General features: G+C 42.6%; 4 protein-coding genes and 1 pseudogene across 8 annotated transcripts; 2 read left to right on the top strand and 3 right to left on the bottom strand.

Annotated features, from left to right (window-relative positions):
• Window positions 1-18482: 18482 nt before the first annotated feature.
• ANKRA2 (ankyrin repeat family A member 2) lies at window positions 18483-61258 on the bottom strand. Of its 2 annotated transcripts, none has more exons than XM_073624253.1 (9): window positions 61049-61258; window positions 48574-48924; window positions 46790-46948; window positions 38253-38318; window positions 37733-37830; window positions 34932-35057; window positions 30682-30748; window positions 27846-27926; window positions 18483-26083 (listed from the first exon to the last, which is right to left on the bottom strand). In XM_073624253.1, the coding sequence occupies exons 2-9, from the start codon at window positions 48857-48859 to the stop codon at window positions 26028-26030; spliced, it is 939 nt and encodes a 312-aa protein (XP_073480354.1). In that variant the 5' UTR covers window positions 48860-48924; window positions 61049-61258; the 3' UTR covers window positions 18483-26027. The 2 variants fall into 2 exon arrangements, with proteins under 2 accessions (XP_073480354.1, XP_073480359.1); XM_073624258.1 differs by lacking the exon at window positions 61049-61258 and adding an exon at window positions 51652-51751.
• On the top strand, window positions 61140-93293 carry UTP15 (UTP15 small subunit processome component). Of its 2 annotated transcripts, XM_073624242.1 has the most exons (14): window positions 61140-61377; window positions 65284-65465; window positions 65812-65958; window positions 66446-66538; window positions 71111-71295; window positions 73424-73602; window positions 77204-77329; window positions 82227-82362; window positions 85037-85121; window positions 85629-85781; window positions 87001-87102; window positions 89520-89653; window positions 92485-92543; window positions 92642-93293. In XM_073624242.1, exons 3-14 carry the CDS (start codon window positions 65869-65871, stop codon window positions 92869-92871), a joined length of 1572 nt encoding a protein of 523 aa, XP_073480343.1. In that variant the 5' UTR covers window positions 61140-61377; window positions 65284-65465; window positions 65812-65868; the 3' UTR covers window positions 92872-93293. The 2 variants fall into 2 exon arrangements, with proteins under 2 accessions (XP_073480343.1, XP_073480336.1); XM_073624235.1 differs by lacking the exon at window positions 65284-65465 and having other exon boundaries at window positions 61143-61377.
• An 89354-nt stretch (window positions 93294-182647) lies between these two features.
• Window positions 182648-546674, top strand: ARHGEF28 (Rho guanine nucleotide exchange factor 28). Of its 3 annotated transcripts, XM_073624213.1 has the most exons (34): window positions 182648-182909; window positions 266332-266375; window positions 306242-306389; window positions 307830-308120; window positions 326900-327083; window positions 338313-338493; window positions 347274-347343; window positions 401543-401673; window positions 403596-403891; window positions 411694-411886; window positions 412644-412755; window positions 436416-436455; window positions 449158-449281; window positions 452251-452377; window positions 456387-456442; window positions 457044-457092; window positions 457739-457886; window positions 462468-462589; window positions 465099-465239; window positions 470160-470407; window positions 474066-474188; window positions 481047-481164; window positions 483011-483265; window positions 485929-486005; window positions 490527-490705; window positions 494270-494358; window positions 503206-503388; window positions 505236-505373; window positions 510129-510226; window positions 512907-512945; window positions 517666-517713; window positions 520609-521079; window positions 523636-523903; window positions 538777-546674. In XM_073624213.1, the coding sequence occupies exons 2-34, from the start codon at window positions 266343-266345 to the stop codon at window positions 538950-538952; spliced, it is 4956 nt and encodes a 1651-aa protein (XP_073480314.1). In that variant the 5' UTR covers window positions 182648-182909; window positions 266332-266342; the 3' UTR covers window positions 538953-546674. The 3 variants fall into 3 exon arrangements, with proteins under 3 accessions (XP_073480314.1, XP_073480321.1, XP_073480327.1); XM_073624220.1 differs by lacking the exons at window positions 182648-182909; window positions 266332-266375; window positions 306242-306389; window positions 307830-308120; window positions 326900-327083 and adding an exon at window positions 337923-338071; XM_073624226.1 differs by lacking the exons at window positions 182648-182909; window positions 266332-266375; window positions 306242-306389; ... (2 more) ...; window positions 338313-338493; window positions 347274-347343 and adding an exon at window positions 372640-372866.
• LOC141134761 (uncharacterized) lies at window positions 195498-198077 on the bottom strand. Its single transcript, XM_073624202.1, has 2 exons — window positions 197949-198077; window positions 195498-197240 (listed from the first exon to the last, which is right to left on the bottom strand). The coding sequence occupies exons 1-2, from the start codon at window positions 198028-198030 to the stop codon at window positions 195850-195852; spliced, it is 1473 nt and encodes a 490-aa protein (XP_073480303.1). The 5' UTR covers window positions 198031-198077; the 3' UTR covers window positions 195498-195849.
• Window positions 200908-201076, bottom strand: LOC141124465 (U2 spliceosomal RNA; annotated as a pseudogene).
• Window positions 546675-557046: the final 10372 nt, after the last annotated feature.

Below are 557046 nucleotides of genomic sequence, written 5' to 3'. Positions count from 1 at the left end.
CCCCAGGAGGCATATCTTGGCCTCTGTACCTAGCGACGTTCCAAACACCCCATTGATTTTCCTGATTATACCCTGCCAGTATCTATGCAGTTTGGGACATCGCCAGATCATATGCACCAAGTCGCCCCACCCATCTCCACATCTTTGGCATTCTGCATTCGGTCTCTTCCCAAACAGAAACAGCCTTGCGGGTGTGTAGTAGGACCTATGCAGCAGGTATAGATGGGATACGGTCTGTGACGGTGATAGCGAGACCTTGGGGCCCAGTGCCAAAACCCTACTCCATTGTTCCTCCTTTATTGGCCCCACATCCCTTTCCCACCTAATCCTGCTACTGCGCTCCGCCTCACCTTTCTGTGCTGCCCCCCTTATCTTCTCATACATTCCTGAAATTAACCCTTTATATGATCCAGCCTTAACCAACCTCTCAAGGTACGGCATTTTACTCAGTTCTGGTGCCTTCCCTTTAAATTGTGTATTTAACGCATGCCTGACTTGTAAATAACTATAAAATAGTCGGTTCGAGATTTCAAATTCTGCGCTAATTTCCTGAAATGATTTCAGTCTACCTTCCCTGTATAATTGTGCTAAGAAGCCAATGCCCTTCCGGTCCCATTCCTCCACCTTCCCCAATATCTTCAGTTCTTCCAGGTTTTTATTATCCCAAAGAGGGGAAAATTCAGAGAAACCACCATAGCCCAATATGGCCTTAGCAGTGTTCCAAATTCTTACCATTAATTGTGTTGTTAAACATCTGGTTTCAAAGGAGTCCGCCTCTACCGCTTCCACTACTGTACTATGTTTTGTATCGCTCAATAGTAATTTATTCCCTCCCTCCTTTTCTATAGATAAATTACTACCCCTCATATATTGTAGTTGTGCCGCCAGGAAATAAAATTCCGGGTTTGGCAGAGCAAGCCCTCCCATATCTCTCGGGCGCTGTAATGCCTGCAAGCGAATTCTTGCTGGGCCGTTCCTCCAAATCAGTTCCCTAAATACCCCTTCTAATTTTCTAAACCAACACTTTGGGATTCATACTGGGGAGTTGTGTATTATGTATAATACTTGTGGCATCCACACCATTTTAATTAGGTTAATCCGACCTGCCACCGACAGCGGCAGTCGGCCCCACACCTTGCTTTTCTGTTTAAGTTTTACCATAAGTGGGACCATGTTCCTTGCTATAAACTGCCCCGGGTCCTTTGTTAAGTTAACGCCCAGATATCTTATTTGATTTGCTATCTTTATCTGGGTTGCCTGCTGTGGGAGTGGCTCCACAAGAGGGTCTATGGGCATAAGCACTGACTTCTCCCATCCTATTTCCAGCCCAGAAAAGCGTCCGAAGTCCTGTACCAGCCTTAAAACTTCTTCCAAGGAAGATTGTGTATCCCCCAGGAATAACAGGACATCGTCAGCGTACATAGCAACTTTTTCTTCTCCTATTTCTCTTTTAAATCCCTGTATTCCCTGGGAGGTTCTCAAGGCAATGGCTAAAGGCTCTATTGCAAGAGCAAAAAGAAGAGGAGACAGAGGACACCCCTGCCTCGTCCCCCTCTCCAACTGGAACCATTCAGAGCACTCCCCATTTATTCTTAGCCTTGCCCTGGGGCCCTCATATAATAGTTTTATCCAGCGAATGAATTGGGGACCAAAACGAAATTCTGCCAATACCTTCCACAGGTAATGCCATTCTAAGCTGTCAAAAGCTTTGACCGCATCTAATGATAGAATGGCTCTATTCCCTCCGTCTACAACTGGGATCTGTGTATTCAGGTAGGCTCGTCTTATATTTAAGCTTGTAGATCTATCCGGGATAAACCCGGTTTGATCCGGGTGTATTACCTTGCTAATTATTTTGTTCAATCTAGCAGCTAGAGCTGCAGGGATATTGGCCTGTAGGAAGTTATTTTTCCCTTCTTTTGCTAACACAATTATTGTTGCTTCTACCATAGAGGTTGGCAGCTTTCCTTCCTCCATAGCTCCATTGAATACCTGAAGGAGTTTAGGCAATAAAATATCCCCGTATTTTTTATAAATTTCTATTGGCAAGCCATCTGGTCCTGGGACTTTCTGGCTTGCCATATCTGCTGTGGCTTTGCGTAATTCCTCAAGAGTCAATGGAGCCTCCAACCCTTCTCTGTCCTCCTCTGATAATTGGGGTATCCTTAGTTTGTGAAAGAAAACCCCCATCTCCCTTTCCACGTTCCTCTGTGAGGTGCTATATAAATTTTTATAATATTTCTTAAATTCGTGCACTATTCCAGAAGTGGTCCTTCTAATGCCCCCTTCTTTATCTTGTATTGCTGATATGGTATTTGAGGGGCTATTTGCTTTAGATATTAGAGCCAGGATTCTCCCCACTTGCTCACCTTCTCCAAAAAAGGTCCGCTTCTGAAACAGTTTTTTATTTTCTGCTTTCCCCCAGGCTACTTTTTTATACTCATCCTGCTTCCTCAACCATCTATCGTAATCCTCAAGAGTAGATGACTACACATATCGTGATTCTGCCCTTTCCACCTCTTTCCTCAGCTCAATTTCCTTAGCCTGTGATTGCCTTTTAATGTACGTTATTTTTTGTATCAGCTCCCCCCGTAGATATGCTTTTAGAGTATCCCAGATTATTCCTAACGATGCAGTCCCAGTATTCACATTTATAAATTCTCTCAAATTGGTGGCAATCCCCTCCGTATCCTTGATTATCTCCAACCAAAATGGATTTACCTTCCAGTCCCCCTTACTGTGACTTGCCCCTATCTTTATTGAGAAAACTATTGGTGAGTGATCCGAGATCCCTCTTGGTTTGTATTCTACCTCCTCTACCACCTTCAGGGCCTCTTCGTTACATAATATGAGATCAATCCTAGACAAGGTAGAACATGATCTAGAATGGCAGGAATACGGTTTTACCCTGGGGTACCATCTTCTCCATATATCCACAAACCCTGTCTCTTCACAGAATCGAAACAGTGGACCTCCAGGTGCACCATTAACAGGGGTCCTCTGTGGGAACCGATCTAAACTCTTGTCCATTGTCATATTAAAGTCTCCTGCTATTATAACCGGTACTCCTGGTTTATCAGCAACAAACCTCATCAAATCACACAAAACATCCAATTTAAATGGTGGAGGAATGTATACGTTTGCTAACACGCATTCACAATCTTCAATACTACAAAAAAGGAAAATATACCTTCCATTCTCAGCCGTTTTATTCTGCCTGCAGGAGAAAACCACCCCAGCATCTATCAATATACTCACCCCTCTTGAGTAAGAGGTGTGTGTCGAGTGATATTGTACCCTAAATTTTTTATGTTCCAAAACCTTGACGGACTCGCTCTCTAGGTGTGTCTCCTGCAGGCACAATATTTTGGATCCATCCAGGCTAATCTCTGCAAAAATTGCCTGTTTCTTGGACGGATCCTTAACCCCCAGCACATTCCAAGAGCATATCCTAACCTTCTTGGTCTGACCTGAGGCCACCTTCCTCCTATCCCCGAACCTCACCATTCCTCTTCCCAGTCCTCTTGTCCCTAAAAAATAATTCCTTACATCTATTATACTAATTTTCCATAATTATTGTGTTCAAATTTCTTACCCTCGTGCATTGTGTTATTTGTGGTTTATCTTCCAATGTAAACTCAAACCCTGTCCCATATATATTACTATATCCCATCCACAACACACATCTCACAATCTTCCCCCCTCTCACTCCTGATTCATACCACCTTTTCCCACAAATTCCCCTATTCTCCTTTCCCAACTCCTCCTCACCCCAAACACCCTCCTCCTCCTCTTCCCCTCCCCCCACCCCTATCCCCCCCCCACTCACCCACCACCTCCCCCCCCCCCTCTTCCCTCTTCTCTGCCCTCCTTTGGGCCTATATTGGGGGCTTCTAAATTGACCGCATTTCTTCCCCAAGGTGAGAGTTTCTAACTTTTCAACAAGTGAGTAAAAACCAATCTGTGTACTATAAATCAAGAAAAATAGAAAAAAAATAGTCCCAAGTGTCCCAGATGTCTTGACTGTGTCCATTGTAAAAAAGAAAAGGAGAGGAGAAAAAAACAACTCCCTCCTTAATACACAAAACCACTTCAAAGTTCCCCCTCCTAAGGAGGAATAGCTCAACCTTCTCACACTTCTTTACTCTAAACCACCTTTCCCTTACCCTCCCCCCTCCCCACCCCCATCTTTATGCATATAAATGTGCAGATAACTACAAAAAGAAAAAATGGAAAAAACAGGAAAGAGAAGTTCGGATATAGGAGGGTAAAAAAAAAAAAAAAAAAAAAAAAAAAAAAAAAGGGAAACCCAGATCAGTCCATTGGTTTCATGGCTCTTCACCCTGTCGTATCTTCCCTTCATTTGTTTCCAACCAAGTTGTCGTTTCTACAGGTGTGTTAAAGAATCTGGTTTCCCCAAAAGCTGTCACTCTTAAACAGGCTGAGTATAGTAGTGCATAATTGATTTTAAGCTGTTGCATTTTGCGCTTACAATCTGTAAATTTTGCTCTTTGTTTCTGTAATTCAGGGGAAAAGTCTGGGTATACTGAAATTCTTACGTCCTTGTACTGAATGTTTCTCATTGCTCTTGCCCTTCGGAGAACTGTGTTTTTGTCCTTAAAATACAAAAATTTAATAATCATGGGCCTAGGCAGACTTCCTGAGGGCAATGGTCTGGATGGCACTCTATGTGCACGCTCGATGGCAAAAAAATTTGAGAAAGTCTCTGCCAAATGTTTCTCTGAACCATGCCTCCATAAATTCTGCAGGATGAGCCCCTTCACTTTTTTCTGGGAGACCTAGTACCCTCATGTTCTTCCTACGTGCTCTATTTTCCATCTCATCTATTTTATGGATGCACATATTCAGCTGTTTCTGCATTACTTGCATATCCTGTTTAATCGGGTTTACATCATCTTCTATCTGACTAAGTCTCTCCTCTAGAGCTGTTGTTCGCGCAGATACCTCCTGTATCTCACGTTTAATTAATAACACATCTTCACCAATATGTTTAAGCTGAACAAATACTTCATTTAAGGATAACTTACAGTTATTGATTGCAGAGAGGATCTCTTTCAATGACGGTTCTTCACCTATTATTAAAGTGGATGTGAGTGTATCTTCCACCACCCCTTGTTTCTCCTCAGGGCCCGGGGGTGTCACTACCACGGGTACCCCCGCCGATGCCGCCACTGCCACTGCAGATCTTATTGCCTTTGTTGTTGATTTTATTTGTATATCCGCCATAGAACCCTGACTTTTCCTCCCTGCAGATTGGGCCACCAAGGGTGGCTGGTGCTGCTGCTCCCCTCCTTTCCTTGGTGTCTGATTTGGCGTGTGCGCAAACTGTTCCAATTTTGCAGCAGCCAAGGTAGCCTGGCTCGTTTTTTCCCCCTTGGGACCGCGTAGGGCCTGGGCGCTTCCAGCTGCACCCCCTCCTTCCTGCGTGGCCGCCTCATCCCCCCCCTCGCCTCCTAGTCATAGCCATACCAGAGGGCAGGTTCGCTCGTGTGCTACGGGACTCACCGGCGGCTGCTCAATCCCGCGTTCGCTTCTCCACCCCCTCGCTCTCACCGGGGAGTGTATGTTGTTCCGCTGTCCCTGCAGGAGAGCCACAGGAGGATCCACTACATGTACCGGCTTCAAGTATCCGGGCGCCGGCTGCTAGCTCTTCCTCCAGCGTCCTCCTCCTTCCTCCTTCCTATCTTTCCACGATCTCAAATATGGGAGCGGGCGCGAGGTCCGGGAGCACAGCGACCTCTCACCTCAGCATCTGGTCACGCCCCTATACCCGCGAGACCAACCTGTTAACAACGAGGAGGAGCTGGGGAGATATGATGGGATGTGAGGTTCAAAAGCTCCATTTGGTATCTTTGGATGTTTCATTACCACCAACGAATCCAGAGTCTGGGTCCATTTGCTAAGCTCTGGAGGGCTTCTTCTATACAGGCTTCCCCTGATCCTCTGTAGTGGGGGATGATGGGGTTCTGGTAAGTGGCAAATCTCTATCACTGCTGGTGGATTGAACACAAGATTTTTTCACATCATAGAAGATTACATTTAATCCATATTTTGATGGACTTTTCCACTATATTTTTTGATTTCACCATATTTATTTGTTCACGGGTGTTTGGCCATTTTTAGTGTTTGAACATTACACTATATGCCATATACAGTCTTAATTTCATCAACATTTATTGTTTTTATTTTTGTTTTTAATTTTGGTGTCACATCATTATTTGCCAATTTGTTTGCGGTATACGGTACATGCACATGGTACATGGGCAGTATTATGGATTAATGTACACATTATTAAGTTAATGCCTTAGCGCGACTCTATTATCTTTCTGTATTTACACTGTTATTTTGTTGTACAGAAGAATCGCTGCTTTTATTATCTAAGATTTATTTACCATTTGTGTTTAGGTACACTATTTTGATTCACCTTAGCGCAGTTTTTTTTTTCCCCCCTTTCTTACATTACAGTTACAATACGGTTTAATACAGGAGGCCCTCTGATTATAGTACTTGAAATCTAATTGCTTCTGCACCATTTTTCATTGATACAGGCTTCTACAAGGTTTAATAATTATGACTTTATTTTATTTAGGTAGCCACCTGATTATTATAAAATTGCTTGTCCGTTAAAAGAGTTAATAATGTAGTAGCCTTTGCAAAAGGGACTAGAGATTTGGTAAGATGGTAAGGAATGTAGCAATAAGTCAATCAAAGCCTTTGGCTAAAACTCCCAAACTCTTTTTGTTCCCACACAAAGGCACTTTCCTTGCTGACTATGTAAGCAATGACTAGCCTTTCATTATGTAATCCAAAAACAAAGCAAATTTTCCCAGAAAACGTTGATTCAGAAGCTTCAATACTTTCTTAATCACTGACCCGGAACAAGTATACAGATTGGCTATTCTTACTCCACTTGCTGTATGCTTGTTCAGTGACTCAAAACTCCACTTGATTAAAGGTGAAGTATAGGGTTAATTAAAAAAAAAAAAGCCCTGTACATACGTACCTGTAAGCTATTCCCCACCAGCTCTAAGATGGAGAACTAAGTGATCAAATGACTGCAGATAGCTCTGCCCCTCCAGCGCTCACTGCAGCTATGGACTGGAGAGGGGGCGGGCGTAGCTGGCTTTGGATCTCAGCCGCATGCTGAGACGGATCCTGCTGCCAATCGCTCAGCTGGGTGGATCTTGACAATATGGTCAGGATTCTTTAAGAGCCTGCAGCAGCAGCTCAGTGACATCAGCTGAAAGCAGGCTTTAGCTCACTGTGGAATGATTCTGAGTCACAGGAGAGAAAAAGTAAATAGACTCCTGTGACCCAGAAGAGAAGTAGGACCAGAAAAAAAAAAAAAACTCACATTTGCAGAAGCAGGTCTACTGTGTAAGCTTACCACTTGATCTTGGCAAAGGTTATCTTTGAACTACACATGAGCATGAGTTAATGTGTAGCATGAACCATCCAGCTACTCAAGTGAGATAAGGCCAGTGATGAAGGTACACTAAGCATAATCATACATTCTTGGCCAATCAGATCAGGTGACCACTGTCTAATGTCTGTGGTTGGCATTATGTTTTATTTTTCTTGTACTGAAGCAGTTAGGATATAAAAGAAAACAGGTTTATTCTAAGGAGTAAATAGTTTACCATTTTGTATAGTGAACGGGCAGATTGGTTCTTATCTAGTACAACCAAAAATCCCAGCCAGTACTGGAGCCTGCCAATTGCCTTGCTCCCATTAGCAAAGGAAGCTGTCTGGGCAGGATCTCTTAAAAGTTGAACTCGTCTTATCTTCAGTCTTCCATGATTTTACAGGCTCTTCTTCTGTACCAAGACTGCTGTGATTTTAATACACACTGTGAGAGTCTCTTTCTGAACAATACCAAGCCACATGCCTTCAACATGGACCCTATGTTGTTGCCGATGTGGACAAGGCCTCCAGCAAACCTACGCAAAAGTCAACCTCAAAATTCCATATCAGATTATTGTCTGAGCATGCAGCCTGGCAGTATGTGACACCCTGAACCATACCAGACAACATGCCCTCAACATCGGGGTGGGCCCTGCCACATGATGATTTTGATGAGGACAAATGCCTCATCATTGGCCTCTGTTAAAGTCGTGATGAAGAAAAGCGCCAGTCATGACCTTACGGCGACCGGAAGTGAAGTGTGCATGTCACTACCAGGAAGGAACAGCCAGATACTATTGATGCGGTGGATGGCAGACGGCATTCCATACTGATTGATAACACACAGTTTGTTTTTTCAAGAAAATGCCTGTTAAAATTTATGTTGTGTGTGTTTTTTAAGAGGGTGGTTGTCTTGAATAAACTTTTAAAATGGTACCACGCTATGTGAAGCCTTTTTTTACATGACTAAACCACCCGGGGCGATGAGCTGTTTGAGATAACTGGACCAAACGGGAGACACCTGGTGTGTTTAAGGTTTTCGAATTACATCTCTTTGGTGTAAACCTCTAGGGGGGTGTGTTTCACGTGGTGTGGGCTCTGGTGGATGGCATAATTGATTAAATAGAATCCTTCACCTATAAATTGAACGGTCTCATCACCTATCAACATATTATTGATTTCTCATATGTCTTTACATGTGAATGCTGGTCATATTTTATTTATTCGATTGGAGCGCTGCTCTGAGTATTGGAACTTTGTCTAAATGGACGAAGGACTTTTTTTTTACTTACGTGTATATTTATGTTTTCTTTAAGTGGCTGCTTTTATGTACATAGACTTACATCATATATATGCTTTCTACATATATGTTTTGGGAACTTAATTTTTTCCTGAGCGCTGAAGTTAGGCCTTTTTAGACACTGAGATTATTAGGGGTTATCAACCACTTAGAAAGTGTAACATGCCACTTTCTCACTCATCTAGAGAGATGCTCTTTTGGACATCACTAATATCTCATAGCATTTCTATCAGTGGGTGCAGTTGGTGTCAGTAGGTGCAGTAATAACCCCCAGTGTTGATGTCAGTGGGTGCAATAATATCCCCCAACATGGGTGTAAGTAGGTGCAGTAATAACTTGTGTTGTTGTCAGTGGGTGCAGAAATAGCTCCCAGCATTGGTGTCATTGCATGAAGGAATAACCTCCATCATTGGTGTTTATGGGTGCAGTAATAACCCCCAGCATTGGTTTCAGTGAGTGCAGTAATAACCCCCAACTCTGGTGTCAGTGGGCGAAATAACTCCCCAGTGTTGGTGTCAGTAGGTGCAGAAATAACGTCTAGAATTGGTATCAGTGGTTGCAGCAATAGCCCCCAGAATTAGTGTCAGCTGGTACAGTATTAACCCGCAGAATTTATGTCAATGGGTGCAAGAATAACCATATCATTGGTGTCACTAGGTGCAGTAAAATCCCCCAGCATTAATGTCAGGGAGTACAGTAATACCCCCAGAATTGGTGTCAATGGGTGTAATATCAACCCTCATCATTGGGGTCAGTGGCTGCAATAATAGCTCCTAGTACTGATGTTAGTGTGTGCAATATTAACACACTGCATTGGTGTCAGTGGGTGCAGTTATAACCCCCAGCATTGGTCTCAGTGGGTGCAATAATATCAGCCATGATTGGTGTCATTGGGTGCAGTAACAACCCCCAGCTCTGGTGTTAGTACACAAACCAAAAATACACAGTGCACTGGCCTAGTGAAGTATGAAAAGTATTTATAGATAAATACTAAAACAATATTTATTCACAAAGATCAAGGTAATCAAACACCTCACTGCACAGGGCAAACAAATGATTCCTTCTTAGATCCCACACAGGTCCATGTGAACCACCCTTCTAAAATCAGTGTTGCAGTATAATCAAGTTGACACATTTCTGGGGTCAGAATGCCCCTTTTCATCAGAGCCTAGCAGTAGTAAATAATGCATATTAATAAGTCATGGCTAACTCATGCAAATCCCATGGATCATTTAAACATTTGTGACGTCACCGTCCCACCTCATCCAATCAGACAACGCTTTGCATTGATTAAGAAAATGCAAAGTGTTCTCATAATGTTGCCCACACTAAGCAAGCAAGCTGCTTTGTTCCCTAAGAAGAAGGGCAGCTGCTTAGGACAGGACCCAGCATGGTTCACAATTGATTTGAACCAGAAACATACAGACAAAATAAAGGTGAATAAAGCACATGGACCAGGTGGCTTACACCAAATGTCCTAGAGAGACTCCATTGTTTCTAATTTTTTGGGACTCCTTAATGACTGGCTTGATACCACTAGATTGGTACAATGTGGTGCCCATATTTAAAAAATGAAAATAGTCCTAAATAAAGCAGCTAGTTTAACTGAAGTCAGGAAGTGGTTGATTTAAAAAAAAAAACAAACAAAAAACAGACAAGTTTTTTCTATTAACAATATTTTAAGCAATACATAGCATTGATCCACAAAAGACTGAAGTTATCAAACAAGTCTGGATACAAAAAAAAATGAATAAATCAGAGAAATGGTGAGAGTGCACTGAAGAGCAACTAAACTGATCAGAGGCACAGGGAGCTCAGATATGAGGAAAGATTAGCTGAGCTAAATGTATTCTCTTTTGGGAAGAGGAGATCCCCCCCCCCAAAAAAAAATGGCAAAAAATTACATCAAACTCACCATGCTTCTTACTAAATATATTTAGGGGTGTACTTTCCAAAACGGGTCATTTTGGGGGTGTTTGTACTGTCCTGGCATTGTAGGGTCTCAAGAAATGAGATACGCTGTCAGCAGATCAGGGTTGATAAATTTCAAATACATATATATCACAGTTTGTAGACTCTTTTGCCGCGTACACACGGTCGGACTTTTCGTCTACAAAAGTCCAACGGACGCCGACGGACTAAAGCTGGCTGGTAATCCGATCGTGTGTGGGCTTCTCCGGACTTTCAGCAGACTTTTTCAGCCTCAAATCCGACGGACTTTAGATTTGAAACATGCTTCAAATCTTTACGTCGTAACTACGACGGACCCCGAAATCCGCTCGTCTGTGTGCTAGTCCGACGGACAAAAACCCATGCTAGGGCAGCTATTGGCTACTGGCTATGAACTTCCTTATTTTAGTCTGGTGTACGTCATCACGTACGAATCCGTCGGACTTTTGTGTGGTCGTGTGTAGGCAAGTCCGTTCGTTAGAAAGTCTGCTGCAAGTCCGCCGAAAGTCCGCAGGAAGTCTGTCGGACAGGCTGTCGGACTTTTGTAGACGAAAAGTCCGACCGTGTGTACGCGGCATTTAACTTCCACACATACTAAATGATATACATTTGTTTTTTTTAATCAAAGAATGTAGCAGAATACATTTTGTCTTGCATTTATGAAGGTAGATTATTTGTTATTGCAGAAACTAAGAGAAACTTTTTTCAATGTTTTTTTCCTCTTATAGTAAAAAAAATAATACAGCGATGTTTAAATACTACTAAAATATAGCTCTATCTGTTACAAAAAAAAGGGTATAAAATTAATTTGGGTACAATGTTGCATGACCGAGTAATTGTCAAAGTATCAGTGCTGAAAGCTGATAAATGGCCTGGACAGGAAGGGGGTCTGGGTCTAACATGCTGGTCTTCAAGTGGTTAATGTTGATTAGTGTAAAGTTATGCACTTGGGGGCTTAAAAACATGCTTGTATATAGTACATTCTAGGAGAACGACTGGGGGAGCCAATGGTTGAGAAGGATCTAGGTGTTCTGGTAGTTCTCCCACACAACCTCCCACGGCTTCCAATACCATCTCTACACCAATGACACCCAAATCTATCTCTCTACTCCTCATCTCACTCCTTCAGCTTTCTCTCGCATTACTAACTTCCTAACTGAATATATCAACATATATGTTGCACCACTTCCTTAAAATAAATCTCTCTAAAACTGAGCTGATATTCCCCCCCACCACCTGCTTGTGCCCTCCTCCATGAATTTTTCCATCAATCAACAATCAATCAGTTGGACCAATAATATAACTATCAGTCCCTCCCCTCACACCAAGGTACTAGGTGTAATTCTAGACTCTGACCTGTCCTTTCAGCCCCAAATCTAATTGCTGTCAAAAGCTTGTACACATCACCTCTGTAGCATCTCTAAAATGTGCCCCCTTTTAACAAACAAAACCACCAAACTGCTTATTCACTCCTTCGTTATCTCTCGCCTTGATTATTGCAACATCTTTTGATAGGCCTACCTCTCCATAGGATATTCCCTCTTCAGTCTATCATGAATGCTGCTGCCAGACTAATTTTCCCTTACCAGACACTCAGTGTGTGCTACCCCTCTCTGCCAATACCTCCACTGGTTTCCAATTGCCCAGCAAATTAAATTTAAAATGCTAACAAGAACATACAAAGCCATTCACAACTCTGCCCCCAGCTACATCACCAATTTTGTCTCCAAATATCACCCATACTGTCCTCCCACTCCTCCTTTTCTCATGCTCTGTTGTCTCCTCCTTCATGCTTGTCTCCCGGACTTCTCCAGAGCCTCTCCTATCCTCTGGAGCTCTCTACTTCAATCTGTCCAGCTATGTCCTACTCTCGCTATCTTTTGGCGATACCTGAAATCACGCCAACTAACTGAACGTTTATCTCTTCCATCAGCTCACTCCCCACAGGTATAACCTTTTCTACCACTTACCCCACCTTATTAGATTGTAAGCTCTTATGAGCAGGACCCTCCTGAAACTCTTAACCCTCTTGTATTTTATTGTATTGTAACTGTACTATCTCCCTTCAGATTGTAATCCCCTGCACACACTATTGGTGCTATATAAATCCTGAATAATAATAATAAGCGTAAGCTTTATTTTAAAACTAAGCTCATCTTGAAATTCAGCTTTAACTCTTGTCCACTGTATCTGAAAAAACAAAAAAATGTCTGGAATTACGTTTTAAAGCAGTTTACAGTAGCCTGTATTCAACCTTTATTTTAGCTGTAGCATCAAATCTCACAACCCATTAAGTTCTCTAGATTTGTTGGTCTCCTAAAATCCCAATCTATTAATTTAAGTAACAGAAAATGAACTATTCATGATACATCACAAACATATTACAACACCGGTGCTAGATCATGCCTCTTATACGCATGAGAGCATAATACTAAAAACTAACACGGACATTTACAATCTGTTTAAGTTTATTAGCAACAAAATCATCAGGAAACGATTAGCGATGATCAGGATAAACAATCCATTATACTTGAAGAGTGAATGGTTTATAAGAGTGTGAATGGGATTTCAGTTAAGGTTTATTGCACCTCCAAAGTAACATCAGCACACCAGTAAAATCTCCTCTGTGTAGGAGTCTGACTTCATCGCGGTTTGCTTTGTGTTTGTTGGGTTGCTGTTGTTATAAGTACTTATTAATGCTTCACTGACTGGCGACAGACATATGGAATAAAACAAAATAAAGAGTCTTACGCATGTTACTAACAAGCCCAATAAGGGTGTATCTGTCCATTGCATCCGTTACCCTTTTGAAGTGTCTTTGTAAACACTTGCAATGTATTTTTTTGTGGCAAGTGATTTTCCATCAGAGCCTTAACCACTTGCCACCCAGGCCAATTCTGACATTTCTCTCCTACATGTAAAAATCATCATTTTTTTGTTAGAAAATTACATAGAACCCCCAAACATTATAAATATTTGTTTTTAGCAAAGACCCTAAGGAATACAATGGCGGTCGTTGCAACTTTTCATCCTGCATGGTATTTGCACAGCTATTTTTCTAACGCATTTTTTTTTGGAAAAAGAAACAAAACAAACAGTAAAAAGCCCAATTTTTTGCATAATGTGAAAGATGATGTTACGCCGAGTAAATAGATACCTAACATGTCATGCTCCAAAATTGCACACGCTCGTGGAAATGCGCCAAACTTCGGTACTTAAAAACCCCCATCCCCATTATTACATGTTTTGAGTTACAGAAGATGTCTAGTGCTAGAATATTTGCTCTCGCTCTAATGCCCCGTACACACGATCAGACTTTCTGACAACGAAACTGTGGAATTTTGTTCGAATGGGGGTTGGCTCCAACTTGTCTTGCATACACACGGTCACACAAATGTTGGCCAACAATTATGAACGTAGTGACGTACAAAACGTACGGCGAGCCGATAAAAAGGAAGTTCAATAGTCATGTGATATCTCCATTACGAACACTAGTTTTACAAGACCGAGCGCTTCTGGCTCGTCCTTGATTCCGAGCATGCGTGTTTGTACTTTGGGCTTTTGTCTGACGGACTTGTGTACACACGATCGGAAAATCCGACAAAACACATTTGACGGAAAATTTGAGAGCATGCTAGCCAACATTCGTTGGCGGAAAGTCAACAACAAATGTCCGATGGAGCATACACACGGTCGGACTTTCCGCCAACAAGCTCACATCCAACATTTCCTGTTGGAAAATCCGATCATGTGTACACGACATAATGTTCACGGCGATACCTCACATGTGTTGTTTGAACAGTTTTCATATGTGGGTGGGACTTACGTATGTGTTTGCTTCTGCGTACGAGCACATGGGGACAGGGGCGCTTTACAAAAAAATTTATTTTTTTAGTTTGACACTTTAAAAAAAAAATGTTTTGATCACTTTTATTCCTATTACAAGGAATGTAAACATCCCTTGTAATAGGAATATGATCGGTCATCTTTACAGTGAGATGTGGGGTCAATAAGACCCCACATCTCACCTCTAGGCTGGGAAGCCCGAAAAAAACAAAAAAAAAACAAAAAAACACGATCTTGGCCTCCTAGCTGAGGCGGTGCCGTTTATTTGAATGCAGAGGCCGGGCATGACAGCATAACATTGCGCCCGCCCTCTGAATGATCATAGAGACTCCGACGACCATCTGGTCCACTGGAAATCTCTACATCCGGGGCCGGCGGATCCTGTCTCCGACTCACTGATGGAAGCGGTGAGTCAGTAGAAGCACCAGAGGGCGGCGGGAGTCCCCTCTCGACGCCCGTAAGAAACTTATGGTATAGGGAATTACCGGCTGAAAAAGCCGATATCTGAAGGACAAACTCCAAAGTTTTTCTCCTACGGGAACAGAAAGAACGATTTTCGTTTAATGTGTACCGTTTTCGTATAAGAAAAATCTGAAAAATTGTCATACAAGAATTTTCGTTCATTGGTTCTGATTCTGTAGTTGTGTTTGTGCTAAGAGCACAGCACAGAGACCGGACTGTCACTGAGAGGCCCAGGTCCCATTCTAACAATCAGGAACCGGTAGGTCCATTTCCCAAAAAACTGATCCCTGTGTCAGAAGTTTAAATGATTAATGAGAACAGCAATACCAATTATTTAACTAAATCAATATACAACAGTGCCTCAGGCCTTCCGTCGTGCTAATTAGCATAATAAATTGGTAAAGATAACCTAGGATTGGCTTGATTAATCTCCTGAGTCTGTTTAAATCTGTGAGATTTTTTTTAACACAATACAATGATCAATGAAAGTATGGATTACGTAACAATAAAATAAATAATTAGTTCACTGTCAAATCACTAACAATCACTAATATATGTCCAATTTATCGCAATATAGAAATACTGTCAAATCTGGGACTGATTGGGGTGGACCTTGTTGTCTGCCAGTATAGTCCAAATTGCTTGTATTCTGAGACAGTGGTGGTGGTGCCTACTGAATAAAAATAAGTACCTTGATTTACTCTAAGCTCCTAAAGCCTCATACACACGGTATGAAAATCAGAAGGGGATTGTTGTTTGACAGGCTGTTGTCCGAAATTCTTACAGTACCCTCCTTTAGACAATTGTTTTCCAATTTTCGGCCAACAAATCTTGGATGGCAGGCTAGTAAATTTTTGGCGACCGACGTCTCCACGTCGGATTTTTGGATGGTCAGTACACAAATCCGTCACACAAAAGCCGAAAGTACAAACACGCATGTGCGGAATCATGGAACGAGTGGGAAGAGTTCGGTCTTGTAAACTACCGTTCGTAATCTAGAATTAACATTCGTGATGCAGCAATTGATGAAATGTCAAAATTCTCATCTTTAATGGGATAATAATGCAGCTGCTTTGCATGTAGTTATGTCAAACGTATTTTAACTGTTTGCTGCCCTCCCACCATTAAATGACGGTGGGGCGGTGCGGCTCTTGTTCTGGGACACCGTCACATATCCCAGAACGGCCACGCCATGTTGCTAGGACACGGCGTGACCCCGATCTCTGTAAAGAGCCGTGTCCGGCTCTTTAACCATGTGATCGGCTCTGTCCAATCACAGCCGGTCACATGTAAACACTAAGATTCCAGTAATCTGCGCTCCTTCTCTCACACTGACAAAGTATGTGGCGAGGAGAGACGATCAGTGGCATCACCTCACAGGGGACATCTAGGGATATATTAAGGCCATTGATCATCAGTGCCCTGATTAAAATATAGCTCCAACTGTGTCACCAGTGCCTACCATTGCCCACCAGTGGCAGCAATCAGTGTCCACCAGTGGCAGCAATCAGTGCCCACCACTGCCCACAAGTGCCACCAATCAGTGCCCATTAGTGATGCCAGTCAGTGCAGGCTATCAGTGCTGCTCATCAATGCCCATTACTGCTGTCGATCAATGCCCAGTGTCGCCCATCAGTGCCACCCATCAATGCCAGTGACCATCAGTACCGTCTATCCCTGCCGCCTATCAGTGCCCACCAGTGCCGCCTATCAGTGCCACCTATCAGTGCCCATAACTGCGGCATATCAGTGCCTTCTCATCTGTGCCACCTAATCAGTGCCCATAAGTGCCACCTCATCAATGCCCACCAGTTCAACCTATCAGTGCCGACTCATCAGCGCACATCAGCGAAGGAGAAAAATTACTTTCTGTCAGTAAATTTTATAACTAATTTTTGGTGTTTTTTTTTTTTTTTTTTCTTGTAAAAAATAAAAAACCCAGCAGTGATTAAATACCACCAAAAGAAAGCCCCCATTTGTGTGAAGAAAGAAAATTGTTTGGGTACAGTTTGGGTGTCATTCAATGTGCAACAGCGCTGAAAGTTGAAAAATGGCCTGGGCAGGAAGGCATTTGTTTTGTATGATCTGAAAATTGCGAATCAACGTTCACCAAAGGGTGGTGCTTGAGAAATGAACTTCCTCTTTATACACTCATAGTACGTCACTATGTTCATGTTTGTCAAACGACAATTTGCGTACCGTTAGTATGCAAAACAAGATTCTGGCACACGTCCTTTTGATAAAAATCAGAAGCTTGGTCGTCCAACAATCGTACCGTGTGTATGAGGCTTAAGCTTAAATCTATAGTTATATTGATTACTGTTGAAGCAACATGATATTGATTTAACAGTATTTCTGTATTGCGATAACTCAGACATATATTAGTGATGGTTAGCGAATTGACAGGTGAACAAATTGTTATTTATTTTATTGTTATGTAATCCATACTTTCATTGATAATTGTATTGTGTTAAAAAAAATCTCACAGATTTAAACAGGAGATTAATGAAGCCAGTGTAGGTTATCTTTACTAATTTATTTTATGCTAATTAGCACGCTGGAAGCACTGTTGTATATTGATTAATTCGATATTTGGTATTGCTGTTCTCATTAATCGTTTAAACTCCCTGACACAGCAATCAGTTGATTGGGAACTGGACCTCACGGTTCCTGAGTATTAGTATGGGACCCGGTCCTCTTATGCCGCGTACACACGAGCGGACTTTACGGCAGACGGGATTTCGTCAGACAATTCGATCGTGTGTGGGCTCCAGCGGACTTTGTTTTCTCAAAAGTTGGACGGACTTAGATTTGAAACATGTTTTAAATTAATCTGTCAAAATCGAGTCCGGTGTCCGGTTGAAAAGTCCGCTCGTCTGTATGCTAGTTCGACGGACAAAAAGCCACGCTAGGGCAGCTATTGGCTACTGGCTATGAACTTCCTTGTTTTAGTCCGGTCGTACGTCATCATGTACGAATTCGACAGACTTTGGTGGATTGTGTGTAGGCAAGTCCGTTCATTCAGAAAGTCCGTCGTAAAGTACGTCGAAAAGTCCGCCGAGCAAAGTCTGCCGTAAAGTCCGCTCGTGTGTACGTGGCATTAGTGACAGTCCGGTCTCTGTGATGGGAGTGTGCTGTGCAGCGTGCTCCCAGCACAAACACAACTATGCATATATGTGGCCCTACAAATAAAAGATCCTGATTGTTTGTTAGTATGGGACCCAGGCCTCTCAGTGACAGCCCAGTTTTGACAACAAAACTTTAGCCTTTTTTTTTTTTTTTTAATTCATGAAATGAATTCACGCGCAAATACTGTGTGTAATAAAAAAATTGCAACACCCACCATTTTATTCTATAGGGTCTCTGCTAATAAATATATATATAATGTTTTGGGGTTCTAAGTAATTTCTAGCAATAAAAAAGTAAATTTTTACATGCAATAACAAACATTCCTTTATAGACTATTAAACTTCTAGAAATATACGCGTAGATAAAACGCTTGGGTAATACAAGTGCAGTTTATTTAGGTTTGTAAACATACACACAGAGTAGTAGGTCATATACATTATATATATATTGTATACATGTATACACACACACCAAATTATAAATCAGTCATATATACACTTAACCAACAATGACAATCAATTGCAAGGTCTTGTTCCGCTTGTACCAAAGCAGTGTACAGAACACTTGTACAATGCATTTGCAGAGCTTTTGGAAAGCTTTTGTTGAAGCCTTTTAGGACTCGTTCAAACTAGTGGTTGGGGGCTGTAAAACCCTATGGTTGTGCTGCTCTTTTACTGATCCCCCAACCACTACCCACTTTAGCTGCAAAAGGTAGGGGTGTACACATGCCTTGCTTTGTGGCCGTGGCAGGAATTTTACCCTCTGTCGCTTTCAGGCGAATGGGGCCACTCTGTAAGGTTGCACTGATGCAGCGTTCAAGGGGACAGAGCTGATGATGAGGAGGCACAAAAGCACAGATCACTAGGAACTGCTCAGGTTAAAGCTGCTAGCACTCACTCCCAGGGAGGAAGTGGGAAATGGGAGTGACTTGCCACCAGGGCTCTCTTTCAGTGCATACATGGAGACTTATCCAGAGTGAGAAGAGAGAGAGAAGCGTGCACACACACAAGTGGCTCCATGGGTCCCTGCAAAAGGACAGGTTCCTTCTACATGGAAGGGGAGAGGAAATAAGAGAAGAAGCAGCAAAATACATATCAATAGCCTTTGAAATAACTTATAAAAATGTAAGCTTTAAAATCATTTTAAACTTCAGTTTGGGAATGTTAAGGACGGTTCTTAATGTGAATGCTGACTGTCATTTTAAACAAGCTGCCAGCAGGCTTCAGTAAGCTCCACCACAACTTGAAGCTTGTTGAAAGCCTGCTGAAGCCTGCTAGCAGCTTGTTGAAAGCATACCTTGCTCTAAAATACAAGGTCATCATAGGTGTTGACTAAACACTGTATACCCTTTATTCCATTTTGACATCAATTTATGTGTGGTTCTAATGGCATTAGGCCCCATTCGCATCATAGCGTTTTGTAGCTCTAAGCGCCAAAATTCTCAACATCCAATATCCCTAGGTTTTCAATTGTGCCTGTTCACACCCGAGTGTAGCTGCGCTTGAATGCTGTGTACACACAATCGGACATTCTGACAACAAAATCCATGGATTTATTTCCGACGATGTTGGCTCAAACTTGTCTGGCATACACACAGTCGCACAAATATTGTCGGAAAAGTTCAATAGCCAGTGCGGCTCTTCTGCTTGATTCGAGCACGCGTGGAATTTTTTGCGTTGGAATTGTGTACACACGATCGGAATTTCCGACAATGGATTTTGTTGTCGGAAAATTTGAGAACCAGCTTTCAAATTTTTGTTGTCGGAAATTCCCACAACAAATGTCCAATGGAGCTTACACACGGTCGGAATTTCCGACAACAAGCTCACATCGAACATTTGTTGTTGGAAATTCCGACCATGTGTATGCGGCAGAAGACTTATGCCGCGTACACACGAGCGGACATTACGGCGGACTTTGCCCGGCGGACTTTTCGATGTACTTTCCGACGGACTTTCTGAATGAACGGACTTGCCTACACACAATCCACCAAAGTCCGTCGAATTCGTACGTGATGACGTACGACCGGACTAAAACAAGGAAGTTCATAGCCAGTAGCCAATAGCTGCCCTAGCATGGCTTTTTGTCCGTCGAACTAGCATACAGACGGCGGACTTTTCGACCGGACTCGATTTCAACGGATAAATTTTAAACAAGTTTCAAATCTAAGTCCGTCCAACTTTTGAGAAAACAAAGTCCGCTGGAGCCCACACACATCGAATTGTCCGACGAAATCCAGTCCGCCGGGCAAAGTCCGCCGTAATGTCCGCTCGTGTGTACGCGGCATAAGCTTAGAAGTAGCTTCTTTTGAGCTACAAGCATCAAGTATTTTTCACTCCAATAGTCTTCCATTCCAGTGGGAATGTCTGAAAAAATGTTTCCATTTGCCACAAATAATTATACAAAAAGTTTAGGGTTTTATAAAAAAAAAAAAATCTTTGAGTTGGAGTATTATGAATATATGATATTTATTAGGGATAGCAGAGTGGGGCACAGGAGAGCAGGGCTCAGGTTTAACCAGGGAGGATTGTATACTTACTGTGATCCATTCAATCTTGTCCAGTATTAGCATTGGAAGCATGTTGACCCCACCTCTGTAGTCTCAAGGGCTACAAAAGTCTAAATGGCTCGGCTCCCACAGGAAACAGCTGTGCGATGCTTCGTGTCGCATAGACAAAATATAACAAAATAGAATGTGGCCTGGTGCACCCAGTGATGTGCTTCCATCCCCTCATAACATCTAACTAGTTTCCAACATTGTTGTTTAATAAGTGAATAAATATTGCATACAAAAAAAAAGGATAAAATGGTAACAAGCTGATTTTGTAGTGAATCCATATTATTGCATTTCATACATAATTTAATACTTAATTATGAATGAAATTCTATAATATCTACAAAATCAGCTTGTTACCATTTTATCCTTTTTTTGTATGCAATATTTATTCACTTATTAAACAACAATTGGAAACGAGTTATTCATTGGTTGTATGTGCCGTGTCTCATTTAAAGTCTCAGGACAAATAAATTGGTTGTACACAGACAAAAATAAGACTGTAATGCAAGGAACAGTTACATTCCATATAGGATAACCAAGGGTTTGTTCACACTAGTGGTTGAGTGGAGGCTGAACCGCATTTTGTCCCCCCCCCCCCCTTAGCCACAGAGGCCAGATGTGTACACATGCCGCGGCAACAATGCTTTGCTTCATGGTGGCGGCAGGAATTATACTCCCTGCTGATTGCAGCAGGCGTAGTGCCTGCCAAGCAAGACCCAGTCAAGTAAATGGGTCCGCTTTGCAAGCACCCCACAGTGCACCAGTACAGGGTGATACAATGCCTGCTCCCTGCCTGTCACATGCTCACTAAAGAGCGATCAGAACATGGAATGCTCTTCAGAGATTAAAGCATGTGTGAACAAGCCCCAAGTGCCTGATGACATCGGAGCACAATGCACTAAAGGAAATAATTAAGCAGGTTTTTACTGAAGCATCCTTTTTTTTTTTTTATTGGAGTTATGCTTTAAAGGCTTGAACAAAGTTGCTTGCCAAAAGCTTTTAAAGAGCTGTATACACTGCTCTTGTACAAGCTGAAGCTCGTGGGAACAAAACCCAAGGAAAAAGCATGTGGGGGGGGATATAAAAAAAAAAAAAAAAAAAAAGAAGAAGAAGAAGAAGATGTACATTGCACAGAAATATTTCCCATATTTAATTGGCTTACTAAATATGTACTATTCACTTACCACATTAACACATTCAGGCTTCAAAAAAAGTGCATTTCTAGAAGTCTAACATATTCAAGTAACCCTTGTGCAAAATCCAAATAAATAATATAATAAATGAATTATTTACATCAATTGCAAAAATTAAAACAAACAAGATAAATACTCCCAAGGAAAATCTACCCAAAAATGTGATCTCTGCTTTAGAAGGAACTCATCACAATGAAAATGCAGAGACTGCCATTGCTGACCTGTTCATGAAATTCTGGAGATGCACTCTCTAGTCTTACTTTACTAATAGGGGGTTCGCAGACCCAGAACAAGCAATTGTCCTGACACATCACTGGCTGGAATTGGGCTTAAAGGAAAGAAAGGAATTACGGCTCTGGAGCCTTCATCTTAAAGAAAAATGAAGCAAAAGGAACTCCCATATTTCTATCCTGACACAAGTGGAAGTGGTAAGTGGTATTCCTGGATCTGATGAGCTGTCAGTATTACTGGCACTTCGTTTGTATGGAGAGGGCAAGGATGAGGGAGAAAAGTGTAAAATCTAACAGTTAATGCAAGCCAATTCAATTAGAAAGTGTATCTATGGTTAAAGTGTAAAATCGTACATTCATTTTTACATTGTATTTCAATTATTTCTAGCCTACTCCTTTTAAGCCAGGCAAAGAAGGTTTGAATCTGTTCAGCAGGAACTGGCTGAGATTCAAACTGTGTATGGGCAGGCTGAATGTATCCAAGTTGATTGATCAATCAACTTAGGTACAAGCAGCCTGCCAGATTTTATATGCGATTATCAGTAGTGGCGGTTATATCCTCTAGCAATAATCACTGTGTACTCCCTGCAGGGACGGCTTGCTCTGCCTATGGCCGGCCTTATTATCAGCAATCATGAGGATTGTAAATTGACTTGATGATCACACATTCACTATACCCTGTGAGTATGCACTGCAGTATCATAGAATTCACAGAGCCTGCCTTCTGAACTAAAGAGGTGCTGAGAAATGCTGAGAGAAGGAGGAGTCAGCAGCCTGCAGCCAGATAAATAAGAGTAGGCTAGAAATAATTGAAATTCAATGTACAAATGAAAACAGGATTTTACATTTTGACCATAGATACACTTTAAGGACAAGCTTGACCACTGCAGAGGAAACCCCCTTTTCTTGTTAAGGAGCACCTCGCCATAGGCAATGAAACCTATTACGGTTCATATAAAGCTAAAATTACGAGGTTTGGGTAAACTTAAAGTGGAGTTCCACCCAAAAATGGAACTTCCGCTTTTTGGATACCTCCCCCCCTCCGGTGTCACATTTGGCACCTTTCAGGGGGGAGGAGGGAGCAGATACCTGTCTAATACAGGTATTTGCTCCCACTTCCTGGCATAGCTCACCGCGGCGCTTGCGGTGACCTACGCTACTTCCGGCACCTACCCCGTCCTCCCCCGCTGTATTCTGTGAGACACAGAACACAGCAGGGACCTGAGAGGACACGCACCGCGACTCGCGCATGCACAGTAGGGAACCACGGAGTGAAGCCGCACGGCTTCACTTCCTTATTCCCTTACCAAGGATGGGGGCGGCAGCAGCCGAGAGCTGAAGGACGGATCGGCTTCGGCTGCCGACATCGCGGGCTCCCTGGACAGGTAAGTGTCCATATATTAAAAGTCAGCAGCTGCAGTATTTGTAGCTGCTGGCTTTTAATATTTTTTTTTCAGCGGACCTCCTCTTTAAAGATGAACTCTATTCAGATATAAAAGCCACATATGAATGGAACTCTGTTTTCATTTTTAGATCAATAAATGTTTTTTTTAAATGCTAACAGTATTATAACCTGACTTTGGCTGGGTATCAGCCTCTTGCAATCCCCTGTGCAGCAGAACTCAGAGTGGAAAACAGCAGTACAAAGAGCCAATCACTTGTGCTGCAGTGCAATGAGCATGCTGATAGAAGATGAAAGCAGAGTGATGGAGAGATGAGCGCATCATTGTGCTGCTTCACCTTTTAATGTCCCCTTACTGGATGGGGAAAGACAGGATCTGTAAGTGTTACTGAACTGCAATGGTGAAAAATCAGGTCTCCTGCTAGACAGAGCTATACTGAGTGACAAAGATGTGTGAATATTAGAACTTAATGGACAGAAACACAAATCTTTAAGCTGGTGAAACAGCTCTCATATATATATTTCATCCTTATGTTTTGCCTGGACTTCAGCTTTGACCTTTAAAATATATAAAAACCTTTCAACATTTTAGGTCACAATCAGACCCAATTAATTTCTGTTTAAGAAATGCCAGAGGGAGAATTTAGTCAACTCCATGAGTTACAATTCACCCAAAACAAATATATCTGATGTTTAGGTCACAAACATCACAAAAAGCAATTCTCTGGAAGTTTTAGAGATATGCAGTTTCCTGTGCTACTTCTTTTACTTCCAACAACTTGGTAAGAGCAGTTTTAGTTGTCATACCATCTTCTTTTATAAAAGTAAAAGATCCAGGACAAAAAGGTTATTGTTTAATGCTTGTGGGAGAACTCGTTTATAGTATATGTATACTTTACTGACCAATAGAAGTGAAAGTACACAGAGCCGAAATGTGCATATAACAAGCTACCTATATATCTCTAGATCTATGGATCCTCATGGGTTTTTCACTGAAAGTAATCTCTGATGTTTTGTCATAATATATGCGATTCGATGACAAAATATTGCGAAAGGTTCACTTTAAAATGGGCTTTAGCTGGTAGTTACTCCAAATGGAAAGGATAACTGTATTGTTAATTAACACAAATACATTAATGTAAATGTAATTCTGCACCTTGTTTGCGTACCAACATTGCTTACAGGGTTGGTGCAGTGTTTATATCCTCCGTCACATCAAATATTAACATGACCAGACTGTCCACTCTAAAAGAAAGTGGAGGTGGGGTACAGCATGTGTCATGCTGACTCTTCTACACAATCAGAAGAATAGAGACCCCACTAAATAAACAGTCAATCTCCATGTGGATGCTCATTCTCTCTGATGGTGTATGGAAAGCCAGCCCTGCACCAACCCCATATTGCTTGGTCAGTGTTTGAGAGATTTTGCTGATAGGTGTGGTCATGGTACTGGATTAGGTTTACAGTTTTTGTGCAGTAACATTTTCATTGCTTCAGGCTTGCTGCGGTTACAGCCATCCATTCAATATGAATGTACTCATTAACAATAGGACTACATGTGTGATGACTGACATACCAATGTGCTGAAGGCATTAGAATGCACATATATGTGATACATGAATTGCACACAGCATCAGCATTCCTGCAGCCTTATAACCCTTATTGTCTTTAGATATATGGAAAGATTGTTACAACTGATAAGAGTAGACACTATCAACAATACTTCATGAAATGTCACATTTAAATAAGGGTAAAATAGAATTCAAGTCAAATACTAACTAACTACATTTAAACTGGCTTCCACCTACATTCTAAGCCCTATTCTATCTACCCTGTAAAAGGAAAGATGTCTATACATAGGCAGGCCATACACGGTTCAAATCTCGGCTGGTTCAGCATGAACGTGTATAGGCAGGCTAAATGTACCAAGTTCATTGATCGATCAACTTAGATACATTCAGCATGCCAGGATTTACCTACGATTAGCACTAGTGGCTGCAATAGCTGCTAGCAATAATCACTGTCTTCTCCCAGCAGGAAAGGCTTCCCTTGACCTCCCTCGCCCCCCTGCTGGGAGAAGACAATGGCCCAACAGGAAAGATTCCCACATCAAAACTGTCTGTGTTGATAGCGGAATCAAGCAAATTACGGGTTGGAGGAAAGAAATTTTTGAGGGTGCTCCGATCTGGTCACATGATCTCTATAGCGGCCGGCTTCAGAGAAGAGAAGAGATCACCAACAGCTGCAGAGCCTGAGCAATGACATCACCTATAGGCTTACTATGGGGCATCCATTGTCGGCTGTCCCTCCTCTATACTTAAGCTGCCGCTGGGAGCCAATCATATGACCAGTCTGGAGAAGCTTCAGAATAGGCAAGTACAGACATCTATCCTTTGCAGGGTAGTTAGAATAGGCTTAGAATGGGGGTGGAAACTGGTTTAGGTCTAGTTAGTAAATGACTGAAATTCTACTTTAAACAAATAAAAAACAGTACTGAAAAATACAAACTGAAAATGTTAGGTACAATGGTCCATTATTCCTTAATACTTTGGAGAAGCTGAAGCAGATGATTCTCAATGACCTGCTGAACTGGAAGAATAAAAAGGAGAGAAAGACAAAGTATTAGGACATTTGTAGCATTGTGTACGTTCAAAAAAACGGGTAATATTGGGAAATAAAATATATAAAAGTCCACCTCTGTTAAAGTTTTTTTGCTGTCTATGTCCTTTCCAGGGACAGCTCATCTCCTGTCCCAGCGATCAAACAGGAGGAAGTGAGATCTCTTCAATGGGGACTACAAAAAAAACCTGGCTGTTTAATCGACTGTATTTTACAGTCTTGCATTAAAGAAAGTCTGATTATGCTGATCGACTGGAGTGCTGGCTCATTAAAAAAAAAAAAAAAAAACCTGACAGAGGTTCTTACCATACCATTATGTAAACAAATGTATTACTACTGTCTATGACCAATATTGGAAAGATATTGCACACTTTTTGTCCTGGTAACTGCATAGAAAGTGAGGGTAAATCTCCCCAATGGCTAGAGAAACAGCAATTAGAACCTTTCTCCATTCTAACCAAAACAATGTAATATGTTTTTTGCTCAGGCTGGGTTTTAAAATTTCCAAACAGCTGGTTCTAGAGTCCTTTTTTTACCATTTTTGCCACATGTAGTTCTGTAGTAGCCCTGACTACTTTACTAAAAAACATGCCAACATGCTTCACAGCTGAAGCTCAAATTAGTCATAATGACGTATCCCTATTCTAGTCTGTGGAACAGAACGTGAGGGACCCATAACCCCATCTACCAAAAGGAAAAAAAAAAAATGTTGTCCTGCCAGAGAGATTTCCTCTTATTTTCTGTTCAGTGGCACCATTTAGGAAGAGAGAAGGGGAAGTCTTCCAAAGGCCTATACCACACTGGTAATTTTGTAGCAGCTGATGACAGCAAATCCTTGTGCACAAATAATGTCTCTTTAAGCAATATTGAGCCGGTCGCCTTGGCTATGCAGGGCAAAGTGACACACTGTGCCTCCAAAGGACCATCCATTCTTCTTATACTCACCTTACATGTGCTCTCTTGCAACTCCTTACTCTTCTGCTCTCTGTGAGAATAGCCAGCACGTTCAGATATATAAAAGCATGTGACCTGCTCCCCTATAATGATTCTCAAGCCTAGCAGCCAATCACTAGGCCAGAATGCTGTCACGTGATGGGGAGTAATGTCAAAATTCACTCGGCTCACTGATACAGGCAATTTCATCGTCAGCTGCAAAGAACTACAAGGGAGTGCAGGTAAGGCAAGTACATGTGGGATGGGGATGTCTTCCACAGAGAAGGTGACAGTTGGGTGGATTTACCAAAACTGAAGAGTGCGAAATCTGGTGCGGCTCTGCATAGAAACCAACCAGTTTCCAGGTTTTATTGTCAAAGCTTAATTAAACAAGCTGAAGTTAGAAGCTGATTGGCTACCATGCACAGCTGCACCAGAGTTTGCACTCTCCAGTTTTAGTAAATCAACTCCATGGTCCCTGAGCCAGTGACATGACTGATGCTAATGCTTTGTAGCAAAACAAGAGTCAGAAAAGTCCTGAACTATGGCAGATGGCAATATTAACAGATATTTAACAAAATCTATATAGACCTGCCCTCTTGGGATATTTATAGCATTTTTTTTTATTGACGGAGTGTGACACTATATATTTTTGCAATATTTACATGTTTAGATATTGTCAACATAATGCCTGATGCCCTACTGCATGTAATAGGAAATATAATCACTATTAAGTACACATTTTGGATGGAGTTGGGCATGAACTTATGGCACTGTTTGCTGTAAGTACACAACTTACCACTCCTGTGGCCAAGAGCTACAGACAGGTCCATGGAGTTGTATCCAGAGTCTGTCTCAATGGTTGGATCTGCTCCATTTTCTGCCAAATACAAGTCATCGTTACATTACACCATCATAAAGAACCGCTTTTAGTCAAACATGCTTTTCTAGCAAGGTATTTACTTTATGTGTTTGCATAATCCGAGTCATAAATATTACACAATTGATTCAAGGAACCAGAATCAGGACAAGTATATGGCCTTAGTCACAATATGTGCCCAAAACTTCCAACTGACATTATCTTTTTTATGGGCAACTTAATTTTCACCTGGTATGCAAAAAAAACTCAGTCAGTGATATAAATAATGCAACAATTCGCCAGTCCATCAACCATTTGGGAAACTGTCGAAATTCATGTTGCTTGTTCCTTGTAATGTAGATAACACATGAAGTATGGACAAGAATAAGATATGTGCTCCTGAAATATATTGCTTCACAATAAGGAGGAAAGAAATCATAACCAGATTTCAACCTCCTCCCAGTATAAGTTTTCAATCCATTTTCATGCATTTTTTTAACCCTTTCATGACCAGAGATTACTGAAGCTTAGATGCCCACACCAAATATAGCTGTGCCGGTTACCTGGTATATAACTGTATCAGGCATTGTGCATAAAGGCCTTATAGAGGTGTATTGCAGACGCTAAGTGGGTAAGGGATAAGTGTAGTTTTTTAAAACTGTTTTCCCAGACAATCTACAAAGTAGCATATGCAATTTCGCTCTAATTGTTAGAACACAGAAATAATTCACTGTAAGCCAGTCTAGCACTTTCTTGCCCTCCTGCCAAAGTATGCGCCCACTTTACTGAAAGAATGCCTGGTTCTGAATGATGTAAACACTATGCCACACCCATTAACGCTGGCTGTTAAGGAAGCCCTTATACAGATACCAGCATTCATGTTCTTTCAGTTGTAAAAGCCAAATTCCACCTAAAATAAATAAATTTGATTTCAGGCAGTCAATGGTGGATTTTTTTTTTTTTTACCAGGGACTTAAGAGACAGCTCTTCCCTCACCACTCTGCAGCAGCTGCTCCTATCAAGGAGGGGGACTTCTTAGAGAGGGCCTCTAACCTATTATCCATAGTGTCTTTAAAGACCGGGACCTCATCAACTGGGACTGTCAGGGTCTTATTTAAATATGAAATAGGTTGGTCGACAGCCCAAGAGTCCCATTTGTTGTAGAATTCCTCCTACATGGCGTGCTGGTGAGCAAAACTTTTCAGAAATGAAAACACTTTCTCTGGATAAGCCCAATCGGCATACATCAGGGTGCACTGTAAAGGAAAATTCGGCAGCTGCCAGGACCCAAAACAACAAGTGACATTCAGAGAAAAGGATTCTGGCAGAAGTAACTAAAGGGTAGTGCATACCACATCCACTAGGAAGCCCACTGTGGCCTTCTGTGTGTTAGGCAACCCTGGACCTTGAGATTCCTACTAGGAAAGGAGAGTCCCATGTGTTCCAAGTGAGTGAGGACCCCTGACAGCTGATCATGCAGTGTAAATATGGCTACAGAAAAATCCTAACTTTGACACAAAGGAAATGGAGGCTTGTGCCTCTGTGGCAGTGGAAATACAAGATATACAAAGGCATTCAAAGCTAATAGGACCCTTTGGGGGGCCATTGCACACTGAATTTTGTCAGGGGTCTTCCCTACTTAGTAGAGAGATTTGGGAGCCCACCACATAGTCCATCCCCTGCCTCTCTGCCTGCACAAGGCCATGGCTTGCTGAGGTTAGTTTGCCTGATGTGGCTGGGTATCCCCATGCTGTGTAGGTTAGGTGCTGCAAGACACATGTACTTCACCCATGGATCGAGAGACGCATGCAATGACATAATCAGACACGTGCATTGTCCTTTTACCATCCCGCCACTGGTGGAGGTTGCCACAGTGTACACAACCCAGAAATTGACCTGACACAGGGAACACAGTCAGAGGAACTGTCACATTGCTCCACTATAACACCAGTACTATATCACCAGTTCATAGCTGCAGGGTCAGTACACCCAATCTTCACTCATCAAGATGGGCGTGCCCCTCAGGGCCTTGACTCCCCTCTATGGGGATCATTAGTTACAAAAAACGGGTCATCGGGTATACTCTACACTGGAGATCACTGCCCGCAGGGTCCAGCATTAACTGGCAGACATTACAGGCCATCCCCGGCTTTTATGCAGAGTCTGAATACAGTTTCCCTTGGTCTGCTGGCTGTATCGACTAATCTAGAGTCCGCCTTTGCCCCATCAGGGGTGTAAGGAACAGGCCCAGATATATAGAAACAAAGTACACGAGAGAGATCTTCAGTAAGATACGGGGAGGCATATTCATCACCTCAGGACGTTAACACAAAACTGAGGCTTAGCTAAGCTGGGAAGGGTTCTGCCTGGGCATTCCTGCCTTTTCCGGCCAGTGTCTATTCACCTGAAGGTGGTGGCATAAGCCAAGTAGTCACCATTATGAAGTCCTCTGGTCCTATCATGCTCGATAAAAAAAATAAAAACAATGCTAATTCTGCACATGGCTTAAAGTTCATGTAAACTCTAACAGCATTGTTCCCTGCTATCTGGACTAACCCCCCCCACCCACATTATATACTGTATATATTATGGAGACGAAAGGAAGGCATTAGGAGGTCCCAAAAGATACCTTAGGACAGGAAGCAAGTTAAATGGCAGGATTATCAGGTTAAAATAAAGGAGAAAAAAAAAAAAGAAAAGTAACGCATGTAATGTTCTTGGGTTTAGATAAATGGTAACTATTTCAGTAGTTGTATGGATTATTTCCTCAACTCACCTAACAGGATCTTCACACATTTCACGTGATTTCCATGTACAGCATACAGCAGTGGTGTTCCTCCATTCTAAAGATACGAAATCACAAGAAATATGGTTAGAGCAGCATCTTCAAGAAAGCAGACTCGAGTAGAAGTAGCTAATTTCAATAACAAGGAGTGATGAGGCGTACAACATAAGATTCTGCAAGCTGGTTTTTGGTTATATTAGGCTTGAGAAACAAACAATCCCAGACCAAGCTACTGGCTATGTTTATACTTGACCAGATTTAAAAGCATTTGTTAGGCGCATCCATGAGACGAGGTGGTAGAGGGAAATGTAAAAAAAGTAGCTGAAGTGGTATATGGGGTAAGAGAGACAGAAAAGAAAAAAAAAGAGATGGAAGAGAAAAGGAGAAGAAGAATAAGGGGAGAGAAAAAAAAAAGAAAAAAAAGAGAGAAGTGTGAGTGGGGATAGGAAATGAAAATAAAGGAAGGGATCTTTGTTAGGGAACATTTCAGGTATAACATTTAAGTGTTTATGTTTAATGATGAGCAGTCACAGTTTGAGGCAATAAGTGGGGTCCCAAATTTGAATTGTGTTTAGTTTTTTTTAAATAAACCATACATGCATGCAGGACTTCAGTTCATCAAATGGAGTGGAGTTCTTTTTTAGGCCTTTGAAATTGCTTGCTTAGCTACTGTCATATATTTTAGTTTTAATATTAGGTATTTTCCAGTACTGTGCTTGGAGTTCAATAGCTGTAATGCACTGAAGATTTTAAAAAAGTACCTCTTGTGTAGACGTCCAAAACACCTGACACTGCATGCACAGTCGGCTGTCCCAGCATAGGCTCTCTATAGTATTCCTCTTTGTTCCATTTTCAGATGCTACATATAAGGTTATATGGGGGGGTGAGGGCAGGGGTGAAGATGCAGGGCCAACATAGACAGCAATAAGAGGCTAGCAGAAGAGGAGAGGGCTATGATATGAAAGGAGGGTGTGGACTGACTGGGTGTGGATAAATGACTTTCCCTGGAGTAATCAAATGTATTAGTAAGTTCAAAGGCTTGTTGCAAGTGAATAAATGTTTATGGAAAGTAAAAACGCAGCAAGCAAGCATTTAATATACTTGATTTTTCTGTGTTTTTATCTGCAATTTTTAAAGTTGGTGACAGGGGCTTTACAGCATGGATTGTGAATGGGTTAGTCAACAGTAATTACATAACAGAGTTGCTAGTGCCATTCTTATCTACTCAATTCAGCATTCCCTTGGTATAATTTGTATTCTACAGCTGGCATATTTAATTGGCCACAAACTGCTGGGACAGAGCTTGACATCTAGCAGATCAATATTTTTCACGAACCACTTTTGATGCATGCAGCTGACACAATAGGCACTGCCAACATAAACCTTAGGAGGAGCTAAAAACAGAGGTAAACTAAATTTGGGAATGTCAGTTGTCAATGATAAGGTATACCTGTATCTCTTTCCTCACTTTTGAAGCTTATATCTAAAAAAAACATTGGCTAAATGGCTCCTTTTTACATCTGCACTGGTCCTGCCCACAGATACAGGCTTATTGGTGAATAATAACCTTTTTACATGAGTTTCCCAGTAAAACTAGACCCTCGGCAATGCCTGCTGGTTCCTCCCGAGTCTTTAGAACGTTTATCTGCCCACCTTTGTGCATGAGGTATTGTTTACTGCCAAGAATTGATAGTTAAGGTGTGTATCCAAACTGCATTGCCTACATTTCAACAGAAAGAGGAATTTTTTACAGCATTCCCATATATGAAACTGATCTATGACCACAGAAAATTTGGGGTATGTAGCAGACAGAATCGTTTACTTCTTGTCCATTAATAGCAACTCCTATTTGATTTTGAAATGTGGCTCATATGTGCTTACATCTGATATACTCAATCTGCAGTGCCATATATTCATTCGTGATCTGTTATGTTTAGGGTCATCTGTTATGTTTTACTACGAAGCTCCAAAATATCCCTGTATTTGAGATGGCACACAACATCTGGTTTAGGTTTTTATAGTTTATAAACCAATTATACTTTACTAATATGGGCTTTGCTATAATTATTATGCACTTATTCCTGTGAGCAGTCTGTAATCGGGTCTCTTACTTTGTCTTAAAAAAAGTGAATAAGTTGTCAATTGTCCGTGTAATCCATATCCTTTCTGTGTATGCTATACTGCAGAGACTTGTCTTGTCTAATCCTTTGGCTGAGTATGTTCAAAATAGGTGTGTGTCTCTGACAGCATTGATGTTTCTTACTTTATGACCATTTAAAATACAAAAAAAACTAAACTTTTGAATTAAAAAAAATATGGCAGCCTCCACTGGATACATTAGTATGCATATTTTAATTGATTTGGAGGTTAAATAATTGCAAAGCTCTTTATGTTTTGCATGGATGACTAGAAAACTACTGGAAAGAAGAAGTAGTGGAGGGAAAATATTGATTTCCAGGAAATTACAGTATACTACTAAATTAGATAAAAAGGAAAATTCCTGAGGATGATGTGACAACCTGCAGTGATAAAGAATAAAAATAGAAGTCCCTCTCTAAACTGCAGCCATCGCTGTGCTCACTGGGTACATTATCTCCCTTCGAATCCTGGTGTGTGCAGCCCTTAGACTCTAGACATTTCTATCCCACATGTACAAAGTTGGTGCTTGGCGCGCATTCACAGACAACCCCTTACTTTTTCAAAGAATGGGAGAGAGAGTTGAGGACTGAATTTTCTCCTCCACAAATCCAGAAAATTGTGCACCTGGCCCACGTTTCCTTCATCAGTACTCCCATTCAAGAATCCTTGTACAAATTTTTGACTAGGTGGTACAGAACACCCTCTCGTCTTACTCAGATATTTCCAGGGTCTGATCCCAGTTGTTGGCGTGGCTGCACCCAGTGCGGTACATTTCTTCATCTTTAGTGAGATTATCCAAAGATTAGGGCTTTCTGGAAATTAATAATTCCTTGGATTCAGAAAACATCCATATGGCCAATTAAGTGTACACCCCTTCAGTTCCTCTTCCATGATGTTAGGTCTTCGGTTAGGCAACACAAAAAAAGGGTATAACTCCATATTTGTTGAATGCTGTTAAATGCCTGATCCCAAGATACTGGAAGCAAGAAGTAAACAACATCATAGAGGCTTAACGCTAGGCCCTCACTGTTCAGGACCAGCTGGATCATTTCCGTGATATTTGGTTGGGGTGGATGTACTACTCCGATGAGGTTTCCTGATGCTCAATTATATCCTTCCCAGACTTGGTAGCTACCCCCCACTTTAGTCCCTGTCGGAGTTAGAGGCCCTGATGCATTTTTAGACGCAGCAGAGGCATCCCTGACACTACTTGAAAGCAAAGTTCCAGCTGAATCCATGTTTATTAAAAAAGTCAGCAGCTACAAAAAGTGTAGCTGCTGACTTTTAATAAACACATACTCACCTGTCCCTCGGTCCAGCGATGCGGCCACCCGAAGCCACAGTTCTCTCTCCGCCAGTCCGCAGCACCAGCATTGCAAGTGTGTCACAGGCAGGTGCGCACTGCACATGCACGAGTCGCGCTGCACGCCCTGACTGGCTGGGTACTGTTCTGGGACGTGACGTGACCCAGAAGATTGCAGGGAGGGAGGAGTCACCTAGGAGGCGCGGGCGGAAGTGGGAGCTGGGTATCTGTCGAAACTAGGTACGATACCCCACCCCCCCCCCCAAAAAAAATGACATGCCAAATGTCAGGGGTTCAGGATACCTTAAAAGCGGAAGTTCCACTTTTGGGTGGAAATCTGCTTTAAGTAATTGGTAATTGGTTTTGCACTTAGGTTTTACACTTCCAGGTGTTTTTCTACTTCTTTTTTTTCATTAATTTTTTTTCTTTTCTTAATTATCTATTGATTAGTGGTACTGGTCCAATATAGTACACCTTAATATGTGCTGATGATTCCCTGGATAAGCATGATATCCTTTTTTGGGTATGATGGTCCAGTTCACAGGTTAGACTTTGATGAGTATATCTAATGATGTACTTTGTTTGGCCCAGGGCCAAAATCTGTTTATCTGCAATCTACCCTGTTGATCTATCTCACTGGATATTGTTCAGATTACTACTTTTGTTTGTCCTTTTTTACCAACATTGATATATGTGTATTTTTCTAATGATTTCATTGCTTTGTACAAACCTTTAATAATTAAAGATCATATTAAAAAAAAAAAAAAAGTAGTGAACACATAGAAGCATGACATCTTACCCAGTCATATTCATTGACATCTACTCCGCACTCCACCAGCATTTTTACTATATCCGTGTAACCTTTGCTACAAGCTAGTGACAAGGCACTTTCCCGTCCTTTTCCAAGAATTTGAGGATCGGCCCCCTAATGTAAACAAGAACCATGTATAAATGTACTTTCATAGCCTCACAGTGGTTTAGCTTAGAACTGCGGAACAATAGCAAATAATACCAACAACAACAAAACACCTAAATACACTTCTCTCCTATAGTTTTTAAAGTGCAGACAGTACACTCAGTGACCATATTACTAGGTAAGCCTGCTTTTAATACAAAACAGCCAAGCAGCAAATAAATGGTTACAATTTGAGACATAAAACAGGCAGATATGGCCAAGAAGTTCATTAGTTGCTTAGCCAAATAGTAAAGTGGGAAAGATGTGTGCACAGGAGCACCAAAGCAAGATGGATGAAGATTAATAAAGTGTTGCCTGATCTGACCAATGTAGCTTTCTGCTATGATAAGCAGATGGTACAGTTAAAGTAAAAATGTATCTACACAGCATGAATTAGGGATGCACAGATATATCAACCACAAACATCAGCCAAAAATAGCGTTACTGGCATTTTGCCGATTAAAAAAACAAAAGAAAAAAAAAAACAAAGATGCCCATAATGGCTTCTTTATTGCAGGCATTTAGCCACTACCAGCTGTCCATTGGGCATGCATGAAGGGAGTAGGTGCCTCTGTGAAATCTTCGTTCTGCCCTGCCCCTTCTCAATGGGGAGCCATGGGACATGTTGCCCCTCCTCCTTCAGGGGGTGGAGGCACGGCTGCACAATGAGGATGCCTGGGCTTCGCGGTTGCGCTTGCCTTGTAGTGGCCGTGCCATCAGCTGAGGTAATTCGCGATGCTGTCCATGACAGCCAGCGTGCACTCACCTGGCAGTTAATAGCATGTTTAAGGGGCTATCTATATGGGAGAGCGGGCTGTGTCTCTCCTTGATGGGATCTACATGTTATATGTTGTTTATTCTAAAAGGTAAGCAATATCAGCTGGAGATCCTTCCAACTGCATACCTCTAATGGGCATTGGGATTGTGTATTATATCAAGTGGTTCATTGTTCTGAAGTACCTAGGATGGACTTAGTGGGTGTCACTACGTCCTCCTTCTCAATATCTGAAACAATTTGGGCTTGCTCAGACTGTCTGGACTATTGTGAATGCATCATTCGGTGGGGATGGATACATCCCCACAGGGTTATCACACAGTTTGATTGTTCTCTAGTGATCTTCTAAAGCATCATACCTTCATTATATGAAAATCCTCCCCCTCTTTTTCTCTTTGTTTTGTTTATCCAGATGATTGTATTTGAGGATTCTTAAAGCAAAAGTGCTGGCCCATGAAGTCTGATAATATCTTACCATCTGGGATGTTTATATCCCCCTTCCCTGCCTGGATTAGTTGGTGACTATTTCCCAAGTTATTTTACGTTGCTGAATTGTATTTTTTAAATTCATATTCATTTAAATTCATGAAAATATATATATATATATATATATATATATATATATATATATATATATATATATATATATATATATATATATATATATATATATATATATATATATATATATATATATATTTTTTTTTTTTTTTTAAACTGTCTTTTTCGGTATCGGTTTTTGGCCACGTGCATCCTGCATTTTCAGTTTTGGTACAGAATTTTATTTTGGTGCACCACTAGCATGAATATATACATAGTTAACCTCCCTGGCGGTTTTCCCGAGTGTGGCTCGGGGTTAAATTTCAGCACCATTAGTGGTAACCCCGAGTCACACTTGGGATTACATCTCAGGATCCTGGTGCGGTATACTTACCTTGTCCCCAGAATCCTGCGATGTCCCCCCACTGTGTCCCTGGGCTCTGTCCTCCCCCCGAAGCCTCTCTGTGCCGGGCTCCGTTTCCTGTGAGCGTTGCGACGCACGGGGGCGGAGCCTGGCAGCAAATTCAAAAAAGTGAAAATTCATAACACATACAGTACACTGTAATCTTACAGATTACAGTACTGTATGAAATCATTTCACATCACTTTTGTCCCCAGTGCTTTGTCCAGTGCCCTGCATGCAGTTTTATATTATATATACTGTTCTTTCTGCCTGGAAACTGGAGATTGTCCATAGTAACCAAAAAGTGTCCCTTTACGTCAAAAGTGGTTTTAGACCAGCTAGAAAACAGCAATAGTAAATTAGAACACTTGCAGAATTGAGCGATAGTGAATCGTGGGGAAATTTATTTTATTATTATAATTTTTTTTAACTATTTATATTTTTTATATTTATATTTATTATATTATAATTTATGATTTTGTGTTTCAAACCTCATCATACCCGGGATATCTACTAGACTGGTGGACAGATTTAAGTGTTTTTGCTAATAATTACAGGCCTACAATATAAAACGCCAAATTTCTATGCAAAATAATTGTACCGCTTTGAGAGGCAAAAATCTGAAATAATCATACCGCCAGGGAGGTTAACAATTTAAGCTGATGGTGGGGAGCTGTTGAGCTTTATTCAGCGCAACACAGCAAGCAAATGCTTAGATACAGTTGCAGTCTTGCTTTGGGAATCCACTGGGGATCAATGATCCTTGAAGACTGATATATCAGAGGTAATATCCTAAGACCTATATGACAATAGGGACAAAAAAAGCTGGCTGGCTGGAGGTTTGCCTAAAAAGGACTGAGGAGAAGAAAGGGTACTTTTTACAACAATACACATATTTACAATATCCACATCTAATTTTTTTATTACATTTTGTAGAAGGAACTCCACCACTGCAATCTGCCCATGTGCTGCAGCCCACATCAGAGGGGTAAAGCCTTCTTCATCTGTGAGATTAATCACACTTTCTGTGGGAAAAGGAACAATATTTAGTACATCGTACGACAAGGAAACACATACACAAACTGCCTGCATAAATACATCCATCCATAAGGTTTTATATTAACTGTTGTAAAGCTTATCAAAATATATTACAATACATATGAAAGACTAGGTATATGAAAGTTTTTTTTTTTTTTACTAGAATATGCACATTTAAAACAGGGCTAGACTTATCTACATATGTTCCATATCCTCACAATGTCTACTGTATTTCCATTTCTAGCAAGCCAAATAAAACAACCATTGACAACTGCAGCACTCCAAATACCTGAATGATGGGAGCTCAATATTACTTCCGCACTGGGGTTTTCTAACTGCATAAAGAAACAGAGAACCACCGATAATGAAAGAAAGTGTAGGCTAAACTCTCTACAAGATCTTGCATTACCTTGTTCAAGTCGGCTTGCCAAATAGACCATCTCCCCTTGAGCAGCCAGCTGATGAACAGACAGGGCTGTAGAACACACATGAACACAAACATATTCAATATTACACAAACTGAAAAAGCTACAAATCCATTTGAGAGCGTTTTTAAACTAATCCTAGCAAAGGTTTGCAACAAGTCATACAGCACGTTTATACATTTTAAACGGATATTTTGTATCTGTAGTTATACTATGCATTCAGACACTGTCTCTCATTAATATCAAGGAGTCCAGCTCACTTCTGGTCCATTCACATTGCGTTCAATCATGCCCTGATAAAGGGCATCTTGACTTTTATTGGAAGAAAATTGAACCTCTTAGCAGTGGTGTGGCGCTTCAATATCCATTTCTGTTACATTCACTACAAAGCCAAGGAGTCCGTGGAGATTCTGTGGGATGTAGAAGCTGCATGACCGGGAACCAGATTATTTATATCAACATCAATACAATAAATATGTGCAGCGCTTGAATCTTATTATCCACTATTGATACTATAAGTAAATAAACATATCACCATATATCATATATATAACAACCAGTACTTCAATAAATATACATCTCAATTAATCAGTGCATAAAAAACATTGGTAACCTCAAAATAATATTAAAAGCTATGTTTTTTTTTTTAAATAACAAACATGTTATACTTACCTGTTCTGTAATGGTTTTGCACAGAGCAGCCCCAATTCTCCTCTTCCCCCACTGACGCTCCTGGCCTCTCCCTCCTGTCAAGTGACCCCAGAGCAAGCAGCTTGGGGGCACCAAAGCAGGCTCGCTCCTGAGCAACTGGTTTGTGTGTCCATTCACACACAGAGCCACGGCTCGGCCCCACCCCCTCTCTCTCCCCTCATTGGCTGCGATTGACAGCAGTGGGAGCCAATGGCTCCCACTGCTGTCTCAGCCAAAGAGGAGGGAGAGCCCCCAGAGAGCCGAGGCTCTCGTACACATCACTGGATCGTGATGGGGCTCGGGGGAGCGGGGGGGGCTGCTGCACACAGAGGGTTATTTACCTTAATGCAGGTATAAAACCTTCTTCCTTTAGAACCACTTTAATCCAAATAATAACATATGTATAAGGCCCCTTTCACACTGGAGCGGTTTTCAGGCGGTATTGCGCGAAAAATACCGCCTGAAAACCGCCCCTAAACAGCCTCCGCTGTTTGTTCAGTGTGAAAGCCCGAGGGCTTTCACACTGAAGCGGTGTGCAGGCAGGGCGGTGAAAAAAGTCCTGCAAACTGCTTTTTTGGAGCGGTGAAGGAGCGGTGTATTCACATTATACAAAAAAATTGGGCTATCTTTACTGTTTCGTTTTTTTTTAAATTCATTAAAGTGTATTTTTTCCAAAAAACTTGCATTTGAAAGACCACTGCGCAAATACAGTGTGACATAAAATATTGCAACAACCGCCATTTTATTCTCTAGGGTCTCTGCTAAAAAAATAGGATTTTTTAAAACAGCTTACCTGTAAAATCCTTTTCTTTCGAAGGACATCACGGGACACAGAGCCACAGTAATTACTGATGGGTTATATAGGTATCACTGGTGATTGGACACTGGCACACCCCATCAGGAAGTTCAACCCCCTATATAATCCCTCCCCCTTGCAGGGATACCTCAGTTTTGTAGCCAAGCAATATAGTGTATTAGAAGAGGGGTGGGACCTCTGTGTCCCGTGATGTCCTTCGAAAGAAAAGGATTTTACAGGTAAGCTGTTTTAAAAAATCCTATTTTCTTTCTCGAACATCACGGGACACAGAGCCACAGTAATTACTGATGGGATGTCCCAGAGCAATGCTACCTGAGGGGGGGGAACCACGACCAAGTAGGGTGCAATCAGACCTGAGGACCCTGTACCGCTGCCTGCAGCACACTACGCCCAAAGGCGATATCCTCATGCCTTCTCACATCCACCTGATAGAATCTGGTGAATGTATGAACTGAAGACCAGGTTGCGGCCTTGCAGATTTGAGCCATAGAGGCCCGGTGATGCACTGCCCAAGAAGCACCAATAGCCCTTGTGGAATGTGCCCTGATCTGAAACGGAGGAATCTTCTGTTTCAAACCGTAAGCTTGAATGATCAACTGTCGAATCCATTTAGAAATGGTAGCTTTTGATGCTGCCTGTCCTCTATTGGGACCCTCTGGCAGCACAAACAAAACATCCGTCTTGCGGATCTGAGTAGTTGCCCCTAGATAGGCCTTAACTGCTCTTACTACATCCAACGAATGTAGAGATCTCTCTTCCGGAGAACAGGGATCTGGAAAAAAGGAAGGTAGAACAATGTCTTGGTTTAAATGAAAATCAGAAACCACCTTCGGTAAAAAACTAGGATGAGGGCGTAGTACCACTCTATCCTTGTGTATAATCAAATAAGGCTCCTTACAGGAAAGAGCTGCTAATTCTGATACTCTTCTAGCAGAAGAGATGGCCACCAGAAAAATTAATTTCCTTGTCAACAAGACCAAAGGAATCTGACTTATTGGTTCAAAAGGCCGTTTCTGTAACACAGCCAGGACCAAATTCAAGTCCCAGGGGTTTAGGGGCGCTTTAACCGGAGGATTAAGACGCATTACCCCCTGCATAAAGTTTCGGACCAAAGAATGCGAAGCAAGTGGCCGCTGAAATAATACTGATAAAGCAGAGACCTGGCCCTTGATGGTACTCAAGGCCAGCTTCATCTCTAATCCCATCTGTAGAAAATCAAGGATTCTACCTATGACATATTTCCTGGGATGCCAACCTCTGGATTCACACCAGGTTATATAAGCTTTCCAGACTCTATGATAAATCATCCTGGAAGCTGGCTTCCTTGCATTAATCAAGGTAGATATGACAGGACCTGAGAGCCCACGACTCTTCAGAACGTGGGTCTCAATAGCCAAACCGTCAAATTTAGCGTTTGTAAGGCAGGATGGAACACTGGACCTTGAGATAACAGGTCTGGGCGTTCTGGTAGTGTCCACGGGGAACCTACCGTCATCCTTACTATTTCTGCATACCAAGTCCTTCTGGGCCAAGCGGGGGCCACCAGAAGTACCGACTTCCTTTCCTGCCTGATCCTGTGAAGGAGTCGTGGTAGTAGCAGAATAGGCGGGAATGCGTAAATCAGTGAGAACCGATGCCACGGAATCACCAACGCATCCGTCCCGCATGCAAGAGGAGCTTTTGTCCTTGCCACAAATCTGTCTATCTTTTTGTTGAATCGGGATGCAAAGAGATCTACATCTGGAACCCCCCATCTTTGGCATATGGCCCAAAAGACGTCGGGATGCAGAGACCACTCCCCTGGAAGTAACTGCTGGCGACTTAGATAGTCCGCCTGCCAATTCTCTATTCCCGGGATGAAAACTGCCGATATGCATGGCACATGCATCTCTGCCCAGACTAAGATCTGGTTCACCTCTTTTTGAGCAGCTCGGCTCCGGGTGCCTCCCTGATGATTGACATAAGCCACTGCTGTGGCATTGTCGGACTGGATCCTGACCGGACAACCCTGTAGCCTGATAGTCCAGGCTTTTAGAGCTAGATGTATCGCCCGGATCTCCAGAATGTTGATGGGTAAGGTCCTCTCTGTCTTGGACCATACTCCTTGGACTGCAGCCTGTTCCAGAACTGCTCCCCAACCTGACAGACTGGTATCTGTTGTTACCACCGTCCAGGTAACCGGTAGAAAGGATTTCCCCTTCTGCAGGTTTTCGGGTATGAGCCACCAATTGAGGCTCTGACGCACCGCATGCGACAGGTGCATCGGAAAGTCTAATGCCTGAACCTTCTTGTTCCAGGTCGACAGAATACTGTGTTGCAGCATTCTTGAGTGAAACTGAGCATAGGGAACTGCTTCGAATGAAGACACCATCTTCCTTAGTAGCCTCATACAAAGGCGGACTGAGGGACCCTTCTTGGTCCTTACTGTCAGAATCAGCTCTCTCAAAGCAGTGATCTTTGCCTGGGGTAGAAATATTTTCTCCTGGCTTGTATGTATAATCAGACCTAAATATTCCAGTCTTCTTACTGGTTTTAGGAAAGACTTTTCTAAGTTGAGGATCCAACCCAGGTGTTCTAGATACCTGACCGTGGTCCTCAAGTTTCCATTCAAAGAGGCTACCGACCGGTCTATCAAGAGCAGGTCGTCTAGGTATGCTATGACAGCTATACCCTGAGCCCTTAATCTGGCCAGAGGAGGAGCCAAGATCTTTGTGAACACTCGAGGTGCAGTGGCTATCCCAAAGGGCAGAGCCATAAACTGGAAATGGCGCCCTCCTACCTCGAAGCGCAGAAACTTCTGATGAGCAGGAAAAATGGGCACATGCAGATATGCATCTCTGATGTCTATTGATGCCAGAAATTCTCCTCCCTGCAGGGTGGGAACTACTGTTCGAATTGATTCCATGCGGAAGGATTGAATCCTTAGGAATCGGTTCAGATCCCTTAAGTCCAAAATGGGCCTGACATCCCCATTTGGCTTTTGGACCGTAAAAAGGTTGGAATAGAAGCCCAATCCCTGGTCCTTTGCGGGAACTATCATAATGACCTCCTGCGACAAAAGTCGCTCTAACGCTAGAAGGAGCGACTGCTTCTTCTCTGGGTCTCTGGGAACATTTGATCTGAGGAACCGAGGAGAAGGGAATTCCTGAAACTCCAGCTTGTACCCTAAGGTTACCGTGGAGACTACCCATCCGTCCTGGAAGTCCTCCTGCCAGAGCTCTGAGAATTGTCGCAGTCTTCCCCCCACTCGAGTGAGCGGGGGCGCCCCCTCATGCAGAGGTCTTAGTGTTTTGCCTAGTAGGCTTCTTTCCCCAGGACTTCTTTTGTCCCTGGGGTTGACTCTTGTCTCTGGACCCCGATGGAGGCGGCCGTCGAGACTGCCTGGAGGCTGAAGCCCCCGGCGCTGGGGAAAGAGTCCGTTTGAAAGAGGGACGCTTACTCTTCTTCTTGACAGGTAAGAGAGTGCTTTTCCCACAAGAGATTCTCTTGATATAGTTATCCAAGTCCTCTCCAAACAACCTTGCACCACGAAATGGAAACCCAGCCAGTAGCTTCTTACATGGTGCTTCGGCTGACCAATTTTTCAACCATAGGATTCTACGTATATGCACCAACCCCAGTGAAAGACGGGAGGTTTGCACGATAGACTCTCTAATGGCGTCAACCACAAAGCATAAGGCCGCTGGAAGGTTAGCAAACCCCTGGGCCTGCTGTTCAGGTAATACTTTGATGACCTGCTTAACATGGTCTCTTAAGTATTGACAGACTCCAATCGCTGCTATTGCAGGTTGGGCCACTGATCCTGCTAAGGAGAAAACATCCTTCAATAGGGATTCCATCCTTTTATCTACAGGATCCCTGAGCATGTGAGCATTGTCTACAGGACAAGTCAGGCTATTATTTATGGAGGAAATGGCGGCATCAATAGCTGGTATTCCTCACATTTTAATAAACTTTTCTTCCATCGGATAAAGTGTTGAAAACTTTCTCGGCGGAAAAAAACGTTTGTCTGGGTGATCCCACTCAGAATAAATAAGCTTTTCAAGTAAAGTATGAACAGGAAAAGCATGTGCTGCTTGGAAAGGTTTCAGTGACCCCAAAGCAGAAGAGGATTCTTTAGCAGTTTCAGGTATGGGCAACTTAAATGTGGAGCGGACCAATCCAGTGAGGATCTGCACTAAGACTTTCTCCTCTTGGGAAGTTGCAGAGGGTCCCTCTCCACCTGAATCCTCCGAAGAGGAATCATCCATCCCATCCTGATCCTCTGAAAGGGATTCATCTCCTTTATCCCAGAGCTCCTCTGTCTGAGGGTCTTGGGGAACAGAGGAAGGCCTAGTGCGTTTTCTTCCACTGAGTGAAGACGTAATCACGGCCATTAATCTTTCCTCTAGACCATTAATGGTTGAGGAAAAAACCTCTTGTGTAATATATACAGGGGCTGAAGTGCCAGAAGCAGGTGTAGCCCCTGACCCCGATGGCTCTCCCTGGCTAGCCGTCCCTGGCCCATCTTTAGGGGGGAAGGATGCTGCCGACAGGGGGCCCTCAGAACCTGAACGAGATCCCCTAGTGTCTCTGGTTCCTGGGGTGCTTGAACCTCTACTACCCATAGTGCAAAGCAACAAGGTGTGAGGTATACAAATGAACACTGTCCGCTGAGCGATGTAGTCTGGCTAAAAGCCTTGCTACCCAATGCTCAGTCTGGTGTTACTTCAGTAAATGCTGCCTAGGAGAATGCCTGTGTCCCACCTTACATGCGACCGTCAGCTCTGTGTCTCTCAGAAGGCTGAGTGCACCTGTACAGAGTGCCTTTAATAGCCTGCAGCTGGCCTGAGTGGGAGTCTAAACACTCTGTGCTGACATCCCGCCCCCTCCTCTACCGCCCCCCCCCTCGAGTTTTGAAAAAAAACGAGCGCTTCCCGCACTGCCGACTCTCCTGTCATGCTCTGGAGAAAAGGCTGGGGATGGGGGGGGGGAAGGAGGGAGACTGGTAACAAGATTTGCCTGAACGGCTATCTTCAGAGATGGTGGCCATTAGGCCACAGAGCCCGGGTGGTATAACCACTTTCTAGACCCCTGTGGCCCCTCTCTAGCCTGGGGGGGAACATTCAAACATGAGAAATCCCCCCATCCACCTTACCTGCTTGCAGCCTGCTTGATACGCTGGGACATACACAGCGATTACAACACCTGAGACAGACATTCAGCATGTGTAGGTTTGTGCTCTTGGCAGCCCCCGGTGGTCACAATAGGCATAGCATGCATTTACCTTAAAGGAGAAAAGCCACTAGAACTCAAAAATTCTGTGGAATCTCCTCTTACCTTATCCAGCCGCAGGGTGCCGTTTACACAGACCCAATCTTCACCTCTCACGGTGGGCTCCGTTTGAAAAAACCGTCAGAGACTGGGGCCCCCATCAGTAGGGGGATCCAACAGTTCTGGGACCGTAAAGCACCTCGCCAGAAATTAGGAAGTTTAAAGCCATTTTCTGATCTGCGGGGTCCAGCTCTCTAAAAAGAGAAGCATTACGGGTAAAACCTCGTTTCTTCGGACACGAGGCCCGGGTACCATTCAATTCGGCCATGAAAAGACACTTTGAATGGATCCGGTTTGCCTGGCTTGCCCCAGTATAGGATCTTAGGATATTCCCTTTGGAGCTCAGCACAGGACATCTTTACACGTCCATCACCTAAGACACTGGCGTAAAAACTGAGGTATCCCTGCAAGGGGGAGGGATTATATAGGGGGTTGAACTTCCTGATAGGGTGTGCCAGTGTCCAATCACCAGTGATACCTATATAACCCATCAGTAATTACTGTGGCTCTGTGTCCCGTGATGTTCGAGAAAGAAAAATGTATATAATGTTTGGGGGTTCCAAGTAATTTTCTAGCAAAAAATACTGATTTTACCTTGTAAGCAACACGTGTCAGAAAAAGGTTTAGTCTTTAAGTGGTTAAACTGACCTCATTTACAGACCGAAGTTCATTCCTTTGATCCAAGAATGAAAAGTTTACAATGTTTCTCTTTATCTCCTATGTTGAGACATAGGCTGTCTGGATTTATTTATTTTTGTCAGCTTTCAGATGTGAGCAGAGAACTCTGCACTTGTTACATAGAATCAGGGAAAAGCTGTTTTAAGATCGAGAGGGGGTAGAATCGCAATCTCGATTCTTTAACGATTAATCATGCAGCTCTACACAGCACCAGACTCCATCCTGCCGACAGCAGGTACAGCTCTCCCTCGACAGCGTGGTGATATATCACCGATTGACAGGCAGATCCCGCTTAAAGCATATCGTCCTAATTGGACTTACTCTTTACTTATAATACTTTAGGATAGCAATAAGATAACCTTACGGGTCCAGCGCTATTTTTCCCACTTTCCTCAACTAGAAACTGAATGAAACTGAATGAAACTGAAATATCAATACAATTCTACAAAAAAATGCCATCACCTTTATATCCTTCAGTCTCTGAAAATTTCTAGTCCGATCTTTTAGTACCTGAGCTGTACTCCTGCTTCTTCTATTAGGTTTCCTCCCACAGACAATTGTGGCAATCCCTGACATTAAAAGATAAAGCCAGGATTGTACTTTGTTGCTCTGGAAGCGTTGTGTATGATTTTATTGTAAGCTTGTTGGATATAATGGTATCTTTTCGTGCAAAAATTTGAAAAGTTTGATAAAAATCTATTGAAAATAAAAGGCAAAGCCTTAAAGATGATCCCAGCATCTACAGCCACCAGTAGAGGGCTGATCACCCGACACTACTGGCTGACCATTTTTTAAGGACAAAGATTATCTGGGTTGAATAATTTTGTGCAATTGTTATTCGTTCTCCCACCAAACTGGAGAGTATGGGACTTCTCCCCCACCCTCCGATCTGAGTGTGCAAGTTTAAGAGAATATCTATATAAATCTAGATCTTCCAGCAGTCAGATCCTGCATTCATGTATAGCTAACCTATAACAGCATACGTTAAAATGAAAAGAAAAATATAAAAATAAAACTGCTTACAATTCACTAGCAGTGGGGTGGTCGATACCTCATTGCCTCGATGTTTATTTGTCAGCGTAGTAGACTGCTTGATGGGAGAAAAGTGCTTTGTTGTTGATGGTGTGTACACATGTCTGACTTGTATACCCGGAGATGGTGAAGTGTGTATATTGCATTCAGCTGAAAAGAATAATACATTTCATACATAAAATAAATTCTGTGGTATATTTGTTACAGGCACACTTTACAAGCTTGCAAGTCAAGTAAAAAAAAAAAAAATGTTAAAAAGGAACTTGAGATTTCTCAAAGACTGTAAATTATTGGCTTCATGACATAGTGGAAACATTATACTTCTATTTAGAATAAGATGCTCAGGAAGCCACTGCTGCAATTACATACACTGTTCAATTACTGCATCAGAGTGGTTTGTATAATGTAGGAAATATGTTCTGTGAGCACTAATGGCATAAACCGCACAGGAGATAGGGACCACAGGAACAGTCCAAGCAGGTATTAGGGGCTGAGAAAAAAAAACACTAAAGATTGTTTTCGCTTTTCTTCGACCAAAAACTTCACCTGCCGATACCTCACATCCCGGAGGTGAGACTTTTGGGAATACTCAACGACAATGTTTACCGCACTCATGTCAGGACATTGCTACATATATTACTAATTTAGCACGTAAAACCATCTTTATGCACTGGAGGGATGTGGGCCCTCTTTCTGCCCACGCCTTCTTCTGCAATGTTCATGGGGTCCTTCCCCGGTTCAAACTGATATACAAAGGTAGGGCATGTCCTAAGAAATTCACTAAAATCTGGCAACCATGGCTTGATGTATCGGAGGATTTTTTGGGGGGATGTCCTCTCTTCACAGCTTTCCCAGTAGACCCACTACTTATGTACTCTAATATTATTGCCTGGCAAGATACAAAAACTGAGAATCATGGGATATCTTTTATGAAGCACCTACTACATAGGGGGACCCTGGACCTTTGCTGTCCTCACTGGGTCACATGTGCTGCAGGTTTGAATGGTTATATGTATGAACATATGAATGTGTTCTGTTGGGGTATTTCTGTCTCATGGACTAGTAAACTTGTTCCAGTGTTTTTACTATGTATGTAGGGGCACCTTACACAGATGTATTTACAGTCCCTCTTTTGTATTTCTTCTTGTATTTTTATGTTACAAAATCAAAATAAACACCTTTAAAAAAAAAAAAAAAAAAAAAAGATTGTTTTCAGTCATTTGTTCATTCAATTATTTTCATCATTTGTAAACTCTGGAGCCCCCTACCATATGTAAGTGAGAAACCTAGGTGACACATACAGACAATTAGTGGCAGTGAACTTCCATTGCACATTTTTACCTACAGGTAAGCTTATAATAAAGCTTACTTGTAGTTACAGGGATATCTCTTAAACATGCAACGTTTAGGAGATATTCAGTGTCTCTGCAGCCGGCTCATGCGCGCTGAAGGAACGGCATGCTTTTGCCGTTTCTTGAGAGCTCTGTGTCGCAACAAAAACGCCAGCGCATGTGCGCGGGATCGACATCATCGCAGCTTGGTCATTGGACCGGGTAAAGATGGAAGCCTTGTCAGCTGTGACAGCGCACCCCTGGAGAGCTTCGTTCTAAGTTAAGTTTTTATAATATGCCAGTATGCGATGCATACTGGCACATTATGACATTACCTTGCAGGGAGAATATATATATATATATTTTTTTACGTTAAGTTTACTACCGCTTTAAATATTTAAAAGATGATAGATAAACAATATAATCAAAGTAGACAAAACCAACCTTTAAATAAGACAGAAGCTACTTCCAAATCTGAATTAACTTGATCTTGAATATTTTTACTGTCTTCTTCATTTAGAGACTTCACAAAGCGAGAACAGACATTCATGTCAAATCTGTTTGGCAAAATGAACTTCATTCCCATTGCCACATTCTGAGCCTGGCCTTCTTCTGTGCTCGAGTCCATAACATGTTCTACTTTAATATCAGGCATGCCAGACAGACAAAAGCTGACACAGTCCTCTCCCGGCAGCTCCGAGGGGCCCTCCAGACTGTTTAAGGTAGACATGGCGGATCTGCGGTTCTTGCACTACAACTCCTAAATCTGCATCATAGGACTGGAATGCTTCAATTCTGTAATAGAATGGACAACAGGTTTCTGAAACTGTAGAATTCATTTACATAAATGTTATTTTTATTTCACTTAAAACAGATCTTGCATGACAAATTATTTCTAAAAATCTATTTTAAAGTGTTAGCTCAGCTTCACAAAGTAACTGCAACGTATAGAAACACTGGTGGAGCTTTGTTCTGGTGTAAAGCAACTGGCCCAGCCCTCATATCTACATACAAAACTGATAAGACAACCCAGAGTCCACTGGTCCTGTAATATGATGACACCAATTTTTCTCTACCCTGCCCATTGGTGCACACAGAAATGTAAATATTTTAACTCTTACAAGAGTAACTCTGCTTTTAGTGAACTTTACACAGTGTACAACTGTACACTATGTGGCCTCCGCTGCCATCGCTTATAACCCCTGATCACAGACTTACCTATCCCCACTATGATCAAATCTTCCAGGGAAAAGGAAGTTGATGGCAGCCTATGGTCTTCTAAATAAAGTGACATTAAAGGTTTTATTTTTTTCTTAACCACTTCCCGCCCGGCCTATAGTAGAATGACGGCCGGGCGGTGGTTGCGTTATCTTGACTGGACGTCATATGACATCTTTCAGGGTAGACCCTAGCACGCACGTAGCGCGGCGATCAGGGACAGCATGTGTCCCTCGGCTCAGCCGATCACATGTGACATCAGAATCAGAGGCACACATGAAGCGCGCCACGGTGATCAGGGACGGCGCGTGTCCCTCTGACACAGCGCTTCCCCGATCAGGGTAAACACCCAATGAAATACGTGACTGGCTGTGTCCAATCACAGCTTGTCACAAATGTAAACATTGAGGAGCAGTTACTATCTGATCTCTGCTCTCTCCTCACACACCGACTGTGTGAGGAGAGAGCAGGGACCAGCGAGTGAAATCAGTGTTTGTCTACTACTGTATTACTGTATACCTGTGCACAACACGCCCCCCCCCAAATAAAGAAGACCTGTCAGAACTTCTGATCATCTGGATCTGTCAGTCACACAGCTCATCACCAGTACCGCCACTAGTACCGCCACACAGGCCCGCAACCGGTACCGCCACACAGGCTTACTAGTACCGCCAGCGGTACTGCCACTAATACCGCCATTGGTATATCTACACAGGTCCACCACTAATACCACCATCAGTATATCTACACAGGCCCACCATCGATACTGCCACAGAGGCCCGCCACTAATACCGCCATCGGTACCACCACACAGGCACGCCATCAGTACTGCCATCATGTCTCAAAGGGTTTACACACCTGAGGAGGCATATGCCATTCTTACCATTTCAGATGATGAGAGCAGCAGGGAGGTCTCATCATCCGATTCTGGTTCGGAATACGAGCCAGTGGAGGATAGTGGATCAGAGTCCTAGTCAGTGGAGGAAACCATCCCTCCTAAAAGAATAAGGAGATCAGGACCAAGATCAGAAGACCTGCCTAGACCCCAGGAAGAGGAGCCCAGTACAAGTACTGGAATTACACTCCCAACCCGAAGAATCCAGGCCCAGTCTTACCTTTCCGATGCCCTAGCAAATCCCTTATGGTTGCCAGCCAACTCAGGATTCGCTATAAATCTTCCTTTCACCGCACAGCCAGGTGTGCAGCCCAACACTACAAATTTACCCACAAGATTTGTTGCAGAATATGGTCGAACAAACCAATCTTTATGCACAGCAATTTATTGCTGCCAACCCCAATTCATCCTATGCACGCATGTTCCAGTGGCGCCGTCTAACACTGGACGAATTTAAATTGTTTTTGGGCCCTACATTCAATATGGGGCTTACAAAAAAGAACGATCTCCATGCCTATTGGTCCACCAACCCCATCCATCACATGCCGATATATTCTGCTGTCATGTCCAGGACACACTACGACATGATTATGTGTTTTCTACACTTTAACGATAATTCGCAGTGCCCTCCCCGAGATGATTCCAACCACGACAAATTGTACAAGATACGCCCCCTAATAAATTCCTTTTCCCAGCGATTTGCTGAAGTTTTTATCCCAGACCAAAACATTTGTGTGGACGAATCTCTTATACATTTTACTGGCCGACTGCACTTTAAGCAGTATATACACCAAGTAAGAGAGCCAGGTATGGGTTGAAATTAAATAAATTGTGTGATCGAGTAACTGGATACGTGTACACATTCTGGATTTATGAAGGCAAAAACTCCCAGCTCCAGCCCCGTGATTGCCCCACATATATTGGAACCAGTGGGAAAATTGTCTGGGATCTGGCATACCCCCTGTTCAAAAAAGGATACCATTTATACATGGACAACTATTATATCAGCCTGCCCCTTTTTTCGTCACCTTTACAGTAGACAAACCCTGGCCTGCAGCCCCCTAAAAAAAAAAAAAAAAAAAAAAAAAAAAAAGAAAAGAAAAGAAAAAGGGGGCTTCCTACAAAATATGGAGGGACAAGAAAGATGTCCACATCATTTCTACCACCCACAATGACATCTTGGTGGAGATCCACAGATGACGCGCCCCTGTTGTAAAGCCTGAATGTGTCCACGACTACAATCTGTATGTGGGGGGGTGAATTTAAACGATCAGATGCTACAACCTTATTTGTCAACCCGAAAGTCCCGTTGTTGGTATAAGAAAGTTGCATTTCGTCTATTTCATATGGCCATGTTTAATTCATTTTTCTGCTTCCAAAAATCAACTGAAAACCAACAAATCACCTACCTCATGTATATTGAAGATATCATCACTGCCCCAGGAAGCATTCGCTCTGATTGTGAGTCGACTTCACAGTCAATATTTTCCCTATAACATTCCCCCCACAGAATCTGGAAGAAGACGCCAAAAGAAATGCCGTGTATGCAGCAGAGGAGGAGTAAGAAGAGATACTAGCTAAGTATCTATATACTATATACTAAGATATATTAATATACTAAGATATTATTGTCCCCAATGTCCCTCCCAACCTGGCCTGTGCATCAGAGATTGCTTCAAAAATTATTACACATCCATCAGATATTAGTTCCCCTTATTAACAGACTGCCATTTTCCCATTTCAAATACTTGTATGGATCATTTGCCTGCTACCATATTTCTACCTTCCATGTTAATTAACTGAACCTAGTTTGTTTACTGATGATGTTTTTGCCTGCCGATTTAAACCACGTTTCTGACTTCCACGTAGGGCTGGGAGATTTTCCACAAAAAAAAAAAAAAAAAAAAAAAAAAATCTGCGACTTTCTTAAAAGAAACTCGATTCACGATTCGAATGGAGTTTTTTTTTTTTTTGGACACCGCACCAGTCCTGAAGAGCTGCGGGCAGGAGTTTTTAGGTGAGGCCGCGGCTTCGGCCTAGTCCGCAGCGTCCGGCCTCGCAGACTAGGCCGAAGCCGCGGCCTCACCTAAAAACTCCTGCCCGCAGCTCCTCAGGACCGGCGCGGTGTCAGGGTGGGAGAAGCCTCTACCCCTGTCCCCCGGCCCTAAGCTTAATGACCCAGGACATTATGGACCATGTTTCTTCCTGCTGCTTGGACCAATACTTTGGCTGTGTTGACCCTTTATCTCCCTGCTGCCTCTGCTGAATATGGACAGTGTTTCTGCCTGGACACCTCTGAATGCTACCTGGACCAATGCTTTGGCTATGCTGACAGTATCTCTCCCTGTATGAACTATGGACAGTATTCCTGCCTGCTGCCTGGACCGATGCTCTCCTCTGTGGTAATTTTTTGTTATTTGGTAAGTACCTGCTATGTGTTAGAAATATGAATGGCCTTTAAAAATGTGATCGTAGTCAGAAAATTATATGTGTAATTTATGCTCCTAGAACACCTGGAGGTGCTACTTGGATGTTGGGCCTCTGTATGTGGCCAGGCTGTGTAAAAATCTCACACATATGGTATCGCCATACTCAGGAGTAGCAGAATGTATTTTGGGGTGTCATTTTTGTTATGTACATGCTATGTGTTAGAAATATCTTATAAATGGACAACTTTGTGTAAAAAAAAAAAATGCATTTTCATTTTTTCCCCACATTTTCCAAAAACTTCTGGAAAAAAATGAACAGTTCAAAAGACTCATTATGCCTCACAGATTATATGTTGGGGTGCCTTTTCAAAATGGGGTCAATTTGTGGGCAATTCCATTGTCTTGGTGCTCCAGGGCAAAAGACTCATTATGCCTCACAGATTATATGTTGGGGTGCCTTTTCAAAATGGGGTCAATTTGTGGGCAATTCCATTGTCTTGGTGCTCCAGGGCCTTCAAAATTGTAATAGGTGGTTGAGAAATGAGATGAGCAATTTATGCTCGTAGAACGCCTGAAGGTGCTACTTCAATGTTGGGCCTCTGTATGTGGCCGGCTGTGTAAAAGCCTCACACATGTGGTATCACCATACTCAGGAGGAGTAGCAGAATGTATTTTGGGGTGTAGTTGCAAGTATGCATATGCTGTGTTTGAGAAATACCCTGTTAATTCGACAAGTTTGTGTTAAAAAAAAAAAAAAAAAAAAATTCCTAATTTTTCCAAGAATTGTGGGAAAAATTTACAACTTCAAAAAACTCACCATGCCTCTTACTAAATACCTTGGACTGTCTACTTTCCAAAAAGGGGTCATTTGGGGGGTATTTGCACTTTCCTGGTGTGTTAGGGTCTCAAGAAATGAGATGAGAAATGAGGCCGTCAGTACATCAGGTGTGATCAATTGTGACCAATTTTCAGTGATTGGCACCATAGCTTTTAGGCTCTATAACTTTCACGCAGACTAAATAATATCCACTAATTTGGGTTATTTTTACCAAAGACATGTAGCAGTATAAATTTTGGCCCAAATTTATGAAGAAAAATTACTTATTTGCAAAATTTTACAATAGAAACTATGAAAAAGTTTTTTTTCTCAAAATTTTCGCTTATATCTCAAAAAAAAAAAAAAAAAAAAAAAAAAACCCAGTGGTGATTAAATACCACCAAAAGAAAGCTCTATTTGTGAGAAAAAAAAAATCAAAAAAATTTTGTTTGGATACTCGTGACTGAGTAATTGTCATTGAAAGTGTGAGCTCTGAAAGCTGAAAATTGGTCTGGGCAGGAAGGTGCATAGGTGCCTGGTATTGAAGTGGTTAAATAACAAAATATGTCATAGTTACCTGATTTGTGCATTGGTTCCTCTTATTGGGTCCACCGCCGATGCTACTCCTGCCTTCAAGTACCCCCCCATCAAGCTGCACAGCACTGGACTGAGATCAGGCTCAGATAAGCATTTAGCAGGGGCTGGGTGGGGAGCTGCATCTAATGCCGCGTACACACGACAGGACTTTCCGCCAGAAAAGGTCCGGCGGAACCATTCCGTTGTGTGTGGGCTTCATCGGACCTTTTTTTCGAAAATTCAGACGGAACTAGAAATAGAACAAGTTTCAGATCTTTCCGACAGACTCAGTTCCTATCGGTAAAACCGTTCGTCTGTATGCTGGTCCAACGGACCAAGAATGACACAAGGGCAGCTATTGGCTACTGAACTTTCTTTTTCTAGTCCCGTCGTACGTCATCACGTTCTAAATGAACAGACTTTGGTGTGATCGTGTGTAGGCAAGTACGTTTCAGCGGAACTCCGTCGGAAAGACCGTTAGACTTTGGTCCGACGGAAAGACCGGGCGTGTGTACGGGGCATTAGAGCTGTTTTACCATAATGCAGAGAATGCATTTAGCCTTTACATCCGCTTTAAAACTTAAAATGTGACTGTAATGCTACAATCATTATCAAATTGTATCCTGCATAATAAGAGCTTGTGTCCCTTTTTTTCTGTTTGTACAAATGGTGGCTGCTGTGCCTGCTCCTTCCTATCCCACCAGTCACATAATTTTCCCAGCAATGACCACTAGCTGTATGTAGTGGGGGGATCTGGGAGTCTCACACAGGTCAGAGCAGTGGCTCTGACAGTGTCTGGCATGCTGAGAGGCTAAGCCTGCTGCCAATCAGGCATGTGGGTGGATCCCAGCATTATTGTCGGGATCCTTCCAGAGCCTGGAGCAGCTCTGTGACGTCAGCTGACAGCGGGCTTTAGCCTGGTGTCGGCTGATTCTAGGTCACAGGAGTGCAAGAGTAATCCCTGTAACTCAGAAGAGAAGTATGGCCAAAAAAGCTTAGGCCATACTTCTCTTTTGAGAAATAATAAAAGTCTCCCAAATACCTCATTCTGGATCCCTTTTACAGCAGTCACTTTACTTTTCATGCTTACTCCCGGGCCGTAAGAAAAGTTTAGAATGAAGAACAAGCAACAATCTGACAACACATACCCGAATATAAAATGTGCATGCTGCTGCTCTATTGAGGCTCTCTGAAGTAGCTGCTTCCAATCACAATACTAGACACTTTAGCTTGAAACTGCCGCTTGCCATAGCCGTTCCTAGTATGGATGTATACATGTGAAAGCCTCAGTCAATGCCGCTTCTCAGGCCATGCCCCCTGACACTGGCATGGACAAAAAGGTGAAGAAGGCTGGGTGAAGGGGTGTTGATAGACACAGACAGAGCATGCGCAGTAAAGGTGATAAGGCAACAGCCAGAGGATCTGGCTACTATTACATTGTCACAGAAAACTGGGAAATTAATCTACATGGTACTTTAAAGGATAAGTTCACTTTTAAAAAATAAATACACATAATTTTGCAGGTAAAAAAAAAAAAATTACAGTTATTTATTTTTTTCTTGGAGCCATGCAGGAATCTTGCAGACTTGTCAGTGTATCTGTCCACTCTTTCCTCATATGGGCAGATAGATACACAAAGACAGGAAGAGACAATCAACTACCAGAGCGGTAAAACAGCACCATGGAAGTTCATTGAGAACTGCAAGCTGACAGCTTCAAAGGCTGTCGGTACTTGTGGTTGATTCATTCACAGAACTCTGTGAATGAATAATGCAGCCCGGCAGGTGGAATGTATAACTAAAGCCAAAACTTTTTTAGTTTTGGATAGATTTCAAACATTAGGAAAATTCACCCTTTCTGTTTATCACATGAGCTGTTCTCATCAAGAGTGAAAGAAAATCCCCAATTTTGTGTTTTCACCAGAACAAGAAGAAAGGGGAAATCTCCCAATGGGAACACTAGTTCTAGTGACAAAATTCCCTCATTTTGGAGGGATTGTCATTCACTTCCTATTTTGGCTATGGGACAGGAAATGAATTGAAATGTCCACAATGGGATACAGATAGTATAAAAAAGAAAACTGACAAGTTGTCTTTAGCTAACCATACCATACCATTTTGCACTTTTCAGCACGAGAGACTCGGCTGTCCGGGACTCTCCCTCCTGATTGGCTCCCGCTGCTGTCAATCAAAGCCAGTGAGTAAATAAGGAGAGAAAGGGGGGACACAGAGCAGCGGCTCAGCTGCCCCCATAGCAAGCTGCTTGCTGTGGGGGCACTAGGCCGGAGGGAGGGGCCAGGAGCGCTGATGAGGGACCTGAGAAGAGAAGGACCCGGCTGCTCTGTGCAGAACCACTGCACAGAGCAGGCAAGTATAACATGTTTGTTATTTTTAAATGAAAAAAAAAAACAAGACTTTAATATTACTTTGATTGAACACATTCATACTTTATTTCTACAGCTGCAATTATAACTGCGCATTCCAGGAATGCGCAAAAATAGCGTACAAAAAGCGAGTTGCGCTTCTGGTGCCAATAATACCTAATGGCACCCCAAACTTGGCAAGCAGACGCAAATTTTTGGAGTGCAGTAAAACAAATGTGCTAAGCCCTAAACCTGAGAAGGTACAGGAGCCTCTTTGGTGTGTTTGCAGTGTGTGGGCTGCCTGTTCAAGTGAACGGGCTGCCCTTTGTGAAAAAAAGAAGTGTGCAAAAACACATGTTCCCATGATAGGTGTGAATGGGGCCTGGACAAAACAAAGGGTGCAATGGCCTAGTCTAGTGCAATACTGTCTTCATTTTTTCATTTAAAGTGTAAAAGTGTACTACAAAACCAGGAAACCAATCTGTGTGCAAAATGTGTAACATTCAAGGTCCTCAAGTCTGTCAACTACTGCTGATGTGTTTCGAGGGACATGCCCTCTTCATCAGAGCACAGCTCTTTGCAGGCATTCTTTGCTCTGATAAAGAGGGTATATCCCTCGAAACGCATGAACAGTAATTGACACACGCGAGGACCCCAAGCGTTAGGCTTTTGACTTATGTGAGTATGTGCTCATTTGTTTTTATCTAATAAATGACGACAGTAATGCACTAGGCATTTGCAACCTTTGTTTGTTTTCCCGATCTCATGAGGGCAGCAATAGCCGACTTGTTCCCATTTGGACAGAGACTTGATAATATGATATCACTTCACCTTTTCAGCTTCTCAAGTTCCCCTGAGCGCTATGGCATCATAGTGTGGATTTTGGTAAATGGGTCTGTGCTGGGGTACATGTACTGGTCGGAAGGGGGTCTGTGTTGGGGTACATGTACTGGTCGGGAGGGGGTCTGTGTTGGGGTACATGTACTGGTTGGTAGGGGGTCTGTGTTGGGGTACATGTACTGGTCGGGAGGGGTCTGTGTTGGGGTACATGTACTGGTTGGTATGGGATCTGTGTTGGGGTACATGTACTGGTTGAGAGGGGGGTCTGTGTTGGGGTACATGTACTGGTCGGGAGGGGGGTCTGTGTTGGGGTACATGTACTGGTCGGGAGGGGGGTCTGTGTTGGGGTACATGTACTGGTCGGGAGGGGGGTCTGTGTTGGGGTACATGTACTGGTCGGGAGGGGGGTCTGTGTTGGGGTACATGTACTGGTTGGGAGGGGTCTGTGTTGGGGTACATGTACTGGTTGGGAGGGGTCTGTGTTGGGGTACATGTACTGGTTAGTAGGGGGTCTGTGTTGGGGTACATGTACTGGTTAGTAGGGGGTCTGTGTTGGGGTACATGTACTGGTCGGGAGGGGGGTCTGTGTTGGGGTACATGTACTGGTCGGGAGGGGGGTCTGTGTTGGGGTACATGTACTGGTCGGGAGGGGGGTCTGTGTTGGGGTACATGTACTGGTCGGGAGGGGGGTCTGTGTTGGGGTACATGTACTGGTTGGGAGGGGTCTGTGTTGGGGTACATGTACTGGTTGGGAGGGGTCTGTGTTGGGGTACATGTACTGGTTGGGAGGGGTCTGTGTTGGGGTACATGTACTGGTTAGTAGGGGGTCTGTGTTGGGGTACATGTACTGGTTAGTAGGGGGTCTGTGTTGGGGTACATGTACTGGTTGGTAGGGGGTCTGTGTTGGGGTACATGTACTGGTTGGTAGGGGGTCTGTGTTGGGGTACATGTACTGGTTGGGATGGGGTCTGTGTTGGGGTACATGTACTGGTTGGACGGGGTCTGTGTTGGGGTACATGTACTGGTTGGGAGGGGTCTGTGTTGGGGTACATGTACTGGTTGGGAGGGGTCTGTGTTGGGGTACATGTACTGGTTGGGAGGGGTCTGTGTTGGGGTACATGTACTGGTTGGGAGGGGTCTGTGTTGGGGTACATGTACTGGTTAGTAGGGGGTCTGTGTTGGGGTACATGTACTGGTTGGTAGGGGGTCTGTGTTGGGGTACATGTACTGGTTGGGAGGGGTCTGTGTTGGGGTACATGTACTGGTTGGGAGGGGTCTGTGTTGGGGTACATGTACTGGTTAGTAGGGGGTCTGTGTTGGGGTACATGTACTGGTTGGTAGGGGGTCTGTGTTGGGGTACATGTACTGGTTGGGATGGGGTCTGTGTTGGGGTACATGTACTGGTTGGACGGGGTCTGTGTTGGGGTACATGTACTGGTTGGGATGGGGTCTGTGTTGGGGTACATGTACTGGTTGGGAGGGGTCTGTGTTGGGGTACATGTACTGGTTGGTAGGGGGTCTGTGTTGGGGTACATGTACTGGTTGGGAGGGGTCTGTGTTGGGGTACATGTACTGGTTGGGAGGGGTCTGTGTTGGGGTACATGTACTGGTTAGTAGGGGGTCTGTGTTGGGGTACATGTACTGGTTGGTAGGGGGTCTGTGTTGGGGTACATGTACTGGTTGGGATGGGGTCTGTGTTGGGGTACATGTACTGGTTGGGATGGGGTCTGTGTTGGGGTACATGTACTGGTTGGGATGGGGTCTGTGTTGGGGTACATGTACTGGTTGGGATGGGGTCTGTGTTGGGGTACATGTACTGGTTGGGATGGGGTCTGTGTTGGGGTACATGTACTGGTTGGGAGGGGTCTGTGTTGGGGTACATGTACTGGTTGGTAGGGGGTCTGTGTTGGGGTACATGTACTGGTTGGGAGGGGTCTGTGTTGGGGTACATGTACTGGTTGGTAGGGGGTCTGTGTTGGGGTACATGTACTGGTTGGGAGGGGTCTGTGTTGGGGTACATGTACTGGTTGGGAGGGGTCTGTGTTGGGGTACATGTACTGGTTGGGAGGGGTCTGTGTTGGGGTACATGTACTGGTTAGTAGGGGGTCTGTGTTGGGGTACATGTACTGGTTGGTAGGGGGTCTGTGTTGGGGTACATGTACTGGTTGGGAGGGGTCTGTGTTGGGGTACATGTACTGGTTAGTAGGGGGTCTGTGTTGGGGTACATGTACTGGTTGGGAGGGGTCTGTGTTGGGGTACATGTACTGGTTGGTAGGGGGTCTGTGTTGGGGTACATGTACTGGTTGGGATGGGGTCTGTGTTGGGGTACATGTACTGGTTGGGATGGGGTCTGTGTTGGGGTACATGTACTGGTTGGTAGGGGGTCTGTGTTGGGGTACATGTACTGGTTGGTAGGGGGTCTGTGTTGGGGTACATGTACTGGTTGGTAGGGGGTCTGTGTTGGGGTACATGTACTGGTTGGGAGGGGTCTGTGTTGGGGTACATGTACTGGTTGGTAGGGGGTCTGTGTTGGGGTACATGTACTGGTTGGGATGGGGTCTGTGTTGGGGTACATGTACTGGTTGGGATGGGGTCTGTGTTGGGGTACATGTACTGGTTGGGATGGGGTCTGTGTTGGGGTACATGTACTGGTTGGGAGGGGTCTGTGTTGGGGTACATGTACTGGTTGGTAGGGGGTCTGTGTTGGGGTACATGTACTGGTTGGTAGGGGGTCTGTGTTGGGGTACATGTACTGGTTGGTAGGGGGTCTGTGTTGGGGTACATGTACTGGTTGGGATGGGGTCTGTGTTGGGGTACATGTACTGGTTGGGATGGGGTCTGTGTTGGGGTACATGTACTGGTTGGGATGGGGTCTGTGTTGGGGTACATATACTGGTTGGGATGGGGTCTGTGTTGGGGTACATGTACTGGTTGGGATGGGTCTGTGTTGGGGTACATGTACTGGTTGGTAGGGGGTCTGTGTTGGGGTACATGTACTGGTCGGGATGGGTCTGTGTTGGGGTACATGTACTGGTTGGGATGGGTCTGTGTTGGGGTACATGTACTGGTTGGTAGGGGGTCTGTGTTGGGGTACATGTACTGGTCGGGATGGGTCTGTGTTGGGGTACATGTACTGGTTGGGATGGGGTCTGTGTTGGGGTACATGTACTGGTTGGGATGGGTCTGTGTTGGGGTACATGTACTGGTTGGGATGGGTCTGTGTTGGGGTACATGTACTGGTTGGGAGGGGTCTGTGTTGGGGTACATGTACTGGTCGGGATGGGTCTGTGTTGGGGTACATGTACTGGTTGGGATGGGGTCTGTGTTGGGGTACATGTACTGGTTGGGATGGGTCTGTGTTGGGGTACATGTACTGGTTGGGATGGGGTCTGTGTTGGGGTACATGTACTGGTTGGGATGGGGTCTGTGTTGGGGTACATGTACTGGTTGGGATGGGGTCTGTGTTGGGGTACATGTACTGGTTGGGATGGGGTCTGTGTTGGGGTACATGTACTGGTTGGTAGGGGGTCTGTGTTGGGGTACATGTACTGGTTGGGATGGGGTCTGTGTTGGGGTACATGTACTGGTTGGGATGGGGTCTGTGTTGGGGTACATGTACTGGTTGGGATGGGTCTGTGTTGGGGTACATGTACTGGTTGGGATGGGGCACAATGAACACCATTCATTCTTACACTAACATTCCATCACCAATACCTATACATTCCCCTCACCAATCATTCTACACACTAAACACCGGCCGGCTACTCGCTGCTGTCACTCACCTCTGCGGACTCCTATTGTTGTTATTGTCTGACGTCACATCCGGTGCGACTTTTCCGGGACCCGAGGGGAGCCGGCTTTCTGTTTTTTGTGAACGAAGAATTCCCGGTTATCTACAACACGGGCACTGTCAGGACTGGTGACCAGGCTTTACCCCGAGATAATTCTTGAAAGTTGTGCCCGCTTTTTCATGACGTCAAATGTATGCGACTTTTCCGGAAATGCGTCAGGAAGCAAGATGGCGGCCCGCAGTGCCGATTCCGGCGGCGTGACTGCCCGGTGGTGAGAGGAAGAGGAGGAAGGCAGCGGACGGGAAGGCCGTGGGAGAGCGGTAAGAGGGCAGGGCTGGTAGCTTGTTCCCATCCATAGAAGGAGAAGTACAGTATAACCAGAGGCACAGCTCATCTCTACATCGGGGTGCTGGGTCTGCATTGCTGTCTGTGTCCTCATTAGGGGGATCCAGTGTCTTTAATTGTTCTGGTCACCAGGAATGAAAGTGGAGGGTACTACCAAAATTCGAAGTTGTCACCATCACAGAAATAGAGGGGAAATCTTCCAATGGGGACACTTATCCCACTTTCCACTTCCTGTTGAGCCTACAGGACAGGAAGTAACGGGAAATCTCCCTAACAGCCAGAGGTTATAACCCCCCCCCCCTTCAGTATTTCATTGAATAAAAGGTGAGTACATGCCGCATTATTACACAGCTTATGTATGGGGTAAACCACCACCTGGCTGTCCCAACATCTGATCTCTATACACTGTTCACTTTGGTGACTTCAACAGCAAGACAGCCTAAGATTGAGTAATGGCGGCCCTCTTATATTCCGATCAGCCATAACATTATGACCACCCACCTAATATTGAGTAGGTCCCCCTTTTCCAAAGCAGCCCTGACCTGTTGTGGCATGGACACCATTAGACCTCTGAAGGTATGCTGTGGTATCTGGCACCAAGCCATCAGTAGAAGATCCTTTAAAGTGAAATTCAAGGAGAAGTACGCGGAAAGCTCATTTTTTGGCTGTACTTCTATGGATCACAGGAATGCAGTTTGCTTTGCCCTTCTGTGACGGATTTTTCAGCAGAGAGTGGACTGAAGTTCGCTCTCTGCTGACATCACAGGGGGTCGGTCCAGGCTTGGTGTCATCATGACTGTAGAGTCTGGATCCGCCCAGATCCCTGGACCGCCACACGGGTCAGCCTCTCAACGAGCCACTGAGAGGCTGAGCCAGCCACTCCCTCCCCCTCCACAGTCCAGCACTTCAATGAGCGCGCGGGGGGGGGGGGGGGAGCAGAGAGCTGCTGACTGACATTCAGCAGCTCTCTACCCGGAGAGTAATTTTCTAGCAAAAAAAAATGTTTTTCACTTGTAAACAACAAATCTCAGAAAGAGGCTCAGTCCTTAAGTGGTTAAAGTCTATTTTTTTTTCATTTAAAAATAATAAACATGTTATATTTATCTGCCCTGTCTAGTGGTTTTGCACAGAGCAGCCCTCAACCTCCTCTTCTTGGGTCCGGAGCTCCTGGCCCCTCCCTCTTGCCGAGGTCCCCCACAGCAAGAAGCTTGCTAGGGGGGCACTCGAGCCGAGCCACTGCTCTGTGTGTTGATTAAGACATGGAGCCGCTGTTTGGCCCCGCCTGCTCTCTCATTGGCTTACTGACTTTAAGAGCAGCAATGGCTCCCACTGATGCCTCAGCCAATCCGGAGGGAAAATCTCGAGCTGCCAAGACTTTTGTGCAACATCACTGGATAAAGATGGGGCTCAGGTAAGTATTAGGGGCCTGCTGTGTGTCAGTCTGACCACTACACCGACGGGGGCTCTTTACAACGTGATCAGCCATGTCCAATCATGGCTGATCACGATGTAAACAGGAATAGCTGTTAAACAGCTTTTCCTCATTCGCGTCTGATAGACGCAAGTAGAGGAGAGCTGATCGGCAGTTCTCCTGATGGGGGGGTCTGCTTTGATTGTTTATTAGCGCACCCCCCCCCCTCAAATGCCCACACTGGACCACCAACATGTGGATGGCCAGGCACAACCCCCATGGCCATCCACATGTGCCCAATCTGTGCCCACAAATGTGCACTGACTGGCACCATAGAGTAATAGATGTATTGAGTAATGCCCAGCAATGCCACCCATCAGTGCCCATCAGTCCTGCCTTTGAGTGCCCATCATTGCCACCTATCAGTGCCGCCTATCAGTGCCACCTCATTGGTGCCACCTCATATTTGCCCATCAGTGCCCGTCATTGAAGAAGAAAACGTACTTATTTACAAAAACATTTAACAGAAACAAAGAAAAACTTGTTTTTTTTTTCAAAATTTTCGGGCTTTTTTTATTTGTTGCGAAAAAATAAAAATCGCAGAGGTGATCAAATACCACCAAAAGAAAGCTCTATTTGTGGGAACAAAATGATAAAAAATTAGTTTGGGTACAGCGTAGTATGACCGCGCAATTGTCATTCAGATTGCGACAGCGCTGAAAGCTGAAAATTGGCCTGGGCAGGAAGGTGTCTAAGTGCCTGGTATTGAAGTGGTTAATGGATAGAAGCCATTAAGATAAAAAAAAACCCTGACTTTAGAACCACGTTAAGTTTACGAGGTGGGGCCTCCATGGATTGGACTTGTTTTCCCAGCACATCCCACAGATGCTCTATGGATTGAGTTGTGGAGAATTAGGAGGCCAAGTCAACGCTTCAAACTTTTTGTGTTCCTTAAACCATTCTTGAACCATTTTTGCAGTGCGGCAGGGCGCATTATGCTGCTGATGCACTGTCTTCAGGGAAAACAGTTTCCGTGAAGTCGTGTGCGTGGTCAGTAACATTATTTAGGCAGATATGTGACATCCACATGAATGGGAGGACTCAAGATTTCTCAGCACAACATTGCCCAAATCATCACACTGCCTCTTCTGGCTTGCCTTCTTCCCATACTGCATCCTGGTGCCATCTCATCCCCAGGGAAGAGACGCACACACACCCGGCCATTCACATGATGTAAAAGAAATTGTGATTCATCAGACCAGGCCACCTTCTCTCATTGCTCCATGGTCCAGTTCTAATGCTCATGTGCCCAGTGGAGGCACTTTTGGCTGTGGACATGGGTCAGCATGAGTACCCTGACCGGTTTGTATCTACACAGCCCCATACACAACAACCTGATGCCCATTTTTTGTTCTGTTTTTAACGAACCAACTTCAGGGACAACCTGTTTATTTGCTGCTTAACATATTCCACTGACTTTCAGAGAACATTGTAATGAGACAACCCATTCACTTTGCCTGCCAGTAGTCATAAAGCTATGGTTGATCAGGTGTATCTTTCAGTATCCTCAATGTCCTTATAAACTTCCTACCTGCCCCTTATGTGGTTTGTGCTTTGATTGTGGCATTCCATGTTGTCAATTGTTGCCCTATATGCACAGCCTATAGTAGAGTAAATCTCCACATTCTGGTCTCAGCAGTTTCTGTTTGTGTTCAAACTTTAGGCATTCTGCATGGCACTGCCTGGGTTAATGCATGCCCCTCATAGTCTAAGAACTGACACTTCCTGTGATGAAACTACATGTCCCACAATCCATGGGTCTTTTAGGCTAGTGCTGATGTAGGTGAGAGCTGGACAGTAGATAGATCTGGAACGGACACAGCAGATTACCACAGGGTTGATTTATTAAAGGCAAATATGCTGCAGAGCTTAGTTAATGAGGCAAAGGTTTACTTTGCAAAGAATACCCAATCACATGCAAGAAAAAATACATTTTTGCTTGCACATGATTGGATGATAGAAATGAGTAGAGCTTCTCCTCAGATCTAGAGCAACTGCACTTGCAGCACACAGTATATTTGCCTTTAGTAAATCAACCTCCATGTGTTTTCATCACATTATCACTCCCACATTTGTGATGCAACACAGAGGCCAGGCATTGGATTCTGTGTGACCCAGAACAAGGTGTTGCCCATCTGTAGGGACAAGCTAGGTGAATGAATACACAAGCATAGGGGGGGTCAATTGGCCACGATACTACAAACTTCGGCTGGAACATGTGAGCCCATCATTACAAAGTGAGGCAAACAGACAGCCCAGGGAATCTAACCACACTAATGCATAGTTAAAATAACAAAAACAATTGAAATGTACAATGCCTTTAAGGTAAGACCAGTTCCTGTGACAGAAATCCAAGCGGCGATGTCCCTCACATTGGAAAGATTCCTTTCACTGTCTGTTCAATCTACAGGACTGGAAGAGAAGGGAAACCTCCCTCATGGGATTTAACAAAATAAACGGTTTCCATGCTTGGAAAAAACAATTATAGAATTGGGTGGCTATAAACAGGACAAATCACCGAATGAAATGTGACATTTTGAGGAGGAGACTGATGACGCTTCCACAGATGACCACTAGATTTAAAGTTTACAGGTCTGTATGACATTTTGAAAGTAGATGGGATGACCCATGTATATTAAGGGACAGAGGCCCCTACACCCTGATTTAGGTCCTGCAGTTGGCATTCTGCAGACTACTAATGAGGTCATCTGTCTGTTTATTCCTCCTTTTGGCAGTCTTGTGGTGTTGGATAGGCATTTAATTCTTATGCTGGTTATATGTAAAAAAAAAACATAAGTTAATAATTTTATTGTATGGTCAGCTTTACAATCTTGGAGTGGTATTGTGTTCTGGTTTTGTACTCCTGCGTCCCTTTCTCTGTGTTTTTGTTCTGTGTCTAAAATTGTATTCTTATTTTTTTAATCCTCGTTTAAACCAGGCTTCTGCTCCTGAAGAACCTGCTTTTCTTATATGTTAATATTCTGAAGAAAAGGAAATGTCGGGATACAAACCTGTTGCCATCCTATCGTACCCTAAGCTTGGGGAAAAGATAACACAAGACACACTGTACTGGAGACGCTATAAGGTAATATATAACCTAAGATTTTTGTTTTAAAAGTAAGTTGTGTTTTTTTTTTTTTTTCCCACCTAAGAAACTGGAAGGTGTGAACCAGAGCATGGAGCTCCACCTGCTGGCTCTAATTTTAATTATAAAATATTTGCATGTCATAATTTTAAATGTGCCGGCTTAAAATATTGTTTTTTTTTTAATTTTAATATGAGGCATTTATATTCCCTATGAGAATCTCTCATCAGTTAAGTCACTTGTGATGCTCTTATGGGAGTGCTGCACTCTTTCTCCAGCTTTGTAATTGGTATGAGGAAATTTCTTGCAGTATAGTCATTGTCTTCTTTCCCATCAAGGAAGAATCTCTCTGACATAAGCTTTACACATATTTTATGTAAAGCATTATGTAAAGACACCTGGATGTTTGGTTTAATCAAATAAAGTAAATTATTTTGTCTGGTTGAAAATCATGCTCGTATTTTCTTGTTTAATATTTTCCTCTTAGACTCCTGTTCAGATCAAAGAATTTGGTGCAGTAACAAAAGTAGACTTTTCACCTACCCAGCCTATACATTATGCTGTCACATCATCCACAAGGGTAAGTTATTCACCACTAATGAGCAAATATAATTGAAATCATCAAATTAGACAGTGACAATTTTCTAATGGTGTGGTTTGCTTCTCACTTTATTGTCAATGGCATTTCTGTCATCTAGATAGGATGCAGGGGTGGATCACAGCAACAGGGACAGACAAAAAAAAAAAAAAACAATGGTGCTAACCCTTTCCCACTCTACCAATAAACATTGAATAGTGAAAACCTTATGCCAACACCTAATTAATGTGTTGATTAAGCTGCTCCCCAAGTGCCGTAGATTCCTACTGTGCAATGAGTATATATTGATGATAGGGGGTGCTGTGCTGCTAGTTAAATAAAATCCTAAATGAATTGGTTTGTGAACAAATGCTGGTGTGTGTGTGTGTGTGTGTGTGTATATAATATTCACTGTGATTATAGGTATGAATAGTCCATATTCTTCAGTGAATATTCCAAAATGAAATGTGGTTGGTTCAATCAATACGTGTAGATATCCTCCACCACTTATAAACATCCACAGACACCCAACGTGCTCATGTAAATATATATATATATATATATATGTGTATGTGTGTGTGTGTATGTATGTATGTATGTATATATATATATATATATATATATATATAATGTGTGTGTTTTATATATGTATTATTTACGATAGCATTTGTTCACAAACCAATTAATTTAGGTTTTTATCTGAATAGCAGAACAGCGCCCCCTATCAATATATATACCAATAAACATTGTCTATGCTTAGAGATCACAGATCTTGGAGATTAAAGATGTATTAGCACAGTGATAGAACATATCACATGAAGGGAAATGTTATCATAACTATTATATACTGAAGGGGAGACCTTAATACCATGGCCACAGCTAGAGAATTTAGTTATTACACTTCCTAAAGCGACTGGTAGTCAAAGAGCTGGGAGAGTTCAAAGCTCAATGGCTCAGCTCTGCTTTTTTATTTTTATTTTTTTTGTGTCCCATGGTATATATGTCTTTTTTAAATTTTGTCCTGGAGATACAGAAGAAAGTGATAGAAAATCTCTTCAAAAGTGTGCTTAATTCACCTCTTGGATGCCACCAGAGCAAGTGCCAATGATCACCAGGACAAATAGAGGGTTAAATATACCTAGCAGGGACAGAGACGGCAAGAAAAACCTGACGTTGCTTCTAATCATTCCCAGCTCTATCCAAAACGTAAAAAAAAAAAATGTTTTGGCTACACATACACTGAAAGCTACACCTTATCAAATAACACAACAAATGTGTGTGTGTATGTATTTTGTTTTTCTTATTATTTTATATACGATCGGTATAGACAAAATAGCCCACCTTTTTGCTTTGCAGCCTGAAATGAAGACACAGTTTTTGTTTTATCCAGCTGTATTTACTCAGTGCAACTTGTAACATTTTGAGTAAAAGATATAACACCAGTATGTCAGAACTTATTATTTTTTATTATTTTTTTAATCAAGAACAGAATCGCTGAGTTGGAAAAAGGATCACCCCCTCCTAAAAATGACTTGTAAACTCAATCAGCTGTAGCTAATCACCTTCTCAATGGCACAGAAAGCCATTTGACTTTCAACTGTGATCAGCTGTGGTCATTTTAATTAGCTCAGCATGAAAAGAGCTTTACTGGAGCATGTCAGTCCCTGGTAGCGCAACTGAAGCAAACAACCAACTATGGGTGGAAAGGCACTGTCAAAAGATCTCCGGGATAAAGTTGTAAACAGGCAAAAGTCAGGAGATGGATACAGAAAAAAAAATTCTGAGGCTTTATCAATGCCTAGAAACACAGTGAATTCTTTTATTAAACAGGCAGAGGAAAAGATACTAAAACAGCGCTACCCTGGTACAAAAACCCAGAGTGTAAAAAAGTATTATGCAAGGTAAAAACCTAAGCAAATATCATGGTGGATATATATTAAAAGAATTTCGTATTTTAGTCACAAGTACAAAATACAAGGAAATTCCCGGAGGTTAGGAATAGTGGATAGAGCTTTAATATGTCTCTGGCTGTCACTAATACGTGTGAGGCTGCCTTCTCAGAAAGGACTGGGAATCCATGAACTGAAAAAGAGGGGAAGGACAGAGGCGGCAGGCGGGCATAGTCAAGGCTGATGGAGGCGTGGCTTGCCTTTGAAATGCGTCCTTATTGGCTACTGCATTGGTCGGGCTGACAGAACCTTCACCACGCTGAGAATCTTTTTCCCTGGACATCCATCACAGCCCAATATAACTGCTGTCCCTCGTCTTACCGCCATCAGCTTTTCAGACACTGATTGCGCGCTGTGCAGGGTCAACCTGGATCACCGAACCACACCACTCCCCTGGACAATTACCATAGGCAATGATTAAGCACATGACTGTGTTAAACATGTCTGCCTAGATTTTTGTTTGTCCTCTGGTGTGTCCCTTGAATGGATTAATAAAGGACTCGTATTCATCATCTTGGAGTGTAGCCATGTCTTCCTTTTTGCAGTTTGTATAGTGAACGAGCTGTGGCGAGCACCCTTGAGATGAGTCCTTCAATTCACTTTACTCATTTATCTAAATTCACCCACCTGAGCGGTGTTCCTTGTTTATTTTCCCAATTACCGTCGCATACTTGGGTTGCCCTGGACCCCTTCCATCATGTGAGTGCTATTGTTTATAAAACAAATTTTTTAATAAACTGTGTCACACTATGCCTGCCTGGGGCCTCTCTGTCCTTCCCCTCTTCTTTTTAAGTCTTTTATTAAGAAGTGGAAGGTATTTGGAACAACAAAGACCCTTTCTGGATCATGATATCGCTATATAGTGGATGAAAGAGCCAGGAGGAATCTGGTCAGAGAGGCTAACAAGAGGCCTACAGCAACAAATCTGAAGCAGTTGCAGAAAATTTATGACAAAGAGAGGTCATTGTGTGCATGTGACAAGTTCTCCACAAATGTGACTTGTATGGGAGGGTTGCAAGAAAAAGCTACTCCTCAAGAAACGCCAGATGCAGTCGAGACTGAGCTTTGCCAAAATGCACCTTGAAGATTCTGAGGCCATAGTTAGATGAGACTAAAATTTAATAATTTGGCCTCAACACCAAAACGATATGTCTGGTGGAAATCCAGTACAGCTCACCATCCAAATAACACTATTCCTACAGTAAAGCATGGAGGTGGTAATGTCCTGTTATGAGGGTGTTTCTATGCAGCAGGGACTGGAGCACTTGTCCGTATAGAAGAAAACATGGATGTGGCAAAATACTGTTAACTTAACTTCTTGAGGAAAATCTGCTGCCCTCTGCCAGAAAGTTATGAATGGGAAGAAGGTTTACCTTCCAACATGACAATGACCCAAAGCACACAGAAAAAATGACCACGGTTGTTGAAGGAGAAAAAGGTGAATGTTCTCGCAAGGCCTTGTCAGAGTACAGACTTAAACTCTATTGAAAATCTGTGGAATGACTTAAAGACTGCAGTCCACAAACGGCCACCATCAAATTTAACTGAACTTGAGCAATTCTGCAAAGAAGAGTGGGAAAATATTGCAAAGTCTACAGTAGATGTGAAAAGTTAGAGAAATATCCCAACAGACTAAAGGCTGTAATTAAAGCAAAAGGTGGTTCACCAACATACTGACACAAGAGGTGATCCTTTTTCCAACTCAGTGATTCTGTTTTTGAATTTATTTATTTTTTTTTTTTTTTCCCTGATGTATTGGTGTTATATCTTTCCCTTGGAGTAAATACAGCTGGATAAAACAAAAACTGTCTGTCATACTGTGATTATTTTAAAGGGGGTGATTATTTTCTATACCCGTTGTATATTTGTATACTGACCACTAAAAGAAAAACCATTGGATGGACGAAAATGTGTTATGCTTTTTAGCATGGTTGGTATAAAACTGTGAGAGCCCGGCGGATGCGATGACTGCGAGGACGCGATTAAAAAAAAATAATAATAATAAAAGTGCCATAAATCTATCCCCTATCTTGTAGACGCTGTAACTTTTGCGCAAACCAGCTCATTGCGATTATATCCCCTTTTTTTTTTTTTTTTTTTTTTTGGGATATTTACTATATCAAAAAGTTAAAAGATAGTGTGTGTGGGTTTTTTTTTTTTTCAAAATTGTCGCTCTTCATTTGTTTCTTTTGTTTATAGCGCAAAAAATAAAACTGCAGAGGTGATCAAACACCACCAAAAGAAAGCTCTATTTTTGGGAAGAATAGGACATAAATTTTTGTTTGGGTACAGCATCGCACGACCGCGCAGTTAAAGCAACGCAGTGCCGTATCACAAAAAATGGCCTGGTCAGGAAGGGGGTAAATTCTTCTGGGGCTGAAGTGGTGTATGGTATGGGTCATAGAATTCATGGCTTAATGGTGAGATGTACTAAGAGAAATTATTGAGGTGTCCTTTTGTTAACCTCAAAAAAGTCTGGCTGTATTGCTTTTTGAGTCGCTGATCTGGAGCAAGCATGAATTTTATAAATTAGAGTAATGTCGGAACTCCTGATCTGCATACCATGGTAAGAATAAAGGTATTGAAGTCATTGGTACAGCTTGACAGAAAACGTTTTCTACTTTAGATCCATATTTATGGGCAGTATTCTCAAGAACCTATAAAGACCTTCTCCCGCTTCAAAGACACAGCTTATTGTGGGACCTACAGAGGGGATGGGAGATTACTTGCTGCTGGCTGCGAAAACAGCGTTGTTCAGCTTTTCGATATCAATGGCAAGGCCGCTCTCAGACAGTACTCAGGACACAGCAAGTAAGTGTTCTCCTGGAGTCTCTATTCATAACATAGCTTTTTTTATTTAATTTTTTTTTTTTTTTTAAGGGTCAATATATTCATATTTAAAAAAAATTGGATTATAACAGACCTTTTACAAAGGATAACAGCTATGAACAGACATTCTCATACTTGTGTTACATATGATTATATTATATGCGCCATTCTATACACTGTGAGCATCCTGTTAATAAAGCTATGTGTAACAATAGTCCTTTGCAAATCTATTAGGTTATGCATGGAGGTATAAAACAAAGAAAAAAAACAAACACAATCCTTCTGATAACATGAAAAAAAAAAAAGACTCCATATCTGTATATAATTAACTCTGTTCCGTCCATTTACATATTTAAATTATTCCGCAACTTCCACATAAACTACATCCTCTGTGTCCCCAGATACTAATGTAATTCAACCGGCCCATATTTTGTCAAACTTTTTAGGGCATCCCCTAGAGGTATATGTTAATTTATACATTGGCAATGCTTTGTTAATCAATTCCACCCAAAAGAGAAGAGATGGAGGATTCGGGTCCTTCCATCCTGAGAGCCAACGCTTTTTTGGCGTAGAAAAAGACTAGCCTTAGTAGGGTTTTTTGGGAACTATTTATATCCTCCTCTCCAAAATCTCCCAAGAGGCACCTAGCTGGAGAGTAGGTATTTGGATGGGCCATTTTTTCCTCTTAAGAATTTCAAGCTTGCCATCCAGAATCTCCCCACTTGGAGGCAAAGCCAAATCATATGGAAATAGTCACCTACGGCAGCTTTGCATCGGGGGCACTCGGGTGTATCTGCCCTAACCATCTTATGAAGTCGTGCCGGGGTATAATATATTCAGTGGAAGTAATTGAACTGTATTAGTTTGTCTCTGGCTAAGATCACCAAAGGCAACAGCGATTCAGCAACCTCAGTCTAAGATTCCTCTATAACGGATAGAATGTCAGAGCTCCACTGAGCAGCCACCCTCTCCATCCTAGAGGAGGAAAAGGTTTAACCAGGCAAAATAGTATCTAGAAATAAGTTCTGAATGGTCATCTTCAAATTTCAATTTTTCTAAATTAAAGGGGGAAAACTTGACCTCCTTTTAAACCAAATTGTGCCGCCACTGCATGACGTAGTTGCAGATAGCAGAAAAAAAAGGAAATGGGAATCTTATATTCAATCTGCAAGTCTTTGAATGTTCTAAAAGACTGGTTCATGAACAGCTGGTGAACATATGTAATGCCATACTGCGCCCAGCATGCCCCTTCTGTGATCCTATATATTTCAACTAACTGGGTTATGCCACAGAGGGGCATTAAGGGAAGTATTCAGGGGGTGAAAGATCCTCTAAGACGTTTGGAAATGTCCGCCCCCTTTTCAGGGTATGGGCCATTCCTATATATTACCTTGATGAGTGCTTCAAATGAGTGTACCAGGGCTTCCTGGGACACCACTGAAGCAATGCTCAACCTTGGAAAGAACCACCAATGACCTGTGCTGTCTTTTAGTAAAGATTGCAGCTTTGTAGTGAGCTGACAGGGGGTCACTATACCAGTTCACATAGCAGACAGTGTGGATGATGTGTAAAGAAGTGATAACGATCTTGATGATTCAGGGCTTTTTTTTTTTACCCCTTTCATGGTGCATAGATGCTCAGTACAATTACACTACTACACATGTGCACTGCCACCTTCAGAGTGTAGTGTCCTCTTCAGATTGAAGACTTGCAGTATTTTGTCAGTAAAGCCCCCATCTTGCATGTGATCACTATTTCATAGATGACTAGGAGTCGACATGATCAGGATGTATTCTGATTCCAAGTCATTAGCAGCGACCTGAACGGCCAGTGACAAGTTTGAGAGCTGGCAACTGCGCATAGTATTGTTTGCTAGCTCTTAAAAGGATCATGTTAGTAAAGGACTTGTGGACAGGAAGGGGTTAAACAACCATTTTAAATCCTTCTCTTGGCTGTGTGCCACAGGGTGGCTGCAGAAAGCACTTATCAGTAAGTACTAGTTTTATATTCCGCAGATCTGTGAGGATTCCCCCAAATATTATATCAGTATGTGTACCTTGATCACTGGAAATACATTTTTTTTAAATATATATATTTATTTCTTATATAGAGCTGTGCATGTTGTGGATTTCATGTCAGACAAGTATCGGATTGTATCAGGCTCTGATGACTATTCATCCAAGATCTGGGATATTCCAAACGGCACTGAAATCTCTTCCTACCAAGAGCACACAGACTACGTGCGCTGCGGCTGTGCTAGTAAACTTAGTGATGATTTGTTTGTCACAGGTAAGTAGTCTTTTTCTCTCTTCTAGCAAATAAGAGGTTTAGCTAACATTGGATGATACATATACATATTAACTGGTTGCCTCACTATTTGGGGTACCTCCCATCTGTCTGTTTTTGGAGTGAGACATTCCCTTTTTTTTTTTTTTTTTTTTAAATCTCCTAGCAGGGCAGAGATCATAATTACCGTGTGTAGCTTTAAACCTGTATTTCATTTATAACTGTGTAATCCTTTACTAAAATCTAAATGCACTGGTTTCAATGAAATGAAAGTCCCCCAAAAAAGCAATGTGATCTATTGCACATCAGTTGCTTTGTTAAAACGAAGGTGTTTTAATAATATTATCTCTTTTATATTTATATTTTTATATATATATATATATATATATATATATATATATATATATATATATATATATATATATATATATATATTATTTATTTATATTAATAGAGAAGTTTTTAGAAAGCCCCTTTTCACACGGGGTGGGCTCTTTTTTGATCTGTAGGGCATCTGTCCACTAATCATAGCAGAGCAGGCGGATCACAGGTCCGTGTCCACTTAGTTTATGCTCTGCTCTACGGGTGGCAACAAACGCCGCTGTATGTTTTCTCCCAACTACCTCCGATTTGATCCACCTGCATGGAGAACAGATCTCCTTCCATTTGTTTTTAGCTGCCCAGATCAGATCAGGGGTAGACAGGTGTAAACAGACACAAGTCTGTTTTATACCCTCCAGTCCATAGGGCTGAATAGACCGTCTGATCAGGCCCGCCTGATAACCTAACAGGCGGACCTGATCGGAATGGTCATGTGAAAGGGGCCTTATAGTTTTGTGTGCTTGTTGAGATTTAAGCTGGCCATACGTTAATGGAATTTAGGTGAATTCCTTATGAACTGACAATAATTCTTAGGTGAGACTATAGAGGAGGAGATATGGGGGAAATGGTCGACCATGGTGCATAAGGGAATACTCAATACTTCCCTGGTGGAGGGAAACTACAAGGTGTTATCCAGGTGGTACCTTGTCCCGGCGAGGATGTACCCCGGAACTTCACCCCTTTGCTTTAGAGGATGCGGGCAGGGAGGGTACCATGTTACATGTTTGGTGGTCCTGTCCCAAGATCCAACGCTTCTGGATCAGAGTTTTCACCTTGGCCTACTCAGTGACAGGACAAAATCTACCTAAAAATCCCAAGACGGCGCTATTTGCAGACTTGCCGGACGGGACCCCTAGACATCTCCAAACTCTCATCTTCTTTATTTTTTCAGCAGCTAAAATCACAATAGCACGAGCATGGAAAACTCCAGTGGTCAACCTTGCACTGGTAAAGAATAAAATATCTTGGATCATGGTCAACGAAAAATTGGCCATTATCCTTAAAGACAGACAGGTCAGATTTGACAGGGTGTGGTCCCCCTGGATCAAATACCTACAAGCCCCATAATCTCAATAACTGTATGGTGGGGGACCCAGGCCGAGGGAAACGGCTTCTTCTTTGGATTCTGGACCTTTATCTTTTTTCTCTTCCTCTCCTTCCCATTCTCCTCCTTCTTCTCAACCTTACTTTAAACCACTTCTCTTCTCCCCTCCCTTTCTTCTCTTTCTATGTTTAAAAGACTCTACTTGTGGATACAAGTGGAGAGCTATGGAGCCTCTCTTTCCTTGGCTCCGATGGAGGAACAAGGTAAACTAATTTTAAAGGCCTAACCTCCTTTGGCGCCAAGGGCCCTGATACTGAGATATACTAAAGGTACTAAAACTTGATTTAATATTACAAAGAAGTTAAGAGTACTCCGCTTACGGGGCAAATTTATCTTCTTTATCTTTTCTATTTTTTTAGTTCTATTTTTATTTTTATTTTTCATTTTGATAAACACTAATGATATATGGAACTTGTATGATATGCTATTCTAGACCCTTTAAGGATAGGTCAACATTAGTGTCCTTATGTTTACAGAGCGTACTAATACTCACCTGTTAACCCCCCCTCCCCCCCCCCCTTTTTTTTTTTCTTTCTCCCTTTTTTCTTCGTGTTCTGTACAACACTTTTGTGTCATTTGACAGAAAATATGATTGCTGACTGATTGTTCATGCCATTTTGTATAATTTGCAAAACCTTTAATAAAGAAAATTGAAAAGAACTGACCATAATTCACTCAGTGGGTGTTCCTGTCGGCTGCCTCCCGTCCCAACATCCCTTCGTTGAAAAATTGAAGGAGCCGGGTGGAAAATTGTGCTTCCAATAAAATGGAGGCACCATTTAGGTATTGGTACAGCTGACAGGGCTAGCCGTCAAAATAGAATAGTTGCAGTGGGCAATTAGTACAGCCTCACTATATAGCAGGGGTGGAGGAATTTGTTAAATCCTTTTCTATGCAGCCTGTCCAAGGGACAGTTGTCACTAGGCTAGAATGTCAGCATGAATTGTGTTTTTAACCCTGTTCCAGTCTATTCAAAACCGAAAAAGAAAAACCTTTTTTTTTTTTCGGTTCCTCTCCAATATTTATCAACTAAAGGCTTGTATGTTGAATCTTAGATTTATTCTTTGTGATAACAGTTTGAACACCAGTGGACTTGTTGGGACCCTAGTGATACTAGAGGTAGTGTGTGTCTGAGAATGTATCATTAGGCTCCATGCACACTCGGCTTAAAAAAAACTCCAGTTCCCTTGGCAGAAAAAAAAAAAAGCTCACATTTTTGTCCACAGTTTAGGAGAGTTTAGCATTTTTTCTGCCAGAAAGCTCCAATCGGCAATGCAAACTAGAAGGGTTTTCTTTCTTGCTTCTAAGCTTCCTAATGTGCATGGACACATAGTATAACATTGGGCTGCTTCTATAGATGAACCTCCTGTAGAAGCAGTGCTTTTTAAGCCAGTGTGCATGGACCCTTGCAGGCTATTGTGAAGCTAAACCTCTATCCCAGTATCCTTTTTTGAGAAGCTGCTTCTCTGTGTCTCATAGTCTAAACTTTAGGGTTCATTCACACTAGGAGCAGAAAAAATAACCTCTGACAGAAAAAGAGACCTAAAAAAATGCACATAGTGGCTCGTGTTGCACAAGAGTTTAGGAGTTTATGGGCATTTGCTTTTAGAAGCTTTTTTTTTTCCAAAACATTGTCCCCTTTTTCTGCCAGAAAACTCCTCTCAAAAATACTTGTGAAGGTTTTTTTTTCTGCCTCTCATCTTTCTTTAAATATGCTTCTAAACATCCTAATGTGCATGGACACATAGGATAACATTTAGCTGCTTCTACAGGCAGGAGAAAAAAACCCTGCAAAACTCCTGTAGAAGCAGCATTTAAGCCCATTGTGCAAGGACCCTTAGCCCTTACCAGTGAAATAAATTCTATAGCTTCAGTGTGCATGACTTTACTTTTAGATAAGGGGTTGTTCCTTCAGATGCTTTGGGAATTTAGGTTTGTGAGAGATTTTCTTTATACAACACAACTACTTCTGATGTCTGTTTAGCACCTGCATTCTGCATCATTGAATTCAGCTATTTCTGTGTGCCCTTTTTAAATGTGTAACCCATGGGTTTTCTGAATATTTCCTGTCCATGTGGCTAGTGAATGTGTTGGTGATACCACATGTTGTGATTGCAGGTTCCTACGATCACACAGTAAAAGTATTTGATACCCGGACGGAAAAGAGTGTGATGAGCATGGACCATGAGCATCCAGTGGAGAGTGTTCTTCTGTTCCCTTCTGAGGGGCTTCTAGTCTCTGCAGGTATGGTGCAAGGAACAATACAGCTTCTGAAAAACTAAAATAGAAACATATATGCTTCAGCTTTTAACCCTTTGACTGCCATGCACATAAACTAATAAGTTAGTGGCAGTAGCAGCATACACACTCGCAACCTTGTGTTTACTTTTTTTTTTTTAAAGCAGACTGGAGGGCTTACCAGCCTTCTTGTGATTGCAATAAAGTTTGTGAAAATAAAAAAAACATTAAAAAAATGTAAGTAAACGTTGGTTGTGCAACACATGTTTGGTATCGTGCCTCATGCCGGAATAAGAGGAATAGTTTTACTAACATTTATGGTTAACGCTAAGTTCATGACCTGAGAAGGCCTTTAAAGTGTTGCCTATGGACAGATTTGGGTATCCTAGTTTGTAACCCTGTCACAGGGTTGCGTCTTGACCTATTTGGTGGATTGATCCATGTTCCATACAGTACTGGTCACATGAGCATATGCTTTTTAATCATGTGGTCTCTGTTGAAGAGGATAATTTAAAGCTGAGACTTGCTGATCTGGTGCTCCCCCCCCCCCCCCCTCCAGGGAGTTTGACAACATCGCCTAGACGGAGATAGAGAGAAACATTGTAACACTTAGGGCCAGTTCACACCACATGCAGTCCAGTGTGTTTTTTTTTTTTTTTTGTAAAATAGGATATATGGTTTTCAATGGCATAGTTCAATCCAGTGCTTCCAGAAAAAAAAAGTAGAACATGCTGCATTTTTCCTGCACTGGACTGTACTGGAACGCTGTAAAACGCATTAAAAACGCACTGGAACACACATCCTTATTTAAGTTTAAAGAAAAAAGAGGGGGGAAAAAAATGCACTGGAATACATCAAAAACGAGCATGCAGAAAAGCATCTGGAACACATTCAGACTGCGATACTATGGTGTGAACTAGGCCTTTCGATTCGATTATCCGGTCCATGATTCGATTCGATTCCGCGATGCATCACGATTACTACCCAAGTGCCCATGGTTTTCAACTTTTCATCAGAAAAATAAATTCAAGCAGTCAGAAATCAAAGAAATATATTTATTTGTATGTGCTATTTAAACAAATTACACCAAGTTTTATTTGTGCAGCGGTCTTTTAAAACACAACTTTTTGTGGAAAAAGACACTTTTAATGAATTTTAAAAAAACGAAACAGTAAAGTTAGCCCTATCTTTTTGTATAATGTGAAAGATGTTACGCCGAGTAAATAGATACCAATGTCACGCTTTAAAATTGCGCACACTCGTGGAATGGCGACAAACTATGGTACCTAAAAATCTCTATAGGTGGCGATTTAAAAAAAATGAACGGTTACCAGGTTAGAGTTACAGAGGAAGGTATGGTCTAGTGCTTGAATTATTGCTCTCATGGGCTGCCTTGCCTGCATGGAGTGCATGCGTTACATGTCACTCGAGATGAGACATCCAGGTTCTTCCAGTTCTAACGCTAGAAATTTATTGGCACTCTTGAAAAAGTAATTATGGCTGTCTCTAATTAAGGAGGACAAGTATTAATCAATCGCACTGATTTAACCTTATATGCTGCGACCATTAATCTCCAAAGGAGCCTTTCTTACACAGATTTTTAATATCTTCTCATATTTTGTGTTTATAACGTACAAGGCATTTGAGGATCAGTTAATTTGCTCCAGTTATGAATCCTGGAAGCACATCAGGGTTAAAGATTTATGAAAGCAAAGCAGCACTGAGTCAACTTAAAAAGAGGAACTACAGGCTTTTAATTTGTTTCTAATTAACCTACTATTCGGGATATCATATTATATAATATCATAATCCCAAACTGTAGGTGAATAGGAAACAAATTAAAATCCTGTAGTTCCTCTTTTTAAGTTGACTCACTGCTGCTTTGCTTACATAAATCTTTAACCCTGATGTGCTTCCGGGCTTCATAACTGGAGCAAATTAACTGATCCTCAGCTTACAGTACTATGTTGTCTGTGTGACAGACAGTGTCTCTTCTCTTGTATGTGTACCTGTCCTGATGATGATGACGACTGTCTCCTCTCCTGCTGCCTGTGTGATGAGGACACTGCAGACAAGCCTGGCTTGCTCTGGTCTCTCTCCCAGTCCTGACTCCTGCAGCTGCTGTGTTTGACTTGTGATGATGACTTGAATCGGGTGGTGGGCGGCGGACGGTCTACCCTGGCCTGTTTACAGCGGTGACTGCCAGTGTCAGTAATGTGACTCTGTGACTGGAACTGGCCGAGGAGGAAAGATGAGCGTGAGCTCTGGGGACCGGAGTCGGGGAACACATTTCTCCTCTCCTAGTCTGGAGTTGGACTCGCGACACACTCCACAGGGTGGCTGGTGATGACATCAGCGGGAGACAAGGAAAAACAGCGCAAAATCTTTGGCCTTTTTCGGCTACACTCGGAGACAGGGCATGGCGCAGCGGCACGGCGCGTGGATTATGTCATCATTAATCGATTTCTTAAAGCTGTAGCATCGATGCCGCATCGTGGACGGCCGAATCCCGATGCATCGATGTTAAGATTAATTTCCACACCCCTAGTGAGAACTGGTCCTCTAGTCCTTTTTAGATCAAAGAAATTAACTTTGTTCTGTAAATGAGGGAAGTTTAACCACTTTAAGACTAAACCTTTTTCTGACATTTGTTGTTTACAAGTTAAAATCAGTGTTTTTTTTGCTAAAAAATTACTTAGAACCCCCAAACATTATATATATTTTAGCAGAGACCCTAGAGAATAAAATGGCAATTGTTGCAATATCTTTTGTCACACTGTATTTGTGCAGCGTTCTTTCAAAAGCAATTTGGTAAAAGCACACTTTAATGACTTAATAAAAAACTAAACAGTAAAGTTAGCCTAATTTTTTTGTATAATGTGAATGATGATGTTATGTGGCGAGTATCGTGATCTTTATTCTAAGCAAAAAAATCATTTTGGCCAGAATCGTGCAGCTCTAATAACTAATGTAGCAGCACTGAAGGGAACCTGTAGTAGCATTTCCCTGGAAAAAATAAGCATTTCCTTTTGGTAACTTTTTATCCATTCCTGGAGGACTGCTTTCCTAGTTTTGAATTGAGTGGGAAACCATAGAATCCTTATGGAATGCTGCTTTTTCCCTTTACTTCCTGCCAACCAAAACTGCTATTTGGCTCCCAGAATGGAGAAACCTGCTCATTTACTATGTGATACTGAAATGGGAGCTCAGATGAAAGCTCTACAATTGGGGCACAGTAATGCATTTTTGGTAGTAGTAGTAGTTGGAAGGCTTAGAACCCATGTCTTTATTTCTGTCTTTTGAACTCATTGAGCGTTTTTACTTCATGTCTTGGGGGGTCACCACACAGTTCCCAAATGGGGACTTTCACCCTTTAAGCCTCTTTTCAAATAGTAAAAAAAAATGGGGTGGAGTAGTGCTTTTAACCCCATTTACTGCTGCCAAAATAAGTATAGGAGCACAGAAGTAACAGGTTGAAAACATTCTTTCAGCTTCAATAACTTGTTTCCACATCACTGTCACTCTGCTGTCTCTGGCTTTTTTGGTAAGCGTGATTTGAGCAATGACAAGCGGAGGTACCAATAAATTAAAGTGGAGAAAAAACTGAGATATAACAAAAGGATTTAAAATATTTGGGCTCCCTGCCCTCACAAACATGCACTTACACAAAAATGCACATAGGGCATACATGCATACTTAAAGTGATTGTAAAGTATTTTATTTATTTTTTTAGTTAAAAATAACAAACGTGTTCTACTTACCTGCTCTGTGCAGTGATCTTGCACAGAGCAGCTCAGATCCTCCTCTTCTCGGGTCCCTCTTTGGTGCTCCTGGCCCCTCCCTCCTGTTGAGTGCCCCAACAACAAGCAGCTTGCGATGATGGCACCCGAGCCATCGCTTCCTGTGTCCATTATTAGCCGACTGACTTTGACAGCAGCGGGAGCCAATGGTGCCGCGCTGCCGTCTCAGCCAATGAGGAGGGGAGTCCCAGTCAGCCTAGACATTCCTACGACATCGCTGGATCTAGAGGGGCTCAGTTAAGTATTAGAGGAGCTGAGGGGGGCTGCTGCACACAGGTTTTTTAATCTTAATGCATATGCATTAAGATAAAAAAGCTTCTGCCTTTACAACCACTTTAAAACGCAAATTGCATAATGCTTATTGGGTATCGCTGCACACGCTAAAGTCAGTGGATTTCATCAAGTTCATTCTAAATTTATGAGCGTTAAAGGTTTTTAAAGTCACTTGCGTATATATATGTGTGTGTGTGTGTGTGTATAGATATATAATTATTTTTCCATTTTTGATATGGGTAATGGAAGGTTGTAACTCTTGCCTGTGGAGTGTTTTTTTTTTTTTTTTTGCCATCTGTATGCCATTGAGGAAATTTCCCTTCACTTGCTGTCCCATAGTTAAAACAGGAAGTGAGGGAATCCCAGGGCGTCGCCAGGGTACCCAGAGCTAGTGTCCCCATTGGAAGATTTCCCCTCTATTGCTGTTTTGATGTCAACCCAAAATTTGGGATTTTCTTTTACTTTCACTTTAAATGATAATGGTAAACAGGACAAATAGAGAGGGTGAGTCTCCCTAATGGGGACACAGCAATAAAACCTGATAGGGGCTCTAATCCATCTCCACTCTATCCAAAGCTTAAAAAAAAAAGTTTTGCCTTTAGTGACACTTTAAAAAGCCATCTATGTACAGGGTTTTTATTTTTTCGTGGACATTTTGCTTAACATATTGGAGATCTGTATACTTGAAGCAATATAATCGTTTGTATTTAACAGAAAATGTAGAGATTATATTTGGGTGCACACAAAATAATTTGAGCATAATTATTTACATGCTAGAAATTGTAGAACAGTACCTTGCAGTTTTTTAACTCTACCTGGTCCTTCCTTAGGTGGTCGATATGTGAAAGTGTGGGACATGCTGAAGGGTGGACAGTTACTGGTGTCCCTGAGAAACCATCACAAGACAGTCACCACTCTGTGTCTCAGCAGTTCCGGACAAAGGCTGCTCTCTGGATCATTAGACAGGTGTGTTTTGTAATAGAGAAATTCATTTTTGAGTGAAAGGTTCCCTTTAAAGAATAAGTGCACTTATCCTTATTGTCCCTTTACACTGACCGAAATATTCAACCCTCCTCCCCTCTCCACAGATGAAGGTTTAGAGAGCTGATGCCTCTCTCTCCTGGCTGTACCTGTGCTGTATAGCTCCAAAGACTTGTCTACCTCCATCTACTGATTGGGAGACCTCCCTATAAAAGTCTACAGAGCTTTACTGGGCCTTTGCGGCCAGGAAAATGAGCCTTTTACAGCTGGATTTAGACAAACCGATGCTGCAACCACCAGATCTCGCCAAGTATACACCTATGGGGGACTTGGGATGAGGAGGGTGGGATCTTTTATAGGTCAGGGCAAAAATAATAGGAGCCCTTTGTCTGAAAGTGCCCTTGTTCTTTAAGCAGTGATTAAGTTGTTTTTGTCTTCAGTTTTTCTCCACACAATAGCATTGCTGAAAATAAGTTTATATGTGGGATGGTAATTCCACTTTTATGGAAAAATATATAGCATGTACAAGTGCTACACAAGCCATATTGTAATCTAGTGTTCTTAGAACATTGCCTTTCTATTTCAACCTGCTGCACTGTCATTTTCTGTAAAATGTAATGAAATAGGGCAACCTTGGAAGACTATCTGTAAACCATTGGTGTACAGAACTTCCCCCACAAATATAATTTGCTTCTGGTGTGATTGGCTCATGGAGTTTCCTAGTAGTCTGCACTAAGATCAGACAGATTTTAGACATCCTCTGCAACATAAATTTAATTTTTGGCGAGATACTTCCAAAGTGTTAATATAAAAAAAAGGGGGGGGGGGGGGTAAAGTGAGCACTATACAAAAAATAAAATAAAAAAAAAACAGGCATTATACTCCAGTCCTATAAATGATCATATAAAATGTGCAGCGCTGTAGTGAGAATGAAAAAAGTGCAAAACTGCAAGAAATGAAAAAAAAATGAAACCACAATAATAATTAAATGCCTTCTTAAATATGTCCAATTACAATTCAAAAAAATATCTCCAATAGTCTGACTTAATCAATGCCAAAAACTATTCAGCCACTGATGTGAATAGAGGCTTACCAAAATGAATGGCTACTCAATTAAGTGCAGCAGACTCGCATTAGTATCATAGGGAATTGCTGTGTCTTTCTCCTTTAATTCTTTCTGATAACACTCTGGATAATGATGTGACTAAACTCCAAATGATACCGGAAAACAAAAACTTGTATGGGGTAACATTGTGAAAACAAATCTACACCCAGGTGAAACATCTTTTCATGCAAGTAGAAAGTGAAACCCCAATCTTTAGCCTTCACCAGACAGCCCCCTAAACCAATGCACACTCTCCAGAAAGGTTCTTTTAAAACAGCGTGGGTGAGATGGGGGCTGTCCACCAGCTCCAATGTCAGGGATCCTTCACACTCTCGCAGGGTAGAACTCCAACCATATCTCCTTATAATATTAAAGGCAATCAGACAAAAAGTGCCTTATTGTGTAGTATTTATTTTAAAAAGGGGAACATATAGTAAAAATGGGTATAAAACACATAAAATTAGCTAAAAATCAAACCACTATAAGTACAACAAAAAACTTGGCACTTGGATCACCCATATGGCGGTACGACGTGACGGTTTTATAATTACCCTTCGCATCAACATGCATCTTCAGGGGTCTTCTGATTGCCTTTAATATTTTGAGGACATATGGTTGAAGTTCTACCCTGCGAGAGTGTGAAGGATCCCTGACATTGGAGCTGGTGGACAGCCCCCATCTCGCCCATGCTGTTTTAAAGAACCTTTCTGGTGAGTGTGCATTGCTTAGGGGGCTGATGATTGGGGTTGCACTTTCTACTTGCATGAAAAGATGTTTTACCTGGGTGTAGATTTGTTTTAACAATATTTACACCATACAAGTTTCTTTCTGTTTTGTATAATTTGGAGTTTAGTCACATCATTACCAGGAATGTTACCAGCAAGAATTAAAGGAGAAAGACACAGCAATTCCCTATGATACTAATGTGAGTCTGCTGCACTTGAGTAGCCATTCATTTTGGTAAGCCTCCATTCACATCAGTGGCTGAATAGTTTTTGGCATTGATTAAGTCACACTATTGGAGATATTTTTTGTATTGCAATTGGACATATTTTAAGAGAACATTTAATATTGTTTAATTGTTTTCATTTATTGCACTTTTTTTCATTCTCACTATAGCGCTGCACATATTTTATATGAATAATAAAAAATAAAAAAAAAAGCACTTCCATTCAGATTCACTCTGCAAACAACAGATATGGGTAAAATCCTTGCAATGTACAGTACATAGACCACCCAATGTGTTTCCATTTTTGTTTAGAAAAAAAAAAAAAGTCTGTCTTTAACCACTTGCCCACAGCACATTTATTGCGGGCAAGTGGCATGTACAGGCAGAGCGACATACCCATACTTCATTTTGCCTGTACAGACACAGGGGGCATAATAAACTAATCATATCACTAAAACCTTGATACATGAGGCCCAGACGTTGTACACCAGACTCTACTAGCTGAGGTTGGGTTTTCAATGCCAGTGCTTCTTCTGTTTTGAAGTTTAACATCTGTGTTTTATGTTGTATGTATTAATGTAGAATGTTTTGTATCTCTTAAACAGGCATGTGAAGATTTACAGCACAATGAATTATAAAGTAGTTCATAGCTTTGACTATGCTGCCTCAATTTTGACTCTTGCATTAGCGGTGAGTACTTTTGAAACCCAGAACTCTTTTCCGGTAGTGATTTTTGGTTAGCATATCTGTTCTTGAGGATGATCAGTGTACAGTAACACAACAACCAAACAGTGACTGCTGAAAACTGTCTTAGATAAGGAAAAGTTTCTCCACATTATTACTGCTTGCTCACTGTTACCTTATTGAATAAGCATGACTGAGTTATATTTCTATAGTGCCTCTATTACTTAAATAAACTTGGCTCGTTAGGCTTTAGTAAGAGAAACCTTAGAGCTGTATGTTAGCAGACAAATGGGTACACAGTCTTTTTCTATTATAGCTTATGAAGTTTGGGCAGATAAAACATGCCCTCTCCAATAATTTCATATTTTCAGTTACAAATCTTCATTGCGATAAAGTGTAATGTTCTTTTGGTAAACTGTTCCAATGATCTTACCAAAAATGTTGAGATTTCAGCAAATAATAATCAGACAGTAGATCTTATGGAGAATAATAATTTCATGTTCTGGCTTGTAGCCTGACGATGATATGATTGTGGTGGGAATGACCAATGGAGTGCTTAATATCAAACACCGGAAGCCTGAAGAGAAGAAACCAAATGAGCTTCCAGCCAGGAAACATCCGAGATACAGAGTGTTTGTGAGGGGCAAGGACTATATGCCAAAACAGGTACAGAGAGACAGCCCTATAAGGGTTCATGTATTTATTTATTTAAGCTGTTTTAATGCGTTTTTTTTTTTTTTTTTATCTACTTCAAATGGAAGATTTGGCCTTACGTTTTCAAACCATATAAAAGTTCTGCATTGTATAGTGTGTGTGTGTGTGTGTGTATATGTGTGTATATATATATATATATATATATATATATATATATATATATATATATATTACTGTATTTATTGGCGTATAACACTCACTTTTTCACCCTAAAAATTGGGTGCAAATAGCATGTGCGTGTTATACGCCAATACTTCAATTTTACCTGCCTCGGAGGGGACAGGGAGGGGGGCGGGACGAGCTCTGTCAGATTACATACAGTGAGAATCTCCTGTTTACTTGGCGGCCTCTGTAATAGGAAGTCCCGTCTCCTGGGCCGCCATTGGACCACTGTTCTGTCTATCATAGGAGATTCTCACTGTATATAATCTTTCGGCGCTCGTCCTGCCCTCCTCCCTGTCCCCTCTGGGCTGCAAATGGGCATCAATCAGGCTGTACTGATGGCAATGGTGAGGCTGCTGCATTGATGTGGACTGATGAGGTTGCATTGATGGGGCTGCATTGGTGGCAATGGTGAGACTGCAGATGGGCACTGACCCTTATTTTGCTTCAAAGTTCCTTATTTAAAATTTAAGTTTTTTTTCCCTGAAACTTCCCTCTTAAAGTTTAATGTGCGTGTTATACGCCGATAAATACGGTAAGCTTTGAAGTGAGAGAGAATTACACTCAAAGTTGCAGCTGCTCAAATCTGTTAACTAGCAGAAAATGGTTGCATATAGTTGGGTAATTTGCAGCACATGGACAATACAAAAATTAGCCAGCTCAAAAAAAAGTGTTATATACAGTTTCTAGCTAGCAGCAGTGAAAACCCTGCTTTCAGAAGTCTGAACTGCAGTATATTTCTCTCCGTAGTCTGTATGGATGCAATTACATCATCGCCTCTGGAACTTTTTTTTTTTTCTTTTTCTTTTTCTTTTTTTAACATGTTAAGATCAGCCAATGGGAGGACTTATCACAGCTGCTATGTAGGGACTGCTGGGGAGCTGTGGCTTGAAAGAGGCAGCAATAAATTACACAACAGCCTCTATGCCTAGGTACTGGTAGATGGGATAACACGAGGACTGTCAGAAATCTATTACGTTTAGTGACTTTTCGGTGTTGGTCTCTACAGGACGACATTGTTATCAGCAAGCCAGTAAAGAAGCACATAAGAAAATATGACAGGCTGCTCAGAGGATTCCAGGTATCTGCGGCGCTCGATGCTGTTTTAGAGGTAAGATTGTTGCTCTTTTTATTAAGAAACCGTGAGAAAATACTAATGGTTTAGAATTTGAAAAACTTAAAGCAGGATTCCGTCTTTTTTTTTTTAATTTTTTTTTTTTTTTATTTTTAAATAAACCCCCCCCCCCGATAGTCGCCGCTTATGCATTTAAAAATAGGCTTGCGCTGCATATGGAAACGTTTCCTGTGTTTATACAGGTATTGGGAATCACTTTACACTACTGATCTAGCAAGCAGCCATCCTCATTGTGGGCATCTGAAGCCCACTGGGAGTCTCTTCCAATATTAGGTGCAGTTGGCTACCCAGCATGGACCTCCTGATCTTGTGCATGTGCAATTTGAACAAATCATGGCCCACTATGTGTATAGCAGGTTGCCATAGCAGGAAGTTCCCGCCCTGTTGCTATTGCAACCTATCAATCAAGCAACCCAGAAGGAAGACTAGCGATTCCCATTAACTTCTGGGATTGATGACACAGCTATCCCAGGAGCCAATGGGAAAATGGAAAGGACGTACCTTGCCATGGTGAGGATGAACAGAAGTGGGAGCGTTTACCCTAAACAAAAAGGTAGAATATGAAAATTATGTAAAAAAAAAAAAAGTGCAACTATCGAAATGAATAGGGATGTGATGGGCAGAAATTGCAGCCGTGGATGCAAATTAGGGTGGAATTCCGCTTTAAGAAATAACATAAGTTAAACTTTTTTTTTTTTTTTTCCTACGCTTTTAGACCATAAAATTAACCCTACGTGGCATTAAAGTTCCCAAGTTAACAATATTGCTGCAGGGTGACCCCAGAGTATCTACTAATATTCAAATCAACTTACAGTGGGTATAGAAAAGAAGAACCCCGGGGCCTTTAAAATCACATTTTGTTGCTTTGCAGCCTGAAATGAAGACAGACACAGTTTTTGTTTTATCCAGCTGTATTTACTCAGTGCAACTTCTAACATCCAAGTAAAAAGATATAACACCAAGTCAGGAAAAAAAAAATTCAAAAACAGAATCCCTCCATTGGAGAATGGACCTCCCCTAATTACAGCCTTTAGTCTGTTGGATTATGTCTCTTTGCAGTATTTGATATTTTAATATTTAAGTTCCGTTACATTTGATGGTGACAGTTTGTGGACTGCAGTCTTCAAGTCCTTCCACAGATTTTCAATGGGGTTTAAATCTGGGCTCTGACTATGCCATGCAAGACACCTTTGCGTGCTTTGGGTCATTGTCATGTTGGAAGGTAAACCTTCTTCCCATTGACAACTTTATGGCAGAGGGCAGCAGATTTTTCTCAAGAATTGGATGGTATTTTGTCCCATCCATTTTTCTTTCTATCCTGACAAGTGCTCCAGTCTCTGCTGCAGAGAAACAGCCCCATAACAGGATATTACCACCTCTATGCTTTACTGTAGGAATGGTGTTATTTGGATGGTGAGCTGTATTGGATTTAAATGATTTGGCCTCAACACCAAACGATATGTCTGGCGGAAATGTGTTCTCCGGGGCCTTTGCTTTCAGGGAATATACATTGTTTGAGGGGTTGAAGTTATTTTCTAGCAAAAAATCCAGATTTTTACATGTATGTGAGACATCAGAATTGGCCTGGACAGCAAGTTGTTAAAGTGTTACTAAACACACAAAAGTAAAATCAGTGTGTATATGCAGTAAAGCATGCATACTATACTCACTGTGGAACCTAAGGGGTTAATCCTCTGCATTGTGTAAGGGCTGTGTGATCATGTCCTCTCTAATCCTCCCCTTCTTTCAGTCCCCAAGCTGCTGCTAGAACAGAGCCTTGGGGGCAAGGTACACATGCTCAGTTTGGTGTGTATTGCTAGAGAGTGTTTTTTTTTTTTTTTTTTTTTTTTTTTTTTCCTGGGAGAGTGCATGTGATCAGCAGAGGGCCAATCAGCACTGTCCAGACAGAGGCTCAGGGGTCCTACAGCCTCATAGGACAATAAGAGAAGAATGAAAACCCCTCCTACAAGCTTTAACCAGTGCTCAGCCAGACACTGATAGAAGTTACAAGACTACTATAACTGCTAATGAGAAAAGGTATTTAGCAGTTTATATTTACTAAAATAATTGCATTTCCATATTCTGTGTACTGTGGGAGACCAGATGTAGTGAATGCAGGGTCCTGGGTTTAGTAACACTTTGATAGCAGCGGACAAACCAAAAAACAACAATTTTCCCAAACTTGTGCACCACAATGCAAAGTAGTATGTTGCAGTATATTGTAAAGCATAGCAGGACATTGTCTTGGGGTGCCATTTTGAAAGCAAATGACACCTTTTAATGTATGTATGATATATGTTGTAGTAAAACTCATTTGCACCACAACTAATACTGCATGTATTTGTGTATAAGCCATTATAGTACTGTATGTTTAATCTCTCCTTTTGTTACAGACCAATGTTAGAAATGGAACTCCAGAGGTGACAGTGGCTGTAATGAATGAAATTCACAGAAGGGGAACCCTTAAAAATGCTCTGGCAGGAAGAGATGAGAAACAATTGACTTCCATACTGACCTTTCTCATAAAGTACGTATCCAGCTGCATCTTGTGTGAAATTACTTTCATTTTTTTTGTTTCTTCTCACTGCTGATTGGAATTACAGTGGGGAAAATAATTATTTGATCCCCTGCAGATTTTGTAAGTTTGCCCTCTTACAAAGAAACAAAGGGTCTATAATATTTATCATTGGTGTGTTTTAAATGATAGAGACGAATATCAACCACAAATCCCAGAAAAAAAACACATGATACAATTGTTATAAATTGAATTGCAGTTTAGTGAGTAAAATAAATATTTGATCCCCAAGCAAAACATGACTTAGTACTTGGTGGAGAAACCCTTGTTGGCAAGCAGAGGTAAGGCGTTTCTTGTAGTTGGTGACCAGGTTTGCACACATCTCAGGAGGGATTTTAGTTCACTATTCTTTAAATCCTTATGGTTTATTGGCTTTCGCTTGGCAACTCGAAGTTTCAGCTCCCTCCATACATTTTCTAAAGGGCTAAGGTCTGGAGACTGGCTAAGCCACTCCATGACCTTAATGTGCTTCTTCTTGAGCCCCTCCTTTGTTGCCTTGGTATGTTTTGGGTCATTGGCATGCTCGAAGTCCCATCCACGACTGTACCTATCATTTAAAATACACCTACGATAAAAAAATTATAGACCCTTTATTTCTTTGTCAGTGGGCAAACTTATAAAATCTGCAGGGGATCAAATAGTTTTCCCCACTGTAAACCTGAATTTTTGCTCTGCCTTTTTAAAGTTTATGTAAACCTCAGCTATAGATAAGCTTATATTTTATTATTTGGTCTGTGAAATAAACAGTTTAAAGTGTCTGTCTATCTTTTTTTCTTTAACCAAAATTTTATTTATTTATTTTTAACAAGTTGACAGAAAGGGCCCAAGGGCTCCATACTGTCTGATCACAAATTATTTACTTGGTGATAATAGTAATTCAAAGACATAAATGTTAAACACAATGAGGCATGAAACGTGAACTTTACCATAGGTAAAGATGGAGATAAACAATTGCGTGTCGAGTGTAGCCAGTCTGTATCTTAGATCAGTGGTGTACCCCCAACGGGCCAAGTTTTGGGAACTTCCCTTAGATAAAATAGCTCTTATCAATACTATGTCATTGATATGGATTTAAAGCAACTGTGCAAAGTAAAGGAAAACCTGAAAACATGGCCTTTAGGGACTGAGGCTGAGGACCAGCATACGTTTATGCTGCTGATGGCCAGAGGCTGTTGGGAATAAGTGATGTTCAGAGAGCGAGCTCTAGCGGTTCCAATAATTGTGCAGTATGTTGAGAGCGGGGAATAATCAAGCCATGGCTGCCAAGTCAAAAGGAACCTATTGTGTTTGTCATTTTGGATGGCACTGTCAGCGTCTCATGAATAAATGTGCCCTGTATGCGGCTTTTAACTTAAAGGAAGTTGGGGCATGAAGATTTCCATGCCTGGGCAGTGGATTTGTTTAGTAGCTTATAAACGTGGGAGAGAAATGTGTGATCACGGTGAGAAACCTTTCAGTGTTAGATAGGCCTCCCAAGGGTCCTTAGAGAGATTAGCTCGGAGTATTGCATTGATCATAGTGTAAACCTGTATCCATATACGTCCACTATATGTGCATCATATTGCATATGTCTGAACACTCCTGAAAAAGTGCTGTGGGCAAGAAACTGCCCTACAATACCTTGTAGGAATATTCTAAGACCTGTACTTAGGGGAGCGTTTAAAAAGTGACAGACAAATTTTACTCCAGTCTTCAGGGAGGAGGGATCCATTAAGATTTGCTTGCCATCTTGAACAGAAGAGAGGAGTCTGGTTGGAAGAATTTTCAAGGAATAGTGGAATACTTGTTATCTCTTCAAGAAGTGTGGAAAATACCTGTTGTTTCTGGTTCAATCACCAGCCTAAAAATTGGGGGGGAAATAAAAAAAAAAGAAAACTAATGCAGCCTCCTCATCTAAGGACTGGTAACCTGCAATATATTACATTTTTGATCTTGAGTTTAGATACTTTTAAAAAGAGACACTATCACTGCTAAAATAGGGGCCAATAGGAATTAGTAGGAAGTATTGATAGATATATAAGCACAAGGGACAATGTTTATCTTCAGAGAGATTTAAGAGATTTGTCCCTTGCGCTGCTGTGTCCTCGTTTAGCAGAAATCTTCCTCCTCTGATGCCCCTCTCCCCCAGCCCTGATATATATATATATATATATATATATATATATATTGTCTAGTTTGTAAAAATAAACATTTTAAAACGGGGTGTACCCATAAGGCAGTATTTACAGAGTGTTTTTTTCTTTTAAGCAGAGCACAGAAACAGTTTGCCTTCATACTTGCTGTGGTTGAACCTTTTTTTTTTGTTTTTTTTTGTTTTTTTTACAGCCCCCCATCTGAACAAAAAAAGAGAAGGATGGGTTCTGCGTAGTTTATTGTGTCTGCGTAAATTGCAGCATTAGCTGTTAAGCTCCATAAACAGGCTTGAGTGCAAAATAGATCCAATATTCAGATGTGATATTTCATCCTGACCTCTAAGTTAAACTCCATACAGATGTAAAAGACAAAATAATGCATCTCTGTAATCATTAATGTGGTATTTTTTCCTAACTAAGCTCTTTGTAAGAACTTGGTATCGGCTTCAGTGTGGGTCCAAACTGCTGGTGACAGCCGGGATCGAGAGATTCCAGGCACGCAAAGTATTGGCTGGTGGCTCTTAGAAGGGGAATGTTTATTAACCCAGCACATGAAGTTGGATATGCGTATAGCAGGAAGGGGTTAACGCAGTGTGGAGTTATGTTGATGACGTACATTTAAAGTAACCTTAACTTAATTTTTTTCAACAGAAACGTGGTAGATCCCCGCTTCTCCCCAATACTGATAAATGTAGCAGAACAAGTTATTGGTAAGCATGGTTTTATTCCGTCACAATCTCTCATATCGCCAGCAGTGCTGGTCATTTGATGTTTTGATTCTAATGAGGTCATCTTGATTTGTCCTTAGATATTTATTCATCTGTTATCAACCAGTCATCTGTAATCGATAAACTGTTCCTGAGACTCCAAGACACTCTAGAAAAGGAAATCCATTACCAAGAAGAACTTCTGGAGGTGTTGGGGATGATGGACACTCTCTTTGCAACTATGACAAGTAAAAAGGAAACCATTTCTGGGGAGACCAAATCATTAATTTCTGGGCAGAACACCTCAACAGGCATAACATCTTCATCTTGATGTGGCAGTTGCCAATGGACCTTTTTATACCACTTTTTAAAACATTTTATATGCAGGGAAATGTAAATTCATATAATTTGTCAAAAAGCTGTCAAATCCAATTCGTGTGTCAGGTTGAAAAGGACTGGAACGCTGTTCATAAAAATTTTAAAGAAAGTTTGACATTTCTGTGATTTTATTGCAACTGGTGGCAGGTGAATCCTTTTCCGTGATCACTCCTGCCTGTGATGGCAGCTGTACCAAACTGACACAGGCCTGGTCACTGCCATGGAGTTGCCAAAGAACATCCATGTTATTCTCGAACAACGGATGAGATGTTTTGGGCTGTTTTCCTTTCACTTCCAGGTGGATTTTCTCTCCTTAGTGGGTACAAAATACATCTTGTTTACTTTTAAAATTAAATTACCGTTTGAGAAACACCAGGCAGCTTCTGCCATGCATTATATTTTTATCTGTGTACTAGAATTCACAGAATGAAGCTTAACGTTTCCAGTTTTCCAGCCGGGGAGCCCTAAGAGTAGTGTGGAGCACAAGAGACACGAATTTTTCATTTAGTAGTGACTGCTTGTCTTGTGTTACACTGGAGTGACTGAGGCCATTACAGATGAGATTCCTGTAGTCCTAGATATACATGACTGGAAATAACATGTATTTAATATGTGAGTAGTGGTATTGCAGGTATGTTTGCAAGTCTTTTCAGCGGTGTATTTTGATTTACAGACTGCAGCTAGTCTGTAATCTAGAAATCTGTATCTTTTTTTTCATTTAAAGAGTTTTTATTGAGTACACCAGGTAGAACAATGCAAGACCAATGTTGACAGTTTGTACATTGAGGGCAGATTGATACATAGTCCAAAGACAAAACATTGACATACTATATGAAGATGACAAGTCGGTTGGCTTCAAAAATAGCGCCAGCTCACCCACAGTAAACTTACAGTACTACAATGTACAATGAAAAGACAATATGCTCGTCCCTAGTCTGGTGCACACAAACAAATTTTCAAATATTATAAAGGAAATAACAGTTCGGGAATCCGAACAAAGGGAAGAAAGACATAGACATGATGAGAGATGATAAGATGAGACGGGTATAGAAGAGAGAGAGGAAGAGAGGATATGGAAGCAGTAAGGGGAGAGGAGGGGATGGGGAAAAGAGAAAAAAAAAAAAGGAGGGGGGGGGGGGGAGTAACAAAGGTGGAGGCCTTTGGAGAGGGAAACATGTTCTGTCACTATAGCTCTACTGAGGGGGTCACATAGGTGTTGTAGTCCTGAGAAAATCGAAAATCGTGCCAGTAAAACCAGGTTTTGTTGAATTTTTCCTCTTTACGTTGTAATGCAGCCGTCAATTGTTCCATCAGATTAATTTCGTTCACCACAGCTATCCATTGACCAATTGACGGGGGGTCTGAGCATTTCCATTTTTGCGGAATGCAGATTTTTGCGGCGTTTAGAAGGTGTATCAAGAGGGATTTCTTATAACGACGTCTCGAGATCGGGGTAAGGTGGAGCAGGCACTGAGCCGGGTCATCTGCAAGTGCAGAAATCTGTATCTTAATTGCCAACAAGTAATCATCCATCTTCCTGTTGCACACATTCCTGGAAAAGGATCTAAAATAATGGTTTCTGCAGCAACCACCAGCTGGAAACTGGAACACACACAGTACAGTGTAAATGTTTGCCAGCACACCATGGATCTTCAGATTAACCACTTGTACTGTGGATGGGTGGCTGCTGTAGGCAAATCGACGTACTGGTACATCGCCTACTTCCAGATTTAGGGAGCCTGGCAGCAAGTCCTAGATAATGATTCATGGCTGGGACCTGCTAATTGACTGTATACATTCACACCCGAGAGGTCTGTGTTGACGTTCAACAGAGAGCTCTGTACACAGGGAGTGATATTATATTATTATAGTTTGTAGGCACTTTCATGCAAATCAATCAATATACACTTATTGGGTTTTTTTTTTTTTAATCAAAAATATGTAGCAGAATACAATGCGATCGTTCGTTCTTTAATAACATAGTTACATAGTTACATAGTAGGTGAGGTTGAAAAAAGACACAAGTCCATCAAGTCCAACCTATGTGTGTGATTATGTGTCAGTATTACATTGTATATCCCTGTATATTGCGGTCATTCAGGTGATTATCTAATAGTTTCTTGAAGCTATCAATGCTCCCCGCTGAGACCACCGCCTGTGGAAGGGAATTCCACATCCTTGCCGCTCTTACAGTAAAGAACCCTCTACGTAGTTTAAGGTTAAACCTCTTTTCCTCTAATTGCAATGAGTGGCCACGAGTCTTATTAAACTCTCTTCTGCGAAAAAGTTTTATCCCTATTGTGGGGTCACCAGTACAGTATTTGTAAATTGAAATCATATCCCCTCTCAAGCGTCTCTTCTCCAGAGAGAATAAGTTCAGTGCTCGCAACCTTTCCTCATAACTAAGATCCTCCAGACCCTTTATTAGCTTTGTTGCCCTTCTTTGTACTCGCTCCATTTCCAGTACGTCCCTCCTGAGGACTGGTGCCCAGAACTGGACAGCATACTCCAGGTGCGGGCGGACCAGAGTCTTGTAGAGCGGGAGAATTATCGTTTTATCTCTGCAGTTGATCCCCCTTTTAATGCATGCCAATATTCTGTTTGCTTTATTAGCAGCAGCTTGGCATTGCATGCCGTTGCTGAGCCTATCATCCACTAGGACCCCCAAGTCCTTTTCCATCCTAGATTCCCCCAGAGGTTCTCCCCCCAGTGTATAGATTGCATTCATATTTTTGACACCCAAATGCATTATTTTACATTTTTCTACATTGAACCTCATTTGCCATGTAGTCGCCCACCCCATTAATTTGTTCAGGTCTTTTTGCAAGATTTCCACATCCTGCTGAGAAGTTATTGCCCTGCTTAGCTTAGTATCATCTGCAAATACAGAGATGGAACTGTTTATCCCATCCTCCAGGTCATTTATGAACAAATTAAATAGGATTGGTCCCAGCACAGAACCCTGGGGGACCCCACTACCCACCCCTGACCATTCTGAGTACTCCCCATTTATCACCACCCTCTGAACACGCCCTTGTAGCCAGTTTTCAATCCATGTACTCACCCTATGGTCCATGCCAACGCACCTTATTTTGTACAGTAAACGTTTATGGGGAACTGTGTCAAATGCTTTTGCAAAATCCAGATACACCACGTCTACGGGCCTTCCTTTATCTAGATGGCAACTCACCTCCTCATAGAAGGTTAATAGATTGGTTTGGCAAGAACGATTCTTCATGAATCCATGCTGATTACTGCTAATGATATCATTCTTATTACTAAAATCTTGTATATAGTCCCTTATCATCCCCTCCAAGAGTTTACATACTATTGATGTTAGGCTAACTGGTCTGTAATTCCCAGGGATGTTTTTTGGGCCCTTTTTAAATATTGGTGCTACATTGGCTTTTCTCCAATCAGCTGGCACCATTCCAGTCAATAGACTGTCTGTAAAAATTAGGAACAACGGTCTGGCAATCACCTGACTGAGTTCCCTAAGTACCCTCGGATGCAAGCCATCTGGTCCCGGTGATTTATTAATGTTAAGTTTCTCAAGTCTAATTTTAATTCCGTCCTCTGTTAACCATGTAGGTGCTTCCTGTGTTGTGTCATGAGGATAAACACTGCAGTTTTGGTTACTGAAGCCCCCCGATTCACTCGTGAATACTGAGGAGAAGAATAAATTCAATACCTCTGCCATCTCCCCATCCTTTGTAACCAGATGTCCTTCCTCATTCTTTATGGGGCCAATATGGTCTGTCCTCCCTTTTTTACTGTTTACATACTTAAAGAATTTCTTGGGATTTTTTTTGCTCTCCTCCGCTATGTGTCTTTCATGTTCTATCTTAGCCATCCTAATTGCACCCTTACATTTCTTATTGCATTCTTTATAAATTCTGAATGCTGTGGATGATCCCTCAACCTTGTATTTTTTGAAGGCCTTCTCCTTTGCTTTTATATGCATTTTTACATTGGAGTTAAGCCATCCAGGATGTTTGTTCGCTCTTTTAAATTTATTACCCAATGGGATACATTGGCTAATGCCCTTGTTTAATATGCTCTTAAAGCAAACCCATCTCTCCTCTGTATTCTTTGTTCCTAATATTTTATCCCAATTTATGCCTTTTAGCAAGGTTTGTAGTTTAGGGAAGTTGGCTCTTTTGAAATTCAGTGTCTTTGTGTTCCCTTCATGTCTCCTATTTGTGTGATTTATACTGAAACTAATTGACCTGTGATCGCTGTTACCTAAATTGCCCCGTATTTCCACATCTGTTATCAGGTCTGTATTGTTGGTAATCAGTAGATCTAGTAATGTTTTATTTCTAGTTGGTGCGTCTACCATCTGACCCATAAAATTGTCCTGCAAGACATTAAGGAACTGGCGAGCCTTAAATGAATGCGCGGTTCCCTCCGCCCAGTCTATGTCTGGATAATTAAAATCCCCCATTATGATAACACTTCCCATCCTTGCTGCTAATCCAATTTGTGATAGGAGATCCGTCTCCACTTCCTCCCTCAGGTTAGGGGGCCTATAGCATACTCCCAGTATTATTTTCCCCTTAGCTTCATCCCTTTGGAGCTCTACCCATAAAGATTCCACCTCCTCCCTAGCCCCCTCAGTGATGTCATCTCTCACATTCACTTGTACATTATTCTTGATATATAGGCATACCCCTCCCCCTTTTTTACCCTCTCTATCCTTGCGGTATAGGGTATACCCTTGAATGTTTGCCAGCCAATCATGAGAGCTGTTGAACCAGGTCTCTGAAATTCCCACAAAATCCAAATCCTCCTTGTACAACAGTATCTCTAGTTCACCCATCTTGTCCGCCAGGCTCCTGGCATTGGTGAACATGCCACATAGTTTAGACCGGTCGCATATTGTCCTCGTATTGGGTGTTTCAAGATTGCAACTTGGACTTGCTACTATACTCACCTTGTGTTTTTGTGCTTTGGTTAACCTACCACTAATGCCCCCAATACTACCCTCTGGAATATCTTCCGCGCTGGCTATCACTGTCTCTGGACCCTCCCCCCCATCGCCTAGTTTAAAAACCCCTCTAACTTTTTGGCCATCTTCATTCCCAGCAGATCTGCACCCTCCTCATTTAGGTGCAGTCCGTCCCTTCTATAGTACCGGTTACCGACTGAGAAGTCGGCCCAGTCCTCCAGGAACCCAAACCCCTCCTTACTACACCAGCTCTTCAGCCACTTGTTTACTTCCCTAATCTCCCTCTGCCTCTCTGGTGTGGCTCGATGTACCGGTAGTATTCCTGAGAACACTACCTTGGAGGTCCTTTTCCTCAATTTAGCTCCTAAGTCCCTAAAATCGTTCTTTAGGACACTCCATCTGCCTCTGACTTTGTCATTGGTGCCAACGTGCACCATGACAGCCGGGTCTTCCCCAGCCCCTGCCAGTAATCTGTCCACAAGGTCCGTAACAAACCATTTGGACTTAATCTGAAGATCCAAGGTGTGATGGCAAATATTTACACTGTTAATTGCCAACAAGAATGTGAAAATCATATCCAACTATTTACACTAACTACATCAGTGTGCATTTTTTTTTCAAAAGGGTTGATTTACTATAGAAAATATAAAAATCTTCAACAGATCCATTTTCTTTTTTCTAGGACAGGTTAAAGAATGGAAGCTAAAACTGGACTAGTTGCTTTGGTCGCAAACCTAACCAGAAAAAAGGCCTGTCACGCTTGTTTCTTTACAGTAAAAATTTGCATTACTCCTCCTATTTTGTAATTGGCATGCAAGCTTTAAATCCAGCAGCTGCCGTGTGCGTCTCATCAATTGAGTGTTGGTAAATTTTGCATTTGGTGAATTCTTTTCCTTTCTCCTGACATTTTTCATGGTCATACTTTGAATTTAATTGCTTATAGAAAGGTGTAGAAGGCTGAAGAAGCCAATAAAACTGATCGCCATTTGATGATCCAGAGAACGGTGCAGATAATCTGAAAATGAAAGCGCCCTCCTGAATATGCCTATTGATTAGTGGCTGCTAAGTGGCATCCTTTTGCTGCCAGGATCCCAGTGGAAAGCATGAAAGACCAAATGTTTAAAATTTTTTATTAGGTTTGTATTTTTCATTATGTATAAAAAACCAAAAAGGTTAACGCTGCGCTAGAAACCTAGTAATTGATTGGTAGCTATGAAGGATTAACCCTTACAGCCTAAAGCAAGTTAATGCAAAGGTAAACGAAAATCAGAGGTTTTACCCTAAATTACCAAAGCAGCCAGAATCAAAAAGTCAGACACAAACTTCAGATATTAGTAATAAAAATAATCCAGCGCTAAGGATAACCAATAAATGAAAAGGGAAAGTGTAAAAATAAAAAATTATGAAAAAATTGTGAACCATAATATCATAACTGACATCACAAATAGTACAATTCCAAAAAAATATATAGAGTTCATAAGCATAAAAAAGGCTGATCCAGAACCCGTGATGTCCATTGAAAGAAAAGGATTTTACAGCCATACAGCTTTAGCCGCAGACCCAGATGCCGGTATAGGTTGTTGGGAAACCTCTAATCTCCCATATGCCTGGTCAGACCGTTGTGGTCTTCTGAGTCGGTAAGGAGCCTCATATTCACTTGGGTGCATTCACCTCTTGGGAGATTGGACTTTTTCTTATCACGGATTCTGAATCAGCCTTTTTTATGCTTATGAACTCCATATATTTTTTTGGAATTGCACTATTTGTGATGGGACTTTTTGTATGATTATTTTTGGTTTATTTGACACTATCACTTGAGTATTTTAATTATACACAATCCTTTAGTGGTCATAATAACCTTATGGTATGCTTTTTATGGTATCAGTTATGATATTATGGTTCACAATTTTTTTCATAATTTTTTATTTTTACACTTTCCTTTTTCATTTATTGGTTATCCTTAGCGCTGCATTACTTGTATTTTTCATTATATTGCCTCTAGGTGGCAGTAGGTTGTCACCACAGGTTTAAGATCTGAAAAAATTCTGTCGGTGATGACCTTTTGCCAGTATTTCACTGCATTGCTTTTTCTAATAACCTGCCTTATCGTAGGTTCAAAGTTGTAATGCTCCTGTATTTTGCCATGTCACCTATTGATAAATAAGTGATATTTTGTTTGAGATATTTATTGCCCACATGTGCTATACCCATGTCTGCGTGGCTTTTTTACGCTGTTGTCCTTCTGTGTGTCTTTCAGCACCAGCCAAGGGAGGCCTTAAAAACAAATTGTGGTACCCTCTTAAATCTCTCTGGAGGTCTTTCCAGTGGTGGGACAGTTATTGGGGGTTTGTCGAAAGTAAGGGGTTCTTTCCTCCCTAATATACTGTTACAAAGAGAGTAAGATATTACTAGTGTAAAAAAAATAACTCACCCATGACAGGCTGTTCCTCTCTATGGGGAGATTTACTAAAACTGAAACACTCAATCTGGTACAGCTGTGCATGATAGCCAATCGGCTTCTAACTTCAGGACATGGATTACTGGAACCATGTCCTGTGGTCTGATGAGACCAAGATAAACTTATTTGGTTCAGATGGTGCCAAGCGTGTGTGACGGCAACCAGGTGAGGTGTACAAAGACAAGTGTGTCTTTCCTGCAGTCAAGCATGATGGTGGGAGTGTCATGGTCTGGGGCTGCATGAGTGCTGGCAGCACTGGGGAGCTACAGTTCATTGAGGGAACCATGAATGCCAACATGTACTGTGACATACTGAAGCAGAGCATGATCCCCTCCCTTCTGAGACTGGGCCGCAGGGCAGTATTCCAACATGATGACAGCCACTGTCTTGCTAAAGAAGGTGAGGGTAAAGGCGATGGACTGGCCAAGCATGTCTCCACACCTAAACCCTATTGAGCATCTGTGGGGCATTCTCAAACAGAAGGTGGAGGAGCACAAGGTCTCTAACATCCACCAGCTCTGTGATGTCATCGTGGAGGAGTGGAAGAGGACTCCGGTGGCAATCTGTGAAGCTCTGGTGAACTCCATGCCCCAGAGGGTTAAGGCAGTGCTGGAAAATAATGGTAGCCACACAAAATATTGACACTTTGGACATTTTCACTTAGGGGTGTACTCACTTTTGTTGCCAGCGGTTTAGACATGAAAGGCTGTGTGTTGAGTTATTTTGAGGGGACAGCAAATTTACACTGTTATACAAGCTGTACACTCACTACTTTACATTGTAGCAAAGTGTCATTTCTTCAGTGTTGTCACATGAAAAGATAGATTAAAATATTTACAAAAATGTGAGCAGTGTACTCACTTTTATGAGATTCTGTAGGCTGGGCATATATGATTCGAATCTCAGCTGGTTCAGCAGGAACCGATAATGGGCAGGCTGAATGTACTAAGTTGACCAATCAACTTGGGTACAACCATCCTACTGGATTCTCTTGCGATTATAGCTATAGCCATAATTGCTCTTCTCCTGGTGCCGATGGTTTCCACCGCTGGGAGAAGCCAATTGCTCGGCTTTTCCCAGCGGTGGAATTGCTGGGAGAAATTGCTGTTTGTGTTGATGGGGAGAATTGTTTGAACGGGTTGCAGGTAAGAAATTTGCACCGTGTATGGCCGGCCTTAGACTTTAATTATGGTAACACTCCTAGAACTGTACTGTGGGGCATTTCCCTCCACAATTGATTTGTAATATAAAATAGTTATAGCAACTGGATTGTGGTAGATTCAAACTTCCAGTATTTCCAGCTCCTAGGCTTAAAGCGTCTGTTACCCCAACACTTCATTTTCCTGATGTATACCTGTGCCTGCTGTACCATGTACTTGTATGAAAAAGTATCCTGTTCTCCTTGTATTGCTTCCTTTATGTGAAATCCCTGGTGCTCCTGCCAGTCCCCTTGCTTCCCTATTAAAAACAGACCACACTAAGCAGGAGAGCACACCGTGGTCAATTCTCTAGCTATGCTGGGAACTTTGTGTACTCTCCTCCAATGATCAGACTTGTCCTGACACGCCCCCGCTGCACAGCCATTCACTGGCAAGCTCGGTGTCATGCAGCTTCTCCTCCCCCCCAGCTCTTATGCAGCTGAGAACAGAGGAAATGTGATCACTTCTAAAGGAAAAAAGGTATTTATAAGGGTTTTTTATTTTTAATACCTATACAAAAATGTTTTACCTTTCATTTCAATTTTAAACTGAATGGGTTGTTTTACAAGGTGATCGTTTACAATCGCTTTAACTTTGGAGTAATCAGATGTGTGTCACAAATCCCTTTATTTGCATTCTAAGGCCTTCTTCACACAGGCTTTAGATTACATAGCAGCAATGTGTACAGTGTTCAATACAAAGTTTTCAGTAGCTTTGTTGAAGCTTTTAAAGAGTGCTTCAGTTCCAGTATGGCGATGTTAAACACAAATTTTAACGTGAATGATGGCTGTTATTTTAAACAAACAAGCAAGCTAGCAGGCGTCACCAGGCTTTAATCAAGGTTCCTGATAAAGACCAAGAGCCTCTTACTATTCAGATAGCATTACCCAGATTGATCCAACGCAGCTTCTGTGTCCTAAAGTTTGTATGATTCCAGCAAGTGTTTACTGTGCAGTACAATGCTCTTCTGACCTGTGTGCTTCTTACTTTAAGTTTCTGAAATTATATTAGGCAGAGGTAGCACACACACTTACCATAAGTCAACCTATGGACCTTCATTGTTGTGGGGATTACTAGGGCCACGTCACTTCCGTACAAGTATCATGAGATTGCCCATCTGCATTCTTGCACTTGGACTTAAACAATAAGAGGAAATTCAAAAGAAGTCGACAACATCATACACAGCCGTTAAGTAAAAAGCGAGGAAATAATGTTTTAAGGCTGGAACAACATTCCTGACTGCATGGCTGTTTCCTTAGTTTCTAGTGAAAATAAGCCATCTTCTAGAAGATGGGCATTGCTGACTATTCCTGATCAATCAACAGCATGGAGGTCTTTATAGAGGATGTTCCTCATACAAAATGTGACTAACGGTCTGAAATAGTACTGTACATTCAATGATAGAATGCTATGAAACTATAAGAACAAAGAGGGTTAGAACGTTTAAGGCAGGGAAGATTAAAGTGATTGTAAAGTCTTGTTTCTTGTTGTTTTTTTTTTTTTTAGTTAAAAATAACAAACATATTATACTTGCCTGCTCTGTGCAGTGGTTTTGCACAGAGCAGCCCAGATCCTCCTCTTCTTGGGTCGCTCTTCTGTGCTCCTGGCCCCTCCCTCCTGTTAAGTGCCCCCACAGCAAGCAGCTTGCTATAGGGGCACCTGAGCCGAGTCACAGCTCCCTGTGTCCATTCAGACACCGAGCCCTGACCTGGCCCAGTCCCCTCTCTCTCCTGATTGGCTGCCTGACTTTGACAGCAGCGGGAGCCAATGGCGCCACGCTGCTGTCTCAGCCAATGAGGAGGGGAGTCCCGGGCAGCTGAGACACTCCTACAACATCACTGGATAAAGATGGACTCAGGTAAGTATTAGGGGGGCTGTTGCACACAGAAGGTTGTTTTGTTTTGTTTTTTATCTTCGTGCATAGAATGCACGAAGATAAAAACCTTCTTCCTTTACAATCCCTTTAACATTCTTAAATACTTGATCTGTGAATTCACCTATGACTATCTGTGAAAGGTCTATCAGTTTTCTCTGTGAGGTTTTCCCCCAATTATAAAGCTGGCCATAGAAGGAGCAACTTTCTTTCGATTCCCTCATCAACACTTGCTGTGAGCCATTGTGTTCTCCCTGCGGGCTATAATAGCTGCTGGCAATAATCGCATGTAAAATCTGACAGGTTGGTTTTACTCAAGTTGATTAATTCAACTTGGGTACATTCAGCTTGCCCATACATGGTTCGGATCTTGTCCGGTTCCTGCTGAACTGGCTGAGATTTAAACTGTCTATGGCTGATTTTAAACTCCAAACTTTCTGCATTAATTAAAGGCTAATACAAGACAATACTTTGAAACTACAAGAAAGTGACCATCCCATTTCTTGTTTAAGGTTAAATAAAGACTACTTATCCATTTACCAGCTTTCTCTCTTTTTTTTTTTTTTGCTGCTATTTCTTTAAGGGATAAAAGGGGAAACAATTATATGGAATAGTTGGGACAACTATGGGGTGGGGGGTAAACATACACAAAACTTCTTGTACTTGACATATCAAAGAATATAGCGGCATCCAAGTGTAATACACACTTGGCGTTTTAAATAGAAAGACAAATGAGTCTGTGCACTAGAGTGCCCGCTGGAGGCCTCTTGTGCACTCCTTAGAAGAGTGTCTGGGTATGGCTGTACACAGCCTATGATGATGTGCCAGCAACAATGAAATTGGGAGGTGGGCATGAATATTTGTTGATCTTTTAGTTCATAGTTGATTTAAAGCACAGAGCAGGGGATGGAGGGTGAGGTTGGTTGGTCTGGTCCCACACCATGAAAGGACTTGGGGTTGAAAGCTGTACTGTAAAGGCAATCCAGTAAAACCAAGTGTGATGAAACTTGTCTTCCCTATGATAAAGGCAAGCTGTAAGGTCTTCCATAGTCTTGATTTCCTGGACCTCAATTTTTTTTTTTTTTTAATAACATGCTTTTATGAGATTATAATGACCGGGTTTACATACATTTCAAAGTCCAACTAAGCCGTCAGTGTCAGCCGAAAGTGTTTAAAGTTTTTTATTTTTTCTGGCTAAAGCAGCCTCAGCCTAAGAAAAAAAAAGCCTGTTTCCTGCCATCAGCTGCAGATTGGGGCTCCTGCTCTTTGCATTAGTTGTCCAATCAGCAGGGAGAATGAGCATTAGACTGGGTTCCTTCACACATGTCTGGCTGCGGTTTGCTATCCAGAATCCGGCGTGGTTTTGTTCACCTTTTCAGATGCAAATATTTACTTGAAGTTGCACCTAAACCGACCCAAAATCACACAGGACCCTTTTTAGAAACGGAGCGCGGCCGACCCGGACATGTGTGAATCGGCTTTTAAAAAGCCAGTCCGATTCACATGTTATGCGAAGCGTATGTAGGTAAAAACGCCTCCGATTTGCATATATGTGAACTGAGCCTAAAGCCCCATACACACTATGACATTTTCTGCTGATTTTTTCCTTTAGATTTACCAAAACCATATAATATGAGGTCAAACCTTAGGAGTTTCAATGTGTATGCAATCAGGCAGGCCCTTGCACTACATAGTTTTGGTAAATCTGAAGACAAAAATCAGCAGAAAAACTGATAGTGTGTATGGGGCTTTAGGTTTAACTTAGTAAGGGGTGATTTGGACCTCTGCAGAAAGACCACCACTTCCACAAAGAGGCCAAGGTTCCCACTCTCCAGTTGCTGGCAGGGGACAGACTTTTCTACTGCTTAAAAAAAAATGAAAGACATTGAGCACCTTATTTTGATGCAAAATAATGATGCTGTTATGGCATTAAAAGAATTAAAAATTGTTAAAGAAATTGAAATAAAAAAAACTAAAAGCACGCCTGTTGCCCCGGCCATACACCCAAATGCAAATGCACACGTAGGGTGTGCACCTGTGTGTAAAGGGCATTGTACCATACATGTGAGATATTGCTACAATCATTCTGGGGATATCATTCCTGGTTAATTCTAGATTGATAGCTTGTAAATGCTTTTAAAGTGTTACTTCTGGACAATTATGGGTACCATAGTTTTTCACCATTTCAGGGGTACATGCAATTTTGTAACTTGATATGGTTGGTATCTACTTAATTGACACAACCCTTTCTTTTATATATTGCAGACAAATGGGTATTTTTTGTGTGCACTAAAAATCATTTAAGTGTATTCTTTTTTAAGAAAATGCATTTGCTAAGCAATTGAACAAATATTGTGCAACATAAAAAATTCCAACTGCTGCCATTTTATTCCACAGGATCTCTGCTTTCAGAAAATACAGTATGTAGTTTTTTTGTTTTTTGTTTTTTTTTGTGAGGCGGGGTTTTTTTTAAGATTTGAAACAGTGTGAAAAAATAAAACATTGCCTTCATAGGGAAGTGGTTAGGGTAACTCCACTTTCGTGGGGGAAAAAAATAGCAAATAAAGAAAAAATTATATAGCATATACAATCACAACATAAGTCATAATGTAATTTGAACGTTTTTAAAAATGACCTTTCCATTTCAATCTGCAGCTCTGTAATTTTTCTGAAAATCCGACCGTGTGTACAGGGCATAAGGCTACCTGGAGGTTTTCTGTACACAGAATGCCCCCTGAAACATAATTTCCTGATTGGTTCACTGATGTTCCCAGAAGTCAGCCTTAACCTCCCTGGCGGTATGATTATTTCATATTTTTGATGCTGAAAGCGGTACCATTATTTTGCATGGAAATTTGGCGTTTTATATTGTAGACCTGTAATTCTTAGGAATAACTCACTTAAATCTGTCCAAACCAGAGTCTAGTAGACACCCCGGGTAAGATAAAGTTTGAAACACTAAGTCCTCATGCACACGGACGTTTTTACAGCTGCTTTTTTGAGCTTTTTTTGCAGCTTAAAAAGGCCTGTCTATGTTAGTCTATGGCTTCATGCCCACCTAGGCGTTTTTGAGCTGCAAGTGGCATAGGCGTTTTTAAGCTGTAAAAAAAAACCCAGGACCAGTGGGTTCTGAGAGACGTTTTTCAGCTGTAAAAACGCTCTAACACTGAAAAACGCTCAAAAACGTCATTCACCAACGTTTTTTAGCGTTTTTGATCCATTGAAAAATTAAAAAAAATAAAAATTTGAAAAAAAAAAAAACGCTCAAAAACGCTAACGCGAAAAAACGCTCAAAAGCGCTAAAAAACGCTATTGCAAAAACACTGAAAAACGCTGAAAAAAGTTTAAAAAAATCACTGCAAAGATACTGGCGTTTTCATAACGTTTTTTTTAACAGCCTGTGTGCATGAGGGCTAAATCATAAATTATAATATAATAAATAACTATAAATAATTATAAGAAATAATAATATAAAAATGATTCAATAATGTAATCAAATCAAAAACACTGAAATTTGCTCAGTTGCAGAATTGTCGCTGTCATTACTTTTCAGTGTTTGATGACGGATTTCCCCACAAATCACTATCGCTCAATTCTGTGAGTGATTCTAATTTATTATCTCTGTTTTCTAGCTGGTCTAAACCTGCTTTTGATGTAAAGGGACGGTTTTGGTTGCTATGGACAATCTCCAGTTTCCAGGCAAAAAGAACAGTTTTTATAATATAAAACTGCATGCAGGGCACTGGACAAACCACTAGGGACAAAAGGAAGTTGAAATAAATTGATACAGTAATGTAATCTGTAAGATTACAGTATACTGTATGTGTATTGTGTGTTTTACTTTTTGAATTTGGCGCCGTTCTCCGTCCCTGTGCGACGCAACGCTCGCAGGGAATGGAGCCCGGGCACTGTGATAGATCGAGCGGAGGATGGCTTGCTCACACTGCGGGGAGACATCGCAGGATCCAGGGGACAAGGTAAGTAAGCTCTTCCTGGATCCTGCGATGCAATCCCGAGTTTAGGTCAGGGTTACCGCTTTTGGTTCTGAGAATCCACCCCGAGCCAGACTCGGGAATACCGCCAGGGAGGTTAAGATACAGGTCAGATTTCAGGCATCCCTGCAACAAAAATGTCATTTTTGGTGAGATACTCCCAATAGGAAATCAGGCTTAATGGAATGTAGGCCCAGCAGCTTTCCTCGTTAGTGCCCTGCAGGTGCACAGCTAATTGACAATTATAAAACCACTCCCTTTAGGTTCACTTTCCCACATGGCCACCAAAACACAGGGATTTCTTCAGAATAACAAAAGGTAGAAATCTGCAACAAAGTTTGTTAAAATCATTGCAATATACATAGATCACTTAGAAGAGGGTAATGTTTTTTTTCTCAACAAGAGTGGAGTTACGCTTTAAATCGGGAGATGAGCTTTCCCTCCCCACTCCTCCTACTTATTCTTCATACCCTGTATAAAAAAGATCTGTGTATTTACCTATTTTTAATCTGTTCTGGTCACATGATTTAGCCCTTTGCTAACCTTAACCAGTCCTAATTAATTCCTTCTTCCCTTAGTTATTACTTTTCTGTTGATGTTTTTCATACCTATTTTTTTAATCATCATTTTTTTTTTCATTTTTTAGTTTTTTTTTTTTTTTTTTTTTTTTTTTTTTTTTTTGCTTTTCTTGCATTTTGTCACAATAAAAATAAGTAACACTGCAAAAGAAAACACCTTTATTTTTTGAAAATAACTTTGCAATCCTTTGTACCAAAAGCGTCAATTTAGTGTCAGCTTTTATTTGTGTTTTCACTTTAATTCCATAATTCTTTGATGTGGGTCAGTGTGCACTTGTCTTATGTGAATGTTATGGATACAATTTTGTAATGTTGTGTTGAGTGCATGTACTGTGTTTACAAGCCGTGCGTTGAGTTTTTCCCTATCCTGTGCCGGTTGTTGTTGGTTTACTTTCTTTGTTTTAGCCCAAGAAGGATTAACAATTGTGTGCAAGAGCTCTAAGAACATTCATTAAAATTTTCCAAAGGCACTAACTTAGAAAACACATTTAGATATTTAATGATAGAACTTTAAAAAGCAAGTTTAAACCTAAACTGATATAGTGGAAATATGAGAGTCTTTATGCCTTTAGCGCAGATTATGAAAGCCTATGAATGGTCATCAGTGTGTAATATTAGATTGGTGGGGTGAATTTCTCCATTGTTTATTGAAATGTTTAACACTTCCATGTAACCTGAGACATCCACACAGTGCAGTTAATGTTATGAGCTTTGTAGCCGAGCACTTGGAAGCGTATGACATGGCTGCTTAAAGGTAAAGGGCAGGCATCGGCAACCAAGGTGCCATCTCCTGTCATTGGCCACTAGGCTGCCAATTTCAAAGTCTGGCACACCCATCCACCCACCCTCCATTCCTGTTGGCAGGGCTTATAACCCTCCCTTACTCTATCCAAAATAAAAAAAAAATGTTTTGCTTATAGTTTTACTCTAATGGGTTTTCTCACTGGTAGTTGTCAATATAAATATATATATATATATATATATATATATATATATATATACACTCACTCACCAGCCACTTTATTAGGTACACCTTGCTAGTACCGAGTTGGACCCCCTTTTGCCTTCAGGACTGCCTTAATTCTTGATTAGATAGATTCAACAAGGTGTTGGAAACATTCCTCAGAGATTTTGGTCCATATTGAAATGAGAGCATCACGCAGTTGCTGCAGATTTCCACCACACCCCAAAGGTGCTCTATTGGATTGAGATCTGGTGACTGTGGAGGCCATTGGAGTACAGTGACCTCATTGTCATGTTCAAGAAACCAGTGGTGAAATGATTTGAGCTTTGTGATATGGTGCGTTATCCTGCTGGAAGTAGCAATCAGAAGATGGGTACATTGTAGTCATAAAGGGATGGACATGGTCAGCAACAATACTCAGGTAGGCCGTGGCGTTTAAACAATGCTCAATTTGTACTAAGGGGCCCAAAGTGTGCCAAGAAAATATCCCCCACACCATTACAACACCAGCCTGAACCATTGATACAAGGCAGGATGGTTCCATTCTTTCATGTTGTTTACACCAAATTCTGACCCTATCATCTGAATGTTGCAGCTGAAATCGAGACTCATCAGACCAGGCAACGGTATTCTAATGTTCTTTTGCTGAGAATTGTAGCCTCGGTTTCCTGTTCTTAGCTGACAGGAGGGGCACCCAGTGTGGTCTTCTGCTGCTGTAGCCCTGTATCTACTTCAAGGTTCGATGTGGTTGTGCATTCAGAGATGGTATTCAGCATACCTTGGGTGTAACAAGTGGTTATTTGAGTTACTGTTGCCTTTCTATCATCTCGAACCAGTCTGCCCATTCTCCTCTGACATCAACAAGGCAATTTCTTCCACACAACTGCCTCTGACTGAATATTTTCTCTTTTTTGGACCGTTCGCTGTAAGCCCTAGAGATGATTGTGCCTGAAAATCCCAGTAGATCAGCAGTTTTTGAAATACTCAAATCAGCCTGTCTGGCACCAACAACCATGCTATGTTCAAAGTCACTTAAAGCGGAGTTCCACCCAAAAGTGGAACTTCCGCTCATTTGTCTCCTCCCCCTTCCAGTGCCTCATTTGGCACTTTTCGGGGGGGGGGGGGGGGGGGAGCGGATACCTGTTTTTGATAGGTACCCTGTCTCCACTTCCGGGAGTCTGGGCAGTGGCAAATTACGTCACAGCTTGGCTCCCTCCTCTTTTCCCCGCCGCTGGGCCAGTAGGAGAGTGCAGCGGTGCCTCGCGCATGCGCAGTAGGGACCCAGTGTGAAGCCGTAATGCTATACTGCTGGGTTCCCTTACTCGCAGTGGCGGAGGCAGCACGGTGTCGACATCGCTGGACTCCAGGACAGATAAGTGTCCTATTATTAAAAGGCAGCAGCTGCAGCATGTGTAGCTTCTGGCTTTTTATTTTTGCAGCGATGGGCGAACCTCCGCTTTGAAACCCCTTTCTTCCCCATTCTGATGCTCAGTTTGAACTTCAGCAAGTCGTCTTCACTATATTTGCCTGGAGTTTTTTGTTTTCAACATATGTTTACTGTCTTTTTAATTATATATATGTTTTTACAATAGATATTTGTGCTCTGTTTGTAAATAATCTCTGAAGAAAGGCATCTAGCCAGAAACGTCGGTTTCATCAGAGATGTAATTCATGTCTGTATATGTATCAATTGTTTACTTCATAATTCTATGTCCTCTGTGACAATTTTAATTCTGTTCAAATTTACACAATATATTTATATATTTTTGATACCATTGGTGTATTGGTCACTTCTAAAGTCCCATTTCCTAAGGGGGTTTTTTCTTCTTCTATTCCAAACCGGGATGTGGTGACCAATGAACACTGTATTCTTCTGATGCTGGAATACTTTTTCCACCCTGCGGACTAGAGCACATGTGCATTTTTTTAAATTTTAGCAGCAAAGTTGTCCTTATCATTTATCAAAAGCAATAATAGTGTATGAATGTCGCATACAGTATTTCTTAAGCTGGCCCTACACTAGTAGAACTTAATTTGTAATTTTTCATTTTAGAAATGATTGTTTGATTTTCTAATCATTAATGGAGTCAAATCAACGGTCGTGTTCGACTACAGTGATGAGAAAATTAGAAGAAGCAGAATGGAATTTTTTCTTGAATTTCTCAAATGAATTTCTAACAAATTATTTGGTTTGCTCCTAAACCAACATTTTTAAGTACTTTCAAATAGCTTGACTAATGTCATTCAAAAGAATGTTCATTCAAAAACCAACTAGCGTGTATGGCCTGCATCATTCTAAAGTGTGTTCTGCTCAAAAGAGTACTACAAGTTTGTTACCAAATTGTGCATCAAGCTTTTATTGAAACCCTTAAATACAAATGTCATCCCCAAAACATTAAGCCCTTGTGTAAAAAAAAAAAAACAACCCTACTTCCACATGTGGCACTACCCCCACAAGGGCTGCTGATGACTGATTTCCCCACTCCTGCACAGCCAGGTGACAAGCATTTCCCACTTTCATCCAGACACAAGGAACAGTCTTTGAGCTAGGTTTTTGTTGTTTTATTAGGGGTAATAAAGTGGATGAGGAATAGGAATTATGGGATGCCCAACTTGACTGCAACCATAAACAGGGACAACTTCCTCCTTATGTACAGTACTTCTCCTTTACTATCCCATTTCCTTCCTAGCCCTTTCCCCATGCCCCCCTCTTTTTTCTCTTTTTTTGTGCCCTGATTCAAGTAAGGCCTACCCTACCTTTACCACTACACCCATACAACTCTATACTTACCACTTCCACATTCAGCTAATGTTGGCATATTAAAATGTGTGAGTAAATATGCCCAACACCTGCGCAAGAGTGAATAATGTGCTAATATCTATAAAAAAGAGCTGCGCATTATATAGCAAAGCTTAACAATAAATGAACTGAAAAAGAATTAACAGCTCTTAAACTAAAGTGCATGTGCATCCATAAACATCAATTTGGTGATAAGTGAATAAAGTGCTATAAAGTTCCTAAAAATCTATCCAAATGAAAAGTGAAGTTCCATATACACTCTGTATTATCCAAAAACACTTCCGTGGTCAGAAACACCCATGACTCAATGTGTCTTCTCCTCACCGACATTCATATATGCATCCTACTCACCAGAGCATGTTGACCCCCATTACAGGTAGTCAAAGACAGCAGTTGGATGTGTTCTTTTGGAAAGGAAGACAGTCCGGGGCAACTATCGCTGATGCTGCTGTTAGATTTCTAGATGTTCGTACCAGCTCGTGTAGAGGTAAAGTCTTTGACTATCTGTAATGGGGGTCAACATGCTACAGTCAAAGACTTTACCTCTACACGAGCTGGTACGAACATCTAGGAATCTAAGTGCAGCATCAGCGATTTCCGTCCGAAAAAAGTTGGATGTTTTTTCGGACGGAATTCTGCTCACGCTTGCCTTGCATACACACGGTCATACAAAAGTTCTCTGAACAATCGACCGCCAAGAACGCGGTGACATACAACACTACGACGAGCCAAGAAAATGAAGTTCAATGCTTCCGAGCATGCGTCGAATTGTTTCCGAGCATGCGTGATCTTTTTGCGTGTCTGAACGCATTTTCGGATAGGAACTTTTTCCGACCAAAAAAATTGAGAACCTGCTCTCAATCTTTTGCTGGCGGGAATTCCGCCAGCAAAATTCCAATGGAGCATACACACGGTCGCATTTTCAGACCAAAAGCTCTCATCGGTCTTTTGCTGGCCGGATTTTCGATCGTGTGTACGCGGCATAAGTGTTTTATGCTTCCAAGCAAAATGGTTTAGTCTTTGATGATGCAAACCTTTTGTTTTGTGTCCTTCTTCATGAAAATCACCTCTTTAAAATACTTTGCTGTAATTAGGATTAGTTAAACTATAAATATTTGCCTTTTTATAAAACAGCCATTGTGTTGAAGATCACCACTGTCTGCACTGACAACAAATGAAATATTTTTACAATGTTGACAAATGTCCTCACATCAGGAGGGTAGGTTGCTTTTGTAATTGGTTTGTGAAATGATCTTGGGTCTCTGGCTCCCTTTACTGCCAGGCGCTGTGTTTACTCACCCAGATGGCCCTTTAATGTGTGTCTGAACAAACGTGTTTTCTTTTCGCAGAACTATTGTTACTCTGTGATATTTTGAAACCATGGAAGGATATAAGCAAAGAAATCTCATCCTGCCATTGTATTTCAAGCCGAGTTCTTCTCCACTTAGCACATCACACAAGAGACCTCGAACATTCCTTTATAGGGATTCCTCTTCCTCCTAATTTCAGGTCAGAAGCAGAACTTGATTGGTCTAGTAACAAATCACCATCCATTTTATAGATTTCCCCTTTTATTCAAGGAGACCTATGATGGGCACCAGGTTGAGTGCAGTACTAAATTCCTGTAAACCACAAATAGCATAACACAAGTTGTTCCACATACAGTTCATAAAATACTAATTTTATTATATACACCGACCGGCCACTTTATTAGGTACACCTTGCTAGTATCGGGTTGGGTCCCCTTTTGCTTACAGAACTACCTTAATTCTTCGTGGCATAGATTCTACAAGGTGTTGGAAACATTCCTCAGAGATTTTGGTCCATATTGAAATGAGAGCATCACACAGTTGCTGTAGATTTCCACCACATCCCAAAGGTGCTCTATTGAATTGAGATCTGATGACTGTGGAGGCCATTGGAGAACAGTTTGAGATGATTTGATCTTTGTGACACGGTACATTATCCTTCTGGAAGGAGCTATCAGAAGATGGGTACAGTGTAGTCATAAAGGGATGGACATAGTCAGCAACAATACTCAGGTAAGCCGTGGCATTTAAACGATGCTCAATTGATACTAAGGGGCCCAAAGTGTGCCAAGAAAATATCCCCCACACCATTACACCACCAGCCTGAACTGTTGATACAAGGCAGGATGGTTCAATGCTTTCATGTTGTTTATGCTAAATTCTGACCCTACCATCTGAATGTCGCAGCTGAAATCGAGTCATTAGACTCATCAACCTTTTTCCAATCTTCCATTGTCCAATTTTGGTGAGCCTGTGTGAATTGTTGCCTTAGTTTTCTGTTCTTAGCTGACAGGAGTGGCACCCGGTGTGGTCTTCTGCTGCTTCAAGGTTCAATGTGTTGTGCATTCAGAGATGGTATTCTTCATACCTTGGTTGTAATGAGTGCTTATTTGATTTACTGTTGCCTTTATATCATCTCAAACCAGTCTGCCCATTCTCCTCTGACCTCTGACATCAACAAGGTATTTTTGTCCACACAATTGCCACTCTCTGGATATTTTCTCTCTTTCGGACCATTCTCTGTAAACACTAGAGATGGTTTTGTGTGAAAATCCCAGTAGATCAGCAATTTTTTTTAAATACTCAGACCAGCCCATCTGGCACCAACAACCATGCCACGTTCAAAGTCACTTAAATCTCCTTTCTTCCCCATTCTGATGCTCAGTTTGAACTTCAGGAAGTCGTCTTCACCACGTCTAGATGCCTAAAGGCACTGAGTTGTTGCCATCTGGTTGGCTGATTAGCAATTTGTGTTACCAAGCAATTGAACAGGTGTACTTAATAAAGTGGCCGGTGAGTTTATATATATTGAAATGGGCACTCAACCAAAAATGGATGATAAAATGTAACTTTTTTTTGCCACCAGGGTAAGAATCAATGAGTGTAGCACTGCTAATGCATTTCAATATTTGCTATGACTAAGGTCACTAAGGCTGAAATGCGTTGGCTGTGCTACACCCATGGATTCTTTTCCTGGCTTGAGTGCCCACTTCAATAGATGAATGGACTTATCATGCTTACAGGGGCCACAGCCGCAGCACCAACCACCTTCACTGCCTGAATGGAATGCCTTGGGATGAGTAAGGCGAGTCTTTTATTAAATCATTTTATTTAATAATATAAATATTGTTCATTTTAATATATTTTTCTACATAAAAGATGGCAAATGCTTTCAGCATGAGGAGGAGATAGTTTGAGTAACGTTATTGTGCTACAGTCATTACCTAACTAGACCCACACTCCAAAGCTCTGTGGTAGAAATTAGGTTCAGATCCCTAGGGCTTGCAATCCAAACTTTTGGGCTAAAAACTTTGCAGATTCACTGGCAGAAATAAAGTACAACCCAGCTCAGTTTATGACCTTTGCCCCTGGTAAGCTGAGTGACATGAGCCAATCATCTAAAGGAATGTATTACCAAGTCCCCTTGCTATAAAAGGTTGGGTTCATAGTAACCTTACTTTGTGTGTCATGGTTATTGGGGAGAGCTGACAATTCTGTATAGGAAGAGATACTGTGCCATATTATAGACTGCAGTCGTGGGCTTCATATCCTTTGGTATCCCACGCACCACCTCCCAAGGTGTATTTTGTGGATGCAAAGATTGCAGCCTACACTGATCAGCAATAACTTTATGACCACTAACAGGTTAAGTGAATAACATTGATTATCTCTTTACAATTGCTCTTTTAAAAGTCAGTGGGATATATTAGGCAGCAAGTAAACATCTTGTCCCTGAATTTACTGTGTTGAAAGCAGAAAAAATGGGCATTGCAATCTGTTGTGTATGGAGCGTAATAGCTGAAAAATAGTCAGGGTGCCCATGCTGACCCATGTCTACAGCCAAAGGTGCCTACAATGGACACATGAGCATCAGAACTGGACCACAGAGCTATGGAAGAAGGTGGCCTAGTCTGATGAATCATGTTTTCTTTTAAATCATGTGGATGGTCTGGTGCATGTTTTTGCCTGATTTTTATGATTAATAAAGGCTATCTTATTTTCCTATTTGGTTTATTTTTTCATTATTTTTGTATTTGGTCTACTATACTCCTGAGACTCATTATCATGGTTTTTCGTGAGTGGGTAAGTGACATGAAGGTATATTATGGTACCCATATATTGTTCGTTCACCTCCATTGTTCCTTTTTTGCATGTGCATTGCTTACCTGAGTAAGAGATGGCAACAGGATGCGGCATGGAAAGAAGGCAAGCCAGTGGAGGCAGTGTGATGCTTTGGGCAATATTCTGCTGGAAAACCTTGAGTCCTGCCGTTCATGTGGATCTTACTTGACAAGTACCACCTACCTTAACATTATTGCTGACCAAGTACATCAATTCATGGAAATGGTATTCCCTGATGGCAGTGGTCTCTTTAAGCAGGATAATGCACCCTGCCACACTGCAAAAATAGTTCAAGAATGGTTTGAGCATCACAGCAATGCATTTGAGGTGTTGGCTTAGCCTCCAAATTCTCCAGATCTCACTGCAATTGAGCATCTGTGGGAAGTGCTGGATTATACAAGTCCGATACTTGGAAGCCCCTACCTAACAACTTACAGGACTTCTGATACTATGGACAGCTTGGTGCCAGATACCACAGTATACCTTCAGAGGTCCAGTCCATGCCTCAATGGGTCAGGGCTGTGCGGCATAATGGGACCTACTCAATATTAGGTGGGTGGTCAGTGTATATGTGCAGTGTACACAGCATACAGTATATGGCTAAAGTTCTATTTCACAATTCTACTTCCAGCCACTCCCACTGGCAAAATCTGGCTACATGCCCCCTTTCCCAGCAGCCCATTTTCAGCAGATACATTTTAAAAGGCATGTTTCTGCCAGTTACTCAATCATGTAATGACACCTCCACTCTTAGCCAACATAGATAGTATTTTTTTTTGCTATGACTGAAACAATCTCACATTTATTTGCAGTGATTTTAGAGTATTATGGTAAAAGCTTAATTGAATCAGTTACATTTCTACACTATGTTGTGACTATCTGACTAGCCTATGTTCATGGAAGAAAATGGGTAGAAGACAGTCCGCAACTCCATACCTGCTCCTTTTTTTTTAAATCAAAAAGGTTTTTATTGAAGTGTGTATAGAAACAACAACTTCCAATGCACAAGTACATAAAGGAATTTTCAACCAATAACATATACACAAACATGTTAACCTTACCGTTACTACACATCTAAATACTCTTGCATGTCAATACTTGCATGTCACTCCATCTCCCCAATGACACAAATCACAGCATTCATGGTATATATACGGTATATATTCACCCCTAGGGATACTGTAGAAGTAGAGACATCACAAGTTCTCTAGGGCTTAGACCAGGTGTATCTAACCAGCGTGACCATATGCATTCGAACCTGCCTGGGAATCCCCCTGTGCTGGTAGATATATTTTTCTATAATAAGGGTATTCCCCATGTGTGTTATCCAGAAGGTGCTAGTGGGTGGCAAGGTGGATTTCCAGCCCATTAAGATAAGTTTCCTGGCCTGAAACAGCACCCTAGTGAATGCAACCCTGATCAATTCCTCAGGGATCACATCCTACAGAACCCCTAGTATACAGCATATAGGGTCTGTAGGTACCTTTGTTTGAAACACCCCATTGAGTGAACCAACCACCTTGTTCCAATACTGATGGAGCTTCGGGCAGCACCACAAGAGATGGATGAGATCCCCATTGTGCTGCCGAAAGCGACAGCACAAAGGGTCCGCCAGTCTGCCCATCCTATGTAGTTTTGTCGGGGTGTAGTGTACTCTTAGTATTATATACAGTTGTGAAACTTTTTGTGCCACACACAGACACTGCCTTTCAGGGGTATGCCCGCAGGTGTCTTGCGAGTAGCATTTGGTAGCATTGGAATATGATCCACTTAGTTACAGTGCTGGAGTGCAGCACGTGAAATACCGGAGTGGGCGACAGTGCCCACTCTCCTGCATCCCCCTGTGCAGCAACAGCATGCCGGAGCTGAAAGTACGAGTAAAACATGGTAGCAGGTAAGTTGAATTTGGCTCGTAGTTCAGGGAAGGATAGCAACTTACCGTCACTAAATATGTGGGATAGCAGAGTCACACCATGAGCGCGCCATCTGGGCCCCTGCTGTAACTTAACCAGCTCCACATATGAGCGATTACCCCATATTGGGCTAAAATCCGTGAATCCCTGCACCCCCTGGAGTTGCCTGCCCTTGTTCCATATTTCTTTGTATTAGCGAGAGCGCTGGAGTCTGTTTATTGGATTTCATGAACAATTGCGCCTGGGCTGCTATATAGTACAGCCAAGGGTTGGGAACCGCCAACCCTCCGCCGTCCTTAGAATGCTGTAGCTGCTCCAGCCTAATCCTAGGGGGCTTAGTATTCCATAGCAGCCGCCAAAAAAGGGTGTTTACCACTCTGAAAATTTGAAGGTGTATTACTACTGGCGAGTTGTGTAAGAAGTATAGCAACTGGGGCATTACAATCATTTTGATTAGGTTGTTCCATGTATTAATCTTATCCCAAAAACGAGAAAGAAAGGGATATACATTTAAGGAGCAATAATCCCTAAGTCTGGGTGAGATTTGTACACCCAGATATTTGAAGCTGGTAACCACGGGGATGGGACAAGAGTCGGGATGTTCCACCTCCCGGTCCTTGTCCAGCATCATCAGGGCTGATTTAGACCAGTTTATGGTCAGACCAGAATAGTGGCCAAACTGTGTTATTATGGACATTAATGAGCAATGAGTGGCTGGGATCCCCCAGAAAGAGTAACATGTCATCCGCATACAACATAATGTTTTCATTCAGGGCTCCATACTGGAACCCACACATCCGGGTGCTGGCCCTTACCAAGGCTGCCAATGGTTCTATAGCAACTGCAAAGAGCAGAGGAGACAGCGGGCAACCCTGCCGCGTTCCCCTGCCCAGAGCAAAAGCAGGTGACATTCTGTCCACCACTCTAATGGTTGCCTGCGGGGAAGCATAGAGCAACTTAACCCATGCAATAAACCGGTCCCAGAATCCAAACTTATCTAGTACTGCCCACAGATACCACCAGCTGATACTGTCATACGCCCTGTTGGCATTGAGAGATAAGAGAGCCCTGTGACCCCTATTATCCAGTTATAGTTGCATGTTTATGAATAGCCTCCTAAGTTTTGTAGCCGTGGACTTTTGTGGCATAAAGCCAGCCTGGTCCTGGTGACTAATGGAGGATACTCTCACTTTGACCCGAAGCGCCAGGACCTTGGCAAAGATTTTTACATACCTCTAAAGCAATGAAATAGGCCTGTAGGAGCCTGGGTCAACCGGATCCTTCCCCGGCTTAAGTAACAAAATCACATTCACTCTGGCCATAGAATCAGGGAGTTTACCTTCATCTAGAGAGGCATTAAAAACCTTTAACAGTTCTGGCAGTAATTGTTCACCAAATTGAGTGTATACCTCCATGGGGAGGCCATCCTCTCCAGGTGCCTTACAGGTGGGGAAAGAGCAGGCTGACATCTGAAGCTCCTCTAAGGTAATCGGGGCATCTAGTTGTTGTTTAGCCTCAGCAGACAGTGAGGGTAGATCAATATTGGACACGTAGGTAGCCAGGTTCTCATCCGAGTAAGCCTCCCTCGACCTGTAGAGGTCTAAATAGAAGAATGCCAGCTCGGATATAATGGCCTCTGGAGAATTAACCACTTTACCATTTGAGGCACGAATAGCACCAATGGCCGGTGACTGTTGTTTGGATCGTGCTATTTTGGCAAGTAGGCGGCCTGTCTTCTCCCCCTCCTCATAAAACGCCAGTTTTGTGAAGAACCTTTTACGCTCCGCAGTGGAGGATCTCAGGCGGTCCAATGAATCTTGAGCCGACATCCATGCCTCCAGAGGCGGCTCTCTAATTAGGCAAATAAGGCGGCCGCCTAAGGCCTCGCAATCCCAGGGGCCTCGCGGCTGCCTAATATGCCTAACGCGTGTGTGGGAGATGCAGGGAATATCCCCCCGTCCGTGTCTCCGTCTTGCGTCCAGGGCCGCAACTCGTTTTCCCCACCCAGGGACAGACTGTCACTCACCACTGCCCGAGGTCGGAGGGTCAGTGGGTGGAACCATGTACTCCTCTCCCCCAGCTCCTCCCTCCTGCCGTGCACTGCGGATCTCTGACTCCGGCTATGTGCAGAGCTTGGATAATGCCTGCAGTAGCTGAGCAGCTCCCCCGACTCCCCGATATCCTCTGCAGGGTGGATGATCTGAAATGGAGGAGAACCTGTCAGAGCTGAAGCCCAGCGATCATCCAGGAGCCAGTCTGCAACTAACAGCCTTAAAGGTACAGTCCTTCCCGTGCCCGACACTGACACATCCCGACCCGTGACGTCACCTCCTGACTGAGGGCTTCCCAAGAATTACCGCTGCCTTCTGCCCTGCCCCCTGTGACCTCACACACACTGCCCTGAGTGATGATATGCATGCAATCCGGCATATGATGCCACCTACTGACCCCATGCTATCATCATTATCCTCCTCATCCCCCTGTTCCTGGCATCCTACCTCCTGTAATACTTCCCATTGTCAGCTTCCTACCAACTTACCCCTGTCATCATCTCCATCCTCATTCTAATCCCCCTGTTCCTGGCATCCCACCACCCTACCATCATCTCTGCTGTACCCCACTGCCAGCTGACTACCACCTCACCTCCTCTCATCATCATCCCCTGTCATTATCATCACCATGTACCCCACCTCTAGCATCCACCACCCTACCCCTGTTGTACCCCACTGTCAGCTGCCTACCACCCCACCTCATCATCATCCCCCCCTGTGCCCCACTTTCAGCTGCTTACCACCCCACATCATCATCATCCCCCCCCCCGTTCCCCACTGTCAGCTGCCTACCAACCCACGTCATCATCATCCCCCCTGTACCCCACTGTCAGCTGCCTACCACCCCATGTCATCATCATCCCCCCTGTATCCCACTGTCAGCTGCCTACCACCCCACATCATCATCATCTCCCCCCTGTACCCCACTGTCAGCTGCCTACCACCCCACATCATCATCATCACCCCCCCTCCCCTGTACCCCACTGCCGACATCCCACTCATCAACATCCCCATCATCTCTCTGTATCCAACCTCTGGCAGCCTACCACCCCACCCCCTGTCATCATTCTCATCTTAATCCCTCCTGGTACTCCGCTGCCAGCTTCCTACCACCCCACCCCCTACCGTCAATCTCATCTTAATCCCTCCTGGTACTCCACTGCCAGCTTCCTACCACCCCACCCCCTGCCGTCATCATCCCCCCCTCCCCCCCGTACCCCAACCCTGACATCCTACCACCCTGCCTCCTGTCATCCCTATGTAACCCACCTCTAGCATCCACCACCCTACCCCTGTTATCATCCTTATCTTTTTCCCCCACGTACCCCACCTCTAGCATCCACCACCCTACCCCCGTTATCATCATCATTCTCTTCATCCCCTGTACCCCACTGTCAGCTGCCTACCACCCCACCTCATCATCATCCCCCCTGTACCTCACTGCTGACATCCTACCAGCGCGCCTATTTTCATCAACATCCCCATCATCCCTGTACCCCACCTCTGGCATACTACCACCCTACCTCCTGTCATTATCATCCTCATCCCTCCTGTACCCCACCTCTGGCATCCTATCACCCTACCCCCTATCATTATAGGGGAGATATTATCTCAGCCTCTCCCCAATACTGCCACCATCACCCCAAACTGCATCCTGTCATCCAACCAACTGTACCCCAACAGTTGCATCAAACACCTTAATACTGCCCTCCCACCCAGTGAGCAAACAGTGAGTGATAATGATAAGTAGTAACCCATAGCAACCAATCAGTGAGCAGTAATAATGTGCAGTAACCTATAGCAACCCTTCAGTTTAGAGGTAATAATGTGCAGTAACCTCTAGCAACCAATGAGTAAGCGGTAATGACATGCAGTAACCTCTAGCAACCAATGAGTAAGCTGTAATGATGTGCAGTAACCTCTAGCAACCCATCAGTGAGCGGTAGTAAAGGTGCAGTAACCTCTAGCAATCCATCAGTGAGCTGTAATAATGTGCAGTAGCTTCTAGCAACCAATCAGTAAGCAGTAATGATGTGTAGTGACCTCTAGAAACCAATCAGTGAGCCTGGAGCAATCAGTGAGTGTGAACTAGATCTTTATGTTTATATTATTAAAGTTTCTTTTAGATAAGTTTATGTTCATTTGTTTTTGGGATGATGGGATGGGAAGCGAAATTGCTAGGGGTGGGGGCCAGGAAAATGTTTGAATTATTTTTCCCATAATGGGCGTGAGTAGGGTCTCATGTCTAAGATTTGCCTAAGGCCTCACAAAGCCTAGAGCCGCCTCTGCATGCCTCCCTTGCAGAGTCAGTAGGATTAGTCACATAAGTCAGTTCCAGCTTTCTCACCTGGTCCCCCACCTGCTCCAGCAGAGCAGAGGAGTTCCGTTTAACAATCTGTATTTCCTGTATAAATACACCCCTAAGATATGCTTTTAAGGTTTCCCATTTCTGAAGGCTGTCAGGGTACTGCTGGTGTGACTAGAAAAAGACCTGAATCTGAGAGGCTATCCATTCCTGTGAATTAAACAGCTTAAGCCAAAAGGTGTTTAACTTCCATGGTGCCCTGGGTAACGAACTGGGCGGTTGGGTGGTCAGCCAAAAAGCCAGTGGGGAGTGGTCTGATACTCCTCGTGGGAAGTATTCCACCTTGGAGGTGTAGCCGACCATGTTTGGGGTACCCACACATAAGTCAGTATGGGACAGTGAACCATGGGTCTTGGAAAAACACGAGAATTGTTTACTGTCTGGGTTGCGAATGCGCCATATGTCAGTCCATCCCACCGCCGCCAGTAGGCAGCTAAGAGTAGTGCCCCGGCCACCCTTAGGGGGCGACATGGGGGGTGCCTATCTAATCTGGGATCTCAGTAACAGTTGAAGTCTCCCATAATCAGGACCGGAGTATCAGGCTTGTTTGCCAGGTAGGACAGCAGCAACTGTATCACCTCCCGAGAAAATGGGGGGGGGTATATATACAAAAGCCAAAATCATGGTAATTGTATACAGTTTACAATACAGAAGCACAAATCTACCAGATATATCAATGAGGGAGTCCATCTACTGGCAGGCTAACGCTTTATGTATCAGTACACTTACTCCGCGGCAAAAGAACCCAACTGTGGCCCCCTGCAGGTGAGTCTCCTGCAGGCCAATTATGGCCGGATGGAACTTCCGCGTACCCGCAGAAATCATGGTCCTTTTCAATGGATCTCTTCTTTGAAGAGAAGGGTTTTCAGGGATCGCCTAAAGATGGATAGATTAGGGGACAGTCGGACAGATTGGGGTATATGTATGTAAACATACATATATCCATTTGTATTTACGGGGGAGTCTTTCAAGCATAGATAGTGTTTCCACATACCACCAGCAGTTGGCCAGTGAACAATCTGGAGCAGTCATCAAATAGTGTAGCACATATAAGGTAGTAATGGAGTAACTTGTACATTGGAAAGGCATCAAGAAACTGAGGTAGAACATCATGCCCAACTGCGCAGCAAAGCAATCAGAGTGACAGGTATAGGAGTGGCACTCAGCCTGTGGCCCACTCCCTGTCAACGAGGTAAAACAGGGGCCTTCCAAATATTGTGGGGCTTGATCTTTATAAGCCTTCTTTATGCCAACAGGGCACAGAAACATGAGCCATGTCAGCCATGGCAACAGGCAAAGTACAGGTGATGTGCACAATCGCATTCCGCCTGTACACATGAGCTAACATGGTGAAAAAGGAAGTTAGTGGAATTTCACTCGCTGATAGTGGGTATCAAGTAAAGGCCCTCTTTTAGCCATATGAAAGCTGCAAAGGTAACTGGGTGCCCTTCATGCCTGATAAAGATGACTAAAGCAGCATCAACCTTCTCCATCATCGTGACCTTGGCGGTGGAGATCTTGTTCATTCTGATCCAGCCATCCTGCGGTATCCTGTGCATTTTCAAAAAAATGGTTATATATAAGTGATCTCTGGCTGTTATTCGTAGCTTGGCCGGGAACAGCATGGCATAATGTAGCTGTAGCCTTTGTAGCCGCTTTTTGACGTCTGCAAACTTGGACCGTCTGCATTGCACTTCTGCTGAAAAGTCGGGGTAAAAGGATATTCTGATGTCATTGTACTGCACAGCACCCTTTTCTCTGGCCAGTCGCAGCACAACCTCATGATCCATGTAGTTCAGGAGTCTGGCTAGCATCGATCTCGGGGGGGTTGCCAGGCAGAAGAGGACGTGGCGGCACCCAGTGTGCCCGTTCCACCGCGTAGAGAGGAGAGAAAGCCTCCTTGCCAAACACTTCCTGCAGCCAGCCTTCAATGAATGCAGTGGGGTCCCTGCCCTCCACCTTCTCTGGGAGCCCCACGATGTGGACATTGTTGCGTCTCAGGCGGTTCTCAATGTTGTCAGTTTTATCAAAGGCCTGGCTTGTTTGCTGAGCAGCCACCCTGACATCCCGGTTCATATGGGGCATCTGATCCTCTATGTCACTTACTCTACCCTCCACAAAAGTGGTCCTATCTCTGATCTTCTGAATGTCCTGGCGGAGGAGAGACACCGTCTCCTTCAGCCCCCCAAACTTCTCTTTCAAATCATCCACTGAGGCAGTGCATCTATGTACAGCATGCAGTACTTCACTGAGTGTGGGTTGGGAGCTATCCTCCGATTGCATATCAAACGGTTCGGGCATGGGATCAGGGACAGACTCCATAGGTTCAGGGTCAGCCTGTCTGCATTTTCCCTGTCTGCCCATTCTGTGGATACTGCAGGGTGCTGTGCTTTAGCCTGTGAGGATTCAGCAGGGCTTGGTAACTTCTGCGTATAGTATAGCATGTCTCTGGGCTGTTCTTTATTCTTAGGGGGTTTTGTGGACTTACCCCCCTGCTCCGTTTTCTTGTCCAGGCTTCGTGACGTCCTCTGAGGCTGAGACTGCCAGGCGCCATCTTGGAAGCCCTGAGAGGCAGCGGCCGCGTCGTCTCCCCGGTTCCCGCGGACCATCATGCCCGTTTTTTCGGCAACCACAGGGTCCTGGGGTGTCAGGGGAACAGCAGGCACTGGTACCGGTTGGTTTCGGGCGTCTAAGGTAGCGAGGGAAGGATCGTCAGCAGGATCACCACCGGGAGCTCCGTGGAACAGGTCTGTTCACATGCCTCGTCAGGCCATGCCACCCATACATGCTCCTTAATAAGTCCAAGTTTATTGTAACACCATAAAAGATGAATATATACAGCAGATGTTAACGCATTTCAGCCATAATGGCTATGTTCACAACAGTTATGTACAAAAACAGCACAAAATATATATTGTGACTTCTCTTCCAGGAATCCCTCAGAAAGGACATTCTTTAAGGTAAAATAGAACATATAAGAAGCAGTATTGTAGGGAGGGGGTATTGCAGTGAAGAGCCTGCGGAAGACATGATCATTGACTAGACAAAGTGCAGGAGGCTGAAAATATAATTACGTTTTAAACTCTAGGGAGCTACAGGAAACATTCAAGCTGTGTAAATAACTGACCACCGAACATAAGCAATTTCATTGTTTTTATCATTATATTCACTGAACACAAAAGTACTTCAATCATCAACGCATCACTCATTTAACGTAAGCCATCTTTAGTTAATTGCACACTAACAGAGGTCTGGGTATAGGGAACAAACAATGGATATCAAAGATAAGGTGGACAAAACATGATGCACTATTTTTGCAATTCAATCCTAATTCTTAATATAGAATTAAAAGTAAGGGTACATCTACCTAAAATATACACCGAGTTTAATCACCAGCCCACGTCTTAAAGGGACCCACCAGTTAAAATGTACTGACAACTACTTAAGTGTCTTATACAAATACTTTTGCACTGTGTATACAGTATGTTTCAGTGTTAACCAATCTTTCAGTAAATAGAAATTTCAACAAATTAAATCATCAATCCCATCCAACCTATCAAAATATCATACCAGCAAAAAATTAAGAAAATAAAAATAAAGTTAACACCACATGTGAACTATTTGTAATAAGTCCATCAGTGCATTGTATCAACCAAAATGTCAGTTGTCAGTGCATCCCTCCGCCTAGTCACTGTCACACACAGCCTCTTACCAAAATCTAAGACCCCAAATCATAGGTGGCCTAAACGAGCTCAGAGGTGAGTGGACCTGGATGATGAGTCTTCACAGAGGAGCCACAGGGTGCACCAGAATACAGTAGCCGGCAACAGGAGGTTCTTCTATCCAGGCTCTTTGGTGTGGATGAAGAAATCTATAGATTTCTCTTCTTACATGTACTGTATGTCCAGCTTTACTTTCTGTCCCTTGGAAAGAACTGCAATCCTTGTTGTTTGGCCAGGGATCTCAGAACAGGTAAGATCCCTGTCCAAACAACAAGGATTGCAGTTCTTTGTGTGTCTGTGTGTGTATTTTATAGTGTTGTTCTGAGTGCGGCTGTTACACATTAATCTATCGCAATATTTTATTTAATTATTTGCAGAGTTGACAAGGGTTCAATTTATTGGATTTCATTTTAGCACAAAGCACAGTTTTTTCCCTTTAAATATGTAATATTTAATGTATGCAAGTAATTGCATACATTAAATATTACATATTTAAAGGGTAACTCCACTTTCATGGGGAAAAAATAATAATAATAATAATATAGTATATACAATTGCAACTCAAGTCATAGTGTAATTGAATGTTATTAAAAATGACCTTTCCTTTTCAATCTGCAGCTCTGTAGTTTTCTGTAAAATGCAATGCAATATGGCTGCTTGGGGGTGTTCTGTACACGGAATTTACGAGAATGCCACCCAGATATGTAATTTCCTGCTTGTGTGATTGGCTCACTGATTTTCCCAGAAGTATGCACTAAGATACAAGTCAGATTTCAGGCATCCCCTGCACCAAAAATGTAATTTTTGATGAGATACTTCCAGTAGCAAATCATATCTAAAGGGATGCAGACCCTGAAAATTTTCCTCATTAGAGCCCTGCAAGTGCGGCAGCTGATTTATAAATATGAACCCATTCCCATTAGATACACTTTCCACATAGACACAGACAAACACACATGGATTTCTTCAGAATAACAAAAGGTATGAATCTGCTACAAAGTTTGTTAAAATCTTTGAAATGTACATAGATCACCCAGAGGGGAATGTTTTTTCTCAACAAAAGTGTAGTTACTCTTTAATCACTTCAGATTTCCCACCTGTATACTTCTTATGAACTAGAACAATTTTTACATTTAGGCTGTAGGTCTACTGACCCAAGGATAGCTGTGTCATAATTTATGATACCAAAGTAAAAAATATGTATTGTGCAAATTTAATTGAGACAAAATTTTCTAGTACAAAACATGGCTAAGATATTTTCAATGCTGGGCAATCTGTGTATATTGCAAGGATTTAAAAAAAAACTTTGTTGCAGATTCCTACCTTTTGTTGCTCTGAAGTAAAAGCTGTTTGTATCAATATTGGAATTAAAGTTATGAAACCAGTTCTAGTGACAGCAAATCACATCCACATCCTATTAGACTGAATACACAAAATTGAAAAGAGATAACTTTCCCATATAGAACCAGGACTTTAAAGGGTGTGATGCCGTCACTGTGGTGAGCACAAAAACAATGTATATGTTTAAATTATCATATTTATTGTATAAGTTTTACATAAAAACATTTGCATAAAAGAGTATATCTCAATGTGTAAACAACATATATCATATTTTCAGTATTGATACTTGTTCCCAGCAATAGCTTAAAGGATACTTGATCTTAGAGTCTACCAACGCATTTCGCAGATGTATTTCTGCTTCTTCAGGGAAACTCAAATATGCATCAATAGAAAAAATTCCTTCAAAATATATGTGGCCACCAGTGAGTCATGAAGCCAAGCCAATACTCAATATTTAGTCAGAGCCACTGACATGTTTGTTGCAGGGGATGCCTGAAAGCTGAATTGTATCTTAGTGTAGACTTTTGGGAAAATCAGTGAGCCAATCACACAAAGCACGAAAGGACATTTCTGGGGGTGTTCTGTACACCAGTTTTGTACGGAACGTCTCCAGGTCGCCATATTGCATTGAATTTTAGAGAAACTTACAGCGCTGCAGACTGAAAAAGAAAGGTAATTTTTCATAACGTTACAATATGACTTGTTTAGCAGTTGTATATGCTACATTATTTTTTTGATTGCTATTTTTTCCCACAAAAGTGGAGTCGACCTTTAAGTTTTACAGGGAACAAAAAACAATAAAATATGCAGTTTTACACCTAACCTTTACATTTACAAACTTTCATTTTAAAAAATTTACTGTTAAAACACATGATGGGACAAGCCTACGCTCCAGGACTGATTTTCCTGTATTGTGTAAGACTGACTTCTGTGCAAACAGCCTTGTATCTGGAAGGCACTGCCTGACAGCGCTGAAAGCTGATAACTTTCTCCTTTGTTTTGTTTTGTTTTTTTCTTTTTTTTTGTTTTCCCCATTGCAGTGATGCTCCCAATGATAAAACTGGCCAAACCAGTCTTCCAAATCACTGAACATTAGTCAGAGTGGCTTACTAAGTATTGTGTGTCCATACTGGATTTCAGCAGTCTGGAAACATCCTAACACCACGAGAATGATTATGACATCCAAACTGACTGCAATTCTTTCTAACAAAGCTAGAGATAACGTAATTATGTAAGTAAAATTGGAAGGCACCGCTTTTGATATCCACAGCCATGCAAAATGTCAGAGAATCCAGGACAGACATTTGGGTGGTCAGATTCTGAGGATGATGACGCAGGTTTTGATAAAATCCTGGAACCAGATCCTGGATTTAATGCATTCCTCCTCCTCCACTTTCTCCATTGTCTGTACAAATACATGACATCAAATCTGACTTTACCCTACCTTGTCTGACACAACGTGCGCATTTTATATTAAGCGTGCCAAGGGATCCTCTAGAGATTGTGGGGAGATTTGTTTTACATCTTGTCAGGTAAATATGAAAGATTGCATATATATATTTCATATTTACGATGTTCAGTTTTGTTTTGTTTTTTTGTTTTTTTTTTTACACATTTTCCTTTAACCTTAACTGCTTTGCTGAAAATAGCCCATTGTATACACAGCTGCATAAGTCTTCATGTTCTTTAGGGCTCCATATTGCAGTCCAGCTAGAAGAAGTTTCTGCTGAAAAATATACTTCTGTGTTCCCTCTTTAGAAAGCTAGAATGCTTTGCAAAACCCATCACATGGGTACGTCATGACTTACATATTTACATATGTACAAACAAAGATTCTAATTACCGTATTTATCGGCGTATAACACGCACCGGCGTATAACACGCACCTCAATTTAGGAGGGAATTTTAAGGAAAAAAAACTTTTAGGAGGGAAGTTGAAGGGAAAAAAACTTACATTTAAATGCCCATCATTGCAGCCTTCTCAGTGCAGCCTTGCCCCAGTCCAGCCTTGCCCAGTGCAGCCTTGTCAGTGCAGCCATGTCAGTGCAGCCTTGCCAGTGCAGCCTTGCCAGTGCAGCCTTGCCAGTGCAGCCATGTCAGTGCAGCCTTGCCAGTGCAGCCATGTCAGTGCAGCCTTGCCAGTGCAGCCATGTCAGTGCAGCCTTGCCAGTGCAGCCTTGCCAGTGCAGCCATGTCAGTGCAGCCATGTCAGTGCAGCCTTGCTAGTGCAGCCATGTCAGTGCAGCCATGTCAGTGCAGCCTTGCTAGTGCAGCCATGTCAGTGCAGCCTTCCCAAGTGTCCAGTCCAGCCTTGCCCCAGTCCAGCCTTGCCCCAGTGCAGTCTTGCTGAAGCCTGTGAGCTTCAAAATCGCCGACCGCGATTCGAAAATGGCGCCGCCGGCGCCGAAATACACAGAGCCGGTCCTCGGCTCTTCTCGGCGGCTCTCGTTTACTTTCGGTTCCACTCGGACGGTGAGCGGAGCTATCCGAAACTAGCCGAGTATACTCGGCTAGGTTCGGGCGGCGCTCGAGTGAAACCGAAAGCCGCCGAGAAGAGCAGAGGACCGGCACTGTGTATTTCGGCGCCGGCGGCGCCATTTTCAAATCGCGGTCAGCGATTTTTTAATTCTGACAGGTCAGGATCGCAGGGGATCGGCGTATAACACGCACCCGCGATTTTCCCCTGATTTTAAGGGGAAAAAAGTGCGTGTTATACGCCGATAAATACGGTAAATGAATGCTAATTGCATGAAACATCATTTGAAAGACCAATTAACTTAAGATATGTCAAATAAAATGGGAAAAAAACAGTATAGTATATGGTTATAAATAATTCATATATATATATATATATCTATATCTATATATATATATAGATATAGATATATATATATATATATATATATACACACACAGTATCTCAAGTGAGTACACCTCCCGCATTTTTGTAAATATTTTATTATACCTTTTTCTGTGACAACACTGAAGAAATGACACTTTGCTACAATGTAAAGTAGTGAGTGTACAGCTTGTATAACAGTGTAAATTTGCTGTCCCCTCAAAATAACTCAACACACAGCCATTAATGTCTAAACCGCTGGCAACAAAAGTGAGTACACCCCCTAAGTGAAAATGTCCAGATTGTCCCAATTAGCCATTTTCCCTCCCCGGTGTCATGTGACTCATTAGTGTTACAAGGTCTCAGGTGTGAATGGGGAGCAGGTGTGCTAAATTTGGTGTTATCGCTCTCACTCTCTCATACTGCTCACTGGAAGTTCAACATGGCACCTCATGGCAATGAACTCTCTGAGGATCTGAAAAAAAGAATTGTTGCTCTACATAAAGATGGCCTAGGCTATAAGAAGATTGCCAAGACGCTGAAACTGAGCTGAAGCACAGTGGCCAAGACCATACAGAGGTTTAAAAACCCTTTCATGACTAAGCCTATTTTTGAAATTTGGTGTTTACAAGTTAAAATCCATATTTTTTGCTAGAAAATTACTTAGAGCCCCCAAACATTATATATATATATTTTTTAGCAGAGAATCTAGAGAATAAAATGGCGATTGTTGCAATATTTTTTATCACATGGTATTTGTGTAGCGGTGTTTTAAACGCAAATTTTTGCAAAAGTGACACTTTCATGAATTTTAAAAAATCCAAACAGTAAAGTTACCCCAATTTTTTTGTATAATGTGAAAGATGATGTTACGCCGAGTATATAGATACCAAACATGTCACCCTTTATAATTGCACGCACTCGTGGAATGGCGACGAACTACGGTACCTATGAATTTCCATAGGCGACGCTTTAAAAATTTTTTACGGTTACCAGGTTTGAGCTACAGAGGAGGTCTAGGGCTAGAATTATTGCTCTCGCTCTGACGATCGTGGCGATACCTCACATGTGTGGTTTGAACACCATTTACATATGCGGGCGCGACTTCCGTATGCGTTGTCTTCGTTGCGCGAGCTCGCGGGGACAGGGGCACTTTAAAAAAATTTTTTTTTTTTTAATTTATTTTATTTATTTTTGTACTTTATAAATTGTGTTCAAAAAAATTTTTTTTTTTTTACTTTTTTTGCTGTCACAAGCAATGTAAACATCCCTTGTGACAGTAATAGGTGGTGACAGGTACTCTTTATGGAGGGATCGGGGGTCTAAAAGACCCCCGATCCCTCCTTTACACTTCAAAGTATTCAGATCGCCGAAAACGGCGATTCTGAATACTGTGTACTTTTTTAAATTCGGCGCCATTGGCAGTCGAGTAAACGGGAAGTGACGTCATGACGTCGCTTCCGCGTTTACAATGAGAAGGCTGGAACGAAGCCGCTCGCAGCTTCGTTCCAGCCCGCCCCCAGCCGCCGAAGGCAGCCGAATGGACACCGGGCCTCCCGATCGCACGGGAGGCCCGGTAACAGCGGCGGGAGGCGGCGGGAGGGGGGGGATGTCCCCTCCCGCTCCTCCGGTATAACAGCCGATCGGCTTTTAGCCGCATCGGTTGTTATACACGGGTAGCCGATCGCCCGCTGTAAACAACGGTACCGGGATGATGCCTGCAGCTGCGGGCATCATCCCGGTATAACCCCGGAAAGCCGAGTACGCATATCTGCGTACGGTCGGCGGGAAGGGGTTAACAGGACAGGTTCCACTCAGAACAGGCCTCACCATGGTCGACCAAAGAAGTTGAGTACATGTACTGAGCATCATATCCAGAGGTTTTCTATGGGAAATAGAAGTATGGGGTGCTGCCAGCATTGCTGCAGAGGTAAAGGGGTGGGGGGTCAGCCTGTCAGTGCTCAGACCATATGCCGCACACTGCATCAAATTGGTCTGCATTGCTGTCGTCCCAGATGGAAGCCTCTTCTAAAGATGATGCACAAGAAAGCCTGCAAACAGATTGCTGTAGACAAGCAGACTAAGGACATGGAATACTGGAACCATGTCCTGTGGTCTGATGAGACCAAGTTAAACTTATTTGGTTTAGATGGTGTCAAGTGTGTGTGGCGGCAACCAGGTGAGGAGTACAAAGGAGTCTTGCCTACAGTCAAGCATAGTGGTGGGAGTGTCATGGTCTGGGGCTGCATAAGTGCTGCCGCCACTGGGGAGCTACAGTTCATTGAGGGAACCATGAATGCCAACATGTACTGTGACATACTGAAGCTGAGCATGATCCCCTCCCTTGCAAGAATGGGCTGCAGGGCGGTATGCCAACATAATAACGACCCCAAACACACCTCCAAAAAGACCACTTGCTAAAGAAGCTGAGGGTAAAGGTAATGGACTGGCCAAGCATGTCGCCAGACCTAAGCCCTATTGGGCATCTGTAGGGCATCCTCAAATGGAAGGTGGAGGAGCGCAAGGTCTCTAACATCCACCAGCTCTGTGATGTCATCATGGAGGAGTGGAAGAGGATTCCAGTGGCAACCTGTGATGCTCTGGGGAACTCCATGCCCAAGAGGGTTAAGGCAGTGCTGGAAAATAATGGTGGCCACACAAAATATTGACACCTTGGGCCCAATTTGGACATTTTCACTTAGGGATGTACTCACTTTTGTTGCCAGTGGTTTAGACATTAATGGCTGTGTGTCGAGTTATTTTGAGGGGACAGCAAATTTACACTGTTATACAAGCTGTGCACTCACTACTTTACATTGTAGCAAAGTGTCATTTCTTCAGTGTTGTCACATGCAAAGATATAATAAAATATTTACAAAAATGTGAGGGGTATAGTCACTTTTGTGAGATACTGTATATATAAAATTAAAACATAGTCTTCTGACATGTTGAAATACATTTTTAGAGATATTTAGAGATTTTTCCACCATTTTTAGGTAATACATATAAAAATGTGTAGTTTTTATATATTATCATCTACAGTATCTCACAAAAGTGAGTACATCCCCCACATTTCTGCAAATATTTTATTATATATGTTCATGTGACAACACTGAAGAAATGACACTTTGCTACAATGTAAAGTAGTGAGTGTACAGCTTGTATAACAGTGTAAATTTGCTGTCCCCTCAAAATAACTCAACACGCAGCCATTAATGTCCTAACCGCTGGCAACAAAAGTGAGTACACCCCTAAGTGAAAATGTTCAAAATGGGCCAAAGTGTCAATATTTTGTGTGGACACCATTATTTTCCAGCACTGCCTCAACTTTCATGGCCATGGAGGTCACCAGAGATTCCCAGGTTGCCAATGGAGTCCTCTTACTATCCTCCATGACATTACGGAGCTGGTAGATGTTGGAGACCTTGCGCTCCTCTACCTTCCGTTTGAGGATGCACCACAGATGCTCAAAAGGGTTTAGGTCTGGAAACAATGAACTGTAGCTCCCCAGTGCCGGCAGCACTCATGCAGCCCCAGACCATGACACTCGCACAACCATGCTTGACTGTAGGCAAGAAACACTTGTCTTTGTACTCCTCACCTGGTTGCCGCCCCACACGCTTGACACCGTCTGAACCAAATAAGTCTATCTTGGTCTCATCCGACCACAGGACATGTTTCTAGTAATACATGTCCTTAGTCTGCTTGTCTTCAGCAAACTGTTTGTGGGATTTCTTGTGCATCATCTTTAGAAGAGGCTTCCTTCTGGGACAACAGATGTGCAGACTAATTTGATGCAGTGTGCGGTGTATGGTTTGAGCACTGACAGGCTGACCCCCCCCACTCCTTCAACCTCTGCAGCAATGCTGGCAGCACTCATACATCTATTTCTCAAAGACAATCTCTGGATATAACGCTGAGCATGTGCACTCAACTTCTTTGGTCGACCATGGTGAGGCCTGTTCTGAGTGGAACCTGTCCTGTTAAACCGCTATATGGTCTTGGCCACCATGCTGTAGCTCAGTTTCAGGGTCTTGGCAATTTTCTTATAGCCTAGGCCATCTTTATGTAGAGCAACATTTATTTTTTTCAGATTCTCGGAGAGTTCTTTGCCATGAGGTGCCATGTTGAACTTCCAGTGACCAGTATGAAAGAGTGAGAGCGATAACACCAATTTTAACACACCTGCATCCCATTCACACCTGAGACCTTGTAACACTAATGAGTCACATGACAGCAGGGAGGTGGCTAGTTGGACCCAATTTGGACATTTTTTTTTTTTTTTTTTTTTTTTAGGGGTGTACTCACTTTTGTTGCCAGCAGTTTAGACATTAATGGCTGTGTGTTGAGTTATTTTGAGGGGACAGCAAATTCACACTGTTATACAAGCTGTGCACTCACTACTTTACATTGTAGCAAAGTGTCATTTCTTCAGTGTTGTCAAATGAAAAGATAGAATAAAATATTTACACAAATGTGAGGGGTGTACTCACTTTTGTGAGATACTGTATATATTATCACTCTTTAGTTTTTATAGCAAAAAACAAAGTTTACCATTATAGCAGACAAGTGTGTAAGTAGTAGTGAAGTGAATAAAAAATTTTAAAATATTTAAGTCATATAATATTCAAATCAGGTGCTTGGTCACATCCAGGAAATGTGTGAAAACCAAATAAGGTGATACAATCTTCTTAATGAATCAACTGGAAACAAAACAACAGTCCCAAGTGCTTCATATACCGCTCAATAATGGATCAATAGTTATAAATGGCAGTCCCATAATATTCTATATGCCACTTAAACCAAGAACTGATAATAGGCCCAAGGTGGTATAGTGGTCTCCCCAAAGCCAGTCCCCGATATAAAGAGAAGATGAGGTACTCTTACCAGCTTTAGTGGACTCACAGGCCGAAGGCGGTGAGTCATCAAGGCTTAGGCTGTCATATACTCCGTGACATTACAGATGCGCTATATAGACGCGAAATCCTCCTCCTCCGTTGGGGATCTGGTCACGACCCAGGTGAATGGAGAGGTCTTCTAACTTAGCCGAATAGCCGCCATATATGGAAAGAGAAAAATGGGGAGCCTCCACATCGTGTAAATCCGGAAAAACAATTTATTGAATGCATAAAAGACATCAATCTCGACTATTTAACCAGGTCAGTGTGCCAATTTATTCGATTATAAAACGGAACCAGAATTCTTGAAAAATAAAAAATTAACAATCGTAAGAAGATTCCAAAACACGATCATAATAGTATGAATAAAATAATCAAAAACGAGAGACAAGAAAATATTATAAAAATTAGTAAAAATATAAAAATATGAAGATGGAAGATTTACACCTCATATCCCCCTGTCATATTCGTATATCAGACCGTCAAAGGCTCGATATTAGGAAATCTGAGGGGCTATTGATTGGATACCTGAAACACTTGCCAACTCATTAGAATCAGCCAAAACAAACAGAATATACCAAACAAATTTCTATAATAAAAAAAGTGATAAAAGTATATTTAAAGGAGTCAGAATAATCCATGTGAATCAAAATTCACACGATGGAACAATATTCCATCCGGGAAAAAGTAAGAAAGAAAGAGACCATCTAGCACATACCTAAATCATGATTGGTTAATGAACAAATTAATGTCCCACTCCACGTTAAGTCCGTAAGGCGTGTAACATCTCAGCTGGTGTATCCAAAAAGTCTCAAGCTTAGATACACCCCTTACATTAGACTCCCCCCTCCAGTGGGGTACAAATTTATCTATAATTTGAAACCTAGTACCTGTTGGATCCTGGTTGTGATAAAGCAAATAATGCTTGGGCACGCTATGGTTAGTCCGTCCTTTCCTGATGGCCTTAATATATTCATTAACCCTTATGGCAAATGTACGTATGGTCCTCCCCACGTACTGTTTACCGCAGGGACAAGTGATGAGGTATACAATATACCTCGTCGTGCATGTGTCAAAGTGTTTCATATTGTATTCTTTGCCAGTGGTGGTTGATCTAAAGGTTTCAATCTTTCCCGGTCGGTGTGCGTTGTATTTACACACCCTTAAGATTATGAAAGAACGAGGGAAGATTAGGGGGATCTATTACATTAGGCGCGATCTGCCCTTTTAGAGGCATCGCACCCCTGTAAATAACCCCCGCATGTTCAGGAAGAGTCAGACCCAGGATTGTATCATTCTTCAAAACCTTCCAGTGTCTATGAATAATGTCCTTGATCTGTTTATGCTGGATTGAAAAATTAGTGAGGAGGGACCACTTATGTTTATTATTGTGGTTACGTATAGATTGTTCTGAAACCAAGGAATTTCTATCTACCAGAGAAACACTATGGATATCTTTCTCAATCTGAGATACATTATAACCTTTATCAACGAATCTCGATTTGAGGATCTTAGCTTGATCGAAGTAATCTGAAAGTTGTGAGCAATTACGTCTAATGCGCAATAGTTGGCTCCGAGGGATGGATTTAAGCCATGCTGCATGATGGCAGCTATATGGGTACATTCCGATCGGTAGCCTTAAAAAAAGTTTTTGTCTCAAGTTGGTTATTGGCCACTGTGATCTCTAGGTCCAAAAAATGGATAGTAGATTGACTAGCTTCATAGGACAGCACAATTCCAATCTGATTGTCATTCAGGGTGGACATGAACGAATCCAGGGATTCCATATTTCCTTTCCATAGGAGGAGGATGTCGTCAATGTACCTGGCCCACAATATTAATTGTGGTCTGTCCAGGGCATAGACGACATCCTCCTCACATTTGGCCATAAAAATGTTAGCTAGCCCCCATCGCAACACCCTTTTTCTGAAGGTAGAACTCTCCATCATACCAGAAATAGTTATGTTTGGTAGCGAAACGTAAAGGATCCATAATAAATCTCTTCTGTATTCTTGGGATAGTAGTGTTCCTGGAAAGAAAAGAATCCACTGCAGCAAAACCCAGATCATGGGGTATACAAGTATACAGTGCCTTAACATCTGCGGTGGCAAGTATTAAATCTTTACTATAAGTGACACGCTGGAGTTTGTCAATGGTGTCTTTGGTGTCTCTTAAGTATGAAGGTACTGACCTGACCATCGGTTGGAGGAAAAAATCAATGTATTTACCAATACGAGATGTCACAGAGTTAATGCCACTAATAATTGGGCGACCGGGAGGATGTGTGACATTCTTATGGACTTTCGGCAAATAATATATTACTGGAATGCGGGGGGCAACGGGAACCAAAAAATGCTTTTCTTTTTTATCAAGGATCCCTAGATGGGAACCGGTATCTATTAAATCCACTAGAACTTTCTTAAACTCTGATGTGGGATTTTTAGTTAGTTTTAGATAAGTATCTGCATCTCCGAGGATTTTATTAATTTCGGTAAGATAGTCTATTTTGTCCAGAACAACAATTCCCCCCCCCCTTATCTGCCGGACGAATAACAAGATTCTTTCGTTCGCAGAGGGACTTGAGTCCAATTTTCACGTTAGGATCACTACGTATTCTTTTGGATGGTAACTCATCTAAATCCTTCAGAACGAGTTCCCTAAAGACTCTAATCGAATGTGCTGTAGGGCATGGAGGGTTAAACAGCGATGGATTCGCCAGGCCCGAGTGCACCGTATGTGACGTAAATTCAACTGTGGAAGGTTTGTTGGGATTGGACATAATATATCTTTGAATGTTTAATTTTCTAACATATTTGTGCACATCTATAAAAGTGGAGAATTTGTTACGTTTTTTTGGGGGCACGAACTTGAGTCCTTTGTCAAGGACCACTTTTTCTTCCTCCGTTAATTCAACCTTACTTAAATTGAAAATCCCGCTATCTTTTCTACCCTTTTTCTTTTTCCTGGCATACCTCCCCCTCTGGTGCCGCGTTTTGATCTGAATTTCTTGTGTGGATAGGAAACGCCTAAGGAAGACAACCCCACTGGAGGGGGGAGTCTAATGTAAGGGGTGTATCTAAACTTGAGACTTTTTGGATACACCAGCTGAGATGTTACACGCCTTACGGACTTAACGTGAAGTGGGACATTAATTTCGTTCATTAACCAATCATGATTTAGGTATGTGCTAGATGGTCTCTTTCTTTCTTACTTTTTCCCGGATGGAATATTGTTCCATCGTGTGAATTTTGATTCACATGGATTATTCTGACTCCTTTAAATATACTTTTATCACTTTTTTTATTATAGAAATTTTTTTGGTATTTTCTGTTTGTTTTAGCTGAGTTGGCAAGTGTTTCAGGTATCCAATCAATAGCCCCTCAGATTTCCTAATATCGAGCCTTTAACGGTCTGATATACAAATATCACAGGGGGGGGTATGAGGTGTAAATCTTCCATCTTCATATTTTTATATTTTTACTAATTTTTATAATATTTTCTTGTCCCTCGTTTTTCATTATTTTTTTCATACTATTATGATCGTGTTTTGGAATCTTCATACGATTGTTAATTTTTTATTTTTCAAGAATTCTGGTTCCGTTTTATAATCGAATAAATTGGCACACTGACTTCCTGGTTAAATAGTCGAGATCGTATATTTACGGTCTATTAAACAATTGTATATAATTGAGACAACTGATGACGGCGTTAGATAATAAAAATACCAAAATCAAAACCCTTTTTTATAACACTTCCTGCCCAGATGACTCCTCTGGAACGCATATGCGCTCCATGACGCTATTATTGTTTCCCCGTTCCTGGTTCTCAATGATAACACACATCCCAGGTACGTAGGACGTAGACATGTGATATGGGTCACATGACGTAGTCAGCTTTTGCTGGCTTGTATCTGGTTGGCTAGGAGGTACTGACGTCTCGCCAATAGTCCCGCTGCCTTCCATCTGGTTGGGTGCGGAAGCAGTGACGTTGCCCTAGCGTGAGAGCACCACGGGATTGGATTGTCACATCGAGGCTTGGTCGTGTGGGTTGGGCGCATTGCGCTCGGATTGGCCAGACCCAGGAACATGTGATCCTGGATTGGAACGCACGCCGCCGATCCAGGAAGTCAGTCCGCACGTTGCAGTTTCCAGCTGTTCTGGTGCCATAATTTGAATACCTGTATATAAGCGTGGTGGGGCAAGATGGTACATACCCCAGCAGAAGTCTCATCAGACGAAACGCGTAGGGTCATTTGCTGTACCCAGCTACCTATTCACCACGCTTTTATATGATTGATCATTTCTTTTAAATATTTTTTGGAACTGTTTCTATTCGGACATGCCTGTATTGAGGATTTGATGTCTTTTATGCATTCAATAAATTGTTTTTCCGGATTTACACGATGTGGAGGCTCCCCATTTTTCTCTTTCCATATATGGCGGCTATTCGGCTAAGTTAGAAGACCTCTCCATTCACCTGGGTCGTGACCAGATCCCCAACGGAGGAGGAGGATTTCGTGTCCATATAGCGCATCTGTACTGTCACGGAGTATATGACAGCCTAAGCCTTGATGACTCACCGCCTTCGGACTGTGAGTCCACTAAAGCTGGTAAGAGTACCTCATCTTCTCTTTATATCGGGGACCGGCTTTGGGGAGACCACTATACCACCTTGGGCCTATTATCAGTTCTTGGTTTAAGCGGCATATAGAATATTATGGGACTGCCATTTATAACTATTGATCCATTATTGAGCGGTATATGAAGCACTTGGGACTGTTGTTTTGTTTCCAGTTGATTCATTAAGAAGATTGTAGCACCTTATTTGGTTTTCACACATTTCCTGGATGTGACTAAGCACCTGATTTGAATATTATATGACTTAAATATTTTAAAATTTTTTATTCACTTCACTATTTTTTTATATGTTGATTTACATACTGATTTATGTCCACCCATATAAGGGATAGTTGGATACATTGTTCCTTTTATATGTGATTCCACACACACTCATTCACTGTATTGTATTGAGTAGTGTAACGTTACCTCTGAATGGGTTACTTTAATCTATTCGATGTTAACGTTATATGATCTTTTAGGTAAGATTGGAGGTCACGACTTTTTGATGTGATTACTAATAGTTTCTCCTATCGTAACCCCTCTTCACCGAGGGCCGACATTTTTTGTTATTTATATTACATTAGCGCTACACTTTATTTTATATATTTGGTACACAATTTGTCTGGTTGTAGTGTTAGCAGCTCAATTTTTTATGATTGGTGCGGTATTATCTTTTTATTTTTAAGTGTGTAAGTAGTGCCCCAGCGTTCGGGGTTTTCCTTTTATTTATTATTGCCAGAAAAAAATAAAATAAATAAATAATAATTTTTGCCAGTAAGGGGAGTCCTGGATTCCATTTCATATATTTTCCTTTTCTCTGTTTCCGCATGTTGTAAAAAGATCATCTCTAATTAATATATCTCAAGCTGGAATTTTTACACACAAGTAAACGAGTCAAAGCTGTAACCTATTCCTTAGCAGATGATTCTTGAAGTTTCACTTTGACATGAGGCAAGGGTTAACGGCTTTTTGCTCATTTGGGAATTGATCACCAAGATAATCAGATTGCTCCTTGGATTGACATTTATGATGCATTTATTATTATAATAGGTTATTGGCTTCATACTTCAATAAGGGTAAATAAAAACATCCAAAGTTTGTAAATGCACAGTATGTGTCTGCTGGATTGCTGGCTGCCACAAAACTGTTGCAATATTTCATGTGAAAATAAAATCACAGTATAATCTACATAGCCCCTCCAGCCAATGTGAAATGCATAAAAAAAACAAGTTTATAACAATATCTGTGTTATGTTCTGGTGTCCAGAGCCTGATCTCACCCATTTAATATTTTTTTGCATTGAGTTCTTGTGATGCGTGATGTAAGCATACTCTCACCTTTCCATCCAGTTCCATCGATGTACCTAAAGTCACACGAACTTTCAAAGGCAAGGGCAACATGAGACAAGGAAGTCTGCAACTTGGCACTCTTGTAACTCTGCTATGTTATTTTAGCATTTTCATTTCAGCAAACCCACCAAAGTTTGGATCTTTCACCTGCCTGGTTATAGGACGGCGATAGTCAAGTGGTAAGTCCTTGGAGCGTGTAAGTCAGCCTTTCTCAACCATTTTAACATGTGGGAACCCTTAAAATAACATTCAGGCTTTTAGAAACCCCTGCCAATAATTTTAAGGATTTCTAATTTTCTTGGTGTCAGTGGTTACATATCTGAGAGGCAGAAATAGCTCTCTTCTCAAGAAACACCTAGCAAACCCTGGTCTGAGAGAGAGTCTGATTGAAGTATTGATAAACACATAAAGTTCAAAGGGAAGCAGGAGCTACTAGAGGAAGAACATGTTGAAGTTGTAAAGCCTCTTCTGGATCCATGGCAGGATGCTAGGTCTTTCCTTTGTTCCCTGGTGTACTATTCATATTGTCCTGTCTTGGTTTGATCTACTGGTTTCCTGAGTTTAATTTACAACATTGACCCCAACCTTTGGCTGTTGTACTGGAATCTGGCTTTGGAATTCTCACCATGCTGTTGCCTCTAAAGCTGGCTATATATTAATCATTTTTTTGATCAGCCAGTGGGCTATTCGAAAAAACGTATTGGATTCCCCCATCCATGTGAGGTGGCTGGGGGAATCCTTCCTTCTGTGCTATTGTATTCTGACGGCGGGACTCCTCCGCTGTCAGAATACACTGATAAGCGCTGGATCTGAGTTGCTGGAAGTGGTGATCAAACTAAAATATACCAACAGTCCCATTAGATTGACTCCTCCCACATAGATGCAGCCATAGATGGTTACAATTTAGCTGGTCCATGCTGAAGTGGTTGAATTTCGATCCATTTACGGCCAGCTTAAGTTTTGTTTCTCCATCCCTAGAAGATCGTCGCTCCCTAATTCTCAACCAGCAGCTTTCTGCTGTTCTTAACAACTATTCATAGAGTGTGTTTTTTTTTTACTCGTTTTTTACTTGTTCACTCATTTTGGGCAAAAAAGTAGGGCACTTATTACTCTACAGAAAAAGAACCATTGTCCCTGTTGTTGTATGCAAAGTGCATGTCTGTATCTCCCAAAACCCATATTTTAAAAATAATGTATATAGGGCATTCACTAAGCTTGACCTTTTCTTTTCTTATTTGTAAATTTGGTTTTAGATTTCAGTGCCTTGCTCATCTTGGTAACTGAATCTACTAGGATCCATACCTGTGTGCATACTTGAGCATTGTTTAAAATAAATAAGCTATGAATGAACAAATCGCACAGTCATTCTGACTGGATGTGTAGATGCACAGCGCATGTCATGTAGTCCCAGAGAGAGAACATTTCCCAGGGTGACAGCAGGGGTAGTATCTTAGGGCAGGAAGTGTCCTGCTGGCAGGATTAACATGTAAAACTTGAACAAGAGAAAGCCTGCATCGCAAAAGAAAGTGCCTCAACATGAATGCAAGTTGCTGCCAGGGGATGATTTTTAGTAATTTGCTTTGTAGTTTAAATATAGTTTATTATAACCCCATGTAATCTGCAGGTTTTGTTTCTTTGTAAAGGCCTAAGGAGGAAACAAAACTGAAGCTGAGCCTAAAACAAAAGAGGACAGAGGGCAAAAATATACCAGTATTGCCTTATATCGCACAGCAGGTGATTGTTCCCTGTTAGACTTGGGCCAATATTTGTCCCGAACATTGCCTGTTCACTAGTTCGCTAAGTGCATCCTAAGTCCCAATTGGGCAAAGCTTTGTTTAGCTCGTTGTTAAGTGAATAGCTCGTTTTTAAGAAGAGGGCCAGGAACTGACCGATGTGTGCTTAAAGCAGAGTTCCACCCAAAAGTGGAACTTCCGCCCGTTGTACTCCTCCCCCCCTCGGTGCCACAATTGCCACCTTTCGGGGGGGAGGGGGCACAGGATACCTGTCTTTCATAGGTATCCTGTTCCCACTTCTGGGAGTCCAGCCACAGCCCGCGATTCCACCGTGGGACTCCCTCCTCCTCTCCCTGTCACCGGGCCAGTAGGAGAGAGGAGTGGTGCCTCGCACATGCACAGTAGGGTTCCTGGCGTGAAGCCGTAAGGCTATATTGCCGGGTTCCCTTACCCGCAATGGCGGCGGCACCCAACAGCTGATGGAAACATCAACTGCGATACCGACATTGCGGGACTCCAGGACAGGTAAGTGTCCCATTGTTAAAAGCCAGCAGCTGCAGTACATGTAGCTGCTGGCTTTTAATTATTTTTTTTGGGCAGAACACAGCTTTAACAATGGATGAGTCATCAGCTATCAACGATCTTCCCCCGCTGACAGCTGAATGAAAAAAAAGGCAATAGAAAAAAGTGAAAATAAACTGTGTGGGGTCCCCGCAATCCCTTCGGGTTTGGTATGAATTTTAAGGGGAACCACGCCAAAATTAAAATGAAATGGCACGGGGTCATCCCAAAATCCATACTTGACCCTTATCCAAGCATGCAGCCTGGCAGCACAGGGAAGGAAAGGGATGAACAAGTGCCCCCCCCCCCTTGAACTATACCAGGCCAGATGTCCTCAACATGAGGGTGATACTTCTGGGCAGGAGGGGTTCTGCCCCCCCACCCCAATGTACCTTGTCTCCATGTTGATGGGGACAAGGGCCTCTTCCTAACAACCCTGGGCGGTGGGGGTCTGCGGGCAGGGAGCTTATCAGAGTCTGGATGCCCTCTTTGACAAAGGGGCCCCCAGATTCCGCCCCCCATGTGAATGAGTGTGGGGTACATTGTACCCCTCCCCATTCACCAAAAAACAGTGTCAACAATAAATAAAGACAGAAGGCAGTTTTTGACAATTCCTTTATTACAAATTAAAGAAACAAAGTCCCCCGATGTAGATCCATTGTCAATCATGACCCGCCGGACCCAAAAAAAAGAAGAAAAAAAAAACGTTTTGCCATTTGACAGTTCTTAAAAAGGTAAGGGTCGGGGCCACCTGGTGATGTCTCCTGGTGGCACCACCCTCTTGTGGTGTCACTGACCCAGCATGCACCTAGCTATTTAAGAATGATCTAGCGGCGGAGCAGGCATGCGACAGTTAGCCCTCGTCTCGGGCAAAGGGTTTTTTGTTTTCATTTTTAATAAAGCAATTGTCAAAAACTGCCTCCTGTCTTTATTTATTTTTGGACCTGGAAAGAGTCGGGGGGGGGGGGGACGGGGGGATGGGACGACTCCCACACCATTTTTTTTTAACATTTTTGTTTTGCCAGCAAAAAACGATCTGTTTTTTAAAAAAAAATTTGCATTGATACATATCCCCCAGGGCAGTACCCAGGGCCCCAATACCCTTTAATGGCCAATAACTTGCATATAAGCCTTCAAAATGGGGACTTTTGATTTTTCAAATTCGGGTCCCATAGACTTTAATGGGGTTCGGGTCCAAACTTTTGCAATGTTCAAGAGTTTTGGCGCAAACCGGGCGGTGTTCCAACTCTATTCCCTATTACTGACTTACCACACCTTGTTCTGCACTGTCTCTGTGTGGAGGCGGCATCTTGGTAAAGGCAGGATTATGCTTCCTCATGTCAGACCCTCCAGCACCTGAAAGTGTAAGCAGCACAGACATCACCAAATATCTATGCACTGGAATGCCTAGGCATCTCCATGAACCAGGAAGTGCACTGCTATTTTGCAAGAGGAATTCCAGGCAAGAGGTTGATATTTCAGGGTAATGCTTAAGCACAATTAACATTTCTAAATGCTCCCTGTAGCAAATATTAAATTTTTTGAGTTTAGGTCCACTCCCTTCCTACTCTCTCTTTCCACCATGGCCGGAGTAAAACTGCCATGGAAGTAAGATAGTACAAGTGGTACTTACTAGACAAATGATAACATAGCAACAAAACAATTGGTTTTTCCCTCTCTAGGACAGGTCAGCAGGGTTGTTGTGGTTTCATGAAAATCCACACATTTTTACACTTTAGCACATAATCCTCAGTCTGTGCCCCAAACCCTTGAGCTATTCCTAAATGATAACAAGTCCATCCATCATCATTTAGGAACACATAGCATAAAGCAACAAGATTATGCCATTCCATTAGGTGCACTAATGGCCTCATTACTTCAGCCCTGTGCACTCGAGTCCAGACAAATACCTGGATCTATGTAATGATAACGAGAGAGTTTGGAGAGGACCCCTCTGGTTGTACTTGGCTGAAGGAAGATTGCTGCACAGATATAAATCTGTATTAGCTATGAGTCTTGTCAAAAAGAGATGGACACTTTAATCAATGATGTTGTGTGGAAAAATTCAACTCATTATCAGTCAACTAGAAGCATTGAAAATTGCTTATGTTGACTAAAAAAAAAAATATACCAAAATTTGAATAAGCATTAAAAACACATTGACAGAAATATAACTGAGTAATAAGAGTAAATCTTTTTTTAAATCGATTTGGATGTACAAATATATTATCTAACCCCTTTATCATGCTCCTTACTATCCATAATCCATCTCTTTGGCTTATGTAGATATGGGTGTATCCACTGGGCTGGTAGGTGTACCCCCCACTTGGAGATCCTCCTTTGTATTAATGACATAATTTGTGGCATCTACCATCTATCATTACAGGTATGATCGATGTCTAAATCATTGTTTATTAAATAGGGTTTTTTTTTTCTTGTCTTAGCTTGAGTGAACCATCTTATTAATATGTTGTTTATTTATTAATGCTAATGTTATTTTGTAATTAAATATTTATACACTTTTTCTATGATATAGTTCTCTTTGTTTATATATCTCTAGTTAGAGCTATACATCGTACCCGATTTATGTGGTCCTGAAGAAGCGGGGGCTCCTGCGAAACACGTAGACCAGCATACTATCAAATACTGACCAACTGAATTCAAGCTTTATATCAGCTCAACCTTCTAACTCTATACTGTATGGTATATATAATGACGTTTTAAAACATGTAATCCAATAACATTTGTAAAGTTTTTATACAAATCCAGTGTGGACTCAGTTCTCATAGGCATGTTTAAAATCCAGTTTTGTCCTTGTGTTTTGCTTTTATTAATGTTTAAATTTGGGATGATGCCAACGAGAAATCGAATTATATCTGTAAATGGCATCCCACCCCAGGTTTACAATTTAGTGAAGGCATAAACATACCTGGTGTTCCCTTAAAAGAGCAATGCAGGGTTTAATAAAAAAAACAAAAAAAACATACATATTCACCTAGGTGGGCATCAACCCTATGCAATAAGACCAAGAACCGAGCACTTGCATGAATGCTGATTGCTCAGTTCTCTGTCTTCACTGGGCAGAAAGTGGTGACTGTTAATCATCAGCACTCTTCTCTGTCCCTCCAGCAATCACTGGAGCACCGGGCTGTGGAGGGGCAGGAGCGGCTGGCTCATTCTCTCAGCGATGCCCTAAGAGGCTGATGCTGGATGCTGCCAGTCAGGCAACTGGGTGGATCCTGACATTACTGTCGGGATCCCTGCAGAGTCTGGACCAGCTGTGTCACGTCACAGAAGTGGAAAAACACAGAAAGACGTAGGTAATTGTACCTAGTGTGAATGGGCCCTTAAAGAAAGGAATGTGCAATAATCAAACATCAGCCAAAGGGCAAGGGGCCGTCATTTGCCCAGGTCTGGTTTACAACCTGGCTTTTTACGATAGAACTGCATTGTGAGCTGTTTGAAGATTCAGGCTAATGGAGGCTTGTGAAATCCTGTTTTTCTTCTAGATTTTGCCTAGCTTTTTGTTAAATGTGAAAAATGCAAATGACCGGTGTGAAGAGTTCCATAGGATTTAAAGGGATGAATTTTTCATGCATTTTTCTTCTTCTTTTTTTAACTGAAAAACTGATGTGAAAGGGCACTTAAGCTGGCTGTGTTTTTGTCAAAGGTGTCCCCTGCCTACCAAAGACATGAGATTCTGACAGTTTTTGTCACAAGCTTGCAAATTTTGAAGAAAAATGGGGGTACTGTGTTCCGTATGCCTCCTCCAATTGCTCCACACAGTTTGGGTTTTGTCAGATCTCATTATCATTACATATATCATTTTTTGGGGGGGGACCGAAATAGGATGGAGTGTCACATCTGTCTGTTTTTTCATGCCATCTGATGCCAGAACAGGAGGTGTGCGGAAATCATCCAATGGGGGAACCTGCTGATAATCATCTAAAAGAGAATGTCTCCTCACCACCTCGCCTCTCCATCTTTCCCAATCAGAGAACAATTTGCATTAATTGAGAAAATGCAAAGTATTGTCTGATTCTCTTATTCTCTGAATGGCACTCATGCAGAGTGACCAACCTCCTTTATTCAGAATTCAGCAGGGTAGCCGCTTGTCACGGGACCTGAAAGCTAGTGGCAGTTACTGGAGTAGTGGTGTCTACAACAGTGATTTTCAGCTTCTAGCGGAATCCCAATACAGGTATTGTATATTAAAAGAGAAGTATGGGAATATTTTTTTTTTGGAATCATACTTACCTAGGTGAATACAGCATCGGTCCCCAGGTGGCTCTATGAGAACCGAGCGATCAAACACCACCAATCACTCAGTTTTCAGAGCTCCCTGAGCCGAGAGCTGGTGGCCGTCAGTCACCCCTGCCTGCTCTGCCCCCCCCCCCCCACTCACTGGAGTGCTGAGCTGTGGAGGGGGTGGGAGCAGCCGGCTCAAGCTCTCAGTGGCTTGCTGAAAGGCTGAGCCGGGTGCCGGTCCAGGGATCTGGGCGGATCCCGACCATATGGTAGTGATCTTTCCTGAGCCTGGACCGGTTCTGTGACGTCAGCCGACAGTGGGCTTCGGCCAGCTGTCTGCTGAAAACGGGTCACAGGGGTGTAGAACGAACTGCACTCCTGTGATCCACAGGAGAAGTACAGCCAAACAAGCTTTGGCTGTACTATTCCTTTATTAGTTATATATATAACTATGTAAAAAATATGTCATACCTAGAATCCTGCTTTATAATAAAAAGCATGCAGTTGTGCAATATGAATAACACTTCAAAGAAAAAAAAAAGATAGTACAAAAACTACCTAGCTGGAGCCTCCCTATAGTATCTTATAAGCACTCCACACATCGTGTATATATTAGAACATGCATTATACATACTAGATCATGCATCCTTTAATGCAACCAACTGAAATGCAAAAAAGCAACAATCTACATATATGAAAAACTTCTGCATGATCCAATATTCATATTCATATATCCAAATTGTGCCAAAAATAATTTGACCTGCAAGCATTTGTTTATATACATATTACCTCAACCCAATGCAAACCTGTAGAGCAGGCTTAACCAAACACCCAATAGCAATGTGACAAAATGACACAATGTTCTGTAATCAGAAAACTGATTTTAACCTGAGGTTGTAACACATAGAACAGAAACCACATTGGCATGCTAGTTCAAATCATTAGGAGGTGCCAGTGAAATGATAATAATACCATTCTTCTAATGTAGTATCCTTGTAGAGGGCTAAATAAACAACCCGAGACAGCCTCTCTGTGTCCTATTAAATTATTGTGAATTATGGAAAAAAGGTGTGTAATAATCACCAAACCGCTGACACAATCATATATGTAGTGCTGTGAGAGATGGTAATCAGAAAATTCAGTCTAGCAAACAGATCAGAATCAATCCAACTTCAGCCAAAACTCAGGAAGAGTAAATACTCATGTTTACTGCTTTCCGTGACCTCATTGGGGAGATACTACCTCACTTTCTGTTCCTTTGACAGTCTGGGCAGCAGACTCTGTGTTCTCACTGAAGATATTTTTCAGGACTTTCTTTCATGACCAGAAGTGAGAGGAAATCTCCACAGCAGGGTCCATACTGCAAATATAACATGACAGAGGTTGGGCCTCACAGGGGGTGCATGCACAATATCGCTGATTGCAGATGCTCACTGATTGTCTTCTGCACCGCCTGTGAACAGATACGCTATTAAGTGCACTACCTTTTGCTCCAAAGGCTCCGTACAGCTTTATATCAGTGTCAACATCTAGAGGACTGAAAAAGATAGTACACACTGGGATGAAAACCAAGCATAAACCGTAGGGGTGTGGCTACCGCCAAGCAGTATGGATGCTTAATCAGACAGCTCCTGCACCAAAAACTAAGCAGTAACACCGCTAATCCACAACCACAGGATGGCAACAAACGACCCCCACACATCGGGGAACCAGCGCGGATTGTCCCGGAAAAGAAAGGAGTACAGACAACTGAAGAAGCTGACAGATTTCTTCACAGTGCCGCCCGGAGGACGAATCCAAGATGGCGCCCGCAGCTCCTCAGCACACAGCACCGCTGCATACACTGATCTCCCTGATGCAGAGGGAAATGAAATATCCCCCTCAGATGATACTCCAACCTCCCCTTCAACTCCACAATCATCCTCGGCCAGTAACAGTCCTGCTAAAGCGCAGATGCGCCTGGATTCTGGACAGCAGCACCATGAGGTAAGCCCTGCTCTGGACACTATCCTCACACAGCAGGCCCAACCATCCCCTATAGCAGCATTTCCCACATCTAACATGCCAGTTCTTGACACAACCATGAAAAAGATGCTTATGTCACTTCACAGCTCACTGCATAATGACATCTCCACTATGTTTAAAAAAATTAAAGATGAAATGTCCTTTATGAATCAGAAAGTTGACCATATTGAACAACGAATGACTGCCATGACTGAAACGGTTAATGACCTGGTTGATGCCCACGACCATACTCGAGATGAACAACACTGGGTCAGAGCCAAGATGGCGGACCTTGAGGACAGGTCCAGACGTAACAACGTCAAAATAAGGGGCATACTTGAATCAATTCTACCACCGGATCTCAACCCCTATGCCAGGAAGTTAATATCTACACTCCTGCCTCACCTGTCCCCAATGGAAACTATTATCGACCGCATTCACCGCCTACCCAAACCTCCACACCTCCCCGCCAGCATTACTAGGGATGTCTTGATGCGAATCCACTTCTACACCTTGGGTAACGTCCAACACCATACATGAAACTTCAATTGTATGCAGATATTTCCCAATACACTCGACAACAGAGGCGCCAATTGAGCACCATCACCAAGCCTCTCAACAACCACAAGATTCCTTACCAATGGGGATTCCCGACCAAGCTCATTGTGAACAAAAATGGGGTGAAGCATAACATCAATACTGTTGAAGAGGGAATTCAAATGCTACGCACTTGGGGAATTATGCCTGAAGAGGTGTCGCAAACAAAACCAAAGCACCATGAGAAGGAACACACCTCTACTAACAGCTGTCCTACAACTACTGCAAACTCAGTACCAGGTTAGTGATGCCACCACACCCACACAAGATATACAAGTAATGCACTCTGTCTCGGTGCCTGCTCGCAGCTGATAGTTCACGAAATTTCACCCTCACAAACGCCAGCAGTTTCAAAACACACTGCTGACCCTTGTTATCCCTCACCCTCTACTGTTACTGCTGCTTTACCCACAGTCTATCTTATACCTCCCCACTCACCTTCTTTTTTTTCTAAGAGCACAGGAGACAGTCCAGCCACGAAATATCAACAACTCCTCAACGAGCCTGACTGTCATCAAGAAGAAACCACCCAACTTTCTCTGAATGAGGAAAAACTACTCACCTAACTGTAAGTGAAACACACCTCACAAAACATCTGCACTCCTATACCCAAAATGCCAAAATTTCTATCACTTAACGCTAAAGGGTTGAACCACCCAGCTAAAAGAAAATCTATGTGGCGCACCGCACTAGATTCTCATAGTGACATACTATGCATCCAAGAGACCCACTTTATGCTGAAAGCAGAACCAGTCTGCACCAACACCCACTTTACCCAAATATTCAAAGCCTCTGGATCTTTGAAGGAAAATGGAGATCTAATAGCTATTAAAAACTCAGTTGCATTCACCCTGCACAATAGCCTAGTAGATGAAGAAGGAAGATTCTTTTCACTTGACTGCACTCTAAATAACACCAGATATACCATAGTGAATATCTATGTACCCAACTCTAACCAAATCAGATTCCTAAAAAAGCTGAAGAAAAAGATTACTGCTTTCTGTCACAGTCACCTCGTTCTGTGGAGATTTCAACATAGTACCAGACAACACCATTGACGCTTCCTCACGCAACAGTAGACTCTTGTCCCCCATGGGGTACTTCATAAGGACAAATGACATATACGATGTTTGGAGGTGTCACCACACCACCGAGCGGGATTACTCTTTCTTCTCGCACCACAACTCATACACAAGAATTGACTACTTTTTGGTAGACAAAATATACCCAAATTACCCAAAATATCTGATTCTAATATATCCACTATAACATAGTCTGATCACGCACTGATCAACATAACAACAGAGGACACACCAACCAAGACTCGCCCACTGATCTGGAGAGCCAATCCCCAGAAACCGGCATTCCCCGGAACACTCAGCCTACATCCAGAAAAACCTGGAAGAATTTTTAAAACTAAATGAAGGGACTGTATCTACGTTACCACTTTGTGGAATGCCCATAAGGCATTCATAAGGGGATCATTATGCAAATGAGTACAAGAGAGAGGAGGAGGAGATCACAGCGTCTAGACGCACTCACCTCTAGTATTAAAACGCTAGAGACACAAAACCAAACTTCTCCAGACCCTGCACTAAAAATTGAATTAAACCGTCTTAGACAAGAATTGAGAACACACCTATTAGACACATTTGAAAAAGCCCAAACTCGTTTTAAAGATAAACATTATTCCACAGGCAACAAGGCAGGAAAAGCCATGGCCACCAGATTGAAAGGACATTATACCAAATCTAAAATTACACACCTTTATCATCCTACAACACAAAAAAATTATTAGAACCACAAGCTATAGCTGATGCGTTCAGCCTCTATTATAGCAAACTGTACAACCTGAAAGATGATCCTTCTACCACACAACCTTCCATACACGACATAGAGGCATTCCTACAAGAAATAGACCTCCCCAAATTAACACAGGACAAACTCACAACATTAAATGCTCCATTCACAACACAAGAAATCTTAACCATAGCTGCCCTTCCTGCCAACAAATCTCCTGGCCAGGACGGCCTTACAGGCCAATATTATAAACAGTTTGGATCCGTACTATCACCCTTTTTGTCAAGGGTCTACAATGATGCTGCCTCTTCCTCCTCTCTCCCACAAGAAATGTCAAATGCACTGATCATCGTACTACCGAAGCCAGGGAAAGTACCCACTTCTCCGCAAAATTTTCGGCCCATATCACTTCTCAATCTAGATATAAAAATATACACAAAACTTATAGCCACAAGATTACTAAACTTAATGCCCATGTTGATTAATAGAGATCAATCAGGATTTACGAAAGGGAGACAAACATTCGATGCTACACGCAGAATTATAAACTTGATCCACACAGCTGGGACATCTCAGACACCTTCTCTGCTCCTCTCTTTGGATGCAGAGAAGGCATTCGACAGGGTTCACTGGTCCTATCTAAAGCGACCCTTTGCAAATTTGGATTTTAGGGAAATATTCTGTCAGCTATACAAGCATTATACTCAACCCCAACTGCCCAAGTCTACACTTCTGAAATGCTATCCAAACCATTCAAAATCAACAATGGTACCCGGCAAGGATGCCCACTTTTGCCACTCATCTTTAATTTCATGAGGGAACCACTCGCAGAACACATAAGAACAAACCCGGCAATTACTGGCCTCAAAATAGGATCTATTGAACACAAAATAAACCTATTCGCTGACGATGTGATAATTATGATCACTAACCCCTTGTCTTCCCTGGCTTTGGTACATCAATTGTTACGCAGGTTTGGTACCGTATCGTATTATAAGGTAAACGAAAACAAATCCTACATACTAGACCTAGGACTAGATGCAGTAACTAGCAACTTACTTAGAAACAGCTTTACTTATCACTGGGAAGACAAGGGAATTACGTATCTAGGTATCACCCTCACTAAATCCACGAAAGGTCTATTCACAGCTATGTGAAAAAGAAACAACCAAACTGTCCAAACACGAATTTTCCTGGTCAGGACGTCTAGCAGCATTTAAAATGCTGGCCCTACCCAAAATATTTTACATATTCAGAACACTACCACTTTCCCATTCCTACATACATCCACTCCAATCCATAATAAGTCACTACGTGTGGCAAGGGAAAAAACCCAGGAGTAATCACACCAAACTTATCAAACATAGATCTACAGGGGGAATGGGGTACATCATCCTGAAAGAATTACTTAGCTACTATACTCTCCCAATTAAAAGACTGGTTGCACACAAAGCCTACCACGCTCTGGGGCGACATAGAAAACAATATAACACCAGGGAATAACCTTACAGACTGGCTGTTCAGTACTCCCTCCAGACAATCGCACTTGAATCATTACTCCCCAACCATTCGTGCTTCCATCAAAGCATGGAAAACCCTACACAACATCAAATGGTCACAAGTACTAACCAAGACCGTCCAAATACCCTTGACTGTGCTCCAATTCCTATCTCAGGCCCTGACCATACCCACCTGGCTATCTAACCAGGCAACCCACATAGCAGCACTCCAACCAAAAATTACAGACAAACTCTTCTCCCAAATGCAGAAAGAATATAATGCACCCGCCAAAGACTACTTCAATTACTACAGACTTCAACAATGTTTAGCAGCACATCCCACTCTGGAAACTACACTACCTATTAAGATATGGAATTTCCTTTTTACAGACAACACGAATTCCATAGGGACTTCCCTCTTTTACTCTACACTACAAGAAAAGGCAGTATTTCACAAATCTAAACCCATTACTGACTGGGAATATGATCTACAGAATTTACTGACCAGCAATGGCAAACAATATACAAAACAGTAAAAACATTATACAAAACTACTAACTGCACCTCCCTATGGGAATTAACACAAAAAACAATGATGAGATGGTACCTGACACCTTAGCGGCTGGCAAAATTCCAATCACTTGCAACTTTTTATTGCTGGAGAGAGTGTACCCACACAGGCACTCTCTTACACATTATGTGGACATGCCCACCTGTAAGGAAGCTATGGTCAGAGATTGAAAACATTTTACAAAATGTACTGCAGTATCCCATCATCCTAACTCCTCAACTTAGCATCCTGAATCTAACAATAGAACTGACTCCACCCAAGCTCAAACTCTTCACCACCCATGTGTTTATGGCAACCAAACTCCTCATTATCAGATGGAAAACTACAGAAATCCCATGCAATGCAGAAGTTATGGCATTATTACAAAATCACTATACTTACGAGTCACTACTCTCACTACTCTCACAAGGTAAACCCTCATACTCCAGACTGCATGAGTTGTGGCTTCCCTGGGTTCATTGGTATGAAAAGAACCAACCCTAGAACATTGGCCATATAATATAGGGCTACAATACCAGATGCTCTGTCTTTTGCTCTCCTTTTCTTTCTCTCTTTCTTCTCTTCTTCTTCTTCCTCCTCTCCTCCTCTCCTCCTCTCCTCCTCTCCTCTTTACCCTCTTCCATTTCCTACCTCCTTCCCTCTCTCCCTACCTCTCCCTTCCTCCTCTTGCCCTACTACCACCTCCCAACTTACTTCCCTCCATCTACCCAAGATTAAAGGTAGTATATATCCTAAGTTGGTTTATGTAGATACTTATGATTGAAGTTATATAGTTTTATACTTGTAACCATGCACTCTGTTTCGTGCATATCCATGTTAACACAAGTTATGTTATGCAATTTACAGGTAATCAATACAACCATATACGTACCTCATTTCATATTTGTACCACCAAAAAATTTCCAATAAAAATATTTTGAAAAAACCCCCCAAAAAAACAAGCATAAACCCAAAACAGTACGATATCCCCTGGTGTGCTCGCCAGCCAGTTGGCACTTGGGGCCTCTTCCCCACCCCTTCACCAGGCTAAATCACACCATCTGACAAAGAAGATACTTCCATGAATGCTCCTAATTGCAAATAGCCAGCAGGAGATTCTCATCGGCTGCTGCTGGAGAGGATACACTCAATGCTGCTAAAGGCACTTCACACAACCTCCGGCCCAAAAAAAAAAAATCAAACTTGATGCTCTAATTTGCATATCCAAGGGCTCCTGAAAAGTATCTTGAACTTACGATCTACCATAACAGCCTTTCAGGAGCTTGTGCCCTCTTTCCCTCTCGAACACCTTGAGTACGATCTAGTATATAAAGCCCCAACCAAAAGATCACCACCATATGATATTAATATTCAGCTACACTTTTAATAATCATTCTTGGACTAAGGTGTGGATCAAGCACATTTTGCAATATACAGTGTTTCCCCAAAAATAAGACCTACTGCGATATTCAGGAAGGGCTGCAATATAAGCCCTACTCCGAAAATAAGCCCTAGTGTAGAGTGCTGGAATGGACTCCGTTGCAGTAGTGTATAGTGTAGACTTTGTTTTGTCTGTGTGATCCAATTGTGCCAAGTACCTGTTTGTTGGTCATATATCTAGATCCTAACTCATTGTGCACTCCCCTTCAGAGATTGGTTTGTTCATTTTTGCCCCCTAACTATAATTCCTATAATGGCTTTAGATTCCTTTACCATCACCCATTGACCTGCATTTACCTACCTGAGATTAATTATCCCACATTTTCATGGTTGATGGTTGTTGAAGTTATTTACACCAATCAGCCATAACATTAGGCTCATTAATGGGTAAAGTGAATAACATAAATTACCTTGTTATAATGGCATCTGAAAGTTGGAGGAATATATTAGGCAGCGAGTAAACATGGTGTTCATGAAGTTGATGCGTTAAAAGCAGAAAAAAAATGGGCATCGCAGTTTGTTGTCTATGGGGCTGCATAGCCGTAGACCAATCAGAGTGGCCATGCTGACCTGTGTCCACAGCCGAAAGTTCCTACAGTGTGCATGTGAGCATCTGAACTAGACCACAGAGCAATAAAAGAGGATGGCTTGGTCTGATGAATCACATTTGTGTGGAAGGCTGGGTGAGTGTGCGTTGCTTATCTAGGGATGAAATGACACCAGGATGCAGTATGGGCAAGCGGGCGAAGGTTGTGTGATCCTTTGGGCAATGTTCTGCTGGGAAACCTTGAGTTCTGCTCATGTGGATGAGGATGTTACTTTGACATATACCACCAGCCTAAACATTGTTGCTGAGCAAGTACATCCCTATAGGAAAAAGATGTTCCCTGATGTTAGTGGCCTCTTTCAGCAGGATAATGTGCCCTTTCAATAAAAAACAGAGATAAGTGCAGCGCATAAAAATAAGTAAAAAGAAACAAGAGTCCAATTCAGATGGAAAAATGCAATCACCGGACAGAAGGAATGACAGGATCCCTCGTGAGGAAATTAGGAAAATCTTTCCAATGATGTGTAGCAATTCCTTCACCAGATAAGGTCAAATACGCTTACCAGAGTTGATGGACCCCCTATCACAGAAGGTCAAAAATGCATGTATCCTCTCAGGGATGTAGTAAGCCTCCCGTTAGAGGGATCTTCAATCCCAGTTCGTGGAACTCCTGTCCAGCAGTATAAACCAACGGCATAAACCTCTTGTATTAAATAAGGTATTAGTACCCTTGGCAATCAGCGAGGCAAAGTTGTCAGAAGTTATAATCCCATAGGTGCCGGTATTCCTTTAGAGGTGGCTGCATGTATAGGTATGTGTGTATAGCTAGCTAGCGCTGTTCCTTGATATATAGGATCATGATGTTCAATGCTGCTCAAAGCCCTATATACAGTGACAGCGACGTGTTTTTCACTGAGGTAGATATTTGTTTGTTGGTTTACTGAGTATATATTTCATTTTCAACACTAATGAGTGCTGCACTTAATGTTTGTTTGGTTGATTTATTCATGTAAACAGATATGCTGTTTGCTCAAATGCACTTACCACTCTCCCAGAGTCCTCCAGGGACATGTTAGAGCAACCTATCTTGGCTAATGAGGTACTCCAAGCCGTTGAGTCCCAAAAAACAGGCCTTGAGGGTTATTACAAAAAAATCACCAATGAACTCTCTCCAAAACTTTCAACAGCTTACTCAATGGCCAAAACTTCAGAACTGAAGCTTCGACTGCTATACTTTGAGGCTGGGTTCACACTATTGCGAATTGGATGCGGTTTCCCTGCATCCAATTCGCATAGCAGGAGATTGTGACCGTCTCTCTGTGGAGCCGGTTCACACATCTTCGGAGCTGCTCCAGTGCGAATTGCACAGGAGTCCTGTGTGTCTTTAGGTTCGTTCCAGGTCCGAATTCAGACAAAAATTTGGGCTGAAATCAGACCTGAACCGGTGAATGGAGACGCACCGGACCCCCTCCTGAGAGCCACTCTGTGCTCTAGTGTGAACCCAGCCTTAGTGATCTCTACCACACGGTCATTACTTCCTCGTCTAACTACTAGAAAGTAAAGTCCTAGCTAAAATCCTGGCCACAAGACTAATTAACGTGATAGGCACACTTGTCCACAAAGACAATATTTTGACCCACCAAGCCAGCAGTAATGTCCGCAAGATAGTGCACCTCATCTGTAACATTTGGAGCAGACAGGTACTTGATCATGAAAATGACTGTGTCCTGGCCTTACCTATCTTGCTTCTTACCAATATATATATATGCAGCAAAATATCCTTCTTTTCCCGAAAAAAACTCTCTTAATCAATAAATACCCAGCATTATGGTTGGGCAGAATAGCAGTGATCATAATGTCCTGTGTTCCCAAAGTATCACAGTTGACAGATCAGATCTTACGAATCCAATTCTGAAAAACATGATGTTAGCCTGGGAAAACATAAACTACTCAGGAGGCTTATAATTGCCCCACAAGCCATGCTATTTTCAACTCAGTCTTCCTATCTTCTATGGGCTTTAAAGATTGGCTCATGCGCAATGCCATATATACAAATTGATTAATAAAGACAGGGAGAAATTCTTTCAAGTACTCCAGGATGAACTGGAAACTCCCAATGCTGAAAACTTCTGGTACCCCCAAATCAAACACCTAATCACATGTAACATCAAATTATCTGGTGGTTTACCTACCTTGACCTTGTTCAAACCAAGATGCTTATGGGATGCCCACTCACTGGGCATGATCTCTGTGCTATACAACATGCTTAGTAACCAGCACCGACCCATAACCTCCAAAATGGGTATCAGACATAGGTGTGGATTCATAGAAAGATGATTGGAGCCTGATATGGGAAACAACAAATTTATGTTTGCATAACTGGAAATGGAGACCAATTATAAAGTCCTTATACGGTGGTATCTTGTACCTTTAATGCCCTGTACACACGGACAGATTTTCAGACGGAAAATATGCGATCAGAGCTTGTTGTCGGAAATTCCGACTGTGTGTGGGCTCCATCAGACTTTTTCCATCGGAATTTCCGACACACAAAGTTTGAGAGCAGGTTATAAAATTTTCCAACAACAAAATCCGTTCGCGTAAATTCCGACCGTGTGTGGACAATTCCGAAGCACAAAGTGCCACGCATGCTCATAATAAATTAAGAGACGAAAGCTATTGGCTACTGCCCGGTTTATAGTCCCGATGTACATGTTTTACATCACCGCGTTCAGAACGATCAGATTTTCCGACAACTTTGTACGACCGTGTGTATGCAAGACAAGTTTGAGCCAACATCCATTGGAAAAAATCCATGGATTTTGTTGTCGGAATGTCCGATCAATGTCCGATCGTGTGTACAGGGCGTTAGTGTCACCTAGTGCAAACTGGGCTACTGCTCTGTGTTCTCCAGCAGCTGTGGAAAAAAAGGTGCTGTTTTCACCACTTGGTGGACTTGCCCAACAGGAAAACATTTCTGGACTGAGATCTTGTTAAGGTTCATGTTACCTCAACAAGTGAAATGTGTTCTGCTCAACCTAAAGCCTCCAGTCTTAACAAAAACACAATTTAAAATAATGCTACATGTCTCTACAGCAGCAAAAACAAGCCAGGCAAATCCTGGAAAGAGCAGGACCCTCAACATAGCTGAAACTGGATTCTGAATTACACAGGCAATGGTCAATGAAAAAATGTAAGCCAAAATATCCGTCAGCATGCATAAATACCAAGAAACATGGCAGCCCTGGATTTTGCACTTCCTTCCCCCAAACTTTGACACTGCTCTACTTCACTTATGAACCTACGGTATGTTACCTATGGTCTCCAAATGTCCCCCTACCCCCTCTACTTCCACCCAATCATTGATTGATATTACTCACAAGCAGGCCCGGACTGACCATAGGGCACAATGGGCATTTGCCTGGTGGGCCGCGGCCACCTGGATAGGCAACATATAGAGAGAGAAACCGATCCGTTCATTTCTTTCCTGACACCGCTGAATGCCCACTTCTCTTCCTCTCCCTCCTGCAGGCATTCAGCAGCGGAAGGAGAGAAATGGAGGGCTTTGGTTCCTCTCTATATGTCACCCCGACTCCCATCTTCTTTCTGCTGCCTTGGGCCCCTGTGCTCTCTCCCGGTGAGACATTGCCAGTCTGCAGGAGGGAGAGGTGTGGGGACAGGTGAGAGGTTTGCAGTGTGTGGTGGGAAGGCTGGGGCTGTTCTGACAGAAGGATGGGGGGCCTGGGGCCTGTCCATGTCAGGGTGAGCTGAGGGCTATATCAGTGGGGGGGGTGCTCAGTGTATTGACATAGACTGTGCCTGCATTCCTATACTGACTGGCATATACAGTATCTACAGGTAGTCTCCGGGTTACAAACAAGATAGGGTCTGTAGGTTTGTTCTTAAGTTGAATTTGTTTGTAAGTCGGAACAGGTACATTTTTTAAGTGTAGCTTCAGCCCAAACAATAATTGTTATGTTTTTTGGATAGCATAGGGAAGGGTTAACACCCCTGTAACATTTGCTGTGTGTGCCCCGATCAGAAGATTTCACCTCACTTTCTGTCCCTATGACAATTGGATTTTGAAAATTTTGGTTTGTTGAGAAAACAAGAATTGGTGATATTGGTGAAGCTCCAGTAGAGACCCCTTTTTCTCATGATAACTCTTACAGGGGTGAATTTCCCTTCCTAGGGGTAGATTTTCTCTCACTTCCTGTTGTCTCCCTCTATTTGTAAATAGAAGTCGTATGTAGGTCGGATGTTTGTAACTAGGGGACCGCCTGTATATATAGAGAGATATATAATAGAGATATATATCAGACTGGTGCCTGAATCACTATTCTTTGCTGACTGGGCTGTAGTGTGGTGAACAAGGGGTTAAAGCAAGTGGTAAGGAAATTATACAATACCTCCTCACAACCTGTCAAATGATCCCTGAAGAGTGATTCAAACTTGGATCACTCTTCAGAGTCCAGAGTTTGTGTGAGTGAGCTCTTAAAGCGGGGTTCCACCCAAATTTTGAACAATATCTGTATGTATTCTCTTCCTTGCCTAGATGCTGACATGCCGTTTAAAAAAAATTTAAATCGCCGTAATTACCTTTTATTTTTCTATTCTTCTTTGCACTTCCTGGTTCTCCTCCCGTGGGAGTAGGCGTGTTTCTAGCCTCTCGCAGACTCCTGGGAGCTAGTCTCAGGCTTCCCAGGATGCCACTGAGCATGTGCGGGAACGAGCGGTGAATGCTGGGAGCACAGCATTCACCACATCCAGGAAATAAATGCTTGTGGGCTTCAAATGCCCACAATGAAGATGGAAACCGCCTGCAGTGAATAATATAAGTTATTCTTTCCGACGAAATCTGACACAGGCAGACATATTACACACAATATGTGAGTATGTAATGCTGAGAAGAAAAGTTTGTGAATGAACTCAAAAAAAAAAAAAACAAAGATAGGTGGACCCCCCGCTTTAAGGGGGATCGTTAGTTGAGGTGTGCTAAAAGCACATCCCAACCACGGGGGGCGCAGGGGTTAGCCCTAGCTGAATATTTTTATGTATAATGTTGCTTTGAAAAATGTTTTGAAGGTTCAGTAATGCGCCTCCTCCCCACAGCGCTGCCGGATTCCCCCCTCCTCTCTCCTGCCGGCTGCTGCGGGGGATCTGTCAGCATGGAGAGCGAGGAAGGGGTCGGTAAATATGTAATTTACTGGCCCTTTCCTTGTCTGAAGGGACAGTCAGTCAGTGATCAATACTGATCACTGACTTTTTCAATTCATAACTGAGGTTAGTATGCTTCAGTTTATGAATGAACGGAAATCTCTATACAGAGCTAATCCTGCTCATTCATTCTGTGCAGCTGAGGCTGCAGCGATGAAGATTGAGGGCTGTGTCCTCAATCTCCTTTCTCTGTCTCAAAGGGGAGATGTCTTGGGTCTGTTTATCCCCTGATATTATAGAAAGCTCCCCAACGGGGCTCCTAAATAAAACTGTAAATGATAAATACTAAAATTGTAAAAATAAATAAAAAATAATACAACAGATATAAAACTACTCACCCCAGTGTCAGAGCTACCAGGTTTGCAAAGGTCGCGCTTGTGACTGGGCCCTGGCATTCCGCCACCAGGCTCCAAGGAAGAGCACTGGGCTCGGGGCTGCTCAGTCTAAAATGCCCAGGCCTATTTTTTGTCCCAGTCCAGGCCTGCTCACAAGGCTAAAGGAATGATACACAACATCAGCAAGCCTTTCCAGCAAGCCTTTCCTATTCCCTGTTTATGGATTGCAATGTATTACATGAAGTACTGATGTTCCTTGCCAATATGTGTACTTTTTAATACCAATAATGTATAACTGCATTATATGCAGTTGCATGCTATGTGTGGTAAAAAGCCAGCACTACTCAACACACTGAGGACATCCCTACAGTAAAGCATAGTGATGAAAGAAATTATTATGTAAAGCACTATAAATGGCCTGCTGTCAAACCAGGTGTGTACCTTCTCCATCATGGCCCAGAAGCCGGTGACATCCAAAACATTTTCTTTATTGCTCACTGTTTCAATTGTTTTACAGCAGCTGTATATAATGGCAAGAAAATGTGAACCCTTTGAAATAACTGGTTTTCTGTAGTAATTGCCATAGAATGTACTCTGATCCTAACAACAATAGACAAAGACAAGGTGCTTAAGCAGATAACACATAGAGAATTCTAATTTATTGTGTCTTTATTGAACACACCCATTAAACATTCACAGTGGCGGAGGAAAAAGTAAGTGAACCTTAGACGGTAGTTTGCACACCTGGAGTCCAATTAATGAAATGAGTTTAGAGGTGTGGTCTAGAGCTACTTTGATTGATAAGACACTCAAACATTTTAAGATTGCTGTTCATAAGAAGCATCAGCTGATGTGAACTATGCCTTGCAAAAAGGAGCTTTCTGAAGACACACGATCAAGAGTAGTGGATCTGCATGAGACTGGAAAAGACTACAAATCAATCTCAAAGTGTTTAGGCATCCATATGTTTTACAGACAAATTGTTTGGTACCGTGGCTACTCTTCCTTGAGGTGGGCGCCCAGCCAAAATGACTGCCAAGGCACAATGCAGAATCCTCAATGAGGTAAAGAAGAACCCACAAATAACAGGTAAAGGCTTGAAGACATCACTAAAACTGAAACATCGCTATTTATGAATCTACTATACGTAAGTCTTTGAATAGGCAGGGTGTCCATGGCATAACACCACAGATAAAGCCGCTGCTCTCCAAAAAAAAACATTGCTGCCTGCCTGAAGTTTGCCAAACAGCACCTTGACAAACTGCAACGCTACTGGGAAAATGTTTTGTGGGCTGATAAAACAAATGTTGAATTGTTCAGGAAAAATACTCAGCACTATGTATGGCACAAAAAGGACACAGCTTACCAACAGATCTGGACCACATGCCATGTTTGAGGGGAAAATAAATTCCCAAGTTTACCAGGATAAGGCCAGGGTGGCTGTCTGCCAGCTGAAGTTTACTAGAAGCAGCAGGACAATGACCCTAAGAATCAAAGTAAATCCATCACAGACTGGCTTCAGAAAAAGAAAATGCGCATTTTGGAGTGACCCAGTTTGAGCCCAGACCCTAATCCTATAGAGATCCTATCCTACGATTGGTCAAAAATCTCCCCTGAACGTTGAGCAGGTCAGACAAGAGCTACTAAAAGTGCTTGCTGTAAATTGCTGCCAAAGGAGGTTCGACCAGCTATTATTTTCCTCCAACGCTATGAATTTTTAATAGGTGTGTTAAATAAATTGATGCGTGTTATCAGCTTAAAGTGGATGTAAACCCGATTGATGAAATTTGAGCTGGGCACTTATATCTGCAGTGTTTTCTTATATCTCTTCAAAGCACTATATCCTGTAGCTTTGTCCTGCTCTGTTCTTCTGTTATCAACCTGATAACTTTTGACAAGCTCTCTGAGAAGGGAGATAGAAGTGTGTATTGGGGGAGGTTGCTATAAATAGATTAGCAGACTGCTAAACTATTCACAGGCAACCTCTGCATGTGTGGGGAGGGGGTGTGTGCATTTCCTCCAATCAGCTGTCTCACTGTGTCTAGCAATAATCCACTCCTACAGGGGAATGAGGAAGTGAAAAATCTAACATGACACGCACTTCCTAAACAGTATATAAAGGGGAAGACAGCCGATATACATGTAAAACTTATGTAGGAGGATTTGTTTCATCCCTGTATATCATCTAAGACTGTTCACTTAACTGGGTATGTGTGAAGGTTTACATCCACTTTAAGCATATTGTGCTTGTCTATTGTTGTGACTTAGATGAGGATCAGATCACATTTGATGTTAAATTACTGCAAAAAAACAGTTAATTCCTACCTGGTTCACATACTTTTTATTATCACTGTATACAACTGCTGTAAAACAATAGAAACATTAGCAAGGAAGAAAAACATTTTGGATTTCACTGGCTTCTGGGCCATGATGGCGAGGGTACACACCTGGTTTGAAATCAGGCGATTTATAATGCTATAAATTTATAAATATTTCTTTCATCACCATGCTTTATTGTAGGAATTGTGTTCTCAGTGTGTTGAGCAGTGTTGGCTATTTTCAAAGACTTAAAAATACAGTTTTGGTCTAATCAGAACAGAGAACTTTTTTCTACATATTTGCTGTCTCATCCACATTATACTGCTAAACTGAACAGGAGTTCTGATAAGGACTTCAGATTCAGCACTGACTTCTTATCGCTTTTCCATAACATTCTGTTTTATCGTTCACCATTGAAACTTTCCCCATTTTAGTTGGAGACGTTTTCCGCTACTTTAGATTTACCATTGGCCTCTTGGTTGCTTTTCTGACAAATGCTCTACATATCTTGTCATTCCGTTTTGGTGGATGGCCTTCTTTCGTGGTTAAACCTATTCTCTCGGGAGAGCTTTAACCTCTTCTTATAGATCCTTGCCCTCCATGGTCCTTTTTTTTTTTTTAATATAAAGTACCTTGAAAAAGTTTTCACACCCCTTGAAATTTTCCACATTTTGTCATGTTACAACCAAAAACGTAAATGTATTTTATAGGGATTTTTTATGATGGACCAACACAAAGTGGCACATAATTGTGAAGTGAAAGAAAAATGATAAATGGTTTTCAAAATGTAAAAAAAAAAGAAAATCTGAAATGTGTGGCGTTCATTTGTATTCAGCCCCCCTGAGTCAATACTTTGCAGAACCACCTTTCACTGCAATTACAGCTGCAAGTCTTTTTGAGGATGTCTCTACCAGCTTTACACATCTAGAGAGGGACATTTTTGCCCATACTTCTTTGTAAAATAGCTCAAGCTCTGTCAGATTGGATGGAGAACGTCTGTGAACAGCCATTTTCAAGTCTTGCCACAGATTCTCAATTGGATTTAGGTCTGGAATTTGACTGGGCCATTTTCACACATGAATATGCTTTGATCTAAACCATTCCATTGTAGCTCTGGCTGTATGTTTAGAGTCGTTCTCCTGCTGTAAGGTGACCCTCCCCCCGAGCCTCAAGTCTTTTGCAGACTCTAATGCCCTGTACACACGGTCGGATTTTCCGACGGAAAATGTGTGATAGGACCTTGTTGTCGGAAATTCCGACCGTGTGTGAGCTCCATCACACATTTTCCATCGGATTTTCCGACACACAAAGTGTGAGAGCAGGATATAAAATTTTCCGACAACAAAATCCGTTGTCAGAAATTCTGATCGTGTGTACACAAATCTGACAGACAAAGTGCCACGCATGCTCAGAATAAATAAAGAGATGAAAGCTATTGGCTACTGCCCCGTTTATAGTCCCGACGTACGTGTTTTATGTCACTGCGTTCAGGACGATCGGATTTTCCGACAACTTTGTGTGACCGTGTGTATGCAAGACAAGTTTGAGCCAACATCCGTCGGAAAAAATCCTAGGGTTTTGTTGTCGGAATGTCCGAACAAAGTCCGACCGTGTGTACGGGGCATTACAGGTTTTCTTCTAAGATTGCCCTGTATTTGGCACCATCCATCTTCCCATCAACTCTGACCAGCTTCCCTGTTGAAGAAAAGCATCCCGCAACATGACCATCACCACCATGTTTCACGGTGGGGATGGTGTGTTCAGGGTGATATGCAGTGTTAGTTTTCCGCTATACATAACGCTTTGCTTTTAGGCCAAAAAGTTAAATTTTGGTCTCATCTGACCAGAGTCTTCATGGGCCTCTTGGTTGCTTCTCTGATTAATGCTCTCATTTCCTTGACGGCCATGTCTTGGTAGGTTTGTAGTTGTACCATACTCTTTCCATTTTCGGATGATGGATTGAAGAGTGCTCTGTGAGATGTTCAAAGTATGGGATATTTTTTATAACCCAACCCTGCTTTAAACTTCTCCACAACTTTATCCCTGTCTGGTGTGTTCCTTGGCCTTCATGATGCTATTTGTTCACTAAGGTTCTCTAACATACCTCTAAAGGCTTAGCAGAACATCTGTATTTAAACTGAGAATAAATTATCTATTTACTAATTAGGTGACTTCTGAAGGCAGTTGGATCCACTAGATTTTAGTTAGGGGTACCTGAGTAAAGGGGGCTATATACAATGCACGCCAGATTTTTCAGATATTTATTTGTAAAATAATGTGAAAACCATTTATCATTTTCCCTCTACTTCACAATTCTGTGCCACTTTGTGTTGGTCTATCACATAAAATCCCAATAAAATACATTTATGTTTTTGTTGTAACATGACAAATTGTGGAAAATGTCAAGGGGTATGAATACTTTTTTAAGGCAATGTAGCAGCCTCATGTGATCCACCTAGATGACATCACTACCACAAGCTCTACATGAATTGTATCGCCTTAAACTGAGAAAGTGGCAATTTAAATCCATGAAGCACATTTTATTTGGTGAAATAATGTAATTGGATGTTTTACTAAAGCAGATGACTCGTACCTGTCCTTTGAACAACCACATTGGGTGTCTCTGCCCATCTAACTAGCTATGAGTCCTTTTTGCGCTGACTCTTTCTACTACTTCGTTCACCCACCTAAGAGCACCCAGGATGGGAATGCCCAAGGCATAGAGAGTGACCACACTGACCCTGCGTAAAGACAGGTTTTGTCCACCCACACGTTAGGAAGGCCGCATGTTCCCCCAAAGGCTGGGTGAACACAGCTTCAACAGTTGTAAGACCATTTTGACCCTTTTTCCTTTTATTTTGGAAGCACTGCATTCTTGTTTGTGAATTAATCTAGTACACTATAAGAGCTCTCCTGCCTCCCTCTCTTTTCTTTGTCGGTGGGAAATCTGAGCTTTCCTAGAAAACCCTGGCCAGCTCCTGAAGATCCTTTGGTCCAAGATCTACCACCACACCCTAGACCTTACCTCCTGTATTAGAGTTCCCACACTCTGGATGAAGGAGCACAGGGAGCACATTTGGACAGCAGTACTGTCAGTCTGGGGAGGGGGGGATTGTTAGATGCACTATTGAAGCCAAATTCCAATTACCACTTTTTAAGCAGTTACATCCACAGTTTCTTTCTTTTGGGCTAAATGTTTACATAACTAAATCTGACCATTGTATGCACCCCTGTCAGTAGAAAATAGTTTGTCTCAGCCCTCTAGCTGCTACATCTGCAGGAGAGTGCATTCTGTTGAAAAATAACAGACCAACTGGCTAGATCACCAGGTGAAAAAAAAGGAAATAAAGCCGAAAAAATTAACTTAATGCGGCCACCTTATCTAAGAATTGGTAAGTTGCAATATAATAAATGTTTGCTTTTGGGTTTAATACCGCTTTAAAATATAACTAAAAAGCAAAACTTTTTTTAGTTTTGGATAGAGTGGAGAGGGATTAGAACACTTCTCAGTTTTATTGCTGTCGGTGCTCCCGTTAAAGCGGGGGTTCACCCACACCGCCAAAAAAAAAAATATTAAAAGCCAGCAGCTATAAATACTGCAGCTGCTGACTTTTAATACATGGCCACTTACCTGTCCCAGGGTCCAGCGATGTCGGCAGGCGACGCCGAGAACCCGCTCGGTTCTCGGCAGCTGCCGCCGCCATCCTAAGTGCGGGAATCAGGAAGTGAAGCGTTGCGGCTTCACTTCCCGGTTCCCTACTGCGCATGCGCGAGTCATGCTGCGCGTCCCAAGTGGTCCCCGCTCTCTCCTGGGAGCTGTGTGTTCCCAGCAGACAGCGCGGTCAGGACGGGAAGAGGCGTAGACTCCCATGGGAGTCTATGCCGGAAGTGGGTGCAAATACCTGTCTTAGACAGGTATCTGCACCCCCCTCCCCCCTGAAAGGTGCCAAATGTGACACCGGAGGGGGGGAGGGTTCCGAAAAGCGGAAGTTCCATTTTTGTGTGGAACTCCGCTTTAAGGAGACTCACTCTCTGTATTTGTCCTGTTTACCATTATGATTGAAAGTAAAAAGTAAAGAAAATCCTAAATTTTGGGTTGTCCCCAGAAAAGTAATAGAGGGGAAATATAGAGGGGACTCTTCTTCTGGTGACCGGGGGTTCCCAAGGGATTCCCTAAATTTGCAGGGATTTCCTCTCACTTCCTGTTTGGCTATGGGACAGGAAGTGAAGGTAAATCTCCGACATCTCCGAGATAGTGAAAATAAATCTGACAGGGGTTATAACCCTCCCTTACTCTATCCAAAATGAAAAAAAATATATACTTTAAGGTTGTTGTTTGCATGAGAGAGGAAAACAAGTCATATTGCAAAATTGGTGGTGTATTGAAAGGAAAGTCCAGTGCACTTGATTTAACATGATATGGCTCTCAACAAGAGGATGAAACAAATATGCACTAAAACCCAATTGAACTTTCAGGTTAAATCAGCTAAATACAGTCCAGGTGTATCAAAACCAAAGGTGTTCAATGTCTTACACTTTGCTTTCTTTAGAAAGCAGCCACAGCCTAGAGTAGAAAAGTCTGTCCCCTGTCAGCATGCTGTAAAGATAGACTCACTGCTGTGAAAGCAGTGGACTCTTTGCAAAGGTCTGACATGCACTCTGCTTGTTCATAGCTAGATACACTATATTACCAAAAGTATTGGGACGCCTGCCTTTACACACACATGAACTTTAACGGCATCCCAGTCTTTGTCCATAGGATTCAATATTGAGTTGGCCCACCCTTTGCAGCTATAACAGTTTCAACTCTTCTGGGAAGGCTGTCCATGAGTGTGTCTATGGGAATGTTTGACCATTCTTCCAAAACTGCATTTATGAGGTCAGGCACTAACGTGCACAAAAAGGCCTGGCTTTAATTCATCCCAAAGGTTTTCTGTAGGGTTGAGGTCAGGACTCTGTGCAGGCCAGTCAAGTTTCTCCACCCCAAATCTATGGACTTTATGGACCTTGCTTTGTGCACTGGTGCGTAGTCATGTTGGAACAGGAAGGGGCCATCCCCAAACTGTTCCCACACATTTGGTAGAATGAAATTGTCCAAAATGTCTTGGTATGCTGATGCCTAAAAAGTTCCCTTCACTTGAACTAAGGGGTCAAGCCCAACCCCTGAACAACAACCCCACACCATAATCCCCCCTCCACCAAGTGATTTGGACCAGTGCACAAAGCAAGGTCCATGAACACATGGATGAGTGAGTTTGGGGTGGAGGAACTTGACAGGCCTGCACAGAGTCCTGACCTCAACCCAATAGAACACCTTTGGGATGAATTAGAGTGGAGACTGTGAGCCAGGCCTTCTCGTCCAACATCAGTGATTGACCTCACAAATGCACTTCTGGAAGAATGGTCAAACATTCCCATAGACACACTCCTAAACCTTGTGGACAGCCTTCCTAGAAGAGTTGAAGCTGTTATGGCTGCAAAGGGTGGGCCAACTCAATATTGAACCCTACGGACTAAGACTGGGATGCCATTAAAGTTCATATGCGTGTAAAGGCAGGTGTCACAATACTTTTGGTAATATAATGTATTTCTGATCAGTAGGGAGCATTAGCTTTGCTAACTGCAAATCTATAGATCTGATTCTGCAGGAAGTGTATCAGATCTCTGCAGAGAGCTCACTGTTTCGATACATACAGAAAGCAAGGGTCCTTCCCTACAGCAGGCTGTGGCTAAAGAAAATTAAGGCTAATGCCCTATACACACGGTCGGATTTTCCGACGGAAAAAAGTGCGATCAGATTGTGTTGTCGGAAATTCCGATCGTGTGTGGGCTCCATCAGACTTTTTCCATCGGAATTTCCGACACACAAAGTTTGAGAGCATGCTATAAAATTTTCCGACAACCAAATCCGATCGGTTAAATTCCGATCGTGTGTACACAAATCCGACGCACAAAGTGCCACGCATGCTCAGAATAAATTAAGAGATGAAAGCTATTGGCTACTGCCCCGTTTATAGTCCCAACGTACGTGTTTTACGTCACCGCGTTCAGAACAATCGGATTTTCTGACAACTTTGTGTGACCGTGTGTATGCAAGACAAGTTTGAGCCAACATCCGTCGGAAAAAATCCATGGATTTTGTTGTCGGAATGTCCGATCAATGTCCGATCAATGTCCGATCGGGTGTACAGGGCATAAGACTTTGCACACCTGTATGTATTTAGCTGAAATTTTAATTGAGTTTTACAATATTTTTCTGACAGGTTCTCTTTCAATGTAATTTAGACTGAAGAATAGTCAAGACAGCAAACTTAGTTAGGAATGTAGAAATGCTTGCCCTTTGAAATAATTATAAACCAGACATATTGTTTGTTTTGTTTGAATCCTCAGGTTATCGAATAAAACATCCAAACTACAAAGAAACGTGCCTTTCCAATCGTAGTTGGTATCGTGCTTGAAATCCCAAGAAGCAAATTGTGCGTCTCTTGTAACAGGCAGCAAGTAATAACGTATGGTTTCCTAGCACTGAAAGTCAAAAGAAAACACTGCAAAATATTTCAGATGCTTATTCCATAAATCATTCTTGGCACATCTGATTTGCAATAAGAAAAAAAAAAGTGCATTGTTGAATTTCTGTCCAAGCCCCGAGGTCTAGAGTGAAGAAGTGAGTGTAGAACATTGAGTTTTCAGAGGCTGATTTAATTGATAACTGTGCTGTGCTTGGAACAGGACACTGAGTAGGCTCATACAGAAAAAATGACGCAGGTAGCACATTCCTTGAGGAAAAAATGTATCTTTTGTTACTTGCTCATTATTTAGAATTTGGACTTGATTCCCCTATAATCCTGGTATTCATGGAATGAGGGATGTGTAAGTTGTGCATTTATAAATATTATAATACTATTTGCTAGGAGATCAAGTAAGCGAAGCTGGTTCAGACAAGACTAACGTATGATGGATCTTCCTTGTTATAATATGAATTCTCAGTCACAAAATGCCAACCACAATAAACTGACTTGCAAAAGAACTCTATAAAGTGCTATTGGGAATAGCAGAAAGTTTGTGCACACATCTTCGTGCCTTTATTATGTGGCTTTAAAATGAGGATCTCCAATTCTGCTGGCCTATTTCTTGGATCTCTGTACAGACTTTAATGAGCAGCATGGGTTTGATGCAAAGCCACAAATTCTCTAGGACTGATGTGAGATTAAACCACACTCTTCCCTTGGTTTATATGTTACAGCATATACTGTAATGCCGCGTACACACGACCGGTTTAGCCGTCTGAATAAACTCAGAAGGTTACTCCGACAGAATTCCATTCAAGCGGTCTTGCCTACACACGGTCAATCCAAAGTCCGACCGTCCAGAATGCGGTGATGTACAACACGTACAACGGGACTAGAAAAAGGAAGTTCAATAGCCAGTAGCCAATAGCTTCCGTCTCGTACTTGCTTTCAGAGCATGCGTCGTTTTTGGTCCGTCGGAACGGCATACAGACGAGCGGTTTTCCCGATAGGAATTGGTTCCGTCGGAAATATTTAGATGTTCTATTTCTAGGTCCGTCAGGATTTTCGAAAAAAGAAGTCCGATGAGGCATACACACGATTGGAATATACAATGAAAAGCTTCCGTCTGACTTTTTCTTTCGGACATTCCGCTCGTGTGTACAGGGTATAAGTGTCACTTGAGACTGCAAATGGTGCCGACATCCCAGGTCAAGGTGTATATCCACAAAAAAAAAAAAAATCTATAGTGGGTGTATGGGACTTTTAAGGCACCAACACTTACACATACATGTAATAAGGAATGCATTTAATTACAATAACATTAAAACAAATAGGCTCAACCCTGGTTTATAGGAGTATGCATCATGGCTGATCTAAGGTCTGAAGGTGCATGCATTGTGACTCATCTAAGCTGTGAGGGTGCAGGGATTGGGGCTGATCTGGGATCTGAAGATGCAGTAATTGGGGCTGATCTGAGGTGTGAAGGTGCAGGGATTGGGGCTGATCTGAGGTGTGAAGGTTCAGGAATTGGGGCTGATCTGAGGTGTGAAGATTCAGGAATTGGGGCTGCTCTGAGGTGTGAAGGTGCAGGGATTGGGGCGGATCTGAGGTGTGAAGGTTCAGGAATTGGGGCTGATCTGAGGTGTGAAGGTTCAGGAATTGGGGCTGATCTAAGGTGTGAAGGTTCAGGAATTGGGGCTGATCTGAGGTGTGAAGGTGCAGGGATTGGGGCTGATCTGAGGTGTGAAGGTTCAGGAATTGGGGCTGATCTGAGGTGTGAAGGTTCAGGAATTGGGGCTGATCTGAGGTGTGAAGGTTCAGGAATTGGGGCTGGTCTGAGGTGTGAAGGTTCAGGAATTGGGGCTGATCTGAGGTGTGAAGGTGCAGGGATTGGGGCTGATCTGAGATATAAAGGTTCAGGAATTGGGGCTGATCTGAGGTGTGAAGGTTCAGGAATTGGGGCTGATCTAAGGTGTGAAGGTTCAGGAATTGGGGCTGATCTGAGGTGTGAAGGTGCAGGGATTGGGGCTGATCTGAGATATAAAGGTTCAGGAATTGGGGCTGATCTGAGGTGTGAAGGTTCAGGAATTGGGGCTGATCTGAGGTGTGAAGGTTCAGGAATTGGGGCTGATCTGAGGTGTGAAGGTGCAGGGATTGGGGCTGATCTGAGATATAAAGGTTCAGGAATTGGGGCTGATCTGAGGTGTGAAGGTTCAGGAACTGGGGCTGATCTGAGGTGTGAAGGTTCAGGAATTGGAGCTGATCTGAGGTGTGAAGGTTCAGGAATTGGGGCTGATCTGAGGTGTGAAGGTGCAGGGATTGGGGCTGATCTCGGGTATAAAGATGAAGGCATTTGGACTGATCTGTGGTCTGATGGTGCAGAAATTGAGACTAATCTGTGGTCTGATGGTGCAGAAATTGGGACTGACCTGAACTCTGAAGGTGCAGGAATTGGGACTGATTTGAAGTCTGAAGGTACAGGAATTGGGGCTGATCTAAGGTCTGAAAGTATATGCATTGAGGCTATTATGAGTCCTGAAGGTGCAGGAATTGGGACTGATCTGAGGTCTGAAAGGGCAGAAATTGAGGTTAATATATTTTAATGCTAAATGCGAATATGTTTTTGTGTGCACGAGTCGATATAATAACTAATGAGTTAAATTTGCCATTAGCACTACAATCATGAGTGCACAGATTGAACGCAAACCATACAACTACAACATGCTACTGTGTAAAGGTTAACTGGTTGTCTTACTGTATGTTTGTAAAACTGACACTTAATGTGGAAAATGTTACTGGCCGCTGTTTTATTACATTAAACAGAACTAGTGCTGACAGAAATATATGAGCTGACAATGTGGCAGGTGCATTCCCATATAAAATGTAGCATACAATATTGTAATGATTGAAAGTGGTTGACTAATCCGAGAGCGAAATGGCCCAGACCTAGCCTAGAAAGATTTTATTATAAATGCCCCAATGGGCTGCGGATGCTTTGGGACAACTAACTACCTATTTCCTTGTAATTAGTACCTCCAACATGGAAATTAGATGTTCAATTTCCAAATCTGCTGTGATGATCTAATAATGTCGATGATTTGCCCACAGACACTGCTCACCATAACTTATTAGGCAAAGAGTGATGGGATAGCTTGGACAACCTTGTGCATTACATTTGTTTAGTCTAACAAGATTGGCCTGCAGGTGTCTGTCTACAGCATGTCTCCACTACCCTACTCCACAACTTGGCCTAAGGCACCCATTAGTGTTTAGAGATGCCCTGGTAGATACAGATGCCTGAGGGTGGTTGGATGCTTGTATGGCTCCATCATCAGACTAGCCTCTTGTGTTTGTAGTCAGCATTAGATGGAAAAAACAACTGCTTGGGAGTCTTCTCCATGAGCTTCTCTGTGGGTGCTACTCCCTGGTGTATAAAGCAAGTAAACGACTTGAGGTTTGCACACGACACGTTTATTGTGTTTTTTGTTGTTTGTAATGATAGCAGACTCTAGGGATAGAAAGCAACAGTGGTGTTTTTTGTACAGGTGGAATTTGATTTCAAGTTTCAAATTGGCTGTAACCAACCAAGGTGGCATTTCCAAACAACTTTGTCAGTGTCTACAAGAAAATAAAAAACTCCAAAAGGGCTTGTTTAGATGGGCAACAATCTTTACTGCCCCTCTGAAAAGCACTCTAAGGTTTGCTTATCAGAGGAAGGTAGAGCAGCGGCTGTCAGGTATTCAGAAAATTATACTGCTGCCTCCTAAATGCCTTTTTCTTTTTTCAGCAAAAGGGGAATTTTGAATGGGAATGCTGTGCCGCAACCACACTTGGGTTGCAGTTATGGTGCGGCCTTATGAGTGGGTACTGTTTGGCAGTTGTGGCCGCTTTCACACTGAGGCGTTTTTCAGGCGCTACAGCGCTAACCATAGTGCATGTAAAGCGCCTGAAAAAAGCCTCAGCTGCAAACCCAGTGTGAAAGCCAGAGTGCTTTCACACTGGGGCGCTGCGCTGGCAGGACGTCACAAAAAGTCCTGCCAGCAGCTTCTTTGCAGTGGTGTAGGAGCGGTGAATACACCGCTCCTCCACCGCTCCTGCCCATTGAAAACAAAGGGGCCTGCCGCTGCGTTTTGCGGGCGGATTTAACCCCTTTTTCGGCCGCTAGCTGGGGGTTAAAACCACCCTGCTAGCGGGCCGAATAGCGCCGCTAAAACGCCAGTAAAGCAGCACTAAAAATAGCTCCGCCTTACCGCTGATGCCCGGGGTGGCTCAGTGTGAATGGGGTCTAACATGTGGCTGGCCAGTCAAACCACATTTCATCTGCCTATTTATACCGCCCTTTGTCTGCCTGTGTAATTGAGGCCTAGCTACAGCAGTTGCATATTTAGGCTTAAAGTAAATCTAAAGACCAAACTTGTTTATATTCATTTTAAGCCCCATGCACATAGGGCATTTTTCCAGCTCTCCTAAATGCTTTTCCTAATGGCAGCAGCATTTTGGCAGAAAAAATGCTTGATGCTTGTAAACATGTCTAGATGCGTCAAGTGCTTGGGCGTTAGTTCATTTTATAGGCCAGAATAATTATTTATTCTAATACACTACAATAAATAAATACACTAGATACACATTTAATTTAACCACTTGCTGACTGGGCCATAGACAAATGTCGTCCTCAGTCGGCAGTGGAATACCGGGGTTATGGCTGCAGCAATATTCCATAATCCCAGTATTGCTTTTTTCAGCCGGCAATTTTTTTCAGTCCCCCAAACTTCCCAGTAGGTTCTCGGTCTTACCTGGTGGATCAGGAAGCACCAGAACCGATCCAGCGGTTGTGGCTGTAGGTAACAGAGATGAGTGGAGGAAAGATGGCCTCTGCTCATCTCAATGGTCTAGGACAGGGGTAAGCAACCTCGGCACTCCAGCTGTGGTGAAACTACAAATCCCATCATGTCTCTGCCTCTAGGAGTCATGTCTGTGATTGTTAGGAGTCTTGCCATGTCTCATGGGACTTGTAGTTTCAAAGCAGCTGGAGGGCTGAGGTTGCCTACCCATGGTCTAGGAGAACCGGAGCGTTGTTATGACATCGCTTCTGGTTCCGGCCCAATGTAAACAAGGCCAATTTTTTTTACCACTAGATCAATTTTTTACATTTTTTCTTTAATCAAATGCTATACATTGTGGAGGAGAGATGTGGGGTCTTACTGACCCCACATCTCTCCATAAAGAGGACATTTCCCTTCTTATTTCTATCATAAGGAATGTTTACATTCCTTGTGATAGGAATAAAAGTGATAAAAAAAAAATATTTAAAGGAAAAGTGGAAACATAAAAAAAAGTTATAAAATAAAAAAAAACTATTTTAAAGCATCCTCGTCCCCCAGTGCTTATGCGCATACGTAAATCACGCCCGCATGTGTAAACGGTGTTCAAACCACACATATGAGGTATTGCTGCATCAGGGTAAGAGCAATAATTCTAGTGCTAGGCCTCCTCTGTAACTCTAAACTGGTAACCTGTAAAAATGTTTAAAGGGTCACCTATGGTGATTTTTTAGGTACCGTAGTTTGCCACCATTCCACAAGCGTGTGCACTTTTAAAGCATGACATGTTAGGTATCCAGTTACTTGGCGTAACATCATCTTTTATATTTTACAAAAAAAGTGGGTTATATATTGCGTTTTTTTTTTTAATTAATTAAAGAATATTTTTTCCGAAAAAAATGCGCTTGAAAAACCACTGCGTAAATACTGTATGAAATAAAAAAATGCAATGGCCGCCATTTTCTTCTTTTAATTTAGGTCTCTGTTAAAAAAAAATCATATAATGTTTGGAGGTTCTAAGTAATTTTCTAGCAGAAATGGCCCAGTAGGCAAATGGTTAAAAAACAATAGCCTAACATGTGAAAACAACATTTGCTGCAATATTCACCCTATTCCAGCTCTGTTTCCTTAAACTAAGCACACCTACTTCCAGCGTTACCCAACTTCCTGTGAGCTGAGGCTGTCATGGACACACCCCCTAGGGTTGTTACAGAAGCCTGGAGTCATAGTAGAGCATTGCACAGAGCCCTGCTGATGTCATAATGTCAGCAATACTCTAGTATTCAACACCGCACACTGCTGCTAAACAGAGAAGAGAAAGAAGACCCCAGAACATCTCATGACAGGTCAGAAGCCTGTTTTTTTTTTCTTTATAATTGAGATTTGCTTTAATTAGACCAGCACAAACTGCACCCTCCCATACTTTGTAGGGGTGTAATTAACTAAGCTCTAACTGATATTTATATGGATGTTTACATGAGCTTTTGATGACTTAGCAATTTGGTTCAGGTTACAAATAATTGTATGTTGTTTTGCTACTCACATTATATTATGGTTAACCAATAGTAAAAAGTGTCATGGCCATTTCTTGCTTAACATTAAATGCATTGGAGTTTTATTTTTCTACGTTTTTTGGGGGGAATGTTTTGGGTGCTCCTAAATATGAAACTAAAAAACACTGCACCAATTTTATGGGGGACAAGTGGTCCAACAAGTCTTACTAACTTCTTCTGAGACTTTAGAAATGAAAAAAAAAAACAAAAACAAAAGGAGCCAAAATGTCTATGTATATGCCACAGATTGGTGAAACAAAAACAAAACAATGACAGTCCAAATCCATGTATATTCCACCGACTGGTGACTTTAGTCACAAAGATCCAGATCTTCCTTATAACAACTGACTTCTCCCACACTACACCAATACTTGACCTTCCACCTATAAGACCAGTATTCACCAAAGTTATCTCACCTCCAAGCTATAGGCAGGTCATATATCACTAAATCTGTTCGATCCTTGGATACAGTGTGGCCAAGATGTATATTCCTATCATTAGATGATCATATACTGTATCCAGAAGTAGCATGTGAAGCTCAAACAGAATAGAAGAACGTCATTGTGTTTTCATTTTTGATTTAAAGACATTGGACATTTTTAAATTTTATCGTTGTTTTACAGTGGTTCTAAAGCCTAAACATTCTTTTACCTTAAAGTGGTAGTAAAGCCTTACATATACCCAGATAAGTGACTGGCCTCAGGTGATACACAGAAATCAAACACACCCTCCTACATGTATCTGTCTATCTGCAGCCATCTCTTCTCTACATCTTTTCAAAGTGCTGAATTATAAAGTTTGTCTGAGAGTTCAGAAAAAAGGGGGTGGAGAGCTGAAGTTACACTCTGCAGAACTCAGTGAGGAGAGGTCTGATAGCTGATTGGGGGGGAAGGGACACACCCCCTCCACACAGCACACAGGAACAGAGCAGAGGCTATCAATCAGCTGGAGGTCCCTCCTCTGTCACCTTCTATCAGGAAAACTTGTCAGAAGTGACTCATGCTGATAGCAGAGGAATGAAGCAGCGGACAGAAATGACACGTAGGCAGGGTTGTAGATAAGGGGGCACCTCCTCCTGTACGGGCCCCGGGCAAGCAGGGGGGGCCCAGGCAGCAGGGTGAATTGGATGTGGGCAGAGAGGGTGATCAGTGCGGCAGGGGGGTAATTACTGGAACCACTCCCCTGTATGGCTTTCTCTGCAGCAGCTGAGAGCTGGCTTCTTCTCCTCCTCCTCCCCCTCCTGTTGGCTTTCAGATGCTGCAGAGAGCCATACAAAGGATAGGTTCCAGTAATTGCCCCCCCTGCTGCAAGCACACAATAGGATCCTTCAAGATTGAGAGTGGGGGAAGGGTTCGGTATACAGTATATGTCATATTTACCGGTCCCTTCCTTTCCTGAATAAACACAATGAGTGATTGGTACAGGTATCACTCACTGTATGAGGTATCGCTCACTGTGTTCATTCATAACTGAAGTATTGGCTATTTATGGCCCAGTGTCAGGTTGTCTGTATATGGCCCTGTGGTTTCTAACAGCAGCCCTGCACGTAGTGCTCTGGATTGAGACAAGTACACACTATAGAGGGATATGCTTTGTTCATATTTTATGATGTTTACAACCACTTTAATGCATTCCCTGCAGGAATAACAGGTAACAGTATTGCCCCCTCACCCCCCTTATACTTTTCTGAGCCCTAACTCGATCGAGTGCTGTGCCTGTCTGTAGCGGTTCTCCTCACTCTCACGGGCTTTGCTGAGGCAGTGGGAACCATTGGCTTTCGTTGCTGTCAGTCAAATCCTGTGATGAAGGAACGGGGGTAGGGCTGAGCTGCGCTTTCTGTGTCTATGTACACAGGCAGAGCAGTTCGGGATCAAATCTGCAGGTGTGCCACAATCGGAAATGGCTTCCTTTGGTGGCACACCAAGAAGAGGAGCAGCCAAGGGTGGGACCCAAGAAGAGGAGGTTCAGGGCCTCCCTGCGCAATTCCAGAGAGCACAGAGCAGATAAGTATATGAAGTTAATTTTAAAAAAAAATAGGTATTAGTGTAGTTATATTCCTTGTGCTGTTTGTTTGCCTTAAATGATGGGCTCACATGTTGTGTATGCACCTTGCAGCGTCATGGCTGATTGATCCTGCAATGTCCATGTATTGCTTCAGCTAGCTTGTCTCTGTGGGCCAATGGGACAAGACAGCTTTCTGTTCTAGGTCATACAATGCATGCCTCATTACCCCCTCTGTGTTGCATCAATGTGAGAGAGCTAACATGATAAAACACATCATCTTCAAATGTCAAGTGAGCTCTCTGTGTGCCTGTGAATGCTCTGCTTGTTTCTGTCTGTGTCAGATCTAATTACTGTGCAGCTTTCACCTGCAGTGCACTAGAGTGAGGGACCCAGAGATTGTAGGTTGTGTAGTTTCTTCACAGGAAGTGTCAGTTCTCAGACTAAAGACAGAGGTCATTCATTAAAATATGCAGTGTCATGCTGAATATCACATGTTTCTACACAAACAAAAACTGCTGATAGTGGAATGTGAAGATATACTCTGCTAGGCTGTCTGTGCAGGACAACAAATGACACCATGGAACTACATGGTTAACACATCACTTATGTAGGTCAAAAAGGTGCAGATAGTATGATGGTTTACAATGCCTTTAAAATTGTAAAAGCAATAATCACTAAGGCCGGCCATAGACGGTTCAAATCAATTAAAACTGTGTGTGGGCAGGCAGAATGTACCGAGTTCATCGATCGACTTGGGTAGAACCAGCCTGCTGGATTTACTTGTGATTATCGCTAGTGCATGCTAGAAATAATCACTGTCTTCTCCCGGTGGGGACGGCTTCCCCCGGCCCCCCCAGGATAATATAATGTCTCAGCAGGAGAGATTCCCCTGTCAGCACTGTCTGTGTTGGGGGAATCGAGCAAATTTCTTCTATGGCCTGCTTAAAACTTACAATAACTGAGTGATGTCTTGATGAAGTCAGAATGATGAAACGCATAGGAAAGGTTTTGCTTTACATCATCACACTGTCCATTTGAGGTTGGTCCTGTTTGAGTTGCCACTCCAAGGTCATTCATTAACCTGTGCAGTGCCATGCCAAATACCACATGTTTATACACAAACAGAAACTGCTGATAGTGGAATGTGAAGATATACTCTGCTAGGCTGTCTGTGCAGGGCAGCAAATGACACCATGGAACTACATAATCAACACATCACTTAAGCAGGTGAAAAACACAAGGTGCAGGTATTAGGAATGTTTACAATACCTTTAAAAATTGTAAAAGGAATAATCATTAAAACCTAAATTTAGTTAGTGATGTCTTGATGAAGTCAGAATGATGAAACGCGTAGGAAAGGATTTACTTTAAGTCAGGGATATGCAATTAGCGGACCTCCAGCTGTTGCAAAACTCCAAGTCCCATCATTGCCTCTGCCTCTGGGTGTCATGCTTGTGGCTGTTAGAGTCTTGCTATGCCTCATGGGACTTGTAGTTCTGCAAAAGCTGGAGGTCGGCTAATTGCATATCCCTGCCTTATGTCATTTGAGGTTGGTCCTGTTTGAGTTGTTGATATCACTCTTGAAGTTTATGATCCATTGAAGTCTATGGAACTATGGAATCTATGGAACCAAAAACCATAAAAAAGTCCCGGGCCCTTTCCATAAAATACACAGATGAACAGATGTGAACGTGACCCATAGGAAACCATGTGAAATGGACTGTAGTGGGTTTGTGCAAAACTGAAAACGCACTAAAAAATGCATAGGTGTGAACCAGGCCTTAGATAACATTGGCACTGCTGCAAATCGCACGGTTGCCGTGCGATTGCAATGCAATGAGGGAAAAACACAGGAGCCTAAGCCCAGGTTTACACTGCTGCGGGATTGAAATTGTGCAGGTTCAGCTGAACTTGCACAATATTATTCTTGCGTGTCAGTCCGATGATGTCAGAGACATCTGTGCGGTTTCCTGCACAAATGTCTATTAAAATCACACCTGAAATCGCCAAAAGTAGTACAGGAACTACTTATGAGAATCAGTGCGGAGCCGCAAAGTCGACATCGCACCGATTCGGGCGGTCCCATTGTGGGCAATAGTTGGCGATTTGGCATATGATTTGACATGTCTAATCGCATGTCAAAACGTCCCAATGTGAATGTAGATTTCTTGTCAAAGCTTAATTGAACAAGCTGAAGTTAGAAGCTGATTGGTTACTATGCAGAGCTGCACCCGATTCTGAGTGCACCAGTTTTAGTAAATCTCCCCCTTTGTGTTATCTGACCTGAGTATAACCTGGAGGCCAAATGGGGAGTGGGGAGTGCTGGTCCTATAGATGGGGAGTGTGTGGAGGAACACTAAAGTCAGTTCTTATAAAGGGATTCTGAATCGTTTTCACAAAGTCCACAATCAGTGAAATGTACATTTCATCACATTTAATATGGATTGTTATACATTTTATTTTTATTATTGAAGCTTTTTTTTCTAGTTGGTACATTGAAGATTATAGTTATATATTTTTTTTTTACAGTTGATACATTGTATATCATAGTTATACAAAATACTTTTTTTTCTCTTTTTTAGTGGGCACATTGTATACAGTAGTAGTATAATTATACAAGATAAGTGTTAATAGTTGATATATTGTAAAGCATAATCATATAAATTAGGTTGTATAATATAGTTATGGAGGTTTTTTTCTAGTTGATACATTGTATAGCATAATTGTATTTTTTTTCCTCCAGTTGATACATTGTACAGTATAATACATTGTACAGTATATTGATACATTGTACAGTATAATAAACTGTACAGTATATTGATACATTGTACAGTATAATAAATTGTACAATATGCTGATACATTGTACAGTATAATGATACATTGTACAGTATACTAAATTGTACAGTATATTGATACATTGTACAGTATAATACATTGTACAGTATAATGATACATTGTACAGTATAATACATTGTACAGTATATTGATACATTGTACAGTATAATAAATTGTACAATATACTGATACATTGTACAGTATATTGATACATTGTACAGTATAATACATTGTACAGTATAATGATACATTGTACAGTATAATACATTGTACAGTATAATGATACATTGTACAGTATAATGATACATTGTACAGTATAATACATTGTACAGTATAATGATACATTGTACAGTATAATACATTGTACAGTATAATGATACATTGTACAGTATAATGATACATTGTACAGTATATTGATACGTATGATGATGTAAAGTGTGATGATACATTGTATTATACTGTACAATGTATCAATATACTGTACAATGTATTATACTATACAATGTATCAATATACTGTACAATGTATCATTATACTGTACAATGTATTATACTGTACAATGTATCAATATACTGTACAATGTATTATACTATACAATGTATCAATATACTGTACAATGTATCATTATACTGTACAATGTATTATACTGTACAATGTATCATTATATTGTACATTGTACAGTATAATACATTGTACAGTATATTGATACATTGTACAGTATAATGATACATTGTACAGTATGATACATTGTAAAGTATATTCATACATTGTGCAGTATATTGATACATTGTACAGTATAATACATTGTACAGTATATTGATACATTGTACAGTATAATACATTGTACAGTATATTGATACATTGTACAGTATAATACATTGTACAGTATATTGATACATTGTACAGTATATTGATACATTGTACAGTGAGTTGCTGGCTCCCTATATCTACCCCATGCTTCTAGAGAAGAATCCTCATACACGGGTCACCCTGACCCTGTATTCCATGTCACCCTCTGAAGCCCACGTGGTCCCGATGTCCTCCTCCCGGCCCCCGGGGTGGGGCGCAGACAGTTTGGGAGGGACAGACGGGGAGGGGACACGACTGATCTCCGGAGATCTCCCAGTCATAACACCGGCCGACCTTGTCACCGAGTCACCGGCAGGAGAGGAGCCGCTGGGATCCGGGGACATGTGCAGAGGACACCGCCTGGCACTGGAGGGGAGCTGAGCTCAGACTGGAGGGGATTATATATATATATATATATATATACTGCCTGGAGGGGAACTATTACCGGGACATTACAAGGACTACACAGTGCGGAGCTCTGTCTGCAGAGGGGACACCCTGCACAGGTAGGTGACACCATAAGGGACTGATCACCTGGAAATGATTATGTACTGCAGAGAACTTATTACCTGGACAGAGCAGGAGGACTAACACTGCTGCACCATGTACAGGGGACACTCTGAGGACTGACCACCTGGCTGGGGACATAGAAGGAACACTGCACAGGTAGGTGACACTTGTGGGACTGATCCCCTGGGGACATAGAGGGAATACTGCACAGGTAGGTGACACTTGTGGGACTGATCCCCTGGGGACATAGAGGGAATACTGCACAGGTAGGTGACACTGTGGGGACTGATCCCCTGGGGGCATAGAAGGAACACTGCACAGGTAGGTGACACTGTGGGGACTGATCCCCTGGGGGCATAGAAGGAACACTGCACAGGTAGGTGACACTTGTGGGACTGATCCCCTGGGGACATAGAAGGAACACTGCACAGGTAGGTGACACTGTGGGGACTGATCCCCTGGGGACATAGAAGGAACACTGCACAGGTAGGTGACACTTGTGGGACTGATCCCCTGGGGACATAGAAGGAACACTGCACAGGTAGGTGACACTGTGGGGACTGATCCCCTGGGGACATAGAAGGAACACTGCACAGGTAGGTGACCCTGTGGGGACTGATCCCCTAGGGACATAGAAGGAACACTGCACAGGTAGGTGACACTGTGGGGACTGATCCCCTGGGGACATAGAAGGAACACTGCACAGGTAGGTGACACTGTGGGGACTGATCCCCTGGGGACATAGAAGGAACACTGCACAGGTAGGTGACACTTGTGGGACTGATCCCCTGGGGGCATAGAAGGAACACTGCACAGGTAGGTGACACTGTGGGGACTGATCCCCTGGGGGCATAGAAGGAACACTGCACAGGTAGGTGACACTGTGGGGACTGATCCCCTGGGGACATAGAAGGAACACTGCACAGGTAGGTGACACTGTGGGGACTGATCCCCTGGGGGCATAGAAGGAACACTGCACAGGTAGGTGACCCTGTGGGGACTGATCCCCTGGGGACATAGAAGGAACACTGCACAGGTAGGTGACACTGTGGGGACTGATCCCCTGGGGACATAGAAGGAACACTGCACAGGTAGGTGACAGTATAAGGACTGATCCCCTGGGGGCATAGAAGGAACACTGCACAGGTAGGTGACACTGTGGGGACTGATCCCCTGGGGACATAGAAGGAACACTGCACAGGTAGGTGACCCTATAGGGACTGATACCCTGGGGACATAGAAGGAACACTGCACAGGTAGGTGACCCTATAGGGACTGATACCCTGGGGACATAGAAGGAACACTGCACAGGTAGGTGACCCTATAGGGACTGATTCCCTGGGGACATAGAAGGAACACTGCACAGGTAGGTGACCATATAGGGACTGATCCCCTGGGGACATAGAAGGAACACTGCACAGGTAGGTGACCATATAGGGACTTATCCCCTGGAGACATAGAAGGAACACTGCACAGGTAGGTGACACTAGAGCGACTGATCCCCAGGGGGACATAGAAGGAACACTGCACAGGTAGGTGACACTAGAGGGACTGATCCCCTGGAGACATAGAAGGAACACTGCACAGGTAGGTGACACTAGAGGGACTGATCCCCTGGAGACATAGAAGGAACACTGCACAGGTAGGTGACCATATAGGGACTGATCCCCAGGGGGACATAGAAGGAACACTGCACAGGTAGGTGACACTATAGGGACTGATCACCTGGGAATTACTGTACACCAGAGAGAACTTGTTACCTGGACATAGCAGGGAGACTACTGCACTCTGTACAGGGGACACACTGGTGACACTATAGGGGGCCCAACACCTGGGGATTGTTCTATACTGGAGGGAATATACAAACTGGACATAGCAGGGACTACAAGTGCTGCAGTTTGAGCTCAGTCTGTATAGGGGACACACTAGACAGGTAGATGACTCTATAGGGGACTGATCACCTGGGGGTATAGAAGAAACACGGCACAGGTAAGTGACACTGCAGAGACTGATCACCTGAGGGGCATAGAAGGAACACTGCACAGGTAGGTGAAACTGCGGGGACTGATCACCTGGGGGCATAGGAGGAACACTGCTCGGGTAGGTGACACTGTGGGGACCGATCCCCTGGGGACATAGACGGAACACTGCACAGGTAGGTGACCCTATAGGGACTGATACCCTGGGGACATAGAAGGAACACTGCACAGGTAGGTGACCATATAGGGACTGATACCCTGGGGACATAGAAGGAACACTGCACAGGTAGGTGACCATATAGGGACTGATCCCCAGGGGGACATAGAAGGAACACTGCACAGGTAGGTGACCCTATAGGGACTGATACCCTGGGGACATAGAAGGAACACTGCACAGGTAGGTGACCATATAGGGACTGATCCCCAGGGGGACATAGAAGGAACACTGCACAGGTAGGTGACCATATAGGGACTGATCCCCAGGGGGACATAGAAGGAACACTGCACAGGTAGGTGACCATATAGGGACTGATCCCCTGGAGACATAGAAGGAACACTGCACAGGTAGGTGACCATATAGGGACTGATCCCCTGGGGACATAGAAGGAACACTGCACAGGTAGGTGACCATATAGGGACTGATCCCCAGGGGGACATAGAAGGAACACTGCACAGGTAGGTGACCCAATAGGGACTGATCACCTGGGAATTACTGTACACCAGAGAGAACTTGTTACCTGGACATAGCAGGAAGACTACTGCACTCTGTACAGGGGACACACTGGTGACACTATAGGGAACCCAACACCTGGGGATTGTTCTATACTAGAGGGAATATACAAACTGGACATAGCAGGGACTACAAGTTCTGCAGTCTGAGCTCAGTCTGTATAGGGGACACACTAGACAGGTAGATGACTCTATAGGGGACTGATCACCTGGGGGTATAGAAGAAACACAGCACAGGTAAGTGACACTGTAGGGGACTTATCACCTAGGGATTACTATACACTAGAGAGAACCTATTACATGCAGCATAGCAGGGACAAGGGTTAGAGAAAGTTGTTTTCTGTACAGGGACACACTACAGCGAACGATTCACCTGGGGATTGTTATATACTGGAGGAAATATATGAACTGGACAGGGACCAGAACTGCTGTATTGTTGAGCTCAGTCTGTAGAGTGGACACCCTGCACAGGTAGGTGATTCTATAGGGAACTGATCATCTGGGGGCATAGAAGGAATGTAACATTGGTAGGTGACACTGAGCACAGAGCCTGTGGCTTGGGACCTTTTATAATCTTTCTGTATGTCATCTCCAGGTGTTCAGGATCTCCAGGGACTTGTCTCGGGCTTTGATGTTCAGTCCCTGGAAACTCCCCTGGTCCTTAGTACTGCTTCTGTAATGAGATCCCTGTTCTGATGTGTTTTATGTTACAATGTTGCAGTTGTTGGGGATGTTGCAATGTTTATTGGCCGGGTCTGGGATAAGTCTATAGTATATTTATTTCCCATAAGATTCTGTACTACCTCATTCAGGATTGGCTGAAGGGAACAGGAGAAACTCCTTTCTAGCTAATCAGGTCCAGGTTGTCTATTGCAGTCAATCTTTATCAGGCTGATGTGATTAGGATGATTAATAGGTTTATTCAGTGCCTTGTAAACATTTGCTTTCAGTAATGGCTGGCCTGGTGATATGGAATGACAAATCCCATCATGTATGGATGTCCATGGTCACAGAGAGCTGACTGTGTAATAAACCTGTATAGTTGTAGTTACATGCTTTGCCAGGTCTAAAGCTAGCCATACATGGGTCGAATTCCGATCCAGTTTTCTTTTTTTCGAAAATCAGAAACTTTGTGCGTTTTGTGATCCGATGGTGCCACCATTGATCTCAAAATTCGAACATTCAATAGGGGTGCCACCTCATCCCTTAAGGCCTGGTTCACACCTATGTAGGTTGCAGTTTGCATATTCCAGGTGCATTTTTCAATATACATTTTTAATCTACTGAAGTCTCTGGGACCAAAAACCAGAAAAAAGTCCTTGGCCCTTTCCATAAAAGGCACAGATGTAAACGTGACCATAGGAAACCATGTTATATGGACTGTAGTGGGTTTCTGCAAAACTGAAAATGCACTCAAAATGCATAGGTGTGAACCAGGCCTTAAACAGGAAGTAAACCCTCTGAAAAAAGAAAAAAAATTACACCCTGCAAGACAAAGGCATAATGAGCTAGTATGCATAGCGTACAAGCTCATTATGAATTACTTACCTGAGATCAAAGCCCCCACAGCGGTCCTCGTTCCCCTCCTCCGTCGCCGCCATGTCTCCCGGAGTGACTTCCGCTTTCTCAGACTCCGGCTGTATGACTGGCCGGAGTCGCGATGACATCACTCCCGCACATGCATGCGGGAGCCGCCAGTGACGGCATGATCGCCCTCGGAAACGGCACATTCAGTGCGCCTGTGCCGTGCTGTAGACATCGGTGCAGTCGTTTTTGCAAATATGTCCTAAACCGTGTAAGTTAAGGAGATATTGCAAGCACCTACAGGTAAGCCTTAATGTAAACTTACCTGTAGGTGAAAGTTGTCCCTGAGGGTTTACAACCACTTTAAGCCTGGTACACACAATCAGATTGTTGGCCAACAAAGTGTCAGACTTTTGTCCGAAGGGTGTTGGCCAGGAACTTGCCTTGCATACAAATGGTACACAATTGTCGGCCAACAAATACGAACGTGGTGACGTATTATGAGGAATTTCAGCTCTTGAGCGCCACCCTTTGGGCCCCTTCTGATAATGTCATTTTTGGTGAGCATTGATTCTGAGCATGCGTGTTTGTACTTTCAACTTTTGTGTGACGGACTTGTGTACACACGATAGGAAAATCTGACAACAGACTGTTGTCCGGCGAAAATTTACTAGCATCCAACATTTGTTAGCGGGAAAGTTGGACAACAATCTGATGGAGCGTACTAACAGTTGGATTTTAGGCCAACAGTCTGTCATCACACAATGAAAATCCAATCATGTGTACGAGGCTTAAAACCCAAACACATATGAATTACACAGGTTCTGAGGCTAATTTAATGCAGATAAGGCACTAATTGAGTTTCATTACCACCTTAATCAGCCACAGAACCTGTGTAATTAATACCTGTTCCGGTTTAAATGGGGGTGGCAAATGTACCAACCAAGTCTTCAATTTTATCTCATGTTGCTACAGAAAGTAATTTTTTGTAGCTGGGAATCTTCTTTTCTTTCCAGGTCACAGGTCATGCACATTTCTTTTTCGACTATACTTTTCGCACAATTATCCCATCATTGATCGGAAATGTATTCGTTTTTCCAAAAGTTTACAACACGCCCAATCACTCAAACTTGAAAATCATCCGTTAGCCCACTAAAGGTGCGAAATTCGAAAGAAAATTCTTAGTTACGATTTTCTTATTTCAGAATTCGACCCAAGTATGGCCTGCTTTAGGCTTCATGTGTATGGGCACATTTGCCCATGCGCTGGTGCCTGGAAAGTCCTGGAGCTGTTTACAGCCACTCATTGATATAATGGGTGAAGGTGGCTGTATGCAGTTATGCATTGCTAAAGTAGCGCACATTCACAGACGTAATGTCCCCATCGCACACATTCTCCAGCTGCCATGATTGGTGTGGCACATAAGATGTAATGTAGAAAACTGTTCATGCAAGCCATGCCATCCCTGCAAAGGCTGTGAAGTGTAACACCAGACTAGTGAAGAATTGCTTCTGTGACTGTGAGATCATCACGTGGCATGTGTGTGCACAGCAGCAGATATTAAATTATTAAGCCAATGTGTTGAACTTGTTTGCGTTTGTATAAAAGGCATTCGTCATCATCAGGCACTGTAATATTATCCTTTAAATTAAAACAAACCTGTGCCAAGGTTTTTTTCTTTTTTGCTGACCTATAAGTACGCCTTATGACTTAAAGTATATCTAAAGTCAAAACCTTTTTTTTTTCCATTTTGGATAGCATATGGAAGGGTTAAATCTTCTGTCATATTTTTTTTTCTTTTTGCCATCTGTGTCTCATTAGGGAGATTTCCTGTGCTTCCTGTCCTGTAGACACAACAGGAAGTGAACAACTCAGAATTACCTTCATTCCCATTTCTGATGACGGATGAGCTTGCGCGTTTTTGGATCCTAGTCTTAACCCAAATGAATGAGCCCATCAGTATGCCTGTGGCTACAGAGTGGGGAGTGCCCCAGTCACAGATGATTGGGCATTTAGAGAGAGTGAATCTCCCTATTGGGTACACAGACAGCGATAGAAAACTGACAGTCATTACAACCCTTAACTTCTTTATCCAAGTTTTCAAAAATGCCTTTAATTGTACTTTAACTTACTTGGTAACCCAGAAACACGACAGTAGCATTTTCAGTAGTAGATGCTGATCCCATTGCTTCAAAACATTCCATTGAGTCATTGGCCTAATAATGAGTCAATTATTAAAGTACAACTAAAGGCACATTTTTTATTTTTAAACAAATAACAGCTAGGAAGGAGACAGATGCTAAATGGCAGCTTGTCTTGGCTCCCCAGACAAGCAGTGGCAAGAGGTATGAAGAGGCTGACACCTCTGCTCGTCCAGGGAAAGTGCTCAAAGCTGAGACAGACTGCCATTATGCACCGTCTGTCTCTTTCCTAGTTGTTATTGGATCGGCCTCGGCAGGAGAGGAGGAGGTTGGGCCAGACTTCATAGCTAAGTTTAGGAAGCACCTAGCACAGGGGTGTATAATATTAGTAACAGGAGACAGAACCATAAAAGAGAATGATAGATCAATAGGCGGAGGTGAGCAGTAACAACTAGGCCTCACTTTGCAACATCTTGGGGGTATTCCAGTCAGGCTTCAGGATGTATGTAAATGGCATACAGAACCATAGCAAGGATATTATTCAACTTTAGTCAGAGCTGCACAGTTTGTTTTTATCTACCAGTGTCCCTTATCTGCAGAGGCAGTTTTTTTGGTAAAGGTGAACTAACCCTTCAAAGTGTTCTGCATGCAGTTGGTTCCTGATTTGCAGCTTCTGACTTCCAGAACAAAATGCGGTCGCTTTTACAAATCAGAGAAGGGCGATTGAAGTGGCTGTGGCTTTTATTATGGGATGGTGACATTCTGCCTATTTATTTCTTTGACTTCAGGTTCCTGATTTTCATTGTTGTTCACATTATAATAGAGGAAACTGAAAACAATAACTCCTTCGTGTACCAGTCCTATAGTGGGGGGAAAATGGTTGAACCTAAGCTTAATGCTGTAGACTGCATACCATGACAGATCTTGCCTTCTGCCTAAAAGTCAGTCACATGTCAGACTGAAATAGATAAATTATTTCAAGCACAAAAATATGCTAAATACATATTGGTGCTCTCTGAATCCAGAATTTATGGGGGATCTCATAGGGTCAGTTACATTGCTATAGTGGTTTTATGTGTAAATATCATAGTCAACCAATGCCGTGGATCTCACACCTACATGGACATCAGAGTTAGAGCGTTTTTACAGCTGAAAAACTCTCAAAACCCACTAGTTCTGAGTTTTTTTTTCCAGCCAGAAAACACGCCTGCCAAAAAACGCTGACGAGAACCCTCTGTGTGCATGGACAGTTAGGCTCCATGGATAGTAATGCCGCGTACACGCGGTCGGAATTTCCGACAACATATGTTCAATGTGAGCCTGTTGTCGGAAATTCCGACCGCGTGTAGGCTCCATCAGACATTTGTTGTTGGAATTTCCGACAACAAAAATTTGAGAGCTGGTTCTCAAGATTTCCGACAACAAAATCCGTTGTCGGTAATTCCGATTGTGTGTACACAATTCCAACGCACAAAATTCCACGCATGCTCGGAATCAAGCAGAAGAGCCGCACTGGCTATTGAACTTCATTTTTCTCGGCTCGTCGTACGTGTTGTACGTCACCGCGTTCTTGATGTTCGGAATTTCCAACAACATTTGTGCGACCGTGTGTATGCAAGACAGGTTTGAGCCAACAACCGTCGCAAATAAATCCAGGATTTTGTTGTCGGAATGTCCGATCGTCTGTACGCAGCATTAGGCTCCATGGACAGTTAGACTCCATGCACACTGGTGTAAAAAACGTTGATTCTACAGGAGTTTTGTGTTCTGCCTGTAGAAGCAATTCAATGTTATCCTATGTGTCCATACACAGGATGTTTACAGGCATATTTTGAGATCAACGTTTAGAGGCAGGAAAAAAAACCCTTTTCTTTCGCGTTTCTGATTGGAGCTCACTGGCAGAAAAAACGTAAAACTCTCCTAAACTTGTCTAAACTTTGTACAAATAGTGCTCGATATGAGCATTTATTACTCCAAAGAGAACAGACGTTTTTTTAAGCTCAGTGTGCATGGAGCCTTAGGATAACATTCTGGGCAGCTTAATGGCTGCAGAAAAAACGCCTGAAGCAACTGCAAAAACATCCAGTGTGCATGAGGCTTTATACTTCATGGTTTGAAACTTAAAAGAAGTTTAATAATATTATTATTTCGGAACAGTGCCATTTTTATATATTTCCCTCCCCTTTTAGACGGTTTATTACAATGGATGTGAAGGGCAGATCAAAGGCCTGTACACACGATTTGATTTTCGGACGTCAATTGTGTTACAACGACCGATCGTCCGCAAATCTTACCGTTAGTACGGGGCTTTCGACAGCCGATTTATTTATTTTTTTTATAATCACTTTTTCTTTATTAAGACAGGTTCCAACATACAACATAGAAAACATATTGCACAATATATCTACATAAATTTTTTCATTAACATACACCACAATAAGCCCCCCCACCCCGAGAAAACACACCGGATCATGTCCTCTTCAAAAGGAAAAAAAAAGGAAAAAAGGAAAAAGCCTAACCACTTATAACCAAAACTCAATTTGTGCAAAACATTATTCAAAGTATAATTAAAAAGGGGGCTTTACAGCGCCCTATTACATGTGTCAAGCAACCGACAATACAAAAAATAAATAAATAATAATAAAGAAAAAATATAAATAAAAAAAAAAAAATTATATATATATATATATATATATATATATATATATATATATATATATATATATATAAATAAAATAAAATTAAAAAAGTGTATAATTTTGAATTACTATTTTCGTGTCCTATTATGTTTAGTGTTTTAATTCAATATTATCTCAATCTACTATTTCATTTTTGTACCTCTCCACCTTTCATTTTAGTCTCTTTTTCGTCAGACAAAGCTGGATGTGGAGACTATAAAATTTTTGTCGGATGTGACCTCAACGTCTGATTTTCGTTTCATTCGAATGGTTTTCGTACGAAAAAAATCGTAAGAGCAAGACTACGCATGGTCAGAAACAAAAATCGGACGTTCTGTCGTCCGAAAATCAAAGTGCGTGTACAAGGCTTTAGGCCTCATGTACAGTGCTGCTGGTAAACTGAAGTTTAGAAGCAGTTGGATGTTTTTTTTTCAGCTGCCCCTGAACCCTCCTCTATGTTATCTTATCAGTACATGTACACAAGGTCGTTTATAGCAGTTTCTAGGCAGTTGAGTTTAGAAGCATTTTTGGAAAGCAAAAAAATGCGTTCAGGATAGATGTTCAGAGGCAGTTGAAACGCCAAATACCTGTAACAGCTTGTAAATGCTTGTAAATGCGGTAACTCATGGTTAGCCCCGTTTCGTTTACAGGAGTTTTACATTTTTGACTATTTGAGAAACAAAAACGCTTCTAAAAGCAAACGTGGCATAACCGGCTTTTTTAAGAGTCGTTTATTATCTGTCAAGTTAAATCATTCAGGGGAGGTTGTAAAACATCCCGTGTACATTAAGCCTTATGAATATTATTTGCCTTTGTTGTGGATTTAATACAAGCAGGACCTGCTAGTTATTAAAGGGTTTGCAGTATTATCTTTCTGGAGCAAAGGGTTTTTGGATGTTTTTGCGATGTGGATGTGTTGAGTATATTTATCAAACATATTCCTTGTGTAGTTTTTGGTTGAGGCCCTACAATATTCTGTTTATTTATATTGTAGTACACATTAACAGGAAGGATACATTTATTTTGTAGTATTTGTAAGCAATTTATGACTTCTAAACACAAGTCTTTGGTCTCCACTCTCCAGTAGTTTAGCTATAGTTTAGAGCAGCCTTTCTAAACCTTTTTTACCCCTGAGGAACCCTGAGGAATCATTTTCAGGTTCTTGGGGAACCCCTGCTAAAAACAATGATGCCTACAGCTCTTGATACATTAGCGTGATTTATATATCATATAAAGTTTTTAATATACAGTAAGAATAAATAATGTAGCGTACCTAGTGTCCACTCCAACATTAGTGGTCAGTTTGGAAGTAATGGGAAATTATCCACTTGAATTGGTGATCAGTGAAGGTGGGAGATCAATCCACCATTGCTCAAAGCTCAAGGAACCCCTAGCAACCTCAGGAGGAACCGTAGGGTTTCACAGGACCCTGGTTGAGAAACACTGGTTTAGATTATTATCTAGAGAAGAATCTCGTCACAGCTTGTTGTTCACATTGTATAGCTCAATTTCTTTTTACTGGCATCCAACTGAAGTCTGCATCTGGTATATGGGGAGTTTTTGCACACTTCCATCCAAATTTTGTCTACTAATTAAAATGGATATCTTGTGCTATGGCATTAAAAAAAAAAAAAAAAAAAAAAAAAAAGCTAGCGAATGGTTGTATGAAATTCTGCACGTCTGTACCCAGCTTTAGAGTATTCTTTGGGCTGGTTTGCGGTGACTGATGTCCAGGTTGACACAACTCTGCCTCCTCTTATTCCAGCTGGACACACTAGAAACAAATGATATGGAGCTGTAGAATGTATGGTCTTTTAAACGTGTACTGACTTTTTCCCACTTCCAAAAAAAAGTTAATGGAAAATTTTCACATTATTTTGGATGTTTATATACTTTACAATCATCTAAGGTGCCAGGTTTTATTTAGTTAAACCTGTTCTTGGTTTACTCCTGCAAGAAGCATGAATAAAGCTGACTATACAAGGGTAGAATTTTGTTTAAAAAAAAAAAAATTGATTTCAAAACATTCACTTGATTTTCACTTTCACTTCACTTGAAAAAAACAATGAAAGGAGCAGGATGGTAAGTTTTTCTCTCTAAAGGTATTATTGAATGTGCTGACAAGATTTATTTGTACAAACAATCGTACAAAAATCTATCAATGTATGGTCAGTTCTGCTTGTATAAACTTGGTGCTAAACCTTGCCAATAATCATCAGTTGCTAACACATCAGAAGGATGGTTTATAAAACTAGGCAAAATCCATGCATCTCTTTCTTAAACCTCTTGCTATTTATGAACCTAAATTATTGGGAGCAATGCATACTTTAGGAAAGCTTAGAGCAGGGGTGTCCAAACTTTTTTCAAAAAGGGCCAGATTTGATGAAGTGAACATGCATGAGGGCCGACCATTTTGCCTGACATGTTCCTTTCAATTCCAAGACAATAACATGATAAAGGAGATAGTTTGGACAAAAACAACCCAGGTATTACTGGTTAACCAATGTTTACATTTTGTAGGTGAAGGCCAGAACAAACTTAGGGCTATGCCTTAGGGTCGGTTCGTTCCACATGTTCTGTGTGTTTGCAAACATTGGTAATTCCTAGGGTAAACTAGCAAAACTCGAGGGCTTTCAAGGGTCAGCAACCTTTTCCACATTGAGTGTAAGTTTGAGATTGGCTTGCCAGTGAACACTAGTAAGATATAAACCACAGTCCCAATTCCTGCTCCTTAGACCTCAGATCAGCTCTGATTTTCACATTGTCAGACCTCAGATCAACCCCAATTCCTGCACCATCAGAGCTCACATGTGTCCCAATTCCTGCACCATCAGACCTCATATGTGTCCCAATTCCTGCACCATCGTACCCCATAAGTGTCCCAATTCCTGCACCATCAGACCTCATATGTGTCCCAATTCCTGCATCATCCGACCTCGTATGTGTCCCAATTCCTGCACCATCAGACCTCATATGTGTCCCAATTCCTGCACCATCAAACCTTATGTGTCCCAATTCATGCACCATCAGACCTCATATGTGTATCAATTCCTGCACCATCAGACTTCATATCAGCCCCAATTCATAAATTCATGTATAGTCATATAAAGTATCAGATTAATCTCAATTTCTGCACCTTCAGATATCAGGTTAATCTCAATTCTTGCATCTTCAGACCTTAGATCAGTCCAAATGTCTGCACCTTCAGACCTCAGATCAGCTCCTATTTGTGCAACTTCAGACTTCAAATTAGTTCCAATTCCTGCACTTTCAGACCTCAGATCACCATTAAAAAACATGAATGTAAAACCTCTATCTTTTGCAGCTGGTGGTTCCACTAGGAGAAAGAAGCAGGAAGTCGGGTGGGTTGCCTCAGCTGCAGACAGGCCTATGGTAGTACTGGAAGGAGGACAGCACCTTAACGTCAGTAACATCAGATGGGGTTCTCTAAAATACAGATTTTTTTGATTGAAAAATGTATACTTTATTTTGCAAGAAAATATACAAAAAAACAAATACTTAAACAGGGTACATCCAATCTGTACTGCGACGCAGCGCATAAATACACTACATTACAATACATCACCAAGCATACCAATAAATTACATTCATCCTGCGGTATGATGCCTAATGTGTTGTGCAGAGTAGTAACACCCCGAAACATCACATCATGCATGACGCCGCATTACCCTGAAAGCAGTACCTGAAAAAACATTTCACAAAAAGTCCAGTCATACAGTCAAATAACATTCAAATGGGCAACGGGTGTGATGGGGGGGGTGGAGAAGGTGGGGCAGGGGAGGGAGTAAAGAGTTCACAGGCCCGAAGCTTTATTTGAACTGCCAAAGGATACACGGGGGAGAGGGGGGGGGAATGGGGAAATCTTCAGACCTCCTCTTCCTCCTTGAAGTCCATCAGGTGATAGTCTCTGAGCAGACTGTGAACCAGTCTGCGACAGTCCTCGATGGACATCCTCTCCCGCTGGTGGATGAGGCGCTTTCTGGCGCACCATAAAGCGTCCTTGAAGCAACACAGCACCCGCCAGGCACCGTCAATGTCCTCCTGTGAATGAGTTCCACAGAAGAGTCCGTTCAACACACCAAAGTGTGTGATTGCAGTCTGTGGAACAAAGTCTTTGAGTTCAGGTTCCAGGGCCCTCAACAGGTCCTGTGCAAAGGGGCACTCCCAGAAAACATGCAGAGCAGTTTCCTCCTGGATGATGCAAAAGGGGCAGTGCCTGTATCTACACAGGTTTCTGGCATGCATAAATGTCCTGAGTGGCAGCCCCCCTTGGATTGCCATCCATGCCAGATCTTTGTGCCTGTTGGTGAGTCTCTTTGAAGAAACATTCCTCCAGACCACTTTACAAGTGGCTGAAGGGAGGCCTGGAACAGTCTCAACAATGTCCGATGCTCTGATCAACTTGTGGATAGTTTTTGGCTTCCACAAGTCGGGCTTCACTCCATGTAGCCCCAGCTCCTTAATAAACTTGAAGGTGTCCAAGTAGTACCAAGGCGTGTCCCAGTTGTAGGGGATGGAGCTGTCCCATTTGTCCCATCCAAGGGTCCTCCAAAGAGGCAGGAGGAAAAAACGGGACATAGAGTTACCACCAGAGTCCACAGTTCTGTCCACCAATGTCCTGCGGATGCAGTTACAAGCAAAGCACACCCTCAATAGTGTAGCGATGTCGGGCACGCCCTTACCGCCCTTGAGGGGTTCCTTGAACATAACCGCCCGCTTCACTCTGTCCATTTTGGAGCTCCAGATGAAGTGAAACACCGCCCTGGTGATGGCCTTACAAGTGTTGACCCGAGGGGGCCAGGCCTGGGCGAGGTACTGCAACACAGGGAGAATCTCGCTGCGGAGTACCAGTGTTTTGCCTTCGATGGTGAGTTCTCTGAGGCTCCAAAGTCCAAACTTCTGTCGCATCTTTGACAGTCTTTCCTCCCAGGACTTCAGGGCTGCGCCCTCAGCTCCAAACCAGACCCCAAGGATTTTGATGAAGTCCGTCTTGACGCTGAAAGGAATTGGTGCAGAAGAAGGCAGGAACCACTTTCCGAAGAGCATGACCTCTGACTTCCCGCAGTTGACCTTTGCCCCTGAAGCTTGGCCGAAGTCCTCACAGGTCTGGGCGAGTGTGTCGATGGAGCGCCGGTCAGCACAGAACACCGTCACGTCGTCCATGTAGAGTGAGCACTTGACCTCCCGTCTGTCCGGTCCTGGTGCGGTGATCCCTCTGATCTCTGGGTTCCGTCTGATGCTTCGGGCGAAGAGCTCTATACAACAAACAAAAAGCAGAGGTGAGAGAGGGCAGCCTTGTCTGACCCCAGACAGAATTGGAAAGGGGTCAGTTTTCCAGCCATTTACCAGCACCAAACTAGAAATGTCAGTGTACATTACATTCACATACGAACAAAACATTTCCCCAAGACCAAACCTGCGCAGAGCTCTGCACATAAACTCGTGGGAGACACGGTCAAAGGCCTTCTCCTGGTCTAGACTGACCAGGGCCGCGTGCACACGGCGGCCATGAATGTACTGGACCGTGTCCCGGACAAGCGCAAGGCTGTCCGCAATCCTGCGACCAGGAATGCCGCAAGTCTGATCCGGGTGGATGATCTGTCCGATGACAGACTTCAACCTGTTGGCCAGGACCTTGGCGAGGATTTTGTAGTCCACGTTCAGCAGAGAGATCGGACGCCAATTTTTAAGATCCGATCTCTCCCCCTTCCGCTTATACAAAATCGTGATCATCCCCTCCCTCAGTGACGGAGGCATTCTGCCCTCCACCACCATCTCCTCGTACAGCTCGAGCAGGTCCGGGCCCACGAGATCCCACAGTGCTACATAGAGCTCAACTGGGAGACCATCGCAGCCCGGGGTCTTGCCTCGCCTAAAGGATTTAGCGGCAGAGTGCAGCTCCTCCAGCACCAAGGGGGCGTTGACGGTTGATGAACCTGCAGGATCAATTTGGTTAGTGATACCTGACAGGAACCTGTCGGCCGCCTGTGTGTCCGTTTCTTTCGGGGAGTAGAGGTTGGTGTAGTAGTCGCTGACCACTTTCATCACAGCCTTCTTCCCCTTCTGGAGTGTTCCGGTCTCGTCGCGCAACTCTGACAAGAGTGTGTGTCCTGAGTGGAGTTTCCTGAAAAAGAAAGAATTACACTTCTCACCTTTTTCAAGATTCTCCACCTTGGCACGGAAGACAATGTGCCTGGATTCTTCCTCGAAGTGTCCTTTCAGGCTCCTCTTGGTGTCCTCCAGGTCCTGCCTAACGTCCCAGCCACAGTGCTGAAGGTCTTGCAGGGACTGCAACTGACGCTGCAGTCTCCTGAGTTCCCTCCTCCTGGCACACACACGCTGGCGTCCCCTTGCCTGAAAGAAGCTACGCAGCTTAACCTTCACAAACTCCCACCAGTCACTTACCCTTCCGAAGAATCTCTTTTCCTCCGTCCAGGTGGCATAGGCCTCACGGAGTTCCCCCATCAATTCCTCATTTTCCAGAAGGGTGCTATTCAGCTTCCAGGAACCCGGTCCGCGGGCGATGCCCTCGCCCAGGTCACCCCGAAAGTGGATAGCCCTGTGGTCAGAGAAAAAGCAGGGGACCATGGAGAACTCACGATGCTTGACTGTTCTTGAAGTGAGCACGAAGTCGATCCTGGAACGCACAGATCCATCGGGTCGGCACCACGAATAGTTCACGGTCCCTTTCCCTATGGATCCCACGGCGTCCTGCAAGGAGGCCTCCGAGATCATCTCCCTGAGCAGCCTAGAAGTAGCATCAAGTTTTGCGTATATGCTGGAGCTGCGCCCATCCTCCTCGATCGGACAGTTAAAGTCACCGCCGATCACTACTGTTCTGGTGGTGACGAGTTGGGTCCGCAGGGTCTGGAAGAGTTCCAGCCGCGCATTCTTGTCTGGGGGGGCGTACACGTTGATGAGCCTAACTGGCTCTTCCACCCACGAGCCGTCTATGACCAAAAGACGGCCACAGACTAGCTCATGGATAGAGTCAACCGTGAAACGCCCACCCCTGACCAGAATGGCTACTCCTGCAGACTTGCAATCGCCACCCCCGGACCAGTAGGAGGGACCAAGGGTCCACTGGGAGGACAGATGAGTGTACCTCCTCAAGGGGGGAAGGGCGCACTCCTGAAGCATGTAGACATCACTCTGCTGACTTGAAAGAAAGGTCAGGACCGCTTGCCTTCTAGATGTATCCTTGATACTCCTCACATTGATGGAAAAGATTGAGATCTCAGCCATAATGAAAAAGGGTATGAGGGTCTAGTTAACAAGGGTCTGAACTTACCTCCCCGGAGGGGGGGGTGGCTCTTCCGTTGCATCTTCTGTCTGTCCTGTGTTCTGGGCCAGGCCCAGCTCCTCAAGGACAGACTCCATCATCTGCTGGCTGATGTGGACGTCGGGGGGGAGGTCATGCTCGGGGTTGACCACGACCTCCTCCCCTTCCCCCTCCTCGCCTGCAGACTCTAGGTCCTCCACTACTTGCTCGGGTCCATCGCTGTCGCGTTGGACCCCGTTGGGCCGTTTGGTGGAGGTGGCAGGTTCCTCTGCTGATGGGCTCTCTGGCTTACGTTTCCGGCTTCCTCTTGGGCCACTGGTGGGGGTGGAGGGGGGTGGGAGGGTGGGGAAGTCCTCCAGGGAGGACAGTTGGGGGGGGAAGGGGTGGGGAGGGGCTCCTCCGGCACAGAGGGGGTGGGTGGGGGTGTGCTGGAGGTAGGGGATGGGGCAGGGGGGGCAGGGGCAGGTGCAGGTGGGGCGGGAGTGGACTTACCTTTGGCCTTTCGAGGTTCTTTTGGTTTTTCTGGCAGCTTTCTCCCGGATGGCTTACCCTGGCTTACGGCTCCAGCGTAGGTCCGGGTCCTCTGGGGGCAGTGTCTGAAGACATGCTCTGCCAATCCGCAAAGGTTGCAGGCTTTAGACCTTGGACAGTCCTTGGTCTCGTGGCCTGTCACCCTACAGAACTTGCAAGCAAGTTCTGTACAATCCTTCCCTATGTGTCCCGGCTGCCCACACTTGTTACAGTTGTAGGGTATGCCGGGGTAGAAGAGGATTCCTGCGGAGGATCCCAGGGAGAAGAAAGGCTGCAGGTGCTGGATGTCCCCCGAAGGGTCTTTCCTCAGTTTGCAGAGCACAGACCACTTACCTATCCAGAAGCCGTTCGCATCGAAGATTTGGATCGGGTCCTTCACCACGGTGCAGAACCTCTGGAGGTAGGTGGCTATGTCCTTTCCACTGGTATGGGGGTTCCTCATGGCCACTGTCACCCGCTTTTCGTCCCGAGTTATGGGGCAGTTCGCAGTGAACTTCCGGAAAGGGGATTCAGGGCCACTGGTCTTCACCATCTCCCAGTACCTTCTGCAGACCTGGAACGACACAAAAGTTATAAAGAATATACCTCTTGTGAAGGCCTGCACCGAAAGCGTCTCCGCTTTGCTGAACCCCTGTTCCAGGATCATCTTCTTTCCAAAGATCTCCGGGGTCATGTCGGGGACTCTTCCGTCCACCTCCTTCAGCTGCAGCACGACCGTCTGCTTCATCCATGGCTCCAAAGCTGGGAGCCCGTCTGCAGGCTGGTCTGGCTTGGCTGGTCCTGGTCGGCTGGTGCCGGCTGGGGTAGGGGCAGGGGTTGAGGCAGCGGCATTCCCGGGCTTGGAGGAAGTGGCTGGAACGGGGTTCTTCTTCTCTTTTCCGGTCTTCTTTTCGCTCTTCCCCATCGTCAAGGATTTGGATGTCGCTTCAGATGTTTCTTAGGCGGCTTCCTTCTGGTTCCTCGACGTCTTCGCTCTTTTTCGTAGCCTTTAAAAAGGCTTTAGCATCTACTGCCCGGAGGTAGTAATGCGGAGTGGGGGAGGAGGGAAGACCGCAATCTCGTTCCCTGTGGGGGCTAAGCCTCTAACCCAATAGCAGCAAGTAGGTGAAGCTGAATTTAATCAACGATCCTACCAGGCCGAGCAGAGGGTACCCCACAAGGACCAATTAGCTTGGATAGATACAAGTGGTTCTCAACGTCCTAGCTGTGAAGCAGAGACACCCCTAAGGGCTAAAGTCGATACTACACTTGATCTTAGCCAAAAGGCCGAGAAGCGATCTCTAAAATACAGATACAGCTCATGGCAGCTGCATTGTATTTGTAGAGAGCATGGGGCCAACTGGAGGATCCTCTGGTCATCCAGTATGCATGCATGACTATCTCGGTGCTACTGGAAATTACATTGTGTGCCTTATGCTGGCCGTAGATGCTTCATTTATTTTTTGATCAGCCAGAGAGCAGATTGAATAAAAAAATGAACGCATTCCTCCATCCACACAAGCGAGGTGGATCCTCTGCTGTCAGAATACACTGATCAGCAGCTGTACCCTATTGGTTGTGGCCAGCTGATCCACAAAAGTTTTACAACAGTCCCGTTCAACAGAAGTAATTAGATCAACACAGATGAATGCAAATCTTTCCCTGCTAAACAGGCTGAATTCGATCCATGTGTGGTCAGCATTAGGTTGCTTAACCACTTAAGCCCCGGACCATTTGGCTTGCAAAAGACCGTGATAATTCTATCACCTGAGGAGGCCTAGTGATAGAATTTTTGCTCTCGCTCTGACGATCGCGGCGATACCTCACATGTGTGATTTGAACACCGTTTACATATGCGAGCGTGACTTACGTGTGTGTTTTCTTTGCTGCATGAGCTCACAGGGACGGGGGTGCTTTAAAAATGTTTTTTTTTTCTTATTTATTTATTTATTTATTTTTTACATTGTCAAAAAAAATGGGATCTCTTTTATTGCTGTCACAAGGAATGTAAACATGCCAGTAATAGGTGGTGACAGGTACTCTTTATGGAGGGATCGGGGTTCTAAAAGACTCCAAATCCCTCCTTTGCACTTCAAAGTATTTAGATAGCCAAAAATGGCAATTCTGAATACTGTAATATTTTTTTTAAAGCGCCGCCATTGGCAGCCGAGTAAACCGAAAGTGACGTTGTGACGTAGCTTCCGTGTTTACACAAAGGTGATGGGAAGGAAGCCTTCTTCGGCTTCCTTCCAGTCTCACTCTAGTCGGTGGAAGTGCCGGATCATGTCTCGGGTCTCCCAGTGGGACGGGAGGCCCAGGAAGAGGTGTGGAAGGCGGCGGGAGGAGAGGTACGTCCTCTACCGCTCCTCCGGGATAACAGCCGAGACGCATTGGTTGTTATCCCTGTAGAGACGACCGCCCACTCTAAAAAACGGTACCAGGATATAACCCCTTAAAGCCAAGGCCGCATATGTGCGTAAGCGGTTAATTTTGCTGTTGGGTGAAATCAGTTGTAGGGTAGGCCTAAAGAGGGGTTATAGAGGAGAAGGATCTGTATGTATGGGTAAAAGCTGGCAAATATCTTTCCAAATGTGGACATATTTGTCCATCTGTGAACACATCATAGTGCTGCTAGAACCCACCACACTCTTCCTACCAACTTGAATGATGGTTCTTAGTAATAGCTAATAGTCTCATTTTTATGTGTCTGCTCACATAGAGGTTTTCCAGTAAATTGAAAGACATTGGTGTACCATAATTTTTTATGTTTGGAAGTGCTTGTTATTGTGCTACAGGCCCGAGCTGTTTGTTGTCTTTTCAGACCTATGTCCATGTGGTAACATGTATTTACAATATGTGTTACAGCAAACATTGTCCAGACTGTGAAAAACGTTCAAACTGCCACGTCACAACATTCCGTAAAGCAATGTCACTATATTTTGTGGTCACCCGACCTGAAATATATAGATATTTGCATAGGTATCACCCTTTCTCTCCACATTTTATTTTACTATAACCCTACAAGGGAGGATTATAACCCCTGTGAGATTTTTATTTATTTTTTGCTGTGTCCCATTGGGGAGATTTCCCTTCACTTCCTGTTCCATAACCAAAAGAGTAAGTGAGAGGAAATCCCTGCAAATTAGGAGAACTCCTTGAGGACCCCCAGGTCACCAGAACTAGTGCCATTGGAAGATTTCCCCTCTATTACTTTTCCGGGGACAACCCACAATTTGGGATTTTCTTTAACTTTCAATGATAATGGTAAACAAGACAAATAGAGAGGATGAATCTCACCGAACGCCTAACTGGCAATGTATGTCATGATTTTGATATTAAATACCAGGGTTATGGCTGCAGCTAGATGTTTTTTTTTTTTTTTCGTCCCTTAGGCGGCTGGCTTTCCCGCTTCCCGGTTGTTTTCGAGCTTACCAGAGCCATCCATTAAGCCCGGAAACTATCCAATGCGGCCATTTGCTGGTTAGGCAGTTAAGTGAAGCCCTTGGAGGACTGGAGCAATCTCTGACGTCACTTCCTGTTCTTGGGAAAAAACAAAGGAGTTTTTTTTCTTTTGTTTTTAAAGGTAAATGATCTCTCAATAAAGAGGACCTGTCATGCTTATTTCTATTACAAGGGATATTTACATTCAAAAAAAAAATAAAGGGACAGTGTAAAAATAAAAAGTAAAATAAATAGGAAAAAAAAAAAAGTAAAGCACCCCATCCCTCCATGCTCCCGCGCATAAGCATACACATACGTAAGTCGTGCCCGCATATGTAAACAGTGTTCAAACCACACGTGAGGTATCGTTAGAGAGAGAGAGCAATTCTAGTGCAAGACTTCCTCTATAACTCTAAGCAGGTAAACTGTAAAATGTTTTAAAGCGTCGCCTATGGAGATTTTTAAGTACCATAGTTTGTCGCCATTGCACGAGCATGCACAATTTTAAAGCGCGACATGGTAGGTATCTACTTACTCGGTGTAATATCATCTTTCACATTATACAAATAAATTGGGGTAATTATTGTGTTTTGTTTTAATTGATTAAAGTGTATTATTTCCAAAAAAATTGCGTTTGAAAGACCGCTGCACAAATACAATGTGACATAAAATAGCAACGACCGCCATTTTATACATATATATAATGTTTTTGGTTTTTAAGTAACTTTTCTAGATTTTAACTTGTAAGCAACAAATGTCAGAAAAAGGCTCAGTGAGTGGTTAATGGGAGTACAGACTGCAATAAAAACTGACAAGCATTCTAATCCATCTACACTCTATCCAAAATAAAAACAAAAGTTTTGCTTTTAGTTATACCTTAAAATGGGATTTTATGTCAGTGACCTATACAAAATAATTGCTAGTGTAAATTAAACCATATAAATCCAAAACTACTGAAACACCACTTTGTACCAAGACAAAATGTGGAAAAGTCTGAGCGATAAAGAGTTATGAATATACTGCTAGTTAAATACATGGAAAGCAGCTCATTTGGGGTAAGTCTATTTTTTCTTAAAGCGAAGTTCCGCCAAATTTTTTTTTTTTTAAAGTCAGCAGCTACAAATACTGCAGCTGATGACTTTTAAAATAAGGACACTTACCTGTCCAGGGCGCCCGCAATGTCGGCACCCAAAGCCGATCTGTCCCTTGGCTCTCGGGTGGAGGCGCCACCATCTTTGGTAAGGGAATCAAGAAGTAAAGCCTTGCGGCTTCACAGCCTGGTTCCCTACTGCGCTTGCGCGAGTCGCTCTGCGCGATCTCACTGGCTCCTGCTGTCTTCTGGGACCTGTGTGTCTCCCAGAAGACAGCGGGGGGGGGACGGAGGAGGCGCCGGACATGGTGTAGATATCCGTGGATACTACAGCTATCTATGCCCGGAAGTGGGAGCAAATACCTGGATTAGAGAGGTATCTGCTCCCCCCTCCCCCCTTGAAAGGTGCCAGATGTGACACTGGAGGGGGGGAGGATTCCAAAAAGCGGAAGTTCCATTTTTGGGTGGAACTCTGCTTTAAAGTGATATTAAAGTCTTGTTTTTTTTTCTTTAAAAATAATAAACATGTTATACTTACCTGCTCTGTGCAGTGGTTTTGCACAGAGCAGCCCAGATCCTCCTTTCTCGGGTCCCCCGCTGGCTCTCTTGGACCCTCCCCCCTGTTGAGTGCCCCCGGAGCAAACAGCTTGCTATTGGGGCACTTGAGCCGAGTTGCAGCTCTGTGTGTCCTTTCAGATACGGTGCTGCGGTTTGCCCCCCCTCCTCTCCTGATTGGCTAACTGACTTTGACAGCACCGGAAGCTGCTGCTGTGTCTCAACCAATCACAAGGGAGAGTCCCGGATGGTCCAGGCACTCGTGGACATTGCTGGATCTAGATGGGACTCAGGTAGGTATTGGGGGGGGGGGGGGGTGCCCCACACAAAGTTTTTTTTATGTCAATGCATAGAATGCATTAAGATAAAAACCTTCTGCCTTTATAACCACTTTAAAGTATAATAAAACCCAAGAACAAAAATGTAATATATTGCAGCTTACCAGTCCAGGAATGGAGCATTCTTTTAACTTTTTTTGTGACCTGACAGCAAAAACACTGTTGTAATAGATGAACAAAGGCAGGTATGTCTGAAGTCCAGCCTGGGTAACAACCAAGGCTCCTTCTATAGATACCATGGAGAAGTAGAAGTGTGGCCATCCAGGGATCAGATGTGTGTTATCTGCAGGTGAAGAAAAGGGGAGGAATGGATGCCTGGAAAAAAAATGAATGCAGCCACCTTATTTATGGACTGAGAACCTCAGACTATATTACATTTTTGTTTTTGGGTTTTGATATGATTTAAAGGAACATACTGTACAAATTCAGTGCTGTAATGTATTTCAAATCGTTGCCTTATAAAGTTATGGAATCTGCTTACATGTTCTATGCATGAACATACATGCTTGGGAGATGCAAGGAAGCATAACCATGCCTTGATCAACCTGATGATTTGATCAATTTAATTGAGTAGGTAATCATAACAGACAAACAACTAGCATTTACCAGGAATGCACCCCAACCCAAAGGGCGCCACTGGATATACCTGACTTGATTGACTTTACATTCCAGATATGTGTTGTAATCACAATATGTTGTATGCACAGTATTTTACAATAAGTCATGAAATAGAGAGAAATACAGAGAGATATGGAAAACACAGGCCTGATTGCTGCAAACTTTTTTTTTTCTGTCTAGCTTTGTGATTGTTGCAATTGCCAGAGGATTTGACTGCGGGGTGTGGAAGGGAGGGGCTGTTTTCCTGGCATTTACGTTTTCTCTTTCATTGTCGCTTTGTTTCTTTCATTTAACCATGCAGGAGGAAATAATGGAGCCATGTCTATTAATCAATATAATAGTTCCAAACATGGACTGTTTAGCCATGTTCTATATATACTATGTAAGTGTGTGATTGCTTTTATCAGTAGTGATGGGTTTATTTGTTGCTTGTTACACACTATTAACCTGGGGCAATGTCCTGTTTTGAATTACATCACAATGACAGATTATCTACATTATTATTTGAGAGAAGACGCTAGATTTCAGGACCTGTCTGGACTTGCAATTTTAATAAGCTTGAGGGTACTAGGTTGACCGGTGGAATCTTGCTTGATGGTGGGAGTACGTAGATCCCAAATGTCCTTTATTTATTTCATTTCCTAAATTTCCTAATTTAGAAACCTCTTCCAACCTTAATTCTGGCCATACACTATACGAAAAATCAGCCAAAATTCGGTAATTTAGAGAGTTTGTCCGTTTTTCAGCCATTTAATGGGCACAATATCGATAATCGTTGGAACGTTTTTGAGCCGAAAAAACGAAGAACAAGTTTGGAAATTTTCTGCCAAACGAACGATAAATTGAAAGGTCAATGTGTTTCCCGTCTGAACTGTTTGCACTAGGTATATGTAAAAAAAAGGAACAAAAAAATGATTAATTTATGTCCACTGAACGTTTTATCGGTCATTACATGATGGCACTATTGTTTGCTCTCACAGCCGAATGTTGTTTTTCGAAAATGGGTTCGGACGATTTTTTCGTATAGTGTATGGCCAGCATTAGTTGTCTTTACTTTAGCCCTGGTGTAGAGATCTGTATAGATAAATGTACTTTTTACCGGTAAAGTTGTTAACAACTTCAATACTTGGCACTTATACACCTTCCTGCCCAGACCAATTTTCAGCTTTCAGCGCTGTCGCACTTTGAATGAAAATTGCACGGTCATAGAACACTGTACCCAAACTAAATTTTTATCATTTTGTTCCCACAAATAGAGCTTTCTTTTGGTGGTATTTGTTCACCTCTGGGATTTTATTTTTTGCTAAACAAATAAAAAAAAGACTGAAAATTTAAAAAAAAAAAAGTTTTTTTTGTTTCTGTTACAAAACTTTGTAAATAAGTAAGTTTTCTCCTTCACCGACGGGCACTGATAAGGCGGCACTGATGGGCACCATTGAGGTGGCACTGATGAGGTGGCACTGATGGGCACTGATGATGGGTACTAATATGCGGCACTGATAGGTGGCCCTGATATGCAGCACTGATGGGTACACATAGGTGGCATTGAAAGGTGGCACGGATGGGCATTGATAGGTGGCACGGATGGGCACTGATAGGTGGCAGGGATGGGCATGGATGGGCACTGATAGGTGGCAATGATGTACAGTAATTGATGATACGGATGGATGCCAATCAGTGCCGAACAATAATGCCTGCCGAACAGTGATGCCCATTGTGGGAACTAATTGGCATCCATTGTGGGCACTGATTGGCATCCATTGTGGGCACTGATTGCATCTCTGGTGGTCTAGGGTGGCATACCTGGTGGTGACATCCCTTGTGGTCCTAGTGGTGTCCCTGGTGGTCCTAGTGGTGTCCCTGGTGGTCCAGTGTGGGCATCCTCAGGGGGGGCTACACTGATAATCAACCACCCCTGTCAGACACGAGTGAGGAAAAGCCGATCAGCGGCTCTTCCTGTTTACACTGTGATCAGCCGTGATTGGACACGGCTGATCACATGGTAAAGAGTTTCCGTCAGAGACTCTTTACCGAGATCGGTGTAGCGGTGTGTCAGACTGATACACCGCGGGCGTGCAGTGGCTGTTATCCTGCTGGACATCATATGACATCCGGTCAGGGTATTGAAACCACTTTGCCGCCGTCAGTTTGCTATATGGCGGGCGGCAAGTGGTGAATGACCCAATTGAATATTTTCAAACTTGTATGGAATTCATCTGCAGGCATGGCCTGTCTGACTTGAGTATAGTGGACACTGTAGTGTTTGGTTGTTGTTATGAAGCATTAAAGGGGTGCCTTTTTTTTTTGACCTGCAAGGTAAAGCCATAATGTGCTAATATGCATCGTAACTTACCTGAAAACAAAGCCTTCAATCGATGCGCTGTCATCGCTGGAAGCCGCTTTCATCTTCTCCGGTCTTCCTTCCGGCTCAGGACTCTGAAGGAACAGCCCGGGTGGCCGTTCCTTCAGAACGCATGCGCCAGTGACATCATCGGTGACGTCATCGGCTGCATTTAAAGTAAATATCTCCTAAATGGTGCATGTTTAGGAGATCTTTACAGTACCTATAGGTGAGCCATAAGTACAAATCAAAGATTGAACTTTACAACTATTTTAATGCTGAGAATTTTTTTTTTTTTTTTAACAAGCACAAAAAAAAATTAAAGCCATCCATGGACGGTTTGAATTAGACATGTGCATGATGAAAAAATGAGTTTTGATTCGTTAATCTAATTATTTTGTTATGTTAAATTCAATTGATTTATTGAATTTGTTTTCAGGATTCGTATTCGGAATTTGTTTCCTTTTATTAATTAGAATTTTCTTTGATTTTTTTTTTTTTTACGTTTTTTTTTCTATTTGAAATGATCAAACCGTGAAAAATTGCGAATCGCCCGAATCAAAAAATTTCTAATTTTTCAATTCGATTGCGGCTGCCCCACATAAATAACATTTACAATTGTCACAAAAAAAGTTCTATATTTCTTTCTTCAGACCAGAGATTATTCTTGTTCCTTACAGTCTAAGATCCCTTTAGGTGCTTTTTTGAAAAATCCAAGAAGACTTTAAATAGGATGTAAAGTCATAAGGTTTTTTTTATTTTAAAGTGGATGTAAACCCAATGTCATCCTTTCTAAACTACTGCCATAGGGGTTATCTATAAGGATATACATGCCTCCTGCATCTACCTGTCAAATGTCTCCCCTCTGTCTGTTTTGAGACCCGAAAAACTGCAGATTCTGTGGGTGGGTCTGTTGTCTGGAGCTCGGTGGGTGGAGTCGTGATGTCAGACTCCCCGCCCACCTCTACACTCCCCTTGTCAATATGCATTTTCTCCAGTGTATTTCTAACACTGAACTTGTGCTATGATCTCTAACATCCAGTGAAAAGACAGGAAAGTAACCACATGACTTCAGCATGTCCAATCGTGCTGAGGTGTGAAACAGCCAATCCTGGCAGAGCTGCTGAAGAAAGGAATGGGGGAGGGAATTAAAAAATAATGCATGTCTTAGGCTAGTGCACGAGATATGTAAATCACCTGTCACTCACAGCAAGGGGGAGGATTTGACAAACTTCTTCTCTGTCAAGTTTTATCTCACTAAACAATAAAAGAGGATTGCTCAGAGCCGGATTAACTCTTTGTGGCAAGACTGGGCTCAAATGATAGGAAATCTTATACTCTACAGTATGATAAAAAAAAAATAAAAAAAATTGGGGTTTACATCCACTCCACTCCAATGAATTCTATGCATTAAGATAAAAGCCTTCTTTGTGCAGCAGCCCCCCTCAGCCCCTCTAATACTTACCCGAGCCCATCTCTACCCCGCAATGTCCATGAGTGCCTTGGCCGTTTGGGACTCTCCCTCCTGATTGGCTGAGACACAGCAGGCTCCCGTTGCTGTCAATCAAACTCAACTAGCCAATCAGGAGAGAGAAGGGGTGGAGCCGAACTGTGGCTCCGCGTCTGAATGGCTACATGGAGCTGCAGCTTGGCTTGGGTGCCACCATAGCAAGCTGCTTGCTGTGGGAGCATTCAGCAGGAGGGAAGGTCCAGGAGCTCCAGCCAGGGACCTGAGAAGAGGAGGATCTGGGCTGCCCTGTGCAAAACCACTGAACAGAGCAGGTAAGTATAACGTTTGTTTTTTTAATAGGAAAAAGAAAGAGGAGCAAAGAGGAGATGCTACATCTGTCCCCCGGCGTCTCTGTACTGAGAACCGAGCCATCGAACACCGCCAATGGCTCGGTTCTCTCAGCTCCCCAAGTGGAGAGCTGCTGACTGCCTCCTTGCTGAGCTGTGGAGGGGCGGGAGCTGCTGTCTCAGCCTCTCAGTGGCTCGCTGAGAGGCTGAGACTGCCATCAGTCCAGGCACCTGGCAGATCCAGACTTCTGAAGTGCCTGGACTGAACTTGGTGACGTCAGCAGAGAGTGGACTTCAGACCGCTCTCTGCTGAAAACGGGTCACAGGAGTTAGAGCTGCACGATTCTGGGAAAAATGAGAATCGCGATTCTTTTGCTTAGAATACAGATCACGATTCTCTCACGATTCTTTAAAATGGTTAAATTTAAAAGAGAAAAATCAGCTGTAGATGGCGCATGCGCAATCAACACGCCGCTCGCTCCCGATGCTCGGTTATTCATTTAATACAGCAAGGGACGGATGCTTTTCTCAAAGGGGCGGATCTATAGTTAACCATACATCCGCCCCTTTGAGAAAAGCATCCGCCCCTTGCTGTCTTTATAACCATATATACATCTGCCCCTTTGAGAAAAGTATCCGCCCCTTGCTGTATTAAATAACCAGCCCTGAGCATTGGGAGCGAGCGGCGTGTTGATTGCGCTTTCGCAGTCCAGGCCGGCACTATGCTCTATGCTGACTGACGTCAGTTCCGGTTGCTGATGTCAGTTCCGATATCGGCGCCATTTGCGTTCCACGCTGTTTCCGTGCTTCCGACTGGGAGATCCGGAAAATCGAGCTAATCCAGCTTGCAGATCGCGCGATTTTATATACGATTAATCGTGCAGCTCTAACAGGAGTGCAAAACGAATTGCACTCCTGTGACCCATAGGAGAAGCCCAGCCAATGGAGCTCAGGCTGGACTTCTCCTTTAAAGGCCACATCAGTGGAGGCCTGCAGTGATGGTTGTCATTCTCAAAAACTGTCCCATCTCCACATAGGCTCTCTGGAGCTCAGTCAGAGTGACCAAACAGTTGGTTGTTATTTATACACATTGATCTTGTTTGAAATAATAATACGTTTATTCAAAATACGCAAAGTGTTCTAATTATTAAAGGAGAAGTCCAGCCTGAGCTTTTTACAGGGATTTCCTGGACGAAAACCTTCTCCAGAGTGCTTAGGACCTCAGACTGGGCCGAAGGTTTACCTGCCAACAAGACAATGACCCTAAGCACACAGCTAAAATAACGAAGGAGTGGCTTCACAACAACTCCGTGACTGTTCTTGAATGGCCCAGCCAGAGCCCTGACTTAAACCCAATTGAGCATCTCTGAAGAGACCTAAAAATGGCTGTCCACCAACGTTTACCATCCAACCTGACAGAACTGGAGAGGATCTGCAAGGAGGAATGGCAGAGGATCCCCAAATCCAGGTGTGAAAAACTTGTTGCATCTTTCCCAAAAAGACTCATGGCTGTATTAGATCAAAAGGGTGCTTCTACTAAATACTAAGCAAAGGGTCTGAATACTTAGGACCATGTGATATTTCAGTTTTTCTTTTTTAATAAATCTGCAAAAATGTAAACAATTCTGTGTTTTTCTCTCAATATGGGGTGCTGTGTGTACATTAATGAGGACAAAAATGAACTTAAATGATTTTAGCAAATGGCTGCAATATAACAAAGAGTGAAGAATTTAAGAGGGTCTGAATACTTTCCGTCCCCACTGTACACTGAGGGGAGAACCTCTGGGGGAATCTAAGATGGAAAAGGACCTGGGGTTCCTAGTAGATGATAGGCTCAGCAATGGCATGCAATGCCAAGCTGCTGCAAACAAAGCAAACAGAATATTGGCATGCATTGAAAAGGGGATCAACTCAAGAGATAAAGCGATCATTTTCCCACTCTACAAGACTCTGTTCCGGCCTCACCTAGAGTATGCTGTCCAATTCTGGGCACCAGTCCTCAGGAAGGATGTACTAGAAATGGAGCGAATACAAAGAAGGGCAACAAAGCTAATAAAGGGACTGGAGGATATTAGTTATGAGGAAAGGTTATGAGCACTGAACTTATTTTCTCTGGAGAAGAGACGCTTGAGAGGGGATATGATTTAAATTTACAAATACCATACTGGTGACCCCACAATAGGGATAAAACGTTTTCACAGAAGGGACTTTAACAAGACACGTGGCCACTCATTAATATTATAAGAAAAGAGGTTTAACCTTAAACTGTGTAGAGCACCCATGCTCAATCAGGGTTCCGTGGAACCCTAGGGTTTCTCCAGAGGTGGCTAGGGGTTCCCTGAGCTGTGGCTGATTTACCTCCTGTTTGATGGTGCCTACATAGTTCTGAGCCAATGTCACTTGGAGGAGCCAATGGTATGACACCAGTGATCTTCATAGCTCTCACTAAGGGGCCAATCTTACCACCACTGAAAAAAAGGGCATTCTTCTCACTGACCACCAAAGTAAGGGGCATTGTTCCCACTGACCCCAATGAATGGGCTTTATCAGGGGTTCCCCCGATACCTGAAAAATATTTTAAGGGTTCCCCTGGGGTAAAAAAGTTGTGAAAGGCTGGCGTAGAGGGTTCTTTACTGTAAGAGCAGGATGTGGAATTAACTTTCACAGGCGGTAGTTTCAGCGGGGAGCATCTAAACTATTAGATAAGCACCTGAACCACCACAACATACAGGGATATACAATGTAATACTGACATATAATCACACACATAGGTTGGATTTGATGGACTTGTGTCTTTTTCCAACCTCACCTACTATGTAACTATGTAATCTATGGAAAGGCATAAAAAAAAGTAGTGCTTGCGTTTTTAATGCCTTTCTGCTGTGTTTTCACTGTTTTCTCCTGCATGACAACAGATTCCTCCCAAAAATGCAAAGCACCTCAAGAATGCATTAAAAAATGTGTAAAAAAAAAACGCAAAACGCCCTGGAAAAATGCATCAACTGCAGCCTGCATAAGTGTGAACCTAGCCTCACAAAGCATTGTTGGTACTTATATTCCATTTATTTGGATATGGGCTCCCTACAAAAATGAATGTGGATATTCTTAGTTTGCAGGTTTCCAGTGTAGCATAGTTACTGATATGCTTGGATTATACACATTTGCATTCAGGCTTATTATTACCATTGCTATTGTATTTTATTACATGCTTGATTATTTCTGCAGTTTAGCTGACATTGGGCCTTTGTCTTCTGCAGGAAGAACCATTCCCTTAGCTGTGTAGGTATTACAGTCATCAAGTTTCCTATTTCAGTTGTGAAGGGTCTGGGGTTTGAGGGTCAACCTCTAAATGGTTCATTCCAATAAGCATTCAGGCCTGTTTTGCATGCAGCAGCTGCATGCCCCTCTTGTTATTGCCAAAAAACAACAAAGAAAAATTCCCAGATCACTTACAAACCAGCCTGCAATAAACCAAATTGACCTGTCTAATTGTTCATGTTAAAACCAAGGGGTTTAGTTTGCACACATTTGCAAATACACGCGTAAGCTGCAGTGTCCACTTCATGGCACCCCAGTATACTGCAGTCCTAAGTATAATTGTTTTTTTTTATTGTGAACTGTTATGCCATGTACACACGGGCAGACTTTTCGACCAAACTCATCCGCAGGAACGAATCCATCGGACAATCCAACCGTGTGTGGGCTTTTCGGTCGAAAATCAGACGGACTTTAGATTTGAAACTTGTTTCAAATCTTTCCGATAGATTCGAGTCTGGTTGAAAAATCCGTTCGTCTGTATGCTAGTCCGACGGACGAAAACCGACGCTAGGGCAGCTATGGGTTACTGGCTATCAACTTCCTTATTTTAGTCCGGTCGTACGTCATCACGTACGAATCCGTCGGACTTTGGTGTGATCGTGTGTAGTCCGTTCGTTCGAAAGTCTGTCGGAAGTCCGTCAAAAGTCCGTCGGAAAGACTGTCAGACCTTTGATGCCGAAAAAGTCCCACGGCATAAGACAATGTCTATTTAGTTTGTTGCAGACTGGCTGGTAAGTTTAGCTGGGAATTTGTTGTTTTTTGACATGCGTCACCCTGCCATGTGCTCCTTGCTGCAAAGGTCAGTTATAGGTTGGGGTTTCGCCATTTGTTTGTCCTCTTATTATTGTGCTGTATCTGTCCTAGGCTGCTTGTGGGCAGCCTTTAGAGGTGGATGTAGATGCAGCGGGTACATATGGGACAGGTGCACCGATATAAATACTATATGCATTCGGGTCCATGCAGCTGTGTCTGCATCCACCTTTAAAGGTTGCCCCCCCCCACGCTACGGAAGCAGGCGCAATAACTAAGGGACGTAGGCATGCAGGATGGTGAACAAAGCCTAAAACTGAACTCCAGGTAAAGGATAAATGTTCGCAGTAGGGCTGCCCCCACACTGCAAGTATTAAATGCTGGTTTAGGTCTAGAGGGCTACAAAAAGCAGTTCTACGTACCCAATCCTTCCCTCCTGTAGACTCCCTAAAGGCTGTTAGACCAGTTCCCATAGCCTCTTCTCTCCTTTGCTCCTGCAGTTACAGGTCCTCTGATGTCATCAAGTCCAATGTAGAGCCGATAGCCCTGCATTGGACATGAGGATGCCAATGGACAGTCCACTGCCAGAGTATAAGGGTAGTAAGAGGTGCTGGATGCTGGGGGACAGGAGGATCGGGTAAGTTAAACTGCTGCTTTTTGCGGCCCCCTACACCTAAACAAGGATTTTTACTTTGGTCAGAGATGGGATCTAAGGCTAGGGTCACACCTTGTGTGTGTGAGGAACGCATGTAAAATTGCGCACTTTCCCGACACTCACAGAAACATGCTGCCGGTTAGTAGATGTGTGGTGGTGTCATTAGTTGTTAACCTCGCTGGCGGTATGATTATTTCAGATTTTTGTGTGTGTCTCAAAGCGGTATAATTAATTTGCATAGAAATTTGGCGTTTTATATTGTAGGCCTGTAATTCTTAGCAATAACACACTTAGATCTGTCCACCAAGAGTCTAGTAGATATCCCGGGTATGATGAAGTTTGAAACACAAAATCATAAATTATAATATAATAAATAAATATAAATAATTAAAAAAAAATATATATAATAATAATAAAATAAATTTCCCCACGATTCACTATCGCTGAATTCTGCAAGTGTTCTAATTTACGATCGCTGTTTTCTAGCTGGTCTAAAGCCACTTTTGACGTAAAGGTAGGGCTGGGGAAAAAAATCGATCTAAATCTTGAGAGGTCAAATCGATTCAAAATTTAAGCAAATCAATTTTTTTAGATTTTTTTTTTCACCGCGCCGGTCTTGAGGCGCTGCGGGCATGAGTTTTTAGGTGAGGCCGCAACTTCGGCCTAGTCCGCGAGGCCGGACGCCGCGGACTAGGCTGAAGCCGCGGCCGCGCCTAAAAGCTCATGCCCGCAGCGCCTCAGGACTGGCGCGATTTCTAAAGAAAAAAAAAAACTCGATTCGAATCGTGAATCGAGTTTTTTTTTAAGAGAATCGAAGATTTTTTTTTTTTAAGAAAATCTCCCAGCCCTACGTAAAGGGACACTTTTTGGTTGCTATGGACAATCTCAAGTTTCCAGGCAGAAAGAACAGTGTATATAATATAAAACTGCATGCAGGGCATAGGACAAAGCACAAAAGGGAAGTGAAATGATTTCATACAGTACTGTAATCTGTAAGATTACAGTACCGTATGTGTTATGATTTTTACATTTTTTTAAATTTGCCTCCAGACTCCGCCCCCGTGCATCGCGAAAGCTCGCAGGGAATGGAGCCCGGCACACAGAGGTTTCAGGCAGAGGATGGAGCCCGCAGACAGCGCGGGGGGACATTGCAGGATCGGATGTGGCTCGGGGTTATGGTGCTGAAATTTAACCTCGAGCCACACTCGGCAATACCGCCAGGGAGGCTAATGGCACCCCCCACGTGTCTGTTAACTTACACGTTTTCACGCATTCCAAACCTCTGCAGAACCATGTGGTATGGGGAGGTGTGATTTTGGAAAAGGGTCAGGGACTTCTTTTCTGGGTTTTTTTTTGCATATAGGACAGCCCATTGAAATGAATGGCCTGGCCTACATGAGACACATGGGAACGACCAGAAACGCCATCGCACCTGTATGGTGTAACCTTGCCTAAGGCAGAACTATAATCTGTTATCAGGTAGAGCTTTTTGCCAGAAGAGACTATGAGGGAGATTTACTAACACTGGAGCGCTCAGAATCTGGTGCAGCTGTGCATGGTAGCCAATCAGCTTCTAACTTGAGCTTGTTAACTAAGGCTTAATGTACACGGGACGTTTTTACAACCTTTCCTGAATGATTTAACTTGACAGATAGTAACCAACGTTTAAAACGTCCGTTTTGCTGCGTTTACATGCCGCATTTAGCAGCGTTTTGCTGCGTTTGCGTTTAGAAGCGTTTGAAGAAAAGAAAATTATTTAAAAAAAATTTTTTTTAAAAATTTTTTTTAAATAGCAAAAAATGAAAAACGCCTGTAAATGTTTAGAAGCGTTTGGCGCTTGAATTGCCTCTAAACCAAGCGTCTGAACTCATTTTTTTGCTTTCCAAAAAATGCTTCTAAACTTAACTGCCTAGAAACGACTATAAACAACCCTGTGTACATGTACTGATATGATAACAGAGGAGAGTTCAGGAGCAGTTGAAAAAAATGCCCAACTGCTCTTAAACATGCGTTTATCATAGCAGCAGTGTGCATGAGGCCTTAAGCTTTGAAAATTAAACCTGGTTTCTATGCAGAGCAGCACCAAATGCACACAGTCCACTTTTAGTAAATCTCCTCCTTAGAATTATAGTGTACACATCACACATATACAATACGGTGGCAAGGCGGCTCTAGTACATGATCCTGCACTTCTGGCTCTAGGGTGCGCATGCATGCCACCGGCGACCTGCTCCCACTGTGATTATACACAGCAGGAGCTGATCTGCGGGTACCACGGACTCGATGTCCACTGGCACTTGCTGATCATTCGGCAGAGAGCCAGAATGGCGATGTAAACAATTGCAACTCTGTCAGTAGGGAAGGAATTGATCCTGTGTTTCTGTAAAGCAGGAAAATGTATCAATGCCTTTCCTTAGTAAAAGCATCGGCTAGCACACAGTTAACCCATTGGTCACCCCCAATGTTAATCCCTTCCCAGCCAGTGTCATTAGTACAGTGACTGTGCATATTTTTAGCATTGATCACTGTATTAGCATCATTGGTTTCCAAAAAGTGTCAGGGGTTTTACATTTAGTCACAATTCTGCATAGAAATCAGCTTCTAACCTCAGCTTGTTCAATTTTGACTCATTTTGCCCTCTCTAGCTTTAGTAAATAAACCCCATAGTGTCTGATTTGTCCACCGCAATATCGCAGTCCCACTACAAGTGGTTGATCGCTGCCATTACTAGTAAAAAATAAATAAATAAAAATTCCATAAATATATCCCATCGTTTGTAGATACTATAACTTTTGCGTAAATCAAGCAATATATGCTTTTTGGGATTGTTTTTTACCAAAAATATTTAGAATACATATTGGCCTAAATTGATGAAGAAATTTGGTTTTTACACTTTTTATTGGATATGTTTTATAGCAGAAAGTAAAAAATGTTGTTTTTTTCTCAAAACTGTTGGTCGTTTTTTGTTTATAGCAAAAAAGAAAAAAAAAAACACAGGGGTGATCAAATACCACCAAAAGAAACCTCTATTTGTGGGGAAAAAAGGACGTCAATTTTATTTGTGTACATCGATTGTCAGTTAAAGTAACGCAGTGCCGTGTGGCAGAAATTGACCTGTTATTGAAGAGGGGTAAACCTTCCGTAGGTCAAGTGGTTAAAGGATATGGTTGTCCTCAGCCATTCACATACATTAGTAGAATTTAGCACTGTACCTTGTCAACTTAATGTTTTCACATTGCTTCATACATAGCAGTCCGAGGCTGAACGGCGGTGGAATGTGACTTTATATACAAAAATAGCATGAAAGATGTTAAACAAAACTTCCTTGAAATGATTGGACTTAATAACAAACCAGTATGGATTTAGCTATCTTGACCAAGGAGCCTGAGCTATCTGTGTCATTAATCTAAGGTGTCCTTCTTAAAATAAACACCAGCAAAAATGTGCCCGTTCATCCAGTGGAAAGTAATGTAAAGGCATGTTGGCGGCCATTGAGACTTACATATACGTGTATATGGAGTATATAGTACACACAGTACTTGTATACACACGCACTACTGTTGGATACTTATTAAATGAATAGAAAGTCCTGTGTTGTTGTATTGGAGCCATGTGAGATGCAAACACATTTCATTGGAGGCTTTCTTTAAAGCATATGAAAATGTCCTGTTTTTGGGATTTTTGGCAGCCTGAAACTTTGTAAATACAGGACCTCTGTTTGCAATAACCTTTCTTACCTTAGATACGTTATTTATACTATACAGTGCCTTGCAAAAGTATTCACCCCCCTTGGCATTTTTCGTGTTTTGTTGCCTCCCAACCTGGAATTAACATGGATTGTTTGAGGATTTGCATCATTTAATTTACAGAACATGCCCACAAGAAGATGTTTTTTTTTTTTTTTATTGTGAAGCAAACAACAAATAGGAAAAAAATAACAGAAAAAGTCAATGTGCATAACTATTCACCCCCCTAAAGTCAATACTTTGTAGAGCCACCTTTTGTGGCTATCACAGCTCCAAGTCGCTTTGGATAAGTCTCTATGAGCTTGCCACATCTTACCACTGGGATTTTTGCCCATTCCTCCTTGCAAAACTGCTCCAGCTCCTTCAAGTTGGATGGTTTGCGCTTGTGAACAGCAATCTTTAAGTCTGACCACAGATTTTCTATTGGATTGAGGTCTGGGCTTTGACTAGGCCATTTCAACACATTTATATGTTTCCCCTTAAATCACTCAAGTGTTGCTTTAGCAGTGTGTTTGGGGTCATTGTCCTGCTGGAAGGTGAACCTCCGTCCTAGCCTCAAATCACACACAGAGTGGTACAGGTTTTGCTGAGGAATATCTCTGTATTTAGCACCATCCATCTTTCCCTCAACTCTGACCAGTTTCCCAGTCATGACTGCTGAAAAACATCTTTGGGTGATGTGATGTGTTGGGTTTGTGCCAGACATAGCGTTTTCTTTGATGGCCAAAAAGTTCAATTTCAGTCTCATCAGACCAGAGCACCTTCCTCCATACGTTTTGGGAGTCTCCCACATGCCTTTTCGCAAACTCAAAACGTGTCATTTTGTTTTTTGCTGAAAGTAATGGCTTTTTTCTGGTCACTCTGCCATAAAGCCCAACTCTATGGAGCATATGGCTTATTGTCGTCCTATGTACAGATACTCCAGTCTCTGATGTGGAACTCTCCAGGGTTACCTTAGGTCTCTGTGCTGCCTCTCTGATTAATGCCCTCCTTACCTGGTCCGTGAGTTTTGGTGTGCGGCCGTCTCTTGGCAGGTTTCCTGTTGTGCCATGTTCTTTCCATCTGTGGTAAGACTTGACAATTGCGGTTCACAGACGCTCTCCATCCAATCTGACAGAGCTTGAGCTTTTTTTGCAAAGATAAATTGGCAAAAATGTCACTCTCTAGATGTGCAAATCTGGTAGAGACATCCCCAAAAAGACTTGCAGCTGTAATTGCAGTGAAAGGTGGTTCTACAAAGTATTGACTCGGGGGGGGGGGCTGAATACAATGAATACAAATGCACGCCACACTTTTCACATGTTTATTTGTAAAAATTTTGGAAAACCATTTATCATTTTCCTTCCAACTCACAATTATGTGCCACTTTATGTTGGTCTATCACATAAAATCCTAATAAAATACATTTACGTTTTTGGTTGTAACATGACAAAATGTGAAAAATTTCAAGGGATACTTTTTCAAGGCACTGTATGTAAAGGGCTGCATAAATTGAGTCAATATAAGTCCCTGTAAGAAATAAAGCAAACTTTGACTATTATTTATCCTTGGAAACAAAACCCAACCACTTATACCTCAAGGTCTTCCAATCTCCCAATGTCACAATCAATTAACACTATAGGGGAGGAGCCACCGGTATAAACATAAACTAGTAATCAAAAATGTGTAAAGGCCTGGCTAATGCTCTACTCCTCAGCTATATACTCCAAATCAATATATAGATGGGACTTCCAGTGGAACTCTGAGTACATGAAAACGAAGTATTAACAAATATATCTGTATTCGTTCATTAACAATACAAAAAAAGTAAAAGGCATGCAAATCAATGAAACCATAATTGGCCAATTATTGAAAACAAAAAGCAGCTACAACTGGTCCCCTCTTCACCACCCTTACATAGCATAAAAATGATCGGTACAGGACAAAGAGATTATGCTTGTATGAATGGCAAACTTGAAAAGCACTGCCAATAAAGAGCCCATCTTTCATTTTGGAATTATTCCATTTGAAATGCACATGGTCTTCTTCAGTGAAAGTCCGCCATATGTGTCCCAGTGAAGGATTTGTATGCTCGCATATAAGAGTCTAATGGGATAAAAGAAAAGAAACTTGGCAAACAGTCCCATCTATATAAACACGGATGGAAAATAGACACTTTGAACACAGGATCTGATGAATGGACTAGTCATCACCTCTTACAATTCCATAATGAGAGTTCATAGAGGACTTTATGCTGGAAGACTCAGACTGAGAGGGAAGTATGTGGTTAACCATACATGTGTTGCTACCATAGCCAAAGTCCACGAGACGGTAATATGATATAGCCACTGTCACCACTTATAGGCACTGTATCACCTCTCCTGTGGCTGCAAAAGTCCATCCACATTCTATCCAAAGTATTCTATTCTTGTCACAAGGATCACACGTAATGCTATCATGAAACAGCTTTACATCAGTGTGCTACATGAACAGGGACAACGGCTATATGCCAATCTATAGTCAAGGTTCAGTAAGAGGGGTGTTAAAGGTGTAGAGGGAGGGGGTCCGAGCAGTAATCAATAGGCTATCCTCTCTCTACCCTGGATGCTGGATGACCAGGAATGTCTTATATTGAGGAACACAGGGATTGGTTACACCCATGGCCCATTTATTTTCAGAGCTTCCGCCCCACTCCAGCAGCCAAATCATGCGAGTGGACTGGAGCAGGCTTAAAATAGGTAAGTATATGCATCTTTCTTACACAGGTTAGTCAGCTTAGGTGTTGGGGGGGGGGGGGTTAAGACTAGTTAAGTAAAGCCCAGAATTTTGCCTAAAGTGTTACTAAACCCAGGAGCCTGCATTCACTATATCTGGTCTCCCACAGTACACAGAACATGGAAATGCAATTATTTTTAGTAAATATAAACTGCTAATTACATTTTCGCTTCAGCAGTAAATAGCAGGTTTGTGACTTCTATCAGTGTCTGGTTAAAGCTTGTAGGAGGAGTTTTCATTCTTGCCTGACTGTCCTTTGAGGCTGCAGGACCCCTGACCCTCTGTCTGGACAGTGCTGATTGGCCCTGTGCTGATCACATGCACCCTCCCCAAGAAAAAAAATAAAAACTTTGTAGCAATACACACAAAACTGAGCATGTGCAGAGTGACTCCAATAGCTCTGTCTTATCAGGAGATAGATTGGGGACAGTGGAAGAAGAGGGGGATCAGAGAAGACAGCCTTTTTACACAATGCGTAGGATTACCTGCTTCCAAAGTGAGTATAACAAGCATGCTTTACTGCATATACAGACTGATTTTACTGTTGTGGATTTAGTAGCACTTTAATAGTGCCACTTTTAAAATTGGTACTATTACTGCACCAAATTCAACAATCATGAAACTAGAGGTAATTAAATCCAACAGTAAGTCAGTGTACAGAGATAGACAGTGCCTGTCTCTGTTCAATGTGTAGCAGGCAGCATGTTTTTCACTGCTATCTCCTCCAACAGAGGGACAGTTGGGAGGTATGGATAACAGTCAGCACAGTGTATTTAATAATAGTGAACCTTGGCGCCAACCCAAAATACATCAAACTAAAGGAATCAATATGTGAAGCTGCACCTTTAAGTGGATGAACCACCTCTGAAAAAGAAAACAATGAAAAGCAAGGCGCATATTATAGATGTTGTCGGTAAGTGGTGGAGCACTTATATAAGGAGTACCTAAGGCACTTTTAAGACCAGAAGCACGGTGATTGGAGTTTTTTTCAGTAAAGATTTATGAATATTTTTTCTGGATTTTTTAAATTCTTTTTATTATTTTGGACTTTTAAAGGAGTTCTATGCATTAGGATAAAAAACCTTCTGTGTGTAGCAGCCTCCACATCACCCCCCCTAATTACTTACCCGAGCCCCATCTTTCTTCAGTGATGTCCACGAATGTCTAAGCCAAGGGTCTTCAAACTATGGCCCTCCATTTGTTCAAGAACTACAATTCCCATCATGCCTAGCCATGTCTGTGAATGTCAGAGTTTTACAATGCCTCATGGGATGTGGGATCCTCCAGATTGGCTGAGACACAGCAGTGGCACCATTGGCTCCCACGGCTGGCAATCAAAGTCAGTCAGCCAATCAGGGGAGAGAGGGGGCGGGGGCGGGGCTCCGTGTCTGAATGGAGGCACGGAGCTGTGACTCGGCTCCACTGCCCCCATAGGAAGCTGTTGACTGTGGGGGCACCCGATAGGAGGGAGGGGCCAGTAGCAGCAAAGAGGGATCCGAGAAGAGGAGGATCCAGGCTGCCCTGTGCAAAACCAACTGCACAGAGGAGGTAAGTGTAGCACTAACTCTCGGTGGAGCTGCTGGTTTAAAGCGGGCTGTTACATTCACTATCGATACTTCTGTTTCACCGGCACCGGGTCTAGGGGTCCCGTTGAGTTTACCTCTGGACGATGTAGACACCAAACACTTGAGTATATTTTCCAATGCTTTATTGAACAAGTAATAACGGAAGTAGCAGGAAAGAGGCAGAAGGAAAGTTGCAGGGAAGCTCAAATACCTTTCTTTAGTATTCTTTAGAACAATCTTTGAAATTGAGCACTTGTAGTTGAATGCACTCCCCTTGTGGGATTCAATCTTTGCCCGTCTGGATAGGTTTCTCTCACTAACCTAGCAGCCAGTACGCAGCACGAACAAAAGTCTCTGCCACAGACTTGTTTGGAATAAAACCCGTACGATCCTCTGCCACAGGATTTATTGGTTTGTGATGAATGTCAGACACAGTACTTGAACCTTTAAGCCAACCCGGCAGTACTATGCAGTAAGATTACTTCAGGATACGTCCTCCAACCGAGTCACCAGGCCCCTCTCCAGACCAGCATTCTGCATGATCCTTCCAAGACGGGTCCTCCCCTGGGATCTCCTCGGTTGTCCAGCTTCTTCACTCTGGATAGACAGCTCAGAACCATTCCTCTGCTGCTGTGGTAGGCCCCAGACAGGCCTCTGGGCCCACCCATACACCGCAGCGACGTGGGCCTCCGGCACGGAGGACCACGAGGTGGTACTCTTAACGCATACCTGTCGGCCAGGAGGGCCAGCAGGTGGCTGAAAACGAAACCCTGAACATGGCGTCTGTCCCATAAATACCCTCTCCCAGAATGCAACTCGGAGGACCACCTCCACCGAGTTGTCCCCAGGACAGAGGAGCACTCATACGCTTTAACACGTTGCCCTTCCAACACCAGCCCATGGTGACAACGACACCCACCGTCACAGTGTGGAACTACACGCAACTCAGCCAAGCTGGAACAGAGGCAAATCTAACTTCACCTAACAAGATTAAAAATCTACCAGCACTACATAAGTATAACGTGTTTGTTATTTTTTTTTTTTTATCTATTTTTTAAACGAGCCTTTACAATCACTTTAGGTTTATTGGATTGTTATTTATCCTTTGATCACACACAAATATTAGACATGTGTTAACGCCTTGCTTTTCATTGTTTTCCATTCAGCACAGGTAGAGAGCACAGGAAGTAAACAGCCCATAAGATTTCTGGCAAGTTCTACAGATATTTTTTTACTTCTCATACAGATATTACAGAGCACTTCCAATGGTATACTTAAAGGACCGAATGGGGCCAATAAAATAAGTTCCTTGTTGGAGGCTCAGGTCACCCCTTTACTGCATTAGATCGCCCTAGCATCCCCTACTTCCTATGGTGGTGGGGGGGATCCCAAATGCTGCAGAGGGCAGCACCATATAATGACGTCCACAGTGTCTTTTACCCCTGAGTCCAGGGCACATATTTTACAGGGGACAGAACTGGAGGTTGGTCAAGTATAGATCCTGATTGTTTTTACTCGCGCTGGAGCTGTTTTTTTAGCAGAAGCTGGCTGATGATTTTTCCTTTGATTCTGTGGCAAGATCTGAAAATCAGGGGCAGCCTGCCCATTAAGGGCGCACAGGCGCCGCCTCCACTGTCCATCGCCCCCTATCCATGCGTCCGGCTCCTTTCAGGACATTGGGTGCATGGATTCCAATGCAGGGGGTGGTTTTTTGAAGCACCGATTAGAGCCCAAAGGCTCTAATAGGCTTCAAAATAGGGTGGGCTCGGGGGCGCTGAAAATGCGCTCGGAACCCACCCTGGTGTGTGAGAATAGCAAATGAATTTTCCCTATTCTTGCACTGAATTGCCTCTCCACCTATCGGGAAGCGCGGGTCTGAGACCTGTTTCCAGATTGGCCAAAAGGAGAAGCGTTCTGATTGGCCACCGAGGAGGAGGGAGGAGACGGAACCCGCCAAGCAGGGGAAAGGGAAGGTGCTCATGATGCCCACGGAGGAGAGCCGGAAAAGCTGCCCATGATTACTCGCCATGGATGAGGTAAGTGCACCGATGGACCGATTGACCTGACAGGGGGGTGTCGGGTGCACTGTTTGTCGCCCCCCCCAAAAAAACAAATGCCACCAGCCGCCACTGCTGAAAATATTTCCGGTTGGCAGTCACCGAGGACAACAGGGAAATGCACAGGGCTGGAATGACAAATCCTGGATTTTGTTGGTCTTGAAAGGTACAACTGTTTACACACCTATGGATGCATTCCTTGTTTATGTATAGACTGTCATCAACATGTGGAACAGCAAATGTGAACAAGCCTAATACTTTAACAACCTGCTAATAATATGTGTTAAGAGCTATACCAACAGGGTGTGATCTCATGCAGTAACACTGATTTACTATTTGACGTATAACCATGCTGTCACCTGCCATAATGATTATTAGGGTGAAAGTCTAACTGATCAGTGCTTGACATACATTATTTACACTGCTGCAAGATAATCCAGTCATTTATTGACATATAACAGTATTTTTATGGCTTAATTCAGGTTGGACGTAGGCTAGTCTATATTTAGCAAACAAATGGGCAACCACCCCAACCTGCAACTGGCCTTTGCAGCAAGGAGCATGTGAAAGGGCAACGCAAAAAAACAAAACAAACAAAAATTCCTAGCTCACTTACCAACCAGTCAGCAACAACCTGAATTGTCCTGTCTAGTAGTTCACGTTAAATCAAGGGGTTTCGTTTACACACATTTGCAAATACATGCGTAAGTTGCAGCGGCCACATTACAGTAGCCCAGTGTACTGTAGTAGTCTATATTTAGGATAAGATGTCAATGTTTGGTGGGCGAGGTAAATTCTTTTGAATTATACATTTTTTTTTTTAATTTCCTAGGAGGTTAAGTGTAATTTTTTTGCTATAAAATATAAAATCATGTGGTGCCTAAATTGAACCTGTCCTTTTTCTACATAGGAAAAGGCAAAAGATTAAAGTGACACTAAATTCTAATTTAAAAATAAAATTATATTCAAGGCCTTCCCAGCAAGTGGTGTGTGAATTCTTTGCTATCCTAATGAGCTGAACTGCTATCCCATACATGGGGGTGTGTTGGGTATCATGTCCACCTAATAAAGAACAATAAGCAGAGGTGGCCACTGGTAAAAAGTGCAATTTAGGTAGCAGGAGGGGTGGAGAGGTGTGACCAAAGTTGACCGTATCTTGGGAAAAGTTTAGAAGTTTAGCATATATATCCAGCTTTCTTTTTTTTTTTTCCATAAAATTTTTTTATTTTATCAAATATAATACATGACAATTAAAGTTGTTGCCATCGGTGCATAGCATTATAATAATAAACATTGAAAAGGCATATAAAATAGGCTTCAATCAGATCTTGATGGCCTATTCCAGCCTACCCCTAATGGATTCACTATATCCAGCTTTCTATGTCTGCGGATCTACTAATTTTTCTGATGCTTGACTGAAAGTAACTTCTGCCTCTTTTTTTTCTCTTTGTGAATGGCTAAGGATAGTGATCATATGAAGCCATTTAATATCATATAGTTGTTTAGAGGGCAGTTGACAGGCGGCTGGAAGGCCATATATCACCTCCTTGCCACCTGATTTAAACCTCAAGCAAGCACGTTGCAGGGTGGTTTTGCTGTGGCCCAAATAACTTGATAGGGGTTTGACTTGTTGGCATGGCTATACTGCCTTGAGCATCTACATGTCCTTGTTTAGGTCAGTGGCATCGCTATGTGGGTGCGTAGGGTGCAGACTGCACCCGGTTGACACCCGCCACAGGGGTGACACCATCAAGTAGGTATATACATATGTGTAAGAGGCCCCTTGTATGTATGTATATATATACTGTGTGTGTGTGAGAGACCCCTTGTATGTATGTATATATATATATATATATATATATATATATATATATACTGTGTGTGTGTGAGGGGCCCCGACTAGAATGTGGTGACAACACCGGAGAAGGGACAGTGACCTTTGAGGGGGTATGACATGAATGGTCGGTTCTAGGTCCGCCCAACCTCCACTCCCCCCATTTCAGGACAAGTCTGTCTCGCTCCTCCTCCTGGACGTAGTGACGTCATCATGCGCCGTGCGTTCCTCAGGATTTCAAAATCCTTCTGACTGTTTAGATGTTGAATTTTAAAAGCAGTGGCGAGCCTGCTGATCTCACAGGTTTGCTGATCTGACAGAACACCGCTACTTTTAAAATTCAACATTAAAAACAGTCAGCCTGATTTTTAAATCCAGCATTTCACTATATAAGCTCAGTTTACTGTTAAAAATAAGTGTGAAATGCAAGACTCCGGGGGGTGTAACTTGCCGCCTTTTCACTGTATCCTTACTACGGACGAGTGCGGGGTGTAGCAAGATGGCGGCGACAGAACGTCACTTCCGTTACAAAATCTGATGGGTCGCCTAATCTGACGAAACACCAGAGCTGGATGGAGTTATGGCGGCCGAAGGAGAGGCGAGAGACCCAGCCGGGGAGGGGGGTGCAGGGGAATTGTATGAAATGTAAGATTGTGGGGTGCAGGGGAATTATAATTGTGGGGGAAGGGTAAATATAATTGGGGGGGGGGGGGGGCTGCAGGGGAATTATATGTAACAGAGGAGGATATGTGAGGTGTTGGGGGGGGGGGTGACACCATGTTTTACCGCACCAGGTGACACCAACCCTAGTGACGTCACTGGCTTAAAAGTGGCTCCACTGCCTATCTTTACCGCCCCCTGGCTGCAAACAAGTAATATGTCATTGTTGACCTCTACTATGCTATAGACATGGTGTAGGAGTAGGAAAAATGATCATTGGAATTTTTCTTATATATCTTATCTATTAAGATGCTCCAGGTGCCAGTAAGCCCTCATGCACACAGGCTGTTAAAAAAACGTTATGAAAACGCCAGTATCTTTGCAGTGACTTTTTTTTAACTTTTTTCAGCTTTTTTCAGCGTTTTTGCAATAGCGTTTTTTAGCATTTTTGAGCGTTTTTGAGCGTTTTTCCGCGTTAGCGTTTTTGAGCGTTTTTTTTTTTTCAAATTTTTTTTTTTTCAATGGATCAAAAACGCTAAAAAACGTTGGTGAATGACGTTTTTGAGCGTTTTTGAGTGTTTTTCAGCGTTAGAGCGTTTTTACAGCTGAAAAACGTCTTTCAGAACCCACTGGTCCTGGGTTTTTTTTACAGCTTAAAAACGCCTATGCCACTTGCAGCTCAAAAACGCCTAGGTGGGCATGAAGCCATAGACTAACATAGACAGGCCTTTTTAAGCTGCAAAAAAAGCTCAAAAAAGCAGCTGTAAAAACGTCCGTGTGCATGAGGACTAAAATCCATTTTCTAGAACTGATTCCTTGGACCTTCCTGCAGAACTTGTCATGGTGTGTAACATCTAAAGTGAAACATGTCACCTACCAGGGCCGAGGACTGTACTTTGTGTGTACGGCTGTGACAATAGCAGACGGGTTGGCACTATGAAAGAAGGTTTTCCGTTTGCTTTACAATGCTTAGTGACCTTTTTAAATGCACTTTTCCTGATAGCATCAAAAGGAACTGGGGAACAATGCGTGTATTCTTGTTGAGTCTAGCGACCATAAATTTAGTGTAATTATCAGTATATAACAGCTGTGTAGGGACTGTGCTGATAAACTGTGTGGGACAGGACGGGCACATCAGATACGTTTTACAGGAATAAAGATTTAAAGATTTACCATTGTGCACAACTTTACTCTTCCTATACTGTTTTTTTTTTTTTTTTTTTTATGCATTTGCACATTCTCCTCTCATATCTGTATCCTTTATCTAACAGTAGGAGTAAAGACATTTCCAAAGATTTTGCTGCTATTTTTTGTCTTATTTATGGACCATTGGTGTTTTTTTTAGAAGCCAAATCTTCTGCCAGACTTTTCTTTCCCTTTTTATTTATTTCACATAGAGTGGGAAGCATTCGCCTCTATTCACTCCATTCAGGTGTAGCAGAGCCTGTGCGCTTTTCTGCAGTTATTTCAATGGGCAGCTCTATGTGAGAGAAACGCACAAAAGTCCCCAACGCTTTTGGAAAGTTGAGCAATGGAGCAAAAAACATGCCTGGCGGCGCCGTTAAGGATTAATGGCACTACTGCATGTCTGTTAAAGGGCAGCACATTTCTGTGCATGTTAGGAAAGTGTATAATTGTGCGCACGTCCCTGACATGTACATTCTTTCAGACTTGTGATGCCCTCTGAAGAGCGATCAGTGTTTGGATTACTTTTCAGAGGGCATTTGACAAGCGGTGAGGATGTGTTAGATTGCCTCCTGACCACCTGATTTAACCCTGTAATGCAGCACAACTGCATCACAATCACTTACATTGCACGCAGTTTCTGCACGGTCCCATTGAATTTAATAGGGGAGGTTACAGGAACAATTTTTTATTTTCTTTCCTTTTGGGATAAAGGTTTTAGGTGAATGAATAAAAGCTGATCAATTTAAACACTCCTGCTACTGATAAACAGTATATCTTAAAACTCTAAAGCCGCGTACACACGAGCGGAATGTCCGACAGAAAAAGTCAGACGGAAGCTTTTCATCGTATATTTCGATCGTGTGTATGCCTCATCGGACTTATTTTTCCGAAAATTCTGACGGACCTAGAAATAGAACATGTTCTAAATATTTCCTACGGACCCAATTCCTATCGGGAAAACCGATCGTCTGTATGCTGTTCAGACGTATCAAAAAAGACGCATGTTCTGAAGCAAGTACGAGACGGAAGCTATTGGCTACTGGCTATTGAACTTCCTTTTTCTAGTCCCGTCGTAAGTGTTGTACGTCACCTCGTTCTGGACGGTCGGACTTTGGTGTGACCGTGTGTAGGCAAACCTTCGGAGTTTATTCCCACGGCAAAACCGGTCGTGTGTACGCGGCATAAGCCCTGGTTCACACCAGTGTGGCTTTGAAATCACGCTACTTTAGCACGATTTCAAAGCCGCTCATCAGTGCGATTTGCACTGCCAATTTCAGTGTGGCTTGCGACTGTGTATATATATATTTATATTTGTTTTTTATAGAGCATGTTAGAGGGTTTTATAGTGATGATAAATCTCTATAGTGGGAAGACTGAAAAAAAAAAAAATAAATACAATTTTTAGTTGTCCCTTGGACAGGAATGCACAGGCAGCTATAAAACCCATGGTCAAGTTTCCAACCCCCACCCACTCTACTAAAAATGTGTGTCCTTTTTTATGTTCCTTCCTTTCCTGACAGTGTGTTTATAAAACATGTGCAGAGCTATTCATCCTGTGAAACTGCATGTACATTTGTTACGTTTGTTAAAAGTGCAAAAATGCTACATCAAATGTTATCTGGCTATTTTCTCTACAGATCCAATGTTTCTAATTCATGCAGAGTAGAGTGAACCAGGAAAATACCCCATTATGGCCACTAGAGGCAACGGACGATCATAGAAAATGTTTTTATTTCTTATGATCGTCAGCTCCGTCTAGTGGCCACAGTGCAGTATTTTCCTGAATCATTCTATTATTATTATAACTTGAAGGTAAAATAGCCCGCTAACATTCATTTTTGTACCCATTTCTACAGAACGAATGTACATGCAGTTTCACACCCGGTAGTGACACCTCTTTTTTTTTTTGCTTAGTTTTATATTTTGAGAAAAACTTAATTAGTAAAGAGATGTGTCAGGAAGGATTGACTCACTCACCCATTCCCCTGTATGATGAAATAGTCTGTCATTGTCTATGGGAAGCTCTAGGTGGGTCTGTGGGGTTTACCGTCCCTTCTTGGGATTGTTTTTTGTTCATAGTTACAGTGAGTTCTCTGCTATGGAAATAAGTAAATGAAGTCCAGGGAGGATGATCTTCTCTGTGCACCATGTTCTCTTCTTCTGGTTTTGGTTTCTGAGAAGTAATTACTTCTGGTATCTGAATATTGGGGTCAGGAATAGTAGATGGGAGAAAATTGCACTTTGTTGGTGATTTCTAATTGCTGAAAGAGAATTCTTTTGCATAAAAATATGAAAGCTGCAATTTCTGATTTTTTTTAAAGGTGCATTGTGATGTCATTCACTATTTAGTGAGTCACTAATCCAGAGCAAGCTTGTGTAGATTACTTCTAGATCAGGGGTCTCAAGACTTTTCAGTATGAGGGCCACTCGTACTGAATGACCATCAGAGTCCCCTCTTACATCAGGGCCCCCATCAGTGTCCTGCTTACATCAGGTTCCCCATCAAAGTCCCCCCTTACATCAGGGTCCCCATCAGAGTCCCCCCTTTCGTCAAGGTTCCCATCAGAGTCCCCCCTTACATCAGGGTCCTCATCAGAGCTCCCCCTTACATCAGGGTCCCCATCAGAGTCCTCCCTTACATCAGGATCCCCATCAGAGTCCCCATCAGAGTCCCCCCTTACATCAGGGTCCCCATCAGAGTCCCCCCTTACATCAGGGTCCCCATCAGTCCCTCCTTACTTTAGAGTCCCCATCAGTCTCCCCCTTACATCAGGGTCCCCATCTGTCTCCCCCTTAAATCAGGGTCACCATTAGAGCCCCTCCTTACATCAGGGTCCCCATCAGAGTCCCCCCTTTTGTCAGGGTTCCCATCAGAGTCCCCCCTTACATCAGGGTCCTCATCAGAGCTCCCCCTTACATCAGGGTCCCCATCAGAGTCCTCCCTTACATCAGAGTCCCCATCAGAGCCCCCCCTTACATCAGGGTCCCCATCAGAGTCCCCCCTTACATCAGGGTCCCCATCAGTCTCCCCCTTACATCAGGGTCCCCATCAGTCTCCCCTTTAAATCAGGGTCAACATTAGAGCCCCCCCTTACATCAGGGTCCCCATCAAAGTCCCCCTTACATTAGGGTCCCCATTAGAGTCCTCTTTTACATCAGGGTCCCCATCAGAGTCCCCCCTTACATCAGGGTCCCCATCAAAGTCCCCCTTACATTAGGGTCCCCATTAGAGTCCTCTTTTACATCAGGGTCCCCATCAGAGTCCCCCCTTACATCAGGGTCCCCATCAGAGTCCCCAACTTACATCAGGGTCCCCAACAGAGTCCCCAACTTACATCAGAGTCCCCATCAAAGTCCCCCCTTACATCAGGGTCTCCTCTTACATCAGGGTCCCCCCTTACATCAGCGTCCCCATCAGAGTCCCCTCTTACATCAGGGCCCCCATCAATGTTCTACTTACATCAGGGTCTCCCTTACATCAGGTTCCCCATCAAAGTCCCCCCTTTCGTCAGGGTTCCCATCAGAGTCCCCCCTTTCGTCAGGGTTCCATCAGAGTCATCCCTTACATCAGGGTCCCCATCAGAGATCCCCCTTACATCAGGGTCCCCATAAGAGTCCCCCCTTACATCAGGGTCCCCATAAGAGTCCCCCCTTACATCAGGGTCCCCATCAGAGTCCCCCCTAACATCAGGGTTCCCATCAGAGTCCCCCCTTACATCAGGGTCCCCATCGGTCCCCCCTTACATCAGGGTCCCCATCAGTCCTCCCTTACATCAGGGTCCCCATCAGTCCCCCCCTTGCATCAGGGTCCCCATCAGTCCCCCCTTGCATCAGGGTCCCCATCAGTCCCCCCTTACATCAGGGTCCCCATCAGTCCCCCCCTTGCATCAGGATCCCCATCAGTCCCCCCCTTACATCAGGGTCCCCATCAGTCCCCCCCTTACGTCAGGGTCCCCATCAGTCCCCCCCTTACATCAGGGTCCCCATCAGAGCCCCCCCCTTACATCAGGGTCCCCATCAGAGTCCCCCCTTACATCAGGGTCTCCATCAGTCTCCCCCTTACATCAGGGTCCCCATCAGTCTCCCCCTTAAATCAGGGTCACCATTAGAGCCCACCCTTACATCAGGGTCCCCATCAAAGTCCCCCTTACATTAGGGTCCCCATTAGAGTCCTCTTTTACATCAGGGTCCCCCTTACATCAGAGTCCCCATCAGAGTCCCCCCTTACATCAGGGTCCCCATCAGAGTCCCCCCCTTACATCAGGGTCTCCTCTTACATCAGCGTCCCCATCAGAGTCCCCTCTTACATCAGGGCCCCCATCAATGTTCTACTTACATCAGGGTCTCCCTTACATCAGGTTCCACATCAAAGTCCCCCCTTATATCAGGGTCCCCATCAGAGTCCCCCCTTACATCAGGGTCCCCAACAGAGTCCCCCCTTTCGTCAGGGTTCCCATCAGAGTCCCCCCTTACATCAGGGTCCTCATCAGAGCTCCCCCTTACATCAGGGTCCCCATCAGTCTCCCCCTTACATCAGGGTCCCCATCAGTCCCCCCCTTACATCAGGGTCCCCCCTTCCATCAGTCTCCCCCTTACATCAGGGTCCCCATCAGTCCCCCCCTTACATCAGGGTCCCCATCAGAGTCCCCCCCTTACATCAGGGTCCCTGTCAGAGTCCTGCTTACATCAGCGTTCCTTCTTACATCAGTGTTCCCATCAGAGTCCTCCCTTACATTAGGGTCCCTATCAGAGCCAATCTTATATCAGGGTCTCCATCAGAGTCCCCTGTCACGCTGGAGGGTTGAAGCGGAGACTACAGGCAGCCTTTGACGACCTTAATCCTCAGACTGTGCATGTTAAAAAGACCCCTGACCCTAGCTGTGGGCTGGATAAGATCTTGTAGTGGGTAGGATGTGTCTGCAGACAGTTTGGAGGGTGTTGTTCTAGGTCAATGATTTCCCATGTAGTGAAGGGAAGGATGACAACCCTGGAACATGTTCCTACCAAAATCAGTCATCGATGGCAGCCCCACATTTCTTCTCTTGATGTACTTCTGGTATTTATTATATCTGAAGCTCTCACCAACAATTGTACCTACAACAGATATTAACTTGCTTCTATATTAGAATAAAAGATACTATATTATTTTTTAGGCTCACATTTTGCTATTTATGAATCCTGGCTTTTCTTGGCAAAGGACGCCTGAGCTGAGGGAGCATGGAGACGAATGTGCTGAATTCTTCATGATGATCCAATGGATTACGTCCTTTGTGAGTCACTGACTCGGAAAAAGTATGCAGATTACAAATTCTGACTTCACTCTGTTTTTCTTTCCTTCAATTCTTGTCCCAGGCAACCAGCATTTATAGAAGGAGGGCAGCAATAGCAGCATTCCCCTTTCTTCCAGTTTAGGTTCATTTACAGTCATATTAAACCCTCACAGTAACACGTGGAGCACATTAAATAAACATTTCCCAGTAATTTATTTGTAAAATTCCTACCCCAGCACTTGCAATTTACAACTTGTATTGCTGCTGGGCCCTGCTCTCTCAGTGCTGCTTTCCTGGTCTTCACAGGAAAGAGTTAACAGTGCTTGGAGAAAGGAGAGGGGAGGAGGAGAGTGCCTTGTATTTCTAGGCTATGCGCTGTGTGTTTCTATTGATGCACACAGTGTAGGGAGACACAACTGTAGTCCCTGCATACAAGGGTGGCACCATAGGATGCTGCAAGTAAAAGGAGTCACCCTAAAATTGGAAACCCGGAGCAGTGGTCATGGCACCAACTTAAACTGGAACAAAAGCAAGGATTAAAAGATAAAGAAGCTACATAATTCCACCTAAGGAAGATACACTCCAGCAGAGCGACACCCCCTCCCCATGCCGGAAAACGTAAGTGATCTGTTTCTTCCAGGTAGGGGGCACACACACAAATGCTACCCCGGCTATGCTGCCATTCGCTGCAGCACAAGCCAATCAGCAGGTCCCAGCCAATGATTTATGGCTGACACCTTCTGAGCAAATGACAGAAGAGAGCCCTATGTAAGTAAACAACACAGAGCTCTCTTCTCACAGCGGCGATGTGCCATTTTTTTTTCTCTCCCTGCAAAGCAGGGAGTAAAAACTGGCACATTGATTGGTGAAAACACAACAGGGCACACACAGTAAACGTTGTAGGCACACCGTTAACGCTTTGATTGCCTATAGATGTTAACCCCTTCCCAGCCAGTGCCATTAGTACAGTGACAGTGCATATTTTTGGCATGCGATGCATACTAGCACATTATGCCTTTACTTTTGCAGGTCAGAAAAAAAAAATTCACTTTACTTCCTCTTTAAATGTATGATTATATTATAATCATATATATAATATATATATATAATATTCTATAAATATTTTCTTTTTGTGTGTCGTTTATAAATCATAGTCTCTATCATTCTCATGTACTTCTTTCATCTGAAGTACTTGGTTGATCCTGCCAGTCACCTTTCTTCCTTGTTCTCAGCTGACCACACAAAGCACAGAAGCTGATCTATGTTAGCGTGGTCAGTTGTCATCCTGTGGCTGGCCATTCAGAAGTACAGGACACTGAGCAGACACACAGCATGCCTTTATTGGGTAGTTTGTGCAGTCACCAGGCCTCCCAACCAATCACAGCCTGCCTCTTGAACATGCCCCCTGCTCAAGCACAGCCTGCATCTTGCCTCAGGCTGAACAGTCAATGGGATACAGGCACACTGTATGTGTGTACAATGTCCTGTAACCCCCCTCCCCCCCCCCACTATCAGGAAGAAAGTTTGTAACATTGTAAGAAAGATCATTTCTGAAACTAAGCAAAATCAGTAATGGTGCCTGAATAAATACAACTGTATAAGAAAGTGTCCATAACATAGCATGTTCACAACTTTAATAGTGATAGGGTTGTTTTAACCACTTGAGCTCCAGAGGATTTTACCCCCTTCATGACCAGGCCATTTTTCGCTATTTAGCACTGTGCTACTTTAACTGGTAATTGCGAGGTCATGCAACGCTGTATCTAAACAAAATTTGTATAGTTTTTTTTCACACAGAGCTTTCTTTTCGGGGTATTTGATCACCATTGGGGTTTTTTTTTGTTTCTTTTGCTATATAAATGAAAAAAAAACGAAATTTTTTACTTCCTGCTTCAAATTTTGGCCAAAATGTATTCTACCAGGGGCGGCCCATCCATAAGGAAGCTCTAATCCATGCACCCAGCCCCTAATCTACATGCAGGGCGCCGGATGCATGGATTTCAATTTTTTTTTTAATCACATGATTAGAGCACAAATGAGGCTCTAATTGGCTTCAAAAAAGGGTGGGCTCGAGGCGCAAAGCACTGGAGGTGCTCCACCCACAAGGGGGGGAGGATGTGATGTTGGTTTGCCACACCCCCCCCCAAATATTGAGCACCAGCTGCCACTGTATTCTACATGTCTTTGATAAAAAAAAAAATCCCAATAAGTGTATATTGATTGGCTTGCTTGAATGTTATAGCGTCTACAAACTATGGTACGTATACTGGAATTGAAATTTTTTTTATACTACTAATGGTGGTGATTAGCAACTTATAATAGGACTGCGATAGTGCGGCGAACAATCTGACTCTAACTGACGCTGGGGGGAACTCACTAACTGCCACTGACATCACCAGTGACACTAATACAGTGATCAGTGCTAATAATATACACTGTCATTGTACTAATGACACTGGCTGGGAAGGTGTTAACATCTTGGGCAATCAAGGGGTTAAATGTTTGCCTAACTATATGTAAAGTGCGCTGCTTTTTTTTTTTGATCAGAATCAAAGTGTGCTGCTTTTACTAATAGATCTATTATTTTGCTTTGCAGGGATGAGAAACAGAGAGATCGCTCCCTCTGTCCAATGCCCTGTGGTGATTATCTACACAGGGCTCTGGGATGTGATTGCACACAGCCAATCAGCAGGTCCTGGCCGTGAATTATTGGCCTGGGTCTTGCTGAAAGGCTCACGCTGTGTACAATCACAACGGGTGACGGGGGGGGGGGGGGGGAGCGTGCATGCGCGTGCCCTAAACCCGGAAGCAGGCAGTGACATACGGGTACATCGTTTTTCCTGTATGGGCAGCCTGTCCACAATACATTGCGGACAATCGGTCCAAGAGTGTTAACAAGGTATTTGCAGTGTTGCTCGGCCACTCTTTATATATGGTACATGTTCGTTCAGTAAACCTGGCTTTTAGGGTGACAAATAATCACAATAATGGCTGAACATGGTTTGCATTTTATTTGTGCTTAGCTGTTTGCTGGATTTCCACAAGGGGTGCAGATAAATGGAAACAACGCCTTGACCATATTTTCTTTACAAAGTGATTGCTGTAGGTTAAGGGCCCATTCACACCAGGAACTGCATGTGAATCGCACGGGATCATGCTGCATGTTCCCGTGCGATTCACATGCAGTTCTGTGCAGTGGGCTGAAATCGCACCGCACCAAAAGTAGTGCATTTTTGGAAATGCACAGCCACTCGATCGCATGGTACATTTTTGCCATGTGAGTCCGCGTGGAGAATAGCACTGCATCTGTGACCTGCCTTTGGAATGTCGTAAATTTTTGCACTGACACCCGCAAGGGCGGTGCGACTTGAATGCGGTGCGGGAAACTGGCATGGAAATGGCATTCTAGTGTGAACATGCCCTCATACCCCTAGGCTTTATTCACATGACCGTAAAAAAGATGCATATGGAATTGTTTTTTTAATTCTGGATCTGAATACATTGCATTGTTTTCAATGGAGTCGTGCACTTAGGTGCAAAAACTACCGTATATACTCGAGTATAAGTCATTCCGAGTATAAGGCGAGGCCCCTAATTTACCACAAAAAAATGGGAAAAACGTATTGACCCGAGTATAAGACGAGGGTGAGAAATGCGCAGCTACTGTAAGTGGAAAAAGAGGGTCAACAATGCCCATTTGCAGCCTCACTGTGCCCATTTGCATGCCTCACTGTGCCCATTTGCAGCCATAGGTCCCCCAAACTTCAAACTCGGTAGTTAAGGGTTCCTAGATGCCCCCTAGCTGCAGCCAAAATTTGGGGTCTCTAAACCTAAAGGGTCCCAAAATGACATTGCTGCAGATGGACACAATTGACCGAATTTGGGGCCCTGTATCTTGGGGCCACTTAGTGCTAAGAACCCCAAATTTGGTGTGCAAACCCAGTGGAACTAGCACCATAAAATATCCAAAGCTGGGGTTTCTAGCACCAAGTGGCCCCAAGATACAGGGCCCCAAAAATCGGTTCAGAAAATGTCAAGCACTTTTCTTTAGCAGAGAATGACATTTTCTGAACCGGGTTTGGGGCCCCGTATCTCGGGGCCACTTGGTGCTAGGAACTCCATTGGATATATTATGGTACCAGTTCCACTGGGTTTGCACACCAAATTTGGGGTTCCTAGCACCAAGTGGGCCTGAGATACAGGGCCCCAAAGTCGGTTCGGAAAATGAAATTTTTTGCTGCAGAAAAGTGCTTGACTCAAGTATAAGTCGAGGGGGGCACTTTCAGCACAAAAAAAAATGTGCTGAAAAACTCGACTTATACTCGAGTATATACGGTAGTTGTTTTCAGATCTGTAACAAAGAATCCAAAAATCTGCATCTACGCACTTACAAATGTAAACACACGTTCATATCTGTGCGACTTCAAAGTAGTCCCTGCACTACTTTGGTCCCACTTTGATGCGACTTGAGGTACCTAGACCTCAAGAATACACAGGCATTGCTTCAAGTCGCATTAAAATCGCTGCAAAATCACTTTCAGGTGGCAATAGTGGAAACCTAGCCTAAATATATCTATGCGCATGTATTTTACTGGTTATTACAAAGGAATCTAGGAATTCTCCTAGAAAACACATGTAGAAACATTTTTACAGTCATGTGAATAAGGCCTTATAATGTGTTACAATTTGTTTCTGTTATAAGAATAATGATGTGGGAACTATTTTATTTCGGCTTGTTACGTTATTTTAGTTGGGAGAGGATGGTAAATTGATTGTGGTTCTAAATGTCCTCCACATTGCAGGTCTGTGGTTAAGCCTCAGTAAGGGCGTGTGGTTAAGGGCTCATCAGTGGTAAGAGACTGGGCTGGTATCATGACCTGTGTACTAGTGGAATGCCCCTCTGGTTCTCTAATGGAGCTCTTATCTAACAGCTTTTACTGGTTTGTTATTAGAAAGGAAATGGAAGTTTGCTTAACAGAAAGGCAAATAAAGCCTAGAACAAGACCTGGAGTAATGGAGCATTAACTGCCACACTGTATGTACAATTAGTCAATTCACATTATTTTTGAATCCTCAATTGTCCTTACTTTACCAGTGTGTACTATGGCAGGATTTCCCATCCGGAGGTATCTTTTCTTTTCAGGGCTATATTTGACAGATTTAGGTCTAGTTTACACTTGCAGTTGAAGGGTTGGCAAAAATAGGCGGCTGAGCAGCATTTTTTTTAAATTGCAAAGGCAGCCAGACATGGGTGTACACACTGCAAACCAACACTGAAAAACTAGGGGTGCTGCTCGAGATTCCTGTGTGTCTGGTGACCTATGACTCAACCCTCCATGACTAAGCCCCGTGGGTGGGGCGAAACATGTTGGGGAGCACTGACAGAACCGGGCTGAGGATGCTTCTACTGTAGTGACTGCTGGGTCCTGATAGTGTGCAGCACTCGGGGGTTGTTTTCTTTCCTTATACTGCATGAGTGTACAGAAGCCATGGCCACGATGCTTGGGTCATGGTGCAGCAAAAATGATCACCCATCATGTTCGACGGGCAGTATCATCACTAAGCATGACCATGATGCGAAGGAGGGCTGGAGGGGTATACAGTACTTGACACAACATAGAGGAACTACAAAAATGGAAGGGAATTCTAGAGCTTCACTGGTTGAAGAATGAAATAGGTTCTTCTCACGGTTTGAAGTTATGTTACCAAACCAGGATATAGGTCCAGGAAACTGTACACTCACTATACAGGAATGTGAGGTGAGGCAGGCATTTAAGGCTATAAATACGAGGAAATCATCAGGTCCAAACAGAATCCCAGGGAGAGTAGTTAAGGCCTGTGCTGATCAATTAGCTGGAGTCTTTGCCAAGATCTTTAATCGATCACTATCATCTGCTGTTGTTCCGGTATGTTTAACCGGTTCCCGATTGGCTCGCACAGATATACTGTGACACAATGGCTCTCCTGGGCGAAATCCCACATGGGTACATCCTTCCCCTTAGTGTCCGCCAGAGGGCGTGCGCGGCCGCTGCACGGCGGGGGAACCGATGCGCATGGCCAGCGGGCACGATCGCCGCCGGCTACACACGATTGAGTGCACGAGCGCCAGCACGGGGATTTGTGTGTGTAAACACACAAATCCCTGTGCTGTCAGGGCAGAGGAGACATATTGTTTATTCCTACTAAGTAGCAACGATATGTCTCCTCCCCTAGTAAGTCACATCCCCATACAGTTAGAACACGCTGAGGGAACACACATTTAACCCTTTGATCGCTCCCTAGTGTTAACCCCTTCCCTGCCAGTGACATTTACACAGTAATCAATGCATTTTTATAGCACTGATCGCTGTATAAATGTCAGTGGTCCCAAAAATGTGTCAAAAGTGTCAAATCTGGCTGCCGCAATGGCGCAGTACCGCTAAAAAGTCGCAGATCACTCCCATTATTAGGGGAAAAAAAAAATGCCATAAAAATGCCATAAATCTTTTCTATAGGTTGTAGACGCTATAACTTTTGCACAAACCAATCAATACACTCTTATTGCAATTTTTTATTTTTTTTTTTACCAAAAATATGTAAATGAATATATATCGGCCTAAACTGATGAAGAAATTTGTTTTTTTTTTTTTTAAATTTGGGGGATATTTATTTTTGGCAAAAAGTAAAAAATATGTTTTTTTTTTTTTCAAAATTGTCGCTCTTTTTTTGTTTATAGTGCAAAAAATAAAAACCGCAGAGGTGATCAAATACCACCAAAAGAAAGCTCTATTTGTGGGGAAAAAAGGACCCAAATTTTATTTGGGTATAGCATTGCATGACCGCGCAATTGTCAGTTAAAGCAACGCAGTGCCGAATTGTAAAAAGTGCTCTGGTCAGGAAGTTGGTGAAATCTTCCGGGACTGAAGTGGTTAAAATCAGCCACTATTATTCCAATTCCAAAAAAAGTCAACTGTGGGAAGTTTAGAGGATTATAGACCAATAGCATTGACCTCAGTACTAATAAATCGCTTTGAGAGGTTGGTCTTGAAATATATTAAAACTAGATTACCGGGTAGTTTAGATCCTTATCAGTTTGCGTATAGGGCAAACAAAAGCACAGAAGATGCGATAGCTTGAGCGCTGCATGGGGCACTTATGCCTCGTTTCCACTGAGCGGATCGGTTCGGGTCGGTACAGTTTGGAAGGTCTAGAATGGTCCGGCCTATTCAGGTGAGCGTTTCCAGGTCGGACCGACAGGAGCCATACGTGGGTTTAGAAAAAATGCCTAGCATGGCGTCACACAGCCACCAATCAGTGGAATGTATCGTAGCTCCGCCCTAACCAAACCGTACCATTTTCTATGGCCCCACATCTGAAGCAGGACCCTGAATGGTGCGGTTCAGTTCGGTTGTATGGGCCGCTTTCATAATGGAAACACTCAAAATAGCGTACCGTACCGAACCTACCGATCCGCTCAGTGGAAACAAGGCATAAGTCATCTGGAGCATTCGGGAAACTACATAAGGATGTTGTTTATAGATTACAGCTCTGCCTGATCTAAGAAAGGGGTATCTCTGGGACCTTGATTTAAGGTGGGGGGGGGGGGTCTGGGAACCTTGTGTAAGAGGGGGTGACTCTAGAGACCCTGATGTAAGGAGGGGCCAGCCGCCAGCTTGTATCAATGTATCCATGCATATACCATACTTGTGGGATCCCCCTGGAAGCTGGAAATCACTGTAGTAAGCACCATTGCTATAGAGATCTCCATTAGATTTAGGGTCATGTGCTGTGTTGCTGCACTGTGAACATAGGAGTTTGCTTACTCAGCATGGACACCTCTCACAGAACATGAGGCAGAGAGATTGGGTAGTGATGTCACAATCTCCATCTCCTCCAATCAGATAATACTTTGCATTCGCTGAGAAAATGCATATCCTTTGGCTGGTAATCTGGTCTCATATATGTATTTTATGCTGTGTGTAGTTGGCTGTTTGGTTGGAATTCAGCTATAAGTATGTTCTGTAAAAGACCAGAAACACGCGCACATTTTTCCATCATTTATTAAGCGCACTGCATGAAATTTCACTTTGCTGTGCTGTCGTTAGAGTACATGGAAGTTGCATTTGCTTAGCTCTGTTTCTGAAAATGATGGTCAGGTGGCTGTAATGCCCATCCATTGCCTTCAATATTTAAGGTCCTGACCTGGAACAGAGGAAAGCAGAGTTCTAGGATTAGCAGCTACACTATATTCGCAAAAGTATTGGGATACCTGCCATTACATGCTACATGAACTTCAATGGCATCCCAGTCTTAGGGTTCAACATTGAGTTGGCCAACCCTTTACAGCTATAACAGACTCTTCCTTGCTTTGTGCACTGGTCCAAATCACTTGGTGGAGGGGGGATTATGGTGTGGAGTTGTTTTTCAGGGGTTGGGCTTGGCCCCTTCATTCCAGGTAAGGGAACTTTTTAAGGCGTCAGCATACCAAGACACTTTGGACAATTTCATGCTCCCAGCTTTGTGAGAACAGTTTGGGGATGGCCCCTTCCTGTTCCAAAAAGACTTTGCACCAGTGCACAAAGCAAGGTCCATAAAGACATGGATTAGTGAGTTTGGGGTGGAAGAACTTGACTGGCCTGCACAGAGTTCTGACCTCCACCCGGTAGAACACCTTTGGCATAAATTAGAGCGGAAACTGCGAGCCAGGCCTTCTCGTCCAACATCAGTGCCTGACCTCACAAATGCGCTTCTGGAAGAATGGTCAAACATTCCGATAGACACACTCCTAAACCTTGTGGACAGAATTCCCAGAAGAGTTGAAGCTGTTATAGCTGCAAAGGGTGGACCAACTCAATACGGAACCCTACGGACTAAAACTGAGATGCCATTAAAGTTCATGTGCATGTAAAGGCAGGCGTCACAATACTTTTGACAACATAGTGTATGTAGATCAGGAGTTCTCCCATCACTCTGATTTTCTCATCTTCAAGCTTGCTGCTGGTCAGAGACTTGGAAAGTGTTGAAGCCAGAGACAGGCAGGTATTTATTGATTATAGAAGATCAGTAATGGCGGGCCACATCTTCCTATCTCTACAGGGTTCTTAAGTGCCGACTATGTTTCCGTTTAGAAAGCTGTTGTACCAAGTGTGGAATAAACCGCCAACTGTATACTGGCATTGTATTTACAAATCAAGAGCGGAGAAATCCTTCTAAGCGGCAATGCCAGTCTTTGCTTGTAAACAATAACCCTTATTAGTAGTGCCAACAATTTGTAAGAATAACAGTTAGTGGAGCTAGAAAGGACTTGGCATTGCATCATAGGCTCTATGAGTATAATGTAAGGAGGAGGCATCGGGGCTCTACCGCAATCAGCTAAAATGTATAAGGACAGAGATATTTAGAACATTAAAGTGACACTAAATGAAATCCTTATTCTCAAAAAAAGAATTCATACACATCCGCTACTTATTGGCTTGTATTCTAAATGGTTTCTTACGGTGTTTTAATACCTCCATGAGCTCCAGAATCTCTCCCTTTTCTCCAATTTTTTTGGAATATGCAGTCATGTCACTGCTCTACACATCCTATACATGTTATGGGATTAGCTATAGAGTACTTGTTTTCTTGTTTTTTACGTGTTTCTATGCTGTCTTGTATAAACATAAGATGGTGGTTGTTGCTGCACTGAAGACCATCTGCCCCAGCAATACTATTTGGAGATATTTCCTCTCTATATATCCAAAACCCTTTGTACTCCAGCTGTAAGGCTGCATTCACACCTGAGCAAAGAGTTTTTAAATGTTTTTCCAGTGTTTTTGTAGCTTTTTTTATGAGAGCCTTTGGCGTATTTTTATGCGCGATTTGAGCGTTTTTGCAGAGTTTTTGCTCTTTGGTGTATTTTTATTGGCCTATCATCTGTTGCTTCATTTGCTGCTAGGTTTTTTAGCTTTTCCATCAGCTTTATTTTATTATTATTCATTCATTTTTATAATTTTTTTGTTAGGGTAAGGTGAGTTAAAAGTGAAGTATTCTTTTTTTTGGCAGAACTATACTTACCAATGTGGATGCACCAATGCTCTGATGCTGCATCTGTCCACCGCCGGCTCTAACACGGAGAACGATCAAACACCGCCGATCACTGTCAGTCACCGCTCTCTGCTCTGCATCCCCCTCGCTCACTGGAGTGCTGGGCTGTGAAGGGGGCAGGAGCGGCTCGCTGAGAGGCTAAGCCATGTTCCTGTCCAGGCATGTGGGCGGATCCCGACTTCATTGTTGTGATCTTTCCCAAGCCTGTACCAGTTCTGCGACGACAGCTGACAGAGGGCTTCAGCCCACTGTCTGCTGAAAACGGGTTACAGAAGTGCAGAACGAACTGCACTCCTGTGATCCACAGGAAATGTATGGCCAAACGAGCTTTGGCTGTACTTCTTCTTTAAGGTTATGTTAGGGTTAGGATTAGGGGTTGTTGTTAGAGTAAGGATTAGAGGTTGGGGTTATTTATTATTTATTTGTAGCAAGATCTCCGGCCTCCTTCAGTCTAATGAGAACCTCCAGGGCCCGAGATAGCTGACATCCTTCTGTATGTGGTGGGTTGTGAGGCATAGTGGGTGCAAGGTAGATAAAGTTATTGGGCGCCAGACAGTTTTTGAATTCAAAAGAGATGTTTATTTCTCTTACAAACTTTTTGGGGGAAAGAGGGTTAGGGCCAGGACACCCTTGAGTAGTTGCAAGTTCAATTAGCAGGCTCCGAGACTTCAATAGGAGGACAGCCGTGCAGGGAAAGGCCTCCAGCAAGAAACTACATCTGCACGTGCAGGAATGCTGTCTCCTATGGCAACAGTCTTTAACAGTTCCTAACACAAAGCTTAACAGTTCTTTCACCTTCACTACAATTTCACCTTGTAGTTTTTCAGCTCCGGTCTCTCACTAGACCCTCTGATTCACTGCCACTGAATCCCTTGAGCTCCTCCAATCTTCACAGTGGTATCTTCCTCAAGCATCACCCCCGCTTCTCTGCTGGGTCCCTAGCTCGGCACTCCCGATACTTCTCAAACTTCACCCCACTGGCCTGTTCGGTCCCTGGCTTGGCACACAAGGCTGCTCTGCAAGCGTCACCTCCACTGGCTGGCTCCTTGACTTGATCACCTTCTGAAGTTTGAAGATTCTCCACCGTGCCCGTTCGGTGAGAATACTGCTCCGGTACTTGCTTCATTTACTCACTATGGTCCCTTAGTGGCTACAGCTTCCCCTCTACTTCCAACCACTGAGAGATTCTCCGGCTGGCAGAACCGTCACTTCTGGTTGGGCTGCAAGCCACAATCCCAACCCTGCGCTGCTCTCTTGCTTCTGGATAGGCTCTCAGACAGCCTAGCAGCCAGATGCCCCCGGGATAGGCCCAATCTCCGGCCTAGCAGCCCAGGGGAACACAACACACATCTACCCAGACAGCCGTCCAGGTGGCACAGAACCCCGATCACCTGACTTCACCCAAATATATAGGCTCTCCCAGAAGGCCAAGGGATTCAAGAAAACCCCTGCCCATTGGCTGAGACACCCCATAAACCCATAACCTGACCTTGAGTTGCCCCTCTCATATCTAGTACCACCAAGTGCCCAGCCACCTAGTGGTAGAAGAGAAAAAGTGCAACAAAGCCAAACTTCGGGAGAAATCAAAAGATCTCTAATGGGGCGTACACACGGTCAGACTTTTCGGCTAAAAAGTCCAACGGATTCGTACGTGATGACGTACACCGGACTAAAATAAGGAAGTTGATGTCCAGTAGCCAATAGCTGCCCTAGTGTGGGTTTTTGTCCGTCGGACTAGCATACAGACGAGCGGATTTCTGGGTCTGGCGGAGTTGCGACGTAAAGATTTGAAGCATGTTCCAAATCTAAAGTCCGTCAGATTTGCGACTGGAAAAGTCCGCTGAAAGTCCGGGGAAGCCCACACACGATCGGATTGTCCACCGGATTTGGTCCGTCGGCGTCCGTCGGACTTTTGTAGCCGAAAAGTCTGACCGTGTGTACGCCCCATAACAATCAACCAGGATAACTACTCCTGGCAAGTAAATTTGTGAAGAGCATCCCTGCCCAAACTCCAGAGTGCTACATATTTATTTTTTGTTAGGGTGTTACTACTACTATTAATAATAACAATAATAATAATATTAAATGATGAATAAATAAATGTAAAATACACAAATAAAAATAATCGTAAATAAATGTATGTAATAGAGCTGCACGATTCTGGCTAAAATGAGAATCACATTTTTTTGCTTAGAATAAAGATCACAATTCTCTCACGATTCTAACATCATCATTATACAAAAAAATAAATAAAAAAAAATGGGCTAACCTTTACTGTTTATTTTCTTCTCTAATTCTTTTAAGTGTATTTTTTCCCCCAAAAATTGCATTCGCAACAACCGCCATTTTATTCTCTAGGGTCTCTACTAAATATATATATATATATATATATATATATATATATATATGGGTTCCAAGTAATTTTCTAGCAAAAAATACAGATTTTATCTTGTAAGCAACACGTGTCAGAAAAAAGGTATAGCCTTTAAGTGGTTAAACTGCCCTCATTTACAGAGGAAGTTCATCCCTTTGATCTAAAGAACTAAATTGTTACAATGTTTCTCTTTATCTCCAATGTTGTGATAAACTTGGCAGGCTGCCTGGATTTTTTTTTGTCAGCTGTCAGAAGTAAGCAGAGAACTCTCTGCACTTGTTACATAGAATTGGGAAATGCTGTTTTAAGATCCTGAGGAGAGTTGAATTGCGATTTTGATTCTTTAATGATTAATCATGCAGCTCTAGTCTGTAATAATAAATCAATAATTAACCCCCAACTGTAATCCCTAACCCTTTATAAAAAATTAAATAATAATAAAATAATAATAAATAGCTAAACACCCTAACCCAAAATAAATTATTATTATTATTATTAAGTGTTTTACAGTTGTTACCATAACAGAAGATGTGTCTTTGGAACAGGAAGTGAAGTGAAATCTCCCAAATGGGACACGGATTGCAAAGAGAAATAGGAGGTAAACCCTTCCCTTTGTAATGTTGATGTAATGTGGGCTCCTGCAGACATGCCCTCCAGCTTTCATACCACACCTCTGTATGGGCTTTCTGTTTGAAAGCTGGAGGGTGTGTCAGTGGACAAGAGCGCACATCAGCACAATCCATTGACATTATAAAATTAAATTTAGGATCTATTCACACCTGGGTGTGTTGAGCTAAAGTACCTTTTTTTATGCATTAATGTGCATTGCATTAAGGCAGCCCACTCAAATGAGTATGCTGGCAATGTACATGTAGCATGTAATTATATCTTATAGTGTGCTGCAAGGAATGTTCATTGGAGCCGAGTTGCCTTAGCGTGTTGGGGTGCCATTCAAAATAAATGACACACTAACACAGGTAACTTGTGTTATTGTGCATTGTGGTTGTGCGCATGTTACCACAACGCACCGCAGCACAAAGTGTGCTTCATTTGTGGTCAGTTTCTCTCTGTTATGGTCAGTGCCACTCAGTGCAGTGGTCAGTGCCCTTCAGTGTGATGATCAAGTACCCTTCAGTGCAGTGGTCTGTGCCCTTCAATGCTATGGCCTGTGCCCTTTAATGCGATGGTCTGTGCCCTTCAATGCGATGGTCTGTGCCCTTCAATGTGATGGTCTGTGCCCGTCAATTCGATGGTCTGTGCCCGTGAATACGATGGTGTGTGCCCGTGAATACGATGGTCAGTGCCCTTAAATGCGATGGTCAGTGCCGTTTAATGCGATGGTCTGTGCCCTTCAGTGTGATGATCTGTACCCTTCAGTGCAGTGGTCTGTGCCCTTTAATGCGATGGTCTGTGCCCTTCAATGCGATGGTCTGTGCCCGTCTATACGATGGTCTGTGCCCTTCAATGCGATGGTCTGTGCCCTTCAATGCGATGGTCTGTGCCCTTCAATGCGATGGTCTGTGCCCTTCAATGCGATGGTCTGTGCCCGTCAATTTGATGGTCTGTGCCCGTCAATACGATGGTCTGTGCCCATCAATACGATGGTCTGTGCCCTTAAATGTAATGGTCAGTGCCGTTTAATGCGATGGTCAGTTCCGTTTAATGCGATGGTCAGTTCCCTTCAGTGTGATGATCAGTACCCTTCAGTACAGTGGTCTGTGCCTTTTAATGCTATGCTCTGTGCCCTTTAATGCGATGGTCTGTGCCCTTTAATGCGATGGTCAGTGCTGTTTAATGCCATGGTCTGCACCCTTCAATGCGATGGTCTATGCCCTTCAATGCGATGATCTGTGCCCATCAATACGATGGTCTGTGTCCATCAATACGATGGTCTGTGCCCTGAAATGCAATGGTCAGTGCCATTTAATGCGATGGTCAGTTCCCTTCAGTGCAGTGGTCTGTGCCCTTTAATGCGATGGTCTGTGCCCTTTAATGCAATGGTCTGTGCCCTTCAATGCGATGGACTGTGCCCTTCAATGCAATGGACTGTGCCCTTCAATGCGATGGACTGTGCCCTTCAATGCAATGGTCAGTGCCCTTTAATGTGATGGTCTGTGCCCTTTTAATGCGATGGTCTGTGCCCTTTAATGCGATGGTCTGTGCCCTTCAATGCGATGGTCTGTGCCCTTCAATGCGATGGTCTGTGCCCTTTAATGCGATGGTCTATGCCCTTTTAATGCGATGGTCAGTGACACTTATGCTGACTAATAACTAGCCTGTCTTAGCCGTCCCCTAGCCTGGTCCACAGAGTTATGTTTCAGCGCCTTGGCCTTAACTGATCCCAATGAATCAAATGAATACATGTCACTTCTAATATTAAGCAGTAGGAAGCCCCTCAGCAGTGTATGTGCAGTCCCCCTGTTATAGAGAAGTTAGTGGAAAAAGATGAAAAGATTTGACCTTTGTCTTCTGAAAAATGTGCTTTTGACTTCATTGGTGACTGTGCACTGCTCCAGGAAATCCATTTATCTCAGTTCAATTTGGCAAGTATTATAATTTATATAAGATAAAGTTTTGCTTTGGAATCCTCAGTCTCCGCACGTGCCAGACACCGCTTTCTGACTCTCCTTCCTGACATTTTCCTGATTTGAAAAGTACAGAAAGTTACGTTCATGCATTCTATTTCCGATGGCACTCAGATCAATGTCTTTTTATCTTTTTTATGTGAAATACATATACATTTTCTCATTGTATAAAGGTAGGGTGTGTGTATATTGTAAGTAAATCAATTTGACAGATATTGGACAATTTTATGGGTCTGTAACATTTTTGTAAAAGCAAAACAATAATCCCCAAAAAATAACAAAAAAAAAAATTACGCTGTATGCTAAAACAGGTCAATTTGGAAGGCCCATAGTGTAAATGGGCCCTTAGATTGTTTCTAAGTTCAAGCCCATAACACTGTATTAGTCTAATAGTGGCCATACACACTTCGATTTAATTTGACTAAAATAATAGAATCTGCAAAACATAGAACAGCCATAAGTTCCCTTCCATTTGATTTAAAGGAGAAGCCTTTTTGGCTGTACTTCTCCTATGGATTATAGGAGTGCAGTTTGTTTTGCACACCTTTGAACTGTTTTCAGCAGACAGCTGGCTAAAGCCCACTATTGGCTGATGTCACAGAGCCAGTCTAGGTTCTGAAAAGATCCTGACCATATGGTTGGGATTCACCGTGATACCTGGACCGGCAGCTGGCTCCACCTCTCAGCGAGCTGCTGAGAGCCTGAGCCAGCCGCTCCTGCCCCCTTTTCAGCCCAGTGAGCGCTGGAGGGGCAGAGCAGAGAGTCAGTGACAGTCACCAGCTCTCTGCAGGCTGAAGACTGGAAACTGAGTGATTACTGATGTTTGATCGCTCATAACCATGGTGGAAATTTATTGATTGTTTTAAATCGATTGGCAGCACCAAGATGCTTTGTTCATGAATATGATTATATTTCAATTGTCAGATTATGAAATTATATGGTGGATGCCTAGATGGAATTATTGAACTGTTGATTAAAATCCACTCCTCTGTATCAGACATATTGATTGAATGGGTTGTCAACTATAGGTCGATTATTCCCATTGGAAGAGATTAATCGGAAAATAAATTACCAATTGCGAAGTGTGTAGGGTCATTATTAAAGTGGATGTAAACCCGATGCATGAAATTTGAGCCGGGCAGATATTTCTGCAGTGTTTTGTTATCTCTCTTCAAAGCCAGTGGCGGCTGAAGTTTTAGGATGGGGGGGAATGGGGGGCGCCAGACCCCGCCCTTCCTTTTTAACCCCTCCCACTTCTCACAAGTCCCACCCCTTATAGAATCCACCCACTCTGTCCCCTGTATTCCACTTGCTTCCACCCATAGTGTCAGGAGTATAAAGCCCCAGCATCACAGATCAGGGTATATAGCTCAGCCTCACAGATCAGGGTATATAGCTCAGGGTATACAGCTCAGCCTCACAGACCAGGGTATACAGAGCAGCCTCACAGATCAGGGTATACAGACCAGGGTATACAGATCAGCCTCACAGACCAGGGTATACAGATAAAGGTATACAGATCGGGGTATACAGAGCAGCCATACAGACCAGGGTATACAGAGCAGCTTCATAGACCAGGGTACAGCAGCAACCCCCCCCACCCCCCGGGCCGTCCGGTCCGGCGGAACTTACTGCCGGGCTCTCTCCCCTCCTCTGTGACAGGGCTCTCCTCCTCTGTGGCGGGGCTTGCTCTTCTCCTTCTCTGTGGCGGGGCTTGCTCTCCTGAAACGGTGGCTCCAGTGTCAGCTCCAGCTCCTCTGCCTCCAACTTCCTCTGCCGTGTCTCCTCTTCCGCCAATGCACCGCTAGGCATCCAGTGGGATCGCCTGATGCTTTGGCCAATCAGGAAACAGGTCACCCAGATCTGCCTCCTGATTGGTGGGGAGGAAGGTTAGTGTGAAAATAGTGAAAATTAATTTGCTATGTCACACAACAGGCTGGGACGCAATGCTCACCCAAGCCTAATGGAGTCTCTGGTTCTAATCACGTGCTTCAAAATACACACCCCCCGCCTATCATCGCCATATTATTTCATGTGTCCAGCGTTCTGAAAGGGGCCGGGTACATGGATAGGGAGGGCGGCAGAGTCAGGGGGGGGCACCCGTGCTTCCACAATGCATGGGCCACCACTGTTCAAAGCACTATGTCCCATAGCTGTCTTCTGCTCCATTCTTCTATTATTAGCCTGATAACTCCTGACAAGTTTTCCATCACATATGATAAAAGCAGCTGGAGTTTTGTGTTGGGGAGGATGCTATCAATAGATTAGCAGAGAGCTGAACTACTCAACGATCAGCTCTGAAAGTCTCTACCTATGAGGAGAGGGGGTGTGTGCCTTTCCTCCAATCAGCTGTCTTGGCTGTATGCCCAGGCTTCACTGCAGTGTTTAACAGGAAGAGAAAATCTAACACAATCTGAACTCTCTAAACAGTATATAAAGATGAAGACAGCAGATATACATGTAAAACTTATGTAGGGAGATTTGTTTCCTCTCTGTGTATCATCTGAGGCTGTTCAATTCACTGGGTTAATGTGAGGGTTTACCTCCACTTTAAGGTACCCTATGCATATGAGATGAACATTTTTAGCTTGATCGGGTAAATGTATTAGTTTATGGGTGCCCCCTGAGCCCACCGTGGCAGGTGCTTGCATTCCTACTAATTTTTAAAAATTTGCCCCAGGGTAAAAAGGTTAAAAGAGAAGTATGGTTTTATTATTTTTTTTTTAGATTCATACTTACCTAGGTGGATGCAGCATCAGCCTGATGCTGCACCTGTCCCCCGGCACCTCTGTACTGAAAACCGAGCCATAAAACCCCACCAGTCGCTCGGTTTTCAGAGCTCCGTGAGCAGAGAGCTGTAGACAATGTTAATGACTGTTTAATTTGTGTTGTTGAATTAATAGGGCAGAGTTTACACTCAGAAGGGTCAAGAACTGGAGAGAAGGATCAGTTCTGTGTGTTTGTGTTCCAGGAAGTTTTATCGTGATCTGGCACAGAGCAAAAAGTTCTGTTTATAGAAAAATAGAACTACAAGTAAAAACAACAACTCTGCCACTGCACTGGCTGACGTTCTCACAAGGTCGTACGCTGGAATGAGCTTTGTGGAGACTTTCTATTGTGTCTGGTGGTGAACAGGGAGGAATTTAAAGAGGGGTGACTCTTTTCAAATTGTTATACTTCCTATTAGAGTTTTATTATAGTTTGTGTCATTGCTCTATTATTAATACAAGGTATGTATTATTATTTTGCTGTTTAGTCTGGTTTCCAAACCTTTTTGGAGGACATAAGGGAAACAGTCTTTGGCCTCTGCAGTGTGGTTGCACAGGTTGCTTATTTAGCGATGATTCCCAAGGGAGTGGGAAGGATCTGTGGCGTTCAAGGCTAGTTCCTCTCCCCCAGCTGGGGGGGGGCCTCTCTTCAGTAGAGCCCTCCCATGTACTTAGTGGATCGGCTTAGGCAGGTCCCTACAGAGCGGGATCCATCTGGCTTTGGCATAGGTAGCAGTAGTAGTACCTTGCCCCTGTCCAGAGCCGTGCACCCCTGGGGGGGGGGGGGGTTTAGGGTTAGAGGGCCTTCCTCTTCCCAGGTTTTGCCATTACTGTATCTTCTTACATGTTTTTTTGTGTGCTGTGATATCACCGTTCAGTTTTTTTTGTTCAAAGGGGTTCAACATGCACCACTCTATGGAGCCCCGTAAAAATAATTAAAAAAATAGTGACACTTCATTTATGTCTTCACAAAGCAGTACAGTGTATTGCACTGTAGTGTGGTGACATGCAGTGCCATCCAGTGAGTTGTGAAAAAATCTAAATCTCTATTTAAGATTTTTCCAATAGAAATACATGACATGGGAATAACACACCCCTTATGGAATGTGGGAGACGAGGGAAGGAAGTTGCAAGTGTAGCACTGCCCCCTTGGGGACTGCTTGAATTTACCGGCTCATCTGCACCTTCGTGACCCTGGGAACATGCCAACCCACCTGACACTCTGGGTTCAGACATCTTTGCACCACCTTAAAGTAATAAGTCAATCCACTCAATTAGTTTATATTCTATCAACGTTCACTGAATGACTCAAAGAAGAATTTGTTGCAAAAGGAGGTAATAGATCAACTGAACTTCGAATAACAGACCTAATTCAGTAGGAGAATTCCCCCACAATAATACAAGTTAAACAATCTGGAAACAACAGTGTCTTATATACACGTATGTACAATGGAGTACCACCTGGACATGACCTGAAAGGATAAGCAAGAGTTAAGACATTAATTCTGGCAAGACTTCTAAAGGGGGAAACCCAGGCTGGTCTATTCAACTTTAATCCTAATGAGAGATTAATTGAGCAAGAACAGTATGAGGGCCATTTAAGTAGTAATGACAGTAATGTCCCAGTTGCAGGCCTGATGGTCTTCGCTAGCAGCTGGAGCTCGTTAACTATATCCAATAAGGTGCAGTAACAAGGCAATGGTATTTCTTGTAAAGGTTGATTCGACAGGTGTATATGTACAATGTTCAAATAGAGAGGCTGTAAAGCGTTTCCCCAGGGTAAATCTGTCTGTGCAGAGTATCCCAGTGAAGCAGCAAAGAAAGGTTTGTAAAGCCGGGAAATTGCCCTCTCACCAAAGACCAGGCCGATTCAAAGCCTTCTGAACAGCGGTTCCTGAAGAGGCGTCCTTGCATCGATTCCACTTGCGATGATCATCCGATGAACAGCACAAAGCGCGGGTTCTCGGATTATCAGGGTGATGCTGGAATGGTGCCTGGTGATCAGCAAGCAGGGATAGGCCGTTCACGGCCAGGTTGGAATGACGTATGCTGTGTGGTAGGCCGCGACCTCACACTCTCGGAACAAAGAGGTCCGTCACACACCAGGCCCAGGAGGAAGAGACCGCATCGCGCGTCTCTGATCTCTTTTATGCTCTTCTCAGCATTCTTTTTGATGATAGCAAAGATCCCTGGGATATGAAGTCCAGGTGCATAGTCATACAGAGCAATTGCCACTCCTAATCCCACAATCCCATTGGGTCGACTGACAGGTATGAGGTCAGTAAGTGATGCTGGGCACTAGAGAGACAATAAAGTTCATAGAAATGACAGGGAATCACTATGTTTTGCAATTGTAGTCCACATTGCTACATCAGAACAATGGAGTGTTAAATCAGGCAAGATGTTTGTCATAGCACATTATTACAAACAATAATATGCGATTGATAGAAACAACCATATTACTAAAGGATAAAAAAAAATCACCTTGTAAAACAATCCATTCAGTATAAAATAGAAATGAAAGGCAAAATATTTGTGTATAGATGTAAAAAAACATTATAAATACCTTTTAATTCCTTTGTTATTAGGCTTCACGTACATGGGACGTTTTTACAACCTCTCCTGAACGATTTAACTTGACAGAGAGTAACCCACGTTTAAAACGTCCGTTTTGCTGCGTTTACATGCCACGTTTAGCGGTGTTTTGCCGCATTTCTAAAAAAAGAAATACTTTTTTTTTTTTTAATTGGCCAAAAACGAAAAACGCCTATAAAGGAAACGCGGCTAAACGCAGGTTACCACGTTTAGCCGCGTTTAGCATCTGAAACGTCGGAAACTTCGGCGTGTGAACTAATTTTTTTTACTTCAAAAAAAGGCCTATAAATGCAACTGCCTAAAAATGACAGTAAACAAACCTGTGTACATATACACATAAGATAACATTAGATAACATAAGATATTGAAAGAGTTCAGGGGCAGTTGAAAAAAGTGTCTAACTGCCTCTGAAAGTCCGTTTAGCAGCAGCAGTGTACATGGGGCCTAAGTGATCACATTCCCTCTGTTCTCAGCTGCATAAGAGCTGGGGGGGGGGGTGTCAGGACAAGTCTGATCATTGGAGGAGAGCAGGCTGAGTTTCCAGCATAGCTAGAGAACTGACCAGGGTGTGTTCACCTTAGTGTGGTCAGTTTCTAATAAAAAAATTAGAGGGACTGGCAGGAACACCAGGGATTTCAAATGAAGAAAGCAATACAAAGAGAACAGGATACTTTTTCATACAAGTACATGGTACAGCAGGCACATATCAGGAATATGAAGTGTTGGGGTAACAAACACTTTAAGCATATGTGAACACTAAACACATAAGGTTACGGTAGAGAGTAGGTGTAATCTGTGACATACATTATCAACCCCTCAACTAGCCAGTGTTGCAATTAATAGTATTCATAGAGAAATTGGAAATCCAAGCTGTATCAGGTGGACAAACAAGTTACCTCAAAAAGATGCGTGGTGATGGAGCACGATCTGTAACACTAAACAACTACTCCATGCAAGAACAGAAAACTTACACAGAACCGGAAACGAAAATAGTTTTAGTTGTGTAGCACCCTCCTAGTATAGAGAAGGCTGCTAGGGAAATTTTGTTTAGCTCCCCTAATCAGTGGAACATGAGTTGATTGCTTAGAGCTATTCAGTGTTTCATAGGCTGCTATTCTGTTACCCCCCCCCATCTTCTGGAGCCTTCTAGAAGTATAGTGGTAGGGGAACCAGAACAGGCCGCCTAAATATTTATGGAAGGTGTGCCCAGAAGGTGGTGCGGGAGCCCATGAATAGTCGGAGGCCTGAGCAGCAGGGTGCAGCGTTCCTGCGTCCAGTCCTGCAGGAGGAGACACCTATAGGGGGGACTTGATTCTTGAGGAGGCTTTCAGGAAGACACCAAGCTAGGCTTAGCTAGGCTTAGCTTTGGGCCTGTTCACAGATCCATGTCCAAGAATTAAGTTGGGTCAGGATAAAGCTCACTGGCGAGAGCAAGGAGAAAAGTATGGGAAAGAGTCCAACTGTCTTGTGGTGGGGTGAGTCTACATCTCCCTCCCTAGGAAGAGCCAGGTGGATATCGGCAGGAGGTAAACGTAGTGAGTAAATGACCTCTAATGCTGACTGTGTAGCTTTTGACTCCCAAAGGAGTACAAGTCACTAGCAGCATTAGGAATCCTGTGGGACATTCAGTGTGTGCAGTGCAGTCAGCAACTTGTGCAGCCAGCCATTTGTGAAGTGCGGACAGAAGTTGAGGAGTCCTCAAATTGTTCAGTTTGCAGTTTACCTGGGTATCCCATGCTCCCTACTCCTATCCAGATTCATCATTCCCAATAAAAACCCCTAGACAGTTTTTTCTAAACCAGCGGAAGGTTAAAGAAAATGCTGTGTGTGCTCTGAATGGGGAAATAGGATCAAATTCGTCAGCAGTTCCTTAGAGGTGTGCTACAGTAGGATGCAGACCTATTGATCAATTACAGTCTCACAAGCAACCAATCTCTGAGGTCTAGCCAGGGGTGAATAGGAGTAAAAAGTTTTCGCCGATGACGAGGATGAGGACAGAGTGCAGTCTGCCCCCCCCCACGCTGTGTTTGAGCAGAGGCCAGCTCCTTTCCCCATCAGAGGCTCTCCACCCCCGGCCAGCCCTGTCCGAGCTGCCCTAGCTCCTCCCTGCAGCCCCCAGCCGCCCCCTGCTGGCCAGTTCTGGAGCCCGGAGTCAGAACAGCAGGCGCCATTGACCTCTGGGTTGTAGTTGTCCAAAAGTTGCTGGTAAGCCCCTGGGTCTAGCATTTCAAAACACAGACAAAGCAAAGGGAAAAAAGAAGGCCCAAAACTCTTACATCTCATGTCATTTGTCTATCCAGGACTCCTACTAGGGGAGTAAGGAGAACCGCTTGGCTAACTTGAGTATCGTCTATCCCTGAAAAAAGGATTGTTTTCCGTGCACCCCAGTGATGACAACATAATAGGAAAACAGATAACTGAATTTGAATTAGGGTCTATTAGTGCGACCTCTAAAAATAAAGCTGATGGACAACCAGATAAATCTGGTAATAAACACAGTGCCTGCAACAAATTCAGAGTCAGAGATAGGTGCATGAAATTATCAGGCTTGGTGGGGGGGCAACACTGAGGTCCTTGTTTCCATACCTTAAGCACTAGTTACAACCAACTGACCCCCATCCTGTTTCAGTGTGAATGCGATTGTACAGAGGTGTAGTGGTGCCCCCGTAGGGGCTGCTGAGTGATTTGGCCCACCTGTCTCCCTGCCCAGCCCGGAATTCACTTCCAGACACTCCAAGACAATGAATCAGTCCATCAGCTTTGTTTTTGTATTTTATTGAGGGATTAGAACTTGGATGGGGTTAAAGAATTCATGGGATGCCCAGAACAGATTCTTGCATGGCTTGGGACAATTTAGATACTCTCTCCCTGCACAACACTTGCTGCAGACTCTCCTTCTCCCTCCAGTACAATTCTTCAAGCGCAGCTAGCGCGTGGTTAGGCCTGACTCTGGTCTCAGCCAGGCCTTAGCAAAAATACCTTATTACAGGCAGGACCCGCGGGCCCCTATGGTGTAGCAAAGAAAAATCTGGCCTCTTTGGTGGACTACTGATCCCAGTCAGCCCTTTGCAGACCCTGACAGCCCTCCAAGCTGCAGAAGCCTGACTTCACTGCCAGTAACATCACAGTCTCTACCGCTGGCTCTACATCTATCTCAGACTGCACACTCCAAATCTGCTCCGGCATGCCTCTCCCGACTGTGCCTGTCACTCACCGACACCTGATGGATCTCTCCTGAAGACTTGCCCGGCAGTATTCCCTGCTGTCCTCTCCTGCTCCTGTTCAGGACACCCCATGGGTTGTGTGGGGTCCCTGTTCAGCTCAAAGCCCCTGGCCCAAGGTCACCCCCAGAGTAGGGGGCTTCCTCAAAGGCCCCTACAGCCTAATACCCCATCTCCAGTTCTTCCACCCAAACAACTCCTCCACAGCTGGGCTGACTCTAAGTATTTAAAGTAGGAGTCCGGCGACCAATCTTTTTTTTTTTTTTTTTTAGGTCATTGAGACACCCCAAAATAATACTCACAGTTTGGGTGTAATATTTCCGCCTCTGTCTGTTTTTGTACTGAAGAATAACTTAAAAAATGTGATGCTGGCTGTTTCCATCTTGCTTGTGGGCATGTGAAGCCCACAAGCATTGATTTCCTGGATGTGGTGAATGCTGTTCATTCACAGCTTGTTCACACACATGATCATTGTTTCCGCACTGAATCTTGGGAAGCCTGACACTAAGCTCCCAGGAGACAGTGCGGCGCTGGGGAAAGGCAATAAACACGCCTACTCCCATGGGAGGAGAGACAGGAAGTGCCACAATAAAGTACAATATAAAAGGTAATTACAGCGATAAAAAATTTTTTCGTGCGGCATTTGAACATGCAATTAACTGAAGGGGGTAAGATTAAGTTAAAAATTTGAGTGGAACCCCGCTTTAAGGAGGCCTGCCCTCTGCCAATCCAGGTTGGGAATTGGCATAGCTCCCAACTGTCTCCGATTTCGAGGCACAGTCCCTGACTTGGAGCAATTTCCCTCTGTCTCTCATTTTGGTCTGATCTATATAGCTTTACATAAAATATACTATTTGTCTTTCAAAAAGCGTGTCCCAGTGCTAAACCTTCCGTCCAAATTCTAAATGGCTGCATTTGTAGATTTTAAAAGTCAATATAAAGGAATAGTAGTGGTAAAAAAAAGCCCTTGTGGATGTAACTAATCTTTTTTTTAGGCAATTCTCATTTAAGAGGGCGTGGCATGGGGCGTGTCCTATGCCTACATACTTTTGTTAGTAGGTGTCCCTCATTCCCATCTCAAAAATGTTGGGAGGTATGGATTGGTCAGGGCTCCTTAGAACACCCCAGACAGCTCCACCTTCCCCACCTTCCTTCTAGAAGCCTCTAGAAACAGAAGGGAGGTAATCGAAAGCTGAAACTAGCTGTGAGTCACCAGCCTGCTCTAAGCCACTCCCATAGTTGCCAACAGTCCCGATTTTCCCGGGACAATCCCGATTTTGGGACCGATTACTTTTCCTGGGATTTTGCTTTTGTTCCGGGAAAATCGGGAATGTTTTTTGCTAAAAACGGCAACGGCTACACAAAAATGTCCGCCGTCACCGCCACAAGTGTTGTTTCCCCTTGTGTTCAGTGCAGAGGAGAGGGGCAGCCAATCGGCTTCTCTCTTCAGTGTACAAATAGAAAATTCTATTGTACACTGAAGCCTATTGGCTGCAGGGATTGGCGACCCCTCCCCGCTCTCCACTGAACACAAGGAAATGTTCAGCCTCCACCCGCCGCCGCCAACCCTCCGCCCCATGTGTCCGACGAGCGTGGACACAGTCACACTGATGGAAGGACCGGGGCTCAGCTGGCTGGGGAGACTGATGGTCCTGGCCCCCCCTTGCACCCATACCTGCACCCCCCTCCCCCCATGACACCACTATACCTGTTTCCCCCCCTCCCCCATGTCACCACCATAACCTGCAACCCCCTCCCCCCATATCACCACAATACCTACAGCCCCCTCCCCCATATCACCACCGTACCTGCCCCCCCCTCCCCCCATATCACCACCATACCTGCCCCCCCTCCCCTATGTCACCACCATAACCTGCAACCCCCTCCCCCCATATCACCACCATACCTTCAGCCCCCTCCCCCCATATCACCACCATACCTGCAGCCCCCTCCCCCCATATCACCACCATACCTGCCCCCCCTCCCCCACATCACAATACCTGCACCCGCCTCCCCCATGTCAACACCATGCCTGCACCCGCCTCCCCCCCATGTCAACACCATGCCTGCATCCCCCCCCATGTCAACTCCATAACTGTACCCACTCCCCCCAAGTCACCACCATACCTGCAGCCCCCTCCCCCCATGTCACCACCATAACTGCCACCCTCCCCCCATGTCACCACCATACCTGTTACCTCCCTCCCCCCATGTCACCACCATACCTGCACCCCCTCCCCCCATGTCCCCACAATACCTGCATCCCCTCCCCCATGTCAACATCATGCCTGCACCCCCTCCCCCCAGGTCACTACAATACCTGCACCCCCTTCCCCCATGTCAACACCATGCCTGGACCCCCCTCCCCCCATGTCAACACCATGCCTGCACCCCCCTCCCCCCAAGTCACCACCGTGCCTGCACCCCCTCCTCTCAAGTCACCACCATGCCTGCACCCCCTCCCGCCTAGTCACCACCATGCCTGCACCCCCCAAGTCACCATCATGCCTGCACCCCCAAATCACCACCATGCCTCCACCCTTCCCCAAGTCAGCCTGTAACACCCCAAGTCACCATGCCTCCACCCACACACCTCTCCCCCTTGTCACCACTCTTGAGGAGATGTAGCTAGACTGCAGCCAACACTCCGCTGGGGGCACTGATTTGAGGCACTCCGCTGGGGACACCTGATGTAAGAGGCACTCCACTGGGGACACCTGATGTGAGAGGCACTCCACTGGGGACACCTGATGTGAGAGGCACTCCACTGGGGACACCTGATGTGAGAGGCACTCCACTGGGGACACCTGATGTGAGAGGCACTCCACTGGGGACACCTGATGTGAGAGGCACTCCACTGGGGACACCTGATGTGAGAGGCACTCCACTGGGGACACCTGATGGAAGGAGGCACTCCACTGGGGACACCTGATGGAAGGAGGCACTCCTGCTGGGAATGCCTGATGGAAGGAGGCACTCCGCTGGGGACACCTGATGTAAGGACAAACTCTGCTGGGGGCACCTGATGCAAAGGGGGTCTTTGCTGGGGGCACCTAATGCAAGGACGGACTCTGCTGGGGGCACCTAATGGCATCTGGTGGCAGGCGACATGGCAGGTGACACGCTCAGGGCTCCCACTGATTCTGCATTATGGTGAGTTGAATGATTTCATTTTATATTACAATGTAACAATAGAAATAATGCGCTTCATCCTGACACCATAACAACCATGGTGCCAGGATGATTGAAGCGCTAACACCAGGTGTTTGGAGTATCTTTATCTCCTGATTGTTAAACTCTGGAATACAGATATTGCTATTGTGGTAGGATCTGGGGCTGCAGTCCCTCCATCCCTCTCCATCCCTCCATCCTCCACACCCCCTTTAAACCACGCCCATCTAAGCTACACCCATTATTTGCGTAAACCACGCCCATTTTTCGGCGCTTTGTGGGCCATTTTTAAATGTTTTCTATGCCATGCCTACAAACACATGCCCTTCCCCCTAATTATAATGCAACTCCGCCTACAGCCAAAAAAGTGTCCCTAAATTTTTTTTTTCAATGTTGGCAACTATGGCCACTCCCAGCCCACAGATCAAAACAAACAGGCCTAGCTTCTGGTCAGGCCTGCTTAAATTTACCTGCACTACAGAAAAATCTCACGTTAGCACCTACACTGGTTAGAGGGTGCTACAGAGGATTGCAGGACAAATTCTGATACCTAATCTACCACGTTTTACAATATGTACAATTTCTATAATTTAGTGTCTTTAGTTCAGAGGTATCTTTTATGGCACTCTACACACTCTGATGTAAGAGAACGATTACTTGGCACTTTTCTCACCAGCATGTGTTGTTAACACGTGTTGCAATTACATGGCTTGATGCAGCAGTCTGAAAGACAACCACGTCACAGCCCCATGTCTCAGCTAAATATGACATTCCAGAGCTATGAAGGAATGAAAACAAGCGCGTCTTGTTCTTTCATACTGCGGTTATATAACACCTGGGGCTGCTAATTGCGTTTGTAAAACTATGCGCTATTCCAGCATCTGTACTGGTCCTCCATGGCTATACTGGTTAAAGCTGAATTCCTGGTATGTACTATTTTGCATAATAACATTGGTCCAGCTTGGGATATATATATATATATATATATATATATATATATATATATATATACACACATATACATACACACACGTGCCATACCTTCCCAATCCCTGTGGAAGCTAGAGACCTGTAGCAGGCACCACACCTACAGTGATCTTCACTACCTTCCAGGTCCCTTGCTGAGCTGCTGCTCTGCTGTATAGAGAACACAGGGGGTCACTCTGTTGGTGACAGTCCCAGGATGCCTTGCATTTTTCCCAATAAATACAGGGCATTCTCTAGTGGAGAGGTTGGGTAGTGATATCGCAATCTCCACCTTGTCCAATCAGAGAACACCTTGTATTCATAGAGAAAGGCACCTGCTGAGCGAGCAACCCCTTATGTTCACTATGTAGCAGGGCAGTTACCCAGCGCAGTACCTGGAAGATAACAGCAATCACTGTAGTGTTGATTCCTACAACAGTGATTTTGCTTTACTATCATGTGTCTTGGGGGTTATTTACAAAAGGCAAATCCACTTTGCACTACAATTGCACTTGGAAGTGCAGTCACTGTAAATCTGAGGGGGACATGCAAGGAAAATAAAAAACAGCATTTTAGCTTCTACATGATTGGATGATAAAATCAGCAGCGCTTCCCCTCATTTCAGATCTACCCCTCAGATTTAAAGTTACTGCACTTCCAAGTGCACTTGTAGTGCAAAGTGGATTTGCCTTTTGTAAATAACCCCCTTGGTGTCATTGTTTCAAGTTTTACTGGTCTGTGCCCATAGAGGCACCCTAATCTAACAGGTCTCACTATTTATGCACATTACAGTTCATAGTAGCCTGAAGAGAGAAGCAGGGCATTCAGGGAAGTTTGAAGGCCTTTTTCTATGTCTGCACTTGATCACACAACACCTGAATCATATTAGGAATCCGCATTCTGGCTGGTTCACACGGTTACACTGAGATAGCAGCAGGTTACTTGTGTTGGTGTGCACTAAGGATGAGCTCTGGCGTGTTTGCATGCTGAACATGCCGAGCCCGCCAGGAAGTCGGCACGGCGCAGTGCTAATCACAATCAGTGAGACATTTCCCAATGTGCGGCTGCAGAGATCGGGAAATGTCTCCCTACCTGTGATTAGCACAGCGCCGTGCCGACTTCCTGGCGGGCTTGGCACATTCAGCATGCGAACACGCCAGAGCTCATCCTTATGCCCTGTACACACGGTCGGATTTTCCGACGGAAAATGTGAGATAGGACCTTGTTGTCGGAAATTCCGACCGTGTGTAGGCTTCATCACACATTTTCCATCGGATTTTCCGACACACAAAGTTTGAGAGCTTGCTATAAAATTTTCCGACAACAAAATCCGTTGTCGGAATTTCCGATCGTGTGTACACAAATCCGACGGACAAAGTGCCACGCATGCTCAGAATAAATAAAGAGATGAAAGCTATTGGCTACTGCCCCGTTTATAGTCCCGACGTGTTTTACGTCACTGCGTTTAGAACAATCGGATTTTCCGACAACTTTGTTTATCCAAGACAAGTTTGAGCCAACATCCGTCGGAAAAAATCCTAGGATTTTGTTGTCGGAATGTCCGATCAATGTCCGACCGTGTGTATGGGGCATTAGTGTGCACTAAGGCAACCCACCTGCACTGCACACTACAGGCAGTCTCTGGGTTACAAACAAGATAGGGTCTGTAGGTTTATTCTTAAAGCGGAGTTCGCTTGAAAAAAAAAAAAAAAAAAAAGTCAGCAGCTACAAATACTGCAGCTGTTGACTTTTAATAATCGGACGCTTACCTGTCCCAGTTGAATTTGTTTGTCGGAACAGGTACATTTTTTAAGTATAGCTTCAGCTCAAACAATAATTTTTAAGTTTTTTTGGATAGCATAGGGAAGGGTTATCACCCTTGTAACATTTGTTTTGCTGTCTGTGCCCTGATCAGAAGATTTCACCTCACTTTCTGTCCCAATGACAATTGGATTTTGAGAATTTTGGGTTGTTGAGGAAACAAGGATTGGTGATAAAGCTCCAGTAGAGACCCCTTTTTCTCATGATAACTCTTACAGGGGTGAATTACCCTTCCTAGGGGTAGATTTCCTCTCACTTCCTGTTGTCTCCCTCCGTTTTTAAGTAGGAGTTGTCTGTAAGTCGGATGCTTAACTAGGGGACCGCCTGTACTAGGCATTGCGTTCCCGAGAAAGGGTTGGGTGCAGTTTTGTCTGAGATTAGGTGTGTTGGCAGCTCACAAGTTAAAGCACCACACAGGTGTAAACCTGGCAGAGTAAGCCATAGCAGTTTAGTAGTAAATAAAAGTGTGTGTGTGTGTATATATATACACACACACACATTTATTCCCATGAGAAGCATCTATGACTAATTTTTGCAATGTGGAATGTAGGTCATTAAACTTTTAAAACTCCTAAATTTAGCAAACATTTTTCCTTCCTTCTGTTCTAGCCGATCGAGCACAGACTTTGCTTGATCCACTGTTTATCTGGCTTTGAAGCTGGGATTTGTAGAACTCAGGGCCCAGAAGTGATCAGAGCTGAGCACTTCTGGGTTCTCACTCTACATGATATTCCTTGATGTCCTCCTGTTCCCATCCTGACAATGTTTTTTGTGGTTCCAGGCTTCCAGAGGTAATGGAAGACTGTCACTTTCTCACCTGTTGGGCAGGCCATAAACAATAGGTTTGAATCTTGGCTGGTTCAGCAGGAAGCCGTCGAGATTTGAACCGTATATGGGCAGGCTGAATGTACTAAGTTGATCGATTGATCAGCTTTGGTACAACCAGCCTGCCAAATTTACCTGCGATTATAGCGAACGGCTGCTGTAGCTGCTAGCAATAATCACTGTATAATGTCTCAGCAGGAGGGATTTCTCTGTTAGCACTGCCTGTGTTGATGAGGGAATCGTGGAAATTTCTTTCCTGCAACCTGAGGTTGCAGGAAAGAAATTTGCACCGTCTATGGCCTGCCTAAGGTGTCATTTTCACATGGGTTTAGCAATCCATACACCTGTGTGTAGGGGCTATCTTCGCCTACAGGTGTTCTGTGCAGACAGCCTGTTCAAATCAATGCCAGCTGTACCGGTTTCCACGCACATCCTGGATAAAGATGAGCTCCGTCGTGTCCGCACACTCCACATGCAGAGCCCGCCAGGAAGTCAGCGCTGCGCTAATCACAGGCAGTGAGACATTGTCCCGATGCGCTGCTGCAGAGATCGGGAAATGTCTCACTGCCTGTGATTAGCGCAGTGTCGACTTCCTGGCGGGCTCTGCATGTGGAGTGTGCGAACACGCCGGAGCTCATCCTTAATCCTGGAGTGTTCATCCTTGTGGGTCCGATGCACTGATCAGAATGCAGACAGACTGCATCAGACTCCCATGCAGCTGGCCACCTACCAGTGGCGACCCATCCATTAGGGGCGCACAGGTGCTGTCCCCCCATCCCATCCATGTCCGGCCCCCTGATCTACATACAATTCCAATTGGGGGGGGCGTTTTTTTTTTTAAGCACGTGATTAGAGCCAGAGGCTCTAATAGGCTTCAAAAAAGGGTGGGCACGGGGCACTGCGCCCTGATCCTACCCAGTTGTGTGACAATAGCAAATGAATACTCACTATTTCCATACTAAATCTCCTTCCCCCAATCAAAACAGTTCGTGTTTGCCACCCTCCCAAAAAAAGAAACCCACCAGCTGCCACCTACCATTGATTTGAACAGGCTGCCTGCACAGAACTCCTGGACGTCCCACATTTTGAAGACGTCCCCTTCACATGACACATAGGGATCAGTACATCCGTGTGAATGAGGCTTAAAAGTGATCTGGGTGGTTATAAAGCTTCCCAAATTACTTTTCCAATGAGCTTGCTAATGAAGTCAAATACAGACTCATTGCAGCCGCAAGCTTGTTTTTAACAAGCACATTATATTTTCACATTATATGTCATTGGCAGCAAAAGGGTTAAAGATTTCAACAAAGCCGGAAGTGCTGCACATTGCTCTTATATAGGGTGAAGCATACCTCCCAACTTTTTGAGATGGGAATGAGGGACACCTATCGGTAAAAGTATGCAGGCATAGGACACACCCCTTGCCACGCCCCCTTAAAGGAGAATTGTACAAAAAAACAAGATTGGTTAAACCCACAAGTGCTTTTTTTATCACTACTATTTTACTAGCTTTATATTGGCTTTTGGAATTTACAAATGCAGCAATTTAAAAATCAGATGAAAGGTTTAGCACTGGGAAACACTTTTTGATAGATAAAAAGTGCATTTTATATACATCTATATAGATCAGACCAAAATGAGGGACAAATGAGGGGGAATAAGGGACAGAGGGACTTTGCCTCAAATCAGGGAGTTATGGGTGAAGGTCTTAAAGTAAAAGTCAACTGTTTTATTTGGAGAGGGTGAATCCCCCCCACTGGCGATCCATACAACATAAAACTTTGACTGAGGTATTGGTTCTTTCCCCATTCTATCCAAAACACACATATATTTAAAGATTTCCTTTAATTGCACAAGGAGCAGGGTCTTTTTTTGCGGTTTTCTTATGCCAGCAGCCATGTATGTAGCAACCACTTGCGTGACAGCCAGGAAGCCTGGTTGTGTGCAGCAGATGGAGATTAGCCGTGGCCCGGAGAGGTACACACCTGTACTTTGAATAGGTTGTTTGGGTGCAGCATTTGAGGAAGAAGAAAAATGTAACCGATCCACCTGGCCTATTGTTTGTGTAGCTGTACACAAATCAAAACGGACAACCTTATGTGAATACACCGGCTTGGCATGTTTTTTTTTTTTTTATGGTAACACAATTATTTTATGACCCCTTATTCTCTTGTTTTTCTCTACAGTTGCAGATAGGATGGAGCTCAGCCTCACGAAAGTCCCCCTTTATGTAAGTACATATAATGTCTATTTTTTTTTTTTTGTATAAATATTCTAATATTCTTCATGAAATTCAACTTGTGAATACATGATGTGTCATATAATAAATGATATGGATTGGTGAATAAAGCGATGTATTGTCAACACACTGGATTGACATATGGGACTACTGCTGAAAATGCTAGTTGCCTGATTGAGAGGCCTCGTGCACGTGGGGCGTACCTCATGTGAGGGCTGTTTACCTGCGCAGGAATGCACAAGTGTTCCGTGCATCCCTGTGCTGGCACTCCCATTGATGTGCATTGGGATGCAGCATCTGCATGGACACATCTGTTGCTCTCAATTTGACATCTGTGCGGATGTGTCTGTGCAGTCGCTGTTCCCAATTGACATCAATGTGATGGCCTGCACGGAACACCTGTACAACCCTGTGTAAGTAAACACGGCCGTCACACAAGATACGTATTGATGTGCCCCATGTGAACAAGGCCTTAGTGCATATATAAGGATGAGCTCAGGGCGTGTTTGCAAACAGCACGTGCAGAGCCCGCCAGGAAGTCGGCACTGCACAGCACTAATCACAGGCAGTGAGACATTTCCTGTTCTCTGCAGCCGTGCATCGGGACAATGTCTCACTGCTTGTGATTAGCGCTCGGCATTGCCGACTTCCTGGCGGGCTCTGCACGTGCTGTTTGCGAATATGCCTGAGCTCATCCTTAGGCATATACAGTGTGTGTAGAGTAGTGATGGGCTTGGGCGTGTTCGAATCAAACCCACCAGGAAGCCTCCACTGCACACCACCAATCATAGGTAGTGAGGCATTTCCCAAACTGGCAGCTGCACATACACACGCTGCCTATGATTGGTGGTGTGCAGTGCCTGCTTCTTGGCGGGTTTTGATACGAACAACGCCCAAGCCCATTCTTAGTGTAGAGCTGTGCGTTTTATGTGACCAGGAAGTGCCCGGTGTTTACAACTGTGGCCAAAAGTTTTGAGAATAACACAAATTAATTTTCACAAAGTCTGCTGCTTGTTTTTAGATCTTTTTGTTAGCTGTTACTATAATATAATGAAGTATAATTACAAGTACTTCATAAGTGTCAAAGGCTTTTATTGACAATTAGGTGAAGTTTATACAGAGTCAATATTTGCAGTATTGACCCTTCTTTTTCAAGACCTCTTCAAAATCGCCCAGGCATGCTGTCAATCATCTTCTGGCCCACATCCTGACTGGTGGCGGCTGGTGAAAAAATTTCTTGGGAGGGGGGGGCGGCAAACAGTATACCAACCCATCGACCCGCCCCCCCGTTGGTTGGTCGGACGGTAGGTAGCACTTACCCCATCACCGGCAGATTCCCCTGCTCGGCGGCCTCCTGTCGTCCTTGTCATCACGGCGACGGCGGCTTCCATTTCCTAGTTTCCTCCCTCCTCCTCAACGGCCAATCTGGAGTCTTCTCTTTTCGACCAATCACAAAACGGGTCTCACACCTGCTTCTGATTGGCCGGATTGAGGATCAGTGTTTCAACAGAGAATATTCGTTTGCTGTTGTAACACACCTGGGTGGGATCGGAGCATATCCTCTGCGACCCAAGCTCTCCCTATTTTGAAGCCTACTAGAGCCTCTGGCTCTAATCAGGTGCTTAACAAAAAAAAAACTGGCCGCTGTAATTCATGCGTCCGGTGCCATGAAAGGGGCCGGACGCATGAATAGGGGGTGGCCATGGCGGCCATGGATAGATTGATGTTATGCATCAATCTATCCATTATGCATATAGGGGGTGGTGAGGAGAGAGGGTGCAGCCCCCGGGTGCCCCTAATGGACGAGCCACCACTGATGGTAGCCCGTTCTTGCATAATCAATGCTTGGAGTTTCTCAGAATTTGTGGGTTTTTTTTTTTTTTTTTTTTTTCACTTGCCTCTTGAGGATTGACCACATGTTCTCAATAGGATTAAGGTCTGGGGAGTTTCCTGGCCATGGACCCAAAATTTTGATGTTTTGTTCCCCAAGCCGCTTAGTTATCACTTTAGCCTTATGGCAAGGTGCTCCATCATGCTAGAAAAGGCATTGTTCCTCACCAAACTGTTCTTGGATGGTTGAGAGAAATTGCCCTCAGAGAATATTTTTGTACCATTCTTTATTCATGGCTGTGTTCTTAGGCAAAATTGTTAGTGAGCCCACTCCCTTGGCTGAGAAGCAACCCCACACATGAATGATCTCAGGATGCTTTACTGTTGGCATGACAAAGGACTGATTGTAGCCAGTGGCGGCCCATCCATTAAGGGCACATGGGCCCCGCCCCCTCTATCACACCATGCCCTATATATTATTATTATTCAGGATTTATATAGCACCAACAGTTTACGCAGCGCTTTACAATATCAAAGGGAGACAATACAGTTATAATACAATAATATACAAGAGGATTAAGAAGGCCCTGCTCAGAAGAGCTTACAATCTAATAGGGTGGGGCAGGTGGTACAAAAGGTTGTAGCTGTGGGGAGCTGATGGAAGTGGTAGAAGATTAGTTGGAGACATTATAGGCTTTCCTGAAGAGATGAGTTTTCAGGGATCGCCTGAAGGTAGCAAGAGTAGGGGAATAGCCGGACAGGTGGAGGTAGCGAGTTCCAGAGGATGGGAGAGGCTCTGGAGAAATCCTGGAGACGAGCATGAGAGAAGGAGACGAGAGAGCTTGAGAGTAGGAGGTCTTGAGAAGAGCGGAGAGGACGATTTGGGTGATATTTGGAGACAAGATTGGTTATGTAGCTCGGGGCAGAGTTGTGAATGGCTTTGTATGTTGTGTGTGTGTGTATATATATATCTATCATGTAGAGTGAATCTATCCATGGCCGCCGCGGCCACCCTCTATTCAGGCGTCTGGCACCTTTTTAGGACGCCGAGTGCCTGAATTACAGCGTCGGGGGTATTTCTTTGAAGCACCTGATTAGAGCCATAGGCTCTAGTAGGCTTCAAAATAGGGTGGACTCGGAGCGCACACCACCTGGTGAATCTCACTACTATATATTTTATTTATATGAACATAAGATTTTTGGGGTATTTCACCGTCACCCAGTACACATAGAGGTTTCTATTCTGTGGGATTATTTTGTGCGTGTCTGCGCTGCCTGCGAGTCACATACCTCAGCTCCCTGGACAGACTACTCTGCGGGTCCCCTGTTTGACTATACCACATATTTTTGCTTTTTAGCCTCATACATGATTTCTATCTATCCATCCATCCATCCATCCATCCATCCATCTATCTATCTATAATGTGTTCATGTTGGGGAAAGTGAAATCTTATATGCATATTATTATGTGCTAGGTTTACTCTTTTGACAATAAATACGTTTATATATTTCTACCCATGGTCTGTCATATGCCTCATTTAAAGTTCCAATTTTTTTCCCAGTGTCGACCCAGATGTGTTAAAAAAGCAAATGAATATTCGCTTTTCTAACACTGAACTGCCTCTCCGCCAATCAGGAAGCACGGGTCTGATACCTGTCACCTGATTGGCTGAAAGGAAAGGTGATGCTATTGGATGCCTAGCAGGAAGAAAGAAGAGACACACGGCGAAAGCATGGAGGACAGAGGAGCAGCCACCCGTCCTACAGCTAACGCTGCCTGACCCACTGCCCGTCCCATAGCTCGCCGCCGTCACCTGCTGCCCGACCCGCCACCAAGATGGGGTAAGTGCCGGTCAGACAATGGGTGGGGCGGGGGAAGGGGGGGTGCTAGTTAAATGCCACCGGGGGGGTCACATGGATGGCAATGGATGGGCACAGTGGCTGTAATCGATGGGCACAGTGGCTGCAATTGATGGGCACAGTGAGGCTGCAATTGATGTTTTTCAGTTTGTTTGCCCCCCCCCCCCCGAAATTTTGAGCACCAGCCGCCACTGATGGTAGCGTTCACCTTTCTTTATCGTACATCATGGGACACAGAGCTTAAGTAATAACTTAATGGGTATATAGGTATCTTCAGGTGAAGGACACTGGTATACCCAATACAGGAAGTTCACTCTCTAAAGTCTCCACTAGAGGGAGTAAATGCATACCTTAGTACGTCGCTTCTCAGTCAGCTCAGAAGTCCAGCTAAACAGCATGTGTGTGGTCTCAAAAGCCAGGGGGGATCCTCATCCTGAGGGAGGGAGGTACAACTGAATCTTGTATTTCCCCCCATTCTCCCAGCCCCCCCACCCCCGGGGGGTGCGGTGGTGGCAGCTGATTTTTTATTTAGAAATTGTTCTATTCCCCACAAGAAGTTTTTTTTTTTTTTTTCAAACTTCCCGCCGCCCAGCCCTGAAAGACAGAGGGGGGACGTTGATTGATGGAGGGGGCGTGGCTTAGGCGCAGCGCAGTGTGCAGGGCGTAAGTACACGAGGAGCACACGGCGCAGGTGCTGGGGACAGAGACAGACGTTCACATCTCACAGCTGCAAGTGGATACACAGGACACGAGCACTGGGGGCACGTAAGGGATGCATGGCATTTCCAGTACAGGAAATAACATTTGAAACAACTAAAAGCTGAACTTTATTAGCATTTTCTTTGCTACTATTTTTGCTCAGTGAGTATGCAAGTCATTACATTGTCTTGTTTACTTACTACCTCTGTTTTTTTGTGCTCAGCACTATGGCTCCCAAAAAAGACACCCCAAAGGTACCAAAAATTCCACCCCCAGGCGCCGGAAATTCCAGTCATGTCTCCACACTGTCATCCTCACCTGAGATACCAGATATGGCACGCCAGAGAGAGTCAATTGGTGGTGCAACTGCTTCTCTCTCACACTTCAGCCCCTGTATACGTGACTGAAGTTGCATTTTCATCCGCCCTGCAGGGCCTAGAAGGAAGATTAGCGACTTTAATCGCATCCGCTATCCAAAAGGATAGGAAGCGTGTTAGATCCCACTCCCCTACCTAGACCCCTTACCAAGGGGACAGTGGGTAGAGGATGAGGGGTTACCCTCAGGGGATCAAGAAGAAGGGCAAACCAATTACTCCTCTCAGAGGAAACAACGGTGGATGAACCTTTTTCAGCCTCGCAATCCGAGAAATTAATGATACAATCTCTTACAGAGATGGTTCGTGCCTCTTTCAAGCTACCTCTAGCAGAGTCAGCTGATAGTTCTGTTTCTTCTTTAGGTTCCTTCAAACCTTCACAGACTGTACATGTATTATTAGAAAAGCTTATTTATACTGAATGGGATCACCCTAGAGCTGCACGATTCTGGGCAAAATGAGAATCACGATTTTAGAATAAAAAGATCACGATTCTCGCGACATAAAATTTTTTTCACATTATACAAAAAAATATGGGCTAACTTTACTGGTTAGTTTTTTTTTTTAATTCTTCCAAAACAATAGCATTTGAAAGACCACTGCACAAATGCAGTGTGACATAAAATATTGCAACAACCACCATTTTATTCTCTAGGGTGTCTACTAAAAAAAAAAAAAAAAAAAAATTTATATATATATATATATATATATATATATATATATATATATGTGTTTGGGGATCTAAGTAATTTTCTAGCAAAAAAAAAATTATTTTAACTTGAAACCAACAAATGTCAGAAAAAGGTTTAGTGTTTAAGTGGTTAAACTTTTTTCACTTAGGCTACATGCCCATGGACGTTTTAAAAAACATGCTGCAAAGCCAGTACAGACGCCAGGAAAAAAGCGGCGTTAAAACGCGATTTTCTCCGCGTTTTGCATTGAATTCAATGCACGTTACTCCACGCTGGCTTTCAGCTGCGTTTCTCTGTCTCTATTCAAAATTAGTGGTTCCCTATGGGAGCCCATTGAATTTGAATAGAGGCCGCACCAGAAGTCGGATTGTGTGCTGAGAATCTTGAGGGGGAAACGCAAAAATTTAAAAATAAATTTGCATGAGGTTCCCCCCTAAGACGATACCAGACCCTTCGGTCTGGTATGGATCTTAAGGGGAACCCCACACCAAAAAAAAGGCGTTCCCCCAAGATCCATACCAGACCCTTATCCGAGCACGCAGCCCAGCAGGTCAGGAAAGTGCCCCCCACCCCAAAGCACCTTGTCCCCATGTTGATAAGGACAAGGGCCCCTTCCCGACAACCATGGCCATTGGTTGCCGGGATCTGCGGGTGGGGGGGCTTATCGGAATCTGAGAGCCCCCTTTAATAAGGGGGCCCCCAGATCCTGACCTCCTCCCTATGTGAATGAGTATGGGGTACATCGTACCCCTACCCATTCACCTAGGGAAAAAAGTGTCAATAAAAAAAACACACTACACAGGTTTTTAAAGTAATTTATTAGGCAGCTCCAGGGGTCTCTTCCAACTTCGGGGGTCTCTTCCAACTTCGGGGGTCTCTTCCGACTTTGGGGGTCTATTCCGACTTCTCCGCACTCTCTGGCTTCTTCTCTGGGCTCTCTGGTGTCTTTTGCCGGGCTCCTCCGCTATCTTCTGCTCTTTTGCCCGCTCTTTTGCTAGCGGTTGTCCGGTCTTCTACGTTGTCTTTTTCCCTCTTCTCTTCTTCCGATGTTGACTTGACGCTCTCTCCCACTGTAATGCCATGTGCGCGGTGGACAACAACTTATATAGGCATGGGGCAGGGTCATCAGGTGATGTCACCCGGTGACCCCGCCCCTTATGACATCACAGTCCCATCATGCCCCGGGACTGTGACGTTTTAAGACTGGAACATTTAAAGAATGAGTAGCCCCATGGTCTCTGTGGATGCTTTGAAAATATTCCCTCCAAAAAACAAGGCTTCTATTAGAGAGGATGCCTGTAATTTGCCTTTAAGGGATGTACAGTATTTATAAAAAATTTGCAGAGCTATTTATCTCATAAAATTGCATTTACATTTGTTAAGGACAGAGCCTTTTTTTGACACTTGTTGTCGTTGTTAAAATCCGTTTTTTTTGCTAGAAAATTACTCGGAACCCCCAAACTAATATAACTATATATATATATATCTATAGATATATAGATATATCTATATCTATATATATATATATAGATATAGATATATATATCTATATCTATATTTATATAGATATAGATATATATATATATATAGATATCTATATATATATATAAATATAATATAAAATAATAAAAAATTTCAGACACCCTAGATAATAAAATGGCTCTCGTTGCAATACTTTGTCACACCGTATTTGCGCAGTGGTCTTGCAAGCACAATTTTTGGGGAAAAAATACACTTTTTCGACTTAAAAAATAAGACAAAAGCCTGCCCGCTGCTCGATGACCGCTGGCCACGAGCAATCGTAAGCAGCAGACACAGAACAGGGACAAGTGCGTGTAAACACACACTTTCCTGTTCTGTTCTGACAGGAGTGACAGATCGTGTGTTCCTATTAGCTAGGAACCACGATCCGTCACTTCCCCCAGTCAGTCCCCTCCCCCTTCAGTTAGAATCACCTCCCAGGGAACACAGTTAACCCCTTGAGTGCCCCCTAGTGTTAACTCCTTCACTGCCAGTGACATTTTTACAGTAATCAATGCAATTTTATAGCATTGATCTCTGTATTAATGCCAATGGTCCCAAAAATCTGTCAAAATTGTCCGATGTGTCCCCCATAATGTCGCAGTCACGATAAAAAACGCAGATCGCCGCCATTACTAGTAAAAAAAAAAAAATAAGAAGAATGCTATAAATCTATCCCCTATTTTGTAGACGCTATAACTTTTGCGCAAACCAATCAATATACGCCTATTGCGATATTTTTTTTTTTTTTACCAAAAATATGTAGAAGAATACATATCGGCCTAAACTGAGGAAAAAAATTAGTTTTTTTATATATTTTTGGAGGATATTTATTTTAGCAAAAAGTTAAAAATAATGCGTTTTTTTTTTTCAAAATTGTCGCTCTTTTTTTGTTTATAGCTCAAAAAATAAAAACCGTAGTGGCGATCAAATACCACCAAAAGAAAGCTCTATTTGTGGGAAAAAGGGACGTAAATTTTGTTTGGGTACAACGTCGCATGACCGCGCAATTGTCAGACAGGAAGGGGGTAAAATCTTCTGGGGCTGAGAGCCGCTTTCCATGGGGGCACTCGTGCAGGCGTGCTCCCGAGTCCTGCTGCTGTGTCCATTGACACAGACAGCAAGACTCGACCCTGCCCTCGGCACTGGATTTGATTGACATCAGTGGGAGCCAATGACCTATGTCCTATCCAAATGACATAAACTTTTCCCCACCTCATCATCCACATGTTGGAGATGTAATGATGCCCTTTTTTGACATCCTATTTTAGAACAAAGTTAGGGACCTTGTCAAAACGCTTACTGATGTTGATTTGGGACAAGATGCGACCCAATATCTTTTAAACCTGCAAAACTTCTCTAGGAAACAGACGTTCCTTATACACTTACTTAATGCAACTAGGACATGTGTGCCTGCAAGGTGGAAACATACACAACCTCTGGCTGTTACGCAATGGCTGGTTAAGGTGGGGGATATTTGTTGCATGGATCATTCTCGCTATGCAAAATAAAGGAGAACAGTTAGGAAAACTACTGGTTTGTGTTCTCAATCTCTGGGGAATATGAGGCCCTAAATGTGGGAATAACTGAGGTTTGGTGAGAGAGTTCAAAGTCCTCACTCCCTTGCTGCTTTTTGACTCTAGGTGTTGGACAAGGCAGTTATGATAGGCATTTTAATGCCATGTTCGTGAAACGCCTATCTCCCACCCCTAGCCACCCCCCCCCCCTTTTGAATTTTTGAATTTTTATTTTTTTTGCTCTGTACTCTGCTGTTCTGTTTTCACTTCCCAATTTTTGCTATTTCTCTATCTACCAACCTGTTGGGATTGCTGTGCGATCCTACAGACCATATGCCAAGAATGCAGGTCACAACTACAGTGCCTTGAAAAAGTATTCAAACCCCTTGAAATGTTCCACATTTTGTCACGCTACAACCAAAAACATAAATTTATTTTTTTGGGATTTTATGTGACAGACCAACACAAAGTGGCAAATAATTGTGAAGTGGAAGGAAAATGATAAATGGTTTTTAAATTTTTCTACAAATATGTGAAAAGTGTGGCGTGCATTTGTATTCAGCCCCCTGAGTCAATACTTTGTAGAACCACCTTTCGCTGCAATTACAGCTGCAAGTCTTTTTGGGGATGTCTCTACCAGCTTTACACATCCCAGAGGGGCATGTTTGCCCATTCTTCTTTGCAAAATAGTTCAAACTCTGTCAGATTGGACGGAGAGCATCTGTGAACAGCAATTTTCAAGTCTTGCCACAGATTCTCAATTGGATTTAGGTCTGGACTTTGACTGGGCCATTCTAACACATGATTATGCTTTGATCTAAACCATTCCATTGTAGCTCTGGCTGTATGTTTAGGGTTGTTGTCCTGCTGGAAGGTGAACCTCCACCCCGGTCTCAAGTCTTTTGCAGACTCCAACAGGTTTTCTTCTAAGATTGCCCTGTTTTTGGCTCCATCCAGCTTCCCATCAACTCCGACCAGCTTCCCTGTCCCTGCTGAAGAAAAGCATCCCCACAACATGATGCTGCCACCACCATGTTTCATGGTGGGGATGGTGTGTTCAGGGTGATGTGCAGTGTTAGTTTTCCACCACACATTGCATTTTTTGCTTTTAGTCCAAAAAGTTCAATTTTGGTCTCATTTGACCAGAGCACCTTCTTCCACATGTTTGCTGTGACCCCCACATGGCTTCTCTCAAACTGCTTTGGATCTCTGCAGCTCCTCCAGAGTTACCATGGGTCTCTTGGCTGCTTCTCTGCCTTGCCTGGTTTGTCAGTTTAGGTAGACGGCCTTGTCTTGGTAGGTTTGCATTTGTGCCATACTCTTTCCATTTTCGGATGATGGATTGAACAGTGCTCTGTGAGATGTTCAAAGCTTGGGATATTTGTTTTATAAGCTAACCCTGCTTTAAACTTCTCCACAACTTTATCCCTGACCTGTCTGGTGTGTTCCTTGGCCTTTATGATGCTGTTTGTGCGCTGTGGTTCTCAAACAAACCTCTGGGGGCTTCACAGAACAGCTGTATTTATACTGAGATTAAATTACACACAGGTAGACTCTGTTTACTAATTAGCTGACTACTGAAGGCAATTGGTTCCACTAGATTTTAGTTAGGGGTATCAGAGTAAAGGGGGCTTAATACAAATACACATTACATTTTTCAGATATTTATTTGTTAACAATTTTGAAAACCATTTATCATTTTCCTTCCACTTCACAATTATGTGCCACTTTGTTTTGGTCTATCACATAAAATCCCAATAAAAAACATTTATGTTTTTGGTTGTAACATGACAAAATGTGGAAAATTTCAGGGGATATGAATACTTTTTCTTGTGCAAAGGGTTTTATTGAAAATACAGATCAACAAGAAAGTACAAAACAGTGGTGGACACACCATGTAAACATATCTGCATAAATTACAGGTGTCAAAAGAATATGTTATTTCTGGACACAGAAAATTGCACACGTTCCTGAAGGTTCAGGGGGCGTATGTGACCAACCGATCCTGAAAGGGTGATGGCACGCTTAACTACATATACGTGTGCTTTAGATTTCAGAGCCATATGTAGTATATGAGTCGAGAGAGGAATGTAAACCAAAACATTTCAAATAATGAAGTGAGAAAAAAAAAAAAAATAAATAAATAAAATAATAAAACTAAAGAGAATACATAAGGCTAGGTAGCATATTCTTGTACTCATTAAAAGCGTTTTCACACCATGTGTCCCGTCCAAAAAAAAAAAAAAAAAGAAAAGGGGAATGGTGCAGAAGGAGAAAGAGGAGTAAGAAGAGGGGGGTCCCCGGGGTGGGGAGAGTGGAGGCATATTAGAGTGAGAGGAGCGCTGGGTCAAATCGGGAAGGGTGGATATGAGTCACCCAAGGTTGCCATGTCCGGAGGAATTTATCATGTGCATCCGATAACACGGCTGTCAGTTCTCATTAACCATGATATCGTTTACAGCTTAGAAGCTGAGAGCCGGGGTTTTCCAGGCCTTTGCTATGGTCAATTTAGTTGCAGTAAAAATGTGCGACGCCAATTGGCATTCTGGTCGTAGTAATTCCGTGATCGGTTTCCCCAGAAGAGCCTCAGATGGGTCCCTCTTTATATTGGCGTTAAAAAGGTTACGAAGAAGTGCATAGATTCTGATCCACAGTCTGCGTGCCCGGGGACACCTCCACCAAATGTGTGCCATTGTGCCCTCTTGAGCACACCCACGGAAACACAACGGGGAATAGGATGGGATAAAACTCGCCAATCTGGCCGGAGCATAGTAGCACCTATAGAGCACTTTGTAAGCATTTTCCAGGAATAGTACATTCTTGGAGCATTTGGGCAATGCAGCAGTCATGACCTGCCAATCCTCTGGGTCCAATCGCTTCCCCAACTCGGCTTCCCACTGGAGATGATATGGTTTCAAGGGTGTTTTTTTTAGAGCGTATTATAGCTGCATATATTAAAGAGATTAAACCCGACGACTGGGGCCGTCATCTGCAAAGGCTCTCAAAAGGGGTTAATGTGTAGGGGGTTGGTCGAGATATAATAAGTTGTTAAAGGAAGTGTCGGATTTGCCTATAACTATAGTGCTCCCTAAGGGGGATGTCATGGGAGGATCATAAGGATGCAAATGGAATAAACTTAATGGGGGTAAAAATGGAGTGGATATCCACAAAGCCATTCTCGGACCACCATGTAAATTGCAACGGATTATCGCAGCCTGGTGGGAATAGTGGGCAGTGAAGAAGACGGAGTAGGGGGAGATGGGGGGGAGATTAGACCCGCGGAATATTTAACCCTCAAAACCGGAGTGAGTGAGCCAGACATGGGCCGATATTATTTGGATGGTGTACTCGGGGGAGCCAAGGGAGGGAAGCTAATGGTATCGGGTGAGAGTCCACTAGATCAATGGTAGCCCACAACGGCATTTGCTGTTTCTCATGGAGATGGGCTAATGGGGCAATAGCTGCTGCTGTGTAGTAAGCAAATAAATTGGGGACCGAGAGGCCACCATTGATCCTGCTGGCATACAGAACCTGTTTTTTGATCCTGGGTCTCGTAAACTGCATGATTTTACGCTGATGTATACGTATAATGTGGGATGGAACGTGGACCGGTAAGTCCCAAAAAAAGTTAAGCGGCTTTGGGAGATAGGTCATGCGGATGGTTGCTATTCTTCCAAACCAGGACAACGGTAGGGTAGACCAGGAGGTGAGCATAGCTATCAGCTTCCCAAATAGTAAGGGAAAGTTGGCTTGTTATAGGCCTGAGTATCTTGGGGTAATCTTGATCCCTAGGTAGGGTAATGAGTTTAGCCATTGGAAGGAGAATGCAGATCTTAGAGTATACAACTCAGGGGGCGAGAGGTTGATCGACCTTGCTTTGGATTTAGCGGTATTGACAGCTAGGCCCGAAAATGTAGCAAAGGTGTTTAAAAGAGATAGCAGGTTAGGAAGGGTAAGTCTAGCTTTAGTGATGGTGAGCAGAATATCGTCCACGAACAAGGACAGTTTGTGAGAGGTGTCCGCCATTTCCACCCCCGATATATCCGGATGTGATCGGATGGTCTCCGCCAAGGGATCCAGTGCCAAGATAAAAAGAAGCGGGGAAAGTGGGCACCCCTGGCGGGTTCCCTTTTTAATAGGGAAGATAGGCGACTCAAATCCACAGTATTTCACTTTGGCCTGGGGGGCGTCATAAATAGCTGAAACCCAGCTCATAAAGGATGCGCCAAACACAAAGTGGTTTAGCACCTGTATTAGGTAAGGCCAGGACAAGGTGTCAAAGGCCTTATTGATGTCCAATGACAGGAACATTGTTTCTAAGGACCTATTGTGGACAATATATTGTATTTGAAGGAGACGTCGGATAGCATCGCTGGCTTGTCTCCTTGGGACAAAGCCTACCTGATCCTTTTTTATTAGACATGGGAGAAAGGAGTTGAGGCGGTTGGCCAAGATCTTTGTCAAGATTTTCATGTCTATATTGATTAAGGAGATCGGTCTAAAGTTGGCCCAGGAGGAATGGTCCTTGTCAGGTTTGGGGATCATTACGATGTTAGCAGTCAGCCGGTTTGGTGTGAAGGGATGACCTTCTTATACTGAGTTGTACATAGTTGTCAGGTAGGGGGCTATGACGTATGCCAGTTTCCGATAGAAAAGTGCTGTGAAGCCATCTGGGCCCGGTCTTTTTCCCACCTTCAACTCCTTAATGCACTGAAGGACTTCCGAGACTTGTATGTCCCGGTCCATAAGGGACGTGTGGGATTCGGATAGAGAGGGTAAAGATAGTTTCGTCAGGAAGGCATCGAGACCCTGGATGGAGGAGTGGTCGGGAGCCGAGTAAAGTTTAGTAAGACGATGTCTGAATTTATCCAGAACCCGCTGAGGGTTGCCCGTAAGGATGTTGTGGCGGGTGCGCAAAGTAATGGGAGCAAATTTTGGGGTAAAGGTGCGAAGTCTGTTGGCTAGCATTGCATTGGGTTTATTGGCTTTAGCATACCACTTTTGTCGGGCCCAGCGTTCTGCTTCGTCAGTTAAGCCTAAGTCTAGGTCTGTGCGGACTTTGTCTAGGAATCTGCGGTTGACAGGGGTAGGGTATTGTTTAAAGGTCGCTGATAAGGCCTCCAATTGTTGTTCCAAATAACGCGGACCTGTGCTCGCTTTATTTTGAATCTAGACGCAAGGCAGATGACGTGGCCCCAAAGGGCAGCCTTGTAAGCTTCCCACAGTGTGACCGGGGAAGAAACTGACCCTGCATTAAGTTTAAAATATTCCACAGAAGTCTTGTGGACGTCGTTAAGGATCTCTTTGAAAGAGAGGAGAGAGCCGTCCATGACCCGAGGGGGTATTAGGGTTTACTTAGCAGAGAGTGAAAAACTGTCAAGATAGGGTCATGGTCAGACCATGGGGAGGCGAGGATAGAGGTCGAGTCTATTAAAGGGAGGTGCTTCCTTAATACAAACATACGGTCTATTATGGAGTGAGAATGATGAGGATGGGAAGAGTGAGTATAATCCCTGCCCAGAGGATAAAGTGTTTGAATGTTTTGGGGAGGGGAGCTTATGGTATGATGGGTAGTTGTCAAGAGAAGGGTTTAATGTCACGTTAGAGTCCCCCGCCAACAGGAGGGTACCTTTCTAGTGTGACTTCAGCAGGGAGCAGATGTGGGTCAGGAAGGGCCCCGGATTCTTATTTGGGGCGTAGTAAGTCATAATGGTCACTTCGTTGTCTTGAATAGTTACATAGTTACATAGTAGGTGAGGTTGAAAAAAGACACAAGTCCATCAAGTCCAACCTATGTGTGATTATGTGTCAGTATTACATTGTATATCCCTGTATGTTGCGGTCATTCGGGTGCTTATCTAATAGTTTCTTGAAGCTATCGATGCTCCTCGCTGAGACCACCGCCTGTGGAAGGGAATTCCACATCCTTGCCGCTCTTACAGTAAAGAACCCTCTACGTAGTTTAAGGTTAAACCTCTTTTCTTCTAATTTTAATGAGTGGCCACGAGTCTTGTTAAACTCTCTTCTGCGAAAAAGTTTTATTTCTATTGTAGGGTTACCAGTACGGTATTTGTATATTGAAATCATATCCCCTCTCAAGCGTCTCTTCTCCAGAGAGAGTAAGTTCAGTGCTCGCAACCTTTCCTCATAACTAAGATCCTCCAGACCCTTTATTAGCTTTGTTGCCCTTCTTTGTACTCGCTCCGTTTCCAGTACATCCTTCCTGAGGACTGGTGCCCAGAACTGGACAGCATACTCTAGATGTGGCCGGACCAGAGTCTTGTAGAGTGGGAGAATTATCGTTTTATCCCTGGAGTTGATCCCCTTTTTAATGCATGCCAATATTCTGTTTGCTTTGTTAGCAGCAGCTTGGCATTGCATGCCATTGCTGAACCTATCATCTACTAGGACCCCAGGTCCTTTTCCATCCTAGATTCCCTCAGAGGTTCTCCCCCCAGTGTATAGCTTGCATTCATATTTTTGCCACCCAAATGCATTATTTTACATTTTTCTACATTGAACCTCATTTGCCATGTAGTTGCCCACCCCATTAATTTGTTCAGATCTTTTTTCAAGGTTTCCACATCCTGCGGAGAAGTTATTGCCCTGCTTAGCTTAGTATCATCTGCAAATACAGAGATTGAACTGTTTATCCCATCCTCCAGGTCGTTTATGAACAAATTAAATAGGGTTGGTCCCAGCACAGAACGCTGGGGAACCCCACTATCCACCCCTGACCATTCCGAGTACTCCCCATTTATCACCACCCTCTGAACTTGCCCTTGTAGCCAGTTATCAATCCATGTACTCACCCTATGGTCCATGCCAAGGAACCTTATTTTGTACAGTAAACGTTTATGGGGAACTGTGTCAAATGCTTTTGCAAAATCCAGATACACCACGTCTACGGGCCTTCCTTTATCTAGATGGCAACTCACCTCCTCATAGAAGGTTAGTAGATTGGCAAGAACGATTCTTCATGAATCCATGCTGATTACTGCTAATTATGCCGTTCTCATTTCTAAAATCTTGTATATAGTCCCTTATCATCCCCACTAAGAGTTTACATACTATTGATGTTAGGCTAACTGGTCTGTAATTCCCAGGGATGTATTTGGGGCCCTTATTGGTGCTACATTGGCTTTTTTCCAATCAGCTGGTACCATTCCAGTCAGTAGACTGTCTGTAAAAATTAGGAACAACGGTCTGGTAATCACTTGACTGAGTTCCCTAAGTACCCTCGGATGCAAGCCATCTGGTCCCTGTGATTTATTAATGTTAAGTTTCTCAAGTCTAATTTTAATTCTGTCCTCTGTTAACCATGGAGGTGCTTCCTGTGTTGTGTCATGAGGATAAACACTGCAGTTTTGGTTACCTAAGCCCCCCGATTCACTCGTGAAGACTGAGGAGAAGAATAAATTCAATACCTTTGCCATCTCCCCATCCTTTATAACCAGATGTCCTTCCTCATTCTTTATGGGGCCAATATGGTCTGTCCTCCCTTTTTTATTGTTTACATACTTAAAGAATTTCTTGGGATTTTTTTTTGCTCTCCTCCGCTATGTGTCTTTCATGTTCTATCTTAGCCGTCCTAATTGCACCCTTACGTTTCTTGTTGCATTCTTTATAAAGTCTGAATGCTGAGGATGATCCCTCATCCTTGCATTTTTTGAAGGCCTTCTCCATTGCTTTTATATGCATTTTTACATTGGAGTTAAGCCATCCAGGGCTTTTGTTCGCTCTTTTCAATTTATTACCCAATGGGATGCATTGGCTAATGCCCTTATTTAATATGCTCTTAAAGCAAACCCATCTCTCCTCCGTGTTCTTTGTTCCTAAGATTTTATCCCAATTTATAATTTAGCAAGGTTTGTAGTTTAGGGAAGTTGGCTCTTTTGAAATTCAGTGTCTTTGTATTCCCTTTATGTTTCCTATTTGTGTGATTTATACTGAAACTAATTGACCTGTGATCGCTGTTACCTAAATTGCCCCGTATTTCTACATCCGTGATCAGGTCTGTATTGTTGGTTATCAGTGGATCCAGTAATGTTTTATTTCTAGTTGGTGTGTCTACCATCTGACCCATAAAATTGTCCTGCAAGACATTAAGGAACTGGCGAGCCTTAAATGAATGCGCGGTTCCCTCCGCCCAGTCTATGTCTGGATAATTAAAATCAACCATTATGATAACACTTCCCATCCTTGCTGCTAATCCAAATTGTGATAGGAGATCTATCTCCACTTCTTCCTCCCTCAGGTTAGGGGGCCTATAGCATATTCCCAGTATTATTTTCCCCTTGGCTTCATCCCTTTGGAGCTCTACCCATAAGGATTCCACCTCCTCCCTAGCTCCCTCAGTGATGTCACCTCTCACATTCACTTGTACATTATTCTTGATATATAGGAATACCCCTCCCCCTTTTTTACCCTCTCTATCCTTGCGGTAAAGGGTATACCCTTGAATGTTTGCCAGCCAATCATGAGAGCTGTTGAACCAGGTCTCTGAAATTCCCACAAAATCCAAATCCTCCTCGTACAACAGTATCTCTAGTTCACCCATCTTGTCCGCCATGCTCCTGGCATTGGTGAACATGCCACATAGTTTAGACCGGTCACATATTGTCCTCATATTGGGTGCCTTGCAAAATTAAGTATCTACCATTTGGGTCTGTTATTTGTTTACTGCAAATAAATGGGACCGATTTGCATATGGCAATCAGGACTCCCCTCTGTTTAGTAGGGCCATTTACCAGATAAACATGGGGGTAATCTGCCGCAAAATATTTGGGGGTAGGAGGAGAAAGAGAAATGGGTTTCCTACAGACATGCAATGTCTATTATTTGTTGTTTGAGATATTTAAATACTTTGACCCGTTTCTGGGGAGAGTTCATGCCCTGAACATTCAGGGACAACCCGTGGAGGGTCATGGGATCAGAGGTGTGCTGCTACTAAATGTTACAGTCACACCCCAGGGACTGAGAGGGAGAGGTGGAGAGAGTGGAGAAGAGAAAAGACCGAGAAAGAGGGGAAGAGAGAAAACAATACATAAGACTTAAGAGTATCGAAGAGAACTTGGTGTAGAGTAAGCATTACGAACTTAAATGCAACAATTCGTGGACTGTGAGGTCCACAGTGGGGTGGGACACTGGCCAAGACATGAATACTTTTTCAAGGCACTGTATCTCTTGTTACACATCCTTGTAGTTCATGTGTACAGACATGTTGTACTTTACCGTTACCATAACGGGAGTTAATGCACGTATGGTGGATCTATTTAACTGACTTGCCTTGGTATTATGTGAAAAGTGTATTTTTCTGCACCCAACAACTGTGTTTTTTAATTATTTTACTTTTTGTACTTTCACCCTGTAAACTATGCTCAAAATAAAGACTTTATATATAAAAAGAAATCCCCCCCAGGGAAACATTTAGGAAATCATAATGGAAAGGTAATACTGAAATTAGGAATAATGGACTTTATAGGCACGTATAAAAATAACACATTTTAATAGTTCACATAAAATTCATACATACAGTATCTCACAAAAGTGAGTACACCCCTCACATTTTTGTAAATATTTTATTATATCTTTTCATGTGACAACACTGAAGAAATGACGCTTTGCTACAATGTAAATTAGTGAGTGTACAGCTTGTATAACAGTGTAAATTTTCTGTCCCCTAAAAAAAACTCAACACACAGCCATTAATGTCTAAACCGCTGGCAACAAAAGTGAGTACACCCCTAAGTGAAAATGTCCAAATTGGGCCCAAAGTGTCAATATTTTGTGTGGCCACCATATATATCCAGCACTGTCCTAACCCTCTTGGGCATGGAGTTCACCAGAGCTTTACAGGTTGCCACTGGAGTCCTCTTCCACTCTTCCATGACGACATCATGGAGCTGGTGGATGTTAGAGAGCTTGCGCTCCTCCACCTTTTATTTGAGGATTCCCCACAGATGCCCAATAGGGTTTAGGTTTGGAAACATGCTTGGCCAGTCCATCGCCTTTACCCTCAGCTTCTTTAGCAAGGCAGTGGTCGTCTTGGAGGTGTGTTTGGGGTTGTTATCATGTTGGAATACTGCTCATGCTCTGCTTCAGTATGTCACAGTACATGTTGGCATTCATGGTTCCCTCAATGAACTGTAGCTCCCCAGTGCCGGCAGCACTCATGCAGCCCCAGACCATGACACTCCCACCGCCATGCTTGACTGTAGGAAAGACACAATTGTCTTTGTACTCCTCACCTGGTTGCCGCCACACATGCTTGACACCATCTGAACCAAATAAGTTTATCTCGGTCTCATGAAACCACAGGACATGGTTCCAGTAATCCATGTCCTTAGTCTGCTTGTCTTCAGCAAACTGTCTGCATTCTTTTTCTTGTGCATCATCTTTAGAAGAGGCTTCCTTCTAGGACAAGAGCCATGTAGATCAATATAATGCAGTGTGCGCGTATGGTCTGAGAACTGACAGGCTGACCCCCGACCCCTTCAACCTCTGCAGCAATGCTGGCAGCACTGATACGTCTATTTCCCAAAGACAACCTCTGGATATGACGCTGAGCACGTGCATTCAGCTCCTTTGGTCGACCAAGGCGAGGCCTGTTCTGAGTGGAACCTGTCCTGTTAAACCGCTGTATGGTCTTGGCCACCATGCTGCAGCTCAGTTTCAGGGTCTTAGCAATCTTCTTATAGCCTAGGCCATCTTTATGTAGAGCAACAATTCTTTTTTCAGATCCTCAGAGAGTTCTTTGCCACGAGGTGCCGTGTTGAACTTCCAGTGACCAGTATGAGAGAGTGAGAGTGATAACACCAAATTTAACACACCTGCTCCCCATTCACACCTGAGACCTTGTAACGAGTCACATGACACCCGGGAGAGAAAATGGCTAATTGGGCCCTATTTGGACATTTTCACTTAGGGGTGTACTCACTTTTGTTGCCAGCAGTTTAGACATTAATGGCTGTGTGTTGAGTTATTTTGAGGGGACAGCAAATTTACACTGTTATACAAGCTGTACACTCACTACTTTACATTGTAGCAAAGTGTAATTTCTTCAGTGTTATCACATGAAAAGATATAATAGAATATTCACAAAAATGTAAGGGGTGTACTCACTTTTGTGAGATACTGTATACAGAACAGTGATTTATAAAAAACAGGACACAGTGATTTTTCCTGGAGGATATATTGAATCATATGCTTCCTGTGGGCAATTCTAAGAATATCAAGAGAATGCCCACACTGAGATGTATGTATTCCTCTTGGTTGTTCCCACAATCCTCATAGATTAAAAGAATTGCTCACTCCACATGTTTCATGACCTGAACTGTCAGGACCTTCAATGTTTCTAGTCAGAAGAACATACTTTATTTAGAATACAAGATAGATATATATATATATATATTTATTAAGGTACAAATATACATATATATATACACATTATACATTAACTCACCAATAATACAGTGCTTTGACAAAAAGTTTCAACGCTCACCTACGCCAGGGAAATCGTGACCGCAAAGGGGCCCGGACCGGAAGGAGGTAATGACCGAGGACCCTAATGCTGAACGGCAGCCAAGAGTCAGCACATATGTCGGGATGTGGGGATGCACAGGGTAACTATGGGTTTGACACATATACACATAAGTACTGGTAAATACCTCAGTTGGTTACTAGGTAAACTACAGTACTGGATCCCATACTCACATATCAGTTGATATATAGCCACTACTGCTAACCTTAAGCCAGGTTCTTGCCTGTCTATAGAAAAAACTTTAACCACTTAATGGTCAACACTAAATTATAACTTTAACTAAAGAAAGAAAGAAAAAAGGATAACTAATAAAAAAAACAGGGTATCTTGGTTATTCACTGACCCGAGATAGAGGGATTCAGTCACAGTGGTGTGTACACACTCAAATAAGGTGTGAATACAGAGCTCTTAAAAGCACTTTCCTAAAGGGCGGGGGGAAAAAGATGCCATAAGGACAAAGAAAAAGATTTATATCTAGCAAAGTAGTAACTCTAGCCCTTTTATATTTATTTATTTATATATATATATATATATATATATATATATATATATATATATATATATATATATATATATATATATATTATACAGTATCTCACAAAAGTGAGTACACCTCTCACATTTTTGTGAATCTTTTCTTCTATCTTTTCATGTGATAACACTGAAGGAATGACACTTTGCTACAATGTAAAGTAGTGAGTGTACAGCTTGTATTACAGTGTAAATTTGCTGTCCCCTCAAAATAACTCCACACAAAGCCATTAATGTCTAAACCGCTGGCAACAAAAGTGAAAATGTCCAAATTGGGCTCAAAGTGTCAATATTTTGTGTGGCCACCATTATTTTCCAGCACTGCCTTAATCCTCTTGGGCATGGAGTTCACCAGAGCTTCACAAGTTGCCACTGGAGTCCTCTTCCACTCCTCCATGACAACATCACGAAGCTGGTGGATGTTAGAGACCTTTCTCTCCTCCACCTTCCGTTTGAGGATGCCCCACAGATGCTCAATAGGGTTTAGGTCTGGAGACATGCTTGGCCAGTCCATCACCTTTGCCCTCAACTTCTTTAGCAAGGCAATGGTCATCTTGGAGGTGTGTTTGGGGTCGTTATCATGTTGGAATACTGCCCTGCGGCCCAGTCTCCGAAGGGAGGGGATCATGCTCTGCTTCAGTATGTCACAGTACATGTTGACATTCATGGTTCCCTCAATGAATTGTAGCTCCCCAGTGCCGGCAGCACTCATGTAGTCCCAGACCATGCCACTCCCACCACCACGCTTGACTGTAGACAAGACACACTTGTTTTTGTACTCCTCACCTGGTTGTCGCCACACACGCTTGGCACCATCTGAACCAAATAAGTTTATCTTGGTCTCATCAGACCACAGGACATGGTTCCAGTAATCCATATTCTTAGCCTGCTTGTTTGTGTGCTTTCTTGTACATCATCTTTTAAGAGGCTTCCTTCTGGGGCAACAGCCATGCAGACCAATGTGATGCAGTGTGCGGCATATGGTCTGAGCACTGACAGACTGACCCCCCACCCCTTCAACCTCTGCAGCAGTGTTGGCAGCATTCATACGTCTATTTCCTAAAGACAACCTCTGGATATGATGCTGAGCACGTGCACTCAACTTCTTTGGTCGACCATGGCGAGGCCTGTTCTGAGTGGAACCTGTCCTGTTAAACCGATGTATGGTCTTGGCCACCATGCTGCAGCTCATTTTCAGGGTCTTCTTATAGCCTAGGCCATCTTTATGAAGAGCAACAATTCTTTTTTTCAGTTCCTCAGAGAGTTCTTTGACATAAGCTTCCATGTTGAACTTCCAGTGAACAGTATGAGAGAGTGAGAGAGATAACACCAAATTTAACACACCTGCTCCCCATTCACACCTGAGACCTTGTAACAATAATGAGTCACATGACACCGGGGAGGGAAAATGGTTAATTGGGCCCAGTTTGGACATTTTTTCTTAGGGGTGTACTCACTTTTTTTGCCAGCGGTTTAGACATTAATGGTTACGTGTTGAGTTATTTTGAGGGGACAGCAAATTTACACTGTTATACAAGCTGTACACTCACTACTTTATATTGTAGCAAAGTGTCATTTCTTCAGTGTTGTCACATGAAAATATGGAATAAAATATTTACAAAAATGTGAGGGGTGTACTCACTTTTGTGAGATACTGTGTGTGTGTGTGTATATATGTGTGTGTGTATGTGTATGTGTATATATGTGTATATATATATATATATATATATATATATATATATATATATATATATATATGGTGTAAGGGACATTCACTTCCCTCAGAGCAATGAGGGGAATGGTGTCCTCACCTCACTATTTGTGCATCCTGACTGAGCTCGGTCAGACTGCCTTCTGACGTCACTCAGCCTGGCCGCTGGTGCACCGCGCATGCGCCGGTCGGTCGCATGCACATTAGAATGCTGGAAGCGCTGGTCCTAGTGCCCGCCGTCTGCAGTGGCCACGGTGGACCCAGGAGACATGAGTTGAAGAGTGTCTCCATGGTTGCCATGTGTGGATGCATGCCCCCACTGTCACCGGTCCATAGGACCGGCGAGAATAGGCTGCAACCCCAACGGCTTGGGCAGCCACACATCCTAGCTATGCTAAACATGGCATCGCACAGCATGTGCCCTTGGTGGCCAAGGGAGGAACTGCAGTCAAATCCCTTGTCATAAGTGAGAGGAGACAAAAAATATATACCACATAATGTAACACAATGCCAGAAACTGAAGTTCTTAGCAAATAAATTAGTTCAATTTTAGCAGTCCAATACAAATTGGATCAATGCCGTACTGATGCATACTTTTTATTAAACATAGACTTAAACGCAATTCTTGTTTGGATATGTTTGGCAATTAACAGACAGGAGGAACCCCACGCGCACTTGAGCACTACCAAAACAGCAGTATATACGTATCTATGGTCTCTGTTCCTTAGTGCAGTGCCCAAACAGCATATATAGTGTTATTGCCTAACCGAGGGTCAATGCAGCCATCACACAGGTCCCTCAAAGGAAGGGCCGGTATGATAGCACCGCGCTGATACCTGCTGGCTTGGTTGTTTCAAGACGCTCAATCCAGAATGTCTCCTTTATGGAGAATGCGTTTATCCCAGTTGCTGCCATGTGGGTCTTCAGGTATCACTTCCAAAACAATAAAATGGACAAAGTTGGTATCAAATTTGTGGTACAGGCCCAAGTGGCGGCTAACCGGGGTAAGCATTTTGGCATTTTGAGAATAATAGATGTGATCATATATGCGTTGTTTAAGCTGGCGAAAAGTCTTGCCTACATAGAATGCTCCGCATTTACAAACCATCAGATAGATCACTCCCTGCGTATTGCAAGTTGCATGGAAACGTGGGTAAAATGTTTGCCCATTGGGCAGACAAAATTGTGTACCCGTTTTGTACCCATGGGCAATAAGTACACTGTCCACAAATGGAGATTCCTCAATTTGTCAGTGTGGTATTATTATTTGGTATGTATTGACTTGTAATTTTATTGCCTATTGAGGGACTTTTGTGGAACACTATTTCCGGGGTGTCTCTAACATATTTATGAAGAATGGCATCTTCACTTAGAAGATGCCAATGTTTTTGCATACATGTTCGAAGTTGTTGGCGCTGGGCAGAATATCTTTTTGAATTAGACTTCACATTGGAATAAAGCAATGAGTTCCTATCTCTAATTAAAGCTTAATTGTATGCCTTCCTAAGCTGTATCCCCGCTGCTGCAGACGTATATGTAGCTCTGCTGCTTGAGACCTAAAGTCTAAATTGTGTGTACAATTCCGCCGAAGGCGGATGTACTGAGCATATGGTATGCTATGAACGAGGTAGATAGGGTGTCTGCTAGGGTTTTCGGCTTTGTGCATGCAGCAGCGTTTAGCCAGCGGTGCTTTTCCAATACAGTTTTGTGGCTAGATTGTTGGATAGATCTTTTTGTATATATACCTAGTAACCAACTGAGGCATTTACCAGTACTTATGTGTATATGCTTCACACCTATAGTTACCCGGTGCATCCCGACATATGTGCTGACTCTTGGCTGCCATTCAGCATTAGGGTCCTCGGCAGGGCTGGTACAAGGCAGGGGCGGAAGGGGCAGATGCCCTGGGCGGTACGATTTTCTATAGGAGGGGGGGCGCAGGTGAAGTTCCGGCAATGTGCTTCACACCTGTCACTATACACACTAGCCAGTGCCGCTGTACCTGAAAAATTGTAAGTGTGCCGAGTGCGCTCCTGCATCCGGCACAACAAGCCCTGGCTTCACCTCCCTTCCCTGTCAGCTTCACTGTTCACTCCCCCTACAGAGCAGCCTCGTAGTCCCGGCCAGCGGCGTGAGGTCACTCACGGCCGGAGGCGGGGTGGGAGGACTCAGAGGAGCGCGGAGAGCTGTGGCGGCGCTGCAACCTAGAGGAGCCGAGGAGCCTGGCTCTAGCTGGAAGTGCAATGCAGTGTGTGTGGGAGGCGGGCATCTCTGAGCCGTGATCCTGGTCCCCTTCAGCAGTGGTATCCCTCCCGCTAGCTGCCGCACAGCCAAGTTTAGAAATCGGCTCCTCCTCAGCTCTGACAGGACAACATGAGGAGGAAAGTCAGAAGATGGGCATCACATAGCGCTGTGCTGCACTGTATCTGAGGTCTGTGTGTGAGGAAAGCTGCTGCCAAGCTGAGGGAAGGGAGAGCTGCACTGAGGACACAAGGGGAGGAATGAGGTGGTGTAGGGGAGGGGGTGTATTTGTGCTGTTGTGTTAGGAAGGGAATTCTGGGGGGTTCTGCTGGGATGGGGAATTTGAGGGGTGCCAGGATAAGATTTTTTTTCTAATAGGGGTATTTGGGAGGAGGGGGTTGTGCTAGAAGAGGTGACTGGGGGGGGATTTGTGCTAGGATAGGAAATATTGGGGCTGTTAGAAATGGGGATTGGGGGGGAGAATTTATGCTAGGGATGATTGGGGGTATTTGCTCTAGAGGGGAAATTTGGGGGGAGGATTTGTGCTAGGAGGGGGATTTTGGGGGGTGACAGGGGTAAGATTTGTGGTGGGAGGGGGATTTTGGGGGGTGACAGGGGTAAGATTTTTGGTGGGAGGGGGATTTTGGGGGGTGACAAGGGTAAGATTTGTTCTGGGAGGGGGATTTTGGGGGGTGACAGGGGTAAGATTTGTGCTGGGAGGGGGATTTTGGGGAGTGACAGGGGTAAGATTTGGGCTGGGAGGGAGGATTTGTTCTGTGGGGGAAAGAGAATTTGTGCCAGGAGAGAGGATTTGTGCCGTGGAGATGGGGGGGGGGGATTTGTGCTAGGAGGGGAATTTGGGGGGGATTGTGCTACAAGAAGTGATGGGGGGGAGATTTGTGCTAGGAGATAGGAAATATTGGGGCTGTTAGAAATGGGGATTGGGGGGGGGAGAATTTATGCTAGTAAGGATGATAGGGGGTATTATTTGTGTTTGGGGCTAAGTATGCCGATTAGTGCTCAATTTCTTTTCTGGAGGGGGGGGGGGCGCAGTTTGGTGTCTTTGCCCTGGGCGCTAAATTACCTTGTCCCAGCACTGGTCCTCGGTCATTACCTCCTTCTGGTCCGGGCCCCTTTGCGGTCACGATTTCCCTGGTGTAGGTGAGCGTTGAAACTTTTTGGCAAAGCACTGTATTATTGGTGAGTTCATGTATAATGTGTATACATATGTACATTTGCAAAGAGGGAAGACACATTAAGGAGTCAATGCTGCTCACCCCAATATGGACAAGAAAAATGGGAAAAGGTCCCCCGAGCGGGGTTTTTAGGCAGCTAACTATAGATGTGAGCAAGGCAGTAAATAAAATATTAAAATGCTTTATTGAAGGGTAATGAATGAATGTAACAACATATAAATATAAGTTAGGAGCTCCAGTGGGAAAATACCCATACCAAATACATACAATAGCAAACATAGGTTATACACAGCATATGATAAGGCTATTGCATAACAATCCTGACGCGTTTCGACCCATGAATTTTGGGGTCTCTTCAGAGGATGAGTTTGCTACAGAAAAAAGAAAAATTTATAACAGTATGTCCAGCTTATTTAAAAGAATTACAGCATAGGCAAGTTTGTTTAGCAACATGTTTAGTAACACTTTGCACATAATTACCACTGAGTTTGGATGTACCCCTCGATCAGAGCCTCCCCACATAGCAGCCCAACCATCCAGTGTGCCCGCACGCAGCAGCACCCCGGAAGAAGGGGGAACAGGAATCCACTTGATATGGCTTGCAAGGAGTCACACGTATAATTGCCCCCCCACCGACACGCCACTGGGGGGTGGGGCCGGAACCTACGAAAATTGTCAGAGCGTTAGCTCATGAGTATACCCATATAGGTTAATGGTTAGATTTAACTGTTGGGCGGTCAGAAAGTGTTGTAATAATCTATTACAGCCCCTTTGCGGTCACGATTTCCCTGGTGTAGGTGAGCGTTGAAACTTTTTGGCAAAGCACTGTATTATTGGTGAGTTCATGTATAATGTGTATACATATGTACATTTGTACCTTAAAACATATAACTTGTATTCTAATTAAAGTATGTTCTTCTGACTAGAAACATTGAAGCTCCTGAAAAAGCGACAGTTCAGGTCGCGAAACATGTAGCGTTAGCAATTCTTTTAATCTATAAGGTTTGTGGGAACACCCAAAAGGAATACATACATCTCAGTGTGGGCATTTTCTTAAAATTCTTAGCATTGCCCACATAAAGTATATGATTCGGTATATCCTCCAGGAAAAACCACTGTGTCCTTTTTTTTTATAAATCACTGTTCTGTATATGTATGAATTTTATGTGAACTATTAAAATTTGTTATTTTTATACGTGCCTATAAAGTCCATTATTCGCAATTTCAGTATTTCCAGATTATGTAGGATGTGGCACATCTAAATTAAAGGTGTTTGCAATGCCCCTAGGTGACAATCAATCTATTCAATTTCTCATAATGGAAATGTCATTTTTACTTTATTACATCATGGCTTGTGTAGCAGTTATATGTGTTCAATAGTTTTGTTTTCAGAAAGGTGTGGTTTTCTTTTAATATAGTTAATAGTTTTAGTGCAGGTGCAAGCAGGAGAAGTTTTTTAATACCTGTAGAAGGGAATTTATCTTCTTAATGCTGTAGGAAAATACAAAAGCATTCATAAAAGACAAAAGACCAATACAGGGAATGGCTGTGATCCGGGAAGGTCCCAGTCATGCTATGTCTTTCCCATTGGAAATGTTATTGAGGCTCCTGCTTTCTAAAGTTTCATGTAATTGGTTGAAGAAATGATTGCTGTCACAACTTACTAAATGGCTTTTTCAATGCATACAAATTGTGCATAGAGCATTTGAAGTGTTCAGAAGAGATCATCTGAGACCTTCAACTCATCAGCTCTATTGAGAGAAACTTCCAGCGTTTCACTGAAACTTATGATGACATTTTTTAGGTTAAAGGATAACTAAAGGCATTTTTTAGTCTTGGATGGAGTGGGGGAGGGAACACTTGTCAGGTTTTTCTTGCGGTCTCTGGCCCCATTAGGAAGCCCCCCCCCCCCCTTTAGATTTGCTCTGGTGACTGTTCTCACAGAAAGGGAAATTCTAAATTTTAGGTTGTCCCCAGAAAGGGAATAGAGGGGAAATCTTCCAATGGGGACACTAGTTCTGGGGACCCCAGGGATTCCTCTCCTTTGGAGGGATTTTCTCTCACTCCCTGTTTTGGCTCTGGATGGGAAGTGAAGGGAAGTCTCCACAATGGAACCCAGATAGCAGAAAAAACAATTGACCAGGGTTGGCTGAAATCCAGGCATGAAATCCAACCTACAGAACATAGTCTAAATGGTTTAATGCTTAAAGTGGATGTAAACCCGAAATTTTTATTCATTTTGTTTTAATATCATACTGTAGAGTATAAGTTTTCCTATCATTTGAGCCCAGTCTTGCCACACAGAGTTAATCCATCTCTGGGCAATCCTCTTTTATTGTTCAGTGAGAAAAATCTTGACAAACAGAGAAAAACTTTGTCAAATACTCCCCCTTGCTATGAGTGACAGCCTAAGACACAGGCAGTATTTTTTAATTCCCTCCCCCATTCCTTTCTTCAGCAGCTCTGCAAGGATTGGCTGTTCTACACCTCAGCATGATTTGGCATGCTGAAGTCATGTGGTTACTTTCCTGTCTTTTCACTGGATGTTAGAGATCATAGCAGAAGTTCAGTGTAAGAAATACACAGAAGAAAATGCATATTGACAAGGGGAGTGTAGAGGTGGGCGGGGAGTCTACTAACATCACGACTCCACCCACCGAGCTCCAGACAACAGACCCACCCACAGAATCTGCAGTTTTTCGGGTCTCATAACAGACAGAGGGGAGACATTTGACAGGTAAAGATACATGCAGGAGGCATGTATATCCTTATAGATAACCCCTATGGCAGTAGTTTAGAAAGGATGACATTGGGTTTACATCCACTTTAATATGTGACTTTTAGAAAAAAATTCATATGTGACATGGCTGCTTTATTTCACAAAAAGTTTTTATACAAAGTGCAAATCTGCTGGCATATAAAAAACTGGGAATAAGAGAAAACATGACAGGCTTGATACATAGTAGCAGGTCTATCTAAACATCAGAAAAATACACAGAGTCATCACAAATGAGTAGAAGGTTTAGAAGTGTACAAAGCTAGCCTCAGCATAGTGTAAAAGGCTTCCCAGTAGAAAGGCATATTGTTCAAAAAACTTCCACCTGAGTTAGAGCAGAAATGGAGAAAAGGAGAAAGCAGGAACACCTGGAAAGAAAACGCCAGAAAGGGGGAGGGGAAAAAAAAAAAAGAGTATCCATCTGTAGTTCACAACTGCCTGTTAGAGAAAAAAAGGAGGGGGGTGGTTTTTCCCACACGGTCCAGGCCCCAGACAGCCCATCAGACCTCCTGAGCAATCAGATAGATGGCAAGGAATGGTCCAGGTCCAATTGATCGTTAAAGGTAATCAACAGGTCCCAAATCTTTAGGAATTAGGCATGGGTATCTGTTAGGATAGAAGTGAGTTTCTCATGAACCATGGTCCCCGTGAGCCACTATTTGACCTCCGCAAAATTGAGAAATGGCTGGCACCAGGCTCTGGCCAGTGTCTGTCGAGTTGCTAGGAAAAAGAATCCCACTAGCTTCCTCTGGGATTTGGTCAAAGACGAAATAGTGCAGCAAGGCTTCCCAGGGGTTGCCAATGAAACTTTTAGAACTGATCTGATCAACGAGTAGACCTGGGTCTAAAATCTTAAGGCTTTCGGGCAGGTCAACCAGATATCAAAAATGAGTACCAGGTTTCCTACAACCCTGGAAACAAGATGGTGCAGAGGGGAACATGTTGCTACCTGCATAGCATATCTAACATCTAACAGTAGGAGAGATGCTTGTAGACATTCTCCTGGGCAAAAAATATTTAGAGAACACCTGGAGGAATCAAGCCAGATTTTTCCTGGGGGGGGTCATCCAAAGACTTGCCTAAGTTCCCTTACCGCTTTGTAACGTAAGGAAGCATACGAGGTCCCAGGATGTCTGTTAGTAAGTTATTTTAAAATAGGGTGACATGACTGGATGTATCAGAAGGGAGGAATTATGCCGCTTACACACGAGTGGACTTTTCGACTGGACTGGTCCGACGGACTATCCAACGGACTTTCGACGGGCTTCCAACTGACTTTCCGAATGAACGGACTTGCTTACACACGATCACACCAAAGTCTGATGGATTCGTATGTGATGACGTACGACCGGACTAAAATAAGGAAGTTGATAGCCAGTAGCCAATAGCTGCCCTAGCGTCGGTTTTAGTCCGTCGGACTAGTATACAGACAAGCAGATTTTTCCACCGGACTCGAGTCCGTCGGAAAGTTTTGAAACATATTTTATTTCTAGGTCCGTCTGACTAAAAAAAGTCCGCTGGAGCCCACACACGATGGAATTGTCCGACGGAGTCCGGTCCGCCGGACCAAGTCTGCTGGAAAGTCCGCTCGTGTGTACGCGGCATTAGACAACAGCTGCAGCATAAGCACTTACTGACTTTTCAATCTACAATTCCCAGCATGCCTAGATACTTAGGCTAGAGCACATGGCTCCTTCTCGCTGTGCTGTCTAAATAAACTTTGCTGTTCGGGGTTTTACAAAAATCAGAGGACCTTTAAGGGCTCATTAGCAAGGGCATCTTAAATGCTGCATTTAGATGCACACAGTTTTGTAGGCATCTAAACGCAGCAATATAGTAATCATTGAGGCCATCCACACAGCTGTGCCTACAAGAGAAAATGTGCGCTATGTTTAGCTACATACAAAAGAGTAGGAAATAGCTGCACCCAGGGCCCGCCAGATCTGCAGATTTTACCCATGTGTGTATGTAAATGCACACATGCATAAGCTATAAGAAGAAATATACTTGTTTAAAAGCTGTAGACATCCAAATGCATCTAAACTCGAGTACTTTAGGAGCATATTTTGCGCATGATCTTCTGTTATCTCCGCCAGCAAGAACCTGCATTCCGTGAAGAAAATATGCATACGCCTGTGTAAAAGAAGCATTCAACACGATTATATGCACTTTGCCTAAAACAATATTGCCTTACAATTGGTTTTATCTCTATTGGGGGCTGTACTATACTATTATTTATGTTGGTCTACCCCAATTTTCAAAGCAGTATGAGGATTCCAGTAATACAACAAATAAAAGAGGGAAGGTGCTTTACAGAAAAAATACATGTTACCATATTTACCCAAAACAAGGTATAGAAAGCATAATACTATTTCAGGTCCTGTGTCGACTGGCTTTTGTTAACTTCAAGCAGGTTTTGCACTTCTACACAAGTCACGCAAAACTTGCTTGAAGGTCAAATTTACCTGTCAATGAGCTCTGATCTCAGAAGCATCTCAAACTGTCATCAACACGAGTCAAACCCTGTCAACACTGGCCCATAGTTTAAAGTTCAAAATAATCCCTCACAAAATGAATACAATACTACTGGTCAGGGCAGAGCGGGCGGATGACAGGTCTGTGTCTGCTCAGCTTATGCAGAGCAGACACAGACGGAGCCGCTCTCCTCTATGGGCGGTCCGGTGTAAATAGACTCTGCTGTGCGTTTACACCCGACTGCCCCCTGGTCCGATCTGCCTAGACCAGAGTTAGGCAACCTTTTTGAGAGACCAAAGCTCTCCGAGATTCATTGCCTTTTTTTTTTTTTTTTTAATGTTTCCTTTTTTTTTTTTTTTTAGAAAAATATAATAAAACATATGTCACTGTAAAAATATAAACTTAGCCTACTTTAGAAGTGGACAGCGTTTGTCAGTAGGGCAGTGGATGGTGTCATAAGAGCAGTGGACATAGTCAGTAGGACAGTGGACAATGTCAATCAGTAGGGCAGAGGTTTGTGTCAGAGTGGAGTACGATGTCAGTAGTTTTTTATTTGTATTTTATTTGTATTATTTTTTTCACCGGTTTGGTGAAAGATAAGGGGTCTGAATAGGCCCCTGATGTCTCACTTTTTGAGACCGAGAAAGGGACTGAGGACATTTATGGCCCTATACAGTACAGTAATGTGTAAAAAAGAATACTCCCAATGGAAATTGTTGACTTTTTCAACATATTGAAACAGGCAAACATTAGATCTTCATTCAAAAAGTTCCTACAGATAAAGGTGCTGTGCTTAAACAAATGACCTATGAAACTGACATGGTGCATTCATTTTGATAAACCAAAATAACAAAAATGCAGATTTGTCACAAGAAAAAAAGTAAGTACACCTGTACATTTACCATTACTTCAAATCCATGAAAATTTAAATCCGGTATTCGAGATTAGGTACCAATCATTAAAACTTCCTTAGGCTAGGCTCACATATGTGCGGGTGGTTCCTGCTTCGGGCACACACTCGTTCTCACAGCTGCAACGACCTGCACAGTAAAAAGCGCTGGATGTGTGCGGGTGCCATCATCCATGTGAACGTTCATTCACCGATCTTCTCTGAGTAGTTGAGCAGGAAGCAATAAACATTGTCACTTCTGGGCTCAGAGCTGTCATAGCTGTCATTTGAGCTGCGCTTGATTAACTGCAGTGAAGGACAGAGGAAACATTTGATGACTCCATAAAGAGTATCTGTCACCTGCCCATGCTATCACATAGTGAACTTGTTAGCCCTCTTGTGATGGCAATAAAGATAAATAAAAATAGTCAAAATGTACAAAACATTTGAGGCAGACGTGGAGTATTGCTGCAAATGCTGGATTAAAGCCGCAAGCTGTCACAGCCGGGTGCCCATAGTAAAGATGCCGGGGGAGGACACAGGGTGAAAACGGCTGGGGTGAGTGCACCGCTGGACCGTGGAACAGATAAAAAAAAGCTAAAAAAACTAAAAAAAATAAAATAAAATAAAAAAAATCCAAGGACTGCAATATAATTGCATTTTTGGTATTGGGTTTATTGGCGTCGCCTATGAAAAATTGTAGGTACTGTACTGTTGCCATTTCACAGGCACTGCTATTTTGAGCCTTGACAAGTTTTGCACCTATTTTGCTCGACGCAGCCCTATCTTTTATATTTTACAAAAAATTGGGTATTATGTTATTTGTGTACCCTACAATTAATTTTAGTGTAATTTTTCTGAAAATATGTGTTTGATAAACTGCGCAAATATTGTGCAAAAAATTGCAGTTGCCACCATTTTATTCTCCAGGGCCTCTGATTTCAGTAATTATAAAATGTTTGTCTAAGTAATTTTCTAGCAAAACATTCTGATTTTAATGTTTATGAATTTTTTTTAAAAAAAGTATGTGGTTAAAAAGATCATCAAATGTTGTAAATCGATCATTTCACTGTAAGGAAGTTCATTTAAAGAGCATGGATTTCAAATGGCTATTGTGTTCAGGAATGGCTGACCCAGCTCAAGAGATTGTGTTTTTTTTTTTTTTTAACATCAGTCTCCCAGAAACGCAAACCTTCATGGCAGGATCTGCTGGTAACTTTTACAACATTTAGTGTCAAATTTATGTATCTACAATCAAAAATATAGTGTCAGGAAAAAAACCCTTTGCTGTCCAAAAAAGAGCATTTCAGTATGACTACAGTTTGCCATTGAATATATAGGCAAAGACCAGGCCTTCTGGAAATGTGCTATGGGCTGATGGGTTGTTTTGGCTATAGTTACAGAAGACATGTTTGGCTCAAACTAACAGCAGCATTTTTAGATGAGGCACTGAGATCTTGAGGATTGTAGAATTCAGCTTTACTTGCATAGAACAGTATGAGTCCAGAGCAATCCCATCTTTATTGAATAAAATTCATAATACATCGACATCACAGTTCCCACATGCAAGATGACAACAATGGTTGACGCATTTCATGCAGCTAGCCCTTAATCATGACTTTGTCATTATGGATTCTATACAATAAAGAATGGATGGATCTGACATTTTGGAGTGTGGTCAACCTCTGCCTTTTGGATTCATAGACTCATATAATCATGGTTCCGACCGGCTCCTAGTTGCACAGTGAATGGGCTGACACAGAAAAGCAAACACAGCTCCAGGTGAACTCACCCTATATTAAAGAGGTTGTAAACTTCAGGAAAAAAAAAAAACCCTGGAAGACAAAGGCATAATGAGCTAGTATGCATCGCATACTGGCTCATTATGAAATACTTCCCTTAGAATGAAGCTGTTGCAGCTGCGCCCGCACACCGCTGACAGGGCCGACTTCTTTCCCGGAGTTTCTTCCAGGTTCCCGGGCTCAGGTGCTCTGATTGGCTGGAGCTGCAGTAACGTCACTCCCTCACATGAGCACAGGAGCTGCCGTTCATGGCACCGGGCTCAGAAGGAACGGAACCGTGGCCATTCCTTCAGAGCGCATGCACCACTGATGTCACTGACTGCATGCAATGTACATATCTCCTAAATTGTACAGGTTTAGGAGATATTTACACTACCTATAGGTAAGCCTTACTATAGGTTTACCTGTAGGTAAATGTCTGCAGAGGAAGTTTACTTACTCTTTAAGTTTCTGGAGAACAGCATACATGTGTGAGAACAACATTACATGAGAGAGCAGAGAGAAAAAAACAAACTTCCTACAAGCATACGTAAACACACAGATGCTAGTGTATCACTACAGCGCCATCTATAGTTTGGAGTGCATAATACATGCTGATGCACTTCCAACACCTGGACAACTTGCAGTCAAATCAAATCAACTATGAATTCTGCATCCCATAAAAGTGTGCTTCATGAGAATATAATGCTGTTTGTCTGAAAGTTGAAGTTAACTCAGTAATGGATGTTTAACATGATAATGATCTGAAGCATATAAGAAATTACACAAAGAACATCTCAAAAAGAAGAAAGAGTTTGCCTTCCCTAGTCAAATTCTAGATCCCACTGACATACTGTGAAGGTATTTTAAAAGGGGCAGTTTATGCAAAGAAACTCAAAAACATTGTACAACTGAAGGAAATTTGTATGGAGTCAAAGTCAACATTTTCACAAAGTCGATATCAAAAAATGTGGGCAGTTGTGCAGAATATATATGAAAAAATCTTATTGTCATTTCTGCTATAGGGGTCAATAGCGGCTTTGAAGGCCTTACCTTTTCCACAGTACACAATTACTTTTATTCCTTATTTTTGTTGAATAAGTGATTGAAAAGCATATTTCCTTGTATTTTTATTCAAGTATATCAGCTTTACCTGCAGGCACTGTTTGAATAGAGATATAATGTTTGCCTGTGTAAATAAGTTGAAAAAGTGTGCTTACTTTTTTGCATGACTGTAGGGCTGAGGGCCCGTTCACATCTCTCGGTTGCATTGTACTACCGTGCATGTCACTGCAGAGCACAGCAAAGCACCAAACAAGCGTTTGCACTCTTTTGCAACGACACCTCGCAGGGCCCGTGTTTCAGCACAGTACATCACATGGTAGCGCAATACTGTGTGTTGTGCACTGTCAGAAAAAAGGTCCTTTTTTTTAATGTGTTGGCAGCCCATCAATTTGAATTGGCTGCATTAATGCTGAACACGTTAGCATCATACCCAAGTGGGAACAAGTCTGAATGGGTCCTAACAGTATCCAGGCCTAGTGGAAGGCAATCCCATGCTAGAATATTTTGTTGGAAAGCGCAATAAATATGCTCACATGTTGTTACAATATCCGCACAGTCTAGCAGCAGCTATTTACCAAATATTTCAGATGAATGAAACTTTTTTTTTTTGTTTATTTGTACATGCCAGTGACGTCCTCAAGTCTTATTAGACAAGCCAGTGTCTAAGAGATATTATGTGCTTGAATTCTTGGGATGCTGACTTATGTGGAGTCCTGTGAATGATATTACTTGTTGCAATGTTCCACTGACAACCACTGTTTGTTGGGGATTTCTGCTGCTGTGTGTGAACTCCGTCCTGCTTACTACCCAGTCTAATGTATATGTGATACTAGGGGACTACAGAGAGAACAAATGCCTCTGTTTACTGTCTAATAAAAACATTTTTACTGATAAATGATCTGTCATTATCTTTTGTTTCAATTTAGCCTACATGTTCAATAAATGACAGTTGTTTGTTTCACTTGTGGGTAAATATATACAGTGAGCGAAAAGTATTTGATCCCCTTCTGATTTTGTACATTTGCCCAGTGACAAAGAAATGATCAGTCTATAATTTTAATAATAGGTTTGTTTTACCAGTGAGAGACAGAATAACAAAAATATCCAGGAAAAACTCATTTAAAAAAAGTTATAAATTGATTTTCATTTTAATGAGTAAAATATTTGATCCCCTATCAATAAGCAACATTTCTGGCTCCCAGGTGTCTTCTATACAGGTAACGAGCTGAGATTAGGAGCACTCCCTTAAAGGGAGTGCTCCTAATCTCAGCTTGTTACCTGTATAAAAGACACCTGTCCGCAGAAGCAATCAATCGGATTCCAATCTTTCCACCATGGCCAAGAACAAAGAGCTATCCAAGGATGTCTGGGAAAAGATTTTAGACCTACACAAGGCTGGAATGGGTTACAAGACCATCGCCAAGCAGCTTGGTGAGAAGGTGACAACAGTTGGTGCGACTATTCGCAAAATGGACGAAACACAAAATAACTGTCAATCTCCCTCAGTCTGGGGCTCCATGCAAGATCTCACCTCGTGGAATTTCAATGATCATGAATACGGTGAGGAATCAGCCCAGAACTACACGGGAGAATCTTTTCAATGACCTCAAGGCAGCTGGGACCATAGTCACCAAGAAAACAACTGGTAACACACTACCCTGTAAAGGATTGAAAACCTGCAGCACCCGCAAGGTCTCCCTGATCAAGAAAGCACATGTACAGGCCCGTCTGAAGTTTGCTAATGAACATCTGAATGATTCAGAAGAGAACTGGGTGAAAGTGTTGTGGTCAGAGGAGACCAAAATCAAGCTCTTTGGCTTCAACTCAACTCGCCATGTTTGGAGGAGAAGGAATGCTGCCTATGACCCCAAGAACACCATCCCCTCCGTCAAACATGGAGGTGGAAACATTATGCTTTGGGGGTGTTTTTTTCTGCAAAGGGGACAAGACCACTTCACCACATCAAAGGAACAATGGACAGGGTCATGTTCCGTCAAATTTTGGGTGAGAACCTCCTTCCCTCAGCCAGGGCATTGGAAATGGGTCGTGGATGGGTATTCCAGCATGACAGTGACCCAAAACACATGGCTTAGGCAACAAAGGAGTGGCTCAAGAAGAAGCACATTAAGGTCCTGGAGTGGCCTAGCCAGTCTCCAGACCTTAATCCCATAGAAAATATGTGGAGGGAGCTGAAGGTTCGAGTTACCAAACAGCAGCCTCGAAGCCTTAATGACTTGGGGAGTATCTGCAAAGAGGAGTGGGCAAAAATCCCTCCTGAGATGTGTGCAAACCTGGTGGCCAACTACAAGAAGCGTCTGACCTCTGTGATGGCCAACACGAGTTTTACCACCAAGTACTAAGTCATGTTATGCGAAGGGGTCAAATATTTATTTCACTCATTAAAATGCAAATCAATCTTATAACTTTTTTGAAATACGTTTTTCTGGATATTTTTTTTGTTATTCTGTCTCTCACTGTTAAAATAAACCTACCATTAAAATTATAGATTGATCATTTCTTTGTCAGTTGGCAAACATACAAAATAAGCAGGGGATCAATACTCTGGCATTCACTGCAAGTGGATCTGCCTGGGGCATGTGTTTTAGATGACAGTAACTTATTCACCACCAGTGAATGCTTGGAGAAATATGCCCCTTGGTGCCAGTTCAGAGATCATAGGGCTTTCTGCAAAGGGTGACTAAACTGGCCAACACTAGGATATTTTTGAACGATCAGTCGCAGGAGCATTCACATGAAAATTCGGTGCATTTGATGACTTGATAAATGTTTAAAACACTTAAAAATAATTTTAAAAAAAGTTTGCTTTTAACATTTGATTTTAGAGTGAATGGACATTCCTGAACAAAAAACATATTCACTGTTAGAAAATCACTGTTAGAAAATGTTTCCATCCTGCTCCTTCGAATTTAATTTTTTTACTGTGTTTGAAAACGAACACTGATTTGACCCCACTAACCATTAGAAAGTTGAACAATGTTCTTAAAATTAACATTTTCCAATTAAATTCTACAGTCATATGTCCAGCTTAATCAGACATTAAAAGACACAATCCGGGACCTTTTTTTAAAGTGTATTTTACTGTTTGAAGTGGGGACTTTTTTTGTGGCTGCAAAGTCAGAGTTAAACCCATCCTGGAAAACATCTGGAGAATTAATCAAATTGGTGGCTTGGCTGCATCATTGACTAGTACTTCAATGGCAGATGAGTCTTCCAGCTGCTGTTGCAGGCTGGTAGTTAGTAAAACAGTTTTAATGTATGGTCAGAGCAGTTTGATCCCTGCCCTCAGTATTATTTTTTTCAAGTGAATTAGGACAGTTAATATACAGTTAGGTCCATATATATTTGGACACAGGCACAATTTTATTTATTTATTTATTTTTTTAGGTATTTACCAAAACATATTCAAGCTATAGTTCTATAATGGATATGGGCTGAAAGTGTACACTCTCAGGCTTAATTTGAGAGTATGTACATCTAAATCAGAAGAAATGGTTTAGGAATTACAGCTCTTAGGAATAGCCACCCCCCCTTTTTCAAGGGCCCAAAAGTAATTGGACAATTGAATCAAAAGCTGTTTCATGGCCAGGTGTGGGCTACTCTTTCGCTATTTCTTCATTAATTAAGCAGGTAAAAGTTCTGGAGTTGATTCTAAGTGTGGTATTTGCATTTGGAATCTATTGCTGTGAACCTACATCATGCGTTCAAAGGAGCTGTCCATGCAAGTGAAAACGGCCATTGTAAGGCTTCAAAAACTAAACAAATGCATCAGAGAGATAACAGCAACATTAGGAGTGTCCAAATCAACAGTTTGGTACATTCTGAGGAAAGAAAAATGCACTGGCGGGCTCAGCAACATAAAAAGGCCTGGAAAACAACAGTGGTGGATGATCTCAGGATCCTCTCTATGGTAAAGATAAAAATCCACTCACAACATCCAGATAAGTGAAGGACACTCTCCAGGAGATGAGTGTGTCATTGTCAAAGTCTACAATCAAGAGCACGAAAGCAAATACAGAGGGTTCACCACAAGGTGCAAACCATTCATAAGCCTGGAGAATAGAAAAGCCAGATTAGACTTAGCCAAAAAAACATTGAAAAAAGCCAGACCAGTTCTGGAAAAGCATTCTTTGGATGGATGAAACTAAGGTTAATCTGTACCAGAATTATGGGAAGAAAAAAGTTTAGAGAAGGCTTGGAACAGCTCATGATCCAAAGCACACAACGTCATCTATAAAACATGGTGGGGGCAGTGTGATGGCATGGGCATGAATGGCTTCCAGTGGCATTGGGTCATTTGGTGTTTATTGATGATGTGGCAGAAGACAGAAGCAGCCAGATGAAATCTACAGTGTTTAGAGATATACTGTCAGCCCAGATTCAGCCAAATGCAGAAAAGTTGATTGGACAGTGCTTCACAATACAGATGGACAATGATCCAAAACACACTGCAAAAGCAACCCAGGAGCTTTTGAAGGAAAAGAAGTGGAATATTCTGCAATGGCCGAGTCAATCACCTGATCTCAACCCAACTGAGCATGCATTTCTCTTGCTGAAGGCAAACCTAAAGGCAGAAAGACCCACAAAGAACAACTGAAGACTGCTGTAGTTAGAGCCTGGCAAAGCATCAGAAAGGAGGAAACCCAGTCTTTGGTAATGTCCATGAGTTCCGGACCTCAGGCAGTCATTGCCAGTAAAGGATTCTCAACAAAATGTTATATATGATTGTATTGATTTGTCCAATTACATTTGAGCCCCTGAAAATGGGGGGGGGGGGGGGGGGGATTGCTGTGTATAAAAATGGTTGCAATTCCTAAAATTTGTCTGCACTTCAAATTCATTTGGATTGTTTCATTTTAATTTTTATTCTGGTGGCATACAAAGCCAAAAGTATGAAAATTGTGCCTGTGTCCCAATATATATGGACCTAACTGTAATTACAAAACATATGTATGGTTTATCACTAGAAGTAATTGCTCATACGAGCCAATCAGTTTCTGTATTATGTTTCCCAGTAATTAAATTCTGATTGCTATAGGCAAAGTTTAGTTAGTAAGAGTCCTCATTCATAAATTATGGTGCACATAGGCCAAGTTAACACAGTGACTTATCCTCTCTTTCACCCTCTGTATTTTCCAGGGCCAAATAACTGTGTATGCAAACTTTGCTGAAGATCTCCACCTTCCAGAAGATGCTGAATTTTATTTTGTTTACAATGGATCCAGCCATCGGCATGTCACATTTGCAGAACGTGTCAATGCAAATTCTTTGTGCTCTATCCTACCAGGTCAGGAACTTTTTTTTTAGCTTTGATTTTGACAACTACATTGTTACAAAATAAAAACACAAAAAACCCTTTCACTTAAAGTGGTTGTAAACACCTAAATGTACCCAGTGAAGTGACTGGCCTCAGGTGATACACAGAGACTAAACAAATCCTCCTACATAAGTTGTACCTGTTTATCTGCAGCCCTCCTAAAGCACACATTTTACTCAGCTTTTCTCAGCACTAGCAGGCATGGGACAGGGATCTGATGTCACACACTGCAGAGCATATCATAGGAAGCTGAGTGTAATCTGAGGCCTGAGTGGGAGGGAAAGGACAAACCCCTCTACACAGTTTCATAGGGGAAATCTGCACAGCTGAGGCTAGCAATAATGTGTGTGTTGCTTAGAAGTCAGAAGTGACTCATTCAGTTATCAGAGGAATGAGAGAGGAGACAAATCACCCTAGGTGATTTGGATAAAAGCAAGGATACACTATATGTTTTCTGTGAAAATAATGCCGGCTGACATTGTCCTAGTATTGAGACAACTAGCACTGGGTGATAAAAATGGGCCATGCATGGCTTGATATACAGACAAATCCTGTTAAATTGTCAGAAATTTGAGGCGGGTGACGGGGCCCTGTCAGGATCACTTGGTTCAACATACTTGGATCTGAAGTGAAAATGAGCAATCTTGGTCTGTCATGAGACAAATACAGAGACTGCCATTATATAACCTTCTGAAAAGGTTTGTTGTCTGGCTGTTATGCTGCTCCTCTGGCTTCAGTACATTTTGATTTGTGGAGGCGGTTGACGTGGTAAGAAGGTAATATGTTGCCACCTCACTGTCTATTTTAACCCTGTAAAGTGCGCATCACTGTTCCAGAACTGTGTGCAATGCAGTCAGTTGTAATGAATTGGGAAGGAACATACGTTCCACATTCATAATTATGCTACCAAAATTAGTGTGTGCTGTAAATTGCCTTTAGCATTGTTCCTGTTTCTTCTTGCCGGAGGCTTCCATTTTGCTGAAGCCCAGACCCCCTGAGCAGCCGTTAGGCTAGGTTCATTCTAGTGCAGGTCGTGCGTCCCGAGGTTGATCGAACACGGCAGCCCATTCATTTGAATGGGCTGCTGTGCCGTGTAAACCACACAAAAAAGGCGGCTGCAGCGGTTCTCACAATCGCGCTGCGGGCTCGCAAGAGCAGTACGATTCGGGTGAGGCAGTCTATGTGACCGGAACTCACAGTGCGGACTAGTGTGAACCTAACCTAAATCTTTATTGCACTACATAGTTGATGGCAGATCTAAATTAGATTGTACAATCAGATTATACAGTGTATATAGCCACCTTTATTGTTATGAGTCTCTAAACTTTATTGTATTAGCATACAGAAGTAAAAGCTACTCTCAGATAAGAATTATGAAAGTAAATGTGCTTTATATGTCTCTTTTCCCAGGACATAATTGCTCAGAATCCTTAACCGTGGCTGTATGTATGCACACTGATGGCTATTCTCCAGTTATTGTGGCGTGCACCACTGTAGACTATGTGATAGATAAAGCTTGCAGTATTTCCCACTTCTTGAAAAGCAACAGCAACAGCCTAACTCCATGCAGTCACAAGGACATTCTCGATCAGTTTGATGTGACTCTCAAGGACTTGCAGTTACTGGACCGTAACATGATGCTATGCTTCGCACACGAGGATTTGACTCCTTGGAATCTTCTTGGATCCTTTTCTGAAAAAGGTAAGATATATAATGAGACATTTGTGAGAATTGTATCCAGTGCTGGTTTAAAGCATAACCACATTTTCACTTTAAACTGGATTTCAGACAAAACAAATATTGTCTAAATTCAAAAGTCATGTGTGACCTTCCTTCAATCTTGCTGTGATTTGTGCATTTCTTCGAGATCTGTGCAGTATTCCATTGTAAAACTTTATTTCTGGGTGGAAGCTTCCTGTAACAAAGACCTCTCACTGCTGCTCCCTCTCCTTTTGCCTGGTGATTAGTCCTGTATCCGCCCCCTCCTGTAGTTTTCTGCAGGCAAGATGTGATGGGTGGAGCCTGCTGGGTCCCTCCCATAGCTCTGCTCTCTGCACAGGTTATGTACAGCACAATGATGATGTCACTGCTCTTTCTACAAGGTGATATCTGGGATTGTAAACTAATTAGGAGCACACAAAGTGGATTTATATCCTTTATGTTCATTAAGTTGTACACTTAAAGCAGAGTTCTGCTTAAAAAATAAAAATTAAAAGTCAGCAGGTACAAATACTGCAGCTTCTGACTTTTAATAATTGGACACTTACCTGTCCGAGGTCCAGCGATTCGGGAGAACGAAGCCCAGCTCGTCTCCCCCTCTCCTGTGGGCGCCCGGCTGTGGCTTCACTGCGCATATGCGAGCCGCGCGGCGCGCTGTGACTGGCCAGGGCAATCATCTGGGACCTGTGACACGAGGTTGATTGCCGAGAGGGAGGGGGGAGAGGTGAACTTCCGGCGCCGCGGTGCCCCGGGAGGAAGTGGGAGCTGGAACCCTCTAAAAAGAGGGTTTCCGCTCCCCCCCCCCCCAAAAAAAAATGACATGCCAAATGTGGCATGTCAGGGGGTCACCTTCCCTTTAAAGCGAAAGTTCCATTTTTGGGTGGAACTCCACTTTAAATGAAAATGTCTGAGCCTGGAGTTAAGATTTAACATCTTTATCTGTTATTAGCTGTAATAAAGATAAATATCTATTCCACCAGTCTAAATATCTATTCCACCAGTCTACATTTTTCCTGTAACTATTTTTGCCCAATACTAGACGGTTCTGTTTGGAAGTGGTAAACCTATCTTGCACTGAGCTAAATATATGAGCGTACTTGTTCCAGGAGGCTGCAGACAGTAGTGCCTGGAAACAAGTAGCCCACCATATTGACATTTATTAGGCTGCTGTGACAAATAGAAATTTATTTGTCTCAGTGAAAATGCAGTTCGAGCGTGAGGTCCCCTCCCCAGACAGCTTTTTTACCTTGTGAGTGATACTCAAGTATAGGGACAACTAACGGGGGATAAAATAACCCCTGCATTTTTAAAAAAAATAGTGTTCTCTTAAAAAGGGGCCTCCTTCACTGCAGTAACAGTGAGCATCTGCCACCTGCGTGTTCTGCCAGCTGTGGTGTCGGGGTGATTATTCTCATGTGGCAGTTACTCCAGTCCAAACTGTATTTTAGGAAGTGGCAGCCCACTTTTATTAAACAGAACGGAACAGTTCCCATAGAAACCAGTTGCCCACGCAAAAGTTTCCACCATTAACATGGAAAGTCAACTGAAAGTACCAAGCCACCTGGCTTCCTTGTGTAGCAAGGTCTCCGACCTCCTTCAGTCTAATGAGAACCTCCAGGGCCAGAGATAGCTGACATCATTCTGTATGTGGTGGGTTGTGAGGCATAGTGAGTGCAGGATGGAGAAAGTCATTGGGCGACAGATACTTCTTGGATTCAAAAAAGGTTTTATTTCTTTTAACAGTCCTTTTTGTATTTTTGGGGGGAGAGAGGGTTAGGGTCAGAACACCCTTGAGTAGTTGCAAGTTCAATTAGCAGACCCCGAGACTTCAATAGGAGGACAGCCGTGCAGGGAAAAGCCTCCAGCAAGAAGCCACGTCTGCACCTGCAAGAATGCTGTCTCCTATGGCAACAGTCTTTAACAGTTCCTAACACAAAGCTTAACAGTTCTTTCACCTTCACTACAACTTCTTCTTGTACTTCTCCAAGGAGAGGGAGCAGCAGTGAACGGTCTTTGTTACAGGAAGCTTCCGCCCAGAAGTAAAGTTTCAGCTCTCCCAGTGACTCCCCTCGGGGATCAGCTTTCCCAGTGACTCCCCTCGGGCATCAGCTCTCCCAGTGACTCCCCTCGGGGATCAGCTTTCCCAGTGACTCCCCTCGGGGATCAGCTCTCCCAGTGACTCCCCACGGGGATCAGCTTTCCCAGTGACTCCCCTCGGGGATCAACTCTCCCAGTGACTCCCCTCGGGGATCAACTCTCCCAGTGACACCCCTCGGGGATCAGCTCTCCCAGTGACTCCCCACGGGGATCAGCTCTCCCAGTGACTCCCCTCGGGGATCAGCTTTCCCAGTGACTCCCCTCGGGGATCAACTCTCCCAGTGACTCCCCTCGGGGATCAGCTCTCCCAGTGACACCCCTCGGGGATCAACTCTCCCATTGACTCCCCTCGGGGATCAGCTCTCCCGGTGACTCCCCTCGGGGATCAGCTCTCCTGGAGACTCCCCTCGGGGATCAGCTCTCCCGGTGACTCCCCTCGGGGATCAGCTCTCCCGGTGACTCCCCTCGGGGATCAGTTCTCCCAGTGACTCCCCTCGGGGATCAGCTCTCCCAGTGACTCCCCTCGGGGATCAGTTCTCCCAGTGACTTCCCTCGGGGATCAGCTTTCCCAGTGACTCCCCTCGGGGATCAGCTCTCCCAGTGACTCCCCTCGGGGATCAGCTTTCCCAGTGACTCCCCTCGGGGATCAGCTCTCCCAGTGACTCCCCTCGGGGATCAGCTCTCCCAGTGACTCCCCTCGGGGATCAGCTCTCCCAGTGACTCCCCTCGGGGATCAGCTCTCCCAGTGACTCCCCTCGGGGATCAGCTCTCCCGGTGACTCCCCTCGGGGATCAGTTCTCCCGGTGACTCCCCTCGGGGATCAGCTCTCCCGGTGACTCCCCTCGGGGATCAGCTCTCCCGGTGACTCCCCTCGGGGATCAGTTCTCCCGGTGACTCCCCTCGGGGATCAGTTCTCCCGGTGACTCCCCTCGGGGATCAGCTCTCCCGGTGACTCCCCTCGGGGATCAGCTCTCCCGGTGACTCCCCTCGGGGATCAGCTCTCCCAGTGACTCCCCTCGGGGATCAGCTCTCCCAGTGACTCCCCTCGGGGATCAGCTCTCCCAGTGACTCCCCTCGGGGATCAGTTCTCCCAGTGACTCCTCTTGGGGATCTGCTCTCCCGGTGACTCCCCTTTGGGGATCACTTCTCCCATTGACTCCCCTCGGGGATCAGCTCTCCCAGTGACTCCCCTCGGAAATCAGATCTCTCAATAACTTCCCTGTACCTGCTAGAATTCATGGAAATTGTAGTCTCTGCAGCTGGTAGTACATTAAAAATGAATAACATGTGGCTGATCCAGCAGCCTATATTCCTGTACTGGAAGTGGCTAAGAGAACTGTGATTTGCCTCCCAGGAAGACAGGCAACAAACCAAAATTAAGACAAGAACAAAGTGGCCAGACAACCCTATTGTGAAAATACTAATAGATGCAAAGTTGCAATGAGGGTTTAATCTACTTGAGTTCTTACTGGTTACCATTTCTGTCTTTTTCAACACTAACAATAAGAGGGTGAAAATGGAGCAAATGAAAAAAACACAAGAGCATGAAACAGGGAAACAAAGCAGGAAATCAAACAATAACTAATGCAAACACAAGTAGCCAAACCCAGACTGAGGAGAATACAATGGATTGAATGCCAGAAATCGAGCCATACACTGATTCACAGGGCTACTAGGTGCTATCAAACTAAAGGCAGGACGGGGAATGTAGGGTGGAAGGGATTACAGGGAGTTTGGGAACAGCACAAGGTGAACAAATTGTGTGTTTGGCAATCTCTAAGGCCCCTTTCACACTGGGGCGGTGGGGGCGTCGGCGGTAAAACATCGCTATTTTTAGCGCTGTTTTACCGCGGTATTTGGCCGCTAGCGGTACGGTTTTAACCCCCCCGCTGGCGGCCGAAAAAGGTTTAAAACCACTCGTATAGCACGCTATAGCCGCGCTGTCCCATTGATTTCAATGGGCAGGAGCGGTTTAGGAGCGGTGAATACACCGCTCCTTCACCGCTCCAAAAATGCGGCTGACAGGAGATTTTTTCTTCTCCTGCCAGCGCACCGCTTCAGTGCGAAAGCCCTCGGGCTTTCACACTAAACAAACAGCGGAGGCTGTTTTGGGGCGGTTTGCAGGCGGTATTTTTAGCGCAATAACGCCTGCAAACCGCCCCAGTGTGAAAGGGGCCTAAGGCCCCATGTACACTGCTGCTAAACGGATGTTCAGAGGCAGTTGGACACTTTTTTCAACTGCCCCTGAACTCATCCAATGTTATCTTATGTATACATGTACACAGGTTCGTTTACTATCGTTTTTAGGCAGTTGCGTTTATGGGCCTTTTTTTTTAAGGCAAAAAAATGAGTTCAGACGCCAAAGTTTCAGACTACAAACATGTCTAAACGCTGTAACCCGTGTTTAGCCACATTTCTTTTTATAGGCCTTTTTTTAGTTTTTGGCCAATAAAATAAATAAATAAATTATATATAATATATAATATATATATATATTTTTTTTTTAGAAACGCTTCTAAACGCAAAACGCTGCTAAATGCGGCATGTAAACGCGGCAAAACGGACGTTTTAAACGTGGGTTACTATCTGTCAAGTTAAATCGTTCAGGAGAGGTTGTAAAAACGTCCCATGTACATGAAGCCTAAAGGGAGAAGCAGAGTTAGGGCCTGTGGTCCATACTTTGGGCTGATGTCAGTGGCATCAATTTGACATCGGTTTGAGATGCTTCTAAGATCCTTCAGAGTTCATTGATAGGTATATTTCACCTGTAGCTGACTTGCTTCAAGCAAGGTTTGTATTGCCATAGACTTGTATGAGATTGCAAACCTGTTTGAAGCGTATAAAGCTTGTTGACACAGAGCCTTATAAAGCCTCTCAACATTGGTGGTGAGTAACACATAGAACCGCTGCTGGTAATTGGAAGCTCATGCTGACAGACTACATGGTTGCTACCTGTTCATTATTTCCCATAATCCATAGTTATTTTTAATTGGCTGCTATGTTATAATGAGCTGACTACTCAGCTTTATTAAACGGCCAGAAGTGCCCAGCCCTCCACAGCTGGGATGTATCAGAAGACCATAAAAGGCCTTGTTCACAAAGGGTGCGCTACAGCATACACCCATGTCAGGCTGGGTTTACTTGCACAGGGATGCACAGGTGTTGCATGCAGACAGTCCTATTGATGTCAGTTGGGATGCAGCAATTGAACAAATACAGCCGCTGCTCCCAATTTGACAGCTGTGTGGGTGCATGCCCCAAAACTTACACTGTTTGTGTTCAGGACCCGCACATGTACAGATGTCAAATTGGGAGCAGCGGCCCACTGATAAGCTCCTTGCTCCCCCCCTTTGTGACCATGTTAACAGTTTTAGACACCAGTGCACTAGTGTCTGATGGGTTTTGGCCCTCCTTTTGGTCTGTGCAATCTGAATAGAGGCTTTGCTGCAGAATGCTGTGAATGGAGGTAAGGGCACAGAGATGACCTCATCAATAAACTTTTCCTTTACAATCCAATCACATCTTTTGCCATGCTGTATTACTATGACTGCAGTGCAGTTCTTCAAACTTCAGCCATGTAGAACTAAAGGGAGAAATAGAAGAAACCCTTGTGGCCCCTACCAGGTGCAGACATTCTGTAGGAACAGGAAGGGCACTGGGTCTCGTAGCCACTTCCACAAAGGAGCTCCTGCTTCCTTCCACAGATGTCAGGACAGACAGTTGACGTCTGATCAATCACATGTCAGGCTAAAACCTTTATCGCTCAGTAGCTTTTGTCACATTCCCATGACCAGATGGGTAGATCACAGGGAGAGGCTGTTTGGTCGCAATGAATTTGGGTGGGGGGGATGCCTCTTTAATCATATCAGATCTTCACATGTCCCCCGAGTGTCGTTTTCCGGTTATTTCCTCTTTCTTTGTAGCTTTTGGTTTATAGCTGTGCAGACCTTTGTCCCCAGCACTGCTGGACACATATAAATCCTATTGCACATAGTATACTTAATGTGAACTTTCCACTTCATGTGTTTTCACTATTACATTGTTCCTCCAAGTTAAACAGCTGTACCACTGCAGGGTAGATACATACAGGAAAGGTAGGTTGTTTAGGGCCATGAGAACAGAGATGTGTTGATTTGCATCTGGTGAAAAGGAATTTTTCTCCCAGAAACATTGTCTTACCGTTCTCTAGCCATTTTATTCAAGTGATGGAAGACCCATAAAGCAGAGATATGCAATTACGGTATCTGCTGTTATTGCTGTAGTGGTTCCTCTGATTGCCAGTGAGCACTTGGTTGAATACATTGGTTGCAGTGTGAACTAAGGGAGGCCATACATGGTTGTGGTTGAACAAAAGAAATTGAATCACTTCCCCCATCCACTCATTCGAGGTGGATGGAAGAATCCCTTCCGAGGAGCTATGGTATTCTGATGGCGGGGGGTTTCCCCACTGTTGGAATATACTCATCGGCACCGTTGGCTATAGCTGGCAGCACTTATCGAGAGGCTGGTTGTACAGGAGTCAACAGATCGACTTCTGTACAACCTACCTGCCCATACATGGGTCAAAATTCAGACAGTTCCCGCTGAACCTACCAAACTTTGATCCATCTATGGCTGGTTTGATGGCCTGTTCACACCAGTGGCTGCGCTAAAATGCAACAGCAGGTTCGCTTTAGGATGACCACAGAGCTGAGGCTCCGAACGTACCACATTGCACTGTTTTTTTAAATTTTTATAATTTAATGAACTTTATTGAAATGTACTCTGCGCTTCTCTGAAAAAAGTACCACATGCCGTAGTTTTTTTCAGCACACAGTGCCAAAAAGCAGTGGTGTGAACTTGCCTGATAAGAGACGAGGCATTTTACCTTGTCTTGTGGTGGGACTGCCCTGGAATAGCCGCCCAACATAGTCTTACCGCAATGGTGTGAACAAGTCCTAAGGGTCAAACATTCAGTGTGGATCTGTCTGTAGGTTTTTTCAGATGGATTCAAACAGAACCACAATGTACGTCAAAGGGCAGGCGGATGTAAACGAACATGCATCTGTTTACCACTGCTCACATTTGAGCCCATTTATGTCAGCAGAAAAAAACAGAACAGGTCTGCGTCCTTTTCCATATTTGGATTTAATTGGATAATGTTCGTATACATTCATTTGTTTTGAGAAACCTATTTTTTGTTAATGCTTTTGTCATTAATTGTCCATTTTCTTCAAAAACCCTCCAAAAGACCAGACCTGTAAATATGGATGCAAAAACACATATGGTGGGCTGTTAAGCTTAAGTGTGTCTCCTGCAGGTCTTCCGCGTTCTGGAACCTCGTAACTGGATGGACAGGGCCCTATACACCGGTACCACTCTGTATAGTGCTTACCTCTTCCAGTTGCAGCTTGCCAAAGACTTCGAGAGGTTGTTTATAGCGGCCCTGGATGCTGCATCTGTCCCTACCAGGCATACTGCTGAGTGTACAAGGGGCCTAATCCTTCAACTTTTACTTAGTTCTGTGTTCAGTTTCTGTGCATAGAGAGATCTTCTGTTTTCTTTGTATAGTGAATGGTTTGGCTGTTGTCGTGTTCTAGACAAAAACATGGCTCACCATAACCTGTATTATTTTTCAACCGTCAAAGAAGGTTAAGACCAACCAATGAGAAACCGCCATGAATCCTGTTGCTTGCTTGTTGGCTGTAATGCTAATCCTGTGGCTTCATTATTTAGTAGGTGACTGACCTAGAACCAAATTACAGCTATACACCTAGAGCCGCACGATTCTGGATAAAAAGAGAATCGCAATTTTTTTTTTCTTAGAATAAAGATCACGATTCTCGGTGTAAAATCATCTTTCACATTATACAAAAAAAGTGGGCTAACTTTACTGTTTGGTTTTCTTTTAATTCAATAAAGTGTATTTTTTCCCCAAAATACAGTGTGACATAAAATATTGCAACAACCATCATTTTATTCTCTAGGGTCTCTGCTAAAAAATATATATATAATGTTTGGGGGGTTCTAAGTAATTTTCTAGCAAAAAATACTGATTTTAACTTGTAGGCAGCAAGTGTCAGAAAAGGGCTTAGTCTTTAACCTCCCTGGCGGTATGATTATTTCGGATTTTAGGTGCTGAAAGCGGTACAATTATTTTGCATGGAAATTTGGCGTTTTATATTGTAGGTCTGTAATTCTTAACAATAACACACTTAAATCTGTCCAAACAAGAGTCTAGTAGATATCCCGGGTATGATAAAGTTTGAAACACAAAAACATAAATTATAATATAATAAATAAAAATAAATAATTAAAAAATAAAATAAAAAATTAATAATACAATAAATTTCCCCACGATTCACTATCGCTCAATTCTGCAAGTGTTCTAATTTACTATCGCTGTTTTCTAGCTGGTCTAAAGCCACTTTTGATGTAAAGGAACACTTTTTGGTTGCTATGGACAATCTCCAGTTTCCAGGCAGAAAGAACAGTATATATAACATAAAACTGCATGCAGGGCATAGGACAAAGCACTGGGGACAAAAGGGATGTGAAATCATTTCATACAGTACTGTAATCTGTAAGATTACAGTACTGTATGTGTTATGATTTTACACTTTTTTGAATTTGCCGCCAGGCTCCGCCCTCGTGCATCGCGCCGCTCGCAGGGAACGGAGCCTGGCATGGAGAGGCTTCGGAGGAGGATGGAGCCCGCAGACAGTGCGGGGGACATTGCAGGATCCCGGGGACAAGGTAAGTAAAGCCACACCAGGATCCTGCGATGTAATCCCGAGTGTGGCTCGGGGTTACCGCTAATGGTCCTGAATTTTAACCCTGAGCCACACTCGGGAAAACCGCCAGGGAGGCTACAGAGGAAGTTAACCCTGATGGGTTTTAATTCCTCTTTGTTCCCCTGCAAAGTAAAAGCATATTGGGCTAGTATGCATCGCATACTAGCCCATTATGTGGCACTTACCTGCAAATGAAGTCCCCGCTGGTGGCCACCTCCATCTTTGCCCTTCTGGGGCTGTGGACTCTGGCTCTGTCACTGGCTAGAGCCACGTGACATCACTCCCGTGGATGTGCGCAGGAGCCGTTAGTCACGACACTTGCGAGTGAAGAAATGGCACGGAGGTCTGTTTCTTCACAACGCATACGCTGATGACATCATCGGCGAACTACAAGGTAAATATCTCCTAAACAGTGCACGTTTAGGAGATATTTCCACTACTTATAGGTAAGCCTTATTCTAGGCTTAAAAGGAGGGGAGGACTTGGATATAGAAATACCAAGAGAGTAACTCCAAAGGGAAACATACAGCAGTGTAATAGTCACAAAATAGAAAATATTTACCGTATTTATTGGCGTATAACATGCACCAGAAGGAAGTTTCAGAAAAAAACCTTAAATTTTAAAATAAGGGTCAGTACTCTTCAGCCTCACCAGTGCCCATCAATGCAGCCTGATCTATGCCCATCTGCAGCCTCTAATATGCCCATTATTGCAGCCTGTTTAGTGCCCATCTGCAGCCTCTAACGTGCCCATCTGCAGCCTCTAATGTGCCCATCATTGCAGCCTGTTTAATGCCCATCTGCAGCCTCTAATGTGCCCATCATTGCAGCCTGTTTAGTGCCCATCTGCAGCCTCTAGCATGCCCATCATTGCAGCCTGTTTAGTGCCCATCTGCAGCCTCTAGCATGCCCATCATTGCAGCCTGTTTAGTACACATCTGCAGACTTGCCTTTGTCTATGATTGCAGCCGCTCCAGTGCTGGATGACACAGATCCGTGATCTCCTGTGTACCCGACACTCAGTCACTCACAGTCCCACCCAGCTCATATGATGGACAAAACAGTAGTCCAATGCTGGGCCAGGGGGGTGGGACTGTGTGTGACTGAGCGCTGTATACACAGGAGATCGCAGCTGTGTTTAATCCAGTGGCGCTCGTCCCCTCCCACCACTCCGAGGCAGCAGGGATCGGCGTATAACACGCGCTCACGATTAGTGCATGTTATACGCTGATAAATACAGTCTTTAATGAGATTTCCACAAAAAGGCAACATTCACCACACAGTAAAAACCAATAAAAATAATGTTGTCAATAGTGTTAAAAAAAAATTGTGTTAAATAGTGTCAAACCCGGGCTCACATGCATTGCCCACTATCATACCAGCAGTCAACCGTTAGCAAGGATGAGGCACTTAATTGAAAGCACTGATGGCCAAGGGATTGCTGAAAAAATTATGAATCTAGCTAGACCAATGGTTTGTACTCATCAAAAAAAGTCCTTAAAAACAATGAGGGGAACCAATCCGTCCGTATTGTGTGGACTGCTTGTTGATTAAACAGATACCTGCTGGCGCTTAATGGAGGATGAAGGATCAAATAGCATGTATGAAGGCTGACAGGGGAACAAAGGCAAAGAGGACTAGTTGTTGATGTTACAGCCTTGATATGTGAAGATGAGGGGACAGCAGTGCAGTAAGGATCAAAAGAACAAGAACTGAGTCCCTGGAACAAGCTCTCCCAAGGCCGTGCTGATGCTCCTTCCTCACTGACAGATCTGTTCATGTAGGTAGTGGGCCGCCAATAGAGTCTCCTTTCAGAGTTCCATGGACCAGCGGATCAGCATGAGAGCTGATGCAAATGTGGAGGTGTATAAGATGCTGATAGCACTTTTCCAATCTTCAAAGCTCAGACAGCTTGGTGCGCGCCATTAAAGCAGATGGCTGTACGTGCTGAGAGTTGATCAATTGATCAGGTGGGGAGGCAGATGAAAGGAGCCATGCAGATGCAGGTGAGGCCAGGTCAGATGATGTTGAAACACCGATAGTAGTAATTGTATAAACTATATGATTTTTTTATTTGCTATTTTTTTTTCCCCCATGAAAGTGGAGGTACTCTTTAAATGATCTGATGTGTTCTTGGTTAGCTGCATGGTGAGACCTTAGAAGCTCCCATTAGATACAGAAGATACTGCTTACCTGCCTCAGTGCTATGGCAGCTTTTTCTTTCCCAGTGCTTCATTACATAGTTCACATCAGTATTTCTCAACTGTGGACCTAAAAGACCCCAAATAGCTCACACTTTCCAAACTGTAAAATGCATACACAGCAGCTACTGTATGTTAATTAGATTGGCCATACTATAGTCTGACTGTACAAAAGCAGCTTTTGATTCTGTGAAGAGTTTATTTTTTTACTCCCTTTTTGCTTTGTCTAGTTCCTAGACTGAAAGTTCCAGATTTAATAAGAGGCTATCATTAATATTTTGTGATTTCCACAAGCTAGCTTCTTACAACCCTGAAAGAAATACATGCAGAATATTAATGTCACTTTGCATTGAAAATTGTTTTGCATAGTATAAATTTATATTCTGCCAAAATGTGTATCTCGAATATCCTAAAGGGTTTTTTTTTTTTATTTCAATTTTTTTCAGTGCCCATCGTAAATTTCCAAGCAGTAATACTAAAGCTCACCAATAGAGGGAGCTCTGTTTACTTGTATCATAGCATTTTGTTTGTTTCCTGAACAGAAAAGACAGCTTTATTCACATCTTGTTTGTAGCTTTTTAATTTATTGTGTGCAGCCATCCTTGCAATACCTAAGATGCTTTCAACACCTGACGTTTTGACCTTTTTATTATATATGAGGAAGAGATGTCACTCAAAGGACAATGTAGTCTGTGTAATATAACAAATGTATTAATATGACTTGTAAAATATTTCCTACTAATCAATGAATAGGGTGAATTTAGTGTGAAGTCAGCATAGTGTGCAGTGTGAATTGACTGCTCATTGTACATCACACTGATGGTGTATCCCCCCCCCCCCCCCCCCCAAGAGCTGTACACCTCATTGTGTGCAAAAGCATTAGGAAAGATTGTCCAATCAGTGTCCACAGTGCCTGACCAACTGGAACCATGCCTTCTGTACATGTCCCCCGGGAACCATATTCACTGTACATGACCATCGGGAACCATTTCCTCTGTCTGTGTCACCAGGGAATCCTATTCACTGTACATGACCATTGACCATCGGGAACCATGCCCTCTGTACATGACCCCCGGGAACCATATTCACTGTACGTGACCACCGGGAACCATGCCCTCTGTACATGACCCCCGAGAACCATATTCACTGTACGTGACCACCGGGAACCATGCCCTCTGTACATGACCCCCGAGAACCTTATTCACTGTAAGTGACCCCCGGGAACCATATTCACTGCACGTGACCACCGGGAACCATGCCCTCTGTACATGACCCCCGGGAACCATATTCACTGTACGTGACCACCGGGAACCATGCCCTCTGTACATGACCCCCGGGAACTGTATTCACTGTACGTGACCACCGGGAACCATGCCCTCTGTATATGACCCCCGGGAACCATCTTCACTGTACGTGACCACCGGGAACCATGCCCTCTGTACATGACCCCCGAGAACCATATTCACTGTAAGTGACCCCCGGGAACCATATTCACTGTACGTGACCACCGGGAACCATGCCCTCTGTACATGACCCCCGAGAACCATATTCACTGTAAGTGACCCCCGGGAGCCATATTCACTGTACGTGACCACCGGGAACCATGCCCTCTGTACATGACCCCCGAGAACCATATTCACTGTAAGTGACCCCCGGGAACCATATTCACTGTACGTGACCACCGGGAACCATGCCCTCTGTACATGACCCCCGGGAACCATATTCATTGTACGTGACCACCGGGAACCATTCCCTCTGTCTGTGTCACCTGGGAATCCTATTCACTGTACATGACCATTGACCACTGGGAACCATGCCCTCTGTACATGTCCCACGGAAACCATATTCACTATATGTGACCAGCGGGAACCATGCCCTCTGTACATGACCCCGGGAACCAAATTTACAGTAAATGACCACCGGGAACCATGCCCTCTGTACATGACCCCGTGGAACCAAATTTACTGTACATGACCACCGGGAACCATGTCCTGTGTACATGACCCCCGAGAACCAAATTTACTGTACATGACCACCGGGAACCATGCCCTCTGTACATGACCCCCGGGAACCAAATTTACTGTACATGACCACCAGGAACCATGCCCTCTGTACATGTACCCCGGAAACCATATTCACTGTACATGACCGTCGGGAACCATGCCCTCTGTGTTACCTGGGAATTTTATTCACTGTACATGACCTATGACCACCGGGAACCATGTATATGACCCCCGGGAACCAAATTTACTGTACATGACCACTGGAAACCATGCCCTCTGTACATGTCCCCCGGGAACCATATTCACTGTACATGACCACCGTGAACCGTCCCCTCTGTATATGTCCCCTGGGAACCGTATTCACTGTACATGACCACTGGGAACCACATAGCTCCCAACTGTCCCTGATTTCGAGGGACTGTCCCTGATTTGGAACAAGGTCCCTCTGTCCCGCTTTCCTCCTCATTTGCCGCTCATTTTGGTCTGATATATCTAGTTGTATATAAAATGAACTATGTATCTATCAAAAAGTGTTTCCCAGTGCTAAACCTTTCATCCAGGTTTTTAAATTGCTGCATTTGTAAATTCCAAAAGCCGGTAAAATGGAATGGTAGTTTTAAAAAAGGCTCTTGTGGGTTTAACCAATTTTTTTTTTTTTTTAATTCTCCTTTAGGGGATGTGGCGGGGGGTGTCCTATGTCTACATACTTTTGCTAATAGGTGTCCCTCGTTCTCATTTCAGAAAGTTGGGAGGTATGGAACCATGCCCTCTGTACATGTCCCCCAAGAACCATATTCCTTGTACATGACCACCGGGAACCATGCCCTCTGTACATGTCCCCCGGGAACCACATTCCTTGTACATGGCCACCGGGAAACGTGCCCTCTGTACCTGTCCCCCAGGAACCATATGACCACCTGTAGAGATGGGGATTGAGTGCTGTGTCCTCAATCTCCTTTCTCTGTCTCAAAGATGAAATATCAGGGGGTCTGTTTAGACATCTAATATATCACCAAAGCTCCGCAACGGGGCTCCTAAAAATTAAAAAAAATAATATTGTATTATAAATATAATAGTAAAAAATAAATAAATACAAATAAAAAACTACTGACACCAGTGGCAGAACTATCAGGGTTGTAAAGGTCGCACTTGCAACCAGGCCCTGGAGTTCCACTACTGTGGGGGGGGGGGCCAAGATGGTAGGAAGAAAGTCTGCTACAGAACATGTGAAAGGGTCCCGCTGTGGGACCATAATAAAGGGCCCTGTGATGGGAGTAAAGTGCCCTGGGATCAGTTGGAAGGGCCTCGGCCAGGGGTCGGGGGGGCACTTTGTGGTTTCTTGTACTGGGGCCCTGAAGTTTCTAGTTATGCCTCTAATGCATACTAGTGCATTGTACTGCCTTTAAATACAGCATTTTCCCCAAATTCACATCATTGCAGCATATTGGTGTGAACTGGGCCTATTGGAAAGGTTTCAGCTTGTCATTGTATTGGGCCTGAGTTAAAATGGACATCTTGGATGACCCCTTAACAAGGTTAGCGCTGTTCTTCTGTAGAGAAAAGCCAATAAAGACATTCTCAGAGGGTACTCCTTGGAAGTGTTACAATTACAAAACTTACACTTATAGCTATATTAAAACCCAAACCAAAAATGGATTATATTGCAGCTTACCAATCATTAGATGTGATGGCTGCATTTGTTTTCTTTTCTTTTTTTTCTTTTTTTTCCCCTCTGTTTTCACCTGGCGATCTAGCCAGTAACACACCTCCTGTATTGAGTGCCCCCACTCTGGATGAAGGAACACAGCAGCATTGCCATTCTAGGGGCAGAGAAGTGTTATGCCGTGTACACACGACCGGACTTTTCGTCGGTCTGAACTGCGAAGGGCTTTTCAAGGGAGTTCCGACGGAGTTCCAACGAAACGGACTTGCCTACACACGATCACACCAAAGTCTGATCGTTTCGAATGTGATGACGTACGACCGGACTAGAATAAGGAAGTTCACAGCCAGTAGACAATAGCTGCCCTTGCGTCCTTTTTTTGTCCGTTGGACTAGCAAACAGACTGACAAATTTTTCGATCAGACTCTAGTCTGTCGGTAAGATTTGAAACATGTTCTATTTCTAAAGTTCGACAGATTTTTCGACAGAAAAGTTCCGATGAAGCCCACACACAATCGAATTGTCCGATGGATTTGTTCCATCGGACCAGTTCGGTCGAAAAGTCCGGTCGTGTGTACATGGCATTAGATGTTCTAGCAGATTTAAATACTCTAACAAATGGACGTTGAACTCCAGCTAATACTTTATAAGCGGTTACAGCAAACAGTTTTTTGGATAAAGATTTTACATAAATAAAAGCTGATCATTTTAAGCATCCCTGTCAGTGTTTTATGATTTGTCTCATCCCTTTTAAGAGAGCTTTTCTGTTGAGGACAGACTTACTGGCAGGATCACCAGATAGAAATAGAAGAAAAAAAAGCCTAAAAAAGAAAACAAATGCAGACATAACATCTGAGAATCGATAAGCTGCAAAAAAAAAACATAAATATATACCATAGTTTGGAGACCCTCTTACATTCGCGTAAACCAATTAATATATGGTAGGGATTTTTTTTTTTTTACCAAAAACATGTAGCAGAATACATATTGCCTTAAATTTAGAGTATTACACAACTGCAAACCTACCAAGACATGGCCGTCCACCTAAACTTACAGGCCGGGCAATGAGAGCATTCATCAGAGAATCAGCCAAGAGGCCCATGGTAACTTTGGAGGAGCTGCAGAGATCCACAGCTCAGGTGGGAGAATCTGTCCACAGGACAACTATTAGTCGTGCACTCCACAAATCTGGCCTTTCTGGAAGAGTGGCAAAAAGAAAGCCATTGTTGAAAGAAAGCCATAAGAAGTCCTGTTTGCAATTTGCGAGAAGCCATGTGGGGGACACAGAATACATGTGGAAGAAGGTGCTCTGGTCAGATGAGACCAAAGTGTAACTTTTTGGCCTAAAAGCAAAACGCTATGTGTGGCGGAAAACAAACACTGCACATCACCCTGAACACACCATCCTCACCGTGAAACATGGTGGTGGCAGCATCATTTTGTGGGAATGCTTTTCTTCAGCAGGAACAGGGAAGCTGGTCAGAGTTAATGGGAAAATGGATGGAGCCAAATACAGGACAATCTTAGAAGAAAACCTGTTAGAGTCTGCAAAAGACTTGAGACTGGTGTGGAGGTTCACCTTCCAACAGAACAACGACCCTAAACATACATCCAGAGCTACAATGGAATTGTTTAGATCAAAGCATATTCATGTGTTGGATTGGCTCAGTCAAAGTCCAGACCTAAATCCAATTGAGAATCTGTGGCAAGACTTGAAAATTGCTATTCATAGACGCTCTCCATCCAATCTGACAGAGCTTGAGCTATTTTGAAAAGAAGTATGGGCAAAAATATCACTCTCTAGATGTGCAAAGCTGGTAGAGACATTATTGAGGGGGGCTGAATATAAATGCATGCCACACTTTTTACATATTTATTTGTAAAAAAATTTTGAAAACCGTTTATCATTTTCCTTCCACTTCACAATTATGTGCCACTTTGTGTTGGTCTATCACATAAAATCCCAATAAAATATATTTATATTTTTGTTTGTAACATGAGAAAATGTGGAAAATTTCAAGGGGTATAAATACTTTTTCCAGACACTGTTGCTGTGCTGCATGCTACTTCACCCGTCACGGTTGTCAAAGAAGAACACCCAGTGGAATACGCTGTCCCTGGTGTACAGTCATGTGCAGTGTTTGCTGAAGCTGTAATCCTGTTCAGATGCAGTGATCTAAAGGTTAGATCATGTCCGACACGGAGAGAAAAAGTTCTCAAGAAAGTTTTCCTAAAATACACGGAGCCAGCTGTGCTGCACTCTCTGCTCGTTCTCTGGGGATTGGGGATGAGCCCTCAAACAGTTCCCATACAGTTCTGCACAACATCCTCTTATTTTGTGTTTGTTTTTTTTTGATGTGTAAACAATCTTTCAATTAAGGGGAGTTACTCAAAGCTTTTCTATGGCTTTTATAAACCGGTTGGCTTGATGTAGATCAGTGGTTCTCAACTTCAGTCCTCAAGTACCCCCAATGGGCCATGTTTTGGGAACTTCCATTAGATAAAAATAGCTCTTATCAATACCATGTCATTGATATTGATCTAAAGCAGCTGTGCAAGGTAAAGGAAACGTTGGGGGTACTTGAGGACTGAGGTTGAGAACCATTGATGTAGATAATATAGATGGGGAATTTCGGAACAAGTTGATCATAGATCATTTATATGTGACATAAAGGGATGTTTCTCATAGACAGCAAAGGGGTGGTAATTGATCTGCATTTGTATGCCCCCCACCCTGACCACCCACATAAATCTCAAGTTTGCAGCTGAACGGGGTGGTAAACATGTAGTGGTCACAATGTTTTGCTTGACTTGCAGGTGGCGCCGCCGGTTCAACTCACCCATTGGGCTCAATTGGACTGTGCTGCAACTGCAGGCTCGTGGTTGTAATGTATATAGAAACAAAATCACCCTTGGGATAAAAACAAAAAATAGTTAACGCCCCCTCCCCAAAAAAAAAAAAAAACACATTCAGAAAGTCACAGGATCACCTCCTGAATGTCTGGCAGCCAATGACTTACCACCCTCTGAAAAGCGCTTTACCATGCACCTTGCATGCAGTGCACCTGGTTGGTTCCCAGTCCTAACCCTCTTTCTCCCAGTCTGAGCTTGGCTGGGCAGGAGATTGCAAGAGACATGAAGTAAAATCCAAAGTAAAAAAATGCAACTAATTTATTCATATTTTTTCTACCCAGTGATCACTCACATGGACGATTGTATGATGTATCTGTGTAGCAGCTCAGAAGGGGAGAGGCAGCAGCATAGGTGTGGACTAACAAGCACAGATGGCAAAGTAATAAAGTCTGTGCAGGCATTGGATTCACAAGATTGTGTCATGTCTGGACCAGCATGTTGGTCCAAGAGTTAGATGCTGATCCTGGAGGATGCCTGAAAAAAGATGGCGCTGTCCTTCACGAGGGAGAAAGAAAGATGAAAGCATCCTCAGGATGAGCACTAGCCTTTTTATGAGCTAATAAATACCTTTTGTTTGTTACGGGTTCCTTTACATCACTGCTCATAAAAACAATAAGAAACACAGCTAACTACAAAGTTAAATGCACCTAATGTATGAATTCACTTTTTTACTCAACATAGTATTATGTTTGTTTTTTCGTAAAATGTCAGCCTGCTTTTATAGTCTGAAATCCACATTACTTTTATCAGTCAGATATTAATGGAATTATTATTATTATTATTATTGGCATTTATATAGCACTGACAATTTACACAGCGTCCCTGCATATTGTACATTCACATTAGTGCCTACCCTCAAGGAGCTTACAATCTAATGCATACATAGACATATCAGGACCCGTTTAGACAGGAGCCAACTAACCTACCAGCAAATTCTTTGGAGTGTGGGATAAAGCCACTGCAAGTACAGGGAGAACATGCAAACTCCATGCGGATATTGTCCTGACCGGGAGAAGTACTAAGCACTGTGCTACCCCATGAACTGGCTTGCTTTCTCTTTTTTTCAGAGGTCAGTAATGTAATTTTTGCTTTCTCTTTTTTTTTTTTCTAGAGGATCTGTGCCATGAGACGCTCCTACATCTAACAATGAGATGGGGGCTCCTGGAACTGTCACATTACTTCATCTCTCTGCCTGGAGGAAGGGCAGCACTAAGCAAAGTAAACACAGAAGGAGAGACTCCAGTAGAACTGGCTATTCGGAATGGTCACAGCAGACTGGTCAATCTGTTGAGCAAGTGAGTAAAGCTGCTGCTATTCCATTGTGTATAGGCTTGCCACCCGTCCGGGATTCACCATATTCAGAATGGACTGTGGCTCCCCAAGTTACCAAGTATCACAACCACTGAGTGCATAGGTATGCGCACGGGCCCAACCCCCATACACTGACAGGAGAGGAGAAAGGGCTTGATCTGCTCCACCTCCTCCCATCCCTACACCTCTGTCTGCCCACCCACACTCTAATCCCCAGCGTTCTATGCTTTAGGAAAGCTATGTGTGGGCTGGAAGTTTGAAGCTCAGCAACCAGCAGAAATGGATAAAAGGCTTCAATGCCTGAGCCTCCATCCTCGGGTGTGTGAGCTCACCATCCAATGTCTGTGACTGAAGTCTCCACCCTCCCTCCCTTCTCTGTCTTGCCTCCAAGTGAGTGAGTACACTAAGGTGAGGGGTGCTCTGTGGACTCTGATGTAAGGTGGGCTTTGGGAACCCAAATTTAAGGGGGAATGCTGGGAACTCTGATGTGAGTGGAAGGTTTGGTAAGCAGAAACCCCCTTACATTAGAGTTCCCCTTTACCCCAGAGTCCACAGCGTTCCCTCTTAAAAATAAAATTTTACCTTGTGCGGATAAAGTGTTCGGGTTTGGCTTGAAGAAAAGGTGACAACCCTAGTTGTGTATTACTTTTACATAGAATATTTTACAGTGAATTTCTCCACCAATCTGTTCGTCTGGTGAAACAAAGTGGCCTACCGATACTTTGATTATGGAAAAGAATGTGACTCGCACCCCTTTCTTCCACATAACAGCAGCTCTGGTGCTTGGTGCTTGCCAATTACAGTAGGTACCCATTCCTGTCACATGGTGTCGAGGAGAGGGTCTTCTGCTTTGTGTAAGCTCCCAAGTTTCAGCCTGAAGCTTACAGGGGGCTTCTTCCATTGACAGAAGGGGCGATAGGGGATTGACATAAAGTATGCACAGCTGTCAAGGGCAGCAGTTAAGTCAACCCCTTGTTTGCCCTCTCTGGGTAAAGTGCAGGTTTACATTATTGGATAACAGCATGGAGAAACGAAGACTTTGTGTATTTATAAGACACCCATACATATGGGTTCCAGCTTTCGTTGGCTAACAAAGACATGATGTTTTTTCAACAACTGGAGGGTCTGTAAGAAGCTATTTTCCTCCAGTGCAGCCTCCTGGCGTTTCTGTGACAAGTCACACATACACAGGTCTGACCACAGGGAATTCCAATGCTCAAGATCTCATTGTAATAGAATATGAATAATCCTAATGCAGGAGTAGAGACCTGACCATATCCAGATACATTGCACTGCATATGTATAAACTGTTTGGCCATTGGATGACATGGAAAACCTTTGGGATATGTCTGCTGTTCTCCGCAGATTAGACAGAGGTAAGCCAGCATGCATTGCTCTTCACCTGACACCTGCTGACAAGGGGATGTTCATTGTAATGGGAACCAACACTGGTGCTCTGATCTGAAGCCATGATGTATAGCTATGTAAGATCTGTGTCTAAAACCATACGAAGAAAAAGTATTTTCTTAGCCGAATCAGTCTTCCTATGTTCCCTAATTTGGGTTTTATAGGACAACACGTGTTCTTGTAATTGCTCCTTGCTATATGTTTATTGAACATGGCACTTGACTCCATTTCTCAAGATATTTGTGCTGCCATTGTCTACCTAGAGGTATAAATAAAAGCCACAGTGCCCTTGGGCAGAATTTGAAATCATTCCCATCCATCCCCATCATATCTCAAACAAACTTACAAACAACTTTATGTCAACTTCAGGTACAGCCTAGGCATTTCAGCAATTAGAATAATACATAATATAATAACATCTCCTAGAAGTGAGGTGACTGTAGATGTGGCAAATTAGTCTATGTAGTTGTCACCAGGTTTCCAGGTGGCAACTAGTTCTTCAGTAAGCTAATATTGCTTTTAAATAGTAACAAAAAAAACACAGAACACCTGGAGCGCTGCGAGTCTAGGGGCCAAGTAGAGTGCTCTGATGAGGAGTAATCAGATATGTGGATCAGACCCAGTGCAGCCAGCAGAACATGGAAATAGATGTAACAGTCAAAGAAAAAACACAAAATGCAGCTCTCTGAAAGAATGATCAAATACATTCCAAACTAGTACTGTATACATAAACAATACTATTTATTACATAAAGTTAAAAAATTCAACGTTTAAAATAAATGTTAGTTAACGTTACCAGTGACCTCAGAGTGGATAAGGGGGAAACAATCATCCAGGAGGCTTGCCTGGAGATGGTTTGAACATCAATCACCATTCAAGGAAATGGAGGGGAGAAAATTTGGTTCTCAGAGGGGGAGCAGACTGCCTGCTGGCAAAACCTGCCAGCTCCAGGTGGATGCCATGGCTGAATGGTGGTCAGCAAGATGATTAGAAAGGCAACCTGTGTGATGTAAACGGCCCCAGAGGGAACAGGACTTTGACAAAGAACATGCACGCGAAACATGTAAGTCACAGCAACAGAACAGTGGGCGCTTACACAACTGACTTCAGGACACCTTTCCCGTTCATCTCCGGCACAGCAGTGACGTCACAGAGGGCACATAGGCGTGCTGAGAATGTCCACCCTGCTCGGCTTGGTTGTTTCCTCTGGGGCGTTTACATCACACAGGTTGCCTTTCTATCCATCCTGCTGACCACCATCCAGCCGTGGCATCCACCTGGATGGTGGTCAGAACTGAACTGATGGTGGAGAACTGAATTTTCTTCCCTCCATTTCCTTGGATGGTGATTGATGTTCAAACCATCTCCAGGCAAGCCTCCCGGATGATTTTTTCCCCCTTTATCCACTCTGAGGTCACTGGTTAACGTTCACTAACTTTTATTTTAAACTTTGACTGTTCAACCATTTTTTAAATTTATGGAATAAATAGCATTGTTTATGCATACGGTACTACGTTGGAATTTATTTGATCATTCTTTCAGAGCGCTGCATTTTGTGTTTTTTGTTTTTGCTTTTAAATAGTAACAGCTGAATTTGTGGTATTGGAGGCTTCAAAAATCTGTGGGGTATCAAACGCAGTCTAGTAGTTTATATCATTGCGCTAATGTCTGGGGGTCAGATGGTTAGATCTAAAGCTAGGATTTCCATTTAAGTTGCTTAAGTTTGCCGGACATAGCTTGAAATTCAGCAGGAATCTGCCAAAATTCAAACTATGGCTGGCCTTTTTGGCACCACCTGGCTTGACAAAATTTGAGCCAGGTTGGCTGAACGTTGACTGCATCAGATGCAGTACCTGTTCGGGTATTTTGTGTAGCCGTGGGCATCTCAGTTGCTCAAATACGGTAGCCGACAATTGAGATTCCTCTATCCACAGTGTTTAGAGTAAAAAAAGTCTATGCATATATTGCTGACCTTAGTCATGATATCCAGCATCATGACTAAGCTTCTAGCTTCTAGTTCTCTGCAGCTGGCCACATGTTCAAAAAAACAAACAAAAAAACAGCCTTTGGAATACAGAGCAAAAATAAATAATATCAATAAACTGTTTTGAATTGTCATACAAATATAAATATTTGAAATCAAATCTTTATTATTTTGCGGTGTGGGCGGATTTCTGCCAATTACAGGCTGTGTCACACCCCTTCAGCCTGTGTTTTAGAATAAGGAGGTGAAGCCACCATTAATCTACATAATATCAATCTATAATCTATATAATATCCTGCCCCATTGTGTTTTGCTGGTTAGTGGGCATGGAGGGGGAGGGACAGATTGGGCAGTCATTTACCACTGTGTATACGCCAACACATGTGATTCTATAGTCACATTGGCTGCTCAGATGGGATAGGGAGGAAATGATCAGCATAGAAACTTATTGAAAACAGTCAAAATTAGAAACGGCGCCCCCCCAACAGTTGCGGAATGCAACTGGAAGCAGTGCGATCGCTTTATGGGGGTGCTAGACTAATTTACCTCTCAGCCCAGTCCGCCCCTTAAGACTGGTGCTACACTAACAGTGTAGCACAAACTGGCGGGGACTCTTTCCGTGCTGCCCCCCTTGCAAAGTGCTGCCCTAGGCCTGGGCCTTGCCTGGGCCTTGTCGGCCTAAGCCAGGATATAACATTGTGTGTGTGTGTGTGTGTATATGTGTGTGTATGTGTATGTATATATATATATATATATATATATATATATATATATATATATATACTCATACTCAAGCAGGAGATAACTGACTATAAAAGAAGAAAGAAATGCTGGTTATAGCCAGCCGTACATGGATTGAAATTCATCCGGTTCAGCAGGTATCGGACAAATTTAAATCTATGTATGGGCAGGCTGGCAGAACACAATAGCCCCATCAACACTCATTGGGGTTGATTTACTAAAACTGGAGCGAGCAGAATCTGGTGCAGCTCTGCATAGAAACCAATCAGCTTCCAGTTTTTTTTTTTGTCAAAGTTAATTGAACAAGCTGAAGTTAGAAGCTGATTGGTTACCATGCACAGCTGCACCAGAATTTGCACTCTCCAGTAGTATATTACCCTAATTTTGTGGATGGGGGAATCAAACAATTTTCTTTTCTTCAACCCATGGTGGAAGGAAAGAACATCACATAATGTATGGCCTGTCTTAGCCTAGTACATACGGGCCGAATGTTGGCCGGCATTAGCCGGTTCAATAAAAACTGTCTGACATTCGGCCCGTTTGTTCGGCCGGCTGAGACTGAAGGCCACACTCACCTCAAATAAACCTTTTCCCCAGATACCAACAAATAAATAAATAAACAAGATTGACTTTTGGCAAAAATTTGGCCGCGGCACCTTTTATTGGTTTACATATTTCAAAACATTACAATTTTATTGTAAATAATAACTTTCAGCATAACTTTTAATGAAAACAAATATTATTAAACTGTCCAATTATCAGAACTCGAGCAGCAAGGCATCAACATTGTACCATATACAAAAAACTTCCCCCCTAGATATCCAGAGTGACCCGACCACATAAATAGTGCCTGCGACTGGGGAGGGAGGGAGTTCTTGCGTTGCTGCTCTGGTCCTGGGGGAAAAGGAATAAGCCCCACAGCAGCAGCCCTTAAATAGCCTTTCCCGGTTTCCAGACAATTTCAATGTTTCTCATTGAATCATGAAATCTTCATTCCCCATTCTTAAAGTGACAGTAACCCTAAATAACTAAGCTGCATATTATACATATAACAACGTTTCCTAGACAAACATGAGGTGGGGTGGCCACAGTCTCAAGCCGGTGGGCCCCTAATTGTGCCCCCCCTTTTCATGAGACTGAAGGCCACACTCATCTTAAATAAACCTTTTCCCCAGATACCACCAAATAAATAAATAAACAAGATTGACTTTTGGCGAAAATTTGGCCGCGGCACCTTTTTATTGGTTTACATATTTCAAAACATTACAATTTTATTGTAAATAATAACTTTCAGCATAACGTTAACGAAAACAAATATTAAACTGGCCAGTTATCAGAACTCGAGCAGCAAGGCATCGACATTGTACCATATACAAAAACGCCTAGTTAAATATATATCGACACCAACATCCAAGAGGTGCACCCCGTCCGGCCTGTATAGCCCCAGGATTCCACCCTCCAGATCCACGCTTCGATACAATACGCCACCAATCGCGGGCATGTATTTTTCCATCACCCTGTTCATTCTTTTCCTCAGCTTTTCCATAACCCTCCTTTGGGGCGAGGACAGCCACGAAAGACGCAGAACAATCTCAGAAAACAAAATAGTAGTACCTAGGGAAGTTAAGGTGAAACGGTGGAGATCCCGTTTCATCCAGAACAGTAAATCTAAAGTCCTAATATTTCCTAGGTCATTACCCCCTAAATGAACTACTAATATAGGGCGGGGGCCAAACCTGCAATAACCTGGATAAGTGGCAGTATAACTGGTGCCACTGAAGACTTCTTACTCCTTTCCAAAATACATTAACCGCTTGCCGACCAGCGCACGCCGATGTACATCAGCAGAATGGCACTGGCAGGCAAAAGGGCGTACAGGTACGTCCCCTTTAAGAAGCGGTGTCATGATCGTGTCATGGAGAGGAAGAACGGGGAGATACTTATGTAAAGAAAGCATTTGTTCTGCCTAGTGATCAGGACAGTGATCTACTGCTCTCTGTGATCGAGAGAAGTGATCACTGTCCTGTGTGTTCAAGCCCAGCCCCCTCACAGTTAGAATCACTCCCTAGGACACACTCAACCCCTTCCCTGCCCCCTAGTGGTTAACCCCTTCACTGCCAGTTTCATTTACACAGTATTCAATGCATTTTTAATCACACTGATTGCTGTATAAATGACAGTGGTCCCAAAAATGTGTCAAAAATGTCTGATGTGTTGCAGTCCCGATAAAAATCGCAGATCGCCGCCATTACTAATTAAAAAAAAAATTAAAAATAAAAATGCCATAAAACTATCCCCTATTTTGTAGACACTATAAATTTAGCGCAAACCAATCAATATATGCTTATTGCGTTTTTTTTTTTGTTTTGTTTTGTTTTTTTAACCAAAAATATGTATAAGAATACATATCGGCCTAAACTGAGAACATTTTTTTTATATATTTTTGGGGGATATTCATTATAGCAAAAAGCAAAAAATACCGTGTTTTTTTTCAAAATTGTCACTCTTTTTTTTGTTTATAGTGCAAAAAATAAAAATCGCAGAGTCGATCAAACACCACCAAAAAAAAAATGGATTGGAAAAAAGGATTTTGTTTGGGTACAGCGTCGCACGGCCGCGCTATTGTCAGTTAAAGCAACACAGTGCCAAAAAAATGCTGTGGTCTTTGGGCAGCCAAATGGTCTGGGGCTGAAGTGGTTAAAGGATTCCGGATGCAATGACAAGTTTAAAGAATAATTAAGTTGAGCCGCTCTTTTTCGCACCCAGTAAACAAGAGTGTCCCAGGATCCACACAGTGCGACATAAATCTGAAAAATTAAACAAACAAATTAGGTCTCACATGTAATTGAAAACATTTTGACTTCCACCTCCCCATTTCTTTAATGGGCGAGTCCTCCAAACCCCTCTGAAGCTGCGCCAATTCTAAAGGAATGGGAAGAGAACTTAAACTTGTGTAACCCCATATGTCTGAGGCAATTGTGCAAAATAAAATTAAACTGGTACTTCGTTAATGGTGTTAAATCCAATGTAGATGCCCTGCCACTGGGGGCCTAACCCCTAAAAATTCCTGAACTACTGTTAATGGGCACACAGATTTATTAACCTGAGCCCTCAAAGTAACCCACGAACCTCTACCACCAGAGTCAGTTTTGGAATGTTGCAACCAAATGTAAACTGCTGATTGTTCCACAGAGATATGCTCATAAGTTATGCCCGAACTGCCCAATTTGAAACCCCGGAACAAGCTCCAAGATGTGAAATGCCCTAAAAAATGGGATGAAAGTGGCAGTCCTAAACAGCAAAGCTTCATATGCAGAAGCGCAGACTGCAGGCGTTGCCAATCCCAGACCACCCAAGATTTCTAACAAAATTGGCCTCCTGCCATCTGGCACCACCGTCATCCTTTTTATAACCTTTAACCGCCTGCTTAACGGAAAAGTAAGACATACAGGAAGGTAGGCCCCTCAACCAAAAGAACAAAGAGACCCACCAGAGTCTTTACTAGCTGACTGCTGGAAATTTGTTGTTGCATGAGGGATGTCATAAAGGCCAAAACACTCCCTTCCATCGGTCTGACACCAGCAAAACCCCTATTGATGGCAAATGACAGCCAACTCCTCCAGGCAGCAGAATAACTCTCCCAAGTCTTCGGAGCAACGATGACGAAAGCGGTCCACCTGAAACCAGGACAAGGAATCGGCTATAAAATTCAACCTACCCGGAGTGTATTTTGCTTTCAACCATACATTGTACTTAAGACATAAGAAAACAGTCTGTCTCAATACCTTAATTACAAGTAAAGAACTAGAAGAGAGGCAATTTACAGCAAACAGAACACCTTTATTATCTATTTCTACTAAAATCCTCCTATTCGCAAAACAAGCTCCCCAAAGCTCCATAGCTACCACAATTGGGAACAATTCCAATAATACTACATTCTTCGTGGCGTTTTTGCTAATCCAGGAATCCAGCCATGCTGTGCAACACCAATGTGTGCCCCAAATAACTGCAAAACCTTTGGAGCCAGCCGCATCTGTAAACAATCGAAAATCGGGGCAAACACAAACTTACTCTGAAAGAAACTGAATCCCCCTCTACATGTATCTATAAAAATCCCCCAAAATTCTAACGACGATGTAGGCAAGCACGTTTTTTCTTCCGCCAACTGAACCCCGAAATCCTGAGCGATACTACTGAACATTTGCAACAAATCTGCACAGCGATTAGAGTCAGGTGGTCTTATAAATAAAAAATCATCCAAATAGTGTATCACACTGTTCCTCCCTGACTGAAAACAAACCACCCAATGAAGGAAAGTGGCAAAAGCTTTGAAATATGAACATGACAAGGAACAACCCATAGGGAGACACTTGTCAAAGAAAAAACACTCCTCAAAATTCCGGAGAGATCAGCAAGAGGCGGAAGGCTGATTTTATATCTGCTTTAGCCCAGAGAGCTCCCACCCCTAAGGACCTAATTTTAACTATAGCATCCTCAAACATCGCATAAGAGACTGAGTATGAGGCCTCATCAATCTCGTCGTTTAGAGAATTCCCTTTCGGAAAGGACAAGTGATGTATGAGTCGGAAGGCATTGGGCTCCTGCATAGGAACTACCCCTAATGGAGAAACGCGGAAATTTTGAAAAGGTGGATCCCTAAATGGGCCTTCCATGCTCCCCTCAGTGATCTCTTTAAACACTTTATACCTAACCAGCTGTGGAAAAATCTGAACAGACTTCAAGTTACCAACCACCTCACAACCTTTACCCAAAAAAGGGGGCAACGGAAAACCCTGCTCAAAACCATTAATGGGAAAAAGTGCCTTCTCCCTGTTTTGGGTACCTGTCCAACCATGAGCACATTCTTTCCAGCCTCACTGGCGTGCAGACTTTTTTGAAAAATATCCCTGTGTGCACTACCAAACCCGGCGTTCGCATTTTTCCGAAAACACTTAGCTGCCGGATGCGCTCCAGCGCAAAAGGCACATTCATGCCTATATTTACAGGAAGCGTTCCAGCGGCATTGGCTCTCATTGAACGCGACTCCTATATATTGTCGGTAAAACCGCTCCCTGCTTTGGCGTGAATGGTTTCTGAGGCAAATTCAGCCACAGACTCGCATCTCTCATGCTCCACGTAAGGGTGGGGTGTATAGACAATTTTTGTCTAAAAGACTCGACGTACACATACCACTCCAGGCCCCCAAAATTTTTGTAAGCCTCTAAAATGTGATCCAAGTGCTGGAACATACCCCCACACAATTATGGATGTTCCTCTGCCATCACGCCAGCATATCTACAGAAGGCCTGCAACGAATTGTAAAAAGACTGTGGTATATGCCTACGCCTGTCATCCTCTTGCTTCTCTTCCCTTTTCTGTCTGTTTTAAACATAGCATCCTTGTGAACAGGGAGAAGTGACAATATCTCCACAAACTCCCCCTTCCAAATCCTCTTCTTTACTGACTGATTCAAATGATAACCCAGGGGTGAAATCTCGCATGGCTTAACCTCCTTCAGGCAAGCACTCCATTACCTCAGGTAAAATTGCTGAGTTCCTGTGCAGCTGCTCTGGTCCTGGGGGAAAAGGAATAAGCCCCACAGCAGCAGCCCTTTAATAGCCTATCCCGGTTTCCAGAGAATTCCAATGATCCTGGAATCTTTATTCCCCATTCTTAAAGTGACAGTAACCCTTAATAACTAGCCTGCATATTATACATATAACAACGTTTCCTAGCCAAACATGAGGTGGGGTGGCAACAGTCTCAAGCCAGTGGGCCCTTAATTGTGCCCCCTTTTCATTCTGTCGAAGGCTCAGGCCCGAAAAAGGTCTGCCGACCAGCTCTCTATTAGCGTTCTACCCAGTGGCTGAGAGCGTTGACTGGAGTGTTCTGGCGGAGGGGCTGCCCCCTGTCAGAACACAATAGAACAGCAGGGGAGATTGCTGTACTACCCTGTTTCCCCGAAAATAAGACCTAGCGTGATTGTCGGTGATGGCTGCAATATAAGCCCTACCCCCCAAATAAGCCCTACCCTGTTTCCCCGAAAATAAGCCCTACCCTGAAAATAAGACCTACAAGGACTTTAACTAGGGCTTATTTGGGGGGTAGGGCTTATATTGCAGCCATCGCCGACAATCACGCTAGGTCTTATTTTCAGGGAAACAGGGTAACATTAAATTGGAGTCAGTTTTTTTTCATTCAACCCAGCAGGGTAGTAGTGTGTACTAGGTTTTAGTCTACCTATAATATACTTTGAGTGTAAATATTTTACACTCAAAGTACATTTTACTGCCTGTTATTACCCTTTAGTATCTACCCCTTTTATAGTCTTTAAAGCCCGATAAATGTAATTATGTTTCCCAAAGACATTTCACAGCACATCATGACTTATGTAAATACATTAATGCTTCTTAAACCCTAGCGAGGACTGGTGTGAATCCCTGCCCACATCTTTCTGGTTATGTATTAGTAGAGCAGGTCTGCAGACGTGGTGTAAGAACTATTTATGTCTCAGACAAAGCAAAAAGTCCCCAATGTATGGGAGTCTCGTTGTGTGCTGCCTGGTATTTCACAGTTTACTCTCAGTCCTTGTTCTGCGCCTGTGTCATTTCTATCAGGGATGTGCACACTGCCATTAGTATGACACAAGCACGTCCGTGTCTGCTGGTACATTGTGTTATGAAAGTCTCATTTGTTTATAACTACTTAAACAATGCTGAGCTCCCTTGAGGCGCTGTCTGTTTTTACCAGTGGCAGACGTACAGAGCTGCTCCCTTCCAGTAAGCCGGTCAGCAGTAGAAGTGCTTCCATGCTTGGCTCTGTACACACCGATCCATGGAGGTAATTCAGTTTTCTTCCAATTGCATTGCATAGAGATAATGAGCTCTGTTTATTTAATTATACAACATCACTGACAGCATATTTGGAGGATCAGGCACACTGAGAAATACCATTCTTCTCTTTTACGTAGATCAGATGCTAGTGAGGATATTGGGGGGGGGGCAGAGATCTTCTCTTTATTTTTATTTTTTTAAGACTTTGTATATTTATATGTTTTATTAATTTAACCCTTCCTCTTCAGTTCCCAGGACATCCCTCCTCTTGACTTCTGTACAGCACCAATTAATCAGAACTCATTTCTACGCTTCTGTCGTACCTCTGGAGTACTAACATTAACCCGCCAGCAAACTTCTGGAGACTCGCTGGAATCGGACATCCAACTCTTTAGAAAATGTTTGTGTGATACAAACTTTTTTGAGAAGGTGAGGTTGATGAACTGTACTTTTTTATTTAGCTGGGAATGTTTGCATTTGTAGCAGAACCACATCAGTACCATTAATTCAGGTGGCACATGTTATAAAGACACTGGGTGAAATGGCTTTGACTCATTTGGAGGCTAGTACTATTTAGGTCTAATGTGTGATAGGAATGCTCAGTTTACTTCTGTCAAGTGACAAAATGTTTCCACCTGAGCTCCAAGCCATGGATGACATGTAGGGTGCTGCTGCATTCTGTGTCAAATAGTTGAAAAAAACTATCAAGGAGAGTGAGTCCACTCATAATGGTTTTAGCAGGTGATTTGTCTAGTTAATTCTAGAAATTAACATTATTAACTGGTGCACCGCATTGATCCTTAAGTCATTATTAAAAAAAAAGAAAAACTGAACATGGCTGTTGATAGTGGCCATTCAGAAGAGATCGTTTTATATTCAGTTCCTTGCTTCTATTTGTCCTCAAAATGCTACAGATTACATGAGGGGTAGATAAGTCAGATGTGTTTTATAACAACTGAATGTGTCAATTCAGCCTTTTAAACACAGATATTTCTGTAGTTTCTCAATAAAAAGTTTAAACCACACATTTTAAATATTTTAAAACATACTGTGTTTACATATCTATTTTTTTCTTGTTATCCTATCAAAAATTGTGTGTGTGTGTGTGTATATATATATATATATATATATATATATATATCAATCAAATATGTATAGTATATACATACAAATTGCACATATATGTGCATTTTTTAATTACATAAAAATTATATATATATATATATATATATATATATATATATATATATATATATATATATATATATATATATATATATATATATATATAATGTATGTGTGTGTGTGTGTGTATATATATATATATATATATATATATATATATATATATATATATATATATATATATATATATATATATATATATTTTGTATGTATATATTTGATACAATAATAATGTTCTTTTTCTCAACTGATCATTATTTAAAATACAGTACTTGTACATTATTTAGAATTTGTGATTTAAACTTTTTAATGAGAAATTTAGATAAATGGGGCAAACGCCCATTTTTTTATTTCTCTTCAGGCCTCATGCACACTGCTTCTGTTAAACTCACATTTTTGTGTGTTTGGGAGTTTTTTTTCTGCCCTAAGGCCTGATTCACACCTATGCATTTTTTAGTGCATTTTCAGTTTTGCAGAAACACACTACAGTCCATCTAACATGGTTTCCTATGGATGTAGTTCACATCTATGCATTTTATGGAAAGGGCCAGGGATTTTTACCTGGTTTTTGGTTCCATAGACTTTAATGGATCAAAACCGTGTATTGAAAAACGCAAACTGCACCTGAAATACGCAAACTGCAACCTGCATAGGTGTGAATCAGGCCTTAAACTATGTTATCCTGCGCACATGGACAAGTTCATCAGCAGGGGAGTTTTCTGAATGCCTTAAAATCACGTTCAGGAGCGGAAATTCTAACCACAAAAAATGCTGAACGCTGTTAAACACTCATAAACTCTAGGCACATTTAAATAATAATATTAAATTCTAATACAATAATAATAAATTAAAATTCTGGCCAATGAAGTAAAGAAACTCTCAAACTCCAAACCCTGTTAAACTCTGATAAACTTACCTAGTCTGTTTTGAAAAAATGCAGCTTAGGTGAGTTTTTAATGCTGATTTTCTTCTGTCAGGATAAACAGCGTTTACATGAAACCAGTGTGCATGAGGCCTTAATGAAGTAATCACTTTGAGATGGGGGCTAAATGATAACAATGTTCATCAGTAATTGTTAATATGTGTAAACCAAATCAATAAACACTTGCAGCTTAAAAAAGAAGTATGGGATTTCCCATAATCATACTTACCTAGGTGGGTGCAGCATCGATCCAATGCTACATCTGTCCCCTGCTGCCTCTTCACTGAGAACCGAGTGATTGAACACCACCGATGGCTCGGTTCTCTTAGCTCCCTGAGCAGAGAGCTGCTGCCTGTCAGTCAGCAGCTCTCCTGCTCTGCTCCTCCACGCTCATTGGAGCACCGAGCTGTGGAGGGGTGGGGAGCGGCCGTCTCAGCGCTGAGAGGCTGAGACGGCCATCAGTCCAGGCACCTGGCAGATCCAGACTCCCAGAGTTGGGATGACGTGGTGCCTGGACTGATATTGGTGACATCAGCAGAGAGTGGACTTCAGACCCCTCTCTGCTGAAAACGGGTCACAGGAGTGCAAAACGAATTGCACTCCTGTGACCCATAGGAGAAGCCCAGCCGAATGAGCTCAGGCTGGACGTCTCCTTTAAGTACTTAGTGATCCTGCTATGAAGTCCTCGTTCAAGCCCTTCCTAATATTGGAATGCTCACTTTCACCTCTCTCCCAATAGTGCTTTTGCATTGTCCTCCGGCATGCAGGCATCACTGGAGTGCATACATGTAGACAGGAAGATCAGCAGTGCTAAGATGCACAAAAATAACTGCCAGTCCCCAAACCCCCCCACCAGGGGATTCTTTTTCAAAGTCTTCTGTCTGGTCATGTCTTCTTCTCATCTTTTTCATCAGTGGACAGTCCTCAAAAACGCAGAGAGCATGGCACTGATATTACCACTTTTCATGAATCCACTGTGATTAAAGGGTAACCATGGTGACACCTCTCCAGGAGGCTGGGTCATGACGCTTATTCATTCATTGTATGTCCTCAGTCTTCTGGGTTGAATGATTCTGGGCATCATTATGTTATAGGTAAGGAAAAGTTAACCGCATTGAAAATATAATATTGTGTTTTAGGTATCCAAAAAAGTTACCCTCGAGAACAGGGGTTTCCAAACTTTCTGAACAAAGGGCCAGTTTACTGTCCTTCAGACTTTGAGGGGGCCAGACTGTGGCCAGTGTAAGTAGAAAATGTGAGTAACGAATGCCCCATCATTGGTATATGTGGGAGGAATATTGCTCCATTGTTGGTATCAGGGCAATGAATAGTGCCCCATCATTGGTGTCAGTGGAAGGAATAGTGCCCCATTATTGGTATCAGGGCAAGGAATAGTGCCCCATCATTGATGTCAGTGGAAGGAATAGTCCACCATCATTAGTATCAGGGCAAGGATAGTGCCCCACCCATGTTGTCAGTGAGAAGAATAGGGCCCTGCAGTTGGTGTCAATTAGTGGGAGGAATAGTGCCCCATTGTTGGGGTCATTGGTAAGAATAGTGCCTTATTGTTGGTATCAGTGACAGAAATTATGCTCCATTGTTGGTGAAGAAGAAATAATGCCTTGTATCTGTGGGAGGAATAGAGTCCCAAGGGCCTAATAAAGGCAAGCAAAGGGCCACATCCGGGCTCTCAGCCGCAGTTTGGAGACCACTGCTCTAGAACTTTGGTTTCCGTCATGTGACCTGTTCCTCAGCATAGATCACTTGGTCTGATGCAGTGAATTTTTGGACATTGACATCAGCAGGCTTCAGGCAGAACCTCTCAGTTTTAAATTTACCTGTGGGTACAGTAAGGCTAAAATTGTGTGATCTTTTATATATGTTTGCATGCTGAAAATCCTTACTTTCCCTCTAGAAACCATTTTTTGCAATTTTTGCTGTCTGCTAATTTTTATGATGTTTTTAGGTAATGGTCAAGAATAAAATGTTGCTTATTTACAGAAATGTCAATTGGATAGGCCTTTGACTTGAGTCTTGTGCTCCACAATTCTTTTCTTAAAGTTATTTTCTGTAGCCTTCATATTTTTTTCACAGTTCACAACAACCATTTCTTACCTTCTGATCATTTCATCACAGGGATAAAGAGCGGTTAGCTTTCCCACCTCCAAAGCCCTCACCCTTATCCCTGATTTAGCTTCATCAGTTGCTGCTGGTGGCAGGGGCGGCCTGTCCATTAAGGGCGCATGGGCGCCGCCCCCCCATCTATGCATCCGGCCCCTTGCAGAACACTGGATGCATGGATTCCAATGTGGGGTGTTTTTTTGAAGCACCTGATTAGAGCCAGGGGCTGTGATAGGCTTCAAAATAGGGTGGGCTCGGTTCACATTCGCTCAATATTCGCTATTTTAACACTGATCCTCCTCCTGGCCAATCAGGAAGCAGGTCTTGAGACCTGTAACTCGATTAACTGAAAGGACAGGCGATCCCATTGGATGCCTAGGAGGAGGGGTGGAGACTCACGGCAGAAGCCACCGTGATGGAGGAGAGGACACAGCCCGATGCCGGCCACCTGCCACCTAGGGGTAAGTACCGACTGACAGACAGCAGGGGGGAGGGGTGGGTGATTGTTTGCCGCCCCCCCCCCCCCCAAAAGAAAAATCATCAGCTGCCAATGTGTAGTTGATTTTGTGATACATACACCCCTGCCTAATAACATAGCCATATCCAGGACCTCCACTTCAGAAGCAAAACAAGCTTGGTCAAGAACACACCCACCCCTTACAAATGGAAAGGAAAGGAGCGGCACCACATTGATGGTTTATCACTCTTTAGGTGACACTGATTTTTCCTATCAGCATGTTGTCTATATGCATACTGCATCATAGCCTGATTGGCTCCTAATGCTGGCCCTTTCTCTCCCAGGCTGAAAGCTGCCAAACAGGAGGTTGCTGCCAAGACATATTTGGGCTGTACAATAGTTGCATCTAAAATATGAAAAATGTATTTTTTAAATTGATACATAACTACATTGATTGGTGGTTTTTTATATCTGCCTGGTCTTCAGCTTTAAACACATGTCCCCCAATACAGTCTTATACGTAAACTTCCATACAATTGTTTGACTTGCACTCCAGCTACACATGTCCAGATCTGAATGACTGCAACCACTGGTGTTGAGCTTTAATGTGGTTCCAGAAAACTTTCTTGCTCCTAGATTGGACTAGCTAGTTCTTGTATTTTACATTAGTTTGCACACTTATGTTCCAGTATTGTTATTTATACAGTGGTTTTTATTTAAATGTAGCACCCCCCTTGGTAGGTTGCTAGGATGATAGGTAAATTTAGTTATTTTTGGCTCCTCTGTACTCATTAACAAAACAATAAAACCATCCAAGTAAGCCATATAATGGTGCCAACGTCCCTGTATATAGACAAAAAACATATATTGAGTACCCCCCGGTACTAGTAGGACTTTAAAGGCAACAGTAACAATACAAAGGAATAATGTTCAAAATTGTATTTCAAAATATATAAAACTGGTTTATACATCACCAATAAAAACATGCACCGGTGGACTGTAATATCTCCTATGTTTATATACTCATGTTTTTATTGGTGATGTATACACCAGTTTTATATTTGTAATAAAATGTTGATATATTATTCCTTTGTATTGTTACTGTTGCCTTTAAAGTCCCACCTAGTACAGGGGGGGGGGGGTACTCAATATATTTTTTCTCTGTATTCATTGGAGCAACTATTGATTTCTATGCGCTGTTCTAAATCTCACAGGCTACAGGTTTAATTGCCCCCCCTGCATTCTGGAGGCTCCCAGAACATAGAGGGCTGGGAGAGTCAAATGGGCAGCTTGATGATTTTTTTTGTGCTGCACACAATCCCGGGGGAGGGAACATAAATAGCCTGTGGTCTGGAGCAGCCCTGGTTCTTGCACTGCTGGAGTAGTTCCAGCCTCAGGGGCTACTGCCCCTTTGAGGCAGTTGTGCTAGAGTCTGCTGATGTTCATCAAGGTTTAGCAAAGCTGGGGAGATATTCCCAACTACCATTTAAGCTAATTAAGCAGTTTCACCTAGGGATCTGGTTTGAAGAACTCACTGAAGAGTGCCTGGTGAGGGCTGAAAAGTGTTTAACTGCCCTGGGACATTGTGTGTACTGATCTGAGCTCAGGACCCATTTTGACTGTGAGCTGCTCTACTTTTGGGGTGCCAACTGTAGCTCTCTCTGAGACAATTTTTGCATCTCATTTCTGGCCTTCCCCTTTGTTTCTGACTTAAGAACTGTTCAAAGAGGTTTCACCTAGTGAAGAGTGTGGTTCAGTTGTAAGTCATGATTTATTGCAGTATTGCATACCACCCTAAACCCTTTCCTGTTCCACAAGCAATAAGTCATAAAAAGACATCCCTTAGACCAGGTATCACTAAATAAGGGGCCGCGGTCCAGATCTGGACCAAGCCACTGTCTCGTCCAGACCTGCGATCATGCCATATAGGGACCACTTCCTTCCCCTTTGGATAGCAATGAACTGAGAGTGGCAGGCACAGCTGCACTGGATGGAGCGCAGGAGCTGCATTAGTTAACTGCGCCAGTTGATCCTAGCAACCAATCACCAGCTTGTTAATATGAAAAGTTACCCCGTCAGCTCTTGATCCCGTCCTCCATTCAGTGCTGCTGTGCCTCCTGCTCTGTGTAAGGTAGGAGAGCATGGGCAAGAAGACAGATGGGGTAGAGCTGTGTGTGTGTGTGTGTGTGTGTGTGTGTGTGTGTGTGTGTGTGTGTGTGTGTGTGTGTGTGTGTGTGTGTGTGTGTGTGTGTGTGTGTGTGTGTGTGTGTGTGTGTGTGGGGGGCTGTAATGTGAAGGATCTGAGACATCGCACAAACATACAATTCCGACCTCTGCTGGAGGAAAGAAAAGATAAGACCTCCATGAATTTTAATTCAATACCCCTGCTCTAGACTGTTTAATGGAGCCAGAGTGAATGGCCTGTGTGATTGGTAGACTCTGGGTAAGAATCTGTTAAAATCAGCGTTTCCTACGGGGGGTAGCGCTAGATATAGTTAATAATAATATTCTTATTTATCTGCTTCAATAGTCATGCAAATTACCTACAGTATGTTTAAATATAGCTTGTGATTGTCAAGCCACGTGCCCCAGTTCATTACTTTCTGTACTTTGTCATGCTGCTCCCCCAATAATTAGTAATGGAAGAGAGGAGCTCTGTCTGTCTCCATAGAGGAGACCACTGTGAGTCATAGGAAGTGTCTCCTAGCATGTCTATACCTGCCGTATGTCCTAATACGTAATACACAATGTTACATTTGCTTTGTTTTGTTCTGGTGCTTGGGTTTGACATCCTGTTTACAAAAGCCTCAGCTCTAGGGATGGGAAGGGATGCCATTACAGAGGAATATTACGGGATTTTTAACACTGAAACCTTCATATGTTATAAAAATACATTAAGCCTTGAGCACTTTGTTCATGTTTCCAGTAGGTCCAAGGCTAAATGACCTCCAGGAACAGCAGACATGCTGATTGCATAGTTGTTGCTGTAACCTGGGGATTGATATTGATCAGCTGATATTTTTGTGTGCTTGCCAACCAGGATTTTAGCCTAAAGATGGCCACATTGTGCATGTAGGTCAATATGCTCTTCTAGGCCTATGGGTAAGTATGGGAAATTATGTCAACAGTTGGAGTAGGTGATGTAGTGAATAGTATGATGTGGCAGAAGACAGAAACAAAATGGGCTTCTAGCCTTGCAGGCGCCACATAATTAAATGACACCCTACATGAGAGAATTAAGCTGGCCTTACACCTGTAGAATTTTCTTAGAAAATCTGTAGTTGTAATTGTAGTTTTCAGTCATTCAATTATCTAAGAGTTAAAGGTGATGATCCGAAAATCAGTTTCGACTAGAGTTTGCGAAGGGTGGACTTATTTGTTGAATCTGATGGAAACAAATACATTTCTAACTGTTGAATTTGTTTTCGTCTGAGAAATAGGGTAACTAGTCTTACATGCATGCACTTGTCAAAGTTACTCCAAAAGTAGAACGTTCAGTCTATGAAAATCGTGAATTGAGAATGTTGGTCCCAGGCTATCATGCTGATCCATTGGCCTATGCTTTCAGTTATTAACCTGGAATGATCACCAAGATATGGAATTCTGACATTTGCTACCACACAATTCATAATACATGGGCATTTTCAGGAGGCAGTTGGCTACTTTATGTTTTGTAACTGATCTCCTTTCAAAGTGTCGGCTGACTTCTGGCTTTGATTAGTTGTTCCCAAATTATGCATTCATTGATTTACTAATGCGTATTACGCATTTGCTTGTTGCTTGGGAACCCTAGACAAAACTTTTGCCTTAGATTTTTGCTAGAATGGGGACGGTTAGAACTTTTGTCAGTTTATTTAATTTATTGTTAATTCTCTCTGGCTTTATTGATGTCTTTGTTCCCATTTGGGAGATTTGCCCTCACTTCTGCCCCAATGAGTTTTTCAAGAGCAAGCCAGGGAAAATCCACCTGTAACATTTACAGACATCAATAGAAACTTGACTGAGGTTCCAACCCTCCCAATTCCAAATCAACAGTTATGGCTATAGTTCCACTTTAATACATTACATAGAAATGGGACATAAATGAGGCTTGAATGATGAGTTTATTTTTGATTAGATATTTATTGTTCTACAGCTACCCTGTCAGTGTTATGCACCGTTTTGGAAAGCATGAGGTGTTAATTTGGTCTAAATTCTTGAAGTCGGTGCCACAGTTTTATATTCTATTTTAGATAAGCGTACGGTATTGGATTAATGAACACCTGTGCAACAAAAACAAAAAGATATATATATATATATAATACTCATGTTAAAAAATCTTTACAACTTTTAGCTTTCAAGTGATTGTGTGCTATTGGTCACTGCAAAATACAGAGTAGTCAGTGCTTACTAAAAGAAGGTGATAAAATCAAATATACTGGAAAAGGAATGTGAAAGTTTTTTGCAATTTGTTGAATTTAAAGCACATATATATATATATATATTTGAAATTAATGTTAAGCATAACTTTTTTTTTTTTTTTAGATTGTAAGCTCTGTGTACTGTTGGAATCACATGAAACAAATGCCTGTTGATGGAACGATTAGTGAAGGAGGTACAATGCTCTTTTACTTTCTCATTTACTGCAAGATGATCTGACATAGCTTGTATGGTTAGCATTGGATATGATTTCACAAGTGAAAATATTGTGCCAACTTCTATAAATCATTGGATGAAAGCAACAGACAAGGACGAGGTTTACCGTTAGTTCCAGTACCCTGTATTCAATGGTTGGCTCTGATGGCAAGCTGCTTTTTCTCAGCCAATTAAAGGTGGAGCCTAGAACTTTACATTTAAATAAATGTAATGCTTTGCAAATATATATCTAAAGGTAAAATTTTTATTTTTCATTTTGGATGGAGTAAGGGAGTGTTAAGACTGCATTCAGGTTTTTTTCCCCCATCTGTGTCTCATTGAAGAGATTTCCCTTCATTTTATGTCCCATAGACTCATATTTCCAATGTGAGGGATATCCCCTTATAGACACTTGTCACAGGGACAACTTTCTGCATTGGTAGATCCCCCCCCCCCCCATTCCTGTGGTAGTAGAAAATAAACATTTTGGGTTTCCCTTCACTTTCATTCCTGTGAGATTGGAGATCAGGACAATTCAAGTAATTGACGGGAACAGACAGCAATATAAATCCGACCACTCTACCTCAGTCTAAAAAAAAGTCTTTACTAGTGTTTTGCTGCACTTCCTAATAGATTCTATGGAATAAAGTGCTAATGTGCCATATCACTTAATTTTGCATAAATCAACACTTGCATCAATTCATATGCTATATGTAAAACTCATCAGTATAAAAAATGTGAAAGAAAAATAAAAAACAAAAAAACTAAATGCAGTCCATGAATTCAAAAGTAAGCATGTTGCCAGTGAAGAAAGTGCTTAGAAGTTCATCAGAATAAGTGCATTTAAAGTTCATCAAATATCAAACTGGAAAGTACTCTGTGCTTGTGCAATTTCACTGCAAGGCAAAACTTGCAGACTCCCACCAGAGTGTGCACTCACCTGCAGGTGTGGACCCCCTGTGCTTATGCCAAGGTGGGTCAGCAAGGCTTGAATAGATATGTCCACCCGATGGCATGGGAATCCTCTCATGTGCTCCAGATCATAGAAGAGAAGCAATCATAAGGTGGAACATAGCGTAATACCATTTTATTAAAAGCAATCACATATTAATGTGGTATGTCCTGGCACTGCCAATGATCAATAATGAGCAGTCATAATGGGAGAGTGTAGAGCAGCTGATGTTGTTTGAAAGGTGGAGGAGGCTTCTCAATGACAGAGTGCAAGCTGTCTCCCAACCACTGACATCTGTACTCTCCTGTTTGTTTGCCATTATGCTGTGAGTGGTTGAGAAGCTGCCGAGTCACGCATTTATCACACAGCTGTACCATTCATGAGTTCCTGACCTAAAAGCTGTCTGCCTGTAGGCTTCAGAAAGGAAGAATGAGCGCTGCTATACTTTCCACAAACAGTGGTTTATTAAGGACTGAAGTTTGCTTTTCCCAGTTACATGCATGCTACTATTTGGAGTATTTTAGAGATGTGGTTTATCATTTATAGATTATTGCAAAATATTGTGTGTAATTGTTTCCTCATGGTCAATCAGCGGTTTGGGTACCTGTGCGTTTCTTGCATTGTGGAACAGATGTTTGAAACTACCCATAATAATTGTACAATGTGGTACCAGTGTTGGCTGGCTCAGGATTGGGTTTCTTACAGAAACAGTGTATACAGGAAGTCTTGCCTTGTGTTCATTTTAAATAAGTCATAATGAAATTAGAAGCCTCAAGTGATAAAAGTGGGTTTCAGGTAGTGTTCAAGGGGGTTTAAAAGCAGATTGTAGGCTGCAGGTCAATAGTCAGATGTAGGTCCAAACAGTGGTGTATTTAGGTTTTAGGTTTTGTGCTGCCCTAGGCCTGACTAAACTCATGCACCCCTTAATTTAAATACGACCCACCCTTCCTGTCAAGGCCACACCCCTTCCTATTTAAGACACGCCCTGTCATCTGTAAATGACACCCCTTCCTCTTTCAATTGATGGGCACAGTGGCTGCGTTTGATGGCACAGTGGTGGCAATTGATGGGCACGTGGCTGCTTTTGATGGCACAGTGGCAGCAATTGATGGGCACAATGGCTGCTTTTAATGGCACAGCTGCGGTGTTTGATGGCACAATGTGCGCAGTGGCCACGTTTGATGGCACAATGGTGGCAATTTATGGGCACAGTGGCTGCATTTGATGGGCACAATGGCTGCATTTGATGGGCACAGTGGCTGCGTTTGATGGGCACAGTGGCTGCGTTTGGGCACAGTGGCGGCGTTTGATGGGCACAGTGTCTGCGTTTGGGCACAGTGGATGCGTTTGATGGGCACAGTGACACAGTGGCGGCAATTGATGGGCACAGTGGCTGCGTTTGATGGCACAGTGGCTGCGTTACTAAAGCTGCCTGGTTATACAAGTTTTTAAATTGGTCCTGACTCCTGGCTCGCTGTTTCAATCCATCTATATTATATAGATGGATTGAAACAGCGAGCCAGGAGTCAGGACCAATTTAAAACTTGTATACCCAGGCAGCTTTAGTATATATCCCTTCACTCGCTCTCATCAATTTGTACCTGAGGGTTCCCGCCGCCATCATCCTCTCAGGATTGCCCTACCAGAAGGTGAGCAAGCCGGGGTCCAATAGCAGAAAAAGGATGGGATAAGCAGAAGCTTAGCCAGTAAACAAGGGAAAGGTCTGTAGTGACAAGGGGTGAGATATTGGCTGGAGAGAGTACAATAATCTGGCAAACAGGAAGTGCAAACATAATAATTCTGTAGGAAGTTCATTGGGGGATCAAGGAGTTCAAAGTTCAGCAGAAGCAAGCCACAAGGCAGGATTGTCAAAAAGATCAAACAGGGTGCTGTCCAGCATCCCAGGTAGCTCAGCGAGGAGAGACATCGACAGACACAGCAGAGGTTCTGGGATGCAGTCCCTGACACAGCCTTTTTCAACCTATTTACCATGGAAGAACTGTGAAAATAAGGTTCATATCTTAGAGAATCCATACTACAAATCATTATATCAAAATTTTATGGTAAAATAGCATGATCAGTATGTTTTAAATACAAAAATAAGGAATTTTACATATCAGAATATTTGACACCCAAAGCCGATTATTTTACAACACTCCCTTGCTTTGTACATCAGTAATAATCATGAAAATGAACACAATACTGTGTACAAAAAAGTAACACAGACTGTGAAAAGTGTAGTGCCCCCTTACATTAATGATCAGTGAAGAAATGGCCCTGTACATTGGTGGTCAGTGGCAAAAAGCCCCCTTGCGCTGGTGGTCAGAGAAGTGGTGACCCCTTACAAGGCTTGTCACTGGGAAGTTGCTGCCTTACATTGATAGTCATTGTAGACAGTAGTTTAATCTGTCATTGCCCACTGGTTAAGGAACCCCTAGTAACCTCTGAGAGTAACCTGGTTAGGAACGCCTGGTCTAAATAAACAAATCTGCTACTTTCTGTATGGTAGACCTTCTTTGTAAAATATGGAGAGGGTAAATGAATGTCTAATCACATTACTGAATGGTGTGGATAACACAGGCACTTAATTTATTTTATTCTTCTAAGATCAGATGCACACTGGACATTTAGCCCTGGTGCATGAGGCTCAAGTGTTTAGCTACAGGCAGATGGCAAAGGTGCGTCTTCCAGCCCCGCTGCCAGTGGCCAGTCAAAGTCTGTGAGAGTCTGGTAGCTGCTAAGGCTGGACAGGACACTTCAAACAGTCCGGACAGTATGGGCCTAGGGGAGAATGCCAGGAACGAATGCCAGGAACCTGTGAGCATACTTCCCTTAATGTAAGTAGCACTGAGTGCAAGGCCCTGTACAATGCAGCTGCAGCAGCTGTCAGACACTCATAGAGTTTGCTCTCTGCCCCTGGCTGCACACTGGAGCCCCATGCACCAAGGCCAAACGCCAATTGTGCATTAGGTCCTTAACCAGCACATTTTTGTTTAGGGTTGTGTAAGAAATTTGTACCTCCTAGGTGCAGTATATTCATTTCAGGCAATACAAATGTAACCATAATCAGTGTAACTATTGAATTGACTCAATGTCATGTATGGGCCAGGTCAAAAAACTATATGTGGGTAATAGTGTTGGGCTGACTTATGATAATGTAAGCTAAGCTAAGAAAAAAGCGCAGTTGGTCTCCTTATATTATCTGACGTGAAAGTTGATTGGATGCTATGTGGTAAACCTCCATATTTCTTTGTTTTTATGGTTTAAGCCCATGTGTGTGGAAATTCTTGTATAATTTAATAAGAAATGTCATGAGAATGTGTTCTGTTGGCCATTTCCCTGTGCTAAACCATTGTTTGTTGTCGTCGGCTGTATTCCCGGCCACAATGGCAGCGTTATCCCCAGTGCTGCCATTTATCTTGTTCTCAATGCGATATTTGAATCATTTAGAACTCTAATTAAATTCTGTTACAACCTTCAAGTGGATTGGGGTTGGTCCACAGAAAGAGGTCCTTTATGTGGTCATCATATTTGCTTTACAAACCAAAAATGTTTTGTGACTTTCAGAGGATGCAGGCTGTATGGAGTTTCTGTTCCAGTCTGCTCTCTACTATATAATGTGGGAAGTGTAACGAATAATGCCTAGAAGTGAAATACAAGCATACATATTTATGAGGTCAGCATAAATTCCATGTCTTCTTGCAATCTCTGAGCCTTAGGAAATGCAAATACTGGAACATCATATGTGTGTATGGTGATTCATCTCTTAGATTTGTCTGCTATCAGATTTTTAGAATCATTATTTGTATTGCTAAATGCGTTTAGGTGTCAGTGTCTGTCCCACACCCCCAGCATGATCAGGACAAAAAGCTTATGGCATCAAACTATTTTTGTTTATCTGATACCCAGTCTGGTCTGCTTGTATAGTCCATCAGGACTGTAATTTTGAAGGATAATCCAAAAGTTCTCCTGAGCATAAATGACCGGCATGTTTGCTCCAATAGTATCTTCTTGTTTTCCTTATGATACTTTATGTATTGCACACACATGGGCAGAGATTGCAAAATCATTTCAGGTACACTTTGTGGTTGAACAAGTGTTTTTAAAGGAAATCTATCAAAAGTGAAATAGGGCTGTCGTTGGTGACAACACCTTCTGGAAATGCTAGTTCCCTGGCTGTGCAGATGTAAATTCTAACTGAATGATATTTGGCTTGCTAAAGCACTATTTATCATAACCAATTGCCATTTTTATCAACATCATCTTATTTTTATTTTTTTTATTTTTCTGGGACACAAAGTCAGGCTAATATTCATTACCTACTGGGTTATACTCTATCTCCAGGTGAATAGACACTGGTGGACCAATGGCTGGCATGGATGGCATGATTTGTTTGAGCTCTCCGAGCTCCAGGTCTCTAGTCTCACAAACGGTTCTTAAATGAATCAAGGGGTGGACCGATCGGATCCATTTGACACAGGCTTTATATGCTTAGATAAATGGTACCCGAGCCTTGCAAAGAAGACGGAAGGATCCTGCAAGGTTTTGCCAGTAATGCGGCCTCTGGGCGCTGGACCCTGCAAAGTGGAATCCTGGACACCACAGCACTAAGGCATTCCTGGAGGGTGCTGTACAGGTCGAAGGGAGTGGACCCTAAATATGAAAAGGGTACCCAGTCCTTGAAGGTTCTCAAGTGAGAGGAACCTACCGTGATGGGTGAAGTTTGGGCTCTTAGTTTCTAAGCTGCCCTGCTCCTAGCCGGGTAAGTTAAACACCTTTACTATTATTGTGGGGTGTCCCAGTGATTGTAACAATCAGTCAAGCTAGCTAGAGGCTGGACACCTATGTGCGGTGACCATACGAGGGAGTTTTGAGTTAGCTGTGGGTGTTTGCAAAGTGTACCTTTTTTTTTGCTTGTGTCTGGCTGTTTCTTACCTGTATGATGGTGCACAACGGTGCGCTATTTCGGCTTGGTTCACAATGGGGCACGTGCGTTCCCAAGATTGCTGTTGTGTTCAGCAGTTATTGTTTGGCGGCCATGGCACGTGCATTTGCTAAAGTGCAGCTGGATTTAGCAGTGCACAGTAGCCTTTATCTGGGCACACGAGGATTAGCCTCATTTGCGAATACAACCACACCCGTTCACCGGGACCAAGCACGTACAAAAAGTTCCAGTGCACACCCAGCTTATTTAAGCTGTAGGAGCATGTAGTGTTTCCAGAAGGCAGCTGTGGGACACAGAGCAGGCTCTGAACAGACACTTGCAGCGGTTCATTCTTTCCTTACCGGGTCGCGTGAGTCACTAAGTGTTGCTTGGCAGGCTAAAGGTGCTTAGCAGGATTGTTACATAGGGGCTTGGGAGCCCTTTTAAAGAGTCTCCCTTCTGAGGTGTTTTAATACTTCACCCAAGTACTCTCTTTTTGTGGCGGGTAAATATCTTCAAAAAAGAGGAGGAGGACTAACACTATAGGGACGGGCACACTGATGTCGTCAGTGATTCCTGATGAACCTAGTCGTATCCCTAGTGTTGTATCCCCTGAAAGACCAGAGGCTTCCAGGCAATCTGAGCCACTGCACCTATCTGGTATTGTGCCAACAGTCAACGCTGCTGCTTCACCCTTTATCATTAAGAAAGAACTGTCCTCAGCCCTAGTCGGGTTAGAGCACAGGATTGCTGGCATGATTGCCTCCATCCCGCAAGGTAGCAGAAAGCGTGACAGATCCCCCTCCCCGGAGCCTCCTAATCTGGAGCAGGAATGGGTTGAGGATGGGGAAGAGCTTAAAGCTCAGGACTCTGTGGAGGGCCCAGCAGATGAGTCTGCTTCCGAGCAATCTGGACAAGTAGATATCCAGTTGATGCCTACATCTTAGTCGCAGAAGCTTTTGATCCTGACTGACCGAAATGGTTCGTTCTACCTTTAAGTTGCCTCTTGCAGAGGTGACTGAGCCCCCCCTGGTCCTCATTGGGATCCCTGAGGCCTCTTCAGGCTGCACAGGCTTTCCCTCTAAACCCCCTGTTGAAACAGGGGTGGTGTATGCTGATTGGGAACATCCTGACAGGATTTTTGTTCCTCCTAAGAGGTTTTTCCTTTTATATCCCATGGATGAAAAGTTCATTAAAAATGGAGCATGCCAGCAATAGATGCAGCAGTCTCTTCCTTAAACAAGAACTTACCTTGTCCGGTAGATAACGCACAGGGTTTGAAAGACCCTGTTGACAAAAAATTGGAGTCATTATTAAAGGCTTCCTTTTCTTTGGCCAGTTCAGCTATTCAGCCAGCTGTTTCAGTAGTTGGTATCTGCCAGTCCGTAAAGGATCAGGTCAAACGGCCTGATAGGCCTAACCACGCGGATGATCTGCCTGAAAGTAAGACTGATATTTCTCGAGTGATGTGTTTTGCTGTTAACGCCATAAAGGATTCAATGCAGCAGGTTTCTCGTTTGGCTCTCTCATCTGTACATATGCGCAGACTCTTATGGCTTAACTGGTCAGCCGAGCTTCCTTGTAAAAAGTTATTGGCAGATTTCAATTTTCATGGGGAACGTTTATTTGGTGATCATTTGGACAAATATATCCAAAAGATCTCCGGAGGGAAGAGTTCTCCACTTCCTGTGAAGAGAAGCACCAGATGTCACCAGGCACTATATCATCTAGTACATCAAGGAGTGATTGTAGAGGTTCCAGTATCCGAAAGGGGCACAGGGTTTTACTCAAATCTGTTTACGGTTCAGAAACCAAACGGGGACACAAGGCCCATTTTGGACCTAAGATCCCTGAACAAGTATCTACTGATACAGGCCTTTCGGATGGAGTCTGGCCGCTCAGTAGTAGCCTCACTCCAGAGGGGAAACTTTCTAGCCTCCATCGATATAAAAGACGCGTATTTACACATACCTTTCTTTCAGCCTCATCAGAGTTTCCTGCGTTTTGCAATAGAGGAATGTCATTTTCCGTTTGTGGCTCTACCCTTCGGGCTGGCTACAGCTCCCCGGCTGTTCACAAAGGTCCTAGCACCAGTACTGGGTCTTTTAAGGGCCCAAGGGATCCTGGTGCTCGGGTATCTGGACGACCTCCTACTCAGAGATCACTCGTTACAGGCTCTAGAACAGAGCATAATATGCACAGTGCGGTATTTGAAAAGCTTAGGCTGGATCATAAATACTGAAAAGTCAGCCTTGAAACCAGCTCAAAGTCTAAAGTATTTAGGTCTGATCCTAGATACGGTTCAAGCAAGAATATTCTTGCCACCTGTAAGGATCTGTGCCCTGAAGGTTCAGGTGCGTCAGATAAGGGGCACCAGACAACCCTCCAATTGGTTCTGTATGAGTCTTCTAGGGAGGATGGTATCCTCCTTCGAGGCAGTGCCCTATGCCAGGTTCCATTCCAGGCCTTTACAACAAGACATCTTGTTGGCCTGGACCAGAAGAGGAAAAGCCCTGGATTATCCAATGTTCTTATCTCCTCGGGCACTCTTAAGCCTAAACTGGTGGTTGTAGGATCAGCGAAAGGGAAAATCCTTTCTCCTGGTAACTTGGAGAGTACTGACTACAGATGCCAGTCTCTCAGGCTGGGGAGTGACCCTATAAGGGCTCACAGCTCAGGGGAAATGGTCAGGGACAGAATAGATCCTGCCTATCAATGTCCTGGAATTACAGACAGTACGTCTGGCCCTACGTTCCTGGACGGTAGAGCTTCAGGACTGCCCTATCAGGGTTCAGTCTGACAATGCCACTGCAGTGGCCTATATAAACTACCAGTTCGGTACCAGGAGTCGTTTAGCTCTGAAGGAGGTGAACCACATACTAGCCTGGGCAGAGGGACATGTGCCGATTATATCGGCAGTCCATATCCCGAAATAGAGAACTGGAAGGCAGATTATCTCAGCCGCCAGCAGATCTGCCTGGGGGAATGGCCCCTACACCCAGGGATGTTCCAGGAAATTTGGTAGGTTGGGGATGGCCAGAGGTCGACCTATTGGCATCCAGATTCAACAACAAGCTACAGCAATTCGTGTCCTGAACAAGTGATTCTCTGGCAATCAGAGCAGATGCTCTGATAGTTCCAAGGAGACAGTACTCCCTGGTTTATGCTTTCCCTCTGATCCCTCTCCCACATTTGTTGCGCAGGATTCAGAAAGAGGAGGTTCCAGTCACTGTGGTGGCACCAGCCTGGCCCAGAAGGCCCTGGTTCCCAGAGATTGTGAGACTGACAATCGACAGGGCATGGACGCTTCTACGTCGCCCCGATCTACTGTCTCAAGGTCCTATATTCCACCCCAATTTACAGTCTCTAAATTTGATGGCATGGCAATTGAAGCCAGGGTGTTAAGGAACCATGGCATCTCGGGATCAGCAGTGTCTACCCTAGTGAATGCTAGAAAAGCTGTCACTAGGAAAATTTATCATAAGGTCTGGAAGACCTTTTCTAGAGTCAGCTGCGGAAATCAAATTGGCTTTGAGTACACTCGGAGTCAAGTTTCGGCCCTATCAGTATTCTTTCAAAGGCCTTTAGCCTCCCATTCACTGATCCAAACCTTTATGCAGGGGGCAGTTCGTTTGCTTCCCCCCATGAGGTCACATATGTGTCCTTGGGACTTGAGCTTGGTGCTGTCTGTGTTATAGAAACAACCATTTGAAACTATCAAAGAAATTCCATTAGACTTGTTGTCACGCAAGCTAGCCTTCCTGGTGGCTACACCTCGGCTAGAAGAGTGTCGGGGTTGGCGGCCCTTTCTTGCAGGGAACCGTACTTGATCCTTCACCTCGACAGGGTCGTGTTACGACCTGTTCGATCCCTTTTGCCAAAAGTGGTGTCGGCCTTTCATTTAAATCAGGACATTATTTTGCCTTCTTTTTTCTCTCCGCCTCATTCAGCAGAAGAGAGACGACTGCATTCTTTGGACGTTGTCTGGGCAGTCAAGGTTTATTTGTCTAGATCTGCGGAGATCCGAGGATCAGACTTTTTTTGTTTTACCAAAAGGACCTAAGAAAGGGCAGGCAGCTTCCAAAGCTTCCATTGCCAATTGGGTCCGTCAATTGGTCATTATGGCCTACGTTCTGAAACATAAAGCTCCTCCCTTTAGGGTGAGAGCTCATTCTACCAGGGGTGTAGGAACCTCCTGGGCTTTTTGCCTTCAGGTATCTGTGGCTCAGATTTGTAAGGCTGCTACCTGGTCTTCAGTGCATATGTTCACAAAATTTCATCAAGTAGATGTTCGAGCAGCCGACAGTTTGCCTTTCGGCCCCAGTGTACTGCGGGCTGCCGTATAAGTTCTGATGGCTATTGTTTGGCAGGGTGTCTCCCTCCTCTCAAGGCTATTGCTCTGGGACATCCCAGTAGGTAATGAATATTAGCCTGACTCTGTGTCCCATGATGCATGAAAAAGAAAATAGGATTTTTTCGTCATACCTGTAAAATCTTTTTTCTTTGAGTACTTTTTTTTGAGGATTCAGTGCTTGCTACAAAACTGAAGTGCTTCCTGTTTGGGAGGGGTTATATAGGGGATCACTTCCTGTCTGAAGACCTTTGGTCTACCAGTGTCCATTCACCTGGAGGTAAGTATGATGAAAAAAAAAAATTTTTCATCGTTTGATGTATCTCAGGTCTGCCAAGCTCCTGCAGCCTCTTTTGCAGCCATTCGCTGTTTGCAAGAACTCCAGTGATGGCTGCATGACATTGGTCAGGGCGGGTTTCCAAAAAGTAAGAGAGAACCATGCCTACACAATGGGGTTGATTTACTAAAATTGGGAAAGTACAAAATCTGGTGCAGCTCTGCATATAAACCAGCTTCTAGGTTTTTTGTCAAAGCTTAACCAGTTCCTGCCCGCCCACATTACATTTACTGTGGGTAGGCTGGTCAGGCAGGTTGGATGACATACACATATGTCATCCAGCCTTTTCCAGCTTAGGGGCACGCATGTGCGCTCCACCTGTTAACCCGTGCTGTTATTGGCTACAGTGGGATTTTGTCGATGGGCCCTGGCCAATTATTTATGGCTGAGACCTGCTGATCGGCTGTAGCCAATCACAGCTTGGAGTCCTATGTTTACCAACACACAGGGCTCAGTACATAGATCAGCAATCTGGCTGTTTCTTGCTGAAAAGCAGGAAAGCAGCCAGATCTGTTAGTAAAAGTAGCACACATTGTTAGGCACACAGGTAACTCCTTGATTGCCCCTTGATGTTAACCTTCCCCACTAGTGTCATTAATACAGTCTACGGTATTATATCTGATCACTGTATTAGTGTCACTATTGATGTCCCAGTGTCAGTTAGCGTACCTCCCAGCGAGGGTCTGTTAGTGCCAGATTGTCCACCACACTAACACAGTCCACTGTAAGTCACTGATCACCGCCATTACCAGTATAATTCATAGGTGCATAAATTCCAGTGTATATATACGATCATTTGTATATGCTATAACTTTCACACAAACTAATTAACATACACTTATTGTGTTTTTTTTTTGTTTTTTTTAAGACATTTGACAGAATACATTTTGGCCTACATTTATGAAGAAATGTAATTTTTTTTTTGGATATGTTTTATAACAGAAAGAAGAAAATATGTTTTTCCTCCAATTTTCTGTCTTTTTCAGTTTGTATAATAAAGAATAGAAAATCGAGTGGTGATCAAAAACCTCCAAAAGAAAACTCTATTTGTGTGAAAAAAATGATATCAATTTCCTATGGGTACAGTGTTGCATGACAGTGCAATTGGCAGTTAAAGTAGTGCAGTGCTAAATAGCAAAAAATGCCCTGGTCATGAAGAGGGTAAAACCTTCCGGATGTCAAGTGGTAATTGAACAAGCTGTAGTTAGAATGTATAAGAAGGTCTCCCTTTAGTCACACATCTATGCAATCTCACAGATCGATGGTTAGTGGCAACCTCAGCCTGGACTCCTACCAGGCCATGCCCCCAACGCATTCCGATTCGCCCCTCTGAGCTTGGGGGCATGGCCTGGTGGGAGTTCAGGCTGAGGTTGTCACTAACCATCCATCTGTGAGATTGTATAGATGTGTGGCTAAAGGGAGACCTTCTTATATATTCAGCCAGGATGAGCTCCTTCCCAGACCGGCACTCTTGGCAATGGATGTCAAGGACTCATGCCCCTTTGATAGCCTGAGTGGCTCACACATGGGTTGTTTTGGGTTCACAAGGTGAAGTTAGAAGCTGCTCTATAGTTTGCAATCTCCAGTTTTAGTAAATCCACCCCAATGGTTTGAAGTGGCCACTTATAGTCTCTGTCAGAAGGTCATGTAACAAAAAGATTAGGCAGGAATGCAGTTGGGAGATGGGGATTGTGACCCAGCAAGAGATGAATGAACAAAGACCTTCAGGGTAGGAACACCAGGTACAGTATTATTTTAATGAAAACTGCAGAAAATATTGAAACGTATTTTTTAAATCATATATGCTCGTAAAATTGACATGACATTTTAGTGATTTGGGTTTACATGTACTTTAAGTACTTTCTAAAGCTGTCCGTACAAGTATGAATTCCTCTCGTACAGAATCATGGATTTTCTCAATCACGTTAAATGGTGTGGATGGACAAATCTCTTGCTGCTGACATTTGTATTCTGACAGCCAGCAACTGTGGGGGGCAAGTATTAGAAAAAGTAATAATTGTTTGGAATGAGTTGATAGAGCAAGTAAAAGTTCAGTTTTTAGGATGGGGCAGTATATCCTTCCCTAAAGCCTATCCTGCCTGTGATCAGTTAGGAAGAAGAAACCATTGCTGTGGTAGGCCTTCACTGAATGAGAACTTCATATTGCTTGGTATACATTCTTTCAAGTACTGGCAGCTCATAGGAGAGAGACTGCTACAGCTCTGAGGCTGTGATTGTAACGTATTGCACGCTCTATTCTCTCCTCTCCCTGGAAGGGGCACTGCAGGGGGTAAAATTAGATCAGTTGAGTGTGAACATTTTTGACAGGCGCGGTGGTAAGCTAGACTGAGTTTTTCGAAGTGTGAGCCATATTCAAGGCTGCAAGCTTTTAGTCTGGTGCTGCGGAGAGAAGCATGCTACAGGAAAGGTGGGGGTCATCGGATCTCTGTAGATGTAGTGTTCAGGGCACAAAAAATGCTTCTTCTGAAATATTTATCACATAGTAAATACGCATGCAGTACAAGCTGTGCTCAGAACATTTCCTGGCTAGACTTGATTACCCTGGTTAGACTGATCAATATAAATGTTAATATGACCTCTAGATAATAAATTCAGAGACTATGTCTTATCATAGATGAAAAGCAATTGTTATATTTTGACATTAAGGAAACAGAATCATGTTTGTGTTCTGGTTGAACAAGTACATTTTCTTCGACTCATCATTAATAATGGCAAATTTGGTGCTTTGCAACAGGAAGGTGACTTTCTGTTAAACCCAGGACTATTGAAAAGCATAATTACATTATGGTAAAGCTAGAACCCCATTTAGCTTTTTATTTTTGCCCGTGTCCTTGTTGAATTTTTTTTCTTTTACTTTCTGTCTGGTGAAAGTTGTCACTGGAACAGTAAGTAAGGGAAAATGTCTCTAGTGGAGCTGCAGATAGCAGTGAAACCCATAAGGGGTTCTAATTCTCCGCACTGTATCCAAAACTCTTTGCTGGATATAGGCCTTTAAAAGTGAACCGTTTTAGTGCCCAGCTTGTAAACATAGTAGCACCTTTTGTAATAAGTTGCTTCAAATTGCTTTCTCTAAAATGTGAAGATGAAGTGGACTAAACAGTGTTGCTATTGATTTTCAGATCTTATTTTTTTGTAAAAAGTCTATAGCTAAGTTTTTTTTTTTCTGGCCGTGGCACATGACTGTCATGGGAAGGGCAGAGGCGTATCCGGTAGGCAGATTGTGATTGACAGTTTGATCTCACCTCTATGTGTAAGGGGGGTTTGTGATTGGGCAATTGTACCAGTCCTGACCCGCTTCTTTATGGATTTAACATCCATGCCCTTGCCTTTTGTAGCCACCATATTGGCCACATATCTCATGGTTAGAAGCCCGCACACACATTTTCGGTCTAAATCCTTAATATTCAGAATAAAGGAATGTCCACACATGAATACATTTTCAGCCCTTTATTGCAACTTCACATCTTTACAATGCTTCCTGTGACATTTCACATTTGACATACTATCAGATTCTTCTGCGTGGAATTCCACGTACAAGGTTAAACACTCTGAAGCAGTAATTTCCGTGCAGAGCACAAATACATGTCTTTTAGCTAAGCCATCTTCCCTCTCCTTCATTCTTTTCCTTGGGAGCACCACAGAGCTGGGACCACTTCCCCATGTATACTAGGTCTACAGCCCTAGGCGTCCATCACCGAGTCACAGAACCTGTAGCTGGGGGTCAGAGGGACAAGGTGCTTTCATACATGCATTCATTAGTATACCAGTTTCTTCACAGTTTTCCTTCTGTAGATTTGCCCAGCCAGACACACTCTCAGATGGCAATCTCATCTCCAGGCACCCACCAATTCTCACATATAAGGACTCTGTCCAGGTCCCCAAGGCCTTACACACCCTGCTACAGGTCCTGCAGAAGAAGGTCAGGAGAGAAAGAGAAACTACAGCTTTTTCTCACATGCTTTGTACCACTTCATCTGGGAATTCAACACTGCAAGGGCTCTTTGGATTAACTCTGTGTAGAAATACAGTTTAGCAGCTCTGGGGTGTCCTGTTCTTAAACCCCGCCAACCCTGGGCTGCAACCACAGCTGGCATTTATATGGGCACCAACTCCACCTATTACATTACATCATAAAAGGAGCAATTTCTCCAAAAGGAGAGCGAACACCTGCTTACAATTTACAAATGCCACAAGCAACAGAGCTATCTAGTGGCAGGCAGGCTAACTTCACCCGCAAAAATATGCTGTACAAGGGGCAACATCGTGATTCCCACCTGAGGAATAACTTGGTATCTGGAGTAAAGTTTCTGTTCACCAATCATTAGCCAATTATTTGGTAATAGTCCCAGTAGTTCATATATAATGGTGGTTTCTTTAAACCTTGGCAAAAAGGGTTGCTTGTGTTAGATCTAGAGTCCTGGGATGCAAGTTTAGTGATTCTGAGGTTCACATATTAATGTGGCTGAACCATCATATCCAAATTAGAGTTCATCAGTAACAGGCTCCATAATTTTCTCATAACCGCGTCCCTTTAACAATGAGTGTTGTGCCTGGCCTACCCCTTTCACCTCCAGTGCTTTTATATTAAGCAGTCAAGCCACTTGTTGATTTTTAGGAATACGTGCCTGCATTTAACTTGTTGTCATGAATTTAGTAATTCTACTTTTATGGAAAAATCCAGCATCTTGGATGTATCGGATTACAATATAATAATGAAGGATTTCAGAAAATGTGTCAAGTCATAAGAAATGTCGGAAAGTCCGTGTAGACAAGGAATGTTCTAATTTTGGTCATGTTCTCTTGTAACATTGGTATGCCACTCTATAACTCAGCAAAAACAAAGAAAAATTCACACATGTTCATGCTGTTCCTACTTGTTATCCTGCCTTCATTATTGATTAAACAGGAGTTATAGATTTACCTGTTTTGCTCTGGAGGGACATTCCTTAAATAAGTTACTCATATACTCTTTATGAGAGTGCAGCCAAATATACTTAATTCTGAGATCATTCTAAAAATATTTGGAGAACAATATAGCAAAATAAGTTAATTCTTCAGTTTACTGAACTAGTGATGTAATATTAGGTACAGTCTGATCTTGACAGGCACAGCACTTTAATCTTACTGGGATGGTTTCTTTAGGCCAGGGGTGCTCATCCTGTGGCCCTCAGAGCCCTCTGATGTGGCCCCCGACCTAAAACCAAGGAAGCTCATGCCTGGGGTTGGCAACCTGTCAATCACGATCTGGGCTTGCCGACCCACCATCCCAGAGCATCAGAGTGCATCGAGCCGGCAGCACCGGCAGCAGGTGACTGCGGAGAGAGCAGCAGGAGCCTCATAAGCTGATGCTTCTTCTGTAGCGTCGACTCCTGTCCCAGGCGGATATCAAGTGCACTTCTCCTGGGACCTTCCTAGCAGACTGGAGATAGAGAGCGATGCCAGCAAAAGCTGGAAGAGAAAAAGAGAAGGTAAACATGTTCAAATACATAAGGGGTCCATATAGTGAACTTGGTGTTGAGTTATTCTGTTTACGGTCAACCCAGAGGACATGGGGGCACTCTTTATGTCTAGAGGTAAAGAGATTTCATCTCCAATAGTACACTCTGCTTTGTCTGCATTCCTATTAGTTAGCAATGCTATCTGTTCCTTCTACAAACTACATATCCCCCCCCCCCCTCCATGTAATGGAGTCAAGGAGAGGGGGTTCTGTAGTCCTGACACAATCCCGAACAAGAAAACGAATGCAGCCTCCACAATCGGTAAGCTGCAATATATTACAATTTTGTTCTTAGGACTAGATACACTTTACAGATGTCATCGTGTAATTTATTGCCCATCAAAAATTATGGCTTTGACAGAGGCCCAAAAATAATATATTTTTTTTCCCCCAGAGTTGGGAAATGCAAAACTTCTTGTCAGATTTTGTAAGTCTTCCCTGCTATGTCTTGAAAATAAAACTGTCTGGCGTAGTTGAACAAGGTTTCTGTGCTGATTGCAAAACAGATTCTTCTCAGAGATCTTCTCACGATACCCCATTGTTGTTTGCAGATTGTGCAAAGATAAGCCAGCACCTTATATCACTGACTGTGGGGAGCTTTTTAGTTATGCCTAGTCCAGTGGATGTGAAGTACAAGTGAGAACTGCATCACCCAAAGGCACATTTAGGACTTTCTTATAACCCATCTCCGGGGAAAATATAAATCTACCCTCCTACCCCCTCTTACTCATTCTGGCTATTTTTTTGTGCAATAAAGATACAATCACCTAGTCTGCTGTCTAGGTGCCTCATAAGGGCAGTTTCAGAGTTCAGGGGATCAGTTACTTAGCAAAGCAGTTGTGCCTATGTCTGCCAGTCCCCAGTGGTCCACTTTTGGTGATGTCATTCTCTTCTGGATCCTGAAAGAACCCTGCTGTCCAACAGCCAATAGGAAGTGTCCACTTAATACAAAGAAGAGCCCCACCTTATGTATACAGAAGAAGATAGAAGACTTAGGACTGGAAAGTCACGTGGTCATGGGTTTAGGTGAGCAAAAAGGGTGTTCGGTAGAGTTTTTTTCAGTTTAGACATTGTGCTAATAACCTCCATTTACAGGCAGTCCCCGAGTTACGAACACCCGAGTTACGAACAACTCATAGTTACGAACAGCCTCAAATGCCAGCCACTTGTGTTCCACGCGGGTCCTGGATACCTTTCGAGCACCTCCGGACACATCCCACACTGCCGTACTACACCCCAGATAACATAACAAGTGCCCGGAACATCCCACATCCATGCACAGGCGGCAGTTACACTTACGAATGCAGTGTTCCGACTGGAATTAACACTTACAAATGCAGCGTTGCGACTTATGAACAACTTCGACTTACGAACAAACCTACAGTCCCTATTGTGTTCTTAACTCGGGGACTTCCTGTAAATAGAATTATCTCCACTTTCCTATTACAGCATTTATGCTGGATGTCTAAATATGACTGTATGGCATGAAGCAAAGCATTGTGACTGCAATGTGTATAACCCTCTACAGCTGTCTTTGCAGCTTACGGGGGCAGAAAGAATGCAGCTAAACTACGTATTTTTACCGCAACCCTCCCACCACCACTTATGAACTTCAAGTGTAAATTAAAGCCGGCCATAGATGGATCAAATCTCAGCCGGTTCAGCAGGGACCGGCCGAAATTCAAACCATCTATTGGCAGGCTGATTGGATTTTTTTCATGCGATCACTGCCAGTGCCTATAGCAGCCAGCAGTGACCATTGCGTTCTCCCAGCAAAAAAAGCTCCCCGTGGGCAGAACACAATAGCAATGAGAGGGATTCTCCCATCAACACTAATTGTGTTGATGGAGAAATCGAGTGATATTCTATCCTTCAACCCATGGTGGATGGAAAGAACATTGCATGATCTATTACCTGCTTAAAGCGGTTGTAAACACTGCTTGGTCCTTTTTACCTACAGGTAAGCCTATAATAAGGCTTACCTGTAGGTAAAATGAATAAGAAATTCACCCTGCATGCAGGCAGTGACATCAATGGTGCATGCGGTCTTAAGGTCTGGCATACCTTGCTGGAACTTCAGAGCTTTGTGCCGGAACTCCCGTACCATGGCTCTGCCCAATCACAATCACAGTTGGAGTGTGTGAACCAGGAAGAAAGACTAGGGGAACATGTCAGCCCTTTCAGCTGTGAAATTACAGCGCTGGAGGGCTTTGTTTCAAGGCGAAGCATACTAGCACATTATGCCATTGCTTGCAGGTTTCTTTTTTTTTTTTTTTTTCTTTTTTTTTATGGAACATTTGCAGTTTACAACCGCTTTAAGCGTTCTAGCTCTGGTTAGACACCTCCTTCCGCTTCTGTTTGAGAAAGTATATGCTGAGGGGTGTGGCTGGTACTCAGCTCTGCAACTATAGAACACTGCAGTGTAAGGACTGGAAACATCATTTTCACTAGGAAGTAAATGGAATTTCCAAGCATTAATCAATCTTAGGAGAAAATGTGGGACTACTGGTTTTTAAAGAGCTAAAAAGGTGTAAGACTGTTGTTGAGATTTAAGCATAGCCCACTGCAGTTTAATTCCCTAAAGCTTTGACCGTACAAGACTCCAGGACAGCTTTCAGGCGTGTTTCTGTGCTCTGCTCATTTTTGTGAAATGCCTTTACAGTCTTGAAATCCCCGCACAATAATTACTCCAAGATACAGAATGACGTCAACTGTAAACAGATTGTTGCCATGCTTCCAAATCTATAGGCTTTCTTCGCTTTTTTTTATTCCCCTGTGGCAGCGTTACAAAATGTGCTGTTAGCGTGCATTTACTGGGGGACAAACGCAGCCAGGGAATTCATATCAGACGGAGCACAGAAGTGCTACTGTAGGCCTCTCTAATTTGAACAATAATTGAAGTGAAGAAAGGAATGTTAACAGGCTCAAATATCATAGTCTCCCAAATTTGACATTTAAACTGAGCCACAATCAGACGTCTTTTCTTTGGTTTGTTAAACAAAAAATTAAAGCGAACATTGCCCCGCAGGAGCCCAAATTAAACAGAATCTTTCTTGTAGCTGCACTGTACGGATCTCTTGAAGAGATGGGAGACTTTGTCCGCTATGAATCAGTTGGTGGTGCAGGGAAGAGATCCTCACAGAACACTTGTGTGCCGAGAGTTGTTCTGGGAGACGGTGTAAGAATGGTGTGCTTGTTATAAATCACTCACTGACTCCTTTATGCCTTGCTGCAAGGTTACTTTGCTACTTTAAAGGTGCCAGGCTTGTTAAAGTAGTCACAATCCCCGCTTGGCACCAAGACAATGACTCAAAAATACCAGACAAGCCCATTTTAATTTTTTTTCCTTATTGCTTCGAAGGGTCCTGTGTATAAAAGGTTAAAATTTCTCTTTCTCCATTTAACTGTTCATTCTGACAGTTTTGCGTGTTTCTAAAGCTGTAAAAACACAGCACTAAGGCGCTATCACAAACCACTAGAGAAATACTTAGGTTTTCAATACTCAGAAGACAAATGTATAAAATCAAAGAAAATAAAAAAATTAAAAGAATAGAGCGTAGAAATGTTGATGTAATATAAATAGATTAGATGTAGATGCAAAGTCCAGTAATGAGGGTGCTAGTAATGGTTTGAGGAGGATCCAGGAGTGATTGATCAGTTTCACTGAAGATCACCTCTGAGTGTGCCTTTGGTTAACATGTCATTTTAAACCTCCCAGGTTTGTGGCAGGTTTATTATAACACTAATTTTCAGCTCCTGTTCTCTAGCTCTGCCAACAGGACTTTCTCCTGAGCCTCTCCCATCATCTGGTACTCCCTACATCCACTTTTAAAGCAGAGCTAAAGTCCACAATACTTACCTCCAAGCCAACCCAGTTGTGTGACCGTGTACATTCCATAGAAGACTGTGAACGTACAGATACGTTTATTTTATTGCAGCAGAGGAGACAGTGGGATTGATTTACTAAAACTGGAGAGTGCAAAATCTGGTGCAGCTGTGCATAGTAGCCAATTAGCTTATAACTTCAGCTTGTTCAATTAAACTTTGACAAATAACTGGAAGCTGATTGGTTTCTTTGCAGAGCTGCACCAGATTTTGCACTTTCTAGTTTTAGTAAAGCAACCCAATAGAATTTCTTTATGCAATTAAGAGCCTGCCTTCTTGTTCGTTTAGACCTTAGTTCTATTTTATTTCCACACTTGACATCTCATTGCTACAGGAAAGTCTATCCTGCTTTCACCTAAAAACTGGACTTTTAGGACATATGCACACTTTAACCCAAAATCACTGCTTTTACAGGTATTAGATTTTTTTTTTCTGTGCCTCTAAATGCCCCACTATGTTAGACTCTGTGTCCATGCACACTATAGGTGTTCACAGAAGTTTAGAGACAGGAGCATTTAGAGGAAGAAAAAAAAACACACCAAAGTCATGTTCGGGAAAGAAGCTTTGAAGCATAAAAAAACATGCTAGGCATGTTTATGTGAGTTTGCGTTTTAATACATTCTAATGGCCAGAATAAATTAAGATTCTGGCCAAAAGAATGCATTAATGCCAGATGCGTTAATACACAGTTCAAAATGCGGCCTTTTACTACGTTTTATTGCTGCTAAGGCATCATAGAGAATGCAATGTGATTGTGGCCTTACCAGCTCCATTAGCTCATCCCTCTCAGTTATTACTTTTTTATTTTACTTGCCCCAACCTCTTAGATTGTAAACTCCCATTAGGGACCTCCTAATCCTATTGTATTGAATTGTTCTGTCTCCCTTAATTTTGTAAACTGTTGCACAATGTTGCCACTGTAACATTTTGCACACTGTTGCCACTATATCAATCCTAAACATTAATAACAAACAGGATCCTCTTCCTCCTGTATTGAATTGTATTGCGACTGTACTGTCTGCCCTCATGTTGTAAAGCACTGGGCAAACTGTTAGCACTATAGAAATCCTGTATCATAATAATATAGACCAGACTGTAATTGGTGTTTAGTATAATGGCACACATACAGAATGCAGCTTTTCACAAACCTAATACAGAACAATATTAAATGTTGAAAACCTGTGGGGTCACATGAAGAAATCTTTCTGATGGTTGGCGATCTATTATAAAAGCGATAACTATTTTTAAAAGTGATCATAGACTGACTGTAGAAAGAGACCATTCCAATATGCAGGTGGTCAGCCAAGTAGAATTTTTTTTTTTAGAAAGTTAAGATGCCTACTATGTGTGTTTGATGATAATTTTGAAGAACTGTTGTCAAAATCAACAGATATCCACCAATGTATGCTCAGTGGAGCTGTGGGCTGAGCTAATATTGATTGTTAGCTAGCTAAGAGGTGTCTTGGCCATAGACCTGGGAGGATGGTCGTGTGTGCTTCAGGAGTCTCCAGGGTATAGAATAGTAAAATTATCATTACCTGTAAGCTGGAGGAGAGCAGAGGGTTCGGGACACCATCAGAGTTGGTTCACTGGGGGAAACTGTAGTAAATAGGACATGTTTTAACCCCAAAATGTAGAGATAGTCAGGATTCAAAGTCCTAGTTAACAAGTTTACTGAAGTTCCATACCAGAAAAAACATTCAGTGTTTCAGGGATGTGCCAGCTTCCTTCCTCCCTATCAAGGTGCCCGACAGGACCTATAGACATGTCTTTGTTGTCTGATCTATCTCATCTCATGTTATTGGGTACCTAAAATTACATTTCTCTGGTTTGATACTACTAGTTACCAGTGAAGTTATGGGCTGCATCTTCTGAAATTTTGGGTCCACAATGGCCTTGGCGGCATGTGGACTCTTTGAGTGAACATGGATAGTGAACATGTTATGAAAGCAAAGTCCACCCAAAACTGGTACTTCTCAGTGGAAATTCCTTTGCACATTGGTGGAAGTTACTTTGTACATTGAACTTGTGAAGATGCATGCAGGAGAGTACAGGGATTATCGTATTAATATGCTTGTGCTTCTTTATTCTTCTGTCCCATGATTGGGAAGATTAGGCTGCATGGTTTACCTGCATTATAGTCTAGGGAGGCGCAGCATCTGGCTATGTGGCTTGGTTACCTGGATAACAAGTTTGACTGAGAAGACTTTGTGGTACCTTTCACATGTATGTATTTCAACATATATGTCACTATTTACATTTAGCCTCATTCACACCTGAGCATTTTGTGGTGCAATTCCTAAAGCATGACAACACTAAAGATAAAGAATGTCATTAATCTCAATGGGCCTGTTCACACCTGAACATTGTGGTGCTTGTTGCCTATCACAAGAAGCTTGAAAAATTATCTGAGTTTCTTTGGGACACAGTCACACATTCACTTTATTTAACTTCCATACGTGTAAAAATCCCACAAAAAAAGTACGTGACCCTTTTTAAAAATTGCACTGCACCAAAATGCCTTCGTTTGTTACCATGCATTTTCTTTTCCAAGGATGTTACCATGAATTTTAGTGCGCACATTTGCAAAGTGCTTGGTGTAAACTTTAAGAATTATTGGCACACCTGCAAAAGGGCTTCACATTTTTGTGCATTGTGAGAACATCCCGCAAAACACAAATGTGAACCTAGCCTAAAGGCCCGAACACATGATAAGAAAATCAGAAGTAAGATTTTGTACGATAAACGATCTGATGATTTTCTGATCGTTCGTATAGTGCTTTCGACAGCCGATTCCAACTTTTTGGACGGCAAAAACTGAAGGTGCAGGCTATAAAATTGTTATTGTACATGAATATAGCGTCCGATTTTCGTTTTAATTATTACAGTTTTCATCCGAAAAAAATCGTAAGAGTATACATGCTTGGAAACGAAAGAATACATACAAAACAATTCAACACAACAATTCAAAACAAGTCGTATGAAAATTTTCATATGTTGCGTAAGCTCTTCACTTTCGATATGAGACTAGCAACAAAAAACGGACGAATATTCATCCGATAATCTGATCTTGTGTATGAGGCTTTAGAGTTTCTAATTAAATCCTAAATGCACACAATTCTTTTTTCTGTCACAGCTAAACTGAGCACACCTAAATGCAGGTAAACTCTCAGTGTGAATGGCACCATTGAAAAATCATTCCATACATTTGTATGTGTTTCGAAATGCCCTCTAAATGCATATAAACAGATTTGGCAATACCAGTGTGAATAAGGTCTAAAAGCAATGAATTTTATTAGAAGCAGCTCACTCACAACAGTGCGTTGCGCTAATGTTCACTGCCCTATGCAAAAATAAAATAAATAAAGTAGAACAGCTCCTACTTTTTTTCAGGTTAGCACTGGTAAATGCATGTACACTCCGGGGTTTATTTACTAAAGGCAAATCCACTTTGCACTGCAAGTGCACTTGGAAGTACAGTCGCTGTAGATCTGAGGAGGACATGCAAGCAATATAAAAAAACAGCATTTTTGCTTGCACATGATTGGATGATAAAATCAGCAGAGCTTCCACTCATTTCAGATCTTCCCCTCAGATCTACAGCGACCGCACTTCCAAGTGCACTTGTAGTGCAAAGTGGATTTGCCTTTAGTAAATCAACCCCATAAACCCAAGTGTCAAAACAGTTAGTTAAAGCTTCCAGGTAAACTTACTAAAGTAGAAAAACAGTTTTAGGGTTGCTCCACACCAGATGCGGTAGGACTGCGTTGAGCTGCTATTCCAGCTCAGTCTCACCGCACAGACAAGGCATTGTTCTTTGTATCCTTTGTGCCAGGATCACCCCACTGCACTACAGTGGTGTGCAGGTACGATTGGGATAAAAAAAAGTAGTGCATGCACTACTTTTTTTTTTTTTTCAGCGCAGCACAATGCGAGGCAATCCACTCTCTCGCACTGTGCAGTCAGCAATTGAACTTTATGAGACATCTGTGTGACATCTCAATAAAGTATGTTAAAAAAAACAAAAAGGAAGCAGTGCTGCTTCACTGCGCTGAGCTCAGGCAGACGCACCGCACATCAGCAGTGCAGCGACTGGTGTGAACCTGCCCTTACAGTGCAACCCAACGCTTTTACCATGCAGTATATGCCAGCACTTATGTATTTATGTACGCTCAGTGCAAGCATTGCATTGTGAATAGACCCTTTAACTTTATTTAAAGTGACACGTCGTGTGTCTACACTGCAGTAAGCTGCACTGCAGTGCCGTGACATGCAATGCCTTCTAGTGCGTTGCGGTAAAATGCTACATGTCTGCTCACTGCAGCGCACCTCCTGGCTGCAATGCAATGTGAACAGAGCACATAGTAAACAATTGTGTTCCATGTGTCCTAGCGGTGACCTGTGCTCATCCAGAATTTAGGTAATGTATGAAGGAGCCTGTGGTGTTACATTTGCAGTGTGGACAGAGCACATAGTAAACAATTGTGTTCCATGATTTTTTTTTTTTTTACTAAAGGCAAATCCACTTTGCACGACAAGTGAACTTGGAAGTGCAGTCGCTGTAGATCTGAGGGGGATATGCAAGGAAAATAAAAAACAGCATTTTTGTTTGTACATGATTAGATGATAGAAATCAGCAGAGCTTCCCCTCATTTCAGATCTTCCACTCAGATCTACAGCGACTACACTTCCAAGTGCACTTGTAGTGCAAAGTGGATTTGCCTTTAGTAAATCAACCCCCCATGTGTCCTAGCGGTGGGACCTGTGTTGATCCAGAATTTAGGTCATGTATGAAGGAGCCTGTGGTGTTACATTTACAGTGTGAACAGAGCACATAGTAAACAATTGTGTCCCATGTGTCCTAGCGGTGGGACCTGTGTTGATCCAGAATTTAGGTCACGTATGAAGGAGCCTGTGGTGTTACATTTACAGTGTGGACAGAGCACATAGTAAACAATTGTGTTCCATGTGTCCTAGCGGTGGGACCTGTGTTGATCCAGAATTTAGGTCACGTATGAAGGAGCCTGTGGTGTTACATTTGCAGTGTGGGAAGATTGCGCTCTTGTCTTTTTGTTACTTGCTCTCTTCTCTCTGTTTGCTTACAAGTGTACTTCACAGACTCCAGCTTCAGTTTCAGCTGTTTGCATTAACATGGAAATGAAAACGGTAAGTTAATGATTCATTGGCACCCGGTGACCTCTGAAATAGTTGTGGACCGTGATGCAGCTCCAGTTTTTGGTACATGTTCTCCCCTCCATTCCCTCATCTGATTTAATATTTACAGCCTGATCTGTCTACATGCCTGAACTCCTGAAGAGAGCAAACGTTTACAGCCTCTCCCTCCCCTGGGCAGACAGGGCAATCTGATCCAGCTCTCCTCATTCCTCTATTTTACACATCTTCTCTGGACGGAGCTCCTCCGCAGGAAAAGCTGCGTCCTTCTCCACCAAAATGGATTCGGATTCCGATTCTCCCTTTAATTATTCCTGGCCTGCCTTCCCCAAAATGAGGATTCACCGAAGACCGACTACGCAAGGTAGAAAAAAACAGAATCACCCCACCAGGTCTTCCAGACGTTATGTAGAAGTTGTTTTTTTATGTCCAAAGTAGAAAACATCTAAAAGTCTCAGATCAGGATTAGATTTGTGTGACCGGTGAGGAGTTCTAGTTGTTGTTTGTGTACAATGTATCCGATGAAGAATTGGATTTCTCTGGGTATTGTAGTGACAGGTGGTACTATACCCATAAATTGTATAGTTCCTGAAATGTCAGCTTTATCATATCTATCAATTGTAATAATTTATGTTGTTCTGTTGCATAAGATGATATGTGATTGTTGTAAACAATGAGAGAAGATGGAAGTGGTTTAAATTGTACAAGTAAATTGCAAGGTGTGTGTGTGTGTGTGTGTGTGTGTCAGATTTCAGATTGTTTTTAGTTGTGTACATTTATGAACTCTCATGTTATGGTTGTAGCTTTGTATATGTTAGTGCTCATTTTTTTGTTCTTTAAACTTGTAGCATTTTTATCTCCAAAATAATATTTCAAAAAGTGTGATGGATTGTGTGAATTAACTATACACATTATATACATTCAGATTTCTATTATTGTGTCATACGATTATCGCCTATCCATCTTCAGAGACTTTTCTCCACAATTGGATTGTCCTGTGACACCACTTCACAGCATGCAATCAGAATTATCCTGTCTACGCCACTTTACTGCATATATTCTGATTGTTCTGTGTTCAGTTTATAACATACCACTGGATTGTTCATTTACACCATTTACAACATACAACCGGATTGTTCTGTGATACCACTTCACTACATTCTACCAAATTTTTCAGTTACACCATTCACAACATACAATCGAATTGTGTGACACCACTTTACTACATACAACCAGATTGTTCTGTGACACCACTTCACAACATACAACCAGGATTGTTCTGTGACACCACTTCACAACATACAACCAGATTGTTCTGTGACACCACTTCACAACATACAACCAGATTGTACTGTGACACCACTTCACAACATACAACCAGATTGTTCTGTGACACCACTTCACAACATACAACCAGATTGTACTGTGACACCACTTCACAACATACAACCAGGATTGTTCTGTGACACCACTTCACAACATACAACCAGATTGTTCTGTGACACCACTTCACAACATACAACCAGATTGTACTGTGACACCACTTCACAACATACAACCAGGATTGTTCTGTGACACCACTTCACAACATACAACCAGATTGTTCTGTGACACCACTTCACAAAATACAACCAGATTGTTCTGTGACACCACTTCACAACATACAACCAGATTGTTCTGTGACACCACTTCACAACATACAACCAGGATTGTTCTGTGACACCACTTCACAACATACAACCAGATTGTTCTGTGACACCACTTCACAACATACAACCAGATTGTTCTGTGACACCACTTCACAACATACAACCAGATTGTACTGTGACACCACTTCCACTTCACAACATACAACCAGATTGTACTGTGACACCACTTCCACTTCACAACATACAACCAGATTGTTCTGTGACACCACTTCACAACATACAACCAGATTGTACTGTGACACCACTTCACAACATACAACCAGATTGTTCTGTGACACCACTTCACAACATACAACCAGATTGTACTGTGACACCACTTCACAACATACAACCAGATTGTTCTGTGACACCACTTCACAACATACAACCAGATTGTTCTGTGACACCACTTCACAAAATACAACCAGATTGTTCTGTGACACCACTTCACAACATACAACCAGATTGTTCTGTGACACCACTTCACAACATACAACCAGGATTGTTCTGTGACACCACTTCACAACATACAACCAGATTGTTCTGTGACACCACTTCACAACATACAACCAGATTGTTCTGTGACACCACTTCACAACATACAACCAGATTGTACTGTGACACCACTTCCACTTCACAACATACAACCAGATTGTACTGTGACACCACTTCCACTTCACAACATACAACCAGATTGTTCTGTGACACCACTTCACAACATACAACCAGATTGTACTGTGACACCACTTCCACTTCACAACATACAACCAGATTGTTCTGTGACACCACTTCACAACATACAACCAGGATTGTTCTGTGACACCACTTCACAACATACAACCAGGATTGTTCTGTGACACCACTTCACAACATACAACCAGGATTGTTCTGTGACACCACTTCACAACATACAACCAGATTGTACTGTGACACCACTTCACAACATACAACCAGGATTGTTCTGTGACACCACTTCACAACATACAACCAGGATTGTTCTGTGACACCACTTCACAACATACAACCAGGATTGTTCTGTGACACCACTTCACAACATACAACCAGATTGTTCTGTGACACCACTTCACAACATACAACCAGATTGTTCTGTGACACCACTTCACAACATACAACCAGATTGTTCTGTGACACCACTTCACAAAATACAACCAGATTGTTCTGTGACACCACTTCACAACATACAACCAGATTGTTCTGTGACACCACTTCACAACATACAACCAGATTGTTCTGTGACACCACTTCACAACATACAACCAGATTGTACTGTGACACCACTTCACAACATACAACCAGGATTGTTCTGTGACACCACTTCACAACATACAACCAGGATTGTTCTGTGACACCACTTCACAACATACAACCAGGATTGTTCTGTGACACCACTTCACAACATACAACCAGATTGTTCTGTGACACCACTTCACAACATACAACCAGATTGTTCTGTGACACCACTTCACAACATACAACCAGATTGTTCTGTGACACCACTTCACAAAATACAACCAGATTGTTCTGTGACACCACTTCACAACATACAACCAGATTGTTCTGTGACACCACTTCACAACATACAACCAGGATTGTTCTGTGACACCACTTCACAACATACAACCAGATTGTTCTGTGACACCACTTCACAACATACAACCAGATTGTTCTGTGACACCACTTCACAACATACAACCAGGATTGTTCTGTGACACCACTTCACAACGTACAACCAGATTGTTCCCTGACACCAATTTATAACATACAATAAGATTTTTCTGTGACACCACTTTACTATATACAACCAGATTGTTCTGGGGCACCACTTTACTACATACAGTCAGAATTGTTCTGTGAAACCAGTTTATAATGTACAATCGGACTGTTCAGTCACACCATTCACAACATCGGCTTGTTCTGTGACACTACTTTACTACATACAACTGGTTTCTGTAACACCACTCATAACATACAACTGAATTGTTCTGTAACACCACTTCACTACATTTCTTCGGATTGTTCTGTGACACCACTTCACTACATGCAATTAGATTGTTTTTGTGACACCATACATTACAACACAACCAGATTGTGTTGTGACACGACTTCACAACATACGACTGGATAAACAACATAAAACCACCTGTTTTAACCTCTAAAATCCCGCACCACTGCGGTTTCGGTGCAGCCTCGTTCAGTTGAATGGGTCACGTTCCGTGGACAGTAATACGTATTGTTGGCATGTTTTTCATGCATCATTTTTGTGTCTTTTGTGTGCTGCAATTGAATTATTTGGGACCAAAAAAGTGTGTTAATGTTGATGTACCTTCAGTATTTTTCTTGCATGTCAGCACAGCTCATAGGTGTGAATGGGCCCCACAGCATACAATGGCAATCCTCTGGTCGTGCATTACTGTGTGTTGGGCAATGTACAGTAAATCTCAGGGTTTACATTATACTATAATACTATCAATTTTTTAAAGAAATTTTAAATCAGGTTCTTAAGTTTACCTAAAACCAAAATGTAAACTCTTTGTAAATGTAAACGCTTTACTTTACTTTTTTTTTTTTTTTTTTTTAAGCAAACTTTACTGAAATCTCACAAAGTGTAGTGTGAGGTGGTAGATTGCCTTGCATTGCACTGCGCTAAAAAAAAAAAAAGAACTGCACGCTGTCCTTTTTTTCAGCGCACATCACTCCATTGATTTGGCCTGATTTAAAAAAGTACTTTGCCTTGTCTTGTAGTTGGCCCTAAATGTAATGGCTGCATTTGTTTTCTTTTTATAGGCTTGTCTTTCCTTTTATTTTCACCTGCTGATCCATTTTTGTAACACACATTCTGTCTAAGTGTGGCTCCACTCTGTGAGATGGGAATGTAGTCCACTTGGGGAGAGGGTAGAATCAAATTCAATAGTAAGTTTATCAAATATAGAAGATGTGATTAATTGAATCTGAACTCCAACTAACACATTTAAAGCAGTTACAGTAACAGTTTTTTTTTTATCCTGCCAAAGCGTCTTTTGACTTTTCTTTTTAAATAAAAAAGTCAAATATATCTGGTAAGCAGTTCATCCATCTGCTCACGTTGGGTGTATGTCTAATGGTGAAGGATTATCCACTATCAAGCCATATAAACCTCTTATTATTGATTTCATCTGACAAATCACTTTGGATTTTTCACGTTATTTTCTTAATGGGACTGTTTTGATGTGATTTAAAGTTTTATTCCCATTCTAGGGATTTTGGCACAGCAATTTATGTATAACATAGTTTTGCATTTATATTTTTTCTATCACATAGCAGTTTGAAACTGTGGTCACAATTATTTGTGTTATTGTTTTTCTAGACTCACATTTCTAGGAATGTGATATAGTAGTATATTTTGTGTGTAATTTAGTTTTATTCCGCTATTTTTTATTTGGTATTCTCCTTACAGGGAAATTATCACTAGCGCCCCCCCCCCTTTTTATTGTTTACTTAAATAAAAGCTGATCATTGTAAGCACCCCTGTCAGTGGTAAATGATTTGTCTCAACCCGCTAACTTGCATTTTTTGCTGGATAGCTTGTTCTATTAAAGGAAATTGAAAAGTAACAGAATTATTGTCTGTATCAGTAGGTGAAAAATCCTTTTTTTTTTTACAGTTAAAGTGGAGCTCCACCCAAAAGGGAAAGCTGAACTTATTTGCCCCCCCCCCCCCCCTCTGCTGCCACATTTGGCACCTTTCGGGGGGGAGCGGGTACCCGGTTCTGACAGGTACTCCCTCCCACTTTCAGTGACTTTGCCGTAGCAAAATTATCTGGAAGTTTGGCCCTCCTCCACCTCCGAGCCATTCACAAAGCACACACATGCGCAGTACGGAACCCGCTGTAAAGCCGCAAGGCTTCACTGCTGGTTTCCCTTACCTGAAATGGTGGCGGCTGCACCCAAGAGCCGAATGAAAAATCAGCTCGGGTGAAGACATCGCGGGATCCCTGGAAAGGTAAGTGTCCTAATATTAAAAGCCAGCAGCTACAGTATTTGTAGCTGCTGACTTTTAATTTTTTTCTGACGGAGCCCGGAGCTCCTCTTTAAAGCAGAACTAAACTGTATCTGAGCACTACAAAGTGATAACATTATTTCATTCATTTTTAATATTCAAAGCAAACTCGCCCCCTAGCATTTCTAACCACTGCTATCTTGAGTAAGGGCAGATGATTCATGTAGTATTTACGTGTTCTTCCTGGCGTCCATCTGTCCTTAGCTCAGGCATACAGACAGGAGAGCATGCTTAGTTGGGAAAGCTCCTCCTCCCCTCCTGAAGACTTCTGGGATGTATGACATCAATTTGGCCTAGGCCAGAAACCAGGAAGCAACTGAAGAAATGTAAAAAAAATAAAATAAAAAAGTTAAAACAAATAAATATAATATCAGGGGCGACCTGTCCATTAAGGGTGCACAGGCGCCGCTCCTCCCATCCATGCCGCCACCCCCCTATCCATGCATCCGGCCCCTTGAAGGACGCCGGGTGCATGAATTACAGTGGCGGGGGTATTTTTTAAACACCTGATTAGAGCCAGAGGCTCTAAATGACTTCAAAATAGGGTGGGCTCCGGACACAGAGCATTGCGTCCAGAGCCCACCCAGGTGTGTTACAACAGCGAATGAATATTCACTATTGTAACACTGATCCTCCTCCCGGCCAATCAGGAAGCGGGTCTGAGACCTGTCACCCGATTGGCTGGAAGGACAGGCGATCCTATTGGACGCATAGGTGATGGGGAGGAGACGCACGGCGGAAGCGAGGTGGAGGAGAAGACACAGGAGCCGGCTGATGCCTGCCGAGGCCCATCGCTGCCTGATGCTGGATGATAACCGCTACCTGATGCCCACCACCCACATGGGGTAAGTGTCAGAGGACCGGCAGACAGCGAGCGGCTAGTGTTTTTTTTTTGGGGGGGGGCGGCAAACAACCTAACAGCCCCCCCCCCCAAAAAAAACACCAGCAGCTACTGTATAATATACCTTCCTATCTATTTACTAATACTAGCAGCTCCCACCCTCTGTCTCAATATGAAGTACCTCTTGCCCCCACCCGCTGTGAGGATGATAGTGGCGACTGGGTGGGAGACCAGAGAGACACAACACCCAGCTGCTATGTGCCTCTACTCTAGTAGGACTGTGCAGGGGAGGCTGAATGATGAAGGGGGGCTGTGATATAGAGGAGGAGAAGGGGGATATGACTGCAAGGGGAACTGTGATGTGTAAAGGGGCATTGTGATATGAAGGGGAACTGAGGGCGTTGTTGGTCTTCCTTAAAGGGGGACACCTGTGATGTAAAAGGGCATTGTGATGCGTAAATGGGCATTGTGATATGAAGGGGAACTGAAGACACTGTTGGACTGCTTTAACGAGAGGGCCGTGATGTACAGGGGGGACTGTGAAGTAAAAGTGGACTGCGACGTGTTGTAGGGCAAACATGAGATTTGGACATCTGCCAAAAGTTTACAAACTGGACCCCCATGAATTTAATTAGGACATTAAGACCCCTGTTATAGATGCTAAATTATGTTCTGTATACTTGAGCAATAATCAGTATTATTCGTGGCATGCATTTTCTGGCCTCATTTTTTTCAGTTTTATCTGCTGGTATACAGTAGTACTGTAGACTTTGGTTTGTAGGAAATATTAGCTGTGTGGACTGGTTTATGTTTTATTTATATTGATTTTTTTCTGAGCCTTGCTAAGTAGAATTTGTTATATTTCACGGATACCGTTTTTGTGTTCTTTTTGACTCCACCAATGGCCATTTATATCACAGCTTTCAGTGATCTTGTGCTTCATGTTGGCATAACTTCTTAAAGTGGTTCTAAAGACTCAAGGTTTTTTACTTTAATGCACTGAATATTTGAAGGATCTGTAGGCGGCCTGGGAATATGATTTGGCTAAAGATGTCCCATCATACTTTGCTAATCGGTTAAAATTCTCTGAGGAGGTAAGAAAAAGCTGGCAATGTAACCAGTTGATCTCCAAGAGTTATGAAATGATTAGGGTCTTAACTCCCTTCTGCAGAAACATATATTTCCAGTATGTGTCATAGCACTATGTTACATATTTTTTTTCTTGCTTTGTTTATCCTAAATGAACCTTTCACAAGAGAAATAGGTGAGCTGCTATTGTATATATCTTTCTGATAATAATGGCTGTTTTGATGGCTCTCTAGCTTGGGCACTTTGAGTCACTGACCTGGAACAAGTATACAGATAAAAAAAAGTCAGAAAAAAGTCCTTTTATGCAACCTTGAGATCCAAAGTAATAAAGAAAAAGGCTCTGCATTGTTTTCGGGCAAATATCATTTCAGGAGCAGTGCTTTGCAATAGAATCTCCCTGCCTCTCTCAGGACAGGTCTCCTTTAAGAGGTCCATCTATTTAAAACACATATTATAGTTTGGAAAGTTGAGTGACCTGTTGTTTGTCTTTCGAGACCCCCAGCCATTATATCTACAATGGTCACTATAAGGGGTTTGCCACCTATCAAGATAGATTTTTAGTTTATATTATGAAGAACGCAGATGGGAGGAGCCTGAACACCTATAGGTAGGCAAGAACAAGTATTAAGATCTCAAGCTAAATGGAGACAGGAGGCAGCAGCTATGGCAAATAGATTTTGCCACAGGAAACCAAGAGATCAAAGGAACCAGTGGCTACCTTAGACCATCTAAATCCACTTGTAACTGAAATTCATTTTTTGGACAGGCTGACCTGTAGGCCAGCTGACAGGGGCTTACAGGGGTAGATAGGTTGTTTGTCATGTCCTCCATGTTTTCCCATTAACTTGTTGGGCACCAAGTGCTGGGTCACATGGAAGGTCTGCCCCTGGGTTTTTCTGGGCTACGTTAGGCACTTTGTTACAGGGTCACTTTACTACACACATGGGGTACCTTTTGTCTTTGTGCGATCTTCCTCAATACCCTGGGACAAGGCTGAGGTTGCTGTGGGGGAATACTCAACCTTAAGGCAGCCCTCTATACTTAAAGATAAACGTACACTTGTACACTGGCATTGCAACACATTTCCAGTTAACTCTCGGTTCCCCGTGACAATGTACACCTTCTGTGTGTAACTTGCATTTTGGAGGGACATGCTGAGCCAATGTCCACATTCAACCATCCAGTGATTTGCACTACAATTCTCCAGTAGTGGAGTGGGACCCCATTGTGCTTCACTTAACTCTCGAACCTCCGTGCCTCTGTACAGGATGAGAAACCTCTGTGGTGCAATCCACTCCTATTGCTATGACAGAATGACCTCTGGCAGAAGGAGTGCCGATAACATCCCCCTCACTGCTAGAGGCCATGCCTTCTATAACAGGTATACATTATCGACAGGCTGCTTGTTAAAGTTCTGTTACTTTTGACAGCTACTTAAAGTAGTTGTAAACCCTCCCTCCTGACTTTTAACGATAGGTAAGCCTAGAATAAGGCTTACCTTTAGGTAGTGGAAATATCTCCTAAACGTGTACCGTTGTAGTGCACCAATGATGTAATTGGCGCGTACGCTGTAAAGAAACGGACCTCCGTGACGTTTCTTCCCCAGCGTGTGCCGTTACTGACAGCTTTGCAGGCTTTGCAGGGAGCAAAAGAGGAAGTAAAACCCATTAGGGTTTACTTCCTCTTTAATGTCTTCCATTCCACACGAATAACTTCATACCTCAATGTGTTACAACTCACTTGTCAACTGTATGTGTGCTGGTTACTTGCAATACACCTCTTTAATAACTTCAGACCAGGCAGGGACAATGGTTCACTACTTACAAAAAGTGCAAAATGAACTCACAGTACAACAAATAAAGGCAGTGTACATTCCTATATCCCTAACTATAACTACAGGCTGCATGCTGCCCCGGAATACCTGACAAAGGTGCATTTTCGGAGTTCATAGTCTTTCTAAAGCTCTTGCATGTAAGTGTGAATCCTTATGAGGCGCATTCCAGCAGTAGTATTTTCAGGGTGAACCCCAGGTTTTGATAGCTTCACATCCCGACAGTAAGCAGTGGCATTTCTCTGGCTCAACTGAGAACCTCCAACAGGGCTGGACTGGGACAATAATTTGGCCCTGGACTTCATACAGACCGGCCCACTTTACTCCAAACACCTGGTGTTAGCACTTCAGTCATCACGGCACCATGGTTGATATGGTGTCAGGATGATTGAAGTGCATTATTTCTATTATTACATTGTATAAAATGAAATAGTTCAACTCAGCATAATGCAGAACCAGTGGGAGCCCTGAGCGCGTCACTTGTCACTGTCGCACCGTTGCTCTGCATTTACTAGCCTGATCGGTTCCCGCTGGCGGCTCCTAATTCAGATTGATGACAAGCCTGGACTCTTGCACAGTGTCTCAATGCCTTTCACCCTACTCCCTTTGTCAGTAACATTCCTTTAGTGGAATAAAAAGTTTTTATTTTAATGCTACACTTAGTTGGCGCTCTGTATCTCTCTCTCTCTCTCTCTCTCTCCTCCCCATCACTGAAACCAGCCCACTGAGCCATCGGCCCACCGGGAAACTCCCTGTAGTCCCGATGGCCAGTACATGCTTGACCTCCAAACACATACTGTCCAATTCCGGGCCGCATCCAGGCTGTTGTCTCCCAGATCCGTATCACCGTCCATTTTACATACCACATGACCAGTGGGTCGGACCCAACAAAAAGACCCGCCAAAAAGCAAAGGAACTGGGAAAGGTCTTAACTTCTACCCTCTTGGCTGGGGCAGCACCACACTAACTAGAAGGATATACTTTGTTCATATATCTTGTCTGAGCTTTACAACCTGTTTAAGTGCCATTGTGATTGTTGTTGGTCTTTTTTGGTATTTAAAGTGTGAACATACAATGCTATAGAACATTTTAAATACAGGTATACTGTAACTATGCCGGTACCATAACAGATTATGCTTAGTTTCAGAAATTATCTTGCTTACCTTTTTTACAAGGTTACAAAGTTCTGTCATTTGACCATGTACCTCTTATTTATTTATTTAAGATACTTATATAGCTACGTCAATTTACACAGCGCTTTACATATACATTGTACATTCACATCACATCCTCTTCTTCTTGATTGTGGCTAGAGAGGTTACAGGACACAATGCAGACAAACAGTGTGCCTATATTCCATAGTCTTATTCTTATGAATTCTTATTCTTATGAACTGAACCTTTTTTTTTTAATCGGTTTGATTCGGAGGCCCTGGCTTTAACTCCCTCAGATTCAACACAAAGCTATAGGAGAGTAGAGTTGCGGAAAGTACTCTCCTTATACTAGATGTCTTTACTCATTTAATGTGTGTTCTGATTCACCCCTATTGGATGCTTTTACTGGTTGTTCTTTTGTATAAGAACAACTCTACTCCTCCTTTATGGTAAAGTGCATCAATGTATTTTACAGCTGATTCGGTGACTAGACAGTTGAGGAGACTTAAGGCAGTAAAATCAGCAGGCCCTGGTGGAGTTAGCCCCTGGGTGCTTAGGGCATGTGCAGACCAGCTGGGGAGTGTTCTTCAACGGGTCTTTAACTTGAGCCTGAGTCTACGAAAGGTTCCTGTGTTGTGGAAGACATCCTGTCTTGTCCCTGTGCCATAATACCACATCCTTGTGGCTCCAAGGATTATAGACCAGTGGCTTTGACCTCCCACATCATGAAGACCTTAGAGAGACTTGTTTTATACCAGTTACGACCCATGGTTGGTAAATGTATAGACCCTTTGCAGTTTGCATACCAGCCAAGACTGGGGGTTGAGGATGCCATCATTTTCATGGTAAATCACATATATGCACACCTGAATAAGTCAGCAAGCCCTGTGGGGGTCATGCTTTTTGACTTCTCCAGTGCTTTTGATACCATCAGGCTGCATCTTTTGGGCGAGAAGCTAGCATCAATACAGGTTGATGTTTTCCTTGTGTCATTTATTGTAGACTATTTTGCAAGTTTGCAAGACTGTGTGTCAGATAGGGTGATCAGCAATATTGGGGTTCCACAGGGGACAGTTCTCTCTCCCTTTCTTTTTACCATCTACACCACTGATTTCAGCTACCAGACAGAGTCTTGCCATCTTCAGAAGTTTTCTGATGAGTCTGCGGTAGTGGGATGTATCAGGGATGGGGAAGAGACTGAGTATAGGACTGAAGTGGAGAACTTTGTCACATGGTGTGAGGTTAATCATCTGTATCTAAATGTAACAAAGACAAAAGGAACTGGTTGTGGATTTCAGAAAGAGGAAGCCACTAGTGACCCTAATCTCCATCCGAGGACTGGATGTGGAGGTAGCAGAGAGTTACAGGTATCTTGGGTGCACATAGATAATAAGCTGGACTGGAGCAAGAACACTGAGGTGCTCTATAGGAAGGGCCAGAGCCACCTCTACTTTTTGAGGAGACTGAGGTCCTTTAACATCTGCCGGACGATGCTGAAGGTGTTTTGTGAGTGTGTGGTGGCCAGCACTCTCCTGTATGCAGTGGCATGCTGAAGAAGCAGGCTTAGGGTGTCCATCACCAACAGACTCAGCAAACTGATTGGCAAGGCCAGTGATGTTGTTGGATTGGAATCGGAGTCTTTTACAACCGTGTTGGAGAGGAGAATGTTGTTCAAGTTACGTTTAATCTTGGACAACTCCTCCCACCCACTCCACAATACGCTGGTCAGTCTGTGGAGAAACCATCAGTGACAGATTGTTACACTCACAATGCACCACAGAGCGACACAGGAAATCTTTTTTGCCTGTAGTAATCAAGATACATAATTATTTTCTGTGAGGGCTGGTGGTAAAGATTTAATTCTGGTTTATGATCATGATTTTGTGTTTTTTTTTATAGTATGCTGGTATTGTGTTGGTTATTATTTAGGGTGGTGTTAGAGAAAGTGGTGTATTATTATTTGTATTTGATAGTTTGACTGTCTGTTATTTTAATCTGTGTTGCTTAATTGTATGGATGTTTTATTTGTAGTGTAGTTTTAATTTTGTTATTTGGTGTTCATGGCTGTTATTTGTAATTTTGTTGTGCGTTTGCATTTTGTTCCGTTTATTGTTGTGATCTTGTGTTTGTCTTTGTTAAGTGTGTCTGTGTCACAACAATTTCCCAATTTCCTTTTGGGATTAATAAAGTATTCTGTATTCAGCCTGAGGCAAGCAGGGGGCATGTTCAAGAGGCAGGCTGTAATTGATTGGGGGGTGTGTTGGCTGAACAATCAACCCAATACAGGCATGCTGTGTGTCTGCACAGTGTCCTGTACCTCTGAATGGCCAGCCAAAGGATGAAAACCGACCACGCTAACACAGATCAACTTCTGTGCTTTTTGTGGTCACTTAGAACGAGGAAAAAAAGGTGACTGGCAGGATCAACAGGTACTTCAGATGGAAGAAGTACATGAAAATGATAGAGACTATGATTTTTATAGAGACTATGATTTTATAGAGACTATGATTTTATAAAATACACACATGTGGACACACACAAATAAAAAAAAAAGGGTAACATACACATTAACCACTTCAGATGCACTATAGCCAAAAGATGGCTACAGTGCGTCTCTCTCGTTCTGGGAGGGCATCCATTGATGCCCTCCCAGAACCACGCCACCCGTTTACTCCTGTCCTTCGAACACAGCTAATTACAGATCACGGTAAAGGGCCAATCACAGTGGTCCTTTACCATGTGATAAGCTGTGTCCAATCACAGCTGACCACATGAAAACAGACTTGCCTGTTATCGGCATTCCTTTCCTCACTCGCTGTCACAGCTGGGGAGAGGAGAGGCGGTAACCAGCATATGTGACAGGAGACATTTTACACAAATAATCAGGGCACTGATCATCATTTCCACCTATCAGTGTCCATCAGTGTTGCCCATTAGTGCAGCCTATCAGTGCCCATTGATGCCGCCTCATCAGTGCCCATCAGTGCAGCATCAGTGAAGGATTAAAATTACTTATTTGCCAAATTTTATAACGGGAACTAAGAAACTTTTTTTTTTTTTCCGAATTTTGTCTTTTTTTTGGTTTATTAAAAAATAAAAAACCCAGTGGTGATTAAATACCACCAAAAGAAAGCTAAAAAAAAAGATAAAAATGTCATATGGGTACAGTGTTGCATGACGGCGCAAATTGTCATTCAAAGTGCGATGAGCAGTAAGCTAAAAATTGGCCTGGGCAGAAAAGGGGTGAAAATGCCCGGTGTTGAAGTGGTAATATGTGTTGTAATATATGAAACGTATGTCATTTTAATCAAGCCAGATACTAGAGCACAGCAATGTTACTACAGTTGTTTATTGAGCCCTGTGGCAGCTGCATGCTAAGGAGTTAATTAGCGTCTTGCTCTTGCAGAGATATAATTAAGTATAATTGAGCTGTGCTCATGAAATCTCTCTGGCCATTGTATCCTCAATCTTCCTGATTGTTTTAGATGTAAACCTTGGTGTAATTGTCAATAATGCCATGGAGTAGGAGCTTGTCTCTGTGGTACAAAGAGGATTAGACCAAATAGACAAGAAGCGGAGGAGGCCGGGAGGTGGGATGGGGGGAGGCCATTCACAGTCACACCAAGTTGGTAAAACTCTGCCAGATGTTTTGTGGATTTCTCCCGTTTTTATGAGCGTGCGTCATTCATCTGATTGCAGTTCCTGTGACAGACTTAACGTTTACTTCCTAACTAGTAAATACACAGAGAGGAGTCAGTGATTCCAGATTTCCCTCTTCTCCTTTCATCTCCTGTACAATGTAATGGGAGCTGTGACTGTCCTATGGAAGAGGGAAGGACACGACTCAACTGGCCACATAACCTTATTTTTATCTTAAATCCTTAATGAAAAAAAAACATACATGACATAAATACCCATCTCCGCTGGGATTAAAACCTTAACCACTTCAGCCCTGGAAGGTTTTACCCCCTTCCTGACCAGGCAGTTCTTTGCGATACGGCGCTGCGTTACTTTAACTGACAATTGCGCGGTCGTGCGATGTTGTACCCAAATAAAATTCATGGCCTTTTTTTCCCTACAAATAGAGCCTTCTTTTGGTGGCATTTGATCACCTCTGTGGCTTTAATTTTTTGCACTATAAACAAAGAAAAGGGGGATAGTTTTATGGAATTTTTATTAATTTATTTTCTTTTACTAGTAATGGCAGCGGGATTGCAACATTGCGGCGGACAAATTGGACACAAAGGAGGAGATTTACTAAAGCAGGTGCAAACCGAATCTGGTGCAGCTCTGTATTGTAACCAATCAGCTTCCAGGTTTTATTGTCAAAGCATAACGGAACAAGCTGAAGTTAGAAGCTGATTGGTTACTATGCTCAGCTGCACCAGATTCTCTATGCTCCAGGTTTAGTAAATAACCCCCAAAGTGACACTTTTTTGGGGACCAGTGACACCAATACAGTGATCGGTGCTAAAAAATATGCACTGTCACTGTACTAATGACACTGACTGGGAAGGGGTTAACATCAGGGGTGATCAAAGGGTTAAATGTGCCCCTAGGGCAGTGATGGCGAACCTTGGCACCCCAAATGTTTTGGAACTACATTTCCCATGATGCTCATGCACTCAGCAGTGTAGTTGAGCATCATGGGAAATGTAGTTCCAAAACATCTGGGGTGCCAAGGTTCGCCATCACTGCCCTAGGGAGTGCTTTCTAACTGTGGGCGAGGTGTTTTTGCTGTGAAAAGGCAGAGATCCGTGTTCCTGCTTACCAGAAACACAGGATCTCTACCTCCCCTACTAACAGAATGGCAATCTGCCTTGTTTACATCGGCAGATCGCCATTCTGCACCTCTCGAACGATCACCAATCGCATTAATGGCCCTGTAATGTATATTTTATGAAATTGTTTTACTATGTTTTCTTGCCTCCTTGTAACATCCTTCATGAGCTCCTGAACCTCTCCTTTTCCCCCATTGTTGTTGTTTGGGATAAGTACAAGTTAGTTGTGGTCATGTACACTGCTCTATGCATGCTACGCATCCCATAGGTCTTAGTCCATCTCAGGAGCTAGCAAGGGAAAGTGGCTACATTCCGACATACAGTGGAACCATTGAGAATGAACATAGCCACCCTCTAACTATAGATAGATCACAGCAGCAATAAAAGAGAGCAGTAGAAGGTACTTTTAACCACTTACTGACTGTAGGCTGTCATATGATGTCCACGGTTTGCAGTGGTTATTCCGGGATGATCCCTGCAGCTACAAGTATCATCCCATTTTCAGAAATTTCAGCCGGCGATTCCCAGTAAGGCAGAAGTTATTAGATTGGCTGAACAGCCGCTCCATCACTTCTGCGGTTGGTGGAAGCGGAGGATTTCCTCGGTTCCGGTTCTGCCTCTCTGTATACCTGGCCGTTGGCGGCTAGGAAAGCAGCGATTTAGACTGATCTGTGTCTGGTCAGCTGCATTAGAGGCCAGAGGATAGAAAGACTTGTCACAGCCCGTGATGTCAGACGGGATGAACAACATAGCAATAAAATTAATACAAAAAAAAATTAGACATTGTAAAAAAATTGTGTTAGATAAAATAAATAATAAATTAAATTTAAAGCGTCCCCATCCCCTCCATGCTTATGCGCAAACCCATACATAAGTCCCACACACATACGTAAACGGTGATCGCACCACACATGTGAGGCATAGTTGCGAACGTCAGAGCAACAGCAATAATTCTAGCACCAGCCTCCTCCGTAACTAAAATAATGCGTTTTTTTCAAAATTGTCGGTTTTTTTTTGTTTATAGCGCAAAAAATAAAAAACGCAGAAGTGATCAAATACCACCAAAAGAAAGCGCTTTGTGGTAAAAAAAGGACGTCAATTTTTTTTGGGTGCAACATCGCAAGACTGCGCAATTGTCAGTTAAAGCGGCGCAGTGCCGAATCGTAAAAAGTGCTCTGGTCAAGCAGGGGGTAAAATCTTCCGGGGCTGAAGCGCTTAAAGCATGACATGTTCGGTATCTATTTACTCAGTGTAACATCATCTTTTACATTTTACCAAAAAAATTGGGTATTATATTGTGTTTGTGTGCCAAAAAGTTAATCAAAGTGTATTTTTTCCAAAACAATTGCGTTTGAAAAACCGCTGCTCAAATACACTGTAAAAAAAATTACAAAACCCATCATTTTATTCTATAAGGCCCCTGCTAAAATATATATACACTATATTGTCAAAAGTATTGGGACACCTGACTTTACACGCACATGAATTTTAATGGCATCCCAGTCTTATGCCCTGTACACACGGAAATGTGTGATAGGACCTTGTTGTCGGAAGTTCCGATCGTGTGTAGGCTCCATCACACATTTTCCATCTGAATTTCCAACACACAAAGTTTGAGAGCTTGCTATAAAATTTTCCGACAACAAAATCCGTTGTGGGAAATTCCGATCGTGTGTACACAAATCTGACGGACAAAGTGCCACGCATGCTCAGAATAAATTAAGAGGCGAAAGCTATTGACTACTGCCCTGTTTATAGTCCCGACGTACGTGTTTTACGTCACCGCGTTTAGAACGATCAGATTTTCCGACAACTTTGTGTGACTATGTGTATGCAAGACAAGTTTGAGCCAACATCCGTTGGAAAAAATCCATGCACTTTGTTGTCGGAATGTCCGATCGATGTCTGACCGTGTGTACGGGGCATTAGTCCATAGGGTTCAATATTGAGTTGGCCCACCCTTTCCAGCTATAACAGCTTCAACTCTTCTGGGAAGGCTGTGCACAAGGTTTAGGAGTGTGTCTATGGGAATGTTTGACCATTCTTCCAGAAGCGCATTTGTGAGGTCAGTCACTGATGTTGGACGAGAAGGCCTGGCTCGCAGTCTTAATCACTTAAGCTCTTGAAGGTTTTCCCTTTTTCATGACCAGAGTATTTTTTGCTATTCAGCACTGTGCAATTGCTCGGTCATGCAACGCTGTATGCAAATGAAATTTATTTTATTTTTTTTCACACGAATAGAGCTTTCTTTTGGTGGTATTTGATCACCATTGGGTTTTTTATTTTTTATTATATAAACGGAAAAAAAAAAATTTCTTTTGCTTTAAAACATATCCAATTAAAAAAAATGTTCAAAATCAAATGTCTTCATAAATTTAGGCCAAAATCTATTTACTACATGTCTTTGGTAAAAAAAATCCCAAATTACCAATTAGTTTGCGTGAAAGTTATATCATCTACAAATGATGGTATATATATACTGGAATTATTATTTATTTTTATACTGGTAAAGGAGGTTATCAGCAGCTCATAGTGGACCTGTGTGGGGGGTAATTGAACACTAACTGACACTGGGTAAGAACTAATTGACACACACATCATAAGTGACACTAATACAGTGATCAGCCCTAGTTCTATACACTGTCACTGTACTAATGACAGTGGCTGGGAAGGGGTTAACTGTGCCTAACAATGTGTAATGTGTGCTGTTTTTAGTAATCAATGTGGATGATTGCTCTTGCTGCTTTGCAGGGAGAAAAAACAGCCACATTTCTGCTTTGTGTACAGAGCCCTGTGTTGTTGGTAAACACAGTGCTCTGTACTGTCATTCGCTAAGCCAATTAGCAGGTCATGCGAATAAATTATGGGGTGGCTCACGTGCCCCTAGCCAGAAATGCAGGATCCTGTACATGTACCTGACCTGGGGCAGCAGGGCCGCCCTGCCTCAGTAAAAAGGCAGTGGGTGGTCCACTAGTGGTTAAACACAAGACCAAAAATGTAATATACCGTATTTATCAGCGTATAACAAGCACATTCATTTTAAGCGGGAAGTTTCCGGAAAAAAAAACGTACATTTTAAATATGGAGCTTTGAAACAAAATAAGGGTCAGTGCCCATCTGCAGCCTAACCATTGCCATCAATGCAGCCTGATCAACGCCCATCTGCAGCCTCACCATTGCCATCAATGCAGCAGCCTCACCATTGCCATCAGTGCAGCCTGATTGATGCCCATCTGCAGCCTAGAGGGGACAGGGAGGGGGCGGGACGAGCGCCGACAGATTACATACAGTGAGAATCTCCTATAATAGACAGAACAGCGGTCCAATGGCGGCCCAGGAGACAGGACTTCCTAATACAGAGGCCGCCAAGTAAACAGGAGATTCTCACTGTATGTAATCTGACGGCGCTCGTCCCGCCCCCCTCCCTGTCCCCTCCGAGGCAGCTAAAATTGAAGTATTGGCGTATAACACGCACACGGTATTTTCACTTGATTTTCATGGTAAAAAAGTGAGTGTTATACACCAATAAATACAGTATGTAGCTTACCACTCATTAGATGTGGTGACGGCATTTGTTTTCTCTTTTTTCCCCTGTTTTCACCTGGTGGCAGTAACACCCCTCCTGTATTGGAGTGCCCCCACTCTGGATGAAGAGCAGATTTTGATAAGCTAAGCAAATTGTAGCTGAACTCCAGCTCACAATTTAAAAGCAGTTACAGAAAAAAATTTTTCTTTTCGGGATAAAGGTTTTACATGAATAAACAGAAGCTGATCATTGTAAGCACCCCTGTAGTGGTAAATGGTTTGTCTCAACCCTGTAATTGCTACATCTGGAAGACAGCTTATTATTTTGAAAAACAACAACTCACTGGCTGGGTCACCAGGTGAACATAAGGAAAAAAAGTCTAGTAAAGAAAATGAATGCAACCACTACATCTAAGACCTGCTAAGCTGCAATATAATAAATGTTTGCTTTTGGGTTTTAGTCTCAGTTCACACTGGTGCAATGCGGGAACCAGCGTGATTCCTGTGCGGGTTCCCGCATCGCATCTGAATCACAGGCAGTTCACACTGACATCTGCGAACCGCTGCGTTTGTCAATGTAAAGTTAATGACACCCCCAAATTGGTTTGCAGAATGCAGTGCGAACTGTGGAATCGTATCGCAATGGATCTTCAGACCCATGCAATCCGATTCCAGTGCGGACCAAAAAAAAGATCCTGCACCATTTAGGTGCGAATGCGATGGGATTTCAGCAATGCAAACTGTATGGCTGAATTTGCATCGCACAGACATCGCATGTGATGTGCACAGCAATGTCTGGCATCGCATAAGTAAACCCAGCTTAATACCGCTTTACGTGATACATACTTCATCTACAGATTGTTTGTGCGTGTGGCCCTTCATCTCCTGCAGCATCTGTTACACGGGAGTAAGCAACACCCGACTGGAACAGCTAATCCCCATAGAGCTTCTATTTCTGGTCGATGAGATCGCACACCATCCTTGTCGCCTGGTAACTCTTTTCATACAGAATTTCAGTTATCAAACCTAAAAGACTGCATTTATTTTTGTATATGCCAGAAATCTTGTGTTACTTCCATCTTTTCTTTCATAAATGTCAGTAGGCCTCACTCTATACCTTGTAGAAAGTGTTTTGGTTTGTTTGGTCTTTGCGGTTACGCAGTGCTAGGAAAAGATGTGGTGAATCATTAAACTGTGATATGGTTAGGATTTGTGAGTACACAGTGTTTTGTGCATGCGGAAATAGTGGAGTCCAGTTTCCATGGATTTAGCTGTGTTGTGCAGAATTCACATGGAAACCGATCAAAGAGGTTCCGTATTCACTAGGCAGGTGTTTTCTTTTATTTTTAAAGCTGAAGCTTATTCTGCTTATATTTTGTCTTCCTCCTTTCTGCCCTCATCAGCATACTAATGATTTTATTTAACCGCTTCAGCCCCGGAAGATTATACCCCCTTCCTGACCAGAGCCCTTTTTGCGATTCAGCATTGCGTCGCTTTAACTGACAATTGCGCGGTCATGCGATGTTGCACCCAAACAAAATTGACGTCCTTTTTTTGCCCACAAATAGAGCTTTCTTTTGGTGGTATTTGACCGCCTCTGCCTCTGCATTTTTTTTTTTTTTTTGCGCTATAAACAAAAAAAAGAGCGTCAATTTTGAAAAAAAAAACGCAATATTTTTTACTTTTTGCTATAATTAATATCCCCCAAAAATATATAAAAAAACAATTTTTCCTCAGTTTAGGCCGATACGTATTCTTCTACATATTTTTGGTAAAAAAAAAATTGCAATAAGCGTATATATTGATTGTTTGCGCAAAAGTTATAGCGTCTACAAAATAGGGGATAGTTTTATGGAATTTTTATTATGATTCTTTTTTCATTAGTAATGGCGGCAATTTTTATTCATCGGACACTTTTGACACTATTTTGGGACCATTGTCATTTTTACATCGGTCAGTGCTATAAAAATGCACTGATTACTGTGTAAATGACACTGGCAGGGAAGGGGTTAAACACTAGGGGGGCGATCAAGGGGTTAAGTGTGTCCTAGGGAGTGATTCTAACTGTAGGGGGATGGGCTTCCACTCACATGACAGCGATCACAGAGAGCAGTGATCTGTCATGTCACAAGGCAGAGCGGGGAAATGCCTTGTTTACATAGGCATCTCCCCGTTCTGCAGCTCCATGATACAATCGCCGGGAGACCGGCGGACATCGAGTCCGCGGGTCCCGCGGGCAGGGTCACACTGTACGCTGCTAGCCCTGCCAATTAAAGGGGGCATACAGGTACGCCCATTTGCCCACCGCTGCCATTGTGCCGACGTATATCGGCGTGCAGCTGTCGGCAAGTAGTTCAAGCAGAACTATAGAAAAATTTTTTTTTTTTATTTTGGATAGAGCAATGGAGGGTTATAACCTCACTCAGATTTATTATTTGCCATCTGTGTCCCATTGGGGAGATTTACCTTCACTTCCTGTCCCATCGCCAAAACAGGAAGTGAGAGGAAATCCTTGCAAATTAAGGGAATCCCTTGGGGCCCCCATGTCACCAGAACTAGTGTCCTTGTTGGAAGATTTCACCTCTATTACATTTTCTTGGAACAACCCAAAATTTGGGATTTTCATTTACTTGATTTTCAATGATGCTGGTCTACAGGACAAATAGAGATGATATAGGTGAATCTCCCTAATGAGGACACACACCGCAATAAAAACCTAATAGCTGTTCTAATCCCTCTTCACTCTGTCCAAAACTAAAAAAATAAGTTTTGCCTTTAGTTATACTTTAATAAAACCTTCCATTTTCGATATATACCTTATTTTATACTGAGTGATGTCATCACTGGGTCTTGTTGCTTCACTATGCAATGCAGACAGATCGTGGCTGGTGAGAGGGACTGGCAGGGTGCTGCACATAGTTTCTTGAAAACATCATAGCATTCTGCCTTAATAATTCACCCGAGCTCTTCGCCATGATACAAGCAGTAGGCTGGCTCTCTTGGGTGCCTTGATTGGTGGATGACAGCCTGGAGAAGTAGGCGTTCCTGGGCAGGCTGCATTTGCATGCAAGTCACCCTTGACAACACACACATGTGATGCTGAACCTCCATGACTTAAAGAACTGAAATCCAACAAATGAAAGTGGGGAGCTTGAGACAGTAAGGCCCGGATGGCGTTGGGTGTCCGCTCCAAAGAAGAGACTGGAGGGTCCATTCAGATCCACCTGAAAAACTGACCCTTCAAGCTCTTCTATGGAGCAGCGGATGTCAGTGGACACATGTCCGCTGCCACCTGCCGCCATCCGATCCAATCCTGTCCGCCAAAAACAGACGGATGGTGGTCCTAGTCGCCATCCATCTGGCAGATCGGGTGGCATCAGATGTATAGCCCCACAGAGGAGAGCGGGACTGTGTCCAAGTTTGCTCTGCACAGCTAAGAGGACATGGACCTGTCCACCTACCGTCTCAGCGGATCAGCAGATAGATCCCCCGCTGAGCAAGCGGATTCCACTTCACAGAGGTGCCTGTGTGAAAGGGGCCAAAACCTGGGGAGGACATTCTCCAGCCAGGAAATGAGGTGGGCTCTAGATGATTTTTCCACAGCTTCAAATGAAGCTGTGGAGCTCCCAGTGTGCAGCAAAATCAGAGTAGGCCATTTCAGTATAATTGTGCAAGACTGAAGGGAAGGCTGGAGCCCAGCTTTAATTATAGCTCACAAACGATAACCATTTCAATTTGATTTGTCCCATCAGCAAAATCTAGACTTTTGTTTTTCCACTCTTGGATTCATGAAGGGAACAAAACAGTCAGTCAGGGCATACACTGCTCTTATTAATAGTCTCTTGTGTTAAATAGGTAAAATTTTGGTTGGCCTGCACATACAGTACTTAAGTCAATATTTAAATGGGTACGGCAAGAGGACTGCCTGTTTTTTTTATGGTGGTTGGATTTTTATTTTTTTTGCTTTTGAGGGCCAGTTCCCACCATAGAAACGCAGTTTTTTTTGGATGCGTTTTTGGTGCATCCCCCCCCCCCCCTTTTTTTTTTAATTCACCCTAAATAAGGACATGTGTGTTTCTAGTGCATTTAGGTGTATTCCAGTATGTTTTCTATGTGTTTTTACTGCATTCCAGTACAGTTCATTGCAGAAAACATGCAGCATGTTTTCCTTTTTTTACTGGACTGCTGGATTTGACATGTCAAATCACATGCCAAATTGCACCAATGTGAACCAGGGCTCAGTCCCGGTGACAACAAAGGATCAGTAAAGAGAATGAATATCTCCCAGAGGAATACAGTCTGTAATAAAAATCTGCCAGAGGTTCTAATCCTTCCCCAGACTATCCAAAACAAAAATAAACTTCTTTTGTCTTTAGATGCACTAAAACCCAACATTGGGATCTTTGCAGTGAGGCTCCCACATGGCAAGGGCTCCTTTACATTTGCTTCAAAATGTGGTCTTGGACAGGCTTTTGTCCAAGCACTCTGAATGCCAATCAAAGCCTCTGTCACTAAATAAAATGGTTACATTACAGTCCTTTTTTACACGTTGTGTTTGCTTTGGTTCAAAAACTATACCACATGTCGCTCTCTTGGTGGGTATCAATGGGCTGGGGATCTGCTGAATGGGGGTACTAATGAGCTGGGGTTCTACTGGGCCCTTTTAAAACTAAATCAACACACACACACACAGGGCATTTGCCTAGCTTATTTATAGCTTCAAAAAAGCATCATTGAAGCATCACAGTACGATCAATGAAGCACCACAGAAGTATGAAAAACACATCAAAAAGGCATGTTGAAGCGGTGGGTGCCTTAATGTGTGGTAAATTCAAAGCAAATGTAAATGAGCCCCAAGGGTGAATTACTCATTTGGTGTAGGGGGAGATGAAGTAGATGTAATACTTACATAGTTACATAGTTGGTAAGGTTAAAAAAAGACACCAGTCCATCCAGTTCAACCTGTGGTGTGTGAGTGTGCTTGTGTTTATGTCAATAGTACATTGTATATCCCTGTAGGTTGCGATTGTTAAAGTGCCCATCTAATAGTTTTTTTGAAACTATGGACGCTCCCTGCTGGTACCACTGTTTGTGGAAGAGAATTCCACATCCTTACTTCTCTGACAGTAAAGAACCCTCTACGCAGTTTAGGGTTAAACCGCTTATCTTCCAATTTCAGTGAATAGCAGCATGTCTTTTTAAATTCCCTTTCACGGAAAAGTTTTCCCTATGCTAGGGTCACAAGTATGGTATTTGTACATCGCTATCATATCCCCTCTCAAGCGTCTCCTCTCCAGAGAGAATAAGTTCAATGCTTGTAGTCTTTCGCTATAGCTGAAATCCTCTAGTCCCCTTATTAGCTTTGTTGCCCTTCTCTGGACTCGCTCCAGTTCCAGCACATCATTCTTGACTACTGGTACCCAAAACTGGAGGGCATACTCAAGATGCGGCCGGAGCCTGAGTCTTGTAGAGTGGGAGAATTATCATTTTATCTCTGGAGTGAATCCCCTTTTTAATGAATGCCAATAATCTGTTGGCTTTGCTTGCAGCAGCTTGGCATTGCATGCATTCAAAGGAGCTGTCCATGCAAGTGAAATAGGCCATTGTAAGGCTTCAAAATTAAACAAATCCATCAGAGAGATAGCAGCAAAATTAGGAATGGCCAAATCAACAGTTTGGTACATTCTGAGGAACGAAGAACGCACTGGTGAGCTCAGCAACATAAAAAGGCCTGGACGTCTATGGAAGACAACAGTGGTGTATGATCGCAGGATCCTTTCTTTAGTAAAGAAAAACCCATTCACAACATCCAGACAAGTGAAGGACACTATCCAAGAGGTGGGGGTATCATTGTCAAAGTCTACAATTAAGAAGAATTCATGAGAGCAAATACAGAGGGTTCACCACAAGGTGCAAACCATTCATAAGCCTGAAGAATAGAAAAGCCAGATTAAACTTTACCAAAAAACATCTAAAAAAAAGCCAGACCAGTTCTGGAAAAGCATTCTTTGGACGAATGAAACCAAGAATAATCTGTACCAGAATGACAGGAAAGAAAAAGCATGGAGAAGGCTTGGAACAGCTCATATTCTAAAGCACACAACGTCATCTGTAAAACATGGTGGGGGCAGTGGGATGGCATGGGCATGCATGGCTTCCAGTGGCACAGGGTCATTGGTGTTTATTGATGATGTGACAGAAGACAGAAGCAGCCGGATAAATTCTGCAGTGTTTAGAGATATACTGTCAGCCCAGATTCAGCCAAATGCAACAAAGTTGATTGGATGGCGCTTCACAGTACAGATAGACAATGATCCAAAACACACTGCAAAAGCAACCCAGGAGCTTTTGAAGGAAAAGAAGTGGAATAAGGGAGACTGAGGATACTCAAGCGGCACATCTAAAAGGAATAATGCGGGTGGTAGGAAAAATGGAAATTGCTTTATTGGTAAACATAGATAAAACCACAGAGACCTTCACTATTTTATATAATATATTTTAATATATTATATGATAAAATATGACAACGTTGTCAAACCAGACAAGTAGCTACCACGATCATACTTCGATCTTCCCACATACACACTCAGATCTAAATTCCCATTGGGGGAATATGCTAGTCTAAGAAAAAAATGACAAAAGGACCCTGGTCTGCAATAGCGTTGTGACCCTAATGTCAGTAGGGGTAATAGACCCGGGGATCCAAAGTCAAAAATAAACTAGATGAGGTGTGTAGTGAGGGGATGTCACTCTGTTCCAGGATGGAAAGATGATACTGGGTTACATCCTTGGCTGGATGTCAGTAAAGTTCCACACTAGAGAAAGAGGGCTACTTTATACAGTGGACAAGAACCGAGCTGGTGCAGAGGAACGCCAACAGGCAGTGGACTCCCGCAGGTACAGGTGTGTGCAACACGGAGGTCAGGGTGGTATCAGGTTAAGGCAGGTACAAGTAAATAGTGGATACTACTGATTCAGTTGGTCTCACTAGTCCTCGCTACCACCAGAACATCCACCGGTCAACCCTGGGATCAGCCTCCACAGCACAGTAAAACAAATCACTGCGTCCATATTCCTCCTGTCAATCCGGCTAGAGTCCCAGCTGAGTAGCTGAAGCGGCAAGGCAGGTCTGATAGCTCCTGTCTGGGTCAGGATGTCACAGGTACTGTCGTGATGACGTCACACTGTCGTGATGTCGTCACCTTGATGCGTTTCACTCTTCAGGTGAGTCTCTTCAGAGCGAAAACAGCTGCAATTAGAGCTTTGCAAAGCATCAGAAAGGAGGAAACCCAGTCTTTGGTAATGTTCATGGGTTCCAGATTTCAGGCAGTCATTGCCAGTAAAGGATTCTCAACAAAATATTACAAATTAACATTTTATTTATGATTACATTAATTTGTCCAATTGTATTTGAGCCCCTGAAATTGCGGGGGGGGGGGGGGGGGGCTGTGTATAAAAATGGTTGCAGTTCCTAAAATTTGTACTTGATATTTATGTTTAACTCCTTGAATTAAAGCTGGAAGTCTGCACCTCAAATTCATTTGGATTGTTTCGTTTTCTGGTGGCATACAGAGCCAAAGGTATGAAAATTGTGCCTGTGTCCAAATATATATGGTCCTAATTGTATCTCGGCCCTTTTTTATGTACTGGTACCACGTTGGCTTTTCTCTAATCAGCTGGTACTCTTCCAGCCAGTAAACTGCCCATAAAAATTAGGAACAACTAGCTATCACCTGGCTGAGTTTCTTAAGGACCCTCGGGTGTAAGCCACCTGGTCCTGGTGAGCTATGTTGTTTTTCAAGTCTATTACTGATACTGGCTACTTGCCTTACTCCTAGCTCTGACACTCTCCTCTTCTTCCTGACTCTCTGAGCTGTGGGTGGTTCCTGAGTGGCACCATAAACAATAAAGGACTATTAATCCTGTATTTGGAGGAGGTAGGTGAGTGACTGCAGCTGGGAGTGCCTTAAAAAGGCAGATTTCAGGAGCCAATGCATGGAGGGAGCCTACAGGAGTGAGGAGTAAGGTAAGTATTTCTTGTTACCCCTGCACCCCAAGACTTAAGGAACAGTTGGCCATTACAGTTTCTTTTCTTGTGCCCGGAGTTGGGCTTTAAACATTTCATTTATAATGCTAATTGCCTGTCATCAATGGTGACTCACTTTGGTCTGATTTTTTTTTTGAGTCACTGACCTGGAACAAAAATGCAGGTAGGGTCTCTTGACTTTACTCTGACCTTCGTAGATTTGCATACTTGTTCTGGGTCAGCAACTCGGTGTTCTAAAGTCATTGGGTCAGTGTAACAGCCAGTCAAATAACATCTTCAAAAGGATGTCCACAATGGCAGCTCCCATCTTTCATGACTGGCTTAGTTTATCTTCAGGGTTACCCGGTTGTTGCTGGGTAGATGGAACTGCCATTAGGGTGTTGCATTGGTAAGTTTGACCAAAGTCATGGTTTTAGCAGGGCAGTGCATATTTGTGGACTTCTTCTGTTAGTAGCTGACGGGTTAAAATACTTTTTCTTTGTTTGCAACATATAATTATCATATTTCATTGTTTACTATTCTTCTGTGTGTTCTTTTGTTTAAGAAGCACATCCAATACCCTAGAGATGACAAATAGAGTGCATGTACAGGATTAACGAATGCTGTGGATGGATTGTGGCTTGGACCTTTGCCTCTTGTCAGCAGAGAAATGCAGTAATCTTCCTAAAAATGCACCACTTGTTGTATCTTGTTCCTTCTTGGAAATATCTAGGTAGTCATATGCTGTTGTCCCAAACACGAGCCAGAACTTTGCTTTGAGCCCTGGCCATGTGTTCTCCTTTGGTTACCCATTTATTGGTTATCAGCAAAGCCTTATTTATGGCACAAGTTATCATGTATATTTCATCATTTAAGTCCTGGATTAACCTCGCAAAAGTAATATAACAGGAAATCCAAATGATTATGAATTTGGCTGGAAAGAATCCTGCAGTGTCTGTTAGAGTCCAAGATGTAAGCTTGTATGTGATTACCTGTATTACTCATCTACCCCAATCGTTCGGTTTGTTGACTGCAATGTGGGAGAGAATGTGTGCATTCCTGGTAATGGATTTATCTTGAAGGAAAAATTGAACATGGTACCATTTCTAGCTTCCAGGCCAGGACAGCCTCTAGTGCTAGGTGGGAGCTTCAGCTTTGATAAGTACCAGCTCATTACGTTCATTCTTTACCATCGCCTTTGCCTTTACTGAGAAGAGCCAGCTGTAAAATTTCTCTCCTCCTTCTCTGTTTATGGCATGAACTATGAAAATGAGTTTTGACCATTTAGAGCCAACTTCAACAATTTACAGCTTGCTGGACTCCCCCCCCCCCCCCCCCCTTCTTATGGTACTTGGAGGTACTAGGTTCACCATACAGTCTTAAATTTCAAGCACGGAACACCTCCGCAAGCCAACATGCTATAGTAGGTCAATCATTTATTAGGTGCAAAAAAAATGCTCCAAAGAGTATCGGAGTATTGGAAATTCAATCAAAATTATGCATCCCCTTGAAGGAGGAAGACCCACATAGAAGAAACTGAAACCCTTGACTTTGATAGTTTCAGAGATTTCAGTGGTTGAATGATCAAATCGTAACCTTTCCAAATACACCCACATTGTGGATTGTGGCTAATGATTGGGGGGGGGGGGCAGGTCCATACCATACCATAATGGTATTCCTGGCCATGAGCTCAGAAAGGCCGCAATAGGTGTAATTTCAGCAAACTGTTAAGTTTCCTGACGATGTCTAGGTGGATTAGAGTCATCATTTTTACAGGGAATACCGAGTACATATCTAAATACATATCTAAATACACCATGTAAATATACATGCTTTTGAATGAGTGCACAAATTTTCCCATTTGTTGGACAACATTTCTGTGGGCCATTTCACATGCCTGTTACACAACAATTATATGACTGTGCCAGTTTCCTAGAAGGCATATTAGGCTGTAGTCTTCTTTAACCTCTGCCATTTATTGTTCTAAGTCAGAATTCTTATGTGAATGTTATATTTCTTCTAGTAACAAGAGTGAATTTTTAATTTCAGAAAAAAGACATTCATCAGTAGATGTCCTGAAGAGGCTGAAATACCCGCCCACTATGCTTGCTGCTACCAGGCTTTCTGCCATGCTAAATGGCAATGATGAAGTGTATGCCAACTCAATGGTGGTGGATGAAGTAAGATTTGGTTATATTCGCAAATATTTTCAGACATATGATTTACTTTAATGAACTATACCTTAAAGCTGTAAAATTCAGGTTGGGACCTGTGTCCAGCATGTTAGTTGACACGAATCACAGGAGCTATGCATTGTGGGAGACCACATCAGCAATCTCATCTCCTGGACAGAAGACCTAGTCAAGTGCAGGGACAGGATATGTTTTTTAAATAACTTTGGCCATAGCCTCCCTTCATTTTATAGGATTTAATGGAACTATTCAGAATCAAAATTCTTTATTAATCCCAACAAGGAAATTATTAAACCTAACACTGTTCTTTTAAAAATTTAACTTTTTTTTCATGGTGAGAAAGACAGAGGGATATATATTTATATATTTAATAATCTGGACACCTAAATGTTTTCTGTTGTCCTTCCTCTGACCAGTGTTAGCTGTAGCATGCTGGGTAAAGATAAGTAAATTATGGCAATTTCATTCTGCCACCAGTTCGGAGGAGTTCACTGGGCAACGTATAGTAAGCTACCACAGAGGTGCATTTGTCTGCTTATTAATCCACATGGGACATTGGAACAAATACTACCTAATAGCGCAAAATAGCTTAGATCTTCCCTACCCCTCATCACTTATACATGCTCATTAGGGCAGCATCTTATAAGGGAATATGTTATGTTTAGAGCCGAGGTCTCCAAACTGCGGCCTATGAGCTGAATGCGGCCCTTTGCTAGCCTTTATCTGGCCCTTGGGTCACTATCCCTCCCACTGATAAAAGGCACTATTCCTCCAACTGACAGCAACAGTGGGACATAATTCCTGTCCCTGAGACAAAGGATGGGGCACTATTCCTCCTATTGATACCACTGATGGGACACTGTTCCTTCCATTGATATCAATGAAGGGACACTATTCGTCCCACTGATGCCAACAATGGAGCACTATTCCTCCCACTGATTCCAATGATGGGGCACCGGGGCTGCTGAGAAGGCCGTACAGCCAGCCCTCCTGTACTGGGCACCTGATAAGCAGGAGGGCCACCTGTACTGCCTTACTGCAGACACTGATCCTCTTCTGCCTCTTCCTGCAACGCTGCCAGCTTTTCTTCCGCTCCCTCCAGCTGTGCTGCAGGAGGATCAGTTCTAACATCCGTGCCCCCATTCCCCTGCTTTCTGGGCCCCCTTGTGTGCCATTTTTCCCTGCAGCGTTGCCAGCTTTCCTCCTCTCCTCTCCCACCGGCAGCTGCTGCGGGCACACAAGAGGATGTTTCAGGATGGAGAGCAGGGAAAGGAGCCTCTAAATATGTCAAACAATATTGATTTTAGTGTATTTTTTATGGAAATATAATTTGGTATTTTATGGGGGGGGGGCGGGGCTCTCTCAGGTAAGCAGTATGGGGCCCCGTGATTTCTAACAGCATCCCTGTGGGGCAATATTCCTCCCACTGATGCCAATGATGGGGCACTTATCCTCCCACTGATGCCAATAATGGGGCACTATTTCTCCCACTAATACCAACTATGGGGCACAATTCCTCCTCCTATTGTCCAAAGGCGCTAATTTATTTACTCCCACTGACCACCAGGCCTGAGGCCTCACTGACCACAAAGCCTGAGGCATTATTATTCTCACTGGCCACAATTCAACCCTCCTTAAGTCTGATGGCCCTTTGTTTACAATGTTTAGAGACCCTTGAAACCAGGTAGTCTTGCACCATAATCATCTCTGCATGTAAATAAATGACAGTGGGATCCTGCTCATAATAAAGATTGAATCTCTGTTTGCCCATATCATGCATTGTATCAGTGATTATGCATCATATAAAGTGTACTGTTGTTTACTGTCGTCCTTTAGGAAAAAAATCAGTGTCCCGGGTGGGAAAGTCAAATTTTTGCTGTTTGACTTATGTAAGCTTTTAATTCTTATAGGTGAATAATTCGGAGATTAACTTCATTCACTTGAACAATGCTGGCTGTGAAGTTCCCAATACAGACCAATTTGACTCCACCCCGACATCTGAGAGCTCAGTCAGGGATACCAGTCCCTCCACCTGTACTTCCCCTGAGAATTCCCGAGCAGAGGTAAACAATGCAGACAGTGCAGACTCTCCCGCCTACATCTCGCCTTCAAGGCTTTCCACACCTGCAGCCAGTAACCGCCAGTGCAGAACGCTGGGATACAGCTCCGAGAGAAATGCCGCTTATGTGGCCTACAAGAAAAGAAGGTAAGGAGGGGGACTGCAAAGTAGAATGCTTTACAACTTTAGTATACTGCCACACCACTAAATAAAAGTGGTAAATCAGTATTATTGATGTAATAGTTTATCTAGCATGTTTCATAAGGTTATATCTTTGCAATTTTGTGCAAACAAATATTGTAGCAATACAAAAAAACAATTATATATAAAAGTAAGTATATAAAATTATATATGAAAAAAAATCCAAAATAGGACTGCATAGACAGCAATAAATAAAACATGTAAAAGCTTTGGTAGTGGCTGTTTACCTCTTTCAGAATGTGCTGCCACGAGATAAAAAGCTACAGACAATAGGGTTTTGTGAACTTGCTTAACCAGTAAATAAGGAATATAGACCTTTCTTAAATAATGTAGCAAAGCTGGAAGTGTTTTCAACTGAACACCTGCCTCCCGTTGTTATGGTATCTGCAATGAATGATCAGAATCTGCAACCCTAATGACACCTGTCATTATTCATGCCTGTAAGTTAACCCTTGTATTGCAAAATAGGCACCAACACCATCAAAATTTTGCTGCTTAAATCATTTATCCTGGGGCATGTACAATATTCAAATTTTGACTTTTGAAAATTTGGCACCGACTCCTTGCCTTGTAGCTTCCAACTATGCAAAATGCGGCCTAAGAAGCTGACCGAGAGATGCCTCACATTGTAAGATGAGCTGGGGATTCACCTTAGTGACAACGTTTCTGAAAGTCTCTTTTTGTAGCAAGCAAACATAGTAACAGGCACTCAAGCTTACTAGTTCTTTCATGTGTCAGAATTGTTTGACAACTTTAATTGATTGGTTGTGGGTCATTTAGATTAAAACTCTGCCAGATCAACTATCCTGTTTCTTGTGTAATATAAAAGGAGAACAACATGTCCTATTTCCCCAGAAGCACTGAGCTTTCTTGCACCCTCCAGTCACCATGCTCTAACTGTTTTGATGCATTAATTAGTTACACCTACTACCAATAATGGTGCATAGCAGTTTTTGTGGAAAGTATTTGTGAAGTAATTTTTTCCTTTAAACTAACAAACATGTAATACCTACTTGTTTTGAGCAATGGACCTGCACAGAGCAGCCAGATCTTCCTTTTTTCTGGTCCCCCGCTGGGACTCCTGGCTACTCCTCTTCTCAGTGTGTGTGCATCTATAGACACATACAGCCGGACTTGGACTGGCCCCCTGCTCCTTTGTCGCAGGGTTTGAATGACAGCAGGGAGAGCCAATGGCTCCCACTACCTCAGGATTGCTGCAGACGGGCACAGTGCCGATTGAGATTAGGCTCAGGTAAGTGTTAATGGGGTAAGGGGACGATACACACACCGAAACATTTTTTACCTTGATGCAGGGAATGCTTTAAAGTGGAGTTCCACCCAACTTTTGAACTTTTTCTTAAAGTAAAGAGCACCCCTCCACCGCTCGTTTTTAGATATTTTTTTTTTCACTTACCTTAGTGGTAAACAGGTGAACTTGCATCCCAGCCTTGCCGCGGCGAGGTTTGCCATGTCCTTTTTTGGATCTGCCCCTCCTCCTTCTCCCTGCTGCCTTCTGGGACCTGTGTGTGTTCCAGAAGACGACAGGGTCATTCAGAAAGCGCCACACTACTCGTTGAATGCGCAGTAGGAAACTGGCGATGAAGCCTGAAGGCTCCGCTGCCGGTTTCCCGTAGCTACTATGGCGGCGCCTGCACCCGATCCGATGGATGGATTGGCCTCGTGGGGCCAACATTGTGGGCTCCCTGGACAGGTAAGTGTCCTTATTAAAAGTCAGCAGTTACTGTGTTTGTAGCTGCTGACTTAAAAAAAAAAACTTTTTCAGGGTGGAACTCCGCTTTAAGGTAAATGTTTACGCTTTCCAACCACTTTAAATCCCAGGTCTAGTTTTCTTTTTTCTTTTAAAAAAGACTTCCCAAGCAGGATTTTTAAAATCCACAGCTGCCACTGCAATACCCTCTCTCTGGCAGTGTCCCCTGCAGACTCAACCCAGTTTTCTTCCAGGTTGAATGACACCCAGTGTCATTCAACCCACTTTCTGTGATCCAAGAGCATCAAGGACCAGACCCCCGGGGTCATATCAGGCTTTCCCGGACTTGCAGGAGAATGCTATAGAGTGGCACCATGTCATTAAATGGCATTGCTCCCTTAAATATTCAGGACTCGTCCAACATCAGAGGACTTATGAAGTCATGCCACCAGTTCCAAAATTGTTGGAAAAGAGGTATGTATAAAGACTTTTTTAGACACAAAATTAACTCTGTGGGGGCTAGAAATAAGGGGGACAGATAAGGTACAGTTAGGCTTTAAGAGGTTCCTGCAAAACCTGTAGCAATCTCATTGGCCAACGAGGGAATCCATCATAGTATAGGGCCAATAGGAATTCAGGAACAAGGGGGAGCTTGGGAACTACTTGGAAATACTGAAGCATTGCCTGTACAAAACAGATGGCATTTGCCTTTAGCAGAGAGAAAAGAGAGACGAGGCCAGTATGTGCAACGTGCACCTGGTAGTATTCATTATCACATTAATGTCTTTTAGAAGCTTTTTAACTATTATACAGGATATAAAGTACAATATGGCAGTTTTGATGTTGTACCATCCAAAATTCCCCTTGAATAAATATAATTACAACATGACTCAGTTTAGCAAATTCCGGACCTCTTAGAAACCTGCTTTTCCCATACTTGAGCATTTTTGGTAAATATTTTGCACCTATCCTAACCAGTTTATATTCTAATAACGGCGAGTTTTATGGTCGTCATTCCTTCAATGCAACTCAAGTCATGCTGTTTTTTAATCGTTTCCACTGCACTAGAAAACACAGGTCTGTGCAAGGGTACACAGAAAACAGTTGTTTCTATGTGCCCTATTCACACCAAAATGCTGGTGTCATGAGGTGTGCAGAAATATCCAATGTATCTGAATTTATCCATAACACACATAAACCACACATTAAACACACATCAGTGCAAGTGAATGGGATAACACCAAAAATAGGGGAAAAAAAAATAAAAATAAAAACACAACAGTGGATGTCAATGCAAATAAAAACACACTGAAATGCACATAACGCATATAAATGGATATCAATGCATCGCATTTTTTTCATGAGTTCTTAAGCATGTTATGGTGTGAGTGTGCCCTTAAAGCCTAACTCCCTGTTTTAGTGAACTTTAAGTTTGTTTGGACCAAGCTGTATACATAGTGTATATATAGTACACAACGCTGTGTCCAGGCAGCAGGACGGGAACTTTCTGTCCCAGTCCTGGAACAAAATTGAATCAGGCTGAGCGCTGCTCAGCCATTCACAGAAAGCTTTGTATTTTTTTAATGAATACAAAGCTTCCTCTGATTGGCTTAGCTGGAGATCATGATGTCATCTGTCTGCCTCTCCACCTCAGCCAATCAGAGGAAGCCTTGTATTCATTCAGAAAATATAAAGCTTCCTGTGAATGGCTAAGCAGTGCTCAGCCCGAGTTTTTTTCTGTGAACAGGATGGGAAGTTCACTTCCTGCTGCCTGAACACAGCATTGTAGACTGTATGTAGCTAATGCTACATACAGTTCATACAATACTGACAGCCATTGCATGTTTTGGTAAAAGAAATAGTGCGTTTGGACCAGCTTGGTACGTACAAACTATTTAACCCCTCTGCGCTGACTAGCTCCCAGGCTTTTAAGAGTCCTAAAAGCCAGGAGGAGGGCATTCTGGTCATGTGACCCGAGCTTCCGATCGCAAATACTCTTCGGAGTGCTTACCAATCCCTGCCGGCTACCGTGCTGGGAGCATACAGAAGGCGCATATATGCATACGGCCGGCACCAAAAGGTTAAAGTTCACCAAAACCTGGAGTTAGGCTTTAAGTTTGGGATAGACTGGGGAAGTTTTATTAACTTTGTCAGGATAGTACGGATGGCCTAGTTCAGGTTAGGGAAATTTCCCCTCAATTCCTTTCTCAGTGGCAGGGAGTTGGTATTCAGTATGGAATATGAAGCTGCATATTGTGAGCCATATTTTCATTCTTGGTTTATTTATTTGCCTGATGACAGTGAAATAAAGTGACCAATTATCCTACAAGCTGAAAGAAAAATCAGTTATGATCACATATAGAGCACAATCATATGAGCATCCCTCACCTACTTGTCACTATTCTATTTGGTAGATCAGAAAGTTCAGACAAGACCCAATGAGGAAACACATTGTAATCATTATAGTAAATGAATAAATACAAAATACGATTGGGGAATCTTGTAATTATATTGTAACGTGTGAACAAGGCAAGACTATGTTGCAGTTGCCCTGCAGCTAGATGTAGCTACTGTTGGGCGTTTGGTTTTGGATGTACAACCTCTAGAAAAGCATTTGCAGGGTGTGGACTATTAGTCACGGTTACCTGAAGCACTTTGTTCTGTGACTGAACTTCATTCACTACCTTGACACAAATATGTCAGGGATTTACCTCCATGGTGACAGAAGTGACACCAGAGACAAGTCATTAGAAGTAGAAGAAAATTGCTCCTACACTAGTGTAAACTGCTTTCTTGACTTACCCTGTGAGCAACATTTTGCTTCTCTTAAAATTTTTTTCAGCTGTGCTTCAGTTTCACGGCTTGCCAGTTGGTATTTAATTCACCAGCACACAATACAACATTTTATAGCTGTCCTATAATGGGCCCGAATGTTGCTGTTTTATTTCCCTCTCAAATTATTAAAACAGACCAACAAATCTATATATATATATTTTTTTATGAATAAAATAATGTGTCTGCTAGGGACAATACCCACCTGCTTTGCTTTGGTTTTGTTTGGTCCAGCTTTCTGAAATGGGCTGATTACTTTGCCTTGCACTAATTATTGAGACCATTATTTCCTAACAAAGGTGCCGCGGCAGCCTAGGGCGCTGTTTGGATTTCCCCGGATTTTCCCCTGTGTGCCACAAGCACAGGACTTAGTTTGCCCTGGATTAGCATCATGAGTTGCCATGGTGTGGGGGTGGGCTGGCCGCCCACCAGCACCAAAACAACTATAAATGATGCTCTAGGGCCAGGCAACGCATGATACTTATACAAGGCATACTTATACATATTACAGGTGAGCATCAGAAACTGCAAATATACTGCAGGAGAGCTTCAGAGACTGCAAAAATACTGGAGGAGAGCATCAGAGACTGCAAATATACTACAGGAGAGCATCAGAGACTGCAAATATACTGCAGGAGATGACCAGAGACTGTGGACATGCTACAGGAGACTATCAGAGACTGCAGGCACGCTACAGGAGACAATCAGAGACTGCGGACATGCCGCAGGAGACAATGAGAGACTGAAGACATGCAGCAGGAGACAATCTGAGACTGCGGACATTATACAGCAATGCACAGCTTACAGTTGAATAATACAGCTCAGAGTTTCAGCAGTCAGACATTTTATGGGTGTAAGGACATACTTGGCCAGCCAAGCTCACTGCATACATTCAGAGGTCTGGGGGCAGGGCTTCCACTCTCTGCTCTCACTACAATTGCTCCCCCTGAGCATACAAGCTGCATGGGGCGGGGTTAGAGCATCAGTGGAGCTCCTGGGTGGGAGCTCCACTGACACTCTAACCCCACCCCATGCAGCCTGTATGCTAGGAACAGAGTGGCTGTAGTGAGAGCAGTGATCGAAGTGGGAGAGTCAGTGGAGCTCCCGGCCCCACCCCCTCTATACTGGCTGGAGCATACAGAGGTACGGAAACTCCACTGACGCTCTTACTCCGATCACTGCTCTCACTACAGCCGCTCTGTTATGAGCATACAGACTGCATGGGGTGGGGTCAGAGCATCAGTGGAGCTCCTGGCCCCACTGCCTCTCTGCTGGCTAGCTCGGGAATACAGTCTCCCGTGTCCTCTGTGTGCTCTGCAAAGCCATCATCGGGACCCCAATTCGCAGGTAGCCCCGGCTCAAGCGGTAGCTGCTTTGGACCCAAGGAAGGTGCCCCATTTGCCCTGCGTTAAGGACGGCCCTGGATAGGGCTCTGATGTGAAGAAGGAAATATTTGACTAGGAGGGGTTCTGTGATGGGGGTACTGACAACATTTGTTTTTTTTCCATTTTAGACTGAGGTGCCCCAAGATTTTGCTTTTTATTTTTTAAAAGGTGCCGCAAACGAAAAAAAGTTGAAAAACACGAATTTATTCCTCCACTATTTAGAGGAGCTTGGCGTGCATTACTGTCAGGTGGGCTTTTAAGGTGGGGAGCTACATAATTTTTGGGCCTACCACACTGGCATACAGGTCTATGACAATGTATCATTGGCATGAACCTTCCATCAAGGACCAGTGCCAGGGCCAGTCCCAGTTTTGTTGAACCCTATGGGCTTTTGGTGGTTGTTGTTCAGTTATATTGATGATCTAACTTCATTTCCAGCACTGCTTTTTACCTAAGTCCATGTCACAGGTCTCATGATAATAATAATACGGGACTGGTCATTGACCACTTTTGCTGATTGGAAAGGATTCGGCATAGATGCTGCTAATACAATGAAAACTTTATTGGGAGAACGTATAATTTCCTACTGGATGACAGTATTGGACCTAGAGCCTGTTTTTGGCTTCTGGCTATCGTGATTGAGCTTATAGGCATAGCTGAAAAGCCTTGGGGAATTGAGTTTAAGTTTAATAAATGTTTGCACTGCAATAATAGATTTTTTCATGGGTTTTTGTCTCTCTAGAGAAGTCCCAATGAAATTATATTTTTTATAACTAGATAATATCATTGAAACACGGCGATAGCTTTACTGGATTGGTTGCAACTTCATTTTGCCTGCAGTGGAGCTCCTCAACTCGCTAAGCTTTTTTCCGGAATTTTAGAACAATTTGGTTGATTTGGGATGGAGAAACTCTGTGTCGAGGATTATTAAATTTAACCTTTTTTGAGTTCCTGGAGATAAAAAAAAATTGGTTTAGTTTAACTTCAGTAAATTCCTTGCTGCATCTAGTATTTGACCACAAAATTATTACTTGAGTATTTATTATTGTTGTGTTTTGTTGAGTTTTTTACAATCCTTACAGGTACTGTACCTCCTTGCTTCTGAACTTTCTGATCCACCAAATGGAGCAGTGAAAAGAAGATAGGTTTTTTTTTAGTTTTAGGTTAAATTATAATGTTTGATGTGCTCATATGATTGTACTCTTTGATCATAGCTAATTTTTTTCACTTTCCAGCGTTTACTATACAGCTGATCTGAAGGAACACTTCCAAAATGTAGTTACATTGGCAGTTTCTTATGCATTTTTTTTAATTCAATGTTTTTATTAAAGTTTTTCACAAAGAACTTAGAAGAAAAAAAAAAAAGGAAATAGACAAAATATGTTGCATTTGGGCATATTGAAGGAAAGCATGTGAGCGACATCTAATGCCTGGTTCACACTTATGCATTTTTTGCAAAAACACACTACAGTCCATTTAGTATGGTTTAATATGAATGTAGTTCACATCTGTGCATTTTATGGAAAGGGCCAGGGACTCTTTTCTGGTTTTTGGTTCCATAGACTTCAGTGGATGAAAAGCATGTATTCAAAACCGCAAAATGCACCTGGAATATGCAAACTGCAGCCTGCATATGTGTGAATTAGGCCTTATACCATATTTAAATAACAGTCATAAAAGAACAATATTAACACTATCAAATACTAGGCATAAAGTGGAGGGTGTTTCTCCGCACCCCTCAACACCCCATATGGGAGTTTTTATGTGTAACATATATTTTTTAATGATTACATATTGTGACAGTGAGCATCTCTTGTTTGCAGTTCCAGTTTAGATGGGCTTGATGCGGACAGTGAAGGAGAGGGGACATATAGCAGGTATGACAATTCTGGCTGTTCTGCTAAAGAGGACTCTTCTGGCCTTCTTGGGAACAGTGGTGATGAACTGGACTCCCCTGAGACTAATCCTGATTTCCAAATCAGACCAGCTGGAACTCTACCCTTCGCACAGAGTAAGGTATTGTCATTCACGTCACATGCTTTGCCTCTGGGAGTTTTCACCCAAGAAGCAAAACCATTTTATGCCACATTAGCAGTAGAAAATGCATAATGTTACAGAATAATTGCATTTTAAGTTCTTAAACTTCTGCAATATATCCAGGCAAATCAAGCAAGTTTGGAGATATATCTTTTTGACCTTTTTTTGCCTTTTATTTTAGTATTTGTTCACCTTTACTGGGTTAACCAGGGTCCTGTTAGTGTATATTTACTTTTCTTTTATGATGCCTGCAAGCACAGAACTCTCTGGATATACATTACATGAAAAAGGCATCTCTGGCATTTTTTATGCTATCTTGTAATTAGCTTGTAGGGATCACCAGGAGCATGCTTGTCTAAAGGTGAGGTCAGAGATCCTTTTGTTCACATAACACTGGAAAACTTGTATTCCACTCCTTTTCTTGCTCTGCATGTTTACTTCCAGACAGCTGAGCTACCTCAATCATACTTTACCACTGCAAGCTTTAGAAATGCCTCTTTTTGTCAGGCATCTTATAAAATAAAGTATGACAGGATCTCATTGCTCTGAATTCTTGTAATATGATTTTAGCTCTGTGGCCACATAACTGTCACCTTCACATATCCTATTAAAGAAAGTACTTCTGTGAGTTCACTTAACTGAAAATTGTAATAATACTTCTAAATTGAAAGAGCAAGAATGCAATAGGTGTATATATTTTTGACCACAAAATGAAAAAAAAAATATTTTCTTGCAGGACCCTTTGACCTCTGGTCTTAGAATACGATCTTACTCTTATTCCTCTCCAAAAAATTTCCTTGGGAAGCCTCGCTTAACTCGTGACCTTTCCATTGGTGACCCTGGGGATGGTGAGTATAAATCACTCAGTGCTATACTGCTTGATATTGGCAATGTTGTATTCATTTTAAAGTATCCCCCCCCCACAAAAAAAGGAGTATATTGTAGCATACCAGACCTTGGATGTGGTTTCTTCATTAGTTTTATTTTTTCAAACTTTTTTTCATTTATTTTTACCTTGGTAGTAACACACTTCCAGTCCTAGGATGACAATGCTTATTCGTCTATCAGTATAAGTGCAACTGAAAAAATCGCAGAGCCCTGCCCTTCTCCTTTTCTACATAACATAGATAGGGTTAACGAAGAACAATGTGACTGGTAATAGCACAGGCATAGAGCACAGAAAATTTTCAGCTCACTAGATTTCTGGCAAAATGAGCAAGTATTTTTGTTCTTTATCCAGTAAATTTAAAAAAGATGCTTTTAATGGTATATTTGTCGGAACAAAATGTACCAAATTAGAGTTGAGTTTTAGGGTTTAGATATGCTTTAACTGTACAATATTTTTGCTATCAAAAGAAGATATGCTGGAGGATCTCTCCAGTGTCCCTTGAGGAGTACCTTTTTGTGTATCAAAATGTGCCCTTAAGAGCCGGTTCACACGGGGGCGACTTGTCAGGCGACCTAGCCGCCTGACAAGTCGCCTCCCGTTCTGTACAATGGAACCGTTCTAATCGGAGCGACGCAAGTCGCTCCGACTTAGAAGAAAGGTTCCTGTACTACTTTGGGGGCGACTTGCATAGACTTCTATACAGAAGTCGTCTTGCAAGTCGCCCCGGCAGTCGTGTGCAGGTCGCCTCGGTGAGGCGACCTGCAAGTCGTGCCGCGTCTAGTGTGAACCGTGTTCTTCAGTTCTGATACCTTCAAATCTATTTCTGCAAATATTCTGAATTGCTGTTTTCCATACATGTGGCCCTGCTCTAGCAGGTTTGTACTTAACTTGTCTGATGACTATGGCCTCCCGTGCTGCCTGCTTCCCGGCCCATAAAAATCTAGTGCAGGACTGTCTGCGCACTAACGTCCCATATACCTAAATGACACTACTTCTGCTGTACTGGTATCTTCAATTCAAGTCTATGGTAATTTAATGTACAGGTAGCCTGGCACTTGATTTTAACAGACCAGGCAGCAGAAAGAGCAGGAGGCTGCTGGCCTTTGGGCATGGTAAATACAGACCTGCTGGAGGGGGGCTAGGGAAAATTCTTTAACAAAGGTGTAAGTGTACTTTGAGTTTGGTGTCCCTTTTTAAAAGTCTGTCGTGAGAGAAATTTGGAGGCTTCCACTGCTGACCTTTCTTCTGAAAACGTTAGTTGCCTGGTTGTCATGCTGACCCTCTTGATTCTGTAATTTAAGCCACTGACCAGATAAGGATTTGAGCATGCAGATAAAAATTTCTGACCTTTGCCAAAGGGCAACTGTCATTTTTAGAAGGAGGTCAACAAAGGTAGTCCTAATATTACTTTCACAACCTTGCTATTAAAGAGTCTATTGTCTAGAGTCTATTGTTTTTCCAAATGGTTTATGGAGGTCTTTAGGCTGATATCATTTTGGTGTGGATGCTGAGAAATTACACACAAAGACTCAAGCTCACCCAGCTCCAAGAGGCATACAAGGGCGACACAGTCACCTATTGGGAATATTTACTAAAACTGGAGAGTGCAAAATCTGGTGCAGCTGTGGGTGGAAACCAATCGGCTTCCAGTTTTTTTTTTTTTTGTCAAAGCTTAACCCTCCCAGTCACACCGATCACAACATTGAAATTGTGCTACTTCACTTGATTAGTAAAGCACAACTACTGCAAAGCAGAGCTTGAATATGCAATGAGCTAATTTGGCAGCTCCAATGTAAATGCAAATGATAAATAGAAAAATAATATTTCATGGATTAACAAGCATTGAAAATGTTTAATTTGAGTTAAAAACTATTTATGAAATTAAAGTGTTTATTTGCATGATGATAATAAAGCTTCATGCATTGTGGGCTTGGTGAATGCCTTACTGCATGGACTTTCAGATGCAAGGCTTCAAAAGTATGTTAAGGTTTTATTCCTGCTTGTAGATTCTGTGTTCAGCGTCAGTGGTCGATCACTACTTCAGGCACTTTCACTGTCTAAATCAGTATCTCTCCTTCACGCTGGTAGTAAGTACTGCAATGGTGCCATGGGATATTAGACACGGGTGTGCTGCATGAGTCTAATGTGCAAAGACAACCTGCGGACTGCCATCAGCTGAGGAACTACAAGTTTTGATACAGTTTAATAGCTAGCAGTTCCTCATGGGCTGGAAGGCTGCAGGTTGCTGCAAGTCTTCTCTATGGACACTGGAAGGAATTTAGCATAACCATGTACAGTGTACTACATGCTTCCTCCCCACTCTACATGCTGTTCGATTTTTACCCCACTACCCCACCTCTCCACTTCATCCAAACAGAGAATGCTTTGTATTCATTAAAAGAAAAATACAAGGAATTTTGTGATTGGCGGGTGTGTCGAGCAAGCGTCCCCCTGTGTTCACTATGCAGAAGACAAGCTGCTCAGGACCCAGAAGATTGCAGTGACCACTGTAGTGGCTACTACTACAGTGATTGTCAGTTTCCCCAAAGGTCTATCAGGTATGAACTATGCATACTTATGTGGGCCAAAGCTGGACCAGTGTAACTATGCATTAAAGATTATACCTAGACTTCAGTTTTAAGCTTATTCAGTAAGGTTGTACAAAAAGAAGCATTGTCATGTAAAGTAGCATAACCCTTAGAACAGAGGTCTCAGACTAGCAGCCCTCCAGCTTTTGCGAAACTACAAGTCCCGTGAGGCATTGAAAGGCTGACAGTTACAAGCATGACTCCCACAGGCAGAGGCATGATGGCTGGAGACTATAGCTAGCTGTTGGCAATAATCACATGAAAAATACGACATTCTGGTTGTACCCAAGTTGATCGATCAATCAACTTGGTTAGAATCTCAGCCAGTGCTTGCTGATGGCCGGCTTAAGTCTTGCTGGGACCAGGTTACCTGGGACTTAAATTGGAAGTAAACCCCCCTATCATTTTCAACAACAAAATTCTAGGATTTTTTCCGATGGATGTTGGTTCAAACTTGTCTTGCATACACACGGTCACACAAAGTTGTCGGAAAATCCGATCGTTCTAAACGCGGTGACGTAAAACACGTACGTCGGGACTATAAACGGGGCAGTGGCCAATAGCTTTCATCTCTTTATTTATTCTGAGCATGCGTGGCACTTTGTCCGTCGGATTTGTGTACACACGATCGGAATTTCCGACAACGTGTGTACGGGGCATTATAGTGACAGCTGGTCCACTGTGCTGTGTTTTTGAGGAGCCACCGACTGCACTCCAGGTACAGAGTGATTGCTGTCACATTGACTGTTATTTACGTAGGAAGAGCAACACTCTCTCAGTGTAATCTGCAGGACTGAGCTGCTATTTTATCAGCTAGATCCTGTACAGTGCATCAGGCAGCCACATCAATGTAGGGACAGGAAAGTCTCCACCTACAAGGTGGATGGAGGAATCCTCCCCCACCGGGCATTGTAGTCTGACAGCAGCATCCGGAAAAATTTCCAACATGTCCTAGAAGTTCAAACGACCAACTTCTGCCAAGTGGAAGGGCTTGCACACTGGACAAAGTAAACATACAGAGTAGACATTTTATGGTTATTGGGAACACATACTCGTTTTGCGCTGTTGACTCAGAAATGATTCATGTCAGAGGCAGCCAGGAAAGTAGCATTTTCTACAAGGAGAAGTTGTTAGTGGTAAGCTACATGTTTCTATCAGTACAGGTTTCCGTTAATGGCCACTTTTTATTTCATGTTTTGCACCTTAAAGTACACGTTAGATGGTTCTAATTCCTTCCATTAGTCTTTCTTGCTCTAACAGGTGGTGGGATCCTCTCCTCCTAAACTTTTACAGGATAGAGGTATACTATTATCAAAGGCTGCATTTTGTCAGTTTGCCATTTGATGTACTGCAACGTTCTTTATATAAACTAAATGTTTTATCAGCATTTTTATCTGCTTAGGTGTGTCGTAATGTGTTCTTCCATAATAGAGAAAATTAAGTACTGTCCGTGATACTTTTTTTTATTTGCACAAACATATCATTTTTCATGGACAAGCTTTCGGGGTGGTCCCCTTCTTCAAGGTCCAAGCAGTACTGATTGACAAAAGTTATTATCTGTATTATTCTCTGTAAATATTAACTGTAAAAGAGTATGTAAGAGTTGTGAAAATGTGGAATAGACTCACACAGGAGCTAGGTCTGGTTGGCTCAGTAGATTTTGTTTTAAAATGAGCTGGATGTGTTTCTAAATGCACAAAATACAGTATAACTGGATATGGACATTTATTAGTAATAACACCAGAGATTGTTGATCCAGGGAATATTCGATTGCCTTTGGGGAATCGGGAAGGATTTTTTTTCCTCCCCTCTGGAGAAAAATGTATTATGCGTTATAGGGGTTTTTTTTTTTTTTTTTTTTTTCATCCTCTGGATCATCTGTGTGCATAAGATTCAGTAAATATGGGTTTTCTATTTATTTATTCTGTTAGTTTTTTTTCTATTGCTTGAGCTAGATGGATTTTTTTCAACCTGACTATGTAACTGGGCCAATGAGGGTGATTTTTGTTTTCTAGCTTTATTACAGTTGCCCACACAGGACTTAAAGAGGAACTGCAGTCACAACATCTTTGCCATTTCATCCCTCCAACCACTTTGCATATTAATTTATATATACTGTGATTCTTTACTTGACAAATATGCTGCAGAAATCTCCGTTCACTGAGTCTGACTGCAATCATTTTAACTGTGGGCATCTGAAGCTGCTGCCTGTTCACTTTTACACAGACACAGAGGCACACATCCAGCTCTGCAGCTCTCATTGGCCCTCTTATGACTCATCCCCCCTTTGTGGCAAACTCTCACAAGAGAAAGAGCTGTGCATGATGTCATAAGCCTAGGCTATTTACCAGACAAGAAACAGGAAGTGGGCTATATAAGGTATTTACTGGCAGAAAAAAAAGCTTTACTATCCAAAGTAAAGGCAAAACATTTGTGTAGAGGTATAAAAAATTTTTTTAAATACCCCCCCCCCCCCCCTTTTTTTAAAGTGATCACATTCCCTCTGTTCTCAGCTGTACAAGAGCTGGGGGGAGGAGAAACAGCATCACACTGAGCTTCCCAGTGGAAGGCTGTGCAGGAGGTGTGTGTCAGGGCAAGTCTGATCATTGAAGAAGCGCAGACTTAGTTCCCAGCAAAGCTACAGAACTGACCACAGTGTGCTCTCCTGCTTAGTGTGGTCAGTTTTTAATAGGAAAGCAGAGGGACTGGTAGGAATTTTACACAAAGGAAGTAATACAAAGAGAACAGGGTACTTCTCATACAAGTACATGGTACAGCAGGCACATATCAGGAATATGAAATGTTGGTTGTAAAAAGAAATGCCAAACCCTCTTTGCCTAGAGCGTTAATCAATTAAATCTAGCTGGACCTTTTGTGTATAAAATACAATAAGAAATGTAGAGAAATATAAAACAAAAGTTTTAAAGACAATGGTTTATCCTATTCCATCTGTTAAGCAAGTTTTTTTTTTGGTCAATCACGTAAATGCATAGATTTATAGAGAAGTTTATTGGTCACTGTAAGCGTGCCCTAGACAGTCTATTCTTGTCAGAAACCATGAAATCAGGCCGAGACAGAAGTACAGTTAAATCACTCTTGTTTAATAATAAAAGTAAAAAGAACAAATGTAGTCAAAACATAGCCAAAGTTCAGTAACTGGTACGGATAGTCAGCCAAGCCAGAAGTCAGGGATTAATGTAGTGGAACAGCAAGCGGGATATGGAGTCAGAAGGGATGTCAGCAAAGCAAGTCTTGAACGGGATCGCAGGAGAGATAGTTTCTGTGATGTTGACCAATGCGAAGGCAGAGATCCTCTGGACTGGACGGCTTAGGTAGGCAGGACTGACGAGCAGGATATCATCAACAGCTGAGTAACTGTGGAGAGATAGGAGCTGGCAATTAGCTGACAGCTGAGCGGCCAGCTCAGAGAAGGAGGGACTGTGCCCAGCCCTGACAGTTTTTCATTCAAAAAATGCAGGGGTTCCTATATTCACACAAGTGAAGTGGATGAGGGAATCCCCCCCTGCCAGGGCATTGTATTCTGACAGCGGGGCCCGATGCTGTCAGAATACACGGCTGCAGCCGCTAATCAACATAAGTTTTCCAGTTGGTCAAATGATTGACTTCTGTTGAACAGGGACGGCCACACACTGACCAATTGGCCAATTTTGCAAAAGGAAAAGTGAACAAAACTCTAGGGTGCATCACTAGAGGGGTCACCAACAAGAGGAATTCAGATTCTCCATTATAGATCTTTAGTAGAATCTTATTTAGAATACTGTGTCCAGTTCTGGAGACCTCACTTACTTATATTGTTAAGATCATAAGCGTGCGCACAGGGTGTGCCGGGTGTGCCCAGGCACACCCTTATCCCCCCCATGCGCATTAGTGTTATCGTTCTGTGTAGCAACTGGAACATGGGAAAGATCTCCCTCTTACCGGCTCTGCCATAAGAGAAGTGTTTATCCTTTTCTCTTTCACTGTGCCAGCAGGGAGATCAATGTGCCGGGGTCATATATATGTAGATACATACACATGCATGTGTGTTTGAGCTTAAGTGTGCACACCCTAATGCATTAGGCTGCGCACTCCTATGGTTAAGATGGAACCAATCCAGAGACAGGTAACAAAAATGGTGAAAGGTCTGAGGGATAAAACATATCAGGAGAGACTTCAGGAACTTAATATGTACAGTCTGGAGGAAAGAAGGGACGGGGAGACAAGATTGGAACCTCAAGGGGGTGAATAAAATTCAGGAGGGCAGTATTTATTTATTTTTATTTTTTTATAATTGACAATTTTTATTTTATTTTTTTTCAGTACAAAAATAAAATGAGAAATAATATTAAAATTCTCTGGACAGCATGCAAGTCTCCAATAAAAACAAAAAGGAAATCAAGCTAAGATAAGACATGGCCTGTTAGCAATATACACATAAGTGTAGAGTATATTTGGAAGATATGATATTAACCACTTCCCAACCGGTGCACGCCGATGTACGTCGGCAGAATGGCACGGCTGGGTAAATGGGCGTACCTGTAAGTCCCATTTGAATTTCCCGCCGTGCCATTGCGTGCGCGCCGGCCGGGAGCTCCGTGAGTCGGGTCGCGGGTCCCGCGTACTCGATCGCCGCGGGGATACCCGCGATCGCCTCACGGAGAGGACGAACGGGGAGATGCTGATGTAAACAAGCATCTCCCCGCTCTGCCTAGTGACAGTGTCACTGATCTTTGCTCCCTGTCATCGGGAGCAGAGATCAGTGACGTGTCACAGCTAGCCCATCCCCCTACAGTTAGAAATCACTCCCTAGTACTGACTTAACCCCTCCCCGCCCCCTAGTGGTTAACCCCTTCACTGCCAGTGTCATTTACACAGGAATCAGTGCATTTTTATAGCACTGATTTCTGTATAAATGACAATGGTCCCAAAAATGTGTAAAAAATGTCCGATGTGTCCGCCATAATGTCGCAGTCAAAATAAAAATCGCTGATCGCCGCCATTACTAGTAAAAAAAATAATTATTAATAAAAATGCCATAAAACTATCCCCTATTTTGTAAACGCTATAACTTTTGCGCAAACCAATCAATAATCGCTTATAGCGATTTTTTTTTTTTTTTTTACCAAAAATATGTAGAAGAATACGTATTGGCCTAAACTGAGGAAATAAAATGTTTTTTTAATTATTTTTTGGGGTTATTTATTATAACAAAAAGTAAAAAATAATGCGTTTTTTTCAAAATTGTCGCAATTTTTTGTTTATAGCGCAGAAAAAAAATCAGCGGAGGTGATCAAATGCCACCAAAAGAAAGCTCTATTTGTGGGAAAAAAAAGGACGTCAATTTTGTTTGGGAGACACGTCGCACGACCGCGCAATTGTCAGTTAAAGCGACGCAGTGCCGAATCGCAAAAAGTGCTCTGGTCAGGAAGGGGGTAAATTCTTCCGTGGCTGAAGTGGTTAAAAATCGTAGAGAAAAAACACTATCTAACTTACTATATCAACCTATTAGTAACTTGCATAGATGTAGTATATATAACCATGAGAAAAAATAAGAAAAAAAAAAAAGAGAAAAAAGGGGGGGGGGGGGGTAAAAGGGAAAACATCACGACAGTTGAAATCAACCATCTGGGCTCGTAACTCCTGGGGCAGCAGTATTTTCAATATGAAGCCAAAATCAAAAACATGGAGACATGACCTCGAACTAGCAGGAGGAGAGGTCGAAACTAATCTAATACGTATACACACTGTGTTTTTTTTTTTTTCCATTCAACCCACCAGGCATGAAAAAAAACTGGGGAGCTCGAGGCCCACTTCTGTCGGACAGGCTGATGTACACACGGCCGAATGTCAGCTGGTTTCTGGTTTTTGTTCAACCGCCGATATCTGGCCCATGTGTACCAAGGTTTAGAAAGTATTAGGTTACTGAAAGAGTAGTCGATGCTTGGAATACACTTCCAGCAGAGTTAGTGAGTCAGTATACAGTATTTGGATTCAAACATGCTTGGGACAAACATAGCTCAAGTATAATATTACACAGCTAGTAATATGGCCCAAGTAAATTATGTAGCACGGGATGAATGGGAAAAAAGAGCCTGAAAACAAGTTGTACAAGTATGAACTTCATGAGAATCAAATAACACCATATCTTGTTTATAAAATACACACACAAACTACATGTATCCCGAAACAAAAAACATTTTACATTATAATGGGCCACTGCCAAACAAAAGAAAGAAGTCATTATGAAAATCCATATATTGTAATAGCCATGGTGTAGAAACACTTTTAACACCTCACTTTGCACTGTGACATTCCAGTGAGGATAATGGATGAATGTAAACAGGACCTTTAGATGAGTAAAACAATAATGCAGCTGTAAGTGCTAGTCTCACATTCCATGTTAATCGTTTCTACTTGATGATAACCCTGCTCTTGGATTATGACTGGACTTTCCACTTACCTGGCCAGTCCCTGTCCTCTGGATATTGCTTCGTCTTCTCTGTCCCAGCCCCAGATCTCTACTCTTTGTTGCCAAGATCTTGTGACTGGTCTTAGACAATCAAGAGCTGCTCGCTGTCAACAAAAGTACAAGCACTTAAAAATTGGATTTGTTAAAACAATATAACAAATTGTGCTTTTATAGCAGGAACACCTGAAGCAATACCTTTTATAAGTTACACTTGATGCCAAGCAACTCACAACATGATTGTAGAGCACAGGTGGTATGATGTGGGCACATGCCAAAACCAAGCTCATAATATTTCCTCCCCCACGTGCCTCTTCCCCTGACCTCTTTGTCAAGATCGATGGCACAACTATCAGTCCATCCCTGCATGTCAGGGTGCTAGGGGTAATCCTGGACTCTGAAATTAAAGTAAATAATTTCGTGCTACTCTAAATACTCAGCAGCTAACACACCAAATTGGATAAATGGCAAGGAAAACATATAAATAAAAGTGTAGCGCTAATCCTGGACTCTGGACAAATATGCCCCTTCTTAACCAATGACAACTCAAAGCTTCTAATTCACTCCCTGGTCATCTCTCGCTTCGACTACTGCAACTCCCTCCTCATTGGATTACCTTTACATAGGCTTTCCCCCCTTCAGTTGTTATTATAATACAGGTTTTACATAGCGCCAACAGTTTGCGAAGCGTATTACAACATGAGGGCAGACAGTACAATTACAATACAGGAGGAATCAGATTCATCATGAATGCTTCTGCCAGACTCCTCCACTTTACCAAACGTTCAGTTTCTGCTACCCCTCTTCTAAATACTAACAGCTTACATCTCTGCCCCAGCTACATTACTAACCTAGCCTCAAAATTCCAACCAAATCATTTGTTCCTCCCAAGACCTCCTGCTATCTAACTCCCTTGTCATCTCCTCCCATGCCCGCCTCCAGGACTTCTCCTGAGCCTCTCCCATCTTCTGAAACTCCCTACCCCAATCTGTTCCACTGTCTCCTATTCAGTCCACTTTAGGTGATCCCAGAAACCCCTTAGAGAAGCCTATCCTGCCTCCACCCACTCTACTGTACCAACTGTACTTTCATTTTCTCCATCAGCGTATCTCCCACAGTTATTACCCTTTGTATCACCTGACCCTCCCTCCTAGATTGTAAGCTCTAATGAGCAGGGCCCTCTGAATCATCCTGTATTGAGTTGTATTGTAATGGAACTGTCTGCCCTCATGTTGTAAAGCACTGTACAAACTGTTGGGGCTATATAAATCATGTATAATAATAATAACAACAACAACAAAACAGTTCCAATTGAGGAATGAGAAATGACAATGACCTGTCTGAGGACACCAATCACATGGTATACACAAAGCAGTTAAAAATAATAAATAATGGAAAAAGAGTAGGCTCCATTCACACTTGTCATGCAAGTTTGGACATCAAAGTTGCAGGACAAATCATTCTCCATGTTTTTCAATAATAACCATTCATATATGCACGACTTAAAGTTGCACCAACTTCAAAGTAGTTGCACTACTTTGGTCCAACTTTCATGCAACTTGAGAGCCTAATGCCGCGTACACACGATCGGACTTTCTGGCATACTTGGTCCGGCACACTTTCCGACGGACTTTGTCCGCCAGGTGCGCCGGACTTTAAAACGGACGGACTTGCCCACACACGACCGGACTTTCCGGCGGGCTAGGTCCGCCTGTCTTTCCGACGGACTTTCGCCGGAGTTACGACGGACTTTCAGAATGAACGGACTTGCCCACACATGGACAAGTCCGTTCATTTTGAACGTGACTCAGGTACGACGGGACTAGAGAAGGAAGTCAATCTTGCCACTTTTATCAGTGAGATTGACACCTTGTGAGCCCCGTCGCGGGTCATACCAGGCTCTTAGGTCTGGCATGGGTTATAAAGGGAACCCCCTACACCGAAAAAACGGCGTGGGGTCCCCCCTATGATCCATACCAGACCCTGATCCGAGCATGCAGCCCGGCCGGCCAGAAAGGGGGTGGGGACGAGCGAGCGCCCCCCTCCTGAGCCGTACCAGGCCGCATGCCCTCAACATGGGGGGTGGGTGCTTTGGGGGAGGGGGGCCCTGCGGGGCCCCCCCCCCCCCCAAAGCACCTTGTCCCCATGTTGATGAGGACAAGGGCCTCTTCCCGACAACCCTGGCCGTTGGTTGTCGGGGTCTGCGGGCGGGGGGCTTATCGGAATCCGGAAGCCCCCTATAAGAGGGCCCCCAAATCCCGGCCCCCCACCCTATGTGAATGAGTATGGGGTACATGGTACCCCTACCCATTCACCTAGGGAAAAAGTGTCAATAATAAAACACACTACACAGGTTTTTAAATTATTTTATTAAACAGCTCCGGGGGGGTCTTCCTCCGGCTTCGAGGGTCTTCTTCCGGCTTCCGGGGTCCTTCCGGTTCCTCTTCTCTCGGCGTCCAGTTGGTTCTTCTCCGCTCCCTCTGGCCTCTTCTCCCGGTGTTCCAGTTCTTCTGCCGGCTCCTCCGCTGTCTTCATGCCGCTCTTTTGCCAGCGGAGGTCCGGACTTCTGGGCTTCTTGTCTTCTTCCCTCTTCTCTTCTCCAGATGTTGACACGACGCTCTCTCCGGCTGGACTGCTCTCTGAGCGCTCCGTTGTGACTTATATAGGCGGAGACCCCGCCCCCTTATGACGTCACAGTCCCTGGGCATGCTGGGACTGTGACGTTTTAGGGGGCGTGGTCACCGGGTGATGTTGACCACGCCCCCTAAAACGTCACAGTCCCAACATGCCCAGGGACTGTGACGTCATAAGGGGGCGGGGTCTCCGCCTATATAAGTCACAACGGAGCGCTCAGAGAGCAGTCCAGCCGGGGAGAGCGTCGTGTCAACATCTGGAAAAGAGAAGAGGGAAGAAGAGAAGAAGCCCAGAAGTCCGGACCTCCGCTGGCAAAAGAGCGGCATGAAGACAGCGGAGGAGCCGGCAGAAGAACTGGAACACCGGGAGAAGAGGCCAGAGGAAGCGGAGAAGAACCAACCGGACGCCAGGAGAAGAGGAACCGGAGGGACTCCGAAGCCGGAAGAAGACCCCCGAAGCCGGAGGAAGACCCCCCGGAGCTGTTTAATAAATTAATTTAAAAACCTGTGTAGTGTGTTTTATTATTGACACTTTTTCCCTAGGTGAATGGGTAGGGGTACCATGTACCCCATACTCATTCACATAGGGTGGGGGGCCGGGATCTGGGGGCCCTCTTATAGGGGGCTCCAGGATTCCGATAAGCCCCCCGCCCGCAGACCCCGACAACCAACGGCCAGGGTTGTCGGGAAGAGGCCCTTGTCCTCATCAACATGGGGACAAGGTGCTTGTGCCCCCTCCCCCAAAGCAACCACCCCTCATGTTGACGGCATGCGGCCTGGTACGGCTCAGGAGGGGGGGGGCTCGCTCTTCCCCACCCCCTTTCCTGACCGGCGGGGCTGCGTGCTCGGATCGGGGTCTGGTATGGATTTTAGGGGGGACCCCATGCGTTATTTTCGGCGTAGGGGGTCCCTTTAAAGTCCATACCTAAGGGCCTGGTATGACCCGCGACAGGGCTCCCAAGGTGTCAATCTCGCCGATAAAAGCGGCAAGATTGACTTCCTTTTCTAGTCCCGTCGTACCTGAGTCACGTTCAAAATGAACGGACTTGTCCATGTGTGGGCAAGTCCATTCATTCTGAAAGTCGGATTGTCCGGCGGACTCTGGTCTGTCGGACCAAGTATGCCGGAAAGTCCGCTCGTGTGTACGCGGCAATAGAATTCAATGTTAACCCTCAGAAGTTGCATGAAAGTCGTACCTGAATGTTATACAATGCAACTTGTGTGCAAAAGTTGTCCATTATCACTGGTCAAAGCCAAAGTCATATCCAAGTTGCACCCATCCAAAGTTGCATCAAAATTGCACCAAAGATGCACTCCAAAGTCAGTGCAACTTTGGATATAAATCTAATATAAGTATATAATGGGTTTAGTGAATGGACACATGAAAATGATCCCCCTAAACATCGTTGTGCGTTAAAAACATGCAGTAGCTTTTTTTTTTTTTTGTAAAAACAGCAGTATGGCCATGCTTTCTAAATTGACCCCGATCATTTTAAAACTAACTTTGGTGAACTGATATTTCTATTTTTACTACAATTTGCTCTTATTTTATGTAAAAATGTAAACAACTGTTGATATAAATACCACCGAAAGAAACGTTTGTACATAAAAATAACATGTCTCACGTTTAGGCCCCTTTCACACGATAAGCCCGCACGGATCCGCCTGTCCGTTTTTCAGGTGGATCGGAGCAGGCCACCCATTGACTCCTGTGGGCAGGTGGATGTCAGCGGAGATGTGTCCACTGACACCCGTCTGTCATCCAATCTGCTCAAGACAAACGTATGGCGATACATCTGCCAATCCATCTTGGCGGATCAGATCGGATGAGATCTGATGAAAACGGACATGCTGTCCGTTTTCGTTCGATCTCCCCATCGAGATCAGAGGGGCTCTGACAGGTCCCTCCCTGCTCAGTGAGCAGAGACAGAACTGTCATCCGCAGGCTCAGCGGAGATCAACGGAACGATGTCCCGCTGAGCTGGCAGACTCCGCTGAACGGATTCACCACGTGTGAAAGGGGCCTAAGGCTGGCCATACATTATACAATTTTTGTTATACAATTTTCCTTTCGATCTACCAAAACCATATAATATGAGTTCCAACCAAAACGCTTTTAATTTGTATGCATTAAGGCAGGCCTCTGCACTACATAGCTGAAGGTAAATCTGAAGGAAATTGAACAAAAAAGTTGTATAATGTATGGCCAGCCTAACTTTGCACCATATGTAATATAAAGGTTATGTCATAAAGGAGAAAAGCAGCTTAGTGTATGTGATAGTTGTGCTAAAGTAGATCTGTGCAATCATAGTAGAATCTACAGGGTTAACATTGGAAAGTGTTATATTCCCTTAAAGTGTATTTTTACCTTTCCAGTCAAATTTGAGAAACCCTCGCTATATGTTTGTTACCCGTTCCCGTTTATTATTATACAGGATTTATGTCAAGTACTTATTGATGTCTAGTATACAATGGAAAACAGATATACTGTAGCCATTAAAGATGTTTGGCCTACATGATTAAAATTTTATAATTCAGTGGCAATGATTTTGTAAGTTCTAGCATATTGCTAATGAGTATAGAACAAAATGATTACTTAGCAAGATTCAAAACTTTTATGATTGGTAAATAGCAGCTGACACACAGAGGTCTCAGCAGGGAGATCAAAAGCATGCATGTGGGGCCGCTGTGAAGAAGCTGGCTTAAAGCACAACATACATCCCCAAGGGTCCTGCTGGTTCTGGGTTAGATGCATGTCAAAGGGAATGTATAAAGATAAGCAGCTATATTTAATTTTTTTTAAGTTACCGTATGTCTTGTCAGTGGTGACAAATATAAAGTAGGCATTATCCTACTGCAACATTGGAAAAACTCTGCAAAGTCTCGGGTCAAGGGAATCAACACATTGCTCACAAAACGGTTAATATTCAGTTTAGATTTAATCTTTCATGATTTGAAGTACTTAAAAATGTTTTGTGATATGGAAAATAATACAGAATATTCAGTATTTTATGAATAATTGAGCTGCAAGATGAGAAGCATAAATGGTAATGGTTGTTGTCCTGATAGAGACTGTGGGGTTGATATACTGAAAACAAATAGAATGTACACTTTGCAAAGTGCAGTTGTTCCAGAGCTTAGTAAATGAGCTGAAGCTGCACTTTGCAAAGAATACCCAATTGTATGTAAAGAAAAATAAAAACATTTTTTACTGCACATGATTGGATGATGGAAGTCATCAGAGCTTCTGCTCATTTACTAAGCTCTGGAGCAACTGTGCCTTTTTCGTAAATCAACCAATGTATCTACATTTGAAATGTGTAGGGGAAAAGGTCCTCTCTAGTCGTTCTGTTCAGTGTCATGCCAAATGTGCTCCGCCATTGTGCTTTGAACGGCTGACACGCAGCGTGATATGAACTATCAGGGACAGCTGGTTGATGTGCTTGCTACACAAGGTGTTATCTTGCATTTTCAATTTGTTGCATTGGCTGAGACCTGTAACCAAGAGCATTAAGACATCATAGAAGATAAAGTGATCACCACAGTTGGTTATCTAATGGTAATATATAATATACCTTGAGCCAGAATAGAAAGTGCTAATGTCTATCAATTTTTTTTTATATCTCTTTCTAGCCTTTATAGTACTGTGGTAAAGATGCAACCTGATTATTTTATTTTTATTTTCTAATTTATTTTAGGTACTTATATAGCGCCGTCAATTTTACGCAGCACTTTACATATACATTGTACATTCACATCAGTCCCTACCGTTAAGGAGCTTACACTCTAAGGTCCCTAACTCACATTCATACATACTAGGGATAATTTAGAGAGGATCCAATTAACCTACCAGCATGTCTTTGGAGTGTGGGAGGAAACCGGAGTACCCGGAGGAAACCCACGCAGGCACAGGGAGAACATGCAAACTCCAGGCAGGTAGTGTCGTGGTTGGGATTCGAACCAGCGACCCTTCTTACTTCTAGGCGAAAGTGCTACCCACTACACCACTGTGCCGCCCGATTATTATTATACAGGATTTATATAGCACCAACAGTTTGTGCAGCGCTTTATAACAGTAATCTAGCTCTTGTTTTAAATATATTGTATATTTTTCTTTTTATCATGTAGGCCTACAGTGAGTGAAACAAGTATTTGATCCCCTGCTGATTTTGTACGAAAAACGCATTTCAAAAAAAGTTATGAATTAATTTGCAATTTAATGAGTGAAATAAGTATTTAACCCCTTCGCAAAACATGACTTAGTACTTGGTGGCAAAATCCTTGTTGGCAATTACAGATGTCAGACGTTTCTTGTTGTTGGCCACCAGGTTTGCACAAACCACAGGAGGGATTTTGGTCCCACTCCTCTTTGCAGATCCTCTCCAAGTCATTAAGGTTTCGAGGCTGCCTTTTTGTAACTTGAACCTTCAACTCCCTCCACATATTTCTATGGGATTAAGGTCTGAAGACTGGCTAGGCCACCCCAGGACCTGAATGTGCTTCTTCTTGAGCCACTCCTTTGTTCCCTTGGCTGTGTGTTTTGGGTCATTGCCTTGCTGGAATACCCATCCACAACCCATTTTCAATGCCCTGGCTGAGGGAAGGAGGTTCTCACCCACGATTTGACAGTACATGGCCCTGTCCATCGTCCCTTTGATGCAGTGAAGTTGTCCTGTCCCCTTAGCAGAAAAACACCCCTAAAGCATAATGTTTCCACCTCCATGTTTGACAGTGGGGATGGTGTTCCTGGGGGTCATAGGCAGCATTCCTCCTCCTCAAAACACGGCGAGTTGAATTGATGCCAAAGAGCTTTATTTTGGTCTTATCTGACCTCAACACTTTCACCCAGTTCTCTTCTGATTCATTCAGATTTTCATTAGCAAACTTCAGACGGGCCTGTACATGTGCTTTCCTAAACAGGGGGACCTTGCGGATGCTGCAGGATTTCAGTCCTTCATGGGGTAGTGTGTAATCAATTGTTTTCTTGGAGACTATGGTCCCAGCTGCCTTCAGATCATTGACAAGATTCTCCCGTTTAGTTCTGGGCTAATTCCTCACTGTTCTCATGATTTTTGGAACTCTACGAAGTGAGAACTTGTATGGAGCCCCGACCGAGGGAGATTGACAGTTACTTTTTGTTTCTTCCATTCGGGAATAATCGCACCAACTGTTGTCACCCTCTCACCAAGCTGCTTGGCGATGGTCTTGTAGCCCATTCCAGTCTTGTGTAGGTCTACAATCTTGTCCCTGACATCCTTGGACAGCTCTTTGGTCTTGGCCATGGTGGAGAGATTGGAATCTGATTGCTTCTGTGCGCAGGTGTATTTTAAACAGGTAACAAGCTGAGATTAGGAGCACTCCCTTGAAGTGAGTGCTCCTAATCTCAGCTTGTTACCCATATAGAAGACACCTGGGAGCCAGAAATCTTGCTGATTGATAGGGGATCAAATTAAAATGCAAATCAATGTATAATTTTTTTTTAAATGCCTTTTTCTGGATAATTTTGTTGTTATTCTGTCACTCACTGTTAAAATAAACCTACCATTAAAATTATAGACTGATCATTTCTTTTTCAGTGGGCACACATACAAAATCAGCAGAGGATCAAATACTTTTTCCCTCACTTTAACTTGATCTGGCTTAATAGGGAAGTTTTTGGGTCTCAGAAATAAAAAAACAATGTATGCTCAGTTAGGTGGATACAGCACTGATCCCAATGCTGCATCTGTCCCCTGTCAACTCTAATGCCCCGTACACGCGGTCGGACTTTGTTCGGACATTCCGACAACAAAATCCTAGGATTTTTTCCGACGGATGTTGGCTCAAACTTGTCTTGCATACACACGGTCACACAAAGTTGTAGGAAAATCCGATCGTTCTGAACGCGGTGACGTAAAACACGTACGTCGGGACTATAAACGGGGCAGTGGCCAATAGCTTTCATCTCTTTATTTATTCTGAGCATGCGTGGCACTTTGTCCGTCGGATTTGTGTACACACGATCGGAATTTCCGACAACGGATTTTGTTGTCGGAAAATTTTATCTCCTGCTCTCCAACTTTGTGTGTCGGAAAATCCGATGGAAAATGTCCGATGGAGCCCACACACGGTCGGAATTTCCGACAACACGCTCCGATCGGACATTTTCCATCGGAAAACCTGACCGTGTGTACGGAGCATAAGACTGAAAACTGAAAAGATTGCTAATTGCTCAGTTCTTAGTCTTCACTGAACAGAGAACCAGTGACGGTCAGTCATCGGCTCTCTCCTCTGACTCTCCAGTGGGCTGTGGAGGGGGCAGGTGCGGCTGGCTTTGGTCTCCTAGCGGCGAGGCTGATCCAGCTGCCAGTCCAGGCATCTGGGTGGATCCCGACTGTAAAGTCAGGATCTTTCCGGACCCTGGACCGGCCGAGTGACATCAAACCGGTCACAGGAGTGCAGAACAAACTGCACTCCTGTGACCAACAGGAGAAGTAGGGCCAAAATAGCTTTGGCCATACTTTGTTTAAAACGTGCCTAACAGTGCTTAAAGTAGAACTATAGGAAAAACTTTTGTTTTTTTTTCCATTTTGGTAGAACAAGGGAGGGTTATAACCCCTATCAGATATTTTTTTTATCGCCATCTGTGTCCAGTTGGGGAGATTTCCCTTCACTTTCTGTCCCATAGCCAAACAGTAAGTGAGAGGAAATCCCTGCAAATTAAAGAAAGTCCTTGGGGACCCCCAGGTCACCAGAACTAGTGTCCCCATTGCAAGATTTCCCCTCTATTACTTTTCTGGGGACAACCTAAAATTTCTGGGGACAACCCAAAATTTCCCTTTCAATGATAATAGCAAACAGGACAAATAAAGGGGGTAGATCTCCCTAATGGGTGCACAGACAGCAATAAAAACTGACAGGTGTTCTTATCCATCTCTGTTCAAAGCAAAAAAAAAAAAGCCTTTTATTATACTTTAAGTGCAGGCAACTTGTGGTGCCTTCAAGTACCTGTGTTAGTGTTCAAATCAATCCCATTGTATAGCCTTATGGATCCTATGCCCAGGTAGTACACATGGCCCCTTGACTTCTCTCACTCCTCTCCATGTGTGGATTAAAGTAGTTGTTAAACCTTTTTTCCGTAAAATAATAAACATGCTATACTTACCTGCTCTGTGCAATGGTATTGCACAGAGTGGTCTCCTACCTCCTTTTCTGGGGCCTGCCGCCGGAACTTTCTACCCCTCCTCTTTTGTGCAGTTAAAAAAATGGAATGGAGGTATGATTACTGGTAATGTTACTCAAATGTCTTCTCATCATTGAGCTACTTTTTCCACTCTGATTTCAGGCTCAATAATGCAGAGAATCTTGTATCTGTATTTTCTTTTTTATTCAGAGATCATGTCCCATACCTTCAATATTTTGTTGTCAATCTCCAATAGTAAGAAGCCATTCTCTAGAATGAGGGTATGAAATGCAAGAAGATCTCTCTTTTGCTGTTGGCAACCAGCAAATTTCTTCTGCCAGTTTTTGTAAATGTGTTCCAGGATACACGTAATCAGGAAAGCATCCTTCAGGTGTGGAGGAAACAGTGACATAATCAGCATTTCATCCAGCAGAACGTATAATTATTACTTATTTTATTTACAGTAGGAAAACACTCTCTATGCTGCTTGGCAAAGCGGATCAAGTTTATGTAAAGCTAAAACAATGTCAGTGCAAATCTTGTGCAGTGTTCTCCCACTTGTAATAAAACTCAATGAGGACTTTTTACTGGAGCATTGTCGGTATGTCTTTATATAACATGTTCAAAGCCTGAGGCTTTTTTTACCACTTCATAGGATGTGAATTTAATCCAACCTTGTTTGTGAATTGTTCTATACTTGTGCCATATGAGACTGTAGACAGAACTCTGGAATAGGTACAGTGAGGGAAAAAAGTATTTGATCCCCTGCTGATTTTGTACATTTGCCCACTGACAAAGAAATGATCAGTCTATAATTGTAATGGTCGGTTTATTTTAACAGTGAGAGACAGAATAACAACAAAAATAGCTGGAAAAAAGTTATAAATTGATTTGCATTTTAATGAGTGAAATAAGTATTTGACCGCTTCGCAAAACATGACTTAGTACTTGGTGGCAAAACCCTCATTGGCAATCACAGAAGTCAGACATTTCTTGTAGTTGGCCACCAGGTTTGCAGACATCTCAGGAGGGATTTTGTCCCACTCCTCTTTGAAGATCCTCTCCAAGTCATTAAGGTTTCGAAGCTGACGTTTGATAACTCGAACCTTCAGCTCCCTCCACATATTTTCTATGGGATTAAGGTCTGGAGACTGGCTGGGCCACTCTAGGACCTTAATGTGCTTCTTCTTGAGCAACTCCTTTGTTGCCTTGGCTGTGTGTTTTGGGTCATTGTCACGCTGGAAGACCCATCCACGACCCATTTTCAATGCACTGGCTGAGGGAAGGAGGTTCTCACCCAAGATTTGATGGTACATGGCCCCATCCATAGTCACTTTGGTGCGGTGAAGTTGTCCTGTCCCCTTAGCAGAAAAATCATCCCCCAAAGCATAATGTTTCCACCTCCATGTTGGACGATGGCAATGGTGTTCCTGGAGGTCATAGGCAGCATTCCTCTTCCTCCAAACACGGCCTGTTGAATTGATGCCAAAGAGCTCTATTTTGGTCTCATCTGACCTCAACACTTTTACCCAGTTCTCCTGTGAATCATTTAGATGTCCATTAGAAAACTTCAGACGGGCCTGTACCTGTGCTTCCTTGAGCAGGGGGACCTTGCGGGTGCTGCAGGACTTCAGTCCATTACAGAGTAGTGTTTTACCAATTGTTTTCTTGGTGACTATGGTTCCAGCTGCCTTGAGTTCATTGACAAAATTCTCCTGTGTAGTTCTGGGCTGATTCCTCACTGTTCTCATGATCATTGAAACTCCACGAGGTGAGATCTTGCATGGAGCCCCCGACCTGAAAGGAGATTGGCAGTTATTTTGTGTTTCTTCCATTTACGAATAATCGCACCAACTGTAGCCCATTCCAGCCATTACAATCTTGTCCCTGACATCCTTGGACAGCTCTTTGGTCTTGGCCATGGTGGAGAGATTGGAATCTGATTTATTGCTTTTGTGGACAGGTGTCTTTTTTATACAGGGAGCAAGGTGAGATTAGGAGCATTCCCTTTAAGAGAGTGCTCCTAGTCCCAGCTCGTTACCTGTATAGAAGACACCTGGGAGCCAGAAATCTTGCTGATTTAGGAGATTAAATACTTATTTCACTCATTAAAATGCAAATCAATTTATATCTTTCTTGAAATACGTTTTTCTGGATATTTTTGTTATTCTGTCTCTAACTGGTAAAATAAACCTACCATTAAAATTATAGACTGGTAATTTCTTTGTCAGTGGGCAAACGTACAAAATCAGCAGGGGATCAAATACTTTTTTCCCTCACTGTAACTAACAGAGTGCCATAGACTTGATGATTAGAAGTCCCTTTGGCCATGGTAACCAGTTATCTTTCAATTGAAAGCAAGGAAGCAAGCGTACTATTCATATTTCAGGCCCTTTCTAACACTAAGGCTGGGTTCACACTGGTGCGACACGACAGCCGTCCTACTTTGGATCCGACTTTGCCCTGCGACATGAAGCCGGCATGTGTCCGACTTTCAATGAACGGGGATCCGACTTGGATCCCCGCCAATGCCGGCACTGTGTTTGGTATGAATCTTTAGGGGGGAACTCCGCGCCAAATTTTAAATAAAAAACCGGCATGGGTTCCCCCTCCAGAGGCATACCAGGCCCTTGGGTCTGGTATGGACCTTGAGGGGAACCCCCTACGCCGAAAAAACGGCGTGGGGGGTCGCCCCCAATCCATACCAGACCCTTATCCGAGCACGCAGCCCGGCCGGACAGGAATGGGGGTGGGGACGAGCGAGCGCCCCCCCCCCTCCTGAACCGTACCAGGCCGCATGCCCTCAACATGGGGGGTGGTGCCTTGGGGGAGGGGGGCGCGCTGCGGCCCCCCCACCCCAAAGCACCTTGTCCCCATGTTGATGAGGACAAGGGCCTCTTCCCGACAACCCTGGCCGTTGGTTGTCGGGGTCTGCGGGCGGGGGGCTTATCGGAATCCGGGAGCCCCCTTTAATAAGGGAGCCCCCAGATCCCGGCCCCCCACCCTATGTGAATGAGTATGGGGTACAGCGTACCCCTACCCATTCACCTAGGAAAAAAGTGTCAATTTAAAAAAAAAACACTACACAGATTTTTAAAGCATTTTATTAGACAGCTCCGGGGGTCTTCTTCCGACTTCGGGGGTCTCTCCGGTTCTTCTCCACGCTCTCCGGATCTTCTGCCGGGCTCCTCCGCTCTCTTCTGCTCTTTTGCCGCTCTTTTGCTAAAGCGGAGGAGCCCGGTCTTCAATCTTCTGCCTTCTGCCTTCTGCCTTCTGCCTTCTTCCTTCTTCCTTCTTCTCCTGATGTTGACACGACGCTCTCTGGGGCTAGAATGCTCTCTGTGCGCTCTGCTCTGACTTATATAGGCGGTGACCCCGCCCCCTTATGCCGTCACAGTCCCTGGGCATGCTGGGACTATGACGGCATAAGGGGGCGTGGTCATCGGGTGATGACCACGCCCCCTAAAACGTCACAGTCCCAGCATGCCCAGGGACTGTGACGGCATAAGGGGGCGGGGTCACCGCCTATATAAGTCAGAGCAGAGCGCACAGAGAGCATTCTAGCCCCAGAGAGCGTCGTGTCAACATCAGGAGAAGAGGGCAGAAGGCAGAAGGCAGAAGATTGAAGACCGAAGACCGGGCTCCTCCGCTTTAGCAAAAGAGCGGCAAAAGAGCAGAAGAGAGCGGAGGAGCCCGGCAGAAGATCCGGAGAGCGTGGAGAAGAACCGGAGAGACCCCCGAAGTCGGAAGAAGACCCCCGGAGCTGTCTAATAAAATGCTTTAAAAATCTGTGTAGTGTTTTTTTTTTAAATTGACACTTTTTTCCTAGGTGAATGGGTAGGGGTACGCTGTACCCCATACTCATTCACATAGGGTGGGGGGCCGGGATCTGGGGGCTCCCTTATTAAAGGGGGCTCCCGGATTCCGATAAGCCCCCCGCCCGCAGACCCCGACAACCAACGGCCAGGGTTGTCGGGAAGAGGCCCTTGTCCTCATCAACATGGGGACAAGGTGCTTTGGGGTGGGGGGCCGCAGCGCGCCCCCTCCCCCAAAGCACCAACCCCCCATGTTGAGGGCATGCGGCCTGGTACGGCTCAGGAGGGGGGGGGGGCGCTCGCTCGTCCCCACCCCCATTCCTGTCCGGCCGGGCTGCGTGCTCGGATAAGGGTCTGGTATGGATTGGGGGGGACCCCCACGCCGTTTTTATCGGCGTAGGGGGTTCCCCTCAAGGTCCATACCAGACCCAAGGGCCTGGTATGCCTCTGGAGGGGGAACCCATGCCGGTTTTTTATTTAAAATTTGGCGCGGAGTTCCCCCTCAAGAAAATCTGAGCACAAGTCGCGTGCCAAAGTCGGATCATGCAAGACGGCAATCCGACTTTGATCCGACTTCAATGATAGTCAATAGACTGAAGTAGGATCAAAGTCGGACCAAAGTAGTACAGGGAGCATTTCTAAAGTCGGAACGACTTGTGTCGGACCAGTTAGGACGGCTCCCATAGGGAAACATTAAATTTCACACGTCATGCGACATGAGCTCCCAATGTCGGAGCGTTTGTCGGACCAGTGTGAACCCAGCCTAAACATTCACTCTTTGGGTTCTTTCAAGTGACTACTTTTGTATTGATTATGTTGGAATTAACTATACTAACCATTACCTGATGCATTGTGACATGATTTGTAGGTGGAATGAGGGCATGTGGTGGTGGATTATACATTTCTTCAAATAGTTTTTACTGTGAAATTTAACATCTTCTTCTTGTCTTACTAGAACGAGCATACAGCCTTCCTGAACAATCAAAAGAAAAAAGGTATTGCTATATATCTGCTCTGTTTTTATTTTGTGTGAAGACATTAAAGTAAACCCAAAGTGTAGCAACAAATCTCTCCAACCCCCCCTTCCCCTGCCTTGAAATAAAATGTGTTAAAGAACTGCTATAATACTTGCTGGCCTTTGAGAAAAAGAATCTTTGGAAATCCATGGTGGCCTGTCACATGACCAGATGCCTGAGAATTGGGTCACGTGATTTTTGCAGAAGTGAATGATCATACCGTTAGAGTTTTTTTCTTTTTCTGAAGGCTATTTTTTATTTTATGAGCTTGTGAAGTTAACCACTTTAAGACCAGCCTTGTTTTGGATTTTAGGTGTTTACATGTTTAAAACAGGTTTTTCTGCTAGAAAATTACTTAGAACCCCCAAACATTATATATGGTTTTTCTTCTAACACCCTAGAGAATACAATGGCGGTCATTGCAATACTTTTTTTTGCACCGTATTTGCGCAGCGGTCTTATAAGCGCACTTTTTTTGGAAAAAATTCACTTTTTTGAATAAAAAAATAAAACAACAGTAAAGTTATCCCAATTTTTTTTAATATTGTGAAATATAATGTTACGCCGAGTAAATTGATACCCAACATGTCATGCTTGAAAATTGCGCCCGCTCGTGGAATTTTCGTCAAACTTTTACCCTCAAAAATCTCCATAGGCGACGTTTAAAAAATTCTACAGGTTGCATATTTTGCGCTACAGAGGAGGTCTAGGGCTAGAATTATTGCTCTCGCTCTACCGGTCGCGGCGATACCTCACATGTGTGGTTTGACCACCGTTTTCATATGCGGGCGCTACTCGGGTATGCGTTCGCTTCTGCGCGCGAGCTCGTCGGGACAGGGGGGTTTTAAAAATTTTTTTTTTTATTTTTATTATTTATTTTACAATATTTTATTTATTTTTACACTTTAAAAAAAAAAAAAAAAATTGTGTCACTTTTATTTCTATTACAAGGAATGTAAACATCCCTTGTAATAGAAAAAAGCATGGCAGGACCTCTTAAATATGAGATCTGGGGTCAAAAAGACCTCAGATCTCATATTTACACTAAAATGCAATAAAAAAAAAAAAAAAAAAAAAAAGTCATTTAGAAAAATGACATTTGAAAAAATATGCCTTTAAGAGGCGTGGACGGAAGTGACGTTTTGACGTCGCTTCCGCCCAGCAGTGTCATGGAGACGAGTGAGCGCCATCTTGGCCTCATTCGTCTCTATACACAGCACGGCAGAGGACGCGATCGCCTCCGCCGCTACCGACGGCTCCGGTATGCGGCGGAGGACACCGGATCGCGGCGGGAGGGGGGGCCCTCTCCCGCCACCGATAAAAGTGATCTCGCGGCGAATCCGCCGCAGGGACCACTTTTATCTGAAAGCCGGCCGCCGCACGAAAACGGGGATACCGGGGTTATGGCAGCTAGCTGCTGCCATAACAACGATATCCCCGTTCAAACTTAGGATGTACATAGTCGTGCGGCGGTCGGGAAGTGGTTAACAGGCTAGGGTTGCTGACTTGGGTTTTTTTACTCTACTGCCCCGTACACACGGTCAGACTTTGATCGGACATTCCGACAACAAAATCCTAGGATTTTTTCTGACGGATGTTGGCTCAAACTTGTCTTGCATACACACGGTCACACAAAGTTGTCGGAAAATCAGATCATTTTGAACGCGGTGACGTAAAACACGTACGTCGGGACTATAAACGGGGCAGTAGCCAATAGCTTTCATCTCTTTATTTATTCTGAGCATGCGTGGCACTTTGTGCGTCGGATTTGTGTACACACGATCGGAAATTCCGACAACAGATTTTGTTGTTGGAAAATTTTATAGCCTGCTCTCAAACTTTGTGTGTCGGAAAATCCGATGGAAAATGTGTGATGGAGCCTACACACGGTCCGACAACAAGGTCCTGTCACACATTTTTCGTCGGAAAATCCGACCGTGTGTACGGGGCATACCTCTTTTTTCTTTAAGTGTTCCTTTTTCTTTCTCCCATGGGAGGGGTGACAGGGATCTTTGTTTGGCTCCCCTTCTCCCCTCACCTCCCTTAGTTCTCCGATTACTTCCCAGTATAGGCTTTATCAAGCGCATCCATGGAGGTTGGAGATTTCATAGGCCTTCAAAGTTTGCTTTGTTCATTGATTGATATTGTGTTTTATATTCTTTGGCATGAATGTTTACTGCACTTGACTCGTAAAAGTTTGTGTTTACCTAGTACATCCTAGAAATTTTCGAGGATATTGTGGATATGGGGTTGTCATTTTTCTCTTGTACCTTGTAATTGATGGCCTTTATTTCTTCAAAAACCTCAACTGTTTTTTTTTTTTTTTTTTTTTTTTTATATCTCTGTATAAATCAAGATTTTGCAAGCACAAAAATGAATGATAAGAGTTCACATTGGCTGATCACCCCCTTAAAAATACCTAAGCAGATGATTACATGACAGCTGCAAGGGTTCCAGATCATTTAGTGGATCTTGTATCTATTAACTATATTTATGTAAAAATGTTAACCCCCCCATAACGCATACACAATCCCTTCAATCCCTGACTAAGAACAAGTATATACAGTAGATAAGGACCTCTGACTTTTATTCAAGCTCCAGATAATTGATTACAACTAATCAAGCTAGATAGTCAACAGGACAGCCAGGCAACTATCAATTTTAGATCAGCAACGGCAGCCTCTATCTTTCTAAAGAAAAGTTTACTTTTAGCTATTTTTTTCCGGCTGTGCCATATTCTTTTTCTTAATTTCTGCCCGCTTTGCTTATTTAAAGAGAAGAACATTGTATTTTGGCTTTTTTTTCATCACAATATTCTGATTAAATCTCTATTAAAAGACATAGAAAGACTTCTCTGTAATTTTTTTCCCCTACCATAAAGTCCAGATATAACCTGTTGGTTAAGCCAAAGAGGACATTCTGTAGGTGGAAAGAAATAGAGAGACTCCTTTTTTTTTTTTTTCTACCCAGGCATAACTTGTTCTTACTGGGGAGAAGCCAAGAAGGATTTTTCTATAGGTGGCATATTTTACCTGTTTTTTTTTTACTCTTTTTTGATGATTTTAAAGATTTCTTTCGTTTTTTTCCACCATACATCCCCTGGATGTATATAATATGTGATAGGATATTCTCACCTCTTCTCTGGATGTACTGTTAATTACAGAAATTGTTGCTCATGTGAGAGCAACCAGTAGCAAAGCTATTGTATGACTCTTTCAGCTAATAGAGCAGATCAAATACCTATATTAGCTTACAGGAAATACAGTTAAGTATATTGATTGCTACATTTCTGAAACATCCTCCTAGTGTCGATGTAAACTTGATTATAGGTTTTTAACAATAAATTATTTGCAAGGAAATGAAACCTTATTCACATAGGTAGTTGACCGATAAATGATGGTGTGCAGTAACCTACATTACCTGTTCAGATTTGAGGTTACTAGCGAAAGGTCAATTCTTATGGATTGATGTAGTCACTGCAAATTACTCATTGTCTTACTGAAACAGCTGATAATTAAAATTAGGCTTGCAGGGGTAGTACCAGTTCTTTAATCAGATGAGTGGAGATAGAGGTATTTTTATGACCTATACAGGTGCTAGTCCTCTTTAAAGTACTCCAGCCCATATTATAAGGTAAAAAGATATTAGCATGTTTATCTTATTGGTTACTGATTTTGCAATGCAATTCTTTTCTTCTGTCTATTGTACCAATTGTACAATAGATTTTTTTAGAGGTTCAGTTTCACTTTTTTAGCTTTATTTGGATTAAAAAAAAATCCATAATACAGTGTTGAAACACTCTTGAATCAGAGATCCCCAAAGTGCGTCACTCCTACCTAAAAAGAAAAAAATACCACAACTTTGGCTTATAAAAGTTTAAGCAGCAATGATTAGTTATTAGTATCAGTCAAAAAGTTTAAGTTCTAATCCACTGCCCTAAATTGTCTGAGGCCAATTTTTGATTGTTCTAGATTAGATTTACTATGCATGCAGTCTGTACTCACAAATAAAACCTAATATGTACTTCACTGTGTTTCATTTTTTAGGTATAAAAAAAAAACTAAAAAAATGAGCCTGACCACAAATCTGTCTTGGTATTTTCCATTGTATAACTTATGAATAGAAGTGACTTAAATACAAAGGTATTTCTTACATAATGGGAATTCCAGAAATAGTAGTCATGAACGATAACAATACAGATGTTTATTGTGGTGTCAAATATAGGATATAATCGTGATGTGACAAGTCATCCCTACATGCTATTTCTTACTGTGCATCAATACACATAGGCTAGCCTTTACCATATATACAGTGTCACTCAACTTCTGCTGCTGTTTAACTGAGTTAGTGGAATTTGCCCCGTCATTATTTTGCTGCTGTAGGAGTGCTTGAAAGATACGAGGGGTCTTCAAGTCAAACGGGGACTTTTGAGTTTATATGAAAGAACACATTTTAACACACATTTTAACGAGTGGGAACTGCATTTTTTTTTCCGACCTACTCCCCTGCTATATTTATAGACCTATCCCAGCATTTAACAAAAGCCTGGAAAGCTTTGGCATAGAAAGATTTGTCAGTACGCCTAAACCATCCTAGGACAGCCTGCTTCCCTTCGTCATCAGTGCTGAAATGCTGACCTCTGAGGAACTCATTTAGGGGTCCAAAAAGGTGGAAATCACTTTGAAGCAAGGTCTGAGCTGTAAGGGCAGCTCTGTGGGCTGAGGGCTGGAAACCACCGTGGCCGGGATTGTCAATGATGGACGTACGGCCATCTGTGAAATGTTTACACCATTGAAATGTTTTACTGCGGCTGAGCGTCTCATCACCGTACTATGCTTGAAGTCTTCTGTAGATATTAGTGGATTTTATGCGTTTGTTCACAAGAAACTTCATCTCCACGCGCTTTCATGCACACACTAATACCGTTGTCTGCCTTCTTGATTAATGGTCTCTGGACTGGCCCGACACATGTGCACTAACTATCAGTAATAGGACATTCTTGCCACTTACTACTGCGTGTAATACCGCCACGCTAGCATCCCTTTCCTTTTTCATACATCATGGGACACAGAGTTAGGCTAATATTCATTACCTGCTGGGTTATACTTAATCTCCAGGTGAATAGACAATGGTAGACCAAATGTCTTTAGACAGGAAGTGATCCACTATATGGCACCTCCCATACAGGAAGTATTTCAGTGTCTGCAAGGTGGATGGCACGATTGTTTGAGCTCTCTGAGCTCCAGGTCTCTAGTCCCACAAACGGTTCTTAAATGAATCAAGGGATTGACTGACTGGATCCATTTGACACAGGCTTTATATGCTTAGATAAATGGTACCCAAGCTTTGCAAAGAAGACTCAAGATCCTGCAAGGTTTTGCCTGTAATGTGGTCTCCGGCCGCTGGACCCTGCGAAGTGGAATCCTGGACACCACAGCGCTAAGGCGTTCTTGCAGGGTGCTGTACAGGTCCAAGGAAGTGGACACTAAATAAGAAAAGGGTATCCAGTCCTTAAAGGTCCTCAAGTGACAGGAACCCATCCTGAAAGGTAAAGATTGGTCTCTTCGTTTTTTAGCTGCCCTGCGCCTGGACGGGTAAGTGAAACCCCTTTATTTAATATTGTGGGGTGTCCCAGTGATTGTAACAATCAGTCAAGCTAGCTAGATGCTGGACACCTGTGTGCAGTGACCATACAGGGGAGTTTTTGAGCTACCTGTGTATGTTTTCAGAGTGTTCCTTTTTTTTGCTTGTGTCTGGCTGGCTGTTTTTTTACCTGTATGATGGCGCACAATGGTGCGCCATTTCGCCTTGGTTCACCACGGTGCACGTGCGTCCACAAGAGCGCCGCTGGGGTCAGCAGTTTGTTTGGCGGCCATGGCACACTCAGCTTCGCTGCACATGCGCCGCAGCCTTTATCTGGGCGCATGAAGATTCGAGTCATACGCGAATACAGCCACGCCCGTTCAACCGGACCACGCACGCACAGAACGTTCCGGCGCACAGCCAGCTTATTTAAGCTGTGTACGCCAGGCATACGGTGCTTCCAGAAGGCAGCTGCGGGTCACGTGAGTCACCAAGTGTTGCTTGGCGGGCTAAAGGTGCTTAGCAGGATTGTTGCATAGGGGCTTGGTGAGCCCTATTAAAGGGTCTCCCTTCTGAGGTGTGTTAATACTACACCCAGGTACTCCCTTTTTGTGGCTAGTAAATGTCTTCAAAAAAGATGAGCGGGAAGAGCACACCTATGTCATCAGTAGTTCCTGATGAACCTAGTCGTATCACTAGTGTTACAGAAGATATCCAGTTGGTGTCTGCCTCTCAATCACAGAGGCTTTTGATCCTGACTCTTACCGAAATGGTTCGATCTGCCTTTAAATTGCCTCTTGCAGAAGTTACTGGGCCTCCCTAGTCCTCTTTGGGATCCCTGAGGCCTCTTCAGGCCACACTGGCTTACCCCTTACACCCTCTATTGGAACAGGCGGTGTATGCTGATTGGGAACATCCTGACAGGATTTTTGTTCCTCTTAAGAAGAGGTTTTCCCTTTTATATCCCATGGATGGAAAGTTTAAGAAGTGGAGCATGCCAGCCGTAGATGCAGCAGTCTCTTCGTTAACCTCCCTGGCGGTTTTCCCAAGTGTGGCCCGGGGTTAAATTTCAGTACCATTAGCGGTAACCCCGAGCCACACTCGGATTGCATTGCAGGATCCTGGTGCGGTATACTTACCTTGTCCCCAGGATCCTGTGATGTTCCCCCGCTGTGTCTGTGGGCTCTGTCCTCCGCCCGAAGCTTCTGTGTGCCGGGCTCCGTTCCCTGCGAGCGTCGTGGCGTACGGGTGCAGAGCCTGGTGCAAATTCAAAAAATTTAAAAATCATAACACATACAGTACACTGTAATCTTATAAATTACATTACTGTATGAAATAATTTCACGTCCCTTTTGTCCCTAGTGCTTTGTTCAGTGCACTACATGCAGTTTTATATGATATATACTGTTCTTTCTGCCTGAAAACTGGAGATTGTCCATAGCAACTAAAAAGTGTCCCTTTGCGTCAAAAGTGGTATTAGACCAGTTAGAAAACAGCGATAGTAAATTAGAACACTTGCAGAATTGAGCGATAGTGAATCATGGGGAAATTAATTTTATTATTATTTTTTATAATTATTTATATTTATTTATTATGTTATAATTTTAGGATTTTGTGTTTCAAACTTTATCATACCCGGGATATCTACTAGACTCTTATTTGGACAGATTAAATGTGTTATTGTTAAGAATTACAGGCCTACAATATAAAACGCCAAATTTCTATGCAAAATAATTGTACCGCTTTGAGACGCAAAAATCTGACATAATCATACCACCAGGGAGGCTACACAAGAACTTGACTTGTCGGGTAGATAACACACAGGGCTTGAAAGACCCTGTTGACTAGAAATTGGAGTCATCATTAAAGGCTTCCTTTTCTTTGGCCAGTTCAGCTATTCAGCCAGCTGTTGCAGTAATTGGTATCTGCCAGTCCGTAAAGGATCAGATCAGACGGCCTGACAGGCCTAACCAGGAGGATGATCTGCCTGAAAATAAGGCAGATATTCCTCGAACGCTGTGTTTTGCTGTTGACGCCTTAAAGAATCCAATACAGCAGGTTTCTTGTTTGGCTCTCTTGTCTGTACATATGCGCAGACTTTTGTGGCTTAAGAACTGGTCAGCTGGCAGGTTTCCCCTTTCATGGGGAACGTTTATTTGGAGATCATTTGGACAAATATATCCAAAAGATTTCCGGAGGGAAGAGTTCTCTACTTCCTGTGAAGAAAAGCACCAGGCGTCCCTTGTTTAAAACCTCAGGGACTGCTTCCTCAAATGTCTCAGCGTCTAGGCAGTTCCGCCGCCAACAGGGCACTAGGGCTAGGGGTATGCCACATGGCCAGGGCCAGAAAAAGCCCTAGGTCCAAAATTCTTCTAAACCCAGCACCAAGCTCTCCTTTTAAGGGGACGCCCTCACTCCATCGGGTGGGGGGGAAGGCTGCTGCACTTTGTGGACATTTGGAGAACAATAATTCGTAACGAGTGGGTCACCTCAACTATATCCCTCAGTTACAAGCTGGCGTTGCGGGGGGGTTCCCCCTCAAAGGTTTTTAAGATCCAATGTTCCCTCGGATCCTCCAAAAAGAGACTTATTGCTTCAGGCAATATATCATTTAGTGCATCAAGGAGTGATTGTAGAGGTTCCTGTACCCGAAAGGGGTGCAGGGTTTTACACAAACCTATTTATGGTTCAAGAACTAAATGGGGAAACAAGGCCCATTTTGGACCTAAGATCCCTGAACCAGTATCTACTGATCCAGTCCTTTCGGGTGGAGTCTGTTCACTCAATAGTAGCCTCGCTCCAGATGGGAGACTTTCTAGCCTCCATCAAAACAAAGGACGCGTATTTACACGTACCTATCTTTCAGCCTCATCAGAGGTTCCTGTGATTTGCAGTAGAGGAACTTCATTTTCAGTTTGTGGCTCTATCCTTCGGGCTTGCTACAGCTCCCTGGGTGTTTACAAAGGTCCTAGCACCAGTACTGGATTTTTTTAAGAGCCCAAGGGATCCTGGTGCTTGGGTATCTGGATGACCTCCTGCTCAGAGATCACGCACTACAGGCTCTAGAATAGAGCATAACATGCACAGTGCGGTATTTAGAAAGCTCAGGCTGGATCATAAATACCGAAAAGTCAACCTTGAGACCAGCTCAAAGTCTAAAGTATTTAGGTCTGATCCTAGATCCGGTCCAAGCAAGAGTATTCTTGCCACCCGCAAGGATCTGTGCCCTAAAGGATCAGGTGCGTCAGATAAGGGGCACCAGACAACCCTCCATTCGGTTCTGTATGAGCCTTCTAGGGAGGATGGTATCCTCCTTCGAGGCAGTGCCCTATGTCCACTGTCCAGTTCCATTCCAGGCCTCTACAAGACATCTTGTTGGCTTGGAACAGGAGAGGACAAGCCCTGGATTACCCAATGTTCTTATCTCCTCGGGCACACTTAACCTAAGCTGGTGGTTGCAGGATCAGGACCTGCAAAAGGGAAGATCCTTCCTCCCGGTAACTTGGAGATTACTAACTACAGATGCCAGTGTCTCAGGCTGGGGAGCGACCCTAGAGGGGCTCACAGCTCAAGGGAAATGGTCAAGGAAATAACAGATTCTGCCCATCAACGTCCCGGAATTATGGGCAGTACGTCTGGCCCTACGGTTCTGGACGGTGGAGCTTCAGGACTGCCCTATCAGGGTTCAGTCCGACAATGCCACTGCAGTGGTCTATATAAACCACCAAGACGGTACCAGGAGTCGTTCAGCTCTGAAGGAGGTGAAACACATACTAGCCTGGGCAGAGGGACATGTGCCGATTCTATCGGCAGTCCATATCCCGGGAGTAGAGAGCTGGAAGGCAGATTATCTCAGCCGACAGAAGATCTGCCCGGGGAATGGTCCCTACGCCCAGGGGTGTTCCAGGAAATTTGCCAATGTTGGGGATGGCCAGAGGTCGACCTACTGGCATCCAGGTTCAACAACAAACTACAGCAGTTTGTGTCCCGAACAAGAGATCCTCTGGCAATCAGAGCACATGCTCTGGTAGTGCCATGGAGCCAGTACTCTACCTAGTTTATGCTTTCCCTCTGATCCCTCTCCTTCCACATTTGTTGCGCAGGATTCAGAGAGAGGGGGTTCCAGTCATTCTGCTGGCACCAGCCTGGCCCAGAAGGCCCTGGTTCCTGGAGATTGTGAGACTGACAATAGACGGGCCATGGACGCTTCCACGTCGCCCCGATCTATTGTCTCAAGGTCCTATATTCCACCACAATTTAGAGTCTCTAAATTTGGCGGCATGGCTATTGAAGCCAGGGTGTTAAAGGACCGTGGCATCTCGGGACCAGTAGTGTCTACCCTAGTGAATGCTAGAAAAGCTGTCACTAGGAAGATCTATCATAAGGCCTGGAAGACTTATATATGGTGGAAATCAAACTGGCTTTGGGTACAATCAGAGGTCAAGTTTCAGCCTTATTAGTATTCTTCCAAAGGCCTTTAGCCTCCCATTCACTGATCCGAACCTTTATGCAGGGGGCAACTCGTTTGCTTCCCCCATTAGGTCACCTATGTGTCCTTGGGACTTGAACTTGGTGCTGTCTGTGTTACAGAAACAACCATTTAAGCCTATTAAGGAAATTCCATTAGATTTGCTGTCATGCAAACTAGCCTTCCTGATGGCTATCACCTCGGCTAGAAGGGTGTCGGAGTTGGCGGCCCTTTCATGCAGTGAACCGTACTTGATCCTTCACCGCAACAGGGTCGTGTTATGACCTGTTCCATCCTTTTTGCCAAAAGTTGTGTCTGCATTTCATTTAAATCAGGACACTATTTTGCCGCCTTTTTTTTCTCAGCTTCGTTCGGCCGAAGAGAGACGACTGCATTCTTTGGACATTGTCCGAGCAGTCAAGGTTTATTTGTCTAAATCTGCGGAATCGGACCTTTTTTGTTTTACCAAAAGGACCCAAGAAGGGGAAGTCAGTTTCCAAAGCTTCCATTGCCAATTGGGTCCCTCAATTGGTCATTCAGGCCTATGGTCTGAAACGTAAAGCTCCTCCCTTTAGGGTGAGAGCTCATTCTACCAGTAGGTAATGAATATTAGTCTAACACTGTGTCCCATGATGAATGAAAAAAAAAATAGGATTTTTTCCTCATACTTACCTGTAAAATCCTTTTCTTTGAGTACATCATGGGACACAGAGGTCCCTCCCCTCTTTTTGAGGATTCAGTGCTTGCTACAAAACTGAAGTACTTCCTGTATGGGAGGGGTTATATAGGGGATCACTTCCTGTCTAAAGACCTTTGGTCTACCAGTGTCCATTCACCTGGAGATGAAGTATAACCCAGCAGGTAATGAATATTAGCCTAACTCTGTGTCCCATGATGTACTCAAAGAAAAGGATTTTACAGGTAAGTATGACCAAAAAATCCTATTTTCATACCTGTAAAAAGTCCTGGTTTGACTTGAATGCCCCTCATACATTGGTAACACTAAAATATGGTTCTGGGTTTGATTCTGGCCTAAGGAGTCCATAGACATGACATGACAGTCTCCCCATCAGATGTTATAGCCTTGATCTGGTAATAATAACTGAAAAAAAAAACTTTGCCTGATTGCTAATGTTTGCCTTGAGCTGGGACTGTGTAGCTCACCCTACATCTTCAATTGCCTGAAATAGACCCAACTAGTGTACCTGGAACATTTCTGTTTAGGAGGAAACTAGCCCAGGACAAAAGACATTAGTAGCATGCATGCACTTGTGAGCAATCTCTGATATCTATGGGCAACTTCATATAGTTCTATAGTTCAATAGTTGGGTCTATTTCAGGCAATTGAAGATGTAGGGTGAGCTACACAGTCCCAGCTCATTGGAATTTGTATGGATTTCAAAAAAGTAGGGCTGCGGAAATTAACAATTAATTCCTCGATTAATCATTAATCTTTTTGATCGATCAAAATTTTTTTGATCGGTAGGCTGCCTGCCCTGGGGCCGCTTTGGGCCAAGCTGTGGCTGCAGCGCTCCGCTCCCTCCTCTTCCACTATATGTCATACACAGTCTGCGGGCATCTCCCACTGTGTGTCTCCGAGCTGAGTGTGAAAACTTTGGCCACGCTGTGAGAAGTCCCGCCCTCCTTTTAGATCAGCTCGTGTGATAGACGCAGTGTTCTGTCTATCACACAAGCTGATCTAGGAGGAGGGCGGGACTTTTCTCACAGCGTGGCCAAAGTTTTCACACTCAGCTCCGAGACACACAGTGGGAGATGCCCGCAGACTCTGTAATCCAGGCACAGGCACTGACTACAGTGAGGCTGCGATTATGGGCACGGTGAGACTGCATTTTGGGCAAGGTGAGACTGCATTATGGGCACGGTGAGGCTGCCATTATAGGCACGGCGAGGCTGCGATTATGGGCACGGTGAGACAGCATTATGGGCACGGTAAGGCTGAGATTATGGGCATGGTGAGGCTGAGTTTATGACGTGTGACATCCTAGCCATGCCCCGCTATGTCCAGCTTTGGCCGTTGCCATAACAACGGTGCTAAATTAGATAAAAGTAGTTGGATCTGTATGTGCGTTATAATTAATCGAAATGAGTCGATTAATCAATTTTAAAAAACTGATTAATCGATTAAAAAAAACTTGATCGATCGAACACGAAAATTTTAATCAGTAACAGCCCTACAAAAAAGTACTTTGGTTTCTACCTCAAGAGTATGAGAGGGAATGAGCGTGTTGAATGAGAGTATGGCTACTCATAGATGGCCTCATTTTGGAAAGAATGGTCAAATAATTGAAAAGCATGAACTTGGCAGCATACTAGTTACGAAATTATTACAGATATTACAGATCTTGGCTTTCAGTCTGTTGGAAAGTCAGTCTTTGCAGACAATGCTTTTCGAGAAATGTTATCAAATGTTTGTCTAAAAGATATCTGATAATTTTCAAAGTGCAAACACTTTGAAAGAACACCCAATTACCTGAAAATCATGAGAGTCATAAAAACCTGGGTAATACGTTTCTGTTGCTCATGGCCACCTATGTGAGTGTGCTGGTATGTGTGTTTATTTGGCCATATTTTACGTCTCACAGAACATTAACTACAATGTTATTTTTCAGGATTGAAGAGGAGGAATGGGACAGATACATGACACCTACAAAACCTGAAGCTGAGAAAAACAAAGTGAGCCGGACTTTCAGCTTCCTAAGGAGCAGGATGAGCAGTACGAGGAATAAAACCAAGGTGAACATTGCCCTCTACTGTTAATATTAGTCCATAAGTGCGAATATTTATTTTCTAAGCAAGCGTGACTTTTTGACACTTTTAGGCCTCATGCATACTGCTTCTGTTAAACTTACGTTTAAGAACTTTTGGTGGTTTTTTTTGCCAAAGCCTCAAAAAACAACTCAATAAAAGCCTCTCCGCCCATGCGCACATAGGCTTTTACCAGAGTTTAGGAGCAGCAGAGTTTAGAGGCAGTCAAAGCTCCTCTCCTGAATGCAGAAGAATTGTGTTCAGGAGAGGAGCTTTTGGGCATAAAAACAAGTTTAGCACTTCAGCATTTATTCATTGCAATGGACAGAATACATTAAAATTCTAGCCAATTAAATAAACTCCCAAACACCAATTACTGCTAAACTCTGCTAAAATCACCTAAACTGGTTAGAAAAAATGCAGCTTAGGTGAGCTTTTCACACTGATTTTCTCCTGTCTGGAGAAATATTTACAACAAACCAGTGTGCATGAAGCCTTCTACAAACTTGCATGTAAATGAATGCCTAACCCATTTGGTTTTAAAGCAATGTTTGCTAATTTAGAGCACCAAACCCCATCCAGTGCCAATGTATCCTACTACAACTCACAACATGGGGCTCAAAGTTTAGTTAGCAAGTGACATACTACACAACTGTTTCTTTGGAGTTTGTTTTCCCCACTAATAAATATTTTTCCTTCATAATTTTGCTAGTGACCTGGCAGGCAATTGGCTTCCCTTTCAAATTGGTCTTTGTGTGTGTCTATACAACCATAGTACAAGTAAAATATAAAACTCTACTGTTAAAGTGGTAGTAAACTGTAAAATAAAAAATGGTCCCCTGCAGGTTAATGTCATAATGTGCTAGTATGCACTGTATACTAGCACATTATGACAGACTTGCCTATAAAACAGATCCCTCCAGCGGCATGCTGTCACCGCTAACAGGGATTCCATTTTCACCTGTTCTTACTTCTGGGTTTACATGCTCCAGCCATTTGAATGGCCGAGCCGCGATGACGTCATAGTTGCACGCACAACACTCTCAAAAGATGTCCATTCAGAGCGTATGCGTCCGTGACGTCACCAGCTGCTGCACGGTGCATGTTTAGAAGATATTCACTGTACTTACAGACTTATTAGGCTTACCTGTAGGTACAAGTTTAAAAGAGGTAGAGAGGTACTGAAACAGAACCACATTGGAAGCTAAGCCTGCATAAGTAATGAGCAATATGGCTGCCCCATGTACAGATATCATTGCAGACTGTACACCGTAATAATGCTTTATAACACTGGCATGTTTTGGGAAAATTATGTAATAGCTAATTTTTATGTGAAGATCTAAGAAAATTATAAATGGGCTGTAGACTTACTTTAAAGATTACTCTAATTGTGGAGAAAAAAAGGTACACAGAGGGTCACCAGTAGTGCCTGTGTGCCCCTGATCTTATCCCCATTAGTGATTTATCCTTACCATGTTCCATACTGTGTCTCTGTGTGGAGGTGGCCATCTTGGTATAGGAGCAAGGCTTTGCTTCCTCTTGTCAGAGCAGACAGATTACTCTAATTTGCAGTTAGATGTTGGGGACCCAGCAGGGGTTTAGCTGTTGGCAGAAAGCAACATTGAAAGCAATAGGAGGCTAATCGCAAATGGTCCCATTCACAAGTGTAAATGGGACCTAAATGTATTGTTTATTGAGACATAATGGGTTATTTATCTACATTATGCTGATTGGTACACTGTTTTCTAATTTGTATTCTCCTTTTATTTTTGTACATAAGATATTAAATGTTACAATTGGTCATAACATTTTACCAGGGACATTATATTAAAAGTAACAGTGTTATAAGTCTTAAGAGAAATGAATTTAATTATTTTCTATAATTACAAGCATTAGAGGATAATAACATTACAGCTAATGTGATATGACTCTGCAACATGATTATGCTGTGATTGCTGTTATCAATATTACAGTTAATATTTATAAATGTGATATACAGTATAACATATAATGATATTATTATTTATATAATCTCTAACAAGCAGGGCATTTTATTTCCCCTGTATTAAATTAAATTAAATTAAATTAAATTGTATAAAAATATAATAATAATATAGTGGCTTCAGCTTTTGTAACACTTTTCAATGTAAGAGCTGAAATTATAAAGTAAGGCCTGAAACACACCTTTGTTATGCAGTGAGTTGCTGTAGCACATGCATTAATGCTCATTCCATGCGCTGTGGTGCCATTTCTTTTGAATGGCACCCAAATGTGCTAAGCCCGCAGGGATCTCCAAACTACGGCCCTCCAGCTGTTGCTGAACTACACGTCCCATGAGGCAATGTAAAGCTCTGACATTCACAGACATGACTAGGCATTATGGGAATTATAGTTCCTGAACAACTGGAGGTCCATAGTTTGGAGACCCTGCTAAGACAATGCACATGTGTTTCACCACACCATAATGCATAGCAATGCACCACCATGAGCTGTAGTGTACTGTGTCGGAAAATATGCTGCTGTCTGTTTTAGGCCTCTTGCACACTGCAGCTTGAAAAAGCTCAGTACAGCGTTTTTTTTTAACTGGTCTAAAATGCAGCCCATTGTTTACAATGTGCCTGTACACACAGATGCATAAACAGGCATTGCGTATTGTTGAGTAAAAAAAAATAAATAGAAAAATGTGCTTTCTCAGTCAGTATTTTGCACTGGTACGCGCAAAGACAAGCGTATATACGCACCTATGAGCATAAATATTTTGAATTGTCATAGATTTTGTCATAAGGAATGTATTTTTTGCACGAATGCTCACTAATACGTGTAACACCAACACCTGAAATTATGTCCAGAAATTCTGATATTCAAACATTAGTACCGTGTGCAAGAGGCCTAATTGTGCTGTTTTGCTGTGGCTAACTGTCGCTTTCTTGTCTTTTCATATGTCAATTCTCTTGAAGACCAAAACAAAGGATACAAAAGAGAAGGTGAATCGACACCAGTTTGTACTGGGTACATTCTCTGGTGTAGTTCCATGTTTGGTATGTGAGAAAGCGCTCCTGGGGAAAGAGTCATTTCAATGTTCCAGTAAGTACCAGTGCACAAGATTTCATACATTTAATGTTAGGGCTGAAAGGACCAGCAATTTCAAAGTAATATTCAGTTATACAGTTGTGTGAAAAAGTATTTGCCCCCTTCCTGATTTTTTTTTTTTTTTGCATATTTCTCACACTTAAATGACTCAGATCATCAAACAAATTTTAATAATACACAAAGATAACCTGAGTAAATCCAAGATGATGTTTTTAAATAATTATTTAATTTATTAAGGGAAAAAAGCTGTTCAAACCTGCCTGGCCCTATGTGAAAATGTAATTGCCCCCTCCCATGCTGAATCATGAATGAACTGTGATTGGCCACAATTTTTTGGAAAGCTAAGTTAAATTTAACTTGCCACACCCATGCCCGATTACTGCCAGACCTGTTAAATCAAGAAATCACATAAATAGAAGCTGTCTGGCTAACATCACAAAAAGCCACACATCATACCACAATCTAAAAAAAATTCAAGAACAGATTAGAAACAAAGTAATGTACATGTATTGGTCTAGGAATGGTTTCAAAGCCATTTCTAAGGCTTTGGAACTCCAGTGAACCATGGGGAGAGCCATTATCCACAAATGGAGATAACTTAGAACAATGGTGAACCTTTCCAGGAGTGGCTGGCCTACAAAAATTACTCCAAGAGCATGACGACTCATCCAGGAGGTCATAAAAGAACCCAGAACAACATCTAAAGAACTGCAGGCCTCACTTGCCTCAGGTAAGATCAGTGTTCATGATTCAACAATAAGGAAGAGACTTGGCAAAAATGGCATCCATGGGAGAGTTCCAAGGCCAAATCCACTGCTGACCAAAAAGAACACAAAGGCTCATCTCAGATTTACCAAAAAACATCTTGATTATCCCCAAGACTTTTAGGCAAATATTCTGTGGACTGATGAGACAAAAATGTAACTTTTTGGAAGGTGTGTGTCCCGTTACATCTGGCATAAAACGAATACAGAATTTCATAACAAGAACATCATACCAACAGTCAGACATGGTGGTGGTAGCGTCTGGGGTTGCTGCTTTGAAGCTTCAGGACCTGAATGACTTACCATAATTGATGGAACCATGAATTCTGAGCTCTACCAGAAAATCCTAAAGGAGAATGTCCAGCCATCAGTTTGTGACCTCAAGCTCAAATGCACTTGGGTTATGCAGCAGGACAATGATCCAAAACACAACAGCAAGTCCACCTCCAAATGGTTCAAACAAAGCAAAATTTAGGTTTTGGAATGGCATAGTCAAAGTCCAGAATTAAATCCAATTGAGATGCTGTATCATGACCTTACACAGGCCGTTCATGCTGAAAAACCCTCCAATGTGGCTGAATTAAAACAATTCTGCAAAGAAAAGTGGGCCAAAATTGCTCCACAGCGATGTGAAGGACTCATTGCCAGTTACCGCAAGCGCTTGATAGCAGTTGTTGCTGCGAAGGGTGGCACAACCAGTTATTAAGTTTAGGGGGCAATTACTTTTTCACATACAGCCAGGCAGGTTTGGACAGCTTTTTTGCCTTAATAAATGAAACCATCATTTAAAAGTATAAGTATGACAGATATGCAAAAAAAAAACGTAAAATCAGAAAGGGGGCACACACAACTGTGTGTGGACACTGGAGGGCTGTATCATTCAGTGGCATCTAAAGGCGTATCCATAGTTGTGAGATAACTTGATAAATCTCCATTCCAGACATACTGGGGGAGATTTACTAAAACTGGTGCACACAGAATCTGGTGCAGCTGTGCATAGTAACCAGTCAGCTTCCAGGTTTTATTTTAAAGCTCAATTGAACAAGCTGAAGTTAGAAGCTGATTGGTTAATATGCACAGCTGCACCAGATTCTGAGTGCACCAGTTTTAGTAAATCCCCCCCCACTGTATACTTCAATGAGTACCATGTACATATGTTTTTCTGTGGGCTTGTGGTCAGTTATGTGATATGTATCATAATCTCTCTATTTTCTTCTTCTTCTTGATTCTGAGGGTAGTGCCAGGACCAGGTAATCTGTAGCCCAAGGCAAACATACCAAACTGCCCCTCCCCCCTAAAAATGTATGAGCATTGTATGTCCGCAAAATTCCCCCTCCCCCCCAAAAATAAAATTGAGCACTAATCTGCATGCTTACCCCCTAAGCATAAATTCCCCCACCTCCCAGTACAAATCTGCCCCCCTGGTGAAACCCCTGCTGCTAGCACAAATCTTTGCCCCCCCTCCAAGCTCATTACCTCTCTACCTCTAAATCTGCCCCTCACCCCCAAAAAAAGAAAAAAACGCCCTTCTAGCACAAGTGTTCTACCCCTCAAATGTCCCCTTCAAGCGCAAATCCTCTTCCTCCACGTCAAATACCCCCTCCCAACACAAATTCTCCCACCAATTCCCCCTCCTAACACAAATCCCCCCCCCCAATTTCCCTTCCTAGTACAAATGCCCCCCCCCCAATCATCCCTAGTAGCACAACCCCCCATCCCCTCCCCACAAATCCCCCCCCCACTACCATATAACCTCTTCTAGCACAAACTCCTCAAATCCCCCCTCCCGACACAAATCCTCCCAAATCACCATTTCTAGCAGCCCCCATAATTTCCCCACATAGAATAATTCTTATCCCCTGCCACCCTCTACATTCACCCTCCCAACACAACCCCCCCTCCAATCTCCTTGCTGTGCCCCTCTCACATGATACCACTGTGCCCAGGGCAGCCGGTCCTGGCTGAGGGTTGTCCTGAGTGATGGATGCAGTGAGTGCAGGATGCCATAGCACCCTGCACTAAGTTTTTCTTCAGTCTTTGGGTTGAGTGATACTGGCAGCTATTCAACCTGGAAGACTGAAGACTGAGGACATCTTGTGGTGCTAAAGATTTACTGTAGGGAACATCTCTGGAACAAATGTAAGTATTGCAGTCAGGGCTATTTTTTTTAACCTCCAGGGAAACATTTAAAAAAAAAAAGAAATTATTTGAGGTTAGGCTTTAAATCCTGTATAATTATAAAAATAATAATAACAAAGATGATGATTCACAGAGGAATAATATATGGAAAAATATGGAACATATGGAACAATTGTTTTTTGTCCAAATCAGCGTTGTTTAGAGCAGTGGTTCTCGACCTCAGTTCTCATGTACCCCCAACGGGCCATGTTTTGGGAAGTTGGGCCATGTTTTGGGAACTTCCCTTAGATAAAAAGTTCTTATCAATACCATGTCATTGATATTGATTTAAAGCAGCTGTGCAAAGTAAAGCAAAACCTGAAAACATGGCCCATTGGGGGTACTTGAGGACTGAGATTGACAACCACTGGTTTAAAGCTCCACGCTAGTTACATATTTTCTTTTTTTAACTTTCCTGGTTGCGTTGTTTTTTTCACTTATTTTATTTACTTGTGAGAACCCATTTAAGACTAGTTTACTCTTTAACCAGTATTACAGTCCTAAGGTAAAATGCATCCTTGCCACACACTTTGTGTGAATAGAATGAACAGTAACCAAGGCTACCTGTGTGTGTATACAAGTAGTACTTTACATTCAAAAAGACAGAGGTGACATTCTGATCCTTGTGACAAGCTATTCACAAGCTTTCCAGCTACACCTGTGTTTGTGTAGTTGATAAAACCACTGATTGCTTGTTTATTTCATGGTCACCTAATTGTAACCACAGCCTCCAAAATTGTCTTTAAAGTTTACACATTTAATTTGGTAAACTAAATATATTGCTGTTACTGATGTTAAAACACAAAGCCTCATTTAGGGTATTTTTACTGATGGTTCATGGTCTGTGTGCATGTGACGAGTGATGTTTGTTGAACCCAATGTGCCCATGCCACTAGGTGTTCCATAGCTGTGCTCAATGGGGGCCTGCTAAAGTAAATGATTTCATTTGTGGATAGTGACTTCTGGTCAAAACACCACTGCATATTTCCTTCATTGGCTTCCAACTGTAGTCAATTTAGTCCTGTTTATTCTCATTTAATAGGGATTTTCCTTCTTTTCAGATTGTAATGTGAATGTGCACAAGGCATGCAAGGATTCTGCTCCAGCATGTACAAAGGTGATATTAATTAATTATTTGGATGTTACCTTTACATCTCAATATGTTGGTGTGAACCCATGTAGAAGAAAATCTGAAAGCTGTCATTGCTCCTGATTGTCATCTAAATTTTGGTTCTGCATCTTGGTAAATCACTGACCTGAAACCAGCATGCACTATGGAAGTTCTGACTTTTTTCAGATTTCACAGACTATATGCTTGTTCCAGGTTACTGACTCACAAGAAGGAATGCCGCTGTCTCATAGCATATATTGCTACATCCGTCTCAGGAAACACATTCCATTTGTGCCAAGCCTTCAAAAGACTCCATGGGGTGGGTGGCATGGTGTGGCACCTTTTCATCTCTGGCTTGTGACTTATATTTCATCCTGACAACACAAAGCACAAAAAACAATTGGGTTTGCACATGTAAATATTTGCAGATCAAAAACTCCTCATGCAGTTTTTATTAGGACATTTAAAAAAAAAACCTGACATTTGTAATGTATCAGCCATTAGATTAAACAAATTATATGATATGGTATCAACACTGCTCTTCCCTTTATTAGGCCACCAGCCAAATGAATGCACCATTTATTTTTTCTTTCTTTCCTTCTAACAGAAATTTCAGGACCGGTACAATACAAAATACAAAGCAGCAGTCATTTCAAGTAGGTACATTTTTACCTTTATCATTCATTCTTGTTTTTGTTCCTTGGATTGGTTCAGAGTCATGTTGTAGTCTGTTGAGCAAGGGAAATACCACATTGTGTTGCTATATAGTAGGGTCAGAATTATGTGGACAGTTTTTCTAAAAAGTCTAATTTTTCTGTAAAGCTGAACTCCAGGTATGGTCTTAATTGAATACTTCATTTCATTGGTCCAGCTTGGACCAATGTACTGTAAGTATGTACAGTATATCTCATGCCTGAGGGTCCACTATGTAAGAGAGGAGGTGGAGAAGAGAGTAGCCCAAGGATCAGGGAGCCTAAGATCAGGTATCTTGTTAGCAGGAGGATGACGTCACCCTCTGTGCAACTGAAGTCAAGGAAAGGTGAGTTTATTATCTAACTATTTTACCACCACTGGTACTTTTTATGCAGAGTTTTAGGGAGAGAGGAGGGGCACTTTCAGTAAGCGGACCTTGCCACTGAGATTGAAGATCCTCTTTAATGTCCATAAAACTTTGTCGAAATACAAAATTAGATTGATGTACAAGCCATGTCCCAGCATGCATTTTCAGAGAATGCAAATACAGTCTTGACTTTTACAAGTGTAGTGTTATTTATTATATTATTGTTTCTGCACTGTTATCAGATTCCTCATTCAAGGACATTCCTCAGCCGGTTCCTTCAGCAATGCCTCCAGCGTCTTCTGTGTCTGTTGGCTTTTCCTCTGGAAAGAAAGATACTGCACAGTCATCCCATCCCTTGTCCAGGAGTGTGCCTGTGCCGACCATGGACAGGTCTGTGACATTGATATATTAAAATATTACACACTAGTAAAAATAATAACGAACTCTGAGCAAATGAAATATTGCAGGAAATGAAAAAGAAACAAAATTAAAAAGACAAACCGGGAATCTGATTCTGTGAGCCACATATCCTTTCTTTCCTTTTAGTTTATATACACTAGCAAAAGTGTGGCCATTCCAGAAAGGGCGATGTTGGGGATATTACAAAAAATGGTAAATAAATGGCCTATTGGGCAAAATAGTCAGAAGAGAAGTGTGCAGGATGTGGCAGTGGGTAGTTTGTACAGGGAAGAGGTGCAGAAGGTATGACAATGGGGGGTATTTGCATGTGGCCAGTGCGGACGGTATAAGAGGGCAGTATGCGCACAGGAGGAGTAAAGTGAAAGAGAATTTTCCAATGGCAAAGAGAAAGTAGCCCTTACACATAATATTATATATGATCGGATAAGGTTTTTTGTCTCCTTTTGGTCTGCTTCATAATTACCTGTCAACTAATCTTAGATTGTTTCCATATCTTGCACTGTTGAGGGGGCAAAAAGCTCTTGGACCACATTACCCCAAATTTAACATGTATTTGTAAAAATCTGTGGTTCAGAATTTACAGTTGGCTAATGATTCACAAAAGGAAAGGGTAGCACCGCCCACTAAGCTGAAATAACGAATAAACATATTTTAATGTGTTACAAGCGATGGTGTGTTAATACCCTCAGAGAAATTCAGTAAAGCACTTACTACACTTTTCTGGTAGTACTTTCCTTTAGATCTACCTGTGCTTAATTTAGGAAGCCATTTGCTCCACTTTTGGTAACATTATCAACACGGGTGACATATTCAGGTAGTTATAACTACCGCTAGTTTAAGAATGTGTCGCTATGTCAGTGTGGCAGTGACAGATTCCTAGAATTAGTGCCATTTCCCAGATTAGGAAACTGGCAGTAGTAAAGAGCAACTCTGAGCTGGCATACAGAGGTACTCCAGTACCCAGAGTGGGGCATGTCTGGGCTGTGAAGCCATCATACATGTGACAGTTTTCTATAGGGACTAGACCTGAACCTTGTACCTCTTCTACAACTTGTATTCTCCAGAGAATTTTCATTTTGTAGAGCAGAGTAGGGCCTGGCCAGAGTGGGATTACTTTGATGCAGCTGGTCAGCTTAAACATATATATGTATTGAAATGCACGTGAACTAAAAATGTTTTTTTGCATAGTTTGCTAGAAAGAGTGTATGGCAGTGTGCAGGGAGTTTATCCAGAATTCATAGTTTTCTGCACAGGGCTTTATTCCTAGCCCTATTCAGCTAAATAAAAAAAGGGGCTGGGGAGAGTGGTGATGTCATTACCCAAATATTGCAATGCCCATATTTTGGAAATTACTTGTGTTACTGGGTGAGTGGAGCCTGATGATGAACTGAGAGACTAGATCCCCATCAGGTCAACATGATTGACCGTGCATATCAGTGGGTGGATTTGAAAGTTACTTTTTAAGTGCATAGTGGCTATAGGTCTGTCAATCAGCAGCAAGGCTGACCTGATAGAGAGCTAGAAGAAATGAGGATAAAGGAGCGCCCGGTGATTAAAGAGGTAAGTAATTTGTGTTTTATTTGAAGTTTCAGCAATAAAAAGAGGCCAACGCATTTCGGGGGACTAAAGACTCCCCCTTCATCAGGGATGCTAGCAAAAATAGTTGTGGAATGATCCTGTTGGAGGGTGCCTTTGGCACATGGATCTGGACTGTTAGAAGTCCTCAGCGCTGGCTGTGTGTTTAGAGGCAGCAATCCCTCATTTCTTCTACATTACATGCGGAGTTGACCGTAAGGACGCACACCGAGGTAGCAGCCCAAGCCCTAACAGGGCTCATCACAACCATTTTCCAAACTGGGCATGGACCTCTGGAAACAAATTCTTTTCATCTGCCCACACTCTACCAATCTACAACACTGACTGATAGAGTCAGTCCAGCGCGATCTACACCCATTCTTCATAACCTGATAGAGAGCTAGTCTCCCAGTTCCCATCAGGCTCTGCTCACCCCTTAAACAAAACGCCTTAGTCTGTGACTAAGAAAGCTGGACTATAAGCATGACAGACAGACAAGGCATGGTTCAGACATGTTTTTATTGCCCCTGTCTGCTTATCTTCAAAGGAACATGGTGGCCACTCGGCACACATTGCTGTGGTTGCATTGCAAAGCAATTTTTAACTTAGCAGACAGATTTTGGCAAGCAGTATCATTTGCCAAACTCGCCCATTGAAGTCAAAGGGTTTGCGACACAACCTTGTGGTATTAGGTAAGAGGAGAACCAGCCAAGAGCACAGTCATGAAAGCCAAGGAAATTTAGTTTTTTGAAACACAGGGGGTGGTCAACTGTATCAAAGGTAGCAGAGAGGGCTAAAGCCTTGTACACATGATCGGATTTTCCGCAGACAAAACCTCAGACTTTTGTCCGAAGGGCATTGGCCCCAAATTTGTCTTGCATACAGACGGCACACAATTGTCGGCCAACAAACCTGAACGTAGTGATGTACTAGACATACTACGAGCTGATAAAAAGGAAGTTCAATTGTTAGTCGCCACCCTTCGGGCTCCTTCTGCTGCATGTTAGTAGAAGTTTGGTGAGTGTTGAATCGCACTTTTTCATTTTGCGCTTTTCATTTTGCGCTTTTCAGTTCATTTCTGAATGGCCGTTCGTCAACCAGACATGTTGCGGAATGGTGGAGATGACATGTTATTTATTATTGGCCTTGGAGTTATTGCTTTGACCCAAGTCCAGTCCAGGAACAGGAGGAGGAGGATTTCTTGGACCAAAAATTGGTTGTTTTGTTAATCGTGACTAATTATGTCATATGCCTTTGCTACGGGAGCTCCAGGAGAATAATCCGGATGATTTTTGGAATTATCTCCAGATGACGGACCCTTGCTTTCACTAACTCTTGGCATTGTTATGTTAACCCCAAATATTAAGAAGCAGGACACATGCATGAGGCTTTTATTTCATTTTTTGGTTAAATAATAATTTGATCTGGTATAGTTTCTATATTTTTGGATGCATAGAATGCACTTTTTGGTTAAAGCGGGGGTCCACCTATCTATCGTTTTTTTTTTTTTTGAGTTCATTCACAAACTTTTCTTCTCAGCATTACATACTCACATATTGTGTGTAATATGTCCGCCTGTGTCAGATTTCGTCGGAAAGAATAACTTATATTATTCACTGCAGGCGGTTTCCATCTTCATTGTGGGCATTTGAAGCCCACAAGCATTTATTTCCTGGATGTGGTGAATGCTGTGCTCCCAGCATTCACCGCTTGTTCCTGCACATGCTCAGTGGCATCCTGGGAAGCCTGAGACTAGCTCCCAGGAGTCTGGGAGAGGCTAGAAACACGCCTACTCCCACGGGAGGAGAACCAGGAAGTGCAAAGAAGAATAGAAAAATAAAAGGTAATTACTGCGATTTAAATTTTTTTAAACGGCATGTCAGCATCTAGGCAAGGAAGAGAATACATACAGATATTGTTCAAAATTTGGGTGGAACCCCGCTTTAAGTTCTATTGGCAGATAGCTTGTCTAATTTTATTTGTTTTCTTTTTTTAATGCACAATAAAAAAATTGTGGAGAATAATACTTGGCTATGTGTTTTACTTCAAATGACAGTTTGGGAGTAGGTAGTTACATTTAAAAAAAAATACAATGCAAAATTAACAAGGGACACCAACATAGTTGTATTTTTGATATTAAAAACTATGAGATAATGGTGTTGTGGTAACTTGCCCCAAAAAAAAAAAAAAAAAAAAAAAAACAAGCATAATAATATTAGTCTTGATATCACTAGAAAATAAAAGCCTTTTAAAATCTGTTTGGCAGAACTCCATCAGTATCACCAGAAAAGCAGCTTCATTATTATCTCATTAAAGAAGAATAGAATGTGCGCTGCATTTCTAGATTTCATAATTTGCCACGTCATGAATGTTAATTACGATCGCTAGTTTACGAGACCGACCGCTTCTGGCTCGTCCTTGCTTCTGAGCATGCGTGTTTGTACGAATGGAAAATCCCAACAGCCTGTCATCACACAATTCCCGTTGGAAAATCCAATCATGTGTACAAGGCTTAAGAGTGCATATAGTAAGCAATTAGTGAGTTGTAGGAGAGCAGTTTCTGTGAAGTTTTGCAGGCAAAATCCAGACTGAAAGGTGTCAAGAAGGTATCAGTGAAGTGGTAGCTCAAGTGGTTGTAGACCAGGTGTTGTAGTAGTTAAACACAGTTAAACTTTTCTGACCCAGTTTTGACTAACTCAGCACACCAAAACATATATGTATTCACAAATATGTGTTGTTGCAAGAATATGATGACTTTAGGATTGTATTTTGATTTAAAACAGGACATTTTACTGCTTTTAAAACTTCAAACAAAAATCATCTTGCTGAAGCCCATGTCATGATCAGACTCAGTTGTATATAATACACTTTTTTCCATAGTACTGTTTTTATTGGAGGATGTAGTAACATTTTACATTGTAGCCATCACAGGGATTTAAGGGAACAAATCTAACCATGTACTTAATCAATTTGTAGGAGATTGGATCAGTCATTGGAATCTGATGGTGACACAAGTGGGTCTAGATCCAGGTCTCATTCGGAGGAACTGTTACAAAACGTGGGGACCCCTCCATCAATGGATGCTTTTCCTATTGAAGGTTGAATTACAGTTATTCTTAACATGTATTTTTTATTGGTTTCTTTGATCTGTTTTTTTATATGACTCACCAAAGCTGTTTTTTGGAACCTGCTCAAATCTAAAAATTGACATTTAAGATGGATACACACTATACAATTTTCTTTAGATTTTTTCATTTAGATTTACAGTACCAAAACCATACAATATGAGGTCAAACCTAAACACTTTCATTGTGTATGCAATCAGGCAGGCCCTTGCACTATATAGTTAAAGGTAAATCTAAAGGAAATTGAACAACAGAAGTTGTATAGTGTGTATCCAACTTTAGTCAACATATACTGTATGTCACTGAGAAACTGGAAAATAAACTGGCTTTTTAATTGTTAGCACCCCTACCTTGCAGCTCTAAATCTGTATTCAACCCCCCCCCCCCCCCCAATATAATAGCTGCATGCTTTTATATTTCTTCCCATGTTTGAATGGGTTTTCTCCTGGTAAATCTCATCATGCAAACACATTATTATTTCCAGTATTTTTACAGTATCAAAACTCTATATGAGTACCTTCTGCAGTCTTCCTACTTATGTGCACCTATCCACAGCTGCCAGCACTATGATTAGAACAGCGTGAAACACAATAATATATAAATATATATTTATACACTGCTGACATTATACAGTTCTTTGCAAAATACTTGGATTCCTTGTCCTTAATTTCTGTCCTCACCACCTTCATTAGAGTCAGTTTGAAAGGATGCAGTGTAGCTAACCATTATGTTTTTTGATTGCGGAAGTAAACTAAAGTATCTAGAGAATATCCAAGTCAGCAAATTATAAACATGTACTTTCCATGTAGGTGGTGTGCTTGCATGCTCCAGTTTGTATAGTTAGCCCATCAGTAACAGGGTAAAGAAGCCACATGGAAGCACTAATGGAACCGCCTGTGGCCATTGTAACTTTATAAATTTCTTTGCCTATACTTTTATCAAACATTATGATTACCATTTGTTGTGTTTAAAATGCCGCTTCATGCATTGACATACCTCCATAGACTAAGTCTGTCCAGACAATATGGTCACCTGCTGGCTTGGCATCATTCACCGGCAGCATAACTTTTCAGTAAGACAAAGAAGTTGAGTGCAATTCAAATTTACTTCAGATAAGTGCAGTATAGAGGACGTTTTCCAGTCTTTTAGTGTAAGAAAACAATGGGGGTTATTTACGAAAGGCAAATCCACTTTGCACTGCAAGTGCACTTGGAAGTCCGGTCGCTCTAAATCTAAAGGCTAGATCTGAAATGAGGGGAAGCTCTGCTGATTTTATCATCCAATCATGTGCAAGCTAAAATGCTGTTTTTTATTTTCCTTGCTTGTCTCCCTCGGATCTACAGCGACTTTACTTTCAAGTGCACTTGCAGTGCAAAGTGGATTTTCCTTTAGTAATTAACACCCAATGACTCTCTATACCTTGTTCCTGCCATGGCTAACGCTGGCCATACATTATCCAATTTTCTTCAGTTTCCTTTAGATTTATATTCAACTATGTAGTGCAAGGGCCTGCCTGATTACATGCAAATTGAAACTGTTTAGGTTTGACCTCATATTATATGGTTTTCATAAATCTAAAGGAAAATTGTACAAGAAAATTGTATAAAGTATGGCCAATCTAACACTGACTAGGAATGTACAAATTGGCACTGAACAGGAAGGATGAAACAAAGGAATATACCAAGTGCAGAGGTAAACAATCAACAGAAAACACATCATAGATGGCAAAGAACAGCTTTGACTGTTAACTTTTACTTATGAAACACAGTATGTCATGGAGTTCATTTAGGTATTTGTAATAAAGTGGTTGAAATGGTAAAAGTTTTTTTCACTTTCATGCAACCTTTCCATGAAGGTAAAAAAAAAACTTTTTATGTCAGCCCCCCCCCCCCCCAGCCGCACTTCAATCTGCAGTAGCATTGCCCTTCTCTCCCCTCTCTCACAGGAGGCTTGGCAGCAGCAAGGTTCATTGGCTCCTGCTGCTGTCTATCAAATCCTGTGAGCAGAGAGCAGAGGGTGGGACTGAGCTGCACTATGTGTGTCAATAGATGCACACAGTGTGGCTCAGGATTGAGCCTGCACAAGTGCCTCCATAGCAAGTGGCTTGCTATGGGGACACTTGGATGGTGGGAGGAGCCAAGAGCGCTGACGGGGGACCCAAGGCGAGGAGGATCAGGACTGCTCTGTGCAAAGCCATTGCACAGAGCAGGTAAGTACGACATGTTCATTATTATTATTAATATATATTTTTTTTAAACTAAACCTTTAACAATCACTTTAACCTCTTCCTCCAGAGTAGAGGTTACATGATCTCACAAGCATGTTTGGGTTCATTTAGACAAAATCACTTAACCTAACTATAATTGTTTGAGTGACACGCAAACCAAGCAACAAGTAGAAGTTAAAAACCTATGAAATAACTGCAGAGACCCGGACGACTCATATAAAATGGGTGACTATATGTCCTTATTATTTTGCCAAGATGTTGTGGATGCGGCCCTATGGAGTGACTTCAGCAGCGACGCTCTAGAGTTTGAAGCGGAGTCATGGAGTTTAGTTGTGGATTCCTCCTTCTGCAATAAACAGGATAAAGATGTGATTAAAAGGCAAGATGTTATCTACGGTGAGTAGTTTTGTAGAATCATAGACTTGTTATAGTTTATGTGATGTCACACAGGCCTTGTGCTTTTATACAAGTGTAGCTGGTATGTTTCATTTTACTGCTGTTCCACCCTAGTGTGGATCCTGGCGGATCTCTCCTTCCTCTGCTATATCTGCATGAGACACTTCTGACTATTTCCAGACACAAGGCAGTCATTCCCGCTCTAGCATACAGCAGGTGATGGACAGCCTTAGATATGCATATTTCTCAGGCTGTGTAAGGAGGGGTGTGTCCTTTCCCTCTGCTCAGGTCTCAGAATACACGGAGCTCTCTGCTGTGCAGTGTGTGATATCAACACACTACCCCCTGCCTCCTGGAAACTCAGAAATACTATCTGAAATGTGTACTTTGGAAAGCTCTGGAGGGGAGAGGGCTGCAGATAAACAGGTACAGCTTATGTCAGAGGATGTAATTCATCACATTCACTGTGTATCACCTGATGCCAGTCACTTCTGCGGGCTAATGGAAGGGTTTATTATCACTTTAAGAAGAGAGTGTGAGGAGGCGTTATTTTCCTGGATGATGGTCAAAGAGGGCTCAGAGCGAGAGATTACAATTCTGGTTGCATAATCCTACTTCTGTACATTTTGAATGAAGCAAATAAAGAAATAATTAGTTGGAGTGCGTGGTTTCTAAGCAAAGCGATGGATTGTGTTACGCACAATCAGGTCTTTTGTGGCCCTGCAGAAATAATTTTTTTATTTGTTGCCTGCAGTCAGCTTTAGCAGGTGTCTCATCCAACTGCAATTGCTAGACGTTTAATACATGACAAGTTTTATATTTCATTTAATAATTATGAATTTGACCCTTTAAGCGGTTCCTGTGCTAGATCGGTTAAGGAAATCCATTTTTCCAAACTCTCCAGGGTTGGTTCCTGTTTATGTTCTTCAAAGAGTCATTTTCAGAGTCTATTCGGCAGTGTTTACAGTTCTTTGTCAAATGATTTCTTTCCATTGGTGGAATGTAAACAGAAGATTGCAGAGTTTCTATGCTTTTACCTTCAGATAATCGTCTGTAGACCAAAACAGGAAATCCTGAGTCCTGATAGAAGAGGTTCTGTGCAGGTCAAGCACACTCCAGTGCCAGCGGCATTTCTGCTATGTCCCCGGCCCATCTGAAGGCCGTTTTGTAGGATTTTCACAGCTTGAGTGCACAGATCAAGTTATTCATTTGCCAAAAATGTATCGCTTGGGGCTGTCAAACATGTCCCAAGTTACACGCGATGCACCCAGATAAGATATGGCTTTCAAGTGTCATGTCATGTAGGGTTTCTCAATGGGGAAATAATCAAGCAGTTGTTAAAGGCAAACTGTATTGGACTTTGGTCTATTTTACTTTTTTAGATGTCAAATTGAAGTTTTAGATTTTTTTTTGTTTTACTATGCTGTTTGTATACAATCCATGAAAATACAAATTAACATTTAATACATGAAAAAGGATTTCCAGAGCACTATGTGTTATCTATGGAGGCAATATTGCTATAGCAGCTTGCCTCAAGGCTAGCTTTCTTTGGTTGAAAGGCCTGATGAAGTTGTCCAGTAAGGGTAAAATCACTCTCAATAGCTGGAGCTATTAAGCTCTGTAACCACTTCAGCTCCAGCTGTATCCCTGGCATTTGAGTAGTTATACTGAGATGATGCCCGCAGCTGAAGGCAACATCCCTGTACAGCTTTTTAGAGCCACCAGTCGGCTCTCTTCTAATAGCAATTCTAGTGGCTAACTAGCCACGCCCCCCGCCAACTTTCGGAGTTTACCGGTAGTCCCGACCGACCAGCCGGTGCTTCCGCAGGATGCTCATAGAGCCCAGCAAAGACCAGATCAGCTTTGTTGGGCTCTATGATCTAGTAACACAGAGAGTGAAGATATCACATCACTTCTGGGTTGTAAAATGTTGCATATTAATAGTAAAAGTTAGTTTGTCGCGGTTGCATGGGAGTGTGCGCAGTTTTAATTCATGACTTGTTTGTTATCTAATTACTCGGGGTAACATCATCTTTTTTATTTTATCAAAAATTTGGGTTATGTCTTGTGTTAAAATTTAAAAATGTGTAAAATTGCGTTTGAAAAACTGCTGCGCAAATACCATGTGACATAAAAAATTGCAAAACCCACCATTTTATTCTCTAGGGCCTCTGCTTAAAAAAAAATATTGTTTGGGGGTTCTAAGAAATGTTCTAGCAATAAATACTGATACATGTAAACAAAAAGTGCCAGAAAAGGCCTGGTCTGGGCAAATAGGCTTTTTGTTACAAGGGACAATAAGGGCTATGCTGTTGTTTTTTTTTTGTTTTTTTTTTTTAATTCCATGCCATGATATCAGTATAGACGAGTCACTGATCAGTCACTTGCTATTCAGATTTCCACTTAGCCCAAATGAGTGTTAACCCTGTTAATAAAATATTCAAAATGCTGCTTCCCACAATCACATGTAATGTGCATTTGCTGCATTGTAAATGGCACCCAATGCACCTTGTTAATGGAAAAGTGCAATTCACCACAGCACAATGCAGGGAAACACACTGACGTTACATATGTTGCGGTTTGGTGCCCTGCTAGAAATGGACCATTTTTGGTGCTTTTTGGCATTTCCAAGTAAGTGGGCTAATGCACGGCAGTGATTTAAATATGTCCTAAGCAGGGACATGCGGTGAGGGCAGTGGCTGGTGAGGCACTGGCTAGAATCAGAGCCAGATACACATAGGTTACATACACCACAAACGTTTGAGTGAGAGCAATAATTCTAGCACTAGACATCCTCAAAAATTTCCATAGGCGACACTTTTACATTTTTTACAAGTTACTTGTTTAGAGTTACAAAGTACTGAAGTTTGGCGCCATTCCACAAGTGTGTGCAATTTTAAAGCATGACATGTTAGGTATTTATTTACTCGGCGCAACTTCTTTCACGTTATACAAAAAAATCGGGCTAACTTTAGTGTATTTTTTTTATTCATGAAACAGTTTTTTTCCAAAAAAAACTTGTTTAAAAAAATTGCTGCGCAAATACTGTGCAACATAAAAAGTTGCAATGACCACCATTTTATTCCCTAGGGTGTCTGCTAAAAAATATATATATATTTGGGGGTTCTGAGTAATTTTCTAGCAAAAAAATTATGATTTTACATGTAGGAGAGAAGTGTCAGAATTGGCCTGGGTGACAAGATTTACTCTCTGTCTTTACTCTCCCCAAAATCTCCCCAAAATCAATGCCTACAGGGAGAGCAGTATGGCTTATTGTTTTTTGAGGGGATGGTAGTAGTTTCATATTCAGATTGTCCTTGGCCAGCAGATAAGGTGGTGTGGTTCTCACATAGGTGTGCGCAGCCTATTGTATTAGGGTGTGCACCTCAAAGCTCCAACACATATGCCTTTGTGACATATTAACCAACCTCTTCCCCACTCGTCATCCTAAAACAATGGGGGGAGGGGGGGGGAGAGCAGGTGAGCATGCAAGGGGACCTGGGCAGCAGAAATAAAAGAAACTGGGACAAGAGGGGTGGCATATATTGGTACCAATCCCCTGTATTTTCCTCCCGTGGCAGAGGAAGAGGAGGAGAAGCCTACTTTCAGCTGCTGCAGAAGAAAATACAGATCGGTCCATTAATTTCCACTCCAGCTGCCTATCCTGTTCAGGTTCTGGGGGTCGGCAAGTAAGGATCGCGGCTTACCTGTCACCTGCCCACAATTGATGGGTTGCCAACTCCAGGATTAGGGTGTGCCCAGGCACACCTGGCAAACCCCTTGCGCACGCCTACGGGTTCTCATTTCCGTTGATTCTAATTGGATAGAATTGGATGCTTTTTGCACAGTTCTCTGTAAATTGTAGTATAATATAGATTAGGGATATGTGGTGAGATCAGTGGCTAGTGAGGCACTGGCTAGTATCAGAGCCAGATACACACAGGTTACATACGCCGCGATCGTTAGAGCGAGAGAAATAATTCTAGCACTAGACCTGCTCTGTAACTCTAAACATGTAATCTGTAAAAAAATTTAAAGCGTCGCCTATGGAGATTTTTAAATACTGAAGTTTGGTCCAAGGCTCCAAGCTGTCCATTGAGCTCAGTGCCTCTGACGAGAAGTGAGGGGCACTGTGGGCTCATCCTCTGTTTGCTGCAAACAGCGTTTGCCAGCTTGTATTTAAACTGGCCGCTCTGTATGTAGCTTCTGACAGGCTGTGCAAGGAGCCCCGTATCTTCGGAACCATAGGTGTCAGGAGCCCCAATTATGAGCAGTGGTGAGGTAGGACTTTGGCTACCTACCCCCCCCCCCCCCCCCAGTTTGAGGTCTCGAAGCTCGATGTTTTTTTTTTTGCTCTGCCTCACCTGCCTCACCTGATTGCACGTCCCTGGTCCCAAGGTATTCACTCCATTGGTGGGGTGTATAAGGGTGGTGGGTGTTGTTTTTTAGGTAACAAACACCTTGACTTGTCACCTTTCAGTAGATGATTGTACAGTTTTAGTAGACCTTTACACGACTGACAACAAATATATATTTTACAAGTCTCATAGCCAATTGTCTAATTATTGTGTTGTGATTACACTCAGGAAGAATCTTTTATGGCCCAATCTCACCATTGTGTTGCAGTAATGTGCTCTAACGCATTGGACAAGTGTGGGTGCACTTCAGGACTATTCATTTTGGATGGCATTTTCTTGCAAGCCTGTTCTATGTTCTTGTGTATTGAGGTGCACTTCAGTCCATTTCTTTTGACTATGCAGTTGTGTCATTCATGTTGCCTATTGTCCTATTATGTAAGCCAATTATTGAGTGGACACTGTGTACTTGCAGTCTGCTGATGGAGCATTTGGGACATCTATGGGGGTCTAGGTTATTTTAGGATTGCTGTACTATCCTGTTGTTGTTTTTACTGCCTTGCAGAGCTCATGCAGACGGAACTGCATCATATCCAGACCCTGTTCATTATGTCTGAGGTATTCCGGAAAGGGATGAAGGAGGAGCTGCAGATGGACCACAGCACAGTGGACAGAATCTTCCCCTGCCTTGATGAGCTGCTGGAGAGTCACAAGAGCTTCTTTTACAACCTTCGGGAGAGGAAACAGGAGTCCAGGGAGGGCAATGACGGGAACTTTGTCATCAACAGAATTGGAGATATCCTGGTACAGCAGGTACTGGATGTGATGTCATTCAATGACCATACAAAACACGCCTTGTATTGTTCAAGCTACTTTCAGGTCATGTTATTTCATTGGTTGGAACACAACAATAAACAATCATATTGCTTCGTATGGCACAGTTGCTGGATATGTGAAAATCAATTTCCCAATTTCCTACATTGAAAAAAATATTTTGAAGCTTAAAGGGGTATTACACCAAAAACAAAACTTTCATATACCACAGGTTACCAATTCTTGGATGTGGTGGCTGCTTTAGTTTTCTTTTTTTTTTTAGGCTTTTTTCCTTTATTTTCACCTGGTGATCCTGCCAGTAACATACCTCCTATCTTAAGTTGACCATACACTAGTAGAATTTCAAATGAACCTCCATACAAAAATTTGTTCCAACATTCATATGAAAATTCTCAGAACATTTCAGGACTTGTCATTCAAAAGTACTTCAAAATGTATTTTGCTTTTTATTTAATTTTGCAATCAGTGGACTTTTTCTGTAAGAAAACCACACTTATGCTGTGTACGCACGATCGGACTTTCCGACAACAAATGTTGGATGTGAGCTTGTTGTCGGAAAGTCTGACCGTGTGTATGCTCCATAGAACATTTGCTGTCGGACTTTCCACCAACAAATGTTTGAGAGCAGGTTCTCAAATTTTCCGACAACAAAACTTGATGTCGGAAAGTCCGATCGTGTGTACACAAGTCCGTCGTACAAAAGTTCACGCATGCTCTGAATCAAGCAGAAGGAGCCACACTGACTATTGAACTTCCCTTTTACGTGTTGTACCGTCACCGCGTTCTTGCGTTCGAAATTTTGGGCCAACATTTGTGTGACCGTGTGTATGCAAGACAAGTTTGAGCCAACATCCTTCGGAAAAAAATCAACGGTTTTGTTGTCGAAAAGTCCGATCGTGTGTATGAGGCAATACTGTTAATGTGTCTTGTTTGTGAAAACATTTTCATCCTGCTCCTTCAAATTTTCTCGCCACTGTGGTTGAAAACGAAAGTCTATTTGACCCTTCTCGTGATCAGAAAATTGGATGAATGTTCTTAAAATGAACATTTTCAAACAAAATTCTACTAGTGTATGGCCAGCATTAGGATGCCCTCACTCGGAATGGAGGAACAACTGAGACACCTTTGGGCAGCAGCATTGTCACCCTGTGGGGTGGGTAGTGCTAGATGCATTAGTAGATTTAGAGGGACTTTACATTAGTGACTAACAAATTAAAGCCAAACTGCAGCTAACAGCATTACAGTAACCATTTTTTCCTTTGGGGATAAAGGTTTTACATGATTGAATAAATGCTGATCATTGTGAGCACCCCCGTCAGAAGTAAATGAGTTGTCTTAACCCTCTAACTAGTGCAACTGAGGCCTTCCAGCTGTTGCATACCTACAAATCCCACCATGCCTCTGCCTCTGGGGTTCATGTTTGTAACTCTCAATCTTGCAGTGCCTTATGGGACATGTAGTTCCACAACAGTTGGAAGGCTGCAGTTGCTCACCCCTCCTCTAATAACTGCCATTTTTGCTTTACCGCTTGTTCCGTTAAAGGACGTTTTAAAATAACACACTTACTGACACCATCACCAGTTAAAACAAAAAGGAAAAAAAGCCTACAAAAAAGAAAAACAATACAGTCACCACTGCAGTATAATAGAGGTTTTGTTTTGGGGTTTAACACCACTTTAAGCTACAAATTCTTCTTCCATTTCATCTTCTGCCAGCACCTCTGATCATAGATGCACATGCATTGTGAGAGTCTCATGTCGTCATGAGTGTCTCTGGTAAGATGTGCATAATGGAGGAGAAAAATATGGAGTTACATTACTTCCTTGAGACGCATTTCTGCTGCGCGGTTTTAGAAATTCTGCGTTCATAGGTCCCTAGTCATAAACAATGACACTCCTTATTACAGGCTGCACTCCTGCCTTAAAGTGGTTGTAAAGTCTCAAGGATTTTCCCCTTAATGCGTGCTAATGCAGCTGCCCCCCCCAGACCCCCCAATTGTTCTTGCCCGATCCGATCTTGTTGGCCAAATTGATAGCAGCAGGAGCTATTGGCTCCCGCTGCTGTTAATCAAAAGCTGTGACATGGGAGCAGGGGGCAGGGCTGAGTCCTGCTGTCTTTGTCAATGGATGAAGTAGTGGGACTCGGGAGTGACCCTGCACGGGTGCCCCCATGAAAAGTGGCTTTCAGTGGGGGCATCCGATGAAGAGCAGGAGCCAGGAGTGCCACTTTAACTCCACAGTGTGTTTAATTTTGCCCAGATCTGCTCACTGAAGGTTGTTTCAACTAAGTCATCCCTTGTTCTCTATCACTGAACATTTTCCTGTATTATGCTGCTTTTTACGTGATATTCAATGCTGCGGAGACATTTAGCTAAACTAGAGATGGCCATATATTAGTAGATTTTCATTTCAATATTTAAATTTAAATTTTTAGAACGCTTATTCGATTTTCCAATAGCAGGGTCAAATTGATGTTGGTTTTCAACCACAGTGATGAGAAAAGGAACAGGATGGAAAATATTTCTCAAATGATCAAATTCCTAACTGTGTTTGTGGCTTTCAATCCGTACAGTCCATTCACTCCAAAATTTAATGTCAAAAGCAAATGAAATTTTGAACTATATTCGAACAACATTCATCAAGCCATCGAATGTACTGAGAACTTTCATACAAATGTTCATTCCAAAATCTACTAGTGTATGCCCAGCTAAAATCTTCATATAAATGGCCCATTCCTACCTTCCTGCCATGTCAACATAAATAGCTACTTTCCCCAGATCAAATCACTGTTGTTTATGAAGACATACTGTATGTCTACATGACTAGGACTACATATTGTTAACCAGTGACACAATTTTTGATGAAATATTATAAAGGAACCAATGAATGGTTAATGAATGTTTTAGCTTGCAAAATTACTGCCTGTCTTTGGGTCCATCTTTAATGGAAGACATCACTTAGAAATGTTAGTTTTTGCTCCCATGCGCATGCACGGGAGTAACGTCATTGTGGCTAAGCCAATCAAATGGCAGCTGCCCACAAACCCGGAAGGAAGTCCGGGTGAAGATGGAAGCCTTGTCAGCGGTGACAGCATGCCGCTGGAGGGCTTAGTTTTCAGGCAAGTCTTTCATAATGTGCTAGTGTTATAACATTAATTTGCAGGGAGAAGTTTTTTTTTTTTTTGCAGTTTGCAAGCAGATCCCCCTAAATATTTCCCTAACCAACATCTTTATCCAGCAGTGTGCACAGGAGCAGAGGCTCTCTCAGCTCTCTCCCTCCTCTTAGGTTCAGACACAGCAGCAGGAGCCATTGGCTGTCAATCACAGTCAGTGAGGAGGGAGCGGGGGGCAGGGCCAAGCCTTGCTCTTTGTATCTCATGGACACACAGAGCCTACTCAAGCATGCACGAGTGTCCCCTATAACAAGCGGCTTGCTATGGGGGCACTCAGCATGGGGGAGGGGCAAGGAGCACCAGTGGGGGAACCCAGAAGAGGAAGATCAGGGCTTCTCTGTATAAAACCATTGCACAGAGGAGGTACGTATATCATGTTTGTTATTTTTATTAAAACTGTTCCTTTTTACAATTCCTTTAAATCATAAAGTGTATATAATTATTTTATTTTACATTTCCTTTCCAGTTTTCAGCTGAGAATGCAGAAAAAATGAAGCACATTTATGGACAGTTCTGCAGTCACCATATTGAAGCTGTGAACTTGTTTAAGGAATTGCAACATAATAAAAAATTTCAGAACTTCATAAAAGTAAGTGTTCTTTTTATAGCAAGGCTTACTGAGAATCATTGTAGAAAAAAGCCAGAAACTCAGAGCTCCTCTTGTTAATCTTTATTAGCTACATAGCATGGATACAGTACAAATCCAGTACAGTACAGAAATGTTTCTGTACTGTATCCATGCTATGTAGCTAACACAGATTAACATAAGGAGCTCTGAGTTGCCGGCTTTTTTCTACAGTGGACTTTATTGCATTGGACACCCCAGCCTGTGCACCCGTCTTCACTCCAGACACAAGTGGTTGGCTAGGGGATGTTTTTTGCTTTTACTGAGAATCCCGTCTACAGATATCTTTCATGACACCTAAAGTTATGCTGATCTTACACATTGTAATTTGTACAATTTTTGTCCACCTCCTTTAGACTTACAAAAACTATGTAATGTGAGGGTCTATAAACAACGAATTTAATCTGTATCCAATCAGCCTTGCACCATATACTATAATATGCACAAACGCCCAAATTTCAGGTCTTCTGTGCTTTGGGCATTCGTAGATGAAAGAATAGAGCCCTAAGGCTCCATTCACACCTGGGCGTTCTGAATTGCGGGCGAAATCATCGTGATTCTGTCCATGATTCAGAATCGTAGCAAAATGTGCAACGTGTTTGCAATGCCATTAAAGTGTTAGTAAAGTCTCGTTTTTTTTTTTTCTGTTGAAAAAACAAACATGTTATACAGTGCATCCAAAAAGTATTCACAGCGCTTCACTTTTTCCACATTTTGTTATGTTACAGCCTTATTCCAAAATGGATTAAATTCATTATTTTCCTCAAAATTCTATAAACAATACCCCATAATGACAATGTGAAAGAAGTTTGTTTGAAATCTTTGCAAATTTATTAAAAATAAAAAACGTAAAAAATCACATGTACATAAGTATTCACAGCCTTTGCCATGACACTCAAAATTGAGCTCAGATCCATCCTGTTTCTACTGATGATCCTTGAGATGTTTCTACAACTTGATTGGAGTCCACCTGTGGTTAATTCAGTTGATTGGACATGATTTGGAAAGGCACACACCTGTCTATAGAAGGTCCCACAGTTAACAGTGCATGGCAGAGCAAAAACCAAACCATGAAGGCAAAGAATTAGAAAGGGTACAGAAAAATTTCTGCAGCATTGAAGGTCCCAATGAGCACAGTGGCCTCCATCATCTGTAAATGTAAGAAGTTTGGCACCACCAGGACTCTTCCTAGAGCGGGCCGCCCGGCCAAACTGAGCGATCGGGGGAAAGGAGCCTTAGTCAGGGAGGTGACCAAGAACCCGATGGTCACTCTGACAGAGCTCCAGCGTTTCTCTGTGGAGAGAGGAGAACCTTCCAGAAGAACAACCATCTCTGCAGCACTCCACCAATCAGGCCTGTATGGTAGAGTGGCCAGACAGAAGCCACTCCTCAATAAAAGGCACCAAGAGAAACAAAATTCTCTGGTCTGTTGAAACAAAGCTTGAACTCTTTGGTCTGAATGGCAAGCGTCATGTCTGAAGGAAACCAGACACTGCTCATCACCTGGCCAATATCATCCCTACAGTGAAGCATGGTGGTGGCAGCATCATGCTGTGGGGATGTTTTTCAGTGGCAGGGACTGGAACGCCTTGCGATGTCAGCGCTATTTACCATGCAACAATCACGGCAAAATCGCGGCACGATTGGGGTGCCACTAGAAGTACTGGCATCGCAAATGCATCCCGTGTTTTGCAGCCATCTGAAATCGCAGGGTGGAATTGCGGCGATCATGTGTAAATGCAGCCTAAATGTGGGTGCCACATCGTACAGAGTTCAGCCTCATCCAGCCACTGTCTGCAATAGACTTTGACAGGCTACAGGCAGAAGGGTCGGACACTGCAACTGTCCCTCACAGGTGTTTAAAATGCCAGAAGGTATGCACTACAGCTGGATGGCCCCAGAATGCTAGTTGTTTTTGTTTCTGCTCTTTGCATTCAGTAAATGGACAATGAAGCCAGCACAAACGTATTATTTTTTTTAAAAACTGCATGTGCAGACATGCACTCTCATATCTAATTGGGAAAATTTGTGAACATTCAGTAAGGATTATTTTCTCCCCTCCCCCAAAAGTATCAGTCACAGACTAAAGACTGATTTCCAGTCTGATAAAAACTCACTGATAGGGTAATCATCATCTGAGGGGAATAACATTATAGCGGTACTAAAGGCAAAATAGGTGATGCACCCTGTCACTAGCAATAACAAAGCAGTCTTTTTTTCAGAGTACCCCCTGTAACCGTTTTATTACATGTTGATCCAGCCAGTAAGTCTGGTATTTTTCAACTTCCTTTAACAGACCAAGTAGTGCAGCAAAAGTGACAGAGGGTTAAAACAAACACGGACAGGAGTGCTTACAATAATCATCTGTTATTCATTTATGTAAAACATTTTTTTAGATGTAGTTGGGCTTTAATTTGACTTAAAGTGGTCGTAAACCCTTACATACACCCAGTAAAGTGACTGGCCTTTACTGGGTCAGAAATGAAACAAATCCTCCTGCATAAGCTATACCTGATTATCTGCAGTCTTTTCTTCTCTACATCTGTTTAAACTCCACAATTTTTGCAGCTTGTCTGAGTTGTCAGAAAAAAGGGGGCAGAGAGCTGAAGTTACACTCTGCAGAGCTTAGTTAGAAGAGCTCTGGGAGCTGATTGGATGGAAGGGACACACCCCCCTCTTGACACAGCACACAAGAACACAGCTGAAACTGTCAATCAGCAATCTTTTGGTGTCAGGAAAGCTTGCTAGAAGTATTTAATGCAGATAGTGGAGGAACGAGGCAGTAGACAGAAATGACACTAATGCCGCGTACACACGGTCGGACTTTCCGTCTACAAAAGTCCGACGGACGCCGACGGACCAAAGCCGGCTGACAATCCGATCGTGTGTGGGCTTCCCCGGACTTTCAGCGGACTTTTCCAGCCGCAAATCTGACGGACTTTAGATTTGAAACATACTTCAAATCTTTACGTCGTAACTACGCCGGACCCAGAAATCCGCTCGTCTGTATGCTAGTCCGACGGACAAAAACCGACGCTAGGGCAGCTATTGGCTACTGGCTATCAACTTCCTTATTTTAGTCCGGTGTACGTCATCACGTACAAATCCGTTGGACTTTTGTGTGATCGTGTGTAGGCAAGGCCGTTCATTAGAAAGTCTGCCGAAAGTCCGTCGAAAGTCTGTCGAAAGTCTGTCGGACGGGCTGTCTGACTTTTGTAGCCGAAAAGTCCGACCGTGTGTACGTGGCATTAGGGGTTTATTTACTAAAACTGAAGCGTGAAAAATCTGGCGCAACTCTGCATAGAAACCAATTGGCTTCCAGGTTTTGGTGCCAAAACTTAATTGAACAAGCTAAAGTTAGAAGCAGATTGGCTACCATGCACAGCTGCACCAGGTTTAGTAAATCTACCCCTTAGTGCTCTTAACCACTTCAATTCTGGGCACTTTCACCCCCTTCCTGCCCAGACCATTTTTCAGCTTTCAGTGCTGTCGCACTTTGAATGACAATTGCGCGGTCACACAACACTGTAACCAAATTAATTTTTTATTATATTTATTATTATTTATTTTTTACAAAAAAAGACAGAAAATTTAGAGAAAAAAACGAAGTTTCTTAGTTTCTTTCACCCATATTTTGTAAATAAGTAATTTTTCTCCTTCACTGACATGCACTGAGAAGGTGGCACTGATGAGCACTGTTAGGCTGCACTGATAGGCTGCACTGTGGGGCACTGATGAGGAGGCACTATTATGCCGCACTGATGGGCACTGATAGGTGGCACTGATATGCAGCCCTGATGGGCACTGATAGGCACTAATGGATGGCACTGATGGGCAGCACTGATGGGAATTAATGGGCAGCACTGATGAGCAGGCACTGATGGGCACTAAAAGGCAGGACTGACTGGCACCAGTAATGGGCACTGATTTTTGTCACTGATGGACACTCATGGGCACTGATTGGTGGCACTCATGGGCATTGATTGGTGGCACTTCTGGGGCTTTACTGTAATCAGAGCACTGATGATCAGTGCCCTGATTACATGCCCTGTTCTCCCCTGCGAGGAGATGCCGCTGATCGGGAGGGTGGAGACTTCAGTCACAGACATTGAATGGTGAGCTCACACACCTGAGGATGGAGGCTCAGGCATTGAAGCCTTTTATCCATTTCTGCTGGTTGCTGAGCTTCAAACTTCCAGCCCACACATAGCTTTCCTGAGGCATAGAACACTGGGGATTAGAGTGTGGGTGGGCAGACAGAGGTGTAGGGGTGGGAGGAGGTGGAGCAGATCAAGCCCTTTCTCCTCTCCTGTCCGTGTATGGAGGTTGGTCCTGTGAATACCTATGCACTCAGTGGTTGTGATAGTTGGTTACTTGGGGAGCCACAGTCCATTCTGAGTATTGTGTCTGGGTCTCAGGTGGCCTGAAACCTGGACAAACGATTCAAAACCTGGACTGTCCGGGTGAATCCCGGATGGGTGGCAACCCTAATGCAGGTGCGCCATCATATGACGTCCACCCAGAACAAGAGCCAAACTGTCCCTCCATCATTGGACAGTGGGTGGGCAGCAAGTGGTTTATTGAGACAAGTACACTATAGAGGGATATGCTTTGTTCGTATTTCATGTCAGATGTATACAACCACTTTAAGTGAATGTAAAAATACTAGACCACCTAACACTACCTTCTCCAGACAAAGCTGCTGTCCAAAGGACTCTGTGTAGGTCATTCATAGATACAGGAGCTACTCTGTCACCAGGTAAAAAAAAATAAAAATCCAGTCACCACATTTAAAGCGGAAGTTCACCCAAAAGGGTAAGTTCCTCCTCCTCTACCCCCTTCCTCTGCAATATTTGGCAAATATAATTTTTTTGTGGGGGGGGGGGGCTTTTGGGGTGGGAGCTGACGCGTACCTGTTTTTGACAGGTACCCACTCCCACTTCTTTGGATCGCTAGAGCATCCAGGCAGTAGTTCTCCCTCCCTGCAGCCTTCTTGGACAGGTCACAGGTCCCAGAACACTGTGGGACTATTCACAGCCCAGCTTGCACATGCGCAGTGGGCACCTGGCTGCGAAGCTGCAAGCTATCACAGCCGGATGCCCACAGTTAAGATGCCGGGGACCAAAGACCGGTGGAAAAACTGGCTTTGGTAAGCACGGCGCTGGATCCTGGGACAGGTGAGTGTCTGTTTATTAAAAGGCAGCAGCTACAGTTTTGTTTTTTGGTTTAGATATGTGAGAGATTAATATTTGGAGGACACTAGCAGATGGTTCCTGTCTCTGGGCCCCAATGAAATCCGTGACCCGTGACTAGAACTGCTAACAGTATTTGTCACATGTCCAGGCACAGTAAAAGCACAGATATATTAATTAGTGAAATGACATTCTTTAAAGCTGACGTAATGAAAAGTGAAGGTGTTGCCTGTAGCAGCCAATCACATTCCAAGTTTGTCCATTGCAGTTTAGAAAATGAACACATGCGTCAGAACAGAAAATGTTTGTTCATTCAGTTAATGAAGAATAATGATGTAATTGTTACATGTAAGGATAATAAATTAACACAAATTATACCATTACCTGAGCCAATATTTAATTCCTTGAAAGCAGTGAGAGTGAATAAATAATAATTCTGTCTGCACTCAGCCTGCATGAACACTAATATGCATTGTTTAAATACAGCTCTCTTTTAGCAGTTCTGTGTATAAGTTGTTGAGCATCTGGAGAGTATCTAGATTTGGCCTACTATACTTAGTCTTGAGTACTTTTTCCGTTGCATTGCAGCCCAGTCTCGGAAAGTAGATGGGTTTTCCAAGGCTGAGGTGCGACATACGAGAAAAAGCCAAGCGATTTGCGTAGTTGTAGTTTCAGAGCTGTTTAGCAACTCATTTCAAACATCTAATTATTGAGAGTACTAATGGGGAAACCCCCTGCCCCTCAAAAGCAGGAGGCATATGCACTTCAAAGGTAAAATTGGGAAACCGTTTAGGAAGAGTAAAATGAAAGGAATCGTTTAGAGAAGAAAATTGTTCATTGCCATTGCTATCACCCTCTTCTGAAAATGCTATTTGCCTTATGCCGCGTACACACGAGCGGACTTTGCGGCAGACTTTGCCTGGCGGACTTTTCGACGGACTTTACGATGGACTTTCCGAATGAACGGACTTGCCTACACACAATCCAGCAAAGTCCGTCGAATTCGTACGTGATGACGTACGACCGGACTAAAACAAGGAAGTTCATAGCCAGTAGCCAATAGCTGCCCTAGAGTGGCTTTTTGTCCGTCGAACTAGCATACAGACGAGCTGACTTTTCGACCTGACTCGAGTTCGACGGATAGATTTAAAACATGTTTCAAATCTAAGTCCGTCCAACTTTTGAGAAAACAAAGTCCGCTGGAGCCCACACACGATCGAATTGTCCGAGGAAATCCCGTCCGCCGGGCAAATTCTGCCGTAAAGTCCGCTCGTGTGTACGCGGCATAACTGTCATGCCAAACTGATGGAACAGGCATTATTCTATTTAGGGTTTTTTAATAATATGATTTTTGTCTACTTTCTTTGTTACAAATTGCCAACACAGGTTTAGTAGAAAAGACTATTCTAATATCACAAGGTATATTTTGTGTCCCATTTAAGTCATCAAGCAGTTTTCCATCGAATCATTTTCTATGTAACAATGGGATTTTAAGCCAATTCTGACATTGCACTGCCACCCTGTGGCTATTTATGTGAACAAACAGTTACAATGTCTTTGATAAAATAAAGCTGCGGCTTGTAGTTTGATAAAGGCTTGTATGCCTGTATAATATATATTTTTTTTAAAGGTGACAAACAGCAATCTGCAAGCTCGTCGCCGCGGTATCCCTGAATGTATTCTTCTAGTAACACAGCGTATCACCAAATATCCAGTTCTTGTGGAGAGGATATTGCGTTATACTCCAGGTTAGTGTAAAAATGTATTCTGCTACATGTCTTTGGTAAAAAAAAATCCTGTATAATAATTGGTTTGTGTGATCACGGACATATGTATGCAGATGATCACGGACATATGTGTGCAAATGATCATTGGGACATATGATTTTACTGTTACATATGTGGGACAGGTGTTTTTACTGTGTGGGGACACGTGTGTGGGGACAGTCTTTTGGGGACACTATGTAGGAGACATTGTGTGTTTACACTGTGTGGGGACACTGGGCGCTGATCAGTGTGTAAAAAGCTGTAATAAACAGCTCATACTCACCGATCACCGGCTGGCTGCAGCGATCCCCTCTCCTTACTGACAACTTCCGCGTGAGGGGAGTAGAGCCGATCGCCTAGAAACCAGCTCTCTCTTTACATCACATGACGGCTGTGATTGGACACAGTCGTCATGTGATCAGGAGCACCAATCACAGAGCCCTCCTGCCGATCAGAGATGTGCCGTACCCGGGTGACACGTGCGCATCGGGATCGGGCCTATGTGAGTGCACGCACGCGATCCCCCTCCTTCTGAGGGACGTTCCTGATTGTTCACTCAGGAGGAAGCTCCCACCCGGCCGTATATGTGCAGTGGCTGGGTGGGAAGTGGTTAAACTGTAAGCACCCTTATGAGTGTTTCTTAACCCTCTTGAGTGGTAATATTTTACTTGGTCTCAATGTACTTACATATGGGAGCAGGTTGTATTTCCACATTAAATACACAAGCTGTACTTCCTACTTACAGCAGTATTAAACCCAAAAAGAAACATTTATTATATTGCAGCTTACCAATTCTTAGATCATCAGGTCAGATCACCAGGTGAAAACAGGAAAAAAAGAAAACCATAAGAGAAAATTAATGCAGCCACCACGTCTAATGATTGGTAAGCTGCAATATATTAAATTACTGGTTTTTAATACTGTTTTAATAGTACAGCATACTTCCTGTTCTTTACTACTCCATTACCTTATTTCAAATTTATAGATCAGATCAGAAATAAATGTTCACTTTGCAAGATAATTTTTCCCAGAGCTTAGTAAATGTAGTGAAGTTTCACTTTGCAAAGGATACCTGAACAGGTGCAAAGAGTATAAAAAATGATGCTTGTACATAATTGGATGATGGAAGTTATCTTCTCTTGCAAAATGCAACTGCCCTGAACAGTCTATTTGGCTTTGGTAAACCAACCCCATAGTGTCAATCTATGTCAATAGACTTTTATAGACAACAATAGACTATTATTTTCCAAGTAACTGCTGCCACACTGATTACATGATCTAAAATACAGAAGATACCTTCTGTGAACCTCTAAATCTTTAGGGCCAATTCACACTATGTGCGGTGACAGACGTTTTACCGCATGGCAAAACGTCTGCCACTGCAGGGACACACAGGAAACAATTGTTAGCTATGTGTCCCATTCACACTGCAATGCAGCCTAGCGCTGCACTAAAGACATACTGGTAGGTAAATTGGCTGTTGTCTAAATAGGCCCTAGTATGTCTTGGTACGCATGTGAGATAGGGACCTAAAGCTGTCCATACATTATACAATTCTCTTATTCAATTTCCTTTAGATTTACCTTCAACTATGTATGCAAGGGCCTGCCTGATTGGATTTAAATTGACCTCTTATTATATGGTTTTGGTGAATCCAAAGGAAAATTGTATATGCAAATTGTATAATATATGGCCATTCTTAGATTGTACGCTCCTTGAGGGCTTCACTGATGTGAATGTACAATGTATGTAAATTACTGCGTAAATTGTCGGCGCTATATAAATGCCTTATTGTTTCTTCTTAACACTTCTCATGTCCTATTGTTAGAGGGAAATGACGAGCACAAAGATCTTTGCCGGGCCCTGTGCTTAATCAAGGACATGATTGCTGCAGTAGACCTAAAAGTCAGTGAATTTGAGAGAAAACAAAGACTCGAAGAGTTTGTAAACAAGATTGAGAACAAGACCTTCACCAAGATGAAGAATGGACATGTCTTTACAAAGCAAGACCTAAAGAATAAAGAGCGGGTGCTTCTGTATGAAGGTGTCCTCCTGTGGAAAACTGCCACAGGGAGGTTTAAAGGTACTCACTGTTAACAGTAATAATAATTAGCTTATATAGCATCTTCTGGTTAATCAATTTACTGCATTGATCATATTGCAGAAGGAAATGGCCTCTGTGACACATAGACGACTGTATCCAGTAGGCTTTAGTAAGCATGCATATCTTGGGTTTGATATGGAAATATGTCCTGAGATGGAGCCGATTGGTGGGGGAGTAAGTTTTACAATCCTGAGTGTGAGAGGGCCAGTGTATCCTATGATTTCCTTTGGAATAATGGAATAGTCATGTTTGTTCTGTGTGATGGAAGCAGGGTACAAGGTGAGAGTCATTGTTGCTGTAGTCAGTTCTGTGGGATCTAGGTTATTCCATGCTTTAAAAGTCAACAGACCGGGTCATATATCCTTTCCTTGGATTAGTTCCCACTGCCAAGAAACTTGCTGTACCCCAATCTGGATCAAATCCTTCACATAGCTTGGCATTGTAATCTCAATCTTTAATATAAACCTAACACAAATTAATGAAGAGGAACTGAACACTGGAATCTGTGCCCTAAAAATGTCAGGCAGAAGGCAAAGGACTAGTAACTAGTGGTGACTGTTCCCCATTCTCCATCCCCCATATTTTCCCTATTACCATTTTACCATGCCTTATTCCACACTGTGTCTCTCTGTGGAGGCAGCCAACTTGATAGATGCACGGCTTTGCTTCTTCAGCAAGAAGAACAGTGAGCAGTAGAGTAGTGACATAACCAAATCTCATTTCTAATCTCCTGAGACTGTCAGAGGCAGCAATGCCTTAGAACTCACACTACAGATATACAGCTCTGAGGGTGTAAGCATGGGAGTTACAGGGCACCCTCACATACCAAGAAGTGCACCGAATATTTTTTGGGGAGCAATTTAAGATCAAAGGCATAATTTTTTTTAGATTATGATTACAATCACCATTTGGATGTACTCTGCAATATGATTATGAGTTCAGTTTCACTTTAAAGTCTGATTTAATTTACCCCTTAATGTTACAGGCTGCATCAATTAATTAAATGATTATCCCTAAAAAAGCATTAAAAAAACTCTAGCATTCCCTAATATACCTACAGTTAAATTAGATTGTGATGCCTATCTACCATATCCTCAATCTGTCCTGATGTCCCCCACCCTTAATATGTGATATTTATTTATTACAGGTACTTCTATAATGCCACCAACTTATGCAGCACTTTACACATATACATTGTACATTTGCATCAGTCTCTGACCTCAAGGAGCTTACAATCTGAGGTCCCTAACTTACATTCATACATGCACATACTAGGGCCAATTTAGACAGGAACCAATTAACCTACCAGCATGTCTTTGGATATATAATATTGTATGAATACAAGGCCTGTACCAATACATAGCCTCCTATTCTGGTTTTAGCCTACATTTTTAGGACATGAGTTAGTCTACAAACAGTTATCATTGTCATTTTGGTCCAAACGCATGGGGATTAAATTCAGCTATTGTACTTTTCTGCAAACCCAAATGATAAAATGATAAATTCTAGTACTCACAAACTATCCTGCACTTGTATAAAGGAATTTAACCTTCCTAATGTTCTTTCAGTTTCCTCAGCTACATCATGCTAAGGCACAATTCCCGAACACACAAGACTCCCTTCACCAAAACCTTCTCCTAAATATATGCTAAGTTCCTCACTCCCTAAAAAGGCTTATTTTTTATTTCTACAGGACACTGTTGAGCTGCTAAGCCTTCTTATTGTAAAAAGCCCAGTTGGGAAAGAGAAGTGGACCTTTTGATATGACAAAGTAGGATGAGGGGCTGGAATTTCAGAAACTAATCTCACTCATATTTTCATATTATATTTTCATATAAATTGAACTCAGTTGTGTATTTTACATAAAGCATACCTAACCTTAAAATCATTAATATGTTGTCCACAGTGCAATAACACACTGGGTCCTTCTTTCACCTAAAATAGCCTTGCCTGATTATCCAAGGGTTCTGGCAGCAAGCAGTTCAATTCCTACGATATAGTACTCATAGTGGTTCATTCTGCTGCCAGTTCTATTCCTTCAATTGTTAATGTAAGCTTGTAAAATAATTGCCAGTTTTTTTTACATAGTCAACCTTTCACGAGAGAGTCCTTGCCTTTTTTATTTTTTCAATGATGAAATAAAACCAAAATACCCAGTAGTCTCCCTATTACTACTTGTGTGGCTTTATGTAAAGTTCAGCCAAGCGTGTATACATTGAGAGAATAGGGCTGTTTCTGTTCATTCGAAAATGTGGGAGGGCTAGTAGGGGGTATCATAAAACATTTGGCAAACTAAACTACCAAACTCTTGTTTATGTGCCGAAAATTCACATAATGGCATATTGTTGGGCGCTTAATGTCTTTCAGTCTTTGTGCTCTGGACTGAAACATTTGTAGCCAATGCAGGCCTGAAAGAAACTGGTTACGCTGGATTATGTACCGCAGACACCATGTTGGCTGTGAGTTCTTAACCTGCATTGTAAACGGCTGTGCTGTTTTTGCTGGGAGAGTTTCATTCTGGAACAGAAAAATTACAAGTCAATGCTTGGCTTCACACGTCTTGATTCAGACTCTTAACAAATATTTATTCAAAAGAAAAGTTTCAAAACTTAAACCTATTTTTTTTTTTTTTTATATTTTAGATATCCAAGCTCTACTTTTAACTGACGTGTTGCTGTTTCTTCAAGAAAAAGACCAAAAGTATATATTTGCTGCTGTGGTAAGTTTATAGTTCAAATGTCTTGGAAAAAAGTGATTTAATAAACTAGTGATGAAAAAATTTAGAGCCAATAAGTCAAGAGGTTTATTGGCAACTGCAAGCACTCTTCTGTTTCCAGACTTGCTGACTCTAAGAATTTTGTCTCCTGCTTAATCAGGTTTTAGGATTTCTTTGCAAAGGGAAAATGCAATACTTTTCATAAACAGTTTTAAGTAGCAGCCCAGTATGGTTTGTTTAGCACTGTGTTGACAGTCTTTCTTTTCTGTAAATACTTAAGTTTTGTTTTACTGAATTTGCTGCCTACTCAGATTGCCAGTTTAGATATTAAAGAAGGATGTGGGAGAGCATCCTGGATAGAAAACTGTCCTAAATCCTGCCTACCACCTTAAAGCGATGCTAACAACACACTGTTTAATTTACATTGTCCCTTCTCTTTTTGTATATGGATGGCGGCACTGTAGTTATTTAAAAAAAAAAAAAACATAAAAAGCTCTAAATACCTTTTTCCTAATCAATATACAGCTGTCACGTGACCCAGATCTTTCCTAGCCTATCTGCAGGGAAACATAAGCAGCAGGAGCTTCTAGTCCTCTGCTGGTGATCACATGTTCAAAAAACAGCCTTTGGAATACAGAGTAAAAATAAATAAATATTATCAATAAACTGTTTTAAATTGTCATACAAATATATATTTGAAATCAAATCTTTATTATTTTGTGGAAATAACATGGTGAGGGTGGATTTCTGCCAGTCACAGGCTGTGTCACGCCCCTCCAGTCTGTGCCTTAGAATAGGAGGGAGATGAAGCCTCCATTAATCTCCATGTAATATTCTGCCCCCAATGTGTTTAGCTGGTTAGTGGGCATGGAGAAGGAGGGAGGCAGTGGGCTGTCATTTACCACTGTGTAGACACCTACATGTGTGACTCTATAGTCACATGGGCTGCTCAGATGTGATAGGGAGGAAATGCTCAGCATAGAAACTCGCTGAAAACTGAGCATGTGCAGAGTTGCCACCACAGCTACAAAATCCCTAGCTGAATTGGGGACATTGACAGAAGGTGGGGAAAGAGAACATCAGGCTCAACCAGGTTTTTTGCATAATACAGAAAACGGATCTTAGTGACTGAGTGCGTGTGAACAGCATGTAATACAGCATTTATTGTTAGTTTTTTTTTTTATGATGTGGGTTTTGTGACACTTAATTCTACAGTAGATACATCTGGCTCTAGATGTGTCATATACCTGTTCTTTTCATTCATTGACTGCTCAACACTTAGGCCTTATGCACACTGGTTTATTGTAAACCGTGTTTTTCCTGATAGGAGAAATCAGAATTAAAATTACACCTAAGCTGCAGTTTTTCGAACACATTTAGGCGTTTATTTAATTGGCCAGAATTGTAATTTGTTCTGGACATTGAAATTCATAAACACTCAAGCTTTAAATGCGCTTAGGCGCATTTGGCATTTTTTTATCCCCAAAAGCTCCTCTCCCAAATTAATATTATTCTAACCAATGGCCCTAGTGCTGCTAAGCAGAATGTCTAACCCCTTAGCCTATGTGAATGCGATTCTTCTGCATAAAGGAAAAGGAACTTTGCCTTTAAATGCTTTAAATGCTGCTGCTCCTAAACTCCTCTAAATACCTTTTAGCTTTTATTAAGGGGAGCTCAGGGGCTTAGGCAAAGAATGCCCAAAGCCCAAAAAACGTCACTTTAGGAGCAGCAGTGTGTCTGAACCCTTAAACTGGGTACACACTCTTATCTTCAACCAGTGGGCTGAAAAAAAAAAACTCAGATTCCTGCTATAAACACAAATGAGATGAATGCAGAAATCTCCCCAAATGTGCAATTGTATTCTGCCGTCGGAATACACTGATCAGCACTGCATCCGATTGGCTACAAGCCGCTGATTGAACAAGGTTCTTCAGCATGACTGACAGAAGCTGTTCAAACAATCAGTTTCTGTTCAAGAGAGGGCTACACACTGTTCGAAATAAGGCCGGTCACTTCTGAATCAGCTAAATTTTAATCCGTGTGTACCCAGTGTTACTTTACACAGGAAGACGTTGAAGTATAGCTAAAGCTATTTATTTTACTTTTGGTTACAGTGAACAATGGTTAGCATCCCTATCAGTTTTCTTTTTTGCTATCTGTGTCTGGTTGACAAGATTTCCACTAGCTTCCTGTCCTGGAGCCACAACAGTAAATAAAATGGAACCACCTCTTAGACAGTTGTCGCTGGAATTAGGTGTCCCTATTGGAAGATTTAACTTTACCTTGTGTTTCAGTGACAGCCCTAAAACGTTAGTTTTACCCTCACTATCTTGGTAACAAGGGCCACCAATACAAATAGCATGAATCTTGTCTCAGTGGAGACAAATATAATAAAAATGGCAGAGTTTCTAACCCTTTTCTACTAAATTCAAAACAAATTAAAATGTTTTCTTTTTAAATACACTTTAATTTTTTTGGAACCAGTTTGATTTCTTAGGTTAGTTTACCTCTTGAACAGCTTATATTTTTCTATTTAGCTGTTTGGAAACTAATGAGTTGTGCTTTAAACTGAAGACAGTTTTCAATTGAAAGCCAATCCAGACTTCCACCCATCTGAGGTTTTGTGGCATGCATCTGAAGAATGCTCTCCATGCAAAGGATCTTAGAATTATAAGAACAGTGTAAAATTCTTTCAAGCAGCTCTGATCAGCAGCTAAAGGAAGATTTTGGTGGAAGCTACAGCTGGTAAAGTTAATTATACCAGTCAAAATGATAAATGTTTAATACCTTCCTTCCCACAATTTGTTAAGCTACTTAGGACTGTGCTAATAAATGTCCTCTCCTCTAAAGCCAAGAACCAACATTCCGCATGGCTGCTGTTTCTAAGTCCCAACTATCAGTGAGATCTGGGGTCCTCATTGATGATCAGAGTGCTTCCCAATGTTATGTGATCACTATGGTCAGCTCTGACATAGCTCTAGGCTTTATCAATAAAAATGAAAGCCTTTAGCCTGCAGATGAACACTGCTACCTTCAAGTTGCTGTGGTGGCCTCTATCTAATACTGTAACTGTCAGATACAGTTGCATTGGTAAAAATAACCTAGTTTAAAAAAAAAAATTCTTAAAAATGTTTGCATTTTTGTCAGCCCTATAATAAAAGCAGAGCAGGGTATTTTTAATAAAACCGTGTAGCAAATAAAAGTTGTAGATGTTACTAAAAAATTATATAAAAATGATTTGTCAGAGCTATTTAAATGCCTGTAATAAATAAATTGCATTTAGGTATGCAAATTGGTCATAACATTATCATTAAAGTTAATCAACACATGCTGACACTGCTAAATTTGGCCTGGGCTAGACATCAATGACCTCTGGCCAGGAAAATGTTTCAGTAAAGACCTGAAAGAAAAAATGTTTTCTATGTTATTAGTTTTATGCAGATTATGTTTGTCTAGCATTGTGATTCAGTTGAAGCTCCGACCATATTATAGGAGCCATAAATGCATAAATGCAAGAATGCAGAAAAATTACTAAGGGTATACTGTATAAATGCAAATGCTGCAGAACAGTCATTGTGGTTTATTGCCCCTCTCATGTCATTGCAAGAGTGGAGTTCTCTCTGCAGACTTTCAGTGAAATCTCAGACTCTCTAGGTGGTTTATTTGCTAGTCCCATGATTGCATTTCTAGCACTTGTGCTCCATAGGTGCTGACTGCTGTCTGACATATTCAGTCGAAGGTAAACCTGCAAATCTGTTTAAAAAAATATCAGGATACGTAAAAATAAACAATTTACTTTCAAATCAAGTATGTAGTAATAAATTAGAAAAAAGTATTGAAGGCTATCAAGGACCTCGATGACGCCCTGTGGGAGGGTGAAACACGTTGACGCAATTTCCGGTATTACTGACGTCACTTGTGGTCCGGTGAAACGCATGCCAGGAACGGCGTTCTGACACATACAACTACATGATTGTGCCTGTTTTGAACTTTTTGTAAGTACCCATTCCCTTATGCAATAAAAACCGTTTTAATGGTACTCCACTATTAGTTCCATGCTTTCTCATTTCTGGGTACCTGTTTGTCCGGCCGAGTACCATTCCAAAAGAATCTTTAACCTGATGATCTGACACCAATCCACCATCCCTGGATATTACTATCAAGCTTTAATTGACCCCCAGACTGAAAAGCTGGGGGTCATTTGGATCTAGTGAGTGGGGACACATGAGGGGGTGTTGTACACCTGAATATCTCTGAAGCATTTTGCATTTCCTTCACTTTGGATTGGAGCACTTTAGTCACAATTTTTGGACTTTGTTTTGTTTATTTCATATTTATTTAGTTTTTTTCACTTTCACTTTTTTTTGTGTTTGTGAGCGCTATATTTATTTATTTACATTAAGGGTATTTTCAGACTGGTATCTATAGCTGAGGTGCAAATATCAGACATTCCTGATGACTGTTACTTCTGTCTACTATTTATAATGCCTATTAAGTGCAGGTTATTTATGTGTTTTTATAAAGGATCAGAAATCTCCAGTAATTTCTCTGCAAAAACTGATTGTGAGGGAAGTAGCCAATGAGGAACGTGGGATGTTTCTGATAAGTGCATCATCGGCTGGACCGGAAATGTATGAAATTCACACAAATTCCAAAGAGGAACGAAACACATGGATGAGACAGATACAGGAAGCTGTGCAGAGGTAATAATAGCATTTAAGCTGCATAGGCTACTATGTGACTTTAAACTTATTATTTCTCAGTGATATATTTTTTCTTTTACTTTTCCGTATTGGTCTTAACAGAATAGTCCTGAAAATGACGTAAGACATCTTTTATCTGAACTATAATGTGTTGTGTATGAAATGTAAAAGGGTAAAGTTTACAAAATATCTGTGGTTACCTGGAGATCAATACATAAATGTCAATGTTAATCTCCTCTTTTCTTGTAAATGAAATGAGTTGTAAAGGCAGAAGGTTTTTTATCTTAATGCATTAAGATAAGAAACATTCTGTGTATAGCAGCCTCCCAAGCACCCCCTAATTACTTACCTGAGACCCATCTCTCTCCAGTGATGTCCACGAGTGTCTTAGCAGTCCGGGACTCTCCTGATTGGCTAATACACAGCAGCCGCTCCATTGGCTCTCGCGGCTGTCAATCAAACTCAGCCAATCAGAAGAGAGAGGGGGTGGGGCTGGGACGGGGCTCCCTGTCTGAATGGACCCACGAAGCTGTGACTCAGCTCGGGTGCCCCCATAGCAAGCTGCTTGCTGTGGGGGCACTCGACAGGAGGGTGGGGCCAGGAGCAGTGAAGAGGGACCCGAGAAGAGGAGGATGGGCTGCTCTGTGCAAAACCAACTACACAGAGGAGGTATAAGTATAACATGCTTATTATTTGTTTTAAAAACAAAAACGAGACTTTACGATCACTTTAAGTCTGTGGGCCCATTGCATAAAACTGGCAGGCAGCAGCAATGAAGGGAGATTGCTAGAGGGGCAGCTTGACACCATTACCTTAAGTACAAAATATCATAGTTTCCTTTTGGAGATAATTTTTTGCAAAATTTTCTTGTGTACACATTGGTTCCTAATTTGGTTAAATAACTAGTGAACATTACACATTATTTTATGTAAAGGGCTCTTAACCATTTTGGGACTTGAGTGTTTTAGAGCATATCTCCTATGACCAAAGTTTCTAGGGTGCCCTATTCCTCGTATCCTGCCGCGGCTCCCTGACTATTTGTGCTGGCAAATCCCCGCTATCAAATTGACAGTGAGGACTCGCTCTGTATGGCAGAAGAGGCTGCAGCCGCTCCTGTGTAAAATTACTCTTGCAGACAGTCTCTGTGAGTGTCATTGAGAAATACAATGTTACAATGGATTGTTACGTTGTATTTACTCAGTTTAATTCATCTGTAGATCAAAGGGCTGACCTTGACTTTGCATATGACATTAGTCAAAGCAACCTCACAAGTAGAGAAAAAACTTTACATAAAATGTGTTCCTGTTTAACCCCTTATTAATCTTTAGTTGACCCTAATCAGTCCTAATTAAGGTGGACCTTCACCCTTAATGGATTTTGATTTTGGTCTGCCTCCACCCTCCCTCCTGATATTTGGATATTCATTTTTATTTTTATTTTTTTAATTCAATAGATTTAATGTGCTGCAAGGAATGGCATTTGCAGTGCCCCACCCCAGTGCTGGGATTCTGGGTGCGCAGATGTGCCACAAGGCTTCTGGCCCTGACAGAGCCTTGTGACACATCTGTGCATGTGCGGCCTGCCTGCACATCTGCACCCGGCTTTCCATTGCACAAAATGTGGTTGTTATGGAAGTTCCAAAACATGTTTGTGCAGGAAATCTTATATCTGCGCACGTGCCATAATAAAGCAAATGGCACCGACGGAGGAGGGGGGTTGGGGTTATGTAAAGCCAAATTGAAGGGGACTGAAGTTTCTCTTTAATGCAATCTTCCCCTTCTTCCTTTAGCTATTACTTTTCTGCTGATTTTCTTTATTTATTTTTAACCAATAATATTTAAACTGTTTTCATTTTTAATAGTTTATTTGTTCATTTTTGCAGTGTCACGTTTGAAAGGATGCATGAAATTGAAAAAAAAAGTGCCTTTGATTGTGTGTGTATTATTATGTTAAAGCAGAAGCAAATGGATTTCAGCAAATAGATATGAACAGCAGCGCACAATCTGAGTGTAGTATTTAACAGATTTATTGTGGTGAAAAGACAAATGGCAACTCACATTGTGACAATTAAAATCAGGCTCATCACATAATAAGGGCTTCTGATGGACAGTCTCACAACAACAGGGAACCTCAGACTAATAGGAGTACTGGGTGGATAGATACACCTGCAGGACCAAGAGAACACACCGGGGGGGGCACCAAACTAAATGCAGCATTAATAGTACTGAGAAATACTTGTAAATTAGTAACTTACATGGGAAGAATGTATCCATCCACCCAGTACTGCTATTAGTCTGAGGTTCCCTGTTGTCTATCGGAAGCCCTTACTATGTGAAGTGCATGATTTTAACTGTCACAATGTGAGTTGCCATTTGTCTTTTCACCACAATAAATCTGTTAAAATACTACACTCAGATTGCACACTGCTGTTCTTCTTATTTGTTTGGAGATACTTCAGCCTCTTCAGAGGTGCATCTGGTGCATTGAAATAAGCAGAAAGTTACCCTGAACGTTCCAAGTGGATTCCGTTAACTTTTTGCTGTTCTGTATAGACATTTAAGCGTAGACGCTTATTGCACCATATACCCTATTACTAAATATGCACGGCATACCTACACATTATTGCACACTTACCTTGTAAAGTGCCCATCTCCAACACTGTGATGTTCACAATCTCCCTTGATGCTCTGTCACAGGCGCTTTCATCTTCTTCAGGTGCCAGGAGTATACACTGAGCTGTGCATAAAAAAACTGCTAGCATGCAAGGGGAAAGATTTTGACAGAGGAATCACACAGTCTTTTCCACAATATATATATATATATATATATATATATATATATATATATATATATATATATATATATATATATATATATATATATATATATAGCTGCTAGCATTTTATTTTTTTTTACTTTGCTGGTTCAGTTTTCTTCAAGTTATGACCAAATTGTCGCTAAATAAACACAGCAGAAATGTAAAATTGCTCTAGTCTATAAGGAGTATACAGGTAGGAGAGCTGAATTGGTAAATCACACACATTGGTAATATGTGGAAGTTTCCAATGCCTATCAAAGCTGAAGATGATGAGATAAAATGTTGTATAGTGTGGAATGCATTTCCCTGCAGCCTGCTGATTACATATTCAGCAATCCTACAGAAGCACACTACCAAACAGTGATAAGCAATTGATTTGTGGATAAGATGAATCTGAATTTTGATGGGATAATCACGTCAGTGACAAGCTGTGTCCAGATTTGAAAGATCCATGTAGACTGTGTGATTTTTATGTAACTACAGACATAGAATTCTTATTTAAAAGTAAAATAATCATCTGTTATGCAGTTTAATGTATACATTCCATTCATTTCCACTTACCACTCTTCCTCACAGCAAGCACCTTTTCTGAGCTTCCTTTATCAAAAAATGGCAGATAACGGAACAATTAATTGTACAAAAACCTATATAATGTTATTACAATAGACTTCATTGATTTATTTTTGAAATATATACGCATTTTAAAGTGCATGTCTTTATTTTTCCACCATGTTTTATTTCCAAAGCTGTCCAGAAGAAGAAGGGAAAATCAGTGAATCTGATGAAGACAGGCGTGCTGCAGATGCACGAGCAGCCAAAGCTCAGCAGTATCAAGGTGAGTAAATAAGGCTCACTAGTGATGTTCAAAGTCTTCCCTATACCTACACTGGGCAAGCACTTCACCATCTCACCCCTCTCCAAGAATACATATGACACTGAATGATGTTTGCATATGGAGACTTTAAAAAGCAAAAAACACTGACAGTAGGGCATTCGTTATCAGTACTGCCTTTAGGATTATTGTTCACTCCTGTGAATAGTATTGACCTTTGACTTAATTATATTGCTAATTGTGGTTTTACTTCATGATCAATTTACTTAGAGCATAGAGCATTTTTTTTACATCCAGTTGTTTAGCACCGACAACAGAAGTGTCTCCTATTTTTCAGCAGTGAAGGGCAGAGGAAGACAGTGATCAAAAGTGGTGATTTGATGGTTCAGATCCAGCATTTTTGCTGTAGCCAGAACTGTTAGTAACTGTCAGTATAACACCCTGGGAATGAACAGAGCAACTGTAGCACAGTGTCCTAAAATTGCTCTTTGTCATGCACCTTGCTACACCTATAACACTCAGGCATATGTAGAGGAATTCTTAAAATCAGGATATGTCTATCTAGTGGTGACTTGTTGTTCAAGCTCAAGCAACGTCACATGGACAAGATCAAATGCTCACCTATACCCAGAACCCCCACTCCGTTAGAGGAGTATACTTTGCTTGGGCAGAGATGAGCTATCAGGAGGCAGTAGTTTACTATTACTGGCGAACTTGCATTTGTAAATACCAAATCAGCGTTAATCTACATTTCTGTGGGTTTGCAAGTGCCAATTTCTATCATGTTTATTATAAGGAACTGCACTGCAGCCATGATGACATGAATGTGAATAAAACATTTTTATGTGAGATGTGCTCTACCTCATGTGCATCTATTTATGTATATTCCAATTAGTATTCCTAGTTTGTTTTCTTCTTTTGCTAACGAATGTAGTTATGAATGAGTATTACGGCGTAATGTCTGCTATTCTGTAAAGTTACATGTATTGAACATTTACAGTTACATATCTGTGTTTTTTTTTTACATGTTAATTTAGTTTTTTTATATGACTACAAAGCAGCAATTATTTATGTTCATTCTTTAATCATACTACACTATTATGCAGGTCTCAGCATACTAAGCACAATGGCTTTGTACTGTGCACTGATGTCTACAAAGCATCCCCGCCCACTTTTGACATCATGTGACATCACATGATGTCAGAAGGGGGCGGGTTCACCCGGTTACATCACTGGGTAGCCCAGCTCTTGCCTATTTAAGAGCTGTCAAAGCGCAGAGAGGGCAGACGGCGGGAGGCCTCCCCATCAAGGCAGAGAGTTAAAATTTTTGCTATTTTTCGGGTCCGTCGGGAGGCGTGATTGATAGTGGACACTTTTTTATTTATTTTATTTTTTAATAAAGGATTTGTCAAAAACTGTTTTGACACTTCTTTGGTGAATGGGTAGGGGTACGATGAACCCGATACCCATTCACATTGGGGGGCCGTGTGCCAGATTCCGATAAGCTCCCCGCCCGCAGACCCAGTCAACCACAGGCCAGGGTTGTCAGGAAGGGGCCCTTGACCCCATCAACATGGGGACAAGGTGCTTTGGGGGGTACCTCAAAGCACCCTCCCCATGATGAGGGCAAGCGACCTGGTATGGTTCAGGGGGGGGGGGGGGCGGGTGCTCCTTGTCCCCCCTTTTCTGGCCTGCCAGGCTGCTTGCTCGGATAAGGGTCTAGTGTGGATTTTGAGGGGTTTAATATGGTGCTTAGAGAGAATTCACATTTAGTTAAAATATTTAATGATTTACCTAGTCCACAAAAGAATTAATAGAGCCCTGAAATTCATCACTGGAGCAGGGATTTTTTAATTTTTTTTTTGTATTTTGGCTTTTATTCCCCCTCCCCCCATTACACTTTCTACTCAAGGACTTGCATGTGTGCACAACCAAATACTTTTGTATGCAACTAGATTTAATAGAGATTTAAAGGGATATGAATAGTTTGCACTTATAAAATATGTATTAATATGTATTTATAGTCTGCAAAAGTCAAACATAAAGCAAAAAAGAATCAACCTTTTATTTCAATATTAGTATAAACATTTGGTGCAATAATGTACTTGGGCAAAAAAAAAAAGGCATGGAAATGATGCTTCAGCATTTGACAATATAGTTAGAAGGGACCCTGCTCAAAAGAGTTTGCAATCTACAAGGTAGAAAAGCAGGGATACAAATCAAGCTATAAACAACCATGACAAACCTTTTTGGTGATCAGAACTCCTTGCCTCAAACCCCTAAAAAGTTAAATTGCAGAATCATAAGCAAAAACAGACAACATTATTAACAAATCCAAAAAGGCAGCGCACAAACAAAAACCATGCCCACAAAAAACATATGTATTTGTAAACCGATATAAGCACTGCAAACAAAGATTCTGGCCTCTTCTCAGGCCAAACACCCACCACAATTGCAGGCCTTTATATAACCTAGCTAGGATTGCTAGCTCACCTAGACCCGCCCAGTAAAGGACACACCCACTAGTGTAATTGATTCTGTCTCTTTATGTATGCCTCAAGTGCTCACACCTGTTCATCAGGAACACACAGTTTTTACAAATGAAAGAATGCATCAGCATATAGATCTGTGCAGAGTAAACCTAAAAATAACAAACGTCCAAGGCTCTGGCCATGATCAGTGATACCAAAAATCTACAAATTAAACTTTGTTGGGCACATGGAGGGTACAAAACAGGAAATTGCAACTTTGTGAGAGCTGCTTCACACAAATTGTTGACAAAGTGCATTTGTCATTCATCATCGGCATACAACATTAAAATATTTGTGCAAGATCACACCAGACTTATACATCCATTATGTGAAACCCATCAAAAAATGTTATCACTGGTGAAAAAAAACTTTAAAACCACAACAGAGGAAGAACATATTAACCTCTAGCCAGGTAGCAGCATATTTGGGATTCGAACCAGTAACCCCAGTGCTGCTAAGCAGAAGTGCTAACCAGTTAGCCACTGTGCTGCCACATGAATAGAGGCTGCATCTCTGTGCTGTCAAACAGTCCTATGTCCCAGGGGTGCAATAAGGTAATCGATGCAGATGTCCTGTGGCCAGAGAACCATTGAACAACCTGTTTCTGGCATATGCCATCTGTTTTGAAGGCTGGGTATGGCTGATTACTGTCAGCATGCGGAACCATCTCAAGTTTTGTTGCTTTTTGCTTGGTAAGAGGCTGCAATTAATGCTGGTGGGGAAATCTTAGGCTGATTATTGTCCTTGCCCATGGAAAACATATGACACGAAAACATATGATTGGTGGTGGAACCCTCCTACACACATATATATATATATATATATATATATATATATATATATATATATACTACATTGAAGTAAATTATGTAAGGACATGAGTCAGGAGTTATGTTTAACAACATAGGAAGAACAGACAACTTCTCTACATGAAGTGGCATGTTTGGGATTCGAAACCATCAATCCCAGCACTGCTAGGCAGAAGTGCTAACCCGTTCGCCACTGTGCTGCCCTATGCATGTAGGCTGCATCTCTGTGGTGTCAAACAGTCCTAAGTCCCGGATTGCAATAAGTTAATCAATGCAGATATACTGTGGAAAGCCAGTGACTTCCACGTCAACCTGTTTCTGGCATATGCCATCTGTTTTGAAGGCTGGTTATGGCTGATTACTGTCAGCATGCTGCTAGAGAAACATCTGTAATTTTGTTGGTTTTTGCTTGCTAAGAGGCTGAAATTAGTGCTGGTGGGGAAATGTTAAGGCTGATTATTGTCCTTGCACATGGTAAATATATGGCACGATTTGCAATGGTGGTGGAACCCTCCTCAATATAAATACTGCATTTCTTTGGACATGGCAGAATTTATGATTTCTTGGCCATTTTTCAGAGAATGTGAAAAACATTTTTCACTCATGGTTAGTGTTTGGCTGAAGCCATTTATTATCAATCAACTGTGTTTACGTTTTTTAAATCATAATGACAACAGAAACTACCCAAATGACCCTGATCAAAAGTTTACCCTGGTGATTTTGGCCTGATAACATGCACACAAGTTGACACAAAGGGGTTTGAATGGCTATTAAAGGTAACCATCCTCACCTGTGATCTGTTTGCTTGTAATTAGCGTGTGTGTATAAAAGGTCAATGAGTTTCTGGACTCCTGACAGACACTTGCATCCTTCATCCAGTGCTGCACTTACGTTTCTGGATTCTGAGTCATGGGAAAAGTAAAAGAATTGTTAAAGGATCTGCGGGAAAAGGTAAAACTGTATAAAACAGGAAAGGGATATAAAAAGATATCCAAGGAATTGAGAATGCCAATCAGCAGTGTTCAAACTCTAATCAAGAAGTGGAAAATGAGGGGTTCTGTTGAAACCAAACCACGGTCAGGTAGACCAACTAACATTTCAGCCACAACTGCCAGGAAAATTGTTCAGGATGCAAAGAAAAACCCACAAATAACCTCAGGTGAAATTAATGACTTTCCAAAAACATGTGGTGTGGCTGTTTCAAGGTGCACAATAAGGAGGCACTTGGAAAAAGATGGGCTGCATGGTCGAGTCGCATTTTACTATGCAAATGCCACAAAGTATCCCGCTTATAATATGCCAAACAGCACAGAGACAAGCCTCAAATTTTCTGGCACACAGTCATTTGGAGTGATGAGTCAAAAATTTAGCTTTTTGGACTGAACCATAAACGTTAGATTTGGAGAGGAGTCAACAAGGCCTATGATGAAAGGTACACCATTCCTACTGTGAAACACGGAGGTGGATCGCTGATGTTTTGGGCATGTGTGAGCTACAAAGGCACAGGAAATTGGTCAACATTGATGGCAAGTTGAATACAGTATGTTATCAAAACATACTGGAGGAACATTTGCATTCATCAGCCAGGAAGCTGTGCATGGGACGTACTTGGACATTCTAACATGACAATGATCCAAAACATAAGGCCAAGTCGACCTGTCATTGGCTACAGCAGAATAAAGTGAAGGTTCTGGAGTGTCCATCTCAGTCTCCTGACCTCAATAACATTGAGCCACTCTGGGGAGATCTCAAACATGCAGTTTATGCAAGACAGAATTTACAGGAACTGGAGGCTTTTTGCCAAGAGGAATGGGCAGCTTTACCATCAGAGAAGATAAAGAGCCTCATCCACAAGTACCACAAAAAACTTCAAGCTGTCATTGATGTTAAAGGGGACAATACACGGTATTAAGAACTGGGGTATGTAAACTTTTAATCAGGGTCATTAGGGTAGTTTCTGTTATCATTATGATTTAAAATGACTAAACACATTTGAGTGATAATAAATGGCTTCAGCCAAACATTAACAACGAGTAAAAAAAAGCTTGTGTTATCATTCATATTCTCTGAAAAATGGCAAGAAATCATAAATTCTGCCAGGGTATGTAAACTTATGAGCACAACTGTACCTATAGGTGGTGGAATTACATTAGTCAGGAGTAGTAGTTTTTTTCGGGAGCAGTGATTTTAATAATGCTTAAAGTGCAACAATAAAAATGAAATATTCCTTTAAATATCATGCCTGGGGGGTTGTCTATAGTATGCCTGTAAAGTGGACGAGTTTTCCTTTGTTTAGAAGAGTACCACAGCAAAATTACATTTATAAAGGAAAAAAGTCATTTAAAACTGAGCACGGCTGTAATGAATTGTCGGGTCTCGGCCATATAGATAAAACTCATTGAAAAAAACGGCATGGGTTCCCCCTCCAGACCATTACCAGGCCCTTTGGGTCTGCTATAAATATTAAGGGGTACCCCAAACCAAAAATGTAAAAAAAAATTGCACGGGGGTCCCCCCAAAATCCATCCCAGGCCCTTAAGGTCTGGTATGGATATTAAGGGGAAACCTGTGCCAAAATAAAAAAATTAAAAAAAGGCGCAGGGCCCCCCCCAAAATCCATACTAGACCCTTATCCAAGCACGCAACCTGTCAGGGCGCAGGAAAAGGGGGGGGGGTGAGAGAGTGCGCCCCCTCCTGAACCATACCAGGCCACATGCCCTCAACATAGGGGGATGCTTTGGAGTCGCCCCCAAAGCACCTTGTCCCCATGTTGATAGGGACAAGGGTCTCATCCCCACAACCCTTGCCCGGTGGTGGTGGGGGTCTGCAGGCGGGGGGCTTATCGGAATCTGGAAGCCCCTTTAACAAGGGGACCCCCAGATTCGGTTCCCCCTATGTGAATTGATACGGGTACATTGTACCCCTACCATTTCACAAAAAAAGTTTCAAAAATCGTAAAAGACAGGAGACACTTTAGGACAAGTCCTTTATTATAAGATAAAAAAATAAAAATGTCTGGCGATGTAGATCCATCTCACGCCGCCCGACAAGCTGAAAAAAGAAAAAAAAAAGCAGCAACAGCTCAGCCTCCATGGGAGGCTCCTGCCGAGTGACGCTTCTTCTCGGTGACAGCTGTTATATAGCTGAGGGCGGGGCCACTCGGTGACGTAAACGGGCGACCCCGCCTTCCTCTGACGTCATGAGTCGGGGGGGGGCAGGGTCACCCGTTTACATCACCAGGTGGCCCTCAGCTATATAACAGCTGTTACTGAAAAGAAGTGTCACTTAGCTCGTCGGTGGCGTGAGATGGATTTACATCACGGAACATTTTTATTTTTTTATCTTTTAATAAAGGACTTGTCCCAAAGTGTCTCCTGTCTTTTTGACTATTTTTGACACTTTTTTTGTGAAATGGTAGGGGTACAATGTACCCGTTACCAATTCACATAGGAGGGGACCAGAATCTGGGGGTCCCCTTGTTAAAGGGGGTTTCCAGATTCCGATAAGCCCCCCGCGCGCAGACCTCCACAACCACCAGGCAAGGGTTGTGGGGATGAGGCCCTTGTCCCCATCAACATTGGGACAAAATGTTTCGGGGGACCCCAAAATATCCTCCCCATGTTGAGGGCATGTGGCTTGGTATGGTTCGGGGGGGCGCTCTCTCGTCCCCCCTCTTTTCCTGCGGCCTGCCAGGTAGCGTGCTCAGATAAGGGTCTGGTATGGATTTTGGGGGGGACCCCTACGCCATTTTTTTTTTATTTGGCGCAGGGTTCCCCTTAATAACGATACCAGACCTGAAGGGCCTGGTATGGATTTTGGGGGACCCCCATGCAATTAAAAAAAAAATTTGGTTCGGGGTTCCCCTTAATATTCATACCAGACCCAAGGGCCTGGTAATGGACTGGGGGGGAGACCCATGCCATTTTTTTCAATTAGTTTTATCTATATTGCCGAGACCTGACAATTCATTATAGCCGCGAGTAGTTTTAAATGACTTTTTTCCTTTAGAAATTTCATTGCCACTTTACAGGCATACTATAGACACCCCCCAGGCACGATACTTAAAGGAATATTTCATTTTTATTGTTTCATTTTAAGCATTATTAAATTCACTGCTCCCGAAAAACAGACGTTTTTAAAACTTTTTTTTTCATTGATATATGTCCCCTGGGGCAGGACTCGGGTCCCCAAACACTTTTTATGACAATAACTTGCATATAAGCCTTTAAAATGAGCACTTTGATTTTTCTTGTTCGTGTCCCATAGACTTTAACGGTGTTCGTGTGTTCGTCCGAATTTTTTGCCTGTATGCAAGTTCTGGTGCGAACCGAACCGGCTGTGTTCGGCTCATCCTTAGGAGTTATGCTTCTTGATTTATTCTGTGATATTTGGTGGTTCTTGGTGTGTGAGTGTAGAAAAGTGATGTTACCCTCTGAATTTTGGGAATGACATTTTGATTTCTGATGTTGGTACACATATCACATTGTTGGGGGAAAATTATGATCATTTGGAAATACTAAACAACACACAAAATTGTGACTCATTTAAAATTTGCATCAGCAATGGTATTGTTTGTGGTTTGTAAAGACACCTGTGGGAGTTTCGGTAAATATTTTTGTGAGATAGATAGCAACAAGTGAGAGAGACAGAGAAAAATATATTTTAACAAAACATGAAAACATTACACATTACTAGCATTCTTAAAAACAAAAAATATGAAGAAGAAGCAACATTGTTGCAAGGACAATTTTTTTAGAGAAATAAACAGTTCATCTCAAAATTAAAATGTGTTTTTTTGGTGAAGTAACAATTGTACCATTATAATCAATGGTTGAAACTTGCATTTGGCTATATAGCGCAAATTTTCCCACTCAAAAACACTTTTTAGCCAAGATTTGCAAATTTATTATAGTACTTGCTAAAAAATGAATGGGAGTTAAAATAAGAGTATTTAGCATATCTGAGCATGTGTACTTGTGCTGGTACATAGTTGTAGAAAGAAGGGAAATTTAGCTCTTCTCAGACTTTCAATGATATTTCAGTTTATACATCAATGTTTTCAGAAGTTTAAATGCAGATTCTCTTTGAACAATATAACACATATTTAAGAACCATTTAGGCCATTATATCATGCTCTAAACATTATTTCCATGTGCAATTGTGGTGTTTTTAGCTGGAGTAATGATTTGGACGGTCTCTGTTGTCTGTAACCTATAGTGAATTTGATTTTGGGAGTATCTTTTCTCAAGCGCTATAGTGAATTGCATTTTCAGGCTAATTAGCGCTATTTGGCTATTTTGAGAGTATTTATTTGCGCATTTGCATATTCGTCGAAAATCAACCCTATTATCTCTTTAATACAATGTAAAAGTCTCATACATATGTTTTATCCATAAGTTTCCATTAGGTACTGTAGCAAGATCTGAAAAATAGAAATGGAAAGTGAACACAAACATAAAAAAGACTGGTGGAGAACTCACAGATGAACTGTTTCTCTCCATATCTTGTAGAAGTCCTAAGCATCCATGACCAGCAAATCTGCAGCTATTTGGAAGAAAAGTTACAGATTTTTGCAGAACTTGCAGCCCTATGTGGCGGAAGTGATGTGAAACTGGAAACACAGCTTCTCGTTAAGGCCGAGTCTGGAGAGATCCCTCAAGCTGCATCCTTCCTGGAGGCTGCACTAAAAGAAAGTACGTATTCCAGACTAATCAGAGCAAGACTTTAAAGCCCAAATCCAGCCAAAACTTGTACAGAAAGGGAACAATTTGTAAGGTTTTTTTTGTTTTGTGTTACATTTGGGGAGATTCTGTCACTTCTTGTCCAGGCTTTTGTTACCATCTCTGATGGGGACAGAGTAAGTAACAAAAGCACAAGTTTAGAGCTCTTCATAGATCACTGAGCACATAGGCAGGGATACTGTGGTCTGGTTGGCAGAGGTGATGATGTACGTGTGCCCGGGAACACTTGCTTATAAGCCAGTGGGAGTGCAGACCAGCAGGGGAGTGGGGAGGAGTCACAACGAACTCACAGTTCAACCATGCTCACTGTGAGAACACCCATAGTTAACGAAATGGGAAGAGTTTACAACCTCTCAGGTTTTTTATTGCTTTGGTGGCCTTGGGACACGTGCACCCTCTCATTACTTGTCCTGGTGTCGCCTGAACATGAAGAATTTATTTTATGAAAGCATTGCAGCCTAATACCTGCCCGTGATGTTGGGTTTGGCTCCATGAAAACCCATACCTCTAAGCAAACAAAATGGGCATATCCCCTCAGAGAAGACAGTGAGTGCACTTTTCATGAGCTACCTATGGCAAGACCCCAATATTCATATAAGGACAAAAGTTATCCATATAGTGAACTCTGTGTAGAATTATTCACCTTAAGGTCATCACAGAGGGGGCCAGCTTTACGTCTGGAGGAAAAGAGTTTTCATCTCTAAATACCGTAATTCTTTATTGTAAGAGCTGTAAAAAATGTGGAATAGACTCCCTCAAAAGCTGGTTCCGACCAACCTTGTAGATTGTTTTAAAAAAGGCCTGGATTTCTTCCTAAATGCACATAATATAACATAATCCAGGGAATATCCGATTACCTGTTGGGGCATCAGGAAGGATTTTTTTCCCCCACTGGAGCAAATTGGATCATGCTTTATTGTATATATGGAGGTTTTCTATTAGTGTGTCCTCGTTTTTTTTTCTGTGTTGGTTGAACTGGATGGACTTGTCTCTTTTTTCAACCAGCCTGGAAATTGACCTACTCTCACAAAAAATGACATTACTCTTCTAGCACACTAGAGGGTGCTACACAATGATTCTTTTTTAGATGTAATCAGTTTTTTATTCACATTTGGGAATGGTGTCCTACACATGTTTTGCTGGTTTTGTGCTTTGAGGACACCTCTGTTAATAGAAATGCTGAGTCTGCCATTACTGGTATCTTTCTGAAAATGTTAGTTGCCTGGCTGTCTCTGGCTTAATTACTTTCTCAGCCATCCAAAAACTCCTGATAGCCATACTTATTGTGGGATTGTGACTGAGTAAACATTAAAGTCGGTGGGTCAGCACAACAACCAGGCAGCTATCAATCTTTAGAAGGGAAAGAGTAATGGCAATACTTATTTTCTATGACACGTTTTCTTAAAAAGAAGAACTTTAGGAAGAAAAGGTTTTGGGTTTGTGGTTAAGGAAGTGTAATAATGTGCATTACACTTTACCTCCACTATCTGATCCCAGAGATCTTCAGGTGTATACAGCAGAAGCCATCATGTTTCCACTCCCAGAGTGGTACTCGGCAGTCCACCAGAATTACTTGTCAGCTCCACAGAAGTCTATGGGGATGATGCCAACTGGTTGACTGCACAGTGGTATGCTGAGAAGCATGCCAGCTTCCTAGATTGAGGGCATAGGGGTAAGTGTAATGCATATTAATTGTACCTACCTCAGCTGGACCTTTTATCCTGAAATTCTTCTGGAAAGAGAGCACATGAATTTGAAGAGGACTTCATACTAACTTTATGATATTTTCATGTTAAAAGCTGAAAGACTGTACATGACTTTAGCATCACAAATGGAGAACTCAGCCTGTTCATCTGAGGAAACGGAATCATCCAACAGATCACGTACATGTTCAGGCACTGGACCATTTGAGGAGGCTCAAGAAATTCTATACAACTGTGAGTAGTTATGTCTAAGTATGTAAGTCCTGACTGTGGATGGCAGTGTGGCTTTCACAGTGAGCTGTTTATTATCTAGCAAACTTTAAAGTATTCAGCGATCTCCATACAGTGAACAAACATGAATCAGAGTGGGTGCCGAAATGGCAAATAGACGGATGGTGTTTTCATTCACGAATTTGAAAACATAGCAATGACCCCAGGAAATACAATGTTTCAGGGCTGCATAATGACTCCTTTATCAAGGTAATAGTGAGATCAGTATTGCTTTGACGAATGGGTCTTTATATGGCTCAGAAATGTCTGATTTTAGAATTGATATTCTTACTATGGTTTATTTGAAGTGTTACTAAACCCACAACATTAAAATCTGTCTGTATATGCAGTAAAGCATGTTTGTTATACTCACTGTGGAATCTAAGGGGTTAATCCACTGCATTGTGTAAAAAGGCTGTTTGATGCAGTCTTCCCTGATCCTTCCCTTCTTCCAGAGTCCCCAATCCATCTCCTGATTGTACAGAACCTTGGAGGCACTCTGCACATGCTCAGATTGGTGTGTATTACTAGAGTTTATTTTTTTTTTTTTGGGGGGGGGGGGGGGGGGGGTGTATGCGATCAGCACAGGGCCAATCAGCAGTGTCCAGATAGAGGGCTGGGGTCATGCAGCCTCATAGGATAGTCAGAGGAGAATGAAAACTCCTCCTACAAGCTTTAACCAGTGCTAGGCTGGACACTGATAGAAAGCACAAGACTGCTATATACTGCTGTAGAGAAAAGGTATTTAGCAGTTTATATTTACTAAAATAATTGCAGTACATGTACTGTGGGAGACCAGATATAGTGAATGCAGGCTCCTGGGTTTAGTAACACTTTAAGTGTGCTGGTGTCACCTGCATGTTCTTTTCACAGATGCCAATATTTATGAGATCTGAAGGATTTTGTTTCTTCTTGGATGTCTTTAAGTTATCATTGGCCTGTGAATGTTTTTTGTGTGGGCTTATTAGTATTTCAGCCAACAGTAATATTTTCATGTTGCAGAGGGTATAATATGGACTCCTGGCAGTGCCCTACTGAGTGATTAACAAAACAAGAAAAAAGAGAAAGAAAAAATAGAATCTTGCCTACAAACTGCCTCAGTGTCTTCTGCAGGCTGCAGCCCTATCTGCCCCTATCCAAGAGCCTTGTGCAAAGCCTGATGAATCTGGCTACAAGGGTTCAGTTAAAATAGATAGAAAAGATAAGGAAAATAAAAATAAAATTTCTCCACACTTGCAGTGTATCCTGGATAGCGTTCAGAATTCAGTGACATCTTTAAAGTGGAGTTCCACCCCAAAGTGGAACTTGCGCTTATCTGATTCCTCCCTCCTTTTGGGGGGGAGGGGGGAGCGGGTACCTGTTTTTTACAGGTACCCTGTCCCCACTTCCGGCAGCTCCTCCTCCTTCCTCCCTCCCCTTCTGCTGGGCCAGTGACAGAACACAGCATGCTTCGCGCATGCACAGTAGGGACCCGGGCGTGAAGGTGAAAGGCTACACTGCCGGGTTCCCTTACCCGCAATGGCGTCGGCAACACCCAACCAGCCGATGTAAACATGCCAACATCGCTGGACTCCAGGACAGGTAAATATCCTAATGTTAAAAGTCAGCAGCTACAGTATATGTAGCTGCTGACTTTTAATTTTTAAAGGGACGGGCAGAACTCCGCTTTAACTTATTGCCTAGAGAGTAACTGGATGAAACTGTCAATGCAAAGTTTGATCAAGCTCCAGAGTGTAAATATATTGACTCATAGTTATGCATCATAGCATCAGCCACATATACTAGTATAGTATTCTGTTAGAGAAATCTTAATGTGAAAAAGCCAAACTTCATTTAAAGTGTAAGTCAAGCAAAAAAAAAAAAAAAAAAAAAAAAAACAACCTTGCAGTACATCTCTGCAGTACATGCACAAATATAGCCGAAACGCGTCAACATTATTGTTTTATTGTCACTCTGATGTACCAATAAACGACACTTCAAGGATTACAGTCTTGCCGGCTCTTCTTACTATTGTTACAAGTACAGAAATATACTTGTTAATATGTCAGAAATGTCAATATGCAAAGAGGTGTGGTCAACCCTGCTCAGGATCTTTTGCTAAACTACACAACCAATCCCACTCTTATAGCTCTACTACATAAAGGCTAATGAGTCTGTAGTCTAAGATCACAATTAGGAGGACTCTTTGAGATAACACAGGATGATGTGGAGGACACAGGACGAAACTTTCTGACACTATTAACGTATTGTTTTTGCACTAAAACAAGTGTAGTGGCTTCTGTTTTTAAAATATGTAAGGGCTATGGTGGATATAATATAAAGCAAGCTTTCCATAGAAGGCACTATAAGGTTACTTTATTGTATCTGTTCACAACTCTTCTTCCCATCCCACTCCCCTAGTCCTTTCCTAATAAAGACAGAAAGGCTATGTTTGTGTATGAACTCTAGGTACTGATATCACTTTACAGGGGGTATGGGTGAGCTGTCACGGTAAGGGTACACTGTGAAATCGTGCCCTCTGCACGTTGCTGGTCTTGGTTTAAGTTACTTGAACCTGCTTGGATCCAGTATAGTGTTATGTTATTCGTTCTGCACTCCTGTGACCCGTTTTCAGGCCGCTGTCAGCTGACGTCACAGAGCCGGTTCAGGCTGGGACAAGATTGCGACAATAAAGTCAGGATCTGCCCACAACCCTTGACCAGCACCTGGCTCAGCCTTTCAGAAAGCTGCTGAGAGCCTGAGGCAGCTGCTCCCGCCCCCTCCACAGTCCAGCACTCCAGTGAGCTTGTAGGTGGGGGGGAGAGCAGAAAGCCGGTGGCCATCACCAGCTCTCTGTTAATGGAGCTCTGAGAACGGGGTTCTCAGCCATTAAACCAATGCTGCATCCACCTAGGTTAGTATGGTTCTTGGGGGGGGGGGGGGGGGGGGAAGCTGAACTTCTCTTTTTAAAGTATAAACAACTGAAAACGTTTTTTTTTAAAATGTTTTATATCGTTTTGGATAGAGAAGGATTAGAACACCTGTCAGGTTTTATTGCGGTCTGTGTTACCTTTAGGGAGATTCACCCTCTCTAGTTTTCCTTTTCACCATCATCGTAAAGAGTGAAAGTGAAAGAAAATCCCAAATTTCGGGTTGTCATCAGAACAAGAATGAAGGGGATATCTTTCTCCCATGGGGATACTAGTTCTGATAACAACCAGGGATTTTATAACGTTGGGGAAATTTCCTCTCACTTCGACTAAAATTAGCGCCTGTAAAATGCCTCATCTGCAGTCCTAGTGTGAAAGCCTGAGTGCTTTCACACTGGAGCGGGTGTGCTGGCAGGACGTTAAAAAAAGTCCTGCAAGCAGCATCTTTGGGGCACTTTAGGAGCGATGTATACACCGCAACTAAAGCGCCCCTGCCCATTGAAATCAATGGGCAGCGCCGCCAAAGCGCCTCGGCAGCGGCGCTTTGCAGGTGATTTTAACCCTTTATTCTGCAACTAGTGTGGAAAAAAAAATGCCCCGCTAGTGACCAAAAAGCGCCTTTAAAATGACGGTAAAGCGCCAAGCTGTCAGTGTGAGAGGACTCTTTCTGTTTGGCTATGAGACAGGAAGTGAAGGGAAATCTCCACAATGGGACACAGATGGCAAAACCCAGGGGCTATATTATAATTATTATACAGGATTTTTATACAGCCAGCAGTTTGCGCAGCACTTTCTGCCTTTAGTTCTACTTTTAAGATGTACTGACCTATTATGTGTGAAGAAATATGAAATCACCCAGACTTTCGCTGACAGCCTGAATGTCCTTCCATGAATGTCTTCCCTGTATTTTATGGAATCTATTACTGTATGTTTTCTTTCTTCATAAGGATTCCTACATTAGCTAACTTCCACTGAACATTCATTTTAGATTTCATCAGATGTTTCCATCACATTTGGGAGTGTGTCCCATGGGTTTCTTTCATATTTCCTTTAAAGCCCAACTTACTAACCTTACTAGGTTTATAGCCCCATAGCATTCCATGGCTGCTCGAGATGTGAGCATTGGTGGTCTTAGACCTCAGCATTACAGTTGGGTCTCCACCTCCCTTTTATTCTGGTTATATATAAAATGAAGCCTGGGGTCATATCTTTTCCAAATGGTCAAGAGGAGAGGGAGGTGGAAACATGGCTGCTGAGCTGTGATCTATGAGACCCCCAGCACTCACATCTGGAGTGGCAGACTGTACAGCAGGGGCTGCAATAATCCCAACATCTAACAAAGCTGATTTTCAAGACACAGATGAAAGCCTACATGATGGGAGTTTGTTTCCAAGGAAAATAAATGTTTTACTGCTGTAATCCTGGCAAGGCTTTAATAATTGAAATTCTTTTATTGTAATTTTTCCTTTGGATGCTGTAGAAGATTTTTTTTTCTTTATAGGTGGAAGTCATGCTAGGATAGCTAAATAAAGAATGAATGAAATACCTTTTCAGGAGAAATGCTGTCAGTGGCTTCCTTTAGTGCTTTTTATAAACCCAAAATGATCCCTGCTGGAGGGGAGGTTCAGAGTTTAGACTTGCTGGTCCTCCCCATCAGTAGATTCCAAGTGATCGCAATTTTTATCCTTCCCTTCTATTACTTTTTTTCCATCCCAAGAAGATTAACATAACTTCAAGTGTATATTTGAGAACAGTTCCATTTTAAATAGGACTGTTTTATTTACTCCTTTCATTTACTTTTTATTTTCAGCCCAGTCTCCTGAGCTAAGAGAGGAAGACTTATGTAATGCTGACCTCAGTAATTTCCAGGGAGGTGGTGATGTGGACTTGTCTACTCCTGAAGAAAAGGTAACTGTTGTCTGTTGCGTGTTCCTTAAATAAAGATATCTGCTCATTTCAATAGACTATAAAGGTTATTTGCTATAGTGAAAGTGTTTTTTCGGCAGTGAAAGCTAAAAACAATCTCAGAGCTGAAAACAATGAAAGTTGCAGCACATGACACATGCATATAGCTTGGTGAAATTAGCTGTACTTATGAAGTTATTTTGTAGCATTAAACAGGCAAATAAATAATGTGTAAGTGTAGGCATTAGGAAAAACCTGAAACAGCCTAAATTATATTTATTACAGCGGCTTGCCTGTGGGGTCCTAAAGGCATGCCATGATATTCTGCCCCAGAGTGGAGCATGTACAACATGTCACAGACTCCACATTCCCACATCCTTACTGTATGTTAGGGCAAGTCAGGAAGAGTATATAGCCCTGCTTTTTAGGGAACTACAAGAGATAAATATTAAAGTGATTGTAAAGGCTAAGTTTTTTTTAAATTAAAATAAAAAATATGTTATACTTATCTGCTCTGTGCAACAGTATTGCACAGAGTGATCCCTACCACCTACTCTGGAATACCTCGCTGGTACTCTCCGCTCCTCTTTCTTCTGGGTGCCCCCTTAGCAAGCTGTGCGCTATGGGGGTACCAATGCGGGTGCCCTCCCGACCCAGGCTGTGTGCATCCATAGAAACACACCGTGCTAGTAAGCCATGCCCCCCCTCACTCTTAGGAGTATGACTGACAGCAGCTAGAGTCTATGGCTCCCACTGCTGCCTGTGTCTCCTGTGAGACCAGAAAGAGGGAAGAGCATTGCTGCAGATGGCAAACCACTGGATCATGAGAGGAGTCAGGTAAGTGTTTAGGGGTGGGGGTGGTAGAACAAGTGGTGGGAAGTTTTTTTAACCTTAATGCAAAGAATTCATTAAGATTTAAAAAAAAACTGTTGACTTTAGAGCCACTTTAAGACTAATTCAGGTACTAATAGTAATTCTATGAAAGTACATTTAATCTTTTTAATATATGTAACTGTAATAATAGTGTATTAAAAAAAAAAAAAAAAGTAGTTTTCCCGTAACAGTGTGTTCCTTCTGATATAATCTATGCAGGCAGAGCACACTAAGCAGAGACTGACATACCCCCTTTAACCACTAGGTGGTGCTATGTGACAACAATTCTTACAGTTTTGAACCATTTGTGGTGTGTTGATACAGAAAGGTTTTTTATGAGGAAATAATAGGAAAGAATAGTATGCAGTGTCTGCTTATCCATTCACTTACTAATGATTTGAAAATACTACTTTACTGGAAGAGTGTCAGATTCTTAACAAGGCAGAGATTCAACTTACCTCGAAGGTTACAAACCGGTCCTACGCATCAGACTTGAACAAATACAGCAGGCAAACTAGTAAAAAAATAGGATGCACACCAAAATATACTGTATCTGCATACAATCTTAAAATAAATTAAGTTTTATGTTTTTAAAAATACATTTTTTTTACTTACAAAATCCTCCCATGATTTTATGACCATAAATATACATTACATATAGTAACAAGATAATAAATGTTAATACATAGAAATTCTTGTGATCTACAATAGGTATATCTGAAGCCAGATGCATGATCACATAGTGCTGTGGGGTGCATGCACTTTAGGGTATTTAATCCTGCAGGAAAGTACGGACAGATAGACATTCTTGAAAAAGGATGGTTTGCTTGAAATTTTGGGATCTTTTGATTCATCACCTTGTCTATATATTCAGCTATATGTAATCCTTATACTGTTTTGTAGATATATTATGCTGTGCATTTTATTTATTATTAGTTATTCTATACTCATTTTGATGCATTTCTCTATAACAGCGGTCTCCAAGCCGCGACTTAAGGGCTGGATGTAGCCCTTTGCTTTCCTTTATCCATCCCTGGGGGCCCTATTCGTCCCACTGACACCAACAATGGAGCATAATAACTGCCCCTGACACCAACAATGGGGCATAATTCCTGCTGCTTTCATCAACAATGGCACATAATTTCTGCTACTGACACCAGCGATGGGGCACTATCACTCCTATTGACACCAACAACGAGGCACTATTACTCCTATTGACATCAGCAACGCAGAATTATTCCCCCCACTTACACCAATGATGGAGCACTGTTCCGCCCACGGACACCATTGATGAGGCACTGTTCCGCCCACGGACACCATTGATGAGGCACTGTTATTCCCACTAATGCTAAAGATGGAGCATTTTTAACTATCACTGGCCACAGTCTGCCATTACTGAATTTGTTTTGAGAATTATAATCTACAGGTACAAATCAATTTTTGTAACAAAGTGACAAAATAGTGTCTGTTTCCCATAGAAATCAATAATTCTTTAGTATTTTTGCCTTACGCTGCATAAATGAAACAAAAGATGTGCCACTGAAGTCCAGAACCAGCAGCGGCACACGTCCCAAGCTGTGGGGAACACTGCGTCTTAGCACTCTGCACTTGAAGCCTGTTTCTATGGGACTTAAATGTACATTTTCCATTTGGAGTGCATCCTGCTATGTAAAAAAGAAAGAAAGTAATAAAAGAATTGTTTATATTGGAACTTGGAGTGGTTTCATAGGCTTAATGTTCTTGGAAGCGCCTTCTATATGCAGTAGAAATGAATATGGATGGTAGTTAATACATATTTGTTGTCTTTTAGGTTGAACTGAATCACTCTATGAGTTCTAAGAATGAGGAGGTAATGATAGGATGAATAATTTTGATTAATGCTTTATATGTAAATACATGGTTTATTCTGTGTGCCAATATTTGTCATCTATGATCATACCACTCATCACAATTCATAGCATCTTTGCAGACAAAAGCTTTTCGCTTTCAGCTTTACCTCTGTCCTCTTCACCCGGGGTCTTGGGTGAAGGTGACACCTGGGCTGTTCGAAAACTCTTCGTTCAAGATTTTGGACAGAACCATACAATTATTCGTATATGCCCTTTGACCAACTGTACATTTAGAACCATTGGTTTATAGCACAACGACATCTTACAGAGTCCTTTTTTTTTCAATTTAGTTGTTTCATAGTGCAAGGTATGGAAAACAAGTCTGTGATAAAGGGCTGGGGGGAAAGTTAAGTTAGAATAGCTAGCATTCATATTCTAAAGTCGAGCCCTGGGCAAAAAAACTTTAAATATATTCCCTAACCACTTAAGGACCGGAAGATTTGCCCCCTTAATGACCAGGCCATTTTTTGCAATACAGCACTGCGTTGTTTTAACTGACAATTGTGCGGTCGTGCGACGTTGTATGCAAACAAAATAGATGTCCTTTTTTCCCCACAAATAGAGCTTTCTTTTGGTGGTATTTGATCACCTCTGCGGTTTGTATTTTTTGGGCTATAAACAAAAAAAGACCGAGAATTTTGAAAAAAACAAAACAATATTTTTTACTTTTTGCTATAATAAATATCCAAAAAAAAGTAAAAAAACTAATTTCTTCATCAGTTTAGGCCAATATGTATTCTTTTACATATTTTTGTTTAAAAAAAATAAATAATTGCAATAAGCGTTTATTGATTGGTTTGCGCAAAAGTTCAGCTCACTTTCCCAGCTCCCCCTAATACTTACATGAGCTTGATCTCAGTCCAGCGATGTGCACGAGAGCAGCTGCTCTCCTGGCTCTCTGGCTCTCATTGGCTCAGAGACAGGAGTAGGAGCCATTGGCTCCCACTGCTGTCAATTCCAGCTAGTGAGGAGGGAGAAGGGGGCAAGGCTGAGCGCCATTCTGTGTGTCTTATGGACACACAGAGGCGGCTCAGGAGCTAGCATGCACGCAGCTTGCTATGGGGGCACTTAGCAGTGGAGAGGAGCCAGGAGCACCAGCAGGGGACCCAAGAAGAGGAGAAACGGGGCTGCTCTGTGAAACCATTGCACAGAGCAGGTAAGTACAACATGTTTTTTTTTTTTTTTTTTTATTGTATCTTTAGCATCACTTTAAAATCTAAGTTTAGTCACAAATGATCAAAAGAAACAGCACAGGGGACATTACATAGAGTCAGTAGGATGTGTCCCTTGTGCTGCTTGCTCCTCTATTAGCTGAATTCCTCCTTCATTGACACCCTCCACTCCCATTTGTGACTAAGCTTTAATAGACACAAAGGAAATAAATACACTTTGTGTGCATCAAATGCCTTTGCATACCCAGTTATTACTCTGTAAAAGTAACTGACATTACTGGGATGCAGAATGCAGAGCTGTAAGAGGGACCTACCTGCAGAGAGCTACAGGAGGGTAGAAATACACAAAGCTCACCAAGGTTCAAATACGAGTACACATACCTCTTGTTTTTAGACACTATTTGCTTGTTCCAGAATTCAGTTTTAAGGTATAGATTATAAGAGAGATTGGTGAAACACCATCCTCTGATCAGGTTCATACAGAAATTCAGAGACATGTCTAGGGACCTACTAAGCCCATCCACCCCATGAGAGAGCCAGCATTCAAACAAGTCACTGCTGTCTGGTTTGGTTTGGGAGCCAACAGATTCAGATGGTTATGTTCTGCAGTTGGCACCTGTCAATAGACTGAACACTGTGCAGTTATAACTAGCTGACACTAGCACCAACATGATGATTTAAACCACAGGCAGAAAGTGCTCACTCCTATGAGACCTGGCCAAATTTGCTTTTCTGCTTTTATTTCCTAATTCTGTGCATCACCCCCAGTGCTGATATATATATATATATACAGTGGGGACGGAAAGTATTCAGACCCCCTTAAATTTTTCACTCTTTGTTATATTGCAGCCATTTGCTAAAATCATTTAAGTTCATTTTTTTCCTCATTAATGTATACACAGCACCCCATATTGACAGAAAAACACAGAATTGTTGTCATTTTTGCAGATTTATTAAAAAAGAAAAACTGAAATATCACATGGTCCTAAGTATTCAGACCCTTTGCTCAGTATTTAGTAGAAGCACCCTTTTGATCTAATACAGCCATGAGTCTTTTTGGGAAAGATGCAACAAGTTTTTCACACCTGGATTTGGGGATCCTCTGCCATTCCTCCTTGCAGATCCTCTCCAGTTCTGTCAGGTTGGATGGTAAACGTTGGTGAACAGCCATTTTTAGGTCTCTCCAGAGATGCTCAATTGGGTTTAAGTCAGGGCTCTGGCTGGGCCATTCAAGAACAGTCACGGAGTTGTTGTGAAGCCACTCCTTCGTTATTTTAGCTGTGTGCTTAGGGTCATTGTCTTGTTGGAAGGTAAACCTTCGGCCCAGTCTGAGGTCCTGAGCACTCTGGAGAAGGTTCCCATCCAGAATATCCCTATACTTGGCCGCATTCATCTTCCCCTCGATTGCAACCAGTCGTCCTGTCCCTGCAGCTGAAAAACACCCCCACAGCATGATGCTGCCACCACCATGCTTCACTGTTGGCACTGTATTGGACAGGTGATGAGCAGTGCCTGGTTTTCTCCACACATACCACTTAGAATTAAGGCTTAAAAGTTCTATCTTGGTCTCATCAGACTAGAAAATCTTATTTCTCACCATCTTGGAGTCCTTCAGGTGTTTTTTTTAGCAAACTCCATGCGGGCTTTCACGTGTCTTGCACTGAGGAGAGGCTTCCGTCGGGCCACTCTGCCATAAAGCCCCAACTGGTGGAGGGCTGCAGTGATGGTTGACTTTTTACAACTTTCTCCCATCTCCGGGCTGTATCGCTGGAGCTCAGCCACAGTGATCTTTGGGTTCTTCTTTACCTCTCTCACCAAGGCTCTTCTCCCCCGATAGCTCAGGTTGGCCGGACGGCCAGCTGTAGGAAGGGTTCTGGTGGTCCCAAACGTCTTCCATTTAAGGATTATGCAGGGCACTGTGCTCTTAGGAACCTTAAGTGCAGCAGACTTTTTTTGTAACCATGGCCAGATCTGTGCCTTGCCACAATTCTGTCTCTGAGCTCTTCAGGCAGTTCCTTTAACCTCATGATTCTCATTTGCTCTGACATGCACTGTGAGCTGTAAGGTCTTATATAGACAGGTGTGTGGCTTTCCTAATCAAGTCCAATCAGTATAATCAAACACAGCTGGACTCAAATGAAGGTGTAGAACCATCTCAAGGATGATCAGAAGAAATGGACAGCACCTGAGTTAAATATATGAGTGTCACAGCAAAGGGTCTGAATACTTAGGACCATGTGATATTTCAGTTTTTCTTTTTTAATAAATCTGCAAAAATGTCAACAATTCTGTGTTTTTCTGTCAATATGGGGTACTGTGTATGCATTAAGAAGGAAAAAAATGAACTTAAATGATTTTAGCAAATGGCTGCAATATAACAAAGAGTGAAACATTTAAGGGGGTCTAAATACTTTCCGTCCCCACTGTAAATATATATATATATATATATATATATATATATTTATATTAGGGGTCGACCAATATCATTTATTGAGGGCAGATACGATTTTTCAGCTGCCTTTCTGGCCGATAGCCGGTGCTGATATTCTGTAGATTTAAACTTCTTTTTTATTTTTACACGGTCCTGTTTAAAGAAAAAAAAAAATTTTTTATCACTGTTATTGCTGTCACAAGGAATGTAAACATCCATTGTGACAGTAATAGGCAGCACACAGGTACTCTATATGGAGTACCTGTCCTCTGCACTTGAAAGAATCCAAAACATCAAGATCTGCATTTTTGAATACTTTATATTTTTTTAAGCTGGCGCCTTTAGCATGCCAGTAATCTGGAAGTGATCTGCTTTTTTCGGGTCTGCGGTCAGCCAGCAAACGTGCCGGCTGGTCGCTCGGGCCTCACGGTGGGACGGAAGACCCAGGCGGATCGGCGAGGGATGTCCTCTCCCACTGCTTGTAACAGCTGAGTGACTGCTGAGCCGCATCGGTTGTTATTACAATAAAGCTGACCATCCACTCTAAAGAGCGGTACCAGGGTGATGCCTGCAAATGTGAGGGGTGTACTCGCTTTTGTGAGATACTGTTGTGTGTATGTGTAATAAATAAATATATATATATATATATATATATATATATATATATATATATATATATATATATATATATATATAAAATTTTTTTTTTTTTTTTTTTTTTTTTTTTTGACTGCTTGTAGTTAGGAGCACAGCTTGTATATGTATTGTATTTGTTGTTCCAATATGCATGCTTATTAATAAATATAAAAAAGCATTCATTTTAAATAAAGATGATTAATTCACATATAGAAACAAATGTGTAAAAAGTTTATAGAGGCCTTTAATGTGGAAAAAAGTGACCATGTAAATTTAGCACACAACAAAATCTATTGTCTTCTGTCTGACTGCTACCATTGTTTAATACTGAACATTGTAGTTCAGTGCAAAATTATCAGCGAAAAATTATTAGATGTTACTAGTTATAAAACAGAAAAATGCATTTGATAATTGCCCTTGTTCATTTTGTTTTTCCTTTAGGTTTTCCAAACAGTTCAAAACTTGACTCGTCTTTTATACAGTATCCAGGTATGTTTGTTTCATGGCTTTTTATAGCTTATATATGAAAATATTTAAAGCTCTTGGTTCAACCATAATTGCCAAATAGGTTATATTAGGTTAAAGAGGAACTTAACCCATTTAAAAAAAAAATGAAGTCAGTGGCTCCAAATACTGTAGCTGCTGACTTTTGAAAATCAGGTACCTACCAGTCCTTGGAGTCCAATGCTGTGTTTTTAAATGTTCTCAGTGCTGCAGGTCACCCACGCCATCATCTTGGATTTGGGAGACAGCTGTGACTTCCTGAGAAATCTCCATACTATACATGCATGAGATTGTCTGCCACAGGAAGACTGCAGCCTCCTGGGACCAGTGACATGTCCCAGATGGCTACTTGCAGAGAGGAAGGGGGTCAAGCAATGTAATTTTCACCTATTTATTGTAGGTACTTACATAGTGCTATCATTTTACACAGTGCTTAACACATATATATATTTTATGTTCACATCAGTCCTGTCCTCAAGGAACTTACAATCTAAGGTTCCTAACTCACATTCATACATACACAAACTAGGGCCAATTTAGATAGGAGCCAATTAACCTACAATCATGTCTTTGGAGTGTGGGAGGAAACCCATGCAGGCACAGGGAGAACATGCAAACTCCAGGCAGGTAGTGTCATGGTTGGGTTTTGAACCGAAGACCCTAGTGCTAGGCAGAAGTGCTCACCACTTAGCCACCGTGATGTCCTAGGTGAGAAATGCGGAAGTAGGAGTGGGTACCTGTCTAAAAAGGTACTTGCTTCCTGTTAAAAAAAATTTAAAAAAAAATGTTTTATGGGGTGGGGAAGGTCTATTTTAAATACTCATCATTTTGCTATTGTAGATGGTTACTAGATTCAATATTAAACTGTTAGTGAGCCTGAATATTTGATCTCCATGAATCTCAATGAACCTGCCATTAATCCTTATTTCTCATTATAATAATTTTTTCTTCTTTCGTAGCTTTGCTATTAGTCATTTTAGGGTATGATAATTCCTTCATAGCATGAATAACTAAGAAGGTGCTCTTTACACAAGGAACGTATGTGATTTCATACAGGATAGTTTGCAAAGTATAGTGTATTTTTTAGTGGGCTATCTTATTTTCTATGCTCATCCATGTTTTTGCTGTTGTAGTAAATTTAGAGATCTGTAGATTAGGCACTATAGGGGTCTTCTTGACTTAATGCAGATACCCTGTCACTCTCCTGAAGCTTAACTGACCCCTAGCTACTAAAATGCTAATAACAGCTTTTTTTTCTTCATGTACTGCAAAAACGCAAACTAAATGCTCCTAAAAGCTTCTAAATGCTTCTAATGCCACGTTCACACGGGCGGACTTTTGGACGGACTAGGTCCGACAGTCTTTCCGATGGACTTTCAAATGAACAGACTTGCCTACACACGATCACACCAGAGTCTGACTGATTCGTATGTGATTACGTACGACCGGACTAAAATAAGGAAGTTCATAGCCAGTAGCCAATAGCTGCCCTAGCGTCGGTTTTAGTCCGTCAGACTAGCATACAGATGAGCTGACTTTTCGACCGGACTCGAGTCCATCGGACAGATTTGAAACATGTTTTATATCTAGGTCAGTCGGACTTTTGGGGAAAAAAAAGTCCGCTGGAGCCCACACACGATCGAATTGTCTGCCGGACTAATCCCGTTGGACCTAGTCTGCCGGAAAGTCCACTCGGGTGTACGCGGCATAAAAGCTACTAAAATGCTACTAGAAGCTTAGACAAAAATGCTATGATCAGCATTTTTCATCCAGCATTTTTTTCTAGCTTTTTTTGAGCTTATGAAAAACGCTAGTGTGCACACTAGCGTTTTTTAAGCTCCTAGAAGCTGTTATTGGCATATTTTTTCTGCTCCTCGAAGCCAAAATAGTGTTATCCTATGTGTCCATGCATATTAACTTTAGGCTATTAGCACTTTTTTCTGCATTTTCAGGAGGCACGGCAGCCCATTCAAATGAATAGGCTGCTGTGTCTGTGCAAAACATGGCTCACAAAGCAGCACAAGTGTGAACCAGGCCTAGCAACAGCTGCTATTAGTTGTCAGGCACATAGGGACCTGTACAGCAGTAAAGCACAACCAGTGTGTAGCAAAGCATAAAACAGAGTCTAAGTTTGTAAATCGCATATATAGAAACACGTTTTTAGAAAACAACAATGGTAAAGATTATTTATATAAATATGTAATTATTTACATAAATATGTTTTTATCTAACTAAATATTAAAAAGATATATTCACTGAAATTGTGGACAAGACTGGATTATTTCAGGTCTCTTGTTGGAATAGATAAAAAAACAATAGGGAAAAGTTAATGACACCTTAACTGTTCAGAAAGATTATCATGTTCTGTATAAAATACACTTGCCTGATGCTTTTGTCTCTTAATATGATGGTCTGTAAGGAAGTAACTCTGCCAACTAAAAGCCATTGAGTTACGTGGAGTATGCTTATCACGCTGTGTGTTCGAGCCCCCCCCCTAAACAATCCTTAGGGTCTGCTGAAGAACCTCTTCGGTGTCTCCTTATAATTGTGTTGGCACCAGTGATTTCTTTCTGCCAGAAACAGCTCTGCCTATCGTCGCAGCCAATATTTTGTTGTTTGGCCTCAGTCTAGGACTGGTATCCGGGCTCCTTTTCACAACTCTTCATTCATTTCAATGGAGAGTTGTGCTGCAGGCCCGATTACCTGGCTCAGTGACCAAGGGGAATCCACACAGGAATATCTAGGAAATATTCTTAAGCCTTGTACATACACAGAGTGAAGAAACTAACATCTATTTTTGCTGCTAATAATTATGTATGTTTTTAGAGCCATTAATATTTATTGTAATAGGTTAATATCACTTAATGTCTCATTTGCCAGGCTGCTGTAGCCATGCAGGACAGCCAGATAGAACTAACAAAGGTTCTACATCAGGACCATGAGCCTCGTGGTAGGGGCTTTGCTCTCCATGGGTCCCTCCTACAGGAACAGTATCGTCATCTAGAAAAACATCGCGGAGAGGTGGCAAAACTTCAGCATCAATTCCAACAGGAGCAGCAGCGCTGGGCCAGGGAGTGTGACCAAAAAGAGAAGGAGCTGGAGGAGAAGGAGAATATGATTCAGCAATGGGAGAGTGAGTGGCAGAACCAGGTGCAGCTTCTGGAGGAAAAGAGAGAAGAGCTGTCCCAACAGCTTTTGGAGTTCCAGAAAAATGTGGAGAGACTGAAGGAAGGCCAGAGGCTAGTGGAGCAAGAAAGGGAGGAACTCTGCGTACAGCACAAGCTCCTCAGGCACTGGAAACACGCTCGACAGAACAGCCTGCCCATTTTATTTCCACACCAAAAGACAGAGGTATTGATCATTAAAGAGACATTGGCATTTATTATTATAATATTGATATTTGGAAAGGAATGCCCTTTGATGTCTGGATTGACTATGGGTTTTTTGTTCTGAGGTTGCAGGGCGGTTTAATTTTATTCTTTTATTTTTGTCTTTTGGATCAACTTGATAGACAGGTGTCTCTTTTGGATAGATCTCAGCTATCCATGTTCCCAGATCAACCAGTTTGAATTTACGGTCTGATTCAAAAGATCATGACTTTCTACCTGGGTATGACTAAAGTCAGCCATAGACAGTTTGCATTTCAGCCGGTTCAGCAGGGACCAGCAGAGATTTGAACCATGTATGGGTAGACTGATTGTTATCGATGGACTTGGGTACAACCAGCATGTCAGATTTTTAGGATGCGATTTGTGCCGGTGGCTATAGCCGCTAGCAATAATCACTGTGTTCTCCAGGCCGGGACAGTTCCCTGCACCCCCCCACCCACCGGGAGAGCCAATAGAACACAATAGCTTAGTGGGAGGGATTCCCCCAGCAACACTGACTGTAGAGATGAGGGAATCGAGTGATTTTCATCTGTGACCGACTTAAGTGCTGCACGGTGGTGGTATTGCTGGTGGAGCAAGACAAGACACAGAGGTCACATTTTCACAACATACTCTGCTTTTATCAGAGATCTAGGCAGTGTTCTCTTTAAAATGTACTTTGTTAAACTGAACAGGGTTTTTTTTGGGGTCAAAATGATTAAAGCAGTAATCGTTATTGTAAGCCAAGATTCAATTAGAAGGATAAAGCAAAAATAGTCTGTAGATGCCCCCAGTTGTTTTGTGAAATACTGAAAGCTCTGATATAGTTCTTCAGGTAGTAGATTTACACCTAGCCTCAAGACATCAGAAGATTTAAATAACTGCCTACTCAATAAAGTATTTACTGGATGCAAGCTGTCCTAACATCCAGCCTTGTGGTTTACTACCTGCTCTAGTGAATTAATTATTTAACATGTTAAGGTTCACAGAACAAGTTTATAATAAGCAGAATTAAGAAAAAAAAGATCCAGTATAATGAATTACCTCTATAAATCCTCCACTGTTGCTATCCTGTCTCATACGGTCTGTACCTGTCATAGTGTTGGATGTACCATTGATGTAAGTGGGGCCAGTACACTGTTGATGCTCAACTAAGCATTAAAGTGGATGTAAACCCCACATTTTTTAAAAGTAAGACTCATATCTGTTACAGCAGAGAATGTAATTTCATCTGTGCCTATTCTTGCCACGAAGAGTTAATCCATCTCTGAGCAATCCTCTATATTTTTCTTCAGTAAGATAAAAACAGACACACAGAGAAATAGGTGTCTTGTTTCTTCCCCCTTCCTGTGAGTGACAGTTGATTTCCTTATCTCATGCATGAGTGTGAGAGAGGCATTCTGTGTACTTCACATCCCCCCTCCTTTCTTCTCCAGCTCTCCCAGGATTGGCTGCTCCACACCTCAGCATGATTGGGCATGCTGAAGTCATGTGGTGACTTTCCTGGGTTTTGACTGGATGTTAATGGTCATGAGACATAATCCAGGAGACCAGCAGAATTTTAGTGTAAGAAATATCGATGCCTGCCCAACTGGAATGTAGAGGTGGGCGGTGAGTCTACTGACATCACCACTCCACCCACCGAGACCTGGACAACAGACCTGCCCACAGAATCCAGAGTATTGCAGGGCTCCAAACAGCTAAAGGGGAGATATTTGACAGGTAAGGATACATGCAGGAGTCATGTATATCCTTATAGATCAGCACTATGGAAGTCATTTAGAAATTATGAGAGTGGGTTTACATCCACTTTAAAGAGAGCATACAGGCAAGGGATAATGTACTATATCACACTAGGGCAGTAAATTGATGTTTAATTTTGTGTACATGATTGAACTTTAATTAAAAACATGTTCTGCCTTTTTTAGAGTTAAAAAAACCACATTACATGAGACGTCCACAACACTTATTTGTAATCAAAACCAATGGGACGGTGGGCTTCTTTTTATGTCCCGTAGACTTTTTATGTGCTTTACATTTTCTTTTATGTGCCTCCAATATCCTTAAACTAATGTGTGCTTGTCATCAAACAGCTGACTAATGGGGAAATGTGTGCTCTTATTAAAAGCATAATGACACCAGTTGTATGCTCTAAGCAGCTTCCATTTTGTCTACCTGTAAAATTCATCTCTTACCCATTTGTTTGAAGGTGTCTTGTGAGAAGTCTGACAATACAAATACCTCTATAATTTAGAAATGGCACCGTGGTTATTTACTGTCATTTAATTTTATGGCCTGCTCATTAAATAGAGAAATGTACCACAGCAAGGCCTATGTGAAGCTTTTCACAGAACTGTAGAGAACGGTATTGCTTTACATTAACAAATCTCAGGCGAAGTAGGAATTTCAGAAGTTTAATAAAGCGAGGACAGAGGTTATAAGAAAACGTGTTAGAAAAAAGTCAGACGTGTTAAGTCTCTCTCTGGTTCTTGTACACCATACGGCGGAGCTGACTCCCGCTTTCCTCTTCGTGTTATAGGGTGCAAGAAACCCCCAGCTTGACAGTTTACAAATGGAAGACTCCATCTGCATTAACAACGCACTGGCTCAGATATCGCTCAACAACATGGCCGCACATCCCAACTCTGCGTACTCGGACGCTTATGCGGATCACGCCTCTGACTCTGCCGAGACTTCTGGGAGCAGCCCTGTGGATATTTCCAGTGAACCTTGGAGCTCCTTAATTTCCCAACAGCAGAGGCTAGAGAATTCTTCCCGACACAGCAATAAAGATGTCTGTAATAATGGTAAGTAAGAAGTGTGCAATAAAGACTATATCCTGCAATTAAGGCCCAGTTTAATGGGCACTGCATGGGTCCATTTATCTTAAAGGAAAATCCGGGCAGATGGAACACTGTTCAGTAGTTCTTTAGGAAACATTACCTTCTATTCTGTTGTAATAGTGTACTGTTCTATAGTATTGTCTTAGGCCCTACACATAACATCTTTTTATTTTATTAAATGGGAAAGAGAATTCATGCTACTACCCATTATAGCAAATGCCTTTAAAGAGAGCCAGTAATGAACAGACATTTGTAAGAATCGGAGTGTTTATTCTCAGAGATCTAGCTAAGAAAGCAAAAATCAGCCTAAAAGCTCTCTGCAAGTAAACTTTCGCTTCGCCCACTGGCCATGCCATTGAACTCTGCTGCACTGAAGAGAAATCTTCTTCTGAAGTCTGCAGAAAAAATGACACTTCTGAAATTGTCGAGTTCCTTTACCACCCACTAAACTCCACATCACTGCAGAAGACATGGAAAAACCACTAAGCACATTAAAGGAACGGGGGATAGAGGTGATCGACACTCCAGGAAGTGTCAGTTTTTCAGCAGACTTCAGAGGAATATTTATCTTCATTGAAGCTACATATGGTGGTACAGGTAGCGGAAGAGATTAATATTTACTCTCTCCTTTTGCATGTACAGCGTTTTAACTATTTTTTTTCTTATAATGTTACATTCGAGGTGCGTCAAATGTATAGCTAATAAAAAAAAACAGTTCTTCATTAAAAAAAAACTCTATTAAAATGTACTAGCAGTCATATATCAAATCTCTCGGATGATCAAGTCAAGTCTATAACATTTCTGACAGTTAAACTCCTCCCACAGGGACGGTAACCGTTGGTTGTGTGTTTGTGCGGGCCTCATCTACATAATCAATTCAAGTGGCCCAAATTCCATTCCATTTATCATGTCTGTCCTTACATGTCGCCATCCACTCCTCTGCAGCCCTAATATCGTTCACAAGACAAATCCATTCTGAGCGGCTTGGAACTTGACTGCTTTTCTAGTAGATGGGGAGGTGGGGCAGTACCGACTTTCGATAGTGGCTGAGAGAGATGGTGGACATGAAGGAGGAAACCCATTTGAGAGTCAGGGAGATCCATGTTCAAGATGAGGTTTATTTTGGTTCTAATGTCCTGCCAGTAAGGCTGTAACTTAGGGCAGTCCCATCAAATGTCCCATCAAATGTGCAAAAAGAACCCCTATGCCCACAGTCCCGCCAGCAAGCATCTGAGGAGGTTGGGTATATTTTAGCAAGTTTGGTGGGGACCCTATGCCATCTAGTCATTACCTTGAACCCATTTGCCTGCATTTTCCTGTCAACAGAACTACAGTTAGGCAGTATAAGTGGTCAAGTTGCAGCTCAGTGAACTGTAGCATCTCATACAGGACAGATATGGAGTGCGGGATTGGATTGGCAGACATGCACAACTTCTCAAAAGGCTTGAGGTAGACCACGTGTGCACCAATCAGCTTCTAACTTCAGCTTGTTCAATTAAGCTTTGCAATAAAACATAGAAGCTGATTGGTTACTATGCAGCGCTGCACCAGATTCTGTGTGCACCAGTTTTAGTAAATCTTCCCCAATGTGTTCTTCTCATCTTACAGTGTGTTGGCAATTAAAACCCACCATCCCTTCCAGGGGTCTCCAAACTATGGTCCTCCAGTTGTTCAGGAACTACAATTCCCATCATGCCTAGTCATGTCTGTGAAGGTCAGAGTTTTACAATGCCTCATGTGACATGTAGTTCTGCAACAGCTGGAGGGCTGTAGTTTGGAGATCCCTCCCTTAGGGATGGCTATGGGTCCTCAACCTGTGGCCCTCCAGCTGTGGTGGAACTACAAGTCCCATGATGCATTGCAAGGCTGACAGTTACAAGCATGACTCCCAAAGTATTTTGGAGATACAGTGCCTTGAAAAAGTATTCATACCCCTTGATATTTTCCAAATTCTGTCATGTTACAACCGAAAACGTAAATGTATTTTATTGGGATTTTATGTGATAGACCAATACAAAGTGGTACACAATTGTGAAGTGGAAGGAAATAATAAATGGTTTTCAACATTTTTTTCCAAATAAATATGTGAAAAGTGTGGCGTGTATTTGTATTCCGCCCCCCTGAGTCAATACTTCGTAGAACCACCTTTCACTGCAATTACAGCTGCAAGTCTTTTTTGGTATGTCTCTACCAGCTTTGCACATCTATAGAGTGACGTTTTTGCCCATTCTTTGCAAAATAGCTCAAGCTCTGTCAGATTGGATAGAGAGCGTCTGTGAACAGCAATTTTCAAGTCTTGCTACATATTCTCAATTGGATTTAGGTCTAGACTTTGACTGTGCCATTCTAACACATGAATATGCTTTGATCTAAACCATTCCATTGTAGCGCTGGGTGTATGTTTAGGGTCGTTGCCCTGCTGGAAGGTGAACCTCCGCCCCAGTCTCAAGTCTTTTGCAGACTCTAACAGGTTTTCTTCTAAAGCCTCGTACACACGATCAGATTTTCCACAGACATTGCATCAGACTTTTGTCCGAAGGGCGTGTGCCTGGATTTTGTCTTGCATACAAACGGTACACAATTGTCAGCCAACAAACACGAATGTAGTGACGTGCTAGACATACTACGAGCCAATAACAAGGAAGTTCAATTGTCAGGCGCCACCCTTTGGGCTCCTTCTGCTAATTTTGTGTTAGTAGAAGTTTGGTGAGTGTTGGTTCGCGCTTTTCATTTCGCGCTTTTCATTTCGGGCTTTTCAGTTAGTTTCTGAACGGCTGATCGTCAACCAGACATTGCGGAATCGGAGGAGATAACGTATTATTTATTATTGGCCTTAGAATTATTGCTTTGACCCAAGTCCAGTCCAGGAACAGGAGGAGGAGGATTTCTTGGACCAAAAATTGGTTACTTTATTAATCGTGACCAATTATGTAATATGCCTTTGCTGTGGGAGCTCCAGGAGAATAATCCGGATGATTTTCGGAATTATCTCCGGATGATGGACCCCTGCTTTCACCAACTCTTGGCATTGTTGTCTATATTAAGAAGCAGGACACATGCATGATGCTTTTATTTTATTTTTTGGTTGAATAATGATTTGATTTCGTATATTTTCTATATTTTTGGATGCACAGAATGCACCTTTTGGTTAAGTTATATTCGCAGATAGCATGTCTAATTTTATTTGTTTTCTTTTTTTAATGCACAATAAAAAAAATGTGGAGAATAATACTTGGCTATGTGTTTTACTTCAAATGACAGTTTGGGAGTAGGCAGTTAAATTTAAAAAAATACAATGTAAAATTAACAAGGGACACCAACACAGTTGTATCTTTGATCTTAAAAACTAGGGGATAATGGTGTTGTGGTAACTTGCCCCCAAAAAAATAAAACAAGCATAATAATATTCTTGATATCACTAGAAAATAAAAGCCTTTTAAAATACGTTTGGCAGAACTCCATCAGTATCACCAGCAAAGCAGCTTCATTATTATCCCATTAAAGAAGAAGAGAATTGTGCGCTGCATGTCGAGATTCCATAATTTGCAGCGTCACAAATGTTAATTCTCCATTACGAAACGCTAGTTTACAAGACTGACCGCTTCTGTCTCGTCCTTGCTTCCGAGCATGTGTGTTTGTACTTTGGACTTTTATCTGGCAGACTTGCGTACACACGATCGGAATTTCCGACAACAGACATTTGTCCACGGAAAATTTATAAGCCTGCCATCCAACATTTGTCTGGGTAAAATCCAACAACAATTGTCTGATGGAGCGTATAAACAGTCGGATTTTCCGCCAACAGTCTGTCATCATACAATTCCCGTCGGAAAATCCGATCGTGTGTACAAGGCTTAAGATTGCCCTGTATTTGGCTCCATCCATCTTCCCATCAACTCTAACCAGCTTCCTTGTCCCTGTTGAAGAAAATCGTCCCCGCAACATGAGGCTGCCACCACCATGTTTCACAGTACGATGTGCAAAGTTTGTTTTCAGCCACACATAGCGTTTTGCTTTTAGGCCAAAAAAGTTCCATTTTGGTCTCATCTGAGCAGAGAACCTTTTTGCTAATGTTTGCTGTGTCCCCCACATGGCTTTTCGGAAACTGCAAACAGGACTTCTAATGCATTTCTTTCAACAATGGCTTTCTTCTTGCCACTCTTCCTTAAACTAAACGCCAGATTTGTGGAATGAATGACTAATAGTTGTCCTGTGGACAGATTCTCCCACCTGAGATGTGGATCTCTGCAGCTTCTCCGGAGTTACCATGGGCCTCTTGGCTGCTTCTCTGATTAATGCTCTCCTTGTCCAGCCTGTCAGTGTAGGTGGATGGCCATGTCTTGGTAGGTTTGCAGTTGTGCCATACTCTCCATTTTTAGTTGATGGATTGAATAGTGCTCCGTGAGATGTTCAATACTTGGGATATTTTTTTATAACCTAACCCTGCTTAAGGCCTCATGCCCATGGAGGTTTTTACAGCCGCTTTTCGGAGTGTTTTTCACAGCTTAAAAACTCCTCTCCATGTTAGCCTATGCCTCATGCCCACCAAGATGTTTAGGAGCTGTAAGTGGCATAGGCGTTTTTAAGCTCCAAAAAAAACCTAGGACCAGCGCGTTCTGAGGCTCCAGCGCTAGAGCGGTAGAAACGCCAGTAAAAGGTGTTAAACATGATTTAACAAGGCTTAACGCTGTATACACAGTGTTAAGCCTCATCCGGCGTTTCTCTGTTTGTATTCATAATCAATGGTTTCCTATGGGAGCCTATTGATTTGAATAGAAGTTGCATCAAGATGATCCGATTTGCTGTGCACCTTGTGTGCTGAGAATCTTGAAAAGGAACCCTGCCAAAATGTAAAAACCATTTTTTTTTGCGTGAGGTCCCACCCCCGGACAATACCAGACCCTTCGGTTTGTTCACATATGGCCCGTACACACGATCCAAATATCGTACGACAGATCATACGTCCTTTTTCACTTAATAGTCGCAAGTAGAAAATGAATAGGTAAATAAAGTCACAAAAATTCTCGTACGACAGAAAAAAAAATCAGAAGTGATGTCATGTGTTGTAATGTATTTGTATTGTATTTTCGGGTGACAACTATACTGACTAAACGAAAATCGTACAATGTGGTATTGTTCGAGGCTGTCAAAAGTAGTGTTCACACTATCCGAAAATCGTACGATTCTTCCTTGGACGACAGCTTTCGTACGATATTCGGATCGTGTGTACGGGCCATAAGGTTCTCTAACAAACCTCTGAGAGCTTCACAGAACAGCTGTATTTATACTGAGAATAAGTTACACACAGGTGGACTCTATTTACTAATTAGGTGACTTCTGAAGGCAATTGGTTCCTCTAGATTTTAGCAATTTTGAGGTATTAAAGTAAAGGGGGGCTGACTACAAATTTACGCCACACTTTTCAGATATTTATTTGTAAAAAAAAAAAAATTGTAAAAACCGTTTATCATTTTCATTTCACTTCACATGTATGTGCCACTTTGTATTGGTCCAGCACATAAAATCCCAATAAAATACATTTATGTTTTTGGTTGTAATAAGGCAAAATGTGGAAAATTTCAAGGGGTGTGAATACTTTTTCAAGGCACTGTATGTAAATGGTATTTTTGAGGTACCAAACAGAACAATAGGAAATTAAATAAAATACAATTTTTATTTAATAATTACATTTCTTCGTTTTATTTTATTTCTTTGTTGTCCTATTGTTCTGTTTGGCACCTTAAAATCCAATTTTAAAATTTAAAATAATCTCCAAAATATTTTGTGCATTTTTGGGATGTGTTGCCCTATCCACAGATCCTGAGCTGATATTAAAAATTCATGACTCCCAAAGGCTGAGGAAAGATGGGCCTTGTAGTTCCACGACAGCTGGAGGGCCACAGGTTGAGCACTCATGCCTTAGGCTGATGTTGACAGAAAAAATATACAAGTAAAAAATCAATCCCTGAGAGGTAAATGTGTTAAATACAGTTAAACCTTTAGCTGTCAGAATACCTGAACAGTGGCTGCGTCTGATTTAATGCAGCTGTTGTTCAACAGACAAATTTCCCCTTTCAGATCAACGGATGACAGGCAGGAGGGTGCCCACAGGGCCACCCACAGCTCAAATTTTGTACAGTTCCCTGGGTTTTGGATGAAATTCGCTCCTTGTACGGCCAGGTTTTCAAAAGTGATTTATAAAGGACATGTTTTTTTTTTTTTTTTATTTACCCATCATACTTACCTAGGTGGATGCAGCATTGGGACGATGCTGCATCTGTCCCCCAGCGCCTCTGCACTGAGAACACTGCCGATGGCTCGGTTCTTTCAGTCAGCAGCTCTCTGCTCTGGCCCCTCCCCCCCTGCGCTCACTGAAGCGCTGAGCTGTGGAGGGGCGGGGAGCTGCCGCCTCAGGCTCTCAGCGGCTCACTGAGAGGCTGAGACAGGCATCAGTCCAGGCACCTGGCGGATCCAGACTTTATTGACGTGATAACGCGGTGACGTCAGCAAAGAGCGGACTTCAGACCTCTCTCTGCTGAAAACGGGTCACAGGAGTGCAAAACGAATTGCACTCCTGTGACCCATAGGAGAAGCCCAGCCAAACGAGCTCAGGCTCGACTTCTCCTTTAAATCCCTAAACATACCTAGGCGCAAGTAAAGAGGGACACTAGGCATGGAATGATAAACAACAAAAAAAGAGAGTCTTTTAGTCCGTGAAAAAAGTCCACATAAAAACACTTTGGCATGAAGTTCATATTATGGCAGCGTCAGAAGTCTCTCTTCTAAGCAGGATCTGGGGAGGCTTCCACCAGCAAACCATGTAAAAGCAAAAAAGAGAAAATAGCCACTACCAACAGCAAACAGACTGTCCACGGTGATTCTCATCCATGTAATGTACACAAACAGTCTGCTTCTGTTGGCTCTTCCTGGTGTTCTCCAGGTTCCAAGCACCTTACATCACATCCACCTGGAGTGGCTTGCTCACCATTGACCACCTAAAAGGTTGCCACCTGCTTGAGACTTCTCAATACACTTTTTAACCACTTGCCGACCGCCTCACGCCTATATACGTGAGCAGAATGGCACGGGCAGGCAAAATCACGTACCTGGTACGTGATTGCCTTCCCGCAGGCGGGGGGTCCGATTGGACCCCCCCCCGGTGCCAGCGGCGGTCGGCTTTTGTCTGGCAGCGATCAGAGATGAGGGGGAGGCCATCCGATCGTGGCCCCCCCCTCGCGATCGCTCCCAGCCAATGAGAAACATCCTCTGCCTCTGTGTAGTACACAGAGGCAGAGGATGTGATGTCATCTCTCCTCGGCTCGGCAGTTTCCGTTCCGGCGCCGAGGAGAGAAGACATGTGAGTGCACAACACATACACACACACACAGTAGAACATGCCAGGCACACTTTACACCCCCGATCCCCCCCGATCGCCCCCCGACCCCCCCCAATCACCCCTCCCCCCCTGTCAAACTGACACCAAGCAGTGTTTTTTTTTTTTCTGATTACTGCATGGTGTCAGTTTGTGACAGTTAGAAGTGGTAGGGCAGTGAGTGTTAGCCCCCTGTAGGTCTAGGATACCACCCTAACCCCCCCTAATAAAGTTTTAACCCCTTGATCACCCCCTGTCGCCAGTGTCACTAAGCGATCATTTTTCTGATCGCTGTATTAGTGTCACTGGTGACGCTAGTTAGGGACGTAAATATTTAGGTTCACCGTCAGCGTTTTATAGCGACAGGGACCCCCATATACTATCTAATAAATGTTTTAACCCCTTGATTGCCCCCTAGTTAACCCTTTCACCACTGATCACCATATAACCGTTACGCGTGACGCTGGTTAGTTCGTCTATTTTTTTATAGTGTCAGGGCACCCGTCGTTTATTACCGAATAAAGGTTTAGCCCCCTGATCTCCCGGCGGTGATATGCGTCGCCCCAGGCAGCGTCAGATTAGCGCCAGTACCGCTAACACCCACGCACGCAGCATACGCCTCCCTTAGTGGTATAGTATCTGATCCGATCAGATCTATACTAGCGTCCCCAGCAGTTTAGGGTTCCCAAAAACGCAGTGTTAGCGGGATCAGCCCAGATACCTGCTAGCACCTGCGTTTTGCCCCTCCGCCCGGCCCAGCCCAGCCCACCCAAGTGCAGTATCGATTGATCACTGTCACTTACAAAACACTAAACGCGTAACTGCAGCGTTCGCAGAGTCAGGCCTGATTCCTGCGATCGCTAACAGTTTTTTTGGTAGCGTTTTGATGAACTGGCAAGCACCAGCCCCAGGCAGCATCAGATTAGCGCCAGTACTGCTAACACCCACGCACGCACCGTACACCTCCCTTAGTGGTATAGTATCTGAACGGATCAATATCTGATCCGATCAGATCTATACTGGCGTCCCCAGCAGTTTAGGGTTCCCAAAAACGCAGTGTTAGTGGGATCAGCCCAGATACCTGCTAGCACCTGCGTTTTGCCCCTCCGCCTGGCCCAGCCCACCCAAGTGCAGTATCGATCGATCACTGTCACTTACAAAACACTAAACGCATAACTGCAGCATTCGCAGAGTCAGGCCTGATCCCTGCGATCGCTAACAGTTTTTTTGGTAGCGTTTTGGTGAACTGGCAAGCACCAGCGGCCTAGTACACCCCGGTCGTAGTCAAACCAGCACTGCAGTAACACTTGGTGACGTGGCGAGTTCCATAAGTGTAGTTCAAGCTGGTGAGGTGGCAAGCACAAGTAGTGTCCCGCTGCCACCAAGAAGACAAACACAGGCCTGTCATGCCCATAGTGCCCTTTCTGCTGATTTCGCCAATCCTAATTGGGAACCCACCACTTCTGCAGCGCCCGTACTTCCCCCATTCACATCCCCAACCAAATGCAGTCGGCTGCATGAGAGGCATTTTCTTTATGTCCTCCCGAATACCCCTACCCAATGAACCCCCCCAGAAAAGATGTCGTGTCTGCAGCAAGCGCGGATATAAGCGTGACACCCGCTATTTTTGTCCCTCCTGTCCTGACAATCCTGGTCTTTGCATTGGTGAATGTTTTAAACGCTACCATTCACTAGTTGAGTATTAGCGTAGGGTACAGCATTCCACAGACTAGGCACACATTCACAGGGTCTCCCAAGATGCCATCGCATTTTGAGAGACCCGAACCTGGAACCAGTTACAGTTACAAAAGTTACAGTTACAAAAAAAAGTGTAAAAAAAAATAAAAATAAACCACAAACAAAAATATAAAATAAAAAAAAATAGTTGTCGTTTTATTGTTCTCTCTCTCTATTCTCTCTATTGTTCTGATCTTTTTTACTGTATTCTATTCTTCAATGTTTTATTGTTTTTATGTTTTATCATGTTTGCTTTTCAGGTATGCAATTTTTTATACTTTACCGTTTACTGTGCTTTATTGTTAACCATTTTTTGGTCTTCAGGTACGCCATTCACGACTTTGAGTGGTTATACCAGAATGATGCCTGCAGGTTTAGGTATCATCTTGGTATCATTCTTTTCACCCAGCGGTCGGCTTTCATGTAAAAGCAATCCTAGCAGCTAATTAGCCTCTAGACTGCTTTTACAAGCAGTGGGAGGGAATGCCCCCCCCCCCCACCGTCTTCCGTGTTTTTCTCTGGCTCTCCTGTCTCAACAGGGAACCTGAGAATACAGCCGGTGATTCAGCCAGCTGACCATAGAGCTGATCAGAGACCAGAAATTGGGAAAGCATTTTATCACACCGATCTTGGTGTGGTCAGATGCTTTGAGGGCAGAGGAGAAATCTAGGGTCTAATAGACCCCAATTTTTTCAAAAAAGAGTACCTGTCACTACCTATTGCTATCATAGGGGATATTTACATTCCCTGAGATAACAATAAAAATGATTTAAAAAAAAAATGAAAGGAACAGTTTAAAAATAAGATAAAAAAGCAAAAAAATAATACAGAAAAAAAAAAAAAAAGCACCCCTGTCCCCCCTGCTCTCGCGCTAAGGCGTATGCAAGCGTCGGTCTGGCGTCAAATGTAAACAGCAATTGCACCATGCATGTGAGGTATCACCGCGAAGGTCAGATAGAGGGCAGTAATTTTAGCAGTAGACCTCCTCTGTAAATCTAAAGTGGTAACCTGTAAAGGCTTTTAAAGGCTTTTAAAAATGTATTTAGTTTGTCGCTACTGCACGTTTGTGCGCAATTTTAAAGCATGTCATGTTTGGTATCCATGTACTCGGCCTAAGATCATCTTTTTTATTTCATCAAAAATTTGGGCAATATAGTGTGTTTTAGTGCATTAAAATTTAAAAAAGTGTGTTTTTCCCCAAAAAATGCGTTTGAAAAATCGCTGCGCAAATACTGTGTGAAAAAAAAAATGAAACACCCACCATTTTTAATCTGTAGGGCATTTGCTTTAAAAAAATATATAATGTTTGGGGGTTCAAAGTAATTTTCTTGCAAAAAAAAAAAATTTTTTCATGTAATCAAAAAGTGTCAGAAAGGGCTTTGTCTTCAAGTGGTTAGAAGAGTGGGTGATGTGTGACATAAGCTTCTAAATGTTGTGCATAAAATGCCAGGACAGTTCAAACCCCCCCCCCCCCCCCAAATGACCCCATTTTGGAAAGTAGACACCCCAAGCTATTTGCTGAGAGGCATGTCGAGTCCATGGAATATTTTATATTGTGACACAAGTTGCGGGAAAGAGACAATTTTTTTTTTTTCACAAAGTTGTCATTAAATGATATATTGCTCAAACATGCCATGGGAATATGTGAAATTACACCCCAAAATACATTCTGTTGCTTCTCCTGAGTACGGGGATACCACATGTGTGGGACTTTTTGGGAGCCTAGCCGCGTACGGGACCCCGAAAACCAAGCACCGCCTTCAGGCTTTCTAAGGGCGTAAATTTTTGATTTCACTCTTCACTGCCAATCACAGTTTCGGAGGCCATGGAATGCCCAGGTGGCAAACCCCCCCCCCCCCCAAATGACCCCATTTTGGAAAGTAGACACCCCAAGCTATTTGCTGAGCGGTATAGTGAGTATTTTGCAGACCTGACTTTTTGTCAAAAAGTTTTGAAAATTGAAAAAAGAAAAAAAAAATGTTTTTCTTGTCTTTCTTCATTTTCAAAAACAAATGAGAGCTGCAAAATACTCACCATGCCTCTCAGCAAATAGCTTGAGGTGTCTACTTTCCAAAATTGGGGCATTTGGGGGGGTTTTGTGCCACCTGGGCATTCCATGGCCTCCGAAACTATGATAGGCAGTGAAGAGTGAAATCAAAAATTTACACCCTTAGAAATCCTGAAGGCGGTGATTGGTTTTTGGGGCCCCGTACGCTAGGCTCCTAAAAAGTCCCACACATGTGGTATCCCCATACTCAGGAGAAGAAGCTAAATGTATTTTGGGGTGCAATTCCACATATGCCCATGGCCTGTGTGAACAATATATCATTTAGTGACAACTTTGTGCAAAAAAAAAAAATTTTTCACTTTTCCGCAACTTGTGTCAAAATATAAAATATTCCATGGACTCAACATGCCTCAAAGAAAATAGCTTGGGGTGTCTACTTTCCAAAATGGGGTCATTTGGGGGGGTTTTATGCCATCTGGGCATTTTATGGCCTTCAAAACTGTGATAGGTAGTGAGGAGTGAAATCAAAAATTTACGCCCTTAGAAATCCTGAAGGCAGTGATTGGTTTTCGGGGCCCCGTACGCGGCTAGGCTCCCAAAAAGTCCCACACATGTGGTATCCCCATACGCAGGAGAAGCAGCTAAATGTATTTTGGGGTGCAATTCCACATATGCCCATGGCCTGTGTGAGCAACATATCATTTAGTGACAACTTTTTGTAATTTTTTTTTTTTTTTGTCATTATTCAATCACTTGGGACAAAAAAGATGAATATTCAATGGGCTCAACATGCCTCTCAGCAATTTCCTTGGGGTGTCTACTTTCCAAAATGGGGTCACTTGTGGGGGTTTTGTACTGCCCTACCATTTTAGCACCTCAAGAAACGACATAGGCAGTCATAAATTAAAGGCTGTGTAAATTCCAGAAAATGTACCCTAGTTTGTAGGCGCTATAACTTTTGCGCAAACCAATAAATATACACTTATTGACATTTTTTTTACCAAAGACTCGTGGCCGAATACATTTTGGCCTAAATGTATGACTAAAATTGAGTTTATTGGATTTTTTTTTGAAAAAAAAGTAGAAAATATCATTTTTTTTCAAAATTTTCGGTCTTTTTCCGTGTATAGCGCAAAAAATAAAAACGGCAGAGGTGATCAAATACCATCAAAAGAAAGCTCTATTTGTGGGAAAAAAAGGACGCAAATTTCGCTTGGGTACTGCATTGCATGACCGCGCAATTAGCAGTTAAAGCGACGCAGTGCCAAATTGTAAAAAGTGCTCTGGTCAGGAAAGGGGTAAATCCTTCCGGGGCTGAAGTGGTTAATATCTTGTAAATGTGAGTGCATATTTATTGTTTTTCTTTTCATAAAAGATGATGCAGTCACCATAAAATGTATTCCCACGCATCCAACTGAACACGTCAGAGAGCGCTTGGATCTCTTGCTCATCAGCTCAGTACATTGTTTGCTACCCTGGTATCAGGGAATGCACACACTGAGGGGACTGCTGTGTGCCTTTGTGGAGAACCAAACACCAAAGAGTCTGGGCACATAGCCCAGAAAACAAGGGTATGCCAAATGTGATTGGTATAAATTCCACTGAAGCATTTTATCACTGAGCAATTATTTAGCAATTCCACAAGTCCACATTTGGTTCATATTATCTTATATGGAATAATGATAGATTCAAGTTGCAAAATTGACTAACGATGTTGTATATTGCAGGCTACATGTTTGATTTAAGACATATTAATCCGCACTGAAATATAGCACAGTCATTAAATCATGTTTTTTGAGTATTGAATTGTGACATTTAAACCCACACGATTATAAATTTTGATGTATTTCTTTTTTTCTTATTAATTTAATTTATGTTCTTCATAATGCAGTAAGATGTCAGGTTACAGCGTATAACTCAATAATAAATAATTGCATAAAATAGAAAACCTTGTGAAGAACAGTATCAACTAAGTGCAAAAAGCCTTAGCAAAAATATTAACACAATCCACTCATTAGTGCAATATAAAACACAATTAAAATCTGTTGTGCAAAAAATATACTCTGAATAGTAACTCCCAAGAAACGCTGGTAATATCTTTTGTGCAAGAGATACTCAAAAAAATGTGGCTACATTCACATGGGCGTAAAAAATTTACTGATCTTTTGCATGTTTTTTTTCTTGCACAAAAGATCCTGCGTAATGATCAGTAAATACTTGTGTAAAACTGTCCTATTTTTTTCCCAATACCTGCATCTGGCATTCATGTATACATATGTCCTCAGATGCCGTTTTTTGGATTTCGTGCCACAGATCTGAACGAAATACATGTTTACGCACCTGTGTGAATGTCTCTAAATGTGAATGTGTGAATGTCTCTAAAAAAAATATAGCTAGTGTCAGATATGTAAATAATAAATGCTTGTAAATGCGTTTTTTATGGTCGTGTAAATGAGGCCTTCAGGAATATCAAAATTCATTGCTCAGTCTGGTTTGTTGTGAAGTTTCTGCAATCACAGTTAGCGACTGTTTAAAATAACACACCTAAAACAGTGCTAACTTTCACGCAAGGTGAATGTGGACTCCTTCATGTTCCCCCTCCTCCAGATGACTCAGAAGGATTGCGGCCTTGCATTTACTCACTTATATTGAATGTGTGGAATCCCAGTGGATCGTCCCATACCTTTGTTGCTTTCGTAGCAGCATCAAAGGTAAGAGCAAGTAAGATGCACTTACATAAGGCTGTGCCCAGCAATAGAGCCCTGTTTGCTGCTTCTGAAACCCAAGCAAGTGATAAAGCAATTATGTCACGAGTCCCACCCAATGCATTTCTTCACTTCTTGACTTCCTCAGGAGAGTCCAGTTTTCTCCTGAAGAAGTCTGGATGTCTTTCTGTTTTTTTTTTTTTTTTAATTCTTAAAGCTTCAGAACCAGTTACAGAATTAATGATTAAATATTGCTGGTTGTGACGTCTCGGGGGTGAGATTGTGTATGTGTCATCATGCCCATTGTCTGTAAGAGAGTCAAACATGAAAAGGTCTGTTATGTCCAACTTGCTTGGGATGCTTAAGATGTTGGGTCGTTCTGACATTCTTTTTTTTAGGAACTGTCCATACGTTTTACACTATTTGGAATCTCCTTCTGCTTTTTTTTTAAATTATGCTGTTATGGTGGGATATTTGGGAGAACAAAATCATGAGATACGCCATTGGAATGCCACATATCGAGCATAAGTGAATCAGACCTTTATAAATACAAGATCACATTCCTTCTGGTGAGCCTTCTCAAGGGGAGCACCACAAAGGTGGAAGAGTTAACTTTAACCTTGAGTGGATTTTGGCACTTATTTGGGTATATTTACACAATGCAGTTATTTCAGAGACTCCGCTCACTTGGACAACAAATTATTACGGTTGCTGGGGTCACTATTAATAATTTTTTTTGCACCACAGATTTAATTGTCTTTTACATTGCACTTATGAGTGTGTTGTGTTTATATTTTTGCTAAAGTTTTTTGCACATAGGTCAGACTATTTACAATGTTTTTTTGTTTTTTTTTACAGTTTATACAATTATTTATATATTGCATTTTGTGTTATATGGAATGTTTACAAAAAAAAAATATCTTATCATTTTAGGGAGTTAGATAGTAAGCACTGTGCACTAAAGAGTTTCCAGAGCCATATAAGTCAATAATGTATCGTATGACTTGTGTTTCAGACCTGAACGCAGCCCACGTCATCTACTGTGGAACATTATTGGCTTCAGGATCACAGAACCTAAACGCAGAAGCCCCACAATCACCGCATCTTTCAGATCCAATGAAAGCACTCCACAATGCCACTCCAAACAGTATAGAAAATGGGCGGATAGAAGAGAATATCATTTACCTCTGATCCATATTACATTCATTCCAGAATTTCTGCTCAGAACTCGCAAAATTGTGTCTGTCAAAACTGTGTAAATATCTCTCTATATGAATATAGGTTCATAGGATTTGCCATTGATTGGCCATATTCTAAACCATTGCACATGAATGCAAATATCCATTTTTGTGATATCTGCTGTCATTATGGTCAGTGACTGTAATCGGCCAGTGCTAAAGTATATCTGGTATATAATATTTCAAGAGGATTTTCATGGATTAAAGAAATGACTGAAGAAAAGACTCTATAGCAGAAAAGATATGCTCGCTTTATGGTCTTGTAGTAAGTAATGGATGATCACATGACTGGCACTGGAGAACTACTTATAAGTACCCTTTTATTAATAAAGGGTGTTTTTTTTTTTTTTTCTTGCGGAAACCAACTAAGTTATTGTTTTTATATGTATGCAGTTATCATTGATGGCTTTAGCACCTTTCAGAAAAGTGAATGCAATCTTATAAATACATCAATTCAAACATACCAAGTGTCTATTGCTATTTAGTACATACAGCACAGGTGGAAAACTTATCAAGAGAGTCACATTGACAAAAAAAGTTACAAATTTGGCTTACAGCTTGCTATATGTGATTACTTTGTGTATGCAAATGTATAACTTTCCTTTCACTAGGACAACATGGCCTGAAGGTTTAGAAAGTGTCTGACATTTTTGCATACAATGGTGTTAAATGACTTATTAGTTTCCATCTTTAAAGCAGAAGTACAGCCAAAGCTCATTTGGCTTTACTTCTATGGATCGCAGGAGTGCAGTCTGTTCTGCACTCCTGTGACCTGTTTTCAGCAGACAGTGGACTGACATCACAGAACTGGTCCAGGCTCGGGCAAGATCGCGACAATGAAGTTGGGATCCGCCCACATGCCTGGACCGGCACCTGGCTCAGCTGGGAGGCTGAGCCGGCCGCTTCTGCCCCTCCACTGCCCAGCGCTCCAGTGAGCGAGGAGAAGTGCAGAGCAGAGAGCGGTGACTGGAGCCCTGAGAATTGAGCGATTGGCGGTGTTTGATCACTCAGTTCTCAGTGTTAGAGCCGGTGGAGGACAGATGCACCATCGGAGCAATGCTGCATCCACCTAGGTAAGTATGATTCTTTAAAAAAAGCCATATTTATCTTTTAACAAGTAGACCTATTCCTTCTCTTGTAGGACTTCTTAATATATGCATCAGATTCCTATATCTCTCTTAGAGCACATGTTCTAAAATTTACATTTTTCCTGCAAGGTGGTGATCAGGCAGCTCAACAAAGTAGTGTGACTTTTGTGTTTAGCTGCAGAAACAGGTCACTGGTCATTAGGCTATCTAGCATACATTAGCAGTACCACAGTATTTTAACACTTTTTATGACAATACCATGCATATAAGCCTTTAAAATTAGCACTTTTGATTTCTCCCATAGAATTTAAAGGGTGTTCCGCGGCTTTCGAATTTGCCGCGAACACCCCAAATTGTTCGCTGTTCGGCGAACTGGCGAACAGCTGATGTTCGAGTCGAATATGAGTTTGACTCGAAACTCGAAGCTCATCCCTAGTCAGGATACATATGATGTCCCGGTGGGAAGGATTCCTCCATCTACCTCAGTGGTGCAGATGGAAGAATCTGTTCATTTTTTTTTTCATTCAGCTGCTGGCTGGTCGGAAGAAAAAACCCCAAAAAACCTGTGGCCAGCCTAATATAGCTTTATACTGAAGCACGGGGATGGATGCATTCAAGGCTGCTTATAACAAATAACAGGTGCTTGGTATGTTCAGTAATTGCTCCTATATCTCCTTACAGCATAGTTTAATTATTGGACTCTTTTTATCACATACATGAAAAAATAATTGTGATATAGTGTAACCCATAGCAGTGTCTGTGTGTTATGTACACTCAGGGTGACAGAACCATTGCCAGGAGACACCTATTTGTCAAAATTCTAGGTTGAGGAATCCCAACCTCAGCTATGACTACATATTTTTTTTGCGTGGCAGTACTATTTCACTTTTTTACATTACTGAGACTAATATACTGCAGAGAACACACAATGTTAATAAATATTACTCATCCTCATTTGTTATACATGTTTTGAGACTCTCTTGATAAATTGCCCCTACTATGTGCCAGAACTTCATAAGCTGATTCTTATTGTGCATAGAAAGCCTTGTGAACCCAGCTTCACATCACAAACTAAAAAAAAAAAAAAAAAAGTTATACTAGAAGTATTTTTTAATTGGACACAGGCAACTTTAAGCAAAATTTTGGGGTGCATATAATAAAAAAAAAAATTGTATAGATATTTATCCAGGGAAACTGCTGGTACATTTGTTCTGTGCAAACAGTTTGGAAAAATACCACATTATGCCTACTAAGTGAAGCTGACAGTCATTGGAAATAAGTATTTAAAAAGAATTTGCTTGTACACGATTGGATGAGGAAACTCATTGACTAAGTTTTTAGGGAAAATTCCAATGAATAGTGAAAAGCTTATTTGCCTTTGATAAAATCAATATCATCAGGCGTCTCAAAAAATGGATTTGACTCCTAGCAATCAAGCAGACTTCCTTTTTCTTCTATTCTGCATACTAGTATAAGGTAAACTGTGATTGGTTAGTGTAGGAAAACAAAATATTCTCTTTCCAGATTGATAAATGTGGCCGTCTGTGAGCTGTAAGGGCTGCTGTTTAGTAATTGAAGTTATAGGCGGATAACGCCACTCTGTGTGACTGTTGAAGTAGCTGTCAGGCAGACACATGCTCAGTATCATGATAGAGATTAGTTTCCTGTGAACACCTGGCTTTCATACAATCACAACCATTCAGCTGGTTGTCAGAAGCTCAGTGAACACTGTCCAGCCGTCACCTGTCAACCATGGCTGCCGCAGTTCAGGAGTATTTCATGCAAACAGACAAAACAAAGTTCATACAGACCTGAATATGTGTGAGATAAATGGGCTGTAAAGCCTCTTTCATACCTTTATCTGCCTGGCACAGCATGAAGCCATTTATATTTAGACTCATTCTAGACTCTGGCTATAGTATCTGGCTGATGTATTTATGGAGATGAACCATGCCACATCGCCATTTCTTACAAAACTAACATTGTATTCAGGTTACATGGCTGGTTTATGTGTTTCCTGAAGTGTGATGGGTTGATGTCGTCATGGGTTTACCCTTTCTGGAAGGGCGCAGCTTTGGCTTCCACGTATACAGATATCAATGAACAATTTCATCAGCATTAGATGAGGGTAATATATATTTATTGGGATAAAGAGGCATTGAGGTTGACTTACTAAAGCTGGAGAGCACAAAATCTGGTGCAGCTCTGCAGAACTTAAAGAAGTTCCAAGAGCAGAAGTTTTTTTTTTATCTTAAAATGGATGTAAACCTGATTCATGAAATTTGAGCTGGGCACATATATCTGAAGTGTTTTCTTATCTCTGTTCAAAGCCCTAAGTCCCCTGGCTTTTTCCTGCTCCACTCTTCTGTTATCAGCATGATAACTTCTGACAAGTTCTCCGACAACTGTGATAAAAGCAGCCTGAAATTTGTGTCAGGGAGGGTGCTATAAATAGATTAGCAGAAATGTGCTTTACTCACAGGACAGCTCTGAAAGTCTCTGCCTATCTTGGGGGGGGGGGGGGGGTGCCTTTCCTCCAATCAGCTGTCTCCCAGTGTAATCCAAGCCTTCTCTCTCAGTGCAGAATGAGGAAGTGAAAATTCTAACACGACCTGCACTTTTTAAACAGTATATAAAGCTGAAGACAGCAGATATACATGTAAAACTTATGTAGGGAGATTTGTTTCATCCCTGTGTATCAACTGAGGCTGTTCACTTCACTCACTATATGTGAGGGTTTACATTTACTTTAATCACTTGCTGACCAGCCACCACAGTTATACTACGGCAGAGCGGCTCTATTGCGTGAATCACCTTACCCGTACGGCACTTTGTGTAATAGGTACAGCGGGCACGCACCCGTGGTGCCGGTGCTGATGCGCCACCTGCAATCACTCCACAGAGAGGCAGAATGGGGATCTGCCAATGTAAACAAAGCAGATCCCCGTTCTGTCAGGGGAGTACAGTGTGATCGTCTGTTCCTAGTGATTAGGAACAGCGATCTCTCTGTACTCCCAGTCAGTCCATTCCCCCCACAGTTAGAAAGCACCTCCCTAGGACATACGTAACCCTTTGATCGCACCCAGGTGTTAACCCCTTCCCTGCCAGTGTCATTTATACAGTAATCAGTTCATTTTTATAGCACTGATCGCTGTATAAATGTCACTGGTCCCAAAAAAGTGTCAAACGTGTCCGATCTGTCTGCTGCAGTGTCCCAGTCCTGATAAAAATAGCTGATCACCGCCATTAAATTGTTTTTTTTTTTTTTCAAAATTGTCGGTCTTTTTTTGTTTATAGCGCAAAAAATAAAAACTGCAGAGGTGATCAAATATCACCAAAAGAAAGCTATATTTGTGGGGAAAAAAAGGACATCAATTTTGTTTGGGCACAACATCGCAGGGCCGCGCAATGTCAGTTAAAGCGACGCAGTGCCGTATCGCAAAAAATGGCCTGGTCATTAGGGGGTAAGTATTCCGGGGCTGAAGCGGTTAATGCATTCTATGCATTAACCCATTTATGCCTAAGGTTGAAATTTGTTTTAATTTGTGCAAAAAATCCATACGTTACCTAAAGTAGTAGGACATAAATAACTCCCACATCATTACTTTTCCAATATTGGAACAAGAGGCATTCATTGGTTAAGATAAAGTGCAGTATGTGTGTGCAGCAGCCCCCCTCAGCCCTGATCCAGCAATGTTGCACTAGAGACTCAGCTGTCTGGGATTCTCTCTTCTGATTGGCTGGGACACAGCAGAGGGGAACCATTGGCTCCCGCTGCTGTCAATCAAAGTCATTGAGCCAATGCGGAAAGAGAGGGGCAGGAGAGAGAAGCCAGGAGTGCCGACAAGGGACCTGAGAAGAGGAGGATCTGGACTGCTCTGTGCAAAACCACTTCACAGAGCAGGTAAGTATAACATGTTTGTTATTTTTAAACAACAAAATACAGACTTTAATATCACTTTAATTGAATAAGCTGAAATTATAAGCTGATTGGCTACCATGCACAGCCTCACCAGACTGTGCATTCTCCAGTTTTAGCAAGTCAACCCCATTGTGTGTTTATTTTATGTGAAAACGTTTTAATAAAATGTTTGATACTAATTTTGACATTAAAAGTTCAGTCCATCCAAAATAAAACATTTCAGTGGTGAATTGGATCACCTAAACACCAATTAGAGCTCTCTGGGACATTGGCTACAATATCTCTACAACTGTGTTCCGAGCACTGCCCACATAGAGCACACACACAAAAAAAATCGCAGGCAGAAAGCCTGTGATTTCAGCAGATTTTTTTCCCCCCCATTAGTGACCTTTTATTCTTTGTTCTGCACTGTGTCTCAGTGTTGAGGTGTACATTTTGCTAAAGGCAGGGCTTTGCTTCCTCATACAAGATCCTCCTGCAAAAATAACGGTGAGTAACATGGTGACATCACCGATTTCACTCCAAATTACCTGCGAATAGCAATCAGAGGCAGAAATATCTTAGTTCTCCCACTTTAGAGATACAGCTGAGTCCATAAGAACAGATGTGCCTAGGCACACTCACATACCAGGAAGTGCACTGCTATATTCCTGGAGGAATTCAAGACAAAAAATGTTCAGGGTATTTCATAGGTGCAATTAACATTTCAAAATATTTTTCAGGTCATACATAAGGTTAGTTTTTAGGGAAGGACAACTGAGAGCTCTGAGGGTCTTTCTGTTGTGTTTAGTCCATTGGTGTGCGGTTCTAACTGAAATGTTAGATTTATGTGCATTGTAAAATAAGATTTTAGCCAGTGTGCTGACTATTAGGCTCACACCTAATATTAGGTTCACACCTATGCATTTTTATTGCTTTTTGCATTTTGCAGATTTGCACTACAGAACGTGTTCCATAGGAAACCATGTTAGATGGACTGTAGTGAAAATCTGCAAAAAGCATTAAAAATGCATAGGTATGAAGGAAGCTTAATGCCGCGTACACACGACCGGACTTTACGTCATACTTGGTCCTGCGGCCTGGAGTCCGTCGGACAATTCGATCGTGTGTGGGCTCCAGCGGACTTTTTTCCCCAAAAGTTTGACGGACCTAGAAATAAACATTTTTCAAATCTTTTCGATGGACTCGAGTCCGGTCGAAAAGTCCGCTCGTCTGTATGCTAGTCCGACGGACAAAAACTGACGCTAGGGCAGCTATTGGCTACTGGCTATGAACTTCCTTGTTTTAGTCCGGTCGTACGTCATCACGTACGAATCTGTCGGACTTTGGTTGATCGTGTGTAGGCAAGTCCGTTCATTCGGAAAGACCGTCGAAAAGTCCGCAGGACAAAGTCTGCTGTAAAGTCCGGTTGTGTGTACACGGCATTAGAGCTTATCTGCAGGCAAACTGCTAAATACCCAGATAAAATACAAAAAGGGAGTTGTTTTACTTGCCAGTAGATTTGTATTAAACTCCATCCAGTCCAGAGATTTACACAGCCCTACCAAACAGCACAGCCAGGTGGGTGATACCACCTACAGTTAAGAATTACAGTGGTGTCCTGTTTTCCCCAGCCTGCTGACTAAGTGATGAGCAGTTGCAGACTGACGAGGTCACCCTTCTGTTTTCTCCTATCAGCATTTTCCTTGTCAGCACATTTTATTCAGGTACATGCTCTGGTTACATATTAAAATCAATTGAATGATTTTTTTAAATTAATACAGAGCTGCAATAACGTTCCCAGAGTTCAGCTTTAAAGAGACCCTGTCGCCAGACTGTTTTTTCTAACAATAATCTTCCCATAAGATTATGACTTCACATATTTTAGGCATGTTATTTACCTGTAAAAGCCTCCCTTGTTTAGACATCAATAGGCTTGAGATTGCTGCTTGCCACCACCATCTTTGATGTGATATCAGACACAGCAGACTCCTGTTTTCCTATTCCCTTCTCTCTTAACAGCCACATAACAGGTTATATAGGGAGGTGAGGGGAAGAATGGAGAGTGAAAGAGTTGCTGGGCCAGCACTGACAGTAATTAGACGCCTGCAAGGAGGAAGAGGACTGAGCAAAGAATTTGACTCTTCCTGGAGTGGCAGAATTCCTAGCAAGTTCACTAAAATTGTGTTATGGAAAGGAAAACACAGCGACTAAGCATTTAGAATACTCACTCAACTATTCTGTGCTTTTACCAGTTTTTTTTTTTTTTAAGTCGGTGACATGGTCTCGTTAGTCTGAGAAACCTTCTGTGTACTGTTATGTGCATTGTTGTCTTTTGCATGTATCACAACCTATCCTGAGAGCAGGCAGCCATGATGTCCGAAGAGCAGTGTTGTTCCATTAACTATAGTAGCCAATCACATTTCACCTGTCATAAAGTTACAGCATTTGGAACAATGAAAATGGCCTCTGATTGTCATAGATTATTGTACTTTGCCCTTTACCTAGAGACTGTACAGTAAAGTATGGAAGTAATGCAACGTCAGTTACCATATCAAATGACTGGGTTAGGTATTCATTTCTTGTACTCCGCCATTTCCTGACACTGTATGTATTTATTCTTCTCAGTTGGTCTATCTGCCACCAATAACAGATTGTGTTCAATAAATCCTTCTTACATACATTAGTCCTGAAATACAATCCATACCTATTTCTATTTTCTTGTATTTGGCATACAGCATGGTCCTAACATACAGTGGATATATAAAGTCTACACACCCCTGTGAAAATGTCAGGTTTCTGTGATGTAAAAAAATAGACAAAGATAAATCATTTCAGAACTTTTTCCACTTTTAATGTGACCTATAAACTGAAATTGAAAAACGTAACGAAAATCTTTGGGGGGGGGGGAGGGGAGTAAAAATAAAAAACTAAAATAATGTGGTTGCATAAGTGTGCACACCCTCTTATAACTGGGGGTGTCACTGTGTTCAGAATTCAATGCAATCACATTCAAACTCATGTTAAATAGGAGTCAGTACACACCTGCCATCATTTAAAGTGCCTCTGATTAACCCCAAATAAAGTTCAGCTGTTCTAGTAGGTTTTTCCTGACATTTTCTTAGTCGTAAACTACAGCAAAAGCCATGGTCCACAGAGATCTTCCGAAGCATCGGAGGGATCTCATTGTTAAAAGGTATCAGTCAGCAGAAGGGTACAACAGAATTTCCAAGGTATTGTATATACCATATAAAGACAAGAGAGAGCTCAATCCAGCCCTAGTGTGTTATCGTTTAATAGATGAAGATAAGTGGATAAAAAACGAGGGTTGCACTCACAAACATCCAGAGTTAAATGGCATAAACAGCTCCATAATAGCCTCCTCTCCTGGTCTGTAGGGATCAGTTAGCTCACAGCAACTAGCAGCGTGGTAAAGTATTTCAGTAAGCACAGACCGCCTGCTTCCTTATAACACACACCGCCCAAAGCATTTGCACGGACCAGCCGGTGCTGCCTGAAGTCACTCGAGGCCAGGGAGGGGATGCACAGTGATGCAGCTGACTCCTCTGGTAAGCTTCATGCAATTGCTAGGACAACATGTTTCGGAGGCATGGCCTCCTTCTTCAGGTCTACCACCCAGTGGACTTTTGGGAGAGCTGCAACACCTTAAGCGAGGAATATACATACAGACTGTTTACTGTTGGCATAGGTATAGTGGGGACAGCGCTAAACTTGTTTTTTTTTGTGTGATTGGATATACCATGAAACACAGTGAAGACAGGCATCATCTAGTGGAGAAAATATGGCACAACAGTGACAATACTAAGAACTGGATGTCCCTCAAAAAATGATGAAAAGACAAGAAGAAAACTGGTCAGGGAGGCTGCCAAGAGGCCTACAGCAACATTAAAGGAGCTGCAGGAATATCTGGCAATTACTGGCTGTGTGGTACATGTGACAACCATCTCCCGTTTTCTTCATATGTCTGGGCTATGGACATTGGCATCTGCATGGGTGGGCAAGTGCCCCCCACCGGAGAAAGGTGTCCGCACAAGCAGCCCCTGCAGCTCCCTGCCCCCGGGCCACTCTAATGTCCTGTACAAAAGGATGCACTGCTTCTGCCAGAAGCGATCAGCCAGGAAAGTGTCAGAAGGATCAGGCAGTCGGATGACACAGATCTCCCACGGAGAGATGGCTTTTTTATAAATAGCCGGCCACTGTCAAACAAAGTCCCAACCTCCTCGACTGGCATTGGACCAGTGTGCTGTCTCTTAGAGTAGCCGGTCTAGAAGGAGGAACTTCGTTTGACAGCGGCGGCTATTCATATACAAGCCATGTCTCAGCAGGAGATTCCCGCTCTGTGTCATCCCAGCAGATCCTCCTGATTCCTCCCTGATGCATTGCTGGGCAATAATAGGCTGCACTGATGGCCAATGATATGCTGCACTGATGGGCAATGATATGCTGCACCGATGGGCAATGATACGCTGCACTGATGGGCAATCATATGCTGCACTGATAGGCTACACTGATGGGCAATTATACGCTGTACTGATGTGCAATAATACGCTGCACTGATGGGCAATGATACGCTGCACTGATAGGCAATGATACGCTGCACTGATGGACAATGGTAGGCTGCACTGATGGGCAATGGTAGGCTGCACTGATGGGCAATGATAGGCTGCACTGATGGGCAATGATAGGCTGCACTTATGGCCACTGATAGGTTGCTCTGATGGCCACTGATGAGTTGGAACTGATAAGTGGCACTGATGAGGCTGCACTGATCAGCTGCAATGATGGGCACTGATATGCTTTATGTTAATATTGTTAAAGTTGATGTCAATATTTATTTGATAAATAATAGCCTCGGGCGGCTGACATCACGGGCACCCAGGACAGGTAAGTCTACTTATTTAAAGTCAGCAGCTACATTGTTTGTAGCTGCTGACTTTAAAAAAAAAATTTCGCTGGCCGGAATCCCGCTTTAACATTGACACCTGCTGTAGATCACAACTGCAGTACATTTTGAATGCGATGAGGGAAAAATCCCACAGAACACAGATTGCCCGCATTGTGTGTTCTTGTGTGAACAGGCCCTGAATCTAAACAGTCTTGAAGTTTGTGAACTTACTTTGTGAAGATCCCCACACATTTACTTCCTTGAATTCTGTGACACGTATTCACAATGCCCTGTGAGTGGACACAGCTGTGTCACACATTTCGCAGAGCCTGCCTTCTGAACTACAGAGGTGCTGAGAGGAGAAGTTTCAGATAGTGGAGTCAGTACAGGAATCACTACTTGCAAACTGATCGAATAAAATGTATACTTTTTATTTAAAGTAGCACTACATTTTTTAAACCAACACTGAAAGAAAAATACCTTTTTTTTTCTTGTTGTTTTTGAATTTAAGGATCTTATAGATATTAAAGTACATTTTGCAAGACAATACCACTAAGATAAAGCCTGGTCTATCTTAAAAAAAAAAAACTTGATCTATTGTATATATTACAATGACACAGGAGAATGTAAAAATTGCTCTGAACTGGTTAAAAAAAAAATGTTCTGATCTTTTTTTTTATTAACAATCCGGAAATATCTCTACCTAATCTAGTCAGAGAGCTGGATCGACACTCACAATTATAAAATCGATTATGCAAAATGGGAGGTGATGGATTTAACAATTCCAGAAGCTAGAGTCTCTGCTTTGGAATCTAGCTTCTCGATTAAATGGGTGGCAGAGAGACTTAAGTATTTCGGAATATATCTTACACGGTGCATAACCAATAGGTTCCGGCATAATTTTCCACAACTGCTGATTAATATTAGAAGCAATCTCAGGAGATGGCAAAATTTGACACATACATGGCTTGGAAAGAACAGTATTTTAAAAATTAACGTAATGCCCCGATTATTGTATTTATTCCAGACTTTGCCGGTGGCAATTCCAGCTAACTTCCTAAGGCAAATAAAGCAGGAGTTTACCTAATTCCAATGGGCAGATTGCCCACCTAGGATCAAGGCAGATACACTTACTATGCCTAAAAAATGTGAGGGTATGGGATTTCCAGACCCAGTCCACTATTACCAAGCAGTATATCTATCCAGAATCTTGGACTGGTGCAACCACACGGGGACAAAGAGTTGAATATCTATTGAACAATCCATTACGACCGTCGTCCTCCCGTGGTTACCGTGTAATAAATGCCCCAGCCAACCAGGTGAGGGAACATCCTATCGTGAGCACTACCTGTAAAGTTACATGCTTAACCAAACCGAGGTTGATAAAACGTTCAGTGATGTCAACTATGACACCAGTGATTGGAAACTCAGATTTTGTATCAGGACTATTTGATCCTAAATTCCACCAATTTATAGAAATGAATAAAATCAGAATGCAAGATTTTAGGGACTCAGGAAGATGGAAGTCTATAACTGATATTCAGTCAATGCTATCACCACCTCTTCCAATATGGCAGGCAACCCAACTACAACAGCTTCTTACATCTTTACCATTTGATCCAGTGATAATGCTTGGGCCTACTGCTTTTGATCATTTATGCATGTAGGGCCAAACCAATAGGTGAGGCCTTTCTAGGGCATATGCGGAATTGATAACACCTCCGGAATTGCATATTTCATCCTATATTACTGCATGGGAAAGGGATTTGAACATAACTATCTCTGATGAGCAAAGAGACTTTATTTTTCATTTTATACATAAATCATCTATTTTGTCTAGAATGCAAGAATCGCGATATAAGTTATTAACCCGGCGGTATAGATCACCGGGGAAATTACATCTTATGTCTCCAAATGAAGATCCTACTTGCTGGCGCTGTGGAGAAAATAGGGAAACGCTTTTTCATATATTCTGGCTATGCCCTCGAATACAGCCCTATTGGCTAAGTGTATGTAAGTCGATCAAAGACCTTACTGGTCTATTCCTTGATCAGAATCCAGGGGCTTGTCTAATTCATCTTAGCCCCCTCTCTAAAAACAAATATCAACAATCAGTGGTAAGGCATTTGTTAAATGCAGCCAGGGCTTGCATGCCAGCACATTGGAAATCCTCATCACCTACAGTAGTATAATGGATTAGAGAGGTGAAAGAAAGAATGAGAATGGAGGAACTCATGGCAATGTTAAACAGGCAGGAAGCCCGTTTCCGCAAAACATTATCACAATGGATCAATTTTACTTTATCAGTAAGATGTCAGATGTTTGCTGAAAATGGACCTGGGTCTTATTGGAAAGTAATGCTGTGGAATATAATTCAGTGGTAAATGTACTTGGGGAGTGAGGGGGGGTTCTTTCTCTTCTTTCTCTTTTTTTAAATTTTTTTTCTTATGGGGGGGGGGGGGGAGAGTGTGGGGAAGGAAGAGGTTTTGATAGGGAAAAGTAATGCCCCGTACATACGGTCGGACATTGATCGGACATTCCGACAACAAAATCCTAGGATTTTTTCCAACGGATGTTGGCTCAAACTTGTTTTGCGTACACACGGTCGCACAAAGTTGTCGGAATTTCCAATCGCCAACAACGCGGTGATGTCAACCACGTACGACGAGACTAGAAAAGGCCAGTTCAGAACCAAGCGTGGCACCCTTTGGGCTCCTTTTGCTAATCTCGTGTTAGTAAAAGTTTGGTGAGAGACAATTCACGCTTTTTCAGACTCGTGGCTTTCAGATAGTTTTCTGCGGTTCAGTTTGTGCTTGTGGGTTTGTATCTGCTCTTTAGTGCGTGCAAGCAAGCTACGCGTGACTTGAATTAGTCATTGTGTTCTTGCTCGTTCGTTACTGTTTTTCAGGTCGCTCTTCACAGGCCTTGCTGTTCTTCAGTGCGTTCTGTTACTTCGTTCTGAGCAGCCGACCGTTTTCTAGCCATGTTGCGTATACGTACTCCTCGTAGAGTTCGTGCTGTGCGGGGGCTTGGTGTTCGGGTCCTGACCTTGACACAAGTCCAGTCCATGAACAGGGTGGGGAGGAGTTCATGGACCAAGAATTGGTTGCTTCAGCATGACCAGTTCTCTCATATGCCTTTGCTCCGTGAGATCCGTGAGAATAATCCTGATTTTAGGAACTTCCTCAGGATGACGGACCCCGTATTTCACCGTCTGCTGGCTTTGCTGACCCCTTATATTAGCAGGCAAGATACCTGCATGAGGCAAGCCATCACTCCGGAGCAGAGGCTCTGGGTATCATTATCCCAGAGACCTGTTCTGCCATCATCCAGGTCCTGCAGAAGGAGAATATGAAGGTAAGATTTTTATCCTTTAATATCACATTTTATTGTATATAATGTTTGCTAATATATTGTATTTCTCTCCTCATTCCCTAATTACCATGATTGGAATATGCCGTGAATGTCCCCTTTGTTCTCATGCATGCTGGATTTTTATGTAATTATTTTTTTAGTCCTTCATACATATTTGCCTTCAATTACCTCCCCAGCATGCTCTCCTGCCCCTATATTCACCTCATGTAGTCACTTAACAATGTATTTTATCAGCTCCATAGTAGTGCTTTACCCCAAACACCCCCTAAAATGTTTAGAAATGTGATTTGTGCTTTAAATTCTGGCAGAGTGCCAGAGGCTTGTTTTTGTAGTGTCCCCAAATCATTTTTATTAACCCTCCCTCCCCCCAACTGCTAAGTCAGCTGATCCCAATTCTCTATCTATCCTCAATCATCTATCTGCTGACTTTGCCAAACCCATACACACTATACCCATCTCTTCAGTGGTTAGATGTATGGATGAATTCCCCAAAGCATGTAGTGCAAGGGCCTGCCTGTATACTTTCAAATGGTAATGTTTAAAGTTTTTGTATCCTATTATTATCTTGATAGGTAATAGCAGAATGTCCAAATGTGCTCAAATGTGTACAGTGTGTATTTATATCTTTGTATTAGGACACTTCTTACCTGTCCAGTGGGCTGCCAATAGTGTAACTAAGGAGGGGCTGTTCCAAGTAATACCCCGTATTTAGGCATTCATCTCTCAATGAAGTGGAGAGGGTTACCTGTCCAAGATTCCCCCCCCCCCCATAATGTTAGAAATGGCCCATCTGCTTGCCATGTTTATGTGCAAAAATAGTATTTTTTTTTTGTTTTCCTCAACAGTTTCCTTCCACGCCACAGGAATGGCAGACCGTGGCCTCCCACTTTGCCCAGCGGTGGGACTTTCCTAACTGCGGAGGGGTAATTGATGGCAAACACATCCACATTGTCCCACCACCCAACTTGGGGTCATACTATTATAATTACAAGGGGTTCAATAGTATTGTGATGTTGGCGGTGGTGTCGGCTAATTACGACTTCCTGTATGTGGACATGGGGAAGAATGGCCGGATGTCCGATGGTGGAGTCATCGCCCAGACGGAGTTTTACAGGTGTCTCCAGAATGGCAGCTTGGACTTGCCACCTCCAGAAGACAATGTGGAAGGACTCCTATTCGTCTTCGTTGCGGATGAAGCATTTGCACTGGGGGGACCATCCCGATGAGGACCCTCACCCTGAAACAGAGGGTTTTTAATTACAGGCTGGCCAGAGCCAGAAGAGTGGTGGAGAACACATTTGGAATCATGACCAGCCGGTTCTGCCTATTTCTGACACCCATCCATATGGCGGAGTATAAACTTAATCATCTAATCCTGGCGTGCTGTGTTCTACATAACTTTTTATGCCAACATTCTGCCAACTATGCTGGCTCAGTTGGGCCTGAGGCCGGAATTCTACATGAAACAACCCTCACGGCGCTTGAAAGTGGCTGTTCTGGCTTGCCCTCCCTGAGTGCCTGTGATGTCCGGTTAAGATACCTTGAGTTCTTTGCGGGTAGGGGGGCCATCAATATGCCAGACAATTTGTGAAGCCTTTATCAAATAAAAAAAAAAAAGCTAATCTTTGGTGACATTTACTGCTTGTGTTTGTTTTAGCTGACCCTGACTGAAATGTGGGTAGTCCTGAAAATGGCGTGATTGTGTAACCTTATCCAAAGCACTGTTGGCTGTTATTTATTAAAGGCAAAGACACTTTGCACTACAAGTGCACTTGAAACTGCACTGAAACTGCACTTGTAGTGCAAAGAGGATTTGCCCTTAGGAAATAACCCTCATTTTCACAGAAAGCGGCAATTACATCACCACAAAAGTGTTGTAGCGTTGAGACAATAATCCACACATTCTTGATTCTCAATATTTTTAATACCTGCACAATCACATGTGCATTTAGAAAAGGTTTTTAAAACAAACCAACATGTTTGTTGTATAACCTTTTTTGGGGTGGCATTATCAAAAATAGAAATGACCATTTAAGATAAAACAGGCATGTGTAAAACCAACAAGAAAGACACAAATCTTGAACTTAGAAAGTTCACATTTGGTAGAACTTGAAGGTAATATCATACATGAGTATTTAGGAACTGTGTTTGATATTGCGTTTAGATGGGGTGAAGTCACCCCAGGAAAAGCCAAATTTGCAAGATGCACACAATTTTGCCAATGTCAACATGTGCTAGCTGCCATCAAGGGACGTGTTTTGGGGGAGAAACCCCTTCCTCTCAGCTACTTTATTATTGAGGAAGGGGTTGCACCCCCAAAACGCGTCCATTGATCTCCCGTGATGGCAGATAGCACATGTTGACACACTGTGTGCATGCTCCAAATTTGGCTTTTCTAAAAATCGCTCAAACATTTTTAAGATTGTAGCACACAAAAAAAACAAAGGGATTTGGAGGGGTTTTAAACTCGCCCCAAAACATCAATGATGTTTTTAGTTTTTTGAATAACATCATTGATGTTTTTCTTGAGGTTTTCCATTTCTAAATTACACCCCATGATCTCCCCGATCAGGATCTGGGCACTTTCTGATGTGAAAGGATCTGGATCCACAACATCACGATCACCTAAAAAGAGAGAAACCAAACAAAAACAGGTATCAAAAATATCATAAATAAACAATACTTTCGCGCCTTTGGTAAAAAATAAAAAAATAAAAAATTAATAAAAAATTACAAAGTATATAATGAGTGAATTGGTGAGTGGAAAACCACACACTCAAAAAGTCACAAATACAAGCTGCTCCCCTTAATTTGAATGGAACAATCAAATAAGTAATGGTGTGTAATAGGGGGCGCTAGAGACCTAACAAACATATGCTTCTGCCATTAAGTGCACTCACTAACCAAATCAGTCTCAGTGAACTGGGTGGTGCTAATTGTGCTAAACTAATGATACCACAAACACATGATTTATGCTACAAAAATAATATAAAATACAATGAAAAAATAATAATTAAAGAATCCAGTGAATGTATGCAACCGTATGGGATGAATATAGATATAGACCTCAATTGTTTTTTAACAAACGATTAATCACAATTACAACATTATGCACTCTTTGAACCTTGATGTTACTGGTTATGTGGTTATCAATTTTATTAAAGTATAGTTTAAGTTTTTTTAATTAATACAATTCTGTGGTTTCAATGGAATATGTTTAAATGTGCTTATCATTTACCAGCTATTGTGAAACCGAGACTGAGACTGCTCTGAATGACGGGACTAATTCTAGTCCTTTCCAAAAAATTAGATAATTAACATTTATATTGTGATAGTTTATGTAGCAATATCTATTAATATAACATCTCCCACTGTTTTCCTGCCATTTAATGCTGTACAGATTTGGTATGTAATAAATAGAATTTTCTCTTTGCCTGGAGCACTGTGACATATAACCACCAGGGGGAGCTTCCACTGGTTGGTTTGTGCACAGTGTTCAGCAAATAAACTTTATTGACACAAAGGCGGAGTAATGTTACTAATTTACCCGCCCTCATTTCCTATATAAACTAGTTGCTTAGTGACCAATGTACGCTTCCCTGATGACGTTCACAAACGAAACGTACGTCGGAGCGGTACGTGGTCACATGTCCAGATTCATCCCACCTACTTCCGGATTAGCTGGTTAGCTAGACGCACGGAGTGGAACGCACGCCGCATGTGCGATGTGATGCGAAGGGTTCCTGACTCTACCCACCCTGACATGCGAGCAGTCCCAGTGCCGGGTAGGCACCGTCCAATGTAAGAGGCCATTTGGCTATTTTATTGTTCTCTAATTTTATATATTAAACGGTTTTACGCTATGAGGATTCCTTTTTGTTTCTCATATTTCCTATCCTGAATGAATGGGACGGGAGGGTTCAATGCCTAAAGTACCATCCAGCCTTCCAGCCTTCATGTGAACAGGCACAATCCTGTACAAGCACTAATGACTTTCTTTTTAGTTAAAGAAGTCATTGGTATCTGGTAAGCAGATATCTATTACCTTCAGGTGTCTTTCCTCTTGGGTGACGGAACCTTATATCAACGCTTAAATTGTTGCATTTGTGAGGATCCAAGTGTCTGCTGTGATGTTGGTTTCAACTGCTTTGCTCTGATCTCTTCAATGGATTGGGACTATTAGACATCACGATTTATTCATTTCACTTGCACTAATTTTGTTCAAAAAATTCTTTTCACTGGATTCTTTAATTATTATTTTTTCATTGTATTTTATATTATTTTTGTAGCATAAATCATGTGTTTGTGGTATCACTAGTTTAGCACAATTAGCACCACCCAGTTCACTGAGACTGATTTGGTTAGTGAGTGCACTTAATGGCAGAAGCATATGTTTGTTAGGTCTCTAGCGCCCCCTATTACACACCATCAAAAATATCATAGCATCCATCTCTTACCTGAGTCTGTGGTCGCAGACACTCACCTGTTGTGGTGACAATTTCCACCACATCTTCTTCCTCCTCCTGCTCTGCTTGGGTTTGGGGTATTTCCCCTTCTTCCCGAGGTGGGGGGGTCTCTGTTCTCCTCGGATGAGGGGTGTTCTCCCCTCTTTTCTCCCCTATGTAAAATAAAAATGGTATACTTAGCACACAGATATTTGATGGCAGAACTATAAATAGGAAACATTGCTTGGAAGTGGGGTACAATTGTCTATTTTGGCCGAGTTCCAAAATGTAGTATTTTCAGTGTCCTTTGTCAAGCTGCAATAATTTTTTCC

This window comes from Aquarana catesbeiana, linkage group LG01, assembly GCF_042186555.1.
Source record: "Aquarana catesbeiana isolate 2022-GZ linkage group LG01, ASM4218655v1, whole genome shotgun sequence".
Taxonomy (NCBI): Eukaryota; Metazoa; Chordata; class Amphibia; order Anura; family Ranidae; genus Aquarana; species Aquarana catesbeiana.
The sequence above is the reverse complement of the archived record's forward strand: the minus strand, read 5'-3'. Positions and strand labels throughout refer to the sequence as shown.

Bases quoted from the DNA above. Each gene is read 5' to 3' on its own strand.
- UTP15 (XM_073624242.1), top strand. From the start codon at position 65,869: ATGTCGGGATACAAACCTGTTGCCATCCTATCGTACCCTAAGCTTGGG. The intron at 66,539-71,110 runs GTAAGTTATTCA...TTTCTACTTTAG, and splicing joins CTGTCACATCATCCACAAGG to ATCCATATTTATGGGCAGTA. The intron at 92,544-92,641 runs GTAAGCATGGTT...ATTTGTCCTTAG, and splicing joins TGTAGCAGAACAAGTTATTG to ATATTTATTCATCTGTTATC.
- ARHGEF28 (XM_073624213.1), top strand. From the start codon at position 266,343: ATGGAGCTCAGCCTCACGAAAGTCCCCCTTTAT. The intron at 462,590-465,098 runs GTTGAATTACAG...TATTTTGCCAAG, and splicing joins GGATGCTTTTCCTATTGAAG to ATGTTGTGGATGCGGCCCTA. The intron at 521,080-523,635 runs GTATTGATCATT...TTCGTGTTATAG, and splicing joins TTCCACACCAAAAGACAGAG to GGTGCAAGAAACCCCCAGCT.
- LOC141134761 (XM_073624202.1), bottom strand. From the start codon at position 198,030: ATGAAAGTGGTCAGCGACTACTACACCAACCTCTACTCCCCGAAAGAA. The intron at 197,241-197,948 runs GTATCACTAACC...TTTGTTGTATAG, and splicing joins GGCCGACAGGTTCCTGTCAG to AGCTCTTCGCCCGAAGCATC.
- ANKRA2 (XM_073624253.1), bottom strand. From the start codon at position 48,859: ATGTCTACCTTAAACAGTCTGGAGGGCCCCTCGGAGCTGCCGGGAGAG. The intron at 46,949-48,573 runs GTTGGTTTTGTC...TATTCTTTTCAG, and splicing joins AGCTTCTGTCTTATTTAAAG to CTGAATGCAATATACACACT. The intron at 38,319-46,789 runs GTAAGCAGTTTT...TGTGTTCTACAG, and splicing joins CACCCCACTGCTAGTGAATT to CCCTGTCTGTTCATCAGCTG.